This window comes from Vanessa tameamea, chromosome 17, assembly GCF_037043105.1.
Source record: "Vanessa tameamea isolate UH-Manoa-2023 chromosome 17, ilVanTame1 primary haplotype, whole genome shotgun sequence".
Taxonomy (NCBI): domain Eukaryota; kingdom Metazoa; phylum Arthropoda; class Insecta; order Lepidoptera; family Nymphalidae; genus Vanessa; species Vanessa tameamea.
In genome coordinates, this window is record NC_087325.1 from 9,444,044 (window position 1) to 9,934,067 (window position 490,024).

A 490,024-nucleotide genomic window follows, 5' to 3' on the forward strand; every position below is an offset into this window, starting at 1 on the left:
GTAACCTTTAATGTAGAGTTTCATATTTCATTTTATTCATTTTGTAGATTATACCGAGAAGAACCGGCAACTAACCTAACATTTAAAAGCGAGTCCGTGCCCACGCCTTACGATCACTTTGTCCATTATACACGACTTATAGATACAATTAAATACAAATAATTATTACTTCTTATTTCTAGTTTTCTACACATAAATTATAGCTCCCAAGGTTGCTGGCTCATTGGCGATGAAAGGAATGGTTAATATATCTTGCAGCGCCAAAGTCTATGGGCAGTTGCGACCGCTTACCATCAGGAACACTTACCTGCCAATCTATATCATTAAAGTAAAATCATCCGAATGTGGTAAAACTTTTGTTGGATGTATTGACAAAAAATACCGAGAATTTTTCTTCACACGTTTTTCGTCTATTATAAACGTTTAACATACACTCTTATTTTATCCGCGCGAAACAGTGACGAGTCGCATTAAAACGTTCAAAACAGTTAACCTTTTAAGGTACTTTAAATTCCGCCTTTAAAGTTCACCTCATAGATATAAGTGTGCGTCTACCTTTAACACAAAAGAAATGGTGTTCGTACATCAGAGGGGGGATCCACTGACACTTGAGATCTCATCTCAGATCTCTGTCATCGAGCTTTGTACCTCGTACTGCAAGATACATAGGGTTTAAAAATTCCGTCAAAATGTCTGTAAAGATGTTCGTCGCCTTGCGACGATGACGTAATGATAATGTTAAATTACTTTATATAACACGACCGAAGAGTTCAAGCAGAGGAGCGACAGCTTTGTATGTTTTCACGGTACGGGATTTAAAAAAACTGGCAATTGTCAGAAGCTATTAAGTTTTTTTTAAATTTCCCTATTCTGATCTTGCATTCAGGACCTCAGGGTCTGCTGTCTTATAGGAGAGATCTAATCAAACGAGGCAGGCAACTGAACATGTGTAAAATACGTACATACTGTACGTAGTAGTAATAAGTAGATCGTTACAAATAGATAGTCATGTGTCCGTATTGAGAGGCTTCGATAAACTCATTAGCGAAGACCTGGCAATAGTAAAGTTTAATTTGTTTATATCAATTAACAACCCTTCTGATAATAAGCTTAAAGTATATACCATTTATTTATGAACAAATACTCTTCTTGTAACAAATCTAATAAGTATGTATATCAGACTTTTGATATAAGGATTTAATTAAAAACATTTCATTATGTTTTCTTATTGTTTATTCATTAGTAGAAGTATGTTAATGTTTATAGTTGTCTGTTAATATTATAACAGCTGAGTAAATATCTACACCGCGTTATTTCAAAGATGGTTGGTGAAAACATGCGAAAGGAATCCCGTCGCGTCCACCGAAGAGACGGAGAGGGTACCGCTGGTCTTTTAGTTTGCATTCCAGTAAATACACGACTAGTATGTCGTCCTGGGAGCCGGCGAGTCCTACACTTCACGTGGGGGAAACGCGTAATATGCGTTTTTCCAGCGAAAAAAAAGGTTGGAGAGAACACGTGGCAGATTCTTATTCGCCACGTGCAGGTATTCTTACGATGTTTTCCTTCATCGACGAGTACCATATGCATTCATTCAGCGGCGCTTGCTGTATTTGAACTCAGATTCAACTCTTGTAACCAATGCGCTATCACGCTTCTTGTTTGCGTATATTTTCTTAATTATAATTAATATCCTAAATAAATTAAATAATTAGTGTACACTTACAGTTTTTACTACCTTAATGTTAATAATATCAGGCGAGGTGACCCAGTTGTTTCAACATGTTAGATTTAATTGAGGATTGCGGACCAAATCTGGACAAAACCACTGAATTTTCACCTGCTTAGTTTGAGTTTATAATTAGTACCGTGCTTGGCTTTTACGGTAAACATCGTTCCAAAAATTACATGTGTCCGATGAAAATGTGTTCCATGTGTGAACAAGCCTTCTCAGCAAGGAGGCCTTAGCTTTGTTACCTTTCTATTTTAGGTAGGTTGATAATAAAATTTCTTCTTTATGGTGGAGAATTTGTCTTAAAGAGTCGAAACTAAAATGTCACAACAGTCATAAGAATGTCATCTAATATAATTGTATGGTAAATTTGGCCTAGATACGAGCACTCTGTGCCCTTTGTCCATAATAATGATAACAGTAACAGTTTCATAAGAAATTGCTCTGATAAAGTCGGTCACTTGACATTTCCCGTCCATTTACGCGAAATATTGCTTTTCTTAACATTAATAAAAGAATATGACAAGTTTTAAGGAAAAGGTTAAATTAAAATATTATAAAATTAAACCGGCCAAGTGCGAGTCGGACTCACGCACGAAGGGTTCCGTACCATTGACTAGGTAAACAACAGTCGGGTCACAAATTTCATATTGGGTACAAAACCCTAAAAATATCCAAATAGATAATACTTTCATAAATTATGTAATTTATTTTACATTAAATAAAAATAAATTGATATAGTTCTTATAATTTTTTCTCATAAAGTAATAGAAAATATTATATTTCTTATTCTACATTTGTTAACATTTGATTTGTTTAATTTTTGATTATGAAATAATTTTTTCTAAAATATTTATTCAAAGGCGTTTCTGGCACTCCTACGGATGTGTTATTTGACAAAAACGGTAACGAAAATTTCAACATCAGTTGAAGTTTTAAGGAACAGACATTGAATTTTACGCAACTTATTTTTCTTTTAAAACAATTTCAACGTGATAAAATACAAGCAAAGAGGGATTTGTACATAGCATAATTAGGTATATTGTTTATATAAAAACTCGCAAACAAAAATTCTTTTGAATTTGAAGTATATGAGATACTTTCTAATGTAAAACTCATTACGTCAACATACATTCGGATTGCTTATTTTAATAAACTTTATCCTGACACTGGCAGAATTGTCAACCTATTGACAGAAGCCATAAATATAATAAAATAAATAATAAGCTTTTATTATTATTATATAAATGCATATTCAATATAATAAGCAAAATCTAAAGAATTGATATGAAGCAAGTCAAGGTAAATTGCAGTAAATTATTACGATAATCATTCTTTGTCTAGTTTAAATTCGAATATATAATGCTATGGAAATATTTCTTTTGTTTTGTACGATTATTCTAATTTTCATAGGTTAGCTTTAGTTTCTTGAAAGAAACGTCACTGGACCGCTCTATCGACAAACTAAATAGATACGATTGGCAGGAAAACTAGAAAATTAAAAAAGATTACATACTTTTTATTTCTTTCGTTGTTTTAAAATTCCCCATATATTTTTAATTTTGTTTGTATATCTTTGAGAAAAGTGCTTAATAAATATGTCTTGTCGGAAATCGAAATTGCCTGACTTGTAGAGTATAAACACGTCGCCTGCGGTTTAAACTCTGTAAGTGCCAGCAATCAGGATTCAGGGCTGCCAGTAGTCAACTCATTCTATAACGTTGGGTCACTGAAATTATACAAAATCAAATCTTATTATAAAAACTAACAAAAGAACATCAAGTGAAAATTACGGACCTTTTTTTGTTCTGGTACTAACTACTATTTTCAAGCGGTCAGTAAAAGATAGGTAATTTGTTTAAACTTATGGAAGTGTTGTTTTAATCCTCGCAAAGTTTATAATTGAATTTTGATTTTTGTTTCTAACGATACAAAACAATCATTTATACAAACTGAATACATAGGATGACTACATTTAAGATTTTTTTTTTTATATTAAGACAGCGGACAAGCGAATGGCCCGTTGATGAGTGTCAAGTCAGATCCCCTAGACAGACCTCCCCCAGTCTGCACAAAATCTTACCGACAAGTGGCCAGTTACTATATTCAACGAATCTTAAATTGTACGTCAGTAACGTAACGTTTCTGAGTGACGAGTAACGCCACATAAGTCGTTTCTACAAACTATTACTCTCTGGGCTATGTGGCTACTCAAGTTTTCCCTCGAATCATTTCATTTCTGATACAATCCATCAGAGAAACTTCAAGCACAGCTTATTTTCTGCTCTCCTTCCACGTTCTTAAAATATATTATAAAATCAATACATTAATAATAATTCGTAACCGGGCCTAACTGGCCGGGAAAAAAGTGTCCATGTTCAATACTTCTACATTTCGAAAATAAATTAATGTAATTTATACTTTATAATGTAGAATATAAGTCCCATTTTCATATAATTTTATTTGAAACACTCATCTTACAAATTCTTTTTGTTCACTTGCTAAAGACCCATTCTTACATTCATACAGTATTTTAAGCTCAAGATTATAATTACAGACTTGTTTTGTATTCTCTAAGATCTAGTTCTAAAGACGTTAAACATAGGGACTAAGTTGCATTGAAGTTGAATTTTGCTTACTTGGTTCTATACGATAGACTCTTGACCTCATACCTTCAGCTTAGTTAAAGAGCTGAAATGGTATTAAAAAAATAGAAATTTGGTCAAGGCCAAAGTTAAACTTCGAATGTTATTTATATGTATGCGTATTATTTATTCAAATGCATTCGATATTTAAATTTTGTACAATCTTTGGAATAGATCGGATGTCATTATATTTTTATTTAATAAATTATATTTGTGTGAAACATCATGACCTCATGAAAGATTTGTTTGTTTAATTTTCGACAAAAGATTAAAATTTAGTCACCGATAAAACATAGAACACAAACCAATCGAGTTTCCATAAACAGTATAATGGTACTTTCGTATTAAAGCTACCGCAGCAAAAAAAGGGTTGTGTTTAAAATTCCACCGCACGATTTTGGGAAAACAAAGTATTTTATATGGTAGATGTTTGGTTCCTGATTACAACAATATATATTATGTGGTTTATTTTTCTAGAAGGCTTAGATTCATGCATTTGATTCGATTCGAAATTGACACGAAGCCGACTCTGTTATCTCTGACTTAATATGATATTATCGGTCTTACCCCTAGAGTGTTTTCACTCTTCACGTGGAGAAACGCGTAATGCGTTTTTCCAGCAAGAAAATGATGAAAAGAAAATGGTTTGGTACCTAACCTATGTTGGCGCATCCGCAGAAATTTTGCTGCGGTAGCGTGAATACGTAAGTACCCATAAAATATATTGTAATGTCAATTAGCTTTACCTCGAAATCTTGAAAAACTTGAAATTTTATGTTATTAAATTAATAACTGTTAAGGCTATTAGATAACACAAGAATACATACATGATAAAAAAACATGAAATTCATAAATCCATAGAGGACAAATATATTATATCTATATTTATCTATGTATATTATTATATGTATATTAGTATGTATATTATATAGTACCTATGTATATTATTTGAGAAAAAGAGTGCTGAGTTCTTACAAGTTATAGTATACATTCAATTTAATCCAGTAAAATCGTTCAAAAGAATTTATAAGAGTCTACTTAAATTATATTAAGATATTGAAAAAAAAACCACTAGTACTGGCCATTTTATCAAATTATAAAATATATATTCTGTAATTGAATGTATTGATAAATTATAAAACATGTCATGTCATCTCGTATTCTTTATATTGACGAGTAAAAGACCTAACGAAGAATTTTATTGGAAAATTAAAGTTCAAGACACGCTTAATGTAAACGTATCTTATGTTTCGGAGCTTCTTTGTTTAACCTTTGTTCAATTTAATAAGTGAATTTATTGGTACATTGAACTTTGTACTCACAAATCAAAATCACAGACAAAATCACTCAAGAAATTTCCTCATGAGCGATTTCAGTTACGGTGGAAATTGCGGTGAAGAGTGCGGGAAGAGTGCAAACATAAGTACACTCAGTCTCATAATCTGATGGGTTGGCTGTCCGACACAATCGGAAAGAGTTTAGGCACAGAACCAACTACTTAATGTTAGATCCCTGGTTCGAGAGTGTTAATAAGTTGGTTAGTCTTTATTCATCAGGTGGGCTTTGAGTTCGTTGCCCGTACAATGCCAGGTCGTGAACGCGAATAAGATTAATTAGTATACATACAAAGCCAATACAATCAATTTTTTTCCATATCAGCGTGAAACTTACTTGAAACTCGAAATTTGAAACTCGATTAAATGAAAATGCGTCACGATCAACAGACAAACAAAAGAAAATTTCAATTTCTTTCAAGCTTCATTTCTATTGTTTATGATCACCAAATACAAATTCCATTGTATACACGAATTAATAAATAACACATGAGAACTCGGTAGAAAAACTTAATAGGGATGTACATTTCCCTTTTTTTTCATTTCGTTTCTTTAGCTAACGTCATATTTGTTCTGCCAATAAAATGAACACATCAAGGTATTTGAAATTTAAAAAAAAAATGTTTTTGTAAATTACAATTGTAAAAGAGCCGAGTTGGCCCAGTGGTTAGAACGCGTGCATCTTAACCGATGGTTTCGGGTTCAAACCCAGGCAGGCACCACTGAATTTTCATGTGCTTAATTTGTGTTTATAATTCATCTCGTGCTCGGCGGTGAAGGAAAACATCGTGAAGAAACCTGCATGTGTCTAATTTCAACGAAATGATGCCACATATGTATTCCACTAACCCGCATTGGAGCAGCGTGGTGAGGAGGCCTTAGCCCAGCAGTGGGAAATTTAGAGGCTGTTTATGTTATGTATTATGTTATGTACAATTGTTGCTGGCTTTCTATCGTAGGTTCTTCTTAGGTCAGCGGTGCTTATTTTCGAACCGGTGGTAGATGTTTAACAATCAATAAGTAAGTTTAACGCTTCTATATTGAATAAAGATTTTGACATTGACTTAATATCTAAGTTGACTGAGTGATTTCGGTGGAAAGTGAAACCTAACCGTTCTATAATGGAGACAGTATCAAATTACAGTCTTTCTCTAATTCGAAATATATTTCAAGAGCTTAGTATTAATATTTTCACTATAAAGAATATATATACGATTTTTCTCAAAAACGTCCTAGAAAAATGGGTTAATGCTTTGTTTGGCGTATAATTCTTGTATCAAATATTACACGCACACATGAACTTAACCGCACATATGTACATACCTTCATCCAACGTCTATGTACAAACTAAAGACGATTAATCCACATATTTGCCTAATACAATTCCTTTGCCATGAAATTAAAAACCCCCAAATAGTCAAGTCTTACATATTTGGTGTTTACGTTATGTGCCAAATTGAAATGAAGCAAATTAAATAATCAGAAAATCATTTACGCGTTGTCGTAATCGTACAATTAATGCAGTTCCCGAAATGCGACGTTATACGAAGTGGAGTGAGGCCAAGATTGATTGCTATACAGTCGAGTAATATTTTTAATAAAAGGATTATTTGTGTTTACGTGTTTTGATAAAAGAAGTGACAGCCTGTAATTGTTCCACAGCTGAAGACTAATCATAATCCATCGCGTTGATCAAAATGCGGGGTTGGTACACACGTGGCAGACGTTCATCCGATACTGACAGGTTTCCTCATGGTGGTTTTTTTCACCGCTGAGCATAGTGAATTACAAAAATAAAACAAGCACATAAAAATTCAGTGATACTTGCCCGGGTTAAAGATCGAGGACCTTCGGTCTTTAGTTAAGACTCCCGTGTTCTGATCAATGGACGATCTCGGCTCTTGTGTTTTGTTTGTTGATAAATTATGAAGGAATGTTTAATCAAGCTCATTAGACCGTCTCAATGTTCAAACATTTCATGATTTATTGTAAAACAGATATCTGATCATTCACACTCTTATTTATCGGTTCAGCGAAATTGTTTAAAGAAAATGAAAAATGTTTAAAGATGGTTGTTTTTTTTTTTTTTTGATCAAAATAAACTGATAAAGACGGATCGTGATTTGGTCTAAATATTTTCTTATGCCTTATAAATAAATGAACATTCATTTTATTTTTCGTTTAATTTTGAAAAGGATTTTTTATAAATATATATATGATGTTCACATATCATACGTACAATTATTTATTATGTTATATTTAGATTAATATTTGGAGCAAAAAATGTTTCCCCTTTATAGAAATGAACACTCCTACAATACATTAATTTAATAAAAAAAAACATTACACACACTACAATGTGTTTGACAGAAACACATACAAATGAATTTTACCAGTAAGAAGTCGGAACGGGCAGCAGTTATTATCTACGTTTATATATATGAAAGTGACTCTGTCTGTCTGTATGTATGTCTATCTCTCTTTCACGGCCAGACCATTGATCCGAATTTGATAAAATTTTGTATGAAGCAAGCTTGAACTCCAAGAACGAACATAGGCTTTTATGCCTAGACCTGAAGATCAACCACTAAAACGCGAGCAAAGCCGCAGGCAGCAACTAGTCATATAAAGTGAAGTCATATAAAGTGAAACTGAAAACTCATTTTAAATAAAGACCATTGAGGTGACATGCCTGAATTGTTCGTTTTTGTTACCAACTAAATGTTATGAAACACAGCCTCTCGCCGCCTCTGATTTATGTTTGTTTGAAATATACTATAAAACTACAGATTTTCATACAGTTTTCAATAATGTATAGATTGTGTCATGAGCAAGGTTATATGTGTTTAATTCAATAATTGAACAACTTCTCTAATTAAACTTTATGTAACTAAAGACCTAGGAGACGATTATGAAGTTAAATAGGAGTTAAAGCAAATTATATTGTTATAGACTTCAAACTGAATGAATGAATAATTCACACATACAAAAGCTTCTACGAGTTGACATTTTCGATACAAAATTAGATTTGAAGGGATGTTTCAATCACATAGTCAAACTTTCCTATACCTTCGTTTTCAAGTCTCCAATTAGGGAACATCCATAAATGACGTCACACTAAGGGGAAGGGAGGTCGAACGTGACGGGGTGTGACGAGGAGGCAAAGTATTGCTTTCAGACGTGATATTTAAAAATCGAATACGATGGAATTTCCGGACAAAATTACTAAAATTATGAATAAAAAAATGTGTCAAGTGTACAGGACTCGTAAGTAAGGAGAAGGAAATTTTATAAAAGGTTTATTTTGACCTAATAATAAATAGAAGAGGTACCCTTTCGTAAGAGCGTAGTTTCGTCAGAACTACTGGCAATTTCGAGTCGTATAGTCATAGATAGATGACTAATAATACAGGTATTTTTTTTGTTTGTATTTAGGGGATAATATCCGGAAATAATTTCTCAAAAATAAACTACATTATTCCTGAGAGCTATAGGGTACATCCGCACCGTATAAATTTAATCCGTGCGAAGCTGGGTCGAAGTGTGGAGTGTATAGTATATTTGGCATCAATGAAACATTTTCTGACGAATGTTTTTCTATAAATTTGTGGTGTTGGTTCTATATAGGTAATCGATTCCCGTTTATTCGATTCGATTCAGTGGTTTGGCCGTGAAAGAGCAACAGACAGACAGAGTTACTTTCACGTTTATAATATTAGTATATATGTCACATTGAACATCAATGTTTATAAATTTTCTTCAACTTTTATAAAAAACGAAGCAATTTTATAAAAGCTAGTAATATTAAGCCCGTGAGAGACAATGGAAGTTTTCCTCATTTCGTTCAATTTATGCAGAGCTAATGCAACATGACGCGTGCCTCGGCGTGAGCAATGAACTGTAATGACTTGTTCAGAATATTCAGGATTTAATAACTATGCATTGATCCTTGGATAGGTTTTCTTTAATAAAATAATATTAAAATATAAGTTATATTCGAGTAACCAAATTAGCATTGGCGTTTCACGAGATAACGTAAAATGTAAATTAACTTAATTTTTTTAGATTCAATAGAAAAATAAAAAAGAATAGAGTCTTGGGACACCCGGTAAGACCGAAATTGTTTTCGTTAAGTAAGTATTAAATGACAGACACCATAAAATAAATCAACTACGTTTGAGAATAATTCAATGCTAAGAAATAAAATAATTATAAATAATTTCATGTTAATAAAAACAATAATAAAATATAGCTTTAAATTATATTATTTAAAACTGTATACTATAGCCAGAGATAGAGAAAAAGTGAAAGAGAGAGATAGGTCGCCTGGAGGGAGCATAACGCTTTTCCCTTCCATGACGATTTCTGCCAGTTTACTCTGGTGTAAGCCGCGTAAAAGAACTGGTTTCCAATAATAATTAAAATACATAATTTATTAATATTCTAGGCTTATTTTTAATCTGTATCTTTTTATTTTTATATTAAAAATGAAGTCCTCCTATTAATTTTGGTTACGGTGTCTATTCTCAAAGAAAACTAACCAACAATATTAATGGTGTGCCACAAGTTTACGCCAATACATGTGCAATAGATAAACAGTCAAAGCTGACAACGCTGGCTCGTTTGTTTTAGTGCTTAAGTAGTGCGACACTCTATTACAATACATAAGATATATAAATAATCTAAATATATAATAATATAAAGGTACCAATCCACTAGACTAATTAGACAGGCAAATCAAACCTTTATAAGTATTTTATAATCTTATACAAAATAACATACTTATTTATTGTTGCTATGCGCGCCACACACAATAGCTACTAAAGATATTGACAAAGTAGTCCAGTGACAACTTTAAACTTTGCTATGTCTATCGCTAAAAAGCGATCAAAGGAATTCACTTAAATAAATTTAAAAACAAAATGTGTTGTTGCATAAGGACTGTTATATTGGATCGCCCATATGAATTTGCGACTGTTATCCAATGCACCAAAGAACTATTTTGGTACTCTATTAAATCGATAAAGGAAATTATCAATTGTATTCAGGGCCGGACCGTAAGTTTAGAGGGTCCTGGACTAACACTACTTAGGGGCCCACCTAAGACATATCCGAACGTAGATTTGAAACCATACGACCTGTTTAATTTAATTAAGTTATGGATTATTTCGGATTATCGTCTATTTTTGACTTTGACTTGACTTAGCTGGGGCCCCTTTGAATCAACGGGGCCCTGGGCTGAAGCCCAAAAAGCCATATGGTAGATCCGGTCCTGATTGTATTGAGTCTAATAAAATAATATTGATTCCTATCGAAAAGAAACAAGGGTAGGAAGAAATAAACAAAAGTCCCAGACCATTTTAATATTGTAACAATTTATACAAATTTGTTTTCATAGATTTCACAGATTTAAAAAAAATATATTATTTTTTTAATTAAGATAATATACTTTTTTCATTGGTATGTAAAGATTTTATTTTATAATATTACAAGGCATTTGATGCTTACGACTTAAATGTTCTTTTTCATTAAAACGTTTGTGCAATTTTTGAAATAAGAATAAATGATAATTATGACGTCACGGTATAAACGGACAAGTATCATCATATGCTTATTGGAAATTTGTTACCGCTGTTGTTTCGATTTGAAGGGTACTTGCTTACTCTAGCTCACTTGAGCAAGTGAAATACACGCTAGAGGTCTAATTAGCGGTGTATTATCAATGTCAGGGCCTAAAGTAAAGCATCTAGAATTACGAATTTCAATAGCCCACACCACAAGAGTATTATATTACGTATGTATGTTACTTACTGATAATATATCATGCCATAGGTCGCATGTATATACATGTTTTTTTTTTATTTTAATATTTTTTAATCATATTCAAGGTGCGAATCTTTAATAATATATAAATAATAATGTTTGAATTATCTTTGTGGTAGGGCTCTGTGCAAGCCCCTCTGGGTAGGTACCGCCCACAGATCACAGATTATACTGCCAAACAGCAATATTTAGTATTGTTGTGTTTGGTTTGAAGGTTAAGTGAGCCAGTGTAAATCACTGCACACGGGACGTAATATTTTAGTTCCCAACGTTGATGGCACATTGTCAATGTAAGGAATTGTTAATATTCTAACAGCGCCAATAAGAGAAGTGGTGACCATTCACCACCATTATTATATAAATAAATAAGTAGTTACTTACATACATGTAAACTTAACTATTATTTTTATCATTTAATTAGAAAATCGTTTTTTTTTTAGTAAAATTGTATTCAGGTCAGTCGCTGCAGATGTAGATTGAATTTTGTCGACGAAAATACTACAGGGAAACTATTAGAGAGATTCGATTATAGAAAGCGTAGTCAGCTGTGCCGTCTGACGATGCCGCAATATTATATAACGACTGCAGGTTCATCATCTCGGTTCGATTGAATACCTTCGTATAGAGCTCAAATCAGAGTCGAGTCCATCGCTGTCGTATAACACTCGATGGACTGGACAGTGATAGGGCCGACCGGTTTAATTGGAACCGAGTGGATTCTCGATCAGTAATTCCGTGATTTACCGCGGAGGTGGTGTTGTTTACCGGGCGGCGGGCGGCAGTGCGCGGGCGGGCAGGGTGTCGCGCGCGTCGTGGGGCGGCGGCCCGCGGTCAGCTGGATGCGCGCGCCGCGGTCGATACGCACGTGGCGCAGGGCGCAGGCGCGCGGCTATCGAGCCCGCAAACGGGCCGCTGCCACCGCGAGCCACACACGCGATGCATGCGGGCACCTAGCGGATACACGCGCGCGGGCCTCATGGGCACCGTGCTGAGCTTCAGCCCGCGAGAGCGGCGACCGCCCGCAGCCGCTCCACCGCCCGATCGCGCCGCGCTCGCTTATTCCTACGAACGACTCAACAACGCTAAGAACAGAGAGAACCGCGATGAGCGTACACGGGACGAGCGTCGCGCCACCCTCGACGATGCCGCCAAGATTATCTCAGAAAAAACCGCCCTCGAGAAAAACCTCAAGAAGCATTCGTTGTTTATCAACGCGCTATCATGGAAGAGGTTCTCAACCGCCAATAATAATAAGAAAAAGTTAGAATGCAAGAGCAAGAGCGTTTCGACGTTCCGGGCGCCTCTCACAGACAATGCCCCACTCGATAGGAACAAGAACGTCAGCGTCGGTGGTGCGATATACGCGCGGGCACCGGTGGCACCTCTTCCACCACCGCCGACGGAGGTAGCGCGCACTAATGCGCTAAATAACAATGTGTGCTACGCGGAGAAGCTACCTACGACAGCAGTGGGGACGGCCCCGGTGCCGGCGCCGAGGAAGACGGTGATACAAGCATCGACATCGGAGCTGCTCAAGTGCCTGGGCATGTTCCTGCATGCGCGGTGCCACCGCCTGCGCGACTTCCAGGCTGGCGACGCCGTGATGTGGCTGCGAACTGTCGACCGATCATTGCTCCTGCAAGGTTGGCAGGTAACTATGCTTGAAATTAACTTTCTAAAATAACATCATTTGAATCGTTTAATAATAATAATAATATAATTTTGTATCCATCAATAAATGCTTGAGCATTTTTTTTCTCCTTCACTTAATCAGTAATTTCTATTATTCCGATTAATGTCCTGCGCATTGCGCAATTTTATCTAAATATGATACATTTCATAAATTAGGTCTAGGTACTTATGACGTCCATATTTCTAAGAGAAGGTGAGTGTATAGCATCTGCATCGTGTCCGTGACATGTTTGTGAGATGTGGAGAGTACTTCCATAGCCATGAATGCGTAATACAATTGTTCAGCCTAATCGTAGTGCTATCATTAATACACCACATTAAAGTAATTACCTTTGCAATTGTAACGCGTCCTTGTTATTAATAAATTATGTAATAACGCAACAGATAATTTAAAAAAAAAAAAACAATTTACTCAAAAAAATATAGTTTTTCTAAATTTCTTGACGTTTCGTCTCACTAATTAATTTATCGTCTGAATTATCTTAAGGTATCTAACGTTATATACTTAAAAATTAATCAATAACGATAATTAGGATATGTAAACAGTGGGCGGATAACATTACACTTTAAAATTGTGCGATAAGTATGCTTAATGACAGGCAGTTATAATCTTTTATTTAAGGTGAAGGTTTACGTAAGAATTTTTCTTTATTGTTTGCATCGGGGCATTCATTTTTTCTTTTATTTGATTAAGTAAGGCATCCATAAAAGTAAAAATGATAGAAATGTCTTATTAGTATAAAAGTAAGCCTGTTAATGGCAAATGCCCAGCCGTGGGACGTACATTTTTCTCGAATGGAGAAGTTTTGGAGCTTATTCCACCATGTTCGTGGATGTACATGGGACAACATTTCATCCAAAACATGTAGGTTTCTCGACATTGTTTTGTTTCACCGTAAAACACGAGAGATAAATTAATAATAATAATGATTTAGTTCAGCTAGTTTTTATAAATTTAAACAATTAAACATATAAAAACTTTGTGGTTTGTCCGGACTTGAACCCGCAAGCTTCGGTTAACATATGTTTTAATTACTAGATCATCTGGGCTCGAAGCGACAATCTATACAATAATTACGTAAATAAAATGTCGGCGATAATTATGCGGGGAAAACTCCCCGAAGCGAGGCGAGGTCGCGATTTCCCGCTCCAGTTTGTACATACGCAGCGCTTGTGCTTCAGACAACACCTGACAACACCTCACGTTTTCATGCAGGTCTAAAAATAAATATTAAGTACGTACTACATATTATAAATAAATAGATATTTTTTATCTACAATTTGCGTTTTTTTATCGTTCCACTTTTAAATATATCGTTCTCTAAAGCAATGGTCAGCGAACTTACTGCCAAGGTTAATGATTTTATTTCCGGTTAAAACATAAAATGGCGACACTGTTTAAAAAAACCTTTGTAACTTTATGTTCCTTTATTAATAAAAAATGGTGACCGTGAATTTTTATTTTATTGCATAATAATTATGGTGCTATGGGATTTTTTTTTTGGCAGACAACCTGATATATGATCGTCTTTTTAAGGTAATATAAATAAAATAATCCTCATGTAAAACCATATTATTTTATTAATATGTACAACAGATTGAACATTTTTTTCAGTCGAGTGTTTGAATAATAAATTAAATTCTTTTGACCCCTTATAAAAAAGAAAAACAAGAAATACGATTATTAGGTAATCTGAAACCTAAATATCGATATATGTATATGAATGATAGGATTTAATGGAAAAACCCCGCGGAAGGAGTCGCCGGGAACGTGTAGTTTAATAAATGAATAGGTAGATATAAATGTCAGTCGTTAGTTCAAATGACGAACAACGCTGCGATTCGAAGTATCTCTTTTGTTTACAAAACCCACATCAGAGTAGCCTGGAAATAAAGATTACATTTCTTAAGAGGAGAATGGGTTTGTTTGCATAGCAGAAATAAATTGAGAGTTTCAGTAAAATATAATTATGTAAGTTAAAATCCTGCATCTGAAACGTACATTAATTAAATTCTACATGCGTTGCTGATGCCTTTTAAAACGACTCCATTTGGCTTTGAGGATTTCACATTTAATTTTGTATTTTATCAAATGTTACCATATACCATAAATATGAGCGCACAAGGTACATTTATTAAACTTTTAAAACAATTAAAAACTAAAAAATATAAATTAATTATTATTTATCAGGTAAATGATACATTATTTAACTTGGTTCAAGATAAGACATATAAAATAGTATACACATATATCTTGATACACTTTATAATATACTTGATACAATTATAACACAATTTTAAGCAGTTTTTTATCTGTGCAGAAACATTAGGATTTATAGATGACAATTTGTGACGGGAAATCGAAAAGTTTTCAGAAGATATTGTTTTTTTTTTATATTCAGTAACGTCCGTGATTAATTAGTCAGAAGTTTACTGAATATTGGGTTTAAAAATCGATTATCTATAAATATCGATTTCATCCCTGATTTAACATTGTGATAAGAGCTGGGTAGTAACCAATAATCTTACCGCCAAACAACAATGCTTTCTATTAGCGCCTCTTTGCCACACAAATGATAACATTCGTAACGCTAAAAAAAATCATTATACTTTAACATACTAACCACTAAATCGATCATGAATTTTGGATACTCTTTGTAAGGGGTACAGATAAAAACAAAGGGTTCTTAACGCCTTCAATGAATCATGTAAAATAATAATACAAAAGATTAGATGGTCTTGATATTTCTATTAACTGTAATTAGGTGAAAATATTTCAGACAGCGTATTTTATAGCAATAATATAATATTTTCCCATTTTATTATTAGTAATACAATACTAGTAAAAATATTGTCCTTTTTATTTTTATTTTATTTTACTTAAAAAAGATAATCTAGGTTTTAATATAATAATTTGTTTCAGTTTACATGTAATATTATATTTATATGGTCTATTTATATTTTGATATTTTAATGATCCTTACAATATTATAATAACCTCATTATGGACAGGCTGACCTGATACTATCCAGACCCGTCTGAGAATCCAGAATCCAACTAAAATCAATTCACAAATACAACGAAGGTAACTGGCACTCAACAATGAAGAAGTCACGATAAAAAAAACAGAAGAAAAATTTTAGTTCTGAAATTCGATCGTAATACTGGCCAAACATAAAAATGCAGGAAAAACAAACTAAGAAACTTGCTATTATAGATGTTTAAATTTGTCTGGATTGTTAATTGTTTTAGGTTTCAAAGATAAATTTCATTTCAAAAAACATTTGTGTAGATTTGAAAGATCGAATATTAGCCCAGAATTTTGAATTTTTGCTTATTTTTTTTTACATTAAAGTCATGTATTGTTTATCTAAACTAATCTAAATTATTACTTTAGTCACTTGAAGTTGAGTTAGTCTTTTTTCGTGGCAAGAAAACGACCCAAAAGACAGATAGGGTTTAAAAAATTAATTGTCTTTAATGTCGAATATCAAAATAGGCCAATATCTAAAATTTTACGATTAAATTTACTTCGATTTTCAAGTTTGTTTTTCTCATAATATTAGAGATAATAACTGTTCTTATTGGATTTTGGTAAAAGGAAAACTTAAAGCATGGCGAAGAACGGTTTCTCAATCGAGCATTCCATGAATTCCTGGAAGCTTCTATTGAATAAATATTTAACCTGGCCACGTGTTCTAGGAAGCCATAAATAATTTAAAACCTTCAATTGATCTGGTAAATGTCCAAAATATATATTAGTCTCACCTAGCCGAATATTTCAACTAGTTATAAATAAATACAATGATAACATTTTATTATTAGATTAAAACATTTTAAATATATCTCAACGCTTTACGGTAAATTTTTTATCGAGACATTATTTAAAAATAAAACATTTGAATGAAAAACTTTGCTCCTGTAAGATTTTACATGTGTTGTATGTACCACACCAACATTGGTTATTTTTAAATTAGGAAGCCTAAAAGGAGCAAGTGAGCTCGTCGCCCTTAGATACGGGCGTTCCAAGAATTATAAGCCACTTTTTGTATCCTCAATTTGCCATCGATTATGGGGTCTTAAATGTCATATCACTAGTGTCTATAAGTACTCTAACTCACTAAGCTGAAACAGCAATAAAAAACAGTAATAATATGTATTATATTGTTTTTCGGTTGTATAAATAGTGGGTGGCACCCAACCTGATGGCCAGACAAAGTCCTACCAGTGGTGGTACTGTCTTTTGAAGACTATAATTATGAGTAAATTAATTCTGAATGGTTGTAGTAAGTAATTTATAGTTTATAACATTTAAAATTCAGTCACACAAAATGTTTAAAAAAAACATATGAGTTTAAATTATGAAAACATTAATGAGATCTTAATTAAAATCATCGTGATTTTTGATTTTTTATTTTATATCCTGTTATAATAAACGATTCTATGGGTCATTTTCAAAGAGCACGTAACGTTAATTTTATATCAACCTATGATATAAAATTAAAATGTTATTTAAGATAGAAAAAATATAATATAGGATTTTCACTGGGTAGAGAATAAACGATTCGAAATTGTTTCGACAAGCTCTCTCGTGATAATCTCTCGTGAATATTGCGGATTCCGGGGATAGTATTTTACTACATAATTAATACAAGGAGCAGGGATAGAATAAAATCTACACCTAGTTCTTAATTCATATAAACGATTAAAGGCTCATTTTACTTCACACTACCTAAACTCTAAATATAAAACGGCAAAGTAAGAAGTAATTTATTTCATAATAAAATACCAAAATTACATTATACAATTTTAAATTTTTTATTCCATTGATTTAATGTTAAACATCACGTGACAATAATCCCGTTATTATATCAGCCCTTTCATGCATTTTAATTTATTTGCGTCACGACTGTATATTGATATTTAATTAGGTCATTAAACCCTTCAGATACATATATTATACGACGTAACCATTAATGTTATAAATACCTTATGACATTTAAAGAATACTCCCCTATTAAGTGAATTTTTTTGAGAAAAATATAGGGATTAGTTGAAAAAATTGTACATGCTGTTTTGATTAACATAAAATATTTTTTGATTTAGTATGAACATTTTTAGTAGAAGCTATTTTTGTGACGTATTTATGAAAAAGCTATGCATTCCAAATATGATATTTATAATTACTAAACTGCTTTATTAAACATCGTTGCGTGTAAGGTAACAATTATATTTAAAAGTCAATTGAAATAATATTGAATGTAGTAAATTCAGATAATGTATAAAGATGATCCTAAAAAAAAAATAGAATAATTCTTTTAAGTATTTAGTAATTAATGATTATGTTTATTCCTTCCCTAATTTTATCTTATAATGAAATGGTAATTGATTATTCAAAAATTTTGGTACGGTTTTTTTCTTAATTCTAAACAAAGCATTTTAATTTTTGGAATATCAGGCGGAAATATAACGGAATAAAATTTACAAGTGCAACGTGGAACAAAAAGTTTTTCATTGAACTCGCATTCTATGAAATACGTAAAATGCTTAATTTAATTGGATTAGCTTGTAGCGTTCTACTAGCTAACGTCTTTGAATGGGCGAATGATGCAGATATTCTGCAGTGAAATGATATAACAAGTCAGCGAGATGTGGAGCCAGAAATTATTAAAAATAACTGTATTCAATATGAATTTTTGTAACATTTCTAGAATACGTTTGGTTAACTTTCAAATTGAAATTTAACAAGTGAATGCCAAAACGGCATGAAGTCGTGATATCTTTTTTGTTTTTCGAATTCACTATAATATTAATAATGTAAATGAACGCCGTATCAATATCCCACTGCTGGACTGAGGGCTCCTGTACTCTCGAGAAGAAAGTTTGAATCTTATTCCATCACGCTTTTCCAAAGCGGTTTGGATGCACATGGAACAGGTTTTCTTTGGTCGAGTATGAAATCATTATGAACCCAAGTAAAGCACACGAAAACTCAACAGTTCGTGACCGGTTTTAAGCCATCATTTTTGAATTTCCAGGAGCGCTTGACAAATGATATGAATATTACTTGGTATTGTAATTGTACGAAAGCAATGGACTCATTATCGACTTTGACAAAAAAGGTGACATTAGCTTTCAGTCATTTTAAGTTTTATTACTCTGTAAGTAACCGCCTATTAATATAAATTAATTAATTTTTTTTTGTATTAAGTATTTAATGATATTACTTTCAACTTATTAAGTTTATTTCACAAATAATTTACTAATAATGACAAGCGACATTTATAGGTAGACTCTTCGTCATGCCAATCGATTCTCAACTATGTTACACGTGCCGCTTATGAATATTTAATCTCCAACTTATATTAGTAGTGGGTGGTTAATTTTGTCTTGACATTTGATAAATATAAAGTAGGAACAATACAAATCAAAATGTCGTCAAGTATATTAATTAGTAGCTATTAGATTTAATTATACCACGTGTTTCAAATTTCTATCATATTAAAAAAAATACTCCATATAATATTCCGTTTATACAGTTAAAATACAGTAGGTATATAATTATACTGTAAATATTATCAGGTTACAATATTTAGACATGTTTAATTAACACTACGGACTAGACTGTTGTCATGGAATAGACGCGTCGAAATCACAGCGATGCGCGTGTAATATATACATACTGACATACATACATATTCTATATGGGGAGGGCTAAATATATAATGTACGTAGCGTAGGTACCTTAAAATAATTTCTAGTAATATAGTGTAACGAGATTATACATATAATAAATAAATGTTACGTGGTATACAGTTATATACCTATGTATATTACAACTTATAAATGTTTGTAAAATCTATAAAACAAAATAGACCTTTACGATACTTTAAGGTCAGAACCATTGATTATTCAAGCTACTTCACAGACTACTAAATGTCCCATAGCTGATCATACTCTTCGTTTAGGAAGAAGGTTTGGACGTTAATATGTTCTAGCCACTGGAACAATTTAGCTCAGGAGTATATGTTTATATATTCTTCGATTATAATGCTACCTACTTTAAAATCGTTATATCCTCATAAATTCCACAAGCAAGGTAAAAGTAATGTCTTAAATATATCAAGGCAAAAAGCGCTACTCAACTTGATAGCATAATTTTTCACCTCCAACAGCGGTTACGTTCATTCAATATGGATGGAGCGACCCCTCAATCGATACTCGTCTACGCTTTCTTGGCGTGTCGGGGTTTGTTTAGAGCGAGACAACGATATTGCGTGAGCCGTACTTATGTGTAAAGAGAAGCCATTAAAGAAATACGCAGTATAATCAATAGGAAAATAAATAGTAGCGAACAATACTTTACGAAATTTATAAAAATAAATATTGTAATTTTTTTTATTTTTTATTATTATACTTGAAATGTAAAGTACCCTTATGTTAAAAACAACAATTAAGGTCTGAGGCTGTCTTCTATATATAATTAGTTTCTAGGTAGCTATATAAAATCAAATAAAAATATTCTTTATTCAAGTAGGGTCATAAAAGCTTAACAAAAAATTGTGAATCGTCATGTTAGAGGTGTTGAAGCAAAAAGAAACATCTAAACGATAAAAATGATTTCATTACTAATTTGAATGTTTAATAGCTGAAATTCAAATTTCTTTATTCAATGTGGATGCATTACACTTACGTATTTATAGTCAACGTAAAAACCACCGCTTCGACAAAGACAATAAATTGAACCGAGGAGTGCCGGTGAAAAAGATTTTTGTCTAATTTTGTAATTGTTTACAATATTCAATATTATAAAAATTAGCCAGGAGTTAATCGGTAGATTTTCAAATTAACATACATTACATAAAATACAGGAAACGTTTGACCAATTGAGGTCATAATATAGAAGAATGCTTGATGCGAAAAGAGAATAACATAAAATCTGACAGCTTAGATTTTATTAATCTTATCTTTTCGTAGGCAAGACAAAAATATAAAGTGAGCTTATTACATTGGTAAACGTTTGAATTATGTAAGTAATAATAATTTTTTTGATAGAGCTACGAGATCTCTACATCTACGAAACATTTGCCCAGCTTTCTACGCAGTGTTATGTTATGTTTGTTATAATCTATGCTACAAGGTACCGAATAATGTAAAATTAATTACATATTTATAAACGAGAGTAGAGAAATGTTCGTAGCTTACTCATACTCATTGTACAACCTTTATGACTCTATCCGCGTCTGATTTATGTTTCGGTTCAATCCCCTAAGCATTACAAGCCCTCGCCCTCGGTGGCAACCAGTGTTCAAGCGATCTCTTTGCAAAAAAGGTTTTTATTGTGTCCAAAAATTGACCAACATCGGCCCGCCAATGCGTGGCAACCGTGTTTTTTCACCCACGGCGCCCTGGTTTAAAACAGACCAGTTTCGAGTAAAACCCGAAACTTTATAAAATTCACGCTTAATAAGATAGTAATCTAAATTTTAAGCGGTTTAAACTGCGAGGCGATTCTTATATAATATGATACCCTTAAATCATCTTCGAAACATGCTGCATCTTGTCGTAGTTTTATGTTTATCGGTTTAGTCGCTTTTTTAGTTACGCATTCCAATAAAAACATCATTTCATATATTATTCTAAATATCCAATTTCATTGCGATCTTAAAATGAATATGTATAGTATGATACAAATAATACATAATTATTTATAACAATATCCTGACACACTGCTGATTATAAAGTAAATATCATTTTATGGCTGTAATACAATTCTTGCAAACAGTTTTCTTTTACATTGTTTACAATGGGTAGATATCCCCGGGATAAGCGAATTTCCTCGCGTGAAGGGCTTCGTTTGTATTGGCCTTTGGATATAACCCTACCGAATAAAGTGTTAATATTTGATAATGTTTGTTTACATTTACTTACTAGGCCTTATTCGAAATTTGATACGAATTTTGAACAAAAATATATATTAATGTAATCTTTAAAATAATGTATTACATTAACAGCCTGTAAATTTCCCACTGCTGGGCTAAGGCCTCCTCTCCTTTTGAGGAGAAGGTATGGAGCATATTCCACCACGCTGCTCCAATGCTGGTTGGTGGAATATCAATGTGGCAGAATTTCGTTGAAATTAGCCACATGCAGGTTTCCTCACGATGTTTTCCTTCACCGCCGAGCACGAGGTGAATTATAAACACAAATTAAGCACATGAAAATTAAGTGGTACTTGCCTGGGTTTTAACCCGAAATTATCGGTTAAAATGCACGCGTTCTAACCACTGGGCCTATACCTATACCTACTGTTAATTTGTTGTGTTTTTTTGCATCTTATGGATAAATGGCCCACCTGATAGTAAAAGATCCCCACTGCCTATAGATATTAGCTAATAAACCACTCCTTACATCGCCAATGCGATACCAACCTTGGTAACTAAGATGTTATGTCCCTTACATTATTTCACTGGCTTACTCACCCTTTAACCCAACACAACAATACTAAGTGTTGCTGTTTTGTGGTAGAATCTATGACAAGTGGATGATGACCTACCTATGGTTGCATAAAGTCCTACCACCAAGTGTGAGCACTCGCACGATCTGGGGTCTACAATAAATCACTGTGTCTACAGCTATCAGCCTTTTCTCGTTCCACTTGTTAATAAAAATAACTTATTTGAACAAACAACAGTGCGAAGAATGTGCAAAAAAAACTTGTTAAACATAAAATGTTTCATGGAAAGATGCATAAAATTTTTTCATTGATTAATGATAATTATATTTTAAAAATATTTTTGGTATTCAAAATTAAAAACGTATGTATTATATACTCATTCTAAACTTAATTGAATTGGTAACACTTGTCAAAGTCAGGTTTATTAACCTGACTAAATACTGAACGCTCATTGGTTGCCTGTTGATTTTCAGCTAGAATCGACCAATTCAAATTCAGTTTAAAGTAAATATAGTTAATTGGACTTTCACGAACGTTTCGGACAACAGATTATTTCAACTATATAAATGAGAACGAATGAATTGAGCAAAATATCGGCATTTTTTTAATCCTTTTTTTTGTTTTTTTTTTATATCTGAAAATTTAATTCATTCTTTATAAACAAAAGTTATTAATTCCTTTTTTCAGACCTTTTCTTATTTATTGATAGTTATATAAAATGTACTATAAAATAATATTATTCACAATTTAATCTATAAAATTTAATAAATATTCAATAAAATAAAGTATAACTGTATTCTAGTTTCTATAAAAAACCGCGAAATGCTATAAATATAAATTTTATTAATACTCTTCAAGTTGATCTAATTTTATGAAAACATATATTTTATTATTGTACACCATATGTAAAGTGAAAGTTAATAACACTAGATTTTAAAATGTATTATATTAATATACATAATAAATATTATAAGCAAAACTTTGTGTCATTCCTTAATTTAAATTGATACACAGATAATTAATAATTATTCAAATTCTAGGTTATAAATTCACAACATTCACTAAGAAACCTCAAATGATATTCTAGTGACACGTGTATTTTTCTAATACGATTATCACACAGATCAATATCAACGTAATATAGGTCACTTGAAGGTGAATAGGGCTTAATTAGTCTTTGCAATTATTCTGTAGCTGACCATCAGAAATAATGGAATATGGATAGCTGAAATTACATTTTTTTTTTACGTTTTTATCGAGGCCAAAGAAATGCAAATAACTGATTAGGTGTCGTAAATATTATTTTAGTGTAAGTGTTGGTGCATGTAGTTTTTTAAGTAGACTTTTATTTTATTTTTAAAAAAATCTTTTAAAAATGTGATTTCAATTGAAACTGTTTAATTTCAGGACGTGGCGTTTATAAATCCAGCTAATGTGGTCTTCGTGTACATGCTTGTTCGTGAGCTGGTCGACGGGGAGCGGATAGCCCGTCCACAAGAGCTGCAGGCCGTGGTTCTCACCTGCCTGTACCTCTCCTACTCTTACATGGGTAACGAAATTTCCTACCCCCTCAAGCCCTTCTTGGTAGAGGACTCAAAGGACAAATTCTGGGATCGTTGCCTTCTCATCGTCGACAGACTCTCATTTAACATGTTAAGAATTAACTCCGAGCCTGGTTTCTTCACTGAGGTGTTCACAGAGCTGAAGGCGTGTGGCGCTGTGGATAGCCCCCCGCCGGCCCCTCCACACCCCGCCCCCGCCCCCCCACACGCTATGACAGCTGCCTGACATACAGAGGTTGCTGTGCTCAGGCTAGCACTAACAGACCGCCCAAGTCGTGTTTGATGTCGGCTTTTTACTACAGAAGCTCTTGGTCAATCGTCGATTGTAAAGTGGACGACTAATCACACGTATAGATAATTTATAACAGAATTGAATATAAATTAATATTGTATAACCTCGTGTGATCGATGTATGCAAGGCTTGTATTAGACAAAATTAAATTTCTTTAGATTCCTTTAACTAAATTCCAAGGAAATAAAGCCTTATTTATATCATAAATGTTAAAATATAAACGATCAATTGCTAAGCATTTAACGTTTTCATATGATTGACCGAGATTTTCTAATGAAAGTAGTATAAAACAAAATGGCGGTTACTATAACAGATCTAGACGAAAGCATAATATTCAAAAGATTTTAAAATGTGATAATAGCAGAAAAATGCAATTATTAAGATCATTTTAAAGAAAATCGTGAAATGTCACGATTCATATAACACATTACTGATGCAGTCCCGGTTTATAACTTATAGAACTGTTTCACTTAAAATAAAAAAGCAACTTTACCTCATTTTGTTTAGTTAGAAACAGTTCTATAAATAACAGCCAATCCAAACACTTGATTAAAAACATCAATAATTTCCAATTTGACTTTCGAACGTAACGGTAAGAGAATATAAAATGGCTACCCTCTCGTCGTACGTTTAGAAACAATTGAAACGATAGAACATTAATACGTTCACTTGTGAGCTCTTCACACTGAATAGTAAAACTGTACTTTCTATGTCTGTATTATGGTAGGTAATTGTCTGATAATCTTATTTTCCAAGCTGCTCACTCATAGCGGCGTTCTAGTCCAATAGCGCAGCGTTAGATAGTAAGTTAAGAGTTTCGTAATGTAGCGAATGATTGTATTGCCATATAGTTAGATGATATTAGCGAAATGTCTGGCAGGCGGGAGGATGCAATAATGCGGGAACACCGTCGTGATTTACCGGGAAACCCTTCTAAAATGTGTACGTACGTATGGCCGGCTCAAAGCGGAATGACCTATTAAGGCAATGAAATATATTGTATTTAAAAAAATAGGTGAAATTTTGCGAATGATTAAGCGTTTTGTACAGTAATAACGATTAAATATATTAAGTCCTAAATAATAGTCTAGTTTAGAAAAATGGCAGGTATTAAATACGCCTGAAGTGACACTCGGTCTAAATAACTGAACTTCATGTAGCTTAATACTTGAAATAAGATACTTATGAGCTCAGACTTGTAATATTGATGTCATAGTTACACTATAATGATAAAAATGTATACCTTAAGATATTGTTCTTGAATTTATCGCACTTAATAAATATTTACCAAATCGTTTGTTTTAAAGGTTATTAATAAATAAAAATAATTTATAGGGCGTGGCATTTCCAAATTATGAGGATTATTATATTAATACGATTTGTAAATTATGAGGCTATGATACGAATAAAATAGTAACGAAAAACCAGACTGAATATTGTCAACTACTAAATGTTCGCCAAATGGTGAAGTGTAAAATTAGATCTTACGAACACTGAGGTGTCTCGGTACTGAGTGTACCATTTATGAACCTTGGTGGTGAAACAGCTACCTTTTTTAATTCTGTGCATGCGATTGATAAATTTTCTATAACATTTGTTATAAGTTATACTTTTTAGTGAAAATATTGTAAAGATGCAGCATTGTTGTGACATGTAGTGTTTTCGTTTTAAATACTTGCTTTCATTGGCAATGACGTTAAGACTCGAGAAGATATTGGATTTAAAAGATAATTTAGTTTGCATCTTAAGTTCTTCTATAGAAAAAAAAGCGCGTGCAACTTTGTCCACGTGACCGAAGTTAAACGTCAGAGGCGTTTCACTAAAAGGTAACAACTCTAAGCACTGGAATTCAGGCAAATAATTATGTCCATTAACATTTTAGAGATTTTATTATAAAATCTCTAAAGTACCTACGAACTTTAAAGTAACATTTGCAGCAAGCAAATACTAATCCAAGACTAATGTATGTTCTAACAAAACACACGTAAACGTTGTTACGGATTTAATAATGGTAGAGTATTAAAAACGAAATTAACTGTGAAAAAAATATTGGCAACTGTATAAGGTACTTACATCTTCTAATGTTACTGCTCCATTTGCGTCCTTAGCCCTATACAGTATACATCATTAATATTACTAAGCATGAGATTGCACCCAATTGTGCACAATTAGCTAATCTCCCCTGTGAATGGCCGCGGTTGCTTAAATAGGTCAGGAGAACGACATCACAAATTATTTATGTGTAGCTTAAAGCATAATCTTTAATGCGATCATTAAGGTACAATTGGAGAACTAACAATAACGTTATCGCCGATGGAGTTGTAGCTTGCTGTACTTGAAGATACAGTAAGTCAAGAAAAAATACTTTTTTTTTTAAATTCAATATTATGAAGATGCAACATACAACTTTCAAAGGGCTTAAATCCTAAAACGCGGGCTGCAGCCAAGCGTAAAAGAGTATTATTATGAATATTACCTTGAACATGGTACAGATGACATAGTTCTAGAAAAGACTAACGTTATTGAATTATATTTAATATGATAAAGCATAGTTTTCATTGAAGAAAACAAAAATGTTGCATAATTTTTTTTTATATATTAAACCAAATGAATTTGTCTTCAAGAAAGCTTAATGCCTGGCCCTATATCATGATACATATAGAGGTTAAGATTTTTTTTAGTAATAAAACCGAGTGTCCTAATGTAAGGAAACTGTTTAGTCAAGTGAATGTCATAAGGATAGAAAAGTATTTATTGAATAAAAATAAAAGAATCTCAAAAAAAAATATTCCAAACTCTTAATTAATTGGGTAAAGTAGATGTCTGTGATGTTTATTGAATTTAAAAAGCTTTTGTTAGTGTTATTTACGAATATTGTTTTTTTTTTATGTTTTTTACTTTGCGATTTTTGTTATTCTAGTATATTGCCAGATTTAACATATAAGCTAACGATTAGGGTGACCATATAATTTGTTATCTAAAGTGTTACAATATCCCGTAGAATTAAAAATAATTTTGATGCCGTCTTTATAAATATGTCATAGCATTTATTTTCTAAAAATTTGTTATTGTTTATCCTGGCTGTTATTTTGTAATCATGCTAAATAAAATAAAAAAAAAGAACCTCATTCGGCCGTGTTGAGTGCTGATTGTATTATTATTTATTTTAAATTAAAATGTGGAATAATTAAGATAGTAATGTACATTCCAACTTAATTAATAATGATCTATTAAAAAATAAAATATAAGCCCCGAAATTCATTCATGTCCCAATGATCTCCCATAAATATAATTCGATATTTGGAAGTGTGGATGTGCAGATTTTGAAGGTAATAACAGTTCAGGTACCTCTTCTAATTATTCATGTAACTCACGTTTGTTAATTAACCTACTGTAAATAAAACCTTATTATTAAAAAAAATTTCGTATATACAAATGTGGTGTTTTATTTTTTTTAAATCGAATTAGTTCTTCGTCCCGGCCCCGCACGAGTACAAAAAACGTCTATTTGTACCTATCTTAAAGTTGTAACTTTAAGATTGAAAAACAACATAAAAACAAAAATTGTCGGGTTTACTGTAGTATAATATGCATATTAACTTTCTTTTTGAATCACTCTGTTTATTAATGACAAACAGGATTAAAATCCGTTGCGTAGTTTAAAAGATCTAAGCGTCGGCGGTAAGAGACTTTGTTTTATACTATTCTGAGATGCCTGTCTATGTCATTAAAACATCATTTTTGTATTTTTTAAATATAAATAAAATAATATAGATCAGTTAGACAAGGATTCTGTGATCTTGATTGTGAGCTGAAAAAAGTAAGAAAAAAGTAAGAATGCGTATTAAGTTGGCGAGTCTGATGGTGTTATGCGTATGTAAAAAAGTAATAAACAGAGGGCATTGACCTATATACTTCAAAATAACCGCAAATACCTACTATATAGCCTATTCGAACCACAAGTTCACAAAATCCAAATAAAAAATATTGGCATCGCAGACGCGATATCAGCGGTCGAAAGCTTGAATAATCTATGATATTAATTATGGATTTGCTTAGAAATGGCGTTTTAAACGTAGACGCCGTTGTTCTTGTTGTTTATCTTTCTTTGATTGGAATAAGCTATACGTTTCTCGCCACTAGCCTGAGTTATGAACATTTCACTACAGCTCGTCTTAGGCACAACAAGTACCCGAAATTGCTTGCAGTGTTGGGGCGACCTCACCTCCCAGCGATCGCACCAAAATAAGATTTTTAAGATACCATATCAGACGCATAACCGGTATTCCAAGACATGACTATTATTGGCGAAGCGCCCCGAACACATGGGCCCGGATTTTTTGTAATATCTGGATTAAAAGGAACCTGCTTCTCGATTTTTTTTTTAAGCTTTCGCTGTGAATTGAATTGCCATACTTTTGTTGTCAAGTTGGAGCAGTAACACATGGTGAACTTTGGGAACTGGAAAATTATCAGATTATTGTTATGTAATAAATAATTGTCTTGAAAGAAATTTTGACGAATTCTAAGTCATCCCTATCACCTCCTAACGGGAATACGTCGAATTACCAATAAAATCAAAAATCAAAATAGCCCTGTATATATCAGTAAATATAAGTTAATAGTTTGAATTCGTACAAGGAAGCTATTTACATAGGTCATTATGACCGAGGTTCACTCGGGAAGCTCCTTTGATCATTATAATATATTTAACAGCTTATTCGGAACAAATTAATTTTGAAATAAATTTAAGGATACTAAAGTAAACAAATTAAACATTTGTATGTAATTTTATTAATCCAATAAATATTAATAATGAACAAATACAAATCATATCTGATCATATTATGATCAGATTATGTAAATGTTATCTGTGAATATGAAACGGTTAATTGATTGGTGAATGTAATTCCACTTTTTAGTGAAACATATAGCTTTTCATTTTCATTACATTTTCAATCAGATTAAATCCAAGCTTTCATTTTCACTGTTTATCCTATATGACCTTTTAATATAAGTTTAGAATTATTAAAAATGTTTTATTAATGCTGACCGACAACTATAAGGAACTGGAAGCAAAATTGTATACTAAAAATGGTAATTTTTTTGTTCAATAATAAATGAATATCTACTCTTTTGCTATATTTCCTTTTATTTCACTGACTTAACTCAATTAAGTACCTTCATAAAAGTACTACGATTCTGTGAATACTAATCAATAAATTGGTGACGTCATCTGAGTTATATTCCTAGCGATTGTTCTAGGAATTTTAGGAATGTGTCAGGTAAGTCTTCGCCTTGTTTTAGATTTGGTATAATATGGAATCATTAGATATAGGAAACAAGTCTTCTTAATATTTGCAACTGTCACACAGGAAATTCGTTTAAAATCTTTACACTTAAATAATAAGCGATAATAATATAAAAGTACAGCGATGACGGTGTTTTCTCAAGGATATTATATTCGTAAATGTAATACAGAGTGTAATTTAACAGATTCAGAATAATTATTCTGTATTTTGACATACTCTTTTGAATTTCTTGACAATTTGTCATTATGACATTACTATTGTCAAATTTGACAGAAAAACATACACAAATCACAAACCAGCTGCGAGCCGAGTTTTGGCGGTTAAATATTTTATTTTAACTCTATAAGAAAAATTTAAATTTAATATTTGCCCTCGAACTACTTCGGTTAATAAAATAACATATTATTGAATATACATATTTAACAATTAAGATAAATTTGACTAAATTGTATTAGGTGAATCCTCAAGTTAAAAACCTTCAAAACTGCTTCATATAAGGAGTTAGTTAAGTAAAAGTAAACAAGCACAATGGGTGATTATCCGGATCCTGATGAAGAATATGAGCTCATGTATTCAGACGAGCTCGATTTATTACGTGACATGGATGAAAATTCAGGTAAGAGATTATTCAATTTAATAAGTATATACACTAAAATGCTGTGTACGAAAACATTAATAAGTATAACTATTAAATTTTAGATTCGAATCCGGTTCGAAAAAAATTGTTGCCCGCAAAGAGAAGCTTAGATTTTTCAAGTCCTATTGCCAATAAGATTCCAGTTGTTAATGAAACATGTAACACTAATGCTCCCAGCAATGAACATGTTTCAATCAGCTTAACTCCAAGCTTAACAGCTTTAGATGACGTCCTTTCTCCAAACGTCTCCAACAAGAGAACAGTTGAGGATTTATTTGGTGATATTAATGATATTGATTTTGATAATATACAATTGCCGAGTAAAAGACAGAAAACCGAGGAAGAAAGTGACATGGAGCTAATAGATAAAATAATTGAAAGTAGAAAACTGAGACAAATACTAGCTGAGCCAACTTCTAGAGGTATAGCTGATAGTGGTCCAGACTATGATATAAATGAGAATCTGACTACCAATGTTCCAACGTATGTATTAGTGTTTTTTTTATTATTTTTTTTTTATGTAATTGGTAGGCAGACAAGCATATGATCCCCCTGATCGTATGAGGTCACCACCACACTATAAATAATAACCATTCCTTACATTACACCAATGGGCCACCAACCTTGGGAGCTAAGATGTTATATCCCTTTTGCCTGTAGTTACACTAGCTCACACACCCTTCAAACCGGAACACAATAATACTGAGTATTGCTGTGTGACGATAGAATATCTGATGAGTGGATGGTACCTACCCAGATGGGCTTGCACAAAGCCCTGCCACCAAATTGTTTACTTTATTTAGTGATGTATATATATTGTAAGTAAAACTCTTCCAACTTATATTATTTTATTTTTATTCAAGCTGGCCTTTTATGTCCTTTACAACCTGGAATGGTGATCGTGTTTATGTAAGATTGGAGTGTGAAGATTTATGGGAAAAGTCATTGGATGCTGTAACCAACCAGCTATCACTGAAAACAACATATGCATCTGTTTGGGCAGAAGCTAGAAAAATTGTAAGATTGCATATTATATAATACTTTAAAATTTACTTAATTCTGCTACACCTTAACTCAAATACTCATGTCATTGATTTACAATACTAAATTAAAATTTAAAATTATACTGGCTTGAAATGTTAATTCCACCAAGACATAATCTATTTTTATTTTTAAATTAAATATACTGATCCTATAAATAATAATTGCTCTAGTTAACCTAATGATGATCAATACAGTTTAACTGACAACTATAGTTATGATTCTGTGATTAAAACTTTTGTAATAATCTTCATTATGTACTGTCCTTTCTTATTTTTAAGCTATCACTTGCTTAAATAGACTTTTACTACTATATTTTAATACTAAGAATATTTTATTTAGTGTGGCAACACTCTCCCTTATTTTCTAGCAAATAGTTTGAAATATTTCACCACTTTTGAACAACAGAAATTATTTGGTGGTAGAGCTTTGTGCCTACCCAGACGAAAGCTTGTCTGGGTAGGTGGTGTGGTGGTTAAAATTTCTTCCTGCGCTTATGTCAACTATATATATAGTATATATAGTATCTATATAGTATCTGTATAGTATATATAGTGTCAACTATATATAGTATGACTTTTGATTAATTTTAGTTTCAATTTCGACTAACAAATTACATTGCATAATTTCAGCTAGAAACAAAGAAACAGCAGCAGGAAACACCCAACGATTCTGAGGAAATAATTACGAATAAAAATGTAAATGAATTATGGGTAGAGAAGTACAAGCCAAAATCATATGTGGACTTGTTGTCTGATGAACCAGTTAATCGGACTGTGCTACATTGGCTGCACTTGTGGGATAAGGTACAAATATATTTATGCAAACAATAACAAATTAGGGACTTCGTTTCCTTAATGCAGATCATCTATCAGATCATCTATCTTTTTTAAATGGTGGCGTAGCACTTAGTCTTCTGATGCTTATCAATTTGTGAAGCAAAAGCTGTGACGAGTTGTGCTACTTCTTAAATACAACACTTGTACTTTATATAAGCATATCTGTGTTATGTATTAACTAAAATTCTTTATACATTCAGTACTTAAACATTAAATTTTAATGTTTAAATTTATTATTTTAATATCACAATAAATATGTAGAAGACTTATTAGTATAGTTAGGAAAACTAGCAAATAGGCTAGACTTGATAAGGGGTCACCAACGACTACCATCGCGTCGCCAACCTTGGAAACTGAGCATTGATGTACCTCGTGCATATAGTTATATATTGGAGCACCCATTCTTTAAATCAGACTTCATCAATATTAATTATTGCTGATTGGCTGTTGAATGTATGATGATGAAAGTAAGATTTTAGTCTCAGTTTCGTTTTCAATATTTCAGGTGGTATTCAAGAAGGATGTGAAAACAAAAGAACCACATCAACGTAATGCATTCAGCAAGCGTACAGGACAGTTTCAATTAAGTAACAAATGGAAGGGTAAAAAAGAAGATGAACCAGAATTAGATGATGATGGTCGTCCGCATCACAAAGTGGTACTGTTGTGTGGACCTCCAGGTGTTGGGAAGACGACACTGGCACATCTTCTGGCTAAATTGGCAGGTATGTATATGAGAGGAATAAAATTAAATCTTGTAATTTAGGAATCATGTATATTTGTATTAATCGCCACATAATTCTGTACATAAATTTCCAAATCATTAAGTTATCTGCACTTCTACTAAAATAAAAGTTGATGGTTAAAAAAATAGAAAAAGCCAAGTTTTGTTCAAAAAGTTACTAATTATTTATTTTTATAAATAGAGGCTTAATAATATTTTGTCACCAATGCTAAAACTAATATTATGAGTTGTAGCTTTAAGCACAATAGCAGCCTTATATTTGTATAATAATATTTTATTCTTTGTGCGTCAATAATGTGGAAAGTACTGAGCATATGATTGAAACAAAGAAGGTGGGTATCAACTAATTGTATAATATTTATAATCCTACTTAGTTTTGATGATTTTCTTTCAAGTACTATAATATACTTACTAATAAATGTTATAAGAGTGCCTGATCATTAGAGCATTTTCTTGAATGTCACATTCCGAAGAAGACAAACTGTTGAGTACGCGTATAATTAAATAATATCAAATTGCATATATAAGCTCTAGTTATGTAATGAAAAATATAATATATATTACAATATTAAATTAAAATATAATATTTTTCTTTAAATATATGAATATTTTATTTAGTGTCTCATATTTTCTAGGTTACAGACCAGTTGAACTAAACGCATCAGACGAAAGGAGTACAGAAGCCTTCCAGACAGCGTTACAGAGCGCCACACTGATGCAGTCGGTCTTAGATAGGGAGAGAAGACCTAACTGTCTTGTGTTAGGTAAAACTTTATAATAACTAATATATTGAAAAAACCTCGTCTTAAAAAAAGCATTTCTCGACTCCCGACAGAAGTGATAACTTAAATTAATCTAAGTTGAAATATTTAATATTTAAATCGTTTAACTTGAGGAATTAACAGGTTATTTTTTAATTATATATATGATAATGTGAGGAAAGGTTATTTATTAATAAAATATATTTTATTCTTAATTACAATTCTTGAATATGTACAGTACATTTTGTGTGTGTACATTATTAGTATCATTATTGCCTGCCCAATGCTGTCGTATGTGTATGAGAAAGGGAAGCCAGACAGACTGGCGCCGTAACGCGTTACGTAACGAAGTGGTTTACCCTCCCATTTGAAGTTATCACTTAATCTTTGGAAGTATAAAAGCATGCTTAAGCCTTGAAATTTATCTCAGTACACACACACACACAATACAGTGTACAGTGAAAATCAGCATTACACAAATTGTCGGCGTGCATTAGTGTAAGTGACGCTCGTGCTTACAACAAGTCTTTTTGTGCATGAAGTATGATATGACATACAAATTAGATTATATTTGTTAATACACGCCGATAATTTAACGTGGGAGGGGAGGGGTCTACTCACAAATGAGTGAACACATCTATAAACTCATACATAGTATTTTAAAGAGTATTTTTTGGTTTTTATTTTAATATAATATAGTAAATAAATAAATAAAACAAACATATATGTATTTGATTGTCGTAATAAATAAATTGAAAAAGGAAGAATTTTGTAGTAGAAGGTCAAGTTATTGTTTTTTGGTGCTAAATGCGAATATTTCGGTTCTCATATAATACTAAACTGCGTTAAAAGTTACACTAATACTAAAACTATTCTGTTACACTCGTAGACGGTCCGTCCGTCTCATGGTAATTTACTTAGTAAAATTAGGTCATGTGATTAATACATATTTTTTAAATGACAGATGAAATCGACGGCGCTCCGATACAAACCGTGGAGTTGCTAGTGAAGTGGTGTACCACTAGCGTAAAGAAGGAGGAAGGCAAGAAGAAAAACAAGACGCAGCCCCTAAAGAGACCCGTTATTGCGATCTGCAACGATTTGTATGCTACTTCGTTAAGACCTCTGAGGTAATATGATCGTCAAATGAATCTACATATATATTACGAGTCGAAGTCGTGTTTCTGTTTGAACGTATGCAGTAATTTCAGAAACGCCGTGAGTCTAAATCCTTCTCAACTATAGATAGATTAGATTAGATCAGGCCCGTCGCGACGGTACGTAGTTACTAATGAGCGCGGCGGCGTGCGCAGGGCGTGTGCGCTGGTGGTGGCGGTGCGCGGCGCGGGCGCGGCGCGCGTGTGCGCGCGGCTGCGGCGCGTGGCGCGCGCGGAGGGCGTGCGCGTGTCGGCGCGCGCGCTGGCGGCGCTGGGCGCGCGCGCCGGCGGGGACGTGCGCGCCGCGCTGCAGCTGCTCGCCTTCCTCGAGGGCCGCTTCGATGGGACGGTCGGTCGCAGCTTTTCTTTAAACTCGAATCGTCACCGACTATCTTTCGTTAATTTTGGAACCTTCGAGGAGAGAGCCTCCTCGTTTCTCAAGGGCCGGCTGCGCAGCGAGACCCCGGGTGTTGCAGATGTCCGTGGGTGGTGGTCGGCACCTTCCATCCTGATGATAGTTCACCCGTTAGCGACATGCCCGCTTTTCACATATGCCATAGATTCAAAATGATTGAGTTTAGTAATTCTATGTGCCTGCATAATCTATTCATGATGAAGCGTTCGTTCCGATGCTACTGCCGGTATTAGTTAATGAAAATTATAATTGAAATAAATTAAAATCAAACTTAATTTTCTCTTAGTGATATTTATTTTCTTTTTCATATGACATTTATTAAACAATAATAATAGTAAGTATTGTATAAAAAGGTAACTTTTCATACACTACTTTTGTACCGGCGAATAATTGATGAATTCTAAGTCAATTTATTATTGCAGATAAATATAGAAGACGTAGAGAACGCAGCGATCGGCACCAGAGACAATACTACGAGCATGATGCAAGCGCTGCAAGCAATTTTTACCATAAACGATAACAACCCTAATTCTATTCTGAAAACTATTCAAGCAGCGGGAGAATATGATAGGTTTGTCAATCATACAAATTGATAAATGTATTTAATTCTTTAATAAGATATAACTAATATTATGTGTCCGGCTGATGTTCCGGAACCTTCAATTCACAGAATAATAGAAGGAATATTCGAGAACTATCTCGCAGCGAGAGTGGACTCGAGACTGCTCATCGCTTGCGAGACGACATCGTGGCTGCGACTGTACGACGCCATCAACACCTGGATCCAGCGAAACCAGAACTACTCGATGTACTCCTTCCTACCGCTCTGCATAGCGAGGTGTCACGGTTTGTTGGCTTCGAGGCAGACGACGAAAGTGAAATTTCCCCTTCAGGCGCAGGAGGTACTTACATCATTTTTACTAGTTTTAATATTAAGCTATTGTACGATTTGAAAAGTACTCCCATCTAGAAAATGTTGACAGACAGACCCGAAAAAATTCAACCCACTTGTCTTGTGCATCAATGCCGAGCCAGTGCAAAATGAATGTCGTTTCGTTTCACAAATACTTTTGGTTAAGCAGTCAGAATACATATGGGGCGTTAGGAGTGTTTCGATCCTCATACCTTTACTAAGAGTTAAGCTGAGCGAGGTGTGCGGCTGCAGCCGAGGGCTTAGCTGTGTGTGTGTGCAGACGTCGCGGCGGCGCGCGGAGCTGGAGAGCGCAGTGTGCGGCGTGCGCGCGGCGCGGGCGGACGTGTCGCGCCTGGCGCTGCGCCTCGACCTGCTGCCGCTGCTGCCCTACGTGCTGTCCCCTGCGCTGCGCTCCGCCAACGTGCAGGTGGGGAACCTACCTCCAACCTATGTGTATTTTTATCTGAAGCTTGCCCATCCCATTCTCGAATAAAATCTGTTTTTTTTTAATTTCCCGATGGCAGCGCCACCTACCGGGTCCAATCTAAACCATCCATCGAAATCGGTTAGCATTTAGTTGGAGTTCAGTTAAAAACCACGTACAGAAGATTCATACTCGTATATTTAAATGTGTGCATCTGTAAATTTTAAGTGATTTTCCGCGTATCCAGTTTCTTGTCACGACCTGGATACGCAGAAAACACGGCCACAGAAATGTTTATTACACCTAAAATAAAAAGCTTACTGCTGTGCCTTTCAAAACGCGTTAAGCTTTCGACCTGCACATGAACACTTTTCAGTCACTTTATTTTACCTATAGAGTATGTGTATATATGTTGCGTATATATAAGCGTGTATTTGCACACACACTTATACACATACAACATTCTACATATCAATGAATGATATTCGTTTATAAGTATCGCCCCCCCCCCCAGCTGTGCAGCGAATCCGAGCGCAAGTCGCTGCGCACGTGTGCGGGCGCCATGTGCGACTACGGCCTGCGCTACACGCAGCAGCGGACGCTCGAGGGCCTGTACGCCTTCGTGCTGGAGCCGGATATATATAAAGTTGCTTTCTTTGGTACGGTTTGCTATTTCATTCGGGATTGTATATGTCAGAGAGACGTTAAGATGGCGTCCAGCCGAGTGATATTTATCGTATTCGTCACCGTCATCAGACATTGTTAGATGTGAATGAGATATAATTCCATAGACGTTTTCTCTAATTACAGTTTATTAATTAGTGAACACAGTGACTTCTGTCCTGAATTTCGAATCCATCTCTTTTAGTTAGAACCGTTACAAAAAATATTTTCATGGTAACCACCGATCTCTTTTCTACTGCATTTTCTTAACAACCACACTGACAACAAACTGCCAGTGACATTCAAATCAAGCACATATCACATTAAAACTTTATTTCAAGACGAAACAACGCTTCTCTAACCAGCGCCATCTATTAGGGACTAGTGGAAATAAAACTGCGCCGACACCATACTATAAATATAAATTTTCGGGGTGTTTTTTTAGAAAAGACAGTTATAATTATAGACAAGCTTAAACGCCTGACAATTATTTATTAACCAATGAGTTCAATTACCTATTACGAAAATAAGCTTTACCAAAAGCTAATACTAAAGTTTTAAAGTTCATCAAAAACTATCATTGGAGGTTTTTGATATTTTTTTATATTCTTCTTCGTTTAAGGGACGTGTTATATTTACAGAACCAACTTGTCAATCAAAATGAATTCAGATATCACATGATTATGATTTTCATGGGATATAGGTATTTTGGGTGTCGCTGAAAAAACGCTTTTACGTTACGCTAGCCCGCCTATACGCCTCGCAACCAGGGCGTCCCGGGGGGGTAAGGCTTGCTCTTGAACCAAATTTAACAGTTATGCCAATGTGTCTTCGACGATGGCACAAGAGAACCTATAACATTTTAAAAATATAATCGATAATCCTTAAATATATAATATTAATAAATTTATTCGGTCGCGTTTCAGATTTTAGGTTTTTTATATAAAAAAGTAACCCATGTCCTTGAGGCTTAAGCTTTAAGCTTGATTCATACTCATTTTTATCAAAATCAGTTCTGTGGTTTGGCCATTAGAGATTAACAGATAGACAGAGATACTTTCGCACTTATAATATTAGTACAGATCCTTGAAGTAACAGATTATTTATATAACATTTAGTTTTTATTTAACTAAATGATGTACTAATGATTTTTGTTTGTTAGGTACCGAAGAGAGGATAAGACCGCCCCCCGCCATCCGACAAGCGATCGCTCGCGAACAACAACTTGAAGTTATAAGGAGAAACGAAAATATGGTAACTATTACAAAAATACAAAACTTTTACACATTATAGAAATGGAATGTGTATGCGTCAGAAACGTTTTATTAAAACGTTGCACCGAAATTCCATTAATTTTTACTCTCTTTAAAATAAGTTACCATTGAAAAAAGTGCGTACTTATTACAAGGCTGAGGTGAAACTTTATTCGTCAGAAATGTTTAACTGAAACGGTACATAAAGAAACGGCATACTAATATTCTAATTGTTAATTTAACTGTGATCGCGTTCAATGAAGTTTTACTTAAAAACAAGCGATGTCAGGAGTGAAAACTGTTTAACTAAAAAAAAAAAAATCCTTTCAATAATAATAGAAAAAATCTATATATATGTTACGGAGGATGAGCCTCAGTTTCATCGGTACGGTCCATAGGTATTAAGCTTAAAACAGTGGGCGTCGATGTGTAATATCGGCGCAACGAAACGCAGTAAACTAATGAACTCGTTTATTATTTTAAATCGCTTTAATAGCTATATTATCGCCTGGCCCGCCTGCTGCTCGAGAAGAGAAAGAGAGGGGGGGGAGCATTGACTCCAAAAGTCCAACGTTTCGATGACAGCGCTGCGACATATATATATAAGATTTTTTCTGGTATTCTTTTTATTAGGACGACACAGTTAATGAAACACAATTGAGTTTCTCTGTAAAAAGAGATTTATTTGTTTAATTTTACAATAATAAAAAATAAAATAAAAGTTTGTATTTACCTACGCATTGTTTTACAAAAATAATATTTACGCATCTGTAAAAAAGAGAAACGACATTTAATGTTTATTTATTAACAATGTCTGTTCCTAAATCACAAGACACTTTATACTTTACTTTTCACAATCACGAGATTGATTCTAGGTTAATATTTTTCATGGCTAACATTACATAAGCGTTCGATGACGGTTTATGCGCGGAATTCAAATTAAATAAGAATACATTTTTTTCTTTACGTATATAAGTTACTTAACGATACTTGTAATAATTTATTATTGTATTGTAGATGAACCGGATGGGCAATAAAACTCAAAGTTCCGAAGTTAAACAGAAGACTGACAAACGGGCTGCGAATAGAGACGCTGCCCAGCTACCGAATCACCTGCAAAGGCTACAGCCGAAAGTCATCGAGAAGAAAACTACTACGCAAGTAAGTCACTCACTTTCAGGCAAGTAGAGTACTGACCAGTCATGTCTCACTACTGGGCATAGACTTTCTCCCTTTTGAGTGCAAAGCTTAGACCAAGTTTCATTTATATATCAAGCTCCGTAATCAGTTCTCTACACGATACGATTTAGTACGGCTGAATATTTGAAAGGTATCCATACGGATATATACATAAACACTGGCTTGTCCGCGCGGTTTACACGACCAGAAAGACACTTACACACTTCCAACTTCCAGACTTCGAGCTGTTACTGAGCATTTTTCTATAGATTTGAACCCAGAACCTCAGTATCTGCGATCTTATATCTAACCACTAGACTGACGAGGCAGACAATATTTATACATATTCGTTAAATTAGTAATTGACTTCAATACAAAGTGTTGCCATAAACAATACTCAGACAAAAACATATTTATACTTACACAATGGTTTATAAATTATTAAATGACAAGAGATTTAAATGTATAGTATTACACATAATCGCTAGTCGGGCGAGCCCGTGGGCCAACTGATGGTAAGTGCTCACCATCGCCCATAGACATTCCTTACATCAACAATGCGCCACCAACGTTAGGAGCTCAGACGTCCCTCGTGCCTGTAGTTACACAACAATACCGAGTACCGCTGTTTGGCTGAAGAATATCTGATGATAAGGTGGTAGCTGCCTAGACGTGCTTACACAACGCCCACCACCAAGTAACATGAAACATTAATTCATTTTTTAAAACGTGTAACACTTCTCCGTATATTTGTTTATAGATAGTTTTATTTCCTATAAAAGAATGCTATTCAGAATGTCATATAGAACTACATAGGTATTCTAACGATTAAATAATTGCTTAGGGATATGTATTGTTAAAACGTCAGTTACGTGCGTTTTACTCTATAATCTAACAGATGGCGCTGTATGGTTGTAAAACGTGTTTATCAACATTTGAAATACATAGATGATAGAAGTGCGAGGAGTAATACTCGTTGACTCTAAGGAAGATATATTATTCAATTTAATTATATTAATAACATTTGAAATACATAACTTTGTATATCAAATGTTGAAAAAGAGTAACTAATAAGTATCTTGCCGGTTCTTCTCGGTAGAATCAATATTCTTTAACCGGTAAGGTGGTTAAAGTGCTTGTTAAAAGCCTTAATAAAAGTTTATTTCGATGTTGGTTTTAGAAACTATATTGAAAATATTTTTATATTACTCATGCTAATACTAAGACAATAGGATTGTATTTGTACTAACAAAGGTGAATTCTTATAATGAATGTCTAATTACGAAAAAATATAATTAATATCGATATTGCGGTAATCATTCAATCGTTTCTTTCGATGTTCAGGCCATCAGACAAATTGCAATCAAATCAATTGTTTTTTTTTTTTTTAATATTTTTTATCTTGTGTTCAACGTTGTGTTTTATAATGTTTTCGTGTAAACGAAATCCAGTAGCGATAATTTCTTATAAAATAAAATAACATTTTGGTTCGGTCTTTTAACCAATGTCTTAATTTGGTTAGTGAGATCTTGGGGTTTATCTTTACAAACCCTTTATAAACCTTTATAAAAAATAAACCAAGGTGACCTGGGCCCAGCAGTGGAAACAAGCACTGTACTTTGAAAAGAAATATCAATCAAAGTCATCGAACTTTAGCACGGCATTAAAATAAGTTTCATTGAAGTACAAATTATAAATTATTTACGTAGCTACGTATACAAATATTAATAATTAAAGCACTAAGTACAGGGTGTTCACAAAATTTCCAGTGTCAGTGCACACAAGTCTACGAATGTCGCTAATTAAAACTGTGTTTGCTGAATCGCATCTCATTGTACGAGCCTGAAAGCTCATTCAGGCGTCTTGTCAAAGAATAAAAACTTATTACGATAAACCTTTTTTTTCTATCTATTTAATTATCTTTGTCAAAATATTAGGTTGTATTATGATTATCCAATAATGTTATTGGAAGGAAATTAAAAAAAAAAAGTGTCAGAAGTTAATCGTCAGGTGTCAATTACAATCATGACCTGACGCGAATCATTTGGAAACGTCAGTCAACACATACAATGATTAGATTGTAAAACAAAACGATGTGTACGAGGGTCATTATAGTGAAGCAACAAAAGCGAATACAGAATTAAAAGCGAATTCATATTGCCGGTAGTGCGTTCCCTTTTTGTTAATACGTCAAAAGTATTTCAGTTTAATTATAAATTATTGATGATTTAAGAAAAATTAACCGATGTACCTGCCTTTGTTTTAAAATGTGATATACAAGGATTCCTTTCTTAAAATACAGAGAGTGTTTTTATTAAAATGTCTTTATCATCGTTACAAGTATTATATTTAGATTATAAGATTTAAATAAATTTCATTTAGACATATTTGCTTGTAGATGTAGTCCAAAGTAATCTAACCATCGACGGATATGTAATTATAGTTAAAATCTTATAATTTATTTTAGGACAATCAAATTTTATATTAATTGGTTAAATTTTTGGAGTATTAATGTTGCATATTTCATTATATGAATTTTATTACTAATATATATTATTTATTTACACATCTTGTATATTGACAATTAAATGAACTACTAAGTAAATTTGAAGAACTAGTTAAAACCGGATCAATTCGGTTAAGACCAATATAAATCGCTCCAACAGATGGACACCTCACATCTCAGCCCCTGATCTTTGTCACGGAGGTCGCGAGGTAATCACAGCTATCTCCCACTGAGGGCTCGCACAAAAAGAAATAATTAACCCATCTCATTCCCACTCACTCATTTCCACATTCGCAGTCGCTAACGTTTCATTGCTTTCGTTTAACTCTTTCAAACGTAAACCAGCAACGTAATGAAAGAAGACACGCTTCTGTCTCCATTCACACGACTCGTTAAAGGATTGAATGGTTTAAATTTGAGAACGTGCAATAAATACATTATTAATTTTAATTTTATCTGTATTGTAGGAACTTCAATTGTATTTAAATGACTATAATACTTTATTAGTAAGGTATCCTTCCTTTGTTACAAAGTAAATAATTTTATTTATTTGAATTATGAAATATAATGTCGAGGGATGGCATTTGACTTAGTCTCGTTCTAATTTCGAATTTTAATATATTTTTAATAATTGTATTGTATACAAACTGATTGCTAACTATTGTTGTAAGAAATATCACTATAAATGAACCTTCTATATTGTAGTATCGTCCAGCTGTGTTGTCTTGTAAGTACTTTTTTTTAAATTATAACTATATAGGCCAACTCATGTGTATCCATTCGAGGTGGCCCATTGAAGTGTGGTTATTAGTTTTTTTTTTTATGATATAGGTAGGCGAACGGGTAAATGGGCCACCTGATGGTAAGTGGTCACCACCGCCCATAGACATGAGGCTGTAAAAAATATTTACCTTACAGTCAAGTCTTGATGACGAGGGCACAATTATGGTACTACGTCTAACGACACAAGTTTGATCATTAATGATTGGTTGAAATTACGCGCGATCTTTTGACGCCATGACTTTAGGCGGACGCGATCTTGTTTTTGTATAGTAGTATTCACAAAAATATTTCACGTTTTGACGAGACTAGAGTATAATTTTGTACCGGCAACCATACAGTATCATTTTATACTATGATTTTAAAATAATGGTGCTTACTAGCAACGTTTGTATTCTAGAAGTAACTGATATTCTTATTTCCCCTTTAATTAAGTATAGAGTGGGGATGACTAGGATAAAAGCAATGAATTTTACATAGCAAATATATATATATGATAGTTTATTAGGCCAAACCAATATATGTATTTCTGATGAGAAATCAGATGGATCTGTGATGACAGAATGTTATTGAAATTAAATTCCATCGATTCATAATGAATTTATAAAACGGAAATTCATTAAGATGATCATAATCGAACAATATTTCAAAAAATATTACGTGTATAAAAGTAAATGATAGTTTTCATCAGTAATTAAACTTGTATCTTGTAAATGAAAACTCTTGGATCGTAAATGGTGATGTTCTTCTGGTCGGTTTCGACCATGCAAACATTCTTAACAGAGTAGTGCACAAGTTTATGCGTTCCATGCAATCTAAAGCAACCGCAAAAGTGTTCAGGCGTAGGATAATTGAAGTTACGTGCTTTTTTTTTTTGGACAACATCACGTACATTACTCTTAAAGCACTGGTGTTTTTAAAAATCAGAAGCAACAACGGTACCACAAACACCCAGACCCAAGACGACTTAGAAAACGAATGAACTTTTTCTACATCAACTCGGCCGAGAATCGAACCCGGAGTGGCGTACCCATGAAAACCGGTGTACACACTACTCGACCACGGAGGTCGGTTTCTAAAGCGAAGGAGAATAAACGTTGACAATTTTTAGACCCTTTCGGGCTGACACGGCGATGTTTCGACACTAAATACTAAATAACACAATTTTTTTTTTTTGTGAGACGAAACAGTGGATCGTAAATAAACTCTATACAAGCCGAGAGCGAAGTCAGATGCATAATTAGTTGCACGTATTGACTGATTTTCTAATGAGCAGGATTAAGTTGTAATGGCTAACTAATAAACATGACCGCTAATGTAATATTATGCGTATTTGCGTATGAATTGTTAATACGGCTCACGTCATTGATTCCGGATTACAAATGTCATTATGTAATGCAAACGATACCGTGCAGTTATACCCACCTGTAGCCGTCACGTGGTCGTGGCACAGGGAAATATGTCGGGCTGTTGTTCGTTTATAATGTTTAAATTCGAGGGATATATGTAAATTCATACATAATCATAATCAGCCTGTAAATTTCCCACTGCTGGGCTAAGGCCTCCTCTCCCGTTGAAGAGAAGGTATGGAGCATATTCCACCACGCTGCTCCAATGCGGGTTGGTGGAATACACATGTGGCAGAATTTCGTTGAAATTAGACACATGCAGGTTTCCTCACCATGTTTTCCTTCACCGCCGAGCACGAGATGAATTATAAACAAATTAAGCACATGTAAATTCAGTGGTGCCTGCCTGGGTTTGAAACCGAAATTATCGGTTAAGATGCACGCGTTCTAACCACTGGGCCATCTCGGCTCGTCTCGCAATCGTATGTAAATTCATAATGAAGAAAAATCCTCATTAGCGATATTTTAGGAGCATAAACGGTGGATGGATTGTGTGAAAGACGATATGGTTAGAAAGAATGTTACTTGTGTGATGACGTCCGACAGAGAAGTATGGAAGAAGAAGACATGCTGCGCCGACCCCGAGTAAAATTAACCGATAGTCTTGGTTCATCTCAGTAGAATCTACATTACGAATCGCTGGTGCCGTAACATTGAATACAATCGATTAAAACTACTTAACTTAGTCGTCTATCACAAGGCTCCTATCTTAAGTAGCATAATAATTAATTTGCAAAATCCAACTAAAATAAATTATATTAAATTTATATTTCGAATCGTCTAGAAGTTTATCAGTACAAGTCACAGAAGTAAAAAAAAAACTCCCTCCGGCCAAGTGGTCAGTATAACCCTGTATTAGTGCACTCAGCGGCCATTAGGCGGGCGGTTCACGCCCAGCTAATAAATTTAGTACCATTTGTCGGTGGCACGCGCTGACTATTTCTAATGCTGTGTGAGAGCATTTAGCTGTTTTTATTGTTGCTCTAATTGTTTATGGGATTAATGAAGGTGCGGGGCTTTGGGATGCGATGTATTTGTTTGTGTTAGAATTGTACTGAACTAAATTTTGCTAGGCTGGTAACTAAAACTGAAAATGATTTTTTTATTTCAACTATTTACTTACGGACATATAATTTATATTAGCTATATAGAACAAGGTTAGAGCCGTGATGGCCCAGTGGTTACAAGACGTGAATCTTAACCGGTTAATCAGAGTTTAAACACAGATCAAGCATCACAGAATTCATGTAGGTACTTAATTTGTATTTATAATTAATCACGCTCTAGGCGGTAAAGGAAAACATCCTGAGGAAACCTTCATGTGAATGATGAGAATCTGCAAGAATTTCGACTATTCTACTTTCAATCTAAAATTTGTATATAGACCCTATTGAACGTTGATTTATATAGTATTATAATATTTAATATCTCATAACTTCTCGTCAGTTAAATCTACATAACAATCGATTTATGTTTAATTAAATATCCTAAAATTTCGATCGAAACTCATTAACTTAAAAGTAGCAAAAAATTCCTTGATTTAAACATTATTAAATAAATAAAAAATCATAATGCGAGTTTTTAATTCACGACGGAGCGGATTTGTGGTGAATTGACGGCCGTTCTGCACGCCATTAGCGGACTAGAAAAAGTTATAGGAAAAACGAGATAAGCGCAATGTACACAGAGACGATAAATTACGGCTACCATTCGATTTTCAAAATTAAATTCGGTTTAATCGATTATTGAAATATATTAAAAATATCGATTGTTCTTTGTGATTACTTTGAGCGCTAAGAGTAAAATTTTACGGTCAAATTTGTCTCCAAAGCTTAGAAATGTAACGAATAAAATAATATTCTTAATAATATTAAACGATATAGACTACTGTTATATTACATAACTAAAGTGATGTACGTTATAATCGTTAGAAAAATGAATAATTGTTATAAAATAAAAATATTAGTAATGTTGTAGCTTATTAATGCTCTCAATGCATGATTCTACTTGCTTGTCTGTTAAAACTAAAACAGTTTTATAGATTTAAATTCGTACCACCCAGACCCAGACAACACACACAAACAACACATCCAAACTGATCTACACAATAACCTACTACAATAAAGCGAATAGCGACTTTTTAAATAATTCTTTAATATCAAATAAGCTTCATTGTGCGTTGCACTTCAAGTTACCCTCCAAAAGAATTCTTACCGAGTTTTTAATAGCGTTGGTCTGAACCCTTTCACAGTGATTAGATGTAACATCCAGGGGCGGGGAAACATTGACAAATACTCCAAACAGCCCTCGAAGTAAATTAAAAATAACAACTTTTGAATTTTGACAATAGCGATAATATCGTTGGCTTGCGTAAGAATTTACGTTTTTTGAAAACATTTTCAATAATAAATGTTTCGTAATTGAACAAGTAATTTCTTGAGAGGTATCGTTTAGCAATATCTTATTTATTTCGTATCTAATTATAGTAATGTTTCCTTAGTAGATTCAAAATCAAGATGATTAATATTGATTTTGAATTTATTCAAGTAGGATCATAAAAGCACCTTTGTATCGTTATGTTGCCGTGTTGAAGTATCTGTAACGCTACCTATTCGTAAAGTAGCTTTACCGTGAGTAACCAGCAAGAAACTCGGTAGTCATTCTTTTTCACTATTTCAATTATACAGTATCCTATCCTGCTTAGAAATCAAGAAATACTAAGGCCGCGCGTTTTATCATTAATATAAATTGTATTATGAATTATTCCTTATTTATAAATGTACGTGTTTATGTATATCTATATATTTTTTTAATTAAAATATGTTCACAGTAAACAATATTACTTTAGGCAGAATTTATATAATAGACGTCGTTGAATCCAGAACTAGAAACACTTTGTAATAGAAAATGTATGATATAAGAAAACTAGCCAAAGAAGTGATTAAAACATGTTAATCTTAGACGAAGATTGCTGTATACATATTTGTGTATGTAACTCATCTCGTCCTCGGCGGTTAAGGATAACATCGTGGAGAAATCTCCATGCGTCCATTAAAAATCTACCAACGCGCATTGGAACAGCGTGGAATAAGATCTAAAACCTCTAAAGAAGATGTGGCCCAGCTGTGGGATATTGATAGTACTACGCTTATAACAGACTGTACTTTAACATGAATTTAATCATATTCCAATGTATCTTGCAACTTATTTCAAGTAAACGAATGTTAAGTCCTAGCTATGTTTTAAGATAGATAGATAGATTATATTAACAATTGATACGATTATTCTGATTAAGAAGAAGGAATAGATAAACACACCTAAAATATTCCATGCGATTTTCTAATCGCTCTGCTATATTAAGCACAAAAAAAATGTTTTTTGATTAATATATCTTCATTGTTAATACAAAACTACTTATAGCCACTTTAATTTCAATCCAAAGTTCAGATAACAACTACGCTGGCATTTAAAACGCCATTTTTCAATCAAATCAAATTTTTAATCCATAATTAATATTGTAGATTATTTAGCAATGATATCGCGTCGATTCAATGTAAAGTTGTTCATCTGTTTTTACTCCTCTTATAGCTAAAAGGGGCTATGTCATTATCGTAGGGAATTTTAAAATGTGAAATATCATCATAATTGGTTCAGCAGTTGAGTCGTTGAGATAACAATCGAAGTTAAACATAAATAAATAAATTTAATTACGCATTTATAATACCATTATAGAAAATAGACACGTAGATTTATTTTCAATAATAAAACGAGCGAGTTTTGTTATAAATATTATTAGTAACGATCAATACAATAATTAGATATATATAAAGTTTAATATATCACGTTTTTTTTATCGACGAACATTTAAAATCACGCAACAACAAACAATTAACTACATGAAAAACAGCAATAAAACGTTAAAACATTTATTTCAAATGTTAACCTCCATAAAGGCACTCCACGGAAGACTTGCCCCCTAAATGCCCCAAGTAAACGAATATACTGGGAAATTGCTCTCAGAGCAGATGTGATTGCGAGGCCCCGGATACTGGCAATCATCAATCTACCCCCTCACCCCCTCACCCGTATAAATCACGCTCACAATGGCCGGAGGAAGTTCTTAAGAAGAAAAACTATAGGTCATATCCTTCCTGGGAGGCGGCCAATCGGAAACGTTCGCTCCCTCGCGAAGGGTTATTCGCTTAGGGCGATATTTTTCCACGTCGGCCCTCTGATGTCGTAGCGTTCGTCATCCCTAGATTATGTAAACGGAATTGATAGTGTATGGTAACGCGGTTCTGAATTATTAATTATGTTTTTCTTTTAAGATCATGCCAAAGCGATCTTGCTCGCTTTGATTTTTGAATGATGATTTAAGTATAATTAATATCCTTTATTCATATTTATCTATAGTCTAAGTAGAATACCATATTACGTAGTAAAATAAAAACTCTACTCGGCGTACTATATTTTTATCGGAAGGTGATGTTGTCTTCCATATAAACCTGAAAAGTGAAAATGAATTATATGTTTGTTTATAAAATATAAAAAAAAAGTCGATTTCAAAATAAATATGCGTAGGTTCATAAAATTTCTTTAAAATAAAACCTTTTCGAAATTGTATAAAATTAAAAACAGCTTAAATAAAAATAAAAATAAAAAAAAAAAACTTAAAGCGTAAGCTAAAATCAACATGAAAATATCATTAGATACGAAACACAAATTTCTTTTCCTAACGGATTCATTTGCGGCGCACGGTGGAATTTAGACGCTTTCCCCGCGAACGGCAAATTGTGAATTAGAACGCGTTTCCATTGTCACATTTGAGTTGCACGTTTAATAGATCGTATCTTCATTCTTCTGATTAGCTGACATTCACGATGAAAATTGAATGTCTATGGGGGATGGTGACTATTAGGTTGCTCATTAAATAATATATATATATATATTCTTTTTTTGTTATATGAATGTCTTTACTAACTTTCTAAAACATATTTATAGAAATATTAAATATGAAGTAAATTTAATAGAATTTATCTAATATATTAACATGGTTTTGTTAAAAAACAATGACATCGTCTGAAACTAACCAAATTTTTTGACCTGACCTGATCTGACCTGACCTGACCTGACGATAAGTGATCACCACCGCTCATAGACATTGGTTCTGTCAGAAATATTAACAATTTCTTACTTTGTCAATGCACTACCAACCTTGGAAACTAAGATGGCATATTCCTTGTGCCTGTAGCAGTCTAACTACTCTGTCAACTTCAAACAGGAACACAACAATATTAAATATTGCTGTTTGACGGTAGAATATATGAGAAGTGGATGGTACTTATCCAGACGGTCTTGAAGTCCAATCGAGTAACTTCCTGACAACCTGTTTTCATGCCAAAAAAAGATGACTGCACATATTTTAAGATTGAACTTACAGCATTTGGTAGAACAGATTTCTTAATGAAATAATTCGTTCTTTTTTCAAATGCAATAGACTTTTTTGTCCAATGGGCACAGTGCGTCAGAGCGCCGCGGGCGCACCGCTCCGCTTGTTAGCTAGTTTTTACGCTGCAACCCCTTTGTGGCGAATTGCATCAATGTACATACATACGGCGGCTCTCGCTTATTTAGTCTGCCAACTGTTGTTATTATTTTGTCTTCAATCTTTCGGGTACAATTATATTTATAGTAGTTTAATTTTTACATGTTTTAAGTACTTACTTAGTACTTACAAAGGCATTTAAAAAATATGTAAGCGTAAACCTGTGGGGTTTTTATTTTTATTTTAAATGAAAATTTGAATGCATGTACTTGATATTATTCTGATATTGTATTACATCAAAAATCATATCATTTAAGAGTTAAATATAAAATGGTTAACGTCTATTGGACGTAAAATAATAAGTAACATAATATTTAACGGCCATTGGTTGGTAGATATTGGAATATTAGAATCGATACGCTTCCTGAATTATTTGCATTTTATGTAATTTTTCTCTTAATATTATCAAATTATCGCTAACACCCCGAAATATACTTCCATAATGTCATTTGACATTACGAACATAACAATTTTCATTTCTGTCCGCATTACGAGGATTACGGTCCCAATTTTCCGTCCCCTCGCACTCTATTATTGTAAATAATCTTGTCACTAATCCTAGTCCGATTACCGAACGGCGGTTCCAAATTCAAATAGGCTCAAATAATGCGGTTCGAAATTTAAACACGCGTGTAATTTACAAAATTGCCAACGCGCCATGTGCGGAGCCTGGGGCGTGACGTGTAAGTGCGTAACATTATTCCTGGCGCCGTGATGGCTACCCGTTCGGAAACCGAGCGACTTGCTAAACGAGCGTAACGCAAATATTCACGGGTGGCTTGAACAGATAATAAAATCTTTTACTGGCTTTATAGTTTTATGCATTTGACACAAACGACAATTTGGCGTGACTGCCTAGTGAGACGTGGGAATGTAAAGATTTGCATTTTAGTCGTTACTTCATTAGCGAAATTTTAACGATTAAACAGCAAAATATTCATATATAATTTATCGACAGTTTTTTTGAAACATATTGGGTATATGTAAGATTCTTAGGTTTTTAGGCATTACGTTCCTACATTAGTGGACTCATATTTAATATTGATTGAAATATTGTTCAAATTAATGTTACTTAACGAAAATTATTTGAGACTACGTCTGTTATATGCTGCTGAGGAAAAAACCAGAATTATTATATGAATAGGTGAATGTTTTGTAGAAAACTGTTATGTAAAGCAAAAAATACAAAGTAAACATTTTAGGGTTAACATGCCCATTAGTTGTCCATAGCTTAAAATTTTACAATATTTATAATTAAAAAAAAATCTCTTTTTAAAAATGGAACAGTTGCGATGCGGTTATCGTACTCAAACATGTGCCATATTGTTGTGTGAGTTTGATTAGGGCAAACATCGAAGGGCTGGTCTCTTTGACCGAGGCGCTGCAGGCGTAATGAGTAATGACCCGCACGGGTTAACTGCAATTTGTCTGCTGGTGTTTCTTTTGTGATTTAGGGTTGACTTGATTAGGTTGTGGCTTGTGCCATCATATAATACAAAAAGTTAAACGTGAAAAAGCCAGAAGTTAGAATAATGTGGATTTCTATGCACGAATTATAAATGTAACTGTATTTAATTAACATAGTTATATAATCTTATTGGTTTAAAAGAGTAAGATACTTGCCGGTTCTTCTCCGTAGATTCTTTATTCCGAGCCTCTGATGGTTTTACAATTTTATAAAATTACGATTCCAAAACGCTTAAAAGAATTTTGATATTGATAATGTCATAAATGACAAATATAGGTATATATTATATGTGCATTAAGCTGCGTCTCTATGCAAGGATAACTATACGACTGAGAAGTATAATTTTATAGTCAAAACGTTTTAATCATAAATATATGTAATTACCTTAAATATTCGAAAAAAATGGGCACAATGTTGTGTTATTGTTGACTGCCTCTTTGTCTAGGATTAAAATTGTTTTTAATAAGAAATACACATACGTATGTAACGTAGGCGATTTTCTTAGAAGATGGACAAAAACAAAAAAAATATATAATAATTATTATTATTGAGATTGTTCACCAAACACCTTTTTTTATCTAGCTGGAGAAACGCATTACGCCTTTACCCTACGAGAAGTTGGGGTATGTGAGACTTGCCTAGGACGTCCCTTACACCGGAATACCAACTAAAAAACCAGCGGTACTCTCTTCGGCTTGCTCTACGGCATCGCTTTTGCATACTATTCTTAGAAAAAAAAAACGCCTGGATCTAGGCTCGGGTTCCATCACAGGACACTAATTATTGTAAAAAACAGCATTGTAAATCTGTTTATTTGAAAAGAGCAACTATGCGAGTTTCTTGCCGTTTCCTCTCGCTGGAGGCTGCTTTCCGAAACGGTGATAGTATTTAAATATTGACGATTCAAAAACGCTTCTTTGTGAAGTTAACTTGAATAAAATTGATTTTATTTGATATTCGAAACCCTGATCAGGCCGTTAGACAAGATTTGTAAGTACCTAAAGCACTTGTGTTATGGAAAATCAGACGTAACGACGTTACCACAAACACCCAGACCCAAGACAACATAGAAAACTAATTAACTTTTTCTATATCGACTCGGCCGGGAATCGAACCCGGGACCTCGGAGTGGCGTACCCATGAAAACCGGTGTACACTCTACTCGACCACGGAGGTCGTCAAAATATCCAGATATTGTGTATTTCTTGTTGGCACTGCCCCAACATGTAATGTAAATATGACTTATTTAAGTCCATTAATATAGAATTTGTTAATAGCTTGACTATAACAGCCCAACTGTGAATTACCGTCTAGACAAAGCAAATATATTCTGTGACTGTCGTTCTGAAGTTATACAAACATATATACGACAGATCAATATATATTCATTATAAATAGATTTTTTTGTATCGGTCTGTATGTCGTAACGCGCTAGTCTTATAAACTAATGTGGAAACATCGTGGTAAAGTCGGCGTGTGTCGGATTAAAACCTGCCACGTGTGCATCCAGCATTGGAGCAGCGTGGTGGTACTACTGCCTACCGCCTTAGGACAAAAATAATATATATATATGTATTTTATATGTATGTAGTTGTATGTATGTATATTACAAATATGTATTAATTTATGTATTATTTGTATTTAGTATATAATTAATTATAGTTAAAAGTCTATGTATTTCTTATAAAATGATACTTGATATTGTACCTACACCATAATTATAATTTACAAATAATCTCCAACAGAATCAGGGTTTCTGGAAGAGATCTCTTGTTAGAGATAAGTTATCCTTTGTACACGTCTTTTGTCTATGTAATTGTCTATATATTTGTTGGTACATAAATAAATAAATAAATAAATAAAAATAAGATATTATTTAATTTCGTTTTCACTTAGCAAGAGTTGCTTTTTGATTGATTTCTTGTCTGGATATCAAACAAACTAATCTACGATTTGACTTAGTGACTAGAAAACTTTTCTATGGAACTTTAATTGCGATTTTTTGTCACATAGAATTACATTTATTAGAATATACTTTATAATGACATAATCTTATTTATGTCGAACGCCAAAATTTATAAATTCGCTTCGTGAAATATCCCGCTAATATAATTGTCGAATTTTATATTTAATTCATCTACATCGATCATTCATCCCCTTGAGAGAGTATCAGTTATTGGTTTTAACTTTATAAGAAATCATTTTAACTAATGTAATATTTGTAAAAGTGTTTTGAAAAAAAATACATTTCGTTTAAGATTGTAACTTAAAAGTGGAACAAAATCCACGTAATAGCTCCAGAAATACTTTTAATTAATTATATTGTCAACAACGCCATCTAACGGCAGTCATTACTTTTAGCTTTGAGCTTTTATAAAGAACTGCAATCGAAATTCAAGTTAGTATGATAAACGATCATCGGCTTTTGATTGGAAAAATAGGAAATAATATACGTATATTAATTTATATAAATACTTTAAAGATGTAAAATGTGTGTTTGTATGTAAGGGTAATCTGCGATTCAATTCAATTTTAAAAACATTTTCACTAGAAGAAAGCTACATTACTCCTCAAGCGACGACCTCCGTGGTCGAGTAGTGTGTACACCGGTTTTCATGGGTACGCTGCTCTGAGGTCCCGGGTTCTATTCCCGGCCGAGTCTATGTAAAAAAGTTCATTAATTTTCTATGTTGTCTCGGGTCTGGGTGTTTGTGGTACTTACTTCTGATTTTCCATAAAACAAGTGCTATAGCTACTTACATTGGGATCAGATTAATGTATGTGATGTTGTCCAATATTTATTTATTTATTTATTTGTGACCTCATTTCCGTCATTTCATTACAAAAGTTTATTAAGTTATCTCTTGCATAGCATCACTAATATTATTATTTAACTTTGTGTGTTTGTGTGTTAACATTACTCCTGGGCGCTATGGGATATAAATTATATTTAGATCATATCGTTTCTTTATTAATAAGATATAAAATATAATATTTTTTATAATTATGATGATGACCTCCGTGGTCGAGTAGCGTATACACCGGTTTTCATGGGTACGCCACTCTGTGGTCCCGGGTTCGATTCCCGGCCAAGTCGATGTAGAAAAAGTTCATTAGATTTCTATGTTGTCTTGGGTCTGAGTGTTTGTGGTACCGTCGTTACTTCTGATCTTCCATAACACAAGTGCTTTAGCTACTCACATTGGGATCAGAGTGATGTATGTGATGTTGTTCAATATTTATTTATTATTTGATATGTAAATACGGCATGTAATAATTGATTACTACCGGCAGTATTTTTAAAGACGGCTATTACGATTAAATATATCAAGCTACACATATAAATGATCGTAACATCCTATATATATAATAAACTGACACGACAGGATGAAAAACTACAATAAAAATACTTATAATGTAGGAAAAAGGTCGAGGACACGGGCCAAGTGTATTTAACCGTTATTTCCATAATATTTTAGTTTTATCGTTGGACCTTTGTGCATTGTTTATGGGCTAAAAGGTCGGCTCTCCGGCGATATATTACCGTTCTACTTTATTACACCCACCATTAGAAATAATATGAAGACCACTTACAGTATCAATAGGATTTTGCGGAACAAAAGATACTTTTATTATTCCATGATTTTCTTAATGGAAAACCGAAATGTATGCAATTATGGAATTATGTATTTCTTATACATCGTGTGACCCAAGTTTAAGTATATTTTGATTTTGTTGTAATTACTCTGTTTTCAATAAGTATTTTATTTTTAACAACCCGAAACTGCGGATATGCTCGCGCGAAATTTATAAAACATAAACTTCCAACCACCGTTTTACCCCTTAAATGGTGGAGTTTCGTAAAATCCGTTCTTAGCGAAAGTACGTGTTATAGTTTCAGAGATTTTGTGTTTAATCAGTGAGTGGTATTTCGTTTTTCGGTATAAGGCTGTTATGATCCCACTACTGAACTAACGGTTCTTGTTGTTTCGCTTCAATCTGGTTGATTTATTTATGATTTTTATGCAGAGTTTAATCTGACATATGTGGGTTTCCTCACAATGATTCCTTCTCCTTACTCTAATCTAAACACAATTAAGCACATGAAAATTCAGTGATCTTCAGTTAAGATACATTTTAAACCGTTCCTAGTTCAAAACTCATCAGTGTTTCATTCTTCCGTTGAATAATAAAGTAGTTATGTGGATGAACTAATTTTTTTTATTGTTTGTGAATGCAAAATATAACTGTTAACTTATGCCTATGTAATACGTGTCTTAGAATCGTGATTTTTTTTCATAATTTAAAATCCCGCAAAAACGAAAACGAAACAGTAAAAAAAATATCAAAACTTAATAAAATAAAATAAATATAAGTTTATTAACATGAATGATTCAAATTGTCACAAAACATCCAATGGCCCGGCACTAGGCAAGCCTGTTGTGCGGATACCAATTAGCGGTTACAAATTCGCACGTTTAAACAACAATATAAATTTCCATAATAATTAAATAATAATATTTATTTATACAAAAACAAATATAATTAAATAAAATAAACACTCGTGGCAATGTTTATAGACTTTCTTCTTTTTTTTCTTCGTTTATAGAGTTTCAATTGTTTCTCTATGAATACTTTAATAATAGTCTAATGAACGGATGAACATATTAACGCCCGGTGACGCTGTAAAGGCCAGTAGGGCCAACAGCACTACTACACTCAGAAAAAAAAGGATGAACATAAAACTACATACGTAATTTTATTAGCGGTATGATTTCATGGCTTTCAGTGCGGACAAGGCATGCTAACCAAAGATTCAACCGAAACGTCTGCATAGAGACAGAACCTCTAGTACTAATGTTCTCAGCTAACAATAAAAATATAATACGAAATAATTTACATTCGAACAATCGGAATCCTTTCAACCCTATCTCTCGGGATTGTTTGTCAATTTATCTTTCACTATTCCCATAAAAAGTTTCCAAATAACCTCGGCCCGTTCGTATCGCTCGTAAACACAATATCGTAAGTATTGTGTATTTACGAACAAATAAGTATTGGGAGCGGGCCTCGGGCTCCGGGAAACTATGAAAAATGACCGGCGGAAAATTGTACGGATTCTAGAGGATTCGAAAACGATACGACCCGATCTTGAAAGAAACTGGGGCCGGATTCGAAACGATTTTAAATTGTAATAGTTTCATTGTTCTTAGAGAATAAGTCTTGTTATTAATACTTAGGTGTTTATTTTGTTACGTAACTTAAAACCATTATTACGATGAACTTGATCTGATGTCAAAGCAGACGTCTATGTGTGTTTGATCAGACAAATGGTTGAAATAAAAATGAATTATAAACACAAATTAAGCACATGTAAATTAAGTGGTCTTCTGTTAAGATTTATACTTTTAAACCAGTGATAGATTTAATTTGCACGGAAAATGATGAAAAATAACTAATCTAATGTTATAGTATGTTTGATGTTGACGGTAAATATGCAGGATGGTTTATCGGTTAGCTTATAAGCTTGTAGATGATAAGGTTATAGATTCGAATACCAACTTCAGTCAATGAAATAGAGTTTTCTGCGAAAAAAAAATTAGTATGACGAAATTAGGAATACGGTTTTTTCGTGCCTAGGAATACAGAAAAAGCGGCTGACCCTACGCCTGATTTTTCTCTGGTTGCCCTTTTATTGGATTTTAGGAGTCAGAGAATAGAGGGTACATCTTGTAGGATATTATTGTGCACTAAAATCTACGATGGTTAGTATCCGAAATAAAATCATTTTTGGTCATTATTAATATTATTATTTAATTTCAAAACAAAATAAATATTTTTATCCTCCTCACTACATATAAGTGAATGATTACTTGCCGTTAAACAATAAGTGTGAATTACATACTTCAGACAACCCTCTATACATAAAAGCAATTTAAACATAATTTGTATCAAAGCCGGTCCTGCCTCATCGTGCACTCTATTTTCCTATTTGCGCGGCAGATTGGTCGTGATTGTATTGTTTGCGACCTCACCCCCGCACCACCCGGCGTGAAGTCGCGCGGAAAATGTGTTGACTGACTGCTGAAATATAATGTTGAGATGCAAGAGTATCATATGGTTAGACATCGCTTGGAATATTATAAAGCATTAAGCATTTGTAGATCGTATGATCGTATGAATATTACTAATTGAAACTTAACATACTGATGTAAATTGGTGGAAAAGTGTAACTACTGAGTTTCTTGTCAGTTCAATGCTAATCTTGTGATTTGACGTTTCAAAAATTCTTTTATGACCCTACTCGAATATAGCCCCACAAGAGACACTCAGCTGTAACTTTAAAAATAATAATATTAATAATTGTAAAACTTAAATAATGACTAATTTACTTAACGCCTTATGTACACGAATATTTTATATGTATGTGTGCAATTTTAACGTAAAATTACACATTCGATAACACACACGTACATATCTGTTTAAGACAATAAACGCCTCATATTATCAGGGCCCAAGTAAGAGGTAAAATCCTATTACCCCATAAGGACTTTTTGATCATCTCGCGATTGACAATAACGATATAACATTCACTTCCTAGCCAATCACCGGTCGATGGGCGTTACGTGTGTCGTAATGTGTAAGGATAACTTTTATGAGAAGAAAATTGTGTTTATGTTCGCGTGTGTCGCGATTTACCGCCGCTACCGAGGCCCGTAATCAGAAATATTGCTATACAACGAAGTTACGCTCTGCCCCAAGGCATAAGTGACTCGTGTCGAAGAATCCAACGGTTCCTAATCAAACTTATAGTATTATATCTACATAGATATTTACTTGGCGGTGGGGCTTTGTGCAATACCGTCTGGATCCACTTATATTCTACCAAGAAGTAGTAATAGTTGGAATTGTTGTGTTCCAGTTTGAATGGTAAGTGAGCCAGTGTAGCTAAAGACGCAAAAGACATAACATCTTAATTCCCAAGGTTGGCTGTGCATTGGCGATATAAGGAATGTTTAAAATTTTACGGTGTCCAATGTTTATGGGCAGTTGTTACCAAAAATAAAACATTATAATCTTCATGAGTATTTTAAATATTCTTGCATACAGTTTTTTGTTTATTGTAGTATCATATTAAAACCTGAAGGATGCGCGGTACTAGTGAAGTAATTTGCATAAATGTCAACCAACCTGCCAAACTGTAGTCAACGTGCTTATCATTAATATGAAACTTACGTGACGTTGACGATTTGATATGTGCCAGCTTGACACAACTGGAAGCCATTAAACTATGAATTGAAACCATTTTATATGTACATTTAAAACCATGTCCATCACCAACACCTATAATCCAGATGTAAAGGGGTGAAATAGGGCACAGTTAGGTTTTGTTTTATATATACTCACGATATGATTGAAAAAACTTTAAAAGAGATAAAAAGAATTATTAAAGAGCGTGGTGTTTGTATTCATTGACTATTCAGGTAGGATACCTTACATGAAAATGATATGTGGTTGAAATAACTTTGTAATTTAAATTTTGTAAAATACCAACTACCTCTCCGCCTAATTTTTTTTTTTGGATATCAAAAGTACAATTAAATAAATATATCATCAGCTGTGTATTCGCTTCAGCGTGTGCTACACGTCCAGCGCCCAGCGCTTCGAGCCGTTGCAATGTTATTGTCGATCTCACTCGGATAACCAACAAGTTATTGGCTTGATATTGCCCGATCTTCGATTCTGATATTGTTTTGCGATCGATCTTATTTGTATCGATTATAGTTTATTTTAATGGTTGATTTGATATGCGCCTAATCAAAAGTTGTAAGTAAACAGCCTATTAATGTCCCACTGGTGGACATTGGCCAACTCTCCTCTAGAGGAAAAGACGCTGCTCTAAAGCAGGCTTAAGGCACGCGTAAAATTAGTGGTGTTTGCCCTAACTTGAATACGCAATCTCGTTGATTATTTTCAAAACAATTGCGAGCAAAAACTTTAAACAATCTCTCACAATCCAACCTGGGTAAAATTCGTTTGGTAAGATATCTCTAAAAACGTCTTGTTTGTAAAATTAATTTCATAGGCTTTATTTCAATTCTAAATATCTACAATATACAATCACTCCTACGAAGATTTGACGAACCAATATCATGGTTCCTTGAATAATTCATTGTCTCAGATTAGTTTAAACATATAATGTGTCGTCTTGACCGATTTCGGATCGACGAGTTTGTACAAATCGTCACTCCACCGTGCCTGAGGGCGTCCTACACTACGTTTGCCGAGATGCGAGTTGCCGAAGAAAGACCACAGTGGCGTGCATTTGGAGAGTCCTATGTCCAGCAGTGGACGAATATGGGCTGATGATGAGTTTGTGCACTATAATATGCAAACGCAGGGGTACTCCTTATTTCCTCACTCTCATAATCCGATGGGACGGTAAATATGACACGACCAGAAATAGGCACGAAAGTATACACACATCCAACTTCCAAGCTCTGGGCTATTTAGAATTTTTTGATGGAAAAACTTAACAACTACTTATAGGCCCGTCCTGGACTTTAAACCCCGGAATTGGGATCTGTATTCTCATATCAAGTTACTAGACCGACGAGACAGTCAACTGATTGAATTGAACTGATATTAGAGACCAATCGACAAAATTAAAACTCACAATAAATTATTTAAATAAAAAAATCAAAATACTGCTACGAAGTGCTACGAATGCTTCGTAGCTATCTCAAAATTTATTTTTACGATTAATTTCAATGCTATATATTCATTATAAATGGTTATCAAATTACGTTTAACATAAATAATTTAAAGATGTATCCTTTTTAAGATACACGTTAATTACCTAAAAAACTCATTGTGATAATAATTCGTAGCTTGAGTCGAGAACATTCCACTCGGGATGTAGGTGTAACAACATCGTTACCACAATCACCACTAACGATGTCTCACATCTAGACACTCAACTTTACCTACATAAACTACTCGAAACACCCAACCAACTTTGAAAGAAAAAACACGCGCCCTAAATTACACCATAACACACCAGCTTAGATGTCATATTGCCTTGCATTAATACTGCTTAGATGATGTGGTTACCGTACGTATTATACATCGAGGTTCTATAATAAAACTCTGAATAGTACACAAAAAATATTAAGCTGTTTTCGTCTTTAGCAACTTACAAATAGGTATGGAATTAGCGTGAGGCAATAGTGGAGAGTCGTGTGATGTGTGTGGCCGTGTCGTGATTTCTAATTGGAGCGGCAATGTGTTGTGGCCGCGGGCGCTGTGCAGAAAGCAATTTAGAGGAAAATGTGTTTTTTAATTGTACGTGACGCGACGTGGTTTTATGAGTGGAGTAATGAGACATGTAGTGTTTGTATTTTAAAAGTATTTTTGCGTTTGTGTCACATACGGTAACGTATTTTGTATTGTTGCAGGTTCATAAGGACTTCTTCGGGCGTATTGTTCCTATATCTCAAGTACATAAGCAAGGTAAGATTTGTAACAGATACACTAGATATGATAATTAAGTTTGCGTGTATCCTTGTGTATTAAACACGCAAAATCAATAATCATTCAGCATAAATACTGTCAGTTTTTTTTTTTTATAATTTTAAAATAAACTCAAACTCCTTGAATTTCAAAGAAAATAATCGAATGAAATACGGAGCACCATCAATTTCCTCAAGCTCTGTTATCTTAAAAATCAACGCAAATCCAAAGACTATCGGAGATAAAAGTGAACAATGGCAGGAAATTAAGCACTCTCTACACTATCCCTATGTCATTGATGAGCTCATATAAAAAAAAAAACACTAAACTAATGTATCTTACAACTCACGTTCGTAATTAACATAAAATACGTTACACGCGATCGCAGTCATTAATACGCAATGTCATTATTACATATTATTCCGAATATTATCACATAACGTTACAAGTGAGCCTATTATTTTCAATTACGCCCGCCGCCGGGAAGGGTTGTTAATATTCATTTGACGTCACCCGCTGGAATCGAACACCTGATCCCGCCGTAATTGTCCGCGCCTAACCGATTGTCTACCATTTTGTATATTAAACGTATAATTCGGTCGGAGATACGTTTTAATAGATTCGTGGAATTGTTTTGTTAAAAGGGTTGGAGTTCACTATTGAATATTAAAATCTTTAAAAAATTAACAATTATAATATGTAATTCGATTCATACATATTTGATATTATAAATTTTAGTCCTTATAAAAATATATGACTCATATTACAATAGCCTTGCTGAGTCTTCTCATTAGACAGACATAGCAATCTAAAATCTTTAAACACAAATAAACTTTATAAAGTGATATACGCAACAATTACTGCAATAATTATGACATTAAGTATATACGAATCAAAACAGCGTATCGTACGATCGGTTTTCAATATGAGTGAAACGAAGTGCCTTCTAGAATTGCAAAGCAGGTCTGATATTATTATTTACAAATCAATGATTAAAAGAATTTGCCTTTTATTTTGATATGCCTTTGTTTCTATGATTTGTTAATAGTGATTTTAATGACTAGCTTTTACAGTTCTTAAGACAGACTGCGTATTAAGATACATTCCTATGAAATATTTTTTTTCCTAAGAATAATATTATCCAATAAAAGCATTTCATGTATTAAGCTGCTTAAATTGTTCTTTGTATGATTTATTAAGAAGCATACATATATAAATTTAATAGCATTTCTAGACCGAACTTTATTCAAAACGAACACAAAATCCGCTTAGGTTCTCGTGCATCCATCGTTTTACAACAATTGCTTTGACGCGCTAACTTGCCTAGTTAATAGTCTCAACGCGATTTGTAATATAGGATAGAGAGAAAATTCATCTTCCACCTACGTAAATTGAAACGTCAGCTTGGAAGCGAATATTTAATACGCTTTCATACTTCTATCTAGATAATATTAGGATTGGTTTTTAAATGAATTAACTTCGATTTGATGAGAATAATAAATTGCTCTTCATTTAAATAAATTACAAATTGTCAATTTCGTGTAGATCCTTCGTAGCAATCTGCTACGCTGCTACGTATCTTGTATAACAGATACGATTATCTTAAATATAATTCTTGTAAAAAAGGCTTGTATTTTTTTAAAAAAAATATCGTTGAATGTCGAATTTAAATGATATTGTATTATAATATTTACTAATTATGACGTCATTATTTGACGTTATATATATATATATTTTTAACTGACAAAATTGCTTTACTAATTTCTGTTGGAAATTTATTAATTACTTAATGAGCTCCATTTTTATCAAATAGAATATTTATTATATGGAAGCTAAGCTAATTCAAAAATTTATAAATTTAATCCACCATTACGAGATTTGAGAAGCGTAGTGAAAACCTACTTCAAACCTACTTCTTAAAAAAAGAGGTAGTTGAAGCATTCAAAGACTGTTACTTCTTTTTTTATTTTAAACTTCTAAAAACTGTTTTGCACTGAGGCATCTTTTATAATATCTCATCTCATCTCTCAACCGAAGAACGTCCACTGCTGGACATAGGCCTCCCCCAATGATCGCCACAACGACCGGTCTTGTGCAGCCCGCGACCAGCGGCTTCCTGCTATCTTCACCAGGTCGTCGGACCACCTTGCCTACTACAATAATACTAATTTTATGATATATTTGTTAATAAATAAATGTCATAAGTGTAAAATGTACCTGACAAATAATAGTATGCCCTATATATTTATAAATCTCTAACTCGGTATCGAAACTGTATGTTAAAAACAGGCGATAATAAAAAAAATACGTAGAGTCAAACACCCCACCGTTAACTTAGAATCGACATTCACTACCACAGCGCCAGACGATCCTCATTAAACCTCTATTATTTAAATAAAACATATAATAATTAAACATCCACCAGACCCGTTCCCCCGACGTAACTCCGACCAAGTTATAATGAAGCGGTCTAAGTTGATTGTTAAACGAAATCCTCTCATTGTTTGATTTAGTCTACTCCCATTGTATTCGTTTCACTCGATTTAAGTTAAATATTATTAATTCTAAGTTAACATTTATCGTTGAATTGATTTTCGAATTTTGATTTAGTGTCGGTAAATCTATGTAATTCCAATGTTTTATAAGGGTCGTTTGCGTGTGTGAAACTAATTTGCTTGCTGTGTAATATATCTGATTTGAATATTTGTGTTTATGGTTCAGATATTTCGATGAATTTAATAAGATGTGATAATTTTTTTTTTTTTAATATTTTCGATAAATTTCCGTTTACAGAATTTATTGCGACACTTTTTTTATAGAAAATTTATTTTCTAATTATATCACTAGTGAATTATACCTGTAAGTATCCCACAGCTGAGCTAAGGCCTTAATCCATCACGCTGCTCCAATGCGGGTTGATGGATTCATTATATCACGGGTGCTAAATTTAAGAAATAGTTTGTTTTGCAACGCTTGTATAATTATCTACAAGACGTAGATGTCAAAGCTACTATTGAGTTATCGCTTACGGATATACGAATAACGTATGATATGTTAAATGTATGAAGATGAGAATGTTTTGATAAAAATACTTGTAATCGTCAATAAGACAATCCTTATTAAGCAAGACAAATCGTTGAGTGTAGGTAGTATTATTACCAGGCTATTGTTGAGTCAGTTTTTATAAACAAAATTCAGTTTATATAGGTATTTAGGAAAAAAATATAATAAATAACAATCGCGGCTTTACCTGAGGGGAAAGGGGGTGGTGACAGAAGTTAGGTCAGGTTACCTTATGCCGTTTTCTGTACTCATGAAAATATGGTAAATTTTATGACGATCTCTTGAGAAGTTACAACGTTAAAGTGTAACATACAAACCAACTTACTTTCGCATTGATATATTTCGCATCGCATCGTTTCGCATATATATATGATAAATAATCCATTAAATGAAAATATAATGAAAATAAATTAAACCCCTTTCAGTTAGCGTTTGCTTCACAAACTGTTTCTATTAAAAACCCGCGTATGAATGTAGGCTCATTAAAGCGATCTTCTCATCAACTCCGCCTTTAATTCACCGTCGTTCGTATAAAGCCTGCCTAAATTAAAATGCTACACTGGTTACCGAGCCTCGCTGTAAAGCGGAGCTATTAACGGATACCGGTTCAGTATAAGCTAGTTCATACGATATGGGGTCCCTTCGAATATTCTCCAATTTTTAAAAGCTATTTATTGTCTATGAACAACTAACTGCGTCTTTTGCTTAGAGTTAGTACACTAAACGAACATTTACTTGGTGGTAGGGCTTTGGGCAAACCCGTCTGGGTAGGTACCACCGATTCGTGTGTTCTACTGCCAAGCAGCAATAATAGTACTGTTGCGTTCCAGTTTGAATGGTGAGTGAGCCAGTGTAACTAGGCACATAACATCTTAGTTCCCAAGATCGGTGACGCATTGTTGATGTAAGGAATGGCCCTGGCAGAGGTGACTTCTTACCATCAGTTGGAACATTTGCATAATATAAAAAATTATAATGTAGTAATACTATTTATTCTGGTCATATAATAATTATTAAATCAAATGAGCTTCTTTTATTAACAAAGAAATATTTAAATCGTGGATGAACTTTATCTGACGAACTGGGTTCATATATTACAAAACGGTTATTTTATTTTTCTTATTAACTTTTATTCCGATCGACTAAAATTTATTGGCTTTTAGCAGTTATTAAAAACAAACATTTTCAAACTTTATTTAAACAAATTACAGTTTAAACTACCTACAAAATTGTTTTAATTTAAACACATGTACGAAGTGATTTTCTTATTTGAAAAATAATATGAAAATCGACGCAGGTTTCTAGACCTGCCGCGGTACTCCGAATCCCCCTCGTAAGAGATTACATAATGCGATAGGTTTGTTCAGCGCAGTCGGTGGGCGTCACAATGCGCGCTATTAGCGTGAGCAAACAGGCTCGGCCTCCGTGTAATTATACAAGTTGATTACGTTCCCGCGCACGCCTCCCGCCGCCGACTTTGACTGGCTTTCATGTTTAAAATCCTTAAGGCTACGACTATACATTCTCGTAACTGTCGAACGATTTCGTTCTGGAATTTTGAAGTGAAATTTCTTGAAAATCGTTGTAATTTGAAACTCGATGTATCGAAAATGAGTTACGACAAAAATACGCAACATAAAACATTGCAATTGTACGCAGATAGTTTTTTTGTTAATAAATTGACTTATATATTTAGTTTTATAATCTTTAACACCACAACCTTTTCTTAATATTGTTTATTTCCCAGATGCTGTATCCGATGTCATATCTTCAAGCGACGTTTTCTACCAGTATAGAGAAGGATTCAACAACGCGGTGCGACGCAATGTCCGTCTTCGTGACTTATTATAACATATTATATTTGTCAAAAAATATATTTAGTATATTATCAAACAATGTACAATCCAAAAACATTTTGAGTTGTAATATAAAATTAACATCCTTACTGCAGTGTATTTCGTTGTGTAAGTAAGTAAACTGCCTGTTAATATCCCACTGCTGGGCTAAGGCCTTTCCAATTGAGGAGAAGGTTATCCACCACGCTGTTCCAATGCGGGATGGTGAATACACATGTAGCAAAATTTCGTTAATAAAATTGAGTTAAACTCGTTAAAAAACTTAAATGTCATTAGAAATTGTACAATCCTGTAAATTAATGTTATTTAATATTTTTTAAATAAATATTCGTAAAAAAATATTTTGTTTTATTGATAATAATCTTTTCCTTTTTAATAGCTATATTTCATTTCTTTTATATGGGGAGAACTTGATTTCCTTAAAAATACAATAAGCTAATTTCTAACATTTTGTCGCTTGTGTTAAAACTGAAGACCACAGAAACACCCTATATAATTAAATTTCGATAAATTCACATAACGATTCTAGAAAACGTAGTGACATTTTAAGCATTCACAGACAGTCATAGCATAGAGTACATATTTGTACAGATGTAAATAACAGTCGCACCTGAGCCTTGATATCTAAATAATAGAGCATTAAATTTTAATGCATCGTTCTTCCATCAACGGCTATAACTCAAAAACTTTAACACAGCCGACATCACCTGCATTAGTGTTATTAAAAGCGTAAGCGTTGAAATCCGCTACGAACTTATTTCATAAATTCATCACATATATTTACGAGTGTTCGCGTCAAATGTTTATGACAAATGACTTTTGTTTAAATGAATGATTGTTCTTCTTCGTAATTGTTTAATGTTCAGTTTGTAATGAGAGTCTGGAATGTTCCTTCGTATGAAATATGCATCTCGATGAGATATCGTTAAAGTTGCAGACTTACAATATTGCTTGTAAAAACCTCTTGAATCAAAATTATATCTGCGGAGATATATTGTTATATACATAGATTTTAGAAATATATATATAATTTTGATTCCAAAGCGATTCCAGGTAAACGGCGTTAGGTACTGGGCATGGCATGGGATTGTAAACACCTCGTTTAAAACTACTCGAAAACCGATTAATACTCAGAGTTACTTGCCAGATAAACCTAATATAGCTTTTTGTCATGGAATCCGGACAACAGAATCTGCAGCCGCAGCCGCAGGTAATTGGACATAGAAATAGAAAATTGCAATAAACTACTGATTCTATTGTTATTTAAAACGTTGTCAGTGATGTGTCGTGTTAGTTAGTAAATAGTTGTGTTTTTCTTTTATCAAAAAAATGAGCCTTTTCGAAAAATACTCTGATCAAGTAATCAATAATAATAATATAATAATATGAGGCGGTATAATTTGCTTGTTTGTATGGAGGGCTAAACTCTGGAATTATAGATACAATACTAAAAAAAAAAATACTAAAAAAGTTACCTTATTCCTGAGTACAAGAATTGACAGTGGTTGTAAATTATATTTATATTATCATTTTTTTATTAATAAATTGCACCCGTGCAAAGCTGGGGCACATCTCTAGTACTTTTTTCAAGCGCTACTGAATAGTCATTTTACAGGATTATATTAAATACACAACAAATTTCTAGGTGAACCGATGTACTTGTAAGCTCTGCATCGACGTATCCATGAGTGACATTGAAAATGATTATAAATTTCCTATATCTAATGCGGTTAATATGTTGAGATAGATTTTCTGGATTGAGTTCAGTTTGTTTCGAAAGTTGGCAGTGCTCGGTACATTCCCGTGTCTCTGTAAGCACCTGAAGCCGTTAGTCCTATATCGGAACTCACCCGTCGGTTTGTCGTCTCATCGGAAAGTGAAAACGTGCTCCTATATTGACAATAGATAAACAATATTGTTTTAAACGACATTTAAAAATATGTATGGATATAAGTTGTATTTTTTTTTTCTTTTTAATGTCATTTTAGTTTCGTCATTGTCGTGCTGTCCGTAGCGTTTTTTATCTTATTTAAAAATTGTTTTATGTTATTTTCGAGAACTGCCAATAACTGCGACTCGCAGTTGTTAAGACTTCTGCTACTTAAAAGTATGAAGTGCCTGAAGTCTTAGATTAAGATTTAAGAATCGGAGTTAATTTAGTCAACAGCAATTATTAGAAGAAAATTATTATGAAGAAGGAAATTTAATTAATGACGAACTTTTATAAATAAGATTATAAGAAACCAACACAGAGTTGTAACGCTTACTCGTTTTTAATTCAATGCGTTGAAAAAAGTAGTGGTCAGTTGACGCAGACGCCGATCGGAGTGAGTCGCATTTAAGGAAACGTAATATTTTCATTTTTTGACTGATGTTTTTAATTATGTATTTTGTACTAAGAATACATGCTAAGTCAATTATTAGGTTGTGATTTTGTTGTAGTAACGTTGTGGTCAGCCAATTTTATAATAGTTTAATGTGATTTTGGTGTTAAAATATAATAAAAGTTACTTCAACGTGGATTCAAATATTGAATATTGTTTTTAATAAATATACAAATTAGTTGTTCCCTCCTAATATGTATAGTATGTTATGTATGAATAAAGTTTTGATTTAATAGATCTTAATCAAGAGCCGCATAAATGTTTTATCTTATTCTAAGATTCAAATTTGATAAACATATTAATAATTAGAAATTCGAACCCTTCGTGTATGTAACATGGATTCGGGTTGGTATATAAAATCAAAATATTCTTTATTCAAGTAGGCTCATAAAAGCAAGTAACAACAATTTATTCGTCATGTTACAGTGTTGAATTACATATAAAGCTACCCCGTCGGAACGGAGATTCTACCGACAAGAACCAGAAGAAAAAAAGAATATATAATTGTCTATCTAATTAAATATACATTATTTGTATCATACTACATATATATATATGTTGTTATTGTACTTTTACTTTAACGCAAGTACCTAAAAGTAAAAAATCTAAAAGTTGTACTATTGTAACTAATAAATAAACTATAATTTTTTTTTTTTTTTAATTAAAATGCGTTAAATATTGTTTTCATCGTAAATTAACTAAAACGACAAATCACTGATAGCGGGTTGAATGACAATAGCGCGAGTAGTTTTTACCGATTAATGTTGCTACGGCATGTCTGTATACGGCTACAGACTAAGATAAACGTTAGATATAATGGTTAGAAATTCTCAGTATTTTCTTCTCGAAGTTTCCAAGGCCGCTAACGTTAACACCTTTGCTCCTGCGTCTGACTGCTGCATACGGAGATAACTCCTGTCATGTCATTTCTTTTTATAGCATTGGTTGGCGGACGAGCATATGGGTCACCTGATGGTAAGTGGTCACCACCGCCCATAGACAAAGGCGCTGTAAGAAATATTAACAATTCCTCACATCACCTATGCGCCACCAACCGTGGGAACTAAGATGTTATGTCCCTTGTGCCTGTGATTACACTGACTCACTCACCCTTCTAACCGGAACACAACAATACAGAGTACTGTTATTTGGCGGTAGAATATCTGATGAGTGGGTGGTACCTACCCAGACGGACTTGCAGAAAGCCCTACCACCAAGTGAAAAATATTGCTGTTCTATAAGATTATAGAAGTATTTGCAGGTGTTTGCGGAGTTGGTTTATCTCTGACAAAAACTGCGTTGACCGAAAATTGTTTGATGGATATCAGAATTATTTGTTAAGAGAAAGGCCATTTTAATCATAACTAAATATTAAAAATCAATAGTCAATTATATATGAATCAATAATCACATTACGTCAATCAGAGTTATATAATTATATTAATTTGTGTAACTTAAAATGCAATAATTATGTTGAACACCGTTCGGCGTTCTGCAACAGATATGCGTTTCAGTTTTTTTTAAATGCCAATAAGATATCTAAAGTTAATGAATGTCGCAACTTATATTTCTACAGAAATATCAAATTAAAAAATAAGTTTGTTTTTCTTTCTTAAATATATGCATATGAGCTCTTAATTTAAATCAATAAACTATCATTATGGGGAATAAAATCATAGATATACCCCGTACAGTTTGTCTGTTAGCTTGATCTTTTCGACAGACGGGCTCGTGATGGAAAACAGAAAATGTCTAGTAGTTCAAAAATTAACGTTTTAAAATTCTTGTAACTGTGACGAGGGTGATGTACGCCCAATGTATGAAATTATTTATTGCAGTAGACATAAATTATTGCGTAATTCAAATTAGAATTCAATTTTTTTTTTTAACTTATTTTTTTAAAAAGAGTTATAGCAGCTGAAGAGACCCCAACCAAAAAGACAATGACGTTCATAACAATAACTTAACAATGATTTTTAATAATGATTTTTTGTAATCGATATTTGTAACAGTTAATGCTTCGTGTCCCATCCCATCCGTCCGACCGATGTAACGTTGTACAAGCGTTTTAGTTATATATTATTTTCAGTGTTTCTGTTTAAATTTTAATTTGAAGCAACGAAAAGTCTTAAAATTTCCGGATAACGCTTGAATCTTAAGGGACTTTTGTGTTATATGTATTTTTTTTAATATTATTACAATTTTTAAAATAATTAAATTAAGAAAATAATATGTTCGTCATTGCAAAGTTATGTCGATCAGAAATATTTACATCTGTCAAAAAGATCAAGTTAACTTGTACAGAGTATTATTATAAATTACCTAAGATTATTTTCTCTAACCAAAACGTTTCTAAACATTTGTCTTAAATCGATAAACATATTTGTATAAAAAGAGCTGTACATAATAAAATCTAATTCGAAATTCGAAATTTAATTCGAGTTCGAAAAATTAATATTTATTATTCAATCAAACGAATATGTCTAAATATATTCGATTAAATTTTTATCATATAAAAATAGTATTTATTTAAAAAAAAATAGATTAATTTAAGTACTTAAATGAAACTTATTCAGGAATTGTAGATAGAAAGGGTATTAATGAATAGACATGGACACATGTACACAATATTTTTTTTATTTTTAATAATGTAAACAACTAAATACTCGAAGGTATCTACGCAAGCTAACTACAACATATTATATACAGTTTTAAATAAAACAACCAGACGCCACAATTCCACGTCTCGTGCATAATGCAGTTCAACTTCTATCCCCTCTCTTATTCGTATTTACAAAATGGCGTCCGGTTTTACATATATGTACTATGAATAATTATATATTTGTAAGCCTTTTAAAATTTTAAATAAAATTTTTATCGTATCTTATATTAAAAAAACGGAGGCTATGATTGCTACAATAATACACTTCCTTCTGTAATATAACTCCGACGCCACACATTTAGCTCACTTCAGTAAATGACTTACAAAGATTGATGAGCTAATTCTACTTTGGCACTGTATTTTTTATGATCTTCGTCAAAAATGTGAAATAAAAAAAAAAAAAAACGATAAATGACTGATTGTAACATCCTTGGTTCAAATGAAATGTCATAAAATTTAAACCATTTAATTAATAATAATTAAATTGATAACAATTCATTAAATTGTCATATTTTTCAGTTTATATATATTATTTCTATAAAATTATTTTTAAAACAAAAATAAAAAAATGAGTCAAGAAATTCATTTTTTTTATTGTTATTTTTACACATATATATTATATAATACCGTAATATAAAGAATAATAATGATTTAATGTAATTCATAAGCTAAGTCCTAGTTATTTACAAAGCGATCGAACCTTTAACGTTAAAACGTTTCTAAATCTAAAGATTATTATAACTGGTATTAGTGATTATGTTATTTACAATAAAACATTTTACTTCTACGAATAAAAAAAAATATTCACAACAATTTTGGTCAAATACTGATTTCGGTAAAAGATAATTATTTACAAAAAAAAATAATAAACATTTCTTAAAAATAATAAATTAATACTGAAAAACAAAATTAAAGTACGACTCACTGCGTGTAACAGAAAAAAAGTTTAAGGTTAGAAAAACGAAAACACGGAAACGTTGCTTTTAAAAAAAATTGACCTTATAACGTCACATCATGCGCAAAATAGTTTAACTTGAAAAAATAAAATTAATAGCTATGGTTCTACGGTTAACATGAATTCAAAACGAAAAGGAATGTTTATTATGTAAGTGTGAAATATCATTGTTTAATTTATACAGCAATACAATACTTAGTATTGTTGTATTCCTATTTGAAGCGTGGGTGAGCCAGTGTAACTACAGGCACAAGGGTCGTTAAGGTACATCTACGTACATCCACGACGATTGTAAGAAATATTAACCATTATATTATATCGGTCATGCACCACCAACTTTGGAAACTAAGTCTACATGTCCCTTGTGTCTATAATTACACTGGCTCACTCATATAATGTATATATGATTCGATCCACCCACTAGGGTGGTAAAATAGGCTTGCATAGTCAAAAAATCACAGATTTTGTATGCCACCAAAAAAATCCTTTTTTTGCCTGTGAAATCATTTTATTTTAACATTTTTTGAAAGGTAAGTAAACTGTATCGCGCAAAGTATCGCCCACCACAAGCGCATAAGTGTCCACCCGTGTGTAATTAGCATTTTATTTCATCTTTAACTTTATCGAGTACAGTTTTAAATCTATTTAATTTCATCCTCATTTCATACGTCATCGAATTCATAGCACTCAAAATACTGATAAGACTAGGTTAGGTAACTGAAATACACAAACGAACATACTCATGCATTTTTATTCTATATAATATATTGCGTTTTGTTCGTTATTCAATTTGCTATTGTAATATGGCTTAGTATGGCACATCGTAATGGCGTAAACGTTAATATTATGGCACTAGAGAATTCACGATGATTTCAAGTAACTTAACTTAATATATTAATGTTTTAAACATGTTACGTAAGTTTATGACATGCTATTACCTATATTTATATTTTAAATTATTTTTCTATTATAACAAATGTTAACGGTATTACATTGTTCATATATAACTCTAAATCTATATTTTGTGCAGATTTCTGATTTTTCCAAATTAATTTCTAAAGTGTGACCATATCGGATAACTACAATAAATAATCGATATTACTTAGTACTTTGACGGTTGCCTCGGATGTATTAAGAGCCCTATAACGTGACGTCATACCTCCCACTTGAATTGAATTCGTTTTACATATATCATTTTATTTACCTAACTTATTTTCATTTGAAGTTTTGAAAGCAATGTTTTTTTTTAATCTATAGTCTATTCTTTACTTAAAACGATATTCAACGGGTGATTGATTAAACATTATTTTCATTCATTTATCTCGTTCGTTCACCGTTGAATGACATTGCAGTTACTGTAGTGATATATTACGAGTAACATATAACATCTTACGTTGTTAATAAATATATGCTCTTGGAAATCGGTACCATCTGACGTTCAACTTAACCGTACGCTCCCATTGGTCAAATCAAATTACGACGAGAGGGAAGATGATACACATAAAGAAGAGAATATTGTCTAAACAATCAACCCCTAAATAACATTTATAGGTAAAGCTGTATTTTTTCCCAACACGTGATGTATGATAAAAGTTTTGTGTATGTTATTTTCCATATCTCTGCATCTTTCCTGATTAGAGAAGATTTAAATTTAGAATCTTCGCGAGCTAATATTGAAGTGCAGCAACTAAGTAAGCTTTCTTATTCTAAGTGCTTCGGTGGGTCCGGTGGTGGCGCAGTAGACGGTGGCTCGTGCAACAATGGCAGCGGTAACGGTGGTAACGGCAGTGGCAGCTGAAAAGCGCGTGATTGGAAATTTGCTAACGACTGCAGCAACGCGGCGGAGTGTTCGTGCGCCTTGCGTCGGAGCTCAGCTACGCTGGACGACCGCGCCTCCTCTTTAGGACAGCACGGACAAGGAGCGCCCCAGCCTGAAATACAGAAATTATTTTATCTATTCCTTTGATTGACTATGCCTAGTGTGTTCCTCTTCATGCCAGTTATATAAAATACACGTTAATGATAACTAATACGACAATATGAAGACGATAAATTGTTTTTCGTCTGAGAAACTGGTCTTCTGATAGTATTTATTATTGTTGGAAAAGGATGAAAGATTTTAATGTTAGAAATGTCTTTGTGGAGTAAATAGTGATGCCATCGTATTGTATAATTACCTTTTAAAGGGAAGAATGGCTGCGATAAATGATTCAAGTGTTGAGAGAGATGCGACAGGTGAGGGGGCAGGAACAGCGGCGGAGGGGGAGCGGGAGCGTCAGCACTGCTCGCCGGAGACGAACGGAATGCGCCACTGTAACAAAATAACATTTTTAATCATTTAAGTGGTAAGTGGTCACCACCGATCGTGGCAACTTAGTTCAGGTTAACATTTACTACTGTGTCTAATAGTTTTGAATAAATAAAAAATGTAACAAAAATTAAATATTCAATATTTTATTTCCCTCTAACTAAATTTACGATTCAGTTTTTATTAACTTAATCGAATAAAGTGAATGTACTCGAAACGGAAATCAAAATAAAAAACCGGTATCGGAATCTGCGGTCTCAGGACGGTTTGTTAGGAAGGGGATTTGTGTACATCAAAGAGCTGACGTCTCATTGGATCAACGCTATACTCCCGTCGTTACGAGACCACTGATACCTTGAACTATAAATATCTAGAGAAAATTTCAATTCGACTATTTGAATTCAAGTGTTATGTCAGTATATTTACTATTATCAAGCTGAATATTTTCTTTGTGTATCTCATGATCAGCCAGTCTAAATTGAAAAGATATTTTTGCGTTAGTTAACCTTTTTATTGAGAGAGATTACATAATATTACGCTTATCAAAACGATTTTAAATTTTGTATTTTTTAACCTGTATAATTATATCAAATAGAAAGAAAAATATGATTAAAATAATCTTCATTTTTTAAAGGAATTTTACATCAATCTATATTATTATATAAAGTTGAAGAGTTTGTTTGTTCAGGATAATTGGATTGATCTCAGAAAAAAAAGCATTAGATAGCCCACCGATAATATAATCACTGCTTTAAATATGAACCACAGAACTACATATGGATACTTCTTGCGTAACATCTTATAGTACAACTCGTATTCTGAACAAAGTCAAACATATAGCGTTTAATGGAATAAACTTCAAACTTTATAATAAGGCTTAATGAGGTTTTTGCACAATAAACAAATATTTACAATCTTCGACTGTGCAAATAAATTGAATAAACCAAGACCTTCGATAATGTATTTATTGAATATTAAATTCTAAAAGCATCGTAAGGTAAATATAAAATCAAGTTGAATAAATCAGAATCAAAGCTAAACGACACGAGAGAGGTTCATCAGTGCAAAATTCAAAACAGCAGATCGCGTCAGAGGACAGATTGAGACAATGAAATGAATGGCCGAGGTGTCGCGCCGTTCCGACATTCCCTTAGTGCATACTTGATGTACCGCGACGGTGGGCCGCGAGTCACGAGAGGTGGCGGGCACGAATACTTACTTTTCCACACACACAACTATGGTAACTTATTCCTTGACTTCGCTATATCTATGTTTAAATATCGAATGCTCAAAACTCCAAAGAGTTTACACTTATGCCCATTTAACGTTTTTTTAATAAAATGATGAAAAATCATACTAATCTATCGTTTTTTTATTAAAAATTGGATTGAATTGGATATATAATATATTAAAGTGTGCCATAACGAACAAAAGCAGTTACAGTTTCGTTGCCATAATAATATGTAATTAACTTTATTTAATACAATTAATTAGATTATTATTTACCATAATGAAAGTCAAAACAGACACATAAATCGATCAATAAAACGCTCTCAAACATCGCTTTCGCTTTTAACTTACAAATAAAATTCCCCCGGGCACTCGTTCAATGGAATCAAAGGATTTGCGTTCATTACAGATGGTAATAATTGATGGATGGCACGGGCGCGGCCACCGCACGTCGGAGACGCTTTCACTGATACGCGAAACGCTAGCACTCTGAGCGTACCTCTAGTGAGATAATAGAATCCGACTTTGCTACGAGCTAATGCAACTTGTATAAAATGAATGGAAAGAAATGTTTTACACAATTTCGTTTCGTTTATCTTTTATGGAAGTTACTTTTGAAATATTTTGTTTTTATTTCGAATAAGTTCGTCAGTTTCAACTTTTTACCTAGTAAGATATAAAATTAAGAGTATTTCTGGTGATAATTGCACGAATACAATCTTAGTGTAAAAAAAAAACATTTAACTATGAACTTTTACTATCAGTCTATACTAATATTATAAATGGGATAGTAACTCTGTCTGTCTGACGTTGCTCTTTCACGGCCCAGCAAACTTGAACCCCTTTTTTAATCTTAAAATCTGACAACGAACCCCTAAAACGCAAGCGAAACCGCGGGTAACAAGTACTTTTTAATATATTCGATTATGATTGTCTTGTACAGATGTTCTGTACAAGAATATTGATTTTACTTTGATTTTATTTCTTGTCATGTCAAAGATCCCTTTAAAAGGAATAACAATGAACGATCATTTAATTCTTAATATTTGTTAATATTAAAAAACACACATCTTATTCCCCGTATTTACTCAAGGAAAGTTTTTTTTTTCTATTATATTTTTATTGGAAATCAGATATTGAACACACAAATATTTAAATGTTTTTTTGGACCATATAAAAAGTATGTAGCTCCATATAACAGGATAAAGTTAATATTCATATAAACGAATAAAATATAAAAATATCGACGATTACGTCTTTGTTTGTCGGTGTTTTTTTGTTATATTCGTTTTGATTATATTCTTTTTGCGTGCTACGTCATGTCCGTGTCATTGAAATTTCCAAAGAAAATATTAAAAAACTGAAACAATACAATCATAAAGTACTTTAGCTCGGATACTGTAATAAAAAAAACGTTATTCTTACGAATATAGAATTGTTTCAATAACGTTTAAATTATTTTATTAATACTAAAATCCTAATATCCGTCATCATCGTACATTTACTCTAGCATACGTTTTTTGTATGTAAAAAATAGTATTTTTTGACTCTTACAACACGAGACGGCATTTTAAATTAAAAGTTAATTTAATTTACTTTGTTTATTTGAAACACCATCGGCATATTCACAAAAACAATGCCATCGAAAGTACACGGACCAATGCAGTGTTATACACCACTACAGGTATTTACGGCACTATTGAATTACAATAAAAAAAAAAGTAATACACTGTTAAATCGTTAAGAATCTATAATCGACAGGCAGACGAGACTTGAGAGTAAATTTGACGTTTAGGCACATTCCGTTATATGAGAAAGAAGATACGCAGAGAGAAATAAAATATTTTAAGAAGTTTGTATGTACGTGCACGGTGCTGCACGCGCATTTTTTATTTTTTTACGCTTTGATAAGAACACGCAAAACAGCTCCCCATATTTTAATATCTTAAAATCAAAAATGGGTTCTGACGTAATTTCATAAAACGAAGCATAATAATTCGCTTCACCATCTTTAATACCTAAACACAAGATTCCTTAGCAAGGGTCAATCCCAAAGTTTGTCCGCGCGTAACGAAGCGTACCTCCATTAATTGGTTTGAGGGGGGGAGATGTCTCCCAAATTGTCCTCCTTGAGGAGTTGATAATATGAATATTCAACTAGCGAATTGTATACAAGGCGTGGAACAAAGAGAATTGATGCCATCTTAATACCGTTACTAATTTTGATTAAAGCACCCGAGGAATTGAGTGAAGCGACTGTTTGTTTTGTCTTTGATTAAATAGTTAATTAAATGTGTTTAATTTGTAATTGCGGCGGTATCAAATCATTGTACAAGTCACTAATTTTGATATTATTATGTTACGTATCTTGTTTATATTGATTGCTTATATATGCTGGTATGTACAAAGCAGTATTGAAATTAGCTTATGTACAAATAACCGCGTCAAATGTTAGAGAGATAACTACCGGCATTTATCGAGAACAATTTAAAAAAAAAATACCACTTATTATTCATATATAATATAAATTATTATTGCGCCATTATTTTAGCTCTAAATCATTCACTTAAGGTTTAAACTTTAGCTCAAATGAATGATTAAATAGATTTCGTTATTACGTTTATTAAAATGGCCGGATTGATACTCTTTAAATTCCGTAGCGATTTCGAGCCATTTCATAGTAAATCTTAAATCTAGGTACGGTTTACTTAATTAATTCTAAATATAAATGAGGGTCGTAGAAGATAACTGCCAATTGGTTGTAGGTACCGTTTGCGAGTAAAATTTAAGTTATTAAAGATATAATTTATTAAGTGGAATAGTGTCAATTAATCAGGTGTTTATAGTGCCTAAAATTGTTTAATTTACCTCCTCCTGCCATTGAAGTATAGTATGATAGTACATACATAGATATATTGTGAACATATAACCGATAATATATATTTAATGTATCGGAAGTAACAAATTCCATCTTATATAAAACCCTTCTCGTAGGTGTAAAGCACATAGGTAGAGTCGGGTGTAATAACAATGTTCAATTATTCATGCAATTAACTGATTATAGCGACAGGGGCCACCCCGAACTATCACGCTGCGGGCGTAAAGTGTGACTCGCTTCACGCTTGCATGTATGAAGTTATATATAAAGTTATATGTTTTATATAAAAACGGATTTTGGTGTAAATTTGTGAAATTTTTTTTGAAACCTTTTGATTGATCACTACGAAAATTGGCAAATATGTATAGGGACGATTTTTTTTATGGAGAATTCAATGTGTATACCCTTATAAGAAAGTCTGCCGTGAAATAGACGAATTTTCCCACAGAAAATACTAGTAACTGATTTATATAATTAGACAACAGGAATAATATACCATTATCAATAAATTAGTGAACCTTTGAACTTTATGAATTTGAGTATCTGAAACGTATCTGTAAAGGCTAAATGATTGATTCTGACGCAAAAAAAAATCTTCACGTCCACAACAATAAACGTAAAAGCTTATAAACTACTGAGCTAAGGTCTCACTCCAACACTATACTCTAATCCAGGGAAAACATCGAGCACGTGATAAATTGTAATTAATCACATATAAATACCTGGACTTGAACAGAATCTATTAAGATTAATATCTTCTAATCACTGGACCATCACGGCTTACAAATAAATATTTCATAGAACCTCAATAGTACTGTTACATTTTGTCTTTTTTTATGTTATAGGTGGCAAACGAGCAGGAGGCTCACCTGATGGAAAGTGACTACCACCGCCCATGGACATCTGCAACACCGGAGGGCTTGCAGGTGCGTTGCCGGCCTTTCAGGAAGGAGTACGCTCTTTTCTTGAAGGTTCCCAAGTCGTATCGGTTCGGAAAAACCGCCGGCGAAAGCTAGTTCCACAGAGCGGTTGTGCGAGGCAGAAAATGTCTTAAAAATCACGCTGTTGTGGATTTTCGGACATCTAGGTGGTGCTGGTGATATTTGGAATTTTGACGAGATGTCCGAAGATGAAATTCAGCAGCCGGGATTAATCAGAAAAATTCCTCGGAACATTCCCCGCGAAAAATTCTGTAGAAGATGCAGAGCGATCCAACATCTCTACGCAAAGCCAAAGAATTAAGCAGATCGGAAAGGGCTTGATCGTCGATAATTCGGGCCGCTCTACGTTGGATACGTTCAATTGGAAGGAGCTAGTTCTGGGGAGCACCCGCCCAGAGGTGAGAGCAGTACTCCATGTGAAGCCGAATTTGCGCCTTGTATAGTCTTAGACGATGGGCCGACGTGAAATACTGTCTTGTCTTGCTGAGCACACCGAGTTTTTTTATGCCAATTTGGCTTTGCCTACCAATTGACCGCGGAACTGAACGAGGCTCGAAATATCGACGCCAAGTATTCCGATACCAGCTGTCTGGGCTCAAAATTATTACCTAAGCTAATATAACTAATATTTTACAAAAAAACACTGCAATAATACTTTTGAAACATATAAGGAAACCTGTATTTTGGAGAAGGAAATCTGAACTTTATTCAATCTGAAGTGAAACGTTATGTAACCTTTCATACCCTGTTTAGATATAGAAGATGTCCATTAGTAGAATATATAGATTCAAGAACCGAACTAAAATAAATGGGACAAATTCAATGGGTAATTAATTTTATTAATGACAAATCATTAATTCCCAATTACCGTCAGACCAATCATCAATCAATAAATCATATGCAATAACATACTTATTATAAAAAAAGGATATTGTAATTTTACAAATGTAAAAGTCAGTAACGTATTCGACGCGAGCCCTTGGGATTAAATAATTTTATAGATACAAAAATGGCTTTTAACGAAGGCTCGTTAAACTCTTTCTCATTATTGTAATAATATACAATAAAACAATTCGAAATGAACACTTTTTAAGCATACTTTATACACAACGGTCTGTGAAAAACTGAAATGAAGGGTTAAATGGTTACTCTTGTAAAATAGTGTATATAATTTTACAATTTCTAAATGATTTGAATTTTTAATTGTTTTGTTAGGAACGTTATTATGAGATAATTTAGATTGCTCGATTACGAATAGAATTTAATTTCTTATCACCGTTCGAAACCTTATTTTACGTCGACAACTTATATTCTTTCATTTAAAAATATTAGAAAAGGAGATTTTTATTCATAGTTTTTATTTAGATAAGTAAGTATATCCTCTAAACCAATACAAAATATATTTTACAAACAATAATGCTCAAGAAAAATATATCGACTAAACCGCATTGTAACATCGTTGTGGAATAATCATCAAGCCTCCTTATAAGCAGAAGGTCTTAGCCGAGCAATGTTATACTTACAAGTTTAATTTTCTAAAAATGAAATCCGTCATTTTTGTATATTACTCGCATTATGTTGTCTGATAGTTCCGCGTTTGTATACCAGTCAAGTGTAATGCACTCGTCCCATCTTGATGTTATTAACACTTAGCGTAGATAACAAACAATAACTTTGTCACTTTGCTTCGCTCCGCTAAATTACCGTCAATTTATCGTGTTGCATAATTAATTTTCATTTGCATGTACGTATATATTTACACGTCTTGTAACCGAACTTATAGATACATTGAAGTACTTTATGGATTGAGGGTATTCTTTTAAACATGCGCGTGAAACTAGACGCGTATAATGCACTTACCTAGTCCTGATATTATTACCACTTAGCGTATACAACAAACAGGAACCTTGTCGCGTCGCTCCGCTAAATTAGCGTCAATTTATCGTGTTGCATAATTAATTTTCATTTGTGAACGCGTATACTGTTACGGTACAACTATATTTTGATCATTTATTCATAGCTCCGTGTCAGGCATTTCATGACGCTGAATTTCATGTGCAATTGAATAAAGCGCATGGCTTTTGCTAGTCACTACGGAATTCGTTTTAAGGTGACGTCAGAGCTTGTTTGATTAAGGTTTATCATATATGGAACAGACTTAGCGAATAAAATTATATCATCGCTTATAAGGAAACGGCTTATTCGTTCATATTAAATATAAATTATTTATATTTAATGATACTAGTAAGAAATACGTTTTATTTATCAATACATTGTTTACTTAAACGGTCTGTTGTTGTTAACTGAAAAATTGAACTATCATCTTAGAATTAAAAATGAATATAAAACAAAATAAAATACAATACTAATAAAGTATTGTATTTTATTTTGTATGCAAAAGTATCAATACTAATTATATTGAAATATATTAACCAGTAATAACTAGTGAGGAACGAGTTTAGTACTATACGTGAATCGTAATGTATGTATGTATGTGGATAAACAGTACGTACCATAACCGAAGATCACGGGCTCAACTTTAAAGCAAATCCAACGACTTTTAATATGTTTAATTTTGTTAAAAATTTATTTGCTCGATGCTCTCGATGAAGAAAAACATTATGACAGAATTCTGTAGTTATCTGATGAAAGTTGATCTTGAATGTTCACCAAATAAATTCCAAACATCAGTCTTCCTTAGTGTAAACGTAATTAGTTTAAACTAAAAAAATAGCTCGAAACACTTACACGTGACTGTAATAACTCAAAGAGAAAGCTAAAACGTTCCAACACCACTTTATGTACATCTTTAAGGAGAAAATTTAATTTTAAGTGAAAGGTAGGCAGGGTAGGGGGAGCTCCTAATTGCCAATTTTCTCTTTACGCCATTTTTTTTCTGCTTTTAAGGAGAAAAATTCGTTAATGCATATTTAATCGCCGTAATCGCCTCTCCCTCACGAAATTACGAGACGCCCGCTTTTTATATTTTTAATATTTACAAAGTAATTATTAGATTTTTTTTCATTTAATGTTGATATTACTTTAGTAGCTGAATTTATTATTATATTATTAATTAGGAATTGTGTGGTTTTTTATTCATAAAGTTAATATTTATATTCTATTTATGGAATTCTACATACTACTACACTTAAATACCTATATATTTTAGCGACTGCTACATACGATATAATACTATTTTTTATAAGATTTTGTTAATTTGATAGTTAGTCGTATGGACTCATCCACTTACCTCTACCGCCAAACAGTAATATTTTTATTGTTGTGTACCGGTTTGAAGGGTGAGTGAGCCAGGGTAATTATTTACAAACAAGGGACGTAACATCTTGGCTCCGAAGGCGCATTGGCGAATGAATGGTAAATATTATCACAACGCCAATGTCTATGGGCGGTGGTGATCACTTATACAACATTAACAGCCTGTAAATTTCCCACTGCTGGGCTAAGGCCTCCTCTCCCTTTGAGGAGAAGGTTTGGAGCATATTCCATTACGCTGAAATTTCGCATCCAATGAAAATTCAGTGGTGCTAGACTGGGTTTGAAATCGTAATCATCGGTTAAGATGCACGCATTCTAACCACTGGGCCATCTCGCTCAAGCCGAGCGCATATTTATACTATAAAAAATTATTAAGTCAGCTCTGCTCAACCGAATAAGCTAAAGTTCAACAAACACATATCTTGTTTGTGACAATATAAACTAGTGTGTTAGATTATATTCCTCGTAAAGATGATATAAAAACTGGCCTTTAAAATATAAACAAATTCATAAATTAGAAATAGATCATAGACAAACTCAAAGCGTTTCAATCGCTTTATGCTTTAAACGTTGCTAATTTATTAATGTTTTAAATATAATATACCTTGATTTCGTATATTTCTTTATACATACAAAGAATAAATTAATCTTATACATAACGCACATAGTCAAGATGATATTTAAAACAATATTTATGTGAACCTACAATTAATGTACATACGTACTTAACGCGAAAAGCACTGTATTTTCATTTTTCGCGATCAGTAACAAGCAATGCTGTGTAATCTATATACTATCCCAGTCAACTATCCAGTCTCAGGGGCACACAATCATTTTCTTTGAGCCCGCTGTAATCCACCGTCCCACCTCATGTATAATGCGTGCATATAAATTTCAATTTTAAACCCGCGCTGGCTCCAGTTACAGCCATTTGCGGAATTACGCCGGCCGGGGGTTAGACCTCTACGTGACGGGTGTTATACTTTCTTTTTTAATATTAGATTATATAGCTCCGAGTAAGTTCATAACTTTGAGATGCTACACAATATTTATAAAGGTTTCGTGAGAATATATCTGAAATGTTTAATATATTGCAGAAGGTCATTGATGCCGTTTTGACTTCAATCCTTTAATATACAAATAACTACAAAATAAGCTTATCGTACAATTGATGTATGTATGTGTTTGTTACTTAATCACGCCTAAACGGTTGAACGGATTTGGATGAAATTTGGCACAGATTATAGTTTGGAATAACATATAGGTTTTGTGTCTCTAATACCCGCAACACCTCACTGCCCTCGCGTGGTCATAGCCGCCGGTAGAAACTAGCTCACTTATATAATTACATATACCATCAGATGTTGAATAGTATACTTCTCTAAACATTTATTAAATCTCTGCCTAGTTAATAAGTACCTATGTTATTTCAACTAATATATATACAACAGCTTAATTTACACACAAACAAAGTTAATACAAAACAATGATCACGTATATTTATATAATAGAAGATTTTTTTTTAATTAAACACATCAAGCTCAGGATATATTAATCCGATTTTATATAAACTTTTTACGTTAAATAGTCCGTTTATTAATAAAGAGTTCAGAAGATTATAATATCTAAAATAATATTGTAAATGCATCAGTAACTCTGTTTGCATTTCTGTTGCTCTTTCACGGCCAAACCACTGAAACGAATTCACTTGGTGGTAGGGCTTTGTGCAAGCCCGTCTGGGTAAGTACCACCCACTCATCAGATATTCTACCGCCAAGCAGCAATACTTGGTATTGTTGTGTTCCGGTTTGAAGGGTGAGTGAGCCAGTGTAACTACAGGCACAAGGGACATAACATCTTAGTTCCCAAGGTTGGTGGCGCATTGGCGAAGTAAGAGATGGTTAATGTGTATTTCTAACAGCGCAAATGTCTATGGGCGGTGGTGACCACTTAACAACAGGTGGCCCATTCCAGCCGGTCCGCGTACTTAGGAAAAAAAAAAAGAATCTGATGCTATTTAGTATGAAGTAAGCTCGAACTCCAAGACAGGTCATAGCCTTTTTTATACGTAGCCCTGACGACCTACCCATAATACTCAAGCGAAGCTTCGGGCGATAACTAGTGTATTATATAATACATACTACGATCTAGGATGGAGCCATGACGTTTAGTGCCGATGGAACCACGCGCTAGGTATCCTGTTATATAAATTGTATAGTTATCGTATCGCAGTCGTCCCGTTGGATGTAAAAGCATCGGGTTTCGCAGTGTCTAGTGGCGCAAAACGCTAGGCACGTAATCGTGTAATGTGTTTGCGACGAGTACGAACACCCAAACGTTTCAGTTATATTTCAATGCGCATTCGTTTTGACGTATAAATTGTATTAAATATATTTCGCGCGCTAAGGAACGCTGAAATGTAAATTGGTACGAGATAAATTAATTTCACTTAGATACGAATAAAATTTAACATAACGTATTTTGTTGATAAATTATTGCAAAATAACAAGATGCTTTTGAAATTTTGTGCAATGACTAATAATATATCTATCTACCCCTCTAATAAAAGGTAAAGCTTGTTCAAAGTGGGAATGAAAATACTTCAAGGCGTCAAGATCAAGATCGAAACTAATACTTTAACATCAGATTTTGCATCAGATTGCGTATAACCCACGTGTAAGGGAGTGATCGTAGGTTTAAAAAGTTTAAAAACCCTTAAGGACCCTTAGGGTGCAAGATTGTTTCATATAAAATTTCATCAAATTCGGTTCAGTGGTTTAGCCCTGAAACCGTATCAAACAGACAAATGGACAAATTGATTGACACTCGCATTTATTATATTAGTATCGATGAATAATTTAAAAAAACACATATTATTTGTATATTACACATAAGAGGGTAAACATATCCCCTTTGGGTTCACATAGATGTTTAAAAAAATCATATATTTCCCAACTAAACTAAAATAAAATAAAACGAAATAAGTAACAATGGCAGCCGTCAATAAGACAAAGACTGGCAGTCAATCCGCGGTAATCCGCGGCATGATAATAACATTTGCGAACCAAGCTAATGCAGCGCCCTGCCTCCCAGCGGACTTTAAACTGCTTACGGATTTAAACGACCCGCTCGCTTTGTTTATAAGCAGCGGTGAAGGTAAGTGGTGAGGCTTACTTACGTTGAGTTCTTTTCATATATACTAAGTTCGAATTTCGATATTAATTTTAGATGTATTGAACACCACTCTAGGTATAATCGATACAATACTTACCGAGTATATACAATATTCATTATTCAATTATTATGTTTCAAAGCACTGCCTGCCTCAATTATCTATTGGTTAGCTTATAAGACCACAGATCCTGAGGTCCTTGGTTTATATCCAGGGACAGCCAGTAAAATTATTGGAGTTTTCTATTAAAACTCTATCAGCCTTCGGAATATAGCCCTTGGGCCTGAACTCTTTTCGATCCTTTCGATCCCGCCGACCTGTGCTTGCGCACTCTCTTTGGCACTACAATACGTCCTGTGCAATTACTTGTCGCTGTTCAGAATAACCGCCATGATCGAACAATATGTGGGACGCCATCATCTCTTTGACAAGATTAATTGAAATTGAAATTGAAATATACTTTATTGTACACCACAAACAACACGAAACACACAGGAAAAAAAAAGTAAAACAGAATTAGTAAAATACATAAATTAAGTATATAACTAAGAATAATTTATCAATAAAAAAGCAATCGATACCGTAAATGATTTAAAAATATTACAGAATCTTTCATAATAAACAGCTAAGTAAGAAAACATAAATCTTCAAATGAAAATATTTAAAGTTTAAACTATGATAAATGAAATCACTAACTCGAATGCGTCCGTAATAAATAAAAGATTAATATAGATTATAGAGTCGAAAAAGTCAAGAGATTCTCACAATTAGAACACATTTGTACGTATAATACGTATAAATTGATATAACAATTTTATCTCTTCCGTGCATCATAAATTCTAATAAAAACACCGCTCACTTATCAAATTAGAAAAATTAAATGTGATAAATAAAGTCCAATTAAGAGTTATTGCGTAAAAAAGGCATAAATTAATTCGTTGAATACGGATGCGATGACAAAAAAAAAACAAGCGAGCCAGTGAATGAGTACGCGTCAACTCGTGTAATTTTTAAGTGTTAAGAGGGCGGGCACGTAGAGGTGTCACGTTGATTTTGAATGAACGAATGAATGATTGTTTCTTGATTTGAAGTACGCGAATTTATTTTTAAGCTTCTTAATCAATTTTAGTTTGTTTTGAATATTAATTTATTTAAGTTTTTTTTATTCGCCCTAACCATTCAATTAGTACTTTTTCTGCTCTGTTTGTCAATCGATTTTTTTTTTTTAGCGGTAAATGTTTGCGATCTCTATTGGTATCATTAAAAAACGAATAGAAAAAAAGCGAAAAATGCAAATTCTCAAATATGTTTTTTCAATATAATTTTTCAATATAAATGCAAAAGTAACTGTCTGTTGCTTTCAGGGCCAAACCGCTGAATTGAATTTGGTAAAATTAAGTATGAAGCAAGCTTCAACTTCAAGAAAGAACATAGGCTACTTTTAATGCCTCCTACCTGACGACCAACTCCTAAAACTCGAGCTGGTTAAAACTAGTTTTCAATAATGATTATTTATTTATATTTAAATTAATTCTGCTGTAGATGAAGTTAATGAAAACAAATACAGGCAAATTACATTTCTTACGTAAAATTAAAATAATGAGTCACTTCATCACACGTGTCTAAATTACGAGCTAAATTGTATTAATAAGGCCGCGGCTTTGAAAGGGTTCTGTCAAATTAAATGGCATTTCGGTCATTTCCATCAATAGATGATTCAGGCAATTTGAACCTTATTGCATTGAGAATAGAATTATGTTCACCGGAATAAAAAAAAAATCATGTGGGTCATTACCATAATATGAACTTTATTTGTTAATTGATATTTGAGTTATGTTTTAATTAAGAATAATGTATGACGATGATATTAAAAGGATATAATTTTAGAATTAAAAGTATGAAAGAAAATTATTTATTTATCTATTTTTCACAAAAGAGAGAAGAGAGAAAATCAATGAAAACCATGAACTTTTATCACGATATCACAATTTTAAATTTCATGTAAATAATGTATTTAACTTATATTATTTTATTTTACTTTTCTCCTAATTATATTACACAGCTATGTTAATTATATAAAATTCAATTCATACATGAAAATTAACGAAAACTAAATATATATTTTTATTATATGTTAAATTAAAACCTCAAATAGAAGTCTCAAAGCTAAAATAATATCATTATAAAATGAAACTCAATGAACAGGTCTTTAAAAATAAATGTTAATCTTTATAAGAAATCTTTAAAAAAAAATTAAATATCGCCTTTAAATATAATCACATTGACAATATCATCAAAACAATCCTACACTCGATGTTTAAAGTAACTTTAAAACAATTAATAACCGTCTTTATCAGCATGATAACAAAATAAACCATTAAACAATGAAAATTGATGCATATAAATTAAAATAATAAAAACAATATCACATAATATTTCAATAAATATTCGCCTCACTCGCAGCAGTTATACAAAATAACATTACGCAATTCTGCAGTGCTTATGCTCGTATAAACGTCATTTCCAAGACAATTTCCCTCGTAGCAACGTAAAAATAAACTATAAGGATAAATAACGACGGAGGCGTGCCTAGCAAGGAGGCTATTATGAAAAATCGTAACGCATTTACTGAGCGGACTCAAATGTATTATTCATGGAGGATATTTCGCGTCGGATACCTGTTATGCCTACTATTTATAAACGCTTGGGGTGCCACGCCCTAAGGTCGGGATGTTAGTTTAGGCATGCTATGCCTAACGTTTCTTTAGGAAATCTGATAATTTGTCAATCGTTTTTATGAATAATTTTTGAATGTAATAAAGTATTCTTATTGCATATTTTCAACCTTTCAAGAACAAATTAAATTAAATTATATATAATCCTTTACAACTAACCTAACCTAACTTTACCCCCTTTGAATGTGTGAATTACGAAAAATTAGCATATGTATTTCCTTAGGATTCAAGTTTGCTTCATAGCAAATTTCATCAATATCGATTCAATGGTTTAGCCTTGAAAGCGTAACCGACAGACAGAGCTACTGTTTCTTTTATAATATTAATATATATTACTATTGGTTAGAACAAAACGGTAAGTATTAAAAGAATATTATGATTTTATAATTGATAGAAAACCTACGTATTTATATATAATATTGGTAAGAATGCTTGTAAAAGTATATTTGAATAAAATATGTTTTGATATATTTATGTATATGTATATAATATAAGGTATATTTTTAAACAAAAGAAAGAGCATTATTATTATCAAACAAACTAGTTCTTAATTTAAATACATGATTAAAATAATGCGCTTAAACAAATAAATATTTTTTATCTGTGGACAATTGCATCAAACCGACATATCAATAAAAATCAATTTGAAGAAAACTCCAAATAACAGTCGAAATAGATCCATAAAATCCGATTTGTCCTCGTAAATAAATGCGACACGATTGAATATCAAAGAGCAACATTATCTAGTGTCGCGCGACGGCAAAGGCATATTAAAGCGAGTCACGAACGGTCGCGACGGTAACGCGTTTACCCCACAAATACCCTGATTGCTAACGACCCGGCCAGACGCCAAGGAAATCTTATTCCGTTTCTCTATTTATCAGTAATGGCCTCCGATTGTCGCTACGAATCTTAGTGTATCCTGTTAGCAAAAATAACTTTGATTTCGCTATCGAGAAACGATCGTTTTTATATGGTTTTTATTTGGATTTGCGCATTGAAATCGATTTGATCGTTTAGAAACGTAGACGGTTAATGTACTTTTTCTGTATTTATTTATTGAGATGATCATTTAAATATATCTTATGTCTGTGTAATCTATGCTTTATTTGGCCGTTAAATAAAAATAATATGTTTTTTTTTGTTTTATCGTTTTTTATTTTCAATTGCCACAGACGAAGCAAATGGACTATCCGGTCAATGGTCTCTAACATCGCCAACCATGGGATCTGATGGCTCACTTACCATTCGAATTCGAACACGGCAACATCTGACTTTTGACTGATGAAATCTGTTTCGCAGTAGACTAATTTATTTCTGGGTAAGACTTGCAATACCCATTGGGCGGGCATGTACAAAGATTCCCAGTCGGTAAAACGAAGGTTTTATAATAAAGTACGAAAGTCAAATTAAAAGGCATATAATTATAAGGTATAAAACAGTTATGAATTTCTTCTACCAGGTATAGAGTTAGTCAGCGTAACTTAATGTTTCTCTAAGAGAATTTCGCTCTAAAGCGATAAGCTCTCGGCGCGCTCAGTCTCGCTCACCGTTAGCAAAAACTCAATTATCATATTTTATACCTCATAATACTTACGAAAAAGATATTCAATTATATAATTTTCCCTCTGGAAAGGGAATCCCTTTTCATTTCTCATTTGGATTTTTCTCTTAAGCAATTACGCGCGCGCCTCGGGGAGCGCGAGATTGGTTCGCGAGTATATTTCTACGTCCGACGCGAATGCTCTAATTTATCTTTTAACAAGCAGTGGAATGTTATGTTAACTTATGCACGGACCGCGTTGGCTCTGTTTTCGTTTAATAAAAGTGTATTTCGCGGATGATTTTATGAGTTTCGGCGAGTTACGAATTTGTTTGCGCGCGGAATAGAAATGAGCTCATTTCATGCTCCCGTCCGATGCGTTGCGCAGATTAAGAGTTTTCTTTATTACCTATTTACATGCATAATACTTGGAAATTAATGTTAAGATCCATCTCTATTCATGTTGGAATATAATGATTGTTTCCGGCATTTATATTGCTGATCGATTTAATTCCCTATTAAAATTTATACAACATTTTAAAGCTTTTGGTGATCATAACATGATTGTTATTACAATAGAGTACAATTTTGATCAACAATTCGATCCATCGAAGCGGTTCTCGAATTCGATTCTAGAAACTGTCGAATCGGATTCCGGGAAACTTGTGTAATCGCATCGCGCGGCCGGGAACACAAATTATTCGAGCGCCGAAACTCGGTAACTTCGTCAACCCTATAAAGGAGGTAAAGAACAAAGCGGAACCACAATTGGCCGTACCCTGAACCGATCCTACCTGAGTAGATGGAAGTTTTAAAAATGGCGGCTCTTTGAGAGTGAATTCGATAAGGCCTCACCCGTGGGACGCGTAAATGCAATTTGCCAGGAATCGCTCGTGCCTTTGACGTCCTCGCGACTCTTCGTTTGAAGATTTGCTTGTTTGCTCTCAACGCTCGTGTGTGCTTACGTAAATAGGCTAGAAAAATTTAATATTGACACAAGTGGATCCGACTACGAGAAATAAGTATTTATATCGGTATAGCGATTTCTATTTCATGAAAACTTAAATATCAATCTGCCGTATCAATAACAACAATTACAGTGACGAACTATTTTTCATTTTTTAAATTAAATAAAAGTTAAAAGACAATTTCTGTTATTTTATCTGTATTTCATTTATTTAAAAAAAGAATCCATGGTTATAAAAATCAGTTGATAATAAGGAAGGCAAACGACCAGATTGCAGACGATTTTTTTGTTTTCGCTAGCTTTATCTAACGAACAGTATTCCAAGGCACAAATATTATAATAAACTTTTTATCAAACTATTTTTATTTAAATAAGATAACTATCAATCAAATCCTTATATAATATGATGTATGTTCAATAAGTATTTTATTTAGAATAAAGCTAATGAAAGGGAAGCGTGCTGCGCAAATTGTTAGCTAGCTGGAAATGAGGAGAGTCGTAAATGGATCAGCATAATTTTTATTAGGTAAATCAGTCTCTGGGAGGGAGTGACGTGAATTATTTCAAATGCCAACTTTGTAAGTGCCTGCTTACTCGCCACCCGATTGTAGTGAGACCATGCTACGGTCGTTTTTTGTCACAATTCATTTTTCTTAAAGAAATATTTTATTTAGAAGTTACCGTACCGAACGAAAAAATATAATATTTATTTTAAACGCTAACCGAAGATTTAGTTTAAGAATTATTATAATTTCAAAAGTGAGTTTTTTTATAATAATTTTTGACTAGTTTCAGTAAAATAAAAATGACGGCTAATATTCATAATATATTATAATGAACTAGTTTTCGCCCACATAAGCGCTTGCTTTTCAGAGGTTAGTCGTTAGGTGTTAGGCTCAAAAAAGTAGGCTATGTCCTTCCTAGGGGTTCAAGCTCGGGGTACATGTCAGTCACCTCCTCGTGGTGTACCCTGGGCAACGGGGCTGGCTTGAGCTAGCTCGTCGGCCACGGCTTGCGGGAGGGATGCCGCGGGGCTTCTCCTGGTACGTCCCTGATCGGCGTTAGGGCGGACCATGTGAGTGGCCTCGTTGGCTAGGAGGGAGTAGGAGGGCTCGCTACTCGAGCCTCGGTCAGCGGCGGAGCCTACCATCTTATCCGCCGCAGGGCGTCAGCTTCGTTGACGCCCAGTCTCCAGTGGCGGACTCGGAGGAGTTAGCCACATTCCCACGTGGAGGAAGAGGGTGCCGCTGGTGGGGTCGCGGTTGCATGCCCTTGGCGATCCCGTGGCCTCACCACTCGGCGGCATGGTGGAAACCCGAGGATGGTTTTAGTGGGTAGGACAGAGCATTAGCATTAGCGTGCCCTGGCACGGGGCATTAGATCCCGGTTGAGTCCCACATACCCGTCCCGGTCTCCCGACCGGGCGGCATGCATTGCATTTTCTCTTCTTAAAACAAAAAAAAAATGGGTTCAAGCTCAATTCATACTAAATTTCATCCAATTCGGTTCAGTGAATTAGCCGTGAAAGAGCAACAGATAGACAGACAGAGTTACTAACCCATTTATAATGTTAGTAAAGATTACATTTAATTAAATAAACATATATAATGTATAAAAATATACCTAAGAATAATAGAAGAGATCTTTGAACAGTTGTACAAAGTATTTTTTAATACTCTACTAGTGATAAACGGGCTTATTCTGGAACAAGAGAACTGCACCCTCGTCATAACTTAGATTTTTTTTTAAACAAGTATTTTATAAATAGTTTCGTAATAATAAATTGTAAAAAATTTTGTCCGAATAAATTCAGCGAATGACCATAACATGTTTTTTTTCTATTTCATCGGTGGGCGGTCTTGCAAAATAAGTGGTCACCACTAAACATAGACATCGGCTGGTATAAAATTTTAATCGTTCATTTTATAACTAATCCGTTTCCAATCTTGGGCACTGAGATGTCATGTTCCTATGCTTGTAATTACACTGGCTCACTCATACAATAATACGGAACACCCAACTAAGTATTATTGCTTGGCGGAAGAGGAAGAAGTCTCGTGAAGAGTGAAAGAATGGTCACCGTAACGTCCGCATTGCGATGCAAATTGCGGGGAACGATAGCGAAACTCTGCGCAAATAACTTAGCTAAATTATAATTTGTTATTTGGTTCAGACACAATTAACGAACTCCTAACTTCGTAACGCTCTGTGACTGGCGTTTTAATTTGCTGATCTACGAGATAAGTTCCGAATCTTATTCTGTTTGTTTATAGCTTCGTTTCGTCATATAATATATGTTATATTATTTCTCGTATTCATCAAGAGGACCATACATACTTATTCATATAATCTTAATTGTTTATTCCACCATTTTACTTTATATATTTAAAAAACAAATCAAAATTAAAAATATACTTTAATCAAATAGTCTCCTTTTGAAAACAAGCACTTTAAAAACGTAATTTTACAAAATAAATAAATTTCAAGCTACATTCGGTTCAGAATGTTATTTCTATCAATAAATTATGCCAAGAAACTCAATAGTTACTATTTACTATATAAATTATAACTACTGGTAGCGCTCACATTCAGTATACCTACTTGTACCTGTAAAAAAATCAATTTTAGATAACAACTAACTTGGTTACGATATTAAAACTTATTAGAGACATCTCATTGTTAATGAGAAATAAATTTTGAAGGAGGCGTATTAAATTATTTTTTAACTTTTAACGATTAAACCCTTTCAATGCGTCGTCTGATTTGCAGCCCGCATTGGTACAGCGAGGGTTGTCGTGTTGCCACCTAATCCGACTGTGAACTACTGATTTATGTTACCACTTTAAACGTTTCATTGTATGCAGGCGTTGCTAATCTCCAACAGGGGTAAAGGTTTTTTTTTAAAGTATAAAAATATAAAGTTCTTAGATTTCATATGATTTGAAAATTACGAAAATATAACATGCAACATTTTTTTTATTACCTACTTTCATTTAATGATATTTAGTTACACTTAAATTAATCTATTTTACAAATATATATTTTAAAGATGTGCTTTGAAATGTGGATCGTCATTTCACGGGTTATGTGAAAATGTCACACTCTCGCGGCTGTATAAAATATTATTATTATCACGATATATTCGCGTAATAAAAAAGAATAAAAGAGATCTAAATCTTAATTGTTATTGGTTTTGTAAGTCAATCATTGCCTTTGACATTATCATTTTTAGACGAACACAAAGCTTTTACACTTCAGTTCAGCGTGTCAAAATATAAAGACAAGAACACACAGGCGGGTGGCACGCGCGCGTCACGTGCTTGCCAAACTAAGAGTCCGTGCCTCGAGCGCCCAGCGGGGTGCGCGCTATTACACACCCAACGGTGGTTGTTTTTCAAATATTATAACAATATTGTTCGGTATTTACGATCGTTACATTTAAATTATTCATAGGTTTGAAAATCTAAATATTATTTGAATAATGTGTTAGATACTTAAAACCTTGGAATTATATTTTATGACATATTTTGAATACCTAAAGAAATCATATTTCGTGAATAAAATAATATTTATTAAGTTAATATTGGATAGGTGCTTAAGTCAATTTTATGAAAGAAAGTGTATTATTTCAATCTGTTAAATGAATTAACAAATTTTAATAAACTTCAAATGACTTAACAATAGCGTCAGCCTTCAGGAAATCCAAGATCCAATTACGGTACATTTAGCATCAATAGTAAGCGCACTCCAGCAGTCGCGTGTCATTTACTTTTTGTTTATCCACCAGAGTCGGCTCAATTTAGCGTTAAGTGATCGCTATTGCCTTTAGGGCGACACCCCTGTGGCTTAATGACTAGCTTTCCGCTTTTTTTAACGCGCGACGGGTCGCTACGATTATTTACGGCGAGTGTAGACGCGCCTTATTGTCCGAGCACTTGAAACGAATCTGTTACGCTGATTTTGATGAAGTCAACGATTTACGATTATTGATTATTTTGACACGTTGTGATTTATATTTTATGTTTGTTTAAATACTCCCTTTGTTACATCATTTATTTGACTTGATTTTTATAAATTCATATATGATGATTATGATATGGTCGAGATGACCTTGTGTCTAAAACATATGAAAGTGCTTTACGGGCTTACCGGGGCACAGGAGTGTACACCCTTCCAACTTCTAGACTCCGAGTTGTTACTGAGAATTTTTCAAAAAACCAAATAAGTATTTACCGGTCCGACCTGAAGTTTGAACCATAACCTCGGGATCTGCGGATCTTATATCTAGCCACCTGAATTTTGTTATACTATTAACACCAATCCGATACGTAGATTCAATCGAAAGAAGTCGACAAAACCTTGCTACTCATTGATACGTGTATTACTTATATAAGAAACCTTATCAAGAATTATAAACCCACACTGTATCTTCATGCTATCTTTGAACAATTACGTTCCTACTCCAACATAGTAAGCTTATTATAATATAGGTATAATTACCGTCACATATAGCTTTGTATGTACATAGTGTTGTGTCGGTCTGTCGGGATGCGTGATCCAATTGTCGTCCGCTAAATTGATACCCTATTTGGCCCAATTAAACATTAATTAAAGCCACAAATGAACACCGAGCCGCTCCACTGTTATGCGCACTATGACATGACCACTAATCAAGTTGCTTTTATGTACTGAGAGAATTGAGTTTTTAACCGACTTGGGATGTTTTGTACTGTTATGTTATTAAGGTAAGATGTTGCTCTTGAAGAAGAATTTTAAAATGCCTTTTTAAATGAAAATTTTGATGCGATTTATGAGTAAAATCGTTGTCATATTTTAAAGCTTGATATAATTTTGATAAACAATAATGTTGATATTTTAAGAGTTAAAGTTAAAAATCCTTTCTAAATTAAATTAAAAAAATTAATTTCTAAATTAAAAAAGTTAACTTTCTTTATTACTGTTACGTTAATTTAATTATATTCTAAGAATTAAAAAATCGTTAATTAGTATGTAATCACTGGTACTAATGATCCAATTGTAAAAAAAAAACAACTTTTTAAAAAGTACATTATTCCCTAGTATCACAAGGACCTGACCGTACCGTTCGAAGACGCTAGTATTTAATATAAGAGCTACATGATTTTCAAATAAATAAATATTATTATATTATTAAAACTCTTAGAAGAAAAATTAAAATTCTACTGATGTACTTATAGTTTGAAACACATAAAAGTAAACCCTTACAATGTAAGAAAAACAAAATATACATTACAATTATCCGGGAAGTTATTGCATTTATTTAATAATTAACAATCGCTAACTTGACACTAGAAGTAACAATAACATTTCTTTCAATGTCAAGTTGTTATTCAACTTTTGTTTATTGTTAACAATCTTAATGAATAATACCTAATTATTTATTTTTTAAGCAACTACAAATTATTAACATAAAACTAACTGAATAACTGAATTTTATATAAATACTACTTAATGGTTATAATGTGTCAGAAATGTGCTATGTTGGTAATTCATTTTAATTTATTATTTAATAAAAAATTTGAATTTTGTAGTTTAAAAATTTATCTAGAAATTTATTTATCTAGAATAAAGATTAGATTAGAAAGGATCTCAGCATATAAATTACATTATTATTTATAACATTAAAATATGATAAACAATTATTACAATTTTAAATTACGCTACACAATTCGACTTTGTTTGGTGCCATTGTAGGTATCATAAAGATGAAATAAAATGCGTCTCAGAATCGTTTCATTAACGACATTACAACGAATTGACTTAACTAGTAAAGCAATTAGGGAATAATCAACGCGCGTCCAATGTTGCCACTGTGATGTGGATTAGGTGATCTCAGTACAGTCAATTTCAATTTAACATAAACAGAGATGAGGATTAAGATCAGTTTCAGTGTTCGTATTATAATTATGAGTTAAGAAATGACCGTAACATCCTGGAATTGTTCCACTGCTGGGCTTCTCATCCACTGCTTTTAAGGGGGTTTTGAGTCTATTCTTTATTTATAAATAATATAATATGGGTAGGCGGATGACCAAATGGATCACCTGATGGTAAGTGATCACCACCGACCATAAAACATCCATTCCAACCATTCCTTACATCGCAAATTCACACCTTGGGAACAAATATGTTTTGTCTCTTATGTCTGTAGTTACAACGTTTCAACCACCCGTCATAACGGAACACAACACTACTAAGAATTGCCGTTTGGCAGAAGAAAATTAGCTGACGAGAGGTATCCACCCGTGGTAAACATATATCATATGCAGGTTTCCTACATGTATATTTGTAATGAATTGTACATTGAATTGTCACAGACTGTACCACTTAAATAATCTTGTTGTTTCTAATTAATTGTTATTAAATATGACAAATGAATCTTTTTATCATTGTTTTGTGATACAAAAATCATTTTACTATAGATTTTATTAAACGAGTATTTAATATATAAATCTATATTTTTAGGTTACACGAGACATTGAGTCGAACCCGCGGACTTTATATACGATTCAGTTATAAGTCACCGCGCCAGCGGTTGTTATTATTGTTAGAAATTAAACTAACGATGCTTAATCTTGTTTTTCCACATTAAGCATCTGGCATCGCTGGGTGTTACAGTATTAGCGAACACGTACGCGTCGACAAATGCGCGCTAACAATATTAACCCGCTGAAAATCGACACACGTGGATTCCCTTTAACGCATCGGCTTTAGATACTTGTAATGTCGCTGGTTATTTTTCTAATTTCCTCGGTTTGATTAATGCGTTTTCACGTTTCTGTCGAATTTAGGCTCTTCGATGAATAACTTTAGGAAAAATTTTCGTCGTTCGTTGATATGTCAGGTTTACTTAATTTTATTTTCACAAATGCAAATATGATTTTCTTGAATATAATTAAAAGGATTATAATATAAAGAGTTATTGTATAAAATTTTAAAACTAGCCTTGAACCCCTGGTTTAGTTTAGTTGGTTTCATGGTGCCGAGTAATTTTTCAATTACTATTATTTATTTTAAAATGAAATCCATTATTAAGAAATTACAGCAATTTACACTCAATATAAATCGTAGCACCAACTGCACACTGACGTAATTACGTCACTTTTATTGAACGAATAGCGCTGGGTCGAATGCGGTGCCCTTACCGCGAGTCGCGAACGGGTTTATTGGCGCGCGGGTGAAACGGACTGATGTAAATCTATTTGTCATATTAATGTGGGCAATTAGACCGGCATGCGGGTTGTAGGGTTGCCAATTCAATGTATACGCATATACGCATATTAAATAAACTATATTATATATTTTTAGACAGTGATTGTTGTTTTCCTTATTTTTTCAATTGATTTTCATGACCTCGAATACATTGTATAGAATAATAACCTATTCATAAAAATACTCCAGACATATTATTATAATACTGTAGAAGTGTTATTATTTTTATTATATTATAGAATAATAATATGATTTTTAATATAATCACAATAAAATATCACTATGTATTTTTTGCTAAATCCACCAGACATAAATCAATACTCGTTATCACAATCATATTGCAATGTAAATTTTTTATTATTTTTCCATATTAAATGTTAAATCTATTATCGTTATAATATTTATTGTATTTCTAATTTGTTTCTGGCAACCCTAACGAGAAAGGGTTGCCGCGAAACAGTCGCGGGTTCATTATACCGTACAATTGTACAAATGAAATGTTTAATTGACGCGTTTAATTAGATCTCACGATCATAATACGCTTTTTTGACTAATCAAATGAGTCACTATGATCACTTTAAACTGGATCATGAGATAATAAAAATTAAACTGTTAGTGTATTTACTGCATGACACTTTTATCCATAAAAAACATCGTAAATATTCCCACTATTGGGCATGAGATGGGCTTGAGCTCAAGCACATCTCACTGCTCTACTCTGTGACTCAAAATACTATTCTACAATAATTCAATCTTTGGAAAGTTTTTGGCAATTAATATATCCTCTTGTTTTCTTGTAATCTGTGTGAGTGATTTCGTGAAAAGGGACGTGTGTAACAGGAATCTGTAGATGCACGCGCTATTTAATTTAACCCAAGAGCATGCGCGGTACTAGAGTTGGAAGTCCAACCTTTTTTCTTAAAGGATATAATGTTAATGTTGCTCATTAAAAAGGCATCATGTCCGGTGTGTCACTTGCGACTACTGTAACTCTTGTTATTTAATCTTCAGACTGTTCCAAGCACTGAAGAAATAAAAATAGACTAAGGTTTTAAATACTCCATGCGATTTTATAACAGCTGTGCTATATAATGCACGACAAACATACTGTGCTATATACTCCATTTAATTACAATATCTATTTAAGTTTTACTTCCAAAGTTCAATTCTATTTACCTTAGACTGCCCATAGACATTGGTGCCGTAAGTAATTTTAATAATCGTTAAATCTCCAATGCGACACCAATTTTGGAAACTGAGTTATTATGTCCCTTGTGCCTTTACTTACACTAAGAGTAAGTATAGTCACTCTTCAAACAGGAACACCACTGCCGGTAGAATATATGATGATACCCATGCAAACGGTCTTGAACAAAGCCCTACCACCAAGTAAGTAATAAGAAATATCAGAAGTTATCCCTCATTTAACCGGTAGAGACAACAAGTAACTGTTTTATAACATCAAGAATTCAAAAGACACAAAGTTATAATTCCGAAAATTAAAGTAAATTTGATGAAAGTAACAGATTAAACTGTATTCAATATAAAATCAATCTGACTGAGTGTAGGGCTCGGATACTTACGGCATATTATATTTACATGTTAACGGATTTCGTGTGAAAATTCCTGTCATAAGCCTGACCGTTCGTCGCATTAACGTTCGGATACTGGACGTCGTTGAATATAATCCGAATTACCGGTACGTACATAAACATAAGCTCACTTACGATACAAAATACTTACATCATTTACAAAGATTTTATTTTTTATTATATACCACTGACCCGCCCCGGCTTCGCACGGGTACAATGCTGATACTAAATATATGACGGAATGTCTTTATATACAACTTTCACAGTTTTTTTGTCGTTAGCCAATACAAACCGCTATGAGCATTTTAAATTTAAATTAGTAGTTTTAAAGATCACAGAGAGACAGGCAGACAGCGGGAAGCGACTTTGTTTTATTCTTTGTAGTGATAACAGGATAGGATTTTTTATATCTATAATAGAACTAGCGAGTAAAAACTGTTTGATCATAAATTTATAATTTATAAATAATGTGTAATAAAGTGAAAGATTAAAAACTTTTTGCATGAAAACTTTTTAATGTTTTTCCATTACAAACTTCATCGCTTGCATCGTAAACAAGCGCACTTATTTCTGAATTGGTTTAGTACAAACATTTAAAGATATGGTCATAATATCAAAACATCACCTTCGAAAATGTATTGTCTATTACACTGTACAATATATTTGATCAATAAGCCGTGATGTTAACACAGCTCGAACTCTTAAGTTATTAAGTGAAACGAACTTAACCCTAGCCGATCATTGGTAAGTAAGCTCTCTCGATTCGATTAAAGTAAATCTTTGAACAAGTTAAATAAACTTTACTAGAGCCGGGCGATGTTTCAGTTCAAAATTCAATTAATATCGACACGGAGAGATGTCAACGTCTAACTAAATTGCGTTTAATGTTTTAGATATATTCTGTCATTCATCCATTCATTTCGCTCATTTAAATAACGTATTTGTTATATAATTCATTCGTTTAAAGAAATTGTGATTTATGTCAGATTTCAGAGTTCAATTATCTTAACTATACAAAATGAATTTTAAATAAATGTAAATAAACTTTACTATGAATATACATTATTTTTGAATTAAAAGCGTTCTTAAAACAAAATTTTTAGACTAGAACAGATCAATAAAAAACAACTGTATTTTTCTATGAAAAGAGAATTCCTAATTTGAATTTGATTGTTGAATCTTCTTTGATAGTTTCTTATTTTTATTTGATAAAAACGAAAATATTGCCAACTTTGACATTTTGAACCAACGAATCACTCTAGACCTCTTGAAACTAAACTCTTTTTTTAAAATATTAGTATTTGAAACGAATCCCTCATCTTAACAACAACGAAAAAAAAACGCAATGAAATAAAAAGAAGCATTATTTTTTAATTTTAAGTGACTTTAATTCGTCTGTATACATACATAGATTTTTATGTAGATGGGTATAATTTTATTGTCTATGAACTGATTTTGATGATTATTTTTACGTTTAGTTTAGTATAGTTCCAAGGTGGCCCAATCTCATTGATATTGCCGTTGTTAAGCTTTAATTTAAAACGAAGAATTTTATTACATACTAAGTAGTTTTTTTTAAATTTAAGATTACAACAGCTAAATTAGCTTAAGTTTAAAGCGGGTTTAACTACAATAGGTAGTTATATCTACTGTAATATTACATACTAAAATCATCTCTGAAATATACTTGGTCTTCTGGTACCTATGAGTTTTATGTATATTGGTTTTGTAGTTTTTTTCAGTTAGGCATTATAAAAAAACCTCTTTTATTTGTTTTCTTCGATATTTCTATAATATCAGTGAATATATAAAAATATATATATCTAGTGTTCGTAAAAATCAAATACCACGAATCGTCAATTAGGGCTGACACCTTAATTCAGTGGAATCTTTTACGACAATCAGTGACCCAAATATTGTAATATTAGATATTATTGTTGCTGCTTTCAATCACTGTCAATCAATGTAAGGTTAAAATGATTTTGATGTGTCTTATTACTGTTAATTAAGTTTATTGTAGGCCATATAGTTATTCGCGATGACCTTGAGAAACTAATAGGTAATAAATAAGGCATGAAATATTGATTCAACTAAGAAAACGTTGGCTATTATCAAAGTCTAGGCATAATCCGCTTTGTTTAAAATAAGATTGTATTTTTAATAAGTAAGAAAAATATGTCCTAATATAATACTCGAAAATAAAAAAAATATACTTAAGATCTTTAATTCATCATTCATATTAAAACACGTTTGAGTGTGTAAGATTTATAATATGTGTGCGTAGCACTCGTGAAGTGTAACTTCACTACTGATAAATCAATGTTTTATCACAAATAGTAGACACCGATTAAGCCTATCAAGCAGAAGTGGTCTATCATAAATTAAACGCGAAAAATTTTCTTTATTGCCTCCATTACTCTAACCCGTTCATTTATGAGCGTCAGCGCAACATTATTACCGTTCATTAGACTAACGCTCCCAGTAGCCTTAATGAAGTAATTGCTGAACAACCCATTCTAACACCGAAATAGTACAATGCAATTTATCCTTTATACCTTTTGTATAAGGGCTAGATTTCCTAAATGTGGTTCGAATAGCTGTAGGTTGTTTATGTACCCGTCGTCATAACTCGACCACCGGCAATGACGACACACGCTACGGAATTGGGTATGATTCATTTTGGTCCTGTAATTAAATTGGTTACTGTACGCTTATGAAGTAAGACAGTTGAGTTGATGAAGAGATCTAATCATTTGATCCAAATACAACGATTACAATCATATTTATGCAGAATTATATGTAGTCTTATATCCGGCCTTAAAATCAACCAATACTAGCTCCTCGTATAGTATCTATGTAATTTTGTATTAAGTATTACGACCTATTAAAAATAAATGAAATTAAAACTCAGCTAAATTAAAGATCTCAGATAAACTTTTCAATCTAGAACTCTGTAAATGAAATATTTTTACGATATTTATACAGTAGCAATCCACTTACTGGTCAAACGGTGAAAATATATGATGCGCAGGCCGCGGCTCCGGTGGCGCATCCCGGGAGCCAGCGCTGCCCACAGACGGCGCTGGTGAGGCGCAGCTCGCCTCCGACCTGTAATGTTTGTTTGATGACAACTATGGGAGTTTTCGATACCTAAGATCTTTGTAAGAAATCTTTATACGAAAATACATTGAGACGAAATCATTGGAATATTAGCTTTTAGCATTTAAAATAATAACTATCTATTAATATAAAAAATTCATTATTATCTTTAAATTCAAGCTTTAGGTTATTTCATTTGCTTTGACAATGACGACTATTATATTTTTGGGGCATAAAATATAAAAATCCACAGTACATGCTATAAACACGAGCATTTTTACCAAAATCGTCCAGTTGTGTTAATAGCAACACAAGTAAATCATAATGTTTCAATTATATAAAAAATGTACATGAATTTGTCAATCATAATACTATGTCGATTGTGATGCGGTTCGAAATAAAAATATGTAGGCATATCAAAATTAGATTCAATTAAAATAATTGTAATAACATAACCAAGGCACTTGTTGAAAATTTTTGTAAAGATTTATATAAGTACTAAAAACATTGACTCTGTCACGTGACACATAAAACATTGATGGTGTAGCAGGGATTTCTAATTATGGAATACCTACAAATAAATAAATATGTAGTAAAATAAACAACTTTCTTAACATTAAAAGGCACAGCAATGAAGTATATCTTATGCCGTTATTCTATACAGTCGGACTAAGCCCTAAGGCGCATCAACACATGTATCATACAAAAATACAGTGACGTTTTATTGTACAAGTCACCTACATAATATACAGTACTTAAACAGACTCTCTGCCTACCTATCGTGTCTCGGAGACCTGTTAGGCGAACGGTGCGGTGAGCGGCGCGGCGAGCCCGGGGTGACGGGCGGAGATGCGCGAGGCGATACGCCCGCGGACATTGGCGACGCGTCCCCTGATCCGCGAGACATGCCACATTCTGAAGAACCCTGCCAAGGAAATCATAATAGTTTAATAAATATGACATTTTATTGGTCTCTGTTCTTAACTCAGACAAAGTTGTGATAAAGTGATCATTATTGAGGTATTTATACATATGTGGGGGTCATTTTATTTTATATATTATTATTTTATATATTCTACAAGTTGACGCCCGCGGTTTCACTTGCTTTTGAGAGTGGGGAGGATGTTCAGATTTTTCCTAGATATTTTATGTTACTTTATATACTAATGACAAAGTTGATGTAAAATTTCATGATGATCGGTTGAATAGTTAAGAAGTCAAAGCGTACCAAACAAACAAATTTACCTTCACAATTATAGTATTAGGATGGATAAAATTTTTCGATAAATGACCTAACGACCAAGAATTTTTAATTTTTCATTGAAATAAAAAAAACTGTTTTAAATACTTATCATTAATATTGATTAGCACGAAACAGTATGTGAATAAGAAACATAAAAATACAAATGAGCAATTAATTATGGAAAACCTGTATCAATATTTTTATTAACACATATTTAAAAGTCCATAATTTAAGTGACTATATTAAAATATACCTTGTCGTCGGCGAGGTCTCGTTTCGCCATCACCTCAGCGCCCTCCCTCTTCCGTTGTTCTTCTTTTAACCTTTCCGCTTTCCGCCATTTCGCCCGTCGATTTTGAAACCAGACCTGTTGAAAAATATTTTTTATGACCATTAAACATATTTGCTTTAAATCCCAATTTAGGGAATATATCAGACCAAAACTAAATGTAAGTCTGTTAAATAACCCAACATGATATTTTTTTTATCGTGAAATGTCCAACTGCTAAACAAGTCTCTTAAGGGCGATGTTTTGGAATTTGTTCCACGACACTGGTAATATTTAATGGATACAATATGGCAGAATGATATCATGCACAATTAATAAATTATAAAAAAAACAACATATAAAATCTCCGTGGTGTTGCCCAAAATTGAACTCGCAATCTTCAGAAACCTTAACTAGACTGAGACTACCTGTGTGTAGTCCAATTTTAATTTGTCTGTTATAAGTACTGATATTATTCCTAAAATCTTTTAGTAAATAAGTTGTTTCGCTTATGTCCCATGTGCGTGTCAATTACATTGATTGGAACAGAAAAATATTAAGTGTTGCTACTTGGTGGTACCACCGATCATCATCACATATAGAATATATGTGATGATGGTCGGTGGCCAATCTACCCAGATAGGTACACATTCGATAATCAAAAATTTCAGGAGCTATGATCCTTTATTTAGCGATAAGGTCACATTTAGTTACTCGGAGAATCTATGGCTGTTTTCCAATAACGCCGTAACATGCTGGAAGTTCGTTGTGTTAAGAAATTTAGTACGCATTTGATATAAGAAACGGATCACAGAAAAAGGCTATTTTCGGTATAAGCCATCTTAAGCAATATATGTTCTGACATGAATATAACATATATAATTAATATATTAAAATGTAAATAATCGTACTAACATCACTTTAACATTTTTACCCCAATAATTTTACTTAAAAAAATGTTTGCTATGGATGATTTTTAGAAAATATTAAAATTGAAAATATCATATAACTTTTATGAACATCATAAAATACGCTATAAAAAGTCTATGAACCTTTATCCTCTAGAACCGAGCTGTCAACACGAGGCTTAAATAATACATCATTACAACCCTATTTCGTTGGTATTATAACTCAAAGATTACCCATCACCAAACCATAAGGGAGCGAACCCCAACCAGCGAAATCGAACTCTGTTTCAATGGCTGAAACAACCTTTTATAGTTCCAGATAAATTGGATGATGTGTAATCAACGCTGGGATTAAAGAGCCTTATATTAGAAGATGGATTGTGCTACGAGAGATCAAGTTGTGCTGGCTGCTGTAAGCTGGTTAGTGCGGCGAGAGGCGAGCCACATTTGCCGGTGCAATTTTCGCAATTTACTTTTAATAAGCCCTCTGGTGGGAGAGTGCTATGAAATCTCATAGCGATGGTGTCAAAATTCGTGTAGACTCGAAATTAGGCACTAACTTAAATTTGTTGTTACTTTCATGATGGCGTACAATGTTTGTTTTATTCGTATTCAAATGTTTTTAGCGAGCGATGCCCGCGGCTTTTTTGATTGTAGAATGAATGTAAAATTGTATGACCGTACTCTCTTAACAAGAAAATTGTACTTTATGTCGAAAGATGTAAACTGAGCTTACTTTGTATATATTATATAACTGTTCAGCACTTGAAATCACTTGAAAGTATATTACACGCTGAAATTACATAACTTAACCTTTACAATTAAATATATAAATCAATTTTAAAATTTTATATTTATTAATTTTTTTTAAAAATAAGATTTAAATTGTTAAATTATATAATAAATATGGGTGTCGTAACAGTAAATATAGATAGAAAGTAGGTACTAAGATCTATTTTAAGGTTTCTATTATAGAATTTAATTCTATAATAATAGTAGATTTTCAATAATAGGTAATTTTATTGAGATAAAGTAGTAAAATAACCAAATCATTAATATTACGATAAAATTAAAAATATATATATACAAAATATAAATAAAGATAAAAAATACACGTGTAGGTATAGGTGACAAGGTTTATACAACATCATACATCTACATGTTGTATTTATTCATCTTTGACTCGTCTCGGCTCGAAGTGACCCTTAACGGCGGTAAGCTAATTCAGTTAAAATAATAATCCCGCCATAATCCGACGATCCCTAATAGTTTTTATCTCTTACGAGGGTGGAATTAATATTTCAACACGTTGAGACTACCCTCCTCCCCACTTGAATCCCTCTTGAATTACAATAGCTGGGCTATCAAATAAACCAGAGTTCGTTTGTTCGTTACCGTTAATCTCGAAAACGATCATATCTTGTTTAATGGAATTTAAATTATCTACTTACTGTAATTATAATAAAATACAATTTTAATAATTATTATTAGCGTTGTATAATTCCTTAAGAAATATCTTAAGTCATGTTTAATAGGTATCTACATATTAATATGTATATTGGTCACACAGGAGCCCAAAGATTACAGGTTCAAGCTTGGCTAAACATCATTGCGATGTGTTTGTAAACAATTAATTTCGTTCTCGGTAGTGAAGAAAACCCGTATCGGATGAAAAATTACCATATGTGTCTAACGCATTGAAGCAGCGTGAACAAAACAAAATTTTACCTCAGCTCAACGTTATAGGTAGTTAGAAGTTGGCAAGTAGTAGTAGTAGTTGTAATTCAGAGACAGGTATTTTATCCTAATCTGCAACTCCTTAATCGGAAATAAGTCTTTGTCTTTGAGTATTTTGTTTTATAAATATAACAAATCAAAGCATTTATAAAAAGTGCTTTTAGAGTTCCAGAAATCATCTCAAACTTGAGGACAAATATTTTCTATAATATCTGATTCATCCCCCGTTGTGACAAGGTTTTAACCTTTAAAACACATGTCACAACATAAGACTATGTCATTCTTAACTAACATCAACCATTTCTGAAAGACACCCTTCATCTCTCGCTACTACCACTTAAAGTACGCGTAAGGGGGAGTCTAATAAATTGTTATGGACCAACGTAAATTTGCCGTATTATAGCTAACTTCCAACGCAGATTTTGGTCCTTATTTCATTCGAGTTAAGGTTGATTTTGGTGGTGATTCGTTTGATTACAAGGGGTGTTCCGAGCAGTAGGGGCGCGGTAATTACCTACTGTTCGGTAAGCGACGATTGTTTGCGTTTGCTACACGCTATGAGTGGAGTTAAATAATAACAAATACATTGTTTGTTAAGTGTAATGAGCCTTTAGCGGGCGGTCTCGTAATAGCTTCTTTTATGAAGGTGCTACAATAGATTCGAAAATAATAGCAATGTATTGTGTTGTTTCAACGAGTTTTATAGCTATTATGTTTAAGTGATTGGGTGTGATGTTTGTGAAAAGAGACCGACTACCGCTTTTATTTTTAAATTAAATTTATAAGGTATCCTTTATTACATAACTTTAGACAAAAGTCAAGTAGTACTGAAGTTTCATGCGTTTAATCTTTGTTTATAATTTGTCTCGGGCTCCGCAGTGAAAACGTGAGGAAACCTATGTAGGTTTCCTTCGGATTAAAGATTCACCCAACACATATGTTTTGGGTGAATCTTGAATCCGCATTGAAACAGCGTGGTGGCATAACCTCCAACGTTTTCCTCAAAAAGACCTTAGCCCAATATGGGGACCTTCACAGAGTGACTTGACTAACTACTTTTGATATATGTTTTATTCATCAACATCTTAAAAGAAATTAATTAAAGTAAGGATTTTATATTGAAGCTAAAAACACAAATAGGTTATGTCATATTAAAATTAATCAGAACAAACAGAGACGGATAAAAACTAATAACACATTCACACAAGTCGCGAACTCGCCACTTTATGGAAACGTTAAAACTTAAACCTGCATCAGCAACTTAAAAAGACTTAAAACACGCCTGACTGACTTTAAAGTTACCAACAAGCTAATTGCGTCAGCGTACCGTAATGTTTTAAAACACTTCATACGAGAGTTAACGCGAAAGTTAACGTTAAAGACCGCTGAAAATATGTTGAGAAAATCGAGGGTAATTATTTACGAGATGCCGTTTTAAGATTACGATACGACATTTTTATTCGACTACGGAACTTTTATTTATTATCTTCGAAAGTGAACAAAATAAACTTTATTTTATTGAATATTAAACAAGAAATGACTATGTTTAAAAATAATACTTTTATCTCTTTAAAATCATTCCTAGTGTGAGTCCCTTATATAACTATGGAATTATATTGAAGTATAACAAATGAATTTAAAAAAGCAAAAGATAATTTTAATTATAATTTACAATATATGAAAAATTATAGAATAACTCTTTTTAATCGTTTAAGTATTATATAACAAACTATATTCTTCTAAAGTAAATATTATTTTCTCATTATCGTATCTGTTGAATCGTTATCGAGTCGATTTTCGATCACATGAATCGTATCGTCAAGCATAAAGAAGATTCCGAAGACTGAAGACTGAGTGAATACGTTCTCGTAGCTAAGTGACAGGTTACATGTCGGGAAGTTCTCGAGTTATAGCTAATGTATTGAAATTGCGTGTTTCAGCCTCGGCATTCGAATTTGATTGATGTAGCGTAAAATGACGTATTCCCATGCGAGAGAAGTTTAAAATCTTAATGGAAAACAATTTTGGTTTCTAATATGTATGTATGTAAAAATACATATATTTAAGGACGTTTTTGTGATACAGTTCCAACTTACAGAAACAGTTATGTAGATTAAAAAGGGATCACCATTGCTATCACCGACTTATCAAACGTTCTTCCGCGAAAGCAATATTAGTATTTTTGTGATTGAGCCAGTATAACAACAGCCACAAGGCATAAAATCGTATTTCCCAAGTTTGCTGACGCATTGGCGATTTAAGGACTGGTTAATCTTTTTACAGTGTCAATGTCTATGAGCAATGATGACCACTTACCATCAGAGCCCATTCGCCCGCCTACCGAACGTTAGCTTTACGAACGGAACTGAGCATTACATTGCACAATGTAATGAAACATTGTCTTTTATTACATTCGTTGGGGGGAAAATCAAGCAATGTATATAATATACCTAACTATCAAAATGTATCCAAAGCAATTTATTACAAAAACGATTTGTCGTGATATTAATAGAATATATAAATCTTATCTATTATTGGTAATCAGGAAATGAGTTTATTCGTTACGCTTTGACGCCCAAACTGCTTAACCGATCGCAATGAAATTACATACACGTGTATGTCTACAGAGGACATACGGTAATTAACACCTGCCCTACACACGCCAGAAAGTATTCTAATGTAGTGAAAAATATTAACTTTATGTCGAATAATTTGTATATTTTATATTTATACATTATTATTTTTGTCGTTTACTTGGTTGTAGGGCTTTGTGCAAGCCCGTCTGGGTAGGTACCACCCACTCATCAGATATTCTACCGCCAAACAGCAGTACTCAGTATTCTTGTGTTCCGGTTTGAAGGGTGAGTGAGCCAGTTTAACTACGGGCACAAGAAACGTAACATCTTAGTTCCCAAGGTTGATGGCGCATTGGTGATGTAAGGAATGGTTAATTTTTCTTACAACGCCATTATCTATGGGCGGTGGTGACCACTTACCATCAGGTGGCCCATTTGCCCTTCCGCCTACCGATATCATAAAAAAATAAAAAAACATAGATATATAACATAACCTCGTTAGTCCAGTGTCTAACTTGTATTCATGCGAGTTCAGGTTCCAAATTCAAATACAAGATCAATGAAAATCATTTAGTTTTATAGCATATTATCAAATTGACAGTGTGGTAGCATCTGAAGACACGTAAAGCCGTTTGTCCTGAACCTGATCTATTACCAGTCGAGATTGGGGAAAGCTATGTTCTCTTAAATATATATATATAAATAATATTTCGAATACATTATTAAGGTAAACATGGAAAAGTTTATCGTCGAATCAGCAAATTGGATCTTACGCTTTGGGATTAGTCGAATCTTCTGGATACAACTTGTATAGCAAACTTTTTGGATAGGGCTTTTATCTCCTACGAAAAGGGGTCTATTTTATATTAGTTACTTACTAAATTAGTGCCTAAGCTAAAGCAATTTAATACATAAGTTAAAGTTGGAATTCATAATACTATATAGGTATGTAATATGATGTTTATAATGATCAAAATATTTAAACGCAAACTTATTTTGTCGTTGTCGTTTCGAAAGTTTTTATAATTATAATGATGACATTTATAAATATTTTGTTTCAAATATTATCTTAAACTGCAAAACAAATATTTTTATAATAATGGCATTGCGATTGATAGTAATATTCTTAATAATCTTATTAATCAAAACACATTGCGAAACAATTGCGAAATATTTCAGTGAAAAAGTGCTTTACAAATTTCCAGTAAATATATTTAGTTCGCTAATGCATTATAAATAATAATTCATATTTCGAACTCGATATTATCGAATATAAGTTCGGAAAAATACTTATAACATCATCAACAAATTAATCTCCCACTCGGATTATACGAATCATTCTGATCCGACTAATATCACATACTTCTTACCGTTTTGTTGAGAAAGTAAGTAACTTTGGATGTGGCTTTTTATTATATTGACTATAATCCCGAAAATCTTTAAAATTCATTCATTAATTCTAACATAACAAGATACCTAACGTATATTATGTTATTTTCTATTTAAAAATAACTGTTCTTACATTAAAATAAATTCATAGAACTTTTATCAAGAACCGCATCCGATTTTATATATTCGTAACCACTAAATAATTAGATTCCTCGTAGAGAGTGGTGTAATTCGCGTAAAATGAAACGTGTATCGTAGCTAACATGTTTACTCGCAAATTATCCACGTACCAGCGTCTTGAGTATGAGGAAATTTTAATCGGATGTTTACTAATTGCGGAATATTTAAGACTGGATAACAGTAATTTCGTGAACGTGATCTTGATCTCGGTTAAAGGATTCTGTATATTCCGTATAACATATCACATAAATAGGATTACTTACGTTGCCTGTGTTTATTTATTTAATTATAAATAAACCCATTACTTGTAGAAGTGTTATTTATAAATAAACCCATTACTTGTAGAAGTGTTATTTATAAATAAACCTATTACTTGTAACTCGAAGTGTTATTATTGTGATTTGCTAGTGGTATTGAATAAAACCTATGCCGGAGTGCGTGAACATGTCGAATTTTACTGAAACTCTGTGTGTGTATCTAACAATCACCCATGGTGGAATATCTCTCAAAAATTGTCCCCGAAAGAGGAGAGATGGTCTTTTACAGGCTGTTGTTTTATAAGACGGATTTTTTTATCTATTTAAGTTATTTGTATCCTTCCAACCCGAACAACAATACTGAGTAGTTCTGTTTGGTGGTAGAATATCTGAAGAGTGGGTAGTACCCACCCAGACGGGCCTGCACAAATCCCAACCACCAAGTAAAGTTTATTTGAGAAAAAGAGTAACTACAGAATTTCTTGCCAGGTTCTTGTAAGAATCTACGTTCCAAATCGGTAGTACTAATACATTCGATAGAATATGATATAGGTAAGTTTTTAACATGAGCTTACTTAAGCAACAAACGATACAAAATAATTTCTAAATAACATGGTTTTCTGTAATTAATTTGAATAAGACTTAACGTGATCTCTCTCCGTATATAACATAAAGAGGATATAAATCTTATACCTACAACTGTAGCAGTAACAATTTAAATACAAATAAATACTTCTACTAAAGTCGCGTACAATACCAAGTTAACACAAGTATTGACTTAAACTTGAGATGAAATTGAAAGAGCATATTAGTGGAAAATTACCTAGCCTTAATCCTTATTGCTCCGAGAGATTCTGTTTAGTTTCGAATATAATCTATTTGAATTTGCGACTTGACGTTGAAGGAATTTACCGTAAGATTTATTTTATTTTATTTTTTTGTAATGTGTTGAAATGATTGTCAAAATCTAAACAGGCGTGTTTAAAGTAGTCTGTTACAAGTCATTTTGTAATATTATATTAAATGTATTTTTATTTTTTTATTTTGGAATGTATATTATATCGAGAACTCAATACTTTATAAGAATGTTAATAAAGTACAATAAATTTATATATCCTGCGTAAATATAAACAAATATTAGCTTATATATATATTATATTATATTATATTTTTGTATAGTATTGAGTATACTTTATTTGTTTTATATTTTTTTTAAATTTATATTTCACGAAAGAGACATAAAATACAGATTAGGTACAATGTAGGTATATAATTTTTTTATTCTACAAATACGCAAATACGCGATGTGATACTAAATGTCCGTTTAATTATATTTCATCATATACTTCCATATTAATACTCTTCCATATTTTAAAATCGTATTTAATTTTCATCAATATTCATTCATTCATTCATTCATTCAATATAATTAAACTAATGTTAATTATTAATAAATCAATATATTGTATCGATTCTTATAATTCGTTTACTTGGAATTATTTATATATTTATGGAAAGCTATTAATAAATCAATTCTTAAATAATAACTTGTTTATTAATTTATAATTTTCCGTCATTTGTATCACAGTAATAATAAATAAATAAGAAAAAAAAAATATCTTTGACACCAAGTTTAGACTCGAACGATGGCGCAGGGACGATGGCTAAATAATTAGGGGTAACAAAACATCCCACGCGTATAGTGTTACATACAATGGTAAAGGATTAAGTCATGTTTGAAGTTATAAATTTATAATTAAGTCGAAACTGGTCTTGTATAACTCGCCTACAATGAATTTTACTTAGCTTAGCGTGCTTATGTTTTTGCATTAACTGTCCGAATACGGCCCTACATGCTTCCTATTTTATTACGAACAAATTTAGCCAAAATTAGCCAAAAAAACGTATGACATGTCTAAACATATACATTTTTAGCTACTTATTGATTTTAGTTAAAAATTTAAAAAAAAATAGAAAACATTTTTTACGATGACCGCACTTGGTTAATAATATTATACAAATACGCTTGAAGTTATAAATGATGTACTATTCTATCTATTTCTATATTTAATCTTTGTATGTTTTATTATTATTAAAATATTTTAACAAAATTTAGAACAATAAATTATTTTAGTTCAGTCGGCTGGTTTGATCTCGTTTTAAATTCAGTTGCAAGTTATTAACAACACATACTAACAAGCAATGTTAAATGAAAAATTGTAAATAGGAAGAAAAAAGAAATTAAATTTTTCATATTAGTTTTTAATTCTCCTGTATAAAGTCAATTGTTTTAAGTAAAAAAAATATTCTAAGCAAATGAGTGCGTGAGGAAAAAATGTCGTTTCATTTACACCCCCGATTTAATTTGCAAAGGGTGTGATTGATAAAGAGAGACGTGGCGCTCGAGTGCTTTAGTACACACGACTACGAGTGAATATATATGTAAATTCAATAGAATTGGTACACTTTTAGAGTTAAATAAACAAATAATAATATTTAAATCTAATAATAAGTGTTTTTAGAATTTGAAATTGATTTGAAATGTCAAAATGATTCCATTCTTAAATTTCAATTGTAATTTTTTGTCTTTGAACTTCATTGGTTAAAAAATTATGTTTCTTAAGGTTCCTAATAGATTGATAGGTCGAAATTTAATTGAAGATTATGAATGACATGCGTTTTTTGATAATTAGAAAAACGTGCATTATTTCAGGTAGATTTCATTTATACAGTATGTTGAAACCTTTACTTGAATTCCTTAAATTCCTTTGTTTTAAGTAAAACAATTAGCCAAGGTCTAATATTCACAAAGTAAGTTTTGTTTATGAAATTATATCAATAAAGAAATTTTTATTATTTATTTTTACAAGGAAGAGTTTATAATTTCGTCCCGTGTAATTCACCCCAATGGGTAAAAACAGTGGTGCTGTATGTCGCGTCGTTAACATTTGTCGCACGGGGTTGGGTTGCACCTTTGGGGTTTGTCAGATATCACGAAACTTTATTATGATTAAACCGAATTATACTCTGACATCAGCGATAATTTTTAATTTATTTTATTATAATATAATTTTGGTGTAGCTGTAGATTTAATGATAAACGCTGTTACCTACAATTTTGTCAAAATTCATATTTAAAATTTTTTATGTGAAACAAATAGGCAAATAGAGGTATTTGCCTGTGAAATTTCCTCCTAACTTAGTTAAGCAGGTTTGGATCAAGTTAGAAGAATAGATTATTTTATTAATTGCGATTAAATAATCATATGAGCACAGTAAACCAGTTATTTCGATACAACAAAATAATTCATTATCTTTATTTAAAGTGCTTTTTGATATCGATTGATTGTTATTTGTATATACATATGTACATATGTATATATTTCTTTAAGCGAATAGATTCAACAGTAGTACACTTTATATATAAATTAACTTATAACAATTATAGAACACACATGAAATATTGAAAATCGGCTTGAAGTGAAAAAATCGAAAAACCTTTTCTAACATTTCAGGATCATCGATCGTGTTCCATAAGGCTCGAGTCATGTATACGTATTATCTACAATCGAGTTCATTCTTACAGAACAACTCTAAAGATAGCAAATGCAAAAAAGTTATATTATTAATTTCAAATGTACTAACTAAAGTACACGTATTCAATAAATATTAATTCAAAATCTTACAAGTATTCTTTTTTTTAGCTCCTTTAATTAATTCAATAGCTCATCATCTGCACACAGTTTACAAAGCACTCAAAAATAACAACTCAAGAACTACTTCATAATAATTAGAGCTTCATTGGCAGCCCTTAAATTCCAATAAGGTTACGCTCTTCCAGCCCCCCCGTGCGACACAAGTGGAGTTGTTGTGACGCCCTTGTCCTTTGTTGTTTGTTGTTTACACGCCATTTGTCTCTGTTGTTTTGTTGTAGAGTGCTTCGTCAATGTCATTGAGACGGAATTGAGAATTTTACCTCGTAATTGGAGATTTTCGCTTTTAATTTGGTTTTGAAAACAAAATCCTGGATAATACTTGGATTTGTTTTACGTAATATTCAATATATGTATCTACTATATAGTACTATATAAAATAGCGATAAAGATTGGCATACGTCCAGTAAACAGTGCCCATAAATGTTCGATGAATCGTTTGGTTAGCTCCATCCAGTGGATTTAAAAACTTGAGTTCAAGATTTGACCCACTCGTACCTTACAAGTCAAATATAACTTACGAATTAAACTAAATAATAAATACTTAATCATAAAATGGTAATAAGTCATCAATTTATTACTAGATAATAATTCGACCTATCTTGAGAATAATTTATTTATTTATAGATTTTCGAAACACCATCGGCATATTCACAAATTTTTAAGAAAAAGTAGGAAATAAATTCATGTACGGTGTGATACACCACTACAGGCGTTTACATTATACATAGTACCTAATAACCCGTAAATGTTTCATGTTGGATGAATTCCCCCTGTTCTCTTTAAAAGTCTTCGATGTTTTTACACCACTCGATGAGTGCCGGATGGTTGATTTAAATATAACAAAATTTTATCCAACACATGCTAATTTGCACACGACATAATCCTTCACAAACATAAACTGCAAACACAAGGACAAGAAAAGACGATGATGTCCGGGTTTGAAGCCGTGACCTTCGATCAACATCCACATACTCTACCAACTTCACCAAGTAGGTTACGAAAAACAATTATAATTTTCGTTTCGAAATAAAGTTTTCGAATAACACAAGATGTCAGAAAACATCTAATCATAACAGAAAATACTCTGTCAGAGTGAAAATTTGATACCATTTAGGGCATTTAGCGAAACGGTATGTTACTGACGTAATCCAATATGTCGGACAGCTGCGCCTTTTTATATTTTTCGGGCGAATTATCACCGACACTCCGACGAGGATGCGAATCAAATTGAAAGCCGACTCAATTATACTGCTACGAGTATAGGGATGTCTGTGTTGTTTTGGAAAGTGATTAAAATAAGCCGTTTGTGATGTTATTTTTGGAGTTTTTTAACAAACTTATATTTGAACTGCGTTTTTCTGCTTTTCTCTCTCTTTTGACAATATAATTTATTGCTTATCTAAACTCTATTTAAATCTAAGCAGTATCGTAACTTAAAAACTTATTAACATATATCATATTCATAGTTACATTTAAATTTAAAAGGATGGACGTATAACATTTTCAAAGTTGGTACAACGAAATAAAGGGATGAACATAGACAAATTGTTTAAATTCTTATTGTAACTATTCTTGTCCTTATTACTTCCTGCTTCGAATTTGTATTAGATATCTGTGGAAACTTGATTGGTTTATGTGTTTATTTTATTAGTTTTTTTTTATATTACTGTTCTATTGTACTGTTTGTTTGCCGATAATAAATAAATTAAATAAATAAATGATATCCTTCGATATTTATAAAATTATTTTGTCTCATTTGTTTAGCTTGAGAACCTCTTGAGATCGTAGGTTTAAGCTCAGGGTCGGGCCACTAAAATGACATTTGATATTTCTGATCTGATGAATGAAAAAATCTCAATCAAAGCTTGCTGCTGTTTAGATTATGGATAGTTTGGCAGTTGGGAGTATTTACACCCCCGTAATTCGGAAAGCTAATGAAGTCGTTAGACCCCACTCCTGGATTCTTTCCGGTTGTGTTGAATTTGATCGTATCAGATTGTAAAAGTAAAGGAATACATAATGTACCTGTGTTTGCGCACAGACTTCAAAAAATAGTCCCCCTTAAGAATTTATTTCGAAAAACTAAAATATAATTTTTAAATACTAATATTTATTAATATTTACTTCAATTTTCTTTGAAAAAAAAAAACATAAAGCTTTTTTAGTCAATGTTTACTATAACCAATATTACCTTTGAATGAATCAAATTGTGTCATCTTTCGAAATTTAAGGTTACGTGCAAAAATTACAAAATAAAATAATTTAAGATACTAATAGAAACGATAAAACTACATTATATTATATTCATCCTCGAATTTTATTTCATTGCACTCTAAGAAAATTTACTTAAAAATATTTACGTAACTCTAACGAAATAAGCTAACCAATATCACTTACGGAACTACTTACTTACACACATACATATTTATTTATTATTTCCGGACAAAAATTCATTTCAATCTACTTAAAATCACTCAAGGTATACCAGGTAACCAGTTTAGACCCACTTAGCTAACGCGACACCCCTAATCCCAGGGCATTCGGTGGAAGGGCCATATCGTAATACCATTTCGAGATGAGCGACTTAAACGCGTTATAGATAGCCAGTATAAACTGACTTTTGGCACGTGTGCCTTGAATATGTATATACCAATCAAATTAAATTTATTCAAACGTTCAGTCAATCATTTATTCATCCGATCATATTATAAATGTTGTAAGTTGATCGTTTTTTTTTCTATATTTCTTAATAAAATATTACTGTAACTCAAAAATTAAACGAACTCTAGTGGTTCGCATATTCAGTTGCCTACGTTATATGAATATGATATGTATTCTTATTTAGAGTTTGTTTTCTATTTCGTTGATGCTTTTCCACATCGAATAAACGATATTGATACAAACATACGGAGAAAAGTTATCCGTCGTTTCCTTAGTTTTTAAAATGAAATTATGTTACTATTTATTTATATAATATAAATTGCGTTAATAAAATAATGATATACACGTAGGAATTAGAGGAAAATATAAAAATTGCATTGCTTTTTAACTAAAGCAATTATCTCTTCCAGGCATAGATTTGCTTGGAAGAGCTTTGTGCAAGCCCGCCTGAGAAGGTAGCACCCACTCATCATATGTGTTACTGCCAAACAGAAATACTTAGTATTGTTGTGTTTCGATTTGAAGGTTGAGTGAGCCAGTGTAACTACAAGAGACATAATATCTTAGCTTCTAAGGTTGGTGGCGCAATGGCGATGGAAGGAATGGTTAATATATCTTACAATATCCATAAATTGTTGTGACTACTAACCATCACGTAAAAATTTAGCTCATCCGCCACCCTGTAATATATATAAATTCCCATATATAAAAGATAAGATATACATACAGATAGTTCGTTCGTAAATAAATATGAATAAACATTGACATTTAAAATGTTAATATTGCCAAAGATATAAAGAATCACAACAAACAACAGCAACTTTATAATTTTAAATAATAGATTCTGAAACAAATCAAGCCAACAAGCTAACAACTGAGACAAGAAATTGCATTAAATTGATATGATTCGGTCTGATATCGCTTAAAAAAATATCTCTTCCTTTTTTGAAGTCAGTTAAAAAGTAGAGAATATTAACAGGTTCCCTGTTAAATAACAGATAAAATAGTTAAACAATAAGCATGTTTATATATATGTATATAATCACACAATCTATTAAACTAACAGTTCTTACAGTCGAAGATGTATTTATCTTTTCAATTCTCAAGTTTGTACATCACACTCAAAGGTCAAACACGACTGGTCGCCTGGAATCCAACTCAACTGTTTTGCGGTTTTGGCAATTGAAGTGTATTCTGACAATACTAGTTAACTAATGGAAGTGGATATCGAAGTACGATCGAAATTCAATATCGACTAGTTTTGCTGAGTGTACTTGTTCGGCACAAATTGACGTGTGACTGTTTTATGAGGGTTTGATGTGATATACGGCTGTATTAATACGACTGAAATGATATTTGAAATACGTTCGAATTTATTTTTAAATATCAATGTTTCGTTATTTGTTTAAGTGGAATAAAGATTGATAGATGCATTCGATATTACCTTTAAATTGACATTAAGCTTTATTTCAAGTGGTTCAATTTTACAATGAATGTTTATATAGTAAGTATTGAACGTATTTTAATCGAATGAGAACTGTTTAAAAATACTAGATTATTTCCTAGTAGCATTGTTTTTTTTTAAACTATCCATTGTAAATATTATAGACGACCAACGCTAATGGACGATAAGGGTCCCTAAATTATGTCTAAAGAAACAACATTTAAACCAAACCACACACTTATTTAGTACTAAACCCCTTAGAAATCGTAAAGCGTTACCTAAAACCATTACCATTCAACTGATTTCCGAGTCACATTCAAAGACCATAAAACGCGCACGGGTGCGACAGCGAGCCACTAAATTGTAGCTTTTGCGTGCTCCGCCGACGGAATTGGGCAATTTTTACTTCGGCATAAATAAAACACGCCCGTTGCGTCGGCCAATTTCACTAAAACCGGGCGTGACGGTACCGCCTGTAACCGGTTATATCCGGTTGAAACCAGAACGTAAGCGTACATAATGTAAAAGACATTACAGGCTTATGGGTATACTCAAGACTATACGTTTGATGCTTGTGACAGGCCAAGGCTTACAAGAACTGGGGCCTCAGATATTTTAAGTCTATAAATATGTATAAATTCGCACAACAATATAGAGAACACAACTTTACTTGGCATAATAAAACAATATATTTTCAAGATGAAAAAATAGGACAGTTGTAAAATAAATTTCGAAATCGTATGGAAATTTGTAATTTACAATACAGTGTCTTCAAGCAGTCATGTTCTACGACACTTGCGATCTGAAGGTGTATTAGCGAAATAAATTTATTCCAATTTAGATTCGATTTTGTTTAAAATGCTGAAAAAAGCAATTACTACAATCAACAATGTACTCTTATAAAATACGACTTAAATCATCAAATATAGAATGATCTTATAAATTGCACGTTAAATATTTTATACATAGATGGATCTTACCTGTACTCTGGCTTCAGTTAGATTGATTTTGAGAGCGAGGTCTTCTCGTGTGAAAACGTCAGGATAGTGTGTCTGCGCGAACGCAGTCTCCAGCTCCTCCAACTAGATAATAAATAATCAAATCAATTCAAATTCCTTTATTCAACATAGAAGCACTACACTTACTTATTGTCAAATTAAACTCTACCACTGGTTCTGAAAAGAAAATACCCCTCCTGAGAAGAACCGACGAAAGAAACTCAGCGGGTCTATATATAGCATCAATCTAAATGTCAAACATATAGTAAACATCAACTAACTTAGGAGTTTATTTTCAGTGGGGACAGGATAGCTTTGACGGTCTTTTACAAAGATCAATATAATTCATAAATTAATGAGATAAAGACTAAATGCGGATTTTTAACCAAAAAATAATTAACTTAAACAATAGGTAAAAGTTTTCTTCCGCTCTTCATAAAAACATGGTTATTATCGACTTCTTCAAAAACTTTATGCTACATGTCAAATACGCCTATGGGATCACTGAGGTACTTTCTTGAGCCATTTTCACAAAACATACGTTGAATAAATAAAATCTATTTCTAAAAAAACAAAACGTTCGTGTTTTTTTTTTATCTCAAGTAAAAACTATTTGAATATAATTATTTTGATTGAATTGTTCTAAAATACGAGTAAGTTGAAGCTTAAACGCAATGTATCCGAATTACAATACAATTTTAATGTGTTGTTCATTGATATAAAGCAAGCTAAAGGTGTTATTATTTAAAGGGTTAAAAGTATATTAAATATAAGTCACATAAAACCTTTTTTCTTAAAAATTAATCTTCATTTTACCTGTTGTAATGTAAAAGTAGTGCGATTTCTCCGTTGTTTTCGACGAACGAAAGTGTCATCGTGTATCGCCGGGTGATAGGAGTAGCTTGTATCTGTCGAAAACGTAACAAATATTAACTCATATATTTTTCATGCAATTATTTTTAACCGAAACAAAAAAAAAATAAAAAACATTGATTTAATTGTATATTTTAATCTTAATATAACTCGAGAAATATATTATTACAAAAATATATTCGAAATTGTAATATCAATGTACGTTGGCCATAAAATAGCACAAAGTCCGGAAGACCAGTCCATTACGTCAGAATGCTAAATCGTAGATCGCCCCAGACATTATGTTTGAACGATACCAGCCGTGGAATTGATGAGGTGGAGACACCATTGTAGGGTGCATACAGAGTAGGTTTTATGACTTTCTGTTTAACCACTTGAGTGCTCTCATGGATAATGTTTTTGAATAGAAATAAATCATGCCGTATGTTTCGTGCTTCCTTTTTTCGTACGCAAAAGCTTTTGTATGCTAATATGTTTTAATAGTTATATATGTATTGCTGTTTTGTTTTATTATTATTATTAAATTGTTGGGATGGAAATATATATCTAATGAATATAATAAAAAGAAAATACTAAAATAAGTTTGTTTTTAAAATCATAATTACCCGTATTAACCTGCTTTTGAGTTTATAACCTATATGTAGTAACTTCTGGTTTATCTTAGTTATTAATCTCATATAACCGTATGACAGAGATGTAACTCCCTCCTTGTGTCAAAAACGTTACTTAATGTCAAATCAAATACTCTTTATTGTACACAACATTTATAAAATATATATAATAACAAAAACAAAGTACGACGTACAAAAATCTTATCGCTAAGAATGCGATCTCTGCTGGACAAATTTCGGGAATAGGAGTCTATGTAGCAGCAGGTTTGTGTTTTAATCTATATATATATATATATATATATATGTTTTTGTTAATTTTTATCATACAATACAATTCAACGTATAACGTTGCCACATCACCACGTGGCCGGGTCTGCTGACTTATATAATACTGCATTCAAACTTGACGAGCAATTTTCCTCTGATAGACAGTATGAGAGGAATATTGGTTGTAAAAAATAACAATATTTATAAAAGGTCAATTGATGTAAAACGAAAGAGAAATCGTTGTCACCCTAGTGCGATAGAATCAATGACAAACGCTAGGGCGGTCCCCTTCATAGCTTTCCTATTATTCTAGACGGTAATGTCATTCCGTTACGAGAAGAAATTACCCTCAATGCGTTGGATTACAGCTGTCTTCGGCGGTAATGACTTTATCACTTCTGTTATTGCTTGCACGATTATTGCGTGTTATTGAATAAAAATTATGCAGTATTTACTTTTGTATAATATTTATACATTTCAATATATTAATGCAAAACCTTTTTATGTTTTAATTATATATTTATAATTCAGTTTTTGATGAGTATATATATTGTTGTTAATATAAAATAATTGTTTATATAATATAATTGCTGTTGTTGTATATATTTTTCTACTCCAACTAAACAGCATATTTTAATAAAGTCTATGCAATAGTTTACTCGTAACATAGTTGTTTGAAGATATGTAAACTAAAATAACAAATAATATATCTGAAGCATGATAGGCGACCCCATGACATACATTTTTAATTAACTAATGATAACTCTTCAAGGTTAGTAAAAATATTTTATTAAATTTTTAAGTCAATGTTTTAAAGTGATTCTGTAGTGAATAAATCATCGACTGTCAATAGGCATAGGTACAATATTCGTATTGATTAAAAGGCTACTAGAACAATTAAAAAAAAACATAATTAAGTTGTCTATAAGAATACCCATATAAAATTAAATAAGTTTATTTAACACAAGTCGAAAAAAAAAACAAAATTCGTCTAAATAATCTCAGTATTTTATGTACATATAAAGCTAAATTTTGTTTGTAACATATTTTTTTGTTAAACCTTATTTAAATTAATGAAACTTATAAATAATCATTCGACAAGTCCTTACAATTTAATACTTATCCAAAGCGCAGATTACGACTTTGTAAATATTATATTAATTGAATATAAATAATTAAGCGTTCATCAGCGAGTAGAAAAATCCCTCGGTGGCGGAAATTAAAAAGTGTTCGGCTTCCGGCGGAACTCGGCCCGCTTTAAGTGCAGCGGGAAAGTTTGACCGCGTCGAGAGCGATGCAATCTGGAATACTGTTGGGTTCCGCATGTTTCTTAATCGTTGTTTTAATTATATATAATATTGCAAAAAAATAAAATATGATATTAATACTTTATCCATCTCTAATTTTGTTATATAAAAAGATTTTTTAGTCAACACTAGCTGAATGTTAATTTTGAGGTCGTAGTCAAACGTCGAGCGTTTATAAATAATATGCCTAACTATATTCTCCAAATAAGACTCTGATTATATTTTTCTAATTATTGTTAGTTTTTTATATAACAAAAAGTAGATATAGCATATGTATATGAGTAACGATTATTAAGTAACCTTCTTGGCCTTCCCGCAGACAGTCAAGAAAACGGACACTTATTAAATAGTATTTATTATTAATAATTGTTATATACTTTCATTAAGTCATCATCATCATCATCATACAACTAATAAGCGTATATTTTTATATTTATTATTTAACTAAAGTATATCTTAAAACTTTTATTGTTATAATTTTTCGAATGATATTTCCTTCGTAAATAAATAAAAACATAATTCATAAAATGAAGGCAATGAGGTGTCCAGTTATTGAGTCCGTGATTGCACTAATGAGACCGCCGGCCGCCGAGAGCTTCAAATTGCCCCTACATATTTAATACTTTCGCTTAAGCCGCTTTTTATACCCGCTTTTAAAAAGTTCCTCCGCTGCCAATTCGTTAATAGATTTTAAAAATTAATAAATTTACCCAATTCACGAAACGGCCGGTCCCCGTCGTTTTACTAATAAAATAACTCATTTAAGTTCCTTTGATCGGTGCGTTAGTAAAAATGTGACGCGCCGGGGCTAATCCGAAGTGACATGATGCTTATTGGGTTAGTTTGTAACAGAGTTAAAGCGAGCGGCGGCGCGACTCAAAAACTATTTTATGAATAATAGATGGCGCCGGCGGCGACCAATCCCTGGGGACCTGCCACGCCCCCTGCCACCCTACGCACCCCCTCTCGGCTCCCGGCACCCCGGCCTGCCTTCTATTCATTAGCACATTACCACCCCTTGGAGTTTGGACACGTGAACCGGTTAGGATGGAAGAATCTGATTTTTACCTCTTTAATTCAACTTGTTACGGAATTTCAGTTTTTGACTGGTCTAGACATCGCTACTCAATGATACATTTATGTATTCATTTCAATACCAAAAACGATTTAATAATTTAAAATGCAGTATCAGTCAACGCACAATTTATTTTATACGGAAAAAAATAATTCAATTTAAAACACAACTATAGACTTCTTAAATCATAAATAACAAACAAATTATAACATTCACTGAGGGTAATTTATAACAACTACAAATATGATTATGTTCAAATGAAAGTAATCAAAATAGAATCCAAGAAGTGAAATTGAATAGCGGGTTGGAACAAGAGAATGATGAACCGGCGTAACGCAGTTAGTCTGGGAGCTGTGGCTTTTACAAACTGAGTTAGGGAAGTTTGCCAACCTACAAGTGAACTAATCGACGCACTTGGACTATGCAATTACGGTATGCAGTTACTACTTTACTTGTATGTGTAGGAACGAATTTACAGGCCTATCCTATGTCTGTATGACTTCACGTATCTGTAATGTAATGCCGCGAATATTTTGACAGTGAGCCCGTGAGCCGTGTGAGCATCGTGAGCCCCGCTGGGGCACGGGTGGAGGCGAGATCTAAGACGCAACCAAGAAAAACTTAGCCTCGAAAAAGTTCAACAACTTCGGTTTCGGATTCTCATTCATGGTATGTTTGTTAACATTTATATATTATGTTAACCTTTATATATAAATTTCTTCTGCACGTTCTTATGTCACTGAAATCATACTAAACGGATGCATCGATTTTTTAGATGATTTAGATTTTATCCGTAAGGTGGCGTTGCGATCGGGACGTAAATACAATCCTTATGTCACGTGTTCCATACAATGTCAGGAGAAGCATTTATTTATATAAAAAACTTATTTTATTAAAGAAAACTTATACCGCCTTATTCAAAGAAATGTTGTTAAAGAAATATAAATGTTTATTTGGTTCTATCGCATTTAATATATTATTAGCGTTACTTGGCTCATAATGAGCATGTTAAGGGCAAATCTAGGGCGAGCAAATGTGCTAGGATCGTGTGTAACAGTTAAGTAAATATATTAACGTATTACGAGACATCAGGAGCCGTTCTTTAAATGTATTTTATAGCCCGGTAACATTATCAGAATTTTATTATAATATGACAAATTAACACAGGGTTAATTTTTAAACAATTAATTTTATTTTAAACTATTTATTAACCGAGAGATTTTTCGTTTACTCTGACGAATTATGTTATTAATTGAATATTAGATTATTCATCTCTCTACAGAATAAGTAGTTTTATACATAGGAACAAATATACATAAGGAACTGAAAAAAATACTTGGATCGTATTGTTGGTGATGTTGTTGTAATATATATTATCATTTACGATGTATGAATAAACTTTAGTAAAAAAATAAAAAATTGAATACAAACTGACAACTCAATCTTTAATTTTATACTTAGCCGCAGACTATAACCGTAATCGTTTAAAAAAAAATTAAAAAATGTTAGACACGTGTGTGAGATTTTAATTATGAATTATATAGGTTTAAGAATGTTACTTACAAGGATGTGAAGCAGTGAACGGGTACTCCAGTGTAGGCAGGCGATGCTGGTGCGGCGGCAGGCTCGGCGGGCAGTGGTAGCAGAATAATCCACGACCAGCAGCCCCGCCGCTCGCCAGCTGGATACAAATAGATGGAACATTATATTTAATTTTAATAAACAAATAGATATGTATATATTCGTTATACAACAGTAATATTGTAGAAATGATAACCACGTGGAATGGTGGCAAGAATCCAAGCCTTTAATATCTTAAATTAAGGTATATTTATTTTTAATTTTTGGCCAAAAATGTTAGATTAAAAATCAAGTACAAATCCTTGTATATATAAAAAAAAAAACCGGTGGCTAGTATATACATTAAAAACGCTTTTAAACATTTTAAATATCTTTTATTCAATTAATGAAATTATTCTGTTATATTTTTATTTTTATTATACCGTGTATCATAATTTATACACTACCGTTGCCTCTACATAGAGGTAGAGACTCAAAATTGTTTTTATCATTATGATAAGTGTTAAATATCAAGTACCTAACAATTTACAATTTCGAATGATATTTTTATAATTGCAACGCATTTATTAGAATTAACTATCGTAGTACGTGATACCCTTCTCGGTCGTATAATACTGATGACGTCACGCTACAATTATTACCAGAGCATATTTAATAAATTACCTCCCAACATAACATAACATAATCAGCCTGTAAATTTCCCACTGCTGGACTAAGGCCTCCTCTCCCGTTGAGGAGAAGGTATGGAGCATATTCCACCACGCTGCTCCAATGCGGGTTGGTGGAATACACATGTCGCAGAATTTCGTTGAAATTAGACGCATGTAGGTTTCCTCACGATGTTTTCCTTCACCGCCGAGCACGAGATGAATTATAAACACAAATTAAGCACATGAAAACTCAGTGGTGCCTGCCTGGGTTTGAACCCGAAATCATCGGTTAAGATGCACGCGTTCTAACCACTGGGCCATCTCGGCTCCTCCAACCATATCCCATATACATATTTAATATGAAACATTGCAAACATCGTCGTAATTCTGATCACGTATAAATATCAATGCTCTTAGCGCTCCGATCTAACTACCCACATTAGCATTACTGCAAACAAACCGACATACACCAATAATAACAAGGCGCTGCAATCAAAGGTGTTCGGTATCGTGCATAGAATCGCCTATCATTTCAATAATAACACGATTGTATCCGCTCCGAACCCCAATATCAGATAATTTCCTCTTAGTTACATAGTTTGATTGAATATTAAGTTGGATGAATGCTACGGACGGCGATCACGTTGATAAATGAAAATTTCGTTTCAATTTGTAATGCGGTCGTCTAAGAAATATATCGTGATTAGAATTGCAATTTAATAATATTGTTCTGAAATAGTAAACTTTGTGATTTTAGTAAATTTATCTCTTTAAAATAAATCTATAAATCATGAAGTTTTTTTTGTAATGCGCTCTATTAAACTAATACGTATAATTATGAAGGCACATAAAACTTATATAGGATACCTATGTAGGGCGTTTTTAGGAAGGTTTTATTATAGAAATGGCTGTGCTTCGGAATTCAGTTGTCAATAATATTATTACATAGATAAAAAATAACTTATTGATACGTACGCAATTTTTTTTTGGTATAATATTTATTTTGTATTTCTCCCTCACAAAACCGTAACCAAAATGGGAGGCGCTTCTGTAGTATCGGATAATTGAACACAAGAAGATTTTACGAGCAAGTAAATGATAAAAAATAACAATACGTATAATATAATGTTGATTTTTAGATTGAAAACCGAATAAAACGATTTTCACTTAAATCATATTGTATTGAGACGTTTCAAAAGTGATTGTAAAAGCATTTTTGTAATTTAGTAATGAAAAACGTGCAAATGCAAAACTAGTACATATTTATTTTGAAGAATTTCATCCTTACATCAAATATAGACTTTATGAAACGAATTATGTTATAATACAGAAGCAATATACATACATATAATACCACAAGTCCGTAACATCGTTCGCTGCGATGCACCAAAGCAATTTGCTGATCGAAATTAATTGATTTATGTGTGTCGTGTCCTTTATTGCAATAGTAGTGATGGACCGCGTCCGCTAGCAGTCCGCGCAAAAAAGTTATATTTTTTATTACGCAATTGCTACGTAGTAATTTATACAAATTTATTTAAGCACGAAATCGTAGGAAACTCTAAATAAGTCCGGAAACTATAATTCGTTTGTAATGAAAAACATTTTTAGTAATGTCTTTCAATATGGTCTGCTATTTTTTAATGTAATCATGGTATACTGTTAATATTAATAAGTAAATTTTAAATATATTTTTCCATTTTATAAAATATTAGAAAAAGATATTAACCGGTTTTTTAAAAGCAACTTCTTGCCGGTTATTAAAGTTACTTATCGTATTAGTATATTAAAAATTTATTTTTCTGATTTTGTAGATGATACGTCGTCCATCAAAATAATAAGTATATATTTTTTATATTTAATAAATAACTTGATGGTTCTATGAAAGTACCTAGGTAGGTATCTCCTCGTATATTCTACCTCTAAACAACAATACTTAGTATTGTTTTGTTCTGGTTGCGGGATGTGTGTGCCAGTGTAACAACAGAGGCACAAGGGATATAACTTCTTAGTTCTAAGGTAGCGCATTAGTGATATTTAAGGTAATAAGAATGGTTAATATTTCTTACGATGCCAATATCTAAGGGCAGTGATAATGATAAGGCCCATTTGACAATCCACCAACCCCATTCAAATAAAAAAAAACATTTTTATTTGTAAAATTATATAAACGAGTCCTTTTAACACAATAAACAGTAAAAATGTATTTCTTCTTTTTCGCAATAGTTAGATACATATATTTCCCGTATATCCGTACTTCCGATCTTACTCATCTTTAACAGTTTTCTATACGTACGAAGTAATATAACTTTATTTGCGAAAGGAATATGACAATGAAATTCAATTGTTCACATTACTAGTGACCCACGTGCGAATTCGCGGCGAGTCGTTTATATAAATGACATTAATGGAGCAATGAATCGACTAAGCGATGCGCGGGCGCATTCGACGCCGCTTATGACGTCAGCGCACTGTGGTTACTTTGGATTTTTTTAAACAAAATATTTTATATGTATTTATTATACGGTGAAATTAAATTTTATCTTACAATATATTTGCTTTGGATAAATATTGCCATCGCATCACAATACTTACCAACTATTTACTAAATGATTACTATTTATTTCGATTATAGAAAAAAAAAAAAATATTATTTTAAAAGCAGCAAATGATTCTTATTTCACAATAACATTAATCGACAAATCGTTAATTTTAGATTTACATAAACGTGTATTATACGTAAGTATTAATTTTTGCTATATTTTTATTTTCAAACTATCAGCACAACAGTGTCGGGTCTTGTATTGGTTCGTCCTGTCTACAAGCGTGGGGTTTAATCCTCTTATCCTATCCATATTATCGACTTGTTACCACTTGGAACACACGTGTTTTGCTCCAACCTTGACGGCGGGAATTTGATTAATCCAAGGTAACTTACATTTTTCATGTTCAATTAATTTATGCGTAACAAGTTTACTTTACATTCTGTAAATTTATTCACATTGACGTAGTATGTGGAATTAGACTAATTTAATATATCTGAGGTTTCATTTTACGTCGTGAGCTTACATATTATGTAATTTAATTATAAATTTTCTATTTTTACTTTGATGATGATGAGAAGAGTATCATCTCCCTACCTGTGCTAACCTAACCTAACTGTGCTTAACATATACTAGTGCATAAGTGTGTGCTACGCACAATTGCAATCTCTATTCTCTAACGCTCACAATACAATGGAATGGCAATCCAACAGGAAGAAGTTCATGAGCAATTTGCAACTTCATAAGGAAACTACTAAACAAAGCAGTTTCATATGGTAAGTTTTTGTACTACAAGTATATTTATGTTATAAAGGCAGGTTCCTGTTAGTTACACTGATTCAAAAAAAATATTATAATTAATTAAAACATTGTGATAAAATTTGAGGTCTATATTTTGTCCACACGTTTCAATATAGAGAACACTGTGCTGGAGTGTATTGGCTCGTCCTGTCTACGCGCGTGGGGCCCAAACCACTAATCCTATTTATATTATTGTGTCATTACCGCATTACACCCACCGCAGCATCCGTATCTGCTGCACCAACCTTGACAAAAGGGGGGGGGGTCAATTGCATTTAGTTACGCCAATGAAATTCGCTATGATTATTTATATTACAGGTTTGGGTGCTTGAGAACATTCATGGATTGGTATTTGAATAACTTTTATATAAAAGGGTAATTATATATTTGCGAAAAGGTTTAAGTACCATACTATAATAATCAACGCACTGTAATATTTGCTTACATCTCGTCAATAAGTTTTAAAACTAATAATTACAAACTTTGCTTAATTCATATTATAATTTATCCATATTTTATATATAACAAATGTCTGAAATATGAAATATAGTTCAATGTACTGTACAAATTACGACCACGTTAAATTGTGGTAGATATTAATCAAAATTCCTTTACGTAAGTATAATAATATGTATAACAGTTGGTCGAGTGGCTTGTAAAGCTGGTGCTAGAAAGTTCGTAGTTTAAATCAACATCAAAATATACTTTATTCAAGTAGGATTTTACAAACAGTTTTGAATCGTCATTTTACAAAACTATATATACAAAAGTATATATATCTATACGTGAAGTTACCACCGGTTCGATATGTAGATTCTACCGAGAAGAACCGGCAAGAAACTAAGTAGTTACTCTTTTTCAACATTTAATGTTCAAAGTTATGTAATATTAATACAATTATATATGTATATAATATATCCTGCCTGGAAGTCAACAGGTATTAGCTCCACGCTTTATCATCAAATTCTACACATTAAAAAGTTTTGGAATTCTACATTCAAAATGTTGTCAGTATTCGTGGTTATATTATCGTACCTCGGAAAGCAAGTAAACCGTTGATTTGCGTCTACATTTTTTTTATTCAATATAGAAATGTTACGCTTGCTTGATAGTACAAAATCTACAACCGGTTCAGAAATTAATACCTCGTACCTGAGAAGAATCGGTGGAAGAAAGTCAACGGATTATAACTTTCTTTTTAAATATAATTTTTTACAACTATTAATTTCATGTACAGAAATAATAAATATATTATAGTCATTTGAAACAGCCTGGAGGCGCGAGGTTAAGCCAGCATCAGATTACAAGATTAAGTTCACCTCTCAATTATATTTTACGAACACATTTGAGCTGTATATATGCCGAAGCATCAAAAAGTATGATTAGGATTTATTTATTTTTAGGCAACGTCAGTACGAGGTGGAGGAAACGCGACAGCCAAAAGTGTGATAGTTGATGGAATATCGAAAAGTCTAATAGACTTACAGTTCGGATATCATCATGTCTGATAATGAGTTGATCCCTAACCCCTTCTTTATATATAATATGTCCTACGTATATAGCTAGTCTCCCTTAAGAATGACCTTTACGAAGACCATCGTATGCTATGCAAAATTTATTTCTAAGATTACGGACTAGTATTATAAAAAATCACATTGTCAAAGATTTTTTACTTTCTTAAAGGCTATTTAAGATCCAGACATAAGTCGATTTAATCTTGATTAACCATTCATTGATTATAAGATATAAATATAAAAGGTTCTCACGCGATTCTCGACAAAAACGAGATAGGCATCACACTCATTCAGCTACTTATTTCATTAACAATATAATGAATATTAAATCTAAAGTTTGTCATACATTATTATGAATTTCAAAAGGAAATCTTTTCGTTTTTCTAGCATTCCTTTTTTAAATTGTATTCTGAGGCGAGACTATCGACACCGGTACGACACTTGAGTGCTATGTCAAAGGGTCTTTTGAATATTGCCGGTGTGTTCCGTGTGAGAACTGATTTTAATCTTTAAAAATAATTGCATGTACGAAAAAGGTTTTAATGTTATTCTAATTGGACTAATTCTTTTCTTAAATTTCAGAACATTAATTGTGTGTTTACGGAATCAGATTAGTAATTCGAAATGAATAATTTTGAAAAAGTGTTTGTTTTTTATTTAGTGAATGGTTGTGTAGAATTACCAACGTTGTTGGTAAACATAGGAATTTTTACTTATAATACTTAGTATTGTTTTGTTCCAGTTCCAACGGTGAGTGAGCCAGTGTAACTACAAGCACAAGAGACATAACATCTATGCTGTCATGGTTGGTGGTGCATTGGTGAGATGTAAAGCATGATTAATATTTTTGTCAACGCCTATGTGTATGGGCGGTGACCACTTACCACTGGGTAGTCAGTTTCCCAATAACATAAAAAAGTTTTCTTACGATCGTCCTCGCAGTATTGACCACGGTAGCCAATCCTAGCTAAGTGCACAAGAGAGTTTTCTCTCTCTATACTTTTGTAAGTTATTCGCCTTAACTGGAGATCATGCATGTATGTCATACGCCTAACGTACTTTTCGGAGTAGGTGAGTGAAATACCGGCAATTTGTAGCACCGAGCTGCTACTGAGTATTACTATATTATATTATATACATTCGTAAATTGTACTGGTATAAGCTAGTCACTAGATACAACATCAACAATAAATGTTCGCTAATCCATTAAAATAATGAAAATAAATCATTGTCAAGTTAAAGAAAAATACAATAAACATCTGCATGATTGTAAATAAATTTGAAAATGGAAGCTTTACCGATTTAAATTATAATAACGAATCCAATTAAAACTAAGTACAACATGAAAGCCACTGCATAATTATCCGATTTGATACGAATTAATCCAATTGATTCATCGAAGTCGAATTGAAATTAAACGATACAAAATGTAATTTCGCCGTAAATTGTGTTTGCGTTCGTTATTGAGATTGAACCCGGTATTTGATCAACGAATGCTGGCAAGATATATTTAAATATCATTCGTTCGATTTTTAAATATTGTTACATAAAGGATTTTTTAAATTAAACCATGATCACCATAGATTTAAATCTGGCAGTTACGCTTTTTTACTTTAATTTCACTGTTGTCTCTAGACTTTTAAATAAAAAAAAATAATGAATATATGTTTCAGAACAAAAATATTGTAAAAAAAACAACAATACGCTTTATTTTTTTTATGTTTATATATGTATATTTTGTAAAACTATGACATAAATTTAAATCAGCGGGAAAAACGAAGGTGTAATAATATATGACATACCTAATTTAAATGCAGATCGAACGAATGACGTATAAATTCATTCAATCCAATTGAAACAAATTATTTTACGATTCAACCCGCTTGGTATCGAACAAAACAATCAATAATATTTAATCACAGTGCCTCTACAGCTCGTTCATTTAATATCGGAGTTTTATAAAGTGTAATGGAGATCAATTGAACAGTTTAAATTAACTATTAATAACGGACAATGATTCTATCGGGGCGCGACAATCGGATCCGTTCAGATAAAAAATTAAACAGACTATAATAATTATCCAGCCGACAGATTAAAAAATATATCCAATCGGAGCATAATATTTGCTGGATAATTTGTTTTATTTCATTTAATTTCATACATTCAGATAAAAAACAATTTGTCAAAGAAGAATTTCAGAGTAAGGACCACGAAATCACAGCCAGCCAATTGTTTTTTTAGTCTCTGTGATTTTTTTCGGATGGGGAATGAACGAAGTCCTAACCTTTTTATATGGTAAGGTAATATCTAATTAGAATTCTGATATTCCAAAAACGAATAATTTATAAGGAATGAAACAAATAACATTTAAAGTAATTAGTATTAATTTGAAGATAAGGTTAAAAATACAATACAATATTTTCATGAATACTTTTGATTACTGCTTGTTTTTCTTTGATACTGTAACGCGGTTGGTAGAAGTGGATTAAAATTTAATAAAAAAATGAGTGTTAGCCCTGGGTGTAGCTGTCAGTCACAATTTGCGTAAACGGGTCTCTGTGGCCTCTAATCGGTTTATAGGACGATATGCTGGGAATTCCTTTTGATCTGTTCGTATTTTTTGACATTATCCATTAATACTATTAGAACTGAATTGTACAATCGAAATGCTACAATGTTTCCCTTAAGGAAAGGAACTTGTGGGAAGTTATAAGTTTAACATGTTACATGTTAACTAAATTATAGTATAACCTTTATATAAATTATTTGGAATAAATAGTACGGATTATTTTTCTAAGAATTTCGATTTCGCATTTTCTTTTCAAATGTTCACAATAATTTATTGATATATATTATTATTATAAAATAAATAGATAGGAAACATAACATTGCATTTAAGTAGTACACGCTCATCATCCTCCTGCCCTTATACCAATTTTACTTGGAGTCGGCGCGGCATGTCTTCTTCTTTCATACTTTTCTGTCGGACGTCTCACAAGTGACACTCTTTCTGACTAAATCATCTTTCAATAAAAAAGTACCGACAAAATATTATTTATTTTGTCGGTACTTTTTTTTTCAAAACTGTGCCGACTGTGAGAATTTTCGTATGAAAATCAATTAGCAACTAAGCTAAGCTGTTACGCCAAGTGGATTAATTAAAAAAATAAATTTATGTTTTTAATCGTAAATATTACGCATCATATCGATGAAACCTATGTAGGTACTAGATCGTACTCAAAGCAATTACAATCAATTATAATGCGGACGCAGCGTCGCGACGCAATTGTCGTTTTATTGAATAAAGATCGCTTTGTGCTCGGATGACATTGTGCTCTTTTATTACGATTATGATATCTGTGGACTTTTTTCTAGGGCTAACGTAAAAAAATATTTTTAAAACTTTTTTTTTTAGACGGAGGTCGTATTTATGAGTACATTAACAGCCTGTAAATTTCCCACTGCTGGGCTAAGGCCTCCTATCCTTTTGAGATGTTTTGGAGCATATTCCATTAAGCTGCTCCAATGCGAGTTGGTGGATACACATGTGGCAGAACTTCGTTGAAATTAGACACATGCAGGTTTCCTCAGGATGTTTGCCTTCACTGCCGAGCAAGAGATGATTTAAACACAAATTAAACACATAAAAATTCAATGGTGTATGGGTTTGACACGTAATCATCGGTTAAGATGCACGCGTTCTAACCACTGAGCCATCTCGGCTCTTATTATTCTGTATTTATGAATGGGCTGTTTGTTTTTTTACAAATAATTAGTTTTACTATAAAATCTATGAAAATATTTTTAAGAAGTTATTTATATATATATATGATTGTAACTTTAAACAAAAAATTCTCATAGTTAATGTTGAATTTACAAATGGCACTACTCTTTGACTATCCCTAGAGACAGTCCAGTTGAATAATACTCTCGGTATTAAATCTTATTAATATCTATTTCAATTATCTGATCTTATACTTAAGTTATCTAATATAATATATAAAGGAATAATCTTAAAATTCCTTAAAAACCTCGTAGTATTATTTTTTACATAAAATCGGATGGCAGTCTAGGGTCACTTGATGGTTAGTGGTCACCATACATAGACATTAACATATCAATGTGCCACCAAACTTGGCAACTAAGTTGTCCCTCGTGCCAGTAGTTAAACTGACTCCCTCCCTATTAAAACCAGAGCACTTAAATACTAGGTATTGCTAATTAAATCAGACGAATTTGCACAAATCCCTTCCACCAAGTAAAAAGTTGCTTTTCGATTATCGTTTGACATTTCACTATGATATGTATTATCAGGGAATCTCGAGAGATGTATATTATTTGTGGTGAAAACTTTACAATAGAGCGACATATAGAGTTTACTTCATACGAATTTATTTCAAACATAAATAACGACTTTGCCTTCTTATTTTATTATACTTGCAAGACTATTACAAATAAGAAATGATGTCAAAAGACATCTAAAGCCAGACTAAAAGTATCACAAACTTAAAATCTGTGTCTGTAACACAGTTTATACTAGCAGGGACACAGACGTTCACTCTGACTCAATAATGTATAGCATTGTACCACCTACATATTATATTATATTATTATTATTAAAGGAATTGAACTATGTATTGAACTATGTAATGTCAGAGTATAAGGTGTCAAAAGATTATGAATAATAAATACTTTTATTTTATTTATTATTTAAAAATTATAGTGTTGTCTTAAGAGCTATTGTCATTTTAGGCAAAATACCACTAAATATTACAACACTGACAAAGGAAGGAATATAACGAAAGTTGCTTATCAATACTAAATGCTACTTAGTTGATAACATATTATATGATGTCTCGATATATGCATGATTTAAATAATTAGTCTATTAATATGATAAATTGAATTATATTTGGACATCAGATTTTATAAGGTGTATTTATATCCGGCGTAAATGATTTTGAGTGTTAAAAATGTAGAGAATTAAAATAGAATAGAATATCAGTATTACTTTTTAAGTATATTCAAATTAGTATCAAAGTATGAATGATTGCAATATAAGTATATTGTATTGTGTATCTAAATTTTGATCTGGATATATTGTAAAAAATATATGAAAAATATATCTTATAATAAATTTCATTATATGTGGGATAAATTAATTGTTAGGCAGATTAAAGAATCGCAAAAATTTACTAAGATACAAATTCCATTTCAATGGAAACGTACCTTTAAATTATAGAATGTAAGTAAGACTCAAAGTTTACAACATGATTTGTCACAAACTTAATACCGAAGTATCGGGATGCTGTTCTGAGACCGAGTCAACCTGATTACATAATTTAAACTTCGAACTGATAGTCTTGAATAATATTAAGATTATTATATCATGATAATCTATTAATGATCAAATATATAATGGTATTTCTGTAATAGATGCAACACTGGGTTCTTTAAATAATAAGAAACTAAAGCACGGTTCACGTCTTCCACTTTTTTGGTCTAAACAATATTATGTTCTGGTGACCAATTTAGTGTATCTTAGTTTATAATAAATTCAATAATAGTGGAGTTCAAGTTATTATTTTAGTTGTTTAATCGACTCATTAAATGAATAGATATAGATGATAGCGTGGAGTTAATGCTTGTTGACTTCCAGGCAGGAGACATAACATACATATATAATTGTATTTAACTGACATGACTGTATTTTTAGATCTTGAAAAAGAGTAACTACTGAGTTTCTTGCCGGTTCTTCTCGGTAGAATCTACATTCCGAACCGGTAGTAGCTTTACTTTAAATAGTTTGTTAAATGACGATTCAAAAGTGCTTGTAAAAGCCTACTTGAATAAAGTATATTTTGATTTTTGATTTTGATTTTGTATATCAAATTAGTGCAATAATCAAACGTAAGTTTTAAAAGAAAAATAAACTTCGAGATAACATTACATATATATTGTTTTTTTTTTTCGTTAGAGACATACGTACGTACATAAACTACCTTTTCTATATTTAAATTTATCATTTTATCCGTGTATACTCTGGCATTGATATAACACTTTAATATCTTAAATATAAAATAACATAAAATATTAATAATACTTATAAATTTAAATAAATATTTATTATTAGACATCATTGAATGTATAAAGATCATAATTAATTATACATACAAGTACGAATCGCTAAGTATAATAATTAATAGGAAAAACAATATTAAAACGATATTATGTTTTCAAACAAATATTAGATATATGAATAATCATACATAGTGCAAGGAATTCAAGAGCGATGGACAAACAACTCAATTTGTACTACTTAACTATTCACAAAAGCTCATAATACGTGGGGTAGTTTCAAAGCGTGCACATAATTCCACCGGTAGTAGGTTTAGTGGGATCGAGTTAAAGTTAAATTTCAAAGCCTTTTCACCTTCCTCAAACAAAGTTTACCTACTTCAAAAGTTGATGTATTGGAGTTACTAATGTTAATAACAAATACACTGTTGGATATTTGAATCAACATCAATACCAGTAACTTAAATGGTGTTAGTTTTATATTTTATTATATATTATTGTTTTTTATGTTATATCTAAAATATAACATAAAAAACAATATTTTTTTTATCATATAGGACAGGCAATTGGACCACCTGATGGTCAGTGGTTACCACCGCCTATAGACGTGGGCGCTTTAAGAAATTTTACTTATTTATTGATATCCAATACGCCTCTAACATTAGGAACTAAGTTATTATGTCCCTTGTGTCTGTGGTTACACTTGCTCACTTACCCTTCAAACCGGAACACGACTACTAAGTACTGCTGATTGGTGGTAGAATATATGGTGAGTGGGTGGTACCTACCCAGGCTTGCACAAAACCCTACCACCAGAAATTACTTCAATATATTTCAATTATTTCTTAAGGAGATGATGAATTAAACATTGTTTTGTCTGCTCATTTTGAATTTCAAACGACGATAGAAAGAGATGAATTAGCGTTTCTCTTAAGCATCTGATAACATATATTAGTAAGGCCGATAGTTATTAAATTTAATGTTTATAAATTTCATTATTTCGTTCGAATCTCAGCTACACTGAGTTGAGTTACTAATGTATTAACTAAAACATGTTCGGCACTAGCGATTTGTTAAATTGAATTTGACAAATTCAATTATTTAGCCATTGCCTGATCCACTTCAATAATTTAATGGACCACATATAAAATTAGCTAAATATCGTATAATATTAAATTCTAAAACGTATTGTAGAAAATCAAACTTATTTAATTTGATTACAATTCATTTTTAAAAATTATTATAAGGACTTTTTATAATTCGTAAAGATAGTTTAAATGTATAGCATTCAATATTCTACACATATCACATCAACACATAATTACGCAACCATTTCTTTATTCTAAGCTAATTTACATCCTTCGTAGCACTTTCGTAGAGCCTCCGTAGATCGATATCAAAGACGTCTTAATACTGCGTAATAGATATCATTATTGCGACGGGCGCCAGCAATTATAATCCAATATGTCAATTCGAATAGAACTTGTCTAAGGCCGTTTGTAGTATATATTGAATGAATAATAAAGTAATTATTTTTGTAAAATATTAATGTAAAATAAAAATATTGTTTTATAACTACATACATATTTATAGGGATAAATTATATTTACTAGATTTTCATATATTTTATTAATGTCTTTCAAAGATAAGTGTCCTATTGAACTATTTCATAGGTAATCAAGTTTACGAAGCGTTTTTATTCAAATAACTATTAGGAATCTAAGACACTAAAGGATATATTTGACATGAGTTATTTCATGATTTCTGGAAGTCTGACATGTTAACACGTCGTATGATCGTATGAATTACCTTTGACATTAAGGCATTGTCATTGTAAGAAGTAACACACTGAGTGTTATCCTACTTCAAGGTCATTGCTTCACCAAGTATAAAATCTACTCAAAATATGTTATCAAACAACTGATTGATGATGATTATAATTTTGACATAATACACTATATGTTAATATACTCTTACAAGCATTTTCAAATGAATGTCTTATGAGATGTCTCTACTATTCGAATGTAGAGTCTACCGAGAAAAATCAACAAAATACTCAGTAGTTACTTTTCATCGACACTTAAATTGAATACTGTAATTAACTATAAATTAATTATTTATCGCTGGAAGTCAATAAATGCTTAGATTTCTAGCACCTGTATTACTGGCTCACTCATACTTTAAACCTGGTTACAGCCATACAAGGTCTTAATGTCTGGTGGTATATTATATAACGGTCGGACATTTAACGTTATCACGAGTGTTTTAATTATGTAACTCCGCTTAAGCTCGTAAAAGGAATTTATCTTTTGAATATATATGTGTAAAACAATTTAATTTATATATGATTGTATGTACATCACATAGCGCCATCATAATTGCGTCGGGCGCCTGCAATTGCATTTCAATATGTCCACTGTAATTGAGCTTATTGCTGGCGGCCTTTTATTGGCCTTTATTGTATTACGCGACTGATTGATCCCGCTTGTTCGATATTCATAATATTTGGCATGTCGTGTACGATGTATCTATTTTAAATTCACATTCAAAATACTGTGGAGCATTATACTTACTTGCTTATCGATAGTCAAAGTAAAGACTCGGAAAACGCAATGACTAGACTTGAGAATAACTAGCTAAAGTAACTTATCCTGATTTCTTACTTTTTACTTTGTGTTTTTTTTTTATAGTATCGCTAGGTGGACGACCAAATGAGCTACATGATGGTAAGTGATCACAAACCATCACATGGCCTACCACTCATAGACATTACGCCGTAAGAAATATTAACCACTCCTTAAAAGGCAAATGCGCTACCAACCATCGGATCTGAGATCTAAGATTTAAGATTCTATTTCCCTTGTGTAATTACTCTGGCTCACTCACCTTTTCCACCGAAACGCAACAATACTAAGAATTGCGGTTTGGCGATGGAATATATGATAGTGGTGGTACCAGAAGACAACCACCAAGAGAATGTTTAATCGATTACAATTTTTAGTATTGCTAATGATTTAATGTGATCTAATTTATGTTATAATAAAAATAGTACCATGAAGATCCTATACCAAGACGTACGTTTTATACGTTTTATTTTAAAGAATGATATCATATAATAACATAATATATAATATTAACGACGTAACTTTAAAACAAGAAAAGAGGTTTTTATCTTATTAAATATTCATAAAATAATTAAGTTTTTTTTCATCTTATTAAAATTCTTTGTAATCCAACTATTGGAAAAGTTAATTTACATTAAATAAAAATAAATCAATTAGAGATAAGGATCAAAATTGTGCGACCATTTTTAATAATATCAATGTCATAATTGAAAGAAAATTTATCATTTTGGTTAGAAAAACTGAGTAAGAAAACAGATTAAATATCTCGTAATAAATCTCGTATCTTAAGTATAAAGCTTACGAAAAAAAAATTATGAATAAAAAAAAAATTAATTAAATATTACCAATAAAATCCAAACGTTACAAAACGATTCATATCAGTATTAAATATAAGTTCGCCAATATTAAGAAATAAAATATGCTTTTAATAATAAAATTAAGTTTAATTTAAATTTTATGGTTTATAAAATATACTTTTTAGATCATATTGAAATTCTTAAATAAGAGTTTTTCCATAATTTTTATAACAAAACTAAATAAAATTCTGTTAGCCCAAAAATTAATGGAAATTTCAGGTCGATTGGATAGAACGGATTCAAACATCAGTCGTAAGATTAGACTAACAACTTACAAAAAGTTAAAGTCAAATAAAATCTTGTAAGAATAAATATAAATAATTCTTGAACATTATTTTATTATGAACAAAAAAAAATCACTTATTAATTATCTTTATCCAATTTACCTTATTAGCGTCTGAAAATATTTTGTTGCGTTGTGGGCGGGAACTTTTCCCGCCTTACCGCGTACGAGAAAGCGCGGTCACCGCGCTGACATTATCACCGTGCGTTCAGAAACACGCAAACACTCGCGCGCCAGACGAGCGACTGGCGACCGACACCGCACTCGCCGCGAATACCGAACTGCGAGTAATCGTTCAGAAACCGCCCTCGCCAAACATAACCCCACCCGCCGTAAAGAGCATTTTAGCACGCGCCACCCCCGCTCCCGCGCCCTGATTTAATAGCGAACGCGGGCACTGATTCACTTAGCGGAACGCAACTACGTACTCCGTCTCACTCGCTCCTGTTTCGAAGTCAATCTACACAGTTCTCTTTCTCTTTCTCCCGTGCATGCACAAGACGAGCGGAGGAACGAGACGGCGACGCGGTCGCGGACACTTCTTTCTTTCAACTCGATTTGCATGCGGGGGTCGCTCAGCAAACTTTATGTCCTCGTTTCGTAAATTATTTATACGTTTGGAAATACTTTTAACGTGTTCGGGACACCGAAAAAGATTGCGAGTGAATGCGAACGAGATAAATTAAGTGACCGGCCGGTCGGATTACAGCGCGGGACGCGGCGATGATAATCAAATTTGTACTTGTTCTCTGATCAGTTCTGAAACTTAATTTTGATGTTACTCGATCCGTTCCTTCAATATAAATCAAATTGACGTCAACTTTTCTTTCAAGTTAGATTACGGTCGCCACTTCTGTCGATGCTAATATTTATCAAATTTAATAATGTTACAATTACAGAACAAATTTATTTGAAACAAATGAAAGTAAAATTATTTTGATAACATTAAAAATAAAAATATATAAAATCTTTCAAAGAAAAAAAGTAGTTTTCTTTAGCCAAAATTAACTACAATTTTAGTAACACAAAACTATTCTCAATGTTAACTCAATCCTTTTTTTCATAGAAAATAAGAAAAAAAATATTGTATTGTGGTATTTTTTAATAACATTAGAGTAATCGAAGGAAATCAGAAAACACAGATCTTATTATAATGCCATCCGAAGAATCCAATTAATTATTATAAGCAAGTTTCTTTACAATATTATCCTTAGCCGCATAACACGTTATAAATTATAAAATAAATTCTTTGGTATAATCCACTTGGCCACAAATTTTACATCTAAGTTTAATACCTGAATAATTACTAGTGCAAATAAAATAAGGATAGTTCTGAAACGAAAACTCGATTAGTGCCCGCCTAAAACGAATTCTATTTTATCTGTATTTCAGCCACTAACACACCTTATTGGTCTCAAATTCCCAGTTCAGTTAACCTATCCAATTAGCAGTATTGCATTATCTGTGGTAGAAACTAACTTCTAATGGCGCTCGTGACCCCTTTAACAACTCAAGTTACACTGGTGTTACGTTCTTGGATTCTACTATAAAATAATAGACAAGAATAGACATTTTATATGTGACAAAATATATTTTTTTCGGTATAAATAATATATTGAAAAGCAATATAAATACAATAGAAAATGGCACGTACATTATATATTTGTTTGCACTATATATTTGTTATATAACCTCGTTAAATATATTTTTTAATAATTATAGTCCAATTGAAATTAGGAAAATTTGAAATACAATTATTTACCGGTGCAATGATCTTTGTGTTGACCTATCATGTACTTACTATTTATTCAACAAATAGCAACACTTTGCATAGTTGTATAACCAACACAGGGAACATAACATTATCGATACCGTAATTAGCGGCATGTTAAAATACCCTTTACACGAAGACAATTCACACGTTAGTGTTCATCTCTTAACTTTAGGCAATTGTGATCACTGATTCATTATTTATCTAACCACCGATGTGCCCGTCTGCTTTCCTAAAATAAATTATATATATAATAGAAAGGGGTACCTATCTATTAATCAGCCGAGATGGCCCAGTAGTGAGAACGCGTACATTTTGTGTATATAATTCATCTCGAGCTCGGCGGTGAAGGAAAACATCGTGAGGAAACCTGCATGTGCCGAATTTCAACGAAATTGGCCCATATGTGACTGCACCAACCCACATTGAAGCAGCGTGGTGGAATATACTCCTAACCTTCTTCTCAAAGGGAGAGGAGACTTTAGCCCAGCAATGGGAAATTTACGGGCTATATATTTATAGGCTTTATATTTATTTATATTACGTACCTACTAATGAAGAATCGGATGCAAGCTCTATGGGTGAATGCTAATGGTGAAAATAATATAAAAATTGCACAAAAATATATTTTCTTAGACTTCCAGTACCTATATGTGCGGTATGTCCTTTAATTCACTAAGAGACAGACCATTCTTATATTTTTCTTTCTTATTTAGGTATAGTTAATTCTACTGCTGTATTATAAAATGACAATTAAACTTAACTGAAAATCTCTCAAAACAACATTACAGTTACACAAATAAGATTTATGTTAAATTCGCCTTGTGAAATGACTATTCAAAAGTACTTGGAAGTTCCTACTCTGAAGCCTCAATTGCAGTTCGACGGAATAAGATTTGAAAAATGACCAATCTTAGTACTTTTACATAATAGTCTTCTAAGCACTCGTAGCATTAATAGTCCTCTAAGTAGGTTTTTCCCCCTATATTTCTTACTTCGGAGCGATTTATGCTTGGAATATTCATCATCCAAAATTAGATTATAAGAAGACGAATCAGAATTATCGTCAATACTTGCAAAATTAGCAGACTGAAGTTGCAATGAACTCGTCACGCCGAAAGCAAACGAGTTCTAGAATAAAGACTGCAAAGTGGCAGATGATTTTAGTTTGGAAGTGTCCAACCAAAAAAAAAATGACTGAAGAAAGTAATGAATCCCGACTGAATTCAATACACTGGGAGCTTAAACGCATCTTCGGGTCTAATTCCAGGAGTGGATTACATTTACCTAAAGATTATAATTAACACTACATCTGACGATGTAGTCATTAAGGAAGCAGTACGTTCTTTTCTTTTTTTTATATTCCCTTTAAATAAGCTTACTTCCGTGCCGTTTTCAGACATAATATGAGCCGAACACGTATATCTAAATCGAAGTTTATAGGACCACCAATGCGCTTTTATTTGCTTAATTTGTGTTTATAGTTCTTGTACTGGGCTATGTAGGAAAATATAATAAATATCGTAACTACCTATATCAGATGAAATGCCTGCGGTGTTTTGTCATGTTTATTTAACTTTGTTTTATATCTAATGCATAGTTACGATGCAGTTATTTTTTTATTTTTATGTATCTTTTTAAAGGTTTCTTTTTTTTTTATTGGCATTGGTTACTGATAACTTAACGTACTTATATCACAATCACTTTATTACTAAATTAAATGCGTTGAAATGCCTCAGTTTTTATTTTACTTTCTTATAAATAAAAATCAGGTGCGTTGTTATATAATTCGCCGAAGTACTACCACTAAGTACTAGAGCAAATTTTTGTCATTTGATATATTCTGCAGTTAGATACAAACCTTTTCCAAACGGGAATTCCTACATCTGAATCTTACAAAACGACAATATTTTTTATACTAAGTATTTGAAGAATGAGTTAGCGAATGTTTTTACAGAAAAAAGGAATACAACTTTTTAGAATAGTTCGTTAGTGATACGATATATCAAGAACAACCACAAGATTGGATTTTATATCCAAACATACATATAATTTGCCATTTAATTGACACGACATCAGTAGTCCAGCTTGAATGATCTATGATATTCAATAAGTATTTGCGAAAAAAATGCGTTTTAAACGTCGACGCCTCTTTTGACGGAATTTTAAGAGAAATAGTGTTGCAATATAAATAAATATATATTAATAAAAAACTGTTAGAGGTGTACAATATCTGTTCGTTTATCTTTATTCATTCTTCGATTGGAATATACATTATATAGCATACATTAACATTTATGTAAACAACACTGTCAACTCAAACGAATGAATCTTGTTTAAAACTTTAAGCGTAAACGTAAGCGAATAGGAAACATACAAAATGAAAATATTTTATAATATTTATTATAGAATGTGATGAACATAATTAAAAATTAGACAAAATAAAAAAAAACATTTAAAACATTATTTTACCCAAAAATAATTGAGTCCATGGCATCATTTCCACCACGTATCACTATGTCGTAATGTACCATGGGCATAGAAGAAAATACGCAAATTAAAATTAAACATATAGTTAAATTAATAGATATTATTTGAATTGTTAAAATTAAAAACTTATTAAATATACAACATGATATGTGCTTTGAATACTTGGGAGCCTATTCTCCAAACTGACGAATTGTTGACCATATAAAAAAACAATAAAATATTACTACAACAATAATAATTATTTTAGAAAACAAAAGTTGTTTTCCAATATCATTAAGGCAATAAACTAAGGTAATCCTAAAAAAGTTTCTAACAAAACACAATGCCGATTTAAAATATACTCTGTCTTATTCGTACGACGTTTGATCACAGAAGACATAGCATTTTGAACCTTACGAGGTTCAACACAAACTAACTAGGATTAAAGGAAGAAGATTTTCAACAATAAACAAATCTTTGGTGAGGTGTAAGTGACAATAAAACGAGAGCTTAGCTCTCGGGGCCGTCTTGAAGTGGAACGGTGAGGGCATGTGGAAGGGGGGAAGGAGGAGTCGTACGTCTATCTCTCTCTGGCGGGTCGCGAGTCGAGTCATCCGTTTTATTTCTTGTTTGTCTGTTGTGCCGTCCCCATTTGCTACATAATTTATTTTGACCGAGCCGCATTTAAAAAATTGCCGTTCGTTCATGTTTAGGCGGCAAAATGGAGTTTGCGGACACCGAGAAGTCGGAATGAAAATAATATGGTAAATGATTTCATTTGAACGGTCTTTTCATAATCGTCGGCTTAATGGGGCGTGAGGCAAGACGCCATTGTCCGTTTCTATTTACGCTGAATTTATTTCGCGGGTTTTTATTTTCCTCGGTTTATCTTTAAAGCATCTCCATACATATTTAATATTCACTTTGTCTCGTTGATACAATGACTTTTATTGTAATTACTAATATCTTAAACTAAACTGGGTAGGTACTATAAATTTGTTCATAAGGTGGGTGGACCATGGAAGGCCACGCTCCTTTGAAGGCCAACTATTGAAAATTCGTAGTTATTGACATGTAAAGACAAATTCCTTCTGCTATACACTAAGATGCATCAAACTCTAGGCCACAGATGCAGCAGCAAGTCGCATGCGCCGCTATTGTGGCTGTGCGAACTCATCCTTCGTAGACTTTGTCGTCGACGTTACAATTGTTAAGAGCGCGCATAGCAAAACAAAAGTTTTTAGTTTAATGACATATTATTATCTCATATTTGTTACTGTAAATTATCATATAAGGATATATTTATGGTATTTCAGAAAAATTAAATAGTTTTGCCTCGATTTAAGTTAAAATATGGGTAGTGTCTTAGGAAAGTCGTTGGTTCCTTATAAGGCCAATCAAAAATTTGACGATTGGCCTTGCTAGGATACATGGGCCTTACAAGGAACTTCTACAAACCATGTAACATATGAACAGTTACTTTTTAGTTATAAATACGTACCATTACAGTTGAAACAATGTTTTATATTTATAATATTTTTATTTATAAGGTTAATTAACCTTTTTAAGTCATTTTGAATAGACTTTTTCTCCAAATTATTTTGATAAAACAGTTAGAAAAGGATTTATCACAGCGAATCAACCGTTTTGCAAAACTGGGTGTACCGTTTACGCATAAAATCAGGAAACAAGCCCTTTTATTTTGTGAGAGGTTTAAAATCAAGAACTCTTTCAATATGTTAACAAGAATGGCTCGACGCAAATGGCTCAATATGTTTTTGGCTCGAAACCCATCTATTTCAAAAAGAAAACCCGAGCTAATGAATCCAGCTAGAGCTCAAAAATGAATAAGCCCATTGTAAAACATCATTTTGAAGAATCTCACTTCTTAAAAAAAAAAATTGATAATAATTGTTAGTTTGGCCTTCTTAAGAACATTTTGGCCTTACAAAGAACGTGGATCCGTTCTAGGTAAGAAGGCCGTTTTAGGTAAAAAAAAAAGTTTTAAATGTTATTATAAAATGCGTTAGCAAGTTATTTGATGTCAATATAATACTCATTACTACTATTTTTACATAATTTCCATGAATATATTCTTAGTTAAGGGATGGTGTTCAAGTAACGTTCGTTGAGTTTTTTATAGATGATAAAAACATATTGAGCATTTAATGTTTCGCTTAAATGAAAGAGCTTCTTATGTAATTTCAGTAAAAGCAGATATATAAATTTTTACAATTCTATTTTTAAGTTAAACGACTGATGTATAATATTGGCCTTGTTTGGAGCCGTGTTCCTTGCAAGGCCATTTGGAAGAGCTTAATAAAAATTAATTTTAATAAAAAGTGATTAAAGCTAGGTTAAAAAAAGTGATTTATATGGTACACAATAAAACAAATTATTACTTAATAATTTAGTTCCTTTATTTATCCAGTTAATAAACGAATAAAAAGTGCTTACTCGTTAGAGTGGCCTTCCATGGTCCACCCACCTTGTATGGTATCTCGCCTCCATTAAATACATTTATTTGTTTTCTTATTACACATTTTTTAAATTAACGAAGTTAGTCCAACTGTTAATTGAGTAACCCGTTAGCATGAGGATATTGATACCATAAGAAATATAAACCATCTTATAAACATCGCCAATACGCCAGCAATCTTGGGAACTAATATTATTTTGCCTATAATAACACCGACTCATTCACCCTTGAATGGGGAATCGTGACAGAACAACACTATTGCTGTTTGGTGTTAGAATATGAGATGAGTGGTTGTTACTTACCCAGACGAGCACTAAGCCCTACCATTAAATAATTGACACTTAATCGTAGTTCTACTACACGGTGTCTAAGCCACAACGTTTATAGGAACTTATACTTTGAAATACACACTATATAGCTGTCTCTTTCTAACTATCTATAAAAGACAAATGAAAAACGCCATCAATCTATTATTCATTAACAGTGCATAACAACATGAGTATGGCGACATGTTAAGCAAGTATTTAACAAAGTAAGTATAACATTATTGCCTTAAGTTAATTAAAATTTCAAATTAAACCGGGTTATACATTATTATTAAGACAAATTAATCCGTAGATCAGCTTCGCTTAGTTAATTTTTCATGCTTTGTAATTTAAGACAATTTTTGGAGTTACTACCACAGATAATAATAGGAAAATATCTAAATATAACCTTCTTGGATTTCGCTTCAAATCATTTTGTAGATTATTATTTTCATTATTGTGTACTTAACTCATTCTATCGATCTTTAAATTTTTAAGCAATTAAATTTTTTATTATTTACTAAAAAATTATGTATTTAATGCATTGAAATACATGTAAATATAAGTAAAAAAATATCTCATTAAAAAATCGCTTTTTTTCTCTGATTATTATAGTGTTGTATTTGACGTCCAAGCACATTAGAATTATGTTTTTTTTTAAATTGTCGAATGGTCCATTATCAACAGTGTTTGATAGATGGATGGCAACAACACAATAGGTAATGTCATAATGTTAATTATTCCTTATACCGCTAATGCAACGACATCTTAGATACCATACAAATTACAAAATAGTAATTGTTATAACTAAGACGAACCCCGATTAAAACTACCGTATGTTTATGATTTTTAGTTATAGAGCTGAAATGATATTCGTTACACTTTTAACAAAAGATAAGACCGATAATAGTAAATACAATCACAAGAACAGTCCATGTTTTATTTTTCAAAAAAGGAATACAACACAACAATCTTTATTTAGGTACAAAATAATTATTGACATTAACTCCTTAAGTGTATACAAATATGAATTAAAAATACTTACCTACTGTATAAATTATGACCTTGTGGAATGGTGGCAAGAATATTCCTGATGATGATCCTGTGTGAAAAAACGAACCAGCCCTCCTCTCACCAGTGGAGACAATAAGGCGAGATCTTATACTTTTAATATTTAATTAAACTTTTTGCTCTACTATTCCAAGGTCCAGGTACTTATTACAATAGCAAATGGAACAAATACATAAATTGGAAATTACTTCAATTATGGTGACAATCTAACCAATTTCGGCGGTGCCTATCCTCACCGGAGACTGGCCAACTTCACGGCCATGTTATAGTGGTTTTCGTGTACTTTGACATGTCCTGCTCAGTTAACTAGTCTTTCATGAGTATGATCATCCCCGTCCGGTGACGTTATAGTGGAAATTAGAACCAACAGTAGTACTCAGTCCGAAAATTAAAAATTAAGATACCGTAACCGTCAAACTACCAATGATATGCCACATTAAAGTTACAGACTGTTAATGTTGCACTGCTAGGCTAGGTCATAGCCTATTTGGTCCACCAGCATAACATCACACTGATCTAATACGAATTGATTCACTTGTACTAATAGATTTTTTAAAAGAACAAACGTAGGTACAGTAAGTATTACAGTTTTATTTTTAACATTTTACTTGTTATATCTACTAATATTATAAATGCAAAAGTGACTCTGTCTGTCTGTCTGATATGCTTTCAAGGCAAAATCAACAAACCGATTTGATTAAATTTTGTATGAAACATGCTTGAACTTGCTTGATGGAAGAAGATACGTAGATTACTTTTTTATACCTCACACCTGATGACGAATCTCTAAATCGAGAGCTAAGCCGCGGACGAGAACTAAGTACTTAGTTCTAAATATATAAATGTTTGTATTTTACGGTTGACTCTTTATTTTCCGGAATAAAAAGTGTATTTTTAGAGTAACTATATTCTAATTATAGCATGACAATTATTAAACATCCATAAGATGTATTGTTAGGCAAAGAGGGTAAGAAAATATTATTAAAATGTATTCTTATCTCAATGTAGATATTAATTATTCGGAGAGAAATCATAAAACATAATCATATTTAATAATAAAGGTAACATAAGGAATATTAAAAATCCACAGAGATTTCTCTTAGATTGTAAGGTCTCACGAGAGAATCTCTGTGCTCTAAAACGAGGTAAATTTAAAAATAAAAATAAAAAGAAAATGTATTACTAATGCTAAATTAATGTATAATAACATTCTAAAGAGATAAGGTTATTTGATTTTACGGTTTCAACATAATCGCGACGGGCAATATTATTAAAATACATTGGTACTCACATAAAATTAAACAATAATATCCACATACCTTGCAATGCTTCTTTTAACTATTTATTAAAGAGAACGCTTCATATTGTATAGTGTGGTACTAATCAAAATCAAAATATTTAAATACTAGCGACCCGCCCTGGCTGCGCATGGGTCCAATGCTGATACTACTTAAATATACTACAGAATGTCTTACAACGTTCACAGTTTTTCAGTCATTAGACAATATAAGCTGCTATGTTCCTGCGTTTTAAATCTGTAATATCTTCGAAAATATTCATTTAAATATCAAATATTTTTAAGGTACTTAATTGGGTATGGATTAATGCTGTATTGCTTAAAATCGCTTCGAAAATAAGCCATTATTTCTCGTAAAAAGTAAAGTATAAAAAATGGTTATTGTGGAGTATCCCTAAGAGATAGGTATACATATACCATTGCGGACTTTTTTGAAGACCTTTTTAAGATGTACAATACTGTAATACATTATTTTGATCTATCTCGTAGGGTTCAACCAGCGTTTGCAATGTAAGCGCAAAAAATGTGTTTATTTACGACATCACTTCAGAATCCTCCAAAATTATCAGTGTTTCTCTACTATGTTGTGCATGTATTATACATATTAACCTTCCTCTTGAATCAAACTATCTATTAAAAAAAAACCGCATCAAAATCCGTTGTAATTTTTAGATCTAAGCATACATAGAGACAGACAGCGGTGAGCGACTTTGTTTTATAAGTACTATATAATGATTTATTCAAGTATGTAGTCTCATAAAAGCATTTTAAAATCGTCATTTAACAGTGTTGTATTAAATGTAAATCTACCACCGCACCGGTACAGAAAGTAGATCATCTAGAAGAACTAGCAAGACACTCAGTAGCAACTCTTTTCCGATATTTATATTACAGAGTACAATAAAATTTATATTCATACCTATATCCTGCCTTAAAATCAACTAATATAAATTAATGCTATTTTATCGTTAATATAATCTTGTACCTATTGAGTAATTTGCCTTATCTTATTATTTATCAGTGTGTTTTTGAAAATAGATTTTAGTTTTAGATTTTTTTTTTAAAGTCCAAGATTTTAATAGTCCAATTTTAAAATAACTGTGGAATCTTATTATAGAAACGAATAGTTATAATATTAATTACCATTAACAGCAGAGAAAGATTCAAATCGATCGAATAAACAACACGTGAACGAATTTAATTTTTTTAGAAAGATTTTATAATATACCTGATCCTGAAAGGTAGTCGTGGCACATGTCTATTAAAGGCTCCAAGCGGAAAAAAAATATCGGGAACTTACTTTATTAACATTAACTTTGATTATGTCAATTGCATTTTCATTTCCTGCTATCTTCCTCTTACAATTAATCTTTTTTTTTTTCGATGGTACAAAACATCGTACCCTATGGTAAGTATATTGGAATACGACGCGGTCCCTTAATACTTACAGTAACCCCTGTTACAAAAACAATAATTAATATAAGTTTGTATATTTTTTTATTTACAGACTTAAACAAAAGGCTAAGAAGCTATTTAGAAATAATTATCGTACAAGTCGTATTGCCCGGGAGAAACAGTTCCAAATAGCTATATATGTATGTACTTGCCGCCATCTTACTAATGAATCTAAAATAAGTTAGACAACAACCTAACAGTAACTCCTTTTAAGAGAACCTATTTTTAAAAAATATGCTTAATTTTTTTTTAAGCGATCCAGGGTTTTATGTCTGACACCAAGACCCTTTATCTAAAAATCTTGATTAATACGTGCTCTAACTTTCAATTTAAAACATTTCATACAGAATCTTTGCTATCACAAAATTCTGTATGTAAATGACACTGACAGACACTGATCATACAACATACAGCTTAATTTTTTTTTTTTTTATAATTTGTAGATAATCTTTTAAAACCATATTTTATTTTATAAAATCCTTCGAATTCTATAAAATAAATCTAACTGTTTTATTAACGAAAGTATTACATTGGTGAAAAATAATGACAGACGAATGACTCGGCGCAATGCCTAATCGCTCCATAATAACTACATCAGTGTTGCGTAATTGTATATCCTTTGTCCGCACCCCCACACCGAAGGGCTTGCTTCTAGTGATTTATTAAAGAAAGCTTTTAAACCCTTGCGGTCTTCGTAATGTTAGATATTTTTGTCTTGAATTGCATGGATCATTACGGCCCGATTTGCCCTAATAATTCAATGTTCGTCTGCATTATTTTGTAATTTTATGTTGTATCAATTAATATTTCGATATAATTATATTTATTATGTTATTATAAATGAGTGTTTGAAATTTATTTAAGTATTTGTTTGTTAGGTTTAAAATAAACACAATATGTTTATAACTCTCTTTTATAAAGAAATGGGACGCATGTAAATGAAATTAAAAAGTTCTTTTTTTTTAATTCTAGTCCACTGTCCAATAAAAGGCAGAATGAGCCGAGATGGCCCAGTGGTTAGGACGCGTACATCTTACCCGATGATTGCGGGTTCAAACCCAGGGAAGCACCACAGATTTTCATTTGCTTAATTTGTGTTTATAATTCATCTCGTACCCACTCAGGGGTGAAGGAAAACAGAAAGGAGACCTGCATGTGTCTAATTTCAACGAAATTCTGCCATATATGAATCCACCAACCCACACTAGAGCAGCATGGTGGAATATACTCCTAATCTTATCTTCAAAAGGGAGAGGAGGCCTTAGCCCAGCAGCGAGAAATTGACACGATGGACATGTTGATAACAGATTTTTATTTTTTTAAATATTTTATATAACATCAATTAAATATAATAATTACTCATGAAACATTTTTATTGGAGCATTTTACGGCTCGTAGACAATTCTACCAAACGTTTCTAGTAACTGGAAATTAAATTACATATACTTATATTCATAAGCTAATCTTAAAGATTTGTTTTTCAATACGCAATCATTTAAAACTTCTTATCAATCATTAATCATCTTTATAATTTTAAGTAAAACACATTAAAATTTATTATCAACATCTAAAATGATGAAATGATGTAACCTTATAACCTAACATTGGAAGTCGATCTCAAACAATAATAATGTGTTCAAACTTGGTGTGTGAAAAAATTGTGTTCTCATCTCATGTTCAGCGGTGATACAGTATGAGTATCTGCACCTATATTTTATTAATATTTACGTCACCGGTGTTGTTCTTTGACAAAATGTTTTTTTTTATCATTATTTTATTATTTTAGAAACCCAAGTAGCATAAATGTTTACTGAGATAACATACATAATATATCCACTGAACATAATTTTAAAATAATGTAACAGTCTAATTAAGCAAATAATTCCTTATGGAAAACTAACCACTGTTACATACATTAACAACTACTATCAGTACCAATTTCACAGAGTACAATAAAGATCCATATACTAATTCTGGAATGAAGATACATACGAAGAAAAAATCCGGCTAGGAAAGTTTAAACTATCGGTTTTTCTCTCCTATAATATGTATGTATACATATAAACCTTCCCCTTGAATGCCTCTGCTTATTGATAAAAACCTCATTAAAATTTTACGAAGTTTATAAGATATCGACGTATTAACTGAAGGAAGCAACTTCGTTTTATACTGTGTAGAGATAAGTGGGCACTAAGACAGGATTTCTTAAAATATATCTCCAAAAAGAAAATGAATATGGAGATTCATCATTTGTAATGTATGAAATATAGAAATCAGTATTTACACTCATGTTAATTGAGTTAAGATAAAACCTACAAACTTTCATCCTATATTTTTTTTAATATTTAAAAAAAAATAGGATGAAAGTTTGTAGGGAAGTTCATCATTTTAAATTTATAAATTTCGGTATTTAGCTTCTGAAGCCGCCACTAGGTATTATTGTTTGTTATCGCATCGCGACATAGTACTTAAGATAGATCGTAATAAAATTTGACATTAAGATGTAGAGACCGTAATATGGACACCAAAGAGTAAAACTCAGAACTTAAGAAACCAAAAACTAAACACTACATTGAGAAGTAATTTTCAATTCAAACATTTAATAGCTAACAACACCATCTACCTAAAACTAATAATACAAACTTATAATAACAGATAATATTATTTATAATAATAGATAGATAGTAAGTTAATTAATTAAGTTTAAGTATATCGACTATTAATATGATTTTATACCATATGTGATAATATTTAAGAGATTTATTTTGTTTTAGTGCAAAATGAAAATCTAATAGATCAAATCAGACAATTTTATTTTATCTGTAAATATATCAATATGTGGAAGTTAAGTACGCGTCAACCAATGTGCTCGTGCTGCCATCTCTAAAAATTGCTACACAAGCTGTAGTCGGTAAAACAGTACGTATGATCACAAAAGAAAATAATGTATATTATTGTTTCTTTTCACATATATATAATTTTTTCTTAATTTTTATACCTAAAATCCAATTTTAATTAAATCCGTAAGTCCTGTTGCGAAGTAGTTTATTTAAAGACCTATTTTGATTTCAGAACTCATATTTCGCGCCATTAAGAGGCAGCCATTTGGCTTGACTGCGAACCCCGCGACAGGAAGTGAGTGATGAAGGTGCTACGCAGGCGCAAATTGACCTTTCGGTTGAAGAACCCGTCGGTCACATGTGAGTGTCGATAAATATCTTAGTTTTATCGTGTAACTGCTTTCAATAGTCTTAATAATTGTTTTTGTAAGTATTTTCTATAGTGAATATAAATTTGTGAAATCAGCGCAATGTAACAGTGTGATTTTTGTGTAAAATTAGAAGATAAGTTATAACGCGGCGCCGGCACGTTTGTCAAAATTGCTATTTTTCTTTTATAATATTAGTATTGCTTACAAAAGATGACATTTATTGTAACTCTTATAAATGAAATGTTTCTTTGTTGTGTGTAGAGTCATTACAGTTTTTTCGTATTTTAAATAAAACAGTGTAGATTTGCGAAGACACGATCAAGATGTCCTTTTGAAAAAGGCACATGTTCGCTCGCATACCACACGGTGTCATACATATAAATTAAAAGTGCTATTTTCAATCCGCTTTTCCAAAATTTCGAAGTTATTACATACATAATATTGACTATTCTCATTTTTGTATAAAGGTTTAGGTTTTCGCTATAAAGCGCTAGGTGGGGTTAGGTCGCCTGAATTTTCGTACTGCATAGGTAATATTTTCATATGTCTACTGTCTAGATAACGAAGACAGGCGTGACTAGTTATTGTCTAAAAGCTTTTGTGAATTTTTATTTACAAGTGCGTATTTTTAATGCTTTTCATTAATATAAATTGTGTGTAAAGTGTATAGCACATTTTTTCGATGTACCAAATTATATCGCTTTGCAGTATCTCATATTTTAAAAAATTACAAAAATTTGTAAGAATTATCATGAGTCATGTCTTAAATTATTTTTTGATATGATTAAAAATCGTTTCTTTCACTGAAGTCACGTTTGGAAAGAATAATCCGTTTTCAATATTTTTTTAAAGTATCTGTGATTCACTCTGCTCTGGTAATTATTATCTGTGCTGAATATGCAAGTTCATGTAAAAGTGTGATCAAATTTTAATCAATATGCCATAGATAGAAAAATGTAATGTGGTTAGGTGTGTTGATATATATGATCTCACCATACACTTTTCTTTGTGATATTTGAAAACAGTTCTTTTTTTGTTTTAGATAGTATTGAGGTAAAATATATTTAACATTTCATTTTAATCAGAATTTCTTTTGATTATTATCTGTGGTCTTTAATTAATGATGAACAATAGAATTTGCACACCAAAAATACTAAGCCATATTTTAAGTTATCTATTTGTAATTGCATTAATCCTTGAACTCTGGCTAAGATAAAAACGAATTAATTAGTAAGGCATACTTTTATTTCAAGCATATAATGTAACATATGGAGAATAATTACTACTTAATATTTATATAATCTCTTACAATCAATAAGGGTGAAAGAAGCGTTCATATAAATTTTGTTATTTCAAAGCAACATATACAGTTCCTTCCTACTGAACTATTAGATTTTTTCTGTTCGTAAAAATGTTTTGACACTTTTTCAAACCTCATGGTAAAGTTCATTGACATTGGAGGTCAATGAACTGTGCTAATTTTGTCAGATCACTTGTCATGTTCCACGGTTAATAGCATTGTTTATCAATTAGAAGCTTCTGCCAAGGGTATTTGACTTCTGCACTGCTCGTAATAAGTTTGGGATTTCTTATTTCTTTAAGTAATTATAAATTTATACATAGGCAGAGATTTATTTTATCATGTATCTAAAGTTAACTGAAGATTTTTCGATATTTCCATGTCAAAACTTGAGCCCATAGAGTCGCAATGATAGTTAAATTATACTGTTATTGTGCTGCGGGTACTCAGAGATTATATACGAATTCCGACTATGCGTCTCATTTCACAACTGTGTTATGGGATCACTGTTCAGGAGTACAAAATTTTCTTTCCAATCATAATATTAAGATGTGTCATTTCATCTTAACTCTTTGTCTTCTACTTTATTCGAAGTTATTTAAGTAATTATTTTGCAAATCTTTATCAAAATGTGGCCGTCTTATTATTTAATTATAAATACCATTTATTAATATACATATTCGCACTGATTACTGTTGTTTTTGTAAATTTAGTCTTTATAGGCTTCCTTATATATATATAAACAAATATATTTGTAATATTAACTAAAAGTAATAAGATCAAATGAATTTTCCCAGATCCACGTATTTAAAGCACCGCACACAACATGGGTGACATCGAAGACACACACTTCGAGACCGGGGACTCCGGCGCCTCCGCGACCTTCCCCATGCAATGTTCGGCCCTCCGCAAGAACGGTTTCGTGATGCTGAAGGGACGTCCATGCAAAATCGTTGAAATGTCCACATCGAAGACAGGCAAACACGGACATGCTAAAGTCCATCTTGTGGGAATTGATATATTCAATGGAAAGAAGTGAGTACATCATTATTTCTTCTTAAATCATATTAATCCATCATAATATTTTAATTATGATTCTGAAATTTAAGACAGTTCATTCCATAAAAAGTATAGGTTTAAAACAATAGTGGTTACCAAAATCAAAAATAAACTTTATTCAAAGAGGATATTACTTCTACTTTATAATTTTAAGTTACATGAAATTAAAATCTAAGACCAGTTTGAAATGTAGATTCTAACAAGAAGAGGAATTGCAGTAGTTACTATTTTCAATCAACATATTATTTATAATTGTATGTTTTAGTTAATCATTACTTAAATGTTAATATATTAATAGACAATGTAAGCTAATTTTAAGAAAACTATTTCTTACATTAATATGAGAAAAAAAAATTGCGTTAGTATTATTTTACTTATTTAACATACCACTAAATTCGTCTAAAAGAGTATCTACTAAGCTTGTTGTTTTTTATTTTTGATAGAATCTACATTTCCAATGGAAGTATGTTTAATTTAATACTGTAACATAACCGTTCAAAATTGCTGAGTCAACATTTTTTTTAGTCTATTTAAATAAATAATATTTTCATAGTGACGAATGAACTTGACCTTTATTAAATATGCATCCTATTACATTTCAGAGGTCAACTTGTCTTGAGGTTGACTTTCTTTAAAAACGCATGTTTATTTATTGGAATAGAACATATATAACTGTGTATAAAATTAATTAGGCACAGAAATATTTAGTTAACATCAGTGTAAATATATTTCATTAAAATAAAAAGTAACATTTACTAATTTCGTTCTTTGAGTGAAGTAACATATTAAATTTTTAAAAGTAATAAAAATAATTTAAGGAAAATGAGAATTAGGTATGTGTTACACCTAATTATTCATTATAGACAAGATAAATGACTTATCACAAAATACTTTAATAAAGTATTTAAAGTCGATAATAAACCCATGGTTGATAAGGGTGTACACCAGTTATTGATATATTCCGTTTTACAGTTTATTGGTTTACAAAATTCTTACATTCGACCAGAGAAAGTTCATATTAATTATATTATTCAACATATCAGACAAGCATCAATCTCTTTTTTTTTATATACATATATATATATTGATAATCATTTATTTTTTTTGTAAAATAGTCGTTTTTCGACATAATACTCTTTCGGTATTAAAATACGAGCCCATAGAGTCGCGAGGGCGATTTATATCGCTTTCGTGCTGAGGGTACTCGAAAATTGACAACCAGTTCCGGCTATGCGTCTCATTATACAACTGTATTTTGGGATCACCGTTTAGGAACACATTCATATTAAATCAAATTTAATAAATTCATTGAGATTCAATATATAAGAACATACTTTAAATACAGTCAAAGTAAATACAATCAAATGCTTTGTATTTTATTAATAGTAACATACATTTTATTGGTCCCATGAATATTAAAGAATTCAATAAGATGAATCAATTCACTGTACCTGAGATATGCTTATAAAATTAGATCTGATGTGCTAGAAATTAAATTGTTATAAAATAATTTCAGATATTATCATCCTAATAGAAAATTTAGATTATATTTTTCGACATAATTCGTTTTCATAATTCTTCTTAGTTAAAAACCCAATGATCTATAATTTTAAGTTAATTGCGTTTTACAAGTATCTAAATATAAATTTCATAATACATGTAATCAATTTACAAAATGCATATGTATATATTTATGAGGTAAACAAAAGTGACATCGTTTAATATGATATGCTTCAAGAACTCCATATGTGAAATTAATAAACGGTCTCACGAAGGTTGGCATTTATTATTCATGTTAAATGTTGAACTAGTTCTTTGCGATGTAAATTATTCAGACCTGCACCTCGTGTAAACGATACTGCAATCGTTAAAGATCGATATTATTTATGAATTTAAAAATAGAGCTCTTATTGATTTTTCTGTCACAGAAACAAACTACTTATTACATTTATTTACAATTATGTTCGGAAATATGTACGTACATATTTGGCTGTAAATATAAGATCATAGCCCTATTTAATACATTATTTGGGAGGAAGCATAATTTTTTGATAATTGAAAATACTATCTGCAAATACATATGATGATATTAATCCTTTCGTTTCGTTGTTGATACGAAAATTATGTCCTTTCAATAATTCGGTCTTATTTGTTCAGTTGAAATCATGCTTTCCAAATTAATTACTTAATAAAAATAATATTAAATAATCAAATATTTAATTCAATTCTTAATCTTCTTCTCAATAAATTTTAACATACTGTATTTAAATCTTCACCAGATATGAAGATATCTGTCCATCAACCCACAACATGGACGTGCCCCACGTGAAGCGCGAGGACTACCAGCTGACCGACATATCGGACGACGGCTACCTCACCCTGATGGCCGACAACGGAGACCTCCGCGAGGACCTCAAGATACCCGACGGAGACCTCGGCACCCAGCTCCGCTCCGACTTCGACAGCGGCAAAGAGTTGCTGGTGAGATAACAAAGACATTATACTTAGTGTACCTATGTAACTGTACCTATTAATTTCGTTTCGTGGCACATGATACACACAAATATATAACACTTAATAGTAGTGATAGCTCAAGGAAAGCCTGACTCACAATTGTATTTGTTGAAAATTAACTTTAATTAGGTATAAAATATTAAATATCAACGCAAACATGGAATCCTCTATAATATAGGATATATTATACGTACTACAATATTTTAATGTAAGCTGCTATGTAAAAAAAAATGCCTGGTTAGCTAAATGCGGAATAGAGTCTAAAACTCTTAGAACGATTGAACTCTATGAGATTTAAGAGCGGTTAAGCCATTATTTGTATAATATATACAAGAAACTATCAGTTACTATGAGCCGGCCTAGATATACTACGAATATTTCTCACACAGTAATAAAGAAAACATTGTAAATATGGCGGAGATAAATTGTTATGCTAGTACACACATTAATATACATTTTCAGTAAAAATTATAGTAAATGATTGATAATACTGATACTTTATATTCGTTTATAATTTCTATTAGGTTCTAGATTTTTTTATGTTTTGCAGTTTCATAATATTTATCGTGATAGTCATAACAATAAATATTAAAATTTTTGATTCAAGCTTGCTACATACCAAATTTTATCAATTTCGGTTGAGTAGCTTGTCCGTGAACGCGTAACACACTGTGTGTTTGTGTGTGATATACACAGTTAGCTAACCAGTTACTTTCCCATTTATAATATTAGTATAGAGACGAACGGATATTCTTGGGTGAATAAAACCACGCCTAATCTTAACTCCGTATTAAAACAAGTACAACTAATACCAGTCGAAAAAAATCAATACAAAAAAATAACAAGTTTTGTTAAATCGCATTGCCAATATTGTGTTACATAGTTTTTATACGCCAATTTTTTTTTTTGTTATTTAACCAATGTCAGAAGAGGCAAGTGTTCTTTCAAATGATTTGATTCATATAGATTATATGAAAAGTTCAAATTTGCCATTTTAATGCGTTTTTTAATATAGTATTCTAATCAAATTGAATTGACTGGTTATAATCAAATACAAAAACTGGGAATATGATTCAAAATCTAGATATAATATTCGGCATTGCCTCGCTCGTTTTTCCAACATATAATCCGATGAACGGACTGGATCTACCGAACGATTTACTTCACCGTTACCGATTATAATGATACTCTATCTTTCTAGTTCGTTCGTTCGTACGTTCGAGTGTAGAGTCTCTGACATATTTAATAATATGTTGGTGCTAAATTAACTCGTAGATAATAATTCCGTCCTTTACCTGAGCTAGTATTTATTGCTAGCTATATGGACAATGGGTTTTGAAGACATGTATGATAAAATTTTAACGAGATTGTTACTGCTTTTTGTGTTTTTTTTTTAAAGTGGCGTGTTTATTAATAATTTAAAAACGAGCAATAGTTTAGTACTGGGTATAATAAAGTGGTAATATAAAGGGCATTGGTTTACTATTGTTAAAAATTGACACTCACAGTCCCAACCCCAAGGGGGACCCTTGTCTACATTAACAACATAATTATACATTTATAAAATGACTTATACACGATATTAAAACACTACCAATTAAGGTTACATTCAAGACACCGACAATAAGAACATTGTTTGATTAATTACTATTATTAGATAATTGATTGAATACTTTGTCACCGGTTAAATCATCTGTGCGTCTATTCGGTATTGAAAAAAAAGTTATATATTTATGAAAAAATTAAAAAAAACTTTACTAAGTGATAAAGTAAAAAAGGCATTTATAATATTAATAAGATTAAGTAATCCAGGCTTCCCGTTAACATAATGTTATTGTTTATGGTATTTTAATATCTAGTCAAATCTTAAACCTAATCATATGATTCACTGTTTGTTGCCCTTCTCGCAATAAGCTGTTCTAGCTCTTTACGAAGTATAAATAATTCTCATGGTTAGCCAAAATAATTATGTAACTTCGTCATCATTTTATAAAGAATATCATCCAACCGCATATGGTAATGATTTGAGCCAAAAGTTTGGACGAGTCAAATGTTTATCGCTTGACTCGATCGTTTGGCCAAGGTACACATGGCCAATGTTTGTTGAATTTGACTTTCATTGATTAAAGATATTTATACATTTCGCATCATTTGAAATGAATGCTTATATTACGGTGTCCTTAGTTTTACCACGTTTAAAATTATAACAAAAGTAGAATCTTACTTCAGACTATTATTAAAATTTATTTCAACACGTTTCGGTCACGTGTAATATTAAATCACTGTTTTTTTAATTAATGAAAGTTTGATTTAAAAATTAATGGTAGTATACTAAAGTAAAGTTAGCTTTTTTGATTGAAACACAAATTTTAATCAGAGCCAGGTTCCTATAATCAAGAAACAATTCATTTTGATTACAGTTATTAGAATTATATAAATGACTATATTTATATTAAAAAAACAAGACAAACAAACCTTATATTTACGTATTCCATGCGAGTTGGTAACAGCGGTGGTATACCTTCACTTTTTTATGATACACATATATTGTATTACCCAATATATGTGTAATACAACCAGTTCTTGATTAAAATATCTCTATTTTAAAAAAAAATAATAATACAACATTCCACTTTTACTTATACCTACTTTAATTTTACTTATGAAGTGACTAGAACGGCTAAGTCGACATTTAAAACGCATTTTTTTCGCGAGTCCTTATCTGAATACTATTTATTAAATACTAGACAATTCTACTATCTGTAAACAAAACGAAACGTTTCTCAAATGTAGTAACCGTGTATAAATATTATATTAGAATATTAAATTGAATTGTGTGAAGATATAATTCGTTCGTCTCTGAGCGTGTAATTCATACCTTTAATTATTATTGAATTTTTTCTTGTATGCTTAATAGTTTCTTCAAGTTATCAATAAATATAAATGTATTGATAACAATGATTGATGTTATTAAAACATTTTTTTTATATAAATGTTAGCTCATCATTGAAATTGTTCTTATCAGGATTAACTCTTGTTTAAGTTTACTTAATAATTTATTACTTTGAACACTTATATAAATGTATACAGGTCAAAATAAAATATAATGACCTTGTATTATGAATTTATGACTGTATTTCTCAGTTAAATAATAATAATTAATCTGATATTTTAATACCTAAATGTTATAAGATTTTTACAATACTCTGTTTGTTGTTCCAGTGCACCGTGCTGAAGTCCTGCGGCGAGGAGTGTGTGATCGCAGTGAAGGCAAACACGGCTCTCGACAAATAAACCAACTCAGCATTTATAGGGATATAACAAACATATAATTTTTTTACAATCAACAACTTACATAAATGTAAAACATAATATTATGTATAATTTAACGTAAAATATGATCGTTCGACGCCGGTCCGTCGACGTCCGCTTCCGTCTCCGCGCACCACTCGGCCGGCGACAATCGACGCCAGGAGATCTCTGCTCAACCCGAACCGAAACTTGCGATACAATCGACCGCTTGGAGTCCATCGTCGCGAGAGCGAGCGATTGTCGCCGAGAGCTTCGACGCCGACCAGCAATGTATGAGCGCTGGCAGACGAGACGAGAGCGGGCGGACGCGGAACTTCACGTTTGTTTTGTTTTGTTTGTTCTCTTTTCGCTTACTACGTCTCATAGTTACATTGCGAGTCGCCGAGAGTTTGCGAACGACGTCGGTGCGATGCCGCGTGGACCCCGTCGGGGAGACGGACGCAAACTTGAAGTTATCATCGTAATTTAACGCTAATTTAATCGATACATATAACAGGACCGATAAAAAAAGGATAAAAAATTTACAAAAAAATAGAAATAAAGAAAAATTCTTGAATGATGTGTGTGATTGATCTGTCCTCTGTGTGAGCGCAGCGCGCCGGAGACCTGCCGCGTAACACTCGTCATCTGTTCAAATTATTTCGACTCCAAAGCTTATTTTCGTATAGAGCTGTCTATACTGCATGAATCACCTCCAAAATTCGCCGTCACGTATCGATACCGATCGGTGACAAAGACTGACCACTGTCACTTGAAAATACAATATCTTCAGTCAAGACTGAAATGCATTTTATAGATAAAATAGTTGATTATTCTTATATAAACTTAGCACTAGATGAATACGTGCTGAAGTCGGCCTTTCCTTGCTCTCTTTGATTTGAACATATGATCTATGTTACCGAATGGCTCGCTATAAATCTAGGTATAGTTCGGCCGTCGTATTGCAAGCGTTGCCTTCGAAGGCCACGTAGGGTACTATGCACTTGTATATCCTTGGAATTATCGATTTTTAACGTCAGATTGTCAAAGACGATATGATTTACTAAATATTATGTAAGAATGTAAGGTAAGGCCCTATAGAAAAGCTATTTTTTTATGCATTCAAAATTCATACATCGCAAATTATAGTTTAAATTTTAGAATGTTCGACTTGAACGAGTAACTTTTGTTTTGTTCTCATTTTGAAATGTACATTATTTTCGAAATTGCATAATCGTTATTGTTGGTGAAGTTTTATACTTAGCAGCTTGTAATCAAGTTTTTTATTTATAAAACCGAACTAAAGTATTTGTAAGGACATCTACCGATGTAAAATAAAAATACTTTAGTAATGAGTATATTTTTCTTTTATGGACATTTAAAACCTTCAAATCGCTTCCACTGAGTTCGTTTATAAGAATAATATTAGGTTGCATATTTTCGTAGTCTATACTTATACTCATAAGAGGCGAATTTCTTGTAAAACTATCTGTCTTGGTAATTAGCAAACGCTGAAGCGCTTTATAATAAAATTAATAATTCAAAAGTAGCTTGGTGACGATCGAAGCGATACTTGTCAAGTTTACAATGTAAGTAACTATTAAGCAATTATTTACTTTTTTACGGGGCAAGGGTTAGGTAGTTATCTGTGAGCGATGATATTAAGTGATGAATTGTATATACGTAAGAATTGAATAAAATAATAAATATTCAACATTTGTGCAATTTTTTACGTATATTATTTTGTCATTGTGCAAATATGACCGAATTAATAGCATCGGCTATTAAATATATGTGAATGCAGTAACTATTTATTAAAAGTCTGTCGAATTAAAATGTGTACAAAATGAACTTCCGTGACTTGTAATTCTTGTTATTTTTTTGTTTAGTTTACCCACTTTATTTTTTTAGTAAATTGATATAAAGATTGTATTCCACGGAATTTGTTCATTAGGATACAATATACCTATTCAGTAAGATTTGTATAAAACAGACATAAATTCTCCCGCTGATCATCAATAAATAAGCATGAGTATTAACTATTGTGGATCCGGTGAGGTTCTCAAAAAGAAAGTCATACAAATTAATGCTAGTCATCGAGCCCCTTCACACCGATTAACAGTGATATAACCATAAATCGGTATCCGATGAAACGAATGAATCTGTTTCATTCATTTAGCCTAATCGATTTAATCCCAACCTAACCGGCCAACCACTATCAAATATATAGTTTTGGCCGTAAATTATCGATCGAAGTCCAGCTGAACCAGCCAATCACTAGTAGAGGCGAGTACGCAAGCGTAGAACTGAAGTAGGAGCTTCTCGACTTTCTCCCCTATAGTCTGAAATGTTGGAACGAGCACGGCCGAACCAGCGCAGTAACCAGTTTCAAGCCTTTGAAAGCCGAGGCATGGCAGTGTAACAAAAGTGCCAAAGGCAAAGAGTTATAAAATGTAAGATCTGTCATCCAATTCATTTTTGACAAGTCTCGATATATTGTCAATCAAACACTTCAAAGTAGTTTTGCATATCGATAATTAAGGTGTAAACAACTCTGTATCGATAACTCCCCATAGCTAAGTATTGTAAAAACTCGATAGTTTTGCTACACTACTACAAAGGCATAGCTACAAAATCCTAGAGTATTTTATTATTATTTAAAAAAAAAATAGCCAATACAATAAAGCAATAAGATATAATTAATAAACAGAAAAAATATTTAAAAAAAGTATTATATTCTTGGATATAATAAGACCATTTTTAAATATATTTGTTTTAATCTTGTAGCTACAAAATGTTATGTTCTATTTGTTAAAGAAAATTTTATTTGCCATGAAAATATTCAAAGATTTCAAAATAGCAGCTTATCTTTTGCTACCACAATATCTAAACAATTTAGTAATCAATTTAATAAGTAGTACTTTATATCGTGGCGTTCAAATTGCATATTATTATGACATTTTTTAAATTCCATTTGATATTTAAATATTCTCCATATTAGAAGAATTTCAATAGAGCTATTCAATAAGAAGAAAATCACACCGCACAACACGAGGGCGAAATGTCAGAATATGATACGCGATATTGACTACGGTAATGATACATGTATGAAGTAAGTCGGCTATCAACATTCCGGATTTCGAGTGATTTTCGTGTGATTTTTTACAGATCGCAATGCTGCCTCGTTAAGTTAACAGGGGGAAATCATTTTTAAGCTATGTCAAGTGAAGAGAAATATTGTTTCAACAAAAAAACAATTCATTTTAAATTTTGGCAATTGTAGCAGAATAAACAAGTTTATATCTAAAACTATAAAGAAATCGAATTTACTATAAATATCCCGATACTATCATCAGCGAATATATCCATACTTTATAAGAATCGGTTGCCGCAGTAATGTTGCCCAATGTACCTCCCTACGGTACTCCGGTTCTTACAATTGATTCCGATAAAAATCCTATTTTTGTTTTATTTTCTCTTGCTGAGTTACTTATTTGTTGCTTTCCGTTTCCCCAAACGCTATACACAAAGGTACTTATTACTATATTATGATCCATGTTGTCAAATGCCTTAGCAAGTTCACACAAACTTTTTTTTAAAATCCATATTAGAATGCCCGTGTTAGTAATTAAATTAATAAGTTTTTTTTCTAAAACCTTTTATTAAATAGTGTCTCAACAAGCGTCACGCTTCGAAGATTTACAGTGACATGTAAATCAATCAGCGTTGCAGAATTATCGATAGTTTGACTGTTTATAATTGATCTCGAAAACTATTCAGGATATCGATAGTATCGTTTTATCAATACTATCGATAGCTCTCCGTGAGCAACACTATTGACTACAGCAATACTATCGATAGTATCGCTAGCTGTCTGTTAGCAATACTATTAATATTCAATTCAATTCATATAATTAATTGCAGCGATACTATTGATACTATCAATAGTTTTGAACTATCGATAGTTTAGGTTAAAATAAATGTTTTTTGCAATACTATCGATAGTATTGCTCATGGTGAGCCATCGATAGTGTTGACACGAGACAATACTATCGATAGACTATTCATACTATCGCTAACACCTTAACTACCGATAGTCTATCAACAGTGGACTATCGATATGTAACACTAAAATCAATATCAGTCGAGCAGTCGGCAATATCGTTTTGCATCATATACCTACAGGCACCGATATAAAAAAATATTGTCGGCGTGTGTAGTAAATTAGGTATATCTTAGACAAATCCGTTTTTGAATTTTGCATTCCTTTCTGTAAGATCTAAAAAATATTATTTTTCTTATTTTTATTACACTAGCTGTTTTTAATTTTGAAGTCGGTTTAATTTTTTAGTACAATATTTTTTTATTTGTGTATAACTAAGGTGTTAATGTGAATAAATTAAACATCAAAAATATAATAACTTGAGCTTGAGGGAATTTGCCATAACGCAATCGATTAGAAATTTTACTAAAAGCCACTAAAAAATCAATCACTTAAAATAATGACTACTAGGAATGGTAGCAAAAATGCTAGCAGCATTTCTCCGTTGAATCCCAATACCGACCCTCTGGGCAAAGAATTACTAACCCTCCTGTCACCAAAGGAAGCAATTAAGTGTAGTATTGAACATTTGATTTTTTGCATTATTTGCCAAGGTGCAAATGTTTCAACTGCAAAAATGATTAATTAATGATCTTTCAAATAATTATTTATTTGTTAGGAGACTAATAGTTGGTGTCATTTCTATCGCTTATGTCATTATTTAGAATATACCATCTTCACCTCGACCATCATACAATTTGTATATCATTTGGAATATAGAATACTCTGAAATAAGATGATAATATCAATTAAACAAAATATCATTTCATAAATTATGTATTAAAATTATAAAATATGTAACAAAAATAATCTCAGGCATTTATTATACATATTATTCAGATTCTTCAGAAGAGCTGTCCGAAATTTCTATAATAACCAATGGATATTCAATTTCTACTACAGTTGTATGATTTTCCCCAAGCTCTTCTAAAATTTCATTCAGGCTCCTTTCATTCAATTCTGGTTCCTTTTTCACCTTTACCATAGATAAATCATTTGTTTCAGCTTCAGTGTTTCCATCTGTTATAACATTTTTAACATTATTGTCTTCTTGAGGTGTTTCATTGCTTGTAGATGCTATTTGTATTAAACTATTATTTGGTAAGTCTTCATTTTCACTTTCATTAGACGAGCAGTCAAAATCACTGTCTGAATTATGAGAACATTCATCATCGTCTACTTGATTACTCACCACTTTATCTCTTTGAGGTGGCATATTTTGCATCTTCGAGTACCTGTAATTATATACAAACATTGTAAAAAGCGTGGACTTAGTACTTGTTGACTTATAGGCAGATATATAACATTTTTATTTTATTAACATAACTTTGTGTTTGACATGTTGGTAAGAGGAACCATTGAGTTTCTTGTCGGTTTTTTTTTTTGTAGCATCTACATTTCGAACAGGTGGTAGTTTTACATTTAATATAATTCTGTAAAATAATTAATAATAATAAGGCAAAAATAACACTTCTTGCTTTAATGCTCTTTCGGAACCGTAAGGTCTGAACCTGTATCAGAACAAAGAGATTAGATTATTATGTTTCGTCACAGTTACATTTGATAATGACTTATACCTTTCAAGTATCTCCTTTTCCTTCTTCACCGCGGCGCGCTTGTTGGCCTCCAGCCTCGCCAGCAGTTCCGGGTCGTTGTCGGCGGGGTCGTCACACTCCTCCAGCTTAACTTTGCTGAGCAGGTCCCGCCACTCGCGTTTCTGCCGCCGCTTCTGCAGCGCACGACCACATTGTGTGAACAGTGCACTGGCTGTTAGCATTTATATTACAAATAAAACAATATTTAAATATGCTTGCTTGCGTTATTTTCCTGTTGATGCCGAAACTTGGTAAATGTACATTTCCTTCTCATGTTTATGCTATTATTGTGACCGTGATTCTATCAAATAAACTAATAAAAATAATATTTATGAACTGAGTTTATTATTATTAAGTTAGCTAGTGTACCAGTATTTTCATACACACTAATAAATAAATAAGGCTTACTCTTTCATATTATTAACTCCTAAAAAATAGGCATCAAAAGGAGATATAAAATACATTTAGTATTTTTCAATATTTGAACGTACATTTGTATGTACAGTTGATTGCCATAATACAATTATTTTATTTCAAACTATGCAAAATCTTAGAAACCTCAAGTTAAAATAAACACAAATTATTTGCTAGATATCTAATAACTCACAATAGAGCGGTGTGGTGGGAAAATTCTAAATCTACTCTTCATGAGGAGTGGAGGTCCCATTAGTGGTACATTTACATCTGTTATTTACTTTTAATTTAGTTTGACATTTAATTAAGTAAAATTTTATCACCTTCTTTCATGATTTGCTGCTTATTCCATCCTAGGTTTTCTTTTTCATTTGCTTTTAGTACACATTTGACAACATCACGAAAGTTTGGAAACATTGGATTGCCATCACTACCGACATTTCTATTAAGGAACCTTTCTAATCTCAACACAGCACCTGCTGGGTGGCCATCTCTCACTTTTAAGTGTACTTTCGATTTTCTAACAGGTATTTCCCCGGTCAGCTTACACAATTCCTTATACAACGACACTATACGAGCTTTAAACCTTAAAGAATAAAATAATTAAAATATGAATAACAAAAGTGAAGTGAGAAAAATCTTAATACTTACAAAATGTTTTCATAATATTAATTAATTCTATATATTACTAACAGTTTTCTATATTGGATTAAGTATTCTGAATGAAAGACATTATTCATAACATATATATAAAGTACCTTGTCAGTTTTATTAAATTCCAAGTACATTAAAATTAATTCATGATGCAAATAGAGACAAGCTTAGATTTATATATTAACAATAATAATGATGTGCAAAAATGCTTCAAACTACAAAAACACTAATCAACATTATTAAGACTTAAAAGAAAAAGCCGAGATGGCCCAGTATTTAGAACGCGAGCGTCTTAACCGATGATTTCGGGTTCAAACCCAGGCAAGCACCACTGAATTTTCATGTACTTAGTTTGTGTTTATAATTCATCTCATGCTCGGTGGTGAAGAAAAACATCGTGAGGAAACCTGCATGTGTCTAATATCAAAGAAATTCTGCCACATGTGTATTCCACCAACCCGCATTGGAGCAGCATGGTGGAATATGCTCCAAACCTTCTCCTCAGAGGGAGAGGAGGCCTTAGCCCAGCAGTAAGAAATTTACAGGCTGCTTATGCTATGCTATATATATGCTATATATATATATAAACTAAATGTATGTAACTATGACTAAATTATAGACATAATTTTAAAAACATTTCATTTATATATTTCATTGAGTTTTTCTCTTTTAAATATAAATAAGTTTTAGTAGTTCCATGACTTGAAACATTTTTGCACAACATGGGTCAGTTTTGGTGGAATATCATATTTCGTGTTCTACCAATGCATGATAAGTTTTATCATCAATTTTGTAGTGATTAGAAGTTCCTTACCTTTCACACTTAAGATAAGGTGAATACTTGCTATCAAAACATACTTCTGTTTCATCTAAGTGAGCTATGATCTTTTTACAGTAAGCAATGTCTTCTTCAATTTTAATTATTTTTTCATTGACATCAGTGTGTACATTTATGCTGTATTCTAATTCCTTATGAGGTACGAGAAGTTTATTTTCATCAGTATTTTTGGTTGGGCTGCTTATATCACTATTTTCTTTCTCTCTATCAACCAAAACATCATTTGTGCCCAAATTTTCTTCCTGCTCTTTATCAATTCCATTTGTAGAAACATCTTCAGTTAAATCTAAATATATGATATCTGTTTTCAGTCTTTTACTATTACAGGCATTTTCATTTTTTCGTTTACATGATAATGATGGCAGTTTATTTTCTGAAATATTTTTATATTGACATAATATGTCATCAGTAGGTATAAAAAAAATAATTGATATAATATGATAGAAATATAAATAATAATACATGATAATTTTTTTTGATATCATGCCAAGATAAGAAAAGAATTACCTTTGATATTATTAGTTAAAGTTATAATTGGCACTCTTTTCTTAGTGTTATTTGATTTAAGGATATTACATAGATCTTTTATGTGAGAATACTTATAACTCGGTTCTGTCTTTAGAAGGTTATTCGCTCTTCTCAAAGCTTTGAGAAATATCTGTGATTGCGTAAACCTTGTATCTGTTTTCCTATAAATTTTCAATAATGTTTTATTGATAACTCTTATCATTTCTACTGAATTTTCTAATTTCAAACATGTGTCTATAAATTCAGTGAGTAATGGATTATCATTAACGGTTTTATTTAATTTTGCATCTTCATATATCACCGACTCTAAAATCTAAAATAGATATTGTTGATTTACTTTCATTTGAATTTATTACGTTAGATTCCACATGTCCTTACCGCCGAGCCATTCCCAAGGTTAAACGGTAGATTATCTAATCCTTATTTTCTACCAAAGTACAGCACCGAACCGAGTCCGAATGAATAGAATAAGGAAAAGTGACTGTGGGAATATACCTTGAAATCATTTGTTATTTATTTAATTAAAATTTATTACTTACACAGTCATCGTCTTCATCGTTTTCTGATAATTCAACTACTTCTTCCAGATCATTCATATTTTTAAATATTAGTATTGGTTATTTCTATCGAACAAAACAATGCGTACAATTATTTACAAGATTTGACAGTTTCAAATTTCCGTTTGGCCGTCATCACTCAAAAGTTGGCGATCAGAGCACGTGTCAATGTCATTTATTCTGACGACTGTAGACCATAGACTTTTTCGTGCTCAAGAAAAAAACGAACTTTCCAAGTTCTAACAAGTTAATGTCATAGTCATATTATGAGTCTTAAACCGCAATTTTCTACCGAAATTAGTGTTCTAAAATTTGCCAGAAGGGGGCTACAGTATTTAGTGGAAAATTAACATTGCGTTTATCAATTGGTATTTATAAATTTGATTTAAAGAGTAACTTGAAAATCGAGCCATTTGAAAGCGCATCTCTAACAATCTCTCTCTAATGAGTATTAACGCCTTTAAGTTTTAGCCCTATTTTGCACTGTTAATACGCAAATATACTTCTCCTTATCGATACACTATATAAATAGTTTCAATACAATAAACAAAAACAATATTAAATTTGACATAGGTGACAATTTATTTAATATGCTTTTTTCTCCATGATATAAATATATTTTACCTTTACTATTGTATAGCGAAACAGACAAAAAACTGAGCATATGGTTAGTCACTATATTTCTCCTTCAAGAAAATAACTAAAAAATAACCGTTGAAATGATTATAAAAATGATTCAATAAGTAGGTATCGTCAGTAGGTATCAAATCGTATTCATATATACAATTGAGAATAGAATCATTTATTTTATTGTAGCAGATTGCATCGTGTTTGCCAAGGCCGCAGTCATCGCAATAATAATCGTGTGAGAAAACTGCGCCTTCGACACATTGCATCGCCGTAGTTTTATGCGCAGTCGCGAGGATAATTGCTAATAAAGTCTAAAATTTCATCGTTAGACTTCGTAATCCATATAAAAATAATACTTACACACGATTTCGCCTTATGCACCGAAGTATTTAATAAGGCACCTACCACGAATATTCGCGTTACCGCGATGAATGCGGCCCAGGCATTATTATTATTTTTTCCTTAATGGCTTTCACATCTCTTGTTTGTGAGACGTATTTGGCCAATTACGATGTTATATTAAAGTGACACGCAGGGAAATTGTTCGGTGTTTAGCTTTGAAAAACGGCTCAGACATTATCAAATACTGGGAAGTGAAGCAGTGTTCTTTTTTAATAGACATAAAAACAATGGAGCTTCTAATTTCATCTTTACGTATGTCATTGAGCGAAAATACCTTGCAACATGGTCTTTTTTTAGTTTTAGGAAGTATACCTTTCGCCCTGGAACGAATACCGTCGATACAACACTAAACGTTCGGTCTTAAATGTTATGTCATCTCTTATTGAGCCTTCTCGAACTAGTAGTGTAATAGCAAGAAACGTAATTAGCTAACGCTTTTTTAATGGAACAGGACCTTTTCCGCTTTAGAGGTGGAGTGTTTCTCTGGTCTAGCTTATGAAAAAAAGAGACAACGCATACCAGGCTTTAGATTGTAAATTATACAAGATTAGTTAATACATTGTTTAAACTGTCATTTCAAGAAAAAATAGATAAAAAATCATCAAAATCAGATAAATATACTTTATTTAGAGAGGCCAATCCAAAACTATTATTGTATTATGAAGAAAAACATTATGTTCTCTGGATACAATTAATATTGCAACATTAACAATTGGCTTAGAGCTTACCATGCATTAAAGTTATAATAATAACATACTGATATCTTAATTGTATAGAATATCTTAAATTTAAAATGCGATTTTCTAATTAACAATAAAAAATACTAAGCAATAAAAATGCAATCAAAGAGATGGACATAATATTTTGGGCTAATTACATTTTAACTAAGCTTTTATTCGAACCCTCACTACTTATTTAAAATAACACAATAATATGGACATTTATGAGCACCATAATGGATGCTTATTATAAAATTTTACATTATGAATTGTGTTGATACCAATAACTCGTATTATTTATAATAAAATACTACAATTTTCATATTTTTTTAACTTTTTCTATGTCGTTGTTAAATATTTAACCCAAAATCTCCAACTCATCTGAAACAAATGAATATTCTTTTATAAATTATTACATAACAATACTTATTTATATTATATGTTTATAAATATTTTCAGCCCCATCTTAAGCACTAGTGTTCGGTTGCAGTGTTCTGGTGTATTCCCACCGCCTCAAAAGAGAACTTAATTGTCCACAAAACGAGCGGCTCCCGATTTTTTTGAGCAGATTAAAAAAGGGCCTAATAGTATTATTATTATATCACATGATATATTCACCAGAGTAGTCACAGTCTCAGTCGGCGCGAGTGACTTGTCTGCGCTGGAGCAGTGCCTCGGCTAAATCGTGCTGCAAGGCTGCCTTCTGTCGTGCCACATTAGCTGGCACCGTTGATCGTAGACCGTTAACAATGTCTTTTGTCTTTCCTTTAAAAACACACCACATTATATGAAAAGGAGAATAAATTATAGTGGATATGATTGATTATTATATTTATTGTAGGTCAGTCTTAGATATTGAAGTGAATCGAATAATTTTAATAGTTACAGTAACATATAGAAATTGTAAATGGAACATGGAGAAAAATATTGGCACTTCTTATTAGCTTAAGGATAATCAGTAACGCTATTGGCTGATTCTTTTTAATACAATCTCAAAAAGTTTAATTTCAAAAATCTACAAGAACAACAACCAGAATATGATGTCATCAATTCTTCATTCATATTTATTCCAGTAGTGCTTACAGACTATTAATTGAATATTTATCCCTGTTATGAAGTACAGAAAATATGTAAATATAAATGGAAGACTTACCAAAATAAATGTCATTTAAGGTATTACGGATCTTATTTTCCATATCTTCCACCATACGACCAATATTAGCAATGTGTGGAGTAACATCACTTACTGAAGAATCTTGTTCGGCCTGTTAAAGAAATGTCATTTTGTTATTGAATAATATTTAATTTAATTAACTGTATTATCAAGTATTTTGTTTTATTTTTACAAATATATACTAATAGTAACTCATAATGGCACCAAATGTTTTAGGATTATTTTTTTAATATAGTTTAAGCAACATATATTATTTATAGATAGTTTATCATGAATATAATATTGTTTATTAATTGTTTAATTAGTAATAACAATACAGCTGTATAACAGTATTTCGGACATGGCAATGAGTAAAAATCTTCACAAGAGATATTGAAGTATGTAAGTTCATATAATTATATACTGTGTACACATAATTAATATAAACATGCACCCTAGTAATCCTCTGGGATGGCAATCTTACAAGACCGATGAGAGGTCACCCTTAAGACCAAACTCTTCTTTGCTTTCCGAGATACAGAAGTACAACAATTGAAAATTAATTGTCATGATATTCAATTCAATTATATGCCAGCTTAGTTTATCTTGTATTGATGGAGTACACATATGTTTAAGTAAGCCATTTGGCCGACTTAATGCTCAAGGCACACATGTGTTTATATTACATTATGATTATATATAATTCAAATTACTGCATTCAGAGACTTTCATTGGATCTATTTTGTTGTCATATTTATTTATAAATAGTCTAGTTAATTTCCTTCATTACCTGTCTGGTCAGACTTCCCCCTAAGTTCATGGTTCCACTCCCTTCCTTGTTAGTTTGGAGCCAGAGCATAGCAGTTGAGGTCAGCTTATAGTGAGCATTGCGACCTGAACTCTTCTCCACCACTTCAACAACATGGATGGAGTCCCAACAACCTTTGATTTTTTGGGATCCATCTCCTGCTTTTTTTATTAGAATTACACCTGTAACCAATTGATTATTTTTTTTTATCATTGACAATCCATTTATTACAAAATATGTTATTTTTTTATTTTATAATATATAACATCATAAGTATAGTAGTATTTTTAAAGACATCTAAACATTAGTAATTTATTATAAATTGTAAAAAATAATCTGTCTTTTGTATACTTTCACTTTTCAAAACCTGTTTGGTTAAAAAAAATTATTTTTATTGCATATAGTAAAACAAAATGAACATACCTGCAAAGCCATGATCCATATCCCATAAATATACTGAGCTAACTCCACCTTCGAAATACATCTCCCTGTACTGATCGAATGCCTGATTTGCCTCCATCTCTAATTTTCTCAATCTCTCAGATGGCATAGAACCATCTTCTAAAGGGGGATCGTACGTATTCGACCATGGAGACCGGTACGAGTCTCCATCTCTGTTGTAATCACACAATAAGTAATCTTTCCCGTTACTGCGGTCCTGTGCAATCTTTAACGGTTGGTCAACCGATGATAACAAGTCCTCACATAAACTCGGCACTAAGTCGATCAAATCTGTCAAATTTTTCTCGATTTGTTGAGGAGGCAACCTCCTCATCAAGTCTAGAGCACAATCCATCTGCTGTTCTGTCTGTAATTATATATATGAATGTATAAATACAAATTATCCTAAATAGAGCAAGTATTAGTCATCACAACAAATATATCATATTGTTATCGAATATTCGTAATATATTTACCATGGTTCAAAGCAAACTTTTAAACGCAAAGTTAAAATTGTTAATGAAACTTAAAATTATTTTAGATTTTATTTGGAAATGTAAAACTAAATTATTAGTAATTCTGTGAGTATGATTTATGAACTTCTTGAAGTTAGTGCAATGACATTAGTTCAATGTTGCTTGCGTTCAAATTTCAGAACTACAAACATATTACATTCCCACATGTTTTATATTTAATATTTTTTTAGAGTACGGACAAATTACAAACAAACCTTTCTTTGGCAGAAATGTCAAATATATATTTAAAGTTATTTTTTATTTATACAGCAATAATATATATAACAATGATTAACAATAAGTATTACTATTCTTGTAACATTGATAGCTCAAATTCATATTGAAACGAATGTTTATCTGTCTTGGTCTCTTTCGATTCAACTTCTTAGGTAAGACAAGGATAACTATAGTATTATGCTATACCTTCTATTAATTTTGCCACTCTATCATGTTTTTTAACCCAACTGATTCCATATCCTGTAAGTAAACTGTCAGTTTGTCAATCCAATGTTGTTGTGTCAAACTTTTGTTGATACTACTTTTTGAATAAATAGGTATTGTATGCTAATTTACCAATAACTTTTTAAATGAAATAGTGGTTTAATTAAAGCGATTTATGGTTATTCATTTATTGAAGTGCTTTTCTGCGTAAACTATTCTTTGTGCTTATCAAAATGATTCATGATATGGGAATGTTCGGTGCGATATAACACCTTAGCGCCTGTTATACGTGCCGAAATGGGAAGTAGACTTCATAACTACATACCGATGGACTCACACAATGATCAATTATTAATTATAACGTTATCTTTTTTAATCATCTTTTAAAGGTTATGCAAAGAAACCTTCTAAGAACTTGAAACCTTATGAGAGATTTGGGAGTCTGTAAATCTTATGAGGAGTAAATAAATAACTTTTAAAGTAAAATTAGAATTAAAGTTAAATTATTATTCATGTAATTTTTTTTATTGTGTGTCATTCTTATTTACTTTTCTTTTGTATGAGTTTAAAATATATAGATAAAAAATATGAATAGTTGAAATATTGTTTTCAGATAGTATAGTATAACTGTCATGATGCCAACTCAACTGGTGGGACAGGACAATCATTCTAATGATGTGCGAGTGAAGACAGTGTACAGCGGAGATGTGTTCATCACATATATCAACCATAACATCACATTAGAGGATTTCACGCAGGAGATGATGGCGATTTGCCGCTTTGTTTCCGATCAGGTATATATAACATATTATTCTATACTGTACTAAATTCAAATTAAAAAGAGTGTACCTAAAGATTAACAAGTTATTTGCTAATTATATTAATCTATATTTATAATACAACACTATTCCACTTAAATACTTATATCTACTTTAATTTTATATTTAAAATTTTTGATAACAACTTTATCAACATTCGAAATGCCATATTTGAGATATGTTATTCAAGAGCTCGACTTTTATTGTTTTATTGAGTTTATTTGCCTTTACTCTTCCCGTGGCTGGAAGAGGCTGAAGCTACATTTGTGATTAGAAATAAACATAAGTAAATATGCCATACTGGTCACACTGTTTTAATAATATTGCAATCAATTACTTTTTTTTTATCCTACATATAATTTGTAGAAAACAATACATTTGCAATAGATATTCATTAAAATATTAATTAGAATTGTTAATATCTGTAATTAATAAGTTATAGTTACTTAAATCTTAAAGTTATAGGTACATGAGCATTAATTTTAAATATACATTATAGGGAAAAAAACTATTGTCTATTATTCTAAGTTAAACAAATAGAAATGTTATATAAATTATTATATAACATGTGTTATAAAACACATGTTATATAATAATTTATATAACATAAATAACAATACAAATTAAATAATTTAACCACTTGAATCAAAGGCTATCAAATAGCTGAGTAAATTTACTTTGAAAGATAACTTACACATGCAACTTGTTTCTCAAATTGCATAAACTAATTTGAATGTATATTATTATTTATTTTTTTAAATTGTATCTAATAGTTGTACAGTTAAAAAATATATATAAACACCCTAAAAACTAAAGTTCCAAACTACAATTTTTACCCAAATATCTACTGTAAAACAATTGTTGATTCAAGATTACCAATAAGATTACAATTTACTTGACTCAAGTATATTTTTTAATTTGCTATTTAATGAAATCAATAGTTTATTTTAAAAATATATTATTCTTTATTATATAGTAGTAAATTGAAAAGTAAAGTTGACGGTACATATTTTATTTTTAAGTCTGTTTTTTTGAATTATTGAAATACAAATGATTACAGAAAATAAAACTTATGTTCATAGTAGTCATTGTAATTCAAGTAACCTGGTGTCATCGTACTTGTAATGTCACGCTTCGGTGCAGTTGTTTAGGCAAAAACTAAATGAGTACAATTTTAGGTGAAATAATATAAAAAGGTGGGAATGATATATAACTTAACTCATAATTTAGGGTGAAGTCAAACAATAATTCAAAACCAGTTTTAAAAGTGTTGGACTTCTTGTAATAGTTTGCCTTAAGAATCACAGATGGCGCTGGCAACACTGTTTCAATAATAATTGTTTAGATTTTTTAGCTACTGTATTATAAAATTCGTTTTGCATGTACAATTGTTTTTTTTTTTTATTTTTATTGAATGTATAGTTTGTAATCTATTTATGTAAAATGTATCAGATTACAATTAATCGGTACTAGTAAATTTTTTTTATATAAAACTAAATTGCCTATAATTTTAACGTAGTACTTGTATTAGGAGTGGGTACTACAATTTTGGTCAAAATCGAACCCGCGACTGTCAAATCACAAGGCAAGTGTACCGTTGGGCTAGCTAGATTTCAAGAGACGTCGTGATTCAATAGTAATTACAAACGTGTTTTTTAATAAATTATTATTTCCTTTTTCGGTTTTAATACCTATAGGTCGCGGATTATTTGGGTACCATTATTTAAATCGGGTTTAAATAATATAGATTATGTTTTCTCATAAAAGAATAAAATTATAATAGAAATTGTCGTTTATTTTGGTAGGCCATAGAGAATATTTATTTTTCTGTAGACTAATTTATTAAATTAATAAATTGGTATGTACTCCATGACGACAAATTAACATTGTCGATTTAAACATTAAGATGAAGTTCTATGCAATATGGCTGAGCCTTTACAAATCGTAATAATTTTACATGTTATCATGTTTACCAGGGTTTTACAATGAAATGGGTGGACGAAGAAGGTGATCCTTGCACCATATCGACGCAGCTGGAGCTGGACGAGGCCTTGAGGCTGTACGAGCTCAACCGGGACTCGGAACTCACTGTTCACGGTAAGTTTCGCCATGCAACTTTTAATCGATTCCACTCCTGACTTAACATAAATATTTTTTTTTCTATTTCTCCGCACTTACATGGTTTATTATCAAGGGGGTTCATTTATAGAATTATTTGGATGATTATGTTTTTAAAGTCGTTGTTTTTAGTTACTTTATTACCAAAATTATTTAAATATAAACGGTACGATAGCACTACAGCTGTTTCAACTAGCGACGACAAAATAATTTAATACGCTTGCTGCGAGTGAATGCGTCAGGCTATTATTCAGTTTTGAGATAATTGTGTCTCATTACCAACATTAACATAGAAACGTTGCTGATTACAAATGAGTACTTCTAAATATTTGTTTTTAATTTTTACTTCTAATTTTAGAATTAAGAATAAATAAAGATTACTAAGAATAGACAAAAATTTAAATTTATAATCTATTTCCGGGCGAATTATTTGTTTGAAGTTCGATGCGTATTTCAATGTTTGTCATCCTCCATCGAAACATTAAAAGCTACATCGGTAACGTTATCGAGCGCGCCGTGCCGTCCCGACACCGAGCTACGTACTTATCGGGACATTTCGCGTAAATGTACCTATTTTCACACTGTTTACCCGGGAGGGTATTGTGGATTTTCGCTATAAAATTCTTATCTGCCCGCATTGTGAATCCGGTCGGTCGTCATTTCCATATCGAGATTGGTATTCCGACTGTGCCGTTCCTCTGCTTTTTCACCGAAACTACTGATCACACGTATATCGAGTCACGTCCAACGGTGCTGCACGACTAATAAGTTTGTTTCTATTCGGTTGATTGTTTTAGTTTTTCCATCATCGAAAGCGCAACGCAACGAATCATATATTTTTTTACTTTTCATCCGAATGTCGCATCAGCGTTATTGTCCTTGCGATGTATTTGTTTCTCGTATATACCAAGAGCATAGAGTGGATATTGTTCGAACGTATATCCCGTGAGGATTTAGAAGAGCCGTTAAAGTTGGAACGCTCCAAACCGAGGGTAAATAAAACGGAAGCGGCCCAAACTTATATGCAAACAGGGTCGGAGAAACTTGCTCTAATAAAGAACAAACATTGCGGAACGTTTTGGCGCCCAACCTGAGGTCGGGTTTGGGCGATGCTTGTCGCTGTCGCAGCGTAGTTAGGGACATTTTCATTAACTTTGTTTGCGTTATGAACGCCGATTTGAAATCCTATTTGTGTTAATTGAAATTATGGCCCGTGTGTTGAGCCGTCTTTGTTTGATATTCATTAATACGTTCTCTCCGCCAGTTTTATAATTGCTTCTCTGGCCGATGTTAGAAAATGAACATTGAAGTATCAAATGTATATTGCGATCTGATGCATTCTATTTTTAAATTAATTGTGTTTATTAAAGCTGCCGGAATGATATCGAATAATAAATTATATAAATTGTGTTAGATCGGTTTTGTTCGCTGCAGGTGTCTAAAATTGATAAGTTATTATTAGACGCGCCTATAAAGTGATTTTGTCGGAAATGGGTGAGCTCCTTGCATTAATTAATTTGCGCGTTAATCAATGTATCCTGGTGTAATTTCGCGACACCCGTCCCTAAGTTTCAAGTGACGCTATATTAAATTCATACTCGGACTGCGTTCCGTTATTTCATCTTCATTTTAAGTATTGTGGCTTAGATTTTTTTATTAGTTTAGTTAATTTGAGGTAATTAATAAGATTTTAAGAATTAACTCTATATACATTTTTTTATTTGTTAATCATTGTCACCATCACGCCCTTCAATATTTTATTGAAGGATATTATTATATATTATCATCATAATTATAAAACCATTAGTAGAGGGATTTTTTATGAGGAAATTTCTTCTAAAATTAAACATGGCAAGATTTAAGTTTCATTGAATAACTGCCGGAAAAAAACTATTCTCCGCATAATCGTTACTATAAGGTTTTTTTTAACAGCTATATCCACAGTTTTGGCACCGTAATGGAAAATGTCATAAATAATACTTCTTATGATTTAAAATCTATTATAGCATTAACAATTTCGTCTGTAGTCTGTTGTTTTATTTGACGTATAAAACGAAAGGCACAACTGGATCCAAGGTAAATTTGTGGAAAACAAACTCGCACGACTTCGTTATACGAGTCGGGGTTTGAATATCATTACGTTCTATGCGCTTGTTGAATCACGTGACGAGGGGGAAACTGATAAATAAAATACGTTTTATAATGATATTGGAGCATAATCGTCAATGTTTCATAATCGCCTGCTCTCGTAAATATGATTATCATATTAACATTGTGTAATTTAGAGGATACCGTTAAGGGTTACTTCGGGTTAGTAGGTGTGTGTCTTGTATTGGTAAGTTCTAGTTTGATGAGTACTGAACCAGAGTAATTAGAGGCACAACTGACTAAACATATTGGGTTATATGGGCGTGACGTTGTGAGGTATGATTATTCCTTCTTGTATTGCTAGTTTGGGTAAGGGGATCTATAATTAGGTAAAGCAATTGCTCTAGTTAGTTATGGCCGTATATATGTAGTATAGTGTATGGCCGGAGATCATTTTTGTTTACAAACATGATAAGCAACGAAATAATTTCCGGATAATTTTTCCTGTATCCTTAAACAAAATACGGTATAATTGATTTTAATTTCTGTAACTGTATATTTAAAAAAAAAATATAAGTCGGGATATCTTAGCTAGAGGCAAAAGTGACCACTTCCAAGTGACCTGTTCGTCTAATTTATTGCCACCGATAAAAAAGTATCTCATCTGCTTAAACAACGCAAGCGAGTGTCGAGTTGTTAATTTAATCGTCGACTATATTGCTTCGCGCCCCAGTTACAGTTAAGTACTCTCTGTAAATAACGATATTAAAGACGAACTTTAATGGTGCTACTATTATTCGAATGTCGAATACTATTTGATTCGGCCGTATATACAAACATAACCGTCTTTTGCTGCTAATTGACGCCGTGGAATGCAAACGTCTTGAATGTTCGGCGTTTTACATGAAAGCGCGGCAGAATATTAGATTTTTACAATACGTCCAAATCTATGTATAATCAGGACGTTTCTAGATTTTAATTGATATTGACACTGGTGGTAGGGCTTTGTAAGCCCGTCTGGTACCAACCACTCATCAGATATTCTACCGCCAAAGAACAGTACTCAGTATTGTTGAGTTCCGGTTTGAAGGGTGAGAGAGCCAGCGTAACTATAGGTACAAGACACATAACAGCTCAGTGCCCAAAGTTGGTGGTGCAGTCAAACTATGGCATAAAAACTACTCAATACGGATATTTTACAATTACGAAATTGAACGTTTGTATTTTTTAATTAATTGTTAAATGCGAATATCTGATATATGTTAAATGACTTAATATAACAATTTACGATATCAGTATCTTCTAGATTACAAATACGATCGCACAAAGTGTTCTTACTTGAGAAATTCTTGAGCACTGCTTTGTGAACTGGAAGCAGCGTGCCGATATTCCACTGGAATTTACAATTTAGTATTACTAACTACTAACTTCGCTTAATTCATTACATTTATTGATTATTTAGGACGTTACCCAGTCCAGTTACCCTCCCGTTCCAGTTAGAAGCGTGAATGCTTCAGTATGATTACAGACTAAATAACGTAACATTTTTGGTACTGTAGTTAGTCGGTGGTCATTAAGAGCGTGAAAAGTAGTTTGTATTATGGGCTAGTTTATTATTATTAGGTTGCACCACTCACACCTACGTTTTCTTAATGGCATGGGTTGTATGTCATGCATCGACTTAGCATCGTAAGTGGTCATTACTGCCAATAGATATTGGCGCCATAAGAGAAGGTTCCCCACATCGCGAATGCGCCTTGGGAACTGAGAATTAATATCCCTTGTGCCTGCAGTTCCACTGAATCACTCATCCCTCAAATCGCAACTCAAAGATTTTAAGTATTGCTGCTTGGCTGTGAAATATATGATGAGTGGGTGGTATCTACGGACTTGCAACAACACCTACCGCCAAATACTACCACTATATAATATAGTTTATTATATAGTATGAAATGAACATAGGCCTAATGCATTAATTGTATTCTGTACGATAACAATGTGTATGTTCAGAATTTAATCCGGTTTGAAAACTATCGCATAGTTTGGGTGATTGCATTTTGGCAAATAACCGTGTATTTAATTTAGCTTAGTATAATTAATTTACTGAACAATAATTACGACCTTAAATATGCAATTTTCGCACAACAACACAAACTTTATTACACGTTTATACTTCTAATTATACACATAATTACATGGTTTCGTTTTATATTATCAAGTCTCAACTGACGTTTTGTTTGTCAACATACAATTTATTTTTTAGTTTGAACATCAAAAAAAAATTTTTTTTTTCTTTCTTTTTTTTGATGTTCCTTTGGTTGTCTTGAATGTTCAATCTAGGTACCACCACAATCAATATTTCAAGATTGAATTAACTGATCACTGATATAAATTATATTGTTGGACGCCAAAATCTTGTTAATTTATATTGAGTAAGATTACTAATAATGTCGGTAGTAGTTTTACGATGAAATACAGAAAAAATACAGAAATTGTGGAATGGTCTGACTTTGTGTTAGAGATTTATTTAAAATGTTAGTATACTCTGTGGATAATTCTTGCAACTGAATATTAAGCCATTACCATTATAATTGAGTTGAAATGATGCTCAAGCTATTGATGCCGGCGACGATATAAAGGTCTAAAATGTTTCAATATATCATTGATAACTTAAGATGTTTTGAAGCATGAATTTATTATTAGACTTGGTAAAAACCCGGCTTCGCTCGGGTGAAATAAATAGAACTGAAGAAATACGGTTTATCATTTATTTTTCATATAACTTTTTATAAACCTTATGATTATCAAACTTCTATATTTTCTATTTAAGGTGGTAACAATAATAATTTTTTATACATCTTTCTGAACGCACCCGTAAACGTCAAACATGGCCACCCGTTGAACTGTCATGTCATTAAATTTCGTGGATTTTATATCGAAATATGTCTATTATACGAATTTTGCGGATATATGTTGTCGATTAAAAATAACTATTTTTTAATGATCAGTATTTGTGGATAGGTTTTAATCGGGTCTATCGTAGACTTGCTTGAAATTATTAATATAGATGAGCTTGCTTTTATTGAATAACTTGTTATAATTAAGTTACCTGATGCATTTACTTTTGTGATATTATTTGATAGAATCGGAAATTCTTTGTTTCTTCGTGTCTTATTATTTACTAGATTTTATCCGCGACTTTGTTCGAGTAGAAGTTGAAGATAATTAAAGAAATCAAATGATGTGAAGTGCAATTTTATGAATGTTTTATTTATTTGGATAAGGATTAATATTATATTTATAAAACAACTTCGCAAGTATTTGTTATGGTGACAAATTTAAAAGATATGATTCCGCGGACTATTTTTAAGAAATTTTATAGGAAAACAATTCAGTTATACATGATTTTTGCCAGAAATCGTAACATAATCTATCAAATGGAATAATTTCCGATTGTTTTTTTCGGCATTTTTGACTGAAACTTCCTTCCTCAATAAATGTTAGTTCTAACATTGAAAGAGTTTTTCAAATCGGATCAGTAGTTCCTGAGATAGCGCGTTTAACAAAACAAACTCTTCAACTTTATAATAACTTAAATAGTCTTGGTATAGATTATTATTGTTCCGTGTAAGTTAACAAGATGGATAAGCATTTTGTTTATGTTGATAGTAACAGCATAATTACTTAAAGATTCTTCTTAGAATTCACATCTTGGAAGAGTAGTCAGAACTAATATAGTTTTATTCAACGGTGCATTCCTATGTGTTAAAGGTCAGAACTCTGTCCATTTGATTAATGACAAAGTTGAGTTGACCTGAATGTCTTGATTTTAGTAAAAATATATAGATAGTAATATATATAAATTTATCTCAATACAAGGACCACCTACTTCACCTTAGAAGAGACGATTAAAGAAATTAAAGGATCTTTTACGTTTCTAACTCCCTCTTCTAAGGTCCCGATTCCGAGGTTCTGGGTTCACACATTTCCGTGCCTCGGAACGCACGTTGGTATTGCATCTAAACTCTTTCTGGCTGTGGCCGAATTAGTGAGGAGGAGTGAGGGAACAGAGAGTTCATCTGTGTTTGTGCACTCACTAGTACACTGTAGTAGGTGTAGGCAGGTCTCACTTGAGATTGGCCGACGTGGCTAGGACCGGTCGGGACGTTTCATCTCATTTCTTTTTTTTATGACTTTTATTTGTAAACATTTAATTTTATCACCATTTTTCATTTTCTTTTTTTACCTTTTTAATATGTGTGACTTAGTCTGACAGTGTTTAGAGTTTTATTAAGTATTTACTGTTTTCAAAGTTAGTTTCTCTATATATCCGACGATAGAAATTTAACGTTGAAAGGAACTAGCTTACATAATAATAATAATGACAACAGACAAAACACACATAGATACAGCAAGAGATTTTAAAGATACATTATAAAAAAAAAATTGAAGCACAATTTTAATTTACTGAAAGCTCTTTCTAAAGATTGGTTTCAAAGGATAGTGAAAGCCTCCGTACATTACATTACAGTTCTTTGATTTTAGTCAGCGATTTAGCTGTGACGGGTAATACCATTATGTGCCGTGTAACTCGTTCGGTAGATCTAAGCTCGCTTTGAACTCCTATCCAAATCCTTTTATGGTATTGAGCCTAAGTTGGCTTTCGTTGCAGTGCATTAATATACAAGTAAAACTTATCTCGTCTTTAAATAAATGCTTTATTCCTAGGTACATGCAATTCAAAATAATTTTGAACATACGTTGGCGCAAATATTTGATGTAGTCGGGCAACGTCCGCGCCTATGCGGGCTTCGTTGTTCCGATCCCGTGACGTTTCCCCGTCCCGCGCCAATTTCAACTGCTCATAAAAATTACGATCCAGTTTATACCCGACATTATTACTAGCCTTGGCCAATCGTCATCTCGGACGAACGATAAAGCAATTATTCATAATTTGCGATAATTATATCGTTACACTTATTATTTAGGCTTTGTTTTTAAATTATGTAAAACAACTGAGGTCATTGTTCCAACTTTGAATGATATTTCCATTTTAATGATCGATGAAGGCCGTGACGTCTAATTGGCGGCTCCGCTCTGACTCCGCTCGCATCGCTCGAGAAACGTTCGAAACAGTGTCGTTGTGAAAATCTCTGCGCGTACGCGTGTTTTTCGCGCGCCAATGCGCCATCTGTGCTCGATCGCGGCGGCGACCGAGCCGTCGTCGGTGACAATTTCGCATTTTGTAATGTCCGCGCCGATGCAGTGAACGTGGAGTTCGCGAGTGCCGTATTTATATGTTTCGTTGGTGATTACGTGAATAGTGTGGCCAGAATGGAAGCGTTGACCTCGACAGCGATCGTATCGTCCGGGACGTCAACGGCTCGCAGTGCGACCGGCGAGGTGGTTTTGTGTTTGTTTTTGATCGATAGCGTTGTTTTGCGCAACGTTCTCGACGCGGCACGTTGTTTCTGCTTTTGTTTATACGGTCCGGCCGGTCCGGTGTCTGAGATAATACCGCGGTTGACCCACATCACGCTGTACCGGTCTTCAAAATTTCACCCACTTTCCGTCACGGGTTTTATTAAACATGCTCCCAGATAAGAGAATTGAGTCGTATTGTTTAAGTGTTTGTTTTGTACCGCTAAATAACCGGCGTAATGTTTGCAAGTCGTGTCGTGTTTTGGATTAAAATCGTCCGTGTTCGAATTGAATCGGTATCAATATATAGTTGCCATAGATATACGAGTTCGTTGAATCCTAATTGTGTACAGTTTGCTATGCATACAGAATGAATTCTCTCATGCCGTTATCTAAACTGAAATAGTTGATGAGAAATTATCAATGTTGTTTGGTACGCGTTGCAAGAGCCTTTATGCAGCTGACTAGATATAATAAATACGTACCAAGTTGACCTTCTGATTACAAAAAGTGTTAAATCTCTGCTAACAGCTCGCTCGTGTACTGTTTTCTTAAACTATTATAACTTCTAACGATTTGAGCAGATTTAAAGCGCTTTAAAAAATATAACTCAATAACTCCATAATATCCTGTGCCCCGATAAATTTCATGAGAATCGGTTGATTAGTTAAGATGTGAAAGCGTAACAAATAAACAAACTAACTTTCGCATTTGTAATATACTTGTTTTGGTCTGTGGTTTCGCTCGCGTTTTAGGGGCTAAGAATAGAAAAGTAGCCATGTCATAACAAATTTCATCAAATTCAGTTCAGTGGTTTGGCAGTGAAAGATCAACAAACAGACAAACCGAGTTACTTTCGCATTTATAATAATAGTAACAAAATTCATCCATATGATATAGCCTAGTATCATTCTAGCTATGTGTAATAATTCCTTTTTGAAATAGACTTTTTTAAATTATGTAACGACTTTTGATAAGTATCTGGCCTTGCATCGAATTGCTTTGACAGTCGGCTATTGTTATGTATACACGGAATATGCATGAAAATGCATATTCTTTACTCGGTAACACAATTATTCGCGAGCCGTTAAGGTGATTCTTGATCGAATTGCATTTTGATTTATATATAACAAGTCTTTGTGGTCATATTAAAAAAAAATATCGCACTCAGTATTTCAATCGTGTTGTATAAATAAAATTAAAATACACTTAATTTAAGTATGTAATCTGTTAAAAGGGCTATTGAACCGTCATTGATCCAGGTTCATTTTGAATATCAAAATGATAACATATTTATTTATATTTGTCTGTGTGTATAACACTGTTTTTCAAATATTTATATGACAATAAAATGTAAGATTTATATAAATAAAATGTACATCGTTGGTTTATCTTTAAATGTATAATATATTATATACATATATAAATTAAATGCAAAGTCTGTAAATTTTCCACTGAGTACAATAATCGACTTTCTCCATTTTTCTTTTCTATATACTTACATATATATATATGAGTAGAGTACATATAGAATGAGTAATATTTCGTACAGCGCCAATACTTATGCACAGTGCTGACCACTTACCATAAGGTGGTCCATCTGTCCGTCTGTCTGTATATATAATATATAAAAAAAATAATGCTGCTCTAATACAATTTAGATAAATTTGTGGCGGTGTTTCATTAAAAATATGAAGGTTTATACACGACGGGTTCCTTCACCACCGAACACGAGATGTATTAAATAAAAATTAAGTACACGAATACTCAGTGGATCTTGACTGGGTCTTGGTCTTGAACCCGCAATCTACGTTTAGAATTAACCTTAGTGTTTAATACTTGTATATAGAAATGAATGTTTCTTTGTCTCGCGTAAGATTGAGTTGAAACTATACACATATGCTGTTGATACTCGTGTGGATGTTTTTGTCATATCTAATATTATCAATTTACGATAGGTGGCGGCCGACTCGTATATGATATCTGTTCACAAATGAAACTATAAGTTTGTTTAATTAGTATTAATAAATTATATGGTAAATATATAATGATTTTTTAATCGTAACATTATCATATTTTATAATATAAACTGATTACTATTGATATGGAAAATTGTTCAGCTTAACGTCTGATCGAATATTTGATTGTTAGTTTCTAATTCTATAAACAAATAACCATATGGTATAGGTTTGTCAAGGGAAAAGGATTTCCAAATAAACACAGGCAGGCACCAGTGAATTTTCGTGTGCTTAATTTGTGTTTATAATTCATCTCGTGCCTAATTTCAACGAAATTCTGCCAGATGTGTATTCCACCAACCCGCATTGGAGCAGCGTGGTGGAATATGCTCCAAACCTTCTCAAAGGGAGAGGAGACCTTAGCCCAGCAGTGAGAAATTTACAGGCAGCTAATGTGATGTAATGTTAGAAAATGGATATGAGCTATAGATTACCTTCCAACGTTTATTATCAAAAGTCAATTTCTGTTGACATTGACTTGATCGAAGTGGATTGTTATTATTTAGTATGTGTATTATATATCAGGCATCAAGGTGATTAAAATATTTTTTATAAAGCGAATATATTTACATATCTAATATCATTGTCTTATAATAATCAATTCGTAATTTGCCATTTCACTCTTGTCGGGAATTTGTCTTAAAATACACATGTAAGTTTTTTTTTTTCTATTCTGTATCCACGCTAGTTGAGCGCATGTTCTGTCAACGTCACATGTAACAGAGATGACACGTGAACATTTGGTTCATAGTGCATTCACTATTAGACCAATGTCTAACGTCGTCACTGTTTGAGTACTATTTGAGAACACGTAATACTTAAAGTTAGATTGCATCAGCAACTTTCATGTACTTAATTTGTTTTTATAATTGATTTCGTACTTGAATTTAAATTATGAAACTTGCACGTGACGAATGAATATCTTCCACATGTAAATCTGCCAGCAGCAGCACATATATATACAGGCTGTCACTTTATACCAACATCAACTTATATATATATATATATATATTTGTATGTTTTATCTCGTTCGTGTATGACTCATACAGATGCGGGCCACTCAATAAACATGTACCAACAACTGGTTCTCTTTGTTCCTAATTATTAAGTTAAGGAAGTAGTTAAATACGGTGTAATTTAGTTTGGAAATTTATTACTAAATTAATCGTTTATATTCGACGATCGAATCGATTCTATTTCTTAATTTAATATTATATTTTTTATCACGTTCAAATGTAACGCCCTTCTTATCAGCCATCTATATAAATACTGGTGAATAAAACGCATGTTACCGTAATTTATAGGAATTAATAGTCGGATTTTTATAGTTTTATTTTTATAAACACAAATTGTTTAGAGAACCACGTGACGAACTTTGTATATATTTATAGTAAATAGAACAGATTGTAGAAATTTCTTAATATATTTCTTAAGGTAATTTCTTAATATAGTGTTTACTGTCTGTGTCGATATTCGATCATAATCAATCGTGAAAATTTGAATTTTCTTGTTTCGAATATTTATTTTTATATCAATAAACGTTTATAATTAAAGCTCGTCTATGTATCAAACAAGACGATATTGACAAATAGAGAAGAAAAAGGTTCAAGAGAGGTATTCTGGAAGAAGAATTTCGAAACTCACCGTAGAACACGGGTGTGATATGTCAGAATATTATAAGCGACATTGATTAGAAGTCATAAAATATTAGGATACGCATGTCACCGTAATTCGGTTGTAAACAATTCACGAATGAGATACGAAGTTAATTCTTACACAATATCACGGCTTCACTGTTTTGTCTTTGCGTATTTATATAAATTTAAATCTATTTCGATTTGTTAATCAGAATTTAATAAAAAATCTATAAAAAATATCTGATCTCAACATTACACTGTAAATTACATTTTATTTATCTATTTTTTTCCCTCTTGGGTGTTTAAAAGAAATGTTTTCAAGGATAAGTCTGTCTTTTATACTTAGATCAATGAGTATTTTTTGTGTATTAATTATTTCTGGTACATTAATTTAGTGTTAGATAAGTGCAGGAACCCCTTTGTTGAAATTTAATCGTATCGCAAAGTTTTAAGTAAAGCAATATACAGCTGATTTATCAACGGTTTTTTCTCATACAAACCTGTTTGAGTCGTGAACAACTCCTATCAGAGTGCATTATCAGATCGCCTAACCTGTACCTCGACCAATAAATATACTACATTTGTGTAATGTTTTACGCAAATAACTTTGAATCTCAGTCAATATTATTCCGGTTATTTTTTTATTTTTTTTTAATGCTTTTGAAATCCGAATTTGGACGAAAAACAAAATCATCAAAATTATGATGAGGAGACAAAGAGTAAGGCAGTTTAAATTTCATTGGGTATATAGAATACAGCATAATTAAATAAACAAATAAATTCGAGTCACGGAACTGTTGATGTTTTACGTTTGAAATTAAATATTTCTGTTGCCTAGGTTTTGTTTATGACTTTGTAGTAGGGTTTGTGTAAGCCCGTCTAGGTATTGTTGTGTTCCGTTTTGAAAAGCGAGAGAGATATAACTATGTTAATTCTCAAGGTTAGTGTCATATTGGCATTGTAACGGATAATTAATATTTCTTTTATTGAAAAGAAAAAAACTTCATCGTCAAATTCGGTGTGGCCAATTGACTAGTCTGCCTATCTATTTGTTAAAAAAAAGTATTATATTAAATGGTTTTTTTTTTGTTACAACATACTCGCCTCAGTTCTTGACATATTATGCTTTGGTGCTATTAGAGAGCTATAACAAAGGAACTGAATCAGAGTTTGTACTTGTTTGCAAGTTAACATTGCGCGTTCACACGGTTGTATTTGAATAGCCCAACGTTTGTTGATCAACAAAAAAAAATTAAAATGAATTAATAATTTAGTTACCTATGTAATTTAATTGTCGGAAAAGTCATTTATCGTGGTAACTTTAAATTTAGCTTAATAATGTAATATTCTTGTGAGCTTGCTTAAATTTAGTTATATTTTTATTTGATATGAAATATAAGAAAAAAAAATTGGAGCCCATTTTAGTTGTATCAATTGTAGATCTACTAAAATTGTCTCGTGTGAACACAGTTTAATTTACATACATTTTATATTTCAATAAAAATAGCTCGCGATTTCCGCCGGAAAATAATAAAAGTTTAATAATTTAATTGAGGATGACGATGATTCTTTTGTCTTTGTATCATAATGAGTGTTTATTTTTAATTCTAAAATCACATGTATAAATAATAAGTAATCTAGTATGGTTGTAATATAACAACAGTATTTATGAAGAAGCCTCTTTGCTTTATTTTTTTTTTTTTCATACATAGTGACGACTTGGTTTAATTTCAACGTTAGCTTATACTTAGTAGAACTATAATAATATAACTGTATAATAATTGGTTTTATAATAAATAGTATAATTGTAACTTAGCTACTGAACTGTTAATGAATCTAAATTTAATTTAAATTTGTATTAAGTAAGTAAGTTAAGTGAATAAGTAAGTTTTTTTACATTGGTTATTATTTTAAATCAATTTTGTGGGAATTTTAAAGAGCGACCTTTAGTACGAATTCGGTCATGTTCGAATACGAATTTCCACCAGCGTCCTTTCTGATCATTTTATTTCGGTTGCTTTGAAATAAATTCCTAGTTTTTATACATTTTCGGAAAGCTAATTAAACGATTATGTTTTTAAAATAATCTGCAGAACAAGTTTCATAATGTTTTTTTTGTTTTTCAGGCATATTTGAGGGAAAAAAATAAAAAAAATATTGAATTAATATGGTTTTCCGTCTCGAATTTTTAAATTTGGACCGATAATTATTGTTTAAATATTGAACATATCCAGTGTTTAATCGTTTTTATAAATCAGAAGAAAAAAGTAGATTTTAATCGAACCTTTTTTTTAAATAAATTTTAGAAGTTGCGATTTTGACTTATTTTGAAAAAATCTAAAAAACGTGATAACTCAACAATGGTTCACTTTTGCATCATGCATATGGCGGTTGAAATTATCGCAAATAGTCACCCCTATCACCTCCTAACGGGAATACGTCGAGTTACCAATAACCCTGTATATATATATATATATATAAACAATCCCGATGTCAAAACGAACAAAGAGCAAAACCTTTAGATTATGAGAGAACGCGTGGAAAATTTTTCAATTGAAAGAAATTCAAATCGCTCGGCGTCATGGCGCGGCGCGATAACAAAGCGCTGCCATTAGGCGCTGCGATGACACAAAGGCAGACATAAAATATATAACGAGTACTCGTTCTATATTTCGAAAGGACTATGTAAATATTGTCATCTAATTTCGAACGTTTATTACATATAAATATAATCAGACCGTCGGCAGGCGTTCTCTGCCATGTATGTTAAACTGCTGGTGTATTTTTTATTTATATTGGTTTGGTAGTTTTTCAGTTAGGAAACAGAAAAAAGTTTTTATATATATTATAGAAGGATAGTTTGGAACACGCATTTGAAATACAAGAAAACTGTAAAGGTTTAGTTTGAATTAGGATTGAAAATATCGTAACTCTTAGTGAAAAAAAAAAAGTATATAAAATTACAATTATTTTACAGGATAATTTAAAAACTGTGAAATGTTATTTCCTATGTATGTTTCGTAAATAATTTATAAACAAGGTAACATACGTCTTTTCGAGGTTAAAGTGTAACTTAAATTTTACATACGACCTCCGCTAACAATAGTTGAATATTCAAAGAAACGAGAAGTTAGCCTATTTATGACTGATGAGTTTTTTTTTAATTTAATGAATTTTTTTTTTTGTTTGCAACACAACGATATACTTTGACATAATCAAAGAGAGGTAATATTAATTGAATTACGAATAACTCGAATTGTAATATTTGTAATAGATCGTCTTATTCAATTAAAGATTTCATTTCAAAATGTATATTTTTTTGGTCGTTAAGAAAATCCGCGAATTTTAACGCTTTCATGCTTAACGGTTGTTAAATAAAGAGGTTTGATTAATCCCTGTGGGTAACGAATTATGAAGTGCTACCTCAGGGTGTTGCTGAACAAGAAAGTTTTTTTTTTTTTATTTACGAGATTTCAACATTTATTAAAAACACTGCTGTAGACTTAATTGTGTTTGATATAGAATCTAGGCTTTTGCGTAATTATCATTGATTTTATTTTTATTTCACATGATAACGTTTTTTTGTTAAAATCGATGTGAGTGCATACAATTTTGTTTTTAAATGGCCTAGAATTTCGATCGGTATTTAAAAATAAATATCTTTAAAAGTAAATTATAACAAGTTTATTTACACGCGTGTTACAATTAAATCCGCTTTCACATTTTCCACATACCGTTGCAGAAAGAAGTTACCTACTTAACGAATAATTTGATAATTTTAATGACTTCGAGATACAATTGTGTCCATAATCGACTATTATAACATGTTTACAGTCAACCGTCAAATCTTACAACAAACGACCATGTGTTCCGCGATTACTTTCACTCAAGGCCGAAATATCTATTCCGTCAATCTAATTTGATCCTTATTGCGTTGAAATAAAATCCATGTCACATAAGACATTGCGACATTCTAAATTATATCTTATGATATTGATATAAAGTTCAAATTGACTTAACGACTTGAGTTCTGCATCACTTGATTTCCATGCGTGCAGTGTTTGTGTCACTTTCCCTCCTATGGTATTTATTAGAGACGGAATCAGGGTTCTAGGTATAACACGATCTAGACTGTCGTACTTAAGAGAAAGTGAGTAATGTGAACGTTTGACAGCTTTCTATAAATTATTTTCGTTTATTTTTAGCTTATTGCCATTTAATTTAAATCAAGAAACAATGAAACGATGTGAGACGTTAATCAGATAAATCTGTTATTGTAGAATTCATTGGCAGTCGGCTTGAGGCATTTGTCGTTTTACTAAATTGAAATACTTTGGGATATTTATTGCGTATTCAGGTACAAATGGTAGATTAGTTTCTTATAAAATTTGGATTATTTCATCATGCGTTACTTGAGTTAGTTAGTGCGGTAATTTAGTTTAATTTAAAACATTCGCCAGTTACATTGAAGTGTTTAGAAGGAAATATTATTTGTTAATTTTTAACATGCTGCTATCAATACCGTACTATAATTTAGGAAGTAATAACAAAGTTTTCGTGTTAATAATTGTGTTTAACATTGGGTACAATGCCAGTTAAATACATAGAACGTTTGATGTTAAAAAATCGGGCCCACAAGGACCGGTCGTACGCACTCGAGCAAATACTCGCGTATCGAAACCGCCTTTTTTGTCGAATGCAATGTTATTTATTTAATTACACAAATCATTTAATTTAATGACATATTTGATTTTCTGTTTCATAGATATTTTCGTTAAATATAGGTAACTAGTTGTACCCCGGGGCTTCGTTCGTATTGTAGGAGTTAGTCGTGCCTATGTCCTTCCTTGGAGTTCAAGCTTGCTTCATACAAAAATTCATCAAATTCGCTTCAGTGGTATGGCCGGGAAAGAGCAACAGACAGACTGACTGAGTTACTTCGGCATTTATAATATATCAGTTTAGTTTAGTTTACAGTTAATTCTTTGAAGAAATGAAGGATGTTTTTTTATTGCCATACACTAGAGAACTAAACAAATAAACACAAAATTAAATTCCACGAATAATCAGAGTTCAGTATAGCTGAGACGAAACAGAGCACTGGTTTTCAGCTGGTCCCTTTAACTCGGAAATTGCGCGAATCAATAAACAAATAGATTGAAGAAACAGTAACTTTCTTGGTGGTAGGATTTTGTAGCCTTTTTTGGGTAGGGTTATAATTAAACAAGGCTAACCTAACCTAACTCATATATTCTAAGGCAACAGTACTGAGTATCTTTGTGTTCCGGTTTGGAAGTGAGTGAGACAGTGTAACTACAGGCACAAGAGACATAATATCTTAGTTGCCAAGGTTTGTGTTGCATTAATAGTAAGAGAAACTATTATTTTTTCTTACAGTACTAATGTCTATGGGTAGTGGTTACCACTTGGCATCGGGTGGCCCGTTTGCCTACCTATATAACATAAAAAAAAATATTAGACGAAGCTTCTGTATTTATTAATTTAAGATAAAATTATTAACAAGAAAAAAAAGGTAACAGTTGTCAATGTTAAAATTAAATTATTTTCGTTTGCTGATAAATGTTGTAAAAACACTTGTATTTTATTCAATAAACGCGTTGACCCTTGTTATATACAATAAAGGAACTCCGAATTACTTTGACCTCCAGGGAGGATATCCGAATACAAAGGAAACGGAACAATTACAAAGAATAGACAGTCCTTACACACATGCGTGTTTTTTTTTCTGTACTTCGTTCAATTTAATTAATATATCATACTAGCTGAACCTGTGACTTTACCCGCGCGAAGTTTATAAAACTTTACCTATATCACACAAACCGTTACCATTTTACGCCTTCTAGAAATGAATTAAAAAATGCCTTTGTCCATCCCCTGGATTCAAACTATCTCCATATAAAATTTCATCTAAATCGGTTCAGCGATTAAAGCTTCAAGAGGTAACAGACAGAGTTACTTTCGAATTTATAATATTAGTATAAATAATTTTTTTATTATTATTGTGTGTTGAAGGAAGAATTTTTAGATACTATACTAAGTATAGCTTTAAATACTTCAAAATGTATGTTCTTGGTTTGAATGAATGTGACTTTTAGTCAAATTTAATGTCTATTACTTGCTTATACATATAATTTTTGTCCCGTGAAATAAAAGGGCAACGAGGCAAATAATGTGTTTTGATATCAAACGTCCAATTGAAGCAAGCTGTGCCCAACTCGTGAAATTCAATTATTATTAATAGCACAATTCAATAAACTTTTTCAAACAACAATGATTCGAGTTATAATGCTAGCATCCTTTATTAGAATGGTAAGGTTATAAACTCTCGTATATGGATTTGTGTCCCCTCTCGTTCTAATCAAGGATGACGTCAACAATCAAGATGCCCTCTCCCATGTCGCGACGAATAACTCACACGGCTAATGTACCAATTTATTTTAATATGTTAGATATTAAGATGGGGATACACCAAGACATTGTTTTATTAGTAAACGAATAAATTGTCCAAAATTTCGTATTTGGAACGAAGTTCTTTTAGATGGCTTACAGTAGACTGGCATAAAGCGTCATACCTCCTTCGTTATACCTTAGTTTTAATTCATACGGGATCATAATAACCATTTTATGTCTTGGAATTTAATTATTCTCAAACGCTGTTAATTTTTAATTTTATTGCAACTGTTATTCATTACATAATGTATAGCGGGAGCAACTTCGTTCTAAACGAGTGTCTCGTGGCAATATTCATTCATTTCTTATATGTATTTATTTTTTCCCAGTTTTATACCAAGTTATATTCATTTTAAATTAACCGAATAATAGGTTAAAATACTTATAAGAACGTTACTAAGTTTTCTTAGTGCTATGTTTACAATTCTTGTTTGACGTTGAAATAGTGTGACCGTACTTTTATGTATCGGCCTGTAAAAGCTCCCACACGTTTATATACGTTAATCTGCAATGGAGTAGAGTGCTGGATATATGGTTCTACCCTTCTATGTAACTAAGGGGAATGCCTTTGCTACGCAGTGAGTCATTTGCGTGGTATTACTAATTTAGTATGTTTATTTTTTTATTGGAAATAGGTAAGGGAAAATGTGATTCAATTGATATATTTTAGTACGTAAATAATGTTATATTTTATATATATTTTGACTTGGTTTCAAGTAAGGTTGTGAAAAAAATATATATCATTTTTATTCGTGTAATCTATCATGTTATTAATTTATCAATCTTTTTGATGAAATTTATAAAATAAACAACATAAATCAAAATGTAATATTATTTGTAATAAAGTTTTTGAAATAAATTTAGATGATATAATGACTGCAATTAAACAAGATATACGCTTTATTTCCATTTAATACAACGTTTGTTTAATGATTAATGTGTCAGATAAGGACAATGGACTCAATTCAATAGAATGTTTAATTTGGATGCAGTAATGATAATATACACTTTCGTTTTTACAATTTGAATATTACATTATTTACCAAAAGTATGAATGTTGTTTAACGAGTGCTTAGTTAATCTGATTGCTCTCATTCTATCCTCATTGATTTGATATTTTATTATTTTGAAACAAATAAGATACAGCATTGTTTAAGTAATCACTTCCTTAATTATTTTTTTTTGTGTTATATATACTAGTATTATAAGTGCGAAAGTAACTCTGTTTGTAAACAAGCTTGAACCCCAAGGACGGAAATAGGGTTTTAATCCTTCGAAAGTTAAAAGGTAAGCTGTAGATTAGGGTTTGTCTGCAAGTTATTTTATGATTTAATTACAGACTGAACTGAACTCTTCGGTCGATGCCGCGGGTTCATCTAATTATGAATTAATAATCATTAGCATCCTGTAAATTTCTCACTGCTGGGCTAAGGCCTCCTCTCCCTTTGAGGAGAAGGTTTGGACCATATTCCACCACACTGCTCCAATGCGGGTTGGTGGAATACACATGTGGCAGAATATCGTTGAAATTAGACACATGCAGGTTTACTCACGATGTTTTCCTTCACCGGCGAGCACGAGATGAATTATAAACACAAATTAAGCACATAAAAATTCAGTGGTGCCTGCCTGGTTTTGAACCCGAAATCATCGGTTAAGATGCACGCGTTCTAACCACTGGGCCATCTCGGCTCATATTATCAATTAATAATCATTAATTTATATCAATGTATATTTTATGTTGATTGATATGTGACTATGTTGGCTCATGTGTAAACATTTAATGTATCGTTCTTTGATGCATTCGCGACCATTATTTGAGTTGTAAACATAGTACAATTATGGCGATTATTTACAAAAAAACATTACAAACCACGCGAACATTTACTAGTTTTAAAAACATACTATTTAGTTCATAGTCTCATCTCACTTAAAAACATGAGTTTATTAATCTTATCTCCAATGAAAACTCAACATATACATAAAATTAAATTCTGTTAGCGAGTTTATATTGTTTATTTTTTTTCATTTTAGTCTATAATTCATCGAAGAACTGACTGTATCTAGGACCTTAATATCTGCTGCGATAATTGGCCGCAATTGCTCAGACCTCCTGTGCTGATTTAGCCCAATAAAGTGACTACATTCCAAATAGTGATTTTGATGTGTATTAATGATTGAGGAAATATATCGATATGTTATTCGAAGGTTTTAGTTCAATATAGTTCTTTATAGATAGAGTAAATTTTCTTTACGTCTTACCCTAAGTAACATGTATGTAACTGTAGATTTAAAGTAAAGTTAATCTACAGTTTAGTATATCTCTGACTGCTTCTTTGGTTAGCTTGAGTAATTTATAAGGCTACAGATCCAGGGTGTTCATGGGTCAGTTAATTTGGGTTAATCAAAATCATCTAGATGTTTTCAGATATTTCATTCGTCGATAAATATATCGTATAAACCAATTATTTTTAAATGTTATGAAGTAAGTTTTTTTTGTAATTGTTTAATATCATATAAAAATATTAATCTAACAGTAATCTGTAATACAACAGTATTAAATATATATTGAGCGTCGGATTCAATATTTAAGTATTAGATAATAATATGATATTTTTTACACATTTTTTCAATCAACCCACAATACTGTGTTATTCTGTTGAATACTCTATCATACTGACAGACACATTTAAATATAAAATATTCCAAGGGCTGAGTTTCATCGACCACATTAAAAAAAAAACTTCGGTCGATTTCTTGAATAATACGTTTAACATGTTTATAATACTCTTATTAAACGATATAGATATACATTATATCTATTTAATTTTAATACGAATCACAGATTTCAAATATATTGAAAGTATGCTTTCTAAAATAACATCTATGTATGAATCAAACTAACAGCCTAATACGGATGTTTGTGCACATTTATCTTGTGTTTATTTTATACATTTGACAAATGTAGTACTAGATGTACACAACGTTATTTCTGACAAAGTAACGAGACGCTCGGTCATGGATCGCTAGCCGTATCCGGTGTGAAAATAGCTTAACTAGCATCGCGAGCTAAGCCGCTGACACACTGTAGTTGAATATAATAATCATAATGTTTATACACAGTTCTTATTGTTTGTTTATGAAAGTCGAAAGCTGATGTCTCTTGTAGAGGACCATCACCGTATGATGATTTTGCCGAAATACGAGTGTTTTTTTCTAAATTTAAAACATGAAGTATAAAGATATTCAATGACACGAAATTTTCGATTTGGTTTCTATTTTTGAGTCTTCAAGTTGTCTAAAGAGCCTTTGTCATTGACAATGACGATGTATCAAAATAACCGGACAATTTCGTTTCGCAGATAAAGCTAAACTGCTAAATTTGAAAATTGTAAACTCTTGAACACCAAAGGATGTTAGATCAAAGTGATTTCACGTTCGAGTCCTACCTCCGCAAATAACGCATGATTTATGACGTCGACTAACATTATAGTTTTTGGATGTTTTTATTGTATTTAAAGATAGTTTATATGTGTAGGAATATTTTGCTTGATATTATTTTTTATTAGAAACGTTTGTTACTTATAGCACAGTAATTATAACTCCAGCGACATATCTAAAAAACGGCAATTTAATGAAGATTTGTTTAACTTTGCCTCTTAATAAATATAATATAATGCTTAAAAACATTAATAGATAAGACTTACAGATGATTAAAAACCGTGACGTTAGTAATCATTGATTTCCTTACTTAATATATACATATGTATAAATTTTATTGTGTGTGATGTAAATTTATATAATTTTATTTAAGTAATTGAATAAATAAGCAATTTCTTACCGGTTCGTCTCACTTCTAAATTCCGACCTAGGTAAGATTTATTTAATTCAATGTTGTATGATTACGATTCAAAGGTGTCTTTAATAATCTACTTGAATAAAGGTGATTTTTACTTTGAATGACCGCACAATAATGCGATGAACGGCTTCAATGAAAATGTCCCGTGTCGTTAACTATCTGCATAACTCTAAGGTATCACGCTGTGCGCGAAAGATTTCCAAGGTGTGTTCTTGGCAATAAGCATATAAGGGACTGTTTCATAGATTCCGACGTTCTACCTAGCTTCCGGTACGGGTTAAAATAGGTTCTTAGGTTTAGCTGTTAAATAATTCTCAGATCCTACTTGGATTAATAAAGTTGGCAGAGTTACATTCTCGTGTCTCATAAAGTACGTAAAGCCATTGATACCCTGCTTGATTTCTATCCGGCTTTTTTTCCGATGGACGAGCAAATAGGTCACCCAATAGTGAACGGTCACCATTGCACGTAGACATTACGGCCTTTTGAAATTTTTAACATTTTTTATAAAGTCAATATGACGCTAACGTGTTGCCTTTCTATGATTGAAGGCATAAAGATGCATTCGTGTTTTGGTACACACATATGCGAGAGATTAATTATGATTATTTTAACTTTTGCTTTGTACCCCTTTTCGAGCAGATTATTTTTTGTTTGCCTTAACAAGCTCTCAATGTGACCTACTTAGATACAACTTAACAAGAACGTCTTAAAAGTGCTAGATTTATACGATGGTACTGTATATTTTTATCCCGCTAGGATTTTTTTCTTTAAATAAGTGAAATACTTTGATTTTTTACACAAAAAAAATCACTTATAAAAAGTATAACCATATATACTTTTATTTCCAACTTCGAAATAATGTTTTCGTCATTCAGTTGGAAGATACGCAGAGTGCCTTATATCGATAAAATAATATATTGATATTTCGAAATTTCGCTTTTTAACATTGCAATTAAATTTTAATTGTATTGTTAAAACCATGGATACGCTTTTAGATAAAAAAACTACGTGTACTCGGTGAAGTCTCAAGATTATCATATAAATAACGTTTTACATATTACCGAATGTGTTTCAATCATGCCGTATCAGAGCTGCCATGAGCGAGATGGAATCGTAAACTGGAGACGACTGCCTCCAGGGAGATTCCACTGAAATCAGGAAATTGCTAAAATGAAACGTTCTTTACTTTCACTGTTATTTTTAGGGTATCTATATACGCGGGGGATCGTTAACTATTAATGGCAAATTTATTGCCAACATGACTTTTATCAATCTAATTGGCACACATATAGCTTTTGGCTAAATATTATTGTTTGCTAATTTTATTGGTAAATTTCTTCGACATAACAACGCGTAAGCATTGGGATTATCCATCCTGACCGGTAAAATAAAGACTTTCTCTTGATTTTATTTTTTAACTGAAGAGAGATTAATAGGTCATGAATAACAAATATGTATTGAATTCTAAAATATGAAGAGATGCCTAAAAATTATGATAATCATATGATGTTTTTTGTGAGGAATCCAAAGTATAAATAATTTTTAAAAAATCTTCATGATAGTAACATCTTACCAGGTCGATCTAAAGGTAAATTCCACCCACGTGACCACATCATTACAAAATATAAATCAAAATCGTTCAAACTGTTTACGAGAAGAAGAATTACGAACACACGCACAATTGTATAATTATATAAAGATGTTTCACCAATTAAATTGTTTTTATGTCAGTTTGATTGTTTTATGTTAGCCATAATAATTTCGACCTACTAATTTAACTTATGAGTGGAGCGTATGTGAACAGCTTAATGTCTACGTAACAAAATCACCTTGAGAAGACCTTGCGAATTTTTTGGAGAGGCAATATTCGGCTTGAGTACCAAAACGATTAGCGCATTATTTAAAGCTGTGGGAACGTATGTTTGCCTTGTTTCTTTATGTGTACAAATTTAAAAATATATTGGTTAGATTATAATATTACTTTATTTAACGTTTAATTATTAGATACTTTTTAGTTTTTATTCGTGTAGCATAACTAGTTTATTATTTTTAAATAAAAACTAAAAAAGATCCATAGCCTAATAATATTGTTAAGAAAACTCAGATTGTCTATCGTTGTATGAATATTTTATATCAGACGATTCGAAATCGTGCACGAGCGAGCCAAAATTGTTATCTGAGATTGCGTTCAAATAGCGGAGAATAATATCGATAAATTATACAATTGTTTTGGTATTATCCGTTCCTATACACTTGGTACTTGCTTTCTCCACAATTCTTAAAGGAATAGAAAACCATTTAACTTTTCAAGCTATCGAGCACAGAGGTATTATAGAACGAAACGGGTTGATCGCTTTTAATGTTCCTGCTGCGTCTGGAAAGGGACTGAAATAAAATTTTACTGGTTTTCACTAACGGACTCTAGATTCCATGTCTTCATATATTTATATCCGACCAATCCGGAATTAACCTTTGATTCGATAGTCCGAAGTGTTATTTTATCTTATAAATACTTTATGTCGGACACATATTAGGACTACCGTTGATAAAGTTAATCGAAGCATTTCCTAAAACGAGTATGTAACCTTTCGATCTGTCACGTATTCAGATTTATCGGGCAAAGATTTTTTATTGGTTTGCAAAATGTTTTACTGATAATCTGGTAGCGTGTTAATTTTCCGCTTATTGAACTTTCGAAAATGACCAAAATAATTGGGTTATTAAAATTTTTAGAATCAGCTTAAAATAAGAAATTTATAAAAAAATATTATTTAATATTAAGGACCTCTATCATTTACGATTATACGACTTATATAAGGTACTAGGTATACATAGAATTTTTTAATATTAGTGAAAATATTCAGCTTCCGTTTTAGAACGGAGCTTGTAGGAGCTTGGAGCTTTAGTATCACTGATAACGTTTACGTGTCTGTAATTTTATCACGACGCCGCCCAGACAATGCCGCTTTATTCCTGGTGACAGATGGGATTTGCCACCCACCTCACCTATAACAGTCTCAACCTTAGATAAGCTGACTCACTTTGAATTTGAGATAGGACTTAGTGTAAAATTTATTAACCTATTTTCTTTTTATGTTTAGCACGACCAAGCATAACTTATGTTAAATCATAAATAATAATACGCAAACATTATATATTCTTTTTTAGCAATTTAATTGATTTTATCATCAGACACAAAATTACCTCGCGTTGATTCAGTGCAAAGCACCAAAAGTGAAATAAGGAATGCAGTGATGGAATTTATAACTCACCTTGGTACGTTTAAGATAGTGAAAATGATCGTGCTTTCAAACATATTCCGCGGAAGCCATCCGCAACAGCAAATATCAAATGAATTGACTGAAAAGAATGTTCGAGAAAAATCATCGAAATTAATGACACAAAGTTCGTTAACTTTAAGGCAGCGAACAAAAACTCACGACAATATAAAAGAGACACTTGAATATGAAGACGAACCAAACACAGTTATTAGTGAAAAAAGACTTTCAACCAGTGTTGATGCCATAGTTACGCACAATGATGCCAAATGTAAAGTGATATGTAGTGCCAAAGGTTTATTAGAAACAAATTTAGATGATCTTTTTAATGATATAAAAATAGATGACGACTGGAGTGTCGAACCAAAGAGTTTAGGTGCAAGCGAACCTATTTTAAGTTTTAATGAGCATGATACAAAAACTATTAACAATCGGGAATCTCTCGTGTCAGAAAATGACAGTGATGGTGATACAGCGACCGATAGTGATTGTATGGACGAAGCCGCTCGTGAACAGAGGAAATGCATGGGTGCGCGCCGTTTCGGACACATGCTGAGAAGAGTTTTATCTCGTAACGGTAAGTAATTGCCTGAACAAGATATGTTTTTTAGAAAGTGATACTAATGTTTTTGTCAACATTAGAATGATTATCATAAGTATATTAATGTCATTGTGTTCTAAAGAAAAGCAAATGATTGGAAAATATTTCCCATAGCATTTAACAATGAAGTATAAGTTGATGTAACTTTCTACGAAGCGACACTGATACCTTTCAATAACAAATATCTAATGGTCCATCGAAATAAAATAAAAAATCATTGACAAAACGTCGAGGTTGAGCGTGTTGAATTGGAGCGGCGTCGTTCATTTATTTGTTTTCAATTGTAGCAAATTGCTTCTGTCGCTCTGATTGAGATTGTCTCGTAAAATCTAGTTGGGTTCGTCGCGATCTTATCTTCTATCCCTTTAAATGGTTCCGTTAATATTTTTTTTGGACTTATTATTTTATTTATTGTCTTATTTTTAACTGTTCGCGATTTATCAATAAAATGTAATACTAAATGTATTACTGTTTATCGTATACTAGCTGTTATCCGCGGCTTTGCCCGCGTAGAATATGAATATATAAACAAATTAACTTAAAATGTTACGTTAATGTAATACCTCTTTGTATACCACATTGGTGTGTATTTCAGCCTTTAGGGTAGAATATCCAGAAACGCTTAAATGCGAATCAACTCATTTTTAATCGGTAGTCCAAAAATAAAATTTCGACCTTCTAACTTCAAAATGACAGACTTCCAGACTAACCTGAATACGAAATGTTAACACCTATTTTTCCCTTTAGGCTTAAAATATCAAGAAACGCTTAAATACGTATCTACTCATTTTTAATCAGAAGCTCAAAAATAAAGTTTCATGCTTCTAACTTCAAAAATGACGGTCTTCCAAACTATCCTATATACGAAATGTCAAACTCTATTTTGGCGTGAAGGCGTGGAAGCGAGACAGACAGACAGACAGAGCTACTTTCGCATTTATAATATTAGTATGGAAGTATGGATTGTTATTTCCCTCGCTAGAGAGCTCCGACAATAACCGCGTCCGATCGCTGCTAAATTCAAAGTGCTACAGGGAGAACCGCGGCCTCCGACGCGCCTATAGCACGCTCCCGCCGCCTCGGTCGGCCGGCCGGCAAACGCTACGTTCCGCAATTTTTAAATCTGTAATATCTTCGAAAATATTCATTTAAATCATATGCTGTAAAGGGCCATATAGACCAATATTAAATCAACAATTTATTTAAGGTACCTAATTGGATAAGGATTAATGCTATATTACTTAAAATCGCTTCGAAAATAAGCCATTATTTCTCGTAAAAAGTAAACGATAAAAAAATGTTTATTGTGGGTTATCTTTAAGAGATAGACATATACCATCGCAGACTTTTTTGTAGACATTTTTGAGGTGTACAATTCTGCAATACATTATTTTGATCTATCTCATAGTGAACAGCCAACGTTTGCAATATAAGCGCAAAAAATGTGTCTTTTTACGACATCACAATAGAAACTTTTAAAATTATCAGTGTTACTTAACTATATTGTCTATGTATTATATGCAAAACTCTCGAATTACTCTATCTATTAAAAAAAACCGTATCAAAATCCGTTGCGTAGTTTTAAAGATTTAAGCGTACAAAGGGACATAGGGACAGAGAAAGCGACTTTGTTTTATACTATGTAAAGATTTTTAATAACGATAGGTGTTACATGCTACTAGTTTAAAGAATGTTTACTCCACTATAACGTGTCATTATGTGAATTGTTGCAAAGGTGTCCAAACAGTCATAAAGCTATTGTTTCTACGATATGTGGTGCCATGTCTAGTGGTTTTTTTTTCTCAATAACCTTTTTTTTTTAATTATCTAGAAAAATATTTTTCGTTAATATTAAACATATTTATCGTTTCGTTATTGTTATCGTATTTTATAATCAAATCATGACATTTTTTCAAAAATGGTTAATAATTTAGACCAGGCCTATATAATGGATTATATTTTAAACTAGCTGTGCCCGCAACTTCGTGCGCGTTTGAATTTAATAAAACAGCGTGACTTTATAATTAATTTACATATAATTCTAAAATAAAAGTAGCCTAAGTTACTCCTTATTACATCAGCTAAAAATCCGTCCCGTCAAAATCGGTCCAGCCGTTCCAGAGATTAAGGCGCTCTGAAGAGTGAGTAATGAGCTGAAAATATAATGACTCTCGTAAAATTCACACGTAAGTGTGATTACAATGACTTGCGTTGTAGTATACAAAAGTATGTGAGACTAAAATTGGTAATGGATCTACTAATATAGAAACAGCGTGGTTGAATTAGCTCAAAACCTTCTTCACAAAATTGAGGCACCTCAGCTGCGGGCCACTTACAGACATACTTAAATAAACATAACATAATCAGCCTGTAAATTTCCCACTGCTGGGCTAAGGCCTCCTCTCCCGTTTGAGGAGAAGGTATGGAGCATATTCCACCACGCTGCTCCAATGCGGGTTGGTGGAATACACATGCGGCAGAATTTTGTTGAAATTAGACACATGCAGGTTTCCTCACGGTGTTTTCCTTCACCGCCGAGCACGAGATGAATTATAAACACAAATTAAGCACATGAAAATTCAGTGGTGCCTGCCTGGGTTTGAACCCGAAATCATCGGTTAAGATGCACGCGTTCTAACCACTGGGCCATCTCGGCAGACATACTTATTTTTACTTTATTACTTTATGATATTGGATTAGTAAATTATATTACATTCATATTTAAAATGGAAGATCTTATAATATTTGCTTAAAATTATCTGTTAATAATTTGTGCAATTTATATCCCGCAACGTGACTTGTTCGTTAGTAAATTCGCCCAGCAAGTTTCTATGCTCAAGTGCCTCATCAATATTACCTGGACCGGTAACTATATCATCGGAATTAGTAACGCTGGAACCGTTAAGTTGTGACGTCAAAATTATCCAAACCATTCCGTGGTGTGGATAATTTTCATAGTGAAGCATTTTTATATCACTATTAAAATAAAGATACTTTGCATTAAACGGTGCTCTAGTCATCCAGGGAAATAATTTGAGATTAATTGATAAATGTTATGATTTAACAATTTACAACAATCTATATTTAAATACCGTATATAAAATATTTTTAAATATGTATTTTTTAATTTATTGGCGGAATTGGCGTTTAAAATTTAATATAGAATTGGTTGTTCTCGATATATGTTTACTAGACAACGTTACATATATAATGTTCTATCTTCTAGATATTATCGGGGTTGTATATATTTTTTTAATTAAAATATAGTGTTTATTGACTTTCCTCGATATCGAACAAGTTTCTCAGGATATGTAGTAATAACAGAATAAACTCAGCATCAACAATATCGACACAAGCCTTGTTAAGAAATAACGAAATAATATATATATAGACGTTCGTAGTGAAATTTAACCAAGCAATAACACGTGTGCCCGCAATGATTATAATATTGTACTTGTCTTCAATTCAGAAGGTAAATTATTGAGCTCATTGAAATATTTTCCGAATAGGGTTAGGGTTATTAATTTATTATTGCTCTTTTATTATATCGCCCTTACGGGTTTGGCCACGGCGGCCGGCAGATCAACCAACAACGCAGGATTCCTTATCCTCATAATTCGATGAGACGGCTAACCCACCACGAAGTAAACTACTACTAAACGAAGCACGGGAGTGTACACACTATTCTAACTCACTTTAACTTCACTGAGAATTTTTCCATAGAAAAACTCAATAACTTTTTATCGGCCCGACCTGGGGTTTGAACCCAGGACCTGGGAATCAGCGGTCTTATATTCTATCCACTCGTCCAACGGGGCTTTACGGTTCTTTTATATGCTTATCAAATAAAAAGGTTACATATAATATTCTGAAAGTAACTTTTCCTTTATTTATACCGTGTAAAATTAAAAAAAAAAAGCCATCTCTCGCTCTTCTAATCGTTGTCGTATCCTTGTCACTCTGTATAGGTAATTATATTGTTCAACGTGAACTTTATGCGACTATTTCGTGTTTTGTCAATTTGGAACTTCGTAATTTAATTATAGAGTTTCGTAAATTATACATGAGCGTGCGATTACTGAGATCAAATGTTTGTGTGTTTTTTATTGTTCGTAATTTTTTTTTATAACATATTTATTTAAGCTAATTACATAAAGTGTTTGAATGTTTTAATGGGTGTAATCTAAACGATTTTATAATGCGAAAGTTAGTTTATTTATTTGTTACGCCTAAATGCTTACACGTCCAGTATACAGAAATAGGAAATTGGAGTATCTACACTTCCCTCCCACTTCTCACGCGAACGGAAACTAGTTTCTATATCAAGTGGTCTGGTTAATATAGTTACTCTATTGTTATCTTTCAAAATCTTTCCATTTGTGATGATCATTTCCTGACCGATTTGATCCCGGTCGACTTTCGGACACCGGGCTACTAATGTTATTCTTTCGACGGAAAAACCAAATATTCTTTTAGTTGACCGACCCGGGCCTCAAAATAACCTCAAAATGCAGTCGAGGAAATTCGTTTTTCCATTGGTAACGAGCGCGTGGTTAATTTAACAAAAATTCTGAATTTAAATAACTTCATGTAAATTTAATGTTAATTGTAGTAACTAAAAGTTTAGCAATTTGATGATAAACCGGTTACGCCTTCAGAGCTTTCTGTTTAATAGTCGTAACAGTTAAAACTCGTTAACTAGCGGATACTGGCACCAGCAAACCAGTATACGTTACGTGAATTGTACTTGCGCTTTCAGTGTAGTAAAACTTTAAATAGAAATGCCGTTATACTTTATTAAATTTATGAAAGTTCCATATTCGAAATTATTTAAATTATTATTGAAGTATGAAATGGAATTGAAGTATTTAAATTTAAATTTAAATTATTGAAGATTTTTTAAAGTTATAAATGATATTGAAGGAATGATTATGCGGCCAGTGGCCGACCGGATTAAAACGCTGTCGATTTGTTTTTTAAATGTCTTTAATATTAACCGGCTGTTCCTATTATTACATAATATTTACACATATACTATAAATAGAATATAATTATATCATTAATGTAATTTACAATGTTTTTATATCACATGTGTGTATTTATAAAGTCTGACTCGTGTGTGCCAACTCGCATTGGAGCATTAGCTCCCTTAAAGGGAGAGGAGGCCTTAGCCCAGAAGTTATTTTATATATAGTTATATATATACATGCTGTTAATTTTATATACTATTATTATTTTAATTTAATGTATTTTATAAATCTACAATTTAAATATATCACTAAATAAATAACCCAAAATAGGATTAACAGTTTTACTGTAATACAAGAAGAGATTAACGTTATACCGTTTTATTTTAAAAATAAATAGAACAATAAACAAATAAATAAATATTGGACAACATCACATACATTACTCTGATCCCAATGTAAGTAGCTAAAGCACTTGTGTTATTGAAAATCAGAAGTAACGACGGTACCACATGCACCCAGACCCAAGACAACATTGAAAACTAATGAACTTTTTCTGCATCGACTCGGCCGGGAATCGAACCTGGGACCTCGGAGTGGAGTACCCATGAAAACCGGTGTACACACTACTCGACCACGGAGGTCGTCAACAATGGATAAATATTGATCTAGTGACCCGAAATATCGTGAAAGGGTCACTAATTTATTTATAAACTAACAATGAACAATTCAACTGATTATGTCCGATGTGAATTCTCTCATAGAATTTACGGTCTAATTAAAACCAAAATTAGGATACAAAATTGATTGTAAAATTGCTTGTATCAGTGTCAAATTCAAAATCTACATTCTATATTGTAGCGTTAAATTTGTTTACTGATTGTCAAAAATCTAACACCGGTTCGAATATAAACACCTCGGACTCACGAAGAACTGGCGGAAGGAAATCCACCGGCTTTTTTTCCATCTTAAATTTAACAATTAATAATTACGTATACATAATTCTTTTTTTTATCTGGAATAGTTTCGATACGAACGTTTCAGTACCAATTTCTTAAATAGAAAATTTCATAATAACTTTTGACTTCCTGTTTAATTGGAACATTGTTGCAATGTTGTTGCGTATTAACCAAACAATGTTTTAATACAACCAGAAGTTCCAGAAGTACTTGAGAACCCGGATTAAGCCTTGAAAATTTGTTACTTAGTTTTTTTTATTGAGAATTTTTTGTCTCTTATTAACTTATATACATAATCATTTTCATTAATTCGTTTCATAAATTCAACTCATTTGTAAAAAAAAACATTGGTAAAGATGGGATATTATTCGATACAAGATTATATAGATGATAAAAAAGCGTGGAGTTAATGCTTGTTGACTTCCAGGCAGGAGACATAACATATATAATTATATTTAACTATCATGACTGTAATTTTAGATGTTGAAAAAGAGTAACAATTGAGTTTCTTGTCGGTTGTTGGTAGAATCTACATTCCGAACCGGTGGTGGCTTCACTTAATATAGTTTTTTAAATGTCGATTCAAAAGTGCTTGTCTTGAATAAAGTATATTTTGATTTTGATTTTAATATTTATATTACGTCTATAATTTATCTGTATTTTATGTTATTAATTTAATTTCGTTTTCTTATAATTATGTTTAACCTAATGTTTGATTGCAAGATAATGCAATCAAGAATTAAGTCTGATTATGAAGTTGTTCTTATTTTGGCGCGAAAAAACAGAGCGTTTTTTTATTAATACGCGGATTTGATATTGTATATGCTTATTTGACAGAAATTTAAAACTGTAAATGTTTAAATTTGTGGGTCTTATGGCAGTGGCGAAAATTCACATTTATTATTTTAGTTCAGTATAGCTGAGACGAAACAGAGCACTGGTTTTCAGCTGGTCCCTTTAACTCGGAAATTGCGTGAATCAATAAACAAATATATTAAAGAAACAATAACTTTCTTGGTGGGAGGATTTTGTAGCTTTTTCTGGGTAGGTACTACTAACTCATATGTTCTACCGCCAAGCAGTAATGGTTAGTATTGTTGTGTACCGGTTTTAAGGATGAGTGAAGTACAGGCACTAGAGACATAACATCCTAGTTCTCAAGGTTGGTGGCGCATGAGTGGTGTAAAACTTCCAACGGCGCTGGCGCTTCCAATGTCAATGAACTGTGGGGACCACTTTACATTGGCTAGCCCATTTACTTGTCCGCCACCATATGTTATAAAAAAAAGTGGAATTGCTTATTGACAGAAGTACCGCACCATTTTTCCAACTACATTGTTTTGGTCAATTTAGCATGTAACACTTAGTGGAGATCTTCGTAACTTAACTATTTTTATTATGATGAACAGAAGTAACACAAAATTGTCCATAGCATACAAGCAATTAATATTACTCAATAAAAAACCATTTGGTATTATTAACAACGGAAGCATCCAACGAAATGTTGTATTTCGTCTCAATGTGCGTGACCGAGTTAAGCATGGCTTTCTTTACGGCGCACCTACGCCATGGTCTATCAAGCAAATGGTGCGGGCGTGGCGGATTTACGAGTTATGTTAGCCATGGAAAACCATAAATATTACCTAGTGTAGTGTAGTCGAACGGAGTGGAAAACGTAATAATAACATTTGCATGAGAATACCTTATGGTTAATTATGTCATTTTATATAAATATTATGGAGAAAATTAATCATTATATTTTTATCATATGTGTAAATAAAAACAAAGTAACAGACAAAGACAAGACAAGGCCTGGGCAAAGTATGGGATGTTCGTTAAATTACGTCGACTACGTAGTTTTTTAATTCAGGTATCTCTCATTAAACAATAACTAATAACGTCGGTTAACAAAAATAGTGTCTTGTAATAATATTGTTAAATATATAGGTCATATATATGTATATATACTTTATGTGTATTTATGTGTTGAAATAATGTAAAAGAGTAGCTTCTCAGTTTCTAGCGGTTTCGTCTCGGTAGAATTCACATTCCAAGCCGCTTGTAGCATACGAAAATCAGACGAGACATGTTTCTAAAATAACGGTACAAAAATTTCACATAAAAGTCAATTTCAGTAAAGTATATCTAAATTTGAGTTTAAATACTAGTTACACCGATGAAAGTATGAAAATGTAGCCAATTCTAGACGAGTCCGGTAGAAGTAAAACATTTAAATTTATTATTAATGAAACCAACAAATCGGTATTAAGTAAAATATACAGAAACATACCTTCTTTAATTATACAAATACATTTTTCTTATTATTACAATAAAACATTTGCCGACCTCCATGGTCGAGTAGTGTGTACACCGGATATCATGGGTGCGCCACTTTGAGGTCCCGGGTTCGATTCCCGGCCGAGTCGATTTAGAAAAAGTTCATTAGTTTTCTATGTTGTCTTAGGTCTGGGTGCTTTAGCTACTTCCATTGGGATCGGAGTAATATATGTGATGTTGTCCAATATATATTTATATTTATTTATTTATTTCTTTAAAAAAACATCGAAGTACCTACATATATTGAATTAGTTGTCGGCCGCGGCTTCGATTGTGTTTCAGGGGTTGGTCGTCAGGTGTTAGAAGTAGCCTATGTCCCTTACTACTTGGAGTTTATGCTGGCTTCATATAGACAGAGCTAATTTCGCATTTATAATATTAGTACAGTTAGGAGCGCACGGATATATGGGGACATATGGTGACGTCATAACGTTTGCCGTCATGGCGTACGAGTCGGTCACATCCCCGAGCGCGCTTATTCGATGTTCACATCCTTATCAATAACATCTCTTCCAGGCAACCTTAACGTAAAGGAAAGAAAGAAAGGTTTCATATCGTTATCGATGATATATCTTCCAGGTATGTTATGAATAAACGTATATAAATCTACCCACTGCTTGGCGTACGCCTTCGTAAAGACAATTTATTTATATTAAAAAAAAAATCCACAAAAATTAAAGTTAACATGTAAATGACACGATGGTTTCGCTCTCTGTGACCGCACAATTAACAAGCTCCGGCGCTGATTGTTCGTTAATTAAGCTAAAAACGGAAACATTTATTTAATTTATTTTGAACTAGCTGCGCCCGCGACTTCGTGAGCGTTTGAATTTAACAAAAAAGTTGTTGTAGCCTAAGTTACTCGTTATTACATCAGCTATCTGCCAGTGAAAGTCCCGTCAAAATCGGTCCAGCCGTTCCAGAGATTAGCCGGGACAAACAAACAGACAGACAGACATACAAAAATTGAAAAAGATGTTATTTTGGTATATGTACCGCGTATACATACATATGCATTTAGTAAAAAGCGGTTATTTTAATATTACAGACAGACACTCTAATTTTATTATATGTATAGATTAATTTTACTTAAATAAAATCTAAATAGGACGATTCTGTAAGAATTCACTTCGTATTTCTTATAATGTTATATATATTGACTGTGAAATATTGACAAAAGACTCGTATATCATTTTATAATCACCTATATAATATAAATTTTATAATATAAACATTTATTATATAAACATTTCACGGTAAGTTTCAAGTACCTTCTTATAAAATATCTGTACTGTTATTATATAAAGACAGTAATCAAACTAGACAGTTAATATTTTAAAGGTTAAGAGTTTATTTGACTGCTCAGAGTTTTAGGTCTTTGATAGAGAAAATTTATAGAATACATAACATGACGCTATGGCTCTCAGAAGCAGAGCAGTCTGGTATCTCATCATATTTTCTACTTCTTAAGTATTCTGAGTTGTACCTTAATATTAAGGACTCGAATAAAGCCAAGCGGATTATCACCTCTGTAGTATATCTTTCAACGCCGACTAGGGATCTTAAGCCATACTAGAGAAGGATTTTGTCTTCAGACTTCCAAGATCGCGGTCTGCCACCCCCTTTGCTTTGACTTGAAGAGGATTACTTCGTAAGACATTTATAACCCTCGAAGAGCTCGGTTGGTGAGAATTGCCTCAGCTTCTAATGACATTTACTTATGACGATTGCTTGAGAAGCAAAACCAGACTCAATTTGTGTACAAATATCAGATACTAGCCTTATAGCAGTGTGCTATCATATAATCCGGTGTATTCTGTTACACAGAGTAAAAAAGACAGACTAAAAACTTCATAAAAATCTTTTTTTTTTCTTTTTAAAAATGGTAACTGTTGGCCAAAGTGACCTCGACAGTATCATCTGTCGGATGAGACAATGTGTTTTGTGATCAGTCGTTACAGCTTAGCTACTAATTGACAGCGTCCTTTAAATACCCGGCATTTGACAAAATTATTTTTCTTGGCGGTTAGAATATTTGATGAGTGGCCGAGAATTGTGGCCGTGGCGATTGAGAAGGCTTCCACTCATCAAATATTCTACCGCCAAGCAACAATACTTTTGTGTTCCGGTTTAAAGGACGAATGAGCAAGTGTAACGACGATCACAAAACAATGTCTATGGACGTTGGTGACCACTTACCATCAGGTGGCACATTTGTCTATCCGTCTACCAATATATTAAAAAAAAACTCCGTGTCTTTTTCCTTCGAATGTCAAATCAATGAAAGCAGGAATACATAAATCAGTGTTTAACTAAACATGCGCTGATCAACGTTTACAACTGAGGCCGTTCATGTATAAATATGACACGAATATCTGAAATAAATATGTGCGTGTTAATTAAAACTTATTAAAGTGTAGCCGAGTGGAAATATTCAAAATGTTTCCTATTGGTTTGAATGTCGAGGAAAATATAATCAGCAGTACAGTCCAGACGACTAAATTGATGGAGTATTATATAATGTTGGCTTACAACCTTCGTCGCATACATACTGTATGCAGGCATGCAGGGTCGGATTTACAAGAGAGAAGAAGAGAGAGATTCCGACGAGTTAACAATTTTAATGTAATATTATGTTTAGATATCTTTATATAGTCTAATTATTTATTATATTTTACTGGTAGAAATGAACTTGTTCAAATTAATTTGTAAAATAATAATTAGGGGCCTCCACTCCTCTGTTGCCCGGGGCCTAGAGTCCTTTGTGGCACCCGGGCCTCCAGAACTCCCAATTCGGCCTTGATGTTATGTGTGTACATATGTTTTTGCTTTAAAGTGTTTGTACAACTAATTTTATGATGTAAAATTATAACTAAAATGTCTTATAATGTTACAAATATTCGCAAATCTAAATAAAAATATTATATACATTTTAAATCATACAGTCATCAAGGTTCTTTTATAAAACTAATTTATAACAAATCACGAATTTTAATGGAAAACAAAACAATCAGTTTAAATTATATTTTTAATTCATTACCAAATAAACAATGAGCCGACATGGTCCAGTGTTTAGAAAGCGTGTATCTTAACCGATGACTGCGGGTTCAAACCCAGACAAGCACCACTGAAATTTCATGTGCTTAATTTGTGTTTAAAATTCATCTCGTGCTCGGTGGTGAAGGAAAACATCGTGAGGAAACCTGTATGTGTCTAATTTCAACGAAATTCTGCCACATGTGCATCCACCAACCCGCATTGGAGCAGCGTGGTGGAATATGCTCCAAACCTTCTCCTCAAAAGAAGAGGAGGCCTTAACCCAGCAATGGGAAATTTTCAGGCTGTTAATGTAAAACATGGATACATTAGCTTAAGCTATGAGTTTTTAAACAAGGAAAACAATATCAGGAAAATAATCTGAATAATTACTTATATATTATTATTTAAATATATGATAAATAAGTATGTACATACATGATAAAATTAATAAAGGTTAATGAAAAAAATCACGACATGATTTGTGAAAAGAATTCTAGCAACATTTCCTTGATGAATCGTCGTAATTCCTAATCTGGGCAAATATTAACCAGTTCTGCTACCATTGTGGAGGTAATAAGACGGGTTATTACATGGTATAGACAAAAAAATCTTTTTAGTATTGAATACAAACAATATAACGGTTAATATTTATTAGCTAAAAAAGCCATTCATATATCTAATCCCATTAAATACTAAATAAAATACTTTTTTGTATAAATATTAAGCAGGAGAAGTAGTAGAACTCACGCAACTTTTTCATTTAGATGTACTCAAGTGTATATTTATTGAAACACGTGCTCTACACTACCTTCGAACGCATTTTAACGTACTTAAAATAAATGCTTCGCTGATATTAACGTCGTTGACTTTTAAATGTGTTATTTCTAAATTTGTTATTGATAAAATATTGATTCAGGGGTATAGATTCTTGTGGAAATATAAAGTTATAAACGCAAAACTTTTAATTACACAATTTTAGTCTTCATTAAGAAACTCGCAATTAATGGCTGACTTTATGTTGGAATTTTGTTATGATTACACCGATAACTTTTAATATTTATCTTATATTAAAAATTAAAATGAAATCCTAGAAGATTTCATATAAATATTTCTAAGATGAAAACGACCGTAAATATAGTTCTCGAGCTTCTTTTGTTGTAGACAAAATTATTATGACGTCACATAAATTATTTCCAACAAAGCTGGACGATTCGCTGCGAGTAAAAACGTCTTTCAGTTTATTCAAATGATGTGAATTAAAACAAAAGTACGCTAAGAAACTATTGTCCACTGTTAGAAGTGTCATCTGGAACGAGTAATCAGTGAGCCCAATCCATCGCAACAATGGATAATAATTTCTATGTTCCAAGATAGAGGCATTCATGGCGTTTCAATAGTGGCAATCTCGAGAGTGGTCCACTATCTGGACTTGGACCATTGTACTCGATAAGGGTCGACACATACTGTGGTGTGCGTGTCATCATGCCTCTCACAGTGTTAGTTATCTGTTTAAAGATTTCGTTCAATTATTTATAAAGTAATAAGATATTTTTTTGTTGTTTTTTAGTTTTCGATTGTGGCTTTTTAATTACTAACAACCGATTATTATATAAATCAATCTGTATTTTCATATAAAGCTTGTCAAAATTTTCTAATTGTGTGAGTTAAAATAAAACAAACAGATCGCCGCGCTAGGCATTATAATGTAGTCTATGTCCTTCCTTGGAGTTCAAGCTTCCTTTATACTAAATTTCATCGAGTACTATATATTGGTATGGCCGTTAAAAAGCAACAGACAGACGGACAGAGTATGAATATACTGTTTTTAAGATATCAACACCTATCTATCTATGTTGTATCTATATAGGTGTTGATCTTTTAAAAATAGTATGTTAGGGATTGTATTATTTAAAAATAGTATATTTAATCACTTTATCAATCTATATATAAAAAATTATATTATTAAAGTTAGTTTAGAGTTGATCACATTTAACCTTACGACGGTCCAAAATTTAGTGATAAAATTAAATACGTCTTCACTTTATCTTACCTAACACGAAAAAAATATTTATGTATTTATGTTTTCCTTATAATATACATAATTATTTATTGTATTTATATTTTGTTTTATTATCCTATTATTCAATTTGGTGTTTTTGTTAACGCAGTTATAATAATTGTGCAATGATATTTGACATGACATTCAATAAAATATTTTATGTTCGTTATTCGAACTTCAAACGGTGCATAGCTACCCGAATACCCAATTAAGTACAATCACAATTTAATTGAAATAAAGTGTTTAGTTGAATAAAATTATTAACAAAACTATATTTGTCAGATTATAGAATATTTTACTTCTAATTAACTATAAAAAAGAAAGTTTTCATAGTATAAATATTATTACTTATTGGATTTTTATTATATTGTTTATCACGGCATATGCCTGTTAGTCGACGTTAGTTTAGTGGCTTAAAATTTTCGAGAGTACATATCCGGAGTTCCTGGTTTCAATCCCTGGGTCGGGTCATTCAAACATTTTTGGGTATTTCTGCTAAGAGATCCTCAAAAGCAGGCCGTACTACGAATTGAGTAGTGTATCTTAGAAAGTGCATCAGAAAGCATTTAAAGCTCAAAGTTCCTGGGCCTCATGTCTCTCCGGTTACATAAAATTTGCTGTCTCATCGGTTTATAAGAGTAGAGAATAGAGAGTGCATCTGAGTGTGCGCACATACTCGAGCACTTTAATATCTCACACGCAAGTTGCCTCCTGGTTCAGAATGGTTCAGAAATAAGTCAGGAGGATATCAGTTTATCAAGAGAAGGTTAACACGTTACGAGAACACTTTGTTACCATCCTCATCGAATGGACACGTCGAAATCGTATCACGAATTTAATCATGATCCGTATAAAACCGAAATTACTAATTCTACTAATAAAATTGGTAAAATATTTTCGATATGAGAACTTTACCATCCATGTTACTTCTAAGTTATTCATTGATATAAAATCATATCAATCTCATCATACCGTCTTGGTGAGAGTGACTTAGCCCAGATGTCCATTTTAATCAAAATCATTTAAATATCAAAAACAATGATCTAATATTTACTTGGTGGTAGGGCTTTGTGCAAGCCGGTCTGGGTAGGTACCACCTACTCATTAGATATTCTACCGCCAAACAGCAGTACAGCAGTAGTGTTGTGTTCCGGTTTGAAGGGTAAGTGAGCCAGTGTAACTACAGGCACAAGAGACAACATCTTAGTTCCCGAGGTTGGTGGCGCATTTGTGATGTAAGGATTTTTTAATATTTCTTACAGGGCCATTGTCTATGGACGGTAGTGACCATTTGCTCGTCCGCCTATCGATATCATAAAAAAAATATCATGATATAATTGAGCATGCACTGACGTTGTCTAAGATTGTATAATTCAATTAACCATCACATGGTCTGAGTAACGTTTATTTTATTTCTTTAGCGCGTTGGGTAATCGGTGTAGCTAATTGTCCGTTTGATCGTGGCTCACTTTCCCCATTGTTTATGACAAGCGACCAGCAACCGATACCTGACGCTTTTACTTTATATAACACGTTTGCTGCCTGGAAATCAAAACATCAACAATAAAATGACCTAAATTAAAATAACAGAAAATACGCACCAAAAGCACTGAATACACGTGTGTGTACTTAGGGATAACTAACTTTAAAATTGCCTTGAAATAGTAACGTGAAAAAATAATTAAAAAATCATCCCGTATTTTTCCACTCTTAGGGGTTTATTTCTTAAAATTTTAATAAAAGTAAATTGGATGTAGGCTCTACCAAAAAAAAAAAAGTTTTTTTTTTAATTTATATGCTAATATTTTAAGAAGTAATTTCTTCTTAAAAGACAGAAGTAGTAAAACACGAACATAAAAAAACCGAGCGAACCTACGCGATATTACTCTCACAGATTGCAGGAAAGCGACAGGTAAGATGTTAACCGTCCAAAAACAAACGAGCGGGTCTTACGGTATATATGATGTAGCATATGACATCTCACGTTAGTAATAAACAACATGAACATTATATCCTCTTTGAATTGTGTACCGTTTGACGGCCATGTCAAACACTGTGCGCTCATTGGTCGAATCAAATAGCGCGCGTTTAACGGGTTCCCGTTACACTCTTTCCGTCCCTTTTCACTTGTACTAGGAAAGCGAGACATAAGATGTTACACATCAATAAGAGCGATGCCACTAGATTATATAGATATATGTTTTTACGAGTGATTAACAGCTTACTATGTCATGGAAAAATTTCAGTTACATTATAAAAGTATGAATTTATACTCAAGTAAAAGCGTAACAATTCGCATGCGTCCCACTCCTGGGCAAACGTCTCCTCTCTTAAGGAAAGGTTCGAAGCTTATTCCACTTCGCTGGTTCAATATCGGATGTTATACATATGGCTGAACTTCTCCCTACACATGCAGGATTTTGCAGTATGATTTGTCTAACAGTAATTACAAATATGACATATTATGTCCGTATGAATTGTATTAAAATAATAGTTTAATTTTTGTTTTGTTAGTTGAGACTTTTATCAATTTACGTAGCAAAAAACGAACGTACTTCGAAGTTTTTTTTTTAATTTAATTTTATTTTATATATTTTTATATATTTAAATGTAGTTGTTTAAATAATTTTACTTATTATTAAAACAATATCGACAACATAGACCTTAATAAGAAAATTTTAAGTAACGGCACAACACTAATGGCCCATTAGACCACGATGCAGCTTATAATACTTCTTCCCCTTTTTGTGAAATATATTAACATAATAAATAAAATTTCCATACTAAGAAGAAGGTTTACTACTATACTAAGAAGGTCCGGGAAAATAATCTTCGCACTCAAAACCTTTGAAGTCCATGAGCCCCGTGACGTAGGAAACATTAATGTGTGTATATCGTTTTGTTTAAATTTTAATTTTACAAATTTTATTATTACGGGTAAGTGCCCCGAGCTGACCTCAGGTAATATTTGGAACGTCCCGACCGATTTAATTAATGTGTTCAGCGTGAGATTAAAATGAAAATGTGAGTATGAACAAATATAAATTTTAAATTAAACAATGATAATTTTTTTTTATCGTACATGATTTATTTGTAATCAAATAATCAACGAGGCTTAAATATTTTTCATGTTTGATTGACACGAGTGTTCTAATTAAATATCGTGATAAAATAAATTGAAGTTAGCTTTACTTAAACAATGATTAATTTAAATGCTGCATTCGTGTTTTTTAATTTTGACATATTATTATCGTTTTGAGAGTTTAGCAGAAATAATACACTAAATATTATTTAGTATTAGTTGCCGCCCGCGTTTTAGTTGTTGGACGTCAGGTATTGGCATAAAAATGTAGTCATCCTTGGGGTTCAAGGTTGTCTCATATTATATTTAATTACATTCGGTTCTGAGGCTTGGCTGTAAAAGGATATGAGACAGACAGAGTTACTTAAGCGTTTATAGTATTAGTATTGATTAGGCAAACGAGCAATCCAATAGGCTTTCATATGGTAAATCCTTACTATACCTTAACGTAGGAAGTAACATGTATTTAATCTTATCACCCCACAAAATTTTTGGCCATAGAATAACTATTGAATGAAATTCTCAAAGAAGGTTGATTTTGGCTAACGCGCTAATCCCAAGAGACACTAATCAATTATTACTATAGTGGACAAATATGGGCGCAAACCTAATAGATATATTCGCTAGAATAAGTGACCGGTGAGAGTTGAACTGCTGGATCAATGACATTGCATTCACTCCGAAGCATAAGCACTGCCGACTGGCAAACTCCAAAGTTCCACTAAGAATTTTTAAACATGACATCTAACTAACATTGAAATGCCGATCTGGAACATTATTCGAGGTTCGCGAGATTTGTAAACTTATAAGTTAACATTCCAGCAACCTAACCAACGAGGCAGGCAATGATCTGTGGCAGAGAATAATGAGATTTTAGTGATAATATTAAAGTACCCAAATGGGCTACAATGGGCCTGACTAAAGTATTTGCTTCAACTATGTGTGTAAAGCTAAACAATTAATTGGGTTACTTGTTGTGAATATAATATTGGTAACAATAAACATTAATTTAATGAAATCAAATATGAGCTCTCAGTCCTCCCCATTAGTTATGTTATAACGTAACAAAATACTAGGAAAACAATTATGTAAATAATGATACATTAAAGTTATTTCTTCTATTTCTAACATATAAAAAGAATCCTTCGATCTTTATTTATATGTTTGAATAATTTTCACGTGGAAACAAACAAATTATAATGATCATATTTATATACTCGTGATCACATGTTAAGTTAGCTATCCGTCCGGTTTCACACGGTTACAGTAAGGAATGAAGCCAAACTTAAAAATAAATTCTTGTTTATTTCCGACTAGGAAAGTTCAAATTCTCGCCTTTTCTCTACTGTAAAATGCATGTTTAATACATATGAACCTATTTGAACCTGAATCCCGTGAATCAATCTGTTTATTTATGGTAACCGCATTAAACTCCATTGCGCAGTTTAAAAGATCCAAGCGTAAAGACGGCGAGATGCTTTTTATTATATCATACGGACATCTCGTCAAAATTCCAAATATCACCCGCACCACCTAGATGTCCGAAAATCCACAACAGCGCGATTTTTAAGACATTTTCTGCCTCGCACAACCACTCTGTGGAACCAGCTTTCGCCGACGGTTTTTCCGAACCGATACGACTTGGGAACCTTCAAAAAAAGAGCGTACTCTTTCCTGAAAGGCTGGCAACGCACCTGCAAGCCCCCCGGTGTTGCAGATGTCCATGGGCGGTGGTAGTCACTTTCCATCAGGTGAGCCTCCTGCTCGTTTGCCACCTATGACATAAAAAAAAAATATATATGTAGACATATCAATTTATTATCTAAAACTATCTATACCGCGTAGTTTTACACGCGTTAAACATTACTGCTCTGCATGTGTGGGTCGTATGTTGATTTCACGCATTTCCAACCTACTTTTATAAATTGACTATCTAACTTAAAAACAGTGTTTTTCGATACAGATGTATTGATACATACAAAATATCTACAGATGTGAGAATAATTCAAAAATAGAAATTATTCTAACAAAACTAAGCTTGAATAAAATAGAGGTGAAAATTTTTACAATTTTAAAATCATCACATGTCCGCAAACAAGACATAATCCAGTACAGAATCTCATAAGCGAGCACGGCTGCAAATATATCATAAATCTTCCAAAGATAAACTGCTTTTGAAAATGTTAAAGTTTTAGATGTATATCGGCGCATGACGTCGCCGTACATTTTCTATCTCATCTTCAAACCGATCGTCACTCACATCTTTCATTCTTGAACCCTCAAATTCATTTTGATTTAAAATAACTTAAATTTATGTGAAGTGAAGATGACGTATATACGTAATACTTTTATTTTATAAGAAAAAATCTTATAAAATAAAAGTATTAAATCAATGTAAAAAGGTTTTAATACATTATTATGACGTGAGTAGCTGCGGTTTTCAGTTTCAAACGTTTTAAAGTAAAACTATTGACGTAACAAGCGTAAATTTAATGTTATTGTAAGACTTATTGTATATTGAACATCTGCATGATTTTGTTAGTGATTTAAGCGAAGAAAATATCATAAATCTTTTGAAGATAAACTACTTTAAAAGTGTGAAGTTTTAGCAGGGTTTCAGCGCTGTACAGCGAAGTCTTGAATTTTTCGTAGCGTTGCGCAGCTTCGACGCCAGCTACGATGTGATTGTCACTCTTCCCTTTCATACTTATGAATATTTGAAAAGATTCTAGATGCAAAGCGCTTTATGTTAAAAATTCATTCCTATTCAGATTTTATTAATTTTTGATAAAACTGAATCTCAGGCTCATAAAAAGATATTCAATGTTAATTATTAAATACTTTTACGTTTGGTTTTCCGTATGAATTTTATTAAAGTAAAGCTGTACCTAGGTAAATAATAATTTAATTGAATTGTATTGTATGGCTTGCGCTTTTATTTATTTACAAATGTTCGACTTCGTTCTTGTAAACATAAAATAAACATATTTTATTTATTTATCACCTCTCCGTCAATCCGCAATCGCTCTTTATAACACATTGCTATTGGCTCGTATTAAATTTAGTAAATTTAGTGCGTGCGTGCGCTGTCCGTCCGTTAACTTACATATATAAATATAAACATTATTGAGATGAAGAGAGAGGTAGAAGAGAGAGTGTGTATTCGATCGTGCATTTTTTAACTTGCTTGGGGAAGGGGGGGTATATGTAGGACTCGCCGGTGCCCAGGACGCCTAATGCGCCCTAGTACACCGGAATACCCAGTAAAAAACCATATTTGGCCGCACTAATCTAATGTTTCAGAAAAAAAAAACAAATGAACAGAAGGAATTTAACGCCTGTGAAATCGCGAGGTATAGCTATTTGTAGACAAAATTACTTTGAAATGAAATAAACGTAGTTTCAAACGTAAATAGATATCTGATGATAATAACGTAGGTTATTATTAATGTATACTGAAGTTGTATAAATGAATCGTTTGATAAATTAATGTTATGAAATTTTAATAGGCAACGTTTTATATCATCTTTCCCTTGTAATAATATTAATTTCTAACAATAGCTCTGTCTCGTCTAATTTACGTTGTCCGTTTCGTTTTGAATATTTTATTATTTCATACCGAACATTTATAAGGTAGACAAACTTTGGGCGAATCTTGACAGGACAATACTTACTGGGACTGGTAAAAGTGTTTCGTAGTACCAAATTAGATCGTATAATTATTATTAGCACTTGATGTTATTCCCTAATTTTGGTTTCGGAAATATTAAAAATTAACATTTTAAAATGTGCTAAAGGCTCGGTTTTGTACTTTTTCTTCTTGGTGGAAGAATCACTCACAAAAACACCGATACATTCTATTGCTGTATTTCGGTTTGAAGGATCAATGAGCAAGTACCACGGACAAATACCTTAGTTGCCTGTTGTAGGAAGTATTTCCTAGTGTGAATGAACTATGAGCACACATGCTCAATTTTAATCCTCGCATCTTGTTATATAGAAATACTTTATATATTTTTAAAACGGATACTTAAAATTTATATTCAATTAAAAATCAGGTCGCGTAATTAGTAAATCAATGAAGCTAACCACGTGAGCGTGATCGAGTTCGATAAATCTTCTTCTCAAAACGACTCCACCAACCAACCCTACACATGTCGTTTTCGTTAGGACTTTAAACTTTCAGTATAACTCTGTAATAAATTCACGTAATAATTCATAAATCATAATTTCAAGAATGAATACTATTCGTAACGTTGAAACCATTTATTAAAACTGGAGCAGTGTTAACGAACAGACAGACTGACATCTCCTTTAATAAATACTGACGCAAAATATCTTCGGGATTTATTTATTATATCTGTCATGTTTCTACTTTTAAAACGAAGTTTAAAACGTCGCATCGATAAAATTATCTCTAACTCCTGCCGAGCGATTACGTTCACTGTAAATTACTTAATAACATGAATTGCTATTAAATGTTTTAAAAATTAAATAAATTTCATTTAAATGTTGTTTAAAAAAAAAAACTAAATGTGCATCTCGAGACGCCCGACAGAAGTGATAACTTAAACTAATCTAAGTTGGTCTATTTATTATTCAATTTTAACTTGAAAAATGTTTAGGTTATTAGGTACTTATATATTATGTATATTAATATGATATTGCAAGGAAAGGTTATTTGTTAATAAAATCTTTTATTGATTATTATATTCTTAGTTACAATTCTTGAATATGTATGGTTTACGCAGTTAAGTTTTTTTTAAAATATTTAATCATTGATTGAATTATGTCTCGCAGAAAATGTATTTACACAAGTTTCAAGCTACTATTGAGAAAGGCATATCTTCTCATTGATAAATAGATTCCAGCTGATCCACCTACTTGTTCCAATAATCTAAAAATACTTAAGGTGGTCCGGATTTCAATCTTAAGCGAAGATTTGTAGCTTCAAAGCCAGCAAGCGTTTATAATTCATCTCGTACTTGGTGAAGGAAAACATCGTGAGAAAACCTGTATTTGTCGGTTGATCTACTATACTATGTCATAGCATGTATCCAACAATGTGAATAAGCTGCATACATACCTTTTCCCAGGGCGAGGACACCTTAACCCATATATATACCCATGTATATTTTCAGGATATTATTTTACCTATTTCCCTGTCCTTTTCAAAAACAAATGCCTGCAATACGAGCCCAATGTAATTCCATTATCTTATATGTACTGTACGATATTGCGAAGGAATTCAGGGGGCTAATTCTACTAACACATAATGGTATGATACGTTCCCGATGCCATTCCGATCCAACTTTGACCTTTCCTCACAAAAATAAACCTCAGCTTAATCGTAAATGAGGACCAATTCTGCTTATTCACATCGGTTATAGGATTCCGATTATATTTCTATCGAAGTATCGACGGAATTTCAACTGGATCGTTGTGTTAGAATAGGAAAACGGCGGAACGGCCACGATTACGTTTTGATTCGATTGCGATAAAGTAATAATTTGTTAGTAGAATTGGCGCCCAGTATTGGTGGAAACTTTGCCTAACCATATTCGGGTTTATTGTCTCGCATATTGGTTACGATTATTGCCATTGCAATGGGCCTTTGAATTGGTATTAGCGTTGTATTGTATGCTAACTTTTGCACGAAGAATAGAACCGTTATGACTTAGTGGATGAATTGCGAGAATTTTAATCGAGGATTAACGGATTCATATCCTGAACAGGTATAACTGAGTTGCCACATTACTTTGTGTTAAAAATTCGCCTCGTGAAGAAATCTGTATATTTTTTTTTCTCATTGGATTTCGACTGGCAAATGACCCCCTTGATATTAACTGTACATCAACGCCCTTAAAAATTGATAAAATTGACTGTAAGAAACGTTAAACAAAACAATACTGAGACTGTATACAATCGCTCGCTTGGCAGTTTGCTGTGTGGAAACCGTTTTAAAACAATCGTGAATCAAATCAGTGATTGTAACCAAGATTCACTTGTTACTCGTGAAATTTATGTGTATAAAGAGTATTTATTTTTACATTGTATTTATTTGATCAGTAGCTTTTGAAAAACTATTTTAATATTTTTTGGAAAAGTGATATTTTACACTATGTAACATTACTTATGTAGATTTTTTGAATTGTTATATTGTAATATGACATTCCAAAGTTTCAAGCCAAATAATCGTTACTATAAACAAACGCGAAGCCAGCAACGACATCCCAACCTGAATTCGTAAAATACGCTAAAGGCCTTCCCGGCAGGCAATAACCAACGCCTTTCGTAGTTTTGGACCTGCAGCACTATAAACTTACCTATTATTTAGTACCGTGCCTTAACTTGGATAGAATTTACAACACGATGACCTGAGAGGATTTCGACCCGTGAATATATCGAGCCTTAAGACATTTATGAGCTGAGTTTATGCGTCAAAACGTAAAATTGCTTCGTAATATAATCACGTAATGTTTATTTAAATAGGAATACCTTTTATACAATAAATATGATAAAATCTATCTATATTAATAAAAAACATGTTTAAATGTTTTTTTAGGTTTGTTTGGTTTGTGTGTTTAAGTGTCAAAATGTTATTATAAATTAGACTTTTATTATTTCGTGTTATAGTTTATAAAAGATAAAAAAGTGTGGAAATACTTAGAATTTATTGATTTCTAGACAGGATATATAAAAATAATACTCTGTAATTAAAATGGTGCAAAAGAGTAACTACTGAGTTTCTTGTCGGTTATTCTCGGTAGAAACTACTTTCCGAACCGGTGGTAGCTTTAAATTTAATTCAACACTGTTGAATTGGTTTTTGCGTTATCATGTTTAGTATTTAGCATTTGTTCTTTAATTGTTTTTACTTTTTTTATTGAAAATATGTTGTCAAACTTTCAAACTGACCTGTTGGTAAGTGGTTAACACTTAATAAGAAATGTTAACCATCCCTTCCATCGCTACTACGCTACCTTTTTGAACTTGGCTGTTTTGTACCTTGTGTCTCTAGTTACACTGGCTCACTTAGCCTTCAAACCGGAAAACAACGATACTTAGCGTTGCTATTCGGCCTTAAAATATAAGATGAGTTGTTGGTACCAACAGACGGATTTTGTTTCGAACATTACTCGCATATGATTTTTTTTTTTACATTATATAATTGCTTAAAGTTTAAATTAAATGAAAACAAAGTTTGCAACGTATTGAAAAACATAATTAATAAAGCACAAACTAGTTCTTTATACAAATTAAATTTGGAGACGAGACAAAGTTATTTCTCGAGGGGAGCCTCCGTGTGTGCGCTCGAATTCTGTTTAATTTCAGTCGCACGGGAACGTTTGCGGGCTGTAATGAGAGTAAATGAAAACTTTCAGTGCGAAAAGTTTTTTATGTACGTAAATGTTGGTTACATTAACCGTACACATCTGTGATGATAATAATGTTTTCTGTATGTCCTGCTGTGTAATATCGTCTAATGAACTGGCCGCTATGTTTTCACTGTTCATGTTTTGTTGATGTACCCAGATGACCATATGTTTAGAACGATGATTGCAGGTTCAAATCTAGACAAGCATCGCTGAATTTTCATGTGCTCAATTGGTGTTTATAATTAATCTCGTGCTCGGCGGTGAAGGAAAATATCGTAAGGGATGCATATATGTAATTTCAATGAAATACTGCCACCTTTCTGAAATTGTGTTTCCATCAGCCCGCATTGGTGCAGCGTGGTGGAATAAGCTCGAAACTTTCTCTTCAAATGGAGAGGAGACCTTAGCCTTTTTATTAGTAGATGGAAGTTTTTATAATTGAACACAATTTTAGGATAATTAAATGTTAGAATTTGTTGATATTATTTTGTAATAGGATTCATATTCATTTCATTATATTAAAAATATATCCTGTTGGACTTTGGGTGCGGAAAAAACGCTTAACTAAATTATAAGAAAAATGAAAATAATAAATAGTCATAAATATCTCATTTATCAAATTTAATTCCATCACGGTCAGGTAAATAATGAACTAAAGTACAATATATTCATCAAAATATATAAATATAACTCTAGTAATAAAAGAGCTTCCTTAAAATGTAAATCGAAAAGATATTTGATTAAAATATGTTCCAAACTTATCAAGTTTCCAAGCTAAGGATGTTTTGATTCTTATACAAATCGCTGGGGCGAGCTCGGTACCAAATTGCGCAATATGAAAATAGGTCAGTTGCATTCGTGGAGCACCGCCCGGAAAGTTTTGGAACCTATCGTCGAACAAAAACTATCAGCAAATATCGTTTTACTAAACGCTGCGGCTGAATGTAAATGAAAATTTTTAACCTTTGCACACATTTTATGCGGATTTTTAGTTAACGTTTAAAAATGTTGCAAGCCTTTGGTTGGTTATCTAGAGTTCAAATTAAGATATGTTGTACTTAAAAAAGAATATATTTGTAATAAACTATTGTGCTTTAAACGGTGATCAAAATCAGGAACAACGCATATGTAAAGCAGACGACTGTTCAATGTGTTTATCATAAAAGTATATTCGTATCTAATATGAATTGGGATTGTTCATTTTTTTTTTTAGTCGAGTAAAATAGATTTGTGCGTAAAAAAGACTATATTTAAGATATTACGTAAATACTCTTTGGTCTAATGACTAATTATAAAGCAAATTTTTTGGGCTTCGATACAAGCCTTGAGTTTGGCCGGTAAAAAAGGGGTTAATTTTTATAAAAGTAGTTGGGCGTGTTACATTTCCGTGCCTCATAATGAAACACTTAGAACTGTTGGTCGTGAGCCTGATCCTTCATTTTGCTCTGTAAGTGAGAGAAGAGATAGTACATCTGGATGTGCGTAAATAGTTAGTCTTTGAAATTAGTCTTCGTGGCCGAAATTATTTTAGAAGGACATTACATTTTAATTTTAAAACATTCGTTCCAAATAAATTGTGTGTTTATGGAACGATCCTAAATATAATGTAAAGCGAAATTCAAACTTAAATATTAATCGAGAGTAAACAAGCAGGAAAGCGCTCGTAAATATTGCTCTGACTCCACGGGCGGGCCGCTTTCCGCCTGTTAAGTTTAATGGCCAAATTAACCAACGTAGGACTCACATGCCCCGCTACAATGTGTTCTTTGTATCATAGTTAACAGCACATTTATTTTAGAAAAGATCTTTCTCTAACACTTAGATGCGTACATTTTTTTGTATCTCTATAAAATTTTGTGTTATTATATTTAATTTGTCAAAATTAACTAGCGATAGCGGTAGGATTTTGTGCTGTCTACCTCTGAACAGCGATTGAATGACTCAGTGTGATTATCAGGTATAAACGTCAAAATGTCTCAGATTATTTGTTTGGCGGTGCATTGGCTGAAAAGGAATTGGTTTTTACTTCTTACAATGCCAGCGTCTATGGAAGCTGATCCATATGCCTTCCGCCCGTCCTTTTTTGACTGTATAGCATTTACGGGACCGTGTAAGTGAGTGGTGTGTTTAGTGTACGTGTAAGTGGTTCTCACTGGCGCTAAGTGTGCTACAAATACACACTAAAAAATCCAGCGGTATGTTGGCAGTTGGCTACGTGGGCCTCCAATGTCTAAGAGGGTGCCCGGGGTACGTCGGTCCCCCTACCATCAACACGCAATCCGTTCTAAGGGCCTTATAATAATGTTCTGTATAAGGAATATTTTCTACTGAATGATTATAGGCTTAATTTACTTGACAATTTTTTTTAAGCATTTTTACGAAAACCTTACTCAATGACTTTATAAATACAAACCAAATAAACATGATATTATCCGGCAACGTACCTACAAGTCCTCCGGTGTTCCTACCAGTTTTACACTATTATATAAAAAATAAAACCAACCCTCGTTGAAACAGAATAATGAAATAAGCTTTAAATCAAGAGGAATCTTTCGCCGTACAGTTGATATTGTCGGGTTATTATTATTAAAATCCATTGGCTTAATAAACGGTCGTTAATTAACCCAAAACAAAGAATAAAGAGAATTCAATCAGTAATAAACACGTTCGTATGTAATGCTCAATCGTCTTTATTAAAATTAGTTCTTTTGTCTAGGTAATACGCTCACATTGTCGATCGCGACGCGAACGAGGCGTCTATAACAATAAACGCCGCCTAAGAGCCTTAACTACGATTGCCTTCTCAGGGATCTGAAGCAACGTACAGGCAGCGCCGATTGCCTATATTTTTTTAGGTTCCTTGTATATTGTATTATATAGGAAATTATGTCATTTTAACCGGTAAAATAAGAAAAACTCCACATTGGATGATTATTCTGGTATATTATTTTAGCCTTTATTATAAAGGCAAAAATAACCTATGTCCTTTCTTGGAGCTTAAACTTGCTCCGTACCAAAATTTTATCAGAATATTCCGTGGCTTAGTCGTGAAAGACAGATCGACAGCAGACAGTTACTTTTGCATTTATAACACACAAACTACCGAGAGGTGGACGTTAACCTTTATTTGTATAAACTTAAAAAATATAAAATTAAATTGCTGACTTATTTTTTGGGTCATCTTAGTAATTTTTTTATTGATTATAAGAATCAATTATACACTCATATGTGGTATTAAAATTTGTATATTTACTACCGCCTACTAGCCACCGCGTGTGAGATGAGAGGGGGATGTGCTGACGTTAGTATAAAAAGTACTACCTATATACTATTGCAGACTATATATATCTATATGCCAGATTTCATTATATTCTATCCAGTCGTTATGACTTGATTGAGAAACAAACATCCAACCATCCAAAATTTTCCATTCATAATATAATAAGAGAACTTAATACGACGTACAAGTTTAATAACATACATTAAGAAAGTTTACTTGATAAATAAGTGCATTCCGAGAATGCAGTGTGCAAGTTAGTGCTACCGTTTTCTCATCAAAGCCCCGTGTTTATTGTGCAGTAACTGAAAACAGTCGAAGTCGAGTTAAAAAAAAAAAATAGAGTTTCAATTTATTTATGTAAACGAAGAATTCGTTTGTTATACAAGTATTTCGATACGATTATTTTATACAAATATATAATTGCTATTATATACTTTTCGTGTTTCTTTTATTTACTTGCTTTTGTGACAAATTTATTATTTTTAATTGTCAAAACTCGTTGACACGTTTTCCGTTTAAAAACTAAAAAAATAAATAGTAAAAACGTTCTGTAATTGATATAACACTTGTTTTTAATCTTGTTTGGCGCTGTTGTTGCATGTACTTGAGGGTTTTATTGTTGCTTTATATATTTTTTACGTGTCAAGGGGCGTTTTTGTAGTCGTTATTATTGTCAAATGTTACAATTTATACGAAGTAAAGCTCTGCGTGCGTTGTATTAAATAAAGTTTGAATTATATGTATAATTGTTTGTTATTAACATCGGGTTAAAATGTTGTATGAATTTATTATTATTACTTATGATAAAGCCAAGTGCCATGTCTTCGCGTAATCTAATACGTATTTGCGTTTCACTTTTAAAAATAATTGTTGCCACATTTTAAATATTTAGATAGAATTGCAAATTGACTACCTGATGGTATGTTGTCCCCATCACAAATATAACGCACCACTTACATCGTTAATGCTTGCGAACTAATAAGTTGTGATCCTTGTGCCTGCAGTTACACTGGCTAACTCACCGTTCAAACCGAAATACAACAATACTAAGTATTGCCGTTTGGGGGTCGAATATCTGATGAGTGGATGGTACCCACAATCACAGGCTTGCACCAAACTCAAGTAAATTAACAATTAGACCCAGTAAAGCTAATCATGAGTAATATTAAACTTAATTTACATCATAGTACATTCTAGCCGTAAAATAATGGCGAATTGCCGCGGCAGGATTGAACCTACCTATCTCAATAAGAGAGCCCAGGGAATATTTGGTAAACGAGTTAAGTCTCTCAACTCTCGTATAGGAAAACGAACCTACCATCAAAGCAATGAAAGCAATCCTTTTACAGGAGGTATAACTGATTCTAGTAAAGGTTTGCCAAATGTTAGAACGGCATTGAAATAAATAGCATAAATGGAAGCGAACCAATGCCATTTGCGTATGCATAATACACCACAAAGTAATCTTTTAAATGATATTGAAATCTAAATGAGTCGATCGAAAATTCAATCAACTTTATAAATATCGACACGATCATTGTTTATTGCTGAACACAATTAAACGTGTAAACACATGAAACAACATTAAACAAAGTTAAATTACTTCGCCCTTAAACGTTTTTCGGTCGATTCCGTAGCGATCACATTTATCGGATTTTAAATCGAATGAGGTTCGCATCGGAGGATTCAAGATTGAAATGTATGGGAACAGATAAAACACACGCCGCAATGTAGGCTAATGTGCAATTGCTCGATTTCGTGCCAATTTTGAAAACGCTTCGAAGGGAAAGCTTTATAATGCCTTTAAATTATTTTTATTCGGTTATTGTTCTCGTAAATCTGAGTGCAAAAGCGAACTTTTCTTAATGACCTTATATTCTAATTATTAGTTTTTAAGTCTTCGAAAACTCTTTGATATTTTCCGTCGCTTCCACTATTAAAACTACATAGTTTCGTCTCAAGTTTGTCCTGCACATCAATAAACCCGCTCTCGCCTTTGCCTATCACTCGCTTAATGTCGTAAAATATTTTAATGACCCTAAAATAATATCTTCGAATCTAAACATATCAATAAAATTTAAGTGTCTGTTTGTTCCGTTTGGTTACTTCACTCAATGTATATGAAAGTGTTAACGATACTTTAATAAAAAAATCAATTTACGATTTTTTTTTTATTGTCCGATGGTTCCGGTTATTCTTGAAAAAATCTGAGCCAATTCAAAAGACACTTTCACATGTAGATAGCTGATGTTATGAGGAGTTCAGGCTACTTTTGTTTAGAAAAAGAATTAGAGTTTCACCCAAAATAAATAAAACTCACGAAATTTTTAACAAAATCCTATTCAATTTCCACGCGGACGAATTCGCGGGTAACAGATAGTTGTTAATATGAATAATAAATTTTTATGACGGTACGAGGGCGAATGTACGTAACATATTGATATCTTGTTATACAGCTAGTATACACTAGTCATGTAATAAAACTAACGTGACCGAGTCTGTGTGTGTAATTTTTTTTAACGAGCCATGTTCTAGTGGCTAGTTTATAAGACTGCAGATCCTGAGGTTTTGGGTTCAAACCCTCGATCGAATCATTAAAAGTAATTTTATTTCGAATAATTCTGTGAAAAGTTTTATTAATTGCTATTATTCGAGATACAATTAAACTTTAAGCTATCAACGGTTTGGTATGTAGATTTTATCGAGATGAACATTATTTAAATTACACATACAGTTTTATTTTGTAATGTCATTATTTATTACGGTTTGAAGGGTACCAAAGATGTAATATCTTAGTTTCCATTTGGTGGCGCATTGACAATGTAAGGGTTTTCACACACAATCTTTTGGCAGTGGTAGCCAGGTAAAACGATTTGTATGGTAAAGTTGTATTAGTAACTAAAAAATATGTGAAAAAGCAGTATTAATTTATCTATCTACACAGTGTATATATAGATAAATTAATACTTGCCAATCAATTGTTAGCTACCTTATGTAATATGTACGTAGATAATTACATGACGTTCGGTTGAGTAGAAATAAACTCAATTTCGTATGAAAATTGAGTTGGAAGTTTTTATCTTGTAAATAATTTCTATTCATTTAGTTATTGGCGCTGACCCAGTTGATAATTAGCTGCAGCTAAGCCAAGGCAATTTTAACTCTGACAGAGTTAATAGCCTAGATAGTAGCCGGCTTTTCGCATTTGCCGCAAAAACATTTGATATACGACCCGAGCTCCCTTCCAACTGGCCTGCGTCTAAAGTATAAACTGGTCAAGTGTTTTTAACAACTTCGTAGAAGTGAAACATTGTTTTATACGAAGTTTGTTGAAGCTATCTTGTTCCTACGTAGTCGAATGTTTTATATATATATATTTATTTATTTATTTGTTTCTTTTGTTTTACTGAAACAGCGATACTCTAGTCAGTTTGGTTCAGTTTTATTTATTTCAAAAAAAGAAGTCTCGATTGCTCCGTATAGGTATATAATTTATGTAGGTATGTTTATTTTTAATTTCATACTAGTAGTCGCCCACGGCTGTTGTTGGTCGTCAGGTGTTAGGAGTAAAAAACGTAACATATGATCTTCCTTGGAGTTCAAGCTTGCTTGAAAGAGCATCTGACATATATACAGAAACAGCAACAGATAGAGGTCCTTTCGAATTTATAATATTAGTATAGATAAATGGTGGTCTGGCAAATAGGCCAGGCCACCTGAGGGTAAGTGGTCACCACCGCCCTGATACATCGGCACTATAAAAAATATTAATCATCTCTTATAACGTCAATGCACAAGGTTCTATCTCCCTTGTGCCTGTAATTAGACTGGCTAACTCACCCTTCAAACCGAATCGCAAAAATCCTAAGTATTGGTGCACAAATTTCTAACAGTAACTCTAACCCTGGTGGTTAATCACGGTGGTAGACCTTTACTGGTGGTATATGACATATTGCTTATAAACTGATTTTGATAATTCGCATTGGGTTCAGTATTTTCATTGGTAGTAGACATTGTTAAGTTTATTCAGGCAACGCACATTTTAAAGTCGGTTTATATATTCTTAAATAGTATTGTCTTTATTGTAGTCCTCTAAAGGCTTTGCAATGTTTTTGATGTTATGTAAATGATTAACAAATAAAAAACGATATATATCAGAACATTGAATAAGGTAATTTTAATAAAGATCTATATAATTTTTTTTAAATGTTAATGAAATTAAATAATGTTATTGTATAATATCATTTTTTTTTATTGTTGATATAGTATGGATTTATAAATCGACCTCGGGTATATTCCCTTGATTAAACTAGAAACATGAGTAAAGCTAATTTCACGCAGGAGAAAATACAAGAAACAGCCCGTTTCAATATATTGCATTTATTTTTACAAAGAATTTCACCCCCGTAAAGCGCAATTGTTATTTCTCGGAGGGATTACTTCAAGTATTGAGATATTAGCCTCTTTTTTTACTCTGAAAAACGTCTACTATAACTTTAATGGTTCTATCTTCAGTATTACGATGCTTTAAATCTGATAAAAAAAATTCACGCATTTTTTTTATTAATAAGCTAAAGTAATATCAACAGCCCATGCCTTGCAGTGGGATATGTATATTATATGCTGACAATAAGAGGAGTATAAACAACTTTGACAGGTGAATTGACGCGATATCATTGGTCGAGACTTTGAATAATCTATGATACTGATTATGGATTCGCGAAAATGTGTCGTTTTTAAAGTCAGCGAATTTTTTACTTTGGAAGTAAAATTAATGTGAATATAATAGAGTTTTTTATATCTAAATATATTGACTGAAGTGCATGATATAGCAGAGCTGTACAAAAGTGGCATGGAGTATGTAAATTTAAGATTGGTGTATCGTAATTCTTTCTTCAATTGGAATACCATGTTATAGTCATTGGATACACATGGGGGACAATTTCATCGGACATTTTTCCTCAATATGTTTTCTCTCGTCGTTGAACTAGAGGTCAATAAAATTATAAACATGAATTAGGTCTATGAAACTTTATAATTCAATGTTTAATTTCAATGAAATTCTGCCACATGTGTATCAACCAACCGGTACTGTAGCAGCGTGGCCAAATAAAAAAAAAACAAAAGCGTTAAAATATTCTTCTCAAAGGGAGAGGGGGGCCTTGAACCAGTAGTTGGACATTAACAGACTGTTACTTTACTTTTACTTTCATTTACTATTCCTAAAATAAATGACCAAAAAGACAAGAGATACTATCGTAGATCTCAAATGTTTTGCAAACATTGAAATAAATGAAACATTAAAAGTAAAGTCAAACACAATTTCATCTAGCAAACGACTTTTTAAAGTCTCCGTGACCTTTATACAAAAGCTAAGCGTCCTTGGCACACGACGCGATTCCTCGAGTATAGCCACTGGCCGCGGGCTCACCTCCCCTTTATAAGAAACATCAATCATCGTTAAGCGATGCCAGAGAGACATTTACACTGCACGATATTTTCGCTTAAATATTTTAAACTATGTCATGGATTTTAATGCGGTTTTTATCAATGAACAGCATGATTCAAGGGAAGGATTTATATGTATAATACTTGCATATTATATTAGATAAAAGCCGGGTATGTAGTAAATAAAAGTAATTAATTTTTAAAATATAAATTTCTTCTGAATTTTTTTTTTCAATTTTATCTAAAACTTTGGAAAGGTTATATAAGACTACTAGTACTAAGCTGAGTTTATTTTACCATGATACCACAATGTTTTGTATGACTATGTTCTGATTTGACGAGTGAGTGTGCCAGTGTAATTATATAGACAATATTAATAACATCTTATATCCCGTGATCGCGTAGTTGGCGGCATAATACCGCTTACCGTCGAAATGTTTGGTTCATATTTCTGAAATTGTCTGAATCAAATCAACATATACTTTGTTCAAGTGGGTAGGCTCGTATCACTTTCCGGTACAGTAGACGTTTTAGTATACTGTCTTCCAAAGTGTTAATTTTGCACTTTTGAATGCATACTTTCGAATTGTCTTCATACAAGAGTTCGGAAATTAGATACTACTGAGAAGGGTCTTCTCAGTAGTGAGTAAGCAAGAACCTTAGTGGTTTTAACTTTCAAGAGACTTATTAAAACATTGACGTGAAATATTATTTTAAGACAATATATTATATACACAACAGCACATACATTACTCTGATCCCAATGTAAGTAGCTAAAGCACTTGTGTTATGGAAAATCAAAAGTAACGACGGTACCACAAACACCCGGACCCAAAACAACATAGAAAACTAATGAACTTTTTCTACATCGACTCGGCCGGGAATCGAACTCGGGACCTCAGAGTAGCGTACCCATGAAAACCGGTGTACACTCTACTCGACCACGGAGGTCGTCAAATAATAATAATAATAACAATATGTATATATTTTATTTTTTCCACCACAATAAAATATTGTATCGTTTGGATGTCGTGTCGTTGCAGTGAATTATAAAGATAATAAACTTGTTAAAAGTTTCTGAAAGTTTGGGAAAAGAGAAAAATGTAAAATTGGATATATCTCGACTTCTAATGTTTTTAAGTATAATTGAATATAAATAGAACGAAATGACAATAAGTATGTATGTTTGAGATATATTGGTTAACGTTTTTGACAAATATTGACAAATATCGTCGCTGCAAAATATGTATATAACCATTCTATGCTTTTATCGTTTGGTATAAAGATGTATGGAATAATAGAAGTGTTTTTCGTATGTAGCATGATCTCGGTCGACCTGTAATGACATTATTATATACCTTTTAAATAACATATTTGTAATACGTGTTATGTACTAGGTGGGAGGAAGAAGTAAGTAAGGTGTATCCACGTGCTTTTATGCTATTTATGTCCATGCCGTCTGTGTTATTTTTTAAGAATAAAATATTTAACAAACTTTTATTGGCGCTAATACGTAAGTTAACCCTTCTGTAAAAGGATTGCCTTCATTGATTTGATGGTAGGTTGGTTTTCTAAAACGAGAGTTGCGAGGCTTACGTGCTCACTTACCAAATATTCCGTGGGATCTCTTATTGAGATAGGTAGGTTATATCCTGACGCAGCTATTCGCCATTTCTTAACGTCTAGAATGTACTAAGATACGAATCCAGTTTATTATTAATGATTAGTTTTACTGATTTTAAATTATTACTTTAATTGAGTTTTGTGCGAGAATGTCTTGCTAGGTACCACTCACTCATCATATATTCTAGCGCCAAGCAGCAACACATAGTATTGTTTTCGGTTGAAGGATGAGTAAGCCTATGTAACTACAGGCACAAGGGACATAACATGTTGAAATTACAGCTGTTCTTTTAAGTTATGTTCCAAGGGTGTAGGCGCATTGGCGATGTAAGAATTGCTTAACATTACGTATAGCGCCAATATGGGCAGTAGTGACAATTTATAATTATTATTAATTTATGTAAATTTTCTTGTAACCTGTTATATTGGAAAATATCCTGTCAGTAGTGTATCCAGCAACCCGCTTGGCGTAGCGTGTTGGAATAAATTCTCAACTTTTTAGGCGGTCTTTGTTATTTTAATAACAACAATTGCAGTCTGTTATTTTATAGTGCTAGAGAATAAACAAAAACTCAAAACATATATGTGTTTCGAATATATATTTGTTATTAGTTAGGAAATATACGTCTCGCTTATAAATATTGACAATGTTATTTTGCGAACATTGCTCTTTACATAGAACACATCTCGGAAATAAGTTATAGTTACTCATAACTCATTTATTTCTAATAAGATAAGAAAGATAAGTTCGCTAACAGTTTTTAATACATTTTTTACCGATTTTCTTGTCGGTTTTCCTCGGTAGGTATCTACATTCCGTACCAGGTGTAACAAAGACGTTTAATACAATTCTGTAATAAAACATAAACATAATCAGCCTGTAAATTTCCCACTGCTGGGCTAAGGCCTCCTCTCCCTTGAGGAGAAGGTTTGGAGCATATTCCACCACGCTGCTCCAATGCGGGTTGGTGGAATACACATGTGGCAGAATTTCGTTGAAATTAGACACACGCAGGTTTCCTCACGATGTTTTCCTTCACCGCCGAGCACGAGATGAATTATAAACACAAATTAAGCACATGGAAATTCAGTGGTGCCTGCCTGGGTTTGAACCCGAAATCATCGGTTAAGATGCACGCGTTCTAACCACTGGGCCATTTCGGCTAGTTTAATTCTGTAATATTACGTTTAAATTTCATATAAAAGCCTACTTGAATAAAGTATATATAGATTTTATATATATATAATTGATCCAAATAAACACTTAATACACAATAGATTTGAATCTGTATTCTTTATACGCGTATTATTTTTGGGAATTATTGATCAACGGGTTATTGTCTGTGCCATAAACAACTGCTAACTACTTCGGATTTCAAATATCCGTCTTTGTCCTTATGCGTGTACGTTTGTGACGTATGTTCTGAATTGGTGGATTTTTCTGTTTTTTTTTTTTCTATATATAGTTATTATGTAATATTTTATTTTAGATGTATAAAGTATTTTTTTTTGTATATTATACATATAGATTTAGGTATAATATTAAATTAATATTATTTAAAGAAATATTTTTTGTACAAGTGATGAACGCGTGGACTGATAATGATCAGTATTTCCCTCGTTTACATATATAACCATTAAGTTACATCTTCGATAAGACCCTCCTCGCAAATGTCCTCCTAAAAAATTCGCTCTTCTGTATGATATCTATATGTAGATTTACTTAATCTGCAAAATGTAAAAATAAAAATCAATGTATAGTTTATTCAAGTTGATTTTTACAAGAAATTTTGAATCATCAATTGACATCATCAAGGTTCTGAATGTAGATTCAACTGAGAAGAACCGGCAAGAAATTTAGTAGTTACTCTTTTTCAGCCTTCAAAATACAAAGTTATGTTAGTTATATGCAATTAGATATGTATATAGTATATCCTGCTTGGAAGTCAACAAGTATTAGCTCCACGCTTTTTTATCTTCTATAAAATCTTGTAGTAAATAAGCATTTTTTTTTTATTGGATTTGAATTTATAAATCGGCGAAGTTGAAGAATGAATACACGTAAAATTAAAGTAAATTCCACCATGCTGTTCGAATGGTTTGCACTTCGAACCGCATTCAAATGGAGGGAAGGCCCAGCAGTGGGAAATTTATAAGTTGTTACTGAATTACTAGCTTTGTTTAATTAGTCACTATAACTGAATAAATTATAAGTAAATTAGCGTTTGTCACGTAGTTATGTTCGCGACGAGTTGACGTAAACCGATAGCAGAGTCCGTGCGATTTCCTCCTATCCGGTCCTATCGTCTAATTGATCAATCTGCTTCGACAGTCGGGAATGACGGCAGATTCTGTTTGTGATCTTCTATAAAGTCCCGGAAACGTTTTCTAAATTTAATTAAGCATGCTTTGTTTAATTTTTTGTAACTAGCTACCCGCTCAGAAACGTCGGTATGAAGAGGGGGGTTTTCTAAGGAAAAATAAGACACTATTGTCAGTTTTGATACTTTAATCTATCTTTTTACTGAGATAAAAAGGTAAGATTTGTTTGTTTGTAATCAAACCACTGTAAAACTTTAAAAACGATCCATAAATCCTTTAGTCTCTAGTAAGTTTACTTATCTTGAAGTAACGAAGTCTATATTTTATTTCAGTAGGAATAAGATTTCAGCTTGAAATAATGGTATTTGTAAAGCAGGGTACAGAGTTGATTTATATATTTATTATATAGTCAAACTATATTTGTTGTTTACACCTTTAAAGACGTATCACTTTGTATGTTACCCAACAGATATTAATTTTAAGTGCTTAGTGATATGTTGATGGTGTAACTTTTCCAATAAATAAATAAATAAATAAATAAATAAATAAATAAATAAATAAATAAATAAATAAATAAATAAATAAATAAATAAATAAATAAATAAATAAATAAATAAATAAATAAATAAATAAATAAATAAATAAATAAATAAATAAATACATAAATAAATTAATTTCACGCGAGCTAAGTCGAGGGCTCATTATAGTCTACTGTAATGTGAAAATTCAATATTATACGGTTACATTTTTTTTTAATTGAATAAAAAAACGTTTCCTGAAATTAATTGTTATTAGTTAATAATATAATTTGAATCTAAGTTGTTTAATTTATGTCACGTTTTGCGTAAATTAAGTTGTTAGTATTGTTAAGTACATAATGCACTAACTTTATATAATCATTAAAAAACATAAAAATACTAGTTTAGTTTTTTTTCCCTTTTTTATATATTGTATATAACATTAATTAGCAAATTTACTTTATCCCTTTAATGTTTCTACTTGTCCACGGTCTTATAAGAGCCGGCGGAGTATTTTATCGTATTACATTAAATTCACATAGAAATTGCTACGTTCAGTTATAAATTACAACGCCCGATCGTTGGGAAATATTTTTGCTTTCCTTGAAATATACGAGAGTTGAGTTCGGTGGATTCGTCTGAGTCAGTTTCCATTGTGATGCGATTTTTCCGGAAGGTAATTCCGATTATGGTATGAATGATATTTTCATAGCCTTTTACGACAATTTAAAGTTCTAATAGATCTATGTTGTAGTGTGATTAATGTTACATTCATTTTATAAATAAAAAATGCGTTATACGACAATCTTATATAAGATATAATTAATAATTATATAAGTTTAAAAATAAGAACGTAATTGTTAATATTGAAATGTTTAGATTTATAAAAAAATATATGTACAATTACTATTTCAAATTATGATTTATACATCTTGCTGGGAATTCATGATGAATACCTTAAATACTTCAAAAGATTGACAGTCCAACAAGAGGAATAATTATTTTAAATTAATTTATTTCATTTTAATATCCCTAGTTGCATTAAATATTGATGAAATATTTTTCCTGTTTGGATATTTTTTAAACACGTAATATATATCTTAAAACCATTATCAATAAAAACGTATACAACGCAAAAAAATCATACCCGTTGGTCCCTGAGATAAATGCGTTCATCCGTAAAAACTCTTCAACTTTATGTGATATACAATCGGATATAGATCTATCTATCTGTTCTTAATCTTATCGGATATAGATATATATCTAGTCACGAAGGCTCGCCCCTCCTCGTTGAATTATATTAATGTCTTAGTGTGCGTGAGGCGATTATGAGTAAAGTAACGACAGCAAAAAAACAACAGATTATATTTGTTAAGTATATTTTATTAAAAAATATTATTTTAAAAATAATTTTAAATTACTAATTACTAATTAAAGTCAAAGTATATAATCTTATTTTAACATCATTATCAGTGGTTCGAACTGCGAACTTAATTTTAAATTAACGGATTTACTAAAAGTCAATAAGGTAGAAGTTTTGTAAGTAATGAGGGGGTTATCTCAAAGAAATCAACTCGCAATATGATTTTTGTGAATCCCTTTCCATTTTTTCTCACTGGAATATCAAAAAATTGTCCAGACCGAGCGGTGAAAGAGACCGGTATAAATAAAATCCGGTGCAAAAATATATGGGACGAGGGTCAATTGCTTATGAGTCGTCTAACGGTGTACAAGTTGCAGGTTCTATACTGTTAATCTCTATTATTTAAAAAAAATACATACATTTAGATAGCTAAGTCCTCCAGTTTAAATGATCTTAGCGGATTAAATTGATTTCTAATGTTCCGTTTGTTAAATATATCACTCGCATCGCGTGTGGCTTTAAAACCACTGACTTGAATCGTATATCGGTAACGTACACGTGCCGACAGCCTTTATATTCAAAAGCAGTTCTTTATTCCAGTTATGAAAGTTACTGGCCGATATTAAAGATCGTATTTTAAATAATTGCTTTATACACGAACTCACACTTTGTGCTCTATTTAGTTTGCGATATGGAAGCCATATTTCTTGGTTTGGTGCCATAATGTAGTCGATGTGGGAGGAAGGGAGTGTTACGATGTTGTCTCTACCTCGTATAAATGAATAAATTTTCAATAAGTTGTCGTCTTCTAAAATTATAGCACGGGTAGTAAAAATAGATTTTTTTTTATATAAGAATACCCATCGCAATATCCACGAACTGAACAAAACTGAATGTTAAGTAGTGATGATGACGTCATCCTGACCGATATCTGTCACGGCACCAGTCTCGAGGGACATATTATAGTGTACAAGTGTCTGTGATCCTTCACTCCTATAATCCGATGGGAAGGAAAATTCGAATCGACCGGAAAGAGATCAGACGCAGGACCAACGGTATTACGTCCTTTCCAAAGAACGGGAGTGCACACTCTTCCAACTTCCACACGCCTGACAGTTACTGAGATTTTTTGACAGAAAAATCTAATAACTATTTATCACGCCGATCTGGGGGCTTGTGCCCAGAAATTTGGAATCTATAACCTTATGTCTAGCCACTAGACCAGCGCGGTAGTCACACAAGAAGTAGTACTAGTATAAACAATAGTATACCGTTACAGTGTGATATACCATTACAGAATAGAATTGCGATCTTTAATCAGTAATAGTATGTTTTTATCGTGTAGGCAGACAGCTGGGCCACCTGATGGTAAGTCACCACTACACATAGACATTGAAATATTAATCATTTCTCATAACAATAATGGTATGGCTCATCAAGCCTGGGAACTAAAAGGCTATGTCCCTTGTGCCTGTAGTTACACTGGCTTACTCACCTTTCAAACCGGAACACAACAATATTAAGTATAGCTGTTTGGAAGGTAGATATAATGAGTGGGTGGTACCTAACCAGACGGGCTAGCACACCTAGTACAAAGCCCTATCAGATATTAATTCCTTCGATATTTACACGGAGTTGTGTAAATTAACTGTTCAACATTGTTTAGTTACATTTTTAGCATATTATGGAGCAAAAAAAAAAAGTTTACTTTAATATATATCCCACGTGAAAATTGGTTTGACTATTCTCGTAACTAACGTATTCACTCACACTAACTTCTCATACACATAAACATTGTTTGTGTTGTCTGAATCCGGTGATAATAGTTACGTCACATTATATCGGTACATTACAATATACGGTACAGACATTTTTAGTATATTTTTTTTTCTCATAAAAATGTGAGGATTTCGTTATCGTCTGAAAATATATTTTTACCTTTTGTCTTTTTTGTTTTTATAAGTAGAATTCTGCTTCAGGGTATAACGTTGAACCAAAATTCAAGAGTTTGCAAAGTTGAAATCCACTTAGTCGGTCGGTGGCCGAATGCGGTTTAAGTTATTAACTTAATTATTCAAGTGACATTTTGGAGAATGTTAAACATTATATTCGAATTTTATCTCGTAAATATAAGTTCTTATTATTAACAACCGTCTGTTCTCTATCAGTACAGGAATAAATTAACTCTTTCCATGTTCTGAGTATCACATATAATTCTTGCTTATTGTTTTACTATTGTGTTTAATTGTGTTGGTCCAATGGTCTAAATATAAGGTCGCTCGTCCCGAGGTTCTGGGCTTAAACTGCAGGTCAGACCGATATAAAGTTATTGGGTTTTCCTATTGAAAAATTCTCAGCAACAACCCGCGGAGTCTAGGAGTTGAAAGTGCGTAGTCATCCGCCTGAATCCTTTCTGGTCTCGTCGAATTTGCCGTCCGATGAAAATTCGATAGTAATAACCCAGATTTAATCTCGTGACCATCGGACATCAACGTTCATGAGCACAACTATAGCTTAGGGATTTGTTTATATTCCTGTAAATATTATATAATATAATAATATATAATATATTATTATATAATATAATTATATAATAATATATAATATAATTATATAATATAATAATAATTTATTGGTGCAAAAGTAAATATTACAAAAATTATAAATATTGTGTATACAGAAACAGCAATCCCCACGGAGTAGTTAATGAATTCTGATTTCCGAAATGAGAGAGTTCCGTGAAATAGTCACTGATCTCCGGTCAGGATCTGGCATGCGTTCCCACTTTAAATACAATCTGGATTAAAGTACTAAGCAGGCTCAGCCACAATACTGGGTAAATAATAATTAAGAAAAAATAATAATTAAAACTAATAAGATTTACACACCTTGATGCTAATTTACACTATAATGAACTAAAAATAAAAAATCTAACATCAATTATTTTAAAAACTATTTCCAAAATAAATAAATTTCAAACGATATTGTTGTATATTTTTATGTATCATTTAGTGTCAGGACATTTGCAATCCTCCATATGTCTGACCACTATGGCACTAATGTGCAGCGATGACCACTTACCATTAAGTCGCCCATTTGCTCGCCTACCGATGCTATAAAAATAAACAAGTATCTGTATACATGTTAATGTGTTCGACATATACCTACAGTTTTTCCTGCGACGCGTTCACTGAACTCGTTAATTAATATAGTGAGTTAGTTTGTTTGTTACGTCACTTCTTATCAACCGATAATTATAAAGTTTTTCATGTTGTCAGAGGTATAAAAAGGAACAGGGTAGCTCAGACCTGCCCCGCTCCCATTCACATGAGGGCAAAGGATATACGTTTTTCAGAATTAGTACTATCTCGGACATCTTTGTTTCCAGTATATATCTTTTATACAAGAATTTATTTATTCATATTTCCTTACAAAAGGTCTTAATATTATTCTGGTTATAAATAATCCGAATAGTTTCCTGCTCCGTGATACACCATTCTCTCGGCGCCACACTTGCCTTAGAACACCTTTATGTTTATCTTTTAACGTATCTATAAATGTTTATAATTTTTTTTGTTTCGTTATTTAGTCGTTAATAGATGTAATCATTACAAAGTAATACGCTTTTTTAATTTTTACCAATTTTCAACTGTGAAATTTTGACAGGATAACAACGTCTGTTGTGTTACCTATTGTTTATATAGACTTAGTTTTTATATGTTCCTCACAGCGAAAGATTTTTATGGTTTTTGTCTTGGATATATTTAATCTCGACCTTATAGATTCTGTACCGTGCTGTAAAAGATTGAAGCGTCAATAGCGCATCAATGGCTTGTGGGCCGCCTAGCCATGTAAACAGTCGCAAGTTCGATCGTTGTCGTACTAGCACAGGCTTTAAGCATAATTGGAGGGGTATATAGGAATATTAGTACTTTATTAAAATTGAGCATTATTAATATACTATATTAAAAAATAAGGTTACGAAAAACCGTAAATATAATGTCATCTTTCTTTGTTTTAAGACGTTTGCCAGAGTTTATTAAATTATTGAATTGATTTTTGAGTCAATGTTTGTCATATTTCAAACGTCATCCTAAAATAAAAACTCATATAATATGAATTTCACGCGGGATATCTCAATCCCTTGTCATAGTATATAATCTAAATTACCCCAACAGGCATGAACACTTACGCTAGAGATAAATCATACGAGATTTTTTTTATCGCCTTAATTTACTACTTGCTCGGCGCCAACGCCAACTGTCACACCTTCGTCTCATTGTTTACACGCTTCTGACGTCACTGCTACGACGTCACTGCCTCTGAATATTACGTGATAATTTCTCTAAATTTAGTCTTAAAATGTCAAATATTAAACTCGGTGTTATAAATACATTATTATTTACTTTCATCTTGATTGATCTGATCTATTTTAGTGGATCTATAAATTATATTATTGCCTTACACGCCCCGTAGGCTGTATAGTATGTTGTAGGTATGATACAGGCAGGCTACGGCGTGTATGTATTTAGGCATTCTCGTACCATATGTACATATAAAATCAGCTATGTTGCAGTCTAAGTGGATAGAATATAATAATGTAGGTACAATATATATGTTTATATAGTCAATACATATTTGCATAATAATTTCAAGCGATAACTTCGCACAGCTCAGATAACTTTACTTGCACTTTAAAATATTAGTTTTTGACTTAAAATTCAGAACTTTTAAATTAGTTCGAGTGGTTCCACCGAATGTATAAAGTTTTCAGTTCTACGAGGTTAAAGACAAAATATTTTATTGTAGTTGGATTAACTAGTATAATTTTAAAATGACGGGAATATTTTTAAGAGTTTATATATTAAGTATTATAATAATATAATACTTTAACATATTTATTACGTCGCGACTTCGATTATGGGTATGTATGCTTATGTATACGTATGGGTAGCTATGGTTTATAGTCCGTGAGTCAGGACATAAGTTTAAAAATATCTACATTCATACCCCCCTCTTCCACGTGGGGGAAACGCGTTTTTCCAGAAAAAAAATGGGTTTAGGGTAGAATAGCTATAGTGAACGTATTGTGTTATAGAGTATATATGTAATATGTAATAATAAATTGCATCCGAGCGGAAACCGGGCGGGCAGCTAGTATATACATATATTTATATGTATCCACACAGCAAGAATATATTATAATATGATGTAAAAAAAATCTTAACAAAAAGCTATACAAGTATACAAATACAATCGTTAGTGGCTTTCCGAAGAAATGTAAAAAGTACAAACCCAATAATTGCTAACGGAATGAATGGTAAATGTTTTAATTGGTTGCGATCAGAACAATTTCTAGAAGGTAATTTCGATGTCGTATTCCAATACAAAGTAAATTTTCAAGAGTTAAATGTTCTGTTATAATTAAACAAATAGTTTCTGTTTTGTATTCTTTATCGATCGCTTACAGCCGTACGGATAGAAGGGCCCCATTGAATGGATTCATTAGTCAAAAAGACGGGTTCCAATATTTTAGCGAGTGAATAGGAGAAATTATTTCGCATCGCGGCAGCGGCATTCATTCGATCGGGACGCGTTGCCTTTCCTATATTATTTGTTGGATTTTAATCTTTATTGTGTTGGAATAAAGCCTTTCTAGTTAGTCATTTAAATTGACATTTCAGTGTATTCATTTTTAACTCCGTGCCTAAAGAGGGCGTTTGGTGCGTGAATTTACGTAGTTGCATGGATATTTGATGGGGTTTTCTGGATATCAGTCCGAGTGTCAGATACGTCCACAAAGCTCAGGAATAATTCGAAACCGTAATAAACATTTGCTACATTTTTTTTTTATTTCACAATGTTCCAATCACTTAGTTTGTTTTTTTATACCAGCAGTATTCCTTATATGTATAGCCGTATTCCTTGCATGATATTTTCTCGGATATATTTATTTTAATCGGGTAAATATTGGAAAGATTATGACGTGGTCACTATCAAAAATATATTATTTTTTATTTCGTCGCTTCTTTTGTTTCTTGAGTACAAAAATAAATCAAATATTTTATTCTTAGCATCTAATTTAATTATAATAATTTCTACGTTTTTTTCTTCTAATATAGCACTTATGACACCACTTTATTATGGACTTGTTTCGATTTCGAAAAATTACAACATTATATTAATATTTTTAACAGACAAGATGTAAATGTTATAAACTGCTTATAGTTATTAGAAATCAGACACCACATTTAGTGTACCTGTAGATGTATTCTATAAAAAGAAACTCGAAACTGGAAACTCACCGCAGAATACGCGCGTGAAATGTCAGAATATGACATGCGATATTGACTATAATAATTATAAAATTCATAATAAATACATATATCAAAATGACCGTAAGTTTTTGAATAGTATATGAGAAACTGTATGGAAAAATCTAGAAATGAAGTTCAATTTAAATCATTTCCAAATGCTTTCGAGAAATATTTGGGCTAATATATCCTTCCAATGTGTCAGTGTTTGTAAACCTGAATGGACGGTAAGGTTTATTTTACATGGACCAAACAAAGCGAAGCATCAATACTAGGGTTAAGGAATACATAGGACGTGTCAAAAACAGACAGTGTTTCGATGTCGGCGGTTTCTAAACGTGTTCAGTATAAACCGAACCGTTTTATTCACTTTGATAGTCCAGACCTTGTTAGAGAAAATCGACTCGTACCTGTGACAAAGTGGAACTGTTCGAAATTTAAAATATCTGGATTTCATTACGGAAGCTTTACAGAAGATTATTCGAGATTAATTAAGATTATAATCTTTCTATGACCAATGAAGAGTTGGCCTGGCAATTAATTGATTTGAATCGTTTTCTATATTACAAATATTATAATGTTTAACATCAGTTTCTGTAACACTGTTCAAGTCAAAGTCAAGTTAGCTAATTTGGCTTTTGTTCAGACTTGTTTAGTTAATAGTTGTAATGAGCGTCAATAGCGCAATGGTTTACGGGCCGCCTAGCGATGTAAAAAGTCGCAGGATCGATCTTGACCCCTTGGGCTATTGTCGCCCCTACTCCTAACACAAGTGATAAGCTTAAAAAAAGGGGTAAATAGGAATATTAGTTATTCCTTGATTAATACGGAGCATTGCTACAATTCTTTTTTTTTTTTTTAAAAAAAAGGAGGTCAATGAGCGTTCAAATTACAACGAAATTAGTATCTGACTTTGATCAATGTTTCTAAAACTAGAGTTGATTTAAAAATAAAATACAATAACAATGTTATTACGACAAGTCAGGTCACGGAAGCAGCTTATTGTTGACTGGTATGACTCTTCATAATCGTAGAGCGTGACAAATCACCGAAACGCTTACAAGAGCACAAGATTTATATTTGATTTATCATTTGCCATTACTTTATATTGCCACGAAGAGAACTACTGGATCTAAATTGCTTTCATCTTCCCCAGACACTTTGTCGACATACGAAAATGTATAAACACTAGCTGCACGTCCCGACTTCGTACGACAAAGTTGCCCTCCCATTTACTCCCCTAAAGATGTAAATTTTTAAAAATCCTCCCATAGCGAATGCTGAAATCCTGGGTGCAGAATCAGGTTATGCAAAAGAGGCATTGTCATCGGACCTGAATCAACATGCGAAATTTCAGATCCGTAAAAAAAATCCGTTTCTAGTGAACACTCACAAACAATGTAGGTTATTTTTTGTTTGGATATAGGTAGGCGGACGGGCGGATGGGTCGCCCATAGACATTGTGCTGTAAGTAATATTTGCTGTTCCTTACATCGCCAATTCGCCTCCGACCTTGGGAACTCAGATGTTATGTCCCTTGCAGCTTGTAGTTTCACTGGTTCAGTTACCCTTTAGAATCGAACACAAAAAGAATTGCTGTTTGGCGGTAGAATATTTGATGAGTGGGTGCTACTTAACCAGACGGGCTTGTTCAAAGCCCTAATACACCAAGTACTACACTACATAAAATCTTTATAAATACACTATTTTGTTTCATATAAATGACCAACGAATTGATCTTAACAGTTGCGTTGTGTTAAGTTAATTGGTTAGAAAATATCGGTGGTTTATTTGTGAAGTTGTATAGGAACGTAGTTACTTATTTCACGTTATAGCAACGGTTTGACAGACGCTATTCACCAACCACACAGCGGCAGTATATTTTAGGGTTGATTACAATTGAGTTTTAAGTTTTATACAGAATTTATCGAAGTGCTAATAACTCAAGGAGTTTAGTTTTGTTTGAAATCGACCATATCGTAATTAGAAGTTATGAAGTTAATTGGTACTTTGTTAAGTTTATTGTGTAGTAAATATCAAAAGATTAATAAATTATTTGTCCAATTCTAAATTTACCGTTTAAATAAATCCGGATAAAACAAGATCATGTAAAATTTGATGACGTCATACATTTGTTTCATACATTTCACTAGAGTTTGTTTATTTCTTCGGGAGTCGGGTAACAAACACAACATGTGACACTAAATCATAAATAAAGTTGATTTGAAGTGACAACCCTACATTCCACTAAAGTGCTCCAATTTCCTCATTTCAAAATACTCCACTCAACAAAACTATTCTTTTCTTACAGGTAAGTGACTGGCTTAATTCTACCATGAATTAGCTCGATTCGACAACCCTACTGGTTAAATGGTGGCAGCTATCAGGTATGTGCAGACTTTACGGTTACACTGAGAAATAATTTTGAAAGTTTAAATGCGTGATTAACGATTTCATTAAAAACGGAAGGGATATAATAAATAGCCTTATATTACGGCAAATTAATGTATTTTTCCTTTTTTTAGTTTTTATGTATATATTTTATCTTTGTAATAGGCGGATTGCATAAATATATAAATAATAAAACTGGGCTGTTCGGACTTCGCTGCTCCGAGGGTTTCTTCTCACCAAACAGGTGGATAAACAGACACTGATGTAACAAAAATACCGTTTTCGGAATTATTTCTATTCTTGTGCTACAAGCTATTGCTTCTGCAACGTCAACGGAAGGTACCCTATAGTTTTTTATTCCCTTTGCGATATAAACAGGTTGTGTTTTTTAATCCAATCTACAGCAAATCTCAATACTTGGTATTCATTTGATGGCTCCACAACCCAAAAAAATGATCTTTTTGTACGTTGAACATACGCTTACATAGACACTTATTATACCCCTGCGTGCCTTGCCTGATTCGTAGCTAGTATAGATATATTTGATCATAGAAAATGATGTTTATGTATTCATACATATGTTTACTTATAATGATATTCTTCATTAGTAACGTAGCTCCTAAAGGATTTATAAAATGTATTTTATACCATTTCTAGTATATATTTTTTTGTTCTGTGTTCGCTACTGTCATCTGTATTCACCTTTATTGTACGGCTGACGCTATAATTTGGTTTCGTTGAGGGAATTTTAAATGGGGACTGTCAAGAAATGCTCGTAGTTTGGTGAATTTACATGTAAAGACTTTATCGAAATTTATTTCCAAGTAATGAGTGAACGTGTTTTTGTTAAGCAGTACTTAAATAGTAATACAATATAAATCAATTTTGTCTGTCGTAGGGTATATAATTTTCTATGTTATCTACAATCAATATGGAAAATCTCTTTTGTTTACGATGTTTGGAAATGACCAACAAGACACACTCTAAAGTAATAGTACTTAATAGATTGTTAACCTTAAGCGCAAGCTAAAAACAATTAATTATTTACGCGAACAATTAAATATTATAAAGTGATTTATAAAATACACTTAGAGTTCTTATTATATTAAAACTCGTCTTATAAAATCTAATTTAAATTTTAATAAACAATGAAATGATAAACTTTCGACATTTTAATACGCCATATAATATGTAACACAATGTAATGATCGTTACTTTATATACCCTGCAGCTTGTTGGTAGCCTGCCTTTATTATCGCTCCATAAATCCCAACTTTAATATTGATGTACCAACGTTATACAAGCAATAACATCCCTTATAACGTCAGTCTATAACCTAATATTGCTTGAAAATCAACGGTAGCTTTTATTCGTTTTTTTGTTTAAAGTATTAAATATAGGGCGTTACTAAAAATCCTTTGTTATTCAGCATTAATTAAACATTTCATTTGCTAAGAGATTTCGATGGTGTTTTAGAACTGTGTATATTTATTATAAATATAAAAAAATAATGTGTGCAACATGGAATTTGTTGCTTGGATGTTTGTATTTTTCTGTTAAACCGTATTTTTATACGCACTAGTGTAACCTACTTTAAATGTTATAATCATGATTCTTTATCTGTATAAAAATAAATATATATTAAGTAGACGCGGCAGTTGTCATACTTTTTTTATTTATTTATAGAAACGATTCCGAAATGAATGTGATTCTCTAACTGTGCCAAATGTCACTCTTCAACAAAATCTTTTTCAAATTCATTACCTAACATACGAAATTAGAATCTGTTTAGCTTCTTAGTCGTAGATACTTAACAGCATAATTATTGCTGTCACAATTAAAATATATAAAGGGCATATATTACGTTCATAGACCAAAAATTTGGTTTGAAATTATCAAACGAACGAAAGTTATTTATTGTTATATGTATGTATTGTCCCGACGAGTTATCTCGTTTCTGGACACTTTAAGGCACTCCAGGGTCTCCTAAATCCTTTTCGGATGTCGCTCGCGAAACTTTGCGAATGGGCTATTGTTTAACGTCATTTTTCATTTGTATATTCTATTTTCCAGTTGACAAAATATAAAGCGATTTGTTGTATAGATTATGAGTTTGTTCGTTTAATATATTTCATATTAAATTTGCAAATAAAAATATGCATTGATGGGAATTTAAACTTCATTAAACAATGTAACATAATGTTTTAATATTTGAAGTTTTTCTTATTGTAATAATCCGATTATATTAAACTTTATTCAAATAGAATCGTTCGAATACTTAGAAATCTTTATATATATATTAAATTAAATCATGTAAAAAAGTTACCAGAATTGTGTTTCGTTAGAAAAACAGACATGAAACTCAACAGTTATTCTTTCTTATATTGAGATATAATAAAAATAAAAAGTATATAATAATAATTTGAATATTTCTTCTAATATGCACGTCTTTTCAATGATAGTAAATATAACAATTCAAAGAACGAGTTTTATTTTAAGAATCTATACAGATCGCAGTATGGGAACCAACATTACTATTAATCATTGTGATTTCTCGATCTCTCGGTCTCATTTATTCTTAATATTATAAATGCGAAAGTTTGAACGGATGGATGCTTGTTACTCAATCACACCGATTCGACTAAACGGAATTGAATGAAATTTGACAAAGATATAGATAGTAGAATAGCACAATGGTTACTTGTAGGTAAATAGTTTTTATCCCGGAAAAATATATATAATAACTGGGCGACGTGCAACAACTAATTTTCCTAATACACATTATGGAAACCTCGAAGATACGTGCCTCGTGGAGGTTGTAGGTAATTTCTTAAGTCATGATCCTTCATGCGGTTCGTTGCGTATAACAGGAACCGCCTTAGAGCGACCGGGATTAAGTCTCAGCTCGACTGAGAAAACACCCACAGGACAAAAACGAAACCCTTACTCGCCAGAGATGGATGTATGTCTTTTACTTAGTGGTATAGGACATTTCTACCATCGATTTGTTCTATCAATAGTATACAAGGTATGTTAGGTATAAATAATTGGCTGTCATTTAAACCGTTAGCTCATTTAAGCGGTTTTGGTTAGGTCCGAAATGTATTTGTAGCAAACAAAGTAAATTGAGCTACTTTTAATAAGCGGTGAAAATATCTTATTTGATCAGAAATTAAGGTAATGTTGATATCATAGAAAATGAAATTTAATTAAACAAAACATTTAATTTTGTTCATCAAATAGAAATCTAAACTCACCTCAAATCAAATCTAACCTCAACTCACGTAACAAACTTAGAGATTATAGCTTATAAATATTTGATAATTCTTCACTTAGTGTCTGACCATTAATCGCTAGTGGATTTATTGACGACGAAAACATACGCTGACAAAATAACTTTCGAGCTGATTTCTCTCGCTAAGCGAATATAAAAAAGTTAGTTTGATTAGAAATATCTTGCGATAATTCTCGTCGCTAAAATTATCAAATATATTTTTTTAATTAAAATGCTGTAATTAGAGCGATGATATGAAGTTAACGCGATTTGTTCACGATTCGCGTGGAAGCGAGGCCAAGGTGTTTCTTCGCCCTCATTAAGATTCCCTCATTACCAGACCGTGAGTGGATCGAATGAGAATAGCATGGGATTTTGGGACTTATTGCTTTAATCCTGAGGTCAAATTCAGTTTAAAGCTGTTATTCTGTGTTACGATTGACAAAACACAAAACGAAAATTTTTTGGAAATTATTTGGAATACTGATTAATTTTAATATTATATATATATAAGTATAGTATATTCATATATTACATCATTCTTCTATCGTTTAGTCCTTTTGAAATAAAACGAATATCTATTCACAAAAAGGCGTGCCAGTTCAGTATCTTTTCCTCTATTTATTAACCGATTTACTTTATCCTTTATTGGCAGATATTGACGAGCTTTACTATTACCAATATTTAAATTCTGGAAATAAGATTAGAAAATAAAATTGTTCGAATGCAAATTTTATATGTTTTCCTCAAATTTTCAATAATTTGTTCGAATGGCATCTACTGGATAATATCAGTTATATTTAATACTGGCTATCCGACCCGGCTTCACAGGGGTACATTAAGGGTATATAATTATATATGCAACTGTTAGATTTTAGATTGATTAAAAAGAAAAAAACTTGTTTTTTCTGCTGGGAAAGTTCAAATACTCGGCTTTTCTCTACTATAATATGTATTTCTAGTGTATTCGACATATAAACCTTCCTCTTGAATCACTCTGTTATTTATGTAAACCACATGAAAATCCGTGGCGACGTTTCAGAGATCTATGCGTAACCTTATCTAATATTATGTAGAGACGTTGACAATGTAACATATTTATTGAAACTAAAATGTTACCAAAAAAAGACTTTTGAACTGTTTATTGTTTTGAAAACTTTAACATTAAAAATTTGCAAATTTCAATATTTTTTTGAATGAGATATTCATATTTTAAATGGGTTTATTGGAGTCAATAAAAATATATCTTCACAATCTATGGCGAAATGCGACAATTACTTTGGAAAGTTATTTATGGAATCGGAAATGTGACGGCGCGGCTGTTGTGAACGCTTTTGTAATATATGTTGAAGCCTTGGTGTGATGAGCGTTATTGATTAACATTTTGTACTTTATACTCTGCGTTTGTATGTTGAAGTAGTTATTCATCAATCTGCCATATCAATATATACATTAGAAAATATAATAATTATTTACGAATCCAACGTTCATTCTGAAAAAAAGAATTGTGTACGGACCGCCTAGCGATGTAAAGTCTCAGGTTCGATCCTGACCACTTGAACTATTGTCGTCCCCACTCCTAGCACTAACTTTAGGCTTGATTGGAGGGATAAATAGGAATACTAGTGATTTCTTAAAATTAAAATTGCCAAACAAAAATATAGGTGTTCTAAATCATCGTTGGTTTTCTAATTACACACGTAACCCAATACATTTGAATATTATAAGCCTTTAATATGTTTCTTTGAGTTTGTTTAATGTTTAATATTATATTTGCAACATTTATTTACGGATATACGGATACGGTAATCCAACATTTATTTTCCTGACTTTTTCACTCCGAATATAACGTGTTATTATTTATGTCAATTAATTTATTTTTATATCATAATTAAAGCATCTTGTTAAATGTAACTTATTTTATTTATCTGTGGCAATTTTATATAAAGCATTGTGAACATTGCTATTATTTCTTCAGTTATTATGAGCGCTGAATTCTCGCTAAATTATTATTTAAATACAGAACAGAAATTCCCATAAAGAATACTATTAAAAAAATAGTATTAATGAATTGTGCTAAAAAGTACTAACTTTTTGACGTCACGTGTAAAAGAGAGATAGCCTCTGTTTCTATTGTATTTTAATATAATTTAAAGATCGTTTATACGTAAGTATTTAACATGTGTTTTTTGTTTAGTACTAGTTAAAATGTAATATATTTCATAATATGTACCTGTATGTAGACAACACGTCAGGCGCCGTTCGTGATATGTTTGTTATACATGTGTCGAAGCTCCTAGGGTGATAACTCGCGAAAATTACGACGACGCCTTCTCTTCATTAGCGGGCGCTGTGGAGCGTGTTCTACAATTACTCCCTGGGACTCATTATAGATAAAATATAATTTTAATATAAATTTGAAAGATAATAATTATAGATAAAAATATTTTTTCTCTTACCTACAACTTTAATCCTGTTCGGATAAAATAATTAAACAATTTAATTTAGAATTTTTCTAAGAAAATCGTCGTTTTTTTTTAATTCAAAAATCAAAGTGCCTATACTTTATCAAGTAGGCTTTTCAATCATCACTTTACAATGGTTTGTAGATTTTAACAAGAAGAAACTTTAAATAAATTATTGCCTTTGTGTTATAATTTTTTTATTATAACACAAAGGCAATGGTCAAACTTTTTACTTCCCCTAGTTTGACATATTTAATTATAATCAATAAAATTGAAAACTTCGATATTTGATACGATTTACACAAAAATATGATGCGATACTCAGATAATAACATAACAACTCTTAAAATATTGTTGCTTTTATAGTTACAAAATATCGTTTCAATCCATTAGCTTGCGGTTGATCAGCGTTGTGGAATAAGCAACAAATCTTTACAGGGGAATTACATTACTGTACTGTAAGATGTTGTAACAGATGAAACTGTGTATCTCCAAGCTGAGCGGCTTGCTCGTATATCATCATAGTTGTCTAGAAGTTTTCGTTCTGGAATTGCATAGTTTCCCAAGTATTAATCATTACATAACAGAGATAGTACACAACATTGCAAGTGGCTCTTAATCAAGTAAACCACCTCGCCGAAGTCGAAACTGAAAGCTAATGCACACATAAATCTAATTTACAAATTTTAACAGGTCCGTACAAATCCTCGCTTGAGGTTGGAAAAAATGTACGAAACATTTCGAGCGACCGAACATTTTCTTCTCCTGTTTATTTGAGGGTTTTGAGTTTGTTCCACCAAGCTACTTCATAGCGGGTTTCCTGATATATGTACGTATATGTACCCGCGGTTTTAAATATTTTTTGATACTTTCTTCCACAGATCAATACACATTTATTTATAAAATGTACATTAAAATAATACTTACTCTGAATTGAAATCGCAAACCGGTAACCATTTACAGGTTCCGTCCATTCGGCTATCTGGGCTCTAAGTTAATAAAAATGTAAATGTAATTGAAAATTATTACTATAGAATACTCTAAACCATGCATTTTTAAAATGCTAAATATGTGTATTAATTTCGTGCTTGCTTTGATTAAAAAAAAATCTTTAGCAAATTCTCATGTTTTCCGAGAAAATTCTGAGCCATAAATATACGCTGGAATGGCAGAACGGTGGATTAAGCATAGATCTCTATTCTTTAGAGAAGAGGAATTCCTTTCATTGGCTTTACAATATTAAAATGAAGTTTTCTTTTTTTTTTGTTTTAGGGAACAAGAAATTCTTCAGCATTTTACTTTTTATGTAACTTGAGTAACCCGGCACAAAACTGCATAATAAATCGGTCTTTGCACAAAGTGGTAGAGCAACAAAATCATTATACATATACATATGTACATACATATTAAATGAGGCAATTCATTATTTTAAAAAAAAAATATTCTTCGTTTTGAAAATATCAGATATATATAGATATTTCCTTTCCTCAATGACATCGAACATGTTGAATTAAAAAGAATCGCTCTACAGATATGGTCGGTCACTGGGGAAACGATTTTAATTAATTTCTGGAAGTCACTAATTACTGTATTAATTGATTGATGAATCTTCGTTTTCTTATTCGGTATCCATATCATGGATTAAAAATAAACCAAATACAAAAAATGTAACATATATAATTTTTTTTAGGCTGACAACAATTTGTGACTGTTGCCAGGGGATATCATGAAAAAATTAACCATCAATTATTATTTTTTTTCTAAATATTTTTAGTATATATCTTTAAACTAAAATTTAACTTTAATTGTCATTTAATCAAACACTACGTCCTGTTCGGAAAATAATATATCCTGATCTGAGAAGAGTCGACGAAAGAAACTCAGAATGAGACTAATATGTATTCTATATATAATACTATAGAATACTACTATTAAAGTGATTTTATTATTAAAAAGACAAAATATATACGTACAAGAACACTTGTTTATTGATTTTATATTTGTATAATATTAAATGGAAATAAACCGCTACATAGTTTCCACCAACAATATTCGTTGCAAGTACAACATTAAACCATGAAAAATGAATGGTTCAGACGATATAAAAGATTTTACGATTTATAATTTAATCCTACTGCTAACCACAAGCGAATATTTCGTTTTAAACTTTGTGTATGTGAATTAATGGAACGGATTACATTCATGGAATTAATACAAAAGCGATATCAAACTTTACTTTAATAAAGTAGTCGTTGTAATATAGACTCGGTCGAGTTTATTTTTTATATCCATACTAGCGCTTTCTCCTTCGCAAAGGTGCAATTTGTTAATAAAGTAAATTATTTGATATGAATATAATGTTTACTCTATAGCACTCAGGAATAAGGTAGCTTTCTATCAGTGATATTTTTCTTTAGAATGAGATCATTTTTTCCGGGGAATACTCGAAAAGAAAAATACAAAAGTATAAATTATTATTATTTATAATATTAGTAAATATCTAAATTAAAAAAAAAAATCAATAAAAATGCTGGTATTTGGAATGTCATATTCGTTATTGGCGCGTCGAAATCCTTGTTTACTCAAAACTCACATCAATCCGATATATGGGTTGAAGAGGAGTTTATCCAAAACAATAAATGATTAATTACAATAATTGAACTGTTTTTTAAATATTTTGCAATCCGAATTCTATAAGTTATGCCAAAAAAATCATATTAATTTACAAATATTTTTTAAATGGTCACGGTTGACAGTGATTACAGATAAGCTGAAAAGATTGTTTTATTTCTTTTTTTTATTAGCAAATCCATTTGCAAACTTATTTGGTTAAACTATTGCAAATAAATATAAAAAAAAAAATCCTTTCAAAAATTAATGAAATGAAATTTGTATAGCTTTATCAGTGAACTCCTCTGTTCACTGATAAAGCTATACAAATTTCATCGGCTACAGAAACTGCTCAGAGTGTCTTCTCTATCCTACGTGACATTGGCGAAATAACTAAAGGCCATTAAATTAGGAATTTAATGAAAATTGTGGATTTTATATCGTAATGTATAAGTTGTTTTTAAACGTCGTAAAACATTTGATTTTTAGAAAAACTTTTTAGCGAAGTCGTACTTAATTTAAGTATCTTCCGTGAGCAGAATAGAGCTGAATCGTCAAAGACGCTAAAGCAGCCTCGCCGGCATGAAAAAGTCGTCGTCGTAAGAAACGCTTACTAAAATATAATCTCATTATATTAAGATTCGACGTGGTACGTAGCTATAGCTCGTGGCATTCGTAGCACGTCTACGAGTGCTTAAGTCGACCAATCGCTAAGGAATTCGCCTGGAATACATTCGCGCCAATATTATTTCATTACTTACCTGTCGAATAAACGATTCATAAATTCTTATTTATAAACATATTATACAATTATTATATTTGTATTTTATGCTTAATCAAATTTAGTATAGACTTAAGTGTAACGTGTATGTATATGATTGATGAATTACTGTTTCACCCCAGTAGGCTTAGTAGAACGCCGTCTTGTAATATTACTATTCTGTTATAGTGCACGTAAGACTTTATTAAATAAAGTATATTTTGATTTTTAATAATAGTAAATGTTATTACAAAAGGAAAAAAGTACCCTTTTGAATTAAAATATTTAATAAAATTACTTAATTAATAAAAAAATAGATTTAAAACTTAGTTAGTCAACATTGTTAAAGGATAAATTTAACACGAATCTAAATTCAATTCGATTGTAATTATATAAAATTCGAATAAAATAAAACCCGACTCATATAGTTTCTTTAAATTTTAATGGCAAAAGAGGGCAGGAATTTTTTCAAATCATTTCATTAATGACGGAGTTCCGAGGTAACCGAAATGATAACCATTTCCGCATTTTTTTGAAGTCGGTTAAAAATGAAACATTAAATGATTTAATAAACGCAAAGCCAGGGATTAGCGCGTTCGTATCGTATTGAAACGAGACGCTAAAACCGAGTTCAGTGGTTTTTTAATTAATTTTTCATCTCGGGCAAGCCTCGCGGTCGGCGGATGGATCGTTAAAAATGTAAGTGTCCATGTGCATATGTATGTATTTCCTTATGTAAGGCCTAAACCTCTATGTAACGTCAGAAATTTAAGTTTTTATGCTAAAATATTTCTATAGATAAAAGGTTCAGGTTTTCTTTTCGCCCAGCGGAGATGAGTTATAGATTAGTATCATACGAATAATTAATTGTTTTTTTTTCTTGGATATTAAACTGCGATCTTCGGCTAAAATTCTTTCCGTTGAGCTTTGTCGTAGGTTTGTGTCTTGTTGATTGCCAAGGTTGGTGGCGCGTCGGTGATGTAAGGAACCGTTAATATTACTTAGATCGCCAATTTCTATAGGCGCTGGTGTCTACTTATATTGAAGATGTAATTTGATTTTTAAGTTATTAAAATAGTCAATAAAATCTGCAGATATCGAAGATAGAATCCTATTGAATATAATCATATTATATCAGCCCTGCATGCTCATATTTTTAGACGAATGCGTCTCGCGTCTCCATCAGTTATACAATAGTACGTGGACGAAATTGTAATTTTTCCAATTTTCTCTCACGGACGAGGGTACAAATAGATAAAGTGGGGATCGCGCTTGATGTAGGTAATGTCAGATGATTTTATTAGTCTGTTACGTTTTATTCCGATCCATTTTAATTTATATAAAAGAACGAAATGAAATAAAACTATAGTTTACCTATAGCATTTATAAATTGTTTTGTCTATATATAACTGGTGATTGTGTGTATTTTTTGACAGTAATGAATTCCCTCGTAGCTTGGAATGTGTCCCGGATATCCGAGCGGTGAACTGTTAGTCTTTTCAAATATATCAGCCCAAAAACATCACCCGATAGTCTATTAACACGCCATTAGCCTTGATTACAAGCAACAGGTCCAAGTTAATTAAGGAATAAAAAAAAAACAAGTTAAACTAGCTTAAGAATTTCATTAATAATGTGTCTTAAAAATATATTATACTATTTTAAAAGCGTTTATTAAGTAATATTAACTTTAATGTGGGGTCTAAAAAAACAGCAAAACTTTACTTGGTGGTAGGGCTTTGTGCATGCCCATCTGAGTAGGTACCACCCACTCATCAGATAATCTACCGCCAAACAGCAGTACTTAGTATTGTTGTGTTCCGGTTTGATGGGTGAGTGAGCCATTGTAACTACAGGCACAAGGGACATCACATCTTAGTTCCCAAGGTTGGTGGCGCATTGGCGATGTAAGGAATGGTTAATATTGCTTACAGCGCCATTGTCTATGGGCGGTGGTGACCACTTACCACCAGGTAGCCAATTTGCTCGTTCGCCTACCGATAACATAAAAAAAATAATCAAAAGTACGCTTTTATAGAAGTTTTATATATACACAAATTGATTATTTAATCGTGTCTGCAAAATATATTATGACTTTTGATTTTGAAAAACAAAATACTTTTTCAATATTTTTGAAGACTTCTTTTGAAGAATTTTATAATGATTCTTAAAATCTAGAAAATTTAAATATTAACTAACGATAACTCAGGACAAATCATTACTATATTTAAAGAGTAATAACTTTAAATTAAGAAGGCGAAATAACTGTTGGCAATAAAACCATCCACACTAAAATAAGAAATACAAATTAAAAACAACACCAAAAGCAAAGATAACATATTTGGGGTGATAAAAAAATGAAAAAACAAATTCGTTGACCGATTCGAACTCCGCCGTGACGCGTACTGAGCAGCGGATAATTATGTAAAACCGATACTGCGACCTCACCGAATCGTTTCGAAGATACCCTTCACAGGGTAAGAGGAGAAGGTAAATATCCCATTCATCTCGTTTCGGTCCCATGTCGGAGTTTTTAGATTTTCCTGATTTTGAGTCATATGGTGAAGAAGCAGTATTCCGTGAAGTTCTACTCAGATATTTTTTCGTGTATTGATAGGTTTTAGGAAATATTTTATGTAATACCAGTTTTATTTTTGCCCCAGTACCTCAAATACATAAGGATCGCAAAGCTGTGTTAAAATTTGCACTTTATATCTTGACCTAGTACTGGATTGGGTATAGTCGTAGACATTTTTTAACCAAGTTCGAGGAGACCATCATTTAAATGATTTAAACAAATTACTAAATACACAACCGAAGTGTTGGTAAAAATAGATTACTTTTGTCACGATTTCCAAATAAAATAAAACGAGACACGTCAGTCGATACTTTGGCACTTCTGTTATTTAAAATTCGTCTTTCAGTGATCAATTAACACGCGATTAAATGCGATTACAGGAAACAGGCGGCGGTTAATCAGACATCCTCGGGTTGCAAACAAAAAACAAATTTATTTTCACTCTGTTGTTTATCAGAGCGGTTAATTCTATCCGTCCGTGTCTGACTATAAATATTATATTACGTCTTAACCGCTTGAACCCAAGAGTAATCTGTGTTAGATTCGTAATAAATTATCTCGTATGCGACTTTGAAATTATCATTTTCAACACTATACTTAAAGTTATAAACGTTTATCTATGTTTCATTCGTGGAAACCTCGACTGAGCGTTGTTATATTTCGCATAATATGTTCAATGATGTAAGCTGATTTAGAGTTTCTCTTTTCCCGGAAGAAGATGGATTATTTCAAGTTGATGGACGTACTAACATGTAATGCTTGGCGGTCAAGATCCCAGTGATCCCACTGAGGAGAGATCTGTCGAACCTCGAGTAGAAAGGCAATGAATGGGTATATTATATGTCCAGTTACTTCCGATCCGTGTCGGAGAATGCCATCATAGATTTTAAAGTGGTTAAAAATTCCACATACCTTGGTACCTCCGAAAGGTGTGTTTTCCGAAGATTTAGTCCGCGTTTCAATTGTTTTTATACAGGTCAATCGAAATGGCGCAGTGGTTAGAACACGCGAATTTTAACCGAAGATCCCGAGTTTGCGTGCTTTGTGTAACTTGAGTTCATAATTTATCTTTCGATCGACTTTGAAGAAAAAAAAATCCGATAAAACCTCGTTTCCTCATAACATTCAGATGCAGTTCTGGCACACTTGAATCCGCCAATCCGCTCTCTCAAGGTAGCTAGACTTTTGAGTAGTAACATTTTCAGGAATCATAGACAAAGTTTATATACTTCATATCATTTTATTATGCAACTGAGAAACAGATTATGAATGTGATTAATACTAAATATTAGTCAAAGATACACGATGACGACTGATTATGGTAATTGCAATACCTTTTTGAGTACTGCAAAGTATGTGGGAGGCAATAGCCCGAGGGCTCAGGATCGAACCTGCGACTATTACATTGCTAGGCGGCCTGTGAACTATTGCGCTATTGACGTTATCCATATCCACACGTTTTCATTAGAAACGGATTATGAGGTCAGGTGTATTTGCAGACGGTTTTATTAGAAGTTATGTTGCGGCCACGATGCATCTGCTTTTGTGACAACCGGTACGTTTTAATATATTGTGCTTTTAGTTTTGAAATTGTACTCGTTCGTAGTATTTATAGACAGTCGTAGAATTAAAGCATTACGTGCGTAATGTATAATATATAAATTATATTATACAGATTCAAATGTAGACTTTAAAAAAAATCTTCAACTACTTAATTTTTATTGAGTGTATTGTATACTCTGGTAACTTTTTTATAAATTAATTTATTTTGAACAGAAAATTATTGGTTGAGTTCGAATATAACTTTTTGAAAGTATTTGGGTTTACTACTATCAATTTCTACTAACTCCCGCCAGCGAACCTTATAGGAAACGTCATAATCATATGATAGGTGCGGCGCATTGCGCCCACCTGTCGCCGCGCGTGCGTCCCGCGGTGACGTCACGCCGACCGCGCCCGACCGCCGCCGGGGCCGCCCGACCGCCAGCCAGCCAGCCGGACCGGATTGATCCGCCAACACTCCACCGACACCTCACCAACTGCTAATCAAATGAGTAAAAATTCTCGAAATACAAAACATTCTACAACGATATAAGCAACAGCGGACTTAACTATCTGGAGGTTCGAATTCTCGAAGTAAATATTTTTCAGCCCTCTCCAAACCTAATAAGCTCAAATTAAAACACATCAGGGAGCGATCTCATGACATGTCTCGCTGGCTCCTTATCTAGTTCTTAATCCAAGATAAATATTACATCAATCGGGGGTGGAGACGGCGGCGCACGCAGGCGCGAACGTTGCCGGCCCAGTCCCGCTCCGGCCGCGCTGCCCGCCGCACATCGCTCTCGCGGGCGCCCGACCCGGCGGCGACTCGCTCGCTGCCTTCTAGGACTCCCGTAAATAATCGCGCTACCGTTATCGAAGTTCGGAACTCCGCTGAGCGTCGAAGTCGAAAACGCGCTTTGAAATCCGCCGCCGACCGCGCCGTATCCACGTGCCCATCTCGTTGCGTAAGTCGCGAAATCTCCGAAAACGAACTGAATCTCCTTTGACACACAAGAAAAACAAATAGCACACATCGAAATCGATCAATGTATCATTCCTGGTTTGTTATTGCAGCCATGTGTGTTTATATGGCGACCGAAGTAAATATTGTATCGGCCTGAGCGTGTTAGGGAGGTTAGAAGTGGCTTTCTTTTTTAATAGGTTAATCCGCAGACTGCGGGCGCGGTCTTTTTAACCTTACAGTACAAAAGTGCTGGTTGACCTTAAAACCGCGCGGCGACACCTGATTTGTTTGCGGCTAGAAACGGTTACAACTATGTTCTTTAATTGACGCACCAAACATTCAGATTTGCGTGTTTACATCACAAGATTACGTTTTATGTACGCTATAAAACAAACGGTACTCGTATGACATAGGGTTAATGTTTACGAACGACCTAATGTATATAAAAAAATTAATATCGAATCTCCCAATCATCACAAGCGGTCGTTAATATAAACTACATACGTATAAATAAATGAATGAACAAACTTCATTTGAATTCGGCACTTTCATATTCCGAACAGCCCACTTGAATTTTTTTAAATCGTCCTAAACGACTTCTTACGCTAATTAATGGCGTCTGACGCTTAAGGAATTAGAAATTTCGACAAAAATTTATATTAGCTCTTAACGCCGCCCTATTAACTTTAAACTTAACTCCATTTTATATTTAATTATGCTAATTTTATCTGCTTCTTTTGTTTTGTTTTTTTTTTTTTAATTATTTCGTTCAAATGCAGTGTTTTTTCCATTGTCTTCACTTTCTGTCCCTTCTTTCCTACAACCCTGCTATTGAACACGCACCGTTGCCAATTCAGAGTCAAATTAAATAACTGCAGTTGTAATAATGCTTACAAAAAGTATTTAAGGTTGTTAGTTGTTCAGAATTTATATCGATTTGGTTCGTGCCAGTATTGTTAGATTATTTGAACATATATCTTATATGCTATAAATAAATTGGAATAAATATATACTTATTATAATACAGTATGCAATATTTATGATTTGTATATTCGAGCCGCACGACACTGCCAAGAATAGACAACAGTTATCTTTATAATGAAATAAGCAATATGAAATATCTCTGACCGAATTTTGGCCTCGGCTTTAATCTCGAGGATCTAACCGCGCAGGATAAATAGTACTCAGATTTTCTTTTATTTCTCTTTAATCTCAGGATCAGTTTATACGTTAATCCGACACGATAACTTCTCAAACGACTTCAAAAATTAAAGAAGTTATCATTTCGGCTGTATATTTATTTTTATTTGTTAGCTACCTCATTCAATCCGTTGGTAAATTATTGTTTTCGTTTCGAAGGGTATACTCTCCTCTTGGTCCCAATTAAATTAAAAAAATATATATTTATCACCCATAAAGGTGAAAAATACGGGATGAAATTATTTATGGGCTCGAACTTTTACCCCGACCTTGGATTTTAGCCCAGGACCTGATCTGCAGCTTATATGATAATGCAGCAATAAATAATACATAAATATTGTACATAACTAACTGTAGCTTACTAATAAAATTCTCTTGATTGACGATAACTTAAAAACAAATACTATATAATTGTTCAGATCTACGTAATTGTAAGTAAGATTGATTAATTTTAATTAATTCAACCATAATGAATTTCTTACCCTCGATCTAGATCCAAGATAGATAGGATCTACGAGATATTGTACTTTTTAACATAGAGAAGCTAATCAATATCACAATATACGTCATTCAAAGTAGGCTTTTACAAGCACTTTTGAATCGTCGTTTTACAAAACTATATTAACTGAAGCTGTCACTAAGCTTGCTAATTTGTATTTTAACTTTTTATTGTATTTTGCCTCATCCTAGATACGCATATTATCTTTTAACAATTTTGGTACATTTTGGACTATAATCGTGCTACCAAAAATTTACAATAAGTGAAAATATATACCACGGATAATTCATTTCGTACAAACCTTTATAAAATAGAGAATTGTTTAAGTAATTAATAAATAAGGCTTATTAGGATACAATAACATATAGATTAATAGTTATCGCCCGCGTCTTCGTTCGCGTTTTAGGGGTTGGTCGTCAAGTGTGTGTTGTGCCACAAAAGTAGCCTGTGTCCTTCTTTGGGGTTCAGACTTATTTCATATCAAATGATAACAAATTTTGTTCAGTGGTTCGGCCGTGAAAGTAAACAGACACACAGATATACTTCAACATTTATAATAATAGTACCTATAGATCAGTATAGATATAAAAAAGTTTGGAGTTAGGATTTTTGGATTTTCTTGAAGTTATTGGATATTCATTTAATTGAATATGGTTCACAGAATGAGAATAAGTTACTACTTAGTTTCTTGCCAGTTCTCCTCTTTATAATATATTCAAATTGAACTTATTTTAAAGTGCGTGTTGGTCAAGACACTAACAATATTTCCAGTTTTTAAATGATGAGCAAAATCAGATTTCCTATTCTGAATCAATACTAAGTTTTTATTGGTCGGTTAATACCATCAGCTGCCGTTGACCAATGAGCATTTAGATTGAAGTCAAATTAGTTAATCCGACTTTGATTAGCTTAACAGAGACTGGAGGATAATCTCTTAATTATTGACAGACAACCGTGATATCAATCAGACTGAATAAAGATGATTTTGTTCAGACTGAAAATTTGAAATTAAAAATTGATACAGAAAATAATTAATGTAAAGTATTTAGGTAATAATGTTATTTAAATAATGTTTTGAATGGTTTTTACCGGACTTTAAAAATACTCGGGGGTTGTTTTTTTTTTGTTGTTGCCTCAGAACTCGTTCGTTTATGAACCGATTTGGGAAAATATTTATATGTTGCAGATCATTTAAATTTTAAGATAAAAAATATGAGTTAGTGATGTTCGTTGAATACATTTTTATGGAGTTGTAAATTATTTATAATTTTATTTCTCAGTGTTATTTGAAGTATTACTAGTGTTGTTATTTTTAATTTATAATTTTTACATTGGTCGTAAAAGAAGATAAGGATAACTTATCCATAATACGACGAGATGAAGGGATGGGTTAATTTAGTGCAATGAAGCCATTTCACAGTGTAGCAGTATTTCCTATATGTTTCCGCAACACAAAGGAACAATATATTCAAACGGAATTGCATTCCACCACCATCTACGAACCTAGGTTCATGTGTGTTCTAGAGTTATTGGTTACATCGTACATAATATTATTTATATAAATAGCAAATTTTAATTCTCATCAATTTTTCTATATAACTTTCCATAAACAAACAATCTTGGCTAGTATTTAGTAATTTTTCATTAAAAAGAGTATTGATGATTTTTTTTTTATTATGTATTTAGGCGGATTAAGCAAATGAACCACCTGATGGTAAGCAGTCAGCACTGTCTATATACATTGGCGCTGTAAGAAATATTAACTTCTTTACAACGCCAATGCACCACTAAGCTGCGGGACTGTGTTGTTATGTCCTTTGTGCCCGCAGGTACAATGCCTCGCTCACCCTTCCAAATGGAACATAAAAATACTAAGTATTGATGTTTGACGGTAGAATATCTGTTTTCGTTCTAAACTTCTATCACCAATGGTTGTCTGTGAGAGATCGCTGTATGCGATAAGACAGCCTTTGCGTACCATTTTTCAAATATTTTGTGTTTCTCTTATGTACTCGTGTGTTGTGCAATAAAGTATTTTAAATTTATTTAAGTATTTTATATTAAAAAAATAATAATAATCAAAATATCTGATGAGTGGGTAACTACGCAGACGGGCTTGCACAAAGCTCTTATTAGACTCATTCGCTATCACATTGAGTAAATTAAAATATATATTATTCGTGTCGATGCTCTTTTACTTTACTGTATTTAGTGAATTCGTATGAAGTATCGATTAGCTAAATATTTGCATAAGTAACGATTGAATATATCTATATATATCTGATTGGCAATTCAAACGACTCATAAATAAAAATAGACCCAAATGACGTATCTATGCGAGACGCTCGTCTATCTCTGTTTTTAAAGTCCCGTTCCCGATTAGGCAATTAACTCTTTTCGGTTTCTTTTGATTGCTTATTTCATTTGATTTAAAACCTCGTTTAAACTATACGATTTTAAACGATCAAACCATTTGAATACTTTGAACGAGCTTTCAGTTGAGTGAACAAAAATCGATTCGATTAAACTTTTAACTTTTGTTAATTATATTTATATTTTTCATTTGTTAGCTATTTCTTGCTGTGCAATAAATTAATTAACTTAAATCGAGCCGTATCATTCAACTCATTATAATATAATAACAAAACAGTAATTGTTAGTTGAAGTCGCTTTAGTTCAAATCCGATTGTTTATTGCGCGGTTGTTTGCGGATAGATTTTGTCTAAGGCTCATGATATTATCGTATCACTTTTAAACGGTGATTATATGTAGTTTGCACTCAATATACAAGATTTCGTTGCAGGGTCGCGATTCCGTTAACTTTGGGAACCACTGTATTCGACGATTTATTTCTGATGCTTGGTAATTTAGTACCTTATGTCCTCGTGTAATCTTCTTACACGATTCTACGTTAAACTTTCACAAACAACGCCGGTAACGACTTTCAAAAAAAAAAATGTAGGTACCTGTTATTTCCACAATCGAATGTGAAATTCGTGTTGATTAACTTTAGGGTTGTAATCAAGATCGTATCTTTTTAATTTCGCCCGATCATAGCAGCATCCGTTAGCAATGTTAGAATTAAAAAAAAACTATCCTTGTAATACCAAATGAGGAAACTTTTTTTTGTAATTGCCAACTAAAAATTACTTAACCAACATACGTAAAAGATATTACGTACAAGATTCGTATCGGAAAAGGTATAAGTATCGGTTATTAATTCATAATTAGCTGCCCTGCGCAGTTCCACCCGCTTTTAATTAGACTAGTGGTTGATAAGGCCACAGATTCCGAGGTTCTTGGTTGAAATTCACAGTAAAAACCCCGGAGTCTGAAAGTTGGAAGTGTGTGCGCTTCTGCGCTTCGGAAAGTTCGTAAAGCCGTTGTTCGTGCGCCTGAACTCTATTCGGATTATGAGAGTGACGGAACAGAGCGTGCACCTGTGTTTGCGCTCACACTTGTGCACGGTAAACTCAAACTCAAATTCCTTTATTCAACAAAGAAGCATTATACGTACTTATTGATAGTCAAATTAAACACTACCACCGGTTCCGAAAAGGAAACATCCTGACCTGAGAAGAACCGGCGAAAGAAACTCAGCGGGTCTTTTTTTTTTGTCAATCAAATTATGTACATATATTGAATATGATTAGAAATATGATTAGAATAGATAATATGTCCTACGTAGTTGGCTGGTGGTGGTTGGTGGTCTCCCTGGAGATTAGCTGCCATATCGGAAATCGGTCAGGACGACATCATCTATCTATGAAGAGTAAACAATACATTCAATTTAAAACAAGTGACCTCCAACAGTGACTCGTATTTACTTATCTTTATCTTAAATAGAGCAAATTAGTTATATTAGTAATTAGTAAGTATTTCTTCATCGTGCTTGAGTAATCAGATACGTTTTTATTATTATTAAAGTTTTCAAAAAGGCTAATGTAACTATAAAGTGAGTAAGTGGAAAAACTCAACCTTCAATGTTTTGAAATCACGAAACCCCGACAATGTATCGAACTACTGAAACGTTTCTTGAAAATACAGCAATAAAGTCTTAATGGCTCAACGATACACGCCGTCTAGCATATTAAAAAAAATCTTAGGTTCGATTTTGAACCCTTATATTATATATAACAGTGATTATTTTGATAGAAACAGTGACAGACATTGTATAAACACGACAAGTAAAGGTTTCCGTATTGCAAAGTCGATTCATCCTTCCTTGCTGTAGGTTCAAGAAACACTTATATCTTTAAAATTGATAATTATCTATTCTATATTAATAAGGCGTATTATTAGATGGATTATATAGATGATAAAAAAGTGTAAAGTTAGTATTCGTTGATTTCCATGCAGGATAAATAATTATGTAACTTATAGTCGGAAAAGAGTAATTACTCAGTTTCTCGCCGGTTATTTTAGGTAGAAACTACATTCAGAACCGATAGTAGTTTTAACATAAATGCAAACAATATTACATATTTAAATCCATGCGCTGGAAAATAAAAACAAACTATATAAGTCCAAAAAAAGCGTTGTTAGATTTTGTTGAAGTATGAAGTTTTATTAAGTAACGAATAATAAATAAAGTACCTACTACTTTTTGTAGCTTAAGAAAATATACAAAGATTATTAGCTTAGTATATCATTGTTAAAAATACGATTAAAAACTATTAATATATAATGAATACGTAGTTACATTACTACTGGTTGCGTGTAATTTGGTTTAAACAATCAAGCGCTTCGTCGTCAGCCACTTGCAACTTTTGGACACGGGAAAAAGCACCAAATCCTGTTCTTCTTTTCAAAAGAAAGCCTTAACTAAATAAAATTCATCTCCTTATAAAGTGATCGAGTAAATTTTCCCATATTGATAAAATTAACGTTTGTTAAAAGTAACGTTTCAAGTTCCGCTCAACATTAATTCAAATAAACTCGAATGTTTAAGACACATATTATAAATGAGAGACATTAAATGTAATGAATTTCTTGAAAGGGTTATAATTCCCCGCAAGCTGCTAATCCCGTTTAATTTCTAACAAAAGGCGTTTAGTGTTTAATTTAACGTTCTAGTCTAGAACTCGATGACGTTAGCACAAATTGAAGAGCTCTTTGATACTCTGCTCTTAATGAAATTTACTAATAGTTATGATAATATTCAAACACCGTTGAATATATTTCGTACATTGATTGTTTAATATTCACAGTTCTATGTTCAATTGAATATTGTTTTATCTGTATTTGTATCAGTTTGTTATGTGTTTATTAATGTGAGTGTGTGAGTTTATCTGTTTAAGTCTTATTTAACTTATTATATCCCCCAGCTTGATGGGTTTTTTAATTTATAGTTTCTTGATTCTTTTATTTTTATTGATTTTGGTTTTAATAACTTACATAGTACAAAAAAAAGTTACGATGGACAATTTTATGACTTACGAATTAAAAGTTTCCCCGTCGGTTTTATGACGTTTAATTTCTGAGAAAAAGCGCGACGTGCGTGCTAACAGACCGCCAATAAAACTAATTGAATTAAAAAAAGACTTATAATCCCTCACTCGAAGTATATCAAACTTTATTGCTATAATTTGTGAAAACGTTTAAGAAATGTACAAATTTATCTTCGAATTATTATTACTAAATAAAATTAATAAATAATGTGGTTTGTACAAACATAGTGTAACAAACTCTGCTACTCTTAGTAGGAAATGTAAATTAATGTATAAAACAACCAAGCCTTAGATACTTATCTCTGAAAAATTACTCATGTCTATTGACTGAGTTGTCTATGACGTGCAACACGTCAAACAGCAGACGAATCACAATAGAAACCGAATAATTATACATCGCCGCTAACAAATAATTATCAAAAAAATCATAGGTATCAGTGGTATTTTTATAAAATGAAACTTTACCGTACCTTTACTGTACTTTACTGTACCGACTCGAATTCGACATGAAATTGTTCCTACATAAATTTTACTTAATTTTTTGTTGATTAATACGCTTGCTTTATCCACTTTAATGATCAAGGCATCTAGGTATGCTAGGCCCCTATAAACCTAGGTATGCTACGATTACATAGTTCACCTGTGTTTTACATTCAGGTCAAGCGAGGGGATTACACGCAACGCGTTGCTAATAAACAATGAAGATTGTCTTGATTGGAAATGGTATCGAACAGTGTACTGCTGTATAAGATTTTAAATTAACATGGTTATTTTTATTACTATTAGATAATGTCGAAATATCGAGCTCCACCAAATAAAAATAAAAAACATGGTAAATATCCCGTTTTAAATACTGTTAGTGTACTGCTGATCTAATGTGTATAATGAGACTCAATTAATAGATACAAAAAATTAGATTTTTACTCAAATCAAAATATACATTTCAAATTGTCGTCATTATATTTCCTAATTGCACTCGATATTTTAATTGAAATAAAGTCATGAAGTCGATGACACGTTATTTGCCTTATTCAACAACTAAATTCCAATTGTCTTGCAGTTTTTTTTTTATTTTGAAACTATGGACTTAATAATATTATCTGTTAATTAATAAGCTCTTGTTTAAATAACGTTGTTATCCCTTGTGATAAGTCTCTATACCAACTTTAACTACACACAATCGACAGGGTATTTTTAATACGCACAGACAAATAAATATTTTCGTAAATGTATATATATATTTTTAAACTTTATGAAAAGGCAGACGGGCATATGGACCGTTGACGTTACAAGCAATATTAACCAATTCTCACATCGCCAATGTTCCGATAACCTTAGAAACTAAGATGTTATATCCCTTCAAACCGCATCTCAATAATACTTATTATGATGTTTGGTAGTAAATATGTGAAAAGTCGGTAGTACCTACCCAGTCGGGCTTGTACAAAGCCGTAACTCCAGGGAAATGTGCGAACGAATACAGCCATAGCTAATTAGGATTTATAAAAATGTCACATCCATTTTATTATTAGCTTAAAGGTAAGCTTGGTTAACCTTAGACCACTTTACAGCCTATTCGATATATGTACCGGTATACTATATAAACGTGAACGATATCAGTACATACAAAAGCAAACCCTACGGTTTATTTCACTTAGAAGCAAATTAGTAACAGGGTTTCGCATTTCTATTAACTAGTTAGTGTTGGACTCGGGGGCCATAATGATCGTGGAGTCGCTATTGATATTCACGACTATTGATCGGAAAACACGTGAGGAGTTGTGATACACGCTTAGTAGTTATTCTTAACAGTCAGTTGGAACTAATCATAAATTAAGCAACGAGTTTTTAATAAGCATTATTGTGCTGTTGATGTGTTTTTTTTTTTTTTTTTCTATTTTATATATCTGAACCGCTTTAAAGTAATATAATTGATTTGAGCTGAGGCTTTCACGTCACAGTTATAACTGTATGACGTATAACGAAGATACAATATAAAACATAAATTTGGAATACAATATGTTTTGATGAATTTAACGCGCAACAAAATGAATAATATATGTTATATTATAATTAAATAAACTAGAGATTAATATCAAATGATTATGTTCATTATTTAAACATTTTCATACGTTTTGACAGCAGACGCGTATCAGAACACATCCGACTTATTTCCTCAAGCGAGAATTGACTTACGTCGTAAAGATATCCCGCCAAATTGTTTTCACAAATCATTTTAAGAAAGAACAATGCTGGATATTTTTATCTCTTTCTAACAAAACGGGTAATAGAGCGTAAGATAAAGGACAATTAGAGTTTCACGTGAATGACTTTATTAAATAAAATGGGGGTTCCGTTTTTATTTGGGATAAGCGTTACGTTTCCGAGAGGATCCTTCAGGCTATGTAACTATGGCTTAAAATGTGTGTACAGGAACACTTAGTGATGTTGTATTTGAGTTTGAAGGGTGAGTGCGCCAGTGTAACCACAAGGTAATTTTAATCTCCAAGGTTGTTTGCGCATTGGTGATTTGTAAGGAATGGTTATATTTCTTACGGCGCTAATGTCTGTGGGCGGTGGTGATCACTAAATGTCAAGTGGCCTATTCGTCTGTCAGTAGTTAATAGGCAACTACCGTATAAAAAAAACTGAATAATATACATATATAGACTCCTTGAATTACTTAATGTTACATTGATATCCAAGTATGTCTGAGATTTTATCATCTCGTACTTGCATATTTCCCAAGAAGTTTAGAGGCATTTATACATTCCAATCAATAGGAAAGTTTGGATAAAATACGACGCATTTATATCATTCAACTCGTAGAAAAGCAGTTATTTTGCTTAACATGATAGATAACCTTTGTCTGTCACTGCGAACATCGCTGGATCTGATTTATTTGTGGTTTTTTAAGAGATCGTAATTACTATACGATTATGTACACATGTTTATATTTTAAAAACTACTGTACGTAGTCATTAAGCAGAAACTGAATGATCGTGTTTAGTTATAATGTGGAGCATTCTTTGATAAAATATGTAATATGTATTTGAAACCTGGACTAATGTTATTATGATCGCGACTGGTTCATTTAGTATAATATTTCTAAAGAAGGGAAGTAAGGAACTTATTAGATTCTTTTAAATACCAAATTTGCAAATGATTTTAAAATCGTATAAATAAAGTTAAACTTGTAATGTAAAGTTTTCGTCTTCGAAATGTCAATAGCTCCCTTCCCGGGGCAGAGCAATTAATTTAATATCCCGCGGAACATTTAACATTTACCAATAAATAAAGTTAGAGCTCATGTAAAAATAATCATGAATGGGGCATATCTTTTTGTACAGGATTTTATAGTTGATCTTGAAGATATACGATTTTCATACAGGTGATAATTTTCTTTCAGGTTTTCTTATTAGAGTCTAGATTCCGAGCTGGTCTAAGATTTGAATTATTTTTGTCTTTTAAAGTGACAATTCAAAAATACCTAGTTTTTAGTTTATTTTACAGTAAAAATAATAATTCGAAAATGCTAGAGCGAAGTATTGTTATGCCTACAGTTTCCGGATTATAAAAACCCGTTCAATATTAACCATATCGACTTGTCCTAACCCAATAACACAATTCCCATACATCCTAAATAGGACCACGAGCGTGCTGGCTCTCATCGCAGCCTTAATATTAACATACATGACATTTCCATTTGTTTGCGATGCCCGTCCCCTGGCCTTGTTTTATTATGTATAATGTAAGGAACTATAGGCCCTCGGCGTACCGCGATAGGGACGCAATTTCGTCTGTTTTTTATTTATCCTTAACTCCTTTGTCGATGTCCAAACGCGAGACGTAGAATAAATGTTTTGTAAATTAGATAGTGTTGAAGGGACTTGCGAATAAATACATGTGTACCTGCGTATGTATTTTATTCAGTTGGTATTTATGAAATAATTCAATTTAATATTTTTTAATAAATATCGTTTAAGTAGGCGGACCGGCAAATGGGCTGAAAATTTAAGAAATAATTTTCATCGCTCAATACTCATATGGGCAATGCGCCACCCACCTTAGGAACTAAAATGTTATGTCCCTTGTCCCTGTAGTTGCACTGGTTCACTCACACTTCCAACCAGAACACAAAAGGTATGCTGTTTGGCGGTAGATTATATGATTTTACTTTGTGGTAGGGTATGTCGTACCACCAAGTAAAAAAAAATGTGAAACTAAACATTATCGACGAAATAAACTAACGACACGTCTTTATACTAATAATAAGGTAATTAGTGTTATGTAAAACGTAACATATATGTAAAATATCTTCGTAGGATATGTTTATTGATCAATCATGAGAAATTCATTTTTTCCGTTCGTCTGAACACAGCTCCCGTGGGTACCAATGTCTGACTGGAGATGGATATTAATCAAACTCTCCACAGTGATATTTATCCTTAACATAGGATAGAATTATAAAATATTTCGCAATCCTTAATTTAATGTTAATGTGTATTAAATAAAGATTTTATTTTATTAATAAATAGTAATTATTAATAACTTTTCATAGCAGTATTATTATCGAGTAATAAATAGTCTCTTATTAAATTCGAATCTGATGTTAAAAATAATTTAAATAAATAAGGCATATTGCTGGATGGGGTATATAGAAGTTAAAAAAACATAGTATGTATAGCTTGATTTTAAGGCAATGTGATATATACATTTAATTATATTTTATAAACACAGCATGTTATTTAATTGGTGTTTTCTTTACAGTTCTAGTTCTGAGTATAGATAAATAACATAAGTTATTTACCATAGAGTAAGCTGTTACTTTTATTTTTAAAAATGAGTAGGCAGACTGATGGTAAGTGGTCACCACTATTACACATTGGACACGCTGTAAGAATATTAAACATTCTTGATAATGTCACCAACTTTGATAAGTAAGATGTTTTTTCTCTAACGTCTGTAATTACACTGGCTTGATCACCACCTAACAAACCTGAACAGAACAATATTAAATATTATACCTATCTAGATGGAACCACTGAGTAAATACTATAATTTCATATAATAATGAAAACGATAGTCTTCCAAACATTTTGAGGGTTTATTGATAAATAACATAAATGAAACGGAAACTTTAATAATAAGATTTCGCTGTACAGTAACAAAGAAAAGTATCTCAGTCACTGCTGTACAGTATAATCTTGTTTCAAATCGTGTGGGGCAACCACACAAGTCTGAAGAGGCTTAGTGTGTCAGTGCGATCCAAGCGGCTCGTGGCTTCTTAAACGTTTAACTTGTAGTACTTTATGATCTTACTATTTTGAACATAGTTGGAAGTTATGTGAAATATTTACCAAAAGTTATACGTAGCGTCTCTTTGGTCAAGTGGCTAGTTCATTCGGCTGCAGTTTCTGAAGTTCCGGGTTTATATACCAGGCCGAGCAAATCTTCATTTTTGCGGCTGTTTTTTTAATATTTAATGTTTTAGTTAAAAAAAAATTATGCAAGCGTAATGTAGAATTATTTATCAATCTTTTCTATTATTATATGATTGAAATTATTCAATCTCATCTTATAAAATAATTAGAGTAATTAAATTTTTTATAGCGTATTTTTTTTAAATTATGAACTCACTTCGTGTTTTCATTGGACTCTTTTTGAACTTTGTTAAGATTCAATAATAATACTAAAATGCGTAATCGAAACGTGTTTGAAACCTCCGTCATAAGAGCTTATTGCTTGAATTTGATTTACGTGACTAGCACACTTAAATTTAAGTGGTTCTTTAGCTCAAAGTGGGGTAATTTTGTTAAAATTCCGAAGCATTAACTTCGAGGAATTGCTAGGGATCAATTAAAAGTAAATGTCCTATTGCCTTGTTAGGGCCGCCTCGACCCTCTTAGGATTTTCTTTAGGATTTTATGCCATCACGCTGCTTCACTACGAGTTAGTACGTATGTACGTGGCAGCATGTATGTAGCAGAGTTTCATCTCACAAATGCAGGTTGGCTCACGGTGCGTTCGATTAAGTCCTTTATTTTCCCTTATAAAAATATCTACCTACGGCCGTTTTCCATATTCAACGATGCTGTACAGTCCAGTACCCGATTGTTTTTGATTCACGAGTAACGAGCCGTTGGAGTCATTCCTGTGTAATAATTCACGTTAACGTGTTACACAGATATTCTCACGATGTTTTACTTAACCGCTGAGCATGAGATGAATTAAACATAAATTAAGCTCATTAAAACTCGGTTTGGCTCAGATTTGAACACGTCTTAACCGAATTAAGATCGTCGTTTTCAATCCACTGCGCCTTCACGGCTGCATGCTCGTGACACATAAATATATCTTTACCCACTAATTTTACAATATATTCCGAGTTTTTTTTTTTAATATAAGGTTTATTTAAAAATTTAATAGTTCGTTAGTATTGTTTAAAATTAATGAATCAACATATTCTAATTAACATCGCGTAACCACGCACCCTCCTCAAAAGGGTCTTAATGTGTCACTCTAATCCATGGGGATTCCCGCCGTGAAACGATTGGAAAACTTTTTTACATATACCTACTTACTTTCGTATATATTAATTATAATTACAACAATACTACAAAATTTAAATGTACAAGTGTTCCTCAAAGAGTACGTATGTATTTTATATATTATTATAAATAATTGTGTTTTATAAAGCAGCTTAAATTTAATATAGACAAAACAGTGGACAGGTTATTAGGATTATATGTGCTTAATACGTCTTTACATTTAATCTTGTAGATATCCCTACTGTGAAAAAATATAGCGAGAAAACATGTGTCAGATAAAATGTCACAATGTGTATGTAATCACTGACAGTCATGGCAAACCATCTCCCTGATAGCAAAGGAGGTCCCTTTTAACTTTGGGACAGTCTGTTACTTATTCACTGAAACCTTTTATAGCGCAAAATTAGCGTTGTTTCACACAAAACATTTGAAAACTGAAATTTCAATGTGTATGTTTATCTATATAGAGTCGAAACGAACTTGTTCACAGATTAAACTATTCTAATACGGCATAAGCTATGGGACCCAAAGGTTACGCACATTAATATGAACTTTACTTAAACGTATGACCGACACTCAAAGGTTAAACATTTATAAATAAAACTATTATCATGCACCAAAACTATAGTAGTAAATTAAACAAGCTTGCTGTATATTTTTGAATACCCTGTACATATATATACACGGTGTTCAAACGATTGAACGCCAATGTGCAACAATTAACTTAAAACTCCATTAAATAAGAATTAACTTTCGAAAACTATTTTGTCTTTCGATATAAGTATGTGTTTAATTTTATATTGTTTCTTGTTAATTATATTCTGTGTCTACCGAACTGCTATTCATGCGTAGTTGTTATTTATTTCTTAACTAAAATGTACTAGTAACAGACTTCACGATAAACATCAACCGTGTAACTCTAAAATCGATTCCACGCAAACAAAACCGCCGGCAACATATGTATAGTTGTATAATAGAAACGTAAATAACATCCAAACAAGTCCTCGTAAAAATCGAAGGACAGCGTCCAAATTGCCGAGCTATCACGTATCGATCAAGCGTATCAATGAATAGAGCCGTCCCTTGTTTATCGCCAGTATCGACGAAGTTTCCATCTCATTTAACGTGATCTGAAACATGCCTGGCATCGTTAAAGACGCGTATACGTATTACACAAGGTTATAAGATTAACTTACTAACCAAGATTCACCTCAAAACGATCAGTTAGTGGTGTATTTGGTGGTAGAGTTTTGCGCCCGTCTGGATCCACAATACCACCCACTTGTCATATTTTCTACCGCCAAGGAGTAATTCTTTGTATTGTTGCGTTCCATTTTGAAGGTTGAGTGAGCCAGTGCAACTACAGACATAAGGGACATAACATCTTATAGCTCATACATAATGTTGGTGGCGCATTGGTGATGTAAGGAATGGTTATTATATCTTACAGGGTCATTTTTTATGGTGCTGATGAGTCATTTGCCCGTTATAACAAATTAAAAAAAAACACAGCCTCTATTTCAAAGTGACTGAGTCAGTTTTGTTTGTAGTTACAACAGACGTAACATCTTATATAGCGTGGTTGTACGTTGTGCACCAACGTCTTTGTGAAAAGATGACTAACGTCTTCTCAATCATCAATTGATTCATTTTTTTACAGTTTATTAATAATATTAAATTGTAATTATATATACTTTGTGCGTGATTTGTGTCCCTTTGGAAGTGGGGCATTGTCGAATACAAGTTTGTGCTATTTGTTTCTTTTCGGATAGAATAATATCATCGGTTTGACAGATCTGCTTTTCACACTAATCATACTGTATAAATTGAGAGTTAAAATTGTATTACATGTGAAATTGTTCATTACAAAATGGCGAAACAAAGTCATTCGTGTACGATCATAAATGTATACAAGATTTTATTGTCGCTGTTGACACGAATGAGGTGATCGAGTGTAATGAATTTCCATCGTTTTTGATTAAACTATTTTGAATTATTTTCGGAATACTTTAAGAATAGAGTTTTAGTACAAGTAATTAATTATTTATTTCTTTACGGCATAAGTGAGTGTGTTCAACACTGGGCATAGAAATTGGCGCCGTCAAAAATTAACCATTCCTTTTATTGCCAATGCGCCACCAACCTTGGGAATTGAGATAATATGTCCCTTGTGTCGTAGATACACTGGCTCACTCCCCCTTCAAAACGGAACACATCAATACAAAGTATTGTAACTTGGCAGTAGAATTGTCATCGTACGCAAACGTACGATGTCGGATATTCAGTTGAACCAAACACACAATGACACAACTTAATAATTATCATCATCAGCCATTCAGATTCTACTGATGGCTGTAGGCCACTTCCAATGTTCGGCAAAGCACCCAGTTCTTCGTATCGTTCGTTCTCCAAATCATTATAATCTCGGAGTAAATATTTTTTGCATTCTCAAGGCAACTGTAATTAATTTCAATTGGTCCAGATTGTATGGAATTGAGATTGGAAAATGTTTATGAGCAAAAAGTTTCCGTTCTCAATAACGTTGTTCGCTAAATAACTTTATAATAAATCGATAAACATAAGATATTAGATATTTGACTTGAATTATTGGGTTTGAACAATTGAAATCTTTTTTTTCGATACACCAATCTATTTTATTTTTTCTTTGCATGTGTGAGGTTAAATATGACGCATTCGTACAAGGAGACTCAATTTAACAGCAAACGCAGTTAGGAAAGTTAGACCACATGTATTAAACTGCCCGATTAGTAAATTTTGAACAGTTTCCTATACAGACTGTATTCTATTTGAAAAATAATAGGGATTTTCCGTCTGCTGTTCGAGCGATTTGCAATCTCAGACTAACTTTGAGATATTTTTATTAAAGTTAAAAAAATTACTGTGACATGTTTATTTACAACAATGCAATGTTTATTAAAAACTTTAATATTGATTGTTTGATAGAATGTTTGTAACATTGTGTAAACACGAGAAGTAAAGATAAACCAACTCGTAACACCAAGTTTCCGTCTTCGTAATGTCAATACAGCCTTCTTTGGATAAGGTTTACAATAAAACCCTGCTTTACCAATTCAAAAATTGAAATCTCATGAATAAATACGGCGTTATACAACTATATAGTTGATAGAAAAGGTTAGAGTCGGTATTCGTTGGTCTCGATGAAGAACACATAATCATTTAATTTTAATAAACATTACATTACATTACTTGCCTGTTAATTTCCCACTGCTGGGCTAAGGCCTCCTCTCCCTATGAGGAGAATGTTTGGAGTTTATTCCACCTCGCTGCTCCAATGCAGTTTGGTGGAATATACATGTAGAAAAAATTCTGTTGAAATTAGACACATGCAGGGTTCCTAACGATGTTTTCCTTCACCGCTGAGCACGAGATGAATTATAAACACAAATTAAGCACATGAAAATTCAGTGATGCTTGCTGGGTTTGAACCAGCAATCATCGGTTAAGATGCACGCGTTCTAACCGCTAGTTCATCATAATAAACATGCCTATTTAAATTCATTAGTGGTTAATGTACTGATATTAAAACGCGAAAGTAAATCAGTCTGTTACGCTTTCCTGAATTTTTTTGTATGAAATAAGCTTTAACCCCAAGAAACGACATAGGCAATTTTTTTATACCTAACCCTTGAAGACCAACCCCATGCGAGCGAAGTAGTGGGCGACTACTAGTATGTCGTATTTTATAGTTAATCGATTAACGTGAATTTCATATAATACCGAACTTGATATAAAAGTTTTGTCAGTCAGATCAATGTCATAAAACTGTCTGGTTGTTTACGGAGCTCGTGATTGATCAACGTGCGTCCGCATCAATTTATCTGCAACTATGCAAGGCAGACGTCCTACAAATGCTTGTTTTGACAACCGTATACCTATTTTGTAACATTAACATTTTATTAACTAAGAGCTAATGAACTATAGACTAGAGTTTCTAAGATATGTTCTATCTTAATTATCATTTTAATAGTTATATCGTTTGGTGATTTAATAACAAAATAAGTTACCGTTTAATATAATATCCTGAAACGTATTTACTGTCGTCGTAGGCGTAAGAAAGTTTGCACTACTTTTTTTAACGTTTTTACAAATAAATAGACAGTATTCGTTAATTGTTGCAAATTTCAGTTTAATGTTTCGAATAGTCGATAAATTTACTATTATATTGTGAATCAAACTATTACCAGGATTAACCTCTTTCGGTATTTTCCAAACCGTATAAAGCGAAATATCACTCGATTTTATCAGCACAATGAGATATAAAATGAGGCTCGCCGGTCGTGAATGGAAGGATTATTCGTGTGCCCGAATTAATCTCATCGCTACTGTATCGCTAGTTTGTTCTCGGTCATTTAGAGCGTTATATCTAAAATTGCGTTAGCGTTGAAGCTCTATATATCCCAGTATACATAAAGGAATTTCATCAAAGTCTATCTATTCTATAATTTATTTTGACTGAAACAAATCAAGATGAAAACACTATTTAAATAAATATATAAAAGCTATGTAAAATGTTATCACAAATAAACGCCACAAGAAGGAGCTCCTCTAACAAGTTTCATTTGTTTCCGTTACCGAAATACAATATTTGCGTCTCGATTACGACCAAAAACAGACACGATAAAAACGTATTACGCGGTCTAAGGGCGCCTTTCGTTCTGAAATGTAAAGGCACCACAACGGAAACTTCCGCAACGAAACGCCAAACTTTCCCCATTCGGAAGCTACGATCGTGCAATCAATAAAAAACGTACTGATTGAACGGACCGCCACGCCCGTACAACTCGGACTCGGGGATTAAAGAATAATAAGAATGGTTATTCATTTATCTAGTTTTTTTTAGTATTTCCTTTTTTATATTGAACGTCCTCGTTTGTTATATTAGCTTATAAGATTGCATTTTTCGAGGTCCTAGGTTGAAATTCTTTGTCGGGTCAGTGAAAACAAAATTAATAATAAGTTTGTTGTCAAGAAATTCTGAATAAGTGTCCTAAGAGGTGCTTTGAAGTTTGCCAGTAAAACGGTTATATAGGGATTATAGAGCGTATTTGTGTTTGCGGCACACATTTGCGGACTATAAAATTTCTTTCGTATTCGGATTGTCTTTGGCAACCAAGGCCTTTACTCGGCCAGAAGTATCAAATCAGGAAAAAAGAAAAAAATGTAAACATTATAAATAAAAATGTGCTTACTTATTTATTAACGGTATTTCCATAACGCGGTTAGAAAGCTTTGTTTCGATTGAGTCGTCAAAGGAGATTAGGTTCGCTTACATAGTCCTCTCCCCGCTCTAATGCTTTGTATTCTTATAGTCAACTAAGTCTTCCTATATATGGCTAGTGGTCAGTGCTAAACGGTGAATAGAATATATAAATTAAAATGGCGTGGGGATATTGGTCGGCATCTTCTGTCCTGCCCGATCGCGGTCGGAGTCCGCGCCGAGCTGGCACTTCGGTGGTACACTCGCACCCTAACCCGCCGACAGCGAGGGAAGTTATGGAAACACACGACGAAAGCATAATTCACACAGCCTCAACGTCTAGGGACAGCCGTGACCACTCCGCTTCCCCACACTCGTCGTCAAATGGTGGTCACTCGCACCATCACGAAGTGCGACATGCGGTGCCCGCCAGCGCTTTATTTGGCGAGAGTTATGGAGAACTTTCTAGAAGGCCCTCACTCGATCTCGGGTCAGTGCGAAGTGCTTTAGCCTCGTGTTCAGGCGGGGGAACGCTAAGTGCAGGGTCTACTTTGACGCGTGGTGGTACACTCGCCGATTATCTTCCACCGACGCCCTGTCCTCACCACCACAGAGTGTACGTGGACCACCACAAACACTACGAACAACCAATTCAACCTGTCCATGTGGGTGTGCCTCATCACTCACATTCTCATGGCTCGAGTAGACATCACACGGACGACGAAGACGATCTCGAACCGGCTTACGCAACAGGTACGCTTTTGTAGAGATTTGTATGAAAAAAAAATCCTCTCCTTTTCATATATGTGTCTGTTAGATAAAATAAGTTTTTCTTTAGATTTTTCTGTCATTTGTGTTACTGTTATGAAATTCGATCGTTAGTCGGGCGAGGACGAGGACGCTCCATCAGGCGCCGAATGAAAATGCCGCGATGAATGGTCCAACGGAAGTAGGCCACAGGCCACGAAACACATTAACGGAGTAAGCCCGAAGTTTAATTAACACGATACTTGGGAATTGTCGCCAAATTTCTGAACTTTTAGAACGCTAGCCCACGATAATGTTCTTGAATTGTAAGTAGTGTAGCTGAAGTATGACCATCATAAAAGCTAATTTCATCAGACTCGTCCATGTTTTTTGGCAATAATTAATTATTATAATTCCTTAATAAATAATATTTTATTACATTGTTATGATTTATATTTTATGCAACTGTTTGTTTGAATAACATAAGGAATCTGATATTATTGATATCAATATTACTGATACTGACTATATTATATACTGGACATATAACAATGTTATCAAAATACTCATTTATCACATATTCACGGATATTAATTATTCATCTCATGCTACGATCGTTTTAATAATTTTACAATATATATGTTATTAAATGTATAGTTAGTTATATAATTATAAATATTTCCATTTAAAAAAAAAAAAAAAAAATATATACTCGAGTTAAAATGCGTAATTTTTTATATTTTTTTTAATTAGATTTTTATTAATAGGTTATATTAATGATTTGTATTATCGAAACAATGTCAAGTCAACGATATTACAAAAGCGTAGATCGGATTATACAGTAGACACGCTGGAGAGACATAAGCGACGGTGGGCCTTGTTACGTCACTCGCCGTACTTTCCAATGACGTCAGATAATTTCTCTTGAATGCACAGGATATGGATCTGTGTCGTATTCAGTTAAAATTAGATTAAAAGTAAAGATTGTTAATTTTATTTATTTGAAACAATGTTTTTTGTCATTCATTTGTTATTTTGACCAGTTCCCTTCGGTGCTCTATCGAATCTTTTAGGTCGCATCGTCCCAAAATTCTCCTAAAGTTGATTGATACATTTGCGATAGAAAATATATGTAAATTTTTAGTGTATATGAATTTTACTAGGCATAAATTAAAATAATCCCCTTTGAACACTTTCATTTAAAATACTGTTTTTTTTTTTCTTAAATTTACTTTTTGAACAAATCATATATAGTCTATAAACACCTATCTTATTTACATATTTATTATATTTCATCGACATAAAACAATACTTTGCAACCCCCCCCCTTGTTCTTACCCACAAATACCCACGCAATTTTCCCACAGCTGAATTGAGCTAAACATCTTTGTCCTCAATAAAAATATAAGAAGTGAAACGAGTCTTTAACGTAACGACAAATTTTATTCCCATAGCACAAAAGGCAGCAAGCGAAATTACTTCAAACGGTTTAACATTGTTCAGGTAACATTGTAGGCGTCCTAGCCCCCAGCGACGTAGGCCTCACTTCGACCTACTTTGAACTAGTACCTATTTGTACGAACACGTTAAAACTTTTAAAATGTTTCTTCGGGCTGTGTAAACTGAACTATTTTTACTAAGTGAAGGCTACATTCTTTTTTCAGTCTAGCTGAAGTCATTAGCATCACTGTCCCCCACGTGTATCTCTTATCTTTTCAAAGTTGTTTTTTTTTTTTTGTCTATTCATACGATAGCATCAGTATGATGGATGCGGTATTTTCATTCACGAATGAAATATTTATAAATCAATCTTTTCAATTCATTTAATAGATGATGTGTGCTTTTGAAATGTCTATTGAAGTTATTGAGTACTATTCAAAGTATGTATTAATTCATATGTTTAAAAGGACTATTTTATATTAATATTTATCTTAAACAAAATCACTATTTTTATACTTTTATTTTATAAATGCTTTTCGGTTAGCAACGTAGAATTTCATATGTACTTAGCATCGTTCTTAAAAACGTTATAATTTATTTTCTATTTAAAATATGATTTTAAATAAGGAACAATATTATCATTTAAGACATTAACTATAATTTAAAGCTTTTTTAACTAAGCAATGCTGTGTTTTATTCTTTCAAACGTCAAATCAATGATGACAAAGGGAGAAGACAGTGTTTAACTAGACACTGCTTATGAAGGAAGATCGTTGATATTTACGTTTAATTTATGACATAAATAAAACAACAATACTAGTGATGTTTCGACAACATTCGAAGACATTAATATTAAACAATTACCAAAGTAATGTTGAACTAACTACTAAAACTAAATGTACAAGATAGAATTTAACTAAGTTTGGTCGTTCTTCAAACAACAATAAGCTTATTTGTGAAGTATTTTGTAAATTAATTCTTGTAAAAGTATCGCATAGTATTGGTGGCAACGAGGTTGATGAAGCAATTTGTAAAGCCATTGTACTAAAACCTCATTTGTAGCTATAAAATCGAATTTTTTTTTTCTATCATTCGATATATATATGATATGAAAGTAACTGCCTGTGTATGTGACGGCGCTGGTCTTTAGCTTTTTTAGGAGATGGTTTGGAGTATTCCTCGACGCTGCTCCATCGTAAGTTCGATACATGTAGGTTTCCTCGTGATGTTTTTCTACATCGTTGAGCAGGAGACGAATGTAAACACAAATTAATCACATGGACATTCAGAGGTGCTTGCCCAGATTTCAATCCACAGTCTTTGGTTAAGATTCACGTGTTTTAAACACATTTTTTACACGCAATGGAAATATTGATATATTTGTACTTGTCTTATTGTTACTTCCTACTAAAACCACTGCGAAGGCCGTGGGCATGGATCGAAGAGACTGCAGGATCGCATGGATATAATGCACGCCTCTGGTGTTGAATTTTGCTCGTGGTTCAGCGGAGCTCTGCCCATGAAGCCAAGGCTAATTCGTTTCCCTGATACTCCTCGTCAGTGCGTTTGCTAGTGGGGCCTCCGGCCTTCCGGCTCCTCTCCTCTTTTAGGCCGTCTAGGATACGCGAGATCCTCACGCATCCTTGGCCCCCAGGGCTATGCCTTGTTTTTTAACCTAGGACCTCCGCCGTTTGGGAACGGCCCTTTTCCGCTCCCAGTCTGCTGTCCTTGTGTTTGACACAAGTATTTTCCAAAATAACCACGACCGGTCGTTGCCTGTGTATGTCGGAGGGTTACTTGACAGTGTTCTAACCATAGTAACACAATCTTTGATAAAGCTACATCCAATTTTATTGCTATATTAAAGAAAAAACTGGAACTTCCAGTTTCAGTCTGGAATAGATCAATAATAAAAATTAAATTCATAAGCGATCCACATTTTCATAGCTGAGATATGAACGGTTGACTGAATGAATGCAAGAACGTTTCGCGGCGAATGTAATTATTCTCAGTCACCTGCCGGGTAAGTTAACAGCGACCGAGTTGCGACCTACTTCACTTCATTCAATTATTTATTTTACGCATTTTATAAACGGGTTACCATTTAAATTATGATATATTGTCTTGGAAAATTATTTTTTTAATTTTTATTGTTTTAATGGGGCATTATGAGTTTTGTATAATCTTGATCTTTATGTATATGATAAGCTTAAGTTACTCCTTATTGCATCAGCTATTTGCCAGTGAAATTCCTGTCCAAATCGGTCCAGTCGTTCCAGAGATTCGCCGGAACAAACAGACGGAAAGACGAAAAATATAAAAAATATTTTAGTAAATGTACCGTGCATACATATGCATTCAGTACAAAACGGTTATTTTAATATTACAGACTCCAACTTTATTATATGTATAGATTAGTAATAACTTCATTGGTATACGCTTGAAGTAAATTGACATCCATTAAATATCTGGGCCGGGCAAAGGTCTTCTTCTAAATAGAATTAGAAGCTTATTCTATCACGTTAATCCAGTCCTGCACAAGAATAATTATAATATATAATCTCTCTCTTTCTCCCTATACCATCGTCATATCTTTCTTCTCTCTCATGTAACGAAAGGTTCAATTCTCATCCACCTATCGATTATAGAATCGCGCCTATAGGTGTTACTTCAAAAATACAAAACGAAAATCATACAGAAAAAAAATACATAACTTCGAAACTTAAGAAAAACCCTTTACAATTCGTCGGTTTATAATAAGCAACTGAAACACTATGTATAGAAACGTTGGAATTATATTCGATCAAAATATTTTTTTGGGATCGTACTCGACACTTGAAAACTAGGTAGGTATAGTGCAAATCGTAAATTCTATTTTCTCATTAACCACAATGCATTTGTTATCTAATAAAAGCTATAATTGGAAGTGGCTGTCCGTTATATTGACTGTTGTACGTTTCGGAACGCGCGTTAATCTCTCGAATGTCATCACATATAACATTAGACGACGGTATTATTATTATATCGAATATACGCCTCATTAGAGTTGAACACACGTTAGTTCCACGAATTCCACCCTGGAGACGTTTCGCTCGAAACGTGCCGTACGAAAACACGTTGTTCGCTTAAACAAAATTGTTTATTATTTTTGTTATCGTTATTAATAACTGAGTTAACGTGCCAGCAGATCAATAGTTTATTCCAGCAACGAGAGGACAAAAGCCAAATAAAAAACATTTGACGTCGAATGGTCGAGAGCTTTAATAATCTATGACATTCATTATGGATTTGTGGAAAAATGGCGTTTTGAACGTCGACGAAACCGTTATAGGAACTTTAATTTTATTAAAGCGAATATAAGTAGAAAGTGGAATAGTGTTGAACTATAAATAAAGATATATTTATCAATAACTGTTTGTAGTGCACAATATATATGAGTTATTAGCAAATCGTGTGGAATACGTAAATCTAAGGTATATTTATTCCTTCTTCGATTCGATTAGAATAGACTACGTCAAAATAACAATTTTTAATTCTTTGTTAATGCATCGCCAATTAAAGATATGTAGGTTCAATGACTTCTTGTAATTACACCATCTCACTTACACTTTTAAATGAATCACAGCAGCACAAAGTATGCACAATATTGGTATTTGACGGTAGGATATCACCAAGTCTACCTCGATGAACGTCCTCAAAGTCCTATAATTTAACTTTGTAATTTAAAATAATTGATATTTAATTTAATTTTGATTATACATTTCTGAATAAGTTGACATATAAAAAATCACTAACGTAGATTAAAACGTTAAAAATATAAATTTAAAACGCAAGTATTGTTTAAATACAACAATGAAATTTTTGCCTGTTTATAAAATTATTCACTAAACAATATATTAGCGTTATTTACAATTAACTATCAAAACGATGTTATTAATCGTTCCTATAAATTAAATACTCAATTTCGTTGCGGAAGTGACTATTCATACCGAAGTACGTATTTATACGTCATATTTATGAAATAAAAGCAACTTTCCTGTAAATTATATATTAATATTCGATTATTATAGGCATTGTTCCGAAATGAATTAAAATGCCCCACGTTTCGCGTGACTCAATACATTGAACGTAGACGATTTTTATGTATTTAATTAACTGGAATTTATTGTTCGTAATTTAATGTGAAGTAAGCTTTATGCGGCCAATGTGTTCTTCCAGGAAATATTAACCACTTGTAATTGGATATTTTTTTTCGACGTGCGATAAAATCTTTGTATAAATGGATTCATGTTAAAGAAATTTTCTTAATCTTTTCTCTTCTAGGAACTATTAGTTACAAGCCTTTGAATAAATGTATTTGGTGTTCAAATCTTTTTTAATTAATTAGACGTTTTTTTGCGTTGCTTAACTAAAACAACTACTTAACCGACATACATACATATATTAGGAGATGCAGCCATTTCAGAAAAGTTTTTTGTTAGTACATATATAATACAAAACAGAAAACTTGTTACAAATATAAATGCATTATAAAGGATCACTGTTGAAAAAAAAAAATGTGAATACCACTGTTTCTTTCGTAGGTTCTTCTCAGACCTGAGGCTTGTTTCTTTTCGAATCGGTAGTAGATTTTAGACAATCAATAAGTAAGTGTAATACTTCTATATATAATAAAATTAATTTTATATTTCATTTTCCATGAAATAAAATATTAGAATTAATTGGGTCCTGTAAAAGGAATGTTCTTAATCAGGCGAATATTTTTTCTTAACACTAGCTTTACCAAAGGAATACTAGTAATTAAGTTACGTAAGACTTATTTTAACGCTAATATTTTAACCCTTAATTTTAATAGGTATGTTCATATACTTGTATTTTAGTAATGGTACGGTTTGTTAATGGTGGTAGCGCGAGATTGGGTTGACAGGATGTCATTAGACGAGCAATGTGCAATGACCTGAAGCGATGCATCCGTAATTATTATATCGAAAACCTTGACACCAATAGAAACCTCCGGCACTTAATCAACATCTATACAAATAATTTTATTTATAATGGTGTCTATACATGTAATATTTATCTTATTAATATAAACATATATGTAGGTATATTTGTTATAATGTTGTAATGGTTGTCGCTTTAATTCTTACGAGTCAATTCTTGAAAATCAGCGTTGATGCTCGAGAGCCTGTTATGTCGGCTTTTAGGTTGCGGACAGGCTTAGTGAATATCCTATTTGTGACGTCAGACTGCTGTTAAAATAAAATGTAATCTGCTTTTGTTTTATTTTTATAAATTTTATTTTTTTTATCTGTTTTCTCATAATAATAAAAAGTATCAATGTTGCTATTATTTTTGTTAGCAGAATATATCCTCATAAAGACAATTTATATTCTATTATATCTACAAAAAATAATTTAAAGACTGGATAAAATAAGTCATACGCTTCCTCGTAACCTTTTGAGTAACATCAAACGATCGCAAATATTACTTCTAGTTTTGTCTTTATGAAATATAACATATGTCGATTTTAACGCCTCTATATTTTCTTTTCAATTATTTTCTAATTTCCAAATTTATGAACGAATTCGTCCTGTCTTTGTCGTGATTATAGATCTGTCATTAATATTATCTCATTTGTAATTTCTGTCTGTCTATTCTCACATTAGTCATTACCACGCACATTAACACATCTTAAACGCCTCGTCTATATGTTTTAACGTTATTTGTATATGTTGTAGTTATGTATCATAAATACACTATTGTTATTAAGCATAAATTATTAATGAGTAATATTTGAAGTTTAAAAAAGGCTTTTTGGAATTAAAAATAAAACGTCTATCAATTCATTAATTCCGCTTTGATATCAGTTGATATTCTCATTTGATTTGGTTATTTATAAGTAAATAAAATGCGATTACTTGCGATGTAAATGTTAATTATCATAATTTTACGTTATTGAAGATTTTATCAGGAATGAAAGGCGGTCATTCGAAAACGATCCAATATTTGAAGTGAATGGCCCCAGAGATCTATCTCAGCACTCACCAGATCCTATCTCACAGCAACAAGTTCACACTTTATTGTTACCATTGAAAAATCGACTTTAATGTTTGTCAAATAAATCTCAAAATCAGTTCTTCAATCGCGTTCGAAAATCGTCGACAAAGAAAATTCAACTTTACGCCACGTTGCTTAGGTATAAATTCGGTCAGAGGAATCTCGGTACAATAGATCTTGCATTTATACGCGGAAATAGAAATTACTCTTCAGGTTGTTATTTTCATTACAAAGAGTTCCTCCCGATTGAGTTTTTCGATGTTGGCGAAAGAATTGGTCTGTTGATACAGTTTTATTCATCACAAACAAGTTCGAAATTTAAAAATTAATTGAATTAAAATAATAACTGAATTAATTGTATTGTTTTCAGACCCTTATGAAATGGTTCAATTGATCAAAATATCTAAGAAACATGTTTTTCAAATATATGTTTAAGTACAGAGTAAAATTGCTAGCAAGCTCTATTATTAGGCTTTATCATTTGTGAAATAAACATTTCAAAATGTTTCTTAAGTTTTCAACTTCTAATTATAAATCGAAGTCTGAACACAAAGGCTGTTTTTGTACTAATTAGTAAGTATTGAAACTACAGTGCTCTTCCCTAAGACTTTGTAAGACTTACTTCGTGACTTCATACTGATTCGGGAAATGACAGTAAGTAACTTACAGTTTACTTGATGGTAGGGGATTGTGAAGTCCGTCTGTCGGTACCACCCACCCATCATATATTCTACCACTAAACAGCAATACTTAGTATTCTTATGGTACGGTTTGAAGCTGAGTGGATTAGTTAAACAGACACAAAAGACATGATATATCATAAGGTGGTGAAGTTAACTGTCCGCCTAACTATTCCGTAGATAAAAGTGTTATGCGACATCCGCTACAATGATTTTGGCTTGTTAAGTAAACACGAAACAGAATATATCGCCGTAAGTCGGTTTTAAACATTTCACGAACGAGATACAAAGTGAATAGCACAGCTGAACACTGAATAAGGATTAAATGTAGGATATGATAAACATAAATTAAACACTATGACCTATTTCAAAAGATATTCCAAGAGCGATTATTAAGGTCAAACTGGATTCGATCCAAATAAAATTGGAAGCTATTCAGCAAGTAACATCGCGTAACCTAATTACTTTGCGAGCACTCGGATACTAGATCATACGAACAAATAAACATTTATCGAATCGATACGACGGGCTTCGTCGGGCCATAATGGTTCAGTTGATAGAAAACTGCGTCCTAAGTTACGTTCGTGGGTTCATATCTTGGTTAGATGCAAGAATCTTACTAAAAACAAATCATAAAAGTTCCTAATGTTAATGTTATTAATAGATCTGGCAAGATTATGGTCGCCTTTGTCATGGGGGTCCGACTGTCGATGACGTCATTCTACCGGTTACGCCCACCAAGGCAAATTTCCACTTTATAATTATATAGAGCAGTCCTTGATAATAATTCTTAGCGAAAACAGATTCATTGATTACAAATTTACATGTTTTTCAAACACGAATGAATTAGTACTTCAATTTTAATTTGTATTATACCGTAATATTATGGGATATGTCGAGACCGGTACGTGTCATTTCATTTCTAGACGTGTTGTTTAAATCTGTACCCGATGCTCATTAAATAAACAGAGAAACCTCCGTTTATAAAACACCCAGCGGGAGTATTTAATTATTGATTATGATTATGATGTTAGTTATTTATAAGTGTTTGTGATTATAAGTTTATTTCATTTGTGTTTGGTATAAAATAACAGTATATATAAAATACAGTTTTTTTTTAAATGTATTTCTATTTATACGTTACTCGGCCGGATACAGGATATTGGAGTTGGGCATCAAGCGTGAAACGTTATTTAACTCAAATAAATATACCAAATATAAAAAGATAATAAAAATAAATTATTGTCCACGCGCTGCGACCTGCTCGTGTCGCTAGGCGTATATTAAAATACGTTATTTTGTTTTTTATGTAATTGTTTTTCTATCGGTTGATGCCAACATTTTTTTTGTTTTTTGTGACGAACGGTCTGAATGTGTAACCGTTGAAATTAGACACATGCAGGTTTCCTCACGATATTTTCCTTCACTGCTGAGCAAGAGATGAATTATAAACACAAATTAAGCACATGAAAATTCAGTGGTCCTTGCCTGGGTATGACCCCGAAATCGTCGGTTAAGATGCACGCGTTCTAACCACTGGGCCATCTCGGCTCAAAGTCAAGAGTTACTCTAATGAAAAAAAATCTAAGCAGAATTGATTCACATACATATATTTATACTAAGAACTTTAATATATCTATTTGTAAAAAAAGAAAGATTAACTGCTAAAATAATTATCCAACTCAATAAAAACTAAGAGTAACTCCCCTCCTTTTACAATTAACGGATTATAATTACCGGGGCGGTCACGTCGTCCGCCCTCTGCTACGCCGACTGAATATATACGAGTCATACTCCTCGCGTACCTGGGCCCTAACTCCTCGCCAATATGTTTAGTTATCTAGATTTATCCCGGTATATGGTCTACGGTTATGAGGTACCATTAATTTGTTACGTGAGTAAAATATAAAAATAATGTTTACACGAATTTTCGAGCTAGACAGTCCGTGTGAAGGTTATGACTTTAATATTAATTTAGACTTTGACTTGAAAATTAATGATTTTGTCAACTCACTCTTAAACAGAAATAACATCAATGTATAATATAATATATATTAGAACCCGCTTTTTACCCCTGTTTCTTTCCTCTACCTTAAGGTTGCCTGGAAGAGATTGCTTTCTTGAATGTGATTTATATACGTGTTTATCGGTGTACAATAAAGAGTATTTTGATTTGATTAGAATTTAACATACCTGAACCTGCTCATATTGCTGTTAACGATAAATTTTGACCAATCGGATTAATTATCGTAACCCTGATGATCTTCATTACGCTTACACTACAATTAAAAATTGTTTAATATTTATTTTAATATAATATATTTTTTTAATGTAAACTTCATTGTATTGTTACCAGCACTCAAAATTTTGCGAATATTCGGCTTAATCCCTTCGGATGAAACTGATTTTAATATTCAGTTGCAAGATTTGCCTCACGCATCCATCACCAATCGCAACATCGGGTATTAAGTAAATGATTAAAAATTAAAGCTTTTGTTAAATATGTCAATAAAAATGAAATTTAAATATATTTGAATATATTGTTTTTAAGGATAATTTATCTTCTATTTAAATGGCTTTTAGTCAAACCAGATATAAGGATGTACACACAGATATTTAATATTTTTAAATAACACAGACACGATTATTTACTTTGACTTTCTTAAAATGAAGTTTAAAAACCTATTGCAAGAACCTTACTTCAACCTAAATAGAAATTAGAATAAATTCATTAATAAAAAAAAAAATACAAATTGATATGGTTTAAAACACGTCTTTGAAGTAATAGATATTTAATTGTAATTGTAATCTTGCTGTTGCTGACCCTAGCCTACTAGCAAAGTGAGTAGTTTGCTTTGTAGAACCGGCACGGAGTAGAAGTCACACGTCTACATTATTGAACAGAAATAATTAATGTGATAGTCAACAAAAAAAGGACCTTGCCGAAAGTAGCATTGAAGTTTTAAATTAAAAAAAAGCCTGTCTTTCTGCTTATAACAAATATAATGATGGTGTTATACATAAGTTATACATATGTTATACATGAAACTGAACTAATGTCTTCCCTTCCTCTTTAGATGTAAATACTTGTTATATCTAAATGATTACGTATGATCTTTCAAAATAGCTGTAAATGATTTCAAAATTAATCTATCGTAGTATTATAAATGAGTTTCTAGATTTTTGTCAGCTGTGTGTTTTTCTTAGCTGCTTACATTACCATTATTAATAAAATTTGTTTAAAGTTGCTTTAAGTTGTAATTGGAATTTTTTAAGCAAAACGTCTTTTAGCGAACATTTTAACATGTCAAACATCATGGCACCTCAAATTGTTATCGAACCTTGTAGCGGCAAATTTTATTTTAGTCGGTAACCGTGTGCAAATCTCGAACCCGCAGCTGTGGATAAAACTCGCCGACATCATGTAACCACATCGAGTGCTTTGAATATGCAAATACTAAGTTGGCTCTAGCCCGTAGTGCTCTCGTCTCGGGTTTCGAAAGCGAACTTCCATCTCTAGTGAAAATATTATCTTACCTCCCGTTGTTATATTTTGGAGCTCTTTCTGAAAGGTTTGGAGTATTGTAGCGTATGTTTATATGATGCATATGTTTATGTATTCGGTTTTATAATCAGTGATATTTATTATATTATACGAAATGGACCAGTGCTTAGCATCCGTCGCTCATTCTCAGTGCTTGGGGTTTCAATCCCAGGCAATTTTATTTTTATTATTTTTTTTTTTCATCTCGCGCTCAGTGGTGACATAATGTATTTGTACCAACATGTACGGGAGAAGCATAGTGGAATAAGTTCCAAGCCTTCTCAAAAAGAGAGGAAGCTTTATGCCATCAGTGGGATATTCACAGGTTGGTTTTTAGCGTCCCGGACCCAAAGAGTAAAATGGGACCCTTTTACTAAGACTCCGCTGTCCGTCCGTCCGTCTGTCACCAGGCAGTATCACATGAACAGTGATAGTTAGACACTTTACATTTTTACAGATCATGTATTTCTGTTGCCGCTATGACAACATATAAAATAAACATTTTTTTGGCCGTTTTTTATATGGATTTAATATGTGCATGTAACAATTCTTCGATTATATGGTGGAACATTTTAATTTTTCAATTTTACAAAATAATACTTATTATAATTATAATATTTATTAATATTTATAATATTTATTAAAACAATACGTACCGGCAACCAATCAGTTACGTTAGCAAACATCAAGGTTTGTTTTATTGAGTAAACGAGCAACTGAAATTTCATACACAGGAACTATAACAATCTATGCATCGTGTCCGGCAGTGCATTGCCAGCCAAACAGTTAATATCTTTTGTAAATAATAGTTGCGTTAGTTGGATAACAATATTGTACGCCCGAATTTACGAACTCTGATTTAATTCAGACGTTCTCAACACTTTATAATATAATATTAATATTAAATAATACATCACACACGTAATTTTCTAATGCAGTAAAATGGTTCTATTAAGATGTTTTTTAAACGAAGTTATAAACACACGTAGCACTGAGATGGCTATGGATGCGTTTCATTAGAACGGATCTGTTTATTTTCCGCTTGATCATCGCTCGAGTCTTTAGTGTCTGAGAATTACAGGTAAGCAAACTGCCGCGCGATTGAATAACTCTCTAGAAATCTTGACTGCGTGGAAAAATATCCCAGTCGTTGGTAATATTCTCATATAACCTAACCACACCTTAATCTGTCAAGACCCTGGCAACCGCAGGGATAACGTCCTTTGTGTATGTAATTACAATAGCCTACTCACCCTTTATACCGAAACACAGCTATTCAATGCATTATTGTTTAACGGTATAATAACTAATGAGTGGGTGGAACACACACATACCGGTCTATACTGGTTTCTACCGGTTATTTAAGTAAATACTTAATATTGAATATAATTAATGAACATACAAAACAATTTAATTATTACAATATAAATTTAGTGGTCAACTTTAATACACCCGAGAGCATTAATACGTATAGTGATTATAATAATTTATTTGTTTGTCTGAAAACGAAGGTAGGTGTACAAGTGTATTATTAATGTACGATAGAAAATATTTTATATCGTCATTTCGATTTTATGTAACATTTACCAGACATTAAATATTGTCATAATAGAAATTAACTTTGTAATTAAAAATACACGAGTATTGAAATTTTAATCGCGTTTTCATTTTCGATATGATTATCGGTGATGGTGAACTTGTCATTAGATGGACCATTTATAAGTCCTGTCCTTGATATAAAATGACAAGAATTTACAAAAAACCGACTATGCATAAATCATAAGAAAATAATTATTCGTTTAATTGTTTACGTGTCGTTTACCATTGAATGTAGTTATTACCTTTGTTACAATAATTTCTAAGTAAACTCGTGCTGTTACCGAAATTGAGTTCCTATTTGGAAACAATCTCACGGCTAAATAAACATTACCAACGTGGAAGTTAGATACCAAATAACAAATATATTTAGTTTCAAGTTGTTTGAACTTGAAATAATAATATCAAAAACGACGATGTCGTGGAAATAAAGCTGATTATGAGATATTGAAGCATGTAGGCCAATTCTATAAAAGCAACATCGCAGAACTCGATCAGACAAAATTAATAAATTAATCTTTTAAATCATTAAAATAATACTTTTTTGGATAAAAACACTTAGATTTAGGCTCGGCTACCTGTGGATACTAATATTATTGTAAATCTGCTTATTTAAAAGAGCAACTATGCGAGTTTCTTGTCATTTCTTCTCGCTGAAGGCTGCTTTCTGTAACAGTGGTAGATTTGAAATATTAGCAATTCAAAAATGCTTTTGGAAAGTTTACTTGAATAAAATTTGATTTGATCTAAGAATTTTAGATAGATAATATTATTATTTGATATAAGATGTTGACTATAATTATTATAGTCAATATAAATAATATAAAATAATAATAATTATGAAGTATGAAAAAAAATCAATATTAAGTTTATTTAAAACAAAATAAGTATTGAAAACACAAATAAGTCACTACTATACATTGAAATCATAGGATATTTCTTATATACTTTAAAGACAGTTTCGTTTTATTTTGATACGTCTAGTTTGTATTTGTTGGGTTGGTAGTGAACACGATAACAAGATACACCTTTACCCGCCAATTTAACTTGAACTACACGTAGAGGGTAACTTCCTACATACGAAAGTAACTTGAGAGGTGAAATTTATTTACTTTATTTTACTGTATCATTTATTATTTCGTGTTTCTTCCAAGCCGAGGTAGTCCAATGCTAACGAGTGAATAATGACGAAGACTGTAGGTTCAAATCCGGTTCAAAATAAATTGCTTAACTTTTAGGAATAATCAGGAATCACAGCTTTAATGTATTAGTACGGTACATAATAAGGAATTATTTACAAAGCTATGTATGTATTTCAAATAAACAAAAATTTTAACAAAAAAAAAACCGACTTCAAATAAAACAGTATTCCAAAACAAATTAATATGTATGCACTAAAAAGTAAAAAAAATAATTGCGTATTCTTCTACAACTTAAAAATCAATTTACATTTTCTACTCATCAATATGTAGGTACGATCTATGAGTTTAGCTCTCTAGAAGATAGATGGGTACCTACCCACTTTAAATCTAACTCAACACATTCCTATGAATAACAAACAATGATCAAAATATTTTTTAGAATTCTCATATGTAAAATGAAATGAAAAATATTAGAATACCTAAAGTCGATTTACGATAGTATAATGTAGTTACAATTATCGCTAGTTTTGAAAAAAAATACAGATGAATTGATAACCTCCTCCCTTTTGAAATCGGTTAAAAAATAGTCATATTTTATGGATGTCTAATCAAATTCACGGTTACTAAAATAAGTCTTCTAGTGTTAAGTCCGGAAAAATTGACATAAGAACAATATAAAAGTGTTAGTTAAACAGAAAATTCGAATCTATTTACAATGAACAAGGTCTGTACGGCATTCTTAATATTTGATGACCTATTTAGACATTCGAGAGAAACTAACTTCACAACTTAACGGTAAATTTATTCGGTGAAACGACTTACTATTTATAGTCCACGTCCACATTTCGTGCTGCCTCAACCGTGAGCTTCTACTGGGTAGAGACAATTAAGTTATATATACATACATAATACGGTTCTGTATATTGTACTATGTTACGTTATGAACATTGTACAATTACACGGCCTTGTCTAAACATAATAAATATAAAACAAGTTACAAGTACAGCCTATTAATTTGCCACTTCTTAATTTTGGTTTGGGGGTTTGGAGTCCACCACGCTGCTCCGATGCGAATTGTGGTTATACATGCTGGTTTTTCTTCGCCGCTGAGCACAAGATAAATTATAAACATAAATTAAGCGAATGAAAATTCAATAGTGCTTGCACAGGTTTAACTAACCTAATCACTGGACTACAACGGTTCAAGTATAATGTAGTTCCTATAAATTCATGTCATGACATTAAGCAATTAAGTCAATGTCAATAACAATAATTGATGCCAAAAATTTGTCTGTAAGTACACTGCAAATAAAAGCTTAACAATGTCTACAGGTATTTAGATGCTCAGGGTCCTTAGAGCTGTGTTGAACCTAACCCACCAAAAAAAATATTTTTGTATGGGTAATACGTTGACCGACATGCAAATGTACCACCTGGTGGTGCGTGGTCATTCCATAGACAAGTTTGGGGTAAGAAATATTAACCATTCCTTACATGGTCAATGCGCCACCAACATTGGGAAATTAGATGTCATGTCCCTTGTGCCTGTAGTTACTCTGACTCACAAACCAATACTAAGTTTTACTGTTTGGCGGTAAATATATTTAGTGGTATCACCCAACCGTATCACCAAGTAAAAGAATGACATACATAAACTGAGAACCACATTTTCCCGAAAAATCCACAACTGAAACGTATACTATGCAATAAATAAAGGAAGCTCCTCACAAATGCAAACCGTTCAATAATTCAAATCAACAGCACGTCTCCAGGTCTCCAATTCGAAGGTAATGCATGAATTAATGTCGATTACCTATTAAATCCTGACAAAGCTCTGTCGGCGCAATATACACGCCTATTACAAGCATGCATGTTTGATCTCAAATATCATCTATTGTCACGCAACACAATATGCCGTATTGTGTAAATGACAATTTTAGAATCTTGTTGTTGTCACGTAACGATGGATAACGTTATTTCTGTGCACTAGTAATAGTTTTTGATTAATGTTTCACTATTAAATTCAGCACGTAACTACTTGTGTTCACTTACAAACTTCAGATAACAGCTGCGTCGACGTTCAGAGCGCTATTTTTTTTCCAAAATCCATAATGTAAATCATACATTATTCGAGCTCTCGACCAATGACATAGCGTCATTTCGATATCACGTTTTGTTTATTTGGCTTTTGTCTTCTCGTGGTTGGAATAGACTTAACATAATTTTTTTAATAATAATTTTATTTCTTGTCTTGTTTAATTATTTTCAAAAGTTGTTTTCATTTTATCCGTTATTTAATACATAATATAAAGCAATATCGTTGCAGCCATTTTAGCATTTTAGTTTCCAGCTCTTTTTATCTCTTATTATTCGTAACTTTATAAATATTTTTAATATAAAATATATATTGAACGGCTATTTTTTATTAGCTGTATTACAAGACTGTATATATTTATAGACTAATTGTTATTACAAGCGAAAATAACTTTCTAATATATATCTTACGAATAAAAATCTTTTATGGTATCATGTTTCAAACGTAGTAATTGAATTCGAAATACCGTGCTCTCTTTTCCGTTTGGTATTTCGCCCATTAAAATCATCCCATTGGATGTAACGGGTATAGCTGAATACGAAATAAACAGTTAAATTTACTTTCGATATAAATTTACGATTTTTATTGAGATACAAAATTTTTAGTTGAAACATTTTCTATTTCATTTCTACTCACGTAGCTGAAGATAATTGACAATAAATAATATAGTACTATTTTGATATCGCGGTTACTTTTCAATATTACAAAATCTCAATAGTTCAAAGATTTCAGAAAAATAACATGTTCAATCCTGAGTTTTCTATTATCACCCTTTCTAGTATACGTTTCACAAATTGGAAATATCTGTATGAAAATGGATATTTTATTATAAACGCAATATTCTCACGGTCTAGCCAATACAAGTTATTCTAAAAATGTTTCTATGTAACGTTACTTATAAAAATGCTGAAACCAAATTCGAATTTGGAATTTGAGTGTCATTGTAATCAAAACGATTTGAATAACGCGAGGTAATTTCTACTCTATCTTCTCCTTTTAAAGTAATTTAACATAAATACACGATCAATACATAATCTTCATTAGCGACTGTAGTCGAGTAATAAAGCGTATCCTTATCTGACGTTAATGGTGCTTCGCCATATAGAACGACATACGACCCCCACTTGAATAGCTCTATATGATCCTTTTGGATGTCCGCCAAGCATTTGTTTATATACGCGTTTGTTTAAATACCTCGTCGGTCCAGTGGCTAGCTTATAAAGGTTTCAGATCTCGAGCTTGAGTTACAGTCCCGGGTCAGGTCGATAAAAATAATTGGATTCTTATCAAGAAATTCTCATCGGCTTCCTTAAATCAGGTAAAGTCATGAATCCTAATATTTTTTCGATGATGTTGGATTTCCGACCCATTGAACTATGATAACGAGGAAATAAATAATACGCCTTTTGCGTGCTATAACATCTACTTGGTTTGATGTGATTATTTATTATAAGAAACCAGGCAAGTTTTAATACGCCCACGCATTTGTAGTTCGCATTCTGCCCAAAACAAAAAAGAAACAATATTTATTTGTATAGAGCTTAATGTAAGCGGATTGTGCCACAGTTCGCAGTGCAATGAAAAATGGTCAATACTTATACAGCCTCGGTTCAATCGCTGACGATTTTTCCTTTTGTCGATGAACCGAGGAAATCTTCGATAGCATTTTTAGCGGTTGGATTTTGTTTGAATAGTATTCAAGGGAGATACTGTAAAAAGTCCGGTTGTTTGTTGACTTCAAACATTTATTTGCTACGTATTCATTCAATCGTGTTTCGTTGTAGCGTTTGTTTTAGTCTATGATTTTTTTTTACTATAATGTGCTGAAAATTTTTTACCTTTTTAAACATTCGCCTTTGTTAAAAAATAAGTTAGTACTGTAGCTTAACTCTAAAGGGAATCATAAAATTGAAGTAACAAATAAAACAACGTAGTAACATTATTTATGATCAACCAAATTTACGTAACGAACAAAAAGGAGACTAATATCGAAATTGCTTATTTTCTGTTAATCTAACAACTAGGTAACTTAAATAATTTATTTGAAATCGCAAACACAGGCATACTTCGCTTGCATGCTTACTAAGAAAATATAATATAAAACTTTCACCATTATATACATTTTGTTATATATACAAATATCCACTAAACATACGTGATGGTGAGGCTTCGCAATTGCCTCGTTAGTCTAGTGGCTAGCTTAAAAACATGCAGATTCCGAGGTCCAAGTTTAAATTTCCGGGTCAGGCCGATAAAAGTTACCGGGCGTTTCCGTTATAACTAATGAACCATGTAATGACATCACAAAGCTCCTGACGTCACTTATAATCGAATGTTGGAAAAATTAAATGAGGAAAAACAAGCCAGAAGCTTAAATATTTACGCCAAGGCTTCACGTTACCCATTTATACAGCATGTCGTTTATTGTATTTTACCACAGTATTCAAATTACTCGTTAGTGATGTGCGTCAGCGGCCAATTGTATTGGAGCTTTTATTTTATACACATTTTAAATTATTTTAAACATTATATTATTGTGTATGTATAAATTCACTAATGAGTGACAGATAGGCTCACCTTTTGTGTAATTTAATATTATTTCTCAATAATATATAAATGCGTATAATTAATATTATATTGTATTTAAGATTTTACAAGGAGCCGAGATGGCCCAGTGGTTAGAACGCGTGAATCTTAACCGATGATTTTGGGTTCTTGCCTGGGCAAGCACCACTGAATTTTCATGTGCTTAATTTGTGTTTATAATTCATCTCGTGCTCGGCGGTGAAGGGAAACATCTTGAAGAAACCTGCATGTGTCTAATTTCAACGAAATTCTGCCACATGTGTATTCCACCAACCCGCATTAGAGCTGCGTGGTGGAATATGCTCCAAATCTTCTCCTCAAAGGGACAGGAGGCCTTAGCCCAGCAGTGGGAAATTTACAGGCTGCTAATGTAATATATGTAAAAAATTTAAGATTTTAAATTAACATGGTTATTTTGATTACTATAAGTATTTGAAACGGGATATTTACCAGGTTTTTTATTTTTATTTGGTGGAGCTCGATATTTCGACATTATCTACGAATTTCTTGTTCACGAACAAGTTTCCGTTACGTTTCGAATACTTACAGTGATATTGTATTTATTTAGTAATGCGATGTTTTGTTAATATCTATTTTATAAAAAAAAATTGTAAGATATGCTCGATTTCATTTTTTATTATCGAAACTACTAAAATAAACCCATGAGTTTTTGGTTGTATAACTGTTAATTGTGCATTTTTGCTATTAAATTACCAAAGCCAATTACAGTCGGTTTTATTAAGTGATAAAATCAATTGATAAAATAATGGTTATTATTAAATTATGTCACGCTAGATCCGGTTATTCAGTATATTTGTCATTTGGAGTGGTCGAAGTCCTGATTTCAAAAGTTCAATTAATATAGTTTTTGAGTCTTTTATCGAAAAAACATCAAGTAGCAGCCTAAAAGTGTTTAAAGTAATAGAACGACAGTGTGCAGTGAATAGTTTAAAGACGACAGATGTGTATTGAATATGTATAAAAAAAAATGATAACATATTTCACATTTAAATTTTTAATTTCGTGGCAAGTAATGCTAATATAAAGGTTTTTTTTTTACAAATATTCTAAAGTATATCCACAGAATGACTACATTTTCCAACCGCCCCTTTGTTTACGCTGTAATTTAAAAACGTGATTCAATTCCGATGCACTCTAAAAATAGGAAGCGACGAAAGCGCTTAAAGTAGTTTGAAAGAGTGAATTAAAATTTGCATAATACTCGTATCTCGCTACCGTCGACGGAATATGCTTTGACGAAATATTTCGAAGCTCACCATCCCAGATATTTATTTACCTGCCGTAGGTAATGAGAAAATAAAACGGAGAAACGCGAGAATTTTGAGAAAATAGAGAAATCCATTCATCAAAGGGTCGCCCAGAAATACCAACGAATGTTACACTTGCAGTGCGCCTGTACCTGTGCCTTTGATTCGAGGAATTTTGTAACAAACACTTGAAAAATGTTTCGTATAATTAATTCGAGTCCGGTTACGCTGAATGTAGAAATGGGATATTTTCCACGTGAAAATGAAATGTATGAAACGAGAATAATTCGCGTGTTGGGTTTATGTATTCCTTTTATAATGTTAAGTTAATTACATTTAATACACACACATACACACACATGATAATATGCCATGGCATATAAGCAGTAATAAAATTGTAAAAAAAAACGATATGAATAGATACTAATATTCATATACATATGTATATAAGTATATATAAACGCTGCTGACTTGATTAGGTCCAGACTGGTCTGGAGCTAGGCTAAGAATTATTTGATGGAACTTAATTTTTTTACTGGAACCGGAATTTGAAACGGTTGACTTTTTTACACTCGACTAAATTACAAATAAAGAATCTGACGATCTCTCCCTCAAAGAACGACGACATCGATTCAATAGATACGGAGCTATCTGATAAAAAGTAAATTATAAATCACTCGATACTCTTCTCAGAGGGAAATTGATCTCACCTTCATTGTATACTGGTCGATGACCCAGTCCGCACATCATAAGTCACTGCTTCGCGTCCTATATTTTACAAAGACATTCGTAAAAAGAGACTTGACCAATCATTACCACATCCGTATCAACCAAACTTAGAGTGCTACCTTCATAAGCAAGCCAAGGCGAGGCGGTTAAATACAACATATAAAAACGTAATAAATTATACCAATTTCTAAGGAAAAACTAAAACATAAATTAAACTAAATCCGTTTGTCTGGATACCCCATTCCGTGGACGATTAGAATGCTCGGAAGGTTTTCTAGAGCAATACGAATTACGATACTAATTGCTTTAACGTTTTGAATGTATCGCGTATATTTGTTTTGTCCATTAATCTTTTTATTTGTATATTTGAATTTAGAATTTGTATTATCTAGGCACGCATTTATATCGGGACCTTAATATAAGAATATCAATAAATGAAAACCAAATTCTTCGTAATATATTTATTTCTTTCAAATATTAGTGTTAATAAAATACCATTCTGTATTAAAGTGATTTGGTCTTCGGTCGTGTTTAAATTTTAGTATAGGTTTAGTCGATAAAAGTGTTTTATCTAAATTATATTTTATAAACCGTTACTTTAATCTATCCTTTTTTTTCAGGTAAGTGCTGTTTCATCCTTCGCGCTAAAAGCATCATTTGTGTAAGTCGCTTCATTTCTAAATATAGTAGTCTAGAAGTGAGAAATTATTTATCACTTTAAATATGTACGTCTTAGGCGGCAGACTGATACTCTTATAATCGTATCAATTTATAACACTGATTGTGGTCAATTCGATTAATGGAAATCCCTACTTAGTAGGAAACATATATTTATGATATTCCAATGTGCGCGTGTTAGTAAGTCACCCTTTCTTAGTACTTAGTAGTACTTAACGGTAACGACTAAATGGCTCCGAACTGTACTTGGAACTGATAGGTAAAGTTGTTAACGGCATCCAGATTCCGACAACATTTTAATTTTAACAAAACGAATATAATCTTAAGAAAATGTATTCTTTCGGATTTCTTCAAAAAAAAAATCTCTGAATATTTTTTCTTCATTATTTAGTTACCCGTATGATGACGGGTTATTAAGAATTAAATACTATATAAATAACAAAATATATATTACAGTCGTTTAAATTAAATTATATAACTGATTCTATTCATCGCATGTCGCCACTGCTAAACAAATTTAAATACTGATTATGTAAATAGTTCTAGACAAGCGTGACACTTCAGCGCGACCCATCACCACGTCAGCAATGCTCTGTATATCAGGCACGCTTGACTCGCCATCGGACCGATATAGAATTGTAAATTTAGATTTTAAGCGTTGAAATTCTTTCATGCCTTTAAAATACTTTGATAAAATCAAATGCAATGTTTTGTCATAATTAGACTCTATTTACAGAGAATATTTGTACATGTTTATGTTCTCTATACATGAATTAATCTATATTTTAAACGTAATTAAATTAATTTGTTTGTATCGTATGCGTTCTTAATTTGAAATTTTAATCATTTGTTTGTTTGTGTGCGTATTACTGACTGCAACAATAAAGGACAATGAGGCGTAAGGGTTATTAGTTTAAAAAAATAGACTGTAACACACGCCGAGCAAAAAAATAGTTTTAAAGAAATACAAAAACAAAAAGCAATTATTGTTTACCAATGCCGGGCATTAGGAAGTAATAAGTAAATATTGACAGACCGTACCTCTTTTCATACTGTAGCTAAAAATATCTTCACAAAAATATCAATTTGCAGCGTATAAAGTGACTAACGAGCGCACCATTCGATCACCACTAATGTCATGAACAGAGGACGGTGTTTAATATAAGCGATCGTGGTCTATAACTGTCTATTGGACCACTGAAATCCATCACGTTATATGATATAAATGTGAGGAGATTTTGACTACGAAATAGGCAATAGAGAATAATTTGTTTTGAATATATCAACAGTACTTATTACGTTTCAATCTTGGGCATTTTTGATGAATACATTATTTTATTTTGAACATAATTTTGAAACGACATGTTACAAATAAATGTCGAATTTGACTTATACATATAACTGAGATGTACTTTTTATGTATATTTTTTTATAATTTTTACTATAATTTTTACTATAATTTCTCCACAGACGTGCTGTCCGTACCGCTGTTATTTCATATTGTTTTTAATTATTAATCTTATTAAGTTATTTTTTATTTTATTATACCTGCATTTTATAGCCAGACAGCATCAACTATGAGTATTTGCAAATCTTTAGCAAAAACTATTTTGTTTTTCAAAAATATATTTTTATTTAAATTTCGGAAAATTATAGAGTATCTAAAATATAGTCTTCATACTGTGTAAATGATTTCCAATCTTCTAACGACTTGAAGGGTTAATGAGACAATATTATTACAGGCATGAAGGATATACTAACTTAGTTCGCATGGTTGGTACCTAAGATAGTATGCTACCTAAAATAGAAGTAGCACATTCCATCTTTAGTACCAATGTGTATTGGCAAGGGATACGACACCACCCTTCATTCTTATAATAACTTAAAATTCCGCCGTATAAACATGCAGTATAATACACAACAACAGTTTAATCTTTCTCAAAACTGAGCATTGTTTTAAATAAATGTTCGCTCAGAGAAAGCGGCTTCCATCAAAGAGTAAAAAGAACGTTTTTGTATCGTTCCTCTTGCAATCTATCAAACTGTCTAAATTTTCTGCACCGTCGCTTTCAAGGCATCGTCTTTTATTAGAATAGGTATACATAATCGTGAATCTAAAATCAGAAAATGACGTTCAATGGATGACATTTAGTTTTATACTTAATAATGTATTTATATAAACATTTTTAATATTACATAAACTCAATTGTAAATGTAATTAATGAGCTTTAATTAATTTAAATATAGTTATTGTCGAGTATCTTATTAGCATGTGGTGGTGGAATTTTTATTCTTAGCTTTTTAGTTAACTTAGTCCTGTATAATATCGATTTAATAGCGCTCTCGAGAGCTTACTTCAGTAGAGTTTGGTCTGACAAACTGTCGCTTTTGGAGAAACATAAAACACGTGTAAAATAAAGAGTACCTACCATACCGTATTCATACTTGTAGTTTACTTGTAACCAAGTTTTTTTTTAATATATGTCTTCTAAATCTCTGATACATTTAATGTGAATGAAAACTTCGGTCGCCATGAATCTTTAAAGCGCAAAACCTTTATAAAAGTTTAGAGGATAAAACGACGCCCATTCATTAAAGTTATGATAGCGTTTAAAGGCGTTCCCGTAAGATTTTCTTTCAACGGTGATATATTATCGCTGGCAAGTTGGCGAGGGTCCTTACAGCGTTGAGCCGTTAAGTATCTTGCTCTTTTTATTGTATCGAAAAATTATCGAGCATTTATTTTAAGAGAATGAACGAATAATGAACGACCGTTGAAGTTTGTACATTAAATGGCTTAATACGTGTTCGTGTCGTGTTGGTGTAATTTTATCATAATTGCTCTGTTTGAGTTGAAAATGTATAGGAAGACGGTAAATGTATGTTTCAAATATTGTGAGGATTAATAATTATCCGCGTAAATGACATATTGAGTGCTACTACAGATTATCGTAGCACTCGTAGCGATGTAGCTACTGTTTTAGAGCGCGTAGCACCAACGTAGAATATCGTAGCGAATTGTAGCTTGTGAAATTATTTAAAGATTATCAATTACATTTGTATTTAAGGTGCATACAGTTTATATGATTAAGGATATATGTTAACTATAGGGTCACGCTTCTGTTGATACAGTTTAAGATGGAAAGCGTTTGTTGAGAAGATTCACTATCAAGCCTTGGAGATATTTGGTTACGAACGATATTTAACGCTGTACTCTTTATGAACAGTTTGTAGATTACTTTATAAATCTCTGCACAAATATTACAGGACAAAAATTATACACAATAATTTATTTTAAGAAATGCATCTTTTATTTTATAAATGTTTGTTATTAGTATACACGTCACACGTGTGCATTAATTTTGCATGTGTTTAATATATTCGCGCAATAATGTAAGCCGTTACAATCCTAATGGCACAATCAAATGGTATTAACTCTAGCGTTCCACAGCTGTGTTGCCTACACGATGCTTGCAGTAATTATCACTGCGCCGGTAATACTAACTCAAATACAATACTTATAAAGGTATCGAACATTGCAGATTTTTTAATTTTTATTCAATCAGATCCCTTCTAATGCGTTAATATTACGTTTATATAGATTTCTGTCATTAGGTATAATATAAGAGTTTTTAAACGATTTAACTATCTGTAGCTTTTAATGTACAGTGTGCGCCAACAGCAGCGTACCGATTCTCCGCCGCCCCTCGCACTCATTTAACGTATTTATAATATAAATTTATCGTTCATAATGAAGCGATAAATTTATACGGTGTTAGAGTCTCTCTTATAAATTTTGACGGGCGGTCGACCTGCGAATTCGTTTTCTTACATCCGAATAACGAAGACCTATCTTCGCTCAAAAAAGGGCGAAATTAACGAGCGTACGAAGACACGGATAGGGACGGTCGGGAGCTGCTGGATACGGACAATTTGCAAACTCATTTGCGCTATTAATAAGTCCAACGTTAGTGACACCGAGCCAAGAACGCGGCCACGGGTCGCTTATCACCGGTTTTTAATAGAGTTCTCGCTTTAAATAAAGGACGGTAGGACGGCAGATAAGGTTTTGTGACGTTGCCAACAGGTGTCGCCGGTGCCGATAAGGTCTGAATAGTTTTTGCGGTATCGGTGTGCCGAGATAGCGTGGTGAATGGACGAACAGTAACGCACTTCGGAAGAGGGCCCGTGTTCACGTCCTTAATGTTAAGTAAACTGCCTTTGTTACGCCTTGTGCTGTTATCGGCCGGCATTCGAAATGATAGATAATATTTTAAAAGAATTTTGTGTTTTTTGTTTTCTTTTTTTATAATGACTATATTTTATTCTTCAAGCAATTAAAATTTTGACATTGAGACGTAATTTTAAAATACATAGTATCCGGTATAATGCTTCTGATATTTTTTTTTTAGCATTAGCAGCCTGTAAATTTCCCACTGCTGGGCTAAAGTCCTCCTCTCCCTTTGAGGAGAAGGTTTTTGGAGCATATTCCACCACGCTGCTCCAATGCGGGTTGGCGGAATACACATGTGGCAGAATTTCGTTGAAATTAGACACATGCAGGTTTCCTCACGATGTTTTCCTTCACCGCCGAGCACGAGATAAATTATAAACACAAATTAAGCACATGAAAGTTAAGTGGTACCTGCCTGGGTTTGAACCCGAAATCATCGGTTAAGATGCACGCGTTCTAACCACTGGGCCATCTCGGCTCTTCTGATATTTAATAATAATTAAATTCATATTAAAAAAAAGGATTTTAAGAACATTTTGAATAAGGTTAATAATAATTTTAACTGCTCGAACATTTTATTATACGCACTAAAAGCACATTTACGGTCTTTCTAACATTTATTCAATAATTAAAAACTAACTTCCGTGGAAAGAACCACACTAGAATATTTTAAAATAACCCTGTTAAGTTTTATGTATGAAATTTTCAATATTCTTCGTTGAATTGGCCACCCGACTGAAGAGTTCTTATATAATCGGCTGCAGCCTCCGAAGCGTCTCGAACGCTAATAATGAGAGTCCTCGAGAAACTTACCTCTAATACTGCTTTTAAAATGATTATCTACTTATAAATTGTCTTTTAATGGTGGCCGTCTCCGTGTAATAGCTGTTTTACTATCGCTCCTAGAAGTAGTTTGCGGGCTTTTGTGTTTAAAATTTGCGGATTTTACTTCGACTTTATCAGATTAGCTTCGTATAACTTTATGGGTTAATTTGCATTTCGTACTGTTTATATTTTATAACATTTTTTTATAACAAATTGGGTCTGTTTTGTATATCTTTTGTAACAGTAGTTTTTGTTTGTTTTTTTTTATTTTAATATATTATGTATGTATGTATAACGCATGTATGTACAAGAAATAGGTGGCAGTTTATAATTATTTGTAATTTATAAAGCCGTTAATCAAGTCATTTGAAAATTTCGGGGTGAGACCATCTACCCTTCGTTTGAACTGCATTTTCATGTTCTTTATTTGTGTTAGAAATTGGCCACGTGCTCAGGTGTGACGGAAAATATTGTGAATAAATCTGCATGTAGATTATGATCATCTGCATGTGCTGGTGCAGCAACCCGCATTAGAGCTAGAGGAATAAGCTACAAACCTACTCTTTAAACGAAATGAATTTAAAGCCCAGCGATTGAATTTTACTATTGTATTTTAAAATACCAATTTTACAACTTATAATTACAAGTATCATAAAAAAATTAAGACAGCTTTACAACAACAATTTAGTAGAACGATAAATTATTAAAAAGGGTTCTAAACTTTGATGAACGTATTACATTTTAGTTAGGGCACTCGTTTGTGTATAACACACATTTAGATGTACTAAATGTTTGGACACACAACATCAGCTGAATGTAATATTAAATGTTAGCCAGTAGTTGGTATGTAACATATGTCACGTCATCTCGTACCCTGTAGAACTATTCTGTAAGAAGACTCGAAACTCACCGCGGAAAGACAGACATTTTTGCCGTTTCATAGATTCAAGTCAATTGTAAAAAATACATTGGTAAAGAGGGCATATTATTCGATACAAGATTATATTGATGATAAAAAAGCGTGGAGTTAATGCCTGTTGACTTCCAGGCAGGAGACATAACATACATATATAATTGTATTTAACTAACATGACTGTATTTTTATATGTTGAAAAAGAGTAACTACTGAGTTTCTTGCCGGTTCTTCTCGGTAGAATCTACATTCCGAACCGGTGATAGCTTTACTTTAAATAATTTGTGGAATGACGATTCAAAAGTGCTTGTAAAAGCCTACTTTTTGAAAGCAAGAGTGTGAAATTTCAGTATATTATATGTGACATTGATTATAATGATTACATAATTTATGGGACACACGTATCAAAATTGCGTATCAGTGTAAGTCGGTTGTGATGTCTTGAGTGATGTACGAAGTGAAATCTTACATATTCGCACTCCTGAACTATGTAGTTCACCTACAATATGGACGTAATATCACATTTTTGTCGTGATAAGATTTAATCAACTAGTTTTATAGCATTGACTTGTTTTATTTCTCGTAATGAAAATATACCAACTATGATTTATTAAGATATACATATATATATATGTGAATTACGAAAATTGGTCAATTTTTTTGAGTGATATATTTATGAGATAAATAAAACTCGACGCCAATGCTTAATAGACAAAAAGTTTATAAATATATTTGTATTTGGCAGAATTTTTTTATTATCCAATATGGTGGCTCTGTAGCACATCTAATTCCATATAGTTTAAGCGAACGCCATGACTATACTATAACAAAGGTTGTAAATCATCAGCCGGGATTTGTTAGTTTCATTTAAAAGAGGATGAATGCATTTACATTGCATGCATTACTTGTGCTAATAGTGTTTACATATATATAGTGTATTTGTTTAAATTATATAGATTTGCATTTAAAGTATTCTTTTAAATTTGTATTTTATAATTTCTAGCTTTCAGTAAATAAAATGTCATTGTTATTGTAATCAATATACTTCTTTATTTGCTTATGCCATGAATAAAGTGACGTCACTTAAATCGTTATAGAAGTCATGATTTGACCTTCGTAATTATAATTAGAACTAAGGCTGTGACTGTTTCGTTATTATTTTTTTGTTCTCTGTAGATTAAAATATGTACACGCTGTATAAATAATAAGTAAACTTAATAAACTAGTAACAGAATAAAGTAAAATATATCTAAATTTAATATTCAATGAAAGTAGCATCGCACTAAATTCAATGCGAACGCGTCGGCTAATCTAATTGGAGAAGTTGAACTTCGAATAATCCTTGTTTAGCTTATTGCATGCATTAGACAATCATCGCATTAAAACAATAGAATGGTTATGAATGTTTGAAATATTCTATATTTTGTAATGTTTACACGCGTTCGAATTGTGCAAATGTTACACACATGGGAAACTTAATAACTTAAGATTTAAGTAATTCTCGTGTACTTTTTACAAGCTTTTATTTAACTTGTAATGTTTGTTAGTTTGTTTAGGTAAAAGCTGAATTGAAACTATCTCTTGATCGATTCAGTCCGATGACACTCTATTTTTATGGTAAACGTGATCTGATTCAACACCAATCCTGGGTTCCAAGTGAAAGAACTGCTGAACGGTCAGCAGTAAAAATTATAATTTTGTATTTTCATTTCAAAATTTCGTGTCTTTGTTGCTTGTTTAAATGATTTCTTACCATTTTGTTTTTGGCTTCGTATGTTTAACTAAATAAATCATGAAACTTATATTTTTATCATTAACATCACGTAACGCTTCTACAATAATATAAGAAATATTTAATGATGGTCCGCTTGATTCTATCGCTATATATATTTTTCATAAAATTTAAAGCACCATCTTTCAGTGCCAGGTACTTTTAACGTTAAAATCTAAATAAAAAATATTTGTGAGTTCTGAGAAAAACGAGCCGTGCGATAATAATGTCTTACGGCTTTTGTAGTTCATGAGGCTTCGATGCAAGCTCCTTGAGGCAACTGGCACTCGACAATCTTTATATGGCTAAACATTAATACTTTGCTGTTTTCCAACTAAAGTCAAGTTACCGAAATAATAGCATAATAATAAATGTTTTATTTCAGACAAAAATAAAAACTCTTTATATTTCATATAGTTAGGCGGATTGGCAAATGGGCCACCTGATGGTAAGCGGTTGGTGACCACTTACCATTAGGTGGCTCACACACACTATACACATTGTTACTGTAAAAAATATTAATCATTCCCCATATCACCAATGCATCAACCTTGGTAACTGAGATGTAATGTCACTTGTGCACAGACACAGTGCGCCAGTGTAACTACAGAGTTACACTGGCTCACTCACCCTAAAATTGGAACACAACAATACGACTTTTTGCTGTTTATATTTATTATGTTATGTTGTATGTTATATATAACTATGTTAGTATGATGTAAGTAATAGCCTATCGTAGCGACGCTTTGAGCCTACTGGCAATATCTATCAAATGTTTAATCATTGGACATCCTAAACCTGAACAGGTATAAGATATTACGCAATAGTTCCCGTGATTGCAATGCATTGATGTATGATGTTATAAGGAATGGTTTATACTCCCTACAGTGTATATGTCTTTGGACATATTGACCACTTATGAATTGCTAATTTGAAATTTAAAAATGTCTGTATTTATAAAGCTTTTTTTTTTTCATATACTTTTCCTACTAACATTCCATATATACTTCAACTAATACTATAATTAGTATCTGCAAGTTATCTGTCAAGTGGTTGTGGGTATTATTGAAACTATTCTCCAAGATTTAGGTAGTTATTGAGGGGTTTTTAAAAAATACTGATTATTCTGTTAGAAAACAAATATAGGATCATAAAAAACGTAATATTAGTCGAAGTTAGAAATAAATATTTGAGCTTAATTTATCTTCATGTTTTCGACGAAATTAAAAAACTTACTAATAAAGTTTTACGGTATAATAAAAAGCGAACTTCGAATATATTAAGCCTCGACATACAGTATAGACTTCATAAAGATAATAAGTGTATGCAAACATCCTTAATGGCGCAGTGGTTGGAACGCGTGAATCTTAATCAATGATTGCGGATTCAAACCAGACAAGCAACATTTAAATTTCGTGTACCTAGTTTGTTTTTATAATTATATGACAAATTCTGACACATTATTTGTTTTAATAGGTAAATATGACTAATATATAAATATATATTATGTAACTGAATTGCCGTTATTGTTATGTGTGTATAAGATTAAAGTGGATACTTGATTAGTTTATGCATAAATTAATTAATATTTAATACATATAACATTCGTTGTTTGCCCTTACAAATATAAAAAAATAAAACATGCATTTCCAACCCACGTTGAAGCACTGTAGTGAAATAAGCTCCAAACATTTTTCTGAAAGGGATAGTACTCTAGCCCAGCAGTAGGACATCTACAGGCTGTTATTTATAAACACTTTTTTATTAAATTAAAATGTATGTTAGCAATTATTTACGTAAACTGAGAGCGTATCTTCTGTATCTTATTATATTATCATTGCATAGTATAAAACAAAGTCGCTTACCGCTGTCTGTCCCTATGTATGCTTAGATCTTTAAAATTACACAACGGATTTTGATGCGGTTTTTTTAATAGATAGATTGATTCAAGAGAAAGGTTTATATGTATAATACAAGCACAATATAGCATAGAAACACTTATAATTTTAGAGGTTTCTGAAATGATGTCGTAAATTAACTCATTTTGTGCGCTTACATTGTAAACGCTGGCTGAACCCTACGAGATAGATCAAAATAATGTACTACAGTATTATACATCTTAAAAAGGTCTTCAAAAATTCATCAATGGTATGTGTCTACCTCTTAAGGATAACCCACAATAACCATTTTTATCCTTTACTTTTTACTAAAAATAATGGCTTATTTTCGTAGCGATTTTACAGCATGTAATTTAAATAAATATTTTCGAAGATATAGCAGATTTAAAACGCAAGGACATAGCGGTTTGTATTGTCTAACGATTGAAAACCTTTGAACGTTGTAAGACATTCTGTAGTATATTTAGTATCAGCATTGCACCCGTGCGAAGCAGGGGCGGGTCGCTAGTTATTTAAAAAAAAAAAAAAAGCCGAGATGGCCCAGTGGTTAGAACGCGTGCATCTTAACCGATGATTTCGGGTTCAAACCCAGGCAGGCACCACTGAATTTTCATGTGCTTAATTTGTGTTTATAATTCATCTCGTGCTCGGCGGTGAAGGAAAACATCGTGAGGAAACCTGCATGTGTCTAATTTCAACGAAATTCTGCCACATGTGTATTCCACCAACCCGCATTGGAGCAGCGTGTTGGAATATGCTCCATACCTTCTCCTCAAAGGGAGAGGAGGCCTTAGCCCAGCAGTGGGAAATTTACAGGCTGATTATGATTTATGATTTTATTGTGTCGATTTTTTATCACCATGTGTCCGTAAAAAGAATAAATATAAATTCTTGTTTATCAAATGTACGTAAAATTTATTTAAATTCAAACGAGTAAGCCTAACCAAGCGTAAAGCATGAAAAAATTGTAAGCTCAGTAAGTTTATTACAATTTAAAACATTTGAATGGACGCGTCAGGAAAAAGATGTGGGGCATGTTGGAAGCTGTACAAGTATTAGCATAGAATACTTTTTAAATGTAATACGTAAATCTAGCGGAAGATTAAAATTATTTTTAAAGATATTTCATTACTAAAAAATAAATTACTTTTCACTTGCTCGAGCAATAATATAACTTAGCAATTTCATTCATCGCTTCGACGTGTACAATTAATTGATGGTTATAAATATTTGACTCCAACTATTACAGATTATTAAGAAAGGTAATAAGGATTAGGCAGTTTTACTGTAAGTAGTCTATCCTCAAGTTAGCGGAGACTTATATTGTGAACGACGATAAGGAATGCATTCGTTGTCACAGCTTAGAAAAATCAGTAATTAGAATCATTTATTTTGAATTTAAAAATGTTAAATGCGTTTATACTCCTTATCTGTGGGTAAATTATTATCGATTAGTACTACTGCAAAGATATTAGTTCTTCTATCAAGAGCGGTTCGGACTCGGGGAAGTAAAATATGGTCCAAAATATTTAATACGTAAAATATATTTTTCATTCTTTTTTTATCTGACGTCGAATAAATACAGACGTATAAATGAATATTTTTTCGCTATTCTGTCTAGTTTTATAATGATTCATACAATGTTGTACGTCACTCGAATATATGAATTGTGTGTTTTAATTGAAAAACTGGATTTGTCCTTACTTGCACTTTTAAACTAAAACTCCACACTGTTGATAAAACTCGAACTTTATTAAAGTAAAGAAATGTATTGTACAAATTATTAAACAAAACTATTGCGTGATCTAGGATTAATACAACGCCATCTAGTGATCGGATGCGCAAAGCAAAATTAGTATGGGTGAGTATGATGTTGACGTGAGCGAAACTATACCGCGATTCAAGAGTACACTAGCGCCATCTATTACGCGTATGCTTAGTTATAACTTACGATACTAATAGAATATAATTTATGAATTTTTTGAATGGCAAATTATTATTGAATTAAACATTCCGCCCACCAAAGAACTTGTTCTTTTAGTAATTTATATAAAATAAATAAATTCTTAAATGATAACTAACGTTTACCATGCTTACCGCCCACCATGAAATACGGAAGCAAAACAAAGTACAAGAATATATCAAATAACATATAGGAGTCGAATTAAAAATAACTTAACCTAATTTACATACGATGTTTCTGTTATGCACATACATTAAATGGTACTTGGCAGAATAGAAACCTTATTGAGTGGACGTTTGATCAATCCATTCTTAGTTTTAATAGTCAATACTCTAGTGAGTCCATCATGGCCAGAATGTTTTTGTTCTATTTTGCCAAGTAACCATTTTGTTGGTGGTAGGTTATGGTCCTTAATCACAACAATATTGCCTATTTCCGGATCTTGCTTCTTATTGAACCACTTGTACCTTTGATTGAGACTAACTAGATATTCTTCTGACCATTTTTTCCAAAAATCATTTACCATCTTTTGTGTCATCTTCCATCTCTGCAAGCCAGTTACATGTACGTCAGTCGAAGCCTCATCAGGAATCGCAACCATTTGCTCACCGATTAAAAAATGACCGGGAGTTAATGGCTGTGGATCTCCGGGATCTTCACTCAAGTATGACATGGGCCTTGAATTAAGGCAGGCTTCAATCTGGGTCAAAATAGTCGAGAGTTCCTCGAAAGTTAAAGTAGAATCTCCAATTACGCGTTTAAGATGTGTTTTGGCTGATTTTATGCCTGCTTCCCATAGACCACCAAAGTTGGGTGCGTTTGGTGGGATAAAATGCCACGAGGTTCCGTCGTTTGCGAGTACCTGAGCGATTTCTATAGGGAGCTTTGATTGTGCATTGAGGAACATGTCTCTTAACTCTCTTTCCGCTCCTATAAAATTAGTTCCATTGTCACTATATAAATCGACGCATTGTCCTCTTCGGGATACAAATCGACGAAATGCAGAAATGAAGCCCTTTGATGATAAGTCCGATACTGCCTCTAGATGTATCGCCTTGGTGGACATACATATGAAGAGGCATATGTACCCCTTATATGATTTTGATCCTCTTCCAGGTGAGAACCTAATATTTATAAACCCAGTGAAGTCAACACCAGAAGATTTAAAGGGTCTTGAAGGTTTCAGCCTACATTTTGGAAGCTGACCCATAAGCTGATTGTTATTTTGTTGGGAAAATCGTAAACATTTAACACATTCTCGATAACATTTTTTGACTCTTTCTCTAGCCCGTACTATCCAATACTTGGAACGTAGATAATTTAGCATGATTTGCGGCCCACCATGCATCGTTTTATAATGAGCATCAGTTATTAATAATGAAGTAAGATGGCTATTACTCGGTAAAATAACTGGATGCTTCACATCAAATCTTGCTTCTGACTCCTTAATACGACCACCTACTCTTAAGACTTTATTTTTGTCTAACATGGGGTAGAGAGTGTGTAGTGAACTTTTTCTTTTAACTTCTCCATGAGACCTTATCTGTTGTATTTCTTCCGCATAATAAATATTTTGGGTGTTTCTTATAATTGTTCTAAGAACTTCCTCCATTTCTTTCACAGTAATCATTTCAAACTCCTTGATCCTTCGTTCTTTTGATAGTATTACTCTATTTTTCTTAGATAACTTTAATATGGCTATGTATCTCTTACAATAAGCTAAAATCCTGACCATTCTTGTTAAGTTTGAAAATCTCGTCCAGACCAATTCCTCTTCTGAATGAATGATGGCTGTTAAAGTCTTTATGGGTCGCTCCTCAATAGTGGTGGAGAAATCATCGCGTAAAACATATGTACTATTGTGGTGAAGGCAGTTTGGACCGTGCCACCACAGCATGAGACCAGCTAAATCAGCGCCCTTTATACCTCTCGAAGCACAATCTGCAGGATTATTAATTGTTTCGATGTGACGGAACTGACTGGAATCTAGCATGGTATGAATTTCAGAAACTCTGTTACTAACAAATGTATTCCATCGCGTCGGTTCTCCACGGACCCAAGCTAATACAACTGTGGAATCTGACCATGCGTATAAATCTTCTTTAGGTATTTGCATAATTTGCGAAACTTCGTGTATCAATTTAGTCGCAAGTAAGGCGGCGCATAATTCTAGCCGAGGAATGCTAATTTCTTTCTCAACTGGAGATACCTTCGTTTTGGATGTCACTAAATTAACACGAATATTGCCAAAACCATCCGTCACTTTCATATATACAGCACCAGCGTACGCTGCTTGAGATGCATCTGCAAACGTGTGTAGTTCTATTTTGTCACCTTTATGAGACTGTAACCATCTTGGTATAACTATATTTCTTACGTTGTGCAGATCTTGACGAAATGAGCACCATTCTTTGTACAACTCGGCTGGTAATTTCTCATCCCATTCTAACTTAGCCTTCCATAATTTTTGGATGAATATCTTGGCTGTTATAATTACCGGCGAAATCCATCCCATTGGATCATATAATCTAGCAATTTCAGATAGAACCTTGCGCTTCGTAATACTTTCACATAAATTTGGTAATTGTAGTGTATATTCGAAACTATCACTGTTTTTATTCCAACTAATACCCAACACCTTAATCATATTATTGATTTTAAAAATTAAGGGTTGGTCTAATTTCTTACACTCTTCTTGAATATGATTCATTAATCTCTCACTGTTACTACACCATTTTTGTAAACAAAACCCACCTGCACTCATCAGGTTATTCATTTCTTCAAATATCTCTACTGCTTCCATCTCCGTCTCACATCCTGTTAGCAGGTCATCTATGTAATAATCCTGAAGGGCGATTTTAGCTGCACGCGGATACTGTGCTTCCTCATCCTTTGCAAGTTGTTGTAATGCCTTAACAGCCAAATAAGGAGCACAGGCTGTACCGAATGTAAGTCTCAAAAGTTTATAATGTTCAATTGGATCATTAGGGTTCGATCGCCAAAGAATGCGCTGAAAGTCAGTGTCCTTCTCGTCAACTCGAACTTGTCTGTACATTTGTACCAAATCAGCTAGTATGCAAAAAGGATGACGTCTCCATCGCATCAAAATGTGGCGCAGATCTTGCTGCAGCTTCGGTCCAACAAGAAAACAATCGTTTAAGGACACTCTGTTAATACCTTTGCATGACGCATCGAAGACAATGCGTACCTTTGTAGTCTCTTTATCCTCTCGGACCACTGGATGATGAGGCAAGTACACAGCCTTTGTGTTATGTATGTCATCAATTTTCTGAATCCGTACCATATGATTTTGGTCTTTGTATCCATTAATTACGCGTTTATATTCTTCATATAGTGGTGAATTATTTTGTAATTTTCGCTCTAAGTAGTAGAATCTACGCAAGGCTATATCTCTTGTCTTACCTTCAACACATCTTGGCTTATGCTCTTTGAAAGGTAATTGCACCACGTATCGACCTTCGTTGTCTCTTGTAGTAGTGGCTTCAAAAAATTGTTCACACTTGAGTTCTTCTTTGGTAAACTTCTTCGAAATTGCATCAGGCTCTCTTTCAATTTCCCAGAATTTTTTTAATAGGTCATCCTCCTTTACTCGTATATGAAAACCAACTAATTGGGGTTTTGTTGAAATTAAGTTGGTTCTTACTCGACCTGATAGAACCCAACCAAATTTTGTCTCTTGTGCTATCGGGCCCTTCTCTGTTGGATGTTTTAAGAGGCCCTTTAGAATTATGTCTTCATATACTTCTACTCCTAGAATCATATCGATTTTTGCAGGTGATCCATACTCAGGGTCAGCCAAGCTAAGGCTCTTAATTTCTGGCCAGTCGGTAATCTTTGTTTGACATGTTGGTAAAAATGATGTCAACTTTCTCAATACGTAAGCATCAACATTTATTGTGTGCTTTGATTTTTGGTTGTGAATAGACTCTAAGCTTAATGACACCATGTTTCTTGATCTTGCTAACTTATCACCTATACCAGAGACTAGACCATTGATATTGGTTCTCTTTAAACCCAGTGATTGTGTCGTTGCTTCATTTATAAAAGAACCCTCTGAACATGGATCAATAAGAACTCGTACAACTTGTGAGTACCCATTGGCAGAACTTGCTCTGACTATTGCAGTAGCCAACAACATCTCCTTCTGATTTTTTTTAGTAACTAAATGAGCTACCACTGGTGTCTCCTTTTCAATATTGTCCTTATTGATAGATTGAGCTTCTGCTAAACTTGGTAGTTCGCTCCTCTCCAGATGCAACAGTGTGTGGTGTCGTCTGCCGCAGCGGCGGCAGCAAGTTGACGATCGACAATCTTTAACGGAATGTGTAGGTGCAAAACAATTGAAGCAGAGTCTCCTTGATTGTATTATTTCGGTTCTCTCTTTAGGAGTCTGCTTTGCAAATTTTTTGCATTGATACAATAGATGCTGACCTTTGCAAATAGTACAAGTAGGATTTGCTCGTTTATTATCTTCTTGGGCGGTGGAATGAAACACTTTTGGTTTGGTGTTGTTGTAGTGCATAGTTGGGGATTTTACGACGGACTTGTTGTTGCCACTAATCATTTCGAATGTCCGGAATCTTGACTCTAAGAAATTTACTAGTTGATTCCACGTCGGTAATGTGTCCGAGTCTAACTCACTGACCTTTGCTTCCCACAACTTTCTTGATTCTGAATCAAGTCTTGAGACCACGATATAGTTAACGATTACATCCCATGAGGTGGTATCTATGCCCATGTTTTGCAATGATTTAAGCGATGAAGATGTAACATCCAGTAGTGACTTGATGGAACTTGCAGAATCAGTGGAATTTCTTTGTGAGAGTAAACGTTTCATGATTTCGTTGCAGTTATAGCGTTTGTTGTTATAACGGCGAATCAATTGCTCATAAGCGTCTTCATAATTAGAATCTGTTGTGGTTAAATTCCTTAGTAATATTTCCGGTTCCCCTGTTAGACTACTCTTTAAATAGTGCATCTTCTGTACTGGACTCAATGCAGTATTTTGATGAATTAATGAGGTAAACATATCGTGAAAGGTTTGCCATTCCTCATATAGTCCAGAAAATTTTGGTAATTGGATCTGTGGTAATTTCACCTTTGTATTCGATAGGACCAATCCTTCAGGACCATGTGCTTGTGGTGAAAAGGCATTTGCACTAAACAATCGGAGATCATCTTTGATTCTGGCTTTATATTCTGTATAAATATCTTCAAATACTGTGTACATATCTTCGGTGAAGTATGGTAATTTAGCCTTTTCCTCTCTCTTAATACTGCCAACTATATCACCGTGTATATTGATGAAAGCTTCGAACAATCTATTTAAGTTTTCTAATTTTGATTCTATATAAGAAGCCTTCAATCTATCTTTGGATGTTTTTTTATAATTTATAAAAGCTTTCTTTAATTGCTCTAATGTATCTTCCTGTTTCATAAGTAACTTCTCCATTGTACAATTTCCAAAATATTTCTTAAGTCCTTTTTAAATCAATTTTTTCTGAGTCAATTTTTAATCCAAATTTTCTAAGTGTTTTTAATGCAAATTTTTCTAAGTCAATTTTTAATCCAAATTTTTCTAAGTCAATTTTTAATCCAAATTTTCTAAGTGTTTTTAATGCAAATTTTTCTAAGTCACTTTTTAATCCAAATTTTTCTAAGTCAATTTTTTATCCAAATTTTCTAAGTGTTTTTAAATGCAAATATAAGTCTTTAACACAACTCACCGTAGTCCACAATTTTTTATTCCGAACATACACTATTCATAACACTGTAATCCAAATTCCACACAAGTCCCGAACATACACTATTCATAACACTGTAATCCAAATTCCACACAATTCCCGGGTTTCGGCACCAGATGTCCTTACTTGCACTTTTAAACTAAAACTCCACACTGTTGATAAAACTCGAACTTTATTAAAGTAAAGAAATGTATTGTACAAATTATTAAACAAAACTATTGCGTGATCTAGGATTAATACAACGCCATCTAGTGATCGGATGCGCAAAGCAAAATTAGTATGGGTGAGTATGATGTTGACGTGAGCGAAACTATACCGCGATTCAAGAGTACACTAGCGCCATCTATTACGCGTATGCTTAGTTATAACTTACGATACTAATAGAATATAATTTATGAATTTTTTGAATGGCAAATTATTATTGAATTAAACAGGATTTTTTATTTTACTTTCAATAATTCAATTCAAATAAATGAAAATAATATAGAAGCAACGTAATTGGTCTTTTTTATTTTTATATATTGTAATACTAAGTATTTTAATTTCCCAAAAATCTCTCTAATGCCTTCTTCGTTAAAAGCATTAATCTAGATGTGTACATAATTAATTTTGATTTAATTTTTATTTTAAATTCAATAATAGAACGTTATTAATGAAAATATTATTTTATTAAGTTAACTATGAAATCAAATCTTGACCTCAAATTTATAACAAAGAATATATAATAAAGTTCAATCATTTTTTATACGTAGACCTTTGTAAGGTATAAAGATTTATCTCAAAAGGCCGGGACCGCCCCTTCCACGTCGTCGCCGCAGCAAAAACAGACGTGACCTTCGAGAAGTTTTTGCACTATTTTGTCAACGTTTAGGATGCGGTCTAGCACACATATTGAGTAATTTAATATCACTTAGGGGAACGTAAGCAGGGAACGGGTAAGAAATATATTCATTGATTTAATTTAATCGTTTTATCGTTATAAGACGTTGTTTAGTAACTATTAGTTCCGCACGGGTATAATAAGGGTCTGTATAAATGTTTATATTGAAAGAGAAAAATACAAAAAAACATAATAAATAAAAATATTTTTTTATATTTATGTGAAGGTTGTGAGCCAGGGTAACTATATGCACAAGGGATATCTCAATGTTGGTGGTATATTGGCGATGTAAGTAATGGGTTTTTTTTACGGCCCATATTTCTATGGGCAGTGATGACCAGTTACCATAGCGTGGCCCATTTGAAAGTGCGCCTACCCATGCCATATAGTTTTAGCATGTAAAATTATACATTAATGTTTAATATTGTCATTGAAGAATATATGAAACATTTATATTGACTATTTAAATATGCTTTATATTGTGAAGTATAAGAATTTTTAATGTAATAGTCCTAAAAACAATCCAATTCACAGTTAGTAACAGTCGTAAAAATATAGAATAAGAACCACTACTAAAAATTAATATTCGAGTAAATCAATTAAAAATGTAGAGCACCGAGCTTAAAGGTTCTCAAATTAAGTGGTTTTCTCTCGTGTCGTCTGAGTGCTCTCTACATTCTTATGGTAAATACTTCCGAGAATCACTTATGATAATGTTGAATTAAACAGGCGATGATGATGGATTGATCACCGTCTTTTGTTTAAAGAGCAATTATTCGATACGACCGGAGAGTTCAGTTACAGGACTAATGGTTCTACTTGCTTTCTAAGGCACGGTAGTAAGTTTAAAACTGCTGTTTTTAAAGCTGCTACTGAGATTTTATTAGCAGAATAACCTTATATCAGAAGGCAGCTAAATAAATAAATTGAATGTAAATCATATATATTTTTATTAATTAGTGCCTCGTTTTGTTTACAACTAATGAGTTTTTATTAGATAACCAGATGTCTTAAAACATCCGAGTCTTATAATGTGATGAAAATCTCTCATAAAAATCTCTCTAAATGATTTGAATCTGAGCCTTACTACGAAAACTTATGAAAGTCACACACAGTACAGTCGTACGCCTATATACCACGCGTTTACAAAATCAAGTATATTTCGTTTGCCAAAATCGGATATCGAAACCATGACCGTTAATGCAACAGCAAGTAACGTTAGCTACTACGCTCAATCAGTCAGTGATATTAAAAGAGTAGTTTTTAAGTTGATTCTAAATTCTTAAAATAAACATTTAAATTAGACTTTAAACATTTTGTTAAACAAAAAGTTTTAATTAAAATCTAACGTCGAATATAGTTCTCTCTTCGACCGCAGGCTATTCTTTCTGAGATAAAAATAAATATTTTCCTAATTAGGCTTTTGAAGTTTTTATTGCTTTTGTTTAATTTAAGAATACAAAATGAACGAAATCTCGAAAACTGAAAATGCCTGTTTGTAGAGCACTCAAGTACACGAATGGCGAGGATTAATTCCTCGTGCATTTTATTTAAAGGAGCTAACAATTTTTTCATTAGTATCTTAGTGAAACGGTTTTCATAAATAATATTATTAAATTGTGTTTTATTAATGACATTATATGACATTGATATTAAAGGATAACTACTAAGTTTCTTTACGGATCTTCTTGGTCTAAAATCTATATTCTAAAACTGAAAATAAATTATATTAAATTATAATTTAAAAATTCTTACTACTTGTATGTATATGAATAAATTTTATTTTGATTTTGATGTAGTTAAATGGTAAAGGATGTACGAAATTTAATAAAGATAAGTATGGACGCTATGTATATAGAAGAAAACTAAATAATATACATATATATAAATGAATTATATAAAATTTATTACGCTACATTTATTTAATTTTTAGATATAGACACTTTGGACGCTTAAGTAGTCTGACTATTTAGTGTTAAAACTATTTTTGTATTCGTTTAGTTACCCACGCTTCGACCTACTTTATATTACATAGCTTACTATATATGTAAAATCGGTAGTGTGCTTGGAGCCACTATATTACTTATATTGATACAATATCTTTATATGCAATCTATATTAAAATCCTGGACAATTTTTAATTATAGTATATTTCTGAACTATCTACATTTCTAACGTGTAGTAGCTTTACATTGAATTTATTCCAGAAACAATACGATACCTTTGAGCGAAGACAATGTCGATGATGTGTTTACATTTCGCACTAGCCAGCCACGACTTTTTAGGAGTCAATTTCATACAAAGTTACTGTTTTAATTTCTCCCTAGAAATTTGCAAAAATCATCATTGAGTGTCTACGTCGCGAAATTTCAAGTCAATCGTATCTATAATTTCGGACATCGTAATCAGAGGCATTTCGCTTATCTTTTTTATAAAAAAATTAAATTTTTATTTCCGTAAGAACCTTCTACAAAGAAATCCTTACAAAAAAGATGAAAAAAATCGGTAGTCGTTCTCAACTTACGGTGTGACCAGGGGATATTGGAATACATTTTTAGATATATAAGATAAAATACATACAGCGGAAAGAGCAAACGTCAAATAGAAGCTTCGAGTTAATTTAAAAAAAATTGGCATCGAGTATATTCTAACTGAAAGGCAAACTAATATAGCCTATATTCATCGGATAGAAAGTTTTGGACTGAAATGGTTTTATTTTTTCTTTTTTTGGAATCAACGCGCTAAGCTTTTACGTGGACAGTGAAGTGTGTAGTGGATGGATTTTTCGTATTTTAAAAATAAAATATGTCGCACGTAATAAGCTAGATGATGTGATGAAAGATTGGCTTTGATTGGCCAGTAAAACGCTTTCTATTAACTCCTACTGAATAGGATTTCTATACTAAAAGACAAAAAAAAGACAGACAGACATCTAGAGTGTACTGTTTTAAGTCTAACACCCGATAACTGACCGCGACATAAAATAACATAGATATAATAGCGGCACTTATTCTATTACTAAGTAATACTTACTAATTACTATTACTATTAAGTAATTAGTATTACTTAGTAATAGAATAAGCCTTAGTATGTATACTAAACGATACTTTAAAGTAATCGTGATCCAACCAACGTCGAATGCACTATGGAGGCCTATAAGTGTACTTACAAACCTTTCACCGAACAATAAATACGAAACGTATTCGCATTTAACATTTTTAATTTATAGCTGTAATAATTTAGCGGCTTCTACTCAATAATCAAAATGCACCGCACATTCGTTTGACTTGTCGCTATTTACAACCACATCGCATACATCGAGGAGTCAAACATCCGAATTAGGCCGGCAAATAGCCGACCGCAATGTTCGTACATTGCAGTATATCACGACCGTATACCGCAGTGCGCATTACATCGACGCTCGACTTAGCTGCCACGGGTCTAGCTTACATGGTAAAGCGGCAATGCAGTCGGAAATTAGCCGTTTAGTCGCTTACGAGGCTGAGCCTGCCAGCGGCAGTGACATTATGCCTCGATTTTGGCAGCGTTAAGACTGTAAAAGTTAGTGTAATTTTCGGAACAACGTCATATGTAAACAGTAATGTACGAAACGCGTTGAAATTCAAAATTAAATACAAATGTAACGCTTTAAAACTATACAAAGATAGATATATTATCATAGCTCAATATCGAGTACCTGATCGATTTTTTTTTCTTTTTATGATATCGGTAGGCGGACGAGCAAATGGGCCACCTGATGTTAAGTGGTCACTGGCGGACAATGGCGTTGTAAGAAATATTAACCATTCCTTACATCACCAATGCACCACGAACCTTGGGAACCAAGATGTTAGGTCCCTTGTGCCTGTAGTTACACTGGCTCACTCAAAACCGGAACACAACAATACTGAGTACTGCTGTTTGGCGGTAGAATATCTGATGAGTGGGTGGTACCTACCCAGACAGGCTCGCACAAAGCCCTACCACCTAGTTAGTCGAGAAGTTGTTATGTTGTTTAGAAAATTGTAATGTGATAGAGAAAATCGTAGGACCAACAGAAACAATCTTATGACATTTTCTCTCGATACGACCGAAGCGAGAGAAAATTACGTGCCTTCCGGGGCACTATGGCGTCAGTAAGATGATTACTTTTTTTTGCTCCGGACAGAAATAATGTTTTTTCTTTTATTGTGATTATTTATTTATATTAAATATCAAAAAGTCATAAGCAAGCAGCGAGCGACACTTTTATAATTAAATATATTTTTTTATGTTTAAATTTTACAATTGTTTGTATTGCAAATTTCAGTTCTCAATGATTTGTAAACGAAAATTGGTTTTCAATTTTGTATTCGAAATAATTTAAAATAGTATGTAGAATAATTGCAAAAGCGATTGTAAATGTTTAAGTTTTCGACGTCGCAGTCGTTTCCATCCTTCCTCGCAAAATATTCGCCGTCGATTCGTCGAAGATCGATTCCATATTAAATTCCGTAGACTGTTTTACATTAGCCTGTTAATAAGCTTACAAAAAGTTATATTTAAAAAAAAAAACACAATATAACTAAATGTATGTATACATACATTAAATTGTATAAAAGAGTAACCACTGAGTTTATAGACGTTTCGTCTTAGAATTTAAATTGTACTTTTATAAATTATGTTTCAGAAAACGTTTGTATTCGTAATAGTTTACTTTGAATAAAACCTAAAATGTCACCACACTAATAAAATTCAAGCTATTCCCGTAGCTATGAATCAGTCGGCTAAGCCATGATATAAGCTAAGCGCGTCACAAATGCTGTTTGTCGTCTTTGAGCTTATGCTAATGTTGTATAAAATGGGAGCCAATGTGCATTCGTTTATCCATATTGCTTGTGAAATAATGTAAAGTATTATACCTCTATAGATATGTGACCAGTGAGGTTATATATTATATATTGATTCTTTAATATATATAAATGATGAGGTGTTGAAAGAAAGTGAGTTGTTTACGTTGATAAATATTGGACAACATCGCATACATTACTCTGATCCCAATGTATCCCAAGATATCACTTTCTGCTCCGACACTGTCATAATTCGATGGGACGGCATATCCGACAGGACCGGACACAGTTCAGGCGCATGACCAATGCCCTACGTGCTTCCGTGGCACAGGATTCACACACTTCAACTTCCAGACTTCGGGATGGTATTGAGAATCTTTCGTCAGAAAAACCCAATAATTTGCTCTCGTTATTGGTATATTAAATAGTTATTATAGATCGTGTTTGATTGTGATCGTGATGAATATTTTTTTTATGGTTACGTGGCAAACGGGCAGGAGGCTCATCTGATGGAAAGTGACCTTCACGGCTCATGGACATGTTCAACACCAGAGGACTTGCAGATGCATTGCCGGCCTTTAAGAATGGTGTAGGCTCTTGTTTTGAAGGTTCCCAAGTCGTATAGGTAATCATTATGATGATTATTAACCACGACTAACTCTTAATGTGTAATCATAGACACTATTTATACGATATATATGTACATAATATGAATAATAAAACCCATGCACATAACTTTAAACGTCAACCAATAGCATTTTGTATTACAAGTTTGTTACACAATCTATGCAAATTTTCATTAAAGTCGGATCCAAATCCGAAATGGTATGAATATTCAAAACTCTAAAGATTCAAAGTGAAACCATTGTAACATAACGCAAAACCTTTAGGTATTTGAATAAACTATGTAACTGTGTGCCGTTATAGGTGAGGGCGTTTTGAATTTTTATATCGTTAACTGGTTTTTATTATGGTGACTACAAATTACTTTACGTGAGTTTTAAAACATTTGAAATGTTTTTCATGTAACCTACACGAGAGATGAAGATGTTAAGATGATTATAAATTATATGATGTAGTTATATTGTTTGATAGTGTTATAATATATTAATTTGCCAAATATATGTCAGCTAGATACTAGCAAATCCGACAGACGTCTATGTATATAAACACAAATTGACAAGGCGATCGGTTAAACGGTAGACGTGCTAAAGCGACATCAGTGGTGAGGTAGCGAGCTAAATAAAGGTGTGTTTTATGTCCATATATAAAACTAGCTGTGCCCGCATCTTCGAGCGCGTTTGAATTTAACAAAAAAGTTATTGTTAATTTCGCAGTTTTTACTACAAATATTATTTTTGTATTAGGCAGCTTTTGTGATTTTAAGTCGTTGGAGGCACTCGACGTGACGGCGGCGCGAGGGCGTGTGGTCCTGGACAGTATTTGGACATTGCATCGTGACTTTATTATTATTTTATATATAATTCTAAAACAAAAGTAGCCTAAGCTACTCCTTATTTGACCAGATATCTGCCAGCGAAAGTCCCGTCAAAATCGGTCCAGCCGTTCCAGAGATTAGCCGGAACAATCAGACAGATGTCTGTTTGTTCAAAAATTGTAAAAAATGTTATTTCGATATATGTACCGTGTATACATACATTTGTATTTAGTAAAAAGGGGTTATCTTAATATTACAAGCAGACACTTCCGTTTTATTATATGTATAGATAAAAACTTTACCTATGAAAAAATACATTTATTACTTATCCTATTTCCTATAAGTATATAGATTATACATTCATTATTGTTTAATCTATATACTTATAGGAAATAGCTATTCGGACAAATAGTTACATTAATAGATTCTTATTTTGTTTTTTTAATATATATATTACTAAAAGTGATTTGTCATTTTTATGTTACGTTTTTAATATCGAATGGAGAACAGACACGAGCAAGATTTCTCGTCGCAATCGTAAAATATCCAATCGTAAAGTAACCTCGTAAACCACCAATCGTTAAGTTTTATGGAACATCCATGCTTTGCCCAAGAGTTCGTTTCCGTGGAATATCGATTGAAGATATATACGTATATTAATTTTATAATGTATGTCAACAGACAACAAGATATGGTATGATATATAAGAACTAGGTGATATTTCTTATCCAACCTGGAGCCGTATATATTGTACAAATACAATTTTTTTATACTTAACAGATTTTTTCTCTCTTTCCTGCAATCTGTGGGGTGTTTTCTTGAAAAAGGGACGGAAGAGAGTAACAAGATTCCAGATGGAGAGAGGCAGAGCTAGTTAATTTAACCAATAAACGCAGTCCTAGAGTTGACTGTCAGATGATACCAACCCATTTTCCGAGGGCTTTTTTTTTAACATTAACAGCCTGTAAATTTCCCACTGCTGGGCTAAAGGCCTCCTCTCCCTTTGGAGAAGGTTTGGAGCATATTTCACCACACTGCTCCAATGCGGGCTGGCGGAAATATTGTAATGCTCCGAGGGCATATTGTAATGTTAATGTTCCTAATTAACAAGGTGACGTGTCATTTTACACATCATCTATGCAATTCTAATGCAATTTTATGTAAAAGTAATTTATTGAACGTTGTCCCTCAACAATATTTAACATTAAATCCATAACTTTGCACTCTTGTGGTTGGCTAGACACACATTTGACTGAATTTCAATTGACACATGAAAACTTTTGCCCAGGTTTAACCTCCTATTGTACGTGTATACACGTGTTTTAGCTCCTGGGCCAGCCCGGCTCTTGTATCCTCTATTGTGTATATTATTAAAGTTGGTACGGATGGTAGAACCACGATTTTTCAAAGTTTTGATGAAAACTGAAATTGATTAATAAAACCAAGTCTGTTTTTCCGCCTGATGTGCGGACAACGATATTTTATAAATACTAACGAATGATTTGCATGAATAAAATGAATCTTTTTCATTAATTATTCATTAAAAGAAGATCATTGTCAAACACAGCGCTGAAAAAGTTTAATTATATGTATAGAATCGTAACTTGCGAAAACGAAATATAAATGCAGTTCGGATATTTAAACTCTGCCATGTTTTTCTTTATTGTATTTTGTCGTTTTTTGTCCGCGAACATGTTGCTAATCGCTCCGCAGCATGCTTTAAAATATTTGATACTGATTTTTTACCGAAATGTAGCTATTTCACTTTACGTCACTGGTGAAGTTTAGATTGTAATACATTTATGGATTTATTTAAATAATGATTATTTTACTGGATAAATGCTATGTAATTTCATGTTTCTTTTAAATCTTAGCTAAATGAAAAACCCAAAACTTAAATAATTTAAATAATATGCATAATATTCCATATGAGTTAAATATTAGTAAATATTTTTGTATGACAAAGGTATCTTAAACTTCACGACTTAATAGACGACATGTGTGTTATTCTGTAAGAACTCACTTAGTATGTCACTCGTGTGTATAATATTTAAAACTAAATTGGCGATAGACTATTGTGTCAATCAACGCGTCATATTACGTTCTGATTCTGTACTTACAGAATAACTCTACTATATAAGAATCGTAATATAATATTATTGAGCGTTTTAAATTTGAAATTCTTGCTTTTTATGGAATTATAAGTGCTTGTGCATGACCACAATCACCTGATAGTTAGTACTGATGTGAACTAAAATGAAGCAACGCTTTGAGGATGGCTATTGAAATCCGTCACCTTGAAAATAATTGGATTATATTACTCAGGAAGCACAGACGCCACATACTTGAATATAATTGTAAATGTAAAAGTGTGTTTATGGCTTTCTTTCTTTTAAGCAGCAACGAAGCAACCGATTGATTTGTTTTTTTGCATAGAGCTCATTTTATCAGACCGTCTACCACAATCAGAATCTAAAAATGTAAACAATGCACATATATATCACCAGCGTAGTATGACCCGCTTATGAGCAAATGCTTATCTGCCTCCATTCTGCAATCTAATGTTTGCTAGACATTACCAATTCTTCGGAAAAGTTAAAGCTTTTATCGCCATCTTTGTGATGAAAAATATAAACTTTATAATAGGATATATAAAATTCAACACGCACTAATACATTATTTACATACTAGTTACCGTTTCTTTACGCCTTTTTTCTCCATTTAAAAACATTTAAGTGGTATGTGGGACTCACCGGCGAGTGGAAAAACCAGCGGTACCCATTCGGTCTTTTCGGGAGACGTCACGGGATCCCTTGAGCATCGGTAGTATGCTGCCATCTTGTTCTTTATCCCTGAGAATGTATATTCAAAATCTAATGATGATCGTTTGAGTAAGACGGGTAAGCGTAATAAATACAAACTCACTTTTGCAATATTGCATTACATTAGCAGCCTGGAAATTTCCCACTGCTGGGCTGAGGCCTCCTCTCCATTTGGAGAGGTAGGAGAAGGTTTTGGAGCATATTCCACCACGTTGCTCCAATGCGGGTTGGTGGAATACACATGTGACAGGATTTCGATGAAATTAGACACATGCAGGTTTCCTCACGATGTTTTCCTTCACCGCTGAGCACGAGATGAATTATAAACACAAATTAAGCACATGAAAATTCAGTGGTGCCTGTCTGGGTTTGAACCCGCAATCATCGGTTAAGATGCACGCGTTCTAACCACTGGGCCATCTCGCAATATTAGTGAGAATATAATTGCCAACAATAGTTCCACTAAAATTTATGTTTTCATAGAATCACTCAAAACTTTACAGTAACCGTCACTCGGATTCGGTTTATTCAAAACTATGCACTGCATTCGTCATGAAACACGTCTAGCTTTAAAATAAAATCGAGACTGCCGTCTGTGCACTTCCACGTAACCTCACTTCACGATGTATAAACACGTTTTTCCAATTACGCCGGCAAACTGCGAAAGCCATGCGCCCGAAAACTGTAAGCTGTGTTTCGTGTTTCAAATTGTTTTAATTCAGCCGAATATGGAGGGAGTCCATTTATTAAAATATACTCATGTGATTCATATGTAACCTACGGTCGCTTTATGAAATCATAGTTATGTAACATTATTTACTTTTAAGGTATATAACAAAGTTTATGTTTCAGATAATCTTTACTTTTTAGTTAAAATAATTCCATGTTTCAAACGTTACGTAAAAAAGGTTGTATTCGAATACGACCTTGAAGTAATCTTCGCACACGTAGGAGAGATTCATAAAAAAACCAATCTCGAAGCCAAACAAACAATCCAAATGTACAATTTTCAGTCATATACAGTGTATACTTTAAAATAACAACATTAATTCTCTTCATCTTTTGAATATTTATAATTTATATTTAAAAAAAAAATAATAGGCAACTTTTGTATTAGTTCTGCTGTCCAGAGATTCCTGAACTAAACCACTTGCTACAATTTCATATCGCACTTGGAATATCGCAACCTTTTTTATTTAATATATAATGTTTCGGGTTTGTTTGATTGAGCGTGGTATAAAACATTAATCATAAGTTAGGTCTTAAATATTAAAACATTCAGGCACACGTTACATATCGTCTTCCCAAGGTTGGTGGCGCCTCGGTGTTGTAAGGAATGGTTAATATGGCGCCAATGTCTATGAGTGATTGTGACCCCTTATCAAGTGGCTCTATACCTTATTCATATAAATAATAATAACATAGCCCTTTCTACTCGTAAATGGAAAAGTATTTTCCTTATATTAAAAGGATTAAAAATCAGTATAATAGTTTGTATATATATAATAAACACTAAACGTGTGTGCAAAGTTTTGACTCAATGGTTTAGAACTGGTTTAAAATTAAATGCAGGTTCTGTCCCTAACATACTAAAAGTTAAATAAAGCATGAAAATTGGCGAAATTTTCATCGTTTATACACATTCTATTATCTAATTGTGTCCCACGTCTTCGTCTAAGTTTATTTAAGTGCTATAGCATAAAATTACTAAACAAATGATACGTATGTATTCATTGACGTTAGTATTACTTTTGATAGACTCGTCGATTTTGACAAAGAGTAATAAATACCCTTTGATATTGAACTGATCGTTTTATTTTGTTAAGTAGAAAATGAGTACAAAAATATAAAAAGTACATTTAATTTTAAATCATACACGTAGTTCAATTTCATGTCAATTAATAATTTGTTATACTAATATTATAAGTGCGAAAGTGACTATCTGTTACACTTTCACTACTAAATTACTGAGCCGAATTTGATGAAATTTGGCATGAAGCAAGCTTGAATCGCAATGGAAGGTGTTAGACTTTTTATGATGAAACCCTAAAACGCAAGCGAAGTCACGAGCGACGTCTAGTTATACAATAAAAAGGTAATTCATTCAATAACATATTACTTGACATAAAACTAAAATATCAGACATACGTCTACCTTTACAAGTGTTTTACTGTAGGCTGGAGACGTAAAACGCGGTATAAAAGAGCAATATCTTAACACACTCCGTTCGTTACTTAAGTTACTCCAGTAATAAACGTCGGGTATAACATAATTCCCGAGTCGAGTGAAAATTTAATTTTTACCGTCGACCGACGACGTCGCGTGATGAAAAACAAGAAGGGTTTAATATTATTACTGAGCGGGGTCCGTGCGGTAATCGAAATGTCCTCATAGCTCAACCCCGAATCGACGTTTCCAGTCTTTGATTAATTAAAATTTAATTTTTTGTTTAGAATTATCTTTTTTTATAATTCGTTTGTGATTTCCGTATTTTTAATTCGGGACTTTGGTAGCGATAATATTCATATTCTTATGTACCTTAAATAAATCACAAATACTTTGTTAATAATGTATGCAACAAAGACTACATTTAATAACTGTATAATTTAGGTGTTACCGAGTTTTTCTTCAAATAAATGTAATGTAATGTTCATTAATCAATCGTCTGTTGTGGATTAACAGCGCTCTGCAGTAAATTTCCAAAGCAATTTTCCCAGCAGAGTTTCTTACCGTGAAATTAATGTAAAAATATATTTATAAATGAATATTTCCAAACAGCTACCGCGAAGATTGTTAGAAACGCAAATATCACAGCGAATCGTAATGCCAGAGATTTGACGGCTCTGCACTGTTATTGATTTGTGAGAAAACCGCAATTCTCGCATTCCAAACATTCATGTTTAGCCGTGTTCGAATTATTTATATAATTTCATAACTGTGTTATATTGGCTATGTATATATATATACGCTATTAAACTGAAATTGTTAAATTCCCGCGTTTAATTCTGAAATCAACCACTTATTTAGTTTGCGTAATCGTTTACCAGCTCGAATAATTACTATACCACGCCCCGCAATCAGGATATTTTTCGTTCGAATAGCTTTCAGTGAGAAATGTTCGACATTTAAAAATATTAATAAGTGTGTTTTATGTTTTTTTTTTTTTATTTTGAATGAATGTTTCTATTATTTCCGCTTTTTTATCGTTGTTTATTGATTACCCACTAGAAACTCTGTAGTTCCAAAGTCAAAAATTTATCAAAGTGAAATTTGCAATTTTTTTATATACTAAGATGACAAATGGTGTATTCGAATTCGAACATTCGAACCTTGCTGTTGGGTTGTAAACTCAATGCTTAGTGTACGTGTCACCCACACTAAAAATTACACGTATGCAAGGCCATACAACCGGTATATATATATATATATATATATATATATATATATATATATATTTACCGGCTATATTCTATGTAAACTTTTAAATTTACCGGTGGTAGTATTTGCTTCTGATATTTTTACATATGTAAAGCCAAACAGAAAGTAATGAATATGCTTATTTTCGATAATGATGAAATCAATAGATTTTGATGAATTTAACACCAGCACAGTGGAAAATTTATATCTACTACTACTATAAATACTACAACTACTAATATTATAAATGCGAAAGTAACTCTGTCTGTCTGTTGCTTATCGCACCACTGAACCAAATTTGATGAAACTTGATATGAAGCATGCTTGAACTTCAAGGTAGGACATAGGCTTTTTTATGAATAACGCCTGACGAACGATCCTTCAAGCGTAAGGGAAATCGCTGGCGGTACGAGTTTAATATAAATTTATATAATGTCGATTAAAAAGCCTAAGTAGGCTTATGCCAGTATTTTGACTGGAATCAAAATATACTTTCAAGTGAATAAAGTATATTACAACTCATTCACTACAAATTATTTGTTGTTTTAAATAATACGTCATAATAGAATGTGTGCTTCCTCACTATAAACTTGTATCTCATACGGTCTGCGAAGCTCAGTGTGATAATTACACTCGCCCTCAATCTGGACATTCGTCCTTCTCTGAATTTAACGGCATTTATACGAATACTGTTGGAACTTCTCTGTGAGCATTGTCGACTTGATCACTCCACGTGTAACTAAGCTATTTAGGAAAATCTGTTTCGTCTCTATACCAAAATCGGCCGTTTGATTTATTGCATAAATATTCTTTCGTTTATATAATTAATAATTATAATAATAAAATAAAAATAAATTTGTTTTAAAGCGAAATACTACTCAATGATTAATCACGAACTTGAAATTTTCAGGTAGATTCCCTATAGTGTGTAGACATCCGCTAACAACGGACTTTATGAAACTCCATCCCTAAGGGCGTAAAAGGGAGGTTGGAAGTTTGTGTTTTATAAATTTCGCGCGGATAAAGCCGCAGGTTCAAATCTAATAAATTTATTTTCTTTCTTACACATTATTAAACCTTTTTAATTAACATAATTTATTTTTTAGTCGTTCTCTAAGTTTATTTATTTCAGTTCTTACTAAAAAAATTGTAAGTCTATACGTATATATATGTACGTTTGAAATTATTTCATTAAATATGCAATGGTATCGATTAGTGATCGGTAATAAATAATAAATAATAATAAATATTGGACAACATCACAGACATTACTCTGATCCCAATGTAAGTAGCTAAAGCACTTGTGTTATGGAAAATCAGAAGTAACGACGGTACCACTTACACCCAGACCCAAGACAACATAGAAAACTTATGAACTGTTTCTAAATCGACTCGGCCGGGAATCGAACCCGGGACCTCGGAGCGGCGTACCCATGAAAACCGGTGTACACACTTCTCGACCACGGATGTCGTCGGTAATAATATCGAAGAAGCAATTTGTCTTTCGTTACGTGTAGTAGAATTGAGTTTTTTTTTTTTTATGGCATTGGTTGGCGGACGAACATATGGGCTACCTGATGGTAAGTGGTCACCACCGCCCATAGACAAAGGCGCTGTAAGAAATATTAACCATTCCTTACATCACCTATGCGTCACCAACCTCGGGAACTAAGATGTTATGTCCCTTGTGCCTGTGATTACACTGGCTCACTCGCCCTTCTAACCGGAACACAACAATACAGTGTACTGTTATTTGGTGGTAGAATATCTGAGTGGGTGGTACCTACCCAGACGGGCTTGCACAAAGCCCTACCACCAAGTGAGTTGCAATAAAAACGTTTTGTTTCACATGTGACGAAAAAATTTTAGGACTTTATCGATTCGTTATGTATAAACGAGCATATATAATAATCGACGTCAACTATCAAATAAAATTTATTTCAAGAATCATTGTTAGTAACGTTATCATATTTATATACATATTAATGGTACTAAAACCGTCGTCATCATCATCATCATCGTCGTCTCAGTGAGCCAGTGTAACAAGATATAACATCTTCCGAAGGTTGGTGGCGCATTTTTCATGTAAGCAATGATTAAAATTTCATACGGACCCAATGTCTAGGGCAGTGGTGACCACTCATCATGTAGCTAATTTGACCGTCCGCCTAGTGATGCCAATCTATACTTTAATATTGTAAATGTGAAAGTAACTCTGTCTTTCTGTCCGTCTGTCGCTCTTTCATTGCCAAACCAATGAAACGAATTTGATGAAATTTGGTGTAACGCTAATTTGACCTCCAAGGAAGGACATAGGCTACTTTTTTGCCTAACACATGACATCAAATCCCCCAAACCAAACCCCTAAAACGCGAGCGATGCCGCGGGCGACGACCTAGTAGTAAATATTAAGTAAAGATATAAATTTAGTAAAGAATAAAATATCTAAAATGACTAGGAATATATTTATCATGATTACATTATAAGTACGTAAGTAAACGTGACACTAATATCGTCGCTATGAAATTTATATAATAATTATTACACAATTTTGGTTTAGTTTCAAAATAGTTTAGCACTAAATTCCAGGGCCGGGCCGACCGCGACAAGTCCGAACTAAAAGGACTCCATTAGTTTCTGTGTCTGAACTAATATGCTCTAATGCATACTCGCTTTTAACACGCTTAAGTAACATCCTTATATAATGAAAACAAATCCACGTGATGTTAGAGATTTGTGCAAACCCGTCTAGGTAGGTTAGGTAGTACTGGGTAGGTAAACTCCCCAGACGTTAAAAATTCTACCACCAAACAGTAACAGAGAGTTAGTATTATCGTGGTTCGGTTTGAATGGTGAGTGATCTAGTGTAACTCCTAGTCACTAGTCACGAGGTACATTAAACATCTTAATGTCAAACGTTAGTGGCGCAGTGGCGTTGTAAGGAGTTGGGTATTTTTTTTAAGTGTGGTACCAATTCCCCCTTTAAGGAATTACTAATAGTCCTATTACATAATTAAGGTTTAAATATTGATTACAATGTCAGTGTGTATGGGCGGTGGTGACCATTTATCATCAGGTGGTCATCTGATAACCGGCATTTGCCAGTCTATCTTCTCCAATGTAACACAAAGAAATAAACATTCGTATGTATTTTGTTACGCGAATTTAGTTTGTGTGGTGTTACGTGAGTGGATAGAGTAAGAAATGAGTACATAAGAGGAAGTCTGAAAGTGCTACCGATAACCGAGAAGTTATGTGGAAGCTGGCTATCATTGTATGGTCGTGTTATGCGGAGGAATGAGGACCATGTTGTGAGGAAGGTCTTGAGCATGGATGTGGATGGATATAGAGGAAGGGGACGACCGAAGAAACGATGGACGGATTGTGTGAAAGACGATATGGCTAGAAAGTATGTTACTTGTGAGATGACGTCTAACAGAGAAGTATGGAAGAAGACATGCTGCGCCGACCCCCAATAAAATTGGAATAAGGGCAGAAGGATGATGATGTATTTTGTTTAAAAAAAAATAACATCAAAATGTACTGTATAAAAAAATGCTCGTTCAAGCGATCTTCTCAGTTTAAAAGATTAAATAAAAGGATTAAATTCTTTCATACTTATTAAGCTTATGTAATAATAGCTTTATGTGAAGTAACAGCAGGTTGAGTCTTTAAAAGTTTTATTAATACTCTTTTGTAAATATTTTATAGGTATATTTTAGCGAATTCGATCGGTCTGCGTTAGATTCGTGCTGGCTAACGTATATTGCCATGTACGTGTTTATTACGATTATGGTAATTACTATTTGCGTGCCCCGAAGGAGACGTTTAGCGAATCCGTCCTCTATCGCAGAACAAACATTTGGTATTAATCGTTGGCAATAGGTTCAAAGATTAACAATACGACACGTTCGATGTATGTGCTTGTAGAAGAATGCTACGAAACTGACGTTCACGATAGAGACCCTCATTTATTGTTTTTTTTTTTTATATGATGTCACTTTTAGATGTTGTGTGTTGCCGGAGCCTAGGTATATGTTTTTTTTATGATATCGGTAGGTGGACGAGCAAATGGGCGACCTCATGGTAAGTGGTCACCACCGCCCATAGACAATGGCGTTGTAAGAAATATTAACCATTCCTTACATCACCAATGCGCCACCAACCTTGGGAACTAAGATGTTACGTCCCTTGTGCATGTAGTTACACTGGCTCACTCACCTTTCAAACCGGAACACAACAATACTGAGTATTGCCCAAAAAAAAAAAAAATATATATATATATATATATATATTTGAAAAGTGTATTAACACACATAATAAATCCAGTCGAATTAATCTATATAATTCGACATCAGACGTAGAACCAACATCTTTGCGTGTTTTCTCAGGTTCAGTAACTACGTTAAGGCGTTAGTTCTACGTCTGTTGGTTTCCAAGTTCCCACTAACATTTCCAACTCTTAAATTTCAAGATTCTACTGATCATTTCCAAGTGATAATCCCGATAACACTGATTGACCCAATCTGGAAAATGAATCTTGAACTTTGATGTCTTGTCACTTGACAAACGAGTCAGTATCACATTACACAATACGTAATTTCACCGGGGCTTGTTGTTAATTATAATTTTAAAGAATTGTAGAGCCTAACTTTTCCAACAGCGCGTAATTCTCAGCCAACCGTTCAAAAAATATTCTTTTAACTTCGCCAGTCGGCACGTCCTGTTACTAAATATAGACGAGACTGTTTCGGCGACCTGAGCTTGGATTATGATAAAGAGTGTTACTATTTTCAGAACATATATATATATATATATATATATTGAACTTTTACAACGAATTAATTACTATATTAACAAGAAATATTTTTTGACTAATGAATAAACTGTTTCGTCTTTGAAAACGAATATTGGATGTAGTGTCATAATAGCTCTATATAGAAATTAGTAATTGTATTACTACAAGCGGCATGGCCCAGTGTTCCCGACACTTGAATCTTGCGAAAATTTTCATGTGCGTATATTGTGTAAATAATTATTCTCGGATGAAGTCATATGTCGAATAAAAATCTTCCACGTGTGTTGCGTTGGAAAAAAAACTCCAAAACATTCCCCTTAAAAAAGTGGATCTTCGCCCATCAATACACATTCTTTAAACATTCGGACGCTTTTATTATTTTTAAATTTAACCCTGTCATATATTCTGAATTTTATACAAAAAAAAAAAAAAATACGTTTGTTCTTTTTTTGAATATTTGAAACAGAACTCTGTCCCAGGCCAAATTGTTTCCGAGGCGGCAAGGATAGACAAAAACGTTTTTCATTAAATCTAAATAAAGCGATGTTTTTTCGGGACGGCCTCGGATGGAGAGTTAACTTTCAGCGCCGTCCCTCCGCTGACGAGTTGGAGAGATTTTTTTACTCCACATATTTCTTTTGAGCAACGCTGTTTTTTTTTGTTCTGAAAATTAAACGTGATATATTTTTATGGAAAATTTCATACACCGAAGCAATCCATATCGACAAGCAACATATAACAGGCATAGCTATGTAAATAAATCAGGGGACGTTAGTTTTTGTACTTCCTGAATGAAAAATATATGGCAAAAGAGGTCTGTCGGCCTTTTTGTATATTATATATATACTATATTTACTATTATAATAGTATATATATATGCCTTGATGGTTCAGTGGTTAGAACGCGTTTGTATAAATACCGTGTTAGTCTCTCTATATGGATTTTTGTTATCTATGTTTCATCACGAAGTAATTGTTTATTGTCAATGTATCATGAAACGTTAAATTATGTTCAATTTCAATTAATTTTTATCTCAAGATAAGTCACTCATAAAATTAAACCACTAAGTAAAGAATGACATAAACATTTATAAAATGCACGTAAGAAATTATTTCGTCCTACAATCTTATTTATTTCAAATACCCAGTGAAATGCTCTTTAACGCAGAACCCTCTCGAGCTCGATATGTCGATACGCGAACCGTATTCTCGTATCGTAAAATAATGAGTTGTTCCTCCATAAACATACATATCCTACACTCTAAGGACGTGTCGAACTCCGCTCATATTTCGACCTCGTTTCGAGAATGTCTTTCTTCCCCTAGCATTTTATCTTCAGAAACAAAAGAGGATGCTTTTTGTTTTTTTTTTTATGTATACAGTTAGGACACGTTGTTCGTAGTTCTCTTCAAAAAATGTACAAAATCTAGCTTATAAACCGCAAGGCGCCGTTGCGGTTTACAAACATAAAGAAATACTTTTTTTAATAAACGTTTGTGCTTCCAAAAATGTTGTACACTTAAATATAAAAGACTCTTTTATTTTAATCTAATATAATTATTTATAATATCTTAAAATATAAGCTCAAATTTTCATCGCATATAAACTGTTAGCGTGTTAAGTAATCTTCTATCGCGGCAGATATTACAACATTTTTCGTATCCTTATGCGGGCCCTAACCAAGATTGATTTCGTCAATAGCTGGCGGGTTGAGCATCAATCAAACTGACGGCTAGTAGAAATGAAGGGTTCCCCACTTAGAGGCGCTATTCCACGAAAATAACTACTCGTACTAACTTCATAATCTTATATGTTAAGATGGATGTGGCTTTCTTCTGCTTGCGATGAATAGACTTTGACACTATTTTACGGATCACTATGAAAGTTTGCACTATGTTTGAGTGTTGTCTGCCTAGTTGGCCTTGTGGCTAGATATAATTGATTATTAATATTTATAATAAATATATTGATTGAAATATAATACTGAACCAAATTTGATGATAATTATTATGAAAGAAAATTGAACCCTAAGGAAGGATGTAAGCTAACGACTAACCCATAAAACGCGCTGCTGCTGGCAACTCGTAACTATTAAAGTTGTATAAGAAATAAATGAAAACGATCATCGAAAGAGAATTATGAATCAAAGTCCGACATCCCCGTCTGCCCTGTGTCTTGATACAGTACTTCGTATATTTTGTTACGATCTATTTTCTCTCCTAAGGCATTACTACGACAAATACTTACACGACAATATGCACGTTATATAATTTAAGAGTATCGATTCGTTATATATTCCAGGGATCTTACTAGTTTATGTACTTATTTTAATAACTGAATGTAAATTTAGTACTAAGTTTATGTGTACTAAATTTTATGGTTCCTAACCACACATGAATTAAATAAAAAGAAAAAAATGTGTAGCAAAATACTTCGAACAAAACTACTTCACACATGAAGTGGTGCCAATGCAAATCCGGCTGTAGAGGATGGTAAGTGGCTGGTGAGCCGTTTACGCAGTATATAGTATGTAATATAAATGCATGCTCAGACGATACCCGCTTCATTCTCTCATTCTTATATACCGATGGGAAGTCAGTCTGACAAGCGCGTATTTTAAGACATATTCGGCCTCGCACAACCTCTCTGTTGAAACAACTTTCGCCGGCGGTTTTTCCGAACCGATACGACCTGGGAACCTTCAAGAAAAGAGCGTAGTCCGTCCTCATAGGCCGGCAACGCACCTGCAAGTCCCCGAGTGTTGCAGGTGTCCATGGACGGTGGTAGTCACTTTCCATCAGATGAGCCTCCTGCTCGTTTGCGACCTATCACATAAAAACAAAAAAAAACACGATCAGGGCAATGTTAGGCGTATCATTGATCTCCAATAAATTATCGGCAGTAAAATTTGAACTAGACTTAGGAATATACCGACGAGCAGTGATCTCGTGGTGTTCGAAAGGACGGAGAGAGTACCGCTGGTTTTTTAGTAAGTATTTCGGCAATTATGTTGCCAATGAGTCCCGCTGTACGTGATGATGATACGTGTAAATTCGTTTTTCCAGCTAATAAAAAACTACTACGGACTACCAACGAGGCGATTAATTTTTCGACCTGATACCATGAATATTTTATTTGAATAATGTATGTAAATTATATGTATCAGTTATCCAACATATGTATAGTCGGTGTTTGGTTCGAAACTACTGTAATGATGTTTACAACACTGGCACACGTAGGCGATTCATCGACGCTTTTGTTTTCACCGCAGAAAATCGTGCCATTTACGGCAACAAATGGATTATAACTTACAAATAAAATATATTAATATTATTCTACATCATGTCAACTACAGCTTCATATATATTATAAGGCTCAGTATTGACTGCTTCATTTTTCTAATGGGTAGATATTAGGCGATAGATCCCGAGGGTCTGGGTTTAAATCTCAGATCAGGCCGATAAGAAGTTATTGGAATATTCTGTAGACTTATTTTCTTAAACTCATAATTTTACGTATCACTTTCACATGATTAAATTTTTTTTTTATCAGACATCGTAAATAGTCATGTGAAAAAGGTTCTAAAGGTATATATTTCATTAAAAAAAAATCATATTTTAGAACTTTTGGGTCATCGAAGAGTAGATTACAGATGTGTATATTTACAGATGAAATTCTCGGAAAAGTTTATTTATAATAGATTCAATGTAATATTTATATATAAAAAGTCGCAACGGCTTAAAACCAGAGCGTCTTTTCATAGCACGGCCAGAGACAGACTCCGTATAAAGTGTCGTTACATAAATTCTTTCATTCAGGAATGACATATTTTTCAATTTTTAATTTTAAAGTGCAGAGGAAAATGCTTTCAGCAAGAATTTTAATTTTAAAGGCAGTATGCAAACTTAATTAGAAACTGCTGCGGGCACTTCTAGGTCTTTTAGACCCACACACGAGATTAATTCGCCTCGAAAATTTTATACATAAATGGACGTTAGCAGTTGTAATGAAATAACATCTGAGTGTTCCGAATGATACGAGCTTGTAGGTAATTAGGAAGTTGGGCAGTCGATTCAAAGGAATTGCCGGATCAGATGGCTCGATAATTCGTACGACCCTTCTACAATTTGTCCTAAAGGCGGCTGTACATAAAAGGTATTAATTTTAAACTGCTTTATATGTTTCATGGCCAATGGTTCTACTTTGGTAACATTCGTATTATAAAGTCCCAAATATTTACAATATTTTTAATCCAAGATTAAGGCCATTCTATATCGTTCTACCTAAGCGAAACATATCAAATAAACAAATTCCTTGTTTTGTTAAGATATATCATATAGTTTTATTACAGACTTACAAACAACAACCGATTTGTTGAAAAGTGTAATTTAATTTAACAAGCATAAACGCAGAATTTAAATATCTTCAATAGAATCCATTTGAAACTCTGACCGAATGAAAATATTAAGTCATATTAGATACATTTCCGTGTCAATGAAAATCGATGCCTTTATATACCTCCAAAATAAAAAATAACACTTAAACCATACAATCAAAGGTATTCAACTTAATATAACGTTCAACGTCATAAAGGAATTACACAGTTATTTAGGGTTTGTTTCATCCCATTGTGTGCACATCAGAAGTGACAACGGCCTGTGGGATAAGCCTCTTCTCGAAAAAAAAAAAATCCTTATCATTCTATTTTAACCCTAACAAAATACCAATATAACATGACTCTTAATTATAGCGTTTTTTTTCTGCTTATTACAGTCACCGGTGTAATCTTAAGTAATTAATAATACGTAACAAAAAGTTACCGAAGATAATTACGAAAGGGTTCCAGGTGCGGGACACTGTCTAATGTAAATAAATGAACGTAAATTGGTCTGAAAGGCCTCGTGTACGTTTGAGTGTTATAATTTACTTTGTATAAAATGTTCTGCTTTTATGTTTATTGTACACACATATAACGTTAAAGTGGGACGAGAAAGTTTTGAGAGTAGAATAAATATTTAAAAAGGGAGAAGTGCCTATGTGTGTGTGTGTTGGTGACGAATCACTACAGGTGGTACATTTGCCAGTCGGCCTACCTATTATAATATTAAAAATTCATCTTGGCATTGGCATTGTGAATTAAACGTGTAGTGTTTCATTTAACCATCTTCGTATTACAGGTTTTTTGTTTTACATAATATTTTTCATAATTACTTCAAACATTGTTTTAGAAAAAAACATTATTTTTTTATATTAAGTTCTACGTCATCCCTCGATTTACTAAAATATGATTTTATATAAATATACAAATAATAGTTGTAATATGCATCGAATGATTAATAAGTAAACAATACTCTGTAAACGAGTATTTTATTTTAAAAATTCTTGGATCGCAGGGTCTACGGTAATTATAGTAATCATAGTCATCTCTATTCAATGATACTGACAAAATATAACGCCCTACCAACCCTATAAATTGAATTTGAACGTAGATATTCTGGCTCACAGCCATCGACGGAGAAGAATAGAGCCATCCCATCTCAACCCATCGTCGTCGTAAGTGGCGATTGATGGATTTTGCGTTAAGTGTATTCAACAATCGGACACGACAGTGCCTCACATGGAAAGTGATGGGAACAAATACTGTACCAAAAGTATCCCCGAATAGATCTGCTGTTATCAACAACAGGCGGGCCCTAAATTTCTGTCACAATATTTTCTATCTCTTTCATATAGACACACAGCGCTGGCGATCATAACTCAATCTATACCCATGAAACATACATTAATGACTAGTATGAGATGTCTCTTAAAATCTGCCAATTTTAGTTATAGATGCAATAATATAAATAGGCTGAAGGTCATATTCACCAACGCCCATTTACATCGGCGCTGTAAGAAATATTAAGCAATCCCTTACGTGGCCAATAAGCCACCAATCTTGGAAACTAAGACGTTATGTCCCTTGTGCCTGTAGATACACTGGCGGACGAACCCTTCAAACCAGAATACAACAATGTAGTAGAAACAAGTGTAACGATTTTTATTAAATAGCGGGTATTGCAACGCAATATTATGCAAATGCGGGAAGACTGCGTGCCGGCGGCGATTTGGCGCCGGTCTCGTTCTGTTTAGCCTCACTGAGAGCGGAATGAGCGTAGTTTGATGTAAATATTCATATATTTTTTATTTCATTACTAATCTATGCTAATTTTCATTTGTAATGCTGCGTATCTGAAATATTATGTAACACATTCCGGCCGCGGCTTTGCCCGCGTGTAAGGGGAGGGTGGAGGTTATATGTAACTAGACTAGGTTATGACTCGTTTGTTCTTTTTATATGAGTATTTATTACGACAGTACAGGGCGATTGTGATAAACACCATTCAAAATGTTATAATTATTTAATTTAACTTTTGAAGCGGATTATACAATTTTTTTTATATTATAAATTCGAATTTATGTTCGTTTGATTAATCGTTAATCCTAAGACAGATAATAATTAATTTTGACCGTGAATTTTAGAATGTAAAATATGTTTTAGATACTTTTTTTGAGTCATGGTAAAATTAGATTCAATACTATGTCGATCAAACGGGTTAAAAGCATTATATAATTAATACTAGAACCTGTAAATGCTTTACTGCAACGCAAGGGTCCATGTGGCAGATTTTTATACGGTCGGATAACTTTCTGTTGTTGTATATATGTATGTTATACTTTACCGTCGAGCACAAGACGAGTTATAAACATGAATCGAGAACAAAAAAAAAACAGTTATGCATGCGTGGGGTTTGATCTCCTAATCTTCATCTAAAATTCACGTATTCTGGCTACTAGTCTATTTTACGTTATATTGAATAAATAGGGCTTAACAATTACTTTTAAGTGTCCGCTAACATTGTGGCCGCACATCATCACTAGCGTTTGCACCAGCTTTATGAAAATCCGTAACCCGAGTCGTTCCGCTGCATTTCTCTTAGCTCGGCGATGTTTGTTTATATGCATAAAACATGTTCATATCTAAGCTATATAGGAGATTTATGAAGAAAATGGAACATAATCTTCATATTGTTATCGTTACTCGTTACCAACGTATGTTTGTTCTATTGTTATACAAATATACAATATATCGTGTTCGTATATGAAACTAGCTGCTCCGTGCGCATTCATCTACGTTTAACGTTACTACTCCGTCGATCGTAACGTCATCGTATAGACTCTTAGAATCAAAATCAGAATCAAAATAGAAAAAGACGATTTTTTTTAAACCGCATATATACGAGTAACATCGGCTTTATGTCAGCCCGTCGGAGTATGTACCTACGACTCGGTTATCAGATGTTCTACCGCCTAACAGCACTGCTGTTAGTTTTGTTGTGTTCCGTGAGTGCGCGCTAGTGTAATTTCAGGGTCATAACGTCTTTGTTACCAAGGTTGATGGCGTATTGGCGTTGTCAATGGGTGATGGTGACCACGTACCAGGTGAGCCATTTGTTCGTCCTCCTACCTATATCATAAAAGAAACACAAACCAATTCTTCAATTCTACATTATTATAGGATAGAGTTAGCCCAAAAATAAAGTTTCCTGCTTCTGACTTCAAAAATGACGGTCTTCCCGACTATCCTATATACGAAATGTCAACCCCTATTTCCCTCCTTAGGCGTAAAATATCTAGAAACGCTTAAATAGCACATTTTAATCAGTGGCACAAAAATAAAATTTCTTGTTTCTAACTTCAAAAATAACGGACTTCCAGACTAACCTATATAAAAATGTCAACCCCTATTAAACTCCTTAGAGTTTGAATATGCAGAAACGCTTAAAAATGTATCTACTCACTTTTAATTAGTATCCTAAAAAATAAAGTTTCATGTTTTTTGCTTAAAAAATGACGAACTTCCATAAACAAATTTCATCCCTTATTCATCTTCATGTATCTAATTTAAAAAATTACGGACTTCCATACAAACGTTCAACCCCTATTTCACCCCTTTAGGGGTAGAATTTCCAAAATTCGCTCCTTAGTGGGTGTCATGATATGTTAGTTTATAAGTGTACAGACAGACAGAGTTACTTTCGCGTATATAATATTAGTATGGAAGTATGGATTTGCAAACATATTTTCTGAGGTGTGTTATCTGAATAATTTTAACAAAATGCAGAGACACGATTTTATTCAACTTTAACCTGCAAACCTAATTACGAACTAAAAAGAAACCAACTAAAAATAAATGAAACCTAAAAATAACTATTCAATTGAAACTTACCTACCTAATAAAGTGCGAGTCGGACTCATGGACCGAGGGTTCCATATACATATTTATAGGTATGTAAATAGCTCATATATCTACCAAAAGGGAACGATGCTTGAAGATATTTCCCTATTTTCAAGTATTTAAAATTTTCCAATGTAAGCAGAGCCCTGCTCCTAAGCAAAATGTACGCAGTGTGGGATCAATTTATATTGGATAATTTTATAAACAAATAAAAATAAAAAATCATGATTTATAGTTTTTTTTTAGTTATTGTGCTATAATAACTATCTTCATGCCAACTTTTAAGTTTCTAGGACTACGTACTTTCGAGAAAAAATACAAGTCCCGTTTATTCCCTATCCCTTAGGAATTCCGAAATATCCTAAAAAAAAAGTTTTTAGTTGTTGTTATAACCTACTTGCATGCTAAATTTGAAATCCCTAATAATTATAGTTACGGAGATAGAGTTACATTGGTTCGAAAATATAAAGCCCATTTATTCCCTATCCCGTCGGAAGTTTGAAAAATCCCTTCTTAGTGCACCTCTAGGATATTCAAGGTATACGTGTGTCAAATTTCAAGTCTCTAGGTCCAGTGGTTTAGGCTGTGTTTTGTCTGTCAGTCACTCAGTCACTCAGTCACTCAATCACTCAGTAACGGAAGAGTTTTATATATATTGATATAGTTGACTGTAATATAAAGCTTAAGAGCCGAGATGGCCCAGTGGTTAGAACGCGTGCATCTTAACCAATAATTTCGGGTTCCAATCCAGGCAAGTACAACTGAATTTTCATGTGCTTAATTTGTGTTTATAATTCATCTCGTGCTCGGCGGTGAAGGAAAACATCGTGAGGAAACCTACATTTTCTCATAAAAACAATAATACTTTTCCGTACATACAAAACATTACAGAATATATATTGAGAAGCAACAGTCAATATCTTAATTTCTTTAAATTTATACCTTAATGATTCCTTGGCTCCTAGGTTATAGATTGCGCGAATAAGCTTTTAACGCTTAAAGTTTTATTCCATATACTTATACAAAGGTATATCTTAAGGTAATTATTATAAAATTATTCTTATCGGAAAATAAACTCCACACTCTGGATTTAAAATTAAAATGCATTAAGTACCAATACATTACATGTAAATTGGATGCATTTTACGTTTCCAAGACCTCCTGTTTAACACTCGAGTCTCGGCCACGTTTTTTTTATTATAGTAATTAGTTTTACTATTTCCATTCGTTTACTGTGGGATTAAATTATTTGTCTGCATTTATTCCGATAAAATAACGATATGGTTCAGTCGATAGTTAACGTTACTATTGACCGATAATCGCAGATACAAATTTGATACCTATTGAGTTTTCGGGTTTTAAATTAACCTCCCGCTCAACTGTGCAGTTGTCGAGTGAAATTAATAGATTGCAATGAAGTAACGGTGGCTAAGCTCTAAGCTTGAAGAGAAGAGGAAGCTTTTGCCCAGCTGTGGGATATTCACGAGTTGTTACTTTTTTAAATATTTATAACATTCAATTTCGTGATCGATGAGAAAAGGGAATATTTATTTCTATCTAATTGAAGAATTTTTGAATCATATATTTGTTCCAGCGACATATAGTGGAGTACCCTTTCCTTTGACGAGAGGAGTCTCCTTAACGATCTCTCAGCAGCGAAACAGCTAAGTAGTCTTAAAGGATAATCAGAATTTATTCGTCTACAATTCCGAACGGTACGATATTGATTTAAAATACTTCGAAATGTACTCGTGTATTACTTTTTGAACTTTTTATCCTCTAGACTGTTATAAACAGTCTTTGTTACATGAGATAGATACATTTTTATAGTTGTAATAACATTTTTATCACAAATATACGAGTATATAAGTTATCTACCTCGGCTTCGCTCGCGTCTTAGCTGTTAGACAAATTAGCCTTATGTCTTTCCTTGGAGTTCAAATTTGCTTTGTAGCAAATTTCGTTATTCGGTTGTCGGTTTGGCCGTGAAAGAACAAAAGACAGACCGTCAGACTTTCAGTTACTTTCGCATTTATAATAGTTTACATTTTTATTAACTAAATCTAATTTATTTTCACTATATCGAAAAAAAAGAATCATATCTGAAACATTTTAATTATTAAAATAATGTAAGATATTTGCAAGACAGTGCCTATAAATAATAATGATCATTACTGAGTTTCTTGCCGGTTCTTCTCGGTAGAATCTACTCTCCGAACCGGTGGTAGACAACGGTGACAACGATTCAGAAGGATCTTTATGAGCCTAATTTAATATAGAATATTTTGATTTTGATAAAAATTAGTTCCTTGTTTGTGGTTGAACTGATTAGTTAGTCGAGCTCCCCCGAAACAGGCCTATATAAAATCCTACCATCGGTAAAATACATATATAACAAAACATCAACAGACACGTAATACGATTTACTTGAATATAACGACTGCGCAAGTGAAGTTAAGCACTTAACAGCCTGAAATAAAATACAGTTTAACAACTTAAAATACCGACATTATTTTAGCTTGAGCTGTAACGTTTGTATGTGAAAAATGGCAACATAATTTTCACACATTTCCACTTTTCGTTTTGCTTTAACTATGTAATTTAATTAATTGCACTGACATAATCATTTTTATGGTGTTAATTATTTGCAACGTTTAAAAAAAAAACGCGTAAGTATTTTGCGTAAGAGTTTCGTGTGGATCGGAGTAAAACGATCGGAGTAATCGGTTTAAAATTAAACACAGAATGCACTAAGACGGTGGCTGTCGTCTTGTATTAAAGAATAGAAAATATGAAACAAATCTGTACTTCTCTTTGTCCTTTTTATAATACAGGTAGGATCAGAAAATGGGTCACCTGATGGTAAGTGGTCACCACCGTCCATAGACAATGGCGCTGTAAGAAAGCTTAACCATTTCTTACATCGCCAATGCGCCACCAACCTTAGGGACTAAGATGTTATGTCCCTTGTGCCTGTAGCTACTGGCTATCTCACCCTTCAAACCGGAAATAGAATATGTGATTATTGTGGCTCGCACAAAGCCCGTCTGGGTACCATCAAGTAAAACTATTTTTTATTAAAATTACATACAATACAATATACAATTAGAGTCTGTAGCTGGTCCACAAAGCGATATTTTTAGATAATAATGTATATTGTATTTAATTCAAATCAAGTCTCAATAGCATCCTAATGGCCATGGCACCTTGTAATATATGTTTGCAGGTAGATTAAAATAACGTACTAATATAGATAATACAACAGGTATGTAAAGATATACAATATATCATAGATTCAATCTGAATTGTTGATCATCCTCATTGACGCCATCAAATTAACAATGAGGAGCACTTAGTATATAGACTTAGAATATAACTATACTAATATTGTAAATGCGGAAGTAACTCTGTCTGTCTGTCAAAATGACTGAACCGAATTTTATGAAAATAGATAGGAAGCAAGCTTGTAGCTCAAGGGAGGACATGGGATACTTTTTAATACCAACCTAAAACCCGAACGAAGCCGCTGGCGACGAGTAGGCTTATAAATATATCAATTTATATGAGTGATTGTTTACAATATAATGCTTTATTTTTTTATCGTCTGGACTGCATACAATAGTAGCCTGCTAAATAAATATAAAATGTTAAACTCCATAACAGATAGGTAGTTTTATTTGTTTCCGATGTTAGGCATCTGCCGCCGAATAAATATTGTTATTTGCCATTTTATCGGCTGCAATAAAAGAGTATCTATATTTTTGTAAAATTTAAAAAGAGAAATAGTTTTCAATGTAAAGGAATATAAATATTTTCATGTTTATCTCAGGGATTAGGAATTTCTCTTTCCTACAACTCTTCTTTACCGATGCGGTAATCGGCTTAAACTCTTACCTTCCTCGTTTGAACGGATAACCTTATCGATATTAGAGTTTAAAACATATGGATACAAATATAACAAATTTTTCACAATGCAGGTGAAATCCTTCTGAATTGAATAGGAAGAATTCCGGTTCGACTTTTCTAATATGCCTGGCAACATATTAAGTTTCCTCCAGATTAAATAGAAAGTGAATTATTACACTATATTTTTACTATTGTCTTGGATAAATAATTTTCTTTAGATAGAACATTTATTGTAAATGGTGTAGAGTGTCTTAAATGAATGTGACCGCAAGGACCTTCTTAAAAACAACCGTCCAATCCCGACTACAATCGCCTGGACCGTGAATTACAATATAACTTTTGTGTGAATCTCCAGGAAATGCTATAACTAGTTTCGTACTCTAGTGATAAGGGATATAAAGTTTCTTTTTCAGTGATGATTACACGAGTTGTTTCGTTTTAAAATAAATTGTTCAATCGTCTAAATCGATACCACGCCCTCGACAATCATATCAGTGCTAACAGACGGTTCTATACAAAATAGGAAGATAACTATTACAAGATTTTTATAATAATAATTATTATTTATTTATTTCAGATAAGGGTTTATATTTTTACTTACAAGAAAAAACTCACGCAATAATTAAAGTTTACAAAGATAATTAAGAGAGCAGTCTAGTCATACTATATTATGAGACTTTGTTAGATTTGTTAAGAATGGCCCATAGATAATGACGCTGTAAGAAATATTAACCATTCCTTACATCACCAATGCGCGACCAACCTCGGGAACTAAGATGTTATGTCCCTTGTGCCTGTAGTTTCACTGACTCACTCACCCTTCAAACGGGAACCCAACGATACTGAGTAGGTACTGCTGTTTGGCGGTAGAATATCTGAAGAGTCGGCGGTACCTAACCAGTACCCAGTAATTCTACCTAATGTCTTAATTAAATTCAATGAAGTATTTTGTACAATAGTGCAACGGTTTTATATTTTTATTATATCCATATCACATAGATAAGCAAGGCAAGAAGACATTAGTGCGTCGTAACAAAGTTACGTAGAAACCTTTGAAGCACTGCGCGCTAATTTAATCTTAAGTGTTAATTACAGTTTAAAGTGTATTTAATTAAATTGTATCGTTTTATTAACTTATAACTTGATTAAAACCATTTCGTCTTAATGGTTTGGACTTAATAACTAAATCAAATGTTCGATTTTTCAATTTATTTTATATTCTATTAAAGTTAGTAGTTATTAGTTGATTGTGTGTTCATGTATGTTCTTCGAGTAGAAAAAAATCTCGTATTGAAATGGAACCATGATTGATTTATTGTATTTTTATTTCAACATCTTTCCAAATACTTACAAAAAAACTTTGATATATTTATATCACAATAACATTAACTAATTTTTGCATTTTATTGTATATTTAAAGTTTTAAAATATATATCTATTATCTTTCAATGCAGAATTTGATTGCAATCTATGTTGTTTCTTAAAATCTACCGTAACCCAAGCGCAACAAATAATTCGAATTGGAATTAGAATGACGTCACAATATTTTTCGAATTACTCTCAACAAACGCTATCATTTTATACCTATATTGTAGAAGTGCATAAAGAATAACTATTCTGCCATCTCGAATGTTCCACCATATTCGACTTATAATGACGTCAAGCAGCTTATCGTGTATTGTCATCCAAACTTAACGTGTATACAAAATTTCAGCCAAATAGGTTAAAGATATCAAAATTAAGTAGCAAGATTCCACCCGCACATACATATATACATACATTGCAAGTTAAATAAAAGCTTTTAACAAAAGACAGATGGTGCGCGTGGAACATTAGAGTGAAGCAACAAAGCGAATACGAATTCCCAGTAATGGGTAAAGATGCGTCTTTTTTAAATCCACCATTTAAAATTTTAAAATAATTGACTAACATACTACAACCGGTGGGTAGTTCATCCCGTATCTTTTAATACATCCCGTATTTTAGCACTAAGAAAGGGGTGAATTTTGTAATAAAAAATAATATGTAAGGGGATCAAATAGAGGATGAAAGACGGTATGTAAATTCGTATTCTATCTTTTACTTAATTATACCTATAATGATATAAATTAATATAAATTTTCGTCTAATTAGTAATGTTTACTTAAACACAGTAGGACATAATGATAATGAATAGTTGATATTTTTACGTAAGTCGCTAGTTCTATTTTTATTTTGTTGTGTAACCGTCGAGAATATACAGAATTAACCACACTCTCGCTTTATAATATAGTTTAAGTTTAGTATTTAACGTGACCGGATGTGTGGCATCTATTTTACCAGGACATTTAACGCGTTAGTCCGCATGCCGTTATCAAAAGACTCCGGTTGAAATCCAACCGGTTTTCCGGTCACCGTATTTGTAAGCTAGATACCGAAATTGCCTGCAAAGATTTAAATGTATGTTAATTTTATCGTTAAATTCTATTCTTAGATTTAGTTTTCGTATATGTTTTATTTAAATATTACACTTTAAAGTTTGCATTGTGCATTATATTTGAAATTAATCTTTGAGACTCTGAGTTAAAGATTCATAGAGAAATAAGTACATAACCAAAATATATACTTATTATGACCAACTCCTCTTATTTATCTTCTATGGAGACATATTTCTTCTCTCCTGTTCACATGTCCTAATACGCTTTGATTATTGTAAGTATGTAAAGTATGTACTATACATTCATGTAATTAGTATGAATACAAAATATTTTTAAGTAATTATTTGTCGATAAATATGTTTATTTTAATTCCACATAACACAAATTAAACTCAACTACATGACATTATTATGAACATATTTAAACGTGAATAGACTTAGGTTTTAACATTGGTAGTTGAATTAAATCGAAAATCGATCAAGCCCTCACTTCGCCTCGTAACACACGTTCAAACTAAATTGATATTTTAAACAAAACGTTTACAGTAATTTAGGTGACTTTTTTAATGGATGCGATGACGCGCGGACACGAAAACAATTTAGGGGAGCTCTGTATCGGCAAATTGACTTGGTTATTTATGTCCGAGCGATCATGGAGCCCTTTGTGTGTCGGGAATTTAAATTAACTTAACGCTCAGACTTTTTTAAATATATTAAATTATAACATGGATACTGGTAAGCTCTTCGTGTGTGTAAACAAATAATGGGCAACATCACATACTTGTATTATGGAAAATGAGAAGTAACGACGGTACCACATACACCCAGACCCAAGACAACATAGAAAATTAATGAACTTTTTCTACATCGACTCGGCCGGGAATCGAACCCGGGACCTCGGAGTGGCGTACCCATGAAAACCGGTGTACACACTACTCGACCACGGAGGTCGTCAGGAGGAGGAGGTGTAGTGCGCTGGCCTTGCCGAGTGTTAACAATTCGTTTTTTAACAATACATCAATAAGATATATTGTTGTGTTTCCATGTGAAAGGTAAGTGGGGAAGGGCGGTACACGTAGTATAGTTAAAGCCACAAGGGGTCGACCCGACCACGGAGGTCGTTAGTGTCGTTACGTAATAATATTATATTAAATAACATAATATTGTGTCCCATGACTTACAGCTACTGACGTTCTTATATCTAGGACAAGTTAAACATATTATCTCTTCAAGGATATCATATTTGCTGATCTTATATATTTTTGAAGGAGTATTGAAATTCTGAGTAATTTGTTTTTGAAATATTTTATTTTACATAAGTAAATATTACAAGAGATATGTTATTCTGTGTGAGCCAACTGGATACGAAATAATTAATTAGCCGTTACTGATTTAAGTTAAACTAAAAATTTATGAATATGTGTACAATATACATCTCAATTATTCATTATGTTAATTAATCTTTTGTAATTCTGAATCGTTAATAATAATCCTGAAAGAAATAGAAATGACTTAAATAACATATGTATATACCAAAATTGTAAATAATAATATTTTTTTAAATTTTCTCAAATATTATAAGTTAGTTATATAATAAAATTATTAACCTTTGCATTTAAAATGTATACGGAATTATAATATATTCGCAATATATACGGAAAATACTTTTCCTAACATTAACATCGGAAACAATATAGTTCCGTTTTCTATGAATAAAAACTTCTCTATCAGTAAATAACTTTGAGAATTTCCTTTCCAAACAATATGGCATATTGAAAACAATCCATTTCCCGGTGGAACTGGTTCAACTCATATAAATAACGTTACAATTAGAATTACGTATAACAGGTGCTTTTAGAAGCCATTCATCAAAACAGTAACGAGTGTTGGCTATCAGTCACGCTGCACGCAATAACAGACCTTATTAACGACTGTTTTCTCTTTTTAATGAGGTATATTGTTTTTCCTCAATATGTTGCGTATATTTCGACGTAGGTATATTAATTTATGCTAGCGATCATGCGATTTTACGACGTTATACAAGAAGATTCTCCGATTTTAGACAAATATGTACAGCTAGTTGTCGCCTGCGGCTTCGGTCGGAATAAATTGTAGCCTATATCCTTCCTTGGCGTTCAAGCTTACTTCATACCAAATATTATCAAAATCGGTTCAGGAGAATATAGACTTTACTCCCTTGCAATTCTTCAGTGCAGATTTGTAATTACATATGTGCTAGATTTTCGTCCGACCCATATTCAGATTTCCTTCGGGCTCGAGATGAATAATAAACACGGATTAAGCAGATGGAAATTCTCTATGCTCGGGTTTGACCCTGGGATCTACGGAAGATTAACGTATGTTTAACTGGGTCATCTCGGCGTCATTGATAAATGTAATAAATTTAAATTATCATATAAATCAGTAAATTTGAACCCTTGGGACACGTAATATGATCACAAAGCCCTCTCCTCGTGTACTCATATATATATATACAATTATTGAGTAATCAGTGTATAGTATCTTAACTCCTCCCCGAGCGGTCACGCACGAACTGCTATCTAGAGCTAAACGCGCCTCATGTGATCCATTAACTCCCTCCCGAAGCTTCTTCGACGATACACACGAACATTGCGATTGTGCTGATCGTTTGGAGTATAATATACATATACATATATACATATATGAGCATGTGTGAGAGAGAGATTGAGATAGTATAAGTTGCTTTTCAAACATATATATGTACATTATATTTTATGTTATTACATTTAAATTGAAGAAAAGGCGTCACTGTTGAATATTTTAAATTAAATTTAATGGATTAATTTTATTTATATAGTATAAAAAAGTCGTTTCCCGCCGTCTGTAGTTTAAACTAAGATTTTGTGTGTCTTTCTAACTGTGATTTAAATCCGTTAAATCGGTTTTCATCAAAACACAGAGTGACTCAAAAAGTGAAGTTAATGTTTATATATATAATACGTTCAAATTATAGTAACCGAGAATTTCAACTACCTTAACTGAAAAAAACAACAACTCAAAAGTTCTAAATAAACCCTTATTGTACCCTTAAGCCGAAGAATGGGTAGCTAGTTATCTTACAAAATAAAGATTTGATAGCGTTTGGAATATCTTACTTGAGTAAAGTATGTTTTGGATTTCGTGTAATATTTCGAAAGAACTGGATGAATACGAACGGATATAGAATATATGAATATTAACCGAAAATTGCGACCTTAAATCCGGGCGAGATTATGATTCATCTTATGCTCTGTGCTCAAAGAATACACAACGAGGATCCTACATTAATCGAATGAAGTTCAACAAACCCGCAGTGAAACGACACAATTAATACTTATCTATCACTACTGATATTATAAATGCGAAATTATTTCTGTCTGAATGTCTGTTGCACGGCGAAACCACTGAACCGAATTTGATGAGATTAGATATGAAGCAAGCTTGAATTCCAATGAAGGGCATAGGCTACTTTTCTATCAATTTAGCAACTGATGACCAAGCACTAAAACTCGAGTGAAGCCGCGCCTAACAACTACATACCTAACATAACTCCAACGATTTGATTCCGGATATTAAATCTTCCAACAAGTAATATGAAAATGGTCGCTACTTCCTGCAAGTTTTTCGCGTGGCTATTTCGTGAAATAATAGTTATTGGAATTTGGAAATTAATTTATATTTTGAAATAGTAAATATTCGACAATCTGTAGAGTTATTCCGTAAAATCAAACTAGAAACACGATCGTGTTATGTCGGAACGTAATATGTGTCACTGATCATAATAATCTTAACATTTTAAGCAGTATCAATATGTATTTCACTCGTGAGTGAGATACGAAAGTGAGTTCTTAACAAATAACTACTAGATCTGCTGGTCTAGTAGTTATTTGTTTGCATTATGTTGAGATGTTTAGCGCAGGGTAATAAACGTATTCGACTTCGTATTTCAATTCATTTAACTTTTGATTCCTATCGCGACAAATTTAAGCGATTACCGGTTCGCAACGTATGTTTTATCGAAAAGATCCAGTTCCCTCTTAAAAACATTTTATATATATGTAAAATAAGTCGATTAAAACTATACTTCGACTAATTATAATATCCATATGTACGAAACATAGTGCCTTCGTTGAAGCGAGGACGGAGGATGCGGGGGCCGAGATTAATAAGTTCACCGCGTCTCACATCCAAGTTGAGTCTTAAAGACAAGTTTCGACAACTTGACGCTTTCGAACCGCACGACTCGCGACTCAATTCGAGAACAAGTGATCTCGTTCATAATGAAAGTACATGGCGTTCTATAGAAACAAGATTTCACTGTCATATTATTAGCTATTTTTTACATAAAGTACTTACAGGCTTTACTTAAAGGCTTTACTCGCGTTTAAGGGGTAGGTAGTCTGGTGATAGGTATCAAAAGCCTAGCCTAGTCTACGTCCTTCCTTAGAGTTCAAGCTTGCTTTATTCTAAATTTTATCAACTTCTGATTAGTGGTTTGACCCTGAAAGAACAGCCAGACAGACAGATTTATTAACTCATAATATACTATTTATGTTTGTTTGTTCCTGGAATTGAATCAAGAACTCTCAATTTGATTTGTATAGAACTTTTACATTAGATGTAATAAAGATTAATTTGGACCAACAGAAAAATGACTTGAGAATTTGTATAGGAGGCTGAGGGATCATTCAGTATATTACTATTAATCTTCTTAGATTTATTATTATTATTACTCATATTATACTAACTTATTTTAAAAGTGTGTTGTGTTGAAATTACGTGTCACTTTGTTAGTTAATGAAATTTAATTTTGAACACATACATTTCTTTAAAGAAAAATCTCAATTACGTTAATATTTCGTTTTTACAGCGGGAAACAATATAAATGTCAAATGTTTCAGCGAATGAAAGACTATCCGTTATTATAGGGCTCAGGCTCAGGTGTGGTTGCCGCTCCAGTTGCCGTTGTGTTGATGTGTGAGTGACACCGAGCTACGTGCGACGTGAAACCAGCGTGACCATAGACACTGTTTGAAATACACCGAGGAAATATTTGTTGTTGCTCTGTTTTTGGCTACTTGACTTTTTTTAAAAAAAGAATACTAGCAATGCCCCAAATTAATTAAGGAATTACTAATATTCAAATTTACCCCGTCTTTTAAGTTTATCACTCGTGTTAGGAGTGGGTACGACAATAGCCCAAGGGTCACGATCGATCCTGCGACTTTTTACATCGCTAGGCGGCCCGTTAAACATAGCGCTATTGACGCTCAAAAATTCGATACCAATTGTGATAAGACTCAACTAACGGTTTTTTTGGAACGAAGTTCTTATACGCGGCTTATAGTATAGAGTAAACGATGTCAGGAGAAAGCCTAGCGCCCCACGCGACCTTCCTTTCTCTTTCTTTCCTTTTCTTTCCCTATCTTTCTTTTTCTCGCGATCCCTTTCTATTATAAAGGGTTTTGTATGACGTTATTTAAACTTGTTTTACATACGCGGGATTTTAAATAGCAATTTAATTACGTGTCATTTATATATTCTCAAACTCAGTTAATTTTCTTTATTGTGTCTGTTGTTAATATAGTAATTGAGAAAATAACTTCGTTTCAAACGGGTGACCAACGACGCATGTTTATTTTCATTTCATTTTCATGTGCTTAATTTGTGTTTATAATTCATCTCGTGCTCGGCGGTGAAGAAAAACATTGTGAGGAAACCTGCATGTATCTAATTTCGACGAAATTCTGCCACATGTGTATTCCACCAAACGGCATTGGAGCAGTGTGGTGGAATATACTCCAAGCCTTCTTCTCAAAGGGAGAGGAGGCCTTTAGCCCAGCAGTGGGAAATTGACAGGCAGCTAATGTATTTGAAATATTACATATAAAATCATTGAACTTAAATTCCATCACGAAACGAATCTTAATATCGTCATTATGAAGTTGAAATCACAATAATATTAATGATAAAATTAAAAAGTCAACATTGTCCAAACGGTAACTTATATATTATTAACAATTTAAAATGTTCAAGTTAAATTTATGACGCAGGTGTGCGTCCTGCCCTAGTTATAGTTGCCAAAATATATCGCGTTAATATGCAACGTTTAGACTTTGTTTTTTGTCTATGCGGAATATGAAATTTTTAACACTTTTATTTACAGGAAATATGTATTGATCGAGTTTCTAAATGTATTTATACATATTTATTACTTAGTTCTAAAATAATACTAGACATCCTTTTTTTGAATTTCGACAAAAAATTAAATTGTATGCGTTATCGCTCATATTGTTTGTTTGTTTTTTGAATTACCTGTACCAACAGAGAAGTTATGTCATAGGCAGCCTGATGGTTCATGGTCACCAAGAAATATTAATCATACTTCGTATCAACAGTGCGCACCTAACCTTGGAAAGATGTTACGTCCCTATAACTGTAGTTACACTGGCTCACTTACACTTCAAATCGGAACACGATAATACCAGTTCTAACTGTTTGTCGGTAGAATATATGTTTATCACCAAAGACTTACCAAGTAAAGATATAATAAATATTTTTTATTTTTTTTTAATTATGAATTTGAATGGTTTGGAAACGTTTTCGACTCATACAAATAATTATGTATTAATACATAGATTTTGCTTTCCAATTTGATATAAAATCCTCGAACACTAAATCATCTCAAAACTTCGCTTCATATTCTTCATCGTGTCACTTTCAGAACGAATTATTGTAACCTTTGGAGCAAAATTCGCTCGGCAAAAAAATATAAGCCTTTGTACATGAACTCGACTTGAAAGCATGACCAGGCCCGGGGATAAAAATAAGTAAAATATAACTCGGACTATTCCAGCGCTCGAGCCTTAAGTGACTTACCTAAAATTTTCGTTCTGACATAAATTTTAAAAGACCTCTATATTCGACCAATTGCTATGCAAACTTAATGTTTTATTCACCGAACCATTTATTCGAATACTTCCCGAGGCCAATATATTTACCTTTAACCTCGCGATGGGCACTTTTAAAAGTTTGGGTTCAAAGGAATTTTCGTAATTCGTCCCTTATTACATAGTTTTTTCTTTCTTGCGAAAGTTAATTTCTGTTTTATAGTAAACTAATTTACGACCGCGGCTTTGCCCGCGCGTGATTTATGGAAGGCAGGTGTTAGGTACCCTTTATCTTTTTCTGTATGTAGTATGATCGGTTGTGTAGTTAAAACGTCAAAGCGTAACAAATAAATAAACTGAAAATCTTTACATATTAAACTTGTAAATATTTCTTTATTAATTTATCTATATTCCTAAACCATGGTTATTCCTTAGCTGAGCCTTCAAAGTTTTTAAATTTTCAATGTCGTAGATCTAATAAACTCGTATAGAAGTGTGCTAAGATATATTTTTCTATTGGACTTTCTCTTGATATTAGTAAAAATAATAATCGCTAAGAGACAGCACTACATTATATTACATAACATTATCAGCCTGTAAATTTCCCACTGCTGGGCTAAGGCCTCCTGTCCCTTTGAGGAGAAGGTTGGAGCATATTCCACCACGACGCTGCTACAATGCGGGTTGGTGGAAGAGACAGCGAAGTAAAATATTAATTTAAACTTTTATAAGATAATAAAATAAATACAAAACGTATAGAAATACAGAAAACGGCCAACAATAGAATCTGATTGAATTAAATAAATAACACACCGTCATGAGCGCGAGAAACATCAAGCTTTATTGCTATAAGGGTGATTTAATAATGCATTAAGGCGACCACATACGTTCCGTCTTAAACGACTTCGCGTTTCTTCGGCCATGTTATTCCCCATAAAAAAGAAAATAAGAAAATTGCCAGTTAAAAAAAAATCGTTTATAATTTTTGAGGTTCTATATACATTTTATACATTATTACATATATTATTTTATATATTTATTTTAGTGTAACGTTTTATGTGACGTGTCAAAGATTTCACTTTGAAAATATTCATTTTTTAAATTTACAGATATGTGATTCTTTTTTATCTTCAGTTTTAATGTTAAACTGACTTCTATACGATTTTATAAATATGAACATGCGTATTAAATATTACTAAACGTCTAATAATTACTTGTTATGTGACTCCTATAACGAAACTGTTATGTGATTAGTTACACGCGATTGATTCGATTGCTTCGTAACATTGCTAATAATACTAGCACGACATAAAGTAGTAGCAACTACTGAAACTAATAATCCACCTGTTGTAATCGTGATCGAGATTAATAAACAGACACGCCATTAACTAAGATACATAGATAAAGATTTAATATTACACGATCTCGTTACAAGACTAAGACGGCTACTGTCGCAAATTATACACACAGTCTGCAATCACCCTAAAAATTTTAATTTAAATCGTCTTGCGTTGAATTATGCTAATATTTCTCAGGCTCTGGCGACACGCGTTATTCATTAGCTAATGTTTCCAGTACAACCTCCGAGGGAGACGCTTGGAATCTTATAAAGGTTGATGAACATTTCTCGATTAACACGTGGAGCCTTTTAGCCCTGCGGCCCTTATTGTCTATTAAGGGACCGAGCGAGCCTCACGTTCGCCATGACGGCTTAATGGCTTGGTTTTTGTAAAGCAACATTGTCGTAGCGTTGTGTAGACTTTTATCTTAGGGACTTTTCAGTATTTTATAGTTTTATTAAAGCGTAGATGCAGGGGAAACCTTAAACTTCTCCGGGGGCGATAATTTATTGCTCTGATATTAAGTTAGAAATTGGCCCCAATATATAATCGAGAAAAAAATTACTTTTAATAATAACAATAATTGCTGATAAAGCTACATTTGTCTGTGATATCTCGCTACAAGCTTTTATATCATATAAAGTGTGGTGAAATGGCGTTATAAATTAAAACTAAAAGTTTTAGTGTAAAATTTGATTTATTTTCTTTTAAGCGCATTTAAATAAAAGCATGTTTTATACTTTTAATATTTTTTTTAATCAAATCTCTCGTTTTCCATCTGTTTTATAATAGATGAAAATATGCAAACAGTATCACGATATATCGGAACGATATTTTTATATTGTTACGATCGAATGTAAACAGACGCTCAAGTAAGACAACCACGATGATTAAAGAGACGCTTTATGTAATCGTCCACACATCTGCAGAGGAGGCCGTGCTGTAGGATTATTTTTGCCCTGATTTTAATCAACGTAATGTATAAAAATTTAATACTTTCCATCGTTATCATAATTTTATGTTTGAATCTAAGTTTATATAATTTGCGCATACTTTTTGCAACTATTGCTTTTGACAGTATAATATAATAGTTGTTTTTTTTTTAGTACATGTATTGGTTTTATATTTGAAAGCATTTTAAATGGACGCATCAAACAAACGTGTATCGGATTTCATTCGTTGTATAAATAAATCCATTATAATATGATGCAATATTTATTTAGTTTTCAATATATACAGATATAAACCTAGCCGATGTCGTATGATAATGTTTTATAAATGACGAGAGAAAGCGAATAAATCAGGCATACCCCGTATTTTTGTCTTGAACCCGTTCCATTTGTTATTTCCTTAACTTATAATAATAATAATAAATGCTATACATTAATGGTATTATTACATGTAAATTATAAGGTGGATAGGCCAACAATTTTTGGGACAACTGAAGTACCACAGACAAGCCCCACATACATTGGTACTGTAAGAAATATTCAATCACCCCTACATGCGACACCAACCTGAGAGACTAAGATGTTACGTCAATCAAACCTATAGTTACACTGGCTTACTTACTACACCAATTATCGGAACACAACGATACTACGTTCACTGTAGATAATTTCTGTATGGCAGTAGAATAAATGATGAGTTGGTGGTGTCTACGCAGAGTACAGAAAAAGCTCTACTACCAAGTAAACTTTACATAAAAACCGTTATCATAAATTATAATAGTTTTATATCGGATTAAAACTCATAAATATTTTTATAAACGTACCGTTTAAATAAACAATTTTTAATTTAAATAATAATTAAATTTAATTAAATTCAACATTAAAAAATAAAACATCAGACTGCTTACTCAATCCGATATTAATTTCATTAAAAACTTACATTACGAGCGCGCTGTACAATCAAGAGCAACTTTTATCTGAAAAATATTTATTAAATATTGCTACTCTCATTTTATTTATTTATATACTCTTGCGGAAATACCCGATATCATACAAAAGGTCTACTTTGCTAATTGATTGGTATCGTTAAAATGATTAGTTATTTTGAAGCCTAGAGTTTTTTTTGTAATAAAATAGGTTTTACTTCTTTCTGTCTAATATGGTTTATATTTTTTTGGTCTGGCCATTACTTGTGGTATCAATATACTCGCACCTAAACAAGCTTAGATACCCCGCTACTCGTTATTGGAATTTACCGTAACAACCGAGATGGCCCGGTGATAGAACGTTGGAATCGTGGGAAATTGCCCCTCTGAATTTTCATAGCTTAATTTGTGTTTATAATTCTATATAATAAGATTCTATAAATAATAACAAAACCTGCAAATGAATAGCTCAGTGATGCAATCTCAAAAACTTATCTTCAAAACAGGAGAGAATGCCTTAGCCCAGCAGTGGGAAATTTTGAGGTTGTTTCTTTACTTACGGTGCATTTTGATACCCCGGTTCTACAAACTCGACGGTTTTACAGAAAATATTTTTCCTGCGTGGAATTTTATGTTGAAATTTTGTATTTAAATTTGTAATCGTCGTTTAAATTATAGTGTATAAAGATGTTTGATAGTATTGGAGTAAAAATATGTTCCACGTTAACTTGTCCGTGTGATTGTACCTCGCGCAAACAATATACGCCTCTTATAAAATTCCATCGTCATGAATTTTTAATACTAGAGTTATGCTCCCCGCGTGTCGTTCCCAACGACTGTTTTGGGAATCACGTGATTTGCATCATTCCCACCCTACATGTGGATGTGTTCGGAATATCGGATATATGCTGTCATTTTGTATGGCATCAGGGGAGTATTACGTGATGTAATAAAATACTATGTGTCAATTTTATTTTGGTTTTAGTAGCACATATCATGCTTTTCTTTTAACCGGAGTCCAGTGTTCGATATAGAATTACTGACATCATCATTGTGAAATATAACAGGAAAATATCAGAAATATGAAATTGTTTTTTTTTTTTTTTACTTTTTTTTTTCTTAAGGATTTTTATTGATAGCTCCAAAGGTAATAACAGCCAAATAAGAAAATCGTTGGACAAACAGAGAAGATAAAGTTACTGACCTGGTTTATTTATAGTTTATTGTTATATTAAAAACATTAAACTTTTTGTATGGATATAGCTTTTTAATGTTGCCCCTTTTTGTATGGACATAGCCCATTTAACAATTATGAATATATAGATAGATATACAGATAAAGTAATGTAACATCCTAATAATGTGCTAATGCTGGGCAAAAGGCCTCCCCTAAGTTTACTTCACCACGCTGTTCCGAAGTAATTCTCATCCACCCCGTGCTGGTTACGTCACATTGTTTTCCTTCACCGTCGAACACGAGATGAATTATTACAAATTAAGCATATGTATTTATTGGTATTCGAACTCTGAATCAACGGTTAAGATCCATCACTTTTTTGTTCATTAGACAAAATAACTCATTTGACACGTAGGACCTGTTTTTTAATAATTCTTATAAAGGTTTTTTTTTTAAATCTAACAACTTATGTTACTTTAAACATAGTTGATTGTTGTTGTTAGTTAAAAGTTAAAGTATTGTCGTTAAAATATATTTCCCGGCAATATCGAAAGTAAAAATGTACATAACATATTATATAGCAATATGCCTATTAAAAATATACTATTGTATTATAATACATTTATGTATTTTTAACATTCATTAACACATTTTGTGAAGTACATAGAAGTTTATACATTTGCGAAAAAGGCGGTGATATTCTGCGTGGTGGAATATGCCAATCCATTTTCCTCAGAAAATAGCATGAGGCGTTATAACTGAAATGTTACGCTGTCTATTTGTGTTGGTGACAACATAATTTATTCCATTGTATATTTTATTTATTTTATACGTGAATCAAATGTAATTTTTATGGAAAAGTCCAACTTATTTTTAGCATTTTAAAATCAATGAGACTGACTATTTGCAATCAGCATCTATATCTTTACATGTATCACTAATCCTACGTGTATTTAGTGACATAATTTTCAACATGCTGCAACGAAAAGAGACTGAAAAAAAAACGTTAAAGCTCGTTCAACTCAGTACTCGCGACAGAGGTGAAGCTTTATTGCGTCATATAAAAACGGTGCACTCAAGTTTGACCTTGAACTGTTACACTAGTTGAAATCAGACGTTTTTCATTAAAAAAAGTTATTTTCGCTATAAACATATTATGAATAAATTTAATATGTAGTTATGGAAATAAATATTACGCATATACGAATGCCGTTGGTGCTCTACGTCTATACAACTGATATATGTACGTTTATATGTTACATATAAAAAATACGCTTGTTAAATGCAAACTATTTATATAACAATATAATTTTATATAAAATTTCGTGACGATCGAAGTCTCGAATTTCGAACTAGCTGTCATTCGCCAAGTTTCAGTTCAGATTTTTAAATGATCGCCTTATACTAAATATAAGATACGTTGTATTAAATAAAAATCAATGCACATGATTACACAAACGGTAAAGTATTCTTATAAAAGATTCGAGGATTCTCATGTTTCCGTCGCAATAAACCGCTTCCATTTTAAAAGTCGCGTGGTGTGACAGTTGCCACCGTCGGACTTGGGTCGCCCCCGTCGAGACTGGCGTTGACTCTACAACACATTATGTATTTCTAAAAGTACACACGATTTATGGAATATGGAAGATTGTTATATTGTAACAGAATAATCTAACTGTACTTTTAATTTTTTGTACCCCTTCTCAAATATGTATGTATTTATATGACTATTCCACTGGCCAAAGGTTGCCTGGAAGAGATCGTTGCCTTAGCAATAAGTTTCGTGTTCCACTAAATTCAACTTTGTACATTCAATTTATTGTGTAAATGTTTTGTTTATTAGAGTGCAATGAAGTATAAATAAATAAATAATGAATATTTCGTTATTTTCAGGTAAGCGACTTATGAGACTCCTTCATTTTCCCGTCAAGATCCGTGAGTATAAAATTCATTGTTCAAATGGAAATCCTACAGATTCTTGTCCAATTTTTACCGATAGTATTATCGCCTTTTCTGGTACAACTCAATAGTTATTTCACAGAAACTGCACTGCAATATTCAAGAAGAACATAGCTGTTCGTAGTTCGCAGCTATAAATATTTTATATATTTTACTGTGTCGATTTGTGTGGTCTATCAAGGAAAACACTACTAGTAACTAACGTACGTACCAATATATATTTTAGTAGGAACAGGAATAATCCTACCTTTTTAAGAACATTTGGATATTAATACGCGTTACATATGTATATAAGCAATGTTTTTAATTTTAGTCGAATTCATCTCATTATACCTCCGATTACCGAGCGATCCGAACGATGTTCTTCCTTATCACATTAACACAATTATTACGTTTCCCTGTATGTATTACTAGCTGTCGCCCGCAGCTTCGCTTCTTTTAGAGGTTGTTTTTAGGCAAAAATGTCTATATTTTTCCTTGGAATTCAAGCTTGCTTTATACGAAATTTCATCAAATTCTGTTCAATGGTATGGCCGTAAAAGAGCAACACACGGACAGAGTTACATTCGCATTTATAATATTAGTATAGATGTACTACTAAATATTCCGACGTCATTTAGATAAGTATAAATAATGTGTTTACTTGAATAAGCTTAATTAAATTAGCGAATCAGTTATATATACTAGCTATCCCGAATTAAAAATCCTGGAATCAAATCGCCGCGTCCCATATCTAGAGTTCCATCTAGAACGTCCATATCAAATCAAACACACAAAAACAACATGAAAATTAATCCAACCGTTTAGGAGTTCGTACAGAATATAAATATATAAGGAATCACTGTAGACACTTTTCTGATCGCAGTCTACTTGAATACGTTTGATATATTGATGGTCATATGTCAATTATAACAGAGTTTCGGTAAATCGATCATCGCCGAACGTCGTAATAGACAATTCTAAACTTGACGTCCTTGGTTGTTATCGATAGAAATCTAGGGCAGTTGATATGTGCTCTAAATCAATATTATAACGATCATTCACGTCTCTATCTCCATACTAACTACAACAAACTGTTACATTTTGTGCTGTACTAGTGAAGTGCTTGCGTTGGTTTTGGTGTTATTGTTCCAAGGAAGGCTGTCGATATTTGTGAATTGTTGTGATTTCATGTTTGCGCTTTAATTGGACTGATTTATTTAACATGTGAACTAAAATATATTTTTAATATTCCTTTTAAATATAAATAAAGTGAATTTTTCGAAACGTTAATGAAGATATTCGATATGCAAATTTTTAATTATTATACAAAAAAGTACTGGTTATAAAGTTTAATCATTACGGGATAGAATCAAAACAATATCTGAAAACGAGTAATAAGTTCTTATTCGAGCGCTTCCTGAAAAATATTTAACTTTATAATTGCTCGGGAATATTCAACGTTCATATTACAAAATTAAAGGTACAAAAATATACAGACTCAGACCAATACATTACGAACAAAGAAACTCGAATACTGCATATATAAAATATATGTAACTGCAAATATTTATTTTTAAAGTAACAATAGTGATGGCTATATCATAACTAATTTTAAATATTGTTTTAAAATTGAACAATGTAGCTTCAGTGACAGTTTCCATGTCATTTAAATAATAAGAAAAAAGTTAATACTAGCATTGTGAAACTGTAAAGACACAGACTAATGATGGTTCAGAGCAAACACGACGACTGTCTCATCGAGCTGTTAGCTCTACTCTGTGACCAGAAAAAACCTTTAAAAAGGAAACAGACGAGGGTCGGTAAGTAAAGAAACTTAATTAAACAGAGTTTTCTCTCAAGATCTTTATTGTCTTTGTATAAGATTTAAGTTTTCTGAATCAACTTAAGCTTGATCTCGCTTGAGCTGAGTTCCTAAACGTTTCATTCATTTTAGTTCGCTTCACATTTAAAATGAATTATTATTATTAAATATAATTACTGTTATTTTTTTATGATGATTTTTTTAATGATGTAAAGTATTTATCGTGACCTACATTTACAAAGGTAGTATCATTTGTCATTGAATAAAATTACAAATCCAGTTAATTGTAAACAATCCGAAGAAACAAGTGGTGATTGTTCAATAATACAAAGAACTAATTTATTGTACAAGGGAAATGACTAAAGGTTCATTAAAAAAACAACTAATCAAACCACTATATCCCGCGTAATCTATCATTATCAGCTGTTTCACCTAATTGTTGTGGGTGAAACTTATCAATGTGATAGCGACTACAACCTGATAACGATCCTCGAACAGTCGCCCGTGAAGTGGCGCGGACTGCTTACACTCAAAACTAATATTTATGTCCATTAAAAACTTTTTCCTCTTGACCTCTATATTGTGACAAAACAATACCGCGCTTACACTGTTATATTTAATCTGTGTCGCTTTCCCGCGTTTAATTTATTTACAAACACTGACCGACGAGACGCGCGTAATAATATTTGCGAAAAACAAAACCCGGCGTAAATTTAATTCGAAGGGTTATTTCGAAAATCTGTTGTATATTCCATTTTTAAATTTCAATATTGTAATGTGCGAGTTGAGTTAAGTGATGTGCATGATGTCGGTTATCGAGTTATCGATGCGCGCGTGATCGCGGGTGCAAAATGAGGGGGTTTTGGAGTGAGATCCTGTATGCGGCTGCAAGCCACCCATTTCCGTCGGTGCCCGGCGATCTCATATCGCCTTTCGATTTGGATCGGTATGACGACTGTTAGTATTCTGTTTGCAAATATTACCGGTTCTGTTATTGTGCGGACTCGATTGCGGCTTAATACGATTCCTTTGTGTGTATGACATGGAGAAACTTGTTAGTTTTGAATTGTATTTTCAGTTGCATGCTTTGTATAGCTTACTATGATTTTTTTTTGTATATCATTAGTTATATAATTTCATGACTTTTGCGTTGCATACAAAATATGAAACAGTAGATATGTAATCAATTTAAGATTGTCCATTGGCTTTTATGTTTTTTTTTTTGTGGCAAATGTGGTATTTAATAGTATTCTTGATGATATTAGACACCTAAAAAGTTATCCTTTCTAAATAAAATTCTTTGTCTCTTTCGCGCAAAAATGCTTTTTATGTGAACACATTCATACTTGCTTCGGTGTTTTAAAAGCAAAAGAACTTGAGAACGTTAGTCATATAAAAAAGAGAAAAAAATGGCGTCTTCTCTTTTTTATATGACTATTATAGATTAATATATTGTGTAGATGTATCTTCTTATCTTATGAATCGGATTATATTTTTACCTTTTCGTTTGAAGATGAAAAAGCGATGCAGAAATGTAATATGAACAAAACATAATTGACGTTATCAAAAGGTTATTACTCGTTGCAGTATTTTTTGCCACTCAAAATGGTTCTCTATGTCGATTGCCGACTGCATAAGTTTAAATGATAATGTTTTAGGCGCTTTTTACATTTCGGTATTGATATCTACCTTTAAAACGAACTGAAACAAATGCAAGCGTTTCGATCGGAAACTATTTCTATCGATCTTTTATGAATTTTTAACTACGTGATATCTTTTATTTCTATACCGAGCGATTTCAAAATGTTATGCGAAATTGACCTTAATAACGATAACATTTAAAGGAAACTCGCTTCATAATAGCGTATCACTGTAAGTTGGTTTCAATATTTCAAGAGTGAAATTCAAAGCGAATTCTTGATCTTTGTTGCCTGCAAACGATTTCGTCATTCGATATGTAATGCGTCTACGTCTGCGTCTGCGTCTGCGTCTGCGTCTGCTATATTTTTATATACGGATTTATTCATTGTTTAATTATTTTATGGAGTTTCACTTAATATGGCTATCGCATGCTTGCAATTGAACAACAATACGTTATCAGTGCAATATTGTTACAACTGATAAGACTCAGTAAACCGCGTTAGTCTCATCTATGTTCAATATAAGGTGGTTAATGTTTTGAGATAAAGCGTCTTATAGAAAATAAATAATAATAATATGTATGGTATATTGAATCTATTAAATAATAATAAATTATTAATAATACAATTAGAACGATCAATGTAAATGTTTTATCACAACATACACTAATATATAAACATGTAACAGCTTCAAGATACAAAAAATACTTACTTGTATATACATAATTATTAAGTCTTATATAACTATAATTAAGTTATATATACCATATAATTAAAATAAACATAAAATAAGTACAAATAATTAGAAAGATAAAAAAATTTGGTGAAAAAAACAGCCTCAGCTTAAATTGCATTTTAGCATACGCCCTGCTTGCTGCACGTTTTTATTAATTAATGATCGTAAAAAATACTTATTATCCTACATCACGCACTTTAAATAGTCATCTATTTGACCTAAAGATTGACTGGCAGAGAATGCCTTCAGGCATTCAGGCAGGCAAACGGAATAATGCGGGTCGCTTCAGGCGAATGGAACGAAATGCGGATTAATTCCGCATTACTTTGTCAATAAAGTCTTTAAATAAAAATAAGATAAAAATATAAATAAAAGAACAAAAAGAGAAAAGAAAATAATGAACAAATCTTTCTAAAGAAAGGCTAATACTTTATAGGAGTTATACTTGTTATATATTACTATATATATATATACTATTATACTTTTGAAAAAATACACATGAAATCAAATTTAATATTAAAAAATTAATATACGTTAAGAAAATCTACATAAATGGAAGTGTAATCACGAGACTAATTAACTAATTAATTAATGTATAACTGAAACTAATATGTTAATATTACGAAATAATCAACTTAACAACCAAAGTCTAGTTTGCCTCTGGCGAATATAATTATATTGAGTATGATATATCAGTAATTAATTATCATTAATGGCGAGACGTAATTGCTTATGTGAACGTCATATACTTCGTTTAGTTTCACTTAGTTAGTTATTCGGTTGGATTTATAGTAATATCTATTTTAAGTTTGGAATGTGAACTGTTTCGTACTGAATATATCACTTTTATAAAACGTACAAAGCTATCGAGTGTTTCAGAATGCGTTTGAACTGTCTTATATGTAATATGTCCATGCGAAATTAAAGTTCCCTTCCTTCTCATCCGATGGGAGGGGGCGTCAGCTCAGTTGTACGTTTACAAGTTATTTACTTTTTAGTTTCACCATTCAATCCTTTTGAGGTTTCGCCTTTGATGGGTTTGCTCGAAAAAACATTTTATAGAGTAAGCAATAACAATTATTGCTGTCGTTGTAAATCTTTTCTATTGTACGCAACTGATCAAATAAATAAAGTCAAATACATCTTTACTAATATTATAAAGTATTTTTTTTTATTTGTATATAGGATTAATCTTCGGAACTAAAAATCCAATTCAATTTTTTTATCACTAGATGCTTGTTTATTAATAAATAGCACTCGTGCGACGCCGGGGCGGGTCACTATTGATCATTTAAATATGTTAAATATATTAAAAAAATATATTGTTCAAAGAGTTATTCAAATAATTTCAATGTAATGCCGATACTTTTGATTATCAAAATTTGTTCACAATAAATGACTATAAAATATTAAAATCTACCAAAATATAAGATAAAATAACGAATAACCTAATTAACCATATATATAAGTGTAAATTTGTCGTATTTGTAATGATAACGTTACGAAAACTGAAATTTCACAGCATTATCGCTCCAATGGCTCTTATCTCCGTATAAAAGATAATACGCGACCTTCCTCCAACGCAATGTACTCGTTTATAAAGCCAACGATATCAGTACCATTTCCAACTCAGATGAGCTATCATATTCCTCAAGCCCCATTATCTTATCGATATAAGAAATATCGATATACATTGAAATCACGCGCATTGTTGAATCGATTCTATTGGATCGCAGTTTATCTAATCTTTAGTTCAGTCAAATTTTTACTATCGATTCGAATAGAACGTGTTCTAAAATCGAAAATGAAATTGTGAAAATGATTTATTTATAATTCGAATCTAGTGTTGTGCGTGTTTGTCGATATGCGACTGCCGTCAGTGTCGTGGTCGGAAACGGCGAACTGTTTGCGCGATTGTGCCTGGCAGTCGATGTATTGTGGATTAAGCCTGTGCGAACGGTTCGCAGTAGCTCAACATTTGCTGTCGCAGCCCTACCCGATCTTCGATGTCGTCATTGGAGCCCCCACTTATAATCAGAGACGTTAGTAACCAATAGCGAGTTTTTGATTTACATCAATTATTACGTATTAATAATATCAATGATTCCGACATGGCCTAGTGGTTCGAATTCATGGATCTAAATCGAAGAATACGAGATCAAATCCGGACATACATGTCTAAATTTTCATGTTGCTAATTTGTTTTGCGGTGAAGGAAAACTGCATCGGTTATATTTTTTACATTTGTATGCACGAACCGGCATTGGAGCAGCGTGGTGGTATAAACTCCATGTCACTGCCTGAAGAATAGGAGAGTTTTTACTTCTATAAATAAAATGATTTGTTTTTTTTTATACAAAGTCGAGTCCTTTCTTCCTTGATCCACTTCACGCCTTAAATAACAATGATGTCAATTTACAGTGAAACGTTTCCTGCAAGCATTCGTACTTCAACCTAATCAGTCTACAAGTATAGCGTTTTCGATTGTCTTTAAATGTTATTCAATGGATTACAGCTTTATTACGTTATAAATATTATTATAAATTAAACATAGTGGGGAATTTTGTAGGTAACGGATGAACACTTACCATATGTGTATGCATCTTCCCGTAATTTCCTGGGAGGAGATCTTAACCCAGTTGGGGGGGTGGTAACATTTGTAACATGTTACATACTTGTACTTACTTTATTTTCAACTAGTAGTAGATAAAAGTCTACATAAAATATATCATAACATCTATATTGCTGAAATCTTAGTGAACTATACACTAAACCCTTACTCAAGAATCACTCCGTTCATACGTGCAAACTGCAGTAAAATATATTTAGTTTTTGAGTTAATCGCATACAGATGCGGCGATATGACTTTATTTTATAATATGTACAAATTAAAATCTATAATTGGCACAACAAATGCTGGGATCCCTTGTTGAAATGTAGACGTCTTCTAATAAAAGAGATCCTTACTCTTTGTGTTAAATAAAGCTTATATTTCTTGAGAGATCGGTAACATTCCTTATTCATGTTCTTAATTTGTGTTTATAATTCATCTCTTGCTCGCGACAACATTGTGAGTAAACCTTTCTGTGTTGAATTAAATTTCTTTTCAATTATAACTTATAGTAAAATATGAGACATACTCCAAACTGTATTCTTAAAATGATAAAAGTTCTTCACCTAGCAGTGAGACTTTTAAATTTGTACTGTCGTTTCGATAGTAATGATAAATTTGTTATCATTGGATAGTCCAGTCATTGTATACATTTGGCAATGTAAATGAACCGAGAAGGCTGATTTTTGATACAATAAAAGTTCTATACATTTTTAACCGACCGTTGATGGTTATGGAGATATCGAGGACGTACTGAAAAATAAAGTTATCGTCCATGTTCATTTGCATTTCTCGGCCTGTTATTGTATAAAATTACTGGACTATAAAGCTTACTACTAATTTCTATAATTACTATTCACTATAAAGAACTTAAGCAATACACATCGTCATAGACAATTTTCCCAACTAGAAAAACCTTCTTGCTATCTACATATACCGCAATTTCAAATTCTATTAAATATAATATTATTTGATTAATAAAATCCATTATAAATATAGTCGATACAATTTATTCGATTGATTTAAATGCAATCACAAACTATATTTAAACATCGGAATTTTCAATCAGAACAGCAAACAAATAATTGAACAGTTGGAAGGCAATCGTCATTTGTTTATTTGTAGAAGTAAAAACGAGAGGTAAATGATTGTTTACTTAGTTAACGAGCCGAACCGAATTACTGAATGCTGTGCAAACTTAAACTTAATTTAACGTTCAGATCTTGTTTCTAAAGTCAAACATTGGGACGTCTCGCCCTATAAAACATTATTTCGGTATTTCATGAGTTATGTTATAGATGCAGCGTCACATCAAAAATCGTATCGTAATCGTAATTGAGAAATCGTATATATTTAACCGAAATTTAAATAAAAATGTAATTAAGTTCATTTTATTATTATATTTATATATAACAACAAAGTATATACGTGCTACGCAAATGCAACAGTCTAGAGAACGACGGTCATCGTTGTAAAGCAATTCTTTTCAATTAAGCTCACAGAAAAACATTATAATTTGTAATTAAATATAACAAGAATACATTTATAACTGATGCTGTTTATACAAGTCAAGATTTTATTCGGTTTTATATATATATATATATTTGTAGTATATTCGTCTATTCAAGACAAATATTACAACAATGGGTTGAAGCGTTGAGTCGAGGAAGCAGGAAAAAACAATGAAACTTATGTTAAGGAGGAGAATGGTTGTTATAAAAGAAAATGCCCTAAAAGAAAATATAACAATACAAATGTGTACGGACAGAAATAACAATTAAGTTCGTTGTAAATGTTCATTCGTAATTCATGAATATTATTTGTTTTGCAAGCTGTGTGTTAAATAAATATAATTAATTATTGAATTATGTCATTTTTTAGATAGGTTTTTCAAAGAGAGTGTAAAAATAGAGTAAAGTCAGCCTTCAACTTGCCACAGCTCCGCAAAGCCTTTCTTAGTGTCGAGGCGAATATTTGTATCTTATTACACAATGGTTCTCTAAGACGCTGTTTGGTTGCAGTGTGATGTAGTATGGTTAGACGACCTCCGCGGTCGAGTAGTGTGTACACCGGTTTTCATGGTAACGCCACTCCGAGGTCCCGGGTTCGATTCCCGGCCGAGTCGATGTAGAAAAAGATCATTAGTTTTCTATCTTGTCTTGGGTCTGGGTGTTTGTGGTACCGTCGTTACTTCTGATTTCCATAACAGAAGTGCTTTAGCTACTTACATTGGGATCAGAGTAATGTATGGGATATTGTCCAATATTAATATTAAAAAAATGTTACTACATGTAAATTACATTTTTCAGCCTGTATTAGTCCACTGCTGGACATAAACCTCCCCCAAGGCGCGCCACTGAGCCCGATCTTCGGTCCTTCTCTTCCACTTTCTACCAGCCACCTTCCGTACATTATCGCTCCACCGTGCCTCTACCGCGGTCTTCATTTTAGAACCTTCTTGCCCCAACGGCTATCGGTTCTTCGACAGATGTGACCGGCTCACTGCCACTGCAGCTGGCTAATCCTCTGAGCTATGTCGACCACCTTGTTCGCTGTCGGATCACCCCGTTCCGGATTTGATACTTCTGAGAAAGTAAAGAAACAACCTGTAAATGTGCCACTGCTGGGCTAATCTTTTCCCTTTGAGGAGAAGGTTTGAAGTTCCACCACGCTGCTCCAGTGCGTTCTTGGATATGCTACACACGTGGCAGAATTTCATTGAATTTACGCAAGCAGTTTTTCTTACGATGTTTAAATTCGCCGCTGAGGACGAAATTATAAACACAAATTAGGCACATGACTTGATAGCCGCAATCATCCATTTCGACTTTAAAGTAAAAATATTGTTTAAACTAGGTACTTGAATTCCGACCACGAATTCTCTTTACTTTACTCTGTCATTTCAAGCTGTATAACTTTTATTTCGTAGTAAAATACAGCTCGAATATTTTTGAAATAATATAACTCGTATTTTAATTAATAAAAAAATCACGAATATCTCAATTTCAAACTTTTCAAATAATCCGAACCAATTAACAATAAACAGATCGTAGAAAACAATGGAACGAATTCCTTTTTTTTTATGTTGTATTGTAAATTTACAACAACTGTGCAGCACAGCGCGGTCCGCGATTCCACGATTTGAAATTTTAATATGAATTCCGTGATATTTTTAAAATGAAATCGCCTCCGCTGTCACATGCGTCGTCTGTTTGTTTCGAATTTCACTGTTTGCGATTCTCTTTGCTCGTTTCCTCTATATTTTTATTTTTTAAAAAATATTTTTGTACGAAATATTCTTTTGATTTAACACATCAGTTTTTTGGATACGGTCAATGACAAATATTAATATTGGAAAGAGTGAGAGGTTCCCTCTTTTCGATGGAGGTAATGAATCGTATATATACGGTTGCAGTATATAATCGTGTGCAAGTTCAATTTAAAACTTGAAAGCTTTTTAATTAAATAAATCATGAGCCGTGATGGCACAGTGGTTACAAGACGTGGACCGATGATTCTGAGGTCGAACCTGGGAATACCGCTGCATTCATGTGCTTAATTTGTATTTATAATTCAACTTGTGCTCGGCGTTGAAGGTAAATATTATGCGGAAACCTGCACGTGGTGTATGAGAATCTGCCACGTGTGTTTATCAACCCGCAATAGGGCAGTGTGGTCAAGTAAGCTTCAAACCATCTGCTCTAAACGCGGAGGACCAACAGTGGGAGTATTTTCTTTTTTTTTTTTAATATTGTTCATTTCCTACATACGAACAAAATAAAGCAAAAAGCTGTCTTGTTTGGCCAGTGACTAGCTTGTAAGGCCATAGTACTTATGTAAAGTAAAGAAAAATGTTCCATATCCATATCCACCAATCCACCCGCATTGAAGTAGCGCGGTGTTATAAGCACTAACATTTCTTCCTCAAAAAAAGAAGAGGCCTCACCCCAGCCTCAGGACTGTTACTTTACCTTACTTAATAATTTTTAATATAATAATGGTAACCATACATATGCATTGCCTTTGTTAAATCTAGGTAACGTTATAACAAGAAACGCTTATCGCTAGCTTGTATAAACCAGTTTGCCCAGTTAAGCGCGTTTATGCTGATACGGTAGCTAATATAAGCGCGACGGGTCGTAATCGTAAAGATTTTGCCAGCACGGTATTTGAATAGTAGGTAGCTTTACACTAATACCAAGCAAAATAATATAGGACTCGTTTTAATCGTGGAGACAGTATGAAGTTATTCGGTGTATTTAGGTGAGCTATTCCAGGCATAGAACTGTTAAATCGTTTATGTTCGAATTTTTTTTGGGTTTTATTTAGTGACTTGTGATTTGAGCACAGTGTTTTCAGATAAAACACAACTATATAATATGCTTGATTTGTGGCCGATGTTCAACCCATCTTACCTTTAATTTTTTTATTTGGATATTTAACATGATATATATATATTTTCTTAGCTTCGTTTTAATTACTTTCAAATTAACTATCAAATCAAAATAGTATTTTTTCAAGAAGGCTCGTAGAATCACTTTTGAATCGTAATGTTACACTGTTAAATTAAATTTAAAGCTGTCGCCCGTAAAGTAGATTCCCCCGAGAACGAGCGACAAGAAACTCAGTAGTTACTCTTTAATATAATATAATTTACAAACTGAAAAGTAAACAGAAAAAGACAAAAAGCACAATTCACAAGCGTAATTGAACTATTTTGATAAAAATATTCGTACAATGCCTGTTATACAACTAAGTATTGGTCGTGAATACAGTTTACATGTTAAATTGGTTTAATTGAAAATGATTTTAACATAAATACATTAAAAAACTTAAAATAAAATATTTTTATCGCCATACCATTTAATGTATAAAATGCCAAAAAATTGTTTTCTAAAACTCCATGTAATTTCTCTGTAAACAAATTCGTTCTGAATGAATTATTTTGTATGACTCGTATAAAATATCACAGGTATTTCTCGCTGTGACTATCTGCACTCTTACAGAGGACGTGATAAGATAGGGCAGTGATAAATATTGTTCTGCCTAAAACTGAATGATTTTAACGATTTTAATCATTCGATATTACAACGTCGTCTAAAAGTAACTATTAAAGGAAGTAATTCTATCGGCGAAGGTTGCATTGTATGCTTTTAAATATTAATTACTCTGTTTTATTATTATCTTTCGACAAATACTGACATACTCGCAGGTGTTTCACAAACAAAGACACAAAAATGATTTCGAAAATGTTGCACGAAAATTACTAGATAAGTTTTTGTATAATACAAATAAATAATTATTGTACATTTCAATTATGTTAGTTTTGTATTTAAATGTAGAATAATAAATAATTAGGTAATTTATTCAATAACAACAACAACAACATTGTTGTAAAATATTAATTATTTACCGTTATATACTATGAAGTACAAATAAAACGTAACAAGACTAGAGACTATTATATCGTCTTCGTATAATACAGTGTTATACCAAAATCAAATAACGATACGGTTAGGTAAAGGGAATACGTAATAATGTGAGCTAATGCTACGAGGTACGTAGACCGCTAGGGGCTACGATGCTACGCGCTACGATATTACATTCTACGCGCAATACTGTTAATCTTACATTAGGCGAACTATTTACATAATTTATTAAATAATACCTAGATTAATTTATATTTTATAAATAATTCTTATTTCGATATCTGATGGTAGAATATCCACTATGATTCTACTAACAAATTAAATCAAAATATACTTTATTCAATTCATTTTTGTCTACAGTTAAATTTATATATATATTTAAAAAAAAAACAATAAACCTATGGAAACCTGTTCTCCAATATCAATAAAGAAATCATGTAGCTAGAACACTTGTATACGAATATAATTACAGTGCTATTTTACAAAGAATGTTAAACAATTTAAATCTAATATTTCTAGCGTATTTCCAATGTAAGATGTGTCTAGTATCACATACAATATAATGCTTACCGCTCGTGCTGGTAGATGGCCAGCTATGCTCTAAACAATATTTAACAAACTATATATTAAACTTTGCGTTATTTGAAGTCAAGGCCTCGTTAGCTGCATAGGTCACCGTCTGGGTGGCAATGGTGGAATGCGCAAGCGATCCCACGACGTCCAAAACAAAACATAGTATTGTGTTGCTTCGGTTTGAAGGATGAGTGAGCTAGTGTAACTAAAAAACATAACATCTTAGTTCCCAAGGTTGGCAGCGCCTTGGTGGTGTAAGGAATGTTTAATATTTCTTACAGCGCCAACACTTACAGTCTAGTGTCCCATATGCTCATCTGTCTACCTATTTTATAAAATAAAATGACATTCCTATCAATGTTTGATGACGTGAAATAAATACTATTGATTTTGTTAATTATTTTGTTTAAGTTTCAAATAATAAGGTACGTACAACAGAACATGATAAATGCAGTACTTCATGTTTAAAGTAGTTGGAAATAACTAATGTTATATCGAATTATGTGTTGTACGAAGTAAATAACAAAAATAAACATGCTATCGTATCGATGGCATTAAAACTTCGAGACTTGGAAAATTGTTAAATTGTTAAAGTAATGACAATAATATATAGTATATATGTATATATATATATAATGACTATATTTATTAAAGCTGAGATATGTTACATAAATGTGTATGTATGTAGCTTATAATACTTTATAACAACTTGTAATATAATTTTGACTTTACATGTCATAAGAGTAGTTTGTACAGAACACCCTCGGGCTCAAGTCAATATCGTGCGTTGATTATAAATGTATTTTTATTGAATATAAAGTAACTGGTGATTTTTTCAAAACTTTGTCTATCTAAAATATTTGTTATTATATTTCTATTTAATATGAAATTCAAATAATCTCACAGAACTGTGATGTTAAAAAATAATAAAAAGAGATCCAAATAAAATAAACTAACCCAATTCTACCTTACCATACCTGAGTGCATTATCATAAATATATATATTTATGGTAATGCACTTATTATTTCGCAGTATAACCGTACTTATTATTTATACTTAAATTAACTTTTTTTTGCCCGACTTTACCAAGATTTGAGTCCTGAGAATCGGCATCTACAGCCTTAAAAGTTGGCCACTGTACCATAGATCAGTCATATGTATATAAAAGCTATAAAGCATATATCAAAACGTCGTCCTGTTTGTTTCGAAGCAATCTATCGTTCTAGAGCTTGATTTACAGTTTGTGAGTTAAAGCGAATTGTGCGAGCTAAAATGTTTGGAACAAATGTTACACATTTCTGGACTTTCCATTATTTTTTACTGATACGACAGACAAAATTAGAATATTGATTTTTTCATGTATTTCGATCTAAATCATTCGATATAAATTATGTATATATATATATGTGGGATTATATTGAGTGAAACGTTTTAAAAAGAGTGATATTTCTTTAATAACTTCGGAACCAATATAAACACGTCTTACATCGAGTTACGTTATATAACAGCTGTCTAGTGTCGCCAAACCTACAAAAAATAAATCCTCTAGTAAGGAGGTGTAACATTAAAAAAAAACAACCTAACTTAGTGTACCATATGTGTATGATAAATAGTGGATTTTATTTTCGTTGAAACAGTATAAATAAATGTATTTGCAAATAATTATTATAATGATCGTTCGTAGTATAGAAATTATGTGTGCGAATTTATGGATTTCAACCGATGATTGCACATGGCTTTTCGTGTACTCAATTTAAATATATCCGCGTTTAACGGTTCAAGAAAATATCGTGATGTACTCTAAATTTGTCGAATTATATTCTGCTACATGTTTATTTATAAAACGTTTGAACAGCGTCGTTAAATAAGCTTCAGACCTCATTAAGAGCGAAATTATCTTTGTCCGTTTGTGGGTCATTTACGAGCTGTAACTTTAGAACAAGGAAAAGAGTATGTACTGGGTTTTTAGATAGTTCTTCACCAAAGAGGTCACGTTTCGAATGCATGCTTATTTTATTAAATTTTTTTGATAGATTCTCATTTTCTAGCTCGCCAGTGATTAGCGTTACAAAAATTCCAAGTCTTTGTTGTCTTTGTTTTCTTTAGATTCGTTAATTCTTTATTTATGTGGGCTGTTTTAAACTTTTTAATCGACATGTTATTTTTAAGATACTATTTACGTTTTTATATCATCTATATAGTACCTGTAGTTTTGTTATAATACATTCGATATTGAAATATTGTAAAACCGGATATTAAACTGGACGTCACGTCGCTGGTTCGAAAGCATAAACCAATAAAAAAGACATCCATTGAAACGAAAACCTTATTTTAAAACTTCTAATTTCTTAACTTCTAATTCTATCTTTCTAGATTTGGTATGCTATTCGGAATTCAGTTTTTATTTTCTGTCAAAAATTTATAAATAAACCAAAATTTTTATTGTTATACTTTTATGTTTTTGAGCTTTCTACATAGTTTTGTAAATACATATATAAATATGTATTCATTTTTGTATTTATTTAATTTACGTCAGTACTTCGATCCTGACCTCTTAGGCATAATAGTCAAGTCCATTATAGCAAAAAATCTACTAACCATCATATTTGGTTCCACTTAACCGATTGAGCTAATAATAATGTTGCACACGCTGGCACTAGTTACAATATAACCTTGTTACTAAATATTGTAATTTATTCAAAATGGCCGCTAATTCAAGATGGCGGATAAGCTTTTTCTTTTACATATTTTTTTTTAACTTCTGCTAAATCAATCTTAATATATTTTGATATAAATAAATATATAAAGGTTTTTAACAAAAATATAATGATGCTACTAATTTAATTTTGAGGATTAAATAATTATGGTTTTTATGACAGTTTTCATAGAATATGATATACATATTTTACTTTAACATATCTATCTATCTAATCTCAAGTGGGAGGTGTATGTATCTGCCGTAACTAAAGTTCGAAATAGCATTAGACTGCGGGTAACTAACTCAATTCTAGACTGATGAGGTAAACGGAACGTGAACAGGAAATAAGACGGTGTGGATCACCTTGGAAATACGATACCGTATAGTCGTGTAAGACTTGTGGTGCATTTTCATAGCATAGTTGGCAAATTCTATTCGGAATATCACCAATATTGTATTAATAGTTATTAACAACTTACGTTTTTTGTGACCAACGTTTGTTTTGTGTTGCCAACGTCACCACAATACAAACAAGCCACGTTGGCCTAGTGACTTGATATAAGACCACGGATTCTGAGGGTCAACCAACCCGCATTGGAGCAGTGTGGTGGAATTTGCTCCAAACCTTCTCCTCAAAGGGAGAGGAGGCCTTAGCCCAGCAGTGTGAAATTTACAGGCTGTTAATGTAATGTAATTCTGAGGTTCTAATTTCAAACCCCAAGTCGAGCCGATATAAAGTTCTTGGGTAATTTGACGAAAAGTGTGTACGCTCCTGAGCTTCGCACGTGAAGCAGTTTGGTCCAGCGCCTGATCTCTCTCCGGTGGTGACGGATTGGCCGTCCTATCGGATCATGAGAGTAACGAAATAGAGAGTGTACCTGCGCTTGCGCACATACTTGTGCACGATAATATATCCCGCGTAGTTGGCTGGTCTCCCTGGTGATTGGTCGCCGTACCCGAAATCGGTCAGGACGTGGATCATCGCAATGTTCGCAAACAACACATCGGTCAATCGAAATTTAGTTACACTTATTAGTATGTAAAAGCACTTTGTCATTGTATAGGGGTTGTATCCCGTTATTGACAATATATAGGGTTGGTAGTACATGAAATTATAAATAGTTTAAGGTTTTCCGATTTTTTAAACAGGAAAACGTAATCGTAAATATAAATCATTAGTTTATATAATCGTAAATGACTTCGTGTCTGTGTTTGTTTATACCACCAATACAGTGTTTTGACGAAAATTTGACATCACAGGGTTAGCTGCCTTAAAATATACTGATAAAATATATAAAAAATAACGCCTTATAATACGGGTCGGTGGATACACATGTGGCAGAATTTCATTGAAATTAGACACAAGCAGATTTTCTCACGATGTTTTCCTTGAACGCCGAGCTCGAGATGAATTTTAAACACAAATTAAGCATAGGAAAATTCAGTGGTGCTTCCCTGGAAAAAGTATTATTGTATATTTGCGTACAGTTGACTGAAATAAAACCTTTTTGGGTTTCAAACGTTACAAATTAAACATTGCACTCATCATGCACGCCAAACTCGCTCACGCCCAAGGTACTTTCACTTCAAGTCATAATGGTGAGAAGTGAGATGTCAGCCCTAGCTCTCGATCGCATTATATCATGTTCACAACACGAAAGGTTAGTTATTCAAATACACTAATGCATCGTATAATTGAACGGTTCCGAATTCAAATTTTCGAATCGATTTTAGATATCATTGTATGTGAAATAGAAATTTCTTATTCTTAATATGACCGACTATGATATCGCGTTGTCTTCGTTCATTCATCATTTAATTCTTATCTCTAATCATTATATTTAATTATTTTTTTTAATACGTATTGTGCAATATGATAGTGCATGGTGAGACTACCTGTAAATAGCAGAACATTTGCCAGGATAATTTTGAAATGTAATTTTTCATTTTGTGTCTACTGTTGGTTGTCTTACTGAAAATAAAATAAAATAATGAAGCGGATTTTATAATAAACATTCTTGTCCCGACTTTGTGGATGAAATAACAAGTAAACTTACCGGCTCTGTGCAAGCCCGCCTGTGCAGGTACCACCTACTCATCAGATATTCAACCACCAAACAATTATTGTTAACAGATAATCAATAAAATCAATCCTTTAATGTAGCGTAATCGTGCTTTTAAATAACAAGGATAAAACATCGAAACGGCTTCCTAAAAATGCTTTTCAATATCGCTGTAAAAATTCTACATAAACCTTATTTCGAAGGACATAGGGTAATATTATTTAAAACAGGTTACTTAACCTGTCCAGGTCTTAAAAGGTCCAAAATTGCTTATCATATTAACTATATAATAGTAATTGCATTAAATAAAGGTGCAATTTAATAGCGTTTGTTAGTAAATTGTCATTTTGTTAGCGTCAAACAGCAATTCTTAGTATTGTATTAAAATAATTATCTTATTGATTTTCATAGCGTTTTTTCGACGAATATTGACGATGATCGAAACTTCATTATTACAAATACAGTTAAGTCTAGCACTTTTATGTATAATAATTATTTTTCCAGATTAGGTCATGAAAGAGATCATACACTTGAAGTAAAAATATTTTTGTCTCATTTATTAATTATTTTTAATTAACAAATACAAATGAATGTCATACGCAGTTATCTTTTGTCCTTTACAATTCTATATCCGTCTCAACAATTAAAGCGTTTCGTTTATGTAATCGTGCGATCTTCTTGTGATAAAACTACGCAGGATAATGAAACGGAACGAAAACGTCACATCCAATAAATCGTATTCTTTCGAAAATAAGGATAAAGAATAATAATAAAATGCGCGCCATTTTCTCCGGATTTCAGCAAAAGACGAATATATTGTCTAGTTCTCTTGTGTTTTTATTCAATTAATTGTTGGTTTCGTAAAGGTGCCGTTTTAAGACGTTTTTATAAATAGCCACCCGTCATCAGATAATCTACCGCGCAACAGCAGCACTGAGTGTTGTGTTCCAGCTTAAAGAGTGAATGACCCCGTGTCTAGGGCATTGTCGTGATGTAAGGAATGATCGTTATTCCTTATAGCGCCAATGTCTATGGTCGGTGGTGACCACTTACCATTAGGTGGTCCATTTGCCCATAAAAAAATATGAAGTAGTTATGGGGTTGTATCAAAATGAGCAATGATCAAAACCACTTAAACCATCTGAAAAATAAATATTTATCTATGACAAAAAAAAAAACTTGCTAAATAAATCAAATAAAATAAATCCTCTATGTAAATTCTGCAAGCGAAACTTTTTATACCCGTCCCAAGACGTTCCGAACTAAAGTTATTAATAAAACTTACGTTCCGCTAGTTTCCTTGTTGTTCTATTTCAAATGCATTAAACTGATTGCTCTCAGTTCTCGTCTGCGTTTTTTTTTTTTCGTTCCTCGCTGTCAGCGAAATTAACTTTGCTCTTACAAATAAAACTCCCGTCGTGTTCCTCGTCTAACGTCTCTTTGTGTCTCGTCGCGTCCTTTAAGAATTCCGGGATAAGGTGCCTGTGAGCAGTTTATTATGTACTTAACTTAGTTTGTATTAAACTAGCATTTAACATTTTCAAGTTTACGTCACATTTTATAAATAATCTGAATAAAAATTCTTAATAAACATTATACAGTATGATTTATTATTTCTATGCAGTACTTAGTCAAAGTCAATATCCCACAGCTGAGTTGCCACATACTCTTGGTTTGGAGATTGTTTCATCACGCAGCTCCAATACGGTTTAGTGGATTCACATGTGGCATTTTTGTATTTGAAACGTGTAGGCATCCTCGCGATGTCTTTCTGTACCGCAAGTCAATAAGTACAAATTACGCGCTTGGAAATTCAGAGCTATTGTTATTCATTAAAATTATTTGCAAAAATATTGTATGAAATGTTAATATATATTTTTTTCTCCTTATTATATATATTAATATACAAAATAGAAAAGGAAAACGAAGGTACACATCTACCGTAATAGGAACTGTTATGTATCATTGCGAAAAATACAAGAAAATATTGTGAGAACTGGCAGCTAATACAGACATATTGTGTTTACTGCAAAACTAAGCCGCTATTCTCTCCAACAATCGTGAGCGAAGTATTACATAATCAGCCTGTAAATTTCCCACTGCTGGGCTAAGGCCTCCTCTCCCGTTGAGGAGATGGTATGGAGCATATTCCACCACGCTGCTCCAATGCGGGTTGGTGGAACCCGGAGCGAAGTATTAGCAAACAATATTTAAAGTTAAGGTTCTCAGCGTAGAAACTCACACAGAATAAATTTTCTCGAAACAATCATACATATGTGAAAAATAGAAATAACATTCAGTAATCACCTTATTCAATGTAAGCGAAGAGCCGAAACGGATCAGTGGCTACATTGATACCAGATATCGCGGGTTTGAGTTGATATAAGATTAGAAGACTTTCATTCGACCTCCACCCATTTTGTGAATACAAACATAACTGTAAATCAAAAATGTTTTATTGTAAACTTTACTTGAATATAATACATTTGATTTTATATTTAATAAATATGCAATCACCCCCCTCCGATCTTTAGCTGCAACCGCTTTTGACCACTTTATTGATTGACAAAAATATACCAGCGATTCGGAAAGAAATATCTCGAACTTTTAAGAAAAAAACTAACGAACAGTGATAATAAAAATGACGCATTTCTGTTAACTTGTTCAAAAGTTACTTTGTCTTATTTGTAAATAGACTATCTCGTTGGTAATTTTGATTAACATGGAAAAAATTTCATTATTTTCATCTCATAACCGATGTATGTTATCTACCTTCCTTTATTAATTATAATTAAATAAACCTCAAAGTATTAAAATAATTACCTGCTATTATACAATGATCTTATTACGGAGTCGGTCAGCTAATGGCACTCGAATTGTCCGAGAGGTATAATTGTCCGGCGACTCAGAGGACACTCGACGCGGGGGCGAGCCATCGCAATCACTGTTACCGACACTCGGAACTCGCCAGTATCCTTAACAGCTTACTTTTGATACCGAAAGAGCTACATGGAGTTTTGCATTCCATTAAATATGTTTTATTAAAATGTGTGATCTCGTAAATAGTTTTGTAGGATTCAATTTAATTTTAAATAATAATAAATATTGGACAACATCACAGACATTACTCTGATCCCAATGTAAGTAGCTAAAGTACTTCTGTTATGGAAAATCAGAAGTAACGACGGTACCACAAACACCCAGACCCAAGACAACATAGAAAACGTATGAACTGTTTCTACATCGACTCGGCCGGGAATCGAACCCGGGACCTCGGAGTGGCGTTACCATGAAAACCGGTGTACACACTACTCGACCGCGGAGGTCGTCTAATCATACTACATCACACTGCAACCAAACAGCGTCTTAGAGAACCATTGTGTAATAAGATACAAATATTCCCCTCGACACTAAGAAAGGCTTTGCGCAGCTGTGGCAAGTTGAAGGCTGACTTTACTCTATTTTTACACTCTCTTTGAAAAACCTATCCAAAAAATTACATAATTCAATAATTAATTATATTTATTTAAATGTGAAAGTTTTCATACTACTTATGATAAGGTATTGATTTCAGTGATGTAACCTTTTAAGGAAGATTAAAACACTAACATAACTGTGACACTTTTTAGAAGCTTTTCAGAAAAGAGTTTTTAATTCTCTACTGTAGCCAATTCCAAACGAAGTAGGAATAATTATAAACAAACGTTAGATTTACGTATTTCATGCGATTTGCTAATAACTCAGCTATATTGTACACTACTATGAGTTTATGATTAATATATCTTTATTTATAATACAATATTATAACTACTTAAATCCACTTTAATTTTACTTCCAAAATTCTCATAACATTTTCGTCGACGTTCAGAACGCCATTTTTTCGCAAATCTATAGTGAATATCATAGATTAATCAAGTTCTTGACCAATGATATCGCGTCAGTTTGCTGTCAAATGTTGTTTATTTGGCTTTTCTCCTCTTATGGTTGGAATAGAGTATATTAGTGAAAATGCATATGCAAAATTATCAATATCTTTTTATTTCCAAATACAGCTTGAAACAAAAAGGTTAATCAGTATTTTAATAAACAAAAAAACATTTAAAATATTTACCAGGCAAAAAATATTCTTACATTTGTGTACGACTTATCACCACAAACTTGTGAATGTATCGTTTAACAATAATAACATTTTAATTTTGTTCCAGTGTTTCCCAATGTCCCGGCGGCGCCGGGGATGCCCTGCGCGGGGGAGGACCGTAAGTACCGCCTTTGTTTTAATTTAATTGCATCGCAAACAAAACTCCGTAATGAGGGCCCTTACTCACTCATTGAAGAAATGAAAACTGCTCAACGGAATTGCAGAGTAAATACGCTCTTTTGTACATCAGAATCGGAGAATGTTGGGTTGGGTTGGATTACTTTCATCGCGTTAAGACATTTATGTAATAAATTTTTTTTACACATTAATTTCACGCTTGTAATGACGTCAATAGTTAATCATTCGAAATTGCGAAGCATCGCTACTGATATAACATTACCATACACTAAACACTTCTCCGTAACGCGTTGCATTCTGTTATAAGTTTTACGCATATTGGCGTAGTTAATTCAGTCAGGCATTACAAAAAATATGGCTGTGCAGTTATCACTACAGACAGACATCGTAATATTTATAATACTGTATAAATGTGTATATGTCACCTATACTCCTTCGTTAAGACTTTAAAAATTACTGTAAATAAATAGCCGCCTCTGTTATACTTTAAGCGTTAAAGTCGATATTCCTTTTATACATATATAGTATATTTATACTCACGTGTATATAATACTTGTAGTGTTTTATAAGTATTAACTTCAATAACTTAGAGTTTTAGTGTAGTTTACGTGTAGTACACACATAATCTATACTAAACTTTCTTTAGATTTTACTAGAAGAACTGTCTTCGTAACGATACCATACCATAAACTGTTACTGTGTATTGAATTTGTACCCCAGTCGCACCATTAATAAATCATTCACCGAATGTTACAATTTTCTTCAGAGGAACACTTGGAAAGGTCAAATAAACGCAAAAAAAATTGCGTACACGTAGGCGGGAATTTTTTACAATTTTTTACCTCGAACATAAACGTTCCGTATTTCGTATCATAACGCTCGGAGAGTACTCAAACAATCTACACGAGAGGCGAGAGCGCCCGCTTGCCGCATTACCATATGAATATCGCCCTACACGGCTCCCGCTATTGTCCCTACCCACAATTTGCTTGCCTTAACAATACCACACGATTCAACACGTGTACACTCTCGATGGTTGTGTTACCACAAGGACTATTTTCCCGTGCACGATAAAAGTTTGAATTGTTCAAGTTATTTATTATTTAAAGGAATGCGTGTGAGATACTGTCGCTCGTTCTAGGTCAAAGTCAACGTTCTCACTGAAGCATAATAGATCCCTTACATATTAATAAACGTATGGGGCTGTACGACACACTGGATTCCATTGTATAACTTATATGAGGATTTACTTTAATTTCTCCAAAGTTTGAAAGGCTTATAGCCCAAAACTATATTTTAATATCAGTACATGATAATTTAGTATTTAAACTAGCGGCTTTCTTCGATTATTTATTGAAAGAAAATATTCAATTGTTCACAATTTGACACATTTAAATGACATCAATATCGCCTATTGACGCGGTAAGTTTAGAAGTGTCAATGCGTCACCAACTTTGGGATTTATGATACTATATCCCTCGAGCCTGTAATTATTGGAAGCTATATTTTGTTTTCTATTTTACTCTGTAAGTGACTTTTGGTTCCAGGGAGAGTGAGTGACTCGATTCCCTTAACGAGATGGGTCCGTTCGTATCGTAAGCCCTCTTCACAGTCGCTTTCCGTAAAATCCATTCTTATCAGAAACTTATGAAGCATAAGGAACTTGCGTACCAAATCTAGTTTGTAGGTTTTATAGTATCCAAGTGGTACTCGACTTGTAGTCCACCCGCCTTTAACCTCTTAAGAGTTTATTGCCGTAAAATTAATTCTTCTCGAGAATGCTCGTGTTATATATGGAAAATACTTAATTAATTTCGAGACCGTAGATCTTACGTTTCAAAGAAACTTTGTTGAGTGAGCGATTGCTATCTCGAATTAATCTATACTAATATTATAAATTCTAAAGTAACTCTTTCTGTCTGATGCTCCTTCACGTGCAAACGACTGAAGAGAATTCGATGAAATTTGATATAAAGCAAACTTGAACTCCAAGGAAAGATATAGGCTACTTTTTTATGACTAACAAACTCCTGAAACTCGAGCGTAGCTGCAGGCGACGACAAGTATATTATATACAGCAGCAGATCATATCCGCATTCCAACAGCAACATATTTTACCTAATATGTTACCTCATTTCTGGTTCCCGAATCGTCCTATTTAACCTCGAGCGTAGATGTACGTCGGAAACTACTTAAATCATCTCTTGTATGGAACAGGACGCTTATAATGTTGGTGTTCTTTCGCTCGCCATTATCCCTATAATGTGTCGTTGACTCAATATGCTTCATATTATTGCAAGAAAACTATTTGTTAGATTTCTATTACTAGCCTCTTGAGTAACGTCCTGATTTTGTCAGTGGGTTGCTATCCCGCCGCAATAATTATTGTTGAGACGCTTTGCACAAAACAAAAACTGGAATTGTGTTGAGATAAAATGGTTCTATGCTACCCCACTGGAAACCACACGGAAAATATATTAAAGTCATAATTATTTCCCGGTTCTGATAATATTGTCGGCCATATCTACTTCCGACCGACATAACAAGCTATACTTTTGAATATATATTTTGTGTGTACTTGGTATGGCTTGGTATAGTGCAAACGAATTATAGGGCTTGCGCCCGTCTGGGTAGGCACAAGCCACTCATCAAATATTCTACTGCAAACAACTATACCTGGCATTGTTGGGTTCCGGTATGAATGGTGAGTGAGCCAGTGTAATTATAGGTACTAGTGACATAACATCTTAGTTCCCAAAGTTAGTAGCGCATTGTCGATGTAAGGCATGGTTGATGTTTCTAACAGCGCCAATGTCTATGGCGGTGGTGACCACTTAACATCAGGTGGCCCATTGGCCCGTCCGCCTGCGTGCTACATATAAATAATGTACTTTAAATTAAGAGAATAAATATGTTATTGTAGTATTGAGAAAAATTAAAATCGATACCATTAATATTAATCATACGTGAGTACTGAGTGAGCTATATCTACGACACGTTGGTTTATAACGAGATTTCAAAGATTTATAATTAGCAATGATTATAATGGTAATTATTACTGATAAATATTCCTCGAAATGTATACTCATTCGTCAAGCGCGAATCTAGTTTCGATTGTTAGTCGTGGAAATTCGTTCAGTTGATAAGATACCGATAAATATGAACGACAGTCGGTACCATGCCTCGTTCCGTCCATGTCTTGTTCGCTGGATATTGCAAAATTTTTGACAGGTCTAACTGGTTTTTATTTTTTAAATGGTTTTTAGTGCTGTCAGGCACAGATAATTTCTGTTATGCCAAGAAAAACGTCGATTTGTATTAACAGTGAATCATTTATCTTTTACGGTGCCGAACTGTCACTTGGATATATTTCGTTTTATCGATATTTTTATTGTGTGGCACGTGAATATTCTAATCAAGTATTTATTATAATGCTTTATCTAGTACCCTACATGTGTTATGTAGTATTTATTATATTGTTAAATATTAAAATTCTCCAATGTTTTTTTTAAAGTAACCTAATTATTCATTTCGATTTAATTTTGTGGTATATACTTGCTTGTTCAAGTAAACAGTAATTGCTAGATATCAATGTGTCTTAATTGTAAATAATATTTAATAAACTTCTTTATTATATTGCAGGCAGCATCTACAGGCGAGGCGCTCGTCGGTGGCGGAAACTGTACAGAGTGAATGGTCACATATTTCAAGCTAAACGTTTTAATAGAGTGAGTTGAATAAATTCTACTATACCATTCTTTTCAGAAATGTCTTTCAAAGAATTACTTATAGTCCAATTTTCCAGTTAACCTTGGTTGATAACAGTCCAAGGGTTCAGGATCGAACGTATGACTTTCAAATCACTGGAACCGTTAACCGTTGAGCTGCTGAAGTTTTAGTTTAAACCAGTTTTGAAAATAATGAAAACGAGAAAGTGTCATTTTCTGATAACTGCATGTATTCGTATACCAATTTACAAATTAGTTAGATTACCCATTAATCAGATTTTATCACGAGACGGCACGCGATGCAGTGTTGTCTTTCGGTGTGAAGATTGAGTGGGCGCAGTGGAGAGATATCAATTGAGGTCACCTTGTTGATAAACCATTGGGATCGCAAGGCGCGCTTAATATCTCTTACAATGCTAATCTATAAAAGAAAAAATAATCCACTTCCTATCGGGTGACCCATTTCTTGCGAACTTTGCTATTAAACGTAATCTGATTGCTGATATTTCTTAAACTTCAGCGAGCCTTCTGTGCCTTCTGCCAAGACCGCATATGGGGACTGGGACGGCAAGGATTTAAGTGCATCCAGTGTAAGCTGTTGGTGCATAAGAAATGCCATAAGCTGGTCCAGAAACCTTGCTCCAATGAGCACGTCGATCCCATCGAGGTCAAGGATGACGCTAACGGAGAGAGTACGCTTGGCAGGGCTTCCTCTGTTAGGTAAGATTATTTTTTAACCGTTTGCGATAGTTACTAATTTACTTTTTGTAATATTTCAAAGATATTTGGAGTAATTTTTCATCATCATTTATAAGTTATTCTTTTAAGATTGTGAATATTGTTATGTATCAATTATGAAAACAATTTGTTATTGTGATTTTAGGTCCCGCGCAGATCCCGAGCCACCGTTACCGGAGACTCCGCCGGCGCCCGCCTCGGCGCCCGTTCGCAACGAGGATCTCGAGCCGGGCTCGCAGCGCCAGTACTCGCTAGATGACTTCGAGCTGATTAGAGTCATCGGTCGTGGATCTTACGCCAAGGTATATTTTACCATCATCATAAATAATAATAAATTCGTAATTACAACCTATAGACAAGCGTCCTCGTCTCGTAAAACTAATTCAATAGCGTGTCTACTAAAATTACTGTCGTCCCTTTCATTTTATAATAATTACAATTGTATTTAAATCTCCAGGTGTTAATGGTGGAATTGAAGCGAACGAAACGCGTCTACGCCATGAAGGTGATCAAGAAAGCCCTGGTGACGGATGACGAGGACATCGACTGGGTTCAGACTGAGAAGCACGTCTTCGAAACAGCTTCCAACCACCCGTTCCTGGTGGGCTTGCATTCGTGCTTCCAAACGCCGAGTCGTCTGTTCTTCGTCATCGAGTTCGTGAGAGGCGGCGATCTTATGTAAGTGGTAAAATGTGGTATTATTTAATAGCGTTAAGGTGCAACATTTTAAACATTTAATTATTTCATAAGGGTCATACTGATAGATTAGAAAGGCGTCTCGAAATATATATTTAATATGTTACTGAACAAATGCTAATATTTCAATATCAAGGAACTGGTTTTCTTTTTCAACAACTTGACCAGTTTTTTTATCAATTTAGAAAAAACTCTTTTTGAATACTTATTTTTATATGAATTTGGAGTTTTGGTAAAATAGACAGCGTGAGTAACATCTATCCCGCGTGCGTGTATTCACTGCGTATACGATGGCCCGGCAGGTTCCACATGCAGCGCCAGCGCCGCCTGCCGGAGGAGCACGCGCGGTTCTACGCGGCGGAGATCTCGCTGGCGCTGCACTTCCTGCACGAGCGGGGCGTCATCTACCGCGACCTCAAGCTGGACAACGTGCTGCTCGACCACGAGGGACACATCAAGCTCACCGACTACGGCATGTGCAAGGTGGGCGCCGGTACCGATGCATATACAAAAAATCTGTTTTCTTAGCGACAAGAGGAACCCCAGTTAATTATGGTTCCATTGATCGTGAAGTTATATCGAATATTAAAATTATTCTAAAACTTAAACATCCAACTCGTATCAGGGTTTACCATTTGACATAGGCATTCGATCATATCGGAGTCGAGCGTCTGATCCATCTCGCCGCAGCAGCAAACGCCGTATAACCCCCCTGTCCCCAGGAGGGCGTGCGGCCCGGCGACACGACGTCGACGTTCTGCGGCACGCCCAACTACATCGCGCCGGAGATCCTGCGCGGGGAGGAGTACGGCTTCTCGGTGGACTGGTGGGCGCTGGGCGTGCTCACCTACGAGATGCTGGCGGGCCGCTCGCCCTTTGACATCGCGCACGCAGCCGACAACCCCGACCAGAACACCGAGGACTACCTCTTCCAGGTACGCCCCCGGCCATATTGGCCTTTAAACTTTTAACGATCTGCTAAATTTTGTCGTTAGATGTATCATGTGAAGTACATTTCCAAACAATAATTGAGCTATTATAAATGACATTCCCCGAATTTCAGGTGATCCTAGAGAAGACCATTCGTATTCCCCGATCTCTGTCGGTGAAGGCGGCGTCCGTGCTGAAGGGCTTCCTCAACAAGAACCCCGTGGAGCGACTCGGCTGCGGCGAAGCGGGCTTCCTGGATATCGTCAACCATCCCTTCTTCAAGAGCATCGAGTGGGAGATGGTACGTTACATATTTATTAGTTCTAAAAATGGTAGTTTTCAAAATAATTCGAGTACCATTATTTACTACTACTGTTTTGTAACCATTAACGAAGGAAATGTATTTTCACAGTTGGAGCTGAAACAGGTGGTGCCACCATTCAAGCCGCGCCTGGAGGGAGAGCGCGACCTCGCCAACTTCCCGCCGGAGTTCACCGACGAGCCCGTGCATCTCACGCCCGACAACGAGTACGTAGCCTCTGCCTCGCCCTCCCATACGACCGACTATTGACCGATCATGTGGCAAAACCAGTGCTCCCTCCTCAATTATGGGAATTAACATCCTGAAAAGCACTGCTAAGCTAAGGCCTCCTCTCCTTTTTGAGGAGAAGGTTTTAATCAAGCAACCGAATAATTATGGTTATATAATTGGTGGCAAATTCTTATCCGCCATGAACAGAAAATTATAATTTTTTTATTGTATTATAAAGACAAATTAATCACATGAATTCTTAGTGGTTCTTGTCGGATTTCATTTCAGAATGATCTGTTAAGATTCACATCTTCTAACTAGTGGTCTATCACGGCTCCGTTGGGTCCATGTATGGTAATTAGAATTTGTAATGGGAGCTGGATATCACATGGATCCCAATCGAATAAATACGGGCAAGAACTTCTGAGTTTTCAGTTGCCTTGTTCTTCATTGTAAAAAACACCAACGGTTAACCTGCTTGGTTTGAGTCATGTCGCATGTTGTGGTAGTATAAGCTCCAAGCTCCAAGCGTTAAGCGGACTGTGAATCGTTTTGGTCCTAATGGCATCACAGCAAGTGCAGAGTGCATCTGTCTTTTTGCACACACTAGTGCACTATAATATCCTCTGCGCAGTTTGCCCGTCACCGTTGATATAATCTCTGTGCCCGTCGGTCAGGAGGACATTAACATCATGATAATCGTACTTGCCCACAGTACCGTGATCGCCGACATCGACCAGTCCGAGTTCGAAGGCTTCGAGTACGTGAACCCGCTGCTCATGTCACTGGAGGACTGCGTGTGACAACACGCCTGCCGACTGCACCCCCACCACCACCACCTGCACACACTACACGCGCAGGTATAGCCACGACCGTAACTCCGCCCTAGCAGAAATAAAAATGATATCTCGCCATGTAAACATTAATGCATGCAATGAACGTGTGGCCCACGATCACCAACCGAGTGTTGTCGCAGGCCTACGGGTACGCTCCGGACTCGTCGTCGTCGGACTACGACTCGGTGTGCTCGGAGCTGCCGCGCAAGCCCACGCTGCTGCAGCACATGTTCTGCTTACCGCTCAACTGACGCTAGACGTGCTCGCGAGCCCCGTGCCCCGTGCCCCGTGCCCCGTGCTCCGGCGCGCACGGCCTCGCCGTACGCTCGCACTCGCTGCTCATACATTACTGAACGGATATTTGTCGAGTGGACGCTCGTTCGTTTGTTGTACGTACACGTAATACGCCACCCGGTGACTCTATTCTACTCGATATCTCCCTAGTGATTGCAGTCCTTGTGACACATTCGGATGTGTGTATATTTATTTACTTTTAATCTGTAAGTTAATATTATTCTCAAAAAAGTATTATCCGTGTAAATGATTCGTTAGGTTCAAATTAATTTCGTAGATTTGTAATTTTTAATTTACGTAATTCCTGTAAATAATGAGAGTTAAACTACACATAGGTATAATAACGAAAGCAATCCTACAGTTCTTCCATGGAAATATAGTGAAATACGACGGAATTGATTCGATTGGCTCGTAGAGTGGACGGCGGTCGGCGCTCGGAGCGGCGCGTCTCGGCGCGCTAACGACGCGCGAGCCTCGTGCAGACAATCGGCAGGCATTTGTCAAAATTGTACATACGATACTCGACCTTAACGGGTCGTAATAAAAACGATATTAGAGATTAAAAGTTTCGCTGTTCGTATTCGCGTTGTATCCTTTTGTTATTAGATGAACGTAATCGGTTTAAATGCTTGTGTACATAAAACTATATAATGTACTATACGAAAAAATATTGTATAAATAATTTTTGATTATCTGTAGTGTGTAACACTTTGTTATCGAAATTATTTAATAATTAAAACAAATTAACGTGATGCGATCCTTATCCAAAGTTTTTTATAGAAATTCCGAAATATATTTGCGAATAAAAGTATTGGATACCCGTAGAATACAATCCGGTCGACTCACACTTCACCTCTGTGCCAACTGTGATCAATAACGAAACGCATCACGTTTCGAAACATTTGCTAAAACTTACGTTTTAAGCAATAATTGTATGTTAGTAGTTATCTATATTGGAGACAGGCAACCTGCTCAACGAAAGGCACGTGAGGAATTAAACGTAGTGAAAACCGCCCCGAAACGGAGCTAGTAGCGAACCGGTAGAACTTCCCTAGTATAGATTAAGCTAGTTCGTAGCTTCACTTCGAGCACGAGTCACGTGGCGTGTACATTTGCAAAGGTCGATGTTAAAGTTTAACCCTTCGTATTACCGAAACTAACAGCTTCTCAAACGATACGACACGCGCGACGGTCGTGACGCGGTCGTGTCGTTTTAAAACTTGTTACTTGAATTGAATGTTGCGCGTGAATTTGTTAGCAAAATGTAATGCATATTAACGAGGTCGTACGGAACACTTAAAGATTCCTATATATAATATTTTTAAAAGGCACGTTTCATTATCATGCTAACGTACAACGTAGAAGGTTTAGCGGCATGAAAGTTTAAAATTTATAAAAAAAAAATATTTTTAATAGCGACGCCGACGTCGATGTTCCGTGTTATCACATCTTTAGAAATCCTATCGCAACGTGAGATTATTCTTATTATATTAATGTAAAGTATATTCCCTATCGTAGACCCTATTCTCCTCTCGAAAGCTAAATCACTCCTCTAGGTAGCCAACGAATTTTATACAACGTTTACTCGAACGATGTTATCATAAACTGCACTGAGAAAAATTTAAATCGTGTATATTATTATAAAATCTCGGAATTATAAGTCGGTTATCGAATATTATAACAGATTATTGTTAACGTAGATGAAAAGACTTTATATATTAAAAGTATCGTAACGGGTCGCCGTCGAAGCGTCCACGACTATTCTAAATAGTGCGTAGAAATATCTATTAGACATTTTGCACCTATATTATAGTGATGTTCCACACGCGCGTCGATTCTTTCCGCTCGATATTATTGTATTGTTGAGTGTTGTGGTTAACTTCGTGCGTCGCGATGTCGATGTCATCGACGCTCGGAGCCTGCGTGTAGAGTTTGTGTTATTTTAAGTATTTAATTAATATTTTGATACTTTTAGGTATTAACGTTTTAGTTTTTATAATTGTTAATCATTCCACGGTCCGAATGCGGCGTTGTATTGGTGCATTTTGTATTATTAAAGTGACATCACATGGCGGCGTGTTTAAGCCAAAATAATATTGCAATATTTGCGTTTTATTGCATTTCTTTGAATGTATTAAATACTGTGTATTAATTGTTTAGTTTCAATTTCGTTTAGGATTCACAACCAAACATTGTTAATCGTATGTAGATCACTTACTAACTGCATGACAAATGACATTAACTATTATTGTAATGATAACAAAAACATTGTAATAGAAATATCCCACAAATGTAACATTCGCAACTTAAGTTCGTTCAGAACAAATATTGTATTTTAGTTTTGTGTTAAGTTAATTTAGTTACGTTAACTCGCATGGAACAGTAACGTTGCAGAAGTTTATATATTATACATTTATACGAGCTGTAAGTGGGTTTAGGTGTCGTATTTAATTTCTGTTTGTGTGTGTATTGTATAACACCAATAAATAATGTAACTTGTTACGATTTCTCTGTGAAATGCTTGGTGCGTGAATGCGACGTATTGTCAAATTAGACTGGAGAACTTGTGGTACTGTACTATTCTATGCTTAACTGAAAATAAAGAATGATTAATCTGATCGAGGTCTTTTATTATATTCCCCTTTGTCATATACTTACCCACTACATAAGAAATGAGAATATTCATTTTATTGATATTGTAATGTAAAGTTTGTTTGGCACAAACAGACCCAGAGGACTAGACAGATTATTTAACAACAACAGTCTACTATACTTATTGCTCATCCCACAGTTGGAGTGACGTAGATAGGCAGATTTGCAAATTCCAATTCATCCACAATTAATACCATTAATTTTAGAATTCGACCAGTGATATTATGACAATTCAAGGTCAAAATTCATTTGTCTTTACTTCTGCCATTTGAATAGGATTCATATTAATTCAATTAACATTAAATTAAATAAATCATTCATAACCTAGTTCCAGCCGAGATGGCCCGGTGGTTAGAACGCGTGCATCTTAACCGGTGATTTCGGGTTCAAACCCAGGCAGGCACCACTGATTTTTCATGTGCTTAATTTGTGTTTATAATTCATCTCGTGCTCGGCGGTGAAGGGAAACATCGTGAGGAAACCTGCATGTGTCTAATTTCAACGAAATTCTGTCACATGTGCATTCCACCAACCCGCACTAGAGCAGCGTGGTGGAATATGTTCCAAACCTTCCCCTGAAAGGGAGAAGAGGCCTTAGCCCAGCAGTGGGAAATTTACAGACTGCTAATGTAATGTAACCTAGTTCCATGGTATTTCAATAAAAAGATGTTTTATTTCAAGAATAAGTTTTATTTCAATATAAGTGCATACAAGTAAAAACAACACATAGCCTTTGGAAATACTACATAAACATATTTTTGTTATTCTTAAATAATCAAAAATAAAAAATAAATACTATGTAACTGTCCTACCATTGGCAATAAATAGCCTCGCTTTATTGTTTTCTTGCATTTATTTTTCCTAATTTTATGCAACAATCAAATATTGTAACATTTGGTGTAATTTACAAAAGCATTCTAATTGTACATCAAACTGTTTTTTTTATAAGTATCCTTTTACTTTTTCAAATGATCTAAATCAGAGGTTTGTACAAATTTTTGTAGGATTTATTTAATAAGATTCATTTTTTTTAACATATATCTAAATGTAATTCTATAAATGCATTTACACAAAAAAAACTACATTATTAAATACTGGATTTATCTAATACATCAGATTATTTTTTAATACTGTTTCCATATTAAAGGAGATTTTTTGAGATTAATAAAATTATACTAATTTTTTATTTATATTTTTCCCATTGGAGTAGGCAAACGTTTTGCACCATACAGGCTTGACTTAGTAATAAAGATCCGCAAAGAATATATTAAGTTTTTATAACTTTAATAGTGTATAAATATAATGTTATGTTTATAAATTTTCTATAAAAATATTGGCAGTAAATAAAGATTTCTGAACAATCTAAACAGAAAGTAAGAAAATTTTATAAGATTGATACTTGGAACATGGATTTTACATTTAGGCTTTTATTTAACAATATTTTAATTTTTCAATATTGTTAATCCATTTCCCTGTTACAATTAAAAACATTCTTATATCCCTAATACAAGCACAAATATTCTCTTGATAGGGGTTCCAAATGATGAAATGTAAAATATTTTGCAAGTGATGAAATATAACATTTTTCTTTTTATAATTTATTTGTAAAGACATCAAAATATAAAATCTGTTTTATTAGCGTTCATTTATAATAGGAAAAATATATAATATATAACTTCTAGAAAGTTTTCGAAAAGTTCTAGAATATAATATACACATACATACAACGAATGAACTTTCCTTCACAGACTATTTTGTTCTATGTAAATGAAAACAAAATGATTCTATTTTTTTTTTATTTTTTTTGACAAAATAGGAATGTAAGCGAATACTACGCTGGAAACTAAACTAAATTATAATGTTTTCTATTCGAAATTATAAATCACTAATACACAGCCGAAACAAACAACAAATATTAACTAAAATACTTCTATGTATGATTAAAATATCTTGTTTTTACAATTTATTTGAATCATGAAACTAAATAAACTTAAATCATAATACAGTTATCGGTAAATTTCTATTTCTTTTATTTCTTCTTTTTAAAACAGACAGCTTATACGAAAATCACAACTTAAAAGAATACAAAGTATCATATTGAATACTGTAAAAAATATAATATTTGTGTGAAAATGTCACGCTTCCGAAGCGTCCAATCGTTTGTGCTTCGCATAACTAAGAAACGATAAAAATAACTCTGAGATAAAAACACATAAATATTATCTTCTAGAATCCAAGGCTGTCATATATATATATATATATATATATGTATATTGAAATATTCTGTTACATATTACTTATCGCCATTTTCTTGAGTTAACTTCTGTCTCTTGGGAGGCGGCGAGGACTCGAACATGACGCCCGAGCGCAGATCCGACATCAGAAACGGAATCTGGAACGGGATGTATCGTTAGTACTCGTAGCTTCACCCAACAGTGAGCGCGTATCGGTCGGACGGGCTACTCCACCGGCAGGAGGACTAAAGACAAATGAGCAACCTCGAACTCGAATCGACCGAGTGGAAGTAAGCTTAGATCCGGAGGCACCTTGTGCTCGAGGCGCATGCGGTGCGCGGGCGGCAGCGCGAGGCAGGCGCGCAGCAGGTCGGCGAGCGCGGCGCGCTGCACGCCGAGCGCGTGGTCCACGGGCGCGCCGCGCGGCACCAGCGGCGCCTTCAGCAGGTAGCCCAGCGCCGCCAGCACGCCGTGCATCGGGCTCCACTCTGCGGGGCGGTGCTGATTAATCTCTGTCCGAGTTCTCGTGCAGGGTGCACTAGTCGTTGCCGAACCTTCCTGACAGACATTAATTTGAAAAAAAATGACTAGGCCCCCACCCCTCCGTGGCCCCGGGGCCTCGAAAACTTTAAATCCGGCCCCGATTCCACGTGTCGATAGTGCCATAGTTACGTCGCAGGAACCGTACCGATTGTAGATATCTCTGACACGATGACCAGTGATTTGCCGACTTCAGAGACTATGTATCTTTTATCTTTAGGTGTTACATTCGAAACGAATACCAGTAACAAAAAGAGGACTCAAATCGATACCCATGAACCACCACCGCCCACTTTTTGTATCTGTAACGTACCTTCGGATTCGTTCTTGCGGTAGAAGACCCTGCAAAAGAGGTCGGTGAGCACGACGAGGTCGAGTATGAGCGGCACGGCCAGCAGGGAGTCCTCGCACGTGTTGTGCACCACGAGCGTGTTGGTGCCGTGCAGCAGGATCTCCGACGTGTACTCGTCCATGGCACGCTTGGAGTCTCCTGCGTCGAAACGTCGCAACATCGTATCGTAAACGATTTAAATACTAATTCAATTTTTATAAAAAAGTAAATACATTAATTCTAAAAAGAAATAACAATGTTCGAATACTGACCGACATAGGGCACGTACTTAATGACGACCACGTGGTCGGGCTTCTCCCCGGGCGCGTACAGCTCCGAGTTGGAGGCCACCATGTCGTCCACCACGTTGCTCTTCGATATCTGAAGCCAGAGACAACATGTGTTATTTATTATTTATTTTCTATTTCTACGATAACGGGACATGGGTCGCGTTCGATGGGACCTTTTCTGTACCCCTGACAATGTCAATATTCAAAATTTAACAATTATAGTCGAGTAGTTAACTCGTCAAATCGTTACAAATTAACTAACTTTTGCATTTATATTATTTAAGTATATTTATTAGAAAGCTTTTCGTATTACATGTAATATTAAAAAAAACACACAAAATTAGATTACAACCCAAAAATATGAATAAGCGAACAAATACTAGTGTTGCTAAGAAAATACAGAGACAAACAAAATTTGCTCAATCACAGTTACAACATCTTGCAACGCACTTGTGTAATAAATGCAATGACTCAAACTCCTACAAACACACCCTTTAACTCTGCATGAATTTAAAGCGAAAATAATTGCTTGGCTTAAAAGTTTGAATTATGAAGATACTGAATTATTACTTTATCATCTTTTGTATATTGAATTGGATATCTATACAGTTAGCTAAGTTACATACGTACTTACACTCACACACACACACACACTCAAATACATACACAAAAACACACACAGAGAGAGAGACACACAAACACGCGCGCGCGTTACTACCATTACCTATTTTCATTAGTATTTTTGTAATTCTTAGCTTGTTTCATCTTATAACTTTGAATTAAACTATGAGTGCTTTAATGAAGAGCGACAAAAGAAGAAGTCAACCTTTGTGATGTTATTGCACTGTGTTGGTTATTGATGTAATAAACATTATTATTATTAATATTATTAAGTTTAATCAAACCAAACATATATCAATCTCGCTAACCTTCAATAACATAGAAACGAGACATATAGAGACCCCTAATGTATAACTAGTGAGGTAAGACAAATCAATTTATCGTAAAAGCTTTTTATCATCGTTTTCAGCGAAAGAAAAGTTACGAATAGTATACAAAAGTCACTATAATAAAAAATAAGTTGATCGCTACATGTAAATTAACTGAATGACTAATATAATAAAAATAAATACAAAAAAAAATCGTATAATATAGAAAGATTAAAAAAAAGTAATGGCAACATTTTATTGATAAAACAATAAAATTAGTGATACCGTATTTTTGAAATTTCAGTGGCACTAATGAGAGTCACTCGACGGTCAGGTCACCAACGCCCATAGACATTGGTGATGTAAGAAATACTAGTCATTCCATACACAACCAACGCGCTACGAACCATGGGAACTTGGGTACACTTTATGCACTATGGGCCTGCAACATAAAAACAATCATTACTCGGAACTATTAAAAACTCCTTTTGGTTACCTCCTTGGAGCGAAACTGTCTCGGGGCGGAGAGGTTCTTGCCGTCGTTATTACCGAGATGGTTGTAGCTCACGATCGACACTGGCTTCAGACCTGTTCGCGGGGACAAATTTTTACACACATATTAAAAGTAATTTAGGAACTGGTCTATTTAGTCAGTTTCCAAGGTACTCCCTTAACGTGGCAGTTTGTTTGGTTAAATATATACAAACTTTGTTATTGTCTTACATATTAAGTTTAAAAATCGAATTATTATTATATTTAAATATTTAAAAGTTAAATAGATATTTAAAGATGATTTTTCGGTATCGGTTCGCACTCAGAAAATTTAAAGTAGATTTAGTATATATTTTCGTATGTTACTGCAAATTCGCCTTTAATATATATATTTCTGCAAATACAATTATTCGGCATATCCTTTGATATAAATTCACATTAAAATCCTGACATTTTTGTGCGTTAAAATTTCCTATTAGTTTAGCCAGAAATCTTCGCTACACAGTATCTATCTGATACAAATCATACAAATTAATACAGTGACAAAGTTCAACTAAATAACTAAGGCATACATTGATATACCGTCCAGTGATATAAAATCGCAAATCCGATCACGATCCCTCGGGCCGTCCCCTCCCCACTTCGAGGACGAGCTTGACACTTGCATGGAGTGACAAATTGGAACATATTCAATATAAAATAATGTTATTAAATTTCATATATAGTGGCTATCACTACAAATATGGTTTTCTCTTTTAAGCCTTAATATTTTTTATCTGTGTCTCTGTCTGTCATTCCTGCACAACGTGGTCTATTAAAAGGCAACCTTTCCCTAACGGCACTGTACTCACCCGCCGAAACCAAGAACTCAACGAGAACAGACTTCAGTTTAGTCTGACCAGACTTGAAGTCATCTCCGGCTACAAACACGCCCATTTTTTCGGCTCGCTCGACAACACCATCGACTATCGTGTTTTGCGGCGAACCATTGATGTAGCAACACTGGAATTTACTCAAACTTTAATACATACAATAATTTCATATGTTTCACGTACATACCTCACCGACAAAGTCAATAATTGTAAATGTATATAAATAAAATCAAAAGACAGACAGACAAATAATTCAATTAAAACTTATTTTAAGTTACAACTATATCAGGCGGAGAGAATATTATTGCACTTTTTCGTTTCAACTGTTTCTTTCTTTAGAGATAAAATATTTAGCTTTTATTATTTTACTGGAAACGTGAATTTAAACCTGGATTGCGAGTTAAAATTCAGAAAAGTATTATGGAGTCTATATTTTACTTAGTTTAATAACATCTCGTACTTGGCGGTGAGAGCAAACATCTTTAGAAAACTTGTTTCTGTTTTCTCATCGAAATTTTGTCATTTCACGAGTTTCATCTTACAGAATACCTTAATATAGATCGGAAACATTTTCCCAGCAATGTGAAATTACCGGGCTTTAAATGTTTTTAACTCACCCCTTCGTCGATGGCAGCCAGTGCGAATATCGTCGACGGCGATATCTCGAGATTGTTATGGCGGAGTGCGCGCTCCAAATTTTCGGATGTGTCATGAACTCCTTTGGTAACTTCGCAGAACCTATTAATTTAAACATTTATTTAATTGTATCAATAAAAAATCAACCAAATCAACGCACGGCTGACCGTTTTAGTGACTATAATAGCTAGCTAACCTAACTCATAAGTCTCCTGCGAGCTTTAATCGGGTCGGGCCAGGAAAACAAACTAGGTTTGTTTTAGTTCTGTCAAGAATTGTTGCTGGGCCTCGAAACATACGTAATAGAATTGGCCTTGCACCTAAAGTCGTTAAGTCCACGTCGGATTGCCATATCGAATTCCATCGTCGTATCCTAGTCCATACTATATTACCTGCAGACCTGACTAATCTCTGTTAAGAATGGTCACCGTGACGTCACTTTTGTCATAAGCTTACGTCATCCGTCTATTATGCAATTTACCACCTCAATAGCTACACATATTCAATACCTACGTGATAGTCACTTTTAGACAGCTTAAAGCAAATAATAAGTAAAAGTCGCCTGTTACTCGAAGCTTGCAACATGCGGATTCAAATTCAAGATGCCGATTTGTTTTGGTAGAAGCTATATTCTGAGCCGTTTGTATATATACAACATACATATATTCAATTAAATCTTGTTACATTACAATCGAAAAGGGCTGTTAAGAGAACTTAAACAAGGTACATAATGATTTAGTATTATATTTATTTATAACAAAAACTTATTAAATTGCCCTTATAATGTTTTTCAAAAGATCTCATTAAATGAATATATCCCCAATAAACAATAAAAGACTCGATAATATGATAACGGTGACTTTATTTCTGCTAATTTGTCGTGACATCTATATTTGCGATTTCTTTCGATTCCGCATATGAAAGAGCAAGTTATTTACTACAGTCAAAGAGTTAGTAGCACAATACAGAAGGGACAACGCTATTATTAATTCTATTTTACGTTCATATTTAATAACGTAATGGGCGTGTCGTAAGTTTTAGGTACAAGAAGTCCGTCCTTAATGTCCAAACTTGCTTCAACAAAATTTCATCAAGCATGGTTGAAAGCGTAACGGACAGCAGTATTTTATTTATTTAGTCTTTAATGCAAAAAATATATTATATATGTATATATATATATATATATATATATATATATATATAAAAGAAAAACCGATAAATTAGAAACTATACAAAGGCGGCCTTTTCAGTAAGTTGTCTTTAAGGGAAGTTCTATTTAATAATAAAGCAGTAAAAACCGAGCATTGTTACAACTAACTTTAGTAACAAAAGAACTTAAGCATACGATATATTATATAATTAATACGTATACCTAAATACATATTATTGTACATATAAATTCATGCACATATAATAATGTGCTATGGTATAGTTATATACGTAAACTACGCAATAAATTCGCACAGTTGCAAGCTCATGGGCGCGCCTCTACAGCCGAGCGTGCGATAATCGCTATGATTATATTTACACTGTATGCACTTCTCAATGGCCTTTGAAGGGCATTCAAGTATAACTATATCTTCAGATTGAAATTTATCCGCGACTTCCCTTGTCTCAATTTCGTTCGTTTCAATGCAAACTTCAATGACCGCAAAGTAAATTGCAAATGTTACTCCTTCATATGTAAACATGAACAGTTTTATAATATCAGATTATGATGCAAGCGGCAGATGGAACGAGCGTAACATTACAATTTACCAACCTAAGCTAATACATTTTTTTTTTTTTTTTATATTAGAGGTGGCAAACGAGCACGAAGCTCACCTGATGGAAAGTGACTACCACCGCCCATGGACATCTGCAACACCGGGGGGCTTGCAGGTGCGTTGCCGAAAATTACCGGTAGTACAAAAAATTATTCAAAAATAATTAGTTCAATGAAAATCATTTATGACGTATTAACAAAGCAGGAAACGGGAACGCACTCCCGGGAATTGATATTCTCCATCAGACATTTGTTAATACTCTGAGCCCGTAGTGAACACGCTAAAGGGGATAGCCGTTCTAGCGCTGGGATATTTTTTATCTTAAACTGACTTGATAATAAACTGGGCTCTCTATATAGGTTTTAAAGAATACAGACAGACTAATTTATAATAAATTACCATGGCACTAGTTAGTACATTACAGCCCAACAACTATTAACACATATTATTTAAATAAGTATTACCAAGTTTATAATAGAGGCTAGCCAATTTGATTACAGATTGGATCCAACTTTGATTTATATCCAAAGTTGGGCCAATAAGGGGCACCTAGTATTCTTTCGTCAAGAAACTCTCAACAGCAAATTTAAAATTGGTTTACAATCTTATTCCTGAATCTGAATACACTCCTGGTATATTTTTTCAGTCCCATTAAATTATCAGTCCCATTTAATTAAAAGATATAGAATCCGTACTTGCGCCAACTTTTGTGCCCTACTACTACTACGAAACAAAAATATATACCAAGGATATAACTTAATAGCATCCAAGACATTACAAAAGTAAGCAACGGACAACGGGACAAGGTAGACGGCATAAAAACAATAGCAGGTTTTACACGGAGAAGAAAGACACAAGTTCGTACTTTGTGCCAAGCTTTAGGGGAGGCCTATGCTGGGAAGCAAGACAATCTTGGCGATACTGGTGTCAAATATTAAAATTTAGTATTTAAGAAAGAAATGTATTATGTAAGATTGTTAAATATTACTACCACGACTATCTCCTGCGTAATCGGCGCCTCCGTTGGCTACATGTGGCCGTCGCACGAAACATGATCAAAGAACGTTTGGTATGTATAACACGATATGTCATTAACCAGAAGTTTGCGTGTTTAGTTTACGAGTATTAATTAATATACTATTTCAAATTAAAGTTAATCTGTGCCTGTAACATAAATGTTTTTGGAAGCAATGTAGTATTCTGTTGAACTATTACGTGCGTCTGTGTGTAATAAAATAAATTAATTATATGATTACATATGCAACAAAACGTCATATAAATTACACGACAATAACAAAAGCTACACCGTATCGTATAATCTTGCATGCGTGTAGGTAAAAACCTATTAATAGTTAACCTCGAAAACTAATAGCAACATCGATAGGGCTGTTCAAAACGAAACAAAATTAAAAAATTAGAAAATATTATTCATTCTATTTTATAATCATTTCTTTGGGCACTTATATTTTCATCTATATAAATTTTTTTAACCGAGGTAATCCGATTTACAGTATTAAATGTTTCTTTTTCCAAAATCAAGGTGTTGTTTTATCATCGGCCAGGATAATAAAATTATGAAAGTAAACAGTATTCAATATTAGACGTAGAATATTATTTCAATATCTAAATCCAAAAATGAAAATAAAAAAAAATAAAAAAAAATATCATAATCAAATTCAACATCTCGGTGCTATTCGATATATTGAGCCGAAGTTGCACAATAGATAGAAAACGTCAAAACACACAAATTAGTTCAAATATATATTTTAAAAGGAGATTAAAAAATCAACCCTTATTGCTATATATATATTTATATGTTTAGGAAGTCAACGTAATATACATAGTATTTAATTATATAAAAACATCAAAGTAACAGTTACAGGCTAACTCTTCGTGTAAAAACAAAAGAAACAAAAAAAACTACTACTACAAAATTAGGAATCAAAAAAAGAAAAATCTATTCAACTTACAACTTAAGTAATAATTAAGTTAAAATTATATTATAAGAAAAGAACAAAAGGGTTATATTATATAAAAAAAAGATTCATCAAACAAAAAATATATTATAAATAAATCTCATGACAAATATAAAATATAATTTAAGTAGAGCAAAATCCTAAATGTGATTATTCGCGGAAGTCTTGCTTGTCTTAAATAAACGGATTCTGATTTTAGATCTACCTTTCGAGGAAAACATTATTATTTTTTTACTGATACAATATATTTCACTAAATAAAAATAATTTGTGCAAAAAACGTAAAAAAAAGTTTGAAATCATTTGAACACGTTCGTAAATCGCTTCATGAAAAATTAAAAGGGTAAAAATTATTACATAGATTTGTTGAACTGTAACTACACGGTACATTAACCTATAGAAAGAAAAAAATAGATTCGAGTGTATAGAAAAATGAATTCTATTGCATTGTTTCATGGCTCAAAGTTGAATAATCTGTGGTCGTATGATCATTGTAATACGATACTGTGTTAATGTAACACGGTTGCAAGTTCAATGTCATTGGAGACGTTAGGTAGCGGAAAATTAGAATATGATGTGATGCTGATTGCAGTTTGTATAATCGTAGAACATTATAGCGTTTTATTAAACAACTAGCTCAACCTGCGGATTTACACGCGAACCCCATTGTACAACCAAGGGTGAACAAAAAAGCCACGGGACTTAAATTATCTTCATACAAAATTTCATCAAAATCGGATATATAGATAATAACAGATAGAGTTACTTTTTCATTTATAATTTGTGTATAGATTCGATTCGCTTCAGTAAAGTCAGTGCGTGAAAATTAGAAAATATTATTCATTCAATTTTCTAATCATTTCTTTGGGCACTTATATTTTCATATTTTTTATTTTTTGACCGATTAATCCGATCTACAGTAAAACATGTTTCTTTTTCCAAAATCAAAGTGAAAAATTTTCAAAATAGAATTGACTTTAGCCATAAAACTCCTTGAAGCTTTTCTTCGCTTAACTTGTATATATATAATACCCACATAAATATCAATAAACTTCGTTCATATTTTTTCTATTTATTATAAAAGAAGAATGAAAATTGAACAATTCGAAAGGTACTAAGCTCACAAAAAACAGTCTTCGCTTCTTCGGTAGTGGTCAGCAAAAAAAAAACATTACAACCACAGACCATACTAATTTGAATATATACGTTTTAAAAACATATAATCCAATTTACACAATACACATAAACAATTAACCTTGCAATAATATAAATAGACCATCCTAGTAAGAAGTAAGGCGACAGTGCGATCAACACCAGTTTCCATTCTTTCCACGATGGCTTTGTTACTAATCCATTCTGAACGTCTACAATTAACCTTTATATCGGTAACACAAAAATATTATAAAAATATATAAATAATTACCTTTCAGTGTTGGCCGTCCAAAGCACAATGACCCTGTCCAACTTATTCTTGTCTCGCAAGTCCTTGATGTCAGCTCGGATTTGAAGATACTGCTCATATCTAGTTCCCTTGATGAGGTTGACTGCGCGATCCGCCTGTAATACATACAAAAATAAAAACAATCAGGAGAGCCCCTCTTAATCTTCGCCGGTGATGGTCAAGTTGAAATATTTTGCACTTAAGATGGGGTTAACAACCACTTTGGAAGATTCTTAACCGAATCTAAACCGATGATTGCGGGTTCAGCCACCACTGCATTTAAATATCCCCAATTTGTGTTTATAATACCTCGTGATCGGCGGCGAAGGAAATTATCGTGAGGATCTGAAGGAGGTGAAATTCTGCCAGATGTGTAACCACCAATAGCATTGGAGAATTGTGGAATAAGCACCAATGCGTTTCGTCATAGGGAAAGAAGGCCTTAGTCGAACATATACAAGCCGTTACTTTACTTTTTCTTTTTTTTCATCTTACTATACAAATTTTAAAATAGACGTTTGTAGCGATTAGACCAATCCTAGTTTAAATATCTACATCATAAACATTTACAGATAAAATAAGGCTGTAAACAGTTTAAATCATTGTTCCGTATATTATCTAAGTCCTATAGTCCTATAATACTAATCTGAAGATTAATAATTAACAAAATAATCCTTACTATTATGTTCGTCTACATAATGTAATTAATTTTGTAAAATCAATCCCTTCTGCTTCTCTTCCGCGCGGATTAATCTATTTCCTATAAATAAATTAGTTGCTCAGTTATTTTCTTTTTGTTTAGTTATAACTTGCAATACCGTTTCTTTTTTAATTTTTATTGTTTAGTTTCTGCTATAAAAGTTTGTCTGGAAAAGATCGCTGTAGCGAAGAGCAGTCGCACGCTTTGAACGCATACCCTACTATGTTTGTTATTTTCACGCAGTGGAATCCTTTAGGGAAAATTCTACTAACAAAATGTCATTTTATCGCAATTGATTCGAAACATAATCCTTGCCTTTTAGCCGTTTTCCTATGCTAATTACATAACGTTGTAGTTGCGGTTCAATCGAAATGGGATCGAAACAGGATCGGGAACAAAGGTCCCCAATTAGTTGAGAATATTTGTTGTGAAAAACAAAAGAAGTTGGATCGGAATAGAATCGAAAACGTATCGGAATCGTTACAGCTTAGTAGAATTGGACTCCAAAAACAATTCCTCGCTAGGGCGTACGGCAACACGAGATCTACCCAGCTGCCTTTCTCCTCGGGGTACCCTACTATGTATCCTGTCCTATGATGTGCTTGTGTTTATGTGCAATAATGTCATAAATACATACATTATGTCCTGTTTAGCTAAAGCCTTTGAATGAGGTATTGAATTAATTATTAAGTCTTAATTAAGCTTTCGACTTCATATACGTATGATCTACGTGTATGTATATCAGCGAAAAACCACTGACCGACTGACTCATCACAAGATCTCTGAAACTATATGTCCGATTGACTTGAAATTTGGCATAGTTACAACTAACGCGGTATAGACGCTCACTAAGAAATTGTTATTGGAAATATCAACTTAAATGGGGGAAATTTTGAATGGAAATTTTACTTCTACAAAACCGCGATGGACAACTCATGCTGATCGAAGATTTAATTATCTAAAAGCAAATTAAACGAAATGTGACTCTTGTTGCTACAAGTTTATTTTTTTTTATAATTTAAATTAAAAGCAAAGTATACTCATATTATAACGTCATTAATGGCGCTAACATCATTTTAGAATAGAATGGATATCAAGTTCGATATCTTTCAACGTCTCGCTATTTAATATATAACAACTTATTCTCCTTTATATATATTAACCGACTTCAAAAAACGAAGGAAGTATTCAATTTCATTGTATTTTTTTTGTGATTAATCACAAACGGAGGTCGTTCGCTTCCGTCAATTATGAACCCATTTTTATTTGTATTTTTTCATTTTATTCCATTCCTTCGAATATAATAATTAGATACGATGTCAATAAAAACATATTCATTCACCAAAGACTTTTTAATAAATTAATACTACACTACAATTAAAAAAAAGTTAATAATAAGAACTAATGACTTGACAACGTTTAATATTCGAACTGAAAACAAACGCTACAAGAAAACCACAAACGATGAACAACAGGAAAATTAAGTACAATCTATTCCGATGCCATAAAATGTATTCCAATTTATTTCATTAATAAATTAACGTTTCTACGAAACTGATAATATAAATCAATCTTATATCTTAGCAAAAAGTTCATACCAAGACAAAATAATTCTCAGTTTTTTATTGTAATAATATTATAAATACGATAGGAACTTTTATCTGTTATCTGTCCACACATATACGGCTGAAACGATTGTGATGAAATATGGTATGGAGATAGTTCCGGGGAAGGACACTTTAAATTCACCCCTCGAGGAGGGTTAAATGATAGTATATAGGACAATGGAGAAATGATTCACGTAAAGCCAAGTGTAACCATTGAAATGAGAATTTAGTTCGTAATGCGGTCGGATAGTCAGCTTTACCGCATAGTCGCAGACTAGTCGGAACATCTTTAGTTTATATTGAAGGATTAACTTACAAATAAAAGAAAACAGGCCAAGAATCCTTGACCGTACGGAGAACATCTGAGCAAAGTTTCATCACAATAAAAATTGGTATTAATTATAATTTTTAAGATTGCTATCTTAAAAAAAAATCATTTTGTATATCAGCGAAGTTATTATCGGAATAGAAATAGCTTATACCCCGAAATAACACAAAGGCTACCTAACACCCCCCCCCCCCCCCTCCACAGTCGTGTGCGGAGGCTGGTGTTTGATATAAATTACTCTTACACACACTGCATCGTTGTATTTCAAAAAACCACTGGAAGGTGCAAAACAAACGTGATGTTTTAAAACTATTAAAGATCGAACGATGTTCTAATGACACAATATGTACATGTTTGTAAAACATCACAACGTATAACTTTGTAAACATACACTCACATCAGCGATGAACGATTGACCATAGTTAAACAAGTCCTTTGTGACACGATATTGAACCAACTTTAACAATCATTTAAGTGATAAAAATCATCAATGAAATGTAGCAATTTTCAAAAAAAAAAGTAAATTATACGAAATAATTGCAAATCGATTTCGTATTGTATTCGTAAAAAAGATTCGAATGCATATTTTGTTCTTCTACAAGCTGATCAGCTAATAGCAACTATGTATATATTCAGTTATATTAACTTTAAACGTTGTAAAATTTGACACAAAAAACCCGTAAAGATCATTCCAATGAACTCAAATACTATACCAGTACTGCAAATTGCTGAGAAGTTAGGTATCTTGCTGATTTCAGATCATCATCTTAGGAACCATATCATTGTTATAACATTGACGTCACAGGATGCTAAATTTTGAATCTCTCTTAGATTCAAAATGCTGATATATTAATATAAAGAACAACTCGAAAACATTACCTTCAAACAGCTGAACTAATTTTTTTAAGCGTATAACATTCTTGATCAAAACACATTTCTAACAAAAAAAACAAAATCAAAACCCACCACAGACAATCACACAGATACAAAACGTTAAACCTATACCACCGCTCTTTTAGCACGGGGAAATAAAAATAAAAAAAAAGAATTCCCCTGTTAGAATTGTAACATTGAAATTAATATTTCTCAAAGTAATAAACAAATCTGTCGAAACTTTATTCAAAGGGACAGGCGATTTAATCATTTACAAATTTTATTTATCGACACAGTTATTAATAAAAAAGTAAATAAAAATTATAATACCTATATAACCCATTAAGATGATAAGCGATCATAGACATTGCTGCTTTTTTTTTAAATAATTGCAGCAATGTCGCATTTTAGGAATTACTAATATTCCCATTGACCCCTTCAATTAATCCTAAAGCTTGTGCTCGGAGTGGGTACAACAAAAACCAACAAGGGTCAAGATCGAACCTGCGAGTTTTAACATCGCTAACCCGTAAACCATTGCGCTATTAACGATACAAGCGAATTCCAAGTTCATCATGATGACTGTTTTGCCATCAGATCTCATATTCTGTTTTCCATGAGCCATTCATATACATTATAACGTATGAATATTTCATGATCAAGAAAAACGGGTCGGTTGCTGGTTTATGCAAAACGCTCCGTATACGATCAACGCCTAGTGGACATGAATGATTTAACATCTGCAGCGGGCATTACAGTATAGGTATTTAATACACCCGTAACGTTACACGACAGCGTTTACGCAACTGTTCCGCTTCCATTTGCTATTTTTTATTATTATCAAAACACGTTAACGACATAAAAAAGTGTATTACATATTCAAAAGTAATAACATTATTTATACAAAATAAATCAAATATTTGCATGTAATTTAATTCGAAGTCATTTTGTTACTACCCAAACCCACTGAGGGCTGTTAGATACGTACACTGTACAGAATTTCTTCCAACACATTTTATATATTTTTTAGCAAACAGAAGCGAGGTAACACAAAAGAATATCACAAACAAATACTGCAAACTTCAGTAATAAAATAACATCAGGTAAAATCAAAATGGCTTACGTGACCTTAATCACGACCAACACTGATTGTGACCATCGTCGGTACCATACCACCGATGACAAGCAAATGGCGCGTTACTTCCGAGTTAGTTTTCGTCGGGTGGTTAATGACGATGCATGAAAACTCCTTACAGATGCATGAAAACTCCTTACAGATGCATGAAAACTCCTTACAGATGCATGAAAACTCCTTACAGATGCATGAAAACTCCTTACAATATAATAATATTAAATCGAAACGAATCCTGTCGGTCTATCTATCTGTTACGCTTTCACGGCTAAACCACTGAACCGAATTTGATGAAATTTATTATGAAGCAAACTTGAACACCAAGCAAAGACGTAGATTACATTTTTATATCTAAAATCTACGAAAACACCGACCCAACTGAGGGGGGGCTCCCCCCTACACGCGGGCGAAGCTGAAAAACTTATTTCTACTAGAGAAGGAGTAGATAATAATGAAGCCCAAATCGAGCTCGTAAGAACTCACGAGTGCTTTGTCGAATTTGAATCTTAGATTAAGACCTCACAAACATCAAACCAAACCAACAGCAACCCACTGAACATTACAAATCTTCAACCGACTAATTAAAAAATATAAAGGAAATAATAAAACGACGTTAACGAGATGGAAAATAACCAAATTACCAATCACGATTTCAAAATTTCACAAGAAACGAATAAGTAAAACAATTTGATTATACAATAACTCTCAACTTTGTCAAAGTTTAATGAGGCCTTAGACATTTCAAGGCTCTCTCTAGTTCATGTTCTGAAACGTGCCGTAGCAGTTCAACTAAGGACTAAAATTGATGCGAAACTTCGTAATGGGATTATGTTTCTTATTCCTCGAACATTAGATACGAAAATCGTATTTGTGCCAGTTCAGTGTGAATAATGTCGGGTACGCTGTAACAGAGCACGTTGCACTGACGTAGGACATAGCAATTTACACGCGTTTATCGCGTTCAGATTTAAACGGAATTTGTTGGTTTTGATACAATGTATTGCGGACGACTGTTACTAAGTTATTATATTTTTTAACTTAAAGTGTTGCACTTTTTTTAAATATAGATACACATATTTAGTACAAAAGGCATACTCTTAGACTCGAATCAAGGTTAATCCGCCTAGCGTTCTACTTCATGGTTACAGGAAATACTGTTATTTTTTTTTTTTTTTTGTATATAGAAGCAATATTTCTATTTTTTACATATATTTCAATGAATAGCCCATTTTAAGACTTAGAGATTTGCAGTATATAATATTACCAAGCGCTTGAAATTAAAAAAATAAAATTAACAATTATATTCCTATTGATAAAATCTAACTACACCGATTGTTTTATCATATAACGATAATCCTACCAATATATATTATGTATGTTACGATGAGTAAGTACAGGTACAAGGAATATATTTCACTTTGCAATTGCAAATATATGGATAATAATTAGTATAGTGCCCCAACGTGCCGCGTTTGGGAGAACTGTCCCCATTTTTAGACCAAAATTTTTGACTTATTTGACGATGCTCAAATATATGGAAAATAACAAGGATGCATTTTTATTAAAATTTTTAATGACTTTCTATAAAACAAAAACCTATTTTGAAGCTAAAATAAAAAACCTTTTTTATTAAATCCCGTTTTCTAAGTTAAAATCCTCGTTTTTATTTACAAATTTGAAACCCGTTTACCCAAAAATAAATCTTGATATGCTGACAACAGTAATGTCTAATTACAGTAGTGATACATAAATGAGATTGTTGGTATTTTCTTTTTGCTTTTCCTACTTCCAAAAAGACGTACGAACGTCAAAATTATAAACTGTTATTGCAAAATGTATTTACCCACAACCAAAGGTGTGGGTAAATACATACATGCAATTATACAACATCTCTAGTGTCTTGCTTTAGGTACGATCATTTACAATTTAGTTTATAAAAAAATGATTTCTCAATTATAAATAGAAATACAAAGAAACAATGTTCGATATAAAATACAATAATTGGCGATCACACGCAGATTTCAATAGGATGTGCCAAAACCAAACGTCATCAACTCTTATTTGAAATACGTAAGCGTTTATCTAGAATTATTGGCAACAGATCCAATATAGCAACGGATGAGAAATTATGAAGACTTTTCGTCACCCAAACAACATGAAGATATCCTTTGCCAACACGCCAACGTCACCCAAACATGAAGACATCCTTTGCAGATCCTTTGGCAATTGTAATTCAAAGGGGCTATTACGGTTAGAGCATAGCAATTGTGGTAATCAAATATTTGTTGCCGTTTGATAAATGTTGCAGTCGATAAATCAGTAATATATCCATAATATTGATTTATATTTTTTGATTTGATATCACTTATATTAGTTGTTAAACTAATAACGTTAGTTTTAAAGGATATGTAAAAGTGATTTTAGTTATCTGTTGCAAAATAAAAAAAAAAAATAGGTAAAAAATAGAGATAAAAAGGTAAAGGATTCCTATATAAATAAACTAAATCGCATATATGTTTGTTCATTTTGATGATTGTTACTTAATCATGCATACAAAGCTTTTTATGGACTGGACTCCAATGATTTAGAATACAAGTCGGCTACGTGGGTAAGAACAAACGATACTTTTGATTAAATTATATTATACTTTTAAATGTAAAGCGAGCTAATAACAACTAGTATCTCATACAATGGTAATACAGGAGTCTATCAGACCATTTAGTAAACTGCTTTACAGCAAACAATAAGGCAAACGGAATGGAAGAGTACGAGTTTATAGTCAAACATAATTAAAAAATTCTATAAGAAATGTTTATTAAATAACCTATAATTAAGGTCACGTAATTTGAGTACCAATCCTACTAATAATTGAAAATATAAAACAAAGAAAGAACTTAATACGGACACGATGTTCTTAATGTGTAGGACAAAATCAGAAGCTATTACTACACTAATATACAAAATAAGCCAAGAAGAACCTGTGACAAAAACTCAACGAGACTTTCATTTTTTTTTTTTATATCGTTCTTTTTTCTATTTAAAACGGCTTGGAGATGATTATTTTAATGCCGAGGTGTGTTATAATTTAAAAACACATTAGTTTTACAAATGTTCCTAACCGATTTTTTTTGTACTTTGCATTTGAATAATTTTTTACATTTTCTGGGATGATTTTAGTTAAATAATCTATACATCTATTCCACGTTAAATTATTATCGGTGCGCATTGTTATGAGTGACGCTTATGCTGACAAGATGTTCAATACGCACGAGGCGACAAAGAGTAAAGACAGCAAAAAACAAAATTGATTATATTTGTTAAGATTATTTTATTAATTAATGAATCTAGCGTTGCGTGCCTCCTTGAGTGAATAGATCAATACTTCAACCAATCACTTTAAGTGGAAGAAGAATTAATGTCCTACAAACCAGTGAGTTATAACCTTTCATCCTGTTATCGCTTTCTTACATTGAACCAATCAATAAATTACAGAAATACATTAAATAAATATTTACAAATAAATCATATCAATTCGCATAAAACTGTATAATTATAAACCCTTTGAGTAAAACAATTCATAAATTAAATTGTTTACGACTATTGTGATGAGTAACATCTTTCATCTCGCTTCCCGCAATCTGTGGGAGTGATTTCGTGAAAAGGGACGGAAGCGTGTAACAGAAAGCGCGCGCTATTTGATTTGACCAATGAGCGCGCACGGTGCTAGAGTTGGCTGTCAGATGGTACCAACCTATTTGCCGAGTGATATAATGTTATTGTTGCTTAATGCTATTGTAACTTGCTACTTGAAATGTGCGATGTCATATGTAGCTGCTCGTTTTTAGTATTTTAGATACGTATGATTGATTAAAAACTCCTACCGTTGTTATTTGCCGATACATCTCAGTGAAATCTACGTTCGTAACCGAAAACTAACACGCTTCAGATATAATATAGTAATGTAAAATGACGATTCAAACCTTCTTGATAGTCTATTCGAATAAACATATCTTTTGACTTTAAATTTTTAATTACAAAGTTCGTACTGACCTGGTTCGCTGCAATGAAGTCGGGGTCGTATATCGCGGGACGAGGACGCATCGTCGCCATTTCCTTGCGAAGCTTCTGCTGGAGGTCGTAGTCGATGACCTTGGCGCGGACCATTGCGTCTGCGAGATTCAATGGGCTGATGTCCCATCCGTCGATCACTATTGAGATACATTTCAAATTAATGATCAAACTACGTAACTTAATATTCAATAAAAATTGACGTTAAATAACCAAGTGCATCTCATAAAATAAATACCAGTGAGTTTGCCGTATTGGGTTATGAGTACTGTTCCGCCGCTCCATAAGGTCGAAGGGTGAATTTATACAGCCTATAGATAGCCTTTCCTCATTAAACTCAATATAAAATGTAACGACCTGTAAATATACCACTGCAGGAAGACACGTGGAGCTTATTGCACCACATTGCTCCAGTGGACGATGTCAATCAGTTTCAAACGCAAAAATAATATAAGTTATAAGAATGATAGTGTGTGAGGAATATAAATCAGATCTAGATATAGTTTAGATGTTGAGATATATCACGTTCAACGAATGGTGTTTGTTTGCAAATTGCAAAAAAAAAATTAATGCATTCAAGTCATAGTTCCGATTAACCGGCATCGATTTTACCCGCGTTCCATTTGCTATTTGCGCGTATTCGATACCTGCGCGACGGAATCAGGACAGTGGCTAATAGGTCAGGGGCTTTGTGATATAAACACTTTTGTTTCACATACGGTCACCTTGTTTCATAATCTATACTTATAATAAATCTGTAGAGAGGGCAATTCTGTACATGAAATATATTTCCAAAATAACTATCAGGGGGTGATTAGGGATCGATACTGATAGCAAAAATGCGATCAGTAAAATTTTTGTCTGTCTCTCTGTCTGTATGTCTGTACAACCGTTATAGAAACAAAAACTACTCGACGGATTTTAACGAAACTTGGTACAATTATTTTTCATACTCCTGAGCTGGTTATAGTATACCTTTCATCACGCTACAATCAATAGGAGCAGAGCAATGAAGGGAAATGTTGGGAAAACGGGAGAAGTTACTCCATTTTTTAAGCTTCCGTCGCGTGTACAACCTTAATGGTTAAAGCTAAACAGAAATCATGTATGACGGAAATGTTCTCCTTAAAATTATATAAAAAATTTCCCACGACAGCATAATGCATATGTATATCTTTTATGGTTGACTCACAATAACACGTGTAACTCCCGATAGCTTAGCAGTTCGAAGCTTTCTGATTATGTGTGTCTACTCCTACGTTTATAACACTCTCAGTCATCCCTAATTAAAAAAGTTAACAGTATTAACTATTCCATAAAAAATAATCATAGAAATCGGTATATAAACACCAAAGTTATACAAAAAATATTCAATGTACACCTACAGATTCGGTCGATTTACTCCTTAATTATATGTAAAGAAATAAATTTTCGGTACATCCATGATCTGTATAGTGTTATAAAGTTTTCATAATTTTCGCAAAGTTTAAAAAATGCATCTTCTTCTATTTATTTAAAAAAAAAAAAGATTTTGTATCTTTATGGGTTATTTTGATTTCCGTTTGAGATACGCAATCCTGTCACAAATCCGAAATCTACGCGGACGAAGTCGCGGGCAGAAGCTAGTCACGTAATAAAATCATAAGAGCCTCTACACACATGGGATCCTCACATGTTCATAAACATAAACAAGAAGTGTTCGTTTTTAATTATTTAATTGGTTGCGACGACTGAACGAACTGCTGCACTTGACCCCTAGGTCCATTACAACATTCCAGGCTCGTCTTAAACCAAGGTGTAAGACACAAAAAAATCAGGCGCCGCGTGTTGGGGAGCGCCTGAACGATATTGGTGAGACGCCCTAGGTCTCTTAAAATTATTTAGGGGGAGGGGGAAGACCTTCAGAACACTACTTGCACCCGGCCACTTGTCTTCTTTAAAACGGGATTATAACATTCATAGAGACTAAATATATGTTTGACGTGGTCTGTGTTAGGCTAGGTCAGGCCTTTGTGTCGTGTTTGTTTCAAAGCCCTGGGGGCACATATTGCGCAATGGGGCTCATTTAATATAAGAAGCGTTTAATAATTTATCATCTATCATATTCATTATATGATATGAATGATTATTTCATTGATAATATTTATGGGTAGAGGCAAGACAAGAACGAAATCATTCCTTAACATTAAGCGAAGTGCACATTAACTTACACACCCAGAAATTATCAAGTCCTCATGACAATTTTTTTGAAGTATTAACACTAATTGTGCGCAAAGTAATTCACTACTTAATACCTACATATAAATGTCTCAATTATAAAATATTTGCCGCCCAGTAGTCCATATTTTATCCACAATAATTTTTAGTTTTTATAACTAAAGCTCGTCAATTGAAAATTGTTTTACGAATACATGAGAAATATTTGTATGATGTATCGAGGATGTTATGGACAAACGAAACTATCGAAACGAAAAAAAATATGATGATATCATTTTTGCATAGTTTTATACTTAAAGAGAGTGGCTAAAATTTTTCTTTATTATTATAAACAATACGAAATAATAGCCTACAAATAGTATCGTATCCGTATCTTACACCAGTAAAATAATATTAATACATCCGTATCCATTTCCAGATCCGAAATTACATATCCATAACATCCCTGATTAACATATACTCGTATATAACGCTGGAACCACACCAAAGGACCAACACATAATATCGCAATACTGAAATAATAGAAATGATTTACAAACTGATCAACCAATAAGTGTGTGATACGCTAGCATTTAACATTTATTGCCCATAAATTACACATAATTTCAAACACATAATCATTCGAAGTGATTAAATCAATTTATATTTCAATGTGACCAAAAACAATGTCAATCGATATTAGTATCGCTATCCACTTAAGCAATAAAAAAAAAGCTCGAAATATCTTTAAACTGCCAAAAAAAGCCGCGACCGGAACTTACGACCTACCGACTACCTCTAAGAACAATGAACGCTGTTACGATATTAGCTTATAATACGCTTGATGCAAATACGCAACAATTATCATTACATTAAACCTCAATATGGTCACAAACTATAGCCTATTCCAATCGAGGTAAGATTTGCTAATAACTCAGCTATATTGTGCATTACTAAGGGTCTATGATTAATATATATTAATTTATAATACAATACTATTACACTTAACAACTCATATCGACTTTAATTTTACTTCAAAAATACCAATAACTGTTTCGTCGACGCCATTTTTTCACAAATCTATAGTGAATATCATAGATTAATCAAGCTCTCTACCAATGATATCGCATCAATTTGCTGTCATATTTTGTTTATTTGACTTTTCTCCTGTTATTGTAGGAATAGATAATACACAGCTACAGTATTGATACGTAACTAGCAATTTTCAAGGCTTTTGATGTAAGGGTTTAAATTCCGTTTCGAGCCAATAAAACATTATCGGGTTTTACTCAGTAACAGCCCTAAATATAGAAATTGGCAGCATTTTTACTTCCGTACACCTAACTGTTTCCGTTCGTATTCGATTTACATCCCATCGGATTATGAAAGTGAGAGTTGAGTTTTTGGAAAACTAGACTCTCCGTCGAGAATAGCTAGTGTGACGGAAATCGTTTAAAACACATATTCAAGGTCATAACCTACACATCCACCCAAAGCTATTCTAACAATACTCACCCAAATCATCCGGATGTACCATCGGCAGAAGTTTAGACATTGTAACGAAAACATCCTGTCCTTTCTCGTCGATACCGAGCCGTACCGTCGATGCTTGTGTTATGGAACCCAACCTAAACAAAAACGGTACTGCGATTAACAGAATTTAACTTATTTAAAATACAATAATCAATACAATACATATAGTTTATTTTTACTTTATTGTACCACTTATATAATACAATTCGTTTGAATGTAATTTACAAAAATTAGTGAAAAAAAATAATGTAAAATGTTGTGTACACAAATCATTTGGTTCAATGAAAAGAAACATAAGGCTGTAACCACATGGTGTTACAATCAGAAGCACCACCAACGACCCACATTGTGTCCATATAAAACAGTCCATGGCTGAAGCAGTTGTGGCATTGAACTCGCTTTGCGGCCAGTAAAAAGATAAAATAAAATTTTCCTTTAGCAGCTGTCATGTTAGTTTATTCAATACTTACCAATTGGAATCCATTTGACCATTCTTAGTGTTCCACGTGAGCTGGTGTTTGTTAGCCAGAACAGCTGCTGTGAATGTTGAACCATTGTTACCCCCCCAGCCCACTAGCATCACTCCCACTTTTCCTATTTTCCGACCAGTACGGATTGATAGCGATGTGTTGTATGGTTTGGCCTGTGGAAATAGAAAAAGTTACCAAAATATATTTACCATTTTTTAACTGATATAAAATTAAAGGAAAATGATTACAATACTTCATATAATTGATGTATCTTATATTGACTATATGAAATATTTTATAGAAGCTTAATTCTGTGCTAGTTATCAAAAACATGCTCCAAACCTTCTCCTCAAAAGGAGAGGTGGCTTTAGCTCAGCATGAAATTTACAGGCCATTAATGTTGTATGTTGAATGTTGTATCAAAAAATAATGAAATAACTATGTAAGTTAAAAATAAATCATCTTAATAGACCAGTGGCTAGAACACAAAAATCACAACCAAATATTCTGGCTCATACCAGGGACAATGTGTCTTGGTGGTGGTGACCATTCACCATCAGGTGGCTCATTTATTAGTCACCCTACGTATTCTATAAATAAAATGTATTAAACACTTGTAAATTACTGTGATGTTACTATCAATACTACCGCCTTATTTATATCTATTACTTTATAAAAATCCAGTAAGATTATATACAAGTAGACTGACAAACTATTAGAATATACTTAATTAAAATTCTAATAAGAATTTAATTCGAATATTGAGAAAATTGTGTATAATTTTGTTGTTCATTCATTTAATTTTTAGTTATTTATGTACTTTTCTATTATTTTATGATAATAAATGATTAAGCTTCAACCATCGAGACAATTCCATGAGTTTCCAGGAATATCAATCAATCAATAGCCGGCGCATTTTAATACAAATATTACAACATTTTACTTACCACAATTTCATTATCCTTTTTTGTTACTAATGTTTCGTTATATTCGTATTCAGAAAATATGTAATCGTCAGTATATTTCACGTGTGGCGATGAAACAATTAAGTTTGAGGTTGTACTCATTTTGGATTTTTAAAATATAGTTTATATTACTTATTTTTATTTCTTTTAAAGTTTTGTTTTCTTTATTAATATGACAAACGGGTACTACTAAGTATTAATGTTTTCTATTATATTATATCAACGAAACCTTTAGCCGCAAACCTTTCGTTGTTTCAAATTCAAAACCTGAATTCCTGAACCTGAACACACGTAAATTCTCGCGACAGCCAACCACAGACTAATGCAATTTGTAATTTATTATTTGCAAAATGCGAATGCGATAGGTGGATGACGGAAGTCAGAATAATCTCACACCACACGTACGAAAAAGTGTAATGAACATAAATAAAGTCACATGTGTAGTAAAGGCACTACGACGTAATAAAAATTGATCATAATAATATTTTAAATTAAAAATACCTTTGTAGCAAATATATTTTTTAATATTTTTAGCAATAGAACATAAGAATTTGATAATAGGTACAGAAAATTATCGTGGTAAAAAAACGCAAATTAGTTTTCAGTCTTCAGATATATAATAAATTTTATTTTATATCCAATAGGTATATTTTTTTAAAATAGCAGAGTGTTTAATTTTTATTATTTAAGTTTTCTAACAAAGCTCTTAAATATTAATTGTTAAATGATAACTCATACTAAAATCTGTCACAATGGTGACTGATTTGTCAATGGACAATATCGGACAATATGATAGATTGTCATAAATTTTAATTAGTCCTAAACAAATAGGTGCTGGAAAGCTAAATAAAACTTGATTTTCATCATTTACTGTGGCGTTTCACTATCTAACATATAATATCTACGCAGTATAGACTAGATATATTAGAATAAAGATTTTGTATCCTATATTATGGCAGGTAATATATATTACTAATAAAACCGGTTAAAAACCTTTTTAAATTTTTTTTTTTAAATTGAATGTACAAATGTTTTGTTCAGACAACGAAGATACCCCGATGGCGAACAATGATGCTGATGTACTACAAAAAGTTGTGGCAGTCAGGGATAATAGGAAAGAAAATGACTCATCGCCACCACCACCAGCGACTCCACCACCAGGTGAAGAAGACACTCAAGAATTGATAGTGGTCAATGAAAACACCGAGCTTCTTGATCTTAACCATGGCAGAATTGGAAAAATTGAAAATCTTGAGCAACTGAAAAACTTAGAAAGGTAAATAATATGCTATTTATTGAGTGAAAGTTATTATTTATATAAGTAATACAAATCGATAATTTATTTTAAAATATATTAAGCAAGAGTTTAGAATTAGTTTCTACTATTAAATCATCCTTGAAAGCTAAATCCTCATTATGTTGAAATTATTCATGAGTCATCTCTCTACATATTTTACCTCCATAACTCGAAATATATATGGTACCTTTATACCTCTAGCATGATTGGTTTCATATTATTGAGTTGTAAAGGTTGTAAAATCAAACAGCCAGCATTTATTTTATTTACATTATATCATTTCAATGTCTATGGATTGTGCAATTAAATTTTTCTTATGAAAAATTAGTCAGAAGCAAAATATTGTACTATTAATTATATATTTATTTCCAGGTTATATCTCAGGTGGAATTTTATAAAAAAGATAGAAGGGCTCGATACACTCACAAAATTGGTCGAACTGGAACTTTATGACAATCAAATTGTGGTCATTGAGAATTTGGATAACTTGGTCAATTTGGAGTAAGTATTGAGCTAACTACTTGTCCTGGCTTTGTCTGGGTGGAATAAGAATTTTATTTGCTTCACGAATGCAAAACAATCCCTGTCCTATTGACACCATCTAGGGGTCTACTAAAATACACACATTTTTTTTTATCAAAATTGATCTAACCATTTAAGAGTAGTTCAGTTATACACAGAGGAGGTTACATGTGTAAAGTTAGGTATCTTCCTTTTTATTTGTCTCAATGTGGTCAAGATACCTTTTATAGAATTGACTAGAATTTGTTAAAAGAAAATCTATAACTTTTTATTAATCTCCCCTGAGATTTAAAGGACCTCAGGATTTGGTACTGAAAGACTACATGAATGAGGCAATTTAAATAGTTCACTGAAAATGTAATGATTGTTGTTTAAAACTATTTTTACTAAAGCCACAATTGACTTCCTTTATAGGCAATTAGCTTAGTTCATTGTTTGCTTATTATAAACTTTTAGAAGAAGCTGTAGTTCTCTAGTGTGCATTGCAAAAATATCAGGAACCACTATTCATAACAGCAATGTTATATTTAAAACAATATTTTTGTTATTAATTCAGTTTGACAACTACTTAACAAATGTCTTTACTTTTCAGGATTCTGGATTTGTCATTTAACAGAATCAAAGAAGTCACTGGACTGAATAACCTTTTGAAACTACGTAAACTATACTTAAGTTCAAATAAAATTACTGAAATCAACAATGTTAATCATTTTCCTAAGCTGGAGACACTTGAGCTGGGTGATAATCGTATAAGGGTATGTATTTTTTTGTTGCATTGTTCTTGAGTATAATTAAATATAGAATAGTTTTAAAATTTTTGAAATAATTTACTTAGTGAATGTCAATCAATCAACATACGGTATATATGAATATAATCCAAATTATATTATAAAAATTATATCAACGGTTTAATAAGTGTACCTATCCTTAATTGAGATCCATGGTGTTAAAAAAATCAAGTTGCCTCAATGGTCACTGAAACGAAAGAAGATGGCACCTTTAGAAAAGAATCCCATTGATTCAAAATAGTTCAACCATCCTTTTTGTCTTTTATTACATATCCATCTCAGCATTCTCGTGTCGGCTGCAATGCAGTCACACCTAATCTGCCATCTACTCATTATATTTTGGATGCCATTGCTAAACATAACTGAAATAAAATAATATTTATAATTCTTGTTATTATTATTTCCCAGGAAATAAAAAATCTTGAAGGTTTAAAAACACTAAAAGAGCTTTATTTGGGCAAAAACAAAATAACGAAAATTCAAAACCTCGAAGACCTCTCAAGTTTAGAAATACTTGTCCTTCAAAGTAATCGCCTCACAAAATTAGAGAACCTTGAACATTTAACAAGTTTGGAACATTTGTATATATCTGAGAATGGCTTAACTGCTATAGAAAATCTACAGAATCAGGTCAAACTGCAGACATTGGATTTGGCTGTGAATAGGATTACAGCAATAGATAACATAAGACACATGAGTGACTTGGAAGAATTATGGGTAAGTTATCCTTAAAACTTAATCGATAGCCTTTGTTTATCCATATGTCTAGATAGACTTTCAAACCTGTGACCATTAGAAAAAAATAGTACACACACTAGTAGTATGTTGTTCGGTGAATGAAAGTGGGCTTGTTTTAGTTCTTTTGTAGTGCAACTCTAAAGCCTTTTACTGTTATAAAAATAATAAAAAATTCCTAATGTATAATAATTCCACAATAATTTTTTCAATAATTATTTGGTAATAGTAACCTAATTCATTTCGTATTTTTTTTCAATTGAGAATAGTTTATTTACTTTTATATTCTTTTATATTTTTGATCAATTCCAACCTTTGAAAATATAATGTATTTAATTTATAACTTTGAAGTTTTATGGGATTGTCCCATAAAAAAACAAATTAAGGTTAGCAATTTTGCTTTATATGGGGGAATATATATAATATAGGGACTCAATTAATAACATAACTTTTTGAGCAATACATTTATAAATAATAAAACACCTTTTTTACAGTTATATGTTGGAATTAAATTTTACTTATGGCCTATTTTGATTTATATTTATATGAATTATTTTTATTTTAATGATATTATAACAACTGCTAAGTATATTTGAGTCACTTTTTCATACATAATATATAAAACACAACCTCGTGACAAATTAATATGAAACATTCTTAAGAACCATTTAGGTAAAGTTGATTGCTTGTGATGGTAACAGGAAATTAAATTAGAGACCTTGAAAAAAAAGTGTTCGCGAGTATTTAATTATGAATAGCTTAAAATATATCTGCAAGAAATTACATAGATTATTTTTTACCAATACTATTTTTAACTATAAACTAAAACAAAAAAAAATAACTATGTATTCTCATTTTATTTACTTCCTTAAAAAATAACGTCTTTTTTTTACATCCATTCTGGAATGCCACACCACCACAAAGATTGTAACGGTATACTCATTATGATAACAATGTACTTTTTACTAATCACTACTTTATTATCTACCGGTTTTTCATTGCAATATATTTAAGTAAACATCCGAATCTAATTAGAAATCCAACTAAATATAAATATGTTGTGACAGCCTGTGTGATTTGATTTATTTTTTCAGCTCAATGATAATCAAATATCCGAGTGGTCATCAGTTGAATACTTGCAAGAGAACAAGAAGTTGGCAACAATATACTTAGAGAGAAATCCTATAGCATCCGACCCAGCTTATAGAAGAAAGATAAAATTGACCCTTCCATCTCTGCAGCAAATCGATGCCACTTTGTGTAGATAAGAATTTAATGCATTAGTAGTTTGAGTATTATCCCAGAAATGTAAAGTATAATGCACATTGTTTTGGACCAAAATCACTATTACATCTATATGAGCATTGCTAGTACTTTGTTTATGATAGCCAAAATCCATTTTAGTTCAGTCAATTTTAGTTATTTTTTTTATAATCATCTAATGAAAATTCATAATATAGACAATAAAATTTCTTTTTATCTATTTAACATCTTAAACAATCAAATGGGCTATATCGAAGGTGCTTAGTTCATCCCATAGACACTAGCAGTGCAAAAAGTACCCAATACTCGATACGCTATCAAGGGGTGTTATATTCCTTATGCCCCTAATTTAATTGGCCATTTCGACAAATTAAGACATAAAAATACATCGTAATAATGCTGGGCGTTATAATAAATGATGACGGGACTACCCAAACCTATATTCATAAATAAATTAAAATTTCTGGGAGAGGAGGTTGTCGTAAGTTGGGTTGTAGTTGTGACTTCCCCTTTGTATACACGATTCTAATCTCAGGAAGAGTGAAGGTAAATAAACAACTTTGGCCTTGTACTGAATTTTTATCATTGGTCGAGACCTGAATTGTCTAAGGTATTTTTATTTTAATGTTGGCGAAGTTGTGTTCGGAATTTTATAAGTAAAATTAAAGTGGATATAAATGGTTAAATTGAATACTATTTTATTAGAAATAAATATATTGTTAATTAAAAATTGTTTGTAGTGAATAATATAAAACATTTATAATTAGCAAACTGCATGGAATATATAAACCTAAGGTTAATTTACCTTTACTCTTGCTATTAGAATATAGTATAGTTATACTCATAATTATATAATGTGTATAAAAATATAAATGTGTTATAATTGTTTAGTTTTGTCTCTATTAAAAAGTATGGCAGTTTATTAGTTGTATTGTATGTATCAGCGACATTACGAATAGCTATAATTAATTCGCTTATGTATATAACATATATTTTAGAACCATTAAAAGAAATATTGTAACATTGTTTAAACATTTATCAATGTTTATAGATACATTTTATAGTTCATAGATAAATTTGAAAGCCAAATTTAGACTACCCACGTTTTGATATATTTTCTTTTTACTTTTATACGCAATTTATTCACAACGACGTCACCTGTCGCTGTAATATTGTGTCAGTCGAAAATATTTCTCCTAAACCTATAAGTCTCATCGATATCCGTCCGCATTTTTCTATATTTATTCAAATGAATTTGGATTTCTATTTTCGTCAATACCTAAAATGTATTATTCGTGAGTTTACATCCTATGAAATTTATATAAATAAGTTCCTATAAAATTATCCTTTTAAAAAATATATCAAGAAAAAATAAATAAGAAGATAGTTGTAGATATTCAGATTATATAATATTATAATTGGTCTTCTTATCGTATAATCTTGCTATTTTTTAAATATCAATTATACCTTAAAATATTTTGATAATAGTTAGTTCTGATTTTATAAACAATACTATAGGCACGCGTTTTCAGGCAGTCGCGGAGTCGTACGTCAGCATTGTCCACAAGGATGCTCCAGATCGCCCCCTCAATGCATTTAGTAAAGTAAATTTCTAAGTATAATTACAATATTAAATGTTATGCCTTTATAATAAATCAGATAAAATATATGTGATTTTTTTTTAAATTTCAAATTACTTTTTAGGCTGAGGTCGCACTACGGTTAAACCGCTGCGGTTTTTAATCGCGTGAATTTGTGTATTAAGGAAACTGAATACAAGCGGCCGCACTTGCGGTTTTTACCCTCGACTGATTTCAAAACCGTAAAATGTTACAAAATGCTCGCGGGTAAAAACCGCGACAAAATTAACCTATTATTAAATGTAACTCATAGATTTTAGTTGGCGCGCACACACTTGCGATAACCGCGGGCGGTTTTTGGTCAGTATTCGGTACTTCGTTAGACCACCACGCCGTAAGGAGTGGTTGCATTGACGCGTCATTGTAAATATGTCGTTAACAGAGCCGGAATCTGTTTCAAACGAACTGCCATCTTGAAATCCATCTTCAAATTGTGAGAATCTTAAATTGTTTTAATCGTAAATTAACCGCTAGCTGGAAAAAACCGGAATGCGGCTTCAACCTTAGACATTATTGATATAATATAAATTTTAAGGTTACGTTGATTGCCACAGTCAAATGCTAATTTATATTGAAGGAGTCTGGAAAACTTTTGACAAAGAATAAGTTTTGAGTTGTAAAATATCTCTGATGATGAACTGGATAGTTAAAGTAACATAAAAATAACTATTTAAAGTCATTAAATTATACTAAAATTCGGGACATTCGTTAATGACTATAATGTTACTCATAAATTCATACTATCGTATCTGTAATAAAAATATCTTTATCTGTATTGAAAATGACAGTAAATAAAATTTGAGACAATTTGAAGTTGGCATTATGGTAAGCTGTCATGAATCAATTGTCATTTTATACGAATAGTAGTATCTGTTTTTCTGCAATTTCACGATTCTACGGTTTGTTTTAATTAAGTCCAAAAAGTGAATTTATGATATAATATCGTCACAATTTTTTATATAAATCATCGCCGAAACGCAAGTTTACATTTTTATTATATAATAGCTATAATAGAAGCAGTACAATAAATTCTTAGCAACATAGCCGTCCACGCGGAATTGTTTGTTCATTGTAATGGAAAACCTTGACCAAAGTAACAATAAAAACGTGTCGCTCAGTTTAATTGCCGAATATGGCTCGGAATCCGATTCGGAGGATACGAGATCGAATGATAATACAGGAAATGAAGATTCAGATGCCGTGGAACTCAGTGAGATGGTATTGAAGAATAATATTATTAATGCCTGTGCTCACGGGCCGCTATCGGAAGGTAGTGAGAGCGACGTGGGGGTAACGAGACATATGATAATAGACAGCTCCGAAAGTGGAGTTGTAGAATATGATGTAACAGAGTACAGGGACGCAGACAGTGATTCGGACTCCAGTTCAGATGACTCTAGTGATAGTGATGTAGATTCAGTTAAAGATATTGAAGAATTATCTAGCGGGTAAAAACTATTTACACTTAGTATATTTAAGAAGTCTTTTTAAAATCTTGTATATTTTAGTTATCTATATAAAATCTTGTATATTTTTTGCTATTATATTTACTATACATTTTTAGAGATGAACTGGAGGGTAACAATCGTGGCAAACTCGATCCTCTGAAAGTACATGGAGAGCTAGGGCTGGATGACTTGCCACCTATAGAAGATCTTGCCATTAGCCTCCCAGCACAGGAAACAACTAAAATTGGAACCATTGCCAGTGTAGTTGATAGATTAGGTAAATATTATTATTATTTTTTGAATAAAGAGTTTTTTGTTAAATAACATTTTAATATTATATATTACCAAGTATTTATTAAATTACATAATTTTTTTATTTAAAAAAGCAATATTTATGTCAATAAAAAAAAATTAGATATCTTTATTTATATTAGAACTCTATTCCACTCAAATACCTAAATTCAATATAATTTTAATTTCAAGGTTCTGAAAACTTCTTCATCAAAAATTAAGAAACAATTTTTTTGCTATTCCATAATGAATACCATAGAATATTCAAGATCTTTACCAATAATGAACTCAATGTCCAAGTTGTTTGTCTTTACTCTTGTGATTGGAACAAGCTGTAGTGTACTTAGAATTCTCTCAGTCACATATTCTGATGGGACTGCAATCATGAGACATAAATTTAATGCAACACCCAAACAATATAGTAGACTCAGTTTATTATAAATTATTGTACTTAGCTATATAAAACAAAATTATGCATGTATTACATAAAATTTTGCAAGTTTTTAAAATAAAAATAGTCTTACCTAAACACAGCATATGTTAATTCTCAAGCTCATTGTAACATTGGTGATGTAAAGGATGCATAATATTTCTTACAGAACCAATATCAATGGGCAGTGATTACCACTTACTCTCGGAAGGCCTATTTGGCTCACATATTTTAAATGAATAATTAAAAATATTCAAACTTACAGTTATAGTTCGGGCATTCCCTGAGACTCCAGCAGTGGATTTGGATAGCATTCTTTTTTTAGAAAATGGAGCGAAAGCATTAGGAAAAGTGTTTGATGTTTTTGGACCAGTGAGTATACTAAATTAATTAGTGAAGTAAATTTTAATTGTCAAACTTTTTCCATTTAAAGTGAAAGTAGTTCACTGCATTCACTTTTAAACAATTTAAAAAATGGCTCTTTGAATGTCAGCCTGTCAATTATTATACAATAATATAAAATAAAAACATACTCTAGTGCTGTGTCAGAAATGTATTGATAATGTAGTAAATTCTAATATGATTTAATTATAAAATATTAGTACTTTTTATAAACAGACATAAACATTTTTCAGTATTGACAATTTAATGCTAGACGTTGAGATATTTTCTTCTTTTGTATTATTAAGTAAAAATCATAGTAAACAGTGAAGTATGGATATTTTAAAATTCAAATAGATAATATCAATTATACTCAGGTAATAGATGATCTCTGTTATATATTACAATGTTTAAATTAATAAAAGATCTATTTCTTTGTATTCCAATATTTTTTGTTCATATTTATCTTTGTGTCTATCTAATTTAATTAATTCAATGACCGAATGAATTATATAATTCATAATGTAATAGGCTTTATTCAGGCCGGTCTACTTAGTTCTTATTTACTCTATCAACTAATATCAATAATATGTATAACATTCTTTTGTAAACATTTACAAAGTAAAGTAACTGTAGTTGAATAAGTACATCTTTTACTCAACTAACAATTGAATACATTGATTAGGTAACAGAGCCACATTACTGTGTACGTTTCAACTCCCTGGAGCACGTGAAGGAGCGCGGCGTGCAGGCCGGTATGGAGGTGTTCATCGCGCCTCGCAGCCAACACACTAATTATGTCTTCCTCACCGAACTTATGAAGTGAGTTATTTTTTTATTTATTATTGTATCTCCATGGACCTGTGACCTTTGTTTTGATTTGATTGACATTATTTTAATGTGCCTGCATGCTATTATTGCTAATCAGTGAGAGCTATTAAGATTTTCATGAAAACCAGCAAGCCTCTCCGCAACCTTCTTATCCGCTACCTTATATTATATGTTAGGCTACTCGCAAAACTCAATCTCTATGCTCTGGTTTATAAATTGACTAAGCCCATGCCACAAGCACAAGAAATATCTTACGCCTATGCCACTTTACTACAATAATAGACAAAATATTGTTGTAAGATGACTTACATAGTATATTAATTTTCAGTCAGTCTTAGTAGCAGTAAATCATAGTACCGATATAAACTTATTTTCAGAGTAAAAGGATCTGATGCATCATGGTTGAATGACATCGAACCTCCACCCAACCACATAGACTATTCAGATGACGAAGAAGAAAGAAAAGCTAATAAAGCAAAGAAGGATCAACAAAAACAAAATAAGCAGCCCGATTCGAGTGATAATGGGGAAAATTCTAAAAACCCTCCACCTAGAAAGATGCTCGAAGCGAGGCGCAATCACCGACCTTCCGACTCGAGCAGTAGGTTTGGGGGATCAAGTCGTGGTCGCAGTTCGGTACCGCCCGGTTTTAGACGGAATCCTCCTCATTTCGCAAGACCACAAAGACCATGGGACGATCAAGAGATGAGAACTCCACCACCGCATCCCAATGTAGACCCTGGTGGTCCATATCTCGCTCCCCCAACGTTCAATCCCATGTATACGCCCTTTAATCCTGTAACACCACCCCCATATGTGATGAATAACAGACTGCCATTTGGTAGAAATCCAAGAATGCATGGAATGCCCCCAATGAATATGCCTCCGCCTTTCAGACAGAATCTGCCTATATTCGGTTCTAATTATTGCAACATGCCCGGACCACTGCCGCAATGGGTACATGGCCCACCCCCTCCCCCGGGCACGTAATTACACGCAGTTTTACAGTTCAGAATGTATAAATAAATATATTTAGTCAATAGCTAGTGCTGTGCTGAACAATACTGGTTTGCTTATCCAAATATCTATATTTATAATTAATAAAAACATGGTAAAGAGTGAAGCTGTTTTTATTTAATTACTTTCAGTGTACTTAAATAAAATAAAGATAAAATTGCAATCAAATATACACTTATATCACTGAACTGTAATGGAAAGGCATAATGTATAAACAGCTTGCATCATCCTTATCTTCGTGTAAAGTTTACACAAAATATAATATGATCGCAAAGTTTTATTTATAAGATGCGAGATTTATATTAACTATAACTCGTATTTTATTTAAGATTACTAAGATTTTGTATTAATAAAAGTACCATAATTATTTAAAATTAGTTTTTGTTCTTTGGTAAGAATCCTTACACTAATTTGATAGAATTAAAGTACATTGCTATCTCCTCTTGTTTGGGGCGAAAATAGGGATAGTACGTATTTCATTTTTATCAAATTGGAGATTGTGTACAAGAGAGTCGGTACCATTTTCTAAAGTTGTGAATTATATCTGGTTATACACTTATTATATTTTCTTAAAAAACTAGCAGCTGTTATTGTTTCATTGTTATACCTTACTTACCATCACTTCCTACTAAAACTATATATATTTTTTTAGCAGTCTCTACATATACAATTTTTTTTAACGTCGTAATTTTACCATGTACATTTTATAAAGTTAATAATGTATATTTTAAAGGTTTTTAAATATTAATAACAAACGATGTAAAAAATTAAAGACGAATTATATTTTGTGATTTCTTTATTAAATATTTCATTGTTAGAAATTAACTAACGATCGAATTTCATAAATGTTAAAATAATAAAAAAAAAGTTTATAATAATAAAGACTACAGCTAAAAAATACTGCTCTTGGACTATGCAGAACTAAACAAATGTTATTATTTCTGCTGCCCTTATATTGACGATAGTCAACGAAACTGGTTAAAATAATTAAAAAAAATTTTGCACTCACATGATCACAACGTAAAATGATAGCCATTTCACAATACAAGAATATAAAAATCTTCTCACATCACAACTAAACATATTTTTCATCTGTTGTCTGAATAAAATATTGATTTTGATTGTTATAAAACATTTCGAGTATAATTACGTAACTTAATCTCGTCAAACATTAGATTATTGAAACTTAAAATACATATTATATAAATTACTAAAAAAAGTAGGTTATGACGAGATACAAAACTATTATTAAAACAATATTGTTATAAAGGTCGCTTTTAATTTGAACGCAGTGGTATCGTTCAATATTTTTTACATCAGTTAACTGGCAGTGAACAAAATAAATTTTGAATATATTAGAACAAAATTGATTGTAATTTTATAAAATGCACTGTTAATTTGATTGTTTGAATGCAAATATAAAAATAAATGCAAAAGATTTTCATCAATTAAACATCTGATTATACCACTGCTGATATTTCGATAAAAAATATAATTAGGGAAACAATAATAAATGCAATCAACCGGGCAATCACACTTCTAACATTCCATAAATAATTATTTTTTCGATTATTGCCAAACCATAAGGCCTTTGTTCATCAATCAACATCTGATTCACTTAAAAACCTAAAGACTTTTGTATAAGAGCATACACGTAGAGTCACCTACAAATGTTCCTACATATGACCACGGTTTAGTACCGCAAATTTCTCCAGTATAAAATATATCGAGATAAAAAAGGCACGTTTTGTCATAAAGTTTGATTATAAAACACGTTTTTTTTTCTGATGGAATTTTAACAATATTGACACAATGTTTCGCCTGTGTATTAATAAATGTCAAGAAATTGTAATTTCGGTGTGTTTATCATTAAACAGATGTTGATTGCTAATCAAGTGGCAAAAGGAAACGTACTAAACTTAACGACAACACAAAGCCAATAGGGCCCTTGTAATTTTAACTTAAAATCGAACCTAATCTACTAAATGTGGGATATAAGTTCACATTGTATGGGAGTAAATGATCGCATTAACTTATCTTTAGTTATAAAAATACAGATTCATTTCGTTAAATTAACACACAGTAATCTTAGCTTGCCGTTTGAGACTCATGACAATAAATGCCTCTTGGGCTTCTTACATTCGTAAGTCGATGAATCGGTCTTAAATAAAATATAAAAAACCGATGAAATTAAATAGAAAACGGTACAGAGCAGTCTTCCATTAAATACGTAATAAAATATATTTAAAAGAAAGCGTACCTCAAAACGATTCGACGATATATCACTAGTAGTGAACTACGATTTAAGAATAATTTGATCTCATAATATAAACTTAAAGACTAAAAGAAATTATATTTAATCAGCTACGATTAGTTGAAGGGTTACATTTTTGTATCGATTATACGTTAGGAACTATACTACTGTACAGATATTTGAAGAAAATAATTTCTTAAAAATATTCATAGTAGCGAGTTAATACTTTGAAGACGTCCACTATAATGCGACACTTCCACCGACATGAAGCGTAAACGAACATAGAATATACTTAAAGGAACATAAAGATAATCCCGAAGTTGGCTGTCTCACAGCCGGCGGCCGGGCGAGGCTGTCCGCGAGGGGTTATTGCGTACTGCGTTACATTAACTCTACGATTACACATACAGCAAAATGATTAAAGAAATATATGTTATTATATATAACGTTCATAAAACGTTCTGCTAAAATAATTAGCTAACATCGTATCACTTGTTCGTGTGGTGTTGCCGAGTTTATAATATTTAGAATATTTTTTTTTAATCTAAGACACTACGCTCTACGATCTAATATTCACAGAGATTGATACATTTAGACATGGAAAGGCGAAACAGCGTGCGCTTACTACACGATAACTCCAATACTTCAATGGATTCACTTAAACATAGTTTATTATTAGCAAAATAATTCCAAAATTATCTCATCTTTATTTATAACGCGGTAATGTATCGCCTTTAACAAATAATTCCCCGCGATATCAATAAACACGCTTATTAAAACTTAAGATTACGAATATTAATTATAATAGACAGCCAATCAGACGCTACTTATGAATAATCATTAAAACTACTAAAAAATTTTGATCCTAAAATAACGATTTGTCAGTATTTTTGGAGGAAAACAGAATATTGACCTTTCGTCAACGAAATCACCTTTTATCATTCTCAACGTGAACGCTACCCACGTAAGCATACATCATATTGTATAGACATCATAAAATTAGGCTTGATATTACAATTCAAGCTCACTGAGATCTGTAACCGCATCGTACACCGCGGCGGCTCCGTGGGCAACTAGCTTAACATAAGTACGAAATACGCTGAAGGCAACACAGTACAGTTTTATATATCTACGTTCCACCATTACAATATTTAGTAAATATTTATTACTCCTCTATGTAGAGTTTCGGAAAATATTATAAATCTATAGTGATTATTATATATGATACATTGTACATGAAAACCCCCTTATACATATTGCATTCGAGTCTCACTAATAGATAACTATATGGAAACTACATTTTCCTACTTCGCAATTATTTTCGATTACTATAAACAACCGTTTTAATTGTACAAAGTGGCAGTCATCCCGGGTTTTCATGTAGAATGTCGACAATTGTGACTTTTGTTCTTAATGGTTGTGTCTGAATGAGTATATCTGTTGTTTCAACATATAAAAAGCATGGCATCCGTGTGTGACATTAGGAAAATACTTCTACATACATATAAAATCTTAAACTATAACTATGTTTAATATGGCTCAGATTATACATATTGGAGCGCCGAGCGACAATGCGGCGCCGTTCGCACGGGTGACGTCACCGCGCCCGCGCGCGGCGGCCAGCGGGTGTCATGGCTCCCTAACGGGGCCGCATTATAGAGTCGTTGCGTTATCTACCTGTGAAAAAATCACATCGATGCCATGTTTTCTAATGTCTTTGTAAAGCTTTAGCAATTACAATTAAATCTCCAGTTCAATAAATTACATCACCAATTTAAATGCATTTTCGACAGTCACTTAGTTTTTTTTTTAATTTATTCACTTCGTAACGATCATTGTAGTAGCATTTCCGAACCACGATTAGGCCGCTGAGGCGTAGACTTCACCGAGGAACATCGCCGCAGTATGTATAGTGTACGCGATATCCAGTAAAAAGCATTAACACTAAACAGTTAGGAAGACATCATATTTCTAATTCCACACACCTGATCCACGGTTGCGATAATGATTTCCTAAGACACTTATAGTCTCGAGAAAGATGGCACAAGCAATTTCTTATTTAACGATCAAAATCTACCATCCATTAAAGCGCTAGTGAACTCGCATCGATTGCATCGGGATATGAAACGACAACGGGCGACCGACCTGCCACACGAATGCTACCACAATAATATTTTAGCTTAGTGTCTACCCCAGAAGTACAAGAGCCGATAGTAAAGAGTTTCATCCATCTCGTTAGAGCCGTTGTAGGAAGACGTTCGACCTATACGAATATAGGATATTTTGTTCGAAACAAAATGGACGATATTAGAAACTGGTATAGATTGTATGTCACCATTATTTATTTAATAGCGACATATCGAAACTGTTTGGTGAACGAACTGATTTAAGTTTTTTTTTTTTTTTAAATAATTACTATGCATTATGGTTAAAAACGATTACTTTTACTTATTACAACTCAGTGTAACATTTATCGAGTAGGTTAATAAATAATAATTTCAATTATTCGATCACTCAATAACTAAATTATGGAATGTTGTGCAAAAACATATCAAGGGCCGAAGTCCAAGATCGAAACACAAGAGTCCGTTCACTTCGCACATTTCTCAATCTATTTCCACTTGAAGGGTATCAAGAGGACGGGGTAGACCCTAAGGTTCTCACATTATGTGTTCTCGACGGGGCGGATGGTGCAGTCGCCCACCGTGGTGATGGGCGTGATGGTGACGGAGCTGGGCGCGGCCGGCGGCGCCCCCGGCTCGGCCGGCGCCGGCTCCGGCTTGTCGTCCTTGTCGTCGCAGCTGGGCGGCAGCTTGACGATCTGGCAGTCGCCCACCGTCATGATCTGCGTCTCCACGGCCACGGGCGGCACGTCGTCGGGCTCCACGCGCGACGAGTCCTCGTCGTCGGAGGAGGACGACGACACGTCGATGGTGCGCTCGGCCGCGTCGCCGGCGCCGCCCTGGTCGGCGTCCACGTTGCGGTCGGGGTCCACGCTCGTCACGCCGTACGAGTACGCCAGCGGGTTGTACATCATCTCGGTCAGGTAGGAGAAGTCGCCGAACGGCAAGTTCGTCGCGTTGTAGTTTTCGTTGGGTCGCCCGTCTGGAAATCGTATCGGGCGGTCAGTACCGTTTGTTACACGACTGGTTTCGACTCCCCGAGCCGCGAACATGCTGTATTTTTAAACGGAGTATGTATCATTCGGGTTTCGAATTAGCGCACCGGAATCGTTGAATGATTCCACAATTTCTCCGCGGTATGTATTTTACATTCCACATGCAATATTTTACTATCTTATACGAGAGAGCACACATATATTTTGTATATAATTATGATTGGTTAGACACGGGCGAAGCAGGCACATTAGTATGGTAAAATTTTATACTATACAATTCTCGAAGTCACAATATTACTACAAAAATCATATGGCAATTAATATATTAAAATAAAGTACATAATTTACAAGAATACACCCCCGTTATAAACTTAAACTAAGAGTTAAAATTCACCTATATATATAATATACCATTTAATTCCCTTTAAAGATACCGCCACCACAATAAAAGACACGTACTGAACTAAAAGAAAGATTTTTAGTATATCGTTGTATACAAATACCGATTAGTACTGACATTTTCCCAATGTATGTATTTAAGGTACAATTTAGTTTTTCATGCCATTTAACGAATGATACTAACAAAACTTGCTCATTTCTGCGGCTAGCCCGTACTGGATCGGTATTGACATATCCATACCTAAGGAAAGACTTCATTAGCTCAGCGTCTCGTGTTCAGCGCAGTCAAGTTATAATACTCGTAAAATATATATTTTTTATTTTAAATAAATAAGATCTATTAACTCATCTACGCCAAAACACGTATCACATTCAATCCATTATGTTTTCATCTTTGATCTTCTGATATAGTTATAAATCAAATCAAAATTCCTTTATTCAATATAGAACTGCACTTATTCATTGACAAATTAGACACTACCGACGGTTCCGAAATGAAAATACCTATTTAAAATTGATTAGACGTATTTTTTACATCCAAAATTTGGAAAGCAACATTATAAATTCAAATTAGGGCATCGTTAGGGCAAAATGGCTATATTTAACTGATTAAACTAAACAGTATCTATTAAGTATATTTTTTTTTATAATAAATATTGGAAAACATCACATATATTACTCTGATCCCAATGTAAGTAGCTAAAGCACTTGTGTTATGGAAAATCAGAAGTAACGAAGGTACCACATACACCCAGACCCAAGACAACATAGAAAACTAATGAACTTTTTCTATATCGACTCGGCCGGGAATCGAACCCGCGATCTCGGAGTGGCGACCATGAAAACCGGTGTACACACTACTCGACCACGGAGGTCGTCGTAGGAGATCGTATTTCACATTACTTAAAAGGATAACTTTAAAAGAGGCTGCCTTATTAAGGACCACACAATGTAAGAAAGAGAAAACAATATTGCTAATCGTTTCTAATTACAGTGTACGCTAGACAATCAGCAACAATGGTATTCTAATGTGTCTCTACTTGAACATACAAAAAACAAATGGATTGCATGAGATATAAAAATAAATAATAAAAAAAAAAAAATAAGCAAATGCTATGAGGCACAGTATTTGCACAGACACACACTCACTCACACGAAACAATAAACTCTGTTAAAATTAAACATCCTACTCGAGAAATTAACGGGGAAAAATAGTCAATTGATTGTCAACCTTATTAATAAGTGTTATAAGATTTATAATAGTTTTTATGTTTTATTATACGGAATGTTTGGTCATTGTTCATGTTTTATTAGACGATTAATCATAGGTAAAAAATGTTGAGTCATTGTAACCTTCCATATGAATTTAGGACAAGATTAACTAATTATCATGCTCTGTAAATTATTATATCGGTTTTTTCCTTATTTTTTTATGTATTTGTCATTTTCGTAATAACAATTTAGTTAGTCATCTCACGTTTGTGAAAAAACTGTAAGATTTTACAACGTACATAACTTCTTTATTTAAAAAAAAAAAACGACCGCGCCTTTTATTCTTTTCAATCAAGTAGACCATATTGGCAATAAAATGAATTTATTTATTAAATAATAACTTTATTTTTTTTATTATATTTTACTAATTGTTTTTATATTAATGTACATTATGTGTACAAATATAGACCTTGTGTTAAGAAGCATTTTATAACCTCAAAAGCTACAGAGAAAAACTATAATTTTAAAATAAGAACGCTTATAATCTCTCTATTGACACAGAGTATATAAACGTAGACAAATAATAAATTTATGTTTTTCAGAGAACCAAAACTGAACTATTATCCTATTGGAAGTATTATCCTAGTAATTAGGATGTTGTTGCAATTCGACATTAACTGGATTCAACTTATTTAAAAGACGTGTTTTTATATAATAAAGATCCTACAAAACACTACATATAAGTAAGCAAAGGATATAATAAATACATACATAATACATTTGAAAAGGTTTGCAGTCCGCTGGCAATGCCAAAGTCGTCTGTTCATTATCTATATCAGATCCGTTTTTTTTAATTATTTTTTTTTAGGTTGATGAAATCAATCGGCGTGTATTCATGTGGTTTGTGTACTGACCAGATCGTGGCAGGAAGTAGTTCTTCGGCGGCCGTCCCCGTTTCCGTTTGAGCAGCAGCTGGTGCCCCGTGAGCGCGCCACCGGCCACCGCGCCGCTCGTCAGCACGCAGCCCTCCATGTCTGCGAGCACAAGGGATACACTGTCACGGCGCTCGAGGGGGTGATGGCGGTGTCCCGGCGGAGGCGGAGGAGGCAGTTACCGAGCGAGGTCTTGGGCGGTCGGCCGCGGCGCTTCTTGACCTTGGGCGTGAGCGGCAGCGGCGTCTTGCGCGGCCGGCCCCGCCCGCGGCGCGGCGGCTCCAGCAGGTCGTTGGCCAGCAGCTCGTTGCGCACGGGCTCCAGCGTGGAGTTGAGCACGACCTGCCCGCGCGGCGGCAGCATGACGTCCCCGCTGGCCGTGAACACGAGGTGGCCCGACTCGCGGTGCGTGGTGCGGACCATCCCCGACATCACCTCCGAGTTGTTCTCGCGCTTCACCTCGTTGGCCATGTCCACCGTCGGGTCCTCCTGGAGAAGTTTTATTTGTTTTGATTGCACCTAACGTTTTGAAATAATATCTGATTAGCGTTGTGTTCTGTTAGTCTTTTTGCATCGATGGTGAGTTTGGGCCGAGGGACCGAGTGTCAGATTTAGATTTTAAAATATTGAAATTTAAATTACTTTTTATAAAAAAATAAGGTAACCTATAATTTCCTAAACAATTACTTTTTCATAGTAAAATAGTAATTTCATTGAAGAAGCGTGCTGTTAAAATGTTATAGAAGAAGAAAGAAAACTGAGATCGTCGAAATACTTCACTCGGTATTTGTATCGATGCAAAAAGTATATGCTATTATAATAGTAGAACAATCGGTTTAGTCGGATAGATATTAGTATTATTTCAAAGCGTTAGTATGAACGAACACGACAAGTCACAGTGCAGTCGTCGTTAGGTAATAGGAGCTCAGGGACAGAGGGATCAGGGGAGTGCATGCAGAGGCAAGTAGTGAATGGAGGTCCGAGCGGAGCGGGTGGCGGGCGCGCGTACTGACCCGCTCGCAGATCTTGGTGTGCACGCGCAGCTTGTCGGAGCGCGCGAAGGAGCGGCCGCAGCCGCCGCACGTGAAGGGCCGCTCGCCCGTGTGCGTGAGGCGGTGGCGCGTCAGGTGCGACGAGCGGGCGAACCTGCGCACGGGGTATAGGCATTATATTTTTTCTAATTCATTTTATTCTTTTGTCTTGAGGGATCTTCTCGGTTTAATCTACATTCCGAAATATAGCTCCGTAAAATACCGATTCAAAAGTGCTTATTTGTTTTGATTTGGGAAGCCAATATGGAAGGCAAGCTAATGGCACAAGAGACATTCTTCTCCTCCGACCTTAACTTCATTTTTCCTTAAATGAGACATTTACAGGCTGTTACTATACTTTAAAATACAGAAGCATAAATCTTGTATGCGAAAGGTACACAATTGTTGGGTTTATGATTGATAGCGACCCTTAAGAATGAAACGTTCGCCTCCTGGCTATTCCTTTTCATATTGAATATTAAAAATAGAATTGACAAAAAAAACGATCCGCTGATTTTCTTTCGCCGGTTCTCCTCAGGTCAGGGTATTTTATTTTCCGAACCGGTGGTAGTGTTTAATTTGAAAATCAATAAGTAAGTGTAATGCTTCTGTATTGAATAAAGGAATTTGAGTTTGAGTTGACATAAACACACACTGTAATGCCTCACTCATATTCAAATGGATAACACACATCCGATACAACCGGAAAATGTGCGTGCTTTCCGAACTATCAGAATGAAATATGTTGTTACATAATAAACATAATCAGCCTGTAAATTTCCCACTGCTGGGCTAAGGCCTCCTCTCCCGTTAAGGAGAAGGTATGGAGCATATTCCACCACGCTGCTCCAATGCGGGTTGGTGGAATACACATGTGGCAGAATTTCGTTGAAATTAGACACATGCAGGTTTCCTCACGATGTTTTCCTTCACCGCCGAGCACGAGATGAATTATAAACACAAATTAAGCACATGAAAATTTAGTGGTGCTTGCCTGGGTTTGAACCCGAAATCATCGGTTAAGATGCACGCGTTCTAACCACGGGGCCATCTCGACTCATATGTTGTTAGCTCTCCGAAATTTCGACCTACAGTACGATTCTGTAAAATTTCACTTCACTTCACTGGTCAAATGTCGACAACCGACTTATGGCGTCAAAACTGTATACATACATTATATAATTATTATAGTCAATATCACGTATTACTTTCTGATCTTTTACACTCATATTCTGCAGTGAGCTACGAGAATTCTTACAGAATACATCAACTGGAAATCGGTTAAATCGAGAATCCAGTCCTGGACTTCGGGATCTGCCTTATTAGAACAAGGAAGTCAAAGTGTGTGTGTTTGTTTACCTACGATTTTCTTATAAAATTGCACACACGAATGGAGTTCTATATAATACTTTTATTACCTAACATCGCAGATGTCGCATACATGTGGCCGTCCGTCCTGCGACTCATTCGCCGCTGTGTCTGACAGTGAACCGCTCGAATCCGTTTCTTCATCGTCGTCCATTCCTTGTTTGCCTTTTTCTGTAACATGAGTCATATCAATTCTATTTGACAATGTTTCTTCTAAACTATAGCGTTCGAACGTTAATTACAAGTCTAGTAATCTAGATAATATTATCCTATCAAATATTATAAATGCAAATGTTATTAAATTATATGATTTTACGCTTTCACGTCTAATGGAACAAACGATCGTCATGGAAGTTTACATACACGTTGTCAAGCGTACAGAAATGTATATACCTCTCCCTCACACACGCGGGCGCAGTAGCGGGCGGTATGAGATGGACATATGTAGTCAAAATTTAACTTTATCTGTTTTAGATGCATATGTGTGTTGTGTCCATATACAAATGATAACAGCGAGCTCTAGCACCTCACCGTCTGAATCGTCGTGTTCATTGTTGGTAGGTTTTTGCAGAACCGCCAGCTGGACCACCTTGATGCCACCGGCCTTTAAGTCGTCAATCTTGGACTCATTGCTGCCGTTATTTGAGGTTGCACCTACAATAAAAAAAATATAATAAAACTCATTCGAATTAAAAAAATCACACGTGTTGTCCGACACTCGGCTGGAACGAAGTCGCTTTCGCCACATATTGTGTATTAAATAACAGACTAATTAAATGTCAAGAAATAAAATTGTTATTAAAAATAACGTATGAATTAAAACAATAACAAAAATAATATTATATTTAACCGTGTATAATAGAAATAGACAGAGGGAGAAAGATAGGGAGAGGTTGGATAGAGGGGGCATTACGCTTTTTCCTTACGAATATAATGCATGACTTTATAAAATAGTCTCATCATATTCCACCAGTAAACAGCAATATTTGGTATTGTTTCGGTTTGAAGGGTGAGTGAGCCAGTGTAACTACAGGGACAAGGGACATAACATCTTAGTTCCTAAGGTTGGTGGCGCATTGGCGATGTAAGAAATAGAGATTATTTTTAACAGAGCCAATGTCTGTGGGTAGTGGTGACCACTTACCATCAAACGGCACATTTACATTTCCGCTTAACTATTTAATAAAAAATTGAGTGTATTAAATAAAGTACGCTTATCATTTTTTGTCAAATACTTTTTATATCAATGTGAAAATTAATATTTTAATACGTTGCGAAGTTAACACGCACGCAGGGCACGCAATTACAAACAATTATTTTGTTTTTGATAATAAATACAAGCAATATAATTACACTTGCTTCCCTTTCATATTTTATATTAATTATTATAAATTTATATTACTTAACTTTTTTTTAATCAGGTGGTTTTTTTTTATGCCATATTTGTAAACTCAATGTCTTGTATTTTTACAACTATTCATTTGATTTTAATTATATTTTACAATCACTTTTTATTTCATTCGCGTATTCCGTATTTACCGCTTATTTTTACAACTATACATTTGTTTTTGAGCTTTCCAAGGACAAAACATGTTTTTTGAAGTATATTTAACGGTTATTAAAAAAAAATCTTAATCAATATAATTTTGATAAGAATATTACTATTGAAATATCTATAGAATACAACCCGTCAACCCCCACTTGAAACCTTCGAGGGGTAAATTAAAAAATCCATGTCCTTTCCCGGTACTAAAATTATCTCTACACTAAATTTTATCTAAATCGGTTCAGCGGTTTAAACGCGGTAACAGACAGAGTTACTTTATAATATTAGTATAAATAAAAAGAAGTATTAAAATAAAAATAAATTACTATAATAAGAATATGATATAAATAAATATTATTATACTGTACTTTCAATATTTGTCGAATAACTTGTGATTCAATAAACTTTCATTTTTATTTATAAATTGCAGTTATTTTTTATGTTCTTCGTTGAAATTAAATTCGGTTTTTTTTTTTAATTTTTCCCATTGCGTCACGTAATTTGTCCAAATTTGAAGACAATAAATTCTCAATTGCTTTTTTAAATCTTCGATTTTTAAAAGATACGCAAAGAAATATTAAATATGTTATGTTGAAAAGAGAAACATAAGGGATTGCTTAGCGTTAGCATCTTGACTAATACTATAAAGTAAGGTTTTTGTTACGCTTTCTCTTCGCTTCGTCTTACCAACACAACTGACCCATTAACTAAATGACCATAATTGGAGTGATAGACCTTAAACTTTTCTAAAACATAACATCCCGTCTCATTGCCTCCACTGGTGACGACGGATCGGCTGGTTCTTGCTCGCCTCGCCTAATTGTACCTTTTTTTTTTTAAATTATGCGGATGTTACATAGATTAAATATTTAAAATTACGTTTTTATATAATATGCAAACTACTAAAAAATTTAAAAATATTCCTCATTACTCCGCAACGACTGTTCTTGCATTTTAATTTAAAAAGACATTAATTTTTATATTTTTTAGAATAAATATCAAGTTGTAGGAATTATTGTGTACTGAGTATAATGTTTTTCTACATTAACATTCGCTTGTGTAGAAAAATACATTCAATCTAGTTGTAAATGTTATGTATTAGTTTCTTTTTTATTTTTAAAAGGTTGGCAGAGTAGAAATGTTCCACCTTCTGGCAAGTGATCACCACCTCCCATATAAATCAGCCCTGTAAGAAATATCAACCATCCCTTACACCGACCTTGAGAACGTTGCTTTGTCCTGAAGTTAAAACGGGCACACTAACCGTTCAAAACGGAACACAACAGTAATGATTATTGCTGACGTGATGCAAACAGAACGATATAATTACGCATATTTGATAATAATTTTCAGACTAAAAATTTTGATAGTTTTATTTACCGAATAAAAACTTATCAAAAAAATATTTAACTTTAAATTGTTACGTCATTATCCTGAAGGGTCTCACCGGGTTGCCATGTGTTGACATTGGTGCCTTTCTGATATTGCTAGTTGAAAATCATTTTGGGCCTCCTTTGTTTAATTTAGCTCCATTCGTTTTTTTAAAACAATGATAACAATCCCCTACTACTACACCTATAACTAAGGATAACAACCTACAATATTATTTTTCTTCAAAACTATGACAGATTTTTGAATGAAACCGAAAAGACAATAAATTCGAATGCATTAAGATTGATTATTTATAAAACAAGGTGATTTGTGCTTTGTTGACATAAGTATTCGGTATGTTCATAATAAAGGCACCGATGTCCAAGACGACAGTGCAGATTTCAAGTGTAAACCCGGGAAGACCCTTTCGAGCGGGTGAAACTTCAAAGGGTAATTGTTCGTAATAATAATATTATTTACAAAAACCTTCCCATCTTCGAAACGCACTAAATCTGTCATCTTCCGTTTATTAGCGTGTTTTTTTTTTTAATAACAGTCAAACAAAATAATATATAAATACAGCTGCTTTAAAATAAAATACTGTTTTAAAGTATGACAGTATTTCCCATTTCATTGCAAGTATCTACTTACAAGCGGAGACTCGCTATTATATTGTGAGCCGTGAAAGGAAATTACACTAAATTATTGTCTTGAGACCATTCTATTGTTGTTTCGCCTCGCAAAATAAATGCGTCATTATTATCTTAAAATTTTAAACGTCCAAGTTTTATTTTATTTATTTTTCGTATAAATATTCAAATATTATATTTATCAAAGGCAGGCGGTCCAATATAACGTGCTATATTCATTTCGATTAATTTAAATTTAAATTTCGTCGAGGTTGAAGTTCCTATAGCGTCAAAATTTTTGTTAAGCTTATCCGTAAATTAGATGGCGGTGAGTGTGTCTGTCGATTAACACTGGCAATGTTAGCCTTAGTATTTAAAGCTACCAGTGTAGAACCTTTATATACCGGAACTTATTACAATTATTTTTTTGCATGTATGTATGTATGTGTTAAATTCGAATATCACAGCTGTGTCGTAGTTTTGTAACGGGCTGTTTCATGGGAAGATGATTTTAAATATACCAACCAAATATTTTTTTTTGTTAATTTATTAACATAAAGTAATCGTGAAAGAAGTATTTATTGTAATAAAAATATAATATTACCTTAATTAGATTATGGTTTTTTTTAAAATATTTAAGTATATTTATAATTTATGGTATACAATTTTTCGTTTCAAGTTGCTTAAAAAAAAGTATTTCATTTTTTTTTTTCGAATAAAGCGTGTTTTTTATTAATTTTTATAAGGATTATTTTATCGAAGAATGTCTTTTATCCTCGAAAACATATCTGTAATAACCGATGCCTAATCCGTAATATTAAATATTTAAATAATTTAAGTGTTGACCCAAAAATGACCTGTTATGATCAAAAACGTTCATTTATAAACATAGCAATAAACGACCTTAATTTAAGAATATTTAATTTTTTAGTCGTATTATATTTTGATGATAAATTTTAATATTTATGTAATAAAATATTATAAAAAAACCTGTCACTTTAATAATTTATAACTTGTTTATTCGCTACAGTATAATATTATAAGAATATTTTGGAAAATCCCAAATAATATAAGCTTGGCAATTATATAAAAATAATTTATTAAAAATAATTATGATATACTAGTTCCGCGCTGTAGATTCTCTCATTTACATTATTCATTTTTACTTTGAATAAATTTAGTAATTATTATTAGTATGTAAACAATAAATAAATAAATAACTAAACTACTCTACATACTCTACGACAAAATCAGCTTCTTAAAAAAAAGCTAATAAACGTACCAATGTGGGACAGTTTTAGAGTTGCCATTAAAAATAAATAAATAATTGCGACTTAACAACGCAGGTTCTCTTAAACAGTTTAAAAAAAGTATAACTGTTTTTAGCATCAAAATGTTTTAATCTTTAATTATTAGTGTTATTTTTACGAATTATATAATAACAAACCATTAAGTTTGCTAACATATTAATTATATTTTATTTCGAACCCTCGCTTTGCAATATTTAATGATTACCTACGAAATTTATTTTGTATTTGTTTACTCGTTTGGGTGTGACGGTATGACAGATAATAAAAACCTTTCACATTTAATAATATTAAGTAACATTAAAGAGCAATAAAAATTAATTGTTTCGCAATCAATTAAAAGTATAATACGAATTAATTCTCAAAATAATTTTATTAAATGAGAAAAAAATATATATTAAAGTTTGAATGTATATTATTTATCTGTTCATTAGCACTAATGATGTATATAATTATGTTTGAAACAATCTTGGTATGTGAAAGTATTTTGTATAATTAAATTATTTACGTAAATATATATATACGTCCGCTAAATCTAATTAAATATAAAAAAGTATTGCTATAGTTCACACTATGTAGCAACTTATCAATTAATAAATAATAAATTATAAAAAAATAGCGTTCCTGGTAATGTGTTTCGTTGCGGCAGTAGATTTTTGAGAACCAATAATTGAAATGCTTACATATTGTATAAAGACGTTGCCCTTGACTTTCGACCTTTTTGATTTATAAATACCGGGGTTAATACAAACAATATACTACACAACGTTACCCTCTCTTAGGAAACTATACGCAGACTATAACGCGGGGTCGGTTTAAAAAATACTACAATATTTTTCATAATAAATATCCGGAATTCTTCGTGTATATAAAATTTTAATTAAATAAACTTAATTTATAAATGTAATTTGATTAACCATTGTTCTAATTTCATCCTTATCTATCTTAATGAGATTAAAAATATATTATTCGAAATTCCATTACGCGATGTAGTCATAATTTTATTACAATCCAAGTCGCCGTCTCGGCAAATTAACGCGAGCGCTCGAAATAAAATATAAATAATGTTTGCACGAAAATTTTCATTTAAAAACAACAATGAAATAACGCTTTAAAAAGTGATATTTGAGAACGCGTCGGATTCAATTCGAATAGATTTAATAAAAATATTTGTTTGCAATTGAAAAAAATCCAACGCGTACTTGTATTAAAATAGGCTTCCATTAACCTTGAATTTATTTCGTATTGTTATTTAAAATCCTACAAATAATTAAAATCACACGAATCGTTATTATGTACGTTCGACTGATTTATATTATTTATTTTTTTTTAATTATTCAAATTTACGTTAATTATATATTATAAAGATTTAGCTTATCTGTAATTATAATGAAACAAATGTGTTCTACTAAAATATGGCAGGTTAAAGAACTATTTATGAATTATAATTATGTAGTTCTATATTAATTATGTATTCGTTATACTGACGTCTAGCTGATGTTAAACTGTCGCTGCAAGAGTAACAATGGTATTTGACTTAAAAACTCAGCCTCGTCAGTTAAATGTTCTCTGTGGCAACATCATGCGAGCAAGATGCATTAGTTATTGATCCGCTTCGAACTAAACTCGACGGTAACGCTCTCGTCCGCTATGAGCTAGACGAATGATTTTTTTTATACGTTACTACGTATTTTAAATGTACATAATTACAAGATTCATACTCGTAATAATTGTCGGTTGGTGGCGTATTGACGATGTAAGGGTTAATATTTTTTACAGTGTCAATGTTTATGGTCACTACTTACCGTCAGTAGTGCTATTAGCAAGTCTGCCTACCTATTTTAAATAAAATGTATTATGTTACCTAATTAAATACATTTAAATAATTATTTATCTTGAATGAAATTTAAATAATACATTGTTATTGGAAGTCTTATTACAGCATGCGATTCCGTAAAGAATTACTTTGTATATCGCTCGTGATATGTTGACAACCGACTTAGGATTTTACGCCATTTTGATAAGTTTGCATATCACACTCTGACATTTCACGTTCGTGTTCTGTAATGAGTTTCGAGTTTCTTACAGAATAGGTCTGCAGATTACTCACCTGGTGATAAAATTTTGGCAGGGCGTTCATCAGTCTTATTGTCTTCTTGGAAGCGAACTGTCATAGCTTTCTTCTTGGCTCGTAACTTCTCGTCTTCTGGGGACATAATGGAGACGCGTTTCTTCGGTCTGTCATTCTCTAATTCATTTTTCATTTCCGACGCTGCAGCCGCTGCGGATTGAATTTAAGTTGCGGAGGTTTAATCATAGGAAACAACTGTTAAAATATATTTTTAGCATTACATTGTATAATGTCAGAACTCTTTTAGTTTAGGTAAAACGTTTGAACTAATTCAAGGTTAGATAAAGGTTTAGGTTTCGTTCGGTTAACGAGTCATCTGTGTGTATACTGTATATAGCCAGCATGTCTCAATATATAATAATAGAAATAATACAATTATTTTCATCAGACGATATGCTTACAAAAACGAAAGTAACCTAAATTAAAATAGACTTTGTTAGCCAACTCACTTTAACATAAATAGCATTGCACCAGATAGTTCGAGAACCTATTCATAAATAAAGAATATTCGCACGATAACATTATATTAAAAATTATTATCATTAAAACAGTTCAGACAAAAGAACTGATTTGAACAAATTGTTTAAGTTAAGCAGAAACACAATACAAAAATGCTACAAATTTTATGGTCTACATGAATATTTTCACGTTCGGGAAAAATAAGGAAGCCGAACCACTCCCCACTCGTAGTTCATCGACATGAAAACTTTAGATTACATGTAGCGCCACTTTTCTTAATGAAAACAGGATAATCAATATTCGTTTTAATGACATCCAATTATTTTTTACGGATACATAATTAAATATCAATATCATTGAAAAGGATGACATAAATGAACATTGGAACTGTCTACGTATTAGAATAAATGTTTTCTTGATTTTATTATTTCTTGATTATAAGCCAAATTGAACATTGTCGAAAAATATACAAATTAATTCATTTTAAATCATTATTGACACCTTCATTACAAACGAAGCTTATTTTTTGAATCACTGCTCAAAAACTAATTTTAAATACAATTGAATATCATTTAAAAAAATATGTTTATCTTCCAATTTTTTTTTTAAATTAACATGGTTATTTTTATTACTACAAGTATTTAAAACGGGATATTTACAATGTTTTTTTTATTTTTATTGGTGGAGCTCGATAGTTCGACATTATCTACGAATATCCCGTCAAGAAGACATTCATAGATAATGTCGAAATATCGAGCTCCACCAAATAAAAATAAAAAACATGATAAATATTCCGTTTTAAATACTTGTAGTAATCTTCCAAAATGTTCTGAAAGTTAGTTAGATACTATAAAAACGAACCAACAAGGTCTCAGTGGTTAGTTAGAATTAAATTTATGTACCTCGTCTGAAAGCTACGAAGACTTCGAAGCTCTTTTGATATAAATGATCTATATAATCTTGTACAGTGTACAGATCAATTAATTCTCGAAGGCGCACCACATTAAATTATCGGCGTTTTAATAAAAACAACTTAACAAATATAAACTAATTTGTACTTTTTTTGCTATCTTTACTTTTAGCCGTCTCACGCACACCAATACATATTAAAAGCACGAGCGCACTCACACTAATGCACGCCGATAGTAAATTTAATATGTAGGGAATCGTTAAAAGTAGTCGTATAAAGCAAAAGTTGTCAATTTATCAAAATATATTGTATGATAAAATATCATTCATACGTTCACTTTCATAGTTCAATTGAAAAATTTGATTAAACGAATACACGCACAACTCTGCCTAAAATAGAAATTCGGTGTTCGAATAACACATTGAAAAACTCTTTATAACTCTTATAAGAACTCTTTATAAAAAGGAAAAATAAAATAAAACCGTAACATTATTATGGTAAATATTGATAAAACAAAAATGGCTTTTACGCTAACGTCGTATTAAACGCTGACAACCTTCAGAGAACAAAATTGTTATTGGGTTCTTAACTACTATCGAATTTCGAACATTTATTTATAAACATTATTATTATAAGCTTGACGAGGAATGGGTTCTTAATTAGATTTGACGGTGATATGAGCTTACGTTTTAGCCCACACAAGCAATTTAAATATTATATAATTAACTCTGTAGTCCGATGCTAAAAGGATCCTAGTAGTTTTTAAATTTGGTATGAAAGGAGCTTGAACCCAAGTAAGGACGTAGGCTATCTCTAAAACCAGCGAAGACACGGGCGACATTATTTCTCTTCTGATTAAAAGTAAGGGTTTTGACTTAGGCCCTTTTAGCACCAGGCCATAATGATTTTTGTAATTGGCAATTAAAAACTTTGAAGTTTGCAGTACCGCAGCTATTTTTAAATTGAATATAAGAACTTGTAGTCCCCAATGTAAATAAATAAAAAAAATAATTAATTAAGACCCAATTTAAAAGCGGAAAATTTTATTACCCATCGAACAATGGATATCTGTATTCTAAATTTATTTTCAAAGCAAAGCTTATATTTTTTCTGAAGCAACCTAGACAATTGTTATCAATGCAATCGCAGACTGTAGGTATTTGTGCTTCTTCCTTCAACTTACCCTCTGACTTAAACTTGAATTTTGATAATAGCATACATATTTTGGCAACTTTACCACGACTAACCTTCTTGCTCAGTTTGTATACTGGCAACTACACGTTCTCCTGTTCGCGCCGCGTGTCTCGCCTCCTCCATCTCCCTCGCAGCTGCCGCTAGTATGTTGTTCACGGCTGTCTGGGTTGTGGGCATGTCTTCACGACGCCGTCGTCGAACCTCCTCAGCTCGCATCATTGACTGTTGGTACATGTGTATCTGTAATAAGTTTACTAATTACCTCTAGATTTTTTATCGCATATAAGCTCAGTCACATCTCCCCCCTTACCGTAAATAAATAACTAAATATTAAAGTTTTTAGTGGGCAAATATATGTACATATTGTTATGATATGTAAATATTCCAGTGATACGCTATTTAAATTTACGTATTCTTTTAGTTTTATAAATAATTATTAAATTCAATGTTGCATATTAATTTTTGACATTTTACCTGTACCGTGTACTGTATTTGTTTTAACAGAATAACCGTACAAGAAACATTGATCTTATCACACATGTGCTTGCATCAAATCCGCTTCATGACAATAGGAAACAGTACTCCCGTAGCATGTCGAGTACTCGATAAAAATCGTAAGTGAAACAGGAAAAGTTTATTAATGGCAATATTACGAATACTATATTCAATTAGTAGCAGATTGTAAATAATATCCTTAAAAGCATATCGAAATGCAAATTTCGATATCACTACGAATATTATTAATAAATATTACATTTGGGTGTATTTAAACACGTAAATTCCATAACAATATATTGGTATTACGTCGTATTTAAGTTTTATATCATTGATTAAAATTGGTTAAATATTTAAAGTTTATAAGTAGAGGTTTTAATAATTATTCGTAGCATTTGACACATGGCCTCGATTTATTAAGGCGATTAAATATATTTAACATTAAATGTATATCGTAACACTTAAAATAATGTTAACTTGTCAAAATTATATTAACCAGCATGTCGTGATAGTACTGAATACACGAATAGCGTCGAGAGGTGCCGTTTCAAATCCGTGGGAACTTTTTGTTGTGTCAATTTATATCATGAAGTAATTTTTTAATAATTCATTATTGAATTAATAAAAAAATATATATATAAATGTGAAGGCTAAATTTAAACTTCGAACTCTAATCGGAGTGAAAAGTCATTGTATGTTTGATCTCACTCACACAATGGAAATAAAAATTATTAAAAATTAACAAAAGCAAGGTAACGGTATATCAGATGCGCAAAAACTAACAAAGCGTTTGTAACAATCTTAACACTGCTTCGATACCCCTTCCTTTGATTATAAATGGAATTTAGTGTTTTTTTTTTGTTATAGGTGGCAAATGAGCAGGAGACCTGATGGAAAGTGACTACGACCGCCCATGGAAATCTGCAACACCGGGGAGCTTGCAGATACGTTGCCGGCCTTTAAATGTATTGATAGTCGTCCTCACCAAAATAATTTATCATAATAATGTACACGTATTACATACGTAATACGTGTACTCTACCGAAAATAATTTGAGGTGGAAAAAGCTCTAAACGTGAAGGCACAAGATACGTAACATCTTAGTTCCCAAGGTTGATAGCGCATGGGCGATGTAAAGAATGGTTAATTTTTACATTGCTTATGTCTATGGTCGGTGGTGATCACTTACCATTGCTATTTGCAAATCCGGTTACAAATTAAAAAAGAAACCTCGTACTCAAAACAGGAGGTATTTTATATTTTACTTTAACGTATAACTCAACGAACATACTTAAAAATTTTGATTTGCGAGTGTTTCGTCAAAGATTGATGTCTCTCTATCTATCTCATTGAACGAGACACAGAATCGCTTAACTAATCACTCCTTAATATTTATAAAGCCGTATAACGATTAAATCTGAGCAACAACACTAAAAAAACAAAATAAAAAAATTGAGTAAATTAAGCTTAAGTAGCGCAATGGTTTACGGGTCGCCTAGCGATGTAAAAAGTCGCAGGATCGATCCTGACCCCTTGGGCTATTGCCACTAGTGATAAGCTTAAAAGGAGGAGTAAATAAGATTATTAGTAATTCCTTAATTAAACGGGGACATTGCTACTACTCGTTTAAAAAAAAAACTTTACAGTAGTAATATTTATGTGTAACATCCGACATATCATAATGGTAATCAGTAATATTAACTCGTGGAAAATTGGTTGGTTTGTCTATCAAGTCAACTTTAGGACCGCGCGCGCTTGGCCAAATCAAATAGTGCGCGCTTCCGGACTTCCTGTTACAAACTTCCGTCCCCTTTCACGAAATCACATGCCACATATTACAGTAAAAGCGAGTGGGAAGATGTTTAATATCCAAAAAATATTATGAAATTGTTGATGACTTTTAAATTGCCAACAATAAGTGGCAACACACCACAAGTTAGATTAAAATAAAACAATATAATACGTAGTTAACATCCATGGTAAGTCAACTGTAGATACTTCACACGAGAAGTACAAGTTATGTACGATAAAAAGTATATATTATAGAGTTTACCGGACCGTTACAAGCTCTGTATGCGCTTTGTACCGTTTCATTAGTATTGCGAATCTGTTGAACCCTAGGAAAACTTTTTTTCCGGTCTTTGCTTGTTGCTTTGATAATTCAACTTGTTTAAAGTAACGCTATTTATAAACCTTCATAATAGCAGATAAGGTTCTTGTAGAAGGACAACTATGGGTCGTAACTGTTACTCACGCTCTACAATATATTATTCTGTATATAAGATATGTACCTATTAGATTAACAGAGAACATAAATATTTTCAGTTATACTTAAATGTATCAGAATTTGATTTTGAGTTGATAACTCGTATAAATAAAAGCAAAACCTTGGTGGTGAAAACTAAGTGTCGCCTTTAGATTAAAAATTATAATTTTTATAGCATCGATGATTGCAGGTTTAAGCCCAGACAAGCACCAGAGTATCATCATGTTCTTATAATTCATCAAACCTGCACTGGAGCAACGTCCTGTAATTACATCCAAACCTTCTTAAAAGAAGAGGTCTTTGCTCAGCAGTGGGAAATTTAAATATAATTTACTAAATATAAGTTTCAAATTTTTTTTACAAAAACGTTGTTTATTTTCACAACGATATGTATGTATGTACACATTAATTTTCTTATATATTATTTGTAAATAAGACGAGGACTTGTTCATTTATCAACAGAGAAAAGAAAATACTATTCAACGCGGAAATGCCTAATGAACCTCTCCCCGAGTCGTCATTTGTAACGGAAATATTTTTTATTTAAAACAGGTAGACTTGCAATTGGTTACCTAATTGTAAGTGGCCGCCACAATCCATAGACTTCGATAATTAGAAAAATGTAGGCATCCCTATGATGTTGTCTCTTGTGCCTGTAGTTACACCCTCTCACCCTTCAAACCGGAACCCAACAATACTAAGTATTCCCGTTTTTGTGGTAGACTATGATGAGCTCCTGGTATCTATCCGAACGGACTTTGAGTAAGCCCTACCAACAACTAAACTAACTATAATTATGGATATTTATATAACGTAACCCAACGAAATAGAGCATAGAATATTTACCTACACAAAGACCCTCATGCATGTCGTAGTATTAACATAACGGAATGTTTAATTTATAATATAAAATATATTATCCCAAACTAAATTCGTTGTGAAAAATTGTTTAAACTTTGTCGAGACGAAGCGTAATAGATCTTACGCTTATATTTTTTGTAAGTCGTTATTTTTAATTATAATACAGAACACGATTCTTCACAATTGTCAAAATATAGACCGTTAGTTACAAATGTGGTTTTGTGTTAAAATAATGGCGTTTCGAGTTCAACGACCTTATATAAGATGACGTAGCATTTTCATCGCCAAATATGTAAGTCTTTGTGAGAGGTCATATCTATTTAGTAAATAAAATTTACAATTAGTTTTTTCCGTTTAAGAACACGACTCTAAATTAGACTAAGTCAAAGATTAGATAGAATTATATGTAAACTTTTTTCGACTAAAACTTTTTTAAATAATAACATGTAGGTACAATTAATAATACAAGAGTTTTTATGAAGGAATTAATTACTTATAAAATTATATATGACTTGTTACCTTAAGTAGTTGTACCAAGAGTGTGTTCTTAAATTCGTGAGTATTTTTTTAGCAATAAGTCGCAAGTTAACAATGGCAGTAAAAAAGCTTTACAATTATTTTTAGGTTATTTTCAAATTCATTTACATATCACTTCTATCATAATTATAACATTCCTAACATATTTTATTACATGGGAACTCTATACTTGAGCTGACTCATTCGTTAATATAGTTAAACTTTTCTGATGTTGAAATAGTATTCTAAATTTAATATGGGTAGGCTGGCTGGTAAATTGAGTATCCGATGATAAGAGGCCATCACCGTCCATAGACATTGGCACAGTATAAAATATAATTTTGGGGCTAAGATGTCCCTTGTGTTTGTAGAACACATATGTGGTACCATCTTGAGATTATTCTAAACATGTGAAAGAAATATGTAATCATAATATATCATCATAAATAAAAATATAATTAAAACAATAATATTAAATATAACGTATATGATGATGCGATCTATTTTTTTTTTAATTAAGCCGCGGCAGGTTTGAGAAGGTTACACTCGGGTTGGTAACAAACGGATGCATTTGATATATTTTTTAATTTGGTTTATCCTCGTGATGATTTTAAGATCTGCTTTACCTCTTATAAAAAATACAATTAATCATGTGATTTCTTTTAAATTTCATGAAAACCATTACTTTAATAGTAACTGCTGGTCATGGGTTTGGTTAAGAAAATATTTTTAAAACGTAGTCCACCACGCTGCTCCATTCTAGATTAGAGAATAAACCTGTCACAGAATTTCATCCGCCCCTATTATCTTTACAATGTTTTCTTTCACCGCCGACCACGCAATAAATAACGATATCAAAACTCAATGGCGCACGTATGTATTTGAACCTGCGACCTTCGGTTTATCTACCTGGGAGCGAATTCTACTAATTCATAACGGTTACGATACGTCTCCGATCCAACGTCGACCGAACTGCAACTGGATCGTTATTAGTACTTGTAGAATAATAGAACGGCAACGATTATGTTTCTATTCGATTGCGATTTTGTGACAATTTTATACTAGAATTGACCCCTGTTCTATCAATAAGGCCATTTCGGTTATATAATTTAAAAAACTGACTATAAGTACAAGTTTTTTTAAAATTTAAATAACATTTTTTATTTTATTGCTTTTGTTATCCTAGCTTTTGTAATCTGATGTTCAGGTTGATTAATGTCCACAATAAATATGTTTAGACTTGACTTCCTGACCCATATTCAAGTTTTTAACTCATCAGCAAGTTACATTGCCTAGAGGGAGTCAATAAAAACGAGATAAAATACTTATACAAGCGCTAATTTGAATTTTACAACATTTAATGTAAAGTCACCCGGTTGTAAGATAGATTCAACTGAAAAAAACCTGCAATTTAGTTGTTTATCTTCTTCAGTTATGATATACATAATCACTTCTTAAGCTAATACCCATATGATTCCGGCACTAACCGCCCTTAGACAGCCACCGTCTGAAAATGCATCATATCGCAGCCCTCCACAACCCTTTCCATGATGTTCTATTAAAATATTTTAAGTCAAAGGTCAGTTTAAGCCAAAACGTATCCCTATCATATAAATGTTTAAATCAATTTCCATAAAACTTTGGGATTTTGGGATTTTACATAATATTGAGAATATTTATTTAATCCGAACAGAATCTCAGGATTCTTAAAAATAAATCAAGCTTAAGTTAAGTTTTTTTAATTAATATAAGTTAAAAATTTAAGGGGATATAAGATACTTAAGTTTAAGTACATCTGTTATGGTTCAGCCGTTCGTGACGAAAGCGCCCAGACCGGAGATTTTCTCTCCAACAGCGTTGACGCAATTAACTATATTATATTTTACAACATATGAACAAGACCAACTGGATTTCTACATAAATAAAAAACAGGAATTGAAACTATTACCACTTGTATTGGTAGCCGATTTGTTTGCGCCAGATAGGAAGAAAAACTAAGCGGAACCTATCTATCTAATATTATAAATGCAAAAATAACTCTGTCCGTCTGTTACGCTTTTGCGGCTAAACCGCTTAACCGAATTTGATGAAATTAAATTTGGTATGAGGCAAACTTACAACACAAGGAAGGTCATAGAACACGTGGGCGAAGCCGTGGTCGAAAACGAGTATGTTATAATTATAGATCTGTCCACTCATGAAGGCGCGCCCCTCCAAGTTGAATTATCGTGGTGCACGTTGCAGCACTGAGACATCTTGTAAGTACGAACTTCGCTAATACACGCTGAAAATTTAGTGTGGAGAGGCTCCTTCGTGACTGAATAGTAACAATATACTAACATTAAAATAATACAACAAAAAATAAAAGTCGTCTCGAAGCACCCAGCCAATATAAAACATCTAAATTTGTAGATAGTAGGCGTAAGATTAATATAATATAATTTTGCTACGAAAAAGCACCGATGTATTTACTATATAGTATTTACACAAGACACACAGGCATAAGAGAGCGTCATACCGTCTGCCGTCACGGCATGCGAGTCGGCCTTACCCCCAAAGAGCGCCAATACATGATTTACATAAAAAAATAAAACTCGAATAAGATCGACTAAAGATTGTCCAATAAAAAGTTGTCTGGCCATAATTTCTTAATAAATTACTTGCATGATAATTGATACCGATTATGGGCACGTAGGTAATATTTAACGGATTTAAAACGAGGATATTACCTGAAGAAAGCGTGTTCGAACCCGAACAAGCAGTTACTTTTTCATGTTCAAACTTCGTACTCCGTAGGGTATAAAAACATCGTAAGGAAAATGCACGTGTCGGGAAAATTCGGTTCCAAACCTTTTCCTTAATAGACAGTGTATACATACAAGTAAATTGTTAACTTTGTTTAAAATACAATATAAACATTCAGTTGGAAAATATGATTTTATATTCTATTTTAAAATGTATCTTGATTGGATTGTCTGGAAGGAATGGCTAATTAGCCATAAGAACTTCCTTTGTGCTACACATTAATTAGCTCTAAGCACTTTTCTGTATTATTTTCTTCTGGTGTACAATAAAGTATAAATAATAATTTATCCATTGCAAGAACACTGTAATCCAGTACCTACCGTTGTTGTTTTTATAAACATATAGCATAAGTTTATTTTAAGAAAATGAATTAAAAACAAGATTGATATTTTTTCTTATAACACTAGTTATAAGCAAATTTTCCATTTAATAACATACATACGATTATAATAAAAATAAAACAAAACTAATGAAATAAGTTATCGTGTGGGTGATACAATATTTTTTTTATTATTATAGCCCAAAGTTATCAGAAATTCAATATTTATCTTGAATTTAAGTAATGTTTTATATTTAAATTTGATAATACGGCTATAAAATATACGTAAGAAAAAAAAATCATAAAATTTATATATAATTTTGTGTTAATACGTATTCAGTATAACAATAATAATATACAATCGGTTTATGATCGGATTGGATGCGTTTGATTATGGTGCTTCATTTAAAAAGGTCATATAGGTTGGATTTTTCAATTAACAAATAACGTTTTATTAACATTTATCTTGTATCAAAACAATGTTATCTGCACACACATACATACATTGAGATATCCTCTGGGATAGATCATGTGATAGAAAATTGATTAGCGACTTAAAATCGGTTTTTATCGTAGAAAATATGGTGAAAGCTGCACTCATTCTCCAGCTTAATTTTAGGCTTATTTTGGTGACGTTACTATGTTTTACTATATACAGTAGAATTCGTTTATAATGACATCGAAGGGAATTGACAAACACGTCATAATAACCGGACGTCATACAAAACGTTTTGTGAAAAAAATATATATATAAACATATATATTTTGCACGTAATAAGTACATACGAAACTTGTATGTATGTACTATATTTTTCATATTTTAATGTAAGTACTCTGTAATTTTTGTCCGCTTTTGTTGTTTTAATTTTTTTGTAAATACTATTGTGTATAGAAGACATAGCCATGGTCAAATTATCATTTTCAATATTGCTATGAACAAATCTGCAGACGACCTTTGAGTGACAATTACTTACTCAGATTAAAAACAATGAGCCAGGTGCCGAACGTCGCCGGGAATATTACCGAAGGTGTAAAGAATCATGTCGGTCACTATAACCGGACATAATTTATAATACATGGGTCATAATAAGCGAACTGTCACTATAAGGAAAGTCATTATATCCGACTTTTTTACAAATAATTTTATATGAGAACCAAACTTCATGGTGTAAGTACGTCACAATAAACGGTTGGTCAATATAGGCGAAGTCATTATAAGCGGATTCTACTGTATATTAATATAATCATAAGGAAAAAAATATATCAACATTTTATTTTGCTACACGTCACATTCCTTTATTGTTTTTCTTTAATTATAAATGCTTTTTTTAAAAATCGAAAAATTATTTTTCTAATTTGACGGGACGTGATCTCCAACTTTTTTTTGTTCACGGCTACGACGACAATTGAAACGCGCTTGACTCGATTGATCCTTAATCTATTTATACAACCGCTCATGAGATATTGTTGTGCCGAGTTTCCGTGTTTTCCGATGTTCCGAACACAGTTTTAGGGATTTTGCATTGCTACACTTCCGGTATAGCAGTGCAAACTCCCTAAAACTGTGTTTTGCTGTGAATCTGTTGACGGGAAAACTCAACGACTTTTAACGACTCGAGGTCTGAAATCAAAGCCTAAGGATATGCTTTATAAGCCCACTGGACCACCAAGCCAGTAAATATAAATGATGATAAAAAGTATCATGGTCTGGTATCGAGTTGAAAAAGCTTAGACTTCAAATAAACCCGTAGTCTACAAAGTACGTTGGGGAAAAATCTAATCTACGTGCACAATAAAAACAACTGACACTTTCATTAGACCCACGAATGGCGTGACGCGATACGTTACGTTCCACGACTGAACTCTCGAAACGACGAACTTGATGTGTTTTTCTGATATTTTTTTAAATGGCAACAATATTGTTATATGGCTATTTTTTTAAATAAATTCATCTAAACACGATGAACTCAAAAAAGACCAAACATATTTTCGTAAAGTTTTCACGAATAGACTGAGTGAATCGCGAGAAAATAATAAATGTATAAACTTGTGTAAGGTTTTGTGTAAATTGACTGAAATATCACGATGGTTAACAAAGATTGATTGATTAAGATGGTTGAAATTATTGTTGAAAAAATCGTGCCGACTGATACCTTCACCGGAGTGTCCCTTAAATCAATCGTTATATAGGTATATATTACGATATACCCAAACGTTTTATGTAGACCCTTGCTCGTATTAAATAAATAAGTGTTTGCAATTCATTTCATCAGTACTCGTATTGGAGGATAAAAACCCGCATTGGAGTAGCTTGGTGGAATTAATTCCACACATTTATCCTTAACAGGAGACGAAGATTTAGCTCAGTAGCAGCACTTACACTATGGTAAAAAAAAAAAACTTCCTTTATTAATAATTGGGGACATCACAAGTAAAGTATAAATGGAACAAAAAGTCAGTGCACAGACTCCAAAGAAATGGATTGGTATCTTCGTTAGACTTCATAAAAGCATATGAATGTAATCTATATAGCATTTATCACCATATTATGTAGTTTCCGGTAACCTTCGACATTCAGGACCAGCAGAAGAAACAGAGTTTTATTAAAGTATCCAAAATAAATTGCATCTTAATTTACAGGTACGTAGGCACACTGCACATGCATTTTTCTCTATAAGGGTGCGTCGTTGTCAGGTTAAAGTCCTACAGTGATAACCATTTGTTTTTTTTAATTGTGTAAAAGTATAGATAAACAATAACCGTCTTCAAAATTGATTGGGACCAAACAGGAAGTATAGGGCATACCATATCAACATAAATAATTTCCTGAACCCGTTCATAAGTGACATAGTTTTGAGGTAACAAACAAAAAAAATACAACTAAATTGATAACCTCTTTTATTTGAAGTTGGTTAAACATACTTGACATAATTATAACCTCAAACATCTATATATACATATCTACATATAAGTTTTTTTAACCATTTTGTTTGAAACCATTTGCAAAGCTAAATATGATAAAACTCTGAATAATATCTAGTTTTTATAGTAATATTATAATTTAGTTTAAAAAGAGGTAATTAATTAAAAATTATAGATATGGACAAGTACTATCACTCAAATTGAGTAACGAGATTTAAGCAAGCGATTAATGTACGATAAATTATTCATATGTTTTAGGCGTAGCTACGTTATTTATTTTTATATATTCCTTATGTTAATTTAAACGACTTCGTATTTAATATAATACATTTGCGCAAATGATCTTTTTCGCGCGTTTTTGTGCGTAGATTATAATCTGTCTGATAGTACGGGCCGTAACATTAGTACTGCGAGTGTAAAATTAAATAAATGAGTAATACTTCCCGTCATTATTAAAGTTCATTAATGCAAATTCAACTATTGTACGTAATTGTTTCCGCAGATGTTTACATAAGATGAACAAAACATTTTATGTACTCATAAAAAATATTATGTTAAGCCGTAACAGGATATCGATTTTAGATCGCTGATTCATTTTTTTTTTTATTAGATACAAGTCAGGAATTAATAAATCACTGACTGAGAATGCGAAAAAAAAAGTTTTGAAATATCAAAACCAGTTTTGGTTAATTTTAAAATTATCGTCAGTGAAAAAATATTTTTAAATTATTGAATACCAGTATTATTTGGCGAAAGTTATGACTTTTATATAATAAAATGCGTTAAGAAATAAATACACTAAAAATAAACGTGTAAAGTATTCAGTTTCGAGAAAAATGACTCAGTGCCCATTACGTCATTTCATTCAATTTAGCAATCACGCGTAAGACTTAAATTAATCTTAATATACATAGATGAAAAATTATTACACAGTTTTAAGACGAACCGCAAACATGTGCCGTTTTTTATTATATAAATAATTATAAAATAATTGGGACCTATCTGGAAATTAACATTATAATAAAAGAGAAACAAATTATCTACGCATATAATTATTTAAACAATCTCGAATGTTCAGTAGAAAGTATAAAAAAAATAATGATTGTACCGACATTTCCAACGTCATGTTTATTTTATGATAATTTTAGCGATAAGCAACAAATCACAAACAAATATAAATTCTGTTAATTAAAAAATTTCGACACACGGTAAAAAAAATGGTTTATAAAAAAAATATTAAAACGTTTTTGATTAATGCGTCTTTATATTTTAAGCAACGTTATTTAGACATTTTTATGCTTTAATTTTCTCTCTGAGGTGGTTTATTTATATTACTTTTAAATAACAACTGTTCCGACCACAGACATTTAATATTTTTTCCTTTTTTTTTCGCCGTTAAGGTCAAAGTCTTCAAAGTATTGTCTAGCACGCTTAATAGTTATTCTGTTTAAAATATTTTGTATTAAATTATTTTTGTCCAGACGTAGGTAAAATAAAAAAAAACATATTAAATATGAACTAAACATTAAATGCCGACATTAAATAAAACGTGGCGCAATATTATATTATTTATTATTCATTACTGCTCAACCCACAACAGACTTAAACAATGAATGTTTTATTTTCATTCAATACAACTCACAAGTATTAATATGAAAACATCTGATTTCATTGCGATTGAATTTTTAAAAAAATCATTACTAAGAAATGTTCGATTGCCCTTTAAACATTTTAAGAATAATTAATTGAATATAATTTAAAATCTATTCAAGAACATTTTGTTTTATGCATAAGTTTATAATTGCACATACATAGACTATACTACTAAAGATGTGATGTTAACAGATAATATATACAGTACCAATATATAGTTCTTTATCTTTTTTTTTTAACAATTATAATCGGTGTTTAAATTTATCCCATATACATAAGTTTTATACCTTTAATATAAAAATACTGGTTTATTTATTTCACAGACAGCCGCGACCAATAATTCAACACATTCGAGATTAAAGAGCTAAGATATTATAAACCCTATGGCCTATAGCATAATATGCTTATGTGCGTCACGACACGACCTAGGACCGGCTTTTTCAGTCCACCGTAAAAGAACAAAATGGACGAAAAAATACAAATCTGACAGAATCAGTCCTACATTTTTCTCTTTGTGGTACAAGGATTTGTTTTAGCTTTTAACCAAAGGGCTGTGTTATTCGATTTCATTGGCGAGAATTTTTTTTAATAGATTTTTTTCTCGATACTCTATGTTACGGGGTGTACCTGTCGTATATCATGTAGAGCTAAGATTGAAGCAATGTGTCCCTATCTAAAGATACATTAATTAGCAGCTTATATAAAATTAGTAATTTATGCCCGTTTAAAGAATAACAAATAAATTTAATAATTATCAAAATGATAAGTAAAAATCCACTTCAATACTAAATTTTACTAAAAACTGACGAGTCATTCGATTATGATTCAATAACAAACATCTACACACAAACTTTCTCATTTACAATTTAGTAAGTTAGTAAGTTAACAATCCATTCACTGCTTTACTACGCGATGGGTGAATATATTTTGTCTATACAATAAAATTTATTATGTAATATCTTTCACCATGTCAAGTATCCATCTATCATCTATCATCCATAACAAACCACGTTTAAAAAGGGATATTACTATGCTCTGATATGATGAAGGAGCCCTGTATTTTTTGATAAGATTAGGTGGCATTTGGATAGCTCTTAGATTCCCAAACAAAAGTTCGTATTAGATAAATAAACTCAAACTCGTAAACACATCGCATTTTAATTTTCAGCAGTTCAATTGAAATTACGTACAATCATTTCTTACTAATTAACTAAACCCTAAAGATTATTTTTTTTATAAGTAACTCTATAGATAACGAAGAGTCTTAAGAATCTAAGAATTCTAAATAATAAACACACATTGTTTTATCAATTCCTTACCGCGATAATAGCATATAAATTATATGGTTATACACAAATAATTTTAAACGAGTTCAATAAAAATAATATCAAATTAAATCAAAAGGTTTAAAAATCAACAAAAATATTTAAATGCATATTGGAAGCCTCGAAAGTAAAAAAAAAAAACTGCATGATGCATGTGAAATTTTGTCGCCGATTATGTTATTAAAAATGTTTTCCATTAAAAAACATTTTATTTAGAGTGCATTTTTTTTTTGAATGAATTATGTTTAAAAGCGTCGGTTTGAATTAATTAGGATCTTTGCTTTTAAAAAGATAAACATCAAGCCTAATTACCATTTGAAGACCCAATTACTATAACTAAGGTATTTTACAAATTATAGGAATGTAATCATTTTTATCAAGTACGTGTTTCGTAATTAAGGTCGCAGTTTTATTGTAAAAACGTTTAGGAATCTTGCCGAAAATTAAAGCTCAGCTTAAGGTTTTTCTGAAGCTATACAATTCACATTAACAATCATTGCTAATTTAATGGATGAAATATCAAATAAGAAATAAGGTTTAACCTAAATAAAAATATTAAACTGTAAATATATTTAAACTGCTTTTTTTATTTTAATCTGTATATATATAATATATTTAATGAAATATTTGCAAAGCAACTATTTAAACTTTAAAACCTTTTATTGTACTTATTATTTATGTACATTAAAAGCATATCAAACAATATTTAAATACAAGTATAGTTTGGAATATTTAATTTATTTATAAAATATTCAGTACAAGTACTATTAATAATGATGAAACATCAGATTGCTATTTATTGTTTAAATAAGAACAAAGGAAGTTGAAACCATATGACATTGGTTAAAAGCAAAAACAAAATATTATATCATAGCTATTTTATTATTTTACTGTATCATATTTATATTATATTCATTTTTAAATTTGTATATATATATTAATTTTAGCAGCCATTTTGAATTAGATATAATCATTCTTATTTTAACCTCCATGTTTAGCTTTTTATAATGTATATATAATGTTATTTTATTAATAATGGTTTGGCTAATTTATACAAAGTTTATTATTTAATATTTACCGTTTAAGTAAAAAGTCAACGCCAACAGTAAATTTAATTTATATAATATATATTTTTTTAATAATCAAAATAGTTATCTACAACGTAGGTAATTAAGCCCCGGGTTCCTTCACATTTTATTGCTAGACAATTGTAATTTAAAATACATTGTTGCAGAATAAAATTAAAAAATCTGTAATATTTTTTGCATTTATATACAAGAAACTTAATTCCAGTTTTAAACAAGCTCTACAAGTATTTCAGATCTAGACTTGAATTCTAATGCCAGACCTGTTGATTGTCCTTTAGACATTGTGTTATATCAGCTTTGAACAAGTTATCTAATAAACTTGCTTAGGTTTAACTATATTACTTCATTCCTCAAATGTTTAAACATTTTATACCTACTATATGAAATATTATAAGTTACAATTAAGGGATTAATTAATAATATTCTTTCTAGATATTTATCAACAGAGCTTTTTGTCATCTAAATTTGTACCTTCGAATTAAACTAAAATTTATCTCACCTGTTTCAACCTCTCGACATCTGTGCGAGCTTGAGGGTATGTCTGTGATGTGGAAACTGTTGCTGACGTAGTTGCAGTTGCTGTGGAAGCAGCATTTTGTCCATAGGCGGGATATTCCAAATTCACATTCAATAGCTGCGCAGCATTATCACGGGCCTCATAAGCAAGACCTCTGATTTCCAGTTCTGAAGCTGTGTGCATCAGTGACTGAAGATCCAATTCTTGCACATCCACAGAACCCTTGTACATGAACTCAACCAGGAGATTTATCTCCGAGAAGGGTATTCCTTTTAGAATCACGATGGGGTGCTGACATGGGTTGTCCCTAGCAGGAGTTATTTTTTTCATATATTCAACATTTCACTAAATAACAACTTTATCAGTAATCATTTATAAATTGAATAATAAATTATCTGGATATTATTAAGTGGACATTAATTTTTTTCTTATCATTAGATAAAACTATTATTATAAAATTATTTTTATATAACTAAATTGTAATACTTAAATGATTTTCTTACTTTTAGTATTTTACGTTAATTTTCCATACATTTTTTATAATTGTACATGCAAAATTAATAAAATAATACTATGATTCATTTTGAAATTACTCATTATTTGTAATGAACAGACGCAACAGTGACTATTGGACTTACTTGAATATCTGTTCGAAGTAAGGGCTACACGCTGAAAGGACGAGTTTGTGCGCCTTAAGAGTCCCATCGCGGCAGGAGAGCGTCACGTCTGCCAGCGCTGACGACGAGTAGATGGTCGTGAACAGCTGGCTCAGGTTCTGCAGGTGGTTGTTCCACTTCAAGTGGAACGTCTTATCGCTCACGAGCCCCTGCATCTGCACCACCACAAACACTATCAAGCACAAATCACTCACTTCTGTCCGTAAAATAAAAAAATCGACAGAAAACCGTCTCTGCTGCGACCGCTACATAAAATTATAATTATTACAACTTATTTTTAGAACGATGCCCGTAAAAAACACTATACGTACGCGGTATGACAGTGTAATACTGTAGGTACGCGCCGCCGACGGAATTTAGAGCTATAAAATTTTATTTATATTATATTCGGCAAAACGGAAATTTTGAATTAAACCATCGCAGTAAATATTTCTCACCTCGTATTCACTTTTCCTACTTCCCAATTTTTCACAAATAACACCGAAACATTTCACAAAATTTTTAAATACTTATTATGTTACACAGAAAGCCGTGTCGTAAAAAACAGAGTGGGGCACGCCGTGGCCCCCTCCTTGCCCCGGCCCCCTCGCACACAATCAATATACGGAATATGAGAGCGCGGCGCGCCGCCTCGCCCCCCCGCATGCTTTATTATACCGTAATTAAATATATACAACTTTATAAATTGTACACTAACGTTCATACATTCCAAGTGAAAAGGTTCAAAGTTAAGTTATGCTAGTCATTTTATAATTTAATATTGAAATAGAAGATGAATTTATTCGACGTCTTACATGAAACACCTGCATTGATTTTCGTTGCACAGGTGTTTTTAATTTAATTGTAAATTTTGAATCAATGCGTCTACTGCAACTGTGGCTTAGTGTGCGCGCTGCACATTAATTTTTTTATAGCTTATGAAGAAATATAATTATTTTTGTTTGTATATATTTCAACCCAACTTGGCCCCTTCCTAATAATAAATTGTCGGGTGGGAAGTATGTGTGTAAAAAGTACTTCAATCTCTTTTCACAACATGCACAGACGCACGCACACATAGACAATAGATATAATAGACGGATTCAGAGTCTTCTTTTTATTAGATTCCATCCTTTCGTTTACAAGTACCTGCCGCAGAATGCATTTCTATACTATATGTACCTACATTGTATAGACAATATGTTATAGGGGTGGGATAGTAAACATCTATATTGTACGTATGTATGTTGAACACATACATATATAATATTATTATTTATAACATGGACTTGAAAGAGAAGGGCGCATGAGCGTTTGCATGAATAATATTTCTACCCATTACCCACACCACAAGCAATATTAATATTAAGGTGGGTTTGTTCTATTTACTTTTTGTTTTGTACCGCGTTACCGTAACCGTAGACTCGAGTTGTATTTCCATCTTAGATGTGTAACTTAGATGCTTATTATTTAACATTATATTATTTTTTTAATATATAGTTATTGCGCATTATATTTAGACATCAAACATATTATTTGTTGTATAGTGACTGTTAAATCTATAGCTATTCTTATTAAATATATATTTATATATTTGTGTTAATTAATGGTATACTTAACTTTTCTATAGATTGAATCTTATACTATTTCGTACGTTAGTTTAATAAATGATAAAGTTATAATTTATAGCCGCCCAGTATCAATCACCGTTTTAAAGAAAAAGCATTGAATAATCTAGTCACTTTGTTTTAAAATACTTTAATAAAATTACAATACATTATACTGACCATTCATATTTTCAGTGGTTTTGTTTCTAAAATGTTTACATCCAAACGAATTACGATAGAGCCGGTTGCCGGCACCGTGCTACTGTATGTAAGGGCGAAAATATCGGGAATCGCTCCAATCGAATAAATGACTTACACGTCCATTAATAATTAAATTATAGGTAGGTACTCTGGATAAAGAAATAAGAAACAGGCGTTGCGCTATACGCTTAATCTGTGATATTTAAGTACTAATATAATTATAAAGCAAGATTTAACACCATTGTTATCTTATTTAATTTGGCTTTAAGAAAAAAAAGAACGATAAAGGTTGCTTTAGAAAAACTTTTTGTTTTAATAATATCTTGCATTCTTGTTCTTAAAACATTACTTTTATTACAAGAGTAATAGAATACAATTCGTTATATATTGCACATGAGGAACGTTTTTTAATCGAACTTAATAATTCTGCATTAAAATATATAACAATATAATTAAACGATTAATAAATTAACAACACGTTTAATTTTTATTTAGATCAGGTACTTTTTTTTTTGTTGAATAATTATTTATCAATTCAACAGAGGGCGACACCTATTCATCTGTGTGTAACCTATACTCATGTGATGTTTCGCAACAAAATAAATTCATTATTTTTTATTTAACCGTTTCAAAATAAAAGGAAATATGTTTATTATTTTACTTCTAACAATTTATCTTGAGTAATTGAATTTTAAAAAATACTTAAATAGTTTATATTGTAAATTAAACATAATACTGTACTATAATGTTATCACATCATTAGTTAGTTTATGTTAATATAATAGTCGCCTTCTATGATTACTCGGTAGGCAAAAGCATACGTTTGTTCACTACTGTCTGGCAGTTTTAAAATGTAATATCTTAGTGAAGGTTTTAGTTACTAATTTTATTTAACTTTGTGACAACTGTCAGGTGACAGATGCAGCAAATTGCAAGGTAAACGTCATACGAGCAATTAGTACGAGATCCGGCTACAGAATCAGTGTACCGATCGAGTGTTTGCTAAAAACCAAATTTTTACACATATTTATGATTAGGAAAATTTATATCTACCAGGTTGCCGATCAAAATGTGGCCGCTAGTATTTTTAATTAAATTATTAATAATTCTTATTCCGTCATAAATTTCTTTGACTTGTTTTTTTAATAAAATATCGTCCACTTTACGGCAACACCTAGAAAGACTGAAAAATCAATAGACGCGCTATTTAGTCTAAGATCCCGATCTTAGACTAAATAGCGCGTCTATTTGAAATTAAAAAAATGGCAAATGTCTCGTGAAACCATGCCAGGTCAAAAGTTGCAAGATCCGAATTCAAGTGCGAGTGTGTCGCAACAAACCTCCGCAAGCATAGGTCGCCATGCTAATAACGGAAGCTACTGCATTTTTTCTTCAAACACCCACGATTATATATACAAGTGGGTAAAATTACTAACTTATCGATTACGGATAAAGAGCTGGCTCTAGTAGGAACTGAACAGAAAGTGTTGCTACTTGCTAGCAATTAGCATGATTTTCTAATGTCATTTACATTACCTACAATCAAAAATTTGATAAAAATCCGATTTTTTATAAATCCATATTCTTCCATATTTTATGTATAATAAAATCAATATTTTACCCATTCTATTTCGGAAACCGTGGAACGGTATCTGGATCAGTTAGTGCAATCATTGACATCATATACGTGGATTCCAGTATTATTACTTTACGGTAAAATTTCGAAGTAGTAGTTGTTTCACGCGGTCGTAGGGCTTGGTGCAAGCCCGTATAGGGTACCACCCAATCATCATATATTCTACCGCCTAATATCAATACTTTAGTATTTTGTTAAATTGAAGGATAACTTAGCTAGTGTAACTACAGACAAAGGACTTAACATCTTAGTGTCCTTAGTAAGGTTCGTGGTAATTGGCAAAGTAAGGAATGGTTAATATTTCTAACGTCATATACCTACAGATATTCACCTACAGATTGTATAAAAAAAATGCAATGCAAATTGATAAAGATTGCACAAATATGATAAGCCTAGGCATACCTGCGAAAGGTATTACAAGCTTATAAGACAAAAGTACTATTTATATTTCTGTCGATGGGCATGATAAGTAACATAATATGTCTTGCAGTGTTCAATTTTGATGTTGCTTTATTCATTTTATTATGTTAATTTAATCTGTATTTATTAATATAATTGATGTAGAATAAAATATTATAATTATTCAAATGAAACATTAACAATCATTAGTAATTTAGAAAATAATAACAAATAGTATTTTGAATTTAATTAAATCATCTGCTTAATCAAATTAATTAAAAATAAATGACACAAAAATAAATTTTTCAGATACCAGGGTAACAATAAATATACCAAAAAACAAAACTAAATGTTTATTTATGACAATCTAAAAAAAATTTGCATTAAAAACACACTTGGCTGTGACACAAGGTGAGGAAAACTAAATCACAATGGTGAAAATCTTGTATTGATTTGAAAAATCATAATTTATTCTTTGTAAGGCAAGGCTGGCAGAAGTTTTCCTTCACATTTTCCAAAACCGATTCGGACACCCAGCTCATTAACACAATAACCTCGGAGTATAACAGTGTCTCCATCTTGTAGGAATTTTCTCTCTTCACCATTTTGCAAGCGAAGAGGTTTTGTACCTTTCCAGCTAAGTTCGAGCATGCTCCCATATGAATCAGATGTCTGTAAATATAATTTTAAAAAAAGTAACTGCATGTAAATGTTCCACTATCAGCTTAGGTATAGGGCTCTCGCTTTGGAGTTAATTCTATCAGGCTCCAATACCGGTTGGTGGGATACACATGTGCTAGAATTTTATTGAAATTCTGCACATGCATATTTCTTCTCGATTTTTTCTTTCACAATGTTTAAATTATAAACAAATTATAATTTTAATTTGAATACTTAATGGTCTTAATGTTATGAAATTTTATATCTAGGCAGATATAAAATATAGTTCTAAATGAAAGCTTGACTTTGTCTAAAATGTTCTTAAAGACTAATAATATTTAAATAAATATCAATCAGCAGATGTTTTACTTAAAAATTAGGTGTTTCATAAATGTGAATGGTCTTTAATCTGAATGTCATTCATTAGTTTCTATTACTTACCTGCTAAAATATATTAAGAAATATTCATGTATTTTTTTTATTACAAGGGAGTCGTTACTGAAATTATTTTATAAATTAGACAAAGTTTAGAAAAATATAAATAACTTACGTCACCGCTAATAGTCCCAGAACCTAACAAATCGCCAGGACGCAAGTTGCAGCCGGTTATAGTTTGTTGAGCCAGCTGTTGCTTTGCTGTCCAATACAGAAAGCGGTAGTTTGATCGGCATATAGTGGTCATCACTGATGATTTCTCAGCTAAAATAAAATATAAAACATTTTTATTGTCCTGACTAGGTATACTTTATTCGTGTATCTCTGTAGTTTTTCTTCCTAATAATTGGCATTTCAAATTTACAATATTCTGTTATTATTACGATGATATACTCCATTCCACGTAAAATTTTTTAAACGGTAATATTTGATTGAAAATAATATCATATGAAGTATTAAGTGGCTATGTACCTATCAATTTTATATAAATAGTATAACAAAAAATACAAATCGAAAAGTTGGGTTTCTAGAATATGCTTAGAAATTAGACCATACCTACCTGTTTATTGTTTGGTTCTAAATGAAATGAAATATGCTGCACATAACGAATGTGTAGTTGGAATTATTTTGTTTCGGCGTATAAAAAAACTGTTAGATTTTTCGCCTAGTACATTAATAATATGAACGAATCAATAGAATTGTATCTACGTGACGAGCCAATTTTTCGAAATTTAACAATATAGCTAAGAATAATTCATTGCACATACTATAAAAATGTTTAATAATGATGATTAAAAATTAAAGAAATATTATTTGTACAGAAATAAACCTTATTGTTTGGAATAAAAGGTTTAAAATCGGATGTTGTTGTTTTCTGTACTTGTGCGAATAAAATGGCAATATTTTTTCATACGTGAGTGAAAGAGACAAGTAATGAGAGTTCCAAGTTTCGTACGTGTCTCCTTATTCTGCGACCGGAATAAAACAATAGTATGGAACAAACAATGAAATACATATGTTATAATATTTAAAATAATCATTGATATGATTGAAACTTACACTTCAAGTCCACCTCTAGCTTAATATCAAAGTTGAATTTGTCGTCATGCTGCAAGTAAGGGAACGGAATTGGATCTTGAGGGTAGTTATCCACAATGTAAGGGCGAAGTGCTTCTACTGTCACAATCCATGGTGATATAGACGTGCCCAAGTTTTTGGCTGTGAATGGTCCCAGTGGTATGTATTCCCATTTTTGGATATCGCGAGCTGGAATTATAAATTGTGTATGTTTACAGTCCGCTTACAGATAGAAATTCAAAATAATGATTAATGATTTCAATTGATTTAAGACGAATTGGACCTCACACATAATTATCGTGAATAATCACGAATTGTACAATTTGAGCGTTTTGTCTTTATTAATTTGTCTTTATGGCTATTTTTAACTTAATAATAAGTTTACTGTATAATAATTGTACAAACCACTCCAATCGTTCATGAGGACAAATCCAAAAATGCGATCTTCAGCTTGTTTGGCTGTAATCCTTTCTCCAAGGGCAGTCGGGGGTCCACCAATGAAGCAAGCCATTTCCAGTTCAAAGTCCATCAGACGACATGGACCGAAATGAGGGTCGGCTCCTAAAAGACACAGAGGATCCGCAATTTAGATATGAGGTGAATTATGTTTTTAACTTATTGATCTAATACCTAGCTAGTAATACTGCAGAGTACTCTGGATCGGGCCAGTAAGTTATTCTGTCAAGAAATAATTTGCTTAAATAAACCAGCGCTTGATCGCTCTCTTTTGTTGAATTGCCTTCCCATCGGTTTATGAAAGTAAGGGATCATAAATTGTTAGTCTCCGCCGAGAATGAGCGCCGTGGCCCGAATTGATTAGGGAACATCATCTGCACATTAACTGAACTAAATTTGATGCATTGGATTGCATAGGGCTGCATTGGATTTACAAAGTTTATAGGAGTATGACTCTCATAAATTTGAGAAATTGATATCGGACAATACACATAATAATGGATTTCAAATTGTTGAAGAACGATTTAATAAATAACATAAATCTTTTGCTTGCTTCTGTCGATACTATACAGCATCATTTTAATATCGCCAGGAAAGAAAACCTTTCTTCACTGGAAGGGTCCGGGCTCTAATAATATATTTTGAAGTGTATCGATGTGTCTAATGGTATGTGTAATATTTGTTACATAATATACTATATATTTTTTTCAAAATTCTATATTTAAAATGAATTTTATCCGTACGTTTAGCATACTGCAACAACTTTCTCGCAACGTTCTTGGCACTCACCTCGGGTCCCTTAAATGACTTTTTTTTATTTAATTTAAATTTTATTCAATATATAACTAATGCGATATCATTTGTGTATCATCAAATTCGGTTTTTAAAGTGGATATAAGTAGATAGGTGAAACAGTTATGTAATAAAGGTATATCAATCTAAAAGTGTTCGTCGTTTATAGCAAAACTGTTAGTTAATGACATTAAATTTGTAAATCGAAGCTTTGTTTATCTTTACTGGTTCTTCGATTCGAATAGGGCGTTGAGTTATGACATCAATATGTAAATATCAAATCGCCATTTATAGTTCAAATTTTACCTTCGACTGGCAATGTCTGTCCCATGGGTCTTGTGATTGAAGTTCCAGATATAACGATGGAGCTGGATCGGCCATGGTATCCGACTGGCAAATATTTCCTGTAAAGAAAACGATTCATAAAAATAGCTACCAATTTTGCTTCCAATATAGGTAAATATAAATTCTTCCCATAAAAATATTTTACCACATTTTTATTATACATATATTAATTTATAGTTAGTTAGAAAGTAATATCTTGACTGATCATAAAATTATGCTAAATTTAAAAAATTATATAGTTGAAAAATAATATTACCAATTGGGCATTAAAGCGTTCTCCTTGCTCCTGAACATGATGCCCACGTTGGTGGCGTGGTGAATAGAAGAGTAAAAGTCCGTGTAGTCGCCGATTTCTGCTGGCATATGCATCGTTGCATCACTCTGCTTGATAAAAGCTCTGGAAAGTTCAATATTACAATCATGATACTTCGGAAATAATGAACGTTATTATTATAGTTATTCGAATTTTAGTCATAATGTTTATACATTATTGTATGTCTGTATGACTACAATATTTAGATATCAATAATTACTCTCTTACCAGAAAGCAGAGGATTGGATCTTAACTGAAGTTCTTATCCGGTAAGCACTATTAAGTTTATAAATAATCTCGAGCGGGGACGAAGAAAAATCGTGAGGAAACCTTCATGTGTCTGAAATGCCGACTCGCAATGGAGCAGAGACAGGGCCGGACCGTAAGTTTTGGGGGCCCTGGGCTAACACTACTTAGGGGCCCACCTAAGACATGTCTGAACGTAGACATGAATTAAATTAATTGAATGGATTTGATTAATTGCAGGACTCGCAGGGCTGCAAACCATGCAATATGTTTAATTTAATAAAGTTATGGATTCCTTCGCATTATCATCTATTTTTTACTTTGACTTGACTTAGCTGGCTCCTTGAATCCACGGGGCCCTGGGCTAAAGCCCAAAAAGCCATATTGTAGATCCGGCCTTGAGCAGAGAGACTGAATGTGGTTTCTTTCGTTTTTTCCAAACCCTCGTTTTAAAAGGACAGGTATCTGCCCAGTCATGCGACATATCATTTTAAAAATATATGTATATTTAAGGTATCGATTACTTTTGTCGTAGTTCGTTGTCATTTTTCAATTTGGTGTTATTAGCGTCGAGAAGTTTCTGAATGGTATTCCTTGCTTCAATCCAATGTGGTTTTGTCAAACCCATAAACGCGTTCAACTTTTCTTCCTGTAAACAATAACAATTTACGTTTATTAATTAATATTATTCAATTATCATTAATATAAATAACCTGAATAAGTCTCATAAATTATGAACTTTGTCAACAACACTAGTGGCAATATTGTATTTCCATAATGTTTTGCAATAACAAGTCTAGTAAATAACAAAATGCAAATTAAGTTTATAAAGTACCTTAAATACATGTTGTTTGTCTTTCAAAAGCGCTCCGGTAAATAGATGCGAGATCGTATTCAGATCTAGTATCCATTCTCCAATGGCAACACCGATGTGTCTTTGGGCCTGAAAAAAAAAATGTATGTACAAAGTGTGTTTCATAGAAAACTTTTATATGCCAGGCTTATACGAAAAAGCAGATGCTTTCGTCCTATGTGTATGAAAGATCTTAATAGACAAACGAAAAATAGCGACTTCGCGAAATATACACTTTACCGATCGGAATCCTCGCGTTTAAAAAAAAATTACTAGATAAAATTATATAATGTACGAAATATACATTCAGTCACCTAGTGTTTAGGCGGGGTCGTAGAACCAGAAGTCCAGGGTACAAATCCAAGTTCGGACCGATAAAAAGTTAGTTTTTTTAGTAGCAAAATTCTCAATAACAACATAAGCTGCTAGTTCTGCATATGAACTATATTGTCTCATCGGATTATGATTCTCCATTATCCATATGATGCTCCATTCATAATAAGTGCCGTGGCCGGACTCGGTCAGGTACATATTATAGCTGGTATTATATATTTAAATGGTATTATATTCCTTATACCTATAAATTATTTAGAAGAACAGGTTTTATATTTTAACTTTTGGCAAGTTATTGCAAAGTGGAAATTAAAAAATATGTTTTATAATATTTTTATTTTTGGCGTCTATTATAATCACAATATCAATGATATTTAGTACTATTATTATAAAATATCACATATAATACAATAATATGTGGAATTGGAAATAGGATTTCAATATCATTATTCTTATTATTAATCGAATTATAATTAGGAGGCTTGTAGATACATAAATAAACCTGCTTACATTTGGCGGAAATAATACGTTGTTATAAAGATTCCTATTTATAGTTATATCACTGTGGTTAAAATGAAACTTGTATAATTAAATTAAAAAAATATATATATGATATTGACGATATTGAAAAAGGTTATAGGCCTTTTTCAATACTCTTTCAACCTGGAGTGAGTGTTTCATGTTTAAAATAAGAATAGATTTTACTTAAAAGTTAGCATACCCAAATAAACTAAGTTTATTGTTAAAATTTATATGCCATTTCTTTTTTTCCGGCTGCATAAATTATTAATTTATAGCGCCTAAAAGTGATGTACCTAAACGTAAAAAGTAATTATTATAAATATGTAGTGTAGAAGTAACTGTAAGCTATAGAGTTATGAAATAGAATGATAAGATTATATCTGTATTTTGTTGACATAACTCGACATTCTGAGTGAAGTGATACATTATAATCATTTTAATCAGTTATTTACAGAAATATTTCTTCAATATCTAAAAGACAATTGTATAACGAGCGATGGTTAAAAAAAGCTTAAAAAAATAAAGGAAGAGTGCTGATTTCAATTTATAAATAGGCAGTAAAGGTATTCCAATACCTGACAGAGGTCGGTAAAGAAAATAAAAAAAGCAAAATCTACAACACTATATAGTTGAACGATAAAAAAAACAATAACAAAACAGATAACATAAACTTTTAATCTACACTCACGTTTTTAGGCGACGTGAATACACCATAAGGCAAATTTTCTATAGGAAAATCTGTTGTTGCAGAATATTCTATGAAGGATTTCATTATTACTGACACGTTAGTTTTCTTCGAGTTTCACAGTAAAAGTGTCTTCTTGATTTTGTAATTCTAATTTACGTTCGCTATGGAAATAAGGCGGAAAAACAAGTTTGGTCGCCGGCCGGCGAACACAGACTGGATTCTTTATGAAGTCAAGGTCGCACTATGCTGTTGCCTGTTAGTTGACTATGACAGTATTTGTTTAATACTTGTTTTAACATTAATTCGAATTCGTAACATACTATCATCACAATATACAAGTGATAGAACGTGAGAGCCCACAAAAACAATCTTTATTTAAAATTAATTTAATTGGATTTGAGTTAAAATATACTCTTGTTACTTTGAATAGTTTGCATGGAGAAATAATTTCTGTCGTGAGTACTTTAAGTAAAGACCATTGCAAATATTGTATTGAATGCAAATCTATTTTTGTATCTAATGTAAAGTGTAATGAACTGTGAATTATGATACATCGACGCTTTGTTTTATTGTGTATATTGAAGAAAATAAAGAGTAGAATATTAATGACTGGATAGGTAGGCAAATATGAATAATCAATCTTGATTTTTGGTTTAAAAATAAATAAATAATATGTTAAGTAAATTAAAGTCACAACTGAAGTGTTACCAAAACAATCTCAACAATTAAATTTAAAAAAAAAATGATTCAACTGTCAGAGGTTTTCTTTGTTCTAATTGCGTTCCACTCTAAAACCTCATCAGGGACATCTACATCTAGTTCAGAATTAAAGCGTATTGGATGTCACACGTTTTATATTACAATGACAATAATGAACGCAGCTTGCACCTTTAGACCAGACAATCTGGATCTAGAATAACATGAATTATTTTATATGGCAAATTTGTAAATAGTAAAAGCTCAAAACCTTTTTGTTTTTTGTTAATTCTAATCGTTATGTTGATTTCTCTTTTACTCCTAAAATACTAGATTAGGTACATATTTATTTGGTAAAATAGTTAAAATCTATATATTTAACCACGGTTGACTCCTTTATAAGATTTGGTTGTATATGTGTATTGTGTAGTGTAGTAATAAATCGGGTGCCGATAAAATAATATTGAACGGTGTTTTCGTAATACGAAAAAGCAAAAACAATTTTATATCTATATTTTATTTTATATGTCTTGTGACTATTCCCTTCCTATCTTAGTTAAAATATAATTTTACGTTTATATTTCTAGTTAGCTAGGAGCTAGTTAGTTAGGATCCATATAACGTTGATTTTGTGTAATAACCGTGTTCTTTTAGAGCGTCAGAGATTATAAGTTCAATCGACTATAGAGAAGTCAAATAAAACCAGGTTTATCTTTTAAATGCTTTTTAAATATTTTGTTTAATTATTTTAATAATAATAATCGAATGTATGAGATACCGGTCACATTTCCTTTGACACCTCTTACGAGTAGCTGAAGGATGTCGCTTCTACCCATCTTTATATATTTAACTGTTTTGAAAAATATAAAAGGGGGAGGAGGTTGAATTGGCCCCGTGCCCGCCATCAACTGTAGATTCCAACCATAGATCGGTGAACCTTCCTCGAACATGGGAAGTGCAATTTTATAGTGTGCCAATACTTTGTTAAATAATATATGAAGTAGAACTAAAGTTCAGCAGGTATCACAGCCGTAGCTGAGTTATATAAAAGACTAATAGTCTTATTAATAAACTAGACCGTAGTCCAGCGGATAGCACAGTAATAACTGCGTTATTCAAATCGACGATTAGACTTATAAATAAATCAACAAACTAGGCCGTGGTCCGGTGGTTTTCACAGTCATAACTGCGGAGTTTATAAAGTAGCCAATGCTACAAAAATAATAATAAAAATAAGGATCAATGTCCCATAAATAGTCAATCAGTCATAGCTGAGGAAATCTGTAGTCAATAGGTTAAACCCTGGATTATCATTGCATTAAATCACTGTTTCTCATACCAGTTCAAGTGCACGACCATCAGGCGGCCTAATGCAAGCAAAACGTTATTCGTTGCTATATCCACTGTCACAGTGTCGTTTTATCGTAAGATAATAAGTAATAATTCCAAATACAGTGGAATAATATTCAACGAAACTCATAGATTACCGCGTGAATCATTTAAGTGGTTTTAACATAATTTGTTATATTTTCTATCGTAGTAGGTTATAAAGTATGAAGTTCAATCATTATTTATAGCCTTATTGCTATTTGTTAATATACTTGATTTAAATTTCATAATTAACAGTCATCGAGGTAACCCTCTACCATCAGTATGTATCGCCCAGTACATACGTATTTTTAATTAGATATTCTCGCAAGTCGGCTACCATCAAACCGTTTCTATGTGATATTAATTTCATTATTATACTTTATACGAGGTAAACCCCGACCTTCTTTATATCGCTTTTATATAATAAATATGATGTCTCATCGAGAACACTCATTCATATGACGGCCTGCCATACCGTCATTTGTAATAATCATTTGTATTATTTATAGGTAAATTGCATGAAGCACATTCTCATTATAATTATATTTTGCCATGCATCCACCATTGATATATGAGCAGGCACTACACCGACACACGGATCTGCGCCACTCCCATATTTCAGAATAAGCAGCCTCGCAGTATAACCCGCACAGCTGCACCGCCTAGTATCATTTCTAATTATGTAATTTGATATGCATTATTGCACGCGGCCGATGCGGCGAGCGCATCACTCCACGCATCCAATTTGAACCGAGCTGTCAAGCATCATACCCCTATATATGCTCCGCAACGAGTATGACATTCGGCGCGGGTCAACCTAAAATCTATAGAATTTTGTATGGAAAAAAAGCTGGCGCCGAGATTTTTCTTCAAAAAGTGGCACATCATTTTCTTCGGCAATACACGAACATATCCTTGAATACACGAACTATTTTACCGAAAACGTATGAAAAAAAGTAAGCTTAATATAATGGCATTCCTTTAAATATCCTTTATTATCCCATGTATATGTATACATTTACTATGCAATCTCATGAATTTATTTGTATGTATGTTTTTATGTTTCTATATATATATATATGTATGCATATTTTTATGATTCTATATATGTATGTATGTATGTATGTAAACTCTCCAAAACAACTCGACCAATTTTGATTAAATTTCCTTCCTTCCTTCAACCCGGAACACAACAATACTAATTAGCTTGGTTCATTCGCTTAGTAGTTGAATATTTGATGAGGCGGGCTTGCCATACAACAAAGCCATATTACATAACTAATACTACCAAAAATACCTTAAACAATAAAATAGCGTTATAAAAGTAGCAATTTGTTACTTAGTAGTTATTCATGCATATTGGTTAGCTTTGTTTTTGAGGGAATTTGAGTTATCAGAAAAATATCTTTGTCTATAAGTTACTCTATAAGCATGAAATGGGCCTTTCTTTCCGCTAGGATCAATAGTGTCCTGTGCCATTTCTTTCTTTAATTTAATATTGGCCTGGAAAATTATAGTAGTATAAATAGTCTCAATTAGAGTTCCTCTATAGCCAATATAGTAAGTTCGATATGATAACATATAAAAGAATTAAAGAATAAGGTATATATAAAAGAAAAACTTTTTCACAAATGTAAGCCTAGAGTTAGTTATTCATTTGTAAAAACCTCTATTGTTTACGTTTTATATTACATACATTTTGTGCGAGGGGCATGAATAACATAATTTAAATACCTTCTATCCTATAAATAACTATATTATCAATACTCTATTCCAACCATAAAAAACCAAATAAATAACATTTGACAGCAAATTGA

At 32.6% G+C, this 490,024-nt stretch overlaps 12 protein-coding genes across 18 annotated transcripts; 6 read left to right on the forward strand and 6 right to left on the reverse strand.

Moving 5' to 3' along the window:
• The first annotated feature begins 12,419 nt into the window (after positions 1-12,419).
• LOC113400534 (cyclin-dependent kinase 5 activator 1) lies at positions 12,420-25,930 on the forward strand. Its single transcript, XM_026640136.2, has 2 exons — positions 12,420-13,185; positions 24,091-25,930. The coding sequence occupies exons 1-2, from the start codon at positions 12,475-12,477 to the stop codon at positions 24,469-24,471; spliced, it is 1,092 nt and encodes a 363-aa protein (XP_026495921.1). The 5' UTR covers positions 12,420-12,474; the 3' UTR covers positions 24,472-25,930.
• Positions 25,931-30,328: 4,398 nt separating this feature from the next.
• LOC113400449 (chromosome transmission fidelity protein 18 homolog) lies at positions 30,329-66,106 on the forward strand. Its single transcript, XM_064217550.1, has 16 exons — positions 30,329-30,465; positions 30,549-30,969; positions 31,350-31,503; positions 32,160-32,333; positions 32,872-33,091; positions 33,747-33,875; positions 34,837-35,002; positions 35,186-35,378; positions 35,867-36,015; positions 36,115-36,346; positions 36,638-36,784; positions 37,296-37,440; positions 38,607-38,698; positions 39,715-39,858; positions 61,103-61,157; positions 65,968-66,106. The coding sequence occupies exons 1-16, from the start codon at positions 30,378-30,380 to the stop codon at positions 66,069-66,071; spliced, it is 2,613 nt and encodes an 870-aa protein (XP_064073620.1). The 5' UTR covers positions 30,329-30,377; the 3' UTR covers positions 66,072-66,106.
• A 7,575-nt stretch (positions 66,107-73,681) lies between these two features.
• On the reverse strand, positions 73,682-141,789 carry LOC113400598 (uncharacterized). The gene is made up of 9 exons (XM_026640241.2): positions 141,613-141,789; positions 126,142-126,259; positions 121,262-121,353; positions 120,428-120,529; positions 104,566-104,679; positions 103,846-103,994; positions 102,971-103,078; positions 74,255-74,388; positions 73,682-74,008 (listed from the first exon to the last, which is right to left on the reverse strand). Exons 5-9 carry the CDS (start codon positions 104,593-104,595, stop codon positions 73,779-73,781), a joined length of 651 nt encoding a protein of 216 aa, XP_026496026.1. The 5' UTR covers positions 104,596-104,679; positions 120,428-120,529; positions 121,262-121,353; positions 126,142-126,259; positions 141,613-141,789; the 3' UTR covers positions 73,682-73,778.
• A 13,634-nt stretch (positions 141,790-155,423) lies between these two features.
• Positions 155,424-164,308, forward strand: Eef5 (eukaryotic translation elongation factor 5). Of its 2 annotated transcripts, none has more exons than XM_064217620.1 (4): positions 155,424-155,556; positions 157,665-157,902; positions 160,206-160,407; positions 163,663-164,308. In XM_064217620.1, the coding sequence occupies exons 2-4, from the start codon at positions 157,694-157,696 to the stop codon at positions 163,732-163,734; spliced, it is 483 nt and encodes a 160-aa protein (XP_064073690.1). In that variant the 5' UTR covers positions 155,424-155,556; positions 157,665-157,693; the 3' UTR covers positions 163,735-164,308. The 2 variants fall into 2 exon arrangements, with proteins under 2 accessions (XP_064073690.1, XP_064073691.1); XM_064217621.1 differs by having other exon boundaries at positions 155,498-155,622.
• Positions 164,309-168,594: 4,286 nt separating this feature from the next.
• LOC113400481 (daxx-like protein) lies at positions 168,595-172,572 on the reverse strand. Of its 2 annotated transcripts, none has more exons than XM_026640057.2 (6): positions 172,402-172,572; positions 171,842-172,175; positions 171,311-171,707; positions 170,166-170,428; positions 169,411-169,600; positions 168,595-169,068 (listed from the first exon to the last, which is right to left on the reverse strand). In XM_026640057.2, exons 1-6 carry the CDS (start codon positions 172,456-172,458, stop codon positions 168,666-168,668), a joined length of 1,644 nt encoding a protein of 547 aa, XP_026495842.2. In that variant the 5' UTR covers positions 172,459-172,572; the 3' UTR covers positions 168,595-168,665. The 2 variants fall into 2 exon arrangements, with proteins under 2 accessions (XP_026495842.2, XP_026495843.2); XM_026640058.2 differs by having other exon boundaries at positions 171,842-172,023; positions 172,402-172,570.
• A 1,486-nt stretch (positions 172,573-174,058) lies between these two features.
• Positions 174,059-177,215, reverse strand: LOC113400390 (F-actin-capping protein subunit beta). The gene is made up of 6 exons (XM_026639945.2): positions 177,049-177,215; positions 176,555-176,939; positions 176,114-176,313; positions 175,324-175,435; positions 174,789-174,935; positions 174,059-174,551 (listed from the first exon to the last, which is right to left on the reverse strand). The coding sequence occupies exons 1-5, from the start codon at positions 177,049-177,051 to the stop codon at positions 174,805-174,807; spliced, it is 831 nt and encodes a 276-aa protein (XP_026495730.1). The 5' UTR covers positions 177,052-177,215; the 3' UTR covers positions 174,059-174,551; positions 174,789-174,804.
• A 10,470-nt stretch (positions 177,216-187,685) lies between these two features.
• Apkc (atypical protein kinase C) lies at positions 187,686-404,238 on the forward strand. The gene is made up of 13 exons (XM_026639723.2): positions 187,686-187,955; positions 205,154-205,816; positions 393,796-393,846; positions 397,509-397,594; positions 398,115-398,314; positions 398,478-398,634; positions 398,790-399,010; positions 399,331-399,511; positions 399,751-399,963; positions 400,092-400,259; positions 400,371-400,486; positions 401,206-401,350; positions 401,467-404,238. The coding sequence occupies exons 2-12, from the start codon at positions 205,216-205,218 to the stop codon at positions 401,291-401,293; spliced, it is 2,082 nt and encodes a 693-aa protein (XP_026495508.2). The 5' UTR covers positions 187,686-187,955; positions 205,154-205,215; the 3' UTR covers positions 401,294-401,350; positions 401,467-404,238.
• Positions 404,239-406,537: 2,299 nt separating this feature from the next.
• On the reverse strand, positions 406,538-429,993 carry LOC113400608 (inositol-3-phosphate synthase). Its single transcript, XM_026640250.2, has 12 exons — positions 429,633-429,993; positions 428,686-428,858; positions 428,198-428,310; positions 424,469-424,626; positions 415,761-415,894; positions 410,578-410,698; positions 409,940-410,090; positions 409,093-409,184; positions 407,650-407,758; positions 407,360-407,536; positions 406,819-406,994; positions 406,538-406,664 (listed from the first exon to the last, which is right to left on the reverse strand). Exons 1-12 carry the CDS (start codon positions 429,750-429,752, stop codon positions 406,566-406,568), a joined length of 1,623 nt encoding a protein of 540 aa, XP_026496035.2. The 5' UTR covers positions 429,753-429,993; the 3' UTR covers positions 406,538-406,565.
• A 433-nt stretch (positions 429,994-430,426) lies between these two features.
• LOC113400610 (protein phosphatase 1 regulatory subunit 7-like) lies at positions 430,427-435,924 on the forward strand. Its single transcript, XM_026640253.2, has 6 exons — positions 430,427-430,609; positions 430,692-430,926; positions 431,320-431,448; positions 432,062-432,224; positions 432,666-432,974; positions 434,087-435,924. The coding sequence occupies exons 1-6, from the start codon at positions 430,603-430,605 to the stop codon at positions 434,258-434,260; spliced, it is 1,017 nt and encodes a 338-aa protein (XP_026496038.1). The 5' UTR covers positions 430,427-430,602; the 3' UTR covers positions 434,261-435,924.
• Positions 435,925-436,726: 802 nt separating this feature from the next.
• Positions 436,727-440,395, forward strand: LOC113400609 (H/ACA ribonucleoprotein complex non-core subunit NAF1). Its single transcript, XM_026640252.2, has 5 exons — positions 436,727-437,343; positions 437,460-437,620; positions 438,330-438,436; positions 439,131-439,267; positions 439,654-440,395. The coding sequence occupies exons 1-5, from the start codon at positions 436,970-436,972 to the stop codon at positions 440,264-440,266; spliced, it is 1,392 nt and encodes a 463-aa protein (XP_026496037.1). The 5' UTR covers positions 436,727-436,969; the 3' UTR covers positions 440,267-440,395.
• Positions 440,396-441,071: 676 nt separating this feature from the next.
• On the reverse strand, positions 441,072-476,549 carry LOC113400233 (zinc finger and BTB domain-containing protein 17-like). Of its 5 annotated transcripts, XM_064217446.1 has the most exons (13): positions 476,036-476,534; positions 475,910-475,960; positions 475,560-475,753; positions 474,904-475,228; positions 460,208-460,394; positions 457,571-457,741; positions 451,139-451,261; positions 450,658-450,778; positions 449,222-449,354; positions 448,391-448,727; positions 448,191-448,310; positions 446,249-446,305; positions 441,072-445,652 (listed from the first exon to the last, which is right to left on the reverse strand). In XM_064217446.1, exons 3-13 carry the CDS (start codon positions 475,751-475,753, stop codon positions 445,213-445,215), a joined length of 2,208 nt encoding a protein of 735 aa, XP_064073516.1. In that variant the 5' UTR covers positions 475,910-475,960; positions 476,036-476,534; the 3' UTR covers positions 441,072-445,212. The 5 variants fall into 5 exon arrangements, with proteins under 5 accessions (XP_064073516.1, XP_064073517.1, XP_026495518.1 ...); XM_064217447.1 differs by lacking the exon at positions 475,910-475,960 and having other exon boundaries at positions 450,658-450,772; positions 476,036-476,549; XM_026639733.2 differs by lacking the exon at positions 475,910-475,960 and having other exon boundaries at positions 476,036-476,526.
• Positions 476,550-479,758: 3,209 nt separating this feature from the next.
• LOC113400387 (fumarylacetoacetase) lies at positions 479,759-486,432 on the reverse strand. The gene is made up of 9 exons (XM_026639941.2): positions 486,141-486,432; positions 484,580-484,687; positions 484,269-484,393; positions 483,442-483,582; positions 483,147-483,244; positions 481,998-482,153; positions 481,575-481,781; positions 480,631-480,779; positions 479,759-480,092 (listed from the first exon to the last, which is right to left on the reverse strand). The coding sequence occupies exons 1-9, from the start codon at positions 486,222-486,224 to the stop codon at positions 479,889-479,891; spliced, it is 1,272 nt and encodes a 423-aa protein (XP_026495726.1). The 5' UTR covers positions 486,225-486,432; the 3' UTR covers positions 479,759-479,888.
• Between the last annotated feature and the right edge of the window lie 3,592 nt (positions 486,433-490,024).

Excerpts from the sequence above, each read along its gene's own strand:
- LOC113400534 (XM_026640136.2), top strand. The coding sequence starts at position 12,475 with ATGCGGGCACCTAGCGGATACACGCGCGCGGGCCTCATGGGCACCGTG. Across the intron at positions 13,186-24,090 it reads TGCTCCTGCAAGGTTGGCAG|GACGTGGCGTTTATAAATCC; the intron begins GTAACTATGCTT and ends GTTTAATTTCAG.
- LOC113400449 (XM_064217550.1), top strand. The coding sequence starts at position 30,378 with ATGGGTGATTATCCGGATCCTGATGAAGAATATGAGCTCATGTATTCA. Across the intron at positions 31,504-32,159 it reads GGGCAGAAGCTAGAAAAATT|CTAGAAACAAAGAAACAGCA; the intron begins GTAAGATTGCAT and ends GCATAATTTCAG. Across the intron at positions 39,859-61,102 it reads AGAAGAAAACTACTACGCAA|GTTCATAAGGACTTCTTCGG; the intron begins GTAAGTCACTCA and ends GTATTGTTGCAG.
- LOC113400598 (XM_026640241.2), bottom strand. The coding sequence starts at position 104,595 with ATGGCGAAACGAGACCTCGCCGACGACAAG. Across the intron at positions 103,995-104,565 it reads GAGACCTCGCCGACGACAAG|GGTTCTTCAGAATGTGGCAT; the intron begins GTATATTTTAAT and ends TTTCCTTGGCAG. Across the intron at positions 103,079-103,845 it reads AGGTCTCCGAGACACGATAG|GTCGGAGGCGAGCTGCGCCT; the intron begins GTAGGCAGAGAG and ends CAAACATTACAG.
- Eef5 (XM_064217620.1), top strand. The coding sequence starts at position 157,694 with ATGGGTGACATCGAAGACACACACTTCGAGACCGGGGACTCCGGCGCC. Across the intron at positions 157,903-160,205 it reads GATATATTCAATGGAAAGAA|ATATGAAGATATCTGTCCAT; the intron begins GTGAGTACATCA and ends AATCTTCACCAG. Across the intron at positions 160,408-163,662 it reads ACAGCGGCAAAGAGTTGCTG|TGCACCGTGCTGAAGTCCTG; the intron begins GTGAGATAACAA and ends TTGTTGTTCCAG.
- LOC113400481 (XM_026640057.2), bottom strand. The coding sequence starts at position 172,458 with ATGAATGATCTGGAAGAAGTAGTTGAATTATCAGAAAACGATGAAGAC. Across the intron at positions 169,601-170,165 it reads GCAGCAAATCATGAAAGAAG|CCAGTGCACTGTTCACACAA; the intron begins GTGATAAAATTT and ends AAATGCTAACAG. Across the intron at positions 169,069-169,410 it reads GAAAAGGAGATACTTGAAAG|GTACTCGAAGATGCAAAATA; the intron begins GTATAAGTCATT and ends ATATAATTACAG.
- LOC113400390 (XM_026639945.2), bottom strand. Across the intron at positions 175,436-176,113 it reads GGGGAAGTCTGACCAGACAG|GCCGAACAAGATTCTTCAGT; the intron begins GTAATGAAGGAA and ends TTTCTTTAACAG. Across the intron at positions 174,936-175,323 it reads CTTAAATGACATTTATTTTG|GAAAGACAAAAGACATTGTT; the intron begins GTAAGTCTTCCA and ends GTGTTTTTAAAG.
- Apkc (XM_026639723.2), top strand. The coding sequence starts at position 205,216 with ATGGAATTTATAACTCACCTTGGTACGTTTAAGATAGTGAAAATGATC. Across the intron at positions 398,315-398,477 it reads GGCAGGGCTTCCTCTGTTAG|GTCCCGCGCAGATCCCGAGC; the intron begins GTAAGATTATTT and ends TTGTGATTTTAG. Across the intron at positions 400,487-401,205 it reads CATCTCACGCCCGACAACGA|TACCGTGATCGCCGACATCG; the intron begins GTACGTAGCCTC and ends ACTTGCCCACAG.
- LOC113400608 (XM_026640250.2), bottom strand. The coding sequence starts at position 429,752 with ATGAGTACAACCTCAAACTTAATTGTTTCATCGCCACACGTGAAATAT. Across the intron at positions 428,859-429,632 it reads AAAAGGATAATGAAATTGTG|GCCAAACCATACAACACATC; the intron begins GTAAGTAAAATG and ends CTATTTCCACAG. Across the intron at positions 406,665-406,818 it reads GCATGCGCCTCGAGCACAAG|ATTCCGTTTCTGATGTCGGA; the intron begins GTGCCTCCGGAT and ends ATCCCGTTCCAG.
- LOC113400610 (XM_026640253.2), top strand. Across the intron at positions 430,927-431,319 it reads CAACTGAAAAACTTAGAAAG|GTTATATCTCAGGTGGAATT; the intron begins GTAAATAATATG and ends ATTTATTTCCAG. Across the intron at positions 432,975-434,086 it reads GTGACTTGGAAGAATTATGG|CTCAATGATAATCAAATATC; the intron begins GTAAGTTATCCT and ends TTATTTTTTCAG.
- LOC113400609 (XM_026640252.2), top strand. The coding sequence starts at position 436,970 with ATGGAAAACCTTGACCAAAGTAACAATAAAAACGTGTCGCTCAGTTTA. Across the intron at positions 437,621-438,329 it reads CAGTGTAGTTGATAGATTAG|TTATAGTTCGGGCATTCCCT; the intron begins GTAAATATTATT and ends TCAAACTTACAG. Across the intron at positions 439,268-439,653 it reads TTCCTCACCGAACTTATGAA|AGTAAAAGGATCTGATGCAT; the intron begins GTGAGTTATTTT and ends ACTTATTTTCAG.
- LOC113400233 (XM_064217446.1), bottom strand. The coding sequence starts at position 475,753 with ATGCAGGGGCTCGTGAGCGATAAGACGTTCCACTTGAAGTGGAACAAC. Across the intron at positions 448,728-449,221 it reads ACACCAAGATCTGCGAGCGG|GTGCAATCAAAACAAATAAA; the intron begins GTCAGTACGCGC and ends TCAAAACGTTAG. Across the intron at positions 446,306-448,190 it reads CTACTTCCTGCCACGATCTG|GTATGGATATGTCAATACCG; the intron begins GTCAGTACACAA and ends GTCTTTCCTTAG.
- LOC113400387 (XM_026639941.2), bottom strand. The coding sequence starts at position 486,224 with ATGAAATCCTTCATAGAATATTCTGCAACAACAGATTTTCCTATAGAA. Across the intron at positions 481,782-481,997 it reads CCTCATGAACGATTGGAGTG|CTCGCGATATCCAAAAATGG; the intron begins GTTTGTACAATT and ends TTATAATTCCAG. Across the intron at positions 480,093-480,630 it reads CTGGGACTATTAGCGGTGAC|ACATCTGATTCATATGGGAG; the intron begins GTAAGTTATTTA and ends TTATATTTACAG.